The 475,275-nt window shown below is 43.6% G+C and overlaps 3 protein-coding genes and 4 long non-coding RNA genes across 18 annotated transcripts in view; 4 read left to right on the top strand and 3 right to left on the bottom strand.

Moving 5' to 3' along the window:
- Positions 1-17,607: 17,607 nt before the first annotated feature.
- LOC137842191 (uncharacterized) lies at positions 17,608-23,407 on the top strand. Its single transcript, XR_011088946.1, has 3 exons — positions 17,608-17,775; positions 19,493-19,625; positions 20,324-23,407. It is a non-coding gene; the product is annotated as an uncharacterized lncRNA (long non-coding RNA).
- A 14,276-nt stretch (positions 23,408-37,683) lies between these two features.
- Positions 37,684-50,235, bottom strand: LOC137842163 (uncharacterized). Its single transcript, XR_011088932.1, has 2 exons — positions 45,418-50,235; positions 37,684-38,929 (listed from the first exon to the last, which is right to left on the bottom strand). It is a non-coding gene; the product is annotated as an uncharacterized lncRNA (long non-coding RNA).
- A 2,874-nt stretch (positions 50,236-53,109) lies between these two features.
- Positions 53,110-75,157, bottom strand: MYL10 (myosin light chain 10). Its single transcript, XM_068655912.1, has 7 exons — positions 75,011-75,157; positions 67,300-67,386; positions 64,501-64,576; positions 62,934-63,038; positions 59,239-59,317; positions 54,108-54,156; positions 53,110-53,352 (listed from the first exon to the last, which is right to left on the bottom strand). The coding sequence occupies exons 1-7, from the start codon at positions 75,011-75,013 to the stop codon at positions 53,254-53,256; spliced, it is 498 nt and encodes a 165-aa protein (XP_068512013.1). The 5' UTR covers positions 75,014-75,157; the 3' UTR covers positions 53,110-53,253.
- A 19,182-nt stretch (positions 75,158-94,339) lies between these two features.
- LOC137842205 (uncharacterized) lies at positions 94,340-141,702 on the top strand. Of its 2 annotated transcripts, XR_011088957.1 has the most exons (3): positions 94,340-94,520; positions 105,955-108,384; positions 136,867-141,702. It is a non-coding gene; the product is annotated as an uncharacterized lncRNA (long non-coding RNA). The 2 variants fall into 2 exon arrangements; XR_011088956.1 differs by lacking the exon at positions 136,867-141,702 and having other exon boundaries at positions 105,955-110,852.
- Positions 141,703-186,987: 45,285 nt separating this feature from the next.
- Positions 186,988-455,191, top strand: CUX1 (cut like homeobox 1). 10 transcript variants are annotated; one of them, XM_068656089.1, is made up of 25 exons: positions 186,988-187,140; positions 235,388-235,498; positions 293,221-293,268; positions 306,950-307,028; positions 320,295-320,432; positions 323,771-323,894; positions 325,863-325,939; positions 326,760-326,826; positions 358,615-358,663; positions 369,612-369,716; positions 372,801-372,989; positions 378,161-378,219; positions 382,900-382,948; positions 383,947-384,043; positions 385,437-385,802; positions 386,771-386,836; positions 388,205-388,306; positions 390,328-391,154; positions 392,591-392,756; positions 393,395-393,451; positions 410,242-410,544; positions 412,026-412,088; positions 414,962-415,150; positions 419,963-420,227; positions 425,119-436,827. In XM_068656089.1, exons 1-25 carry the CDS (start codon positions 187,078-187,080, stop codon positions 425,834-425,836), a joined length of 4,377 nt encoding a protein of 1,458 aa, XP_068512190.1. In that variant the 5' UTR covers positions 186,988-187,077; the 3' UTR covers positions 425,837-436,827. The 10 variants fall into 10 exon arrangements, with proteins under 10 accessions (XP_068512190.1, XP_068512188.1, XP_068512193.1 ...); XM_068656087.1 differs by having other exon boundaries at positions 385,131-385,802; XM_068656092.1 differs by lacking the exon at positions 386,771-386,836.
- Positions 269,808-273,430, bottom strand: LOC137842311 (uncharacterized). The gene is made up of 2 exons (XR_011089013.1): positions 271,942-273,430; positions 269,808-271,212 (listed from the first exon to the last, which is right to left on the bottom strand). It is a non-coding gene; the product is annotated as an uncharacterized lncRNA (long non-coding RNA).
- An 8,246-nt stretch (positions 455,192-463,437) lies between the features above and the next one.
- The window catches only part of SH2B2 (SH2B adaptor protein 2), a 21,383-nt gene continuing 9,545 nt past the window's right edge, over positions 463,438-475,275 (top strand). Inside the window, exons 1-3 of one of the 2 annotated variants that reach the window (XM_068656160.1) lie at positions 463,438-463,584; positions 464,244-464,369; positions 471,732-472,619. In XM_068656160.1, the coding sequence (XP_068512261.1) occupies positions 471,759-472,619 (861 nt within the window). In that variant the 5' untranslated portion in view covers positions 463,438-463,584; positions 464,244-464,369; positions 471,732-471,758. Of the gene's footprint in view, positions 463,602-464,243; positions 464,370-471,731; positions 472,620-475,275 lie in introns of both variants that reach the window. The other variant, XM_068656161.1, reaches the window with a different exon arrangement.

The following is a 475,275-nucleotide window of genomic DNA, read 5'->3' as shown; positions in this document are numbered from 1 at the left end:
CTTGCAGGGCCCCAGCAGCAGGAGGGTACGTGATCCTGCCACCCCTTAGTTACTCAAGGGCTCGCGTGAATTGCATTGCCTAGAAAAGCAGTGCTGACTAGCCCAAATTCTGCCACTCTCACACTTTGCAGTAGCTTTGCTGCTTCAGAAGAGGAGTACCCGGAGCAGGGAGTCAGCAGATGCAAGTGGCCTCATGCTCGCAGTAATTGACTGGAATTTTGCAGACCTGGGTTTAATCCCCAGCTCCAGCATGGACTCACGGGGTAATTTACGGCAGGTTTCTTCCTCTCTCTCTGCGTTTTATGATTTTGGCAATTGATCAGAATTAGCCTCTTCTCCTTCTCTTACCTTTCATCTTTTTTAATGGAGGAGAACACATCCCATGAACGTGCTGCGTCGCATCTGCTGTCAGCTATGGCTTGGGGGGAGCTGAGCCCAGCATGAGCCCGCAGACCACAGCTCCTTCCCAGCACTCGCCTTTTACTCTACTGGATAAACATTGACACGGTAGATTTTTTTTTCTTTCCCCCAAAGTGGGTTTCTAATTGAGCTGAATCTAACACAACCTTCATTAAGGGCTGCCCATGACTGACAGTTTGAATTTACTTGGGTAGCACTTTTTCTCAGGCCAAGGTCGCCTGGGAGCTGCACCAGGAAGAGCCAGAGTCCCATCTACCCACAGACTACTTCTAACGATGCTCCCGGGGATTTAATCGCTAACAACAGGAACAAATGTAATGCATCAAAAATCAGGAGGCTGCAAATTCTCAGAAGTGCTCAGGACTTAAGATCTGACTGGCTCCCCACAAAAATGTTACCACCTAAATTGTTCCCACCTGCTCTGCCCATCAGACAACAATTCACCTGGCTACCTTGTAGGCACACTCCAGTCTAGTCCTAGCCCTAAACCCATTTATGATTGTACCACGCTCCTCGTAAATCCTAGCTCAGATCTCCTTTCCTCTGAGAAGCACGTCTGGCTAACGATTCCTGACATTTCCACGATGCTTAAAGTCACCTTTTGTACAGGGCTTCTGAAGCAACAGCCTCAGTGGGAACAGAGGGAACTCACCTGCTCTGGCTAGTAGCAAACCTGATGCACAGTGAGCAAGTAAGTGAGAAGCAAAGTGTCTACAGTCCTGCTGCTGCTGACACCGCCAGGAGTAATCCCACTTACACGAGGATAGGTCCTGAAGATGGGGGGATCCTTAACACAAGACAGACACAGCACTTGCAAGCTCTGCCTTTCTCAAAAATCACATCTGGAAATGAGCAATTGAGCAAGAACCAGCCCCACGAGACACATCTAAATCATCCCATCTTAATATTGGGCACATGCTCTTAACTTGTACGTTGCTGTGCGTTCAGATGATTAATGGTTCAATATAAAACTCACATAGCATTGTGCAGTGGTACCGGAGCACATCACCTAGATCAATACGCACGCCTTGCCCCAGGAGAAGATTTGGGGTTTTTAAACCAATGAGAATTAGGTGCCTGATTTCTATTACATTTCAAAGGGATTTAGAAGCTCTGCTCTCTCTCAGAAACCTCACCAGGCTACCTTAGAGGCTGCGCACATGCTTGACATGACACCAGATAATGTTTGTGGGCTACGGCATAAATGGGGATTACTGCCTCTGAAAAGGAGGACTTGCTGAAGCGGCTGTGGTTTAACGAAGGATTTGAAAGAGGAGAGAAGCACAGAGGGAAGCTGTTCTAGACAATAAGTCACATAAGAGAAGGCTTAAAAACAGAGCAGGAGGAAATGAAGGGATCTGAAAAGGAAGGGATTTGGGATAAATGATAGGAAAAGGAGGAGAAACGTCAGCTAGCAGCAAGATTACACAGGGCAACGTGCAAGCTCCTTCAGCCCTTCTTCACGGGGTGATTGGGGTGGTGGGAAAGGCAGGACTGCACCAGCAGGCTCCTGGGCCAGCTGCAGGACAAAGCTGGCTGACCACAGCCACGGTGTGAATAGAGGGAATTCGGTGAAATTACAACATGGTGGCAACTTGTGACAGCCAACCCCAGCAGCTACTGGGATCAGAATACAGCCGGTGGGCATCCCAGCAGAGGCTGAACACTGCAGCATAGCTCAGGAGGGGAATGGTGTGGGGAGGAGCAGGCAGCTGAGCGATGGCGCGGCTGCACCCCGACGCGGCGCTGGCGGAGTGTAATGGTGCAATGTTCAGTCACCAGGCTGAATTAAACAGGACTGGCTCTGTTCGTGGATTTTCCTGCACTAGTTTGCACTGGTTATCACAGATAAGCCACGTTAATGCAACTCTGTTATGATGTTGGGAAACCTCAGTAATGGAAATTAACTGCTCTGTATGGACGGATGAATGGAAGTTACACAACCACTGACCTATTTCCGAGAAGCATGGCAATGTTGAGTGAGAGCAGCCAAACTTAATAGCTGCTATCAAAATCAAGGAAAGGACTTCCATTCAAAAGCTAACCAGGAGAAAAGCAAGAACTTGGTGGAGTTGCACAACCACAGCAGCTCTGGACTCACACCAACAACAGTAACTCCGGTGTCGGAACAATGTACGGGCTTAGTGATTTGACACGCAGCCAAGGTGCTTACAAAATACCTCCAAACAGTTAATGCAAATCCATATTACTAGGTCTATTAATGGCTTGTCATTGCCTGTCCGTAGATCACTATTTTGCGCCAGTAAGCTCTATAGTTCCCTAATTCTAGTAATGTTATCCTTAACTGACATTTCAGGCACTGGTGGCTTTCCATAAGGACCTGCAAAAGCCCAAAATCAAGAAGACCAAGCTCCTTTCTACCCCCTAAATCACCATAAGGTCAGACTCATCATTCCCCCACCTTCTGGCCTCAGTTTCCTCTTTGGTAAAATAGGGACGAGGTCTTGTACTTTCACTGTAGCCACAGGGCATCTGTGTCCAAGTGTTTTCAGATCTGGGCATGAGCTGAGTATCTGAAGCATTACCTGTTATTTTGATTTTCTTACTGCCTCAATTAAAATTTTAAAGTCATTTACAGCTGGTTTTAAATGTGTGCAGGACTTACCGAAACTTGGTATTTCTGCCCCATTTGCAGAGGACTTGGCAGGGTGGACAGAAGGACTACACTTCCCTTGCCTCGTTCCCCTTGTCTGTTAAAGTGAAACCTAAAATGCTCCCCTCCATTTTGGATCAATGTCACATAACCTCATTTCCTCAGCTTAAGAAAAAGCCTTAGATTTTATATGTTGCACTAAAATATGTCAGCACCGTTAGGTTAATAAACAGTGCTAAATCAAAACCAGGCTCCAGTTCGTAGATCATGTGAGCTATGTCAAACACAGGGAGTGATACCATAGAAGAGATGTAATGGACAGCCTCCTTAGCCTGGTTTTTATGGCTGTGAAAGAGAAAAACCTGGTGTTCAGCCACTTTTCATTCACCAGAGGCTGTCACACAATCTCTCACAGCTTTTTGGGTTATGTTTATTTTTCCTGGGGTTCCCAAGAGCCTTACCTTCTGATCCCCTTGCAAAACCTCCTGTGTGACTACCTAGAGGACTAACCCGAGTTACAGCCAAAACTTGAAGCTTTTACTGCCCATTAGGCCAGCTCCTTACCTGATAAATCAGAATATCCCCCGCCAATTTACACCCAGAGGAAATCATTTTCACAATTCAGAGGAACAAAGGTTTGATTTTTTTTCCATGTTGACTTTTCCTATGTGGCGACTCCGTTAAAGCCAAGAAACTTCTCTCCCTCTCATTTGTCAGTGGGACATCCCAGTGGCTTGTAGGGCCGTAAATCAGCACACATGGCCACCCTGACCTGGCAGGTGGCAATTCCCTCCCTGCAGCCAGGAGGCCACACTGCAGTTCCTATGGGGATCCTGCTGAAATTAAATGAATCCCTTAAGGCGATTGCTTCTTCAGAGAGTGTCCTCATTAATGGCACCTCCTAACCAGCACCCTCAATCGTGGGTGAAATCCCATCAGGCATCTATCTTAGTGGCTGCCACACACCCTTGTTCATTCAAGCTCCCTTGCTTTGGATGACCAGCATGAACAGAGATGCACTGAGACCCCCAAGCAGACATTTACTGTCCCTCCCACCTGAAACACCACCCAGTTACTGTCTACCTTTAGAGAGTAATGGTGAAAATGCCCCATTCGCACTCATTGCTGGAAAGAAAATGTTTTTGGAAAGCTGTTCGTGTCATTTGATAGTGTCCAGTTTTTCCACTGAGAAAAGCAAAACCTGAAACCCACACTCCAGTTTTCTGCTTCAGTTTTTCCCTTGGCAAAAACCAGCAAAGCACTGCTCAGCATATATATATTTTATATATACACATACACACACTTCTGCTGCTGCTTCTGAAATTTGTCACGACTTAATGCAGTGGGGCTGGCAGGTGGCCAGAGCAAGGCACAATCCAAGGCCACCTGAGCAGTGTTTGCAGAGGAATACCTGAGGCCAATCACACTGAAGGTTTGCTCCAGCTAGAAATACATCGGCAGTGTTGCAGCAGGTTGGCATTCTTCAGCCAGGATGGGGGAGTGCCACCACATCGCAAGAAGTCATCCCTGTCACTGACAAGAAAAAAATAGTCACCCGAAACTTATGTATAATTTCAAAATTTCAGCCTCCGCCACAGTCAGTGGAGAGAGAAACTGCACCTACGGAGGGCCATTCATCCCATCCCATCCCAAGATAGCTATCTGAGACGGGAGGGTGAATTGATGCTGGAGGTGCCAGTACCTTTCGACAGGGACTATAAAAGGAGCCTAGATGATTATCTTGGACAAGGTACCTAACTTTTAGGCAGAGTCAGTTAAGGTGAATCTTTGTTGAACTGAAATCAGCGGTGGTTTTGCCTTTGCCTTTGGTGGGGCCAGGTTTTCACCACGTACATCTGAATAGATTATAAAAGAAAAACAGAAAAAGGAAATGCATCTATAAGGGAATGAAATATTTATTTCCCCCTATTCACAGAGAGCAATTAAGATATAAAGAGATTAGGGGAATTCTCTGCAGACACGAAGTGGGCTCGTATCGAACAAGAAAGGAGGCTTTGGAGTCTGCAAGCGCAACTTGAGCTATCGGCCACCCTGCCTTGCTCACAGGAAAAGCATCATGCAAATTTCAGGAGGAAGGAATCGCGGTAGACATGCCATCTGGAAGGATGATGGACAACAAGCTGACTAGGAATAAATAGCAAAATATAATAAATTCCAAACCATGCCAACAGCAACTGTTGTGCTATGAATTAACAGTGCTATTAAATGTTTACGCACACACTTCTGTCAGCACCTGTCAGCATTTATGCAATACATACGTTGGCAAATCTGTATTACGTTATTTCTTGCAACTGATCTGCATTAATACTGCCCGTGCACATGTTCAAGCAAATTGCTACACTTCTTTTTGACCTATCCATGTGCAAAAGGTGCAGCAGTTCACAGTATTTTATGCCTATGCAGCAAATTATGGCTTCATGTGATAGACGGCAGAGCAAGGCTGGGGGATAGGGGGCAGCAAAGGAAAAAGAAAAAGAAAGGAACAGGGAAGGATGAGAGCCCTGGAGAGACCCCGGCCGGGGCAGGAGGATGCCCAAGGAGAGGGCGGTGGGCTTAGGACAAAGCTGGGTTCACCCCAAGCCAAGACAGAGATGAGGTGCTGCAAAAAAAGCCTTCCTGAGCTGGAAGAAAAGGGGGGAAAAAGCTCCAAAATACCACCCCAAGCTACGGCCCCACATCCGGAAAGGAAAAATCTTTTGGCCAAGGCCCTTGCTAAAACTGCCGCAGGGAATGGAGTTATAGCCAGTAAGATGGACTGCGGTGCTCCTTGCACCCGGCTACTTAACTTTTCCCCTTTGATTCCTCCTTTTTTGCTCTCTCCTCCCTTCCCCCAGCCCCGAGTGCAGTAGCTGGGGTGGAGGAGATAAAAATGTATAATTAAGGGAGTTGCCACTTGCTAAAGCTGGAGACCGCTCGAGCAAAAGACAGGGTTTGTGGTGACAGAGCTAAATCTGGGACCCACCAATTGTTGCTAATGATGAGAGCCTGTGGTTACTGTGCCACCCAGGCAGAATCGGTGGAAAGACAAGCTTGTTATTGCAAAAGGAGCACTCATGCCACACCTCTCCCCTGCACAAGCGGATTTCTGAGGCTTGCAAACACAGGATGTTTGCAGGCTTTGGGATGGCTGCACAGACGTGGGCAGAGCACGGTGGGAACTGTATCAGGGTCCAGCAGTGTGAGCTGCTGCCCGACCCGATTGCTGCAGGTGGATGCCCTAGCTTCTTGGACAGGTTTAATCTGAGCACGGGTCTTTTAGGGCAGGGGCACACGTGCTGCAGAGGAGGAGGGGACATGCAGTGCCTTCCAGGGCTGCTGCAGGGCTTGGGAGTTGTTCCTGTTCTCTCCCCGTGTTTGTACCTATTTGCATAGACTGTGAACTTTTGTCTTTTTACCTCAATTAATCCGTGGTAAAAAGCAGCAGCTGGAACAGTCATCTAAAAGATCAGACCTTGGAGTAGCTCCTCCTGACCTGACTGGAAGAAATTTTTGTGTTGAAACCAAAGCCACAGGTTGAATCCCAACCTTGCTCTGAGCTGCAGCAAGATGCAGGACACACAGGCAAAGTTAGCTCAAGTTCCTGATGGCTGCGAACCTCGTAAGAGCCCATCGAGCTCACTCTGAATCCTAGAACCACAAAGACCACCTGGGATTAACACAATCAGAAGTCCACTGAATTCCAAAAAAAAAACAAACCAAACCAAACAAAAACAAACAAACAAACAAACAAACAAACAAAACCTATTGTTTTTCTTTGTAAATTAAATAAGATTCAAAGAGAGCAGGGAGTCAAAGGACATACCTTGGCCATATTTACCCCCAGTGAACCAGATTCGTTTGTCAACTATATTTCTATGTCTTTAAAACATGATTTTGATTCAAACTAAAGAGGTTTTCATACTTTATGTTGGAATTAACAGGATAAGCTATTAGCAGGTCATCAAGGACAAGACTTCTCTTAATAATACTAATAAAAGGAAGGTATTTTTAAATGCAATTCCCTAGGATTAATAATTGCCGCTCTGATAAAGTCAGAATTTCCAGCATGAGCCATTCCCTCCATAGCCACAGGTGCAGATGGATGAAGCAGCTCAGACAAGCTGAAGTTGATCACATTTTCCATGTAAAAGGGCACAGTAATTACAACTGATGAGGGTGCTGGAGCCAAAATTCTGGGTCTTGGTAGGGAAAAAAAACAGATTCGTAATCAACAGGGGTAGCCACAGGAGAAGTTTTTAAATCCTAATTTAAAAACACTTAGCAGTAGCATGCTATGCTCCTACAATTACTGAGTACTAGGACATTAGAGGAGAGGTAATAAGTGTCCCTGGAAAGTGCTGCTATACAGGGTGATTCAGGCTTCACTGGGATTTCCAGTGCTCACACACGTGTTTTTTCTATTTCAGAGTATTTTAATGCATCTCCAAGATTAAGGGGAAGAGTGAAGAGGTTGCTATTTAAGATTCAGTTTTGAGGGTTGAAGTCAGTCGTCTGTAGGGATAGCAGCCCTACGTCCCCATCCTGGAGTAAGGAAACCCGGCAAAACAGAAACGTTGTTTAATAAGATGTGTGCATTTGCGCCTTTAAATAGCATTTGCTTTGCTGAAAAGGATGCAAAGATCTTGTCTTGCTGAATAGTAAATCGGCAGCACTTAAAAGCCGAATTTCCAAACAAGTTCAGCCCCCAGTTTGCAGAGCAGCTTTGTACCTCAGACTGATTTTTGTTTGTCTAAACGAGTGCTAAAATCCTTGGAAATCTTCACTCCTGGTTGTGGGTTCTGAGTACTTTAAAACATGCCCTTGGCCTCTTCTAACACACTGAACCCCGAGGAGAAATACCAGTAGGGTTAGAAACCACCACCAGATATATTTTGAGCTTGATTGCCTGTATTATCTCAACACCCTATTGCTCCAAAACCTCTGAAAACGACGTATCTCATCTTTCTATTGTTATTACACCCAAAGGATATGTCTACACCGCAGCACCGAGGTGCCCATGCCAGCTTTCAACAAGCTCGCTCCGGTACTGGAAGCAGGCTAGCTGCAGCAGCACCCAGCAGATTTCCTCTGCAGGCTAATTTACCCGGCTGCTCTTGCCCTGCTGAAGGTGGCTGCGAAAGAAAGCAACACGATCTTGGCTTGGCTCTTCTGGCAGCGCACGAATGCAACAGGGCAACCACTCCTGATTAGCTCGCTCCCACACCATCTGTTTTCCAGGGCTACATCGGACTTTTCTGGCACAGAGACTCCTGTTTGAGGATACGAGCTTGTGTACAACAGTTTACCATAACCAGCAAAGCCGAGCTGACACTCCCTCCCTCAGAGACAGCAACAGTTTTGCTTTTTTTCTTTTATTTTTTTCTTTTTTTTTTTTGGTAACCCTTTCCCTATTTCGCATGGCTGGGTACCACGCTGCTATCGCATCGCGGGGGGCGATGGCTGAGATGCCTGCACTCGAGGCAGGTTTGCTGGCACCGAGCGGGTGCGAGATGTCACAGCCAAGCAGCCACGGGAAGGAAAAGCCGGTCCTGGAAATCACAGCGGGTTTCGGGCTGCCCTGCGACGGCCCCTGTCAGCTCCCAGGAGGACAGAGAGCTAAAGCCCGCCGGGGCAGGGCTGCCCAGCCCCTCGCCTCGCTCACCTTCCTCGCTCTGGCAGCAGCAGAGCTGCTCTAACACAATGCAGAACCCAGGCCAAAACCCATAGCCACTCTGTCTGTCTAACTCCGTCTGGCAGCGGTGCAGTACATTATTACCTTCTGTAATTCCCCCAAGTTATTTAGGGCTGTCTCCTTATTATCTCGATATCTTGGCTCCCATAATAATTACAGACCCAGTTTTACAAGGGCAATTTTTTTTTTTTCTTGATTAGTTTCCAGGATTCTGTTGTTGCATCAAAGCTGTGCTAGTTTTTGTGTATTCCTGACAGATGTCTGCTGGGGGAATTACAGAATGGGCATGCAAAGAGGAAACCATCTACGGTGAGATTAAGGAAACAAAGAACAGTTCTATGAATTTAAAAAATAAAAGGGGAAAAAAAAAAAAAGGCATTTCTCACACACGTGTGTATATGCACACATGGCTGGTCAGATGAACATGTGCACTTCTGGTACCTGAATTTCTGTTATTTCTCCCTGGTTCTGCCCATGCAGAATACGGTATGCTACAGATGTGCTGTGAGAACACCCCCTTATATCTATGCAAGTATGAGGATGAATTAAACAGAATTTACCCTAATTTCTTACTATTTCTCCACAAACTCGGTGTTTGTAGCTAAAGCTCCCAAAGCCCTTAATAAGGGAGCCGCTCGTTAATTCCACTTTTCTTAGAAAGGAAACTTTGCTGAAAAGTAACGAAGCGGCTAGCTGAAAGCAACACTGGAAGCAGCAGACGAGCCAGGAATAAAGCAGGAGGCCTGCAGAGCTCTGCTGGCATCACCACAAGCTCACACGGGTGTTTTGCTCTTCTCTAAACTCAGCCTGTGCCACGACGCCTGCTGTGCATCCGCTGCTCCGCTGCTCGCTGCGTGCTTTCAGCCTGCAAGCAGGACTTGGCCAAGAGTAAACAACAACAAAAAACCACCCTGGTTATTTGTACTACAGTGGTGCCTAAAAAAAAATCCTAATTATCTCTAACAGAGCAGTGCCTGCAGGCCTCAGGTGAGACTGGCACCCCATTGTGCTAGGTGTTACACAAAACAGATTATAAAAAGATGGTCCCTGCCCTGCAGAGCTTACAGTCTCATTATGCAAGAGAAGGAGTGGGTGGAAACAAGTTCAGAGAGATGGAGTAACTGATTCGATAGCTCCCAGAGCAGAGCTTGCTCGCAGCTTCCTGGCCTCTGAACTGGAGCCTAAACCACAGGGGTTCCCTCCGAACACGAGGGTCTCGGTGCTGTCTGTCAGCTCCTGCCTCATGGCTCCCCAGAACTGGACAAAGGCAGAGGCTTTGTGGCTCCGAGGAGCCCTTGGAAAGCGCCGGCGGCCTCTATTGCATACAAAAAAAGAGGTCAGAGCTGACTGGAGCCTGATGGTGGAAACAGCCAGGGTACCACCACAGCCATCCCTGCTGCCATCCCTGCTATCAGCAGCCCCTCTGCCCGCCTGCTGCAGCAAAGGGTGCTTCCTTGAAAGGACTTGCTTCAGCCACTACCAAACGCAGCAGATTGGATTTGTTGGACAAATAGCTCGACGTGGAATGGCAAATTCCATATATTAAGGGCTGGTGATGAGTAGATCAAACCGTGTGTCACATAAATCACCCACTCAGTCCAGAACCATACATGAAAATACAATTAGAGATTAGCCCATGGAGTGCATAACTGGCAATACGTCAGCTACAAATCATTTTAAAAGCATGTAGCTGATCTAGCCTCCTTAATTCCTTGAGTTGTTGATTCCAATTATCAGCAGCCAAGTAGCAAAAGGTTTTTTATCCCAGAAGATTTCTTACTTTTGGATACAATAAAAGTCAATTTATTCGATGATTACTAGGACATGGGCAGTTAATAGGTTGCGTCTGTTCTTTCTCCCCTCAGATACTTCAGAGTGGATCCATTAACACATTTACAGACTAGACTTAAACAATAATAGTGCTTCTCCTTCTCTGGGGGTAACCAAACCAACCCACTTTTTGTACCGGGCTCTGGGATGTTTTTTACTATTACAGCTCCAGAGGAATTTACATAATTGGTTATGAATAATTCGTAACTTGTCTAAGAGTCTCCATGTAGCTATCTGATTTACTACAGCTTCCCACTCCAGAACCAGCAGAAGATTTTAATACAGTTTTTAATTGCAAGATCATAATTTAAGCATATCAGTGCTGCCTAATGTACAGGGGACGTGAGACAAACTCCTCTCTGTTCCCCTGTACCCGGTGTCTAGCTACAGGACTCGCGAGGCCCTGGAAATGCTGCTGAGACTTTCTGCAGGGCAGGCAGCAAGCAGCACGGCCCACCGTGTGGATCTCTTTCCCTCCTTTTAATGTGCTCGCCTCTAAACTATTTGCTTATTATAGGGAGGAAGGGAAGGCAGGACCTTGTGCTTTAAGCTTTTGCCCTCTTCAAGGGTCTGGGTTCAGCTGATAGCTCAGCCACAGACATCTCTGCACAGTCCTGGGCACTCCATCGGTCTGAGCACAGGAGCAATAACGCACACCTGCCCCCAGGTCAGGCTGCCAGGACATAGGTGGGCAGGACCACATGGATGCTGGGTGCTACAGGACCGGGTACAAGCACATCCCTTTCCTCAGGGCTGGGGAGGAGTGATATAAAGAGCTGAGGACTTGGCTTTGGAGAAGCAACCTGTACCAGTGCACCTCAACTGCTCGATGCCAGGCGATGCTTCCAGGCACATCCATTCGGGAAAGGAGGGTCCCATGGGCAGGGATGGATATCAATAGCACTTTGCATGGGCACAAATGAGTTTCTTGTCTGTACAAAGTCAGAGATCAATGCAGGTGACTGAGACAGCGTGCAGGGCAGCCAGCTTGGACACTGGTGAAAAACAGAGAGCCCCTGCCCAAAGGAGGCGTGTGCCCGGCCCTGGGCTCCCACCAGGGCTTGGCCGTGGCTCAGGCACGTGTCCAGCCTGTGCCCCTGCTGCCTTGGCATCGAGTTTCCCATGGCACTCCTTGACCTGGCTAAGGGCACCTCTGCCTGGACACCTCTTCTGACAAAACTTATGTCAACTAAACTGTTGTTTTGTTGTTGTTTTTAAATGCCCACTCAGTTCGGGGGAATTCATCCATCAGATCTAAAGCAACTGAGTGCCACAGACTGATTGCACTGGCTGTGTTTTCTAAGAAAATGGCACTAAAAAGAGATTGCACATTTTCACTCAGTAGAAAGTATTGAGTGCAGGGCTGCAAGCAGCTTTCTCTCTTTTTCCTTTTTTTTCTTTTCCCTATATGATGTTTTTGCTTCTGCAAGTGGAATTTAGGCCTGGGTCACTGAATCAAATCCTTTCCTCCCACAGGAGAGCTACTCATGCAACCCAATTAATTATTAATATTTCTGCCCCCAGTTCAACAAAACCATGGGAGCAGTTACAAATTTGTTTAATTTAATCAAATGTTACTTTTCCAGACTCCAGCTTGTGTTTTATAAGACTGTGCACGTGTTGAAGTCCCTTACAAAACATCGGTTTAATAAAAGATGCTATATCTCTTTCCACAAATTTCTCTATGCAAAGGGTAAACAATTGCTTAAACTCAGTCTTTAGTCAAGAGAGCATAAGCTCCATCGAGGCAAGTCCCCAGTGAGACTTAGGCATATGCTTAAATGCTTCCTCTGAATTGGGAACGGAATAACTGATTTGCCTTTGCTATGATACGCTGTATTTTTCTTTAATTATACTTTAAAAAAAAATACAAAATCCCATCAAACTACTAAAAGAGCCACCTCACTTTTTTCAAGTTTCTTCCCAGCGTTTATAGAAAAGATGGTTTATTGTCCTGAAACCAAAACCATTGCAGCCTGTCAAAACCTTTCTGTAAGGCGGCAGCTAGCTGAATAATACATTTCACATTAAATTACACAACTGTGTCATCGGGCTAACATTAAAGGTAAGTCATTAATAAAAAGAGAAAATAAAGTGGTCCTTAATTATACAAGACATTAAAAGGCTGAGTGTTTTGCTTCTGCAGCACACTCACTTTGTGAGAATAAACGTTTTAAGACCAGTGTGAACTGTTCCTCTGTGGAAATTACAGCTCAGAGATAATCCCTTGCACTCACCAGTGCAGCTCAGTGCTGTGAGACGGGTCCGTGGACACCTTTTGACATCTTGGTGCTAGTCCTACAACCAAAGCCAGATTGCAGGCTCTCGGTTTGCACACACAGCTAGTTGCTTTTGTTTTGTTATTGATGGGGGACACTTTCAAAAGTCTCAGGTGAAAGCACTTAACAGCTAAACCCCATTGATTTTCTGTAAAAATAGGGCGTCTTGGTACTCTGGACTAACATCTGAATACATGTTGGAAATTGGAGCATAACAGGATACAACCAAAAGAGCACAGAGGGAAGCCAGACCCCAACCCTCAGCATTCAGGGCTGGATGCTGCTGTAACGAGGACGGTGGCAGGGAGAGAGGGGCACTGGCACACACACACACGGCCACTTTGGGGTGGCATCAGCAGAGGGCTGACCTCCAACTGGGAGGACAGGGCAGAGGGTGAGAGCAGCACCCTGCCCCTCCTGCTCCCAGGGAAATCCACACCCTGCTTCAGCAACAGAAACCACGCAGGGAAGGCACATTTTCTGCAAATCTTCGTATGTAGTACTTCCTTTACCATGTAACTAAAGGTGGAGACACTCCTTGAAGTCCAAACTGCTATAGGAAAACCACAGATTTAGGCTTTTAGGAACTGTCACCATTTTTGCCTGCAAAAATACTTCTTCCCAGCAGAAAAGCAACACTCTCTTTGCTGTGTATTCCTGGCTCCTCCTGTAACCCGCAGCTTCCAGAACAGCAAAGCTACCATTTGGAGAATAGGAGTCCTCTTTCGTTCCTCACCAATGAGCCAGCCTTGTGCTGTGCTGTGGCACTGGACTAGGAGAGGCATTCCCAGGGAGCAGCAACCCCTGAGGTATACAGGCAAGCCTTCAGTAAGTAAAGGATCAGAATCGCCTAGGCTGGAAAGACCTTCAAGATTATCAAGTCCATCCATTGACCTGACCTACCGAGTCCCACCACTAAACCCTGTCCTTCAGTGCCACGTCCACACGTCTCTTCAGTGCCTCCTGGCATGGGGACTCCACCACTTCCCCAGGCAGCCCCTTCCAATGCCTGATTGCCCTCTCCAGAAAGAAATTTTTCCTGATATCTTCAAGGAGGAATCTTTTGAGCAAAGCCATAACGCACATAACCATGGTTTGATGCATGCCATGCTCAGCACTCATCAGATGTCCTCAAGTAACCATCATTTGGGAGCTGTGGAGCAACGAGTGTGTGTAAAGGGTTTAGAAAAAGAAAGGTGAAGAGTGCACAGGAATATCTGTGAGATGGTTGCACTGATGATAACCCTTCTCTGCCCACAGAACCACCTCTAAGTGGAGTAACTTTGCATCAGCTTGCTTTTGAGGGCTTGAGTCAGGTAGGCTGGGGATCTTTCCCCTGGGGGTGGTGGAGCACGAGTTCTCCAACAGAAACAAATTAAAGAAAATTTCCAAGGAAACATGAGAGGCTGTGAAAAAATGTTGGTTTGTGTGGAAAAATTTTGCCTTATTTTTCCTGAAAAACAAAATGTTTAAAACCAGAAGTATTTTGTCTAAACTCCTCAGTTTTTCAATATTTGATATTTCTGAACTATAAAAAAAGAACTTTTCTTGGAACTGTGGATCAAAAAATCTCCCTGAAATGGATTTCCTTGTAGTTCTCATTTTAATTGTCTGCTTTATTATGGTATTATTTCTAGTTTTCCTTGTTTTTTAAAGAAACAAACTGTTCAGCACTGCAGTTATACCAAGATTCAGAAGACCTCTGTGTTGTTGATTTAGCCTTTAATCACGTGGGCTACAGTTTTCCACAAAGCCTCAGTGCTGGGGAGCCATCAGTGAAGGCTTTGCCTCATGTAGCCAAATTGGCCAGGAATTAATTTGTAAAGAAAACATGAGGGGTTTAACCATGTGCATGTCCCAGATCAGGAATCTACAACTTAATCAACTGGTTTTCTTTCTGTAAATGCCAATAGAATATTTGCTACATATGAAAGGATGCTAATAAACTTTACAAGATGAAATGTGATTCTTCCCATGGAGCACAGGATCTGCCCCCAGTTTGCACTTTGTGCTTTGCAGCACGGTAGAACAAGACACACAGGGTATATTGAAATTAGTCTGCAAACTGGAGGGGTGTTTGGGTGATTTCCTTGCATGAAGGCACCCTCTCTCTGGTGCCTGCTAAATCTTCCTTGCCAAACATTATTTACCCCTGAAGCTAACAAAAATACTTTGAAGAGCAAGTCTCAGCGTACCAAGTGTTAAATATTTCACATATGCAGGGATAGCCTTCACATTAAAAGATGTCTCCTTTACCTCAGGGTAATTAACACATTTGAACTGTCCTGGGGTGAAAAAAAAAAAAAGAACACAAAACAAAACAGAAAAAAAAGTAACATCGAGTAAAGACCAGCCACCTGAATTTAACTGTGAAGTACATGTATGTTCATCAGCATAACCCCAGGAGAAAAAAAAAAGAAATAAAGGGCTGGTGTTGGTGAACTTCCTCACAGCAAGAAGTCCAGATTCCCTTCATTATGTACAAGCTTTGCTGAACTCAGAAATCGTCTTTCCTAGGTGAATATAAGGAAAAAAAAAAAAAAAAAAAGAAAAAAAAAAGAAAGAAAAAAAGAAAAAAAAAAAAAAAGAACAGACGTAGGAGCCTTGATGGGGGCATTTTCCCCCGCTACATGTACACAAACCAGCAAGAGATGTACAGCCCCAGGGGACCGGTCAGGACGAGCAGGACCAGCCACCGCAGGACGCAGCAGAGCAACACCTTCATCTGTTCCTTTTCCAGCGGCACAGCATGGAAACCAGCCCGTGCCAACTCACCTCGTGTGCTCAGTTATTTCGCCTGCCTGCCTCCCCCAGCAGCACGCTTCCTGTTCCTCGGGAGCAATCAGCCAGGTGAAAGGAGCACATTTGTTAGGGAGTCCCCTGCTAAAATACCAGCAGCCTGTTCTGGCTGCTTTTCAGATCAACTTCCTTTCCCACCTCTCACCCCCAGCCTTTGAAACACTAGGGAACGATTCACTTGCAGACACCGCTGTATCTCCGTTCTTATTATTTTTAAAGACTTATTCCTGTCCACCTGTGGAGCAGTACAGGAATCGGACTGGATGGCAGAGCCGAGGGCTGGGGACTGTAGCAAGTACTCAGAATATCAGGCTGTGAGCCTCAGGCTTTCAAGTGGAGCAACTTTGCATTAGTGCAGCATATTCCACCACGGCTGAGACAGAAATCAGGTGGGAAACCAAATAAATCATCAAGGCCCCGTCTGGGCAGCCCGATGTGGTTCTTGGAGCAGGTGGATGAGGACCTCCTGGAGCTGGGTCTGCAGAGCAGCTCTGGAGGCCACAGCAGTGCCGAGCATCGCTGGAGCCTCGGTGCCGAGCGGCTGATCAATGGGGCAGCACTACTGCCTGTATCGCTGCCAGGCAATTACTGGAGCTGTGCTTGGCAGCATTACTGCAAGCTGCTCTGCGGAGCGGCGCTGGTATTTGTATTGCTGCCGTTCCATCAGCGAAGTGGCACTGGAGTCTGTCTCCCTGACAGCTGATCAATGAAGAGGAATATAATAATCATAATGTGGTGTTTTACAGGATATGGGCCTTTAACCTGAGGACCTCGAATCCCCTCTCAGATGTTCATTAAACCACAAATTCCGCATGCACAGATGCAGTCACAAATATCCAGATCACCAAGGTATTGCAGATTTGTCTTTGCTCTTGTACTACAGATGGGTGATCTGAAATACTGTGGACAGGTTAAGTGTCCCAATTTAATTCCCAATAATACAAAAGGTAGGTTGGAAAGAGCTCCTCTGTACAGAAAGGCAAAAACAAGCTGAATTCTCCAAAAAACTTTCCAGAAAACCTGGCTAAAAACGTCACAATGAAAACCAAGACACTGAATTTAAAAACCACTTGAGTCCAGGCTTCTGGGTCCTCCTTTTTACATCCTGAGAAGCCAATGACTGGGACTGCAGCACACAAAGAAGAAATATAGAGTCCCTCGGTAAGAGCCAGCACCACCAGTGCCTCAGCAGGCCACAGTTCCATGTTTTCTCTGTTCCCTCACCATAAAAGTATCCTCCAACTTCAAATTTAGAATGAAATTCAGGTGGTTAAATTCCCTGTGCTCTCATCTGCACCTGCTCTAAAATCCTGCCTGTAGATTCAGGGTCAGCCTCAGCTCATTGCAACAGAGCTGTACCCTCCAAATCTTTCACGGTGCTTTTTCCAGCAAGTCTGTCAAAGAGCTCAGCTGAAGTATTACTTTCCTGAGCTTCCAATTCCGTATCACCATGCCTAAGCAAGCTGCTCAGCTCAACACGATTCTTGTTTCAAAGTTAGAGAGGCCAAGCCTAGCTAATCTTTCTTTATAATTCATTCCCCAAATCCCTGAATAACTTTGGTTGCCCTACACTGCTCCTTCTGCATTCTCAAATGTGCGGCACGCTTCCCATAATAAGGTAACTAAAACTGCACACAATAGCCTACGTGTTTTATTTCACATTCCCCGCTGATTAATGCTGAATGCTTCCATACAGTATATCCACATGCTTTACACTTAATGCTTCAATATATATATAGTGCAATAACCTCCTTGCTTTTACTTTACAGCTGCCAATTTGTGCAGATGGCCGTAGTGTATTAGTCACCACCAACTCTCCCCTCCTCCTCCTCCCAACAGGCTTGTTCTCGGTCAGCATTTCACATGGCATTTCCTTTCAAGGTATCTATGGCTATTTTTGGCCTGAGAGTTCCTAGTATATTAAACGCAACGAGCCACATCCTCAGCTGGTGTAAATCCGCGCCGCCCTAATTCAGCCAGCAGAGCTGTGCCAATTCACATGAGTGGAAAGAGTCCCATAAATCAGTTATCAGACCAATACATTAAGGCAGCCTATTTAAACTGCTTCTGCTTTGCTTTTATTTATTTACAGATGACCTGCAGCACGTAAGGATGATGCTCGAGCACCACAAAGCCCAGGGGTAAGCGCTGACTGACCGGGGATAAGGACAGAAGTACGGACAGGTCTGCTCACTTCGCTGTCACACCACCACTCTGACATGAACAAAAAAGCCTTCTCTCTTGGTCTCCTTTTGCCTGAACAGCAATTTGTTTCAAGCCTAAAACATGCAAAGATCATTTCTATGTATGAAGGAAACAAAAGCGTAGCTAAAATTGACCCTTGCCACACCTCCCCATCCCGTACAGCTTCCTGGCTGTGACATCCTCTATTTGCTGTCCAGAAGCCAATTTTTAAGCAGCCTCTAACCTGGCTTTTCGGAGCAGGCTGCTTTCATACAAAGTCTTCCCAAACGCTTGATAATCTGGTTGAGCAGCACTCTGCATACTGTGGCTGCAGCCTAGAGACACAGGCAGAGGAGCAAGGCACGAGGGAAAAAACCTATTAAGACTCTTGCCTCCGTTCCTTAATGTTGTGAGGTGAATCGGGCTGCAAGAAAAAAACCTCCTGACAACAAGATCTATTAGTGTATGGAATAATCTTCCAAGGGAAGCGATGGAAACATTGCTGCTTGGCACACAGCTAGTGTTTGTCCAGACTAGTTTTTAAATATACAATCCTGAGTTGGCAGAGGAAAAGTCTAGCCGAGGTAGTTGCTCTTATCTATCTCCATATTCCAGGATAAATCAGGTCATCTCCTTTGTTCTAGTCTAAAAATTGAGGAATGCACTTAAAACAATTCATGCAGTTTTAATCAGCTATGATCTCCCTTTTATGATCCACATGGGTTGTATCTTATTAAATTAGATATAGCTAGCTGTTTCTTTTTAATCATCAAGTTTCTTCTAATATAAGGCAGCAGCACTGTCTAGCACAGCCGGTATGAACTGGGGCTGTGAACATGTTCAGGTCTCTCTTTGGCTATGCCCCAGGCTCCCGGGCAAGTAAATAAGCCCCTCACTGCCAAAATAAGTAAATAATTTCTTTTTCTTTTCTTTTTTTTTTTTTTTTTTTTTTTTTTCTTTAAAAAATCACTCCCTAATTTGCTTTTGTCATTCAGAGAGCCTGGGATTGACTTTCAGAGGTTCTGAGTGTTTACAGCTCCAGTCAAAGTCACTAGGGGAAGGGAGCTGAGGTAAGTCCATGAAAGAGAAGGAAGGATTCAAAGACATTTAGATACCATACTAAAATATATAGCACTGTGTGATACAGAGACATGAAAAAAGGCCCAGACAGAGACAGGAGGAGTTGAAACTGGAAAGCACTGCACCCTGAAACCGAGATTGGGAATTTCAGCATGTGTTATTTCGCAAGTGTAGCTGATAGACACTATGCACAAAACTGGAAAGCAAGACCTGCAGTTCCCTGACTGGTAACTCTCAAATTTTGCTTATAGGAGGATAGCTGGGAAAAAATAAATGGATAAAAAGGAACATTTGATATTAGTGAATTCCATCTCTGCTGGAACATGAGGTCTTCCCTTCCATGCTCCCTGTCCAGCATCCCTCCCACAGCCGAGGAATCATGCCAGTGGCATCCATAAGGGCACTGACTGGAAGCCACTTCAACACTGCTTGTGCATCAGCCTGCTGGATAAAGTACGGAAGCACTCCTAGAAAATGGCAGTTTCCTCTCCTTCACCTTCCTCAGGATTTTGTATGCAATCCTAGGCATGACACATGACCACATAAAAAACATTCTGAAACGTACTTAGATATTATTGTCTTTGTTTTGTACAGCAACCAGCACTATGATGTCCCCTCAGGAAGACTTGATATCCATCACCTGGCAGTACAAAGAAATCTCGTTGTGACAGATAATAACCAATTTGACTGCCTTTAAAAGTTTTGCCCCCAACAGAAGAAACTGCAGGTAGGAGGCTTTATGAATTTTGTTCTTTTTTTTTTTTTTTTCCTCCAAGAGTTCCTTGAATTCTTTGGACATAACGTGTTTAGTGACAGAAAATCATTTGAGAAGCAATAAATATGTGTTCAGATGAATGTAAAAAAAGATAAATAAGATACCGAGCAGTCACTCCAGCAACTATAAATTCAGCCATACTTTTCTTTCCGAGGCCTCTATATCAGATCTTATCTCCTGCAGGAGACTAGCTTCCCTTCCCTCAATTCCCAAACACTCATCTATTGTTTTGAAACTGAGGAGTCTGACAGCAGAACAGGTCGTCCTTTTAAGAACGTCTGATCCCAGAAAGTCCCAGTAACTCTGCTATTACTTAGAACTCATGCCACTGTTACCTAGTTCAGAGTCTGCACCATTAGCCAGTGTGACGTACAAAACTGAGTAAATGGGCTAAATGTGGTCATATTGTGACTAAAAAGGGTGTAACAGGTCAGACTATGGTCAGCCTGTAAAGGATTTGACAGAGGGCATAGATCCCTTTGAATAGTTTTCTGAAGGAGGAATAAAGAATCAAAAATAATGCGTGTTTTCTTGAGCAGTTGTTTGAAATCTTCTAATGTTGGTAGGGATTTGTGAGTTTCTTATAAATATGATAGTAATGGGATTTCATCAAATATTAAAGCAACTGAAAGCCTTTTTTGTTCTTACAGATTTCACTCTGCAGGTGCTTCTTGTGCAAAAGAATTTAATAACCTAACTGGATATTCAAAAGGACAAGTCTACTGATCCCACCCTTCCAGGAGCACTCACTGCATTTGCAAGCATTGCCTATTCGTTCATATTTTTGTATCTGGAGAACTATTGTTTTTACCAAGGTATTTTCCCCCCTAAAGGTATACATATGGATCTTAAAGTTCTCTGGAAAGCCAAAGTTATTGGGGGCTTCCTGAACTACTTGTTATCACTTTGAAGCATCTGGCTCGTGGTCAGCTGTTTCACGTTACAAACTTCTACATTTGTTTCTGAAGAAATTAGCACAGCTTCCTTCAATGCTACATTCTGCAGCGGTTTTGGTTTTGATTGTAACATCTCGTTGTTCATCTTAAAATCAAAGTCATTTATGGAAGCTGCAGAATTTTAATGTTCCTCAGACTCAAAAGCATTTGTTTAACCACCACCAGACAAGGAGATGAATAGGGGAGACTGTCTGCTCTTGATTTAGTGGGACCAGATTTTTAGGAGAGCTCAACAACTAGTGCATGTCTTCAACACACTGATTCTCTTGGACAGCCTGGCTATTTATTACAGTGCTTAAATGAAAATGACGCTCATGAAAACCATGACCTTAGTGAACCGGACAGTTAGTACACACTATACATTCCTATATTTTCATCTGACACGGGTGATTTATTTGCAACTTCTACCTGCAACTTAAAAGCAGCTTTTGATTCTCATTATTTCTGCATCTCTTTTATTGTTCACCCAAAAGGCCTGCCTATACGATTGTTGAGCTATGAGCTGTTTAAGAATCGCTGCCTAGTACAAAATGATATGCAGGACAAAAACAAAGAGACAGTATCTTCTTCAGTTACTTTTGTTTAAGCCCTACACAGAGAACAGAATAGATTAAAGCAGTGGGAAAATAAGGGATCGAGCCTTATGATGTGGCATAGGGTGCTTCTTACAGCCAACCGCACTTCATTTTTCTCCGCTGATGCTTCCAAGTGGTTTTCTAGGATACCCCTGAGCAGAACTCATTGTAATAACTGGAGGAAATAAATTAATGGAGAATTACCGCAAGGTTCATCTAAGAGAAGATTTGATAAACAACACTTCCAGGCTGAGATATTCAGTGCAGCCTAAGGAATGTGGACTTTCCCACTCCCGTCGAACTGAATGGGAATCTGTACCTCTGAGTCAAGCTGGGAAGTAGCTGCCACAACCACTAAAAGCAATTTTGGGTTTCAGGTGCAACCAGAGATCAAGAAGTCCTCTTAAACTGAAAATCTCTGACAAAGAAAGAGGTGAAACAAAAAGCGTTTGACCCATCCAACTGGCATCGCTACCAGACTTAGTCTCAGCAAGCAAACTCCCAGGCAAGTTGCAATCCCTGCGCTCCCAGCCTCCATCAAGAAAATTGCACAATTGTCAGACAGAGAAGAGACAAAAACGCACAACAGTGGAATCACAGCCCAAACTGCTGCAGACAGCGTGAGATGTCCCCCGCGTGTGCAAGCTAGAAAGGAAGCTTATCAAAATCAGAGCAAATTAAATATTATCATGTTGCTTCTGTCTGGATTCTCCCCAGGCAAAATGCCCCTTTGGCAAAGCCATAGTTCACCCCTGGGCATTTTTTAATGTTGCTTTCCAGAGCAAGACTTAGGTAAACCTTAATTGGTGCATGGGTTTTAGGCTGGTTCTCTGTATGGTCAAAATGTTTTCCACTTGAAATGGTTTTGAAACCACTGCTGACACCTGTGCAGTCACATATACATCGGGCACTTCTGTGTCTTTAAAAAGCAACACACCCCCCTGGCACTTTGAACCCAGATTCTACCTCATTTGTACCCATGGGATGCTGGTGAAGTCATCATGATCACACAGGATAAACGAAGGTTGAAGTTGGCCTGTTTAAATTAGGGTTTTGTTGGTTTTTCTTTTTTTTTTTTTTTTTAAACCCTTGTATATTCTTCCCATTGCTAAATCTTTTACAGAGGCTACTAAGGTAGAGAGCTGCTGAGCTAATCCTCTTTGACTCCCTGCCATCCTGGCAGGTACTGCAAAGCCTAAGGTAAAGTGGAGCATCAAAAGGAAAATTAATGTCTTCTAACAGCAATTAGAGGAAATTATTTAGATATAAATCTTGTTTTATATCTTCTCATACTTGTTTTTCAATCTTCCCCCTTTGATTTTTTTTTCCTTTCAGGCTTTTCAGAAAGAAACATTTAAAATCCCTCCTGTAAACCAGTGGCATAATTAGCTGCATGTTACACCTGGTATTTTACTCTTCTACAGAGTAATTCCTTTGAGCTTTCTTTTTTTTACTAAGCCCCGAGGTCTCCTGAAACTGAATCTACTTGTTCTCTCCTCTGCTGGCCGACCGGGGTTTGAGGGGGGAACCAAAGGGGGCAGGGGCTGCAGGGTGCCCTCCCACCACCCCCCGGCTGCCGCAGCGGGGACGCGGGTGCCAGGCACACCCAGGGCCTCCAGTGGCAGGCGAACGCACCTCCCGGTCGCCCGCGCTTGGCCTAGGCCATGAAGCAATGCGTGTAACCTAATTGTACTCCGATAACATCAAACAAAGTCTCTCTGATCCAGCATCTGGCACGCCGCCATCCTATCTGGGGTCCGATCTGACAAGCTTGCCGATTGATCAAATCATTATCTGGTAGTGTAGGTGTATCGTCTAACACGAGCCAAATTCCTTCGGCTGCTGCTTCTCCTTTCTAGAGAGGATACGGCTCCAGCAGGCTCCTTCCCCCGTGGTACGTGGCTGATGGCTTCCGTAGCCTCTTGCAAACTGCAGAGTGGCTCATGTTCACCCAGGGGACACTATGCTTTTTGCTTCCCAAATATAGAATTACTTTGCCCATAGTGTTATCATAGAGAACGTGCGAAAACAACAAGCCAGCTTTCTCAGGGGTATGGCACAACAATCTACATTTCCAGAGACAGCCAGGCACGGTGAAAACTGCTGATAGTTCCAGTTCTGCCTGAACTCGCAGCGAGCAAGAAGTGGCACTGAAACTTTTGAGCTCCCTTTCCACCTTGTTACTACTCAGGGCACGACAGGCTAGTAAAAAAAATAAAAAATAAAAAAAATATATAATATATATAAATATATATAATATATATAAATATATATATATATATTACTAGCATATATATACGTATATATACATACATATATATTTATATATGTATATATACAATTATTGCACCTCTGCAAACCTGACCTCCACTTGCAACCTCACCCTTGACCTTAGCAAGAAGTCAAGCATTCCTCTTGAAACACATCCCTGCTACTGCTAACAAAAGACAAGACGTCACTTTTATGCTTCCCTCCTATGGCAACAGACTTCTTAAACTCTGTGCAGAAATCTGAGGGCAAGATTTCCCTCTGAGCAGGAACACCCAGTAACTACCTTTTTTGAGAACGCAGACTTGCTTGTTTATCTGGAGCTGAACATTTGCACCTAAGCCAACTAGGACTAGAAGACTGAAGATACCCATTTACACAGGAGCAAGGCTCGCACAGGCTGCAGGTCCTAGCAAGCCATCCTTCATTTCAAGCAGCTTTGCTTTTGCTCCCATCCCAAGAAGTCAAGTGGAGCACAGTGGGATCCAACGTCTCAGCTGGTCATTTCTCAGTGCAAAGCCAGCCACACCGCAGACTCCACAGACACCATCTGCAGTTAAGCTCACCGTGAAGCCAGTCTGTTTCCGACACGTTGCCCCCATCTAATCAGTCCCAGAGGAATAAAGATGACATAGGTGGATGTTTTTCCTAACAGCCTTTCCCCTTCCGTTTGCAATCTTCAATCTCTGAGTTAAAAGTAAGGGCAAGAGATGCTATCCTCACTTTAGCACCACCGATTTGGGGTCAGCATTTCATTTGGCCACCTCGTGGTACTTCCCGGAGTTCTATTTCAAAGTAAGCTATCCAAGGTAATTTATTTAGTTTATATGCTTTATTTTATCCACATAAATCATGAAATAAAGTCCATAGGGAACAGGCACTCTATACTTATCATAATATGTAACTTAGTTCCCCAGAGACTGAGTATGTACAGAACAGCTAATAAATGGTTCCAGAAAAAAAAAAAAAAAAAAAAAAAAAAAAAACTGGGTCATTAAATCTTGTTTTATATCTTCTTGTTTCCATCAAAGTATGCAGGAGTGGAAATTCTCTTTCTAAGACAGGCTCCACTTTTCAGCCAACTGGGAATAGAGCCAGCTGAAAAGAGAACCCCACATACAGCACTGACAGCTGTGCACAAAATTCATGAGCTCAAGAGACAGACTGCTGCAGAGACAGGTGTCCGAGATCTAAGTTTAGCTTGAAAGATTAAAACAGCATCTACAAAGAATGCATTTATTCTAATCCTCTCTGTGCTAGAAACTACACATGCATCACTGAAGTACACATCCTGGAAACATTTGAGATATGTCTTTCTTCCGTAGGATTTCATCCCATTGTGTTCAGGGATAAAATAGGTTACAGCATTAAGACCACAGAAATGCACAGACCCAGCAGAGAGAGGCTCCTGCTGCCCGAGGAAGGGTTGTGAGCATTTCTGATCAACGGTTACAGACGCGGTAGGGTTCAGGCTCGCATGGCCCTGACTGCTGCCCACCCTGGCAGCGAGCAACCCCACCCCAGATGTTCTCAACACAATGAAGATGTCTTATGTAAATAAGAGCTGGGAGGCAGATCAGGTGTGGCTCTTGCAAGACAAATGTGCTTGGGAATTATGTATGATTCCATGTTTAGCTGCCCTGGTATAAATCCAGGGCAACTCTTTTGATCTTAAAGCAGCACTGCTCTAAATATACATTAAATGGAAGAACATATCCACTATCCTCAAAAGAGTCAAAGGTACAGGAGGACTCAGCCTTTCCACCTTCCCAGCATAGCCTGGGTTTGAGGAAGCCTCTCTTGCCCTCACTGGTGTAACTGGGTGAAGAATCCACAACCTTGTGACAAAGCATAGATGTAGCACAGCAGATCCTGATGCCTCAAGCTTGTAGTCTAAATTAGAGACAGTCTGAGGAGGCAGGAGACCCAGTTTCTAGAGTCACAAGGAACAAAGGATGAATCACTCACTTATTTACTATCATGTGATACAGTGCAGTTGCATGTATAATTATCTATCAATATAGCTAGGAATTACCATATGCTAATGCAAAGAATTTGATAATCTGGGGGACATCAAAGTGTTGAAGTCAACAAGACAACAGGCTTAATAAACTTCACCTCCTTCCCTCAATAGAAGGGGCAGGTGCTTAGCTTTGGAAAGCTACAGAGCAAAATTCCTGGGATAATAATAAAAGATTTGCAGATTCTTTCCTCCCTGTGATAGAGAACATATCGAACCATAACACTAGTATTTTTAGAACAATTCTCACTCTCAAAGAAGCAAGAACAACAGAGGGCAGCTTTTTTTTTTCTTTTTTTTTGTCTCCTCCAAAGGGCAGACACACTATTTACAGTATTCCTCTAGATATCTCATTTCCTCACATTCAGGAAAATTCCCCAGTTCTGTTCAGGGAATGGAATTTCACTGTCATGAAAATTTGCCAATACTTGTTTAAATCAGCACTTTCACAGGGAGACAACATATCATTTCTAAAATCTCATGGCAAAGCTGCTCCTAAGGCTATCACAGAGATTATTTAGTTGGCGCCAACCGGCACAGAATTATAATACGTGGCTGGAACTGCCATGCGATTCTTGCAAGCAAAAGTAATCTCTACCCTTGCATCATCAGCTCTACCAAGCAGGTCACGGGATGGGTGCTCCAGACGGTGTGGGGGAGGACAGAAGGAGGGAGGATGTTTTTAATTTATGTATTTAATATCTCTGTAATGGGCACCTGAGAACTGAAGCCGCAGAGTAACTTCTCTGTGGCCTCTGGAGAAACCTCTTTGGGGAATTGGCTGGACAGAGAGAGGATGCAGAGGAGAAGAATGGGGCGCATCTGCAGCCGATGGATAAACTTACCTACAGGTAGTCACAACCACTGAGCTTTTAATTTTGAACATCCCCACAACATGCAGAAAAGCCTCTTCCCACTGGGGAACGAATCCCCTGTGCCCACTTTCTCCATCACTCAGGATTTGCTCGTGCTCTCCCACCACTCAGCATCCCAGCCTCACCTGAAACAACAAGTACAGCCCCTGCGAAACCCCTGCGCAGTGGGGATGCACTGGCTGTCCCTCCTGTGCAGAGAGGGACATAGGGCGCACAGAGCAAGCATCTTGCCTCGGGCTTCCCCAGCACGAACATGGCAGACTTCCAGAGCACAGTGCTTTCACAGCAGGCTCGGCTTTCCACGCCGAGGAATGGTTTGGAGGGGGAGCGGTAGGGAACTCCACGGGCTGTACGTCAAAGGCTCCTCCTAGGGCTTTCCCACAAACAGATGGCAAACTGGCTCCCAGCGAGCAACTCATCACAAAATGAAAAACATCTTCCCCTTCCCTTCTCATTCAGGGCAGACTCATGTGTTAACAGTTTAGCTTTGTTTACAGGCTCCTTGGGGTTGGGCTTTTTTTTTTTTTTCTTTCCTCCTCCTTCAGATTATTGCCCTCGCACAATAGCAGACACCAAGAAAAGAAAGCAATAATGACAAAAACCATCAGTCCAACACTGAATTCACAAACACCGTTCAGGTTTCCAATAACCCAAGTGTGTTTTTTGATATATATTTTTTTTTTTTTGGCTTTGCTGAGATTGCTGGGTAATTCAAAGCCTCTTCCCTCTCCCTGGCTTGCCCCTGGGGTTCCAGGCACTCACAGCCTCTTGCCACGGCTCCAGCATGGGACAGAGCCGGGAGGTCCCAGTCCCGTGCCTGGCAGCCGCGAGACCCTCCAAGTCAAGACCACAGTGATGTATTCCAGGACAAGAAGTGGTTTCCTCAAAGGCAAGAGATTAAAATTAAAATTTAAGTGAAGGAGCATTAGCATTAACTTGAAAGGGAGAAAAACAGCCTGAGCAGAGAATCTAACATCCTCCACTCAGAGTTAAAGCCTGAAAGTCCCATCAAGAGCAAGTGGCAGTTTCTTCCTTCCAGGGCTGGGGACACCATTACCATCCTGCTCCACCCATCCCATGTCAACACAGGAAACGAGGACCCAATCTAGCAACCAGACTCATTCTTTTCTCCTCCTACTCAGTAGCATATTACAAGGCCACTAAATTGAAAGGAATGTTGATTAATTCTTGAGCTTTCAACCCTTCCCTTCCCAAGCACTGCTTCTTTATAGATTTCAAACCAGTTTGACAATATATGGTCCTTCTGGTGTATGTGTGGGTTTTGGAGCAATATTTAACAACTAAATTAGATGTATGCATAAAATATACACAAGGGTGTCTAGATATTAGGAGGGGTGTTATTACATAAAGACAAGAACAAAGACCATTTATATTACAGTTCGCAAAACCAGCACACAGATTTGTGCACAGGTACACTGGTTATAAGTGAACTAATAGCTCAGGCATTTTATGCAGCATTATTCATGACTTTCATATTAAGCCATCCATATTCTTTTAAATTCCATTTTATGTTACCCATAGTATATTTAATCTGTGCCATTTATATAGTCTTAGAGGAAGAGGTCTGCAGTTATGCTGCGGTGAAGCCTCCGTAGCGTGGCCGTAGCCACGCGTGGTACAGGCCTGCATTATGCTAAGCAGGCAGCAGTGAGCGTATGCACTGAGTACGAGATCATCATTGCTTCAGACAAAGCCGAGAACAGCATTAGGCAAACAACGAGGATCATGAGCTATGTTCCTTGTAAGTAAGAAGTAGCTCACTGGCCAGAGGCCAGCGCTCTTCAAACCATTCTGCAAATGGCCTAATCAGGGCTGTGATCTGTTCTGTATACTCAATTTGTTGAGTCACATCAATTTGTTGAGCTTCCTCTCCCATTAGAAAGACATGCAAGTGCCGTCTTCTAAACATATTAACTCTCTTCAGGCTATTTTGTTGTGTAAACAGAAAGGCAAGTGACTGGGCATTGCATTCTAGAAACTGATGTTTGCCATGCCCAACTTCTTTACAGCTTCACAAGTTCTGTTATACCAGTTTTATGTCTCTTTTACTTCATGGCACCATTTTGAGAATTTTGCTGTACCATTTTTCCTAGACAACTCCAGCTTAATTGCAACTGGAAAATAAAATTATACACCATATAGGGGAAGGACTCTTCAATTAACAAGTTACGCCTTTTCAGCCACGCTCAATGACCCACCCAATACCCAGGAAGCCCTTAGGGTTAACCTCAAGGTTGCAAAGCCACGATTTACCACTGGTCCCACCTCAATCCTGAGACCTTTGCTCAGTTACACATCAGCGATCGTTCCCACCACTGCCAGTCCTCCAACCTTGTGCTGCCCTGAACCTTGTCTGGAGCCAGCACAGGCTCATGGCAAAGAAGCCAACCCACAGCAGTGCTATCACTCCCACTTCTCCCCAGCTCTGCTTCTCCCTGCTGCCCACAGGGAGAGGCAAGCTGGCCTCAAAACAAGTCTTAGGAGGGCCCAACTTGTAAATTAGGAGGGCGATATAAAGTGGCTTGCTACAGGCTGCCAGAAGCAACACGGACTGGGTAAGGTAACTTCAAGGTCAACATCAAGTACTGCTGAAGACATACCCTTTCTCCTGAATTTCCTGCCAGTATCTTCTGCCAGTAGCTTCCCACCATCACTTCTGTGAAGCACAACCACCACCTTGCTTGCTTGCTCTCCATCCCAGAGCTGCCTGATTTTGGATCGGGCTCTGTACGCTGTTTGTGAAGCAAACCATAAAATAGCATTATTCATAGGCTGCTGCTTTGCAGGATGTTTTCCATGCCACCATGCACACACAGCTTGTACAAAGGTAAAGATTTTCAGCTTTCTTCCCTCTGTACAGTAAAAACTTCAGGCCAATATTTGTTCCTTTTTGTGTTACAAGATCACAACCAAGCTGCCAATCATCTGGCCAAGAGGGTTATGCAAGAGTCAGGTTTACAGTAAAGTTGTACAAATTTTATAGCACCACAAACACTTCAACTACCATGATGCTTAAAACTCGAGAGCATTTGGAGAACAAGGAGGGTTATTCAACCTCCACACCATTTTGGCTGCATGTTTTCCAGGTGTATGATTTCACCACATGGAAAAACACAGCCTTTGCCAAAGTGAACTCATAAAAACCTTTGATGAGTAAAGTTTGGATAATCACAAATCATTTGAACCGACAGTTGGTCCAATTCTCAAAGGGGTTTGGCAGACATAATATAATTCGTGGTTTCACACACAGGCCATTCCCCCTCCCCCCCCACCTTCATCCCTCCCCCAAAATATTCACAGATTTGGAAGATGTTGTTCTAGAAGGTGCACTGGGTTGGGTTTGCCGTGTTTTTTTCCCTCTCCCTTCACCCCCCCCCGAAACATTAGGCATTGCACTATTGCAACCCAAAGCCATTTGGGGCTGTGAGTAAGCTAGCAAACAGGTTTTCCAGAACTGTGTTTAGATAGTTGCATGATCTGCCTAATGGGGGGGGGGGGGGGGGGAGAAAAAAAAATTAAACTCTAGGTCTCTCACCACCCATTTGCTGGCAGGCAGGTAATATAAGGCAAACGCTTTAACAATCTCTTCCTCTGACACATTTGGACATGTTATTTCAAGATGTGTGGCGTCATTTAAGGCTGTGCCATGAGATAACACAGTATTTACATCTCTGGGGTGGGAGCAATATTGCTACAGCTTTTAGACATTATTGACATAATATTTTCTTTGATAAACAATCTATCAGGAAATTGTCAAACTCATAATTGAGGTAATGCCAGCGACTAAGCATTCTTACGTGGTCTAAGAGGCAGCTCGAAACAACATTAGAGAGCGTGGGGGGGGGGGGAGGGTGAATTAGATGATCTTTAAGGTCCCTTCCAACCCAAACCATTACACAATAAACATGATAAAGATGTTCTGAACAGCTTATGTGAAGCCCCTGCTATGGAGAGAAGTGTTGATTTACAGCTCACATGATCTGTTCTCCAAATGGGTAGATCAGAGTGGAGTTATTCCTGATTCACCTCTCTTTAAGCAAGATCAAAAACCCCTGAACCAAATAAAGATTTCATCCCTTTAAGTAAAAAATTTAAAATTGCCCAGTAACTAGTATGTTTGGTGTACTTGGATGCATATGGGCTGTAAGAACCCTATGTTCTGCACTCCGTGATGCAGATTAGGAGCAGATAGAGAACAGATATTTAATTTCTATAATATGAATTATTCTCAGTATACTTTATGCACCTCATCTTCAACAAGTTGCTATGCCATCTTACGCTTCGATGAACAGGCTTAAAGCAAATAAATAGCCTTTTCTTCAGTGTATGAATTTTCTATAGTTCAGAATATTTTGAAAACTGATGCCTTGGTAACTTCCTAACATACAGACCAAACCTTAAACATTCAGGTTGCCTGAGAAGAAATTTTGAGAAGCCCTGAGATACATGGCCAGATATATAGAAGAAAAACATCTGCAGCACCATAGAATTATTTTATTTTATTTTATTTTGGCTATTGTTCCTCGTAAGCTTTTCTAATGAACACTTCTGAAAACTCATGCCTGCAAATTTACTGGATGGGATAACCGTAGTAAGCAAATGCAAAGAGAGAGGCAATCTGCATCACCTTTTTGCTTACTTTTTTGAAATTTTTAGTATTTACATAGTTTGTCATAATCCTCCCCTTCTCTACCCTCGTAAATAAATCAGATTTTGTCCTACAGGAACTCCATGAAGTCAGAGGAAGAAGGAAGTGACATTAGAAGAGCGCCCGGTGATCTCAGCACATCACCATCGTGTCACACCAGCTTACACTGAGGTCCTATTTTCCAAAGCAATCTCCTATAAAGGTGTTACAATTTCCTTTCTCTTTTAAAATCCCCCTGTCGCTTGGTCAGTTCGGCACCTCAAGTGTGCTGCTTTAACACGTACATTGTGCTCATTCGTGTAACCCGTGTGCCCCAGCTGGCGAGGCTGCAAATGAGCCGGGCCCTCACCCCTTCCATAGGGCTTACTGCTGACATACTCCCATCGACTTCAATCAAGCCCCTAAGTCGTAACATGCTTCCATGTTCAGCTTCTTGGTTTGTTTTTAAGTGATCAAGCTCACACAAGCCTAACAATTCCCTTCAGTTTTACAAGCATATTCATGTTTGCTGTCAAACGCATGAGTTAGTTTTCTGGAGGCTATTGCAAGAAAGCAACCATTAATTACTGCAACTGCACAAAATGCTTTTTTATTTAGAGATGGATTTCAAAATACATCACTCTCCCAAACTAGGTAGTCACTGGTAAACAGTTTATCTACTCTGAATTTGTAGAAGGCCAGTGTATTTTGATTTCCTTCAGAATTATACTCCTCTGCCCTTACCTTTCCCTTCTGCATGAACTGATGTGCATTGTTAAATTTACTTACGTTTTCTTCTGTGCCTTTAAGGACTTCATGGAAGATTTCCAAACACAAGGAAGTGTCTTAAAGGGTAGCAGAAATGCACATTTACTCGTTACTGAATCTTTACAGCACAATTTGTTCCAGCAGACACCCAAAGACGTGGCTTCCAGTGAGCGCCCCTGGGAAAGGCACTTCCCTTTGCATGCTCGCGGTGGCACCAGAGCTGATGGCTCAGGAGTTTGGCCTGCAGTCAGATACCTCACAACTGCAGTTTTCGGAGAAGTCCCAACATTACTAAATGCCACCTAACATGACACACTTTAATAGCCTGACTGTTATTTAGCTACCTAAATTCAGCTCTGAACTCCTTCAAAACAAAAACAAAGAACCAAAAGCGTGCCTTCCACCTTTCTCAGAAGAGACACCAACCCCCTAACTTTCCATTAAAGGAAAAAAAGTACAGGAACCAAAAAACACCAGTTCCAGTTCATTAATTTCATACGCACACATGGGCCTGTATAGTCCTCCAGTAAGTTATCCCTTCCAAGGAGTCTCACACTTATATTCACGCCAGCTATTTCTTTGGACATCAGTGAAGACCATCAGCAGGTCCAGCCCAGCATGGTAAATAATTACAGCCTTGAATGACACAAGATTTCACAGATTTAAAAACTACATAAAATCATATCTCTCTAATTAGCTATTAATCAAGCACCAGCAAGTAAACATTTAAGCAGCTGAGACCAGATCCACCTTTCGGAGAATCGCTTCTGCCAGCAATTAATGTTGTAATGCTTTCCTGTCATCCTTTTGTGAGGAGAAAGTACTCGTTGACAATTAAAGAAAGCCTTGTATCTTCATCCTGGACATGTGCAGTATCCAGAGGATTCTGTTTTAGCACAAAATAGGCTCAAAACCCTTCCATTTTGACCAGGCAACAGAGACACCAGTCTCACCATTGCTGTGAGATAACGTGGGACCAGTGGCCGAGATGGCAGGTCTCCTACCTGCCCTGCTGCCCCACGCATTCCTACAGACACACTAATTGATTTATGCAAACCTCTAGCTCGGGGGATTTATAGAAGTTCACTGCTCTTAAGGATACCTCAGAGATGGGATAACATCACAGAAGTCACGACACCACCTTACGCAGTGACAGGCTAATCAGAACAACTAGCTTCTTTCACACACGCTATCATTAATTCTCTCTGAGAAAATAAACCTGTAAGTTTGGCTCGCCGAAGGGTTTTAATTAACACCATGCTGTCCAGTTTCTTTCAATTTCACTTTTTGTCAGTTTGTATGAAATTCTCAACTCTGACAGCGCACGTACTGACTTCCTGGGTTTCGTTTCCATCCAGATATTTGTCTTTTTATTTATGAATGAAAGTATCCTTAGGCAGAAGGTGTTGTCCAGATTAGAAGCAGGCTGAGTTTCTCAGCTGGAACTTTTATCCCTGCCCAAAGAAAACAGGCATATTTTGGTCAACAAAAACATTTCAAATTTATGTTGGATTTGTCACTTCAGCTGAAAAAATAAGAGTCATCAGCCTGAAAGTGCTTACATAGTTTCGAACTGAAAATAATAAATTAATTTCAATTAAGAAGAAAAGATTACAGGCCCTTTAATGAAAGGAAGCATTATGCATTGAGTCAAACAATATTTTATCCGGCCTATTCCCTTCTTTGGTCCTTCCGCTTGTGTCATCATCCTCTCCTCAATCCGCTTTTTGTTTATTTGTTTTTAAGAAACCTTTCCCTCGCAGCTCTCGGGAGCCGACAGGGCAGCGTGCTTTGTTCCCTGCAGCACGTCAGCTGCCTCCTGCCTCTCCCAGGAGGATCTGTGCCGACCAGCACTAAGAGTGAAGCACAAACCCAAGTGAGACTGGGATTCTCACTGGAGAGAAGACTCTCCCCTTCACCAGTAAGAGCAGGAGCAACCCAACAGGTTGTAAAGGCAGTGCAATACAACACAACGCCGCAGTGCAAGGTGGTTTTTGCCCGTGCCCAGCCTGCCAGGACAGGAGCCTGTGAGCGCTCACCCTCCTTAGCCAGGAAGGTTTTGACTAATTACACCCAAGCTAATGTTCCTTAACTGGAAAAAGGTCAGATCCCTCTCGGCCACTGTCACCCAAGGGTCAGGAACTACTTAAACACATAGACGGGTCTGAAGCAGTTTAATGGTCTGTAATGACAGACACAGAGACCCTGCAGCTGGATGTCACAAAAATTAGAGTAAGCACTTTACAAGATGTGGGAAGAGAGATCCCTTCGCTGATTCTTCTGCTAGAGAGCCAGCTAATTACCCACCAGATGGATGCTAACGCGCTCAGAGGGGCTTGCTGCACTGGAAGGGGGTGTTCAGCACACCCTCCCCAGACACCGGTTAGATGCCATCCCCTTCTGTGCTTCATGTTTGGTTTCACACGAGTGCTCAGGCTGAAGATGCCCAGCTCTCAGCCAGGCTGTCACACAGACTCATTGGCCACCTCAGCAACGCTCTGGAACATTTCTGCTCTGCGGTTTTAGCTCTTGGCCGTGAGCAACTGGCCAGTCCACCCAGCTGGGCTCTCCGGCTTAACCAGGCCTCCCTCCCGACTGCAGCCCTTCCCATAGCAGCCCCATTCCTCTGCACAACCATAAACTCAGCCTCTCCTTCTGGCACAGACTCCAGACTTGGATACACAACAGAGCAGGACACGCGTTTGAGGAGGTTTGGCCCACAATGAGTCAAGGAGGGGGAGGCCAGGCTGCTGATGTCCATTCACAAGCCTTTTCATCTCTTCAACCATGAGAAAACACGCGGGGTGCTGTCCCAGCACTCCGTACCTCCCTCCCCACCTGGCTGCTGCTCCAGCCGAACGGGTCGGGATTGCCTGCTTGGGAAGAGCTGGGAGATGCACGTCCTCCTTCTACATCATGTAGCAGCTGCCTCTGAAAGGAAACCAGCCCCATCTCTGAAAATACAGGGACTGCTAAAAACACCCAGAACTGCACAAATAGCTCCTTTAAGGCTTGTGACCCTATGGTAGCCTTCCCCATAAACAGAGGCTGCTACAGAGACTGCAGCACAGCAGATGTGATTGGAGCAGCCATGGTGCAATCACCCGGACAGGAGACAGGAACATCTGCACATCCAGCATGGTTTGCAACAAGACTTCTTGCAAATCTGACCTGTGTGGCCTCACTCATTGCGTCCCAACAAAGCTTCTTCGTAAGGGAGAAAACAATGTTCATACAAGAAATATCTGTGGGGCTCGTTCTTACCACTTCCCCCCGGCCTCCTCGTAACCAGCCCATTATCTCCCAGCCACTGCTGCCGTGCGAAGCTGCGCTACAAATTTGGCTTGTGGGATTACAAGAGACAGATGTCTGATCACGAAAGAAACCTGATCTTAATAAGCACCTCACCCTCGCACCAAGACAGGGTTTGGACTGGCAAATTTTGTCCTGTTAAACTGAGCAACATCACAAATTACAGTGTGCAAACATTAATCGAGACCACACCCTGAAAGAGCGAAGGGAATTGATGTGCAGCAGCGTGACAGAGCCGGACAGTGAAAACAGGACAAGTATTTCTATCACATGGAAGCTACAAATCAGAGTTTAACTTGCCTAACCAGCTCCCCTACATCACATTGAGCACACAAATCCTGGTGCTTCCTGGGTTGCCAGCATGCATTGCGTGTCTCGGATGGAGCCAGGCAAAGCCCTGGTGAACTTGCTCTTGCTCTGTGAGCACAGACCTAAGGGGTCAATTCGTGGGGATAATTTGCAGATGGCAGGCTTGAGGACTGGACTAGTGGAATTAAATTTGCTTCACCAGAATCCACAGATCAAATTCAGATCCTTGTGCACAGCCTACACAGACCCAAGAAAGTCAGTGGAATTGCTGGAGATTCAGGACACAGTTTGACTGAGGACAATAAATATTACTATTCCTGGAAGTTGCAGGTTTTTTTGGAATTCCACACAAAGGCTGACCTTGCCAACAGGTGTCCTGGGGCACAAGAGGCAGCTTTTCCATGCTAGTTCTACTACCATGATCTCTCTCCTATGGCTCTAGTACAGTACTGTAGACAGAGGCAGATGATAACCCTAGTACAGGACAAAGGAAATCACTCCAGCCACACCTCATCTTCCATACCTGGAGACCCCCCTTTAGCCAGGCATTGTGGGCTGAACAGAGCTTAAACACCACTGACCCAGGTACCAGCCTGGCTTGATGGCTCCTGCTGTACTGACCCAGAACTAAACCAGTCATCCCATTTCCTCTTAAAGGGTTCTCAAATGCCACTTGGCCATGCCACTTCACACCGGAGAACTCTGAAGCAGATTAATTACACGGGTAAATGTTTGACTGAAAATTACCCTTGAGTAACGTAGACTGCCAGAGGTTACCTCCCTCCCAGTACAGAAGGCCTGATTTGGGACTCTGGGGCAGCTCCCCTTTAAAGGCAGTATAATTCTACAAGTACAGAAAGCCTAGAAATAGAGAGAAAATAAACTTATTTTTGGCACCCAGGCCAGATTTATTTTGCTAGCAGCCCCCCTCTGACACTGATGCAGCCCAAATGTGGCTGCCGAGCCTGTTAGAGCTTTGGCTAGCTCAGATGTGGGCAGGAGGAGGGAAGCACCAGCAGTATTCTCCATTGGCAAAAACAGCCCAGAGGCACGGCTCGGCAAGAATTTTAAGTAGCTAAAATGCTAAGCATCGGAGCGAGATTCTGTCCCAAAACTTCCTGTGGGTTACATTTGCACCTCAGTTTCTCTACCTGTAAAATAATAATTACCCAACACACCAGTTCTTGTAGGACTTAATTAGCACTTGTCAACCTCTTAGAGCTCCTCAAGGGAAGAGGAGCTGTGCACCACAAAGTACTAATTAATGGAAGAATCCTTTGGAACAAAGTATACGGCTCTGTTGTTGTCAGATCTAATAGAGTCATAAAAAAAACAGGGCTGGAAGGGATATCAAGAGGTAACCTAGGCTGTTCCCCTGCCCTGAGGCATGATCGAGTATATCTAAATCACTCCTGATAGATGAATACCCCTAAATCTTGCGATGCTCAAACTGGGGATTAAAATAGATAAAGCTGGACTCATGTTACATGTGCATTGCACTTCGTGGCTGGCTGAAGGCAGATAAATTCTCCCTCATGTGTGGCACATGAGGCCTCTCTTAAGTGCTCTCTGCCCTGGCCCGAAAGAGGCCGTACTGCACCCGCCGTGGAAACGCACTGCGAGACCTACCGAGCTTTCTGCCTTGCTGTTATCACAGCTCGTGCAACAGAGAGCCCCACTGTAGCATACGATCCCCACATCTCAAAACCTCAATTAATGAGATGCACAAAATGGGGGGAAAAAGATAGAAAGACATCCAAATTAGGAACGGAGCACAGAGGTGTTGAAGGACCTGCTCATGGTTATGCAGGGCTTTGGCAAGAGCCAGAAACTCAGCACAGATCACCCAAGTCTTGCAATTAAGCCCTGTGTCAGACTTCTCCTCTGTAATACCTTCAAATCATTTTAATTATGTTTTTCCCCACTTCTCTTCCTCCTTTCCAACCCCAAGAGACCATCTAAAGTACAGTTTGGCCTGGCAAATAATTCAGATGGGGCTACTGAAGTACTGAACACCCTTAAAAACAAAAAACTTTTTTTTTTTTTAACCGAAGTTAAGCGGGTCAGACCTGGAACATTAGCTAAACGAAGATTTTTTAGGATTTTTTTTTTAATGCTTTTTAATTGTAAAAACGTGTTGGTTCAAGCAGTCTTTCCAAGACATACATGCAGTGTACAGTAGGAGATACCTTTTATTTGATTAACTTCATACAGGAAAGCTTTTGAAACTTATACGTTCTTCATCAGGCTAGTGGATGAAAGCTAAGCCAGACAACTGATACAGCACTTCAGAAGTTTATTAAATTAACCAATTAAACTGAGGCAGTATACAATACACAGAGGCCAAGGCAAACAATAGAAGGTGGAACACACTCCTGGGGCTGAGGCGATAGTGTTGTGTCAGCATTTCCATTATGAAGCTGCTTCAGAGTTATTGTGGGAGGTGTGCAATAAAAAAAAAAAAAAAAAAGCTTAAACCACTGAATTCAGTCATTCTAAGGGATTCCCAAAACATGCCCAGGCGGATGGAAGAGCAAGACGCAAACCAGTTTTTCACTAATTTTGTCACTTGAATTAGAAAGCAGGCTTGGCCTGGAGAAAGACGTTGGCACGTCACACAGGAAACAAAGCACTGCTGGTTCTCCAGATCTGCACAGTGCCCAACATAAGGGAGCCCTGTTCTCGGCTGCCTGAAAATACAACCCTAATGAACACGATTAATCAAGTACAGCACGTTTGCGTGGGCTGACACACAAAGCTTACTCAGTAACAGAAGGTCTTTGCAGTACGACCGGCATCTTGTGTAGCATCTTACTGTCAGCCGCAGAGTCCCCACACAGCGATGCAATGTGAAGAGCGCAAGCCAAATCACAAACACAGCCAAGCTCTGTTTGTATCAGAGATGAACCAGAGATGTTTACCCAACTTGAAGATCTGTCACCTCTTTAGACACTGTGCGAGAACCAAAGTGACTACATTTCACATCAGGGAGAGCTGAGCACGGACTGGACTACCCCAGAATTTTGGGTGCCCAGCATCGGGTTCAGATGCCAGCTTTCAGATGCTTCTTCCTAGTCTAAACCATGGGGATTCCTTGGGTAACAGATTTGCTGGTTTCACATTACATTTTGCAGCACGTGGAAACCTTTTCATGCAGCCCCAGAACAACTCACTGAAGGAGAAAAAAAAAAAAAAAAAAGACCAATAATGGAAACACTGACACAACATTTACTGTAACAGCATGATCAGCAGCAACTATAATTCTCCTTCAAAAAGTTACACCCACGCTGCTTTCTTTGGCCTCTATACCTTGTATATTGCCTTGGTCTAACTGGTTAATTTAATAAGCTTCAGAAATATTTAGTTGCCTGGCTCAAAAAGAAAAAAAAAAGTTGGATGTGACTTAAAACCGGGTAGCCTGGTTTGCAACCACGAGTTGTTCCTGCTATGGCATCTCCATGGTTCAGTGCAGCATCCCAGCTCTGCTCCGCTCCACGGGCGGTTCTGCCGTGCTCCATTTCCTTTCTGGAAACCAAACAAAGCCAGCTCAGCTCCCAGCAACACAGCGCAGCCACGCCGCTCTGGGGAGGCAAGCGGTTTGACAAACAAAGGTTAAATTGAATTAGCAGGACCCACTTCGGCGTTCCAGTTCTGCGACAGAATTTAAGAGCGGCTGGGGAGCACTGGGAAGGGACGGGGGTGCTTTTAGAAGAGGCAGGACTCCGTGGTGGGTAAGGACCTGCCTGGGACTCAGGAGACCCACTGCTATTTCTGCCTTTGCCAGTGACCTGCCACATGGCCCTGAAGAAGTCACTTCACTCCATGTGTTTTTCTTTCCCCTCTTGCCCTTTCTCTGCTTTGATTCTAAAGTTTTCCAAGCGATTGCATCATCCTGTTTGTACAAAATATGTATTTGCATAATGTCTAGCACAACAAGACCCTGGATCACAGCTGGGACTTCTAGATGCAAGAGTTATAAAGAGAAGTATTAGCAAATTCTATGTTTTAAATGCCCATTATGCGTAGTTTGTAACCAACATCTCTTCTTTAAAAATTCTACTGTGTTGTTTCGCCAGACAGCACAGAATAGGGGAAGGTCCCAAGTGGAAGATGTTGGCTGATGCTGTTCCTTGGGGGCAGAACCTGAAGGGTATGTGGGAGACAGAAAAAGGGATGGACTATTTTGTAGGCTAATAGTGAAAATCTAGAACAGCTGATTTGCAAAACTGACAAAAATTTACAAAGTTGTAAATCTCTGACAACCTGGTAAAGACATTTTTTCTATCCTGTGCTTCAGTTTCATTTGATCTCTTCTAGGATGCTGGTGCCTTCAGATCTGAATTCACTGATTCAGCTTCATGTGGACACACAACTCTGTCCTAATCTAATCAAAGACTGTGATCCAAAAAAAAAGTTTTTTGTTTCATTCCCAAAGTTAACATTATTTCTACCCCATTGCACTTCCCTCCACACTCACCTCCAAAAATCACTGAAGATCAAACAAAGAGACAGAGGAGAACAACTAAGACAAGCAGTGACCCATCTTCCATAGCCTGGGTTTGCAGCTAACAACTGTCTAACCAGAAAGCTGCAAAGGAGGCATCCAAGCCAGCAACAGCATCAACAGGGGCTGAGCTGGGGCCTCAAGTTCTGGCAGTAGCAGTGGCCGTGCCCCAAGAGCAATACTTAGGAGGAGTAAGGCCAGCAGCAGCCCCCTGGGCTGTCCAACAGCCAGGATCCCCATCTCTCACCAGAGAGGGTCAAAGAGCACCCAGAAGTCTGGATTTGCAGTATAGAGGGAGGAAAACCAGCTATAACCTCAATCCACAGAGCACCACAGATCTCCTAAAAACAGAGCAGGGCGAACAGGACTGGCAGCACTCCCTGTTCAACAACAAAAGGAATAACATCAGAGTAGATGCCGCTTTCCTACACCTGTTACCAAAGCTTGGATTTTTGATATTTGTCTTGTGAACTGAACATGAAAACCGGGTTCAAACGAGGCCATCTCACACAGGCTGGGAAACAATAATGAATATGCAGGTTATCATCATCAATCTTGTAATTCCTGCAGGTCTTGAAGGCTTCTCCTGCAAAGCACCCACCCAGACAGGGCCAAGAATCCAAAGTGCCAAAACTAATCCAAGGAGTGAGATGGGCAAGCGCAAAGCAATTTTTCCAAGACTTCATTAAGCAAGTGACAGACTTGGGCTTCATTAATTTTCACCTGCTGTGCTACACCCCCACCCTTGCTTCCTCAGGGCATCCTGCAACGAAGCACGAATCCCATGCCTCAGCCACGACCATCGGTACTGACCAGCTTACACAGAACTCAGTGGGGATCCTGCCCCAAGTTGTGCCAGACTGCAGAGTTAGGTTCTTGCCAGCCAAAGGTGTCACATTCCCTGCACGAGTGTCACAGCACAGCTGCTGCATTAAGGGCACCTGCTGTGCAAGACTGGGAATGGTAACACATAGGATTGTGCAACACGCAGGTACTCCAGCTGTCAGGAATAAAACCCTTCACACAGACCACTCCTCCCCTACATGCTCTGGCTGAAGTTAAATGTTCTCTTCTTCATCCCTCTTCATTTTATTTATTTATTTATTTTTTTTTTTTTGGTGTGTGTGTGCATTTTTTCATTTGTTTTCTTTTTATTTGTTTTTGCTATTTTGACTTTTAATTAAAAAAAAATAAAAAATAAAAAATTCAAGGATCTCTCCTTTTAAACAAAGAAGAAAAGAGGCCGGAGTGCATGAAACACCCTTTCCCTTTAATGATCTGCAGTACAGCCAGCTGGGACAAAGTTGGCTATGATGTCAGATTGCTGGTGCTTTAACACAACAGGGCTGTTTCCCCCAAGTATTTCTCTAACTAAGCAGAACTCAAAGGTTTCCTTCTCCAGCAAGCACCTGAGCAGAAATGACTCACTCACCGTGTTGGCAACTGGTGCAGATCTTTAAGCCCTAATGCCAAGCCTGCTTATGTTGTTGAAGTACTAAGAGGTGGATTTTTATTCTGTGACTTCCAAAACAGTTTGTCCACCTATGTTCTGGATTAAAACTAGCCCTCCCCTTGCTCTCCTCAATGGGGATGAGTTGGGGTAAAACATATTTGTAAGACCAGCCACGCAGTCATTTTTTCAAGCTCATGAAACATTCAAATGCATCTCTCTCTAATCAAATCACTTTTTTTTTTCCCTGCCTGACTTCCTTTAAAAATAACGTATATATGATCATGGTATGCATAAGCATGCATCTCTAATACCTTTTGAATGAGTTGGTTGCTTTCAGCTCAATTTGATAGAGAGACACGAGTTTCAGAGCTGTCACGTTGCTACAAGTTTTGTGAAAAAAGGCAGCTGGATAGAAGAGAGCTGCAGAGGCTGGAAAGCTGCAGCATGAGTACACCCAGTGTTAGAAACCAGAAAATGCCATTGTAAAGGCACCAACACAGGGATTGGCCTCAATAGAAGGTTACAGTTGACCAAGAAGAGATGGAAAGCCACAGTACACCAAGTGCTACATGAGTATTTATTTTAAAGGACATCATAACAAAAGTCACCAGTTAAAAAAAAAATGAATGGCCTTCAAGAGACAGCACTTAGAAGAGCACGCAAGACAGCTAAATACTTCCAAGGAAGTCTATAAGGAAGAGTACATTTTAACTAAATCCTGGACTGGACACTCCTATTGCACCCACATAATCATTCATTTCATAAGACTGACTTCTAACATAGCCCACGGTAAGCCCCAGATAATACAAATCCACTCTTTATTGCCTCAGTAGTGCCATTTAAAATCAATAGGATTACTCATAGCGGTAAAGTTAAGCACGTGTGAAAGTGTTTGCAAGACTGAGGCCTAAGGCCTGGTCTAGGCACAGCTTTTGTACTTGAAGAACTGGTTCACTTAAAGGTTTGTTTTGTTTTTGGTTTTATTTTTAAAGAAAACAACAGAATAATTAAAGCCATACAAGCACTTTAAAGTGGACACGTTTTTATTGCTATAACGGGAACTTCCAACAGCACGGCCTTGCCCAGGTCAGCTGCACTGCTCTAACCACACTCGTGCTCTAGGCAGTTGTGTCGGTACCACCAAGAGCAGCCCCGAGCTGTGTGCCTCGAGCAGCTCGACAAGGAGACGCAAGCCCATTACTTCTACTCAAGTATCTCCAGGTAATTCATCCATGGAAGGCACCCAATGGGATGAACAACGTGGGCTATCCCAGGTTATAAGAACATTTGGTTTGAAGTACATCAAAAAGTGGGATTTTTTTCCCTATGATTCTTCCATGTATGTAGTACACGCATGTGTCTGTCCAGCAGGAGAGAAGAAAAAATAAAGTAGAGTTCAGAATTTCACATGTTCAGAACTGAAGGTGAAAGAAGAGCAAGGTTATCTTGTAAGAAGATGACAACAAGGAGCGTCGTTCTAAGGAAGGCATTCAAAGTTTCAGTAGGATGCTAGGAGGAGGGGGGTGGAACAGTAGACTCACATATTCAGATTGCTAAGAGGTTAAAAAAATTGTCACACTTTCAAAGAAAAAGAAAGAGACAAAAGACATTAAGAGTAAACAGGAAATCTGGGAAATCTATTTCATTCAAAGTAGCAAACATCTGGAGTAAATTGTCAAGAACTTAAGACCATCAAAGTGAAGTATTAATGAGGTTAAGAGGCAGCTAGACTGGAGGAGGAGACTGACGAATACAATGACAAAGGAGAGAGGTGGAGCCAAGATAAACCTGGAGGCAAGGGGCTCATTAGCCTAAGGGGTTTTGTTTTTCTCTCTGCCCGATACTTCCTTATCTTCTCATTGCCCTAAGCTTAAAATAACTTCTACTGCTTTTTGGTTTATGGAAACAAAACAGTACTTTTTTTTTTTTTCTTAGTAATTCTGCACTGGAATCTGTGACATGGTATTCCATTGCTGAGCCTCCATATTTCTAAGTTTAACTCAGCAAAGCACAAGGAAACTGAATGTTCACTTCTCCCTCCACCAAGCAGAGCTTTCTGAAGCCCAGAGTCCTTGTTCCTCGCTTTCACCCTCCAAATTAGGAGCTACTCTTACTTTTGTTTCAGAAAAGAAGAAAAACCTGACCCCTTTAATCAAAAGAATTTAGAAAGTATCTCCATGGATTTAAAAGCTGTTTTTTTAAAAGACTTGTTTGTTTTAAAGTAATTCAAAACAGGCAAAACAACACCTTTAAGGATGACAAAAAAGCAGTAGGCATAAGTGAATAAGGAGTCTAAGAAGGAAATACTTAGTATGACTTATCCCTTAATATCCAGATCCTTCTCTAGAAGGGATAATCAGAAAGCTATGTTGGCCTTTAGTCAAAAGAAGAGAACGGTCTTCCATCTCTGCCTGGACTGTTATTAACTATATTGGTTACATTCACAGTCATTAACATCCTTTAAAATATGATCTTGGGATTTCATTTTCCACCTCCCATTATTGAGCAATGGAACATTCATAAAACAGTAAATGGAAACAAGTCAGAAGAAAAAGAAAAGAAAGCCTCCAAGTTCCCATCTCTGCCAGTTAAACTAAATTGAAGATTCAACATGAAATTGATTCAGGAGTGGCAGTATATATGCACACACATTAAAAAGTACACTGGGGGAAGATATAGAATAATAAAACATGCACTTGCCTGTCCTCAGCTGTAATAGCCACAGGCAAACTTCAGCCAAGGCTGACAGAGCAGGAGAGGTTTCAAAGACAGGAAGCTCCTGTGGGTTTCACAGGATAGACAGCTGGGCAAAGGATGAAGATGCTCTTAAAAAACCCACTGTACCGAAGTGTTTACTAGACATGAGAGGATCCACAGCAGCCTGTTACTTGTCTAGTAGCACAGGGGCCATTCACACTGTTGACAACCAAGCACCCATAACTGAGGGGTCAAAGTTTTACTGGGAAGATTTGCTCTTCTTTTTGCACAAGGCAGATGAAGTTTTGCTTCAACCTCCACACCTTCTCTGTTAGATGGTCCCAAACGCCTGTCTGCACCTCTCTGGCCTGAGAAGAGCCAAAATGGCTGCTGTGGGGCCACCCCAATGGCTGATCAGCATTCACACGCAGAGCCCCACAACACTGGGCTTTTATTTTTAACCCAAAGCAAAATAAGTTTTCCTTAGTGCTTGCAAAGTGCAACGTGTTAGACCCAGAACCATTTGGAACACCCGGAGATGTTCGAGTTACTCAGCCCCGTTGGTGAATTCAGCCACCAGCTCCTGTAGCAGGGTTTTCCTCAGGGAGCCAGCTCACACCCAGATCCTAATTTAAGGTGTCTGAAGCATCCTCTGAGCCATCCCTCAGTAGGCTGACTAAATACAGAGTACCAAAAGCCTTATTCCTCATTTTAGCACTTGCATTACATGCTACAGACACCCACAGCAGTTACACAGGCCGACGCCTCTATTTTTCTCCATATTAAGACTGTGAGAAATCAGTGATGGAGGGGCTTCAAGGCACTCCACTCCATTTCTCTCCACTGTTTCTACCTTGCCATTAAAACATAGCTAGAGGGAGCCATCTGGAAAAAACAGGATTACAAGTTTGCTCTGTTTGGGCCAGGTACAGGGACAGGCAGCCCCTCAGGGGAGAGCATGCTGCCCAGCGCCTCAGTCACCAGGGCCTCACCGGTACCCACCTGACACACACAGGCACAAAACACACATCTTTAACACTAAAAGCAGGCAGTTGTTTTTTTTAGCGACAGAGGGGTGCTTTAATGAGCACACTGTGCTGAAGCGGCTGGAAAAAAGTGATAAGCTTTATATGTTATACAAAAAGCCAGGGGGTTACTTTATATAATCAGCCACAGCTGACTAAACAGGGCACTGAAAGTCATTCACAGCTCAGGTAAAACAAAACAAAACAACAAAAACCCCACAACCTCCCCATCCCGCCTCTCCCAAGAACCGGTTCCCCAGGCACAAGCCCAGGGTTGATCCGAGGCCTCAAGTACCCTAATTAATATGCTGCTTGGAAAAAACCTCTGCCTTACCTTGGCATGCCGGGGCCTCGCCTCACCTCCGTATCAGCCATGCAGGAGCAGGGAGAGCCAGGGCTGCGTGCAGGCCCACAACAGCTTCTTCTGTCCCTTGTGGGCTGTGGTTCCAGTGAGGCTGAGAGGAGCCCATTAACATTAATCCCCCACACTGTGGGGCTGGAGTAGCACTCAGAGCAGCCCCATGCAGGTGTGGGAGAGGTCACAGGTGTTGGTGATGCTCAGGGAGGGCCCTGAGCAGCCTCAGCAAAGCCCCACTGGCATTTGCAGAGCAGGGCTGAGGGAACCCTTGGCCCCCTGTGCCCAGCTGGGCCAAGAGAGTCTCTGGTGTCTGCCTCACTTTGGTTAGCATGTTTGCATGTACATACTTAACCCAGCAATAAAACTAAACTTTTCTACTTTTTCCAGGAGAAACAGGGTGGCATGCAGCATTACCTGCGTGCTGCTGTTTGTACAAGTGTGGGTGAACTTTAACACCACTTTAAAAAGAAATGACTGATCCTTTCCTTAAGGCTTTTCACAATTTTAGACAAAATATGGATACTTGTACCACTTCAGCACTTGATTCACACAAGTATTATTTTTCCAAGCATTAAATTCTGTCACAGCCTTTACACTCGGAGCCCAGTTTGGAAGGGCAGATCCTTGCTGAAACCAGCTAATTCCTGTTCCACAAATAACTTTCTGGATGCTATTTAAACCGCATCCTTTTTACATATGATAGCTTAAAGGCACTAGCTTACCAATAAATTCATGGAGATTTATCTGTTTCTGGCCTGCTAGAGGAGCCCCCCTCTGCATCTCTGGTAATGAAATTTCTACTCATTGCAGCTGTGGTGGTGCTGGCATTTTCCAAGACTTAAAGGGACAAGGTAGTAAGTCATCTGCCATTCTCCCCAGTTTTGTGTAAAACCACTTGTTTTTGAGGCATGTGAGCCTGTTACACAGCAAGCAACACCAGTTTTTAGTGATGTGTAGGTAGGTCCATGAAATACACCATATCCATACAAAGCAAGTATCAGAAGGCTTCCAGCAACACTGTGTGAGTTAGCTAAAGGGGAACCAGCTTCCCCCCACCCCAGGTGTGGAGCAAGGTGTGGTTTGTGTGTTGTGCAGGTACATACAAACCAGCTGCTGCTTGAGCTCTCTGAGTGCCAATCACACGAGCAACCACATTTGGTCTCCAGAGATGGCTTTATTTATTTATTCATTTATTTTTCCCAGTATGTAACAACCCTAGCAAATACCTGACCAACTCTATCAAGTGATCTGTTGGGATTCAATTTGTATGTACAGCTTTGCAGGATCAGCATCTAGAAAGGCAATGTAGCTAACTGCTGCTGGTCATCAGGAGACCTGGCTGGTCCTAACTCTGCTGACTTGCTGTGTGACCTCAGCCAAGATGGTTTGTAACTTACATTTTCCTCTGGTTCTCTGGCTATTTGGATCTCCCATCACTTGTGTACATAGGGTCTCTTACCCCATGAAGGGACAGCTACTATTTTATAACATTATTACTGTCATTACAACAAAAACAAATCCTGCCTGGCCTACCATCTGAGCTCTGTACTCCTGCTGAAACAGCTGACCAAATGCTGAGCTTGCCAGTATATTTTGCCAAAAAAAAAAAAAAAAAAAGTTCAAGTCAAAAGGCATACTAAGCAATCATTTAAACTGAAAAGGCCAACAACAAATGGCAACAATTCTCCAGATAAGGACTCAGGACTCAAGGAGGTAGGGCAATGCTTGACCTTGAATACCTGAGTTAGCATTCCCAGGCCCCTGCTTTATAATCAACAGAGTCAGATAGATGCTTGCAGAGGCTGAATCAGAGCAGAAATGAATTTAAGTGCCCTGTAATGCCTGTTCAAGGACCTCTTTCCCTTCACTGAAGAGAAGTCCTGCAGAGATAAGCCTCCTTGAATACACACTAGATTTAAGTGGCCAATGTTAAGTGAATACACAGGAGCATCTCCCAAATTATGTAGTTCTAGCAAAAAAGCATGTCAGAAACCTGTGCTACTTCAAATACTGTGCACACATGTGCTTCAAAGATCCAAGGTCCAGCTCCTTTGAAGTGAAACCCCATCTATGCCTTCCAAAGTCTTGAGTTTGGGAGAGTAATAGTAATAGTAATAGTAATAGTAATAGTAATAGTAATAGTAATAGTAATAGTAATAGTATGTTGAGAGACAAGGGACATCAGCCACAGCAACTGTGCCAATGGCTTTGCACAGCATCAGCATACCCAGAAGTGTTCCTTAGCAAGGTGTGGACCCAGCCACACAATCAGAGCTCTGGAAGTGGAGTCTTTTCTGGTGCAAGCCATAGGCTTGCCTTTAGGAATCCAAGTGGATTTGATCTTGCATTTAAACTACCTTTGCTCAACCTGGTTTTCCCCCATTTGCAGTGGGAAATTGAGTTTGATTGGGTTTAAGAATTATCACAGGTAATTTAAGAGAGGTATGGCTGGCTGTTGTTTGTATATAACACCTTTCTGGTGACCACCTGAATTTATACTGATTGGGAAATGAAGCAAGGCCCACAGGTGAGAAACTTTTCCTGTACAGTTGCCCACAGGCAGGTTGAAGACCAGTGACCTAGAGTACAGCTAAAAAACATGTCCTACGTGAATTACCACTGCTAAAATCAGAAGACATTTCAAAGTTGTTGACAGAGAAGGAAGAGGAGTAGGAGACTGTCCTGGGGTCAGATTCCATTCAATATTAACAATTTGAAGGGCAAAATAGAGAGCATGTATACAAAATCTGTCAATGATGGACAGAACTAAGGCAACCTATGAGCAGTTTGGAGGATGGGGACGGAATTCAGAACAGCTTAAATTCAAAGGGAGAAGGAAAAACAAGAGAGAATTAAAGACTAGTGTAGATCATTACATGATAGAAGAAAGGCAAATCTCCAAAGCTCTGGAGAGCTCTGGAGAGCTTTGGAGAGCTCCCAGCTCTCCAAATGTGTCTCACCACTGATGAGGGGAAGACTCACCTTCCTTGACCTGCTGGCAATGCTCTTCCTCATACAGCTCAGGATGCTGTTGGCCTTCTTTGCTGTAAGAACACACTACAGTTTTATATTCAACTTGTTAGCCACTAGGTCTTTCTCTGTACTCTGGTCTCTGTACTAGGTCTTATTCCTCCTCTGGGGAGGAGTTATTCCTCCCCAGGTGATGGGATCCACATTTTGCTTTTACAAACTTAGAGCTTCCTCTCTGCTCATTTCTCTGTTTCACTGAAGTCCCTCTGAACAGCAGCACAACTACTTGGTCTGCTCCATCCAATGTTGCAGTCTTCAAATTCACTGAGGTTGCATTCAGTCCCATCATCCAGCTCATTAATGAAAATGTTAAAACTGTATTGGTATTGTATTTTTACACAGAAAACTTATACTTCAGACAATCTGCACCTTTTTAACATTAGTGAAAATTCAAGATGTGTCCTCAAATAACCCATGCTGGCACATTACCAAGGTAACAGAGACAGAGGGGAATCATAGCTAAGGAAGTTTCTGGGATAGGAAGAGCAGGCTACAGGGGATCAGAAGCAAGCAGCTACTAAAAAAGAGTGGAATGGAATAAACTTTTCCCCACATTGCCTAGAAAAATACATAACCTTCACTGCTGCTGCATCACAGGGCTCTTTTGTTTTGTTTTGTTGTTTTTGTTTTACAGATAACTCCTACAATAATTATTCCATTCTGGCTGGTGCTGGGATATTTGTCGAACTTGACATACCATGTTTTAAGAAAAACGATATGCACAAATTAAGGTAGTCATAAAGAGAAAAAGAATTAGAAGTGGAGAAGAGATCACTGAGAGGAAAAGTTGGAAAAGAACATTGGAAGATAGAAAACTAAGCAGTCTTCCAGTGTGCTAATGTTCATTACAAAGAGGGTAGAAAGGATGAAAATGATTTAATTTGCAGACAGAAAGATTTAGGTTAGATGGTTTGGGGAAAAATGCTCATATAGATAGATATGTTGTGTTGTTGTTGTTGTTGTTGTTGTTATTGTTTGTTTGTTTTTTAGTATACATATATATGTAATAGGCATATATATATATATAAGGCCAGCACTTGAATAAGGCTTGCTTTGGACATGAGGCTACCTACTTGGAAAGTTTAGAAAGATTAAACAAATATTTCTAAGAACAACCATGCCTCCAAGCAGAACAACAAGCCAGAGGGAATGCATAAGAATTTTTCTTCCTCTGCCTTTTATGACAGTATTTCAAATGTTGCTGCATCAATTCACAGGGTTTCAGAAAGGCTTACAGTGTTAAACTTTTAAGTGTTTATAAAGCAGATTATCAATTCTTCACTGCTTCTTTGTTTTCTTCCCATCCAAATAGTAATAGTTTGTGAAAGGGCTGACACTAAAGAGCAACTGCCGGAGTTCACACAAGTTCAATTCCCATCTGATCATTTTAATGATGCTTTGGTGAGAATCTTGGTTTTTGTGGAAATAACCTCAGCTCTTTGTTTCCTTTACTTAGCTGCATCTGCATCCAAAACCTGTAAGTACAGCTCCATTCCCCCAGATATGGATTAAAATGAAACCAGGATTGATAAAGATTCTTAGAACAAGTCCATAATGATTTCATCACATTAATCTGAACATTTGTCCTTTCCCGTTATGGACGGGGAGGGTTACAGCTTCAAATTCTATTGTGTGATGGCCCAAGAGCCCAAGGTGCAGTAGTCCAAATGAACAACAAGCTTAATGGTACAATCCAAACCAAAGGTCTCTTCAAGCAATCTGTTAACAGGCACGTGTCTGCTGTACTGACTAAATGCAGTTATCCTGGGGGTCTTTTGCCCCAGGATAACTGCATTTAGTCAGTACAGCAGAAAAAAAAGAAAAAAAGAAAAAAAAAAGTGGAAAGGATTTTGAACAAAGAAAAGTGTAATGAAGAGCAATGAGAACCAGGGTCCTAAGGAACATGGGCCTCTATGAAGCCCAAGAACTGCTTCAGAGTGTCACAAGAGCTCTGGGTGTTTGAGGGTACTGTGGTGGTGCATTAATGTTTGGTATCTGCTGGAGGACCTCACAGCCCACACCTTGGTTTGGTCCCCCTTAGGAGCTGGAGGACATTTGGACTGAATTACAGAAAAACTGCTTTAGGGAAGTCGTCAATGGAAGGGAAGGAGAAGGAATCGTCAGAGAAGTCTACAATGAGAGGTCCAAGGTCAAGCTGAGAAGTCAAGCTGCAGGTCATGACCAGGTCCAGTGACAATTCTAGGGCCAGATGCAGTTCAGTGACTGCTGGAAAGGCTCACAGTGATATGGAAGGGACAAGGAGAAGCACAGGCCCAACAGTGTAGTTCAAGTGCTGACCTGAGGGAGAGGAGGAGTACAACCTGGAAAGGAGCAGAGTGCAGCAGACTTTCATCAGTTTAAGGCACTCCAGAGCTGCACTTGAATAAGTCATGTAACTGGGTAATAACAGATGAAAAATGATCCATCAAAAAATGTGTATGCTTTGATGGAAAAATATGTGACCTCATCTTTCAAGAGCACTGTCCTCAAAGTTTTTGTCTACCAACTCACACAAGGAAAAATAAATACTCTCTGGATAGAAGGCAAAAGGTAAGCCCTAATGCCGTTTTATCTACTCTTCAATCTCATTCTGAAATCTTTAAACAGAACAAAAAATGTAAGCACCATATGACATCTGATGCCTGAGTGACTTCAGCTCCTGTTAGTGGAACGGTCAGTATTCACTCGATGGGGTATGTCATTTTGTGGAGCTTGTACTAGATGCAGCACTAGATGCAGCACTAGATTTGTACATGTTTGTGCCACAGAAGAGCATTTTCCAGACTCACTGCTCAAGCAACTTCCAAATTAAATCTGCAATTGAAACATCAATTTCTCTCTCCTATAACCAGCTCCTTTCTTTGCTGAGAAGTGTGATCACTTGTTTAGGTCCACAAAAGAGCACAAAGCAGAAGCTTACAAATATCTTTCCTTCTATTCTGCCACTGAAAATATGTCCACGACCTCCCATAGCTACAATCTCATCCCATTAGCAGTGCTCCCACATTTACAAAATAAAAACACATTTTGGGGAGAAAAGTGTCATCACGTGAAACAGAGGTAAGAGCTGTGCCTGTACAGGAAACCTAGCTTCTGGCAGGTAAGTCAGAAGGTGGAAAAAGAGGTTATGCATTGCATTACATGGAGTTTCACTAGACCCCAAAACCCAGTCAAGCTGCACACCCCATAGAGAGGACCTAGAGGAGCACGACATTGCTTTAAATGTTACAAGAATACATGCCAAGAAGTGCCAAAGCCCTTTCCACATCTTCAGCAAGACTCATGCATAAAAGGGTCAAATTTTGGTTCTAGTTGTGTCCACCAATATTTTGCAGCAATCTAATTTTTCGTAGACACAATTAACTCACCTACTTTCATTAGAAAAACACTGTTATTACAGGAACATGTGTGGTTCTTCTGAACATAGGTGCAACGGGAGAGATTTATTATGCCATCTCTGGGCATGTCCTTGCCAGGAGCCTTCTTGTTCCAGTTTTCCCACATTACTGATGTGCACTGAGTGCAGGGCTTTGCTAGAACAACAACAACAACAAAAAACCACGGGTGGGGCTGAATGTCACTTCCTTAAGTCATGCAGATGCTAAAGCTTTTTCATTTAACTATTCTGCCTTTTCTGATGAGGGCAGAGTTTGACCTCATGCCCTAAGTTCTCTTTCTAGAAAGAGTATAAGAAATAGAAAAGAAGCAGCTTGTTACTCCATGTCTGTGGGACTGTTGTGCCAACAACACTGATGCAAAAGGAAACCATTTGCATTAGTTGTTAAAACAGCAGAAGCTTGTTTTACTTTGGCTGCAATGTCCTTCTGACTCCCACGCAGGAAGTTTTCATGCAGTATTCCACATAGGCAGAATATGTCCAATTCCTAGAAGTCCAAATACAAGAAACTGTAGCCCGTTTTAGAAGCTATGCTGATCTTGAATTATCAAAGTGAGGGATAGTTTCCTTTTAGTTGTAACCCTGGGCTACAGTTCCTGAGTTCTCTGGTATTTTCCCTAGACTGGGTGGCAAAACCCATCCTTCCAATGTGTCCCTCACCTTTAAAACAAGGATCATGACCAACTGGTGAACGAACAAGCCCTTATTATTATTCCGTGGACAACTTCTAAAAGATATAAAGATACCTCTGAAGGGGGAAATTCTTTACTGCTGGTTTCTAACAATGCCTAGGTAAAATTTGCTATGAGAAATATAGACACTGTTTCTGTTCTTTTGCACCAAAGCAAATGAGAGAAGTGGATTATGAAACTGGACACATGACCAAGATGGTGAGGGCATATGGTGTATTCGCAAGAGCTTAATATTGTTTTATTTACGCTTTCAATGCAAAGGGCTGTGAAATGGAACAGAATTCTATTTACCAAATGCTCTTCCCAGTGCAGTAAGTTAGAGGATTTCTCAATTAGCACATGGAGTTTATGTATAAAAGACAAGAGGTTAAGCAACACTGCAGTGCCCAGTGGACCATCTGGTGAACATTAGGATTGTCAATAAATCACGAAAGCATCAGTTCATCAAGAAAATTCCATTTCAAACCACTGACACACACACACAAAAAGGGATGGGAAAAAACTCACAAAATCGGTATTTTCATCTTTTATAAAAACAGAAGCATTAAATAACTTTAATCTAATTTCAATTGTTTTATTGGTTCTCGTCTGATGACCACATGGCTTCACATACTGAATGCTTAGCCCTTTGTCTTGCACAGAAAAGCATAATGAAATAACTTGGTGCATCATCGCAGGAGCTCAGCTTTCATTTTAGTCTTTCTCCTCACCATGGGTGATAACGTAACAGAGGTTCTTATAGTCAAGATTACCAGAGACATCTGGAGGGAAAGCAGCAAACATCTGGTTGATCTGCCAAGTGAACAGGAGATAAGTGTTACAAACATGGGACTGTGAGACAGCAACATGTACTGCTTTTCATTTTCAACCCAGTTCAGCTCCCTGCTGGCCTGATGCGTTAACCATTATAGAAATTTTTTCCCTAGTTTCATTAAAATTGAAATAGGAAGAAGGACAAAACTGGTTAACAATCCAATTAGAATCCCCAAAATTTCCCTATCAGAAAGAGCTTTCCCTAAAGTCCAGGTAAGCTCTGACTAAATATTGTATTCCAGTCTGCACTCCAGTCTGTTTCTGCCATGAACAAACTCCGCTCAATCTCTTCTTTTGAAAGGAAAGTCCCTCTAAATTCCTCCCAGCCAGCAGAATCCATGTTCAATCTCACACAAACCACAAAGTCAGTACCTCATTTCAGAACTCATTTCGGATTTCAAACAAAATAACTCTCACAGAAATGGAAAACAGATCACAGTCCCCACCCAAATGCATTTGAACTCTAGTAAATTCATTGCCCAGCTCACCATAGGAAAGAACAGCAAGAGATAGGCCACGCTTACACTTGGATGGAAGTCCAAAGAATCTGTTTGACTTTGATTTAGCCATGGAGCTATTCAGAAGAGATGCTTTGAATTGTTCCTAATTGCTAGAGCTGGCATCAGCCTTCTCTCACACTGGATTTGAGCTGATTTCATGCATTTAAAGAGGGGCAAATGCATATAGCTGAGGAGTAGCTGGAGATGCATTCCTATTTTGAGTAAGGTCCTTACCTCTTCTTGACTGAACCGGTCTGCCTGTGTCATAAGCATTTCTTTGATGCTGTCCAAATAAAATGAAATAACCTGATTAAAGGGTGATAATGGCACATGACAATTCAGATGGCAAGATCCCTCCTGAAGTCGCATGAAAGAAAATCTGTGTGACTGCATACATTAAAGCTGTTAATCCTTACACGATATTGTAAGAGATTTTCTGTGGGCACCCATCAGTGTCAATGCCTCGCTCTGCCAACTTATTTTGCTTTTGTGACATTTTATAGAGGTTTAAAATTGTTAAGGTTATTACCCTAATTGTAATACAGCAATTTTGTATGCTTATCTTAACCTAAAATGGTAGGTTTTCTCACTTGCTGTTTAAAGTTTGGATCACTTAGCAAAACCAAAAGAAAGAATATTTTCTGTAAAATCAGAGGATGAAAGGAACAGAGCATGAAATGAGAAAGAGGACTTGAAAGAGAACTCCAACAGCTATTCCAAATCATCATCTGAGGATCCCTTTATTTGCATGTAGTCATTCCCAGAGGAGACTGTGAAACTGTGTGAGACCTGTTGTATTTCATGGTACAACATCTTGATCTGGAGTTACAGAACTGTAACAAGGAGCTTATCCCACACACAATCTGCATCTTATGCAATTACATCAAAGAGAATATTTTTGGGACAGATCCTCAGCTGATTTTACACTCTGTTTTCAAACCCATTGTGGGAAGTCAGTTGAGCGTGTAATTTTTTTTACCTAAGTGTATAGGTGAGTAGAAAAGCCAAGAAGAACAATTACTGCTTCCAGTTCAACCCCTTTACATAAAATGTCTTTACATTTCACCCTGTTACTCACATACTGAGGGCAGTGTATGTACAATCTGTGAAAACATCCACTATTATCAACTCACTGTTATCACACAATCATCCCTTCCACTTGCACTGATAATAAATAGGAGAATTCCTATATTAATTCAAAAGATTTTGCATTCACATTGCAAAGGCACAGTTGGTTTTTGTTGTTGTTATTATGAAAGGTATTTACCAGGGCTTTTTCCAGATCAGTAAAACAGATTATAGATCAGTGATGACAAGTGAACAGCCTGATGTACAAAAACAAAAGCTGAAATAAGTACAGAAATCTGTTTTAGTTTGTAGATTGGAAAAAAAGGCTTTTTTTTTTTTTTTTTTTTTTTTTTTTTTTTAAGAATTGGTGTGGGGGGAGTACAATAGCTCTTCTGAAGACAGCCCTTTCTGTTTTTTAAAGTGAATATTTAAAAATAACTACTTATAATAGAAATCATGCCTGCACAGGAACACTTTCATACAAGTAAAATTCACCTACTGTGGATGCAGATGTTCAGGCAAAATAGTAATGCTTCCCTTCCTGCTCCCATCCAGCATGCATCTTGAGTGAAACAAGTCACACAGATAAAAGTGTAATTTTGATGGCAAAGCTACAACTGTACTTCCTCATATCTCTAACACTCATATTTTTTTCCAGTAAAAAGCTACAACAAAGACATTTGCGTAAGAGGCATATACACTTCTGAATCTCTTTTTCATTGATGTGAAGTACTCACTTGGAAGAACACAAAGGGAAAACTGAAAAGGGAAGTTTATGGGTAATGAATAAGGACCTTACCCACAAGGACAAGCATGGAAATATGCAGGCAAGTTTGGGGAAATACTCTGAGCTCACAGACAGGGCTTAAGCTCTCGTATCTGTTTTCCTTGCACTACTTTCCCATGCTCTTTACTTAACAGAGCCTTTCTTCACCTCTTTCTCTCATATTGCCGTTTCTGTTTTATTAGTCTGGTCATTTGTTATGTGACTGCACTTTTTGAAGGGGAATTCTCAGATGCTCTCTGGTTGGGGGAGTAGAGAGATCATTCTCATCAGCATAAATTGATTATTGGATGTATGTGCACTGGGGCAAACATCATTAGCAAATGTAAATAGGAAGTGTGATACAGGAAGGAGCTCAGTGAATAGAAGGAAGCACTTACAGCAATTTTGTCAGAAGTCACAAATAAGCTTCATCAGAAACAGGACTGAATTAAAAAGAGATCTGGGCGCGATGTGTCCTCTACTCACATGCTTAAAGTATTTAGGGGAAAAGAAAAGATCAAATATCTAATTATAATCTTCTGATGCATATCCCAGTAGGCTCTGGCACACTCACAAGGAAGAAGGACTGAGTTAAGGATCTGTGCACATTTTCCATTATTTATTTTATAGGGAAATGAACACTTGCAATTTCCAAAGCTAGAGATTATGTGTTTTTTTCTTTCTTTCTTCATGTATCTTGTCTTCTTTTTTAAAGACTATTTGTTTCTCAAACAACAACAACAACAACAAAGTCTTCTGGGCAAAAAAGAGTATCATTTGCCTTGATGTGGGTGTCTAAATGTTATCTCTTGTCCTGCCTGACATCAGTTCCTTCTACAGAAACAAATATTTTGTTGTCTCTTTGTATTTTCAAAACATTTTTTAAATTATCTGTAAAATCTCTGGGACACTTTGTTATTCCCCTGGGATTTCCCTTCATACATTGTTTTCTCAGAAAATAAAAAATAAAAATAAAAAAAACACAGGTGAGTTACAATAAGCAGTTCTCTACAGCTATGATGAGAAACATCATTAGCTCAGTCAAACTAATCTCTAAAAGTCCACAATGCATTAAAGCTCTCTGGGTCCATTTTCCTCTGGTATAAATCTGTGAAGTTTTGTTGGCATCAGCATTAGACACAGTTGATGTTGGCCTGACTCACTTTGTCCAATGACTGGCATTTAGGACTGAATCATCTAACCTTTCCAAAAGCTATGCCAGTTTACACCAGCTGAGAATCTGACCTAAAGCATTTTCTCTTTTTGACATCATGCTATAGGAAGAAGTTTATGTGTGGTATAATGATGCAGACAAACAAAGTCTGTCATTGAACTTGGAATTGAGTTATAAACTCCTGGAGCTTCTGGAAAGGTTAGAAGACTCCATCACAGCTACCATCAGATGGACTAAGTGAGTCATTTCCAGACTAGAGGTGAAAACACGCAGAGGGAAGAGACATAAAAATCCCCAGAAGGATGTTAACTCTATGAACATAAAAAGAAGTTCTGATTAAAAGGTCAACATGGCTGGTTTTGGAGAGGAACATTCCAGGATTTTTTAATATGGAGAAATATTATTTATTAACATTAACTGTCATATTGAAAGGGCTGCATGAGCCAACATAAAAATTATTTCAAAACCTTCAAATGCCTAAATTTTGGAAGCATATGAATAGAAGTTAAACCTCAAAGACATTCACGGAATTGATTTAATGGTTTGTTCTGTAATGATCAACATTACCCTCGGGTCTAATAAGTAAACATTATGCTCTGTTGTGGTGATGAACTAAAACAATTGTCTAATGTTAGCAGTGCAGTGGGGGTGGGAACAAGGTTGACCTTTTCCATCAAGGAAAAAAAAAACGTATTTCTCTCTCATCTTTTTTTTGGAGTGTGATACTGCATTCCTAATTTGCCCCAAACTCCAACTGGCTTCCAGCTTCCAAGGAATGTAGAACTGGACACAGGGTGGCAAGCTGGCAGATTTTGTATGCGGTGCATTGTTACAGATAGTGGTGGGAAATAGAACATTTCATGGGTTTTGTATCATCAGAAGGTTGTATTTCATGGTTGTGATTTCACTACCGTGTGATCTGGCCTATTAGGCAACAGGCTAAACTTTATTCTGATAATGTTTGAGTCACTTTTGATGTATTATCCTGAGTGTTCTTCCCAAGCTGCTTGGACAGTGTTAACCCCAAAGAAAGCAGAAAAAAATGTTAACTCTCTATTCCTCCCACTTGCTTGCTACATCCACTTGTTGCATCTCAATTTAATTAATTTGGAAGTTCTTTAGTGAACTTGGCTTTTTTTTTGGGGGGGGGAGGGGGGGGAGCATATTGCTTACCATAATAGGACTGTCATACCCACTGGGAATTAAGTGCCACTGCCACAGAAAAGCAAATTGGTAATGGAAAAATATATTGTACATGACTTTCCTATTTTTAACTACCTTCATGAGACATTAATAATTGCAGATACTGTCCTGGAAAACTCCATCTCAGAGGTTCGGGTAACAGGCTTAGTATTCCTTTACCTTATCACAACATTAGCAGAATTTCTTGGTGCAAATACAGCTTTGTAATTCATGGTTCCCTAATAAGCTTGCTATGTGTACTATCCTTTAGAAAACTTACCTGAACTGGCTGCTACATTAGTAGTACAGACCCCAAATTCACCAAGGAATTTCATTATATGCATAAATCTAGGCACATAAAGCATTTCACTGGAGCCATAGGTCAGACCTCCTCATCCACTGCCTTGATTTGGTATCATTTATCTCATTTACCTGAAGGCCTGCTTACACCATTTGGACAGTATAATGAGGATTTGCATTTGTGCAATTAGCTCTTAAAGTCTTTTTACCCTGCTCTGTTGGTGTAACAAGTTACGAATACAAATTAGGTCCTCCCTCCTTATTTAAAGAATAGCTATATTGATAATAATTGTCATATTATTAATAGCATTATTTGCTTTTGCTCCCACCATATCTAGTAAAAATTTACAGCAAATTGTTGTCTAGATGCAGAAGGCTCAAACAGTAAACATGTAACAAGGAAAATGTTCTTACTAAAACCATGTCCCCGAGTTAATTAAATTGATCACTTTTTTTTTTTTTTTTTTAAGGGAATAGCTTTCCCATTTTATTCAAGCTCTCTGAGAGCTAGGCACCAGACATTCATTTTAATTTTACATATGGAGTTAATCTACAAAGAGTCATGTGTTGATTTATATCCAGATCTTCAAAAAAGGCTATCTAATGGCCTACATGTGATTATATTTCCGTTGCCTCTTGCAATGTCTGAAGACAATAACATCTCTTTTTGGTATACAAATACAATCATACAATGGTCTAGTCTTTTAACTCTGGCTTACAAAGCCTGCCAGTTTCTCTGTCTCTTAAAATCCTATGAAAAATATAGCTTTTAAGGAGTTCATTAAACTTGTACAATTACAACTACTACTACTACTACTATTATTATTATTATTATATGATTATTATTATTATAAAAGAATTTTAGGTAAACTTACTAGTCTGCCTTTATGTGGCCTTTTCCTTCTGGGTCGAAAATCTTAAAAGCATTCAGAATGGTTTCTTCTGGGTCCGTGCCTAAAATTAATGAAATATAATTTAGAAGCCAGGGTGTATTTCTGTAGCTGCCGAATACTTGCTATGTAATTGCAGTCACTGAAAAACAGAGCAAAATGGAGAATTCTGCAGTTGGAGGTTTGAAGACAAAGGTTCCTTAAGTCGGCAACATTTGTCATGTCAGATAAACAATAGAGGTGAATAGTTCAATGCTCAGAAGCTTAAAAATAATAACTCATATCTATTCTATGTCTGCAGGAGAGAAAACTTCCAGGAACTGGTCTCCAATATCAGTACCCAGAGGATTAGTGGCTTTCAGAAATGAAAATATAACAAACTGTTTCCCTCACTGGCTTCCTCTAATCTTGTACTGTACGTTCCTTGTAAAAACACTTTTTGATGTTACTTGTTCTTCACTATATAGAGAAGAGGTTATTTCCCTCACTAAAGGAAATGGAGCTCGTCATAAAAATCCGAATGTCAATGGAACACAGTGGAAACAGGATGATCAATGCAAAATGGTGATTTGCTCTTATATTCTGTAGCACGCTTCCATTTAAGTAGATCTTTATTAAGTAAGTGTTACTTACAGAAACAGGATGGTTTAAAGCACTAGACTGTTGCTCCAAGAGTTTGCTTCTGCTCTTAGATGGGCCACAAACTTTTGGTCTGACTTTAATTTCTCTGCTCCTCCACTCCCAGCAATAAAATTTTAGTAACAGTCTTATTTTTCTTCCATCCTTTATCTGCCCCATCTATTTAGACTGGGGGAAAAAATGGGTCAGGGAATAGCTTTCACAGTGCCTTTGGCTGGGATTTTTGACTATTCTGTAACACTGCAGATTCTGCGTATTCTTAATCACGATCAGTTTCCACCCACAACGAAAGATACCCTATTTACTCTCTTTTTTGACTATTCCTCGGTATTTCAAAACATTATAGTAGCACAATGCAAACCATTATTCATAACTTTAGGAAAACAAATTTACAAGCAGGTATATTGACCCATGAGGTTACTTGGGATGCTGAAGTGTTAAAAGTGTGATTAAAAAAGGTGATTAAACTATTGGAAGAATCCCATTAGTATTTAAGTTTATATTCCAACATTTGACACAGAGAGAACCTGAAAGAACCCAGGCAAGGTTCTCTGCTCTAACAAGTATATACATTCTTGACACCTCCTTAGTTTTCTTTGTAATCATAAGGATTAGTACTAGTATCCTAGGAGATATAATGGTCAATAAACGAAAGACTATATGGCCTCCCTCCTGTTATACTCTGGCCATGTATATTTTTCTGCCAACCTACAAGCAATGTATTCAATCTACAATGAATATATGATCAATACAATGAGGATTGGTATTTAATGACTGTTTTGATAGTCCTTTGAACAGAAACTTCTCCCAGTTCTGAGGAAAGGTCTGCATTTTAAATAGTCACCACTGTGTGGGGGATTTTTTTTTTCTCCTTACTGTGTTTTACATTTTCTACTCTGTCATATCCTTGGACTTTGGCTTTGAAGAGAAGCAATGCAGCAGGCATTCTTTATTGATTAGCTGGTAAATAAAGTGGTTTCTTTGATGTGCGGCATCTCTGTTTTCTGTACAAATTGTATTATTCTGACTCCCTGTAGAAACAGCTCCATGTGGTTGGCATTAACATAAACTGAGTTTTGTTAGCTGTTCATCTGGCATCATAATCTCCATATACAAAGCTAAAGCTCGTCCCAAAAATCCCAGCTTCCCCTTTATGACAGAAATCAATTATAGCACAACAAATTTTACTTAGAAAGCACCTTTCACCAAATTCTCTGAGTGGTACTTAGCTAATAAAGAGTGTTGCAAAATTGCCATATCCACTTCCTCTAGCCTTTTCTCCCTTTCTAATTGCACTACAAAGGCTCTTCATCCCAATTAGTTTTGATTGGGAATGTGCAGTCTTTTGGCTCTGCTTCCTTTGCATGACAAACCCAACCAGAAGGGCATGACAAGCACAGCTGTGATTTTCCCTTCACCAAATGGAAATTAAAAAAAACCTCCTCCTCTGCTAGTAGCCAACTGGAAAGCTGCAGACAACAGGGGTATGCTTTACCATTCACCTTCTTGTGCTGGCACTGGTTTTAGGCCACACAATCGGCAGGGCTGGACTCTTTGCCAGCTTGAGCAATCATAAGAGACAAGAGGAAAGATGGGGATGGAGGAACAGCTCGTTTCCATGCTCTGTGCAACCATAAGCAACACAAATAGACAGGAATGTTCAGCAGGGCACCCCATCAGAAACCCACAGAAACACCCCATCAGAAACAGAAGAGCATGGAGAAGGGCGTTACGTACTTTGCCAGATGATATTCAGAATGTAAAGGTGCAGGTACCACTATGATCAAGACAGATCAATGGGTAAAAAAATCTGCTCCTCAGTGTCAATCTAGAACCTTACCTTCACCTCTTATACTTCCCACACATGCTGTATTCCTTATCAATAGTGAGTTTCTTTGAGGACTAGTTACATCAGTTCTTCCTATTAGACCTCTCTATTTTCTATTCTAAGGGTAGAAAGCCTTTCTTTGAAATTGTGGTTAGTAGTATAAAGCCAGAGGCTGGCCACAATAAAATAAATGCTTTTTTTAAGAAGAGGTGATCAGATTTTTCCTTTTTTCTAATTTTTTTTTTTTGTGTTGTCTTCATAATTTTTTACCCCAAGAAAAAGTAAAGAGGGAAAAGAGAATAACATAATATTAGTTGTTTTAACAGACTTCTGGAATGTGCTTGGCTAAGGCCAACTACCTTGCTCTGAAGGTCAAGGCTTTCACCTATCTCTAATTCATACAGAAGGATGACTAGAGGGTTCTCTTGGCTTCACACTCCCTATTTTGCAGTTTCCAGCCATATAAATGATATAACTAAATTACTAGCTTCCACACAGAATTTAGTACCTACGATTTCTGAACTCCCTACAGTCATTTATACATATTCCATGGCAATGGGCCAAATTCCTCTGTGTTATCATTCTAAATCCACTGAGATTAAATTAGTCCAATTTATCCATTCATTAGGAGTTATTCAACAAAATCTTCATTCAACTTAAGCCAATAGCTTAATTACCATTGACCTCAAATGAAACCAACCCTGGGATACTGGGTTACTCCTGTAACAGAAAATGAGGGAAGACCATGCTGCTTCTTCATGGCCGTTAACTGCAAGGATAGTGCAGAGGTCATGTTCACATAATGAGTCAAAGGAGTTCATAAAGTTTTTCACAGAAATACTGAAGATAGTTTTAAACCAGTTAACACTGGGAATAATACCAGCATAGCATGAGCGACAGACTTCAGCCTAGAACCCGCAGATGGTGAATAACTCTTCTGCACTGAGCTCCAGGCTGCCATGATTTCATTACTTTCTAGACCTCAATTTGCCACTTTCATGTTAGCTTATGCAAGCTGAAATCACACCTTTGAATTGTCCTCTGGACTGTCTCTCAGCCTTTTCATACTTCATCTCTGTCTGCAAAAAAGGAGATCACTCCTTGCCTTTAAGCATTGTTCTGTGGATACATTATTATAATTTGCAAGGTGCTGAGATATTTCAGTGCTGAGGATCTTTGACAGATACCTCTCCAATCCCCCAAAGGTACTTACCTTTCAGCTTTTCCCCAAACATAGTAAGAAAGACAGTGAAGTTAATAGGACCTGGCGCCTCCTTTACCATGTCTTCTAGCTCTTCATTCTTGACATTCAGACGACCTGCAGCAGAGATCATTTTTCATAATAAATCACAAATTGTGTTTCAAAAAATTATTCCCATTCATCTCCTCCCACTGGGGAGCTCAGGGCTCTGTGCAACTTTGCTAATAACATGGTAGAACACAACTCCAGAGTACTCCAATGTATTCTGACTTGGAATACAGAGTTGGCTCTAAGATCAAAGGGTGACTGAAGGAGTAAGAGGGATAAATGATACAGACCTGGCCAGCAGCAGACCAAAGAAGGGGCCACTTCCAAATAAATTGTTTTGCTGTTTGTTTTTGTTTTTATTACCTCAGGTGAAATACAGACCCCATTGTTATTAATATAGCAGAGTTCCAAGTGACTGAAGTGGATCCAAGGTCTCAGACTTTGCCCTCCTGTATATTGAGATGCCTTTGTGCGTAGAGGGCAGATGGATGAGCTGGGTAGTCTTATCCCCTCCCCATCCTTGTGCTGGACTACTGATGAGAATTTAGAACCTGGCATCTCTACTCAAATTGAGTGGTAATTTGCTGTGACTGTACTTTATAGGCATTGAAGGGCTTCACTGAACATGAAGGATAGCAGAACTTGGCCTTAAGAAATAAATATTTCAGGGTAACAGTAGCTACAGGCCAAAGTTGGCAAACTCCTTTGTCACAATAAAGAGTTCAGGAGCTTCTGCTCTTTGCACTGACTCCGCTGCAGTCTGATTCCACCCCAGGGAGCACTAGAGATTCTTATCAAACTCTTTTTAATAAGATCCAGATGGCAAAAGCCCAAATGCCTACATCACTGTTCAAACCTCAAATGTTGCAACATGGATAGAGCTTCAGGTTTGGGCTCCAGAGCATTTTGATTTTTCTTTTTCTTGGGACGATTTTTTTTCAATCTGCTTGATGTTGTCACGATTATAAGGCACATGAAATGGACAATACCTAATCTCATGACATGCGCATTCCACCCCACATCAATGCACAACAGCACAGAACCTCACATGAAGTCTTCCTACTTTTGTGTGGGCAGAGGGGCAGCTAGTCCATGACAAGAACGTTAATTGGTAGATATCGCATGGCTCCTGGATAATAAAGGTGCAGCTTGTGAAGCGTGGATTCAGAGGCTAATCAGAAATGCCTGGCATGGACCCCTACTTGGGTGGGCTTTTTATGAAATAGTTGCAGGGGAGGGATCAGTGCCTTTGGACAGCTGCCAGCTGCATAGCTCTGTAGCACCCGCCAGTGGGTCCCAGAGAGACCTTCATTCAGCATCTGAACAAGGCTGCTCAGGAGACTTCCCAGCTGGACCTGTGTAGTCAAGATAGCAAGTACCATAAAGGAGGAGGATCAAACTGAACAGGTTTCCTTTTGCCTTCTATGTATCTCATTACTTCCCTCACTGTAATTCTAACACAATTTTTCGTTATGTGCTTGAAATGTAAACTGCATTTCTTTGAGGTATTTCATTATCACTACCAGCTTACCTAGGGCAGCAAATGTGTCTCTCAAGTCTGCTTTGTCAATAAAGCCGTCCCTGTTCTGATCCATGATGGTAAAAGCCTGTTGAAAGAAAAGGGCCAACGTATTGCCATTGTCACATTGCACTGGAGAGTGCTACAATCACACATACCAATACAGAGGGGTGTTATATTCATGCTGTAAAGAATATTTTACTTCCTTTGATTCTTCCATAACATGCCACATCATTGCACTTTCCTCACTTTCAACACTGTATTTTGTATTTTATACTGTATTTTGGCAAGTGACTTAATTAAACCCACCCAAACTTCTTACTAAATTAATGCTTGGTGCAGCATGTAGCTGGGCTGAAGCCAGTGCTGGCAGCTCTGCTCCAGCCATTCAGGCCTTAACCCATAAAAGCTTGAATTAGGGAGGTTTTAGTCCTTTCCCATATCTCATTCCTTTGTGCAGCCATCATATTTTGTAAAACATTTAATTACTGTAGGTATCTCTCTGCTATTGAGCAAAATTCAATTTCTTCTGGTCCTTAGAATGATCCTTCATACAGAGATAGCTCAATTTTCCGAAGCACAGAGAAATGTATGTTTCCTAGTATTATTTATTCGAAGTTTGTTTCCCTTTTCAATAAATGGTATCCTTCAGATTGACCTTCATGTGTTGACCTTAAGTACTTCTTGTTAGGCAAAATTTAACTTCTTACAGGAAAAAATCATGAACATTTGTTATCCAGCCAGCTAACTGCCTAACTGCCTGTCTATTTACCTATTTTCATGCCTGTCTATTTGCTGCTATCACACTTTGAATGTTTCATTGATTTTGAAAGATTTTAATGACCTAAAATTCCCCTGCATGTACTCTGGGGAGTATTAGTAGGACCAGGCACATCTCTGAAGCTGGTTATCTGTCAGACATGCACATCAATAGGAGACTGTATCTTTACAATGATCAGGAATTGTTTTTATTTCAGGATTATTACGAAAAACAACATTCTCCTTAAAATACAGCTAGTCCACTGCAGTTACAGTAATTTTCAGAGTTTTAAAATCCACTGCTCTACAGGCTGCACTTCTTTCCATGATCACATTATATCAACATATCTTCATTCAGTTTTACCTCCAGTTTCTTACAAAGCCCCACTGCTCACATTCCAGTTTGCCCATGTGATTACTTGCAGCATGCATGTTCATAACCCTTCATTTACCTGCCAAGCCATCACCTAATAAAAAATTAAGCCCAGCTCTTTATAGTTGCTTTCCTTCCTTTTTGGGGGGAGGCTTGCTTTAAACAATGATTAAGCATCCCCACAATTTGGAAGCAAAACAGAATGAAATATGAAGAGCAAAGCAGAGCCCAACAAGCTCACAGAAGAGAGGAAGAGTTTTAGCTGTGTATCTTAATGAAGGAACTTAAAATAACATAATAATGGCAATGCTGATACATTTTCTAGTGAGTTGATTGAAATCTCTAAGTAAAACTGTTCTGATAAAAAACAATTTTTTAGCCAAAATTTATTCCAAGTAGGCAGTCTTTAGACACAACATGGTCTTGGTTTTTATTGGACCACTTCACTGCCTTGTGACTTTGCCATTTTCTGCCTCCATTCTCCCAGAAATGTTATAAGTATTAGCTTATTTAGAGTAGATAAATCCAGCATTCTGACCAATTCTTTTTAATGGTAGGTCTTCAAACAGTAGTCCTTAAAGAGAATAAAACTGGATGTTCACAGGATGCTGATAAGAGGTGGGAGAAGAGTGCTAATGAACATGTTCCCATTAACTTGGGAAAATGTTAGCAGTTTCAATTAATTTACCTGGGCCACATCTATAATACCGTGTATAGGTTTTTAGTCTCATTCACCATTGAGCTTTACCTATGGGAATCCTCATGAAAAGTAAATTTGAAATTCACATGCACAAAATGAAAGAGTGTATCACATTGGAAATTGCTTTGCAGATGTGAATTAGCAAAAATGAGGGAAAAAAAGAGTAATTAAAAGAACAAATCAGTGGAAAATGTGATGGCCTTGCAGACGTTCTAAAATGCCCACTCAAGAATAGAGCCTAAACTCATCAAGCAAATTATCTCTCTTCAATTATGCATCAGCTTTTATGCCCATTAGATTGGCCTCATCACAGGTAACTGATCAAAGAATCCATAATGCATGGTAATACCAAATTTTGGGGGAGCCAGAAGATGTTTAATTAGTTAACCTCAACATGTTGTTTTGGTTTATGGGCATTTATGGAGAAAGTTGGCTGAGGGCTTCTTGGTATTTTTGTTTCTAGTTTGTGGGCAGTATTAGATGGGCACAGAAGAATATTTCTATTACTATTGTAGAACAATCCACTAATTAATGCCCTGGTTCAGTACAACATCTTCATTCAGGATTACACTTAAGCACACAAGACAATTCTTATTTAAAATAGCACTTAAATTTAACTTTAAAAATGTGCTCAAATGTTTTCCTGAATTAGGGCTAAAGTGGATTAGATAATAATTTTCTTTTCTTCCTTTTTTTTTTTTTTTTTTATTTTTTTTAGTGCTCAGGAGTTTCTAAAATAAACCTAGAACTTGAAAAAGGGAGGGACAGAATGAAGGAAAGAAAGACTGAAAAAAAGAATGAAGGAAAGAACAAACACACAAGGAAAATGATATACTAGCCAAAACCACAGAGATGATTCAGAAAACAACTGTGTGTTCTATTAAAGCAGATGGAGAACTGAATAAGGATTACAAACAGAACCTATGTTATTCATTAGCAATGACAGGAGACTATAGAGAACAGCATAACAGTGACCAACCTCTTTGAACTCCTGGATCTGGGTTTGTTCAAACATAGAGAATACATTGGAACCACCTTCTATCTTCTTCTTTGCCTTTTTTGGAGCCTGTGAGACAAATAAAATCAAATATACATTACCTTGTCTGTTAAGCACCCATGAAAACAAATTCAATTTTTAACAGAAGGTAAAATACATGCAGGTAAGTAATACAAGAAGATTGTGTTTTGTGTTTTTGCTTTGTTTTGTTTTGATTTTTTTTGTTTTGTTTTGGTTTTGTTTTAATTGACAACATATATATATACATACAAAAATGGGATAAAATATGCTGCTTTAGTTACAGCTGAATCTCTCACTGAGGGTTTTTGCCATTTCCGTGCTCTTGCCTGGAACCTGACAGCTCGTATAAGCAAGGACAGCTTGTCACTGTGCTGCTGTAAAAGAGGTGAGGGATCCAAAGTGTGACTCTGAATAACACAGCTGGGCCACTGCTTGTTCCTTGGGTAGGGCCATCTGTACCAGCCCATTTGACACAGGACACTGCTCCCTCTTCTGCACTGGTTTTGCAGAGCTCCATACTATGGGAGGAGTGATGTAAGCTTGTAGCCTCCCGTGGAGATTTCAGATCAGTTCCCAACCTGCTGTTCTGAAGGAATACAAGCAGTTCAAGTAAGTCCCCGTATGAACTCGTTCCCATGTGGGGACGGGCAGCCAGACTCAAAATTAAGCCCTGCATGAAGGCTCACCTCAGGGACTATAAAGGGAAATGATATCGATTCCAACTGACAGAAAAGTTTAGGAGTCTGCTCTGTCTGGACCAACACTGAACAAATTCTTCCTATGTAGGAACGCCTTCTGCACTTGGAGAAGTGATCATTCCTGATCATTGTCTACACTTGCACCAACCTACAATACTGCACTACATTGCCTTACTAGCCCATACAATTACACTACTCTAGATAGTTATCATCAATAAAAGGTAGGGCTTGCTTTTATCGCTGTTCTATAGACAGGAGACCGAGACACAGAAAGACTGGGGAGCCCTACAACGTTATCAAAGAATCTAATGCTCACTAAAAATCAGTCAGAACTAGACATCATTATGTATCTTTGAAAAAGGGCCCAACCAGCTTGCCTAAGACAATACAGTTTTTGTTTTGCAGCGAAGAATAAAACCTGTGATTCCTACGGATTACAGAAATGTTTTAACCACAGCATTATCCTTACTTGGGGCAAGATAATGAACTACCCTGCCTTTTGAATTCCCTTCCAGATGGATTATTCTTTTCTTTATCATTCCTACTTTTAAACTTCATCATCATAGTCCCACCTGGTTCTCTTGTCATGGAAAATTAGTCTTACTTAGTTTGGGCTATTCTGCATGAAACAGAAGGGAACTTCTACTGTCTCCTTTCATCAAAATAAAAAAGCCTCTGAAAGTTCAAATTCAATACTGATTTCAAATATCCTGAGGAGCACAGCAGCTCAAGGAAATATTCCCACTTGACTCTGTTTGAAGTATACATTGTCTGATCAATTTAATTTGCCAGGCAGATTTCCTCACTCAGCCATCCTGCTTTAGATCCCAGGTTGAAAATTAGGGCTGTGGTAGACATTCACCCACAAGTCCATACTCCAGACCTGTCAATCTCTAATCAGCTAATGCAAAGCAGTAAAATCTGGAAATAGGAATGGAAATGGGAAAAAAAAAGAAAAAAAAAAAGCGTTTGTAGTGAGGATAAAAATAAGGATAGAATGCCACCACAGACATGGGAAGGAAAAAAAAAAAGTGTATAAGTGGAATATTTAATGAACGTAGAAATATTGATTTTGGAATAAACAGATTCCCTCCTCCTCCCACACATGAAATAAGTGTTATTCTGAGCAGCAATGGGCAATCGTCCACATAACGTGAGGTGCCTAGTGGAGGTTTTCAGCACTTCCAGATTGACTGGAAATATTAAGGACAATCCTAAGTATTTACAATGTATTTGTTCCCCGAGGTAAAAAGAAAGCAGATGTTACCCAGTGAAATGTATTGCAAGCTGTCTGGGGGAACTGACCACATGGCACAAGGCTGGCCCCAGCCTTTACAGATGGGGTGGTAAAACCGCTTCTCCTGTGGTCATGTAGCTGGTCTTTATGAAGACAAAACACGCTGCACCATTCTCATGTTCTGCTCTGCTGTGACCAAATACAGCATCCAGCACGACAACCTCCCCGTGACAGCAAGCAACCTGCATCTTTTTAAACTAGCACCGTGATGAAGGACAGTGGACTGCAGCTCCGGGTTTTGTTAACTTGAAAGGCCAAACGCTGGTAATACCTCCATTATTCCTCAGCTTAGTGGGTTCTCTCTGCTGTAAGGCTTTAAGCAAGCATTGTGGCTGTAAGAAAGGCTCAGACAAACCCAAAAGCTGTGGCTCATTATCTATTAGAAACAGACTGTCAAAAACAAAAAAACACCCCAAAACTTTTCTAAATGAGTGAAGTCCTATTCAAGGCAAAAGAGATTGAAGATTATTTATCCAGAGGACAATCACCATACCCAGCAAAATTCATCCCAGCACAATATTTGTTCGTTGCTTCTCTCTGGTTAGTCATCTCCAGGGATGATAAAGGAGACCAGTGCCCATGTGGCTTGATCTATCTTTAGTTTTTCTGTTGAAGCTCTGGGCGTGGATCCTATTTATGATCTACTCACTTGTGGAATGGGGCTGAGACCACCAGTACATTTCAGAGGGGCCAACAAACAGCTGTCAAATGGGAATGGCTTTCCATCACTGGTTTTGAGCTAAGTATTTTGGTATCTTGGTTTATCAGTCTTCTATCTTTTTGCATATGCAGTGTCGGGAAAGTAATTTATCTGCTTTAAAACCTTGGGAGTTCATAATCACAGAAAGAAACTGCAACTTGGTTTTGAATGACTGGTGAAGGTGGCATGAAGAGGAAGGTTGAGAGAGAAGGAGATGGTACAGGCACAGAGAAGAGTACATTGCCACTGATGCTCTGGTGGATCAAACTACGAACGGCTCTAGGAGCATGGAAGTAGGACTGTGCTGCTGCCTGACAACTCCAGACACTCCAGAAAATTGTAATGAACAGAACCAGGATTCTGAGCCTGGAGTATCTCTTAAATAATTATAGGGCAAAAAGGGCAACACAGAACTGAGCAAACATGGTTTCTAAACTGTCAAGGATTTAGCAGGTGACCTACAGAGGAGCAAGTGGGTGACTGATGCATGATTGCTGTCTGCCTTGATTTCCCCATTTGTAAAATGCAAAGTGTACTGAGCGGCACTTTGTGATGATAGCTGCTCTATCTTTGCAACATGTGCTTTGAGACTGACATACAAAATGTGCCAGATGAGAAACTGAAGAGCTGAGGGTCCCCTGGGCTCAGATTCCAAGGCCTCAATAGCACAGCAGTGGGAAGAATGTTGCAACAACTGAACAAGCCTATTAATATTCCTGCCTGAGTGTATTAATCATTCCATTGTGAAGAAAACAACACTTCACTTCAGAAGAGAAACCGCAGGCTTGTCGCATATCACTCATTTGTCTTACTAATGTTAGCACTCTCTCAATTAGCCTGGATTTTAAAGGGTCTTTTTTTTTTTATTGTTTAGGTTTTTTTTAGAAGCCTTAAATGAAATATGGAGCCGTACCAAAATTTGGTCCCAAGAAAACTCTGTTTAACCAGGCACTGGCTCTGAGTTGAGTTTCCTTCAGTGAGGTTCTTTACACTTCTCCTGTCTGGAGTGCCAGGGAGCTGGGCAGAACAAGGACAGTGCAGTGACATGGGCACGCAGAAAAAAGGAGCACACACTGCCTTTGCCTCTGTGGATAGAAGAGCAGGGATTCATTTTCTATATGTAGCTGGGAGGCAAGGGTTATGTTCAAGTGCATCAGAGTGAAGAAATCTCTTGATTTCAGGGTAACCTAAAAAGAGAAGCTGGCAGAGAATCACTTTATGTCTCTACATGGAAAGGAGGAAAGAGCTGAAAACACCTGGTTCTTACCTCAGAACATGAGGCCTTGTTTACCCCGATACATTCACAAAAGGCTGGAGCTGCAGTAAGTTCACAACACCAGAGATACAAGGGAAGAGACACTGAATTACTGCAGAATTTTACCATCGCAGCCCCTTGTGACCTCTGAGGAGATCAGCTCCTTGTTTCGACCACCATGCCCTCAAAAACTCAGAAAATACTCTAAATAACTAAAGATGATATGGTTCATAGCCCAGACAGACAAAGTTAAAAAAACAAAAACAAAAAAAAACAGGCAGAAACATTTCCCTGCTCAGCAACTTACTGTGTTATTGTCTTCTTCTCTCTCCCCCCCCATGTTTTGTTTTGTTTTGTTTTGTTTTCCCAAAGAAGACACCAACCCTTTCCACTGGTGGATAAGCAGGACTTTTGAGAGGGAGTTCTTCAGAGAAAACCGGCAGCTCTATATTAAGAGCCTGATTCTGTTGTCTTGTACCTTTATGGGCTCATTCAGCCCAGGGCAAACTAGACTTAAAATATTAACAGCTTTAAATTGCATTGTTTCTCATTTTATACTTCCTTCCTTGGCAACTACGTCCGTGACTACAGAAAAGACAGACTCATCCATCATCTCGCTCAGATTGCGTCCCCCACTGTGATCCACAGTATGATGTTAACTCCGAGTTACTATTACTTTTTCATCCATCATGCTCTCTCCTTAGTTTTCATCTGCTCTGGAATCTCAGTACTGACATTTCCTGTCTTTGAATTTTGGTTATCATTGAATCCAGCTTCCCAATCAAAAGTTACATCTTAAACCCATCCAAGGGATTTTTGCAGCGCTGGACAGGATTGTTGTCATTGTTGTCACACCAGTTTGCTCTGCTGCAATAATTCACATTGCATCTGCACCAAATCCCCAGCCATGGCAAAGCCACTTTTTTATTATTATTATTACTTTTTTTTTGTATGGTTTAGGTCCTTTTCATGGCAGGTGAGCAGCATATGGGCAGCCCAAGTGCATGCCTTTCAGGGAACAGTCTAGAGGAATAAGCAACATAAACTGCTCTAAGGGCACAATTTGCATTTCAAACAGGCAACAGCCTCAGATCATTCAAATAAAAACCCACGTTATCAGAACTGAGAAACACAAGATCTTTTTATTGCCTACTCCGCACTGGCAGCCAGAGCCCTCCCTTCTCATCCTCACTCCATTGTGTATGTAGTCCCGGCCTCCCACACACCCACACAGACACACACACCTTTGATCCCTGCTAGATACAAAAATCTGTTGGACTGCATCCTCCCGGCTTCACGCTCCTGCACACTGGAGCATTCTCCTTTGCCCCACATAAAACCCCTTTCCAATCTCCTTTTTCCCCTTGCATATATACACAGCGAGGACGTGGCGTGTCCCAGAGCTTCTCTGTGAGCAGCAGATAACCTCTCCAGCCGCAGACTGCTCAACCTCTGCGACCCAGAGTTCACCAACCGCTTTCCCCACCCTACCAATTTTTCTTTGGCATACACATATCCTCCTCCTGCGTGTAAACAGATAGCAGTCCCTCCCCACCACGGTCCCCTGCACACAGACGTGCACGCACGGGAGCCTGCATGTGCAGATGCGTGCGCACACACTTCAGCAGCTAAACAACAGGCCACATTTCCAGCTAGTGAAATCAGCATTGCTTCGCTGAGGTCAGTGCTTGTTTCGGTACAGGTGGTACGTTCCAGACAGCAGAGCAGGCTGCAAAACACATTTGATCAGAACGCAATCTATTTTTGGGTACTCGGTTCCCTTCGGCATACAGAATTTGCTGCAAGGTGTTGCTTGAACTGAATAAACACCAGAATGTTTCAGGAATATGAAAAACCCTTCCCTCTCCCTCCTTCTGCCTCTCCTCTTCCCTCCTTTCCCTTCATCAGCGCAGTGCATGTGGAGACATTACAGGCTTGACTTCACTGAAATTCCCTGGAATTAGCAGAGAGCAATAGACAGTTCTCAGAACTCCATTCCATAACACTTGTGTGGTCTGCTCTTGTTAGAAATTATCTCCCTGAACCCTGCCTCTCTCATTCTCATCAGCCCTGTATGTCAGAGCCTAGTAGCACTGGCTGACTTGTAATTATTTTTTACTATGCTGCTTTGTCTGCACTAATCCTTTGAAAGTAGCTTTACTGCACATCTGAAATATTATGATGCTATAAAACCTCTGTAATATTTATAAATCCCTTAAGACATCATAAAGAGAGAAAAAAACCTCCCCACAGAGTTCATCTAGCATAATTACATATACATTTCCCTCTGATTAATAAAAAATGATCACTTCCTTATGTAAAGATATTCTTCAGCTTTCTTTCATTAAGGCTATTTTTTTCTTTCCATGTTAAATCTGTTTCATGTGTCCCTGTGTAGTAAGGTACCTCAGAAGATATTTTCCCAAAACAAAAGGCACAATGAAAGGAACCATCACAGAGAATCATCAGTTGAACTGGGAGTGAGGAAACAGCATAGTCTTTCACTGCATTTTGACATCTTCCAACTCGAGCAATTTCACCACAGAATGTCCTGAAATACCCTAAAACATCAAGCAGCACGGTGTGTCGTTTCACTGAACAGGAGGGAAGAGAACTGGTAAACAGTCGAAAAGGAAAGGGAGAAAAAGAAGGGAAAAAAGACCCAGCACTTGCCCACCCTCACCACAAAGCAGCTGGCATAGACTTTACCAAAGCTGATTAAAAGGAAACCTATAAATCCACAACTGAAGAAGAAGAAACTGTCTACTTCTAAAACGGTGGTAAAGAACATGATGAGTGACTGGCATGGGGAGCGTGCAACCATTTACACTGGGATTGCACAAACTGCACTTGGATCCTAGTTTTGTGTGTGTATTTTAGAAATGACTTTGAACATGGTGTTATCCTGCTCAGAACAGCACTTGGATCACATTTGTCACCTGTTTAAATAGGATCAGGTTTGAACTAAGCTTTGAGAAAGCTTTTCATATACAGCTCCTTCTCCAGTGTTCTCCAAAATCAAATACTCTATGGCCTGAAGGAGCCACTGAGCAGCACTACTCTAAGACAACCTGAAAAGGATCTGCAAAAAGAAGAAAAATAAGAGAAAATCACTTTTTTTTTTTTTTTTTTAATATTGTAGTCATTCGTCTGAATTTGCAAAAGACAAAGATTGAGCCCAGTCTACCTGCTGTCCCTTAGGCAGGAATTTTTTGCTCCTCAGAATCACATCAAATGCACCTTTGGTGCAGAGGTGACTGCTTGAGTCCGAGATAAAAGCCATCAGTGAGCTAAGTAAAGATAAGACAAAGAAATCTCCGCAGTACTTCCTATTTCTCCCCTGTCTCAAGAGCAATACAATTAAAATTATAGAGATATCCCTCTCTCTTACTCCCCATCACGCCGTAGCAAACCTTAGCACTAATTAACACCAGCCATGCCAATCACTGCTTGCCCTAGTGAATTAGTCTTGGAAAGAGATGCACAAACTCTACCCTTTAGCAAGTGCCTCTGTGTTCCCTACCTTACTCGTTTGTTAAACATTTGCAGAAAAGTCTTTGGAAGTTCACAGATCACTATTGGATGTACCTTCATTGTGGATGTGGTACTAAGAGTGAGATTTCACGGAGTCCAGTGTGATCATTACTGCTGTGTTAGAATTGCTACGGCCAGAAAGAAATACAGACTGCTAAAATGACAGACATGGAAAGAATAAAACCTACCATGTTGCTGCTGCTCCTTCCGTTCCTTCTCTGCCAACTAGTCAGCCAGCAAACACAATGCCAATTGTCTCTTTATATAGTGTCACCAAGGAACAAAAATATGCCTGCTCCAAGTTTAGACAATAGATGTAAGATTGGAAAAGTGCAGTAATTGGATCCCAATACCATTCCAAGCATCTGTTCCATGCACGGCTTTAGCTTTCACAGAAATAATGCAGCAGATAAGTAGAGTAGGCAGTTGGGATACACTTGTACAGCGCTTACAATAAGCTACAGCTGAAGGGACTTTCCCATGTACTTCTAAGTAATGAGCACAGGGCAAGCACTGAAAAGATCTTAAGTGGACATGGCATCCTGAAAAAGGAGAAAGAAAAATGCACTCCTTGAGAAAATGCAGAAGAAACTAGCAGTAAACCCCAGGCAGTAAGATGCCCCGTTCCTCCAGAGCATGCTGCCTGCATTCAGAGCTCAAGAAAAAATGACTGAGGTTCTGTATAGGTGCAGCTGGAACTGGGAGGCATGCTGGAAAGCACGGCTCTGCAGGTGCCAAGAAAGAGAGGCAGATCAAGCCTTTTTTCCCTGGATTTCTCATGCAGTCCAAAAGTTCAGAGTCTAGATCTTAAGCTACTACTGCAAACTGATGGACAGTTGTGGACTTCAAAGCATGAAAAGAAGTTATGTAGCAATGCATATGGAGTTGTGAGCAGGAGAAAACAGAAGGCAGCAGAGGAAACACAAGAGCTGTGTCTCCCAGGGAATGCTCATGGCCATTAATGCACACGCATTCCATCTGATTCTTTAATCCTGTTTGATTTATATTTGATTTCTGGATAACAATGGGCCAGAACACTAACCGGTACAAACTGGTATAATCCCTCAGAAGTGAAATCATATTTCCTAAGGTTTCATATGTGTCTGTGAGAGTATCTAAACAGGACAACTGGTCCATTAGAAACAGCAGCAACACCAGGTATTTCAGGATCTGAAATACACGTCTGCATCAGTCACACTGACCTTGATTCAGGAAAGTTGTTAACCAATTAACTGAACTTTGAGACAGACATCCGTTTAAGTATCTAGCTGAACAAAGACCTTGTTCTTTCCCCAGGTCCAGCCCCTTGCAGTGCTGTCATCTCTAATCTTAGATTTGACTGCATGCTCTTCAGGGCAAGGACTGTTTTAGCTGTTGTGAAGTACCTCGAACACCTACAGGGATAACTAAGTAATAAATAAGCATAACACAATTCCTCTGGCTTTAGCAAAATTGTCTTGGATGCAAGTTGGAAGTTAGCCTCGTGTTCGTTGTTCTGACTTCAGTGGCAGTATACCATTACCTCGTGTAATGCAGCATAAAAATAAACCCCGTGGTCCACTTGCCTGCAGCTGCCCAATTGATAGTTTTGTCTGTATTTTAGATTGAGTTTGGTAATCGGAAAAACTAAGAGGGAATTTTGGGGAAAATCTTAGGGAATTTGATGGGTTTTGTGTGGGCAGGAAAAGACCCACCATGTTCACTTGTTTAGGTGCTGATCTGGGCTTGTACTTAACTTTAAGGAAGAAATAGACCCGCTGAATCAATCTAATAGCTCACGTACTTACATTTTATAATATGGTTTCATCTTCTGCAGGATCAGTGCTGTAATTCTAACAAGACAGCCAAATGAGCAGCAGCTTTGTCGTTGAGTTCACTGGGCCCAGGACTCCATCCTGTGAATTTTGTGTCCTTTTTTGGAAGAACACTTGTATTTTCATCCATCCATTTCATGAGTTTGTTCTAACAGCTCTGTTAACAGATGCTTTGTACTGTTTCCTTGGGAGTTTTGCTTTCTCTTATCTAGTATATCATCAATCATCATTATTGTCATCAATTTTCTCCTTAGTTTCTCGCTTGATCTGCAGGCATTTTCCAATAGTGCATGTATTTTCTACATTGATCTTTGTCTTTTCACAGAATTTCTATATTAAACGAATTCTTCCAAGCTGTTTTTAAATGACATGACATGTTAGGATAAAACCCACACAATACTGTGTATTTGTGATGCACGTGTACTGAGAGACCAGAACCCTCTCTGCTTAGTCTATAAAACAAATCCACAGAGGAATTAAGGGAGACATACATCTTGGCTTTAAAGGTCTGCTTGCTTCTGCAACTGCCTCCAAATTATAGAAAGGCTCCAGACTGGAAAGGGGAGGGAGAGAAGGGGGGAATAACATAAGGACTGAAAAAGAAAGGCTTGAATTTAATTGCCCTAAAAATTTCAATCATTCAATCTGGTAATTAGAGAGCTGGCTGATTCAGAAGGCAATTTCATCTGAAAAAAAAAAAAAAAAGGAAAAAAAAAAAAAGAATCCAACAAGATAATTGATGCTAAGTGAATATTTTACCTGAAATATTAAATACCAAACTTAAGTCTGCCTCCAGGGCCCTTTCTGCTACCCCTTTTTGATCTGTCTTTCTACTTCTTTGTATTTTCCTCTCACATGACTCAACAGAACAGGACACTCCTTTAGAAAATCAGATTGTCACAGGGACAGGTTTATTTGAACTCTGTGTGCTGTGAAGGAGACAACATAATGATTTATTAGTAAAGAAAATAATAATAGGAAGTCTCCTGAGACCCAGCCTGGCTGCAAATCTCAGTGAGATTTTACAGCGTTGAGTCCCTGTGTCTCTCTGGCCGTAAGCAACATTCGATGTCCTACCAAGGGCAACAGCTTTACAAATTTAACAAGGAAAGGCTAACAGCTTTCTTTGTGATCTTAATGATACTTGCCAGAATGTTTCATGTTTAATTCTGGAGTCTCTGATGTTGCAGAATGATACTTAAAGGTAGATCTCTGCGCTCATGCAGAGCACTGTGGATGTCAGTGTCACAGGGGTCTGATTGCACAGATCTCTTCGCAGGATGGAGAGAAGAGCTGGTTTATTGCACACTGATCAGAAGAAATAATTGCGAATCCTCTAATATTTAATAGCCTAATGAACAAGGACAGCATCCCTTACACATCCTAAAGAACTGCTATGGGCCTGGAAATTAAGTAATATTAATTTATACTACATTTATAGATGGAGATATAAAAGAGAAAATGCATGTGACTCACATTGGATTCTGATATCATGTGCTGTTCTAACTGCTCATCTGCGAGCCTTCTTCACAAAACCAACCAAACAAATAAAAACAACCTCTACACTCTCCCCCTGTCAGCAATATTAATTTTTAACCTTAAAAAACTTTAAAAATCAGATTCCACATTTATTACTGCTCAGGAAGACCCCATCAAATATATTCAGGTGCCTCTGTCACTTATATCTTTAAAATTGCTCATGAAAATGTTTCTGCTCCTTATATCATTCACTTCTTAAAAAGACACAGAGGGCAGGATGTAGAGACAATCTTTGCAGTGAGATGGGAAGCCAGGTGGAATACGGCCTCTTCTCCCAAATCAGTGAGGTGAGAAAAAAGCCACTAATTCTAGATGTTATAGAGGAAGTGTGTAAATTAATAGCTTACACATTTAGTTATTGTAGACTGAGTTTTGAGATCATCTCCACACCACAGCATTTCACTTCTCATGCTGCACACAGAGGGTTTTATTTCCTGTCTTTGAATGACATGCCTTCCAAAGAAAACATGTGACAGCTATTCATATTTGAGAACCCACCTAGTCTTATTTGGGAACTGAAACCTCCCATTTGCTGCCAATACACAGGGACGACACCCAACCATTTAGAAGACATGTATCTCAGCCTTCCCATGCATTGACCATCTCTACATCTGATACCTAATTTGCTGCTGAGGCTAAAGGTGAGGCCAAGACTTGTGTAAAGAAAGGACTCATTTGAGCCCCATCCTGACACTGTGCTCTGGCAAAATGTGCCTTGAGGGATTGCCAGCCACTACTGCTCTCTGCCCATGTCATCTGTTTGCTCTCTGCTACGTATTCCTAACATCCTCTAAGTCACAGATGTTCATTTATTCTGCAGGTGGAGAACAGATATGCTCAGTGATTTATCCAAATGTAAATAGGAATTAACAGCAAACCAGCAAGCTGAAGAATTGCCTCACCAGTTGTGGCAAGCATGCCAACCCTGGATCAGGAGTGCAGACCAAATGCCTCTCAAGTAGACACTGGTGCAAGCACACCAGCTTCTTCCAGCTAATCCACCAGCAAGAACTACTAAGCTGAGGTAGCTTGGTTCTTTTTCTTTATTACCTTAAATTAATGAGGAGCTCCCCTTCCTTTTAGAGCCAGGATGTTTCCCTTTTTTTTTGTCCCTACAGAAGTTCTCGTAGCAGCTGATTAAACTCCTGATACAGAGGACAGGCTACACAGTGCTGCCCAGAAAGTCCATTGACTAAGCTTTGTCTGATTTCTGCATTTCAGAGCCTGGCAACACTGCGAGTCTCAGGAAAGATAGTCATATGTTCAAGGTATACATGTATACAGCTCCTATAGCTCAGGTACAGAACAGGAAGAGCTATTACAGATACTCTGCAGAATTTTAAATACACCAAACAGTGCAAGTGCCACTGAGAATCGTCTCTCTCTGTTGAGCAGACACGCGGCCCTATTTGGAAACAGCCAGGGCTGCTGTATCTGTTAATTGACTTCTGTGCATTTGTTCAGGACACTGAATCCAACCCTCCTTCTCTCCTCTGACTCCCCCCTCCCTCCCTGAGAATTCATAGTCACTATCTAATCTGACAAAAACTGTGTTCTCTTTTATACTTGGAGGTCACTTTATGTTACTTACAGTGTGTTGCATTATGTCAAAAGGCATAACACAACATAATGAAAAGCAGACTAATATAACTCAACACGACATCAATGACATAATATGATGTGGCTACTGAAAAATGCACTGTTGTCATTGTTTGGTGTTTTCATCTGACACTTATTTGCTATTCCAGCATGGAGCATTTGTTGCAGAATTTGGGGAAGGAGGTTGTGGACTGAGCATGCCTCATTCTGCTGTGGCTCCCATTGTTTTTGCAGTGGGATCACTTCATTGGCTTTGCTGGGGTGCCTCCTAATTTACGCTCGCTCGTAAGGATCAGGCTCTAAAAATCATCACATGAATGCAATTACATTAGGAAAGCCATCAAGTAGGAAAGTGCAGCTCCTGGGAGTAAGGAAATGACAACACTGTTATAGTCCCTGTAACCTTAGCTCTGCCCTCTTGGGTAGTAAATGAGCCTGTACTATTTTTCCTTCAGGATGTCATTTCATTTTGTAAAAGTGTGTAGCAAAGCAGCTGTTCAATATTTCTTTTAACTTCATTATATAGTCTGTGGTCCCATATCTCATTTGTTGCACATCAACCAAATCCTTTTGTGGGTTAGGTACTTTTCTTCTTCCTGTTTTTATTTGCTTTTGTATTGTTCTAATTACCACAGTATATGTGTATTTCAAAACCAAGGCTGAATCTGTCTTCCCAACATACCCACAAGGTTGAAAAACACTGTTATTCCTTGCTTTGTACACAGAGAGCAGAAGCACAAAAAGGACTCCTACTTTGGGCCCAACAAGGGGTCTGCCATAGGCAAGGCTGGAACACAAGGCAGCAGAATCCTAACCTCCTTTTGCATTAAGTCCTCATTTTTCATTCTCTGGCTACTTTATCTTGCCCAGTTTCCCAGTAGAAAAAGAAAAAAAAAAAAAGAAAAAAAGAAAAAAAAAAAAAAGCAGACATAGGCCATATTTGTGTAAAGCTCAGGCAATAATAATAATGAATCTGGAATGTTCTGGTCCTTCACTGAATCTCTGGGTAACAGCTCTGCCCTGTTCTCCACCCAAGAGAACCAAAAGAGAAGAGACCAAGACCAACAGTAACCAAAATAACCAGTCTGATGGATAGTAATGAAATCTGCCTTAACTTCCACTAGAGTTTTATTCATGAAACAATCAAAGAACCATCACTAGCCTAAAGGAAGAATATCTACTTCAGGCCATGGCATTTTATACACCAGTTGCTGTATCAAGCGCGTGCTTTTTGGTTGAGCTAAAACATACTTTTTGAAGTTACTATTATTATTATTATCTTATACTGGTAGTAATTGGCCAATAATTGGCCAAGCCAACTCAAGCCATAGCATCTTCAGTGACAGAATTCAGCCCCGTTGACTCTAAGCCATAGTTAATGGACTTGTCTTCACTGTTCTGCACTTAGAATCAGAGAATCATTAAGGTTGGAAAAGCCCTCCAAGATCATCTGGTCCAACCATCACCCTGCCACCCCTGTCACCCACTAAACCATGTCCTTAAGCAGCAGGTCCAACCTTTCTTTAAACATCCTCAGGGATGGCGACTATCCTCCAAACCCCCTTTAGACCACTGGTCACACAAGAAGTGTCGCCTATACTGGAATGATCTGGGCGGGACTGGAAACAGTGGGACAAATCACACCGTATTTGCTGGAAGATAGGATTTGCTGAGAAAGTAATTAGTTTCTGCTGACAACGCTTGCTCTGTCTGGCAGGAAAATACCTCTGAGAAGTTGGGTTTAACAAAGCAGAAGTCAAGAAGTGAGGTAGGCTGGAGAAAAGCTGAAGAGCTCTGGGAAGGTAGGTGAGGTTTTGATACCTGCTAATGTTTGGGGCATGTGCATTCAGAGAAAGAAAGGCTATGTTTATTTAAAACCCCGAAAGGATGGAGAAGCCAGTCCAGCACTTGACAAATGGCTCTCCCTGTCAGAAATTTTGCTTGAATCTTTTATTTAGCTTTTGCTGGCATCTACCGTGCCTTTTTCTGTTAGGCTAAAATCGACTTTTCTAAATTAATCTGATGTATTTGAAATTTCTGTTTGTATATGCAAATCTGTAATTTCTGAAAAGTTTTGGAATATGTATGACATGAAGCTTCCTAAAATTTCAGGAGAAACAATATGATCTTTTCACCTAAAACCCAACTACATCAGGATGTGCTAAAATATAAGGTTCTGCCTCCTTTGTCAAAAATCCAGCATAGCAAAAGCCAAGGTCATAAGAGATTTTTGTTTACAGAAAATAATAGCTGAATATTGACCTAGTGGCTAACTTCATGCCAGGTATTTGTGGTTTAATTGCAGATGAATCCCAGAGTATGTTGGATCACATCATACTGAGGTTTGGAGCCACTTATGTTCCGTTGTGGGTTACAATACAAACACACGCATCTGAATGGAAGATAGGCAGCAACACCACCTCTGAGTACAGCATGGATTTTAGGCCATGCCACCCATAAGAGCACTAGAGAAAACACTGCCAAATGAGAGACAATACAGAAATTTAAGTCAGTGACAAACACAAGCTGAACTAGTCACTTTCACTGGAAATTATGACTAGAACAGCTTGGCATTGCCTTGCAGACACTGAGCGTAGGACGTGGTAATGGGGCTGTATTCCACCAGCAAAGTAGCTGTAAAAGCTATGGCCCACAAAGGCATTTAACGACTCCTTGTAAATATCACGAGTCCCTAATTCAATCCTTTGGCACTTTTCTAAAGCATCATTAGAGAAGAATCATCGTATGGCATAGGAGCAACCCCTCCTGTTTGCACTAAAGAAACAACCCACACATCACCCAGGCTTAAAATTAAGAAAAGCAATAGGACTGCAGCACAGCTGAAAGATTCCATATTCGGACCCCCAAACAATAGCAAAAATCCATTTTTATCTCTCTAGAATGAGTGTGGTTATCTGGGATTTACTATCCTATGGCTGAGGACAGACTCCAAGCCAACATATTTTTCTTTGTAGTGTTCCTAATGCAGCGGGTGACAGCACGTCCTGGCAGCACAGGGAGTCAGGGTCAGACCCAGCCTGGCCAGGCAGTGAACACTTGTGAGACAAGATGAGAACTTCGTGTACCAATTTTCTAATAACAGGCAAAAAAACAAATTCACAATGATGGCTAAGCAACTTGAAAAAGCAGACTGAGTCTCTTGGGACTTAGGTCCTAAATATTTTGGTGACAGCAGACAAAGCCTTGAAGAACTGTGACCCTAAGTCATGGCTGAAGGTCTCTGCTCCTGACTTTGCCAGTAATCTTTACCCTGAGCTGAGACCAATCGTGTTCTTTTAACTCAGGACCCCTCAAGCTATGCTCATTCTGTCGGTTGACTAATACTGTTGCGACATGTCTCGACCTGCTGCTCGGCTCGGTTAGCTCACTAACCCGTTTTACATTCCCGGCACTTCAAAACAGGCATTAGTTATGTATGCATGCGAGCCAACGTACTCAGAAATGCAACACAAAACCCCATGGTGGCTTGAAAACACACGGCACAGGCACACAAACAGGAGGAAATGCAAATGCCACATTCAGCCATATCATCATATTCCAACCTATTCCACTCAAGTACCCTGAAACCATGAGTCAACACCACAAAAGTCATGTTTTAGGGGACAGAAGTTTTGAAGAATAATGCTTAATTGTAGGAATTGCATCTCAGGTGGGCTGAAACACTCCTTGAGGTGCTAGTCTGTGAAGGAAATACCTCTAATGAGCATTTTTGAGGTTTAAAAACACATGAAAGAAATCTGGGCCATGAACTCAGCATCTTGGCCATAAAGAAAGACTCCCTGCAGCACGAGGTCTGATATCAAGCCATGAGAACAGACAAAACTGAAATGCTCTGAATGCACAGAGGGGTGAACTCATCTAAGAAACAAATTCAACCTACATTTTCCCTTTCAGCAGAACTCGAGACTAAGGATTCTAGCAGAATAAAATCTCACTTGAAAGGAAGAGCAGCAAACTGCTCATGGGACCTCCTTTGCTTGGTAGTTGCAGGTCAGTGTATGCATGTGGAGACAGTGCTCTACAGGCTCTGTTGTACCCTCTGCAGACATGAAAGCTGCTCCCTGTGAAGGTAAATAAATGCAGGAGACGACTGCAGACGACTGCTGTTGGCTTGTTTCATCCGTGCTGAAGCTCAGGCAACTGCACTGTCAGCTCAGGCCAGGTTCCTCCAGAGGGCTGACACCAAGCACACAATCTATCCCCAGGATGAACTGAAGTCTGACACTGCTGTGATATTGCTCAGTATAATTGTGGACACGATGCACCATCTCGTTGAAAAAGTACAGAGCGATGCGGTGAGGAAAAAGTGCACTGGGAAGGAAAAATGTCTGGAATCTAAACTGGAGGACCCTTATCATTAATAACAGTGGCTCCCCGCCAGCCCTCAGCCTAACTTCCAGGAACAAATGGTGTATAGGTAATAGCAGCAACTGCAGGGGCTTCTACAGCAAGTCAAGAAGTAAACAAGCTTCTCAAAATGCAGAAGCAAGGAAAATAGAAAATACTTTTTTTTTTTTTTTTTTTTTTTTTTACTTTTAATTCTCTTATGAAGACTGAGTAATGTTCCCTCACCAATGACAGACATTGAATTAATGCTCTATTAGAGAGAAAAATGCTTAATTACCCAGGAAATTCTCTGCGTTGGCTTACAGACATAAGGACACCATTCAGAACTTCCAGATCACATGTGTGCCTCAGTCACAGGGAGCACAGAAGAAAACAAAGTTCCTCAGGAAAGATGCTTCGTAAACTCCTGGCCTAAGGTTTTTTCTCTACTATGCCAGGCAGAAAGGAATCCCATTTTCATTAAGCTCATTAAGGCAGACACTACTCAGCCTACTGAGTGTGCACTTCAGTGAGGTGTGCAAGTGTACAGCCATTCTAGACCCTATTTTCACCCACTGTTTGTTTATATATGATGCTGTTCTGTTCACTCATTTAACCGCAGTAGCTTTGCACTGTGCAGAAACCCATGTAGAGAAGCATGGGTTAGTAAAGGGATGTCATCATTGAGATGGGTATTTGTCAGTGGGACATGAAAACAGCTAATATGCGAGGAGGTGTCAGCTGTCTGTCATCCTATTATTTCCCTTTTAGTATTTATTATTTTTTCATATAAGAAAATACACACTCTGATATTCAAGGTTAATAGAAGCGCAGAGAGAAGTAACTTCAGCAAATCCAGTCAACACTTCACACTTAAGGCTCAGTTCAGGACAGCTTGCCTGCTTCTTACCAGCAAGATGACAGACCTTGGAAGATAAGGCCCCCTTGAAGACAAGGACACTATGGGTAGATTATTCCTGTTACCCTACTCCTGCCTTTAGGTCAAGGAACGTCTTCTCAGACTTCAGTAGGAGCTCATGGCTATGAAGATTTTTTTTAATTAACTCACTTATCTACTTGACAGGATGTACAATTTAAGTTTCTCGTGTGGAAGATAGGATGTCTAGGTGTCCTGCAATGTTAAGAGGCTAAAAAAAAAGCACCTCGGAGCACTTCAAGTAGTTCTTTCTCATTGTAAACCATGCTTGACTTCCTGATTTGTTTGAGGAAAAAGCCACTGAGTGTGTAGACGTCTTTTATCCCTCTTAGCCACAATTCCTTTGAGAAATCCAACAGTGAAGGTGGATACAATTATTGTAAATAATGTTGGATAGAACCCAGAGCAAATGAAGGTAGGAGGATACAGCTCAACAAGAACAGAAGTGGTTTCTAATGAGAGAGGGAATATTTCACTCTCAGCATGGCTATTATTATGTCCAACACATTAATTCAGCTGAGAAGTCTTGAAGTAGCAGAATGAGTTTCTGTTCGCTAAAGTGGCATGCGCTGGAATAGATGCCTTCATTTTAAGTCTTATAGTTGTTCCTTTCCTGATTCTTCAGTGAATACGCATTTGATGAGTTAAACCCTTTGAGGCATTGGACACCTAACAAACTCCCAGAACTTGCACTGGAGGCATTTTCAGACATTCAGTTCATTCAGATATTCCTGCCTACTTCATTCAAAGCCTTGCTTATTTCCAGTTTTATTTTGATTATTGTTTTCCCAACCTATAACAGAAATATGGGACAGGATTTATCTTCTTGAGAAATAAACTTTAATAATTCTAGTAGATTTGTGAAGTCAGCAGCCTGGGGACACCCCCTGTTGGGTAGTTTCTTAATCCTTCCTTACAGTTCTCCTAGAACTGTCCACTTTACCCTGAACCACATGGTTTTGCTGGTGAGTGACCAGCACATGAGCCGGTGTAGTCATTTACCTTAAAAACTTGAGGTCTTTTCACCTTTCTTTAAAACCCTCCCTCTTCATTGTTCATCAGTGTTCTAGACCTTCCTGACTTGTGCACGTGGAGACCACCAGTCCTTCCAGCCACAGCGTGACTAACTTTCTGTTTTCCTTTCCCTACTCAGACGGAAGGGCTGAGTTCCTGTGCTCTTTATGAGCAACTCTCCTCATGCTGCTTCCCAGACATACAGCTGACAGAAAAGTGCCTAATGAGACAAAATGAAGTTAAATATGAGCAGGAGGCCAGGAAGGGTGAGGGGGATTATTTCCATGCTGACAGAAGTATCCATGAGTAACTTATTTGGCAGTGGGACTCCAAGGCCTCCGTCTCCATATAGGAACTTTGGACTCCCGGATCAGCCCAAATCCTTAAAGGTGAATCTTTTATGTTATGGTATTATTCAGGAGTTACTCTTTAAGCACAATACAGCCTGAATATTTGATTTCCTAAAGGAGTTAACTCTAAATCATAAATCCTTGTGACATGTCCCATACCACAGGAGAAGCAAAAATGTCCCACACTGCTTTTTTGGTATAGTTTCCTTGTCACCTGTCTCACGCATCCTTCCAGCTCACTGCATCAGGAACTATTTGTTGTGCAGTTGTACAGCACCTAATAGGATGGAATCTGAGCCCACAATGGTGCTTCCTAGGTGCTACTGCACGGCTGATAAATAATTACCTGCAATTGGCAGAACAGCCTGCTGTTAGGCAGCATACCGCTGAAGATGAGAGCGAAATTCAGGGAAGGGCTCAGTGCCTGCAGTTCTCCGTGACTCCAGCCGAGGCTGTGGTAGCTCAGCAGCTCTCAGCATCTCTGAGGATTTATTCTGCAGCGTGTTTGCTTTTGCCTCCAGTGTGCAACGTGAGGAAGCCAGCAGTGTGACTCTGAAAACCACAGCTCCCAGCCACTTCTGCCCTCGGTGCTGAGTGAGAGAGTGAAAGCTTGCAGACCAGCCGTTACCTTTCTCATGCGGGTGTCGCAGCGGGAATAAAAACAAAACATGGAGCTGAATTTATTTCTAGCCAACGGAAATTTCATATTGAGGGTTACAGGCGTCCTGTGCCTCTTAAAAGAAAGTAATAAAATGCTGCTCTCAATTACAAATTGTATTTACATTTTAAACCCCCATATGGTTTGGTGAGGTAGGGGGAGGTTTCAAATGCATTAGCAGCAGCACTGTGCCGTGATCAGTTACAATTTTTCACTCTTTGTAATGAGCAATTAATGCCTCTTCTTTTTTCTTCTCTGTCTTACAAACTAACCCTGTGGCCATGCCAGGTCAATAGCCAGTAGACAAAGCACAAATTCTGCCTGATGCTATGAACCAGAGCAAGCAAATGCATTGAACTGACCACCTCTGAAAAGCCTCCCGTAATGGGATTCACATGGTAAGAATAAATTCAATAACAATTGATTTTTTATGTGACTTCTTGGGCTAAACTTTTTAAACTGTAGGGACATTTAACAGAGAAGTGCAAAATTGCACACAAACATGCACAGCTTCATTTTCCTGTGCTAGAAAAGTCAAACTCTGTCCCCCGGCAGTGACAGAGGCAAAGTACTCATCATCCTAAAGGATACACAGCTCTAGTGGCTGTCCCGCTGCTTTTCAGAGCTCAATGTCCCTCAGTGTCAGCTGCTCAAGTGAAAACATTTTATCAGGTACACTTTCTGAATAGAGATGTTCAGGACTGCCTACAAGGCCTCAAATATTTACAGACTCTACTCAACATCTAAAAAAATCAGCTCTAGATCACTGCTCTCACGGTGTTTTTCCTCTTTAACCAGGCCAAGCAATAGAGATTATCTCTAAAGATCCTGGAGACTACCAACCACTTGACGTCACAAGCTGCCTTCTCGGCAGCCTGGATTAGCAACAGTGTCAGAAGGTGATTTCACATCAGCAGCACTTCTGTAGGAATAATCAGCAAGTCCTGGGCAGCTTCATTCAAAATCTGATATGGATCCACTAGAGCCACCCTGCTCCGGGGTTTGGAGGAGCTCCTGATGTGAACAGGGATGTTTCCCCTCTGTTCACAGATGTATGTTCAAGTCACAGGTCCGGGACATTGTTACCTTTTTGCACCTAATGATCCCCGTACTGTCAGGCTATGTCAGTGCATATAAATGGCAGCAGTGTCCTTCTTTGCTCTGAAGGCAATCTGCAGTTCTGCTGGGAACAGGTAAGGTCCCTGAAGGGAGCAAGGCCTAGAGAAAAACTGGTAATAGTGCTACAACGTAGAGAACAAATGCTCAGCTTTTATTCCTGGGGGGTTATTGATGACAGGTAAGTAATGGTCTCCCAGGTGAGACATAGGAGTTTTTAAGGTAGGTACTAGGAACAATTTCTGCCTGGAAGGATAACAAAAGAGATCATCCTGAGCGGGTGCGGAATCCAGAGGGTTTTGCTAAATGTTAGCTAGTGGTTTAGCAGTCTGATTATGCTTTGGTTGTAATGATGCTCACGCCCAGGTATTGCTGAACAAGCCTGGGGCCTCAGAGGTGAGAGGATGTTCCCAGCTGGAAGTTGATGAGAATCTGTGCAATACTGTCCAGGGATGTCTTCTCCATGAACTTATCTCCAGAGCAGCAGTGACAGCCGTGCTGAAAAAGCCTGGGCCAGATTCACTGCTGGTGTAAATCCCCTTTACAATCAGTGGAGCTGTGTCAGTTTACCGTGGCTAACCTGCTTTGCTTTTATTTATAAATAATGCATTTATGACGCCGTGGTTATAAATAGCATTTCATTAATTTTATTACTTATTTAGATATTTCCCTACAGGGGTAAAACAGAGGTACGGCTGCGTTACTATTTCTGCTTCTGTTCTTCCCAAAGTTTAGGTTGCAGCTCAGCCGGACGGTCTGCTTGGAGCTGAGGCTAAGCTCAGCAGCTCACCTTTGGATGAAGAGCACATTTGGTGTAATTAGATTTGTGGGTTTAGGTGTTTTGGGTTTGTTTTTTTTAGTGTACAACAGAGTAATAAAAAGAAATGGCTGTAATTTATAGCCCAGCATTTGGCAAGTGGCTTGTCTGGTCTAGGAGTTTTTTAATGGCAGAAATTTAAAATTTAGGTTAGAATTTCAAAAGAGATTAGCACCCACAACTAAGGCAGATGTTTGGTGTTGCCAAGGTCAGGCATTTAGAAATCATGAATCAGGCATGAAAATACTAATATTAACTTTAAAATAATGAGAAGACAGACACAAACTCACACCCATGTGCACACATGGCTATACAGGTACCTCTGAATAAGGCTAATATTTAATTTTGTATCACATTCACTCTTGATGTAAATTTAGTGTATTATGTTTTTCATACAGAATGTACCGTTTGTGACACTGAAAATGAATCTTATAAACAAAAACATCTTGAAGTTAGATTAAATATCCTTAAGGCAATAAAATTAAAAATATTTTATTTAGCTTAATAAGCAGCAATTCTCAGTGAGAACCTGGAACTAAATTATTCTGTATGCCACACTATTGCTCTAATTTAGCTTATGAATTTGCGTTCCTTTTTTAGCTCTCTGAGATTTGCTTTCTGTGTGCAGTTATTTCCAAGCAGTTCTCTGCAATAACAACAGCTCCAAAATTCCTATTTTGAGTATCACACAAACTGAGATTCTCTAGGCATCATCTAGCTCCGGGGACTCTAGACTTAAGAACGCTAAACATGATAAGAATCACAAAAAAAATCAGAAATGTGAATAAGGTGTGTTGCTTTTCTTTATCAAGAAGGCTCAGACTTTGCTTTCTTTGCAAGACTTCAATCCTTAGCATAATGAATACCTACTCATAAAGAGAACTTCTAAGACAAGAGCTTTCTGAAAAATATAATTGCACTTTTAGGTGCTGAGTGCCTCGGTAGAGCAAACATGCATTAGATGGTACAAATGGCAGCATAACAAATGGAAATATTTAGTCAAAACATATTACCTGAGTTACCGTGTACACTGTGCTCTGGTGCTGTAAATGCTTAGGAAGAGGGGCCCCTTTCAAATGTAAGAAAGAGGGGCCCCTTTCAAATGTAAGTATTGACCCAGCGTGATCCAAAGCCATCCAGAAGCAGCAAAACAATGTGCCACTGAGCCTTGGATCGAGTCCACAGAGTGCAAAGGCAAGCACATGAAGAAGGCTTTGCAGGACTCAGAAGCCTTTTGAGCTCATATCTTGCATTCAGGCACGGTGTGAGAAGTGCTGATTGTATCCCACTGTCCCAGTGCATAACACTACTGCACGGATTGATCTGCTTTGCTTTCTTAAAGCAGAAGTCCACTTGCCTGTGTTATTGTAACCCAAAGAAGTGATGCCTTGGCGCTGAAATACAGAGCAGCAATGGCACATTAACACCGTGTTACTGGAATCAGAGCAATTGTGCTTAGTGCTGTGTTACTTACTACAGGGCATCGCAGTAACAACACTCACTGAAACGCTGAGTACTCCTGCTGAGGTGAAAGAAACATCTTAATGGGAGACCCTGACATTTCTGCAGACCCATCTACATTCCTTCAAATCAACACAGTGTTTGCCCTCGCATGAGGTCACAAAGAGCCGCGTAAAAACTTTCAATCACAAAAAAGTCCAAACCCCAAGTCAAAACATAACTCACAGGAGTATGTGAAATCATACTGGGCTTTGAGCTCACTGCGCGAGCTGTGGAAACAATCATGGGTAGTGAAAGAAGGGAATTTCAGAGCACTTCAAGAAAAGCCTTAACAATATTCTATTCTCATGATTTAAACACTCAGAAGTCTATAGTGGTCACAGGGCAATTCATTTGGAAGAATTCATGAAAAATGTCATTTTTCTGGCTCCTGGACCTGAAGCTATGGACGTGCCTCACTGTTTATTCAGTTTTTAAAGCGACAGTGATCCTCTAACCAGCCCTGGGAAAATTTCAGCAGACCCTCCAACAGAAAGAGTTACCTATACAGGAGAACTGCAAGCATTAAACCAAAAAAATTTTTTAAAAAGGCACGTCTGTCATGGAGATTTTCTTTCCAGTTCCAGTGACAACCTGCTGTTCCTACCAATTCTGTACAAGTATGGGTCAGAGAGATTTCACCTGGCACCCTCACGGTTATAACACTACAAGTCTTTCTTTTGTCGCAGTTAAAGCTCAATTGGTGTAAGAAGTCTGCAATGGAAACTTTGAGCAAAGTAAATAAATACGCAGTGGTCATCACATAGAAACTCAAAAACTCAACCTATGATAGCCTGTTCCACTTTCAAAGCTTGCATTTTGGGAAACAACGTGTGCTAGTCAGTCCAGCTGCAATTCACATTCAAACTGGAATCTTCACTAGAGAAGATTTCCAGTGACCTGGCATTTAGATAAGCTGCAAAACCCTTTATATGGACAAGGTCCACCTTTCATCTGCAACAAAAGAAAACACAGATTTCATTCAGAACTTTAAATGGAGGATTTGGATTCCTTTTGGTTTTACATTCATTCCAACCTACAGTTTTAGGGCTTGATTCTAGCAGCTTGTGAAGTCATTTATACCTGGGCAGAGCAGGAGTAAAAAGCTTTCTACTGAGTGTGCAGCAATCCACACTCACCTTTGCATGTGCACGATGATTACACAAGGTGTACATCCCAGTGCCTACAGGTTACTGACCAACGCCTGAACACAAACCCACCTTCATCGGTAACGGGGGCTAAAATGCCGCACTGTAAACTTGTATGGCTAATGTGCTGGCACTGCTCCTGTGCTGCCATCCCTGCTGCGAGGCATGAAACTTCTTGCAGACAGCTGGGACAGATGATGCAGAATGGTAACATCTCAAACTGCTTCAGCTGGAGCAATCAAAGTTCATTTGATGAATGAACGTGACCTGCCCAAGGCCTCAGTAAGCCAGTGACAGTGACAGTCTTCTAAGTCCCAGAGACTACGCTCTTGCTGCTTGCTAACATTTTATGCTACTTCTTTTCATTAGTATTTTTAAGTGCTCTGCCCAGCACTCAGTCACAATTTGACCTTCATTATTGATCACCAGGTGAGCATCTGCGAGTAGGCGCCTAGCTCTAGCAAACTTCAGGCGGTCTCACCCAAGCAAACCCATGACATGCACAACAATCTTGTTGCATTTAACTGTGATTTCAAGGAAAATCACAAAGTTGTGATTTGAGTAATAAATCGCAAAATATTGTATTCGCAATGTTTGTTGCACATTTGGTTTGCTGATGGCATTTTGCTGGAAAAGTAAGACTGTTTTCAAGTAAAATCTGATTAATCAGAGCGTTTCTGTTTCTGAAGGAAGATTTTGAATGTTTTCAGATTTCCATGCTAATTCAGAAAGAGATTGAATTTTGTGTCAAAGCATGTAAAAATATGACTGTTCATATTTCAATGTCAAAAATAAATATTGTGTCAGATTGTGAAGAGCAAAACACAAGGCAAGCAGCAAAATGTGAAAATCTTATCATGAAACACATAAATATTACTTTTTACTCAACTTGATCTCTGATAAGAAATCAGGGAAGAGTTACACAGCAGTCAGTAGTTGCTGTAACACAACAACTGTTCAAGAAATGTGGGAGAATCCCATTAGCAAGATGTTTAATCTTGAAATTAATATTAATTTAAATAGCCTACCTGGACTTGTGCAAAGCATTTGACACTGTCCCACACAGCATCCTTGTCTCTAAATTGGAGACACACGGATTTGATGGGTGGACCCCTCGGTGGGTAAGGATTTGGCTGGATGGTTGCACTCAAAGAGCTCTGATCCGCAGCCCAAGGTCCAGGTGGAGCCCAGTGACAAATTGTGCTCCTCAGGGGTCAGTAGTGTGCTGTTTAACATCTTTACTGCTGGCATGGGCTGTGGGATTGAGCGCACCCTCAGCAAGTTTGGGGGTGAAACCAAGCTGCGTGGTGTGGTTAACACTCTGGAGGGAAGGGATGCCATCCAGGGGGACCTGGGCAGGCCTGAGAGGTGGGCCCTCGTGAGGTTCAACAAGGCCAAGTGCAAGGTCCTGCACCTGGACCGGGGCAATGCCAAGCACAAATACAGGCTGGGAGGGGAATGGATTGAGAGAAGCTTTGAGGAGAAGGACCGGGGGGTGTTGGTTGATGAGAACATGAGCAGGCGCCCTCAGCCCAGAAGGCCGACTGTACCCTGGGCTGCATCAACAGAGAGGTGGCCAGCAGGGCAAGGGAGGGGATTTTCCCCCTCTGCTCTTGTGAGACCCCACCTGGAGCCCTGTGTTCAGCTCTGGGCCCCCAGCACAAGGACAAGGAGCTGTTAGAACCAGTCCAGAGGAGGCCAGGAGGATGCTCGGAGGCTGGAGCACCTATCCTATGGAGACAGGCTGGGGGAGTTGGGGGTGTTCGGCCTGGAGAAGAGAAGGCTCCAGGGAGACCTCACAGCGGCCTGCCAGGGCCTAAAGGGGGCCTACAAGAAAGCAGGAGAGGGGCTCTTTGTCAGGGAGTGCAGAGATAGGGCAAGGAGGAATGATTTTAAACTAAAAGATGGTAGATTTAGATTAGATATTAGGAATAAAATCTTCACTCAGAGGGTGGTGAGGCACTGGCACAGGCTGCCCAGAGGAGCTGTGGCTGCCCCAGCCCTGGCAGTGCCCAAGGCCAGGCTGGATGGGGCTGGGGGCAGCCTGGGCTGGTGGGAGGTGTCCTGCTCATAGCAGGGGCTGGAGCTGGGTGATCAACTCAAACCATTCTATGATTCTATGATTAGAAATACTTAAAATGCCAGAGTGAAAGCATAAAGGGCAAAGAGATTTAGCAAATCGTGCTGATTCCTCTTTCTCTTGAAAAGGTTGTAACATCACCTGCAAAGTATCCAAAAGTAGATTTTTTTTATTTTTTTTTAAAGTGAATGCACAAACCTTGAACTGTACATTGCTCTTTTCTGTGTGTGTGTGTTGGAAAGTGTTCTGTTCTATATCTAAAGGGCGATTCCCATCCAGTGCCCAACACACAGCAATGAGGTTAAATTGGTTTGGATGATATCAGCTACATGTAATTAAACCAGCAGCCCATGTCTGATCCTTTCTGTGACCATGTTAGGTGTTAAATTAAGGTCTGATTAAGAGTGTGCTGCTGCAGTTAAGGTCAAGGACTAAAGATCACAAGCTTTGTTTCATCTAATAACAATAAAGACTGTCTGGCTGCCAAATACCACAACAGCCCTTGTTCTCCTATCAGACTGCTGTCCAGCTAGAGGGATCTGATTTCACTGGTATCCCTTTTTAAACCCTACTTCTAAGAGGGTTTGTAGCTATTTCATCTGTGTTAAGCAGCACTGTGTTACCCGAGGCTATATGGTACGTTCTATATGATCAAAGCAGAAATGCAGCAGCTTCTGACAAAGAGTTATCGTGGCTGAGGGGAAAAAATATCAAGGAAGGAGAAAAAAGATACAGCGCTACAAAATACCAGGTCGTGCCACCAAAGTAAACACCCACAGGTAAGTTCATACCATCAGACCACACAATGGTGGAAACTGCACATGTGTTTGCTTGGAACAAGTCACGGGCTGGCCCCACCAGCAGCCAGCAGGAGAGATGTGTCAAATGGGATAGACGAGAGATAAAAGCAGGGCGGTGAAGAGAAAAGACAGCAACTTATTTGTAGGATGTAGACAAGAATCGGTGCACAAGAGCTTCTCCCTGCATAAGTGTTTTCCACAAAGGCAGGTCAGGAAACATTACCAGAGCAGTTGTCTGTTGTGAGAGAACAGAATTCCTAACAGCCCAACGAAGTGTTCTCACAAAGCACGCCCGTATTAATCTCTAACAAATGCAGGGTACTGGGATGTGTTTGCCTCGCAAAAAGGGGTGAGGAGCAGAGTAAGAAACCACATGGCCCCAAAATAATCTCGCACAGCCACATCATATTTTATGTTTCCATCCTTGGGATCCAATTTCATTATAGATATGGATTTGTTTTTCAAGAGTCATCTGAAGTGTCTGTCGTTCACTGCTTTTACAGGCAACTGGTAGAGTATTAATAGAGTCCTGCTCATACCTGGGAGGACAATTCTGTTATTCTATGAGGCTGCATGCAAGAAAGTCATCATAGGAACATATTAAACACAATAAAACCTCTACATGTTCAGACAAGTCTTTGTAAATTGCATTGTACGAGTCATCCAAAATCTTAGTTGAGGTGTCTTGGTGCTTTGGATTTCAGGATTTGAGACATGCCTATTTCCTCGTGAAGGCTGGATGAATCCCAAAGGATTCAGTGGTACAGTTCAGCATGGATTAAGCACCAACAGCTTACTGTAGCTGCTGAGCGAGAGCTATTTGAAGAGGAGGCTGTGCTGGGGGAGTTCCCACACTTCCTGGAATCTGAGCTGCGTCAGAAATACAGTGAGTACTACAGAATAGGCAGGTGTGAAAAATGACCTCTCCAGGACAAGAGAAGCGTGTCCACCATTAGGAGTCTTTGCCTCAACCAGAAAGCAACCTTTTATCGAATTAAGAGTCCCCCTACACCTTGATTCCCACCTATCTGGGAAAATACTGGGACATTTCCAGTGAAATGGTGTGCTGGTCCTGGTAGAGTCTATCTGGTAAATGAGAAACTTTTCATGTGAACACTTAAATTTCAAAACTCTAAACTTCAAAAAATCCAGTCACAGTAAAAGGGCAGGTTTGGTGTGACTTGATTCACTTCCTGATCATTCTTCTTACGAAACTTTACAAATAAATATTGTACACAGAGAAACACAGTTTTATTTAAGTGCCAGAAAGACTGAGCACATATCTGAGCACATCTATCATCTGGACAGCAATGCTGAACCATCCTGACTGACTTCTGCTAGTCAAAGGAAGTTGCTTTTGAAAATGATCAATAGTTTTGAAAATCGAGTCACTGTTAATAAGCTACTTCGCTATCATTTTAGATACCTAAATGTAGGCACCGCAGTCTGGATCCAAATACAGTCAAAGGCGAAGTTCAGTGTAGGTGGCAAGTCAGAACAGCGCGGTTCAGCCACTTGCTCTAGTACAAGAGCAACACGATTGTGTCGTGTCCTGACATCCTGGCTACCCAGGCTGGATGACCAGGGAGCCAACCACATGAACATGGACTGGCAATGGCTCTTACCATAAATCTGGAGTGAACTCGGAGTCCTGCTTTTGATTCTGAAGCTGCTGATAGAAGGATTGCTTTTGAAAACTTTCCAGCCTTGTCTTGGATAGCTGCATTACGTTATCTCAGGATCTGCAGTATTCCCCAAACTACACTTAAGCTAGTATAAGAGGGATTGTTGCTCATATTATGGTAATGTCATTTATTTATTTTACACAACTGGAAAATTTAAGGGCAACCACTTCACTTCTGTGCTGTACAGATTAGAGCGTTCACAGTAACACCTGCTTACCGGACAGATAGGAAAAAGCCCTTCTATTCCTTCTGAATTGCAATTTATTATTATAGCTTGAATGGTTCCTACTGACTTCCTAAGATTAATGTTAATATTCTGATCAGAGTCTTCCCTCTGGGGTTTTATTATGGGTTTTGAACATTCATTTCATTTAACGTACACATGGGAGCAAGTCTGGTGGTTCCAAAAATATTTGTAGTTGGAAATCACAGTGATTTTTTGTTAGGCTCAGTGCCAAAGAAATCACAAATCAGAAGTCTGTTATAGAGTAGTTCCAATTTCTTGGCATCAGAATTTCTCTTTATGTATATGCATAGTGAGATATTTTCCCTAGCCATACGGCACTGAAGATTTACTCGGATACACATTGTTTATCTGCTTTTTAAGGTTTCTGGTGGAACTGGAGAGTTTGTCTAGCTGACTGGGGATTCATTGGGATTTTATGGACTTCCTGTGTGAGCCAGAGACTGCCCATTGGGTATGCATCTTTCTCTATCACAGCTGGTGTTTTTGAACCAAAGTGTGGAGTAGAAATTTCATCCCTGATTTTTTTTGGCTGGATCGATTGTTTAGTCTAGGAACTCTAAAGTAGACTTTCTAGGTGCTGGAATTCCTCTTTTTCTTCAGTCAGCAGCTGATGTAGTATGGTGTACATCAGAGTCTAGATTCACATCTTAGTGAGCAAAGATTTATGTTCCTCCTAACGCTTCTTGACATTAATGAGTATTACAGACATGTATCCCCATGGATTAAGTTGAGAACATACCCCAGAGTGTGCGTGGAGTTTGTCATTAGGGCATCACACGATTAAAACCAACAGAGAAATTCCAAGGGTAAAAAAGCAATTGGATCTCTTCCCTTCTCTCTGCTGGAGCACATGTAAGAGATACACTTTAAATCTTCTCATATTTCCAGCCCTCTCACACCAGTTCCTGCATTCATTTTTGGTTGTTAATGACTTCAAAGAAGAATTGACTGCCACTTTTAAGACATTTCCCATAACAACATTATGGGAAATATTTTGCTGGCAGAGAATGTTTCTGTAGCTCTCTAGTGCTGTCTAATTAAGGAACTTTTATACAGCTGGGGGAGAGAAGAGAGTACTTTTTCCCTCATCTAGCCATTTCAGGGATTGGATCAATACAATGGGATGACCCTGCACACAGAACTCTCCATTACCTAGGGATCGTGACTCCTTGGTGAGACGTTATGGATCCTACTGGACATGCCAGAGACTGTGGCACAGACAGGCCTGATGCAGTGTAGTGCATCAGCTACCATCCAAAAGGGCACGGTAACTCTGGATGCATCAGAGCAGGGCAGTTTCTGCAGACATACATGGATGTGTTTGCTCTCCGTTGCCCATTGCTCTGGGTTTGGGGCTTATTTCAAGTGCAGTGCTGCATGGACACGTAGTCAGCTGCATTATCTGTACATCTTGGGGACAATTTAACTGCAAGACAGATAAACTACACACAAATAATAGAGTCCTGGGTGTAATTTCAGTCTCCCTTAGGGCCCTATGTAAAACGGACCTGTGGGATAGATTCAGTGCTTAATTTAACCCCCCATGATCTACCGACTACAACAAGCAACTCTGGAGTCAGGATTCTTAGATTTTCTTCATAATATCCTAGCCATAAAGTAGAGATCATTACTGTGTACCTGGTCCATAGGAGTTTCGTAGGCTGGCTATTGTCACACATGAGGGTTATTAGCTGGTATAGGCAGGATTGCACAAGACTAACTGCAACGTGGAAATAAAAGCTGTGTTTTCCCACACTTGAGATCTTTTTGAGAAAACTTTCACAAGAAAATTCTGATTTATCTCACTTGAAAGCAATGATTCCTGGCTCAGTCACTTCCCTTGAAACACACCCATTTCTCCCTCAGTAAAGGAGGGATAACAATACTTACAGAGATTTTTAAAATACTTTGAGATCTGTGAATATAAAGAGCTGTCTGTAAAGTGTTTAGAAAACTTCAAAAAAGGTGCTACATAAATGCATATTTACTGCAGCTCTCACACTCATGTGGCAGCTCTGAATGCAGAATCAAAAGCAGAGGGGGCAGCATATAAGTCAGAAAAAGAAACTGTCAGCCTTTAGCCTGTATCTTAAAGTACTTTGAAATGTTGCAGACATTCAGAGAGTCTGGTTTGCCAATATCGTATGTGCTACAGTAATTACACCAATCTGGAATATAAGTTTTCCTCCCTTCTCCTCAGAGAAGGCAAAGCTCTTGGGAATATACACAAATGGAGCCCTAATCCTACAAACTTTAATGCATGCACCTAATGTTAGGCAGCATAGCTGACCCACTGATTTCAACAGCATGCCTCAGATGCATGTGTGGAAATGTTTGCATGATTAGAAGTTAATACTAATAAATGCACAGTTCATACAAGATCCCTATGTAAACAATCTATTTCTGCATCCAAGTGATGATTTTATTGCTGTTCTGTAATTCTGTGGAGCGGTTTTGTGAAGAAATCTTATATTCTCTAAAGCAGTAAAATGCTTCTGATAGTGTTTTTCATTGCAAGCTCTTTGGGGGCTAATTAAAAGAAATATCTGTTAAATTTATTCAGTGTTTGGTTCCTTGATAGCAAGAGGCACCTGGTGTAAACATTAAAAAGAAAAGCAGGCAGCAGCCAGACCTCATCAAATATTAGATGCATTAGGACATCTTATTTATAAATATGAAATTGGTTTTAATGACTTCAAAAGAAGGAAATGCCAGGAAGAGCATAATATGTGCAAGCTCAGTAAAGCTGTCAAGAAGATGCCAAAACCCACAAAAATCTAGAAATTGTACTTGCTCCCCCCTTTTCCCCTCCAAAAGTAAGTGACAATTCCAGCTGCAATTGGCAAAAATGTACGTAAAGGACTCCAGGACTAACCAAAACAAGCTCCAGATGAGATGGAGTATCTAAGAGCAGGTCTGAATGGAAAGCGCCATCAGTGGTTGATCAGCAAAGAGCTAATTTATACTGAGTTGACTGCTTCACTGAAATGAATCTTGAATTTTGACCCACATGATTTAGTGCAAAATGCTTAAGGAGGAGAAATCCATCCTTCTTTTGGGACAACAGTTAAGCAGGCACTTAATGTTAAGCATATGCTTTACATTCTCTTGACTTTACTTTCAAAAATGCTTAGCAATGCTTCACTCTGTTGTGCCTGCACACATCAATAAATCAGCGATGAAAAGTGCCTCAACACTTAATAACTAAGTACGCTTTCAGCACTGTCCCAAAAAAGATGCAATAAATTCTTGGTCAATAGACTAACAATGCAATTGAGAAATAACAACAATAATTCTTCTGAAAAAGTTCTTTCCTCATAGAGTCAAAATCTATCCTAAAGATAGATTTCATCTTAAGGCACTTATAATAAGAAAGCATACAAAAAGGTGTTATTTCACATGAGTAAATTTGATGTCTGTATAAGATTGTTGTCCAGTAGGATGAGTAGGATGAACTATGGCATCATTTCTTATATTGAGAACTGCAATTTTGAGCCAGATACATGGCTAGGTCCAAACAGGTAGCAACATTTATTTTACAAGAAGAATTCTCATTCAGTGCAACTCAGAAACTTAGGAAAAGTTCTAAGTTCAATGGAATTTTGATCCAAATTAACTAAAGTGCAAACATTCTAACTTAATAAAATGAGAATGAGAACTCCGTTCTAAGATAACCTACTGTGTGAAAACCTGACACAAGTCCCAGATTGTACCAAGCCTATAAAAGTCTCTCCTACTTTAGTTTGACCTCTTCAAAGAGGCCCTTGGACACAATTGTCCACATACATGGAATAGTTGTTTTAATTCTGGTTGGGTTGAAAAGCCTTCCAGTAACTGTTCTCCTCCTTGCACATAGCAGAGAACAGTATCTAGAAAAGCGAAGTGAGGAAGGTAGTTAGAATGCCCCACCTATTTTGAAGCTTCTTGCGTTTTCCCAGTTTTATGACTGTATAGAGTGATCGTGTGGACAGGGGATGCGACTACGTGGTCATAGAGGAGGAGAGAAATTAGGAGACCCGATGCAAGTTTTCTCCAGAGAAGCAACTTTTCTTTGCTCTGCCCTACAGAGGCTTTCACAGTGTTCCAACAGAAAGTGTAAGCCCATTCATGGAAGTCTTGGGCTACTCATAGCCCATAATACTATAAGGATTGTTGTAGCTCATGCTGTTACTGTTGAAGGAGCACGGATGGAGATGCTGTTACAGCTAGCACGCTTTAATTTTTGGGATGTGTTTCACCTATAAAACTGCTCTGTGCATATTCTGTATGGACCCATCCTGGTAATGGGGCTGGTATCTTGAGCGTGTAGAGGAGGAACCTTTCCCACACAGAGAGCAGGACTGATCCTCCACTGGTAGCAGGGCTGTAAAAGAATTGGGCTCTTTTACATCAAGGAATAGTGTGTCAGGGCCTCCTGGAATACCATCAATGTGATCTTTCCAGAGGGTCAGTTCCCAGTTTTAAAGAAGAAAATTCTGTTGATCTTTTAAATCACATCAGACGTGCCCAATTGCAGGGCAGGAATTTTCTCTCATGTTCTTGCAATCAAAACAGACACCAGTTTTCCATCCTGCCCTGACCTTTGGAAGAAGTCATCTCTGCCAGTGCTGTGCTCTCTGGCACCAGAGACACTCAGCATTTCAGTCTTGACTCTGAGGGAACCGAGCAACCTCTGAATCACCATCACACTTCCCGCAGGCTAACACCTGTGTTTTCCTTGGAGGTGACCCCATCCAAGAACTAACCAGGTCTGACCCTGTTTAACTTATGATATCCAAGCAGCAGAATTGTTCAGACCTCCAAAATTAAATATGAAACGCTCTATCAAGCCTCAGAGGACTCTGAGAACAAGCAACTGCAGCCAGGGAACACAGTCCCTGCTCAGAACTGCTGTTTGCAAGATATAAGCCCCATATGCCATAGCACGTATTCTCCATTCCAAGTTTTAAGGGACTTCAGTGACAGAACCTTGCTAGGTTTAGGATGAGAACAGGTCCAGACGAGGGGGAGCAGCAGAGACTGTAACTTATAAAGTGACTCATTCCTACCAGCCCTATATGTGAGCCTTCTGCTTCCACCAAGCCAGGTGACATTTAACCACAGAAATATTTAACCTACTTTTTACAAGGATGTACATCATTGACCATGATAAAATACAGGGATGTGGGAGAGTCAGGATGCAGCCTTTTCACTGCAACTCCATATAAAGAAAAAAAAGGCAATAAAAAGGAGGTCTTGACATAAGGAAAACATCCCAATGAAATCCTGCCTTTTAATCTTGGCCACAATCTCTCTTCTCATCATCTTCCCTGCTTTTTAATCCTTTGCTGCACTTAACATTTTTATACTCATTCACTTTATCAACTTCACCTGTCTCAGAAGTCAGTAAAAGCAGAGGCCATAGTTTTAAAATACAGGCAAATGAACTAAGGCATCAAACTTCTCAGCTTCTCCAGAGGTGCCAACTATTCAAGCTGTCAGAACTTCAAAGCAAGCTATGGGTGATCAGTGCCTTTAAAAATCACTTAAGTGCTCCAAGAGGAACATAATGCAAAAACACAAAGGATAATAATTTCAAATGCATCTGATTTAAGAGTCAGTATTTTCAGAAGTGATTTCAGCACTTGAGAACTCAAGAACTACTTAAAAAAAATCAAATGTCCTCTGAAATGCATAGCTATTTTTATAAATGATATACAAATACCATTTTTGATAACATATTTACCTAGGCCCTCCTCAGAGAGGGTTGCAACATGGTACATTCAGCATACCTAAAAGTTACTCCAGGTTTGATCACATTCTCATCTACACAAGCTCCACCAACACTGTGGTGGAAGAAGAACTTCCCATATTTGCTGACATGAATCTGACATCTGTTCATCACTGAGCCAGCAATAGATACAGAGTCCTGCCATGTTGTGTGTGAGCTGCCAAAACACTTTGAGAAGAAGGAAGAGTTTGCTAAGTGTACAGAGAGATGGGCAAAGTCAAGCATGTCACGTTTTAAGCCAGCCTGTTGATATAGGAGGTTTACAGCTGTCATTAGGAAAATAGAGAAGGGGGCCAGTACTGTAAACTCACACCAGTGACAGCTATAGATCAGGAAAAACCATTTCAACACGACAGTGTTTTACTGTTGAACTGTTGTACTGAACTTCTGTTAATATTTATCTGCTTTGCTGATCTTTAACATTCGGTCTGCTGCTGGTAGCAAATACAGTCAAACCAGCCTGAGGCCTTCACAAGATAAGTGTGTTAACCGGTCAGAGTCATCGATTAAAGCCTAGCAAGTCATCCTACCAAAGGCATCTAGACCTAAAGGGGTCAATCATCGTTTGAGCTCTTTGGACTCTTGTAGATAAAGGCAGTGGGGAGGTCTGGATGCAATGGATGTGGCTCGCATGTGTGATATACCTACACTATGAATTTGATCAGTGCCTTTGACAGATGGAACAGCTTGATCGTGCAGACTTCTTGGTCACTGCTTCTCAAGTTCCCAAGAAGCACCCAGCCACCATTTCTACCCCATTTCTACCCACTACTGTACATACAGCTGAAACACAAAGAAGCAACAATTAATCGTGAGCACAGTGGAGTTAATATCTTTGAAACATACTGGTATCAAGCCTTGCTTCTCCTTGGCAAGACACATTTGGAACACAAAGATACATAATAGTTTCTCTGTCAGTGTTGCTGAGGAGGATGAAGGTTCCCCCCTCACTTGAGACAGTTTCACAATGGCCTAGCTCCTTTGAACCTAATGAAGCTTTCCTCATACCATCTCTAGAAGGAGAAAAGATTCAGGGCCACTAGGAACTTAGAATCCTAAGACTGCTCTGTGTTAGATTTGTAGCCTTGGTCTGCTGCGTGATGGTCAGAAGATTGAACTCTTGAACTGTTTGCTGGTTTTTAATTTTTTGTGAGTCTTTGAGTGGGCTGAATCTGGAAATGGTAACAACATGCAATGCTGGCATACCAGACAGTGCCTAGCATATCAGGCTATAATACTGGTTGGAATATTAGATACCATGATGTACCTAGAGAAGAACAATTTCAGCAATTGTAAATGATTTTGCAAGGTAAAATTCTCATTGCTGTAACCATGTTAAACTACAGTTTTTTTTTTTTTTTTTAGAATCTCTTTTCTTTGATTGAGTTCAAGCTCTTTCTTTGGGATAGCATTTCAGTTTGCCTTTCTTAAGGTAGATAAGATTCCCATTATATATTTCACTGCATTCATTTTTCTTTGGTTTTCTCTTGCACAGAGAAAGGAAAACCTGTTGGTTTTCTCTTCTCTGATACCACATGCCACTTCTAATATGATTCAAGCAACCTACCTAGCTACATCCAAAAAAGGTTTTTCTCAGTTTGTCTCCTGGTCTGAAGTGCTGCTCAGATCTCTCTCACTGCAAGAAACCTTCCCCTCTTCTGCTATTCATCATAGCAATTTCACATGCTCCCTTCAGCTGTTCTCTCCATGGGTTGGTGAAGCTGGTACGGTTATTATCCTCTTTATCCTGTACAAAGTAAAAAAAAAGATTATTTATGGATAACACTGGAGACCACCCATGTAGCAAGAAAAATTGAGAAAAACCAGTTGTTTTCATGCTCAGGGCAGTTATAAGCATACATAGCTTGGATTAGACGATCTTTCCCATTCAACTTCTGTTCCTCAGTAAATATTTGTGACTTTGCTGATAAAGCAACGCTGGGTTTCTCAGCTGGATTTCCATGTGGACAATAAGCTGTGGGACTTGAGTACAGGATCTCATTCTATAACACTATTTCTTGAATAGTCAGTTGTTCCATTCTCTATCTTGGTCATGAAAAATCTTTTCAGGAATCAAATGGCAGAACAAAGTCACTAAATACAGCTGCTTTAACTGTGTTATTGATTGCTGCTTGTGAGGCCCACAGCAATAGATGGTAAGGGCTCAACGCCATTAAAATGATTTCTTATTGTGACCTAAATGCAGGCAATTCACGTTCAGGAAACTGCAACATTGCACATTTAAAAATACATATATTGTGTGGTTTCTATTTGATGCACAGTATCTTGATTTAGTTCTGTTGTACTCATGAGCAAGGCACATTGCTTCTTTGTGCCTGCCCTATCTACACAGACTAGAAGCTCCTGAGGACAGTCACCACGTGGAAGCAAGCCACCCCTCATGTGGCCAGCTTGGGGCTTTGAACTACATGAAGGTGAGAGGTAGCTTAAGACAGCCTTCATGCCAGCAGGAACTGTGACCAGCACCAGCTCTGGTGCAGGACTGCTGATGGAGCTGAATTCCAGCTGGCCAAGGATGCTGACTCTGAGGTCAGCACCAGTGGCTTGCCTCTGACCCAGCTTTCCATTCAGCCCAACACATTTTGCGACAGGATGCCTGGAGAATTGTCACCATCTGCCACCTGTAAATTGCTTTCCAAATACCTGCGGCTCTTCAATGCGCATAATCTGCATCCAACAACTAAGCCACAGGAAGGTTTGATACTTGGCTCAGGGGTCAAGACTGTTGGCCACTTCTAAATTCACTAGTTTGCAATCACTAAGTTCTTTCCAACAGAAAAAAAAATAATAAATTAAATTAAAAAAAAAAAAAAAAAAAAAAAGATCCATCTTTAAAAGAAAAGAAGCGTAGGAAGATAAGGGTGATTTCAAACTTCAATTTTACATTTTTTTCCCTTGCTGAATTAATAACAACCCTAAGACAACCCTTTCACCCACAGATCTGCTATACAAAGGCAACAAAAACGTCACTGACACCACTTTACAGCTAGAGAAATGGGAGCAAAAAGGGGAAAGTTATTTAGCTGAGAAGCCCTCAAGAGACCAAGAGCAGAGGTAGGAACATGAACAGTAATCTGCCGAGTATGAAAGTTGCCCCACGTACATGCTGCCTGTAATCATCACACTTCTAACACCAATAAAATCTTTGTTTAGCATTCTTTGTCCTTCTGCTACAGACAGACTCATGCAAGAGCTGTTTAGCCCTCTCTGACCCCCTTATCTCTCCTTCTCCTCCCTCCCCAACATACACATTCCGGGTTAGTCTTCATCTGACAGCGAAAGTCCCGTTAGCATGGACTTACGGGTTACACTACTAACATTTATTTTTTTCCAAGGCCTCTTTCTTGCAGTATTGGCTCTGGTATTTAAGAGAGAAATTTTATGTTTTGTGCAAAGTGAGATTAGGCATGTGGGAGGTTCAGCGTGTTCAATAGGTAGTTGAGACAACATCTTCTATATAAAGATTATTTCAAAATTGCACTCAGTGCAAGTTACAGTTGAATGCACTATTTAAATGCAGCCTTGGCTTTTTTGCAATTTCCTGCCCAGAAGAGCAGTTCTCTAACTCTTTTGAAATAAAAAGACATAAACATTGGAAGGATGTAAGCAGTCAATTGACCTCAACAGTGCTCAGCCCTGGTGCTAGTCAGGAATTTTCCAACAACTTTTTTTTTTTTTTTTTTTTGACAGAAAATGCTGATGTCTCAAAACTGGAAATCTTTGTGGGAAAAACATCAGTTTCAACAAAATGCTTGCTGGGAAGAATCTTCCACTCCAACTTGAGACGGATGGTCAAAACCTGATTGGGAAAGGATCCTCGCACAGCCAGCAGCCCAGCGGTTAGCACATTCCCCGATGATGTGGATTTATACCATCTGATACAGGAAAGATTGAGATGGCTCCAAATAAAGCAGAGCAAGGATTTAACATAGTCTTCCCACAGGCCTTGCAAATGCCCTAACATCTGGGTTATGGAACACTGTCTCTCCTCTGCCCCAAGGAATGGGATTTTATGAGTCAAAGCCAATCCACCAGGAGCAATTTTGCATAACAGATCGATCCTAGCCAAGGAGATGTTGTAGATCATAGACTTGAATCCTGGTTTCCCACATCTTACAGGAACGGCCTCAGAACTCAGAGCTGAACCTCTCTCTGTTCACTTGCTCTCTCTGTACCAAGAGGTCCTATTTTTATTTTGATGAGAAAAAAATTCTAAAACCTCCACATTTTTCCTGTAACAGATGTTTCACTTTCTAGCCAGCTTTACTCAGCATTTTGTAGAAGAGAGTCCTTGGTCTGATACCAGATGTTTAACATCTGCCTGACTTCGGGTTTTCCACTGCAGCCATTTCTTTAAAAAGTGGCCAACACACAGAGAGTGAGAAGTACTTTCTATCAACCACAATAGACTGTAAATCAGATGCCAAAGTTTTTGACAACTCCCCCAAAATGTTCTCGTGTTTTTTCAACAACAACAAGATACCTTCTTTACAATAAAGCATCATTTAAAGAGTCACTGCAGGAGCCCACATTGGAAGCGAAGGGGTCCGATGCTTTGCCTTCTGTGCATGCTGGTCTTTAACACCTGCTTTGTCTGTTCCTGGTCTCAGAGATAACTGGTACGACTTGTGCAAGACCCTTGCATGGCTCGAGTCAGCTGATCTTTTTGCTACAGCTCTGCAGCTACCGGAGAGCTGGCTTGCACTCCCTTCAGCTAGCGACTGCTCCTCACTATGGTCTTAAATATTGCAAGGTAGGGTGGAGAAAAAGGAGGAAAAGATAATCTGCTAAAAAACACTGTGACCTTCTGGTGTTGAGGGAGGCAACGAGCGGTTTTCTCAGAGGGTCAGAGAGGTACCAAGGTGTAGCAAAGACCTGTGAGATACAGCCTCGTCTGTTCCTCCCTTTGGCCAAGGCTGGAACCCTCTTTCCGAAAGCGCTTGGGCACACAGGAGGAGTGGTGCTGACAATTGTTTCTTTAACCAGTCCAACAGTTTCCATCTGGAAAAGAAGCTCTTTTCTAACCCACCAGTATAAACTAATGCTTTGCTCGGAGCTAATCCTTCTTCTAAATTAGGAACTGAACTCATCAGTATTTACACAGAAGTAGCTGGTAGCTGGATGACAACCTCAAGGAGCATTAGCTGAAAGGTGCTGAAGAGTAATAGCATTATTCTATCATTACTACAAGAAGAAAAGGAAACTGTACATCACAGGGAAGGCTGACCAGCTGCTAGCATTACATAATAGATGGGTTCATTGTTGATTCAATAACTGCTAAGAATACAGAAATTTATCTAGAAAGCCAGATACTCTTGTGTCCACATTAAGGATTTACCAAAATGTATGGTTCAAACACACTATATATTTCTTGGTTAATTCTCTTTGCATGCTGGCTTACTTCATATCTTTTTTCCCCCAATAGTATTTTTTCAGAGAAATATAAATTGGAGAGGAGAAACAAAAAGTGTGTTTAAGCAAACAGGCACTTCATCTTACCAAAATAATTGAGAAAAAAAATAAAAATCATTTTCAGACTTTACAAGAACCCAGCTCCACACAGCACCTACTGTATCTGAGGGAGATTTAAAACTTGAATACAGACAGGAGGCACATCACAGCCCACCTTCAGAAAGAGAACAGCTGCAGCTGAAGGGGAAACTGGAGGACTAATGATCGTTTAAGTACTCTATTGCTGCTGTCAGGATGTTTACAACACAGCACAGGGAAGATGCACAAAAGGACTCCTTAGACAAATGCTGAGTATATTGACGAAGGATGAAAACATCTTATATAAAAAAGTCAACATTTGTTAAATAAAATACAACACAGTAAAAACACAGTGCTGAGACTACCGCTCAATTCAAAGTGAATCCAGGCAATTTCACAGGTAACTGGAAAAAGTAGTGGGAGAGAGAGAAAACTTGTGCTTCTGACAGACACCTGGTGATTACAAATTAGAAGTGGATATTTACTGAGATAACATTACCTACTATTTGTAATTTCTTGCATCTTTGTTTGCAGAATGTAGTTCTGGCGACTGGAGGTGTAAAATACTGAACGCTTGTATCCTCACTTGGGAAACAGAGATGAGGAAAAGGAGTCCCATCTGTTGTGCAGGTAGGCATGAACGTACGTCAGAACACGGACATGAACATGTTTGGCAAATACAGCGTGTGGATGGAAGCTTTGGGATGCTGATAACAGGAGCAGGGCCCTGGCAGCCCTTTCACCAGTAAAGCCTCTCTACACTGCAGCTGTACGAGAGACCTAAGGACAAATAAGATACCATGCAGTAATCTCACCGCGCTATCTAAACTCTGGTTCCAGCTCCTCTGCAGGAGGAGCAGACTTTCCAGGAGTTCAGCTGCCATTTAAATAACAAACCAGGTATCTTGGTTTTCCAGAGAGCGTGAAAAATCCCAGCTATCACCGCTCTATATCCTGGAATCTATCAGCATAGCAAACTGTACTTCATTTGTAGCTGCACAGCTACATCAATTTACACTAGGCAGGGAGCTTCTGTTTCCAAACAGACCATGAGAGAGTTACGACCCACAAATCAGTCCAGAATATCCTTGGCTCGGTTTCAGGATGCAAAAACGGCTTTTTCTCTTCAAAATATTAAAATTGAATGATCTAGTGAGGAGGCCTTTTCTACCTATTTTGGTTATGGGTCTTTTGAGAGGTTGTTTTGACTATCAAGTAGCTTTTAGTGGTTATCAGTGACCACAAGATCAATCTACACTCTTAGAAAATAAATACAATTCTTGTTTACAATAAAAAGCAAACGTGCAAGTAGAGAAGAAAAGAAGAGAGAACAGGATTAATAAATTACAATTGTTAGCAAGCACTAACATGTATCAAAAATGGCAAATCCTCTGGAGTACGGCTGAGCTTCTTTTATTCAGGTCAATGACTCCTTTTGCGATTCCCTTCTCTAAAAATGAGCATTTTTCAATGATTTATGTATAATAATCTCCACATCAGCATATCTTATTTTTCACTATTTGTTTGTTAAACATGCAGCAAGACTCTCATACTGAAGCCCTTAGCCTTGAAAATACAACTGGGACAAAGGCATAAAAATATACATATAAAATAGAAATATTTATTAGTAAAGCTCATGTTTATGTTTTGACGTGTAGGTAAGGAAACAAAAAACACACCATTTTAGATTGCTGAGCAGTTCAGACTTTAATGGTGTGAGTGTCAGACAGATACGTGAGGGCTGGTTATTAAGCAAAGAAAAGAAAATCATCCATCAGAGGCCACCCGAGCAGGAAACTGCAGTAAGCTTTATAGGGGCACCTTTTCCTTGGCCTTCGAAGCACGTCTCTCTGCAGCCTGTAGGACTCGGAACGGGACACAGAAAAAGACTGTTATTTGCATTAAGATGATTCGAGTCAGTTTAAACAGATCTGCAAATTCTCCAGGTCAGGGTGGGTTTCTCACAACCAAGAACTTCATCACAGAAGATTTTCAGCTACCTCTGCTCCTGCCTGGTTACCTATATAAAACCCACATTCTCTCAAGTGCTCGCCCACCCCTGCTTACCCACCCCAAGTTCCCATTTCAAGTGCAGGAACTGGCACGCTGATTTCCTGAAAACATTTCAGACCTCTAAGAAGTGGACACCCCCCTTTCATTAAAAAGACTTTTGCCATCCAATCGAACCGGGAAAGAGCCCTGTGACAAAAAGGATGACGGATGTGATTTTCCAAGAGTGAATCTAAAGACTGAAATATCATCTACAGAGAGGACCAAGGCCACCTCTTACCAGGCTAGAAAAGTCAGAGCAGATCTCAGGTGACCCTTACTATGCATGCCCCATTGGATTATTATGCTGGTAATCCCCTAACTGGATTTCCACCATTTCCACCCTGAAGACTTTAAAAATGCAGAATTCACATATGGGAATATCACACCGGGCAAAATTGCACTGCATATGAGAAGTGACAGCTCTTTGGAGGTTGTAATTTCTTATAGGAGCTACTCAGATAATTTTGATTGAATACAAGTGACAATCCCAACAGATTCCACTCGCAGTACAAATTACCTTTGTTTCCAGCTCTGTCTGTGCCCTGCTCAGGAGCGAGACAGATCTGAACAGAGCACAAAGAGGGGCCTTCCCCTTCACACCTTTTCCAAGGGACTGTTTGTAGGCACGAGCAGGATGGAGCACAAAGAAAGTGGCCTCGTTCCTGCTCGTACGGTACCTGTCCCCCAGCGATGAGGAAGATTTCATTCTCTGCGCTGCCGGTACAGAAAGTTTCACCAACGTGAAATCCATTTTTAAAGTCCCGGGGGATGGAGAGGGGCAGAACTGATAGATGAAATGGCACATTTCCAGCACCTTCCAGCTAACAGGCCTGTCCCACCCAGCCAATCTCTGGCCAAGGCTTTAAAGACAACCGAGCCTTCTTACTAGAGCTGTACTCTCAAAATTGACTGGGTACTAAGTAGGCACTGATGTCCATAAATATTTCACAAGGAAAAGAATGCATTTCCCAAGCATTGACTAGCTACATATATTATTTATATAAAACCATAACTTAAGTTGAAAAACAATAAATGCTTCAACAACATACCTACTCACAACCTACTCCATTACTAAGTAAAATGGCCTCTGGCTCTTCCTCAAGACCTCACAACCATGCAGAAATACAATGAGACCTGCACATAAACATGACCTACAGAGGTGGAGCACGGGATTGTGGTCACTTTGCCCATACCAGTTAGCTATACAATTACTTGGGCAAGGGATCATAAAAGCCTGACATTCATTTACATGTTCTATCAGGTCTCCCACTCCAAATAAAGGGCTGACGATGCACAAGGAAGTGGTGTTATCTCCTAGTTCATAAACAAAGGGTTAGAGCTCAGGGAGATAAAGGACTACATTTTCCACTGCCATTCACCCAGCAGAGCTCACTGATAGCCTTTTCGAGAGGAATAAGTTGCCACAAAAAAGATGAAGGTCAGGAAAACCAGAGATTGCACATTCCAGGGTCACGCCAAGGGACTGCTAAAGAGTTGGGAGCTGAATTTAGCCTTCCCACTTCCCAAATGGCTTAGCTACAAGACTCCCCTTTCTTGGTAAATGATCGTCAAACAGTTTTTTAATGACTGCTTTGTCATTCAACCTATTCAGCTTTGTAAAGGAGGCATCCCAGAGGAGGTGCAACAGAATAAAGCTCTTTTGCCTGAAGCACTCGTAACATTAATGGAAGGAAGTTAATTCTGCTGCTGAAAAAGGGTTAAGTGAGTTTTGCTAGCTCACAACCACAGCTAGGGAGAAGGGAAAAGCTTTTGGAGGGGAGAAAGTAGATCTAAGATGTAGGCAGAGCCACCACCATTTATGTGTTTACCACTCAGCTGGCAGCTAATGGCCCATGTATAAACTCAGGATGAAAGTGGGTAAAATAAATTGCATTCTTTAAAAGAGCCATCTCTTCTTTCACTGGCACTGAAAAAGCATCTGAAACGAACCCCAGAAAGCTATTTTGAGTTTGTTTTTTTGGCAAGACACAGAAAGTGCCAAGATAAAGTCAGTCAATTCTGTATTGTGAAGAAAAAAAAAAAAAAAAGGCAATAAAAACAGTGGAAGCTCTGGAGACGAGACTCACCTCAGTGCAGACAGCAAGAAGGATATTTATGCACTATTTGTACCACACCAAGTGCAAAGTTTGCCTTGCATCGATTATAATGCACATTTCAAAGATCCTTCCAAACTTTGGCCTAGCGCTGCTAATGTAGCAACACCAGCCAGCTGAAGAGACAGGGCAGCCCCTCTGGACAAAGTCAAATGGCACGTTCCTCACCGCTCGACACTCCGAGACACCACGCAAATCCTGATAAGCAAGCAGGGCAGGCTGAAAGCTGCAACACGACAGAGCTGTGTTAGTCAGGGACCGTTCCCCAAGCATCACCTGGTTGCTTCTGAGCTCTTCCTCTTCACTGCCTGGAAGTGAGAGGATTTGGGTGCTGCTTGGTGTCACAGGGCTGTGCTGGGACCAGGCGCCAGCCACTGTTAGCAGACAGAGGGGCGATTGGGATGTTGGAGATCTCCTGGAGATCTTCAAAAGCCGGCTGGATGTGGTGCTGGGCAACCCGCTCTGGGTGTCCCTGCTGAGGACCAGACGACCTCCAGAGGTCCCCGACTGCCTTAACGTCCTGTGATGCTGTGACTCTGATTTTGTGAGGCAAACCATCACTGCTCAGTGGGGAGGGAAAAGCAGCAGGTTTGTGAAGGGACAGGGAAGAAAAGTGTCCCTGAGAGCATCCCCGAGCTCTGCACAGCACAGCAGGAGGGAGGCCAGAGCCTGCCCTGCTTTCTCCATCCCTGAGGAGCGGAGAAGGGCACGGATCTGCATCCCACCTGAAACACAGCTCTCAGGAGCGAAGCCCACTCACTCACTGCGGTATTACTGGTTTATATGGCAGGTGTGAAGTAATTCAGTTCGTTTGGATCCAAGAGCTCTCAACAACAGACAGAAAGATAAATAACCTTGGGAAATGGGGTGTTGACAAGCAGAGACTTGTGGAAAGTGACGGGAAGGATCAGGAACCTGCACACCCAGCTCCCCGCTCCCTCAGCAGCCTCAAAGCACCCGCTCCATCAGAGCTTTGGCTGCTCTCCGCGTTCCCCTTTCCACTGACAAGGCATTTCAGGGAAACTCTGCTATGGTTGATGTAGGCAATCAGCCCTTGCAGCCAGTCCTTCCAAGGCTTCTCCTCATGAGGATTTCTGATGGCCGCTACCATGAAGACATGCCCAGCCCTCTGTTGCCACCTCACCATAAGGCCAGGCTCCATTGATGTTGCTTCTTTGCCCCAGGACCGCTTTGCCCCAGCAAACTGATCCCACCAGCTGAACGTGGAACCAACCAGCAGGAGGTAGTGAGCAACCCAAAGCCTTCAAAGGATTATTCAACCGTGTGATCGAAAATCTGAATGCATCCCCAGCTTGGCTTCAAGCCTTGGCATCCAACACACCTCCAGGTAGCTGCTTGCTCTGATTTCTGCAGCAATAACATCTCAGCGACCATTTTATAGAACTGAGTTAGACCCCTGGGAGGTTCACCTGAACATCCCATGTGCACAATGTCCGTATCACCTTATGGCCACACCACAAGTGATGCAGATGCCTCTGCACATTCTCAGCACAGCAGAGCCAACTTCATGCCACGCATAAAAGAAGACAGAAGGATCACGTCCAATCCAAGTCCCCTCAACACCGGTCTCAAGCAGATGTGAATTTGTACAGGCTGCTTGTGAAGGCCTGGAAAAGGAAATCCTGACACAGTGGTGTGAAATCGCATGCAGCTCTGTCACTCTAAGGACTCACACTATAAAACCTTCATTGCTCCAATCCGTGAAGCAAAATGACAAATGACTCCAGTCAAAAGCTTGCAGTCAGGACCTAAATCTTCTACCACCCCCTTTCTGCGTGAATTAATTTTAGGTGTTCTGTGAGATAAATTGAATTTTGCACTCTTCCAACTGCAGAAATAGATTGTTCTAGTTATTAAAATAAATATATGAAAAAAAAAAGTAAAAGAAAAATGAAATGCTAAAGTAGTCAAAAGTCGCGTCAAAGAATCACAGTGGTACTCAAACACTGGTGCTACACTTACGTAGTAGCACCAAGAAGAAAAAAATAAATAAAACCATGCACACATCTTTTTTCAGAGAGTCGTTTTGGAGGCAGTTAAGGTTAAAAGAAAAGGCTGCCATTCAGCAGGTGTCATCGTTTATCCTGATAGCCTGCACTGCACTAACAGATTGACTTCAGTGGGAGCAGGAATGGGCCAAGAGGTTTTGCTCTTCTGCTTATACCTCCATCGCTTTCAGTGCATTCTCTGTTCAGTATGGGTTTTTCATGCCTAAATTACAGACTTAACCCATCATGGTTATCTTCTTCAGCCTTCCTCTGCCCTCTTCCTCTAGGCACCATTTTTCTCCAACTGACTGAGTTCAATGCTACACAGAAGACACTATAAAATCTTAATTGTCCAGGCAGCTGCAGTCGGACTTCCCAGGTCACAGGATGCAAAGTCCTTCTGAAGGCTGTCTTGGTCCCTCAGGTACCATTTACCTCCTTCCTCGTTGCATTACTACACATCTGGTTAACACACCTACCTTCTACCAATATTTCAGCAAGAAAAAGCCTTCAGGCAGTAAAAAGGAAAATACATGCCTACAGGGAAGCTGGGGAGGGACTCTGTCAGGGAGTATAGCGGTAGGACACGGAATAATGGCTTTAAACTAAAAGAGGTAGGTTTAGATTAGATCTAAGGAAGAAATTCTTTACTCAGAGGGTGGGGAGGCACTGGAACAGGCTGTCCAGAGAAGCTGTGGGTGCCCCAGCCCTGGAGGTGCTCAAGGTCAGGTTGGATGGGGCCTTGGACAACCTGGTGTATGGGGAGGTGTCCTGTCCATAGCAGGGGTTGGAATTGGATGGTCTGTAAGGTCCCTTCCAACCCAAACCAGTCTATGACTCCAAATAAATAAATGGATAGTTAGATATCAGATATTAAAGGCTCAAAGATTAAAAATAAGATACTGACATCTACACATTTGTATATTTGGGACCCCGAGACAATTAAGCAGGCATTATCACTTCAAGGGCGTGAGTCGTCCAACATCCCAGCCCCCCATCAGACTAGGACCCCTCAGTGGGCCAGTCTGACCCAATATTTTCAGGCATCTATTTTCTGACAATTGCTGATCAAGATCAACAGGGACTATTTGCTAGACTCGTAGAAAAAAAAAAAAAACACTTTTGAGTGAGAGATGAGGACATTTGATTTTAAAGTATCTTTTTTAACTGAACAAACTTTGAAGACAAAGGTTTCATTTCATCTCAAAATATTTCCTTTGACTTGAAACAAAACTTTTCTTAATTTTTCGATTCAGCCAGCAAAACAAAAAAAAGATCAATTATTTCCACAGCGCTGCTTAGATTTGGGCTCTGAATAGATTTCAGTACAGAAGAAAAACAATCAAGTGCTGTATTGCTAACTCTGACCAATTAATTCTGAGTTCTGCAATCGTGGATTTTTTCTTAAAGCCCCAGCTTCTCAAATCATGTGATTACATGAAAATCTCAGCTTTCATTACCACTGAAAGTAAGTGTCTGATAATCTGGGTTGCAAACAAAAGCTCGTAGAGTGTAGCTCTAAAGGCTTAAACCCCCCAAACAAGCAAAACATTTATTTTTCCATCTTGCTAACTTAGAAGAAAATGAACCTCATGATTTGGGATGGATTTTATTTGTGATTTTTTAACTCTTTAGGCAGACAATACTGCCAATGACTTTCCAGGAGCTGTCAAGACAGATACCTCCACCCTTTGGGCTTTTTCCCCCTCTCCGCTGTCGGTCCCTCCCGCAGCGGTTGCCCTTTGTTTTGGGGAAGGAAACCATCAGCCCGCTAGCTCCGAACCCAGCAAACAGTAAGAGTTAATTTGGTGCAATGTATCTCAGTGTAGTAACTGATTACATTTTTCCCCAAAGGAAACTTCAGTTAATTTGGTTAGTGACTCATATGCCAGGCTGCCAATTACAACACAGATGATTACACACATAAATTCACGTCGGAGTGGCTCAACGATCACAGGGAAGAAAAAAAAAAGAAAAAAGAAAAAAAAAAAAAGAAAAGAAAAAAAAAAAAGAAGCAGCAGCAGAAAAGAAAAAGAAAAAAAAAAAAAAGAGCAGGCTCCCCTCTACCCTCCCAGGAATGGGGCGGGGAAGCACCCCACCCTCCAGGCGCTGGGTGCCCACCAAGGCTGTCTGCGAGCGGGTGCCAAAACCGACGAGAGCAGGGCACGCCGCCTCCGAAATGGCAGTGTCTTCTAGCTTTCCGTTTGGGATTTTCATTGCAGAAATGTGTTGCACACTCTCTAAAAGATTGTTTGCCAGTATCATTAGAGGAATCCATATACAAAGAGAGCAGGAAGGAGGTTAAATGAGCAGTGCTTGGCAGTACATCAGTAAATCATTTAAAGATAACCTGTGCATACCAATACAAAAAAAAAAAATCCAATTAAAGTAACTTATTACAAACCTAGTCTTCTTTCTGAAGAGCTTTAAATTTTCTAAGGAGGAGTGGGAGAGAGGGAGGGAAGAAAGAGGACAAGGAGTCGGAGTCTGATACTGCAACAGGAGGAAAGCCCAAGTTAGGCAGTAGGAAAGAAATCCCTCCATGCCTCATCAATTGGCCATGCAATCAATAGCCAGGGAGCTGGCCAGGCTCCTGAATACATATATACAGAGAAAACTGGACTTTGTACTTAAGAGCAATAGGAAGCTCAGATATTTGGTGGCGTGCGTAGGAGGAAGGTGTTCTTTTATCTTCAATGAAAGATACTTCACCGGCCTAAAATGTATTTCTATCTAGGCATTCCTCTAGATAAACAGCTGCAGACGTTTCCCTCACTCGGGGTCAGCAGGCTAGCTATAGTATAACTCACACAGTTCCTTGCTTGAGAGGTCAAAATCCTTTACAAACAGTAATTAAGCTTCGTGGCACCAGGGTATTATTATACCAGTTTTACAAGCGAATAAATAAAAGGATGTAGCGGCTAAGTGATTTGCCCAAGGTCATTAAGCAAGGCAGTGGCAGAATCAAGGCTGCACACCAATGCCTGGTCTCCCAGCCTCACCTCTCACCGGTAGGCAACTCCCCTACATTGGCCTTTATTAAATAACCATTACAAAATATATTAATTGTAATTTGGAACTATGTAAATCGACTCTTTCCCAAAAGACAGCAATTGGCTGTTAAATAAATACCGAGTGATTATTACAATCATATTTGCTGAAGGGTGGATCATCAGCGTAATGTGCTGGGTTCAATAAAAAGGTTATTGCCTGTCAAATAAACATGATGAGCGGAGCCTGGGCTGATGTGGAACGTATTCTACAGTCACCAGCCCTGGTGGGAACCGCAGCTGCTCAGCACCTTTCAGAGTCTGAGATCAAGTATTTTTTGTAATATGTAGGGAGAAATCCGGCACTGCCAAAGCAGAGAGATCTCCATTAGCAAAATAACCCCAGGTCAGATTGTGGCACCATGAGCTTTACTGTAAGAATAGTTAAGTCTTACTGATTTCTGTAAAAACAATCCGTAGTGTGAGATGCTGTTCTTAACAAGGATAAAGGCAGTAGAAATTGTTCCTGCAGTATAAAAGAGTAGGATGGTTTTAGTGTTAATGCTAAATTAAGTGCAGATACAGGAAGCTAAGGATCTTGCTTCTGTTTTTATTATAACTCACCAGAAGGGGAGAGCTGTAAATACAGTTGAATGGTCAGATTATGTCTTTCAGAGAGATGGTCTGAGCACAAAGGAAGCTATTTTAAATTGCCAGTTTCTTTTATGTTTTTCCAAAGTGTGAGCTTATAAGAATAGTGTTTGTTCTCTGCCAGACGATCGTGGAAGCATCAAAAAAATCTTTGTACCCTGCAGAACTGACCGTCATTTGCAGTTTCACACTAAGGCAGCACCCTGCTATAAATTGTAGCCATCCATTTTCAGGCTGCTTCGCTGCCAAAGCAGGGTAAAGGGACAGCCCTGCAATAACTCCCCTGTTCCTATGTACTTTGTCTGCACAAGCTGCACCTTCCCCTGGAACAACAAGTACTGCTGCTCGTCTCCGAGCAAACAGAGCTCTTTGCAAAAGCTAAAAGCCAAGCAGTCCATGCATGTAGCAACTGCCACTCCTGTTAAATAAAAAAAATTTTAAATCAGCTTTTCCAGCACCAAGTCCGGGCAAAAGGAAGGGAAGAGCAGTACCGAAGTACAGCACTAGGTGGCAAGCCTCTAACAAAGAAGTAACTCCGGGGAGCAGAGCCTCAACAGAGGCTTTCAGCAGTCACCTGACAGAATTTGGCGTTGTGGAAAAATGTTCTTGATTTAAACACCTAATGTTTCCCATTAAGAGCTAATGTCCTCCCTATATGCTGGCACGGAGCAGCAGCTAAAGCATACAGGACATGTTGTACTGCAGACAATACTCGGCGAGAACAATTCTTACCGTTCTTATCTGTAGACCTTACCAAGATGTTCTTTTCCTGTTAATGTTTCTTTATTATAGTTACTTTCTTCCCCCCCTCCTCCCTTCACATTTAGGCTTCTTGGGGTTTTGCTACTGGAAGCTGCAGAAGGTTAGGAGATAGGGACTGCAGCAGCCACGAGGCTCTGCTGGGTTCAGGGGGAGCGAGTTGGGCCGGGAAGCACGGGATGCAGCTCCTGCCCCGACGGCGAGCCAGGCAGCGCAGCCACGCACGCACATCCGCACTCGCACAGGCCAATTAGAACGTTAATAATAATTAAGTGTCTTACTCCTAAGACGCTCCTACACAGGGGAACGCTAAAGTGCCAGTCAGCTCATTTCATTACACGCAGCCAGACACCTCTCAGACCTCGTGTGTTTGCTAAGGGAGCGGAGCAGAGCGATTCCAGCCCCAGCCAATCTGGTTGCAGACGATCTGCTGGCAAACAAAGTAGAGCGGGCTACAGAAAGAAACGTGGACCAGAAAAAAAAAAGAAAAGGCCAGCTGTGGCAGCTGAGCTGTACCTTTCACCCTGAACTGAGCCACAGCAAATAAATACAGGGCGAGACCTATAAATTTCCAGTTTGCAGGGGTTTGTGGGAGTCTTTATCTAGCTTTGGTTCACACGCTCCAAAGCGGCTCCATTTCAGATTGGAGCTAATCTAATTAAACACAAACTCGGCCGTAAGCTGCATGTCATCTGATTTCTGCCCAAAAAGCTCGGAACTGGACCCAGACGTACTACGAGTTGTTCAGCTCTGAGATTACGTTTCTCTGGACGGCGAGGGCTGGCCCAGAGGTCGCCTTCCATCTGCTTGAGCCACGTGAGTCACCCACCTTCCTCATCCTTCACGAATGCAGCAGTCTGGCTCACAGCTGACCACAATGTGCTGCTTATTCATGACTGAAGCCATTTCAGATGTTAATCTACAGGCAGCAACGTCCTCCGATGGGCAGCAGGACAGAAAGCCAGCACAAGGGAATAGTGGGCTTGCTGCTGGAAGAGCTCTGGGCTTCGAGGCCTGCCCGGCTGGTGGCACACAGGAGGGGCTGGAAGAAAAGCTTGGATATAATTCTCACGAGCAGAACCTCTTGAGTGACCCTGAGAAGCTGTGGAGTTTCATCATCCCTGGCTTACAAGGAATGAATTTAGTGTGTTTCCAGTATCGGAAATGTTATGGCTACTTTTCACCCAAGCCTCTACTTTCAGCAAACAAAAAAAACACAAGTGAGGCAAGAAGCAAAATCTACAGAGTACAAAGCCAAAAAGCCCTGCTCAGAGCACACCCTCAATAAAGCAGATACAAAACATGTTAAAGCTAAACTGAACTGTTCACATTTCCAATAAATTAAAGGGAAAAAAAATCCCATCATTTTCACTCTATTTCACATCAGAGCACAATCACAAGAGAATACTCACTTAATGTGATGATGACTTTACCCCTGCTCCCAAGGGGTTTCTCTGCCTCTCTCACACTGCTCTTAAAATTATCACATTTGCCCCCATTTTACATCTCTCCCCACATCCAGTTTGCCCCATTTTGAACACTTGGGGCTGACACAATTGCCTGCTTGCAGTTTCTTTTTACTATCCTTTGATTTTTACCAGCTGCAAGAGAAAAACCAAGAGCAAACAAAACCACCAATCTTCTTAGATGTGCATAACAAATAACTGTGAAGCTGGGTACAATTCTGGTGTTGTCTTCCTGAAAGATCAGGAGTCAGGGCAAAATAAAGCCAGTCCAACAGCCTGAATCCAGTAGACGAAAGCACAGATGAAGGTCCCCTGGATCCTCTTTCTTGCTTCTCCACCTCTAACCAGAGCAGATGCTGTTGGATCCACTCACTGCTGTCGTAAAAGCCTGGTACCCCCAGCCTCAATTTTATCTTCAGCCTTTGGAAATACAAAGCCAAGTGAGGAATCTAAAATGAGGACTCGTCTTTCTGTTGAGCTAAAGCTCTTTCAAGCCACTGTGGAGACAGAAAGTTTCCTTAAGCCACATAAGGGCTCTAATGACTTTTATTGCAGAAGAGTGAAAAGAATCACGAAACGTGGCTTGGAAGGGAACTCTGGAAGGGACCTCCATAGTTCAAACCCCTGCTCACAGGGAGACTAAAATTACAGGGCTATATACAGCACAGGACCTTAACAATGAAGTAAGATGATGTTGGGAAGTTTCTAGGTAAAGGTCCTTCCAGAGCTTAGTAGAAAGTTTCATCCAAGCTCAGCAGTACATAAAGGAGCAGAGTTTTTTCTAGAGCAGAGCAGCTGCTCTCTTACTCAGTAAAATGGTTTCTGAGCTTCTAAAAGCATTGTAAGAGGTGGCATCAGAAGTATATGATGAAAAGCAAAAGGGAAATGGTTGCATTTGAGTTTAGCACACAGAAACGAATCGTAATTTCATAGGAGAACTGAGGCAGAATAAACTCCTACACTGAGCTTCCTGCTTGGAGACCCTGCCAGAGTGAGGCAGGGAACCAAGAACAACCTGGAGACTTCGCGTGGATATTCACTCCCACAGGGTCGCTGCTGACTTCACTGGAACTATACTTGAGGCAGACTGCTTTATATCTTCTGCCCACTTTGTGTGAGATCGAATTCCAGCCACTCGCTCATAAACAAGAACTTCTGTTTTCTCAAAAATGTAACTGAAATTTTAAACAGAAAATAGCAACTAAAAGGGGAAAAAAAAAAGTTAGAATAACTCTAGGTGGTTTGCCCTATATGTGCTCTGCACTTATAAGCTTCCAAACCACAGAAATAACGAAGTGTTCTTGATAGTCATTTGTCTCTCAGGCGTGCAGTAATGAAGAAAATCTGCTTTCTTGTTATTGCAAGGCATCAGTGAAACTGTATGAGAATATCTGAAATAGTAAGAAGTATTAAAACAGTCAAATGGTCTGAACTTTGTTATTCACATGCAGCTAATAAGACTAATGTTGGCTTTTGGAGGCATCGCTGTCTATAAATTACTGGAAAATGAGCTGGGCAATTAGCTGGAAGCAAAATAAGCATCCTCATCTTCTGTAAAACACAGCGAAGTATTTTATAAATAAGTGTTTGATCAAACAATCATTTGATCTTGAGGGCTGTGTAACGAAAGTTTTCAATCACTTCTCCTTAGCTGCCAAGAGTTTCAGAATTACGGAAGCTATATCATTTTGTCAACCTTCAATGCACGGAAATGTTGAGGCATGTCCCCACGAGATGATTATCCGTCTGACTTGCAGTTGAAAGCTATTAGATGTTACTTTTTACATTAGCTGAGAATTGCCCAGTTGCAGTTTTTAAGTTTGTTAAGGATGACAAAGATGGGCATGACAGAGAGGCTTGCAGTGATTAAATGCTCCTTGAATTTATTTCACAATGTGCTAAATGTTTCTTATGATACAATCTTAAAATTAGAACAAACTGATCTTGTACCTACTGAAGGTTATGACACGATGAATTCTTTAGAAAGTAAATTACAATGAAACATTGATAGCAAATTACTTGGTTATAAACGTAGCTCATCCAAAAACACATCATTACAAGAACAATGCAAAGGATTTTATTCAGCAGTATACGTCTGCTCCCATATCTGATTTCACATTCTGATTACAGCAAATAAGGTTATTTTCACCTTATACAATCACTTTCTCTGGGGAAAAAAGCAGCCTTTACAACCATTGTTGAAGAGCTAAAATTTTACAAGGAGCTGAATAGGGATTGTTTTATGAGGAATATTGCATATATCATGCACTAAAAGATTATGTGGAGTGTGTGTGGATGTACTTCACAAGCCTCGGGTATGGACGTGGTATATTTATCTATCTTCAGAGTCCCAGTTCCTTCTGTTTCTTCAAGTTTGTGAATTTGGAATTAACTGTGTCCATTTCTACCTCAAAGGCAGAAGTGGAACAAATAATTTCCTTGGATAAACAGACCTGAACAGATTGCAGAAGACCACAAAATATTGATTATGTTAAGTTTGAACTTCAAATTAAAGCACAAATGAAGGTTAATTTCAGTTATTCATGTAAAGAGTCTTATGAATTGCTTTAAAATGTATTAAGGTGTCAAAACTGGTCATAAATACTCCTTTCAATAACACATTTACAGGATTGAATTGTATATTCAGGGGTGGCAGATGTGAACACAAGGAGAAAAAAAAAAAAACACAGCATTTGCTAACAGAAATGACATTTCTTTAAATTGGCCCTCCAAAAAGGGGATTCTTCCCTTAATCACATAGCTGTTTCCCACATGGGTGATCATCCATCCTTGGATGTAGAAGAAGTCTGTGGTCAGCCCAGCTCTGTATTTTAGCCAGTCTAAGCTCCAAAGCATGCTTTGGTTGTCGGTAATGAGCAAAGAGTGAAAATGTGGCTAAACCTGGAGACAGGCAAGGATGGTTTAATTCCACCTCCCTAACTCTGCTGTGAGCTGCCCAGGACACAGCTGTCTCCACCAGCTGCTGGCCCCATCTCGGAGATGTGTGCTCCGTGCTGCACCAGCCTGAGCCGTGTGCTTGCTGCAGACACCTGGAAGCGGCCGGTAGCAGGGGGTCAGGAAGGCTGCCCTGTGCTCTGCTTTATCGCTGCACTGCTTCTGTCTTCCACCCAGGTGCCCTTTGGGGGTTTGGTGGCGTATTTTATTTTATTTTGCTAAGTGGTCAGCGTTGCTTCCTTTTGCAAGTGCTAAGAACGTTGTTGCTGCAATTGCTATTGAATTTGTAGTGTGCTTGGTCTGGAGTCCTTACGTACACACATCTCTCTGGGGAGCTGCGCTGAATTCTGAGTTCACAGGGCCACAGAAACTGCCCCTGTGCTGTTCACACTTCCTCTGGACACACTGTAAGTTTAAGCCAGGGAAACCAAGTCTCTCTCTGCAGTAAAACCAGAGAAAATGCCAAGATGAAGATGGTTTGGATGAGCCGGGATCTGCAGCTTAGCTCTCTTGACACCACTATGGGAATTCAGGCACCTAACAGGCTCCAGCACCTCGAGGCAGCTCCCTGGTGTGGAATTAAAACCTCTCAGTGTCACAAGGAGCTCTCCAGCTGTGTCAGCGTGCCATTAAGATGGTGTGACCCACAGAACCTTCCTGCTTACAGCTGTGTGCCCTACTGCTTTGAAATAAGCCCATGAGAAGTTTCTGTCTTTAGCAGCAAAGTGGACCAAGGCTTCTCCACATACTTCTTCAGCCCGGTGCTTTGGAGTCAAGCGCTTCTGGTATTTTAATATAAGGCTTTAGGGAGCTTCGTATGGTTATGTCTTCTATTTAGTATTAGCACATATCCACACCCAGCGCTTCATTTTCTTAAAATACAAATACGTACATGTATAATAAAAACGCTGACGACACAGAGATTAAGGAGATTTAGACCTGGAAAACCACGCTCCCCAAAAAAGGATAAGATGTACCCCTTGCACTCGTTCCTAACTTCTCTGGCCTGCCCATCACTGGGATGATACAGAACAACATTGCAAGGGGCTTGTGCTACAGAAAGTCAGCTGGCAGCAGCAAAGGTGCTGCGGATGCTGCAGAGCCCTGCTGCAAGGCTCCTGTTTTCATGGCCTCACATGAGACACAAATAACTAGCTCCTCTCCTGTGATCACAGCATGGAAGTTTTGCTTTGCTGCCTGACCCTTCTCATTAAAAGCATAAAGCACAATGCGGGATAGGAGCTAGACACAGGGGCAGACAAATGCAACGGAGCCAAAGGGAAGAGCTGAGGGAGCAAAGGACCAGCACATGTGTCAATGAAGCCAGTCCGCCAGTCCTAGGGCCAGCACCAGGCTGCACCCTCACAGGTCACAGCTGAAACTCACTCACGGGGCAGGGGAACAGCAGGCACAGACCACACAGCCCCATTTCCTTCTCCCGAGCCTCTGCGCAGGTGTTAAGAGAAACCACTCCACCAGCAAACTGTCACAAAACTGTTGCTTGTTCTTCTCTAAACTCCTCTGAAAAACAAACATGCACGCGCTCTTTTCCTGTGAAACAAGTTTAGTTTTTTTTCCTATTTAAATTACAAACACATCAGAAATCTTCCTCACCACAGTGCATCCTGTCTTTTCTCCGTCTGACATTTAGAGTACAAACTCTTTAGCACGGGGCCTGTCTTTATTTTTTAATGTCTCACACAGTGCCAAGTCGTAGTCTCGGTGTTAAAAAACAAGCAGAAAAGGCCCATAGTCCCATACAAGCCCGTACGATATATGATAGCTTGTGTATGATATACACAATATTGTCAGTAAAACAGGCCTGTGCAACACACCTGTCTACTTATACACACAAAACAGATCCTGACTTACGTGCTGGGGTATACGTGCACGGTGCGGGACACGAGGGAGGCCCTTGGAAATGTGCACACGTGCATCTGATTTAGAAAAACCTCCAGGATCCACTCGGGTCAGGAAAAATAAGAGAAAAAAAGGACTGCAGTGAGAGGGCTCATTGTCTGCAGGTCACCTCTGCGTGATGCTCACCCGTGTGTGGTTTGGGAATGGATGGCACATCTCAGTGAAGGGGGAGAACCACTGCTCAGTGCGAGCCCTTTCCTGGGTGAAAGCAAAGCGAATGCATCTCTTTCGCCAGTTCCCAAGTACCAGCTTCAGTCAGGTGCCACGATGACATCAACCTCGCTTTCGCAATTATTTAACCTCTGTCTTTCAGATCAGCAGTGAACCAGCAAGGGTGACTAATACACACATCAGCTCTGGAAAGTTATCAACATACCAAACAGGGTGCCGGCCCTCAGGAATGAACTGTTCTTTCATGAGTCAATTTGTTTTGTATTTGGGGAAAGAACATATGAAACTAAATGTTATACGTCCAAAAGAAGCTACAGGCAAGGCTCCGTGCCCCGCAGAGAAGTCAGATGCAGATATGGCAGAGATAGCTGCTTTTTCTCATTTCTGTGGGTTATTTCGTACCACTCCCCTCCAGCTCTGTCTCTCGCTCTGCACACAAGCACAGAAAAAGTAGCTGCTCCTAACAGACATCTGCAATAAACATGCCGATACTTGAGATGTAAACTGAGAGGCTGGCATTATAACAGAGCCTCTAAATCAACCTCAGGACCTCGTTAGCATAATTAGAGATAGGACAGGTATCTTACAAGATCCAGGACAGAAAGTAGAAAAGTAGTAATAACAATAAAAAATATAGTTCTACACCCCAGCAACTGCGGGGATGATTGCTGATGGTTCAAAAGCAAGTCAGATCTTGCGTGAGACAAATACATTTTATATGATGTTTAATCTCCCAGGAATTCTGCCGGAAATACTCAGAAGCTTGTTAGAGGAAAATATGAGAATTTACTCACGTGAACAGTAAAAAGATACTTGCGTGGAGGAGCCCTTGTGACTCCCAGCTCCACAATAGGTGCACAGCTTGTACTTACAAGTATACTGAAAAATAACTGTGTTTTCTGCGCCTTTCTACTGATTTGAAGCTTCAGAGAAGATAGTACTGGTGTTTCTTCCAGTTGAAACTCAGGTAAGGTGGGAAACACAAGGGAGGATTTGTTCAAGCCCACCAAGAAATCAAGAGACAGGAACAGCACATGTCTGTGAGGTCCCTGAGAGCACTAACACCACTTACTGCTCTAACCACTCTCACCTGGAGCCTCCGTCCTCTGCCCATGGCCCAGGAGCCCCACGTTTGCTCAGCTCTGGCTCTTCAGTCCCCACATGAGTTCTGCTGTTAGCAGTTCCTGCCTCCAGACCACCCATGCCATGCTTGTGCCTGGCCATGAATCTTGTTAATCTCGACCCACAGACTGATTTCCTTGCTTGACTTCAGGTCTGCCTCCTCGCTGCCTGCCTGTTGGATGGTGCCTGACCTGGTTGCCCTTACCATTCCTGATCCTGACCTGTGGATGGACTTTCTCTCTTGGGCTTGGAGCTCTCTTGTCACCACAAACATCTCTGATGATCTGGGCTCCTGGTTGAAGCCTGCTGCTGCTCCCAGGCCTGTCCTGCTTGACTCACCTGGGGCTGTGGGAGAGGGCCCCTGCCTGGCGAGCCCCTGACTTGCTGCACCCTGACTTTCTGAAGGGAACTCTTCTTTGCTCACTGTCTTAAGCATCTCCTTCCTCCCACCTCATATTGTAGATTGTACCTGCCCCAGTGCAAGGTAGCAGCCAAAAGACATCAAGGGGTTGTCTGAAGGGATTCATGTTCTGCATTAATGTCTCTTGAGAATAATAAATCTTGGCTGACAAGAGTAGAAGCAATGGGAATCGAGCTTTAGCAGGAAGAAGCGATCACAGCAGAAGGCCTGAGACCACGGGAAGGGCAGGCAGAGCCCTGGGAAGGGGAAGCACTGTTCAGTCATCCATATCTGGGGGACGCAGCTGCTGCTAGGGGGAGCAGATTTGTTTGGGGCTACAACAGAGCGCGGGGGCAGCCCTGGCACTTGGAGCTGAGAATGGCAAATGGGGTAAGCACCCGTTGGAGAGGACGTGAGACACAGAGAGCTCGCAGAGGAGAGGACCAGGTTGTCCTGTGCCTGATGTTAGATGCATTCCTGCTCTTAACTGCAGCTGAGATCTGGCACGAGCAGTCTTTGCTTCAGAATGCAGCACCCCTGCAAGGTTTATCTTGCTCTGGCCGATCCAGATATCCAGAGCCCTGGTTCCACTTGGGGAGGGCAGAGCAGCTTATCCAACAGCTTAGTCTCCAACTACCATCTCACTTGAGCTCATCTTTTCATGTACTAGAGGAGGAATTCCTCGTGGCTCACGCTGAGGGTATAAGGCAGCAATTGTCTGAATCTTCACAAACAGGCAATTATTGGCCTTTTAATTTGGAAGCAGAAGGGGGTGACTCAACATAAAAGGATCCAGGCTGAGTCAGCAAGGTCTTTTCCTTGGGAGTTAGATATACGTCAAGACAGCAAAATAACTCAGAGGGAGGCAGAAAAAACTGCATCGTGGAGGTTCAGGGTACGGAATGCAACTTTTCCCACAGACAGTTTCTGCGCTTTTCCCTCTTCCATTCCTGAGACGTCCACGTGCAGCCTGTGGGGTGACTGCAATTAAGAGAGGAAGAAAGAAGTTAACCCTTCGTACCTCTGTACCAGATAACACCTAAGCATCTACAAACCTCCTCAGCCACTGCTTATCTAGCTCAATAGTACGGCTCCTTTACTAGAACCGGACCTCGCTGGAAGTTTATTTTAATTTGGAGATTAGAAATCTCTGTCAGTCCTACCACTCACAGTGTCGGAGGAAAGACCAGGATCCAGGCTTTTATGGGAATGGATGGAGGGAAGAAAAATAGTGCATTACACCTCTCTGGGGTCCTACAAGTGGCTAATTAGCCTAAAGAAGCACAGAAACCCTCTTAGTCTCTCCCCACTGGAGGCAAGCCAAGGGAGTCTGCCTTATTTTACATGAAGTAGTATCTGAAGAAAGATCAAAGGAAAAGACCAAGATTTCATGGCTAGTGAATCAGGCAAGTCTGCTGAGGGTTTTGATACGATCTTTACAATAAAGGGAAATCTTTTCTGCTCAGTGACACGTCAGTTAGGGGATGTGCATTTTCTATATTTTACTGATATGTGCGGTAAATTCCTTGGGTCAGTCGCTGGCTCTGTAATTTCAGATTCTTCACGTGGGAAATACGAGTGCACATGTTTTCAAATGTTGTGGGTGCTCAGGAGTATTTTTGAAATGTAATGTCTGAGACTCTTTTACTTTCAAAGGGATTTGGGAGACTTACTTGGATGCTTTGGAAAATATTACCTTAAGCAATTGTTTCCTGAAGGAGTTACCACTAAGGCCAGTGAGCAAGCCTCGGTCTCTAAATAAATGCTCTTAGGAACGAGCTAGCAGAGCTGAATGTGATCTATTACTGTCCCTTTGCCCTTTCACCAGAGCACCTCAAAGCACTCTGTAATCATAAATATAGGAAGAATTTGCTTCCCTTCCGTCCATCCCCACCCTGCTATGGGAAAGAAAAGAAGAATTATGACAATTGAGCAATTGTAGAACAGAGTAATTAGGTGACTTGCCAAAGGCCAGGTAGCCAAAGTGGGGAACTGATCCTAAGCGTCCCAGTTCCTGCTCCTCCTCTGGAGCTGATACACGCAGACCCTGCCACTGAAAGGTCAGAATACTTCTTCCCTGGGGAAGATTTCATTTCCTCCTTTGAACGCTGAGGGAGGGGCACCTCTAAATCACAGGTTAGGCAGGCACTCAACTGAGTTAACACAATGTACTTCCCTACACTATGTCTTGAAGGTGTAGTTAGATGTTATTACATGTATTGCTCTTGCTCCTAGAGGTCTCTGCCAAGAGCAAGCCCCATTGTGTTGGACACTGTTCACACACAGTATGAGACAGTCCCTGCTCCCAGAGAACTTTAATATTCTTTGATAGTTCTGGGAAAGGTTTCATGAGAGAATTTCAGCGTAGAGTACAGGGCCTGCTTCTTCCTTTTAACCTGGATTACACCAGCATAATTCCACACACTTCAATCCATACCTGTCAGAGATGAGACTCTGGATTCTGTATGTTGCAGTCTCTCGTTTTAAAGCCACCGGAGCATGTATAACAAATAATCAGGAAATGAGTGGGCAGTTGGCATTAATTTCCTCCATGTCACCATCTTTGGTTTCTGTTGTGGAAACACAGCAAGGCACAGCAATTGCTATTTCAGTGCACAGAGCCATCCCCGAGCCCCAGATGGTGACCATATGATCTGTCCCTCTTATGGACCACGGACATGTTTTTTTTCTTTACTATTTGACTTCTGCATGCAAGGAGTGCTCACCTAAATCTGCCTAACCACCACAGCACCTGGGTGCAACACAGGTCCCTTTAGGAATCCAGTAAAGACCCAGACAGATGGTAAACAATTTGTGGAAAAAGCACAACCTGACTCAATTAGAATTTCCTCCATGAATAGCTCCCTATGTCAGAACTTAAGGCCCCAATTCACAGGGAAATCTGGGACCCATTTCCTCAGGAATTGCTAGCTATTTACGCAGAGAAAGTACTGCATTCTGATTTTGTTTTCTGGACAGTCTGGGGTGGGCTTTACTGCTCTCTTGAATAGGCTGGATTTATGCTGAGCTGCCAGCAATGAGATGACAAGAGATCTGTGCTTCTAAATGTCACAGCTTGTGTCCCTCAGCACCCCATCTCTCCTCCTGGCAGAAGGTGCCCAGGTAGCAGGAAGAGCTCATCAGCTGCTGCAGATGAACATCCTAACACTTATGCTGGCTTTGTCTGAAGCCCAAGAACTGCACCCAACTTGTACAAAATGCAGCAATTCACTGTCCTCTCCCTGGTAAGGAGCCCGTGACCTCCCAACACCCAACATGCAGCTCTAGCCACGATCTGGGGCTTGTTGGCATTTAGGGGAATAATGGTCCCAATGTAAGAACTGTCTATGGGACAGAGCCCCATACAACCCATAAAACACACTCCTAGAGCTGCCCTAGGAAAAGTGACAGCTATCTCTAACTGTGTCCTTTACTCCAGGCAAATCAGACTTGTCTGTGGAGTAAGACATTATAAGGGGAGAGCGGGCCTGGCACAGTCTGACCCTCAAGCAATAGTTAACGATGATCTTCCCAAACCTTCGGAGTGTATCATGTGCCCTTTCAAAGGCCCAGCCTTAGCCACACAGTCCTGTGTAAACAAAATTGGATCTAATTCCAACTCCTATGGCCTTTACTAGAGTTAAACAAAGCCTTGTAGAGCTGAATGATAACAAACCACAGGGGGAGGGAGAAATTACATGGGAAGGAAAAAAAAAAAATAAGCAAAATATCTGTTCCTGACATTTCGAAAATTCTCATTTGCCTAACTCCCCTGATTTCAGCAGAGCTGCATGACTTTACACCAGCTTCGAACTTAGTCTCTTCTTTTTTTTTTTCTTTTTTTTTTTTAATCTTTCTTCTGATGAGCTCTGAAATCAGCAGAGGTGTTCAGGCAGACGTGTGTAGGCTGTCTCAGACAGCAGGGGCTTCAGGCAAGAAGAACCTCAGGCCAACAGTGGCAAGAAAGAAAAGGTTGGTGGTGGAAGAACAGAAGATGAAGAGGGAAGCAGTGAGAGGCAATTCTTGTGGTTTGGAAGTTCCTGTGGCTCTATGTACAGTCAGCATTTCTGTCTGCAAACAGAAACATTTCTGTTTGCTTTGCAAGCCAGATTTCTCAACCTTTGGCCTTCTGACCTTCACTGTATCTGGCACTACAATCAGGTGTGAGATAGTAACTCACTGCTTGGAGCGGCAGAGCTTTTTCACTTGATCTGCCAGCCAGATAGATGGGGCCTACCCTGTCCGTCATGAGACAGAACACAGGGTGTAAGACTGCACAGGCAGAAGGCCCCCAAAAAGCTCTACTCAGAACAAAGCACAGAGCTTACCTGAGCTTAAATAATGCCACGTTACCCAATTCCAATAGAGACAGACTTCACACTTAAGGAAAATCTAAGTAAGAGCTGCCCATTGCTTTTGCATGGTGCTAAGGATCAGATAAGGTTTCCACCTGCTTGAAAATATAGCGTTATCTCTGTTGGACTCTGACAGGAGAAGAGCAAAGGGGTGTCCTTATCTTTGACCAGAAAGGTCATTCAATTTCTCCTTATGAAATTAAAATAAAATAAAGTTTTTTTTAAAAAGGCCGTACAGTTTCTTTATACCACATGCCCATGTTTATTGCCATATAAAATTCCCTGTTTGCCTACACCCCACCCAAGCTCTTGTACACACCTGCATAAGTCTATAATTTTATCCCATGAATCATTCTGTACCATCAGATCACACCCAAGTTACCAGAACTCTAAGGAAGTGGCAAGTTCATTACGCTGGTTTTCATCTTTCAATTTTAAAATAAAAGGGTTTTTTATTGCCGCCCTGAATCCACAAGTATTTCCAAAAAAAAAAAAAAAAAAAAAAGGCAAAAAGAACATGTAAAATTAATTAATTAAATGCACCGAACAAAAGGGTGTACAAAGGAAGGGAGAGCTAATAAATGATTTTTTAAGGGACTGTTTGGACCTGTCCTGCAGTGGTTATATCTACCTCACGTGGTACTGCAAATCTTAAGCATTCAAAATTCATGAGTCAGGCTCACCAAGAATCATGAGGCTGAGGAAAAATCATAATTTTCAGTTTAAATTAAAGGTTTTTGGCTTATTTGCCTCTGGGTTTTACAATAGACTATGGTTTTAAGCACTTACGCAACCTTTGAAGGACTTTTTTCCCAGGGAAGTGGAGATTTTCAACTAATCGCTTCATGTCCAACAGCTAGGTGTTTAAGGACACTACCAAACAACACAAGAGGTTGTAATCCAAAAGAAATCAAAGTGCCATGGTGTACAAGAGCAATACTGAAGTGACACAGGCTACATTTAGAATGTTCTTTGTTAGAAGCATGAAACAAAACACAGACGAGATGGAGAGAGGTATGCGGGCAAATATTGGCAAGTTGCATTTTTTCCACTTCTGTTAAAATGTAAAGGAATATACTTCCATCTTAGCAGACACTTCTCAGTTTCAACTTGTTAGATTTATCTTAGGGTTATCAAATGTGCATTTGAATCAATTGGCTTTGTGGTTTCTAGGGTTAGGCTCAGTATGCTTCTTGACTTCCAGCCATTTGGTGGCCCCTTCATTGTTACACTACTGTAACACGCAGCAATGACACAAACTTCTTGTCGTTCAATTAAAAAATGCCAAGCAGCCAACGAAGAAAATTGGACTGCCTCCCGGACAACTTAAGTTCGTGTCATATTGTCATGGGGTTGTTTCCTAGCCAGCATACTTAATTGCTGAGAAATGTGTTTACTATGTTGTATGTACATCTACTCATTTGGGACCAAGATAGGTGTGACGGAATCGTAACAGCCCAGGATTGGGCAAGAGGCTGCAACAGGCTGCCACCAGCGGGCAACTCTACCACAGTGCAAAGAGTAAACATCCGCAGTAACAGTTGTCTCTCATCCAGCCAGGAAAGAAAAGAAAAGCACAGAGTGGTTGAAGTCTCTTCTCCGCACTGGAAGGGTCTAGCTTTGCAAAGATGACTGGGCACTTTAGATCTAAGATCTCTTTCCCTTCATACACATTCATTGTGCTTTATTGCTTGCTAATGGTACAACAAAGAAATGGGCTAAATCTAATCATGCTGCAGTTGACTACAGCTGAAAAAAAGAAGTAGGAATGTGAAGTATCAGATACCTCAGTGATTCTCCCATATATATGCTCCTTCTGCTTAATGGCTTTCTGTTTTATGACCACGCAGTCCCCCTGACATTTAAAGCTGTTGCCTCCTCACCGCCTCGTTCGGCACTCTCACCGCGGTGTCCACCACTCCCAGCACTGCACACCAACCCACCTCTCTGTGTACTTTCTGATGCTTTGTGATTGGCAGCGAGGCTCAGGGTAGCAGACAAGGCGAATCCTGTAAACATGGCAAGAGATAAGGCAATACCGTGGGGAACAATAACCACAAAACTAGCTCGCAGAGTTCAAGGGATGGAGGTGTATGCATTGTTTATTTTCTGTGCTCTTGGATCAGCTGCAATTCCACATGTAAGCTAACTTCTTCAGCCCAAGCTTTCAGACCTGGAAAGTCCCTTAGCACCGAGCATTATTTAACAAAGAATATATGCTTTCTTTATCTTTTATCTATATAGGAAACAAAACAAAAACAAAACAACGGAGACATTTGAACAATGCCTACAGCTCTGACTTAGGCCGTGTCTCTGCCCTTGTTTGCACTGATGTAAATCAGAGATCCCTGTAAGAGATTTAACATAGGCCTTTACATTTCTTATCACATCGCTCCTCTGCTCCACCAGTGATCTGTTCTCTGTGTTTCTAACAACAGTGCCCGAGCCTTTGCCAAGCCACAGTTACACATGGAATGCTTTCTCTCTCCAGGCGCACATAGCGCCTGTCCCTTCTTTATACTTCCATATAAAACATGCATCTTTCATCCTGCTCACAACAAGTACACTACCAATTATACCAATCTCAGGGTTTTTTAACTCATTTCCCCAGCATTAGCTCAGCTGGCGTGCCCATCCCGTTTGTTTATGATGAATGTTTTACGACAATTACATATTCCCAGGTGCATTTAACCAGAAAAGCAGGAACAGAAAGAAGTAACAGACTTGAGACTGCCTGGGCTTGCATGGTGGCAGCAACAAATAAGTTTGCATGCTTCAAAGGCACTGATATAGCTGCTTCTGCACTTGGGGGACTCGTGACTAAAACTGGGTGGTAATGGGTTTTCCATTTCTACTCCACAGCAGATTTCTTCTTTTGGTTTGGTGCAGTTTTTGGCCAAAACGCCGGCATTTTTACCTGAGAAATCCAAGGCCGTGGCTTGCACAGTCCAGTTGTGAAGCTGGTGCAATTCTGTCTGGTGGAGGGCATTCACACCCACCCCACGCTGCTGTAGGCACAGTGGGCATGAGGCCACAGGACCAGGACATGAGGGGCAAGACCAATTTTTTTGGTTTTCTGTGATTCCCCTTTACCGCCTAATGTTCTCGGCACCCTCCCTGCTACTTCAGTAGCTCATCTGCTTCCTAACCTCTGGAGTACTTGAGGCAGAGATCACTGGATTAAATTCCATATTTTGGATCGTTCCATTGACTTCTTCATTTCTTCAAGAAGGGAAGTGACTTATTCTGACTTTAAAACCCCCATAACCCATGTTGTATTATCTAGCACTGCCAAGCACCAGCTTTGTCAAGGTCTTGAGAGAAAGGGTGAATAAAGGCGTAGACTGCTCTTCTCATGAGTCTGGCAACTATTCGTACTTCTGAGCTGCCAGGTAATATCATTTAAGTCATATTAGCCCTTTCTACCCTTGTTTGCCATAATTACTGAAGAGAAACTGATACAGCTGATGGTGACATGAGGCTGAATCTGCATCAGTCTGAAGACCTGGCAGCCATGGCACTGGGTACCATGACCAACCACCCAACACTACCTGCACTGTGCATTGCTCCATAAAATCCAGGCAGCGTGGCCTGTATGGGTTTCAGCTTGGATTGTTCAGCAGAGAAGATTCTTGAATTAAAAAAAAAATAAAATAAAGATTAAGAGACAGGGTCTGAAGCTCTGTATCAGACAGAAATAATCTGCAAAGTACATGAAGATCTGACAGACTCCATTCAACTAGCAAAGTGGGAAACAGCTGTCTGTCACTGTCTCTTCCTTGAACACAAACACATTCAAAGTCAATCCAAATCTTTCTGTTTCATCAGCAGGTTTATCCAGTTACCTGCAGGATGCAGAACAAGTTTAAGTACCAACTAGTACAAGTCAATAATGGGTGCAGCTCTATTCCCTCTGCTTCCTGTGTCTGACAAGCTGGTTGTCAGAGGAGAGAGAACCCCCCTCCCAGACACCATAGCTCTGGGACTCAGGTCTCCTCCTCCTAGATTTGCCATTTGTCTGCCCCCTTTTCTAAGCACAGCTCAGGGAGCTCTCAGTGAAGAATAAGGCTCTTTCTCCTAGACCCTTTGAGAGATTTCCTATTAGTCACTAGGATAATTAAAGGTTCCAGTTGCATTGCATTAGCACCTTTCATGTCATTAGAGTCCAGCTGCAGTGCGAGAATCACATATTTGCTGAGACTCCTGTGCCAGCCAGCATGCCGGGAGCAGAGTTTTACATTTCATCACTTTGTAAAAGAAATACAATTAAGCAGTGTTCCCTGATCATATTGCAGGGCAGGTTGCAAGAGGGGCTCTAAGCACCAATCACCGGAATGTCTGGCCAGGAGTCGTTCTCAAATGGTGCCTTGACAAGGTTTTATGAACACATTTTAATAAATCCATGGCCACCTAAGACTCCTTATTTGTCAGTATACTGCACACCAAAGCTGCTCAGGGCTTCACAGTGAAAATGCCAATTGCACTTGGGCACTTGCTTCACGCTGCACATGGTATCTCCACTTGGCTTACAGGAGAATCTTCACCCTTTATTAGTAGTGCAGGTGTTGTGCCACAGGGTTTGGGAGTTCTGAATTCACCCTCCAAAGGCTACTGGTACAGAGATTTACTTCATTATAACATTGTTAATTGACAGACTTGTGTGCCTGTCTAGTCAATAACAGCCTGTTAAAAATATGCATTAACCAGAGAGAATGAATCAGCTGCTAATAGCAGTCTCCCGATTGTCAGCTTCTATCTATCTTCGGTATTTGTCGGAACCTTGTCACTATTGTACTCCTGCGGCTCCAAGTCTCTAACATATTTATCCTCCAAACACCCCTCTGGGGCAGGGCGGTTGTTGCTCTCACCAGTTTACAGATGGGAAACTGTGATACTAAGAGGGAGAGTGATTTGCCCAAGGTCACACAAGAAATCTGTAGCAAAACAAGGAATAACACATCAGTCTAGCAAACCCAGGGGGATTAACCTACCCCCAGCCAGGACATCTTTCTTGTCTCCTTCCTCTTTCAAGTCAGCAGAGCTATTGCAATTTATACCAGCAGAAATTCTTTGAGATTCTTTAAGAACGCAGAGTCTTCTATTTATGGGTGGATGAAGTATTAACTAAATACCCCCTTGCCACATTCCCAAAATGCTGACACCCCAAAGTCAAACTTTAAAACATGAAATATGCAAACTTCAAATCTTGTTTAAAATCAGTGTCTCCTTTACACCAAGTCCCAGCCCTCCTTCTTGTCTGTCTGCATTTCTGCTAATGACCAACATCTCTAGCTCCAGGTGTAGGCAAAGAATGGCCACCTTCTGTTGGAGGTCTAGAAAGAGCAGCAGTGTTAGAAAGAGAAATGTGAACCTGTGATCTGGCTTAGAGTCTTGGCAATTACACGAGTCCTTTAGTTCATGTACCAAATATGTTTGCTTGTAATTCAATAAGCTGACATAGGATCTTAAGGGACATTAACTCATGTGTTACTGTGATTGATTATAATACTGCTGTTACATTAATGTTTCTTATGTGCTATGCAGTGAGCAAATGTAAGACAGACGTGATCCTTCATGTGAAAAGTTTGCCTTCCAAATAACATATGATAAAGGAGAAAGAGAAGACAGGGTAAGAGTGGGGCAGTTGATCTAAGAACATAGACATAAGGTAATTAATAATGGGCTGGAAACTTGCCCAGTTTGTGTGAGCCATGAATTCAGGCAAGGAAGCTAAGCAGTGCCAGTCACACTAGAGGGGAAAGATGGTGTAATCAGGTGAGAGAAAGCAGTGCCAAATGCACATTACTGCAGCATGGCTCCGCGTGTCTTGCTGCACCAGCTACAAAAATCAGCCATGCATGTGAAGCCTCGTGAACAGCCCTCTCCTACTGCTTGATGAAGCGGTGAGTGTAGCTCTGTTCCTGAGTATAAGCTGGAAACACAGATGAGAATTTTTAGTATGTGGAAAATCTAGAATTAAGATGGTAAAAACAGCAATTTCTTCAAATAAAAAGTTGTTTCATTTTCATATCTTCATTTTTTTTTATACACATTTCCAAAAAGAAGCGCACACACATGGTACTGCGTCAGGGGTACCTCCTATTTCTTCCTGCAGACAGCTTCAAACCCGTCTCTGTTTCTATTCCAGGACCTCAGCTGGACACAAGGAGGCACTGTCAGAAGAAAAGCAGCATGGTTTCTGTTGGGCTGGGGGGAGACCCAAACCACCAGTTCCAGTTCCTCTGCCTGCCTTTCCTCCCTGTGATTTCTCTTGCTCTCCACAGCACCGGCAAGGCTGCTTCAGGAAGTCAACCCCCCCACTCCACTCTTCTGTGTCTTGCAGGCAGTTGTGGCTTCAGCTGCTGCAGAACGTGATGACTCTGCAGGTTTCTCCTTCCTGTCCTCAGAGTCTATCAACCTCTCCATCAAGAGGGGCCACTCAAGTCGGTGCAGATGCAGTAGCTACCAGCCAGCCGTGGCTACTGGCTGGCATCAGTCAAGAGGAAAGGAGAAGTACACAGGAAGGCCTGCCCAGCTGTGCAATAGCCACAACAAGCCCTTCCTGGAAAAAAAAAAACACGAAGGATTTCAGCCTTTTGAGAAGCCCCAAGGATTTTCCTCCACCTTCCTACAGGTGGAGCGGTTGGGCAGACACTTGCCTGAACCCTCCTCGAGCCCTCCCAGCCCACTAACAGCAGGCTTTCTGTCCAAAACACTCATGTGCAATTAGGCAAAGCAAACTTCAAAGCCGTCTAGCCCACTGACCCAAGATGGGACAACCTAATTAAAAGAATTAGCTACAGTGTCAGCTTTTACCGGGACAGACCTTGCTGGAGGTAGAAAAAAGTCTGAACTGGGTTCTCAAAGCTGTAGGTTAGTCTCCTACCAAGGAGGAACTGAGATCAGGGCTTTGAGAACAGTATTAGTATTAGTTGAATATCTGACATGTCCATTTTCAACTCACTAAGGTCTGGCCTTGATCATTTCTAGTGCTCATAAGATGGTAAAATATCAAAGGAAAGCTCCTTGTGCAATGGATGAATGCCGTCATCGCAGGGAGGGTTCCCCAGGCAGCTGATCCTCAGACTGTGAGCTAAGCAAGTAGCTCTGCCTATCTGCACCACTCCAAAACGGACACAGCAGCTAGGTCTGGAGGTGGCACAACCCTGTATCTGCCTGTACCTGAAACCAAAGCACGATACGCAAATGAAAGGTGGCTCAGAAACTGCAGACAGCACGGTACGGGTAAACAACAGTGAGTAAATTCCCTTTGTAAGAAGCTGGTAAACTGTATGTTCCAAATGAGAATTGGGTTAACCCCATTTATTTGCTTTGCCTCTTGTATGCCCTGCTGGCAATATTAATTATTAAAGAGGTGTAAGTCCATTCAGAAATAAAAGCCCTAACAATCCATAACAGTCCCATTAATTAACACCCTGAACTTCCTTTGCACTATGCAAGTACACGTTTAGTGCCAGGCACAAAGCCACTAAACCCAGGGAAAGTCTCCAGCATGTGGGCTACTCAAATGCTCACAGATATTGGTGAATTCACAACTTTTTGGTGAGATGGATCAGTATTGTTAACCCCATTTTACAGACAAGGATATTGAGGAAGAGAGAAGGGAAGTGACTCACTGAAAAAAAAAAACACCCTGTATTAGAGACAGGAATAGGACTCAGATCTCGTGACTTCCATTCCTGAGCCTTAATCACGATTAGATCGAAGCTGTAGAGCTTTGCTTCGCAAGTTCTGCAGACTGTGAGGGAAGAGGGGAGAAACGAGAGGTGGGAAGGGTGCGGAGCTCCTTTGAGTCAAAACGAAATGCAAGTTTCCTGGAATGGAGCCACCACTAATTTCAATAAATTTACTTAGATCTTGAGCTTTGGGATGGCATGAGCAGCTGTGAGTCATCTTGGCCAGTCAAAGGAATAATTAATTGTTGTGGGCAAATCTCAAAAGGTTTAGGGGGTCAGGTAAGGTAAGCAGTTAAGCTTATCCTTGCCTGCTCTTTTCTGCTCTGCAGACTATGCTGGAGACACTCACCAGAACACTCACCCCATGGTTTCCTTATGCCAGATCTATCCATCTGCTGCACACACTTTCTGCCTCATCTTATATTTTGATTATAAACTATTCATTGCTGGGATTGTCTCTTTTTAAGAGGTTTTTATAGCACCTGCCATGGCACAGCTCTGATCCATAGAAGGATAAAGCAGTCTCAGACATTCAGCCATCACCCAAATAGTAATAAAGGCTGAAAAGTTTGGCTCCTGAGATTTTTCATGCTTCCTGATTAGAGCAGGAGTGGTTTCCTTGTGGGGCTTTGATAGTTTTGCTCCCAGCACAGCTCACAACCAGGAAGTACAAGAATGCAGAGCAATGATAGCCAGAATTTGCAGAACAGCTCAGCGTGCACGATCAGAAGCAGATTTGCAAAAGAGCTCAGCTCCCATTTAGGCACCAAAATCAGTATCTAGATTTTCAAAAGTGCCAAGCTGGCGGGCTACACAACTCTTTAGCAAATACAGCCCTCGTGGCAGCTTGTGAGCATTTAAGGATCTGGCTCAGCTTTTCAGGCTGAAATGGCACCAGAACAATGTGAAAAGTCTCACCTTGACTCATTGAGTATTTTAATTTATTTTTTACAATTTTTAGCGCCTCTCAGTGCTGTAGGATGAACCATGTAAGAAAAGTGTTGTCTTCTTTGACAGCTCTTCATTCCAAACAAAAATGCAAAGCTAGGAGTAGAAAGATGCCTTTTCTGCCTATTGTGCTGCCCTGAAATCTCAGCTTCTCTCTGGCTGCAGTCCTTAGGCAGTGCCTGAGGTCGGTGACTGTACTTTGGCACTCCAAGGGTCATACCCAGGCAAAAGAAAATCCCACAGAAAAAAAGAGAGCTAGCTCTGTAGTTTCCTCCCCAGTGTTCCTACTTCAGATCTCATCTCTGAGTCAGGGAGGCAAGCAGTATCCTACACGATGGATTGTCACTTAGGGCTCCAGCTTGCTCCTTGAATGGGGCAGGACAGGAAGCTGTAACTGGGCTGCTGACAGCCTGCTCCGGCTCTGTCCCGGCTTCACCTCACAGTAGAGCACTGAGGAACATCTGGCTGTGAGGGTGACCAGGGGGTCCTGTCTCATGCCAAAAGCCATCAAGGCTCCTTGCAAGTATGACAGGCTGTCAGCAGCTGCTTGGTGATCGCTGGCATGTTTGCAAGGCACAACTGTTGGCATTTAATTACAAGGCTGATACCTAATAGCACATCTCCTCTGAGCTGGGCTGGCACTGCGGCGCTAAAGGGAAAGGGGACGGAGGAGAGGAAGGAAGAGAAATCCACACTGCTCTCTGAAATCACCAGAGAGAGTCTGCTACACAGGGGGAACACCTCAACTACAGGAGATGTTCCTTACAGCTGGATAAGAATTCACTACTGAAAGTTATTTGTGCCCAAAAAATGACAGCATCCTTGAAATTCAAGAAACTTAGTGGCTTGTTAGACTCAGGAGGGGTCCTGACCAACCCTGGCCACATTTCTGGATAGCTTGCCCAGTAAGGTCCCATGGAGCACAGGGTTTCTGGGATGTGTGGTCTGGGGACAGCCTCTCCACAACATCACACTGGTCAGAGAGCCATGAAGCTGGCAATATTATGGCTAGTGGGAACATTCCCATTGCAGATTTGGCCCAGTAAGTGTTTTTTGTGCGTCCCTTGCTTCCCATCTGGGCCTGCTGCCTCACTGTGTGGCTGCTCCTTTTCTGTTCTAGAGCAAAGACAAACAGTTGTGCCAAGCTATTGGCGGTTTGAAATGAGTTTGATTTTTCACTGGAGTACAGCAGAGGTACTCCACAGCCCAAGTCGAGCAGGGGAGGTGACGACTAACATACCTGTGGAAGCCCTGAGAACCTCACTGAGAGCCGATAGGCATGCAGGAATTTAAAAGCCCTGAAGCCACGTCTGAACCAGGAACTTCAGAGCACAGACTTTCAGGTTCAGTTTCATTTTGAAACGTCTGTAAAGAAACATTTTGATATTTAAAAACCATTGTAATTTATTTTCCCTTCCATGGGAAATTTCAAATATGTCATTTTTTTTTTGCTCTGAAACAGAACCTGTCAACTCCCACCCTCAAATTTTCCAGGAATTTCCCCAATTTTTCAAGTTCTAGGATTGCCCATAAAGACATGCTGACTTTCAACCTTCTCTAGTGCCATTACTCCACAGCCTTTTTTCCAATTATGATTACATTTTAAAGAAAGAGTTTATAATCCCCTGCCAAAAAAAAAAAAAAAAAGTGCTTCTTTTAGGTTCCAAGTCTGGAGAAAGGTTCCCTTTTGTTCCTACTAAAGAGATATGTTGCCTGGTGCTGACTGGGAGCGGAGACACTCCTGCATTCCCAGCCCTGACACTAACTGCCCCTGTGGCCCCAGGCTAATCGCTTAAATGCTCTGGCTCAGTCTCCCCATTGGTAAAACAGAGATAATGATACTTACCATCTTCTTCGCAGGGGTGTTGCAGAGAAATAATTAGTTTGTCTCTGTAAAGCACTTTGAAGATAAAAAGCACAATACAATTGATAATAATTATTGCTATGCAGACTGGTTCTCCCCTCCCTAACAACTTACTGATGCAGAAAGGTAAGGAAAGCCCTCAACTGAACCAAGCGTCTCTCCTGGTGTAGCCCCAGTTTCTGCAAAAGTGCATCTCAGCCCAAAACCATAAGCCAGACACCCCCAAATTTTGTAAAAGTCAAATCTGGTTTAGTGACCCTAGCTTTAACTTACCAGAGTTAGATTCATCACTGCTCGGAAAAGAGATTTGTTTTTCACTGTCTCTTTTTCTCCAGTCCCTCGCAGTTTTTAATAGCATTCTGTGCCTTCAAAAGCTTCCACCAGTCCCTGATACCTCTGCCTTTCCTGGCATGGGGCAGCAGCTTATTATACACCAGTTTGTTACAGCCTCTGCTTCAAAGCCCCACAGTTCAAAGGGTCCTAGAAGTGTTGAACAGGTCAGCACTTTAATGCTGATCCACACATCTTTAGAGGGCAGTCACATAGCCCCAGTTTTGTTCCTGGGGGAAACAGAGAACAACTGGTTTGTAGAGTTCCCTTTGGCCTTAAAACTGGCCAAAGAATTGGATGCTCCTGGTGGCAAAGATCAAGCGTCAAGGAACCCTGTAGGGGCTGAGCATGTAGGGCTGTGATGTAGTGAATGAGGGAAAATGTATCTTTATGAGTCACTGACTTGTTCCTAATGGGAGCTGCAGAGGAACAGAGCAAGAAAAAAGGGAGAGGGGAGTAAAAGAGAAAAAAAAAAAAAAAAAAAGTACCAGAAAGGATAAATCGATCTAAACTAGTTCTTTCCATGCACTTATTTTTCAAGGCATGTGACAGAGTGATGGAACACCTAGAGATCAGCCAAACCAGACCAGAGAAAATGCTACCCCAGATAAACCCCCAGCACAACCTGAGCCACATCCTCTTCTCAGATTTGGGGGGAAAATGTAGATATGGAATATGTGCTAAAATATTTTTCACTTGCACATAGACTTGAACTTCCTGCACACTGGGTCAAAGTCTTCTGCAAAAGGCCCCTCTTTGCTGCGTTTATGGCCCAAGAGGAAGCAAGAAAAAGCAGAAATCATCCTGTTCTGCTGAGATCCTAAAGACTGTTTTCCAGCCAGACAGTTTGAAGAAGTAGTATTTGAGTCACTGGGCATCTCTTTAGGCTGAATCCAAATATTGAAACTAAATGTCAAAACTTCCTTTCTGATATCAGCCAAAGTGGAAGAAGCCATTTTTGCGGTGGGTATTATTTGTTGTCTTCTAAACTGATGTGAATCAGATACGGTATCAAGCCCTGGAAGAGCTTTGCTCTTACCAGCTTTATATGCATATATATATACCAGTTTTAATCAAATGTAACATGCATGAGGGCAGAATTTGCCCTGCAGTATCTAGTTGGGAGATTAATATTAGCAGATTCCTTTGAGTAACAGAAACAGAGACGCTTCAAAGAACAAAACAACACAGAAAGGGGGGGGCAGGAGGGGGGTCTGTCTGCGAGGATTTTACCTGGGGAAGAGCTGTGTGCTGTAGCACATGAATTAAATGCATGACTGAAATATATCACAAACCAACTGCAGGAGAAAACTGCAGCATCTCCTGGGTGCAATTTTTTGCAAAGCATCATTTAGCTACAGATGCTCATAGACTGTAGACATCTAGACTGTAGACATCTCTAGACAATACCAAAAAGCCTATTTTGATGGCTTAAGTAGTGTGGGGTCTTGCCTTTGGAAGGGCTGAGTTTCCCACCAGGGGAATGATTCAGGTGAAAGAGAAGTAAATGAAGTTTGGGCTCTCACAGAACAGGCTCCATCCCAGCTGCTACGACTTCAGTCGGTCGTCAGAAAATCCAATGCACAATCAGGACACAGCTCATTTCTTACTTCTCTTGTTTCATCTCCTTGTTTCTCGTCCCTGGGGGAAGGGTGTTTCATTCACTGCAGAGCTGGTACAGCACAAGCAAAGAGAGGTCTGCAAAGGGGAGCACTTACATTTCTGAAAGGCTTTTTTCCATTGCCCATCCAGACCCATGTCCGTGCCCGGACACCTGAAATTCTGTTTGCCCAACTGTAGAAAGTGCTGTAAAAACCTTCATTTTTATAAGCACGTAGGGCTACAGGAAGCATAAAAACTGCACAGGTGCCTACTGTAAACAAACATTTCATGTGGGAAGGGGGGATGTTGCATTTAACCTGAACTATGGAAGTATAGTTCTCCTTAGTCTCAGGTGAAACAGTCTGTAAAGCTCTCTCGTCTATAAAGTCTCGTCCTTCTGCTGAGTTTGCCTTAGGCTCAACCATCCTTGCACCTTCAGGAAAATACTCAGAAATATGTTTCCTTGCTTCTTTTTCCAAGGCCTGGGTGGCATGATGTCTTAATGCATCTGCCTGTTTACGTTAGCAAAATGGAAAGCAGCTTTGTTTATGGAAAAGATCTATTTTTGTTTTACTTTTTTTCTCTCAACTAAACTGACTTTTATCCAGGATTGTGTTTTGCTTTGGGAAAAGAAATGTGCTGCAATTCTTAGCCCTAGCTTGAAAGTCAGGTCAAGAGGAAAGGGGGAAATCCTGATCATATTATTTAATTTTGTAGGATTACACTGCAGCCTGGAAATCTAAAAGAGCGGAAGAGTTAATATCCCCCTTGTCTTTGCAACATCTTGTGTCCCTGTGCAATGCTATTTGCTATTCTCCCGTACAAATTTAGACAAGCCAGACCAGAAACAAAATCAGAATTTCCATTTTATGGGCAGGGGGACAGGCGTGTGGAATCCAGGAGAGAAAGAAATTTCCAAAGTCATCGTGCTCCCCTGAGGATAAATCATGTCACTATGTCTTTCAACTTCTCCAGACTTTGATCTTGTAAGAGATCAAACAGGGTCAGGACATGGATGGTAGGTTTTGAATGAAAACCCAGACAGGGCACTGACGTGGGGAGGTGAGGAGCGCAGCACGCAATATTCTCCCTCTGCAGACACTGCAGAGTAGCTGGAGGTATACATGGATACCGATCTGCTGCTGAACGGGGAATGCTCCCATCCTGACTTGGAAGTCAAACTAAGGTCTGGCCAGTCTTCGTCTTGAAAGTTTGCTGGACAGTTTTGACAAAACTTGATACTTAAGCCTTGGGTTCTAATCTTAGCTGCAGTTCTGACTCACGAGCTGCATTTAGATAATTCTCTGCGTCCTCCTCACCAAAATGGAGCTTGTACTCTCCCGTTCTGCAGAATTGTACCGAACTTTTGGATGCATGGTATCAAGTTGGAGTTTGTTTAAATTATGGCCACCAATTTATGACACGTAACAATTCAAGGTGAAACCTGTATATGATATAAGGATATAATACAAGGATATAACATATCATTAACACTCTGTGACATAGGAAATGGGTTTATCCCTATTTCAATTACGAACATTTAAATGTGTGTGTGTGTTATGGAAAACTGTGGTAGCATTGCCTACTATGAAGGTTGTCTGACTTTCCATAGCAATATATTTGTATACATGCGTGTGTTTGTATAATGCATATATACATAACTGCATTAAACAACAACAACAACAACTGTGGAAATGCAATGTTATTTTTGATTGCAAAGCAAAGTGCTCAGAAATGAAGGAAATTACACACTTGAGGTGGGCCGTGCAACTTCAGCTCAGCCCCACTGTGCACATAGCTTTATGACACAGCCATTTAGCATTTAATCACACAGTTTTCATTCAATGTTCTTCCTCTTTCCATTTTCAAAACCTTCTGCAGATCACAGTACTGGATGTGCCCTTCAGAATAATAGCCACAGGAATTTTTAAATACAAACTGTTTAAATGACCTAAATGTAAGAGTTTGCTACTACTCTCCAGTAATAACAGGATACAATAGCCACGGTATGCACTATTAAAAAGGATAATGAACAATGATAATAATCCTTAATAAGTCATAAGAAATAATAAAGTAGGTAATGAGGTGCCAGTTTTCACAGTTAGCTGTGAAATGTTTCTCAAGTTGACACGAGAAAATCCATAGAAGGGGATGAAAATGACCATATCTGTTGATTTACTCTCACTTTTGACGTTTCTTCCTAACATCAAATTTGTGAACTGGAACAACGGAGCTTAACCATGTACTGATACATGTCTGGTGCAGAGAAATCTTTCCAAAAATGCAAAATCAATTGAAGAACAAGGAACAATAAGATATCAGCTAGTTTCTGGCTGGTTTCCCATCTGACACTGTAAAAGCATCCAAGAGTATTTGTTTAATTTGAAATAGAATAGTGAACCGTGCCATTCTGGAACCCCTCCTAGCACATATGCATATACACAGACCCAGCAACAAGCTCCCTGCCCACAGCCATCTGTCGTATGTGCCAACTGGAGTAACCCACTAATATTAGTCAACAAGGAACTCAGTATAGCTTCCTTTTCATATACTGGGCTTCTGTAAGAGATCACAGTCCTTGGGAATGTGCAGCAGGATTCTGGACTGGGGTGCAGTCTATGCAGACAGTCAGTAACATCTAGCATTACCATCACTCAGGGTAACATCCGTACTTCCTACAGCACAGGACAGCTGTGGAATCAACCTGAAAATGACTGACAGACCTCCTCTGGACTGTTTCAGGAGTTTATTTCATTTTGTCTGTCTGTAAGTCCTTTTCGAATCACACATTTATTTTATTTTTTCTTTCAGTTTCCCATCACCACAATGGAAACATTCACTGGAATTTCAAGAGATACCACAGCTCAGTTCCACCATCACGTACTTCATTCCCTATGATTTCATTGTTGGTCAGTCCCTATTTAACACTTCAGTGGAGTTTCCTGCCCTTGAAATTCCATAAACTCTTTGGGACAGAGATGATTTTATTACATCACAATATTCAGCATCCAGCACAGCAAGCCCTGAGCACAACTATTGCACTATAATAAAGAAAAGGGCAAAATTACAGTGAAAAACTCTGGCACACAAACAAATCCCTTCTCTTAACTTCTACCTGAAGCAGATGCTGGTGGTATATGTAACGTGTGGGGCTTCCCTGATTTACACCCTTGTAAAAATCAGTATTCAAAGCTCCTTTTCATGTGCAACTTTCATCTAAGTAAAGGGGATACCACATATCAAAGGCAGCTGCACCAGCCACTTTAGATTTATTAGTAAATCCATTGAAAAAACATTTCCAGTGAAATAAATCTCAGCCTGCTGACTTCCTCCTATTCTTTACTTATCCTCTTATTGATTTTTGTCTCGGAGATTTAAACCTCTCAATTTGTTTTATGAGACACTTGTCGAACAGATGACAAGAAAAAAGACAGTGCTGGATATTTTCCTTAGCAGTTTTAAGTAGAAATAAAGAGCATTTCTTTGAAATTAGTCTTGCTCTTGTGACACAGTAGGAAGAATATATCTGACAAGCCCTTTAGAAGGCTTTAGCTCAGTGCACAGAGAAAGCTCACCGGCTGCCACTGACACAGCTTTGTGGCAGCAGTGCCCCAGAAGCTCATTGACAAGTTTGACATGTAAACAAGCTGTTGCTAAAAATATTTAACCTAGGGGACCCCAGCTAGTTCAAGGGGCTAGTAATGGAATACAGATCCTTTCACCTCTAGGCATCTGTTCAAAGCTACAGCATTGACTGAAAGTCATTATCGTCTGATGGCTGTTCTGAGGAATGAGTAGGTGGGCTCCGCTCTGGGTCCTGGGAGCAAATTGTTGCTTTACTGAACTGCTCTGTGAATCTCACCAGAAAGCTGGGGCCAGGTACCTGCTGGTAGCTGGGGCAGCTACTCCCCAGATGAAGGTGTCCTCAGCTTCCTCCCCTCGAGCTCCATGCTGAGGATGTGACACCTGGCATGCAGTCGTGTCCTTGCAACAACCCCCTCCTGAGTTGCTACTGCTGCTGTTCTGGAGGTGAGAGGAGACGGAGCAGCACTTTGTTCCCATCAGCTCCTGCCACCTGCCCCACAACCTAACCCTACCCCAGCCAACGAATGCCAGCACGGTGCTGCTCTGAAACTGAACTGCCATCTGCAGCCATTTCTGAAGCCTCTCTCCAATCCTGGCTTCACAGGAAAAGAGGTGACACAGGCTGAAACACTGTTTCCGTCCTGGAGACCATTATTTTGGAGCAGGCAGCAGTGACAGAGCAGCACCCCGGCCTCGGGCCATGGTGAGATCAGGGCAGAGAAGCACTGCCCACGGAGTGCTTCTTCCTCCCCTCAGCTCCACAGGAGCCTGCCCACAGCACAGGAGGAAGCCAGGGAAGGAGAATTTCTATTCCCACACATTTTAAATTGCTGTTATTTCACTTACTTGCCTTTGCGCTGGGCTGTGTGCTCCGAGATGACTCTGTCAGCTTTCCGCCAGTCTGCTACCACAGGAAACAGCTTTCCCCCAACTGTTACTCAGCTTGAGGCCTGGCAGCTTTATGCCTAAAATCAGGTCCTGAAGAGACCCAGAGGCAGGCAACGAGGCACTGCCACTACCACCAGAGACACGGGGCTTCCCCATTTCAGTAACACGCACTAATCCCATGTTGTTTTCCCTCACGCTGTCCTGTGCCATGAGGCAGCCTGGCTCCTCGCCTCAGCACCCAACATGGCGCTGGCAGCAGGCCCAGTCAGAGCCTCCCCCCCCCCCTCCCCTCACAGCCTCCCCAGAGCAGTATCCATCAGGGACAGGGGCTGCATTTCACCTCATGTCACATACTCTATATTAAAATATGTACCTATATATAATATGTGTATGACATAGGTGGGAGAGAGTGCTGCCAGGCTCTGGGATTTGCATGCGATGAGGGCTGTGGGGTTTGGAAGCTCTGTCTTCCTGACAGGCAGAGAAGGCTGTGATAAACCAGGCTTGGAGGGAAGAGCTTGGAGACACTGGGTTAGTTTCTGTTTTCTGGAGAAAAGTCTCTTTCCCAGACTGACTGTTTCTGCCCCAATTGCTTCAGGTTGGCAGAGGATAACGGGTGCCCTGATGAGAGGATTGAACACCGTGCAGCAGGCCGCAAGCCACTCCTGAGGTGAATTTAAGGTTGGTGTCCTACTGCACATGGTATCATTACAGGTCCTTCAGCCCCCAAAAGCAGGAGGATTTAAATCCATTATTTTTTAAAAAAATAAATTAATCTGGCACCTCTCCTACTTACTTATTTCGTTGTGAGGCTTTTCAGTTCCCATTTAAGAAGAGACATCTCATCCCAGGAGCTCCAGGGCAAACTCCATCTCTACACACAGAGGAACATGATGTTGCTAGGCAAGGTTGGTGTTAATTTAACTTTGGGAATAGCAGGAACAATAGGACTGGAAGGGGCCTTCTGGTTCATCAAACTAGTCGTCTGTTGTTAGAGGCAACTATGTTATATAATCCCTTATGCAAATGAAGCTAGTGCCATCCTAAAGGCAGCTGTGTTATTTTTGTCCCCCTGCATCCATGGGAAGGCCCTTGGAGAACCTCGCTGCTGAAAGGACGTCTCCAGCTGAGGAGCACCTTGCACACTGCGGAGCGTTGCTGTCATTAATCCCAAACTGCACAGCCTGAGATCTCATCCTATTATATTTCATCTTGTCTCTAACGCTCTAAATGCCCAGAATCATAGAGTTCTTCCCCTAGAATACTCTGGCCCTCCACATTTACAGTACTGCCCTTAATTTGTATCACCAGCACAGTCCTACAGCAAGATCATTGATTCTATTTGATACTTTAGCAATCTTAAGGTTTCTTTTCTCCTTGAGAAATTTCAAGTTACATTGATACAGTAGGATCCTCTCTGATGCAGCTATCACCTCCTTTTTTGGATGGTATGCATTGGGCAGGGCTATCTGACCTGGGTAAATCTATCCATTCCCATACAGTTTTGTTCAAATTCAAGAATGTATCTGCTACTTATGTTCTTCTATCATGTAACTGTAAGGATGATACATCCCATGTTGGCTGAGGGATTTGTGAACTCCTGCCTTCTGGAGAAAATTTGTATGCCACATCTTCCCGTGGCTCTTACTGGGATCTCAGCATAGATTTCCCACATTTATAACCTTCATTTTCCTTTGATTTAGTTCTGTGAAGAGTTTTGGACAAAATTAGTGTTTACCCTTTCTACAGGATTTATATTCATCCAATCTCTTGGCAGGGCAGGACAGAACAGGAAGAGTGCAAGACCTTAGCCACTTATTGAAGGAAAATCCAGACAGTCTACTGTTTTCTTGTACCCTATGTTGAATGTGTAGGCATTTTAGAGAAGGAGGAGGGGTCCTGTTACAAAGAGACCTGCTTCCCACCCTCTTTTTTTTCACTTCTTAGAAGGCCTCTTTGGAGGGGACTAATGGCCCTTTGGGACAAGCCCCCTTCTGCCAATAACTGTAGGTCAAAAGTTAAAATGAACAGGGAAGAATGAAAAACGGATAAAATACACTATAAATCTTGACATTCTAATTGAGAACTGTCCAATGCAAACTGCAGTAGTGTGTCTGTTTTACCTCAATGCTCTACAGGAGGCCAGATCCTGCTTTCCTTAATGGCTTGACGTATCCTACTGATTTTTACTGGGACCTCTCATTTGATCAAGACAAGAAAGATTTGGTCTTATACGAAGTCTCCTTGAAAAGACTTGATGTTTGATTGTTAAAACAATTTCTCTTCTGCAGTTAGAGTAGCAGAATGATGTTTTTGATTTCACAATAAAGGTGTGTTCATCTCATCTTTCAGGCAGAACTGACATGACTGTGTATGTATGTGTCTGGGGGCAGAGATTTGCAGGACAAAAAGCTCTGTGGACAAATATAGCTTGTACAGAGAATTTCTTACTGAAGAAAAATTTGCCTGAATATTACATGTCATCTCAGATGCTTTATAGATATTTTTGCTGGCTGAGGTAAATGGGGGAGGATTACACCTATTTTACAGACTGGTGAAATCAGCGCATAAAGAATTTAAATGACTCACCCAAGATTACACAATAACTCAGTAGCAGACCCTAGCAGACGTTTCAGGAGTCTGGAGTCCCTGTGCTTGGAACACTAGCCTAAATTGTCTCCTTGGTCTCATCATCTCTGTCAGACACATCGCTTTCAGACATTTAGAATACATACAAAGTCAAAAATAGAAGAACAGAGCTTGTTTATTCTGCTGCTTATATATTAAACATTAGTTTGCTTTCAGTGAATAGTTTTGTTGTTTACATTTTCATAGGAATTCTAATTATTGAAGCAATTCATTCCAGACTTTTGCTATTCCTTTTCACAAAGGGACATATAGATACTGAAACAAAACTACCACTACTACAAGCAGACCACTGTGGTTCCTATCCTGGCAGCTCAAGAGAACAATCCTGTAACATTAGAATAAAGGAGCTTTTTATTAATACTACACCTTGGAGCTCTTCTCTGAATAGGAAACTTTCCCCAAAAATGTATTTGAAATTACATCCCTACACCCTGAGCTAATTTTTTTCAACCTCGTTAACGTCATGAAATGTATCATGAATATGTCCTTTGAAAACGATGCCAGTCCTGTGTAGCTTATACAGTCTGTATGTGTTGGTGCAAAGAAAATTGCTCCTACTGTATAGAATGTATGTGCCAGAGAAGAGAGAGAGGGTTAAGGAAGGGAAAACATATACTGGAATGTAGTGGCATAACAAATCTATCCCTAATCTTGAAAGCTCCATAGTGCATGAGTAATGAAACTAAAGATGAATTATTACATCTTGCACTCATAATTTACAGGTATGTGTGTATTATCTTACAGCATAAATATTCCATTTATGCTTTGTGATGATGTTTTTCTCCATATAGGAAAATAAAAGTAGTATTAGTCACATGTCCATAGCTTTGTTAGTGGTTGCAAAATGTTTTTCTTTCCAAAAGGAAAGCAGACCGAATAAGGCAATGCTTATATTTAGGCTGTTGTGTTTTTTCTATGTACATTGACACTTTCAAAATCTAGAGACGGTTCTTTTAATTTTAAAGGCTACAACGTCTGCTCCCTTTATTCCTGCCCTTTATCATCTTACACACCATGCTCTTATAGACAAGGGGGGAAAAAAAACATTCCAGTGTCTAATAAATCTGAAATCCATCAGGGGCCGCAAAGCGTTCATTCTCCTTTCTTGGTTCAGATCGTGTTACATTCAGCAGCACAACAAATGCACTTTGTGCACAAATGCCAATGGATTAAGCACTTTCGTTCATTTTTCCAGGGTGGGAACTGAGTCCATTTTTTTAGAGTTTTGAAAATTTATAACAAAGAAAAGAGCTCCACAACTGATTTTCAAGCGAGGAGAAGGAAAATTTGTATTACAATAGTTGTTTCCAAGCAGGACTTTAATATTGTTAAAGGACTTTAAAAAATATTTTATGATACTAGCCTTCCATGGCACACAGTGCTCTACCTTTGGTTTTCTGAGCTAATTTATGAGAATCTCCATGTGTGCAGATCTCAGTATTCCTTTTTTTTTTGTTCTTAGACCTTTTGCTGCCTGTTACAGAAAAGTTGCACATGCTGTGCTTTCTGAAATAGGAATTTTACTTTTGTTCTTTCCTGTTGCATTTCCCTAAAATAAAATATTTGGGGGGGCAAAAATAAGTATTACATTACTATTTGTGTAGGGGTATGTATTTTGGGACCAACTTTTTGAGCACATCAGGACCAGTTTTCTAATACGTGATCTCACAGGTATGAGAGATTTTATTTCAAAAGAGCTCAGTTCACAGTTACATACCTAAAAGAGGAGTAGATTAATAGGTGTCGGGCATTTTAATAGTTTCTTTCTGACCCTTGTAGACAGATTTTTTAGAAGAGCTGAGCTCTCAGCAAACTGAGTTCTTCTACATGGTGAACCTTTCTAAAAATAATAGCCCTTCTTTCAAATACCTGCATCTCAGTTCTGCTTTTGTGAAATGAAAGCATTAATAACAAGCTAAATCATTATTAATGAGTTGATCAGCAAATGATAGCTATGAAATGCTTTTAGATTCATGGATGCTAAATAACATTAAAACAAATAAATAATTTGCTGGAGAAGTCTCCCATGAAGTTTAAAAATGCGCATGAAGATAATCTTTCAAAATTTGTTCCACACAAAAAATAAGTTGCATTCATCAAATCCAGGGCAATTTACAAAGTGGATAGTAACCAATATACATGTATATGTTTTTAAGGAAGAAGCAGTAATTAGCTAATGTAACTAGAGCTTTTTCACATAACACAAGTGTGGAAGTCTTCCAGTGGAAAAAAAAAAAAAAAAAAGAAGAGCAGTAGCAAAGAAAAAGCCAAAGGACAGACCCTCAAAGACAGACTTTCAGATGGGCATGTGCTAATCTAAATGATCTGCTGAACTTGTGTGTACAGACTTGGGGGGTGGTCTTATATTCATGTGTGAGCATTTTCATATATACCAAAACTAAGCACTTACATGTACACAAATTGGCAGATTTGAAAAGGTCTGCATTGAGTGGCATGCAGATACATGGGACATCTGTAATCAGGACTGGGTCTCAGCAAGGATTCTCTGTTTTATTAACTTTTAGTCTTGTCCTCAGCTTAAAGAGAAGAGAAGGCAGAACAAACACTCCATCATTGGCTTCCGTGAGGGATTAAACAAAGCCAGAATTCAGACCTCTCATAGCAGGTAAGAAAAATAAAGGATGTCTTCCATGTTACTGCTGTCAATCCACTGCTTTCTTCTTTGCGTTGTTCCATAAATGGTATTGTCAGATCTGGAAGGATGCAAAAAGGTGTGTTTTTTTTCCTATTATCATTAGGTCTGATATTTTGAGCTTGCAGTGGACACCTGTGCATTGTAGAAGTGTTTTTTATTTCCAATCAGTTTTCATCAGGAGTGGCTTATCAAACATGAAAAGCTGTAAAAGGTTGCTAGTGTTTCAAAGCAGAAACTGGGCTTTGAAAACAAAACCCAAAAACAAAACCAAAGGCAAAACCAAAAACAAACAAACAAACAAACAAAACACGTTCCTAATGCTGGCATGAAATAATTCCCTGGAAAAGAAAATAAAAATGTTATGGTCCTTAAGAAATCATAGATGGTAACAGTAAGGCAGCAGAGGGAGAAAAGCACTATGCAGAGATATCTTAAGGAAAAAGGTCTGGTGGTCACTCAGTTCTTTGGGTAACCTTCAGTGTTCTGCCAGCAATACCACTGTTTTATTTGTAAGAAGCCATCCATTTCAGGCAAAGAAGGTCTTATTTTAAAGCAGAAGCATCTGTTTAAAGCTGCAGTCCCCAGTTAGTATTTCTTAAGAAACGGTTGAAACTGTCAGCATTTTAGGAAAGCTAGAGGTATTGCAGCCATTTCCTATCAGATGATGTCTCTCTAAGTAAGCAGGGTATAGGACTTTTTTGAGCAGATTAGGTTAAATACTAAACCTGACTTCATTAATGCTGGTGGAAACACAGAGCTCAGTATTCTGTGCAAAATTATGTTTTGAAGGAAAACCTCATGTTAACTAAGTCAGAATGTACCAGTTTAGACTGTTAAATTTGATACTGTTTTAACATAACACATTTCAAAACTGAGTCTTATTCTGAAATAAGAAGTAGAAATGTTCCAGTCCTGTAGGAGAAAATTTATAAATGTTGACATTATTGGTGTTCTTTGTTTCTACGCTTTAAATCAATTTGCATCAGAAAACTTTGTGTGGGAAATAAATTGGGAGAACTACTCTCAAGGAACTCAAGGCACGTAATTTTTATTTTTATTCAGAATTTTTTTAGATGTGTTATTCTGATTAAATAGTGAATAAAGTAATCACCATATATCTATCATTTACTTTGCTTCGCAGTACAAAACTGCAACAGAAAGCTTAGAAAGTAACTGTGTTGCTTTAGCAGTATTGGCATCCCTGATGATTCTTGTACACTAACAGGGTAATAATAAACAGAAATGCCTTTTGAATTACAAGTTCCATCAGAATCACAGGGGGAAGGTCAGTGTTTTCCAAATCGAGGAAGACAAAACTGGCATGAAAGGAATTATATGTTCAGGCTTCTCAGAGGGGATTAGAAGTGCTTTCCTAATAGCAACGGAAAGGAAGCTGGAATGGTGTCACTGAACATACAGACATTGCCCTGCTTATGTACGTATACACACACAGTCACCACATACAGCAGCTCAAGATGCAAATGTATAAAGTTGCTGCAACGATTGAGGGGGGGTTAAAATACATTTTTTTCATCCTTCATCTCCACATGCTAAATATATAATAAGATACCTTGTTTTCTTGCCCTGTAGACCCACATGACCAAAATGAGGGACATTAGTAAGTGTTAGAAAAAGTATTCAAGTGTGAAATGAATTTCTCAAACATTAATAAGTATTTCTAGAACCTCAGTTTCATAATTTGACAGTTCCACAGTTAATAAATCACAGGAAAAGGAAAGTGTGATAACAGCAGAGCAAAAGGAAGCCTGGATCTATGAAGTGCAACTGAGGGATAAGTGAAAGAAGCATGCCGATGACCCTGAGTTTACTTTTGGGGTTTCTGAGCTTTCACTCAATTAAATTCATTCCTCTCCTCTAAAGACCTATTATATGCCTTTACCTAGGTTCCTAACTGATTTTTCTTGTAATTCAGCTTCTTTGCCAAGTTATTTCCATGATTTAAAGAGCACTGATTAAAAAAAAATAAAAAAATGTAATGCTGAGATGAAAGGAGCATCTACAGTATATACGAAAAGGTTTTCTAAAGAGGTGGGTTGATTTTAATTAACTTCCTGAATGAAACAATTCAGGTCTGGAGCTGGCAATCTCCAATAATCACTCTTTGGCCTCTGGATGAAAAAGGGAGTCAATTACACAAAACAATGCAACAAAAAGGCAGTCAATGGAAGGAAGTAGTTATGTGTATTATGGCAGTATACACATTAAGAGAGGCCCAGCATCTAGAGGCCTAAAATGAGATTAGTCCCCACTGTGGTAGACACTAAATACACATTGGAAGAGACAGCCCCCTACTCCACAGCTTATCTTCTCTGCAAGACTAGTTCCTGTTTATATATTTTGAGCATTTCCCCTAATTCAAACTCTATCTCCGCACAAAAAGCTTTAAATTTAACGTGAGTTGCTGTCCCAAGAATACCTCAAACCGCAGCCCCATTTACCCGATGACCATGTGCCAGTGTGACCATTCTGTAATATGGACATTGCTTAACCTCACTCACCTGCTCCCGCATCTCTAGTTCTTTCCCTCTATCCCTCCTTTTGTGTGTCCTGAAAAGAGGTGATTTAGACCACATTTTCCCTAGGAGGAGTTAATACAGAAACTTGAGGAAGTACCCAAAATCTTCCAGTTGCTGTTGAACGGGGAAGATCAAGGAGAGGAAAAGAGTGGCTGGGAGAGAGAACGGCTTGCCAAAGTTCATGGTGACAGGGTAGCATGCCAATTTTTGTCCAGCCCTTGTCACAACAGAGCCCTGGTCTCTACTGGGACCAAAATCTGCTGCCATAGCTTATGTAAGCCATGGTAATAGGAAGGCTGGCAAGCTTGTGCGAAAAGGGAGCATCAAAGCAACATGAACATGGGAAAAAAGCATTCAGCTGAAAAAATGAAAAATATTCCCAGGCCCTGCCCATCTCTGACAAACATGGTTTCCCATAAAAGGCCCCAGGATTTGATATCTTACTGTAGCAGGCTTTCTGATTCCTGCAACTTTGCATAAATTCTGGGAATTCCTAGGTCCTAGTACTAAATGTAACATATATAAGAGCTGTAGCTATTATTTGGCTTTGTTAGATATTGAGGTCACCCATTAGGCATCTGTAGGTTCAGTATGGTATGAGGTTGAAAAACTCTGGCTCCTCCGTCCTGTTTTGGCAGAAGGGAGCAGCAGCATTTTCACCTGGGTAAGAGGGAAGCTGGAACAGCTACTAAAGGCCACCGAAACGTTCTTACTTTCTGTTGAAAGATGGGGGGTTGTCTCTTTGTTAGGGACAGAGTTAAACATTTTGTGGTTGTTTTTGACTCCTCTGACTGGTGTTCAGAGGGTCTTCCCGTATCCATCTATGCTGCAGGGACAGATCATCCTGTGTCCGCATTGATTTCTTCTCTGTTACAAGTAGAGAGAATCACAAGGAACCTGCATTACCCACACGATGATGGGCTTACCATGCTTGTCTGGTTTCTGCAGGAAACTAGCATAGCCCCAAGAGTTTGAAGCCCTCCTTGTAAAAATCCCTTCAATTCTCCCATTAGAAACTCTGGTTTACCTCCCCCAGATACCACTGTCCTTTAGAACCTGAGTGTTTACTGTAAAAAAAAAAAAAAAAAAAAAAAAAAAAGGGGGGGGGGGAGGATTGATGGCAGCAAATCCAGAGACATAAGCCCAGTTTTCTCCTCTCAGTGCTTTACCTTTCCTCCCCTTCTCATACTCTAAAAACCACGGCCCAGAGATATTTGAGTGACCAAAAAAAAGATCTTGGCAGGGTCAAGGATTTTTTTGTCTCTCCTTGGTCTTAATTTTCTATAATTCCTAGTCAGAATTTAATACCATGCTTTGGTCAGCAGTGCTTTAAGGCAGATTTAGTTCAGACCAGCATGACACATCCTCACTTCAGACATATATCTGTTCCACTGCACCTTCAACCTACCCAGCAAAGCTTCTGGGCTTCTCTTGAGCAAAGAATGTAAATCAAGAAACTGCTTGGTGGTTTTCTGCTGCTGGGAGCAAGACAAAACCCTTGTGATGGAATTCAGAGTCTGAACTCTGTCACCTGTCAGTTCCACTTGACATTAATGTGGCAATTCTGGGTTCGGATTTGGTTTGGGAAGACATCCTTAACCAGGTGAGCACATGGGTTTAAAATGTACTTATAAAGGGTTGCCCCAAAGCAATTGCTTTTATTGATATAACTCAAATCAGAGCCTGACCCACTGACTCTGAAGTCCAGAAGACAGTTTCTGCATAGTTTAACCAGCAAGGCAGCCTTTATGATAAGAAAATAGAATTGCCTTTTAAAAGTGAGATTTGCCTTTCCACTCCTAGTGTATTTTTCCCCCTGCCAGCAGAATTAGTGAGTATAGATTAAGCAGAAGGGGGTGACAGGAGGAGCAGGGAGGCTGCAGGGTGGTGCTTTAACCAGAATGCTGCATGCACCACCGCATTCGGAATCGCCCAATCTACGGATTTAGCAAAAGAAATCTGAGACACTTGAAAAATGAATGAAAGTGATCCTGAATGGGAGGAAGAGAGAGAGAAAAGCTTAAAGTAAATAGCTTAAGTCAATCTGTCCAAATGTCACATGTAAGGATGGCTCTGCTCTGCCTAATGACAGGAGAGCAAGAAAGGTGAGGGGGAGGAAGGGACCCTTTTGAAGGGCTGTTGTTCTAATGTACCTGTGTTTATTTTAAAAGCTTTTCAAGGAGGCAGGGAGGGAAGCTACTGTCTCTCAGCGATAAAAGTTGAGTGATTGAAGACACCATTTGTGGGCAATCTGTTCTCTGTCTCTGTAGTGGCCCACAAAGTTCCTGATACGCAGGTAAAGCAAGCTCAGAAGAACGTGGCCGATGGGAGAGGAGTATGAGAGGACTCTGGGCATTATTTCTAGTTCCAACCCTAGCTCCATGTGTAGCCAAGTAATGTGAAACTTCAGTGAGACCACCGATCTGGCAAGTGGTGGCAGTGGTCTGTACTCCTCTCACAAGACAGGGACGACATGAGGTTTAACAAATGTCTGCCACACAGATTGGTTTCATGGGTGAAAAGGGGAAAAGGCATACGAAATAACTGGTAGTTGAAACAGACCAGGGAGTAGGACTAGACCCTTACTGAAGAAATTCTAATTTCTCTAATGTATCTGTTCTAATTAGGTGTCCTGTGTGAACATCTGCACCCACCATCTCCCTGGTATATAGCAAATAATATCACAGGTTTTGGCTCCTTTGTCTTGAATGGCTTCTTGCTCAGTGTCTGATATTAAATGGATTCAGGCTGGAGTCTACTGTGCTGTATGTGAACTAGTCTGTTTTAAAAGACAAAAGCTTTTGCTTCAGTTGCTGTCATACACAGACACTGTAACCTGGCTCTTGTGGAGAAAGCTGGCTGTGGAACATCTCCCGGCAGGTTGCTGAAGATAAAGGTATTCTTGGTTTTAGTTCCAGGAGATTGTTCTGCCAGTTCAGAGTCAGTTCCAGCACTCACTGACCCCCGCTGTCCTCACACACCTCCAAACGGCCCTTATTTAGCAGATAAGAAAAATCTCTTTTTCTCTCTGCCTCTCTCCTGTGCTCTTTCTCGTGTAATGTTGTCCTTTACTAACAATGACATATTCTCACTGTTCCTTGTATGCCCTTCCATTAGGTGAAAAGCTAGGTCCAGATTTGTTTTTGCTGTCATTCCAAATGAAGCCATTCCCATTTTTCTGGGAATCACCTGCACTCTGCACTTTACCTAAACAAATTGGGAAGGACAGGTTTTGAAGGCAACTGATCCTGCGAGGTATACAGGGTCTTCAGTCAATGAGAGAGAAGGACACAGCCTCAGTGCCAAGACTGGGCTTTTTTGTAGTGCATGGAAACTGATTTGAAGATTGGTTTCTCCCTATAGTAGTAAATGAACACAAAATTTCCGAGAAATAAGCTTGAGTGTTGTCTCAAAACCAAGACAAACAGCATCACCCCAGCAAATCCTGAGGCGTGTTTGGATAGCTGTAGCACCAGTCTCAGTGCAGAACTCCTGTCCAGGCTCAGCATGGCAGAGCAATGGGGAAGTTTTACTTTGGGTTAGGTTTTATGTCCCAGCTTCATGTTTTTTCTAGCTCACCATTGGAATTAGCTGCAAAGGGCAAAGAGTCACAGCTTCTGACCCCTAAAATTTCTGTCCATGTGAGTTCAGCTCTTTGTCCTTGAGGATCTCTGGCTGTGGCTTAATGGAGCTGTAGCCCAAGAAGGGAGACAGATGGTACTGATGGGCTGAAATTATACTCGGCTAAGTGCAGAGCTATAACTGCTATTTGTCATTCTAACATCACTGATTTGTCTAGAGAGAAAAGCAAATAACTTGTTGGGGGAGTAAGCAACCGACTGGCTGTGGCCAGGCCAGATTGGGAGTGGGTGTAAGGCTCGGCACACAGAGACCCAGGTGCCATCAGCACTCAAGGGAGGCTATTAGGATGTCATTTCAGTTTCTTTCTCTGACTGTCTCTCTCTCTCTGCTTGCTGTGGAGGTGGAAGGTGCGTGTGTTGTGAGGTGAACTGGGGAGTGAGATAAAAATCTGTGGTAAGGAAATGCTACAGCTTTATCTCTCTTCTTTGATGTGGCAGGACAAATTAATTGATAACAGAACCAGCCAAAGCAGATGTGGTCATGGCCTCCTGAACTGCCCTATTGCAAGGAAAAGGCCCAGCAACATCAAAGACAAAGGTCAGCCAGCATTCCTCAAGCACGAAAAGACAAATCATGACAGGCAAATAGCTCAGGCTGCCATTGGAAAGGGGTTATTACCACAAAAGATGATGTCTGGCACATGGCCACTTTCCCAATCGGCTGGACTCGGTAGCTTCCCTCCTAATCCATTTCTTTCTGTACCCAAAGGCACAGTTTGGACATAATATTTTTCTGTAAAAGTGACTGTTGTTTTGCATGTAGTGGAGCAGGAGAATAAAAGAACAAAGCAGAATCCAAGGAGCAAGGCAAAGCCCACACAATAGAGCTAGAAAATCATCTTCAGTTACTTTGAATGCTCTTGTAGCCATGCCTTTGAAACTACAGTAAACGTATCTTCTCCCTTTTAAGAATGAAAAGATTTGGATTCTAGTCCCAATTCTACCATTTGCTGTCTGCGTGTCTCGAGCAAATCAGTTCCTCTCTTGTGTCAGAACTTCCATGTAAAATGGAGTTGGCAAAGAAGACCGCTCTAAGACCTCCTGCTCTAGCAGTACTCCAGATATTAGTATTTTATATCTAGTACTGCTTGTTTCTACTGCTCTCTTTAGTATTGTCTCATTCGTATCAATATGTTGATGCTTTCCTAACATGCTCCCCATCTATAACAAATACTGATCAGTGATCAGAAATCACTGAACACATAACACCCTTACCAAAAAGCTGACTGCACAGCAGTTCTCGTGTTCATTTCCTTTGTTCCCTCTTTCTCTATCTGGGAACAGAAAAATATGTGCTTCAGACTTTATGACCTTCAGAACTGAAAGCCTCACTCCACTAGCAAGTAGTTTTTAACTAACATGGGGTGTGTATTTTCTTCTTGTCCACACTACTAAATTCCTTATATTCATCCTTGCATCACCACACGGCACCAGCATGGTATAACAACATCGACATGCCATTAATACCTTTTTCTTCAGAAGCTGCCCAGGTGTTTTTCCAAGCTATGTCTCAGTTGCACGTCAGAAAGAGATCCTGGCATGCATCTCATGCCTCTGACCACTGGCTTTCTGCTGGTAAGAAAGCCAACGGGCCAGAAAATGCCTGCCAGCAGATGCTGGCCAGAAGGGAGCCATGAAACTTTCCAGCATAGCTCCTGGATGTCCCAGGGCCCTGGGTCATGCCAGACAGAGCTGCTGCCCCACAGCTAATATGTAATCAGAGTGCCAAAGGGACTGATCCACCCTCACCTGGGAAACCTGCAGCATATTGAGCTCTCTGATTACCAGAGCTCTAGCTGCTTTCTGGCATTCACACAGAAGAGCTGGAAACATTTCTTCTCACTGCAGCGAGAGTCCAGCAGTGGACCTTGGAGTTCTCAGGCAGCCCTGGAGAGCTGCGCAGCCCTGGCTACCAAGAGATGCTCAGTTGTTCCACTTTTAGGTGTCCTTGTGCCCATTATAACACTGTAACAAAAATAACCAGAAGCGGGTATGTGTTCCCAGCAGGCATCAGTGATTCATAGCAAACTGTAAAAACCAACGCGTGACATAGATAAAGGCATTTGAAGCCCCGAGACACGGTTCTGGTGTGTGTGTGCACCCTGCCCTACGTCACCAGAGGACTGCAAAAGCTTCTCTCCTGTGTGTGCGATGGTAACTCAGTGGGACAGGTCACATTTACAAACAGCCAGTTACCGTCCTTCTCCTGTGGAGAGACTTACAGGAGAGATCACAGAAGGAGAAAAGCTCTGGGAGGCAGCCCGGACAATGTTCTCCAAAGCTTTCCTACGAGGAATATGGGAAAGGTTAAATCGTGGCACCCAGGGCGCTGCAGAAACAGAAGGATGTTCGCTCCCCCCTGCAGATCTGTGTCTCCCTCGGGGAAAGGAACATTTGGTTTTCCGTGGGCTGTGTTTGTGTGTTTGTTTTCATGTTATTGTCCTATTTTGTTTGGGGAGAGGTGCTTGTTTGTTTGTTTGCTTTTTCTGTTTGTGTTTACTGGAGACAAGGACTGACTAGATTTTGTCCCTCTTCTCCAGGGTAACCTGGACATAGGAAGTTACACTACAGGGACAAGCTGGTTGAAAGAGGTTAGTAAATGTGCCTCACAGGAGGAATAAAGGAGCCAAGGGGATGTTTTTAGACACGACAGCAGCTGTACAATTTCAGACCTAAAACTGATACTGACTGGTTTCAGGGGGAACGCTCCTGTTTACAAAACTGAGAATCTAAGCCACCAAAGTTATTTCTGATTTAAACCCAGTGCAACTGCAGGAGGGTTAGATTCAACTAGCATAGCTCTGGCAAGTCTGAGGAACAGGGAGAAATAGAGAAAAATGTACCTGCTGCTTGAAAGGGGGAGGCAATGATCTGGGACACGAGTATGCACACCAGGAAAACTGGTTGTGAGCCTCCAGGTGACCCTCGTTCACCCGCAAGTTCTTTTTGCTGTGGTTTCCCTGTCTGTCAGGGTAGGAAAGTGACATTGACCCTCTTTTGGAAAGTGATGTGACAAGCACTAAGTCTTAGATTGTTAGACAGCTGTGGGAAGCATTGTGAGATCTCTTGGAATTACAGATACAGAAACAAGGAAAGATTCTGTCAGCTGGATACAAGGACTTAAAAAAAAAGACATCCTGACATGCTATTGCTGCTGAAATAACCTCCCCAGAGAGGTCTGGCGAGGGCATTTCTCAGTGCCCACTCTTTATCTGAACTCCTCCACATGCCTCAATCCTAATCCAGCACAGCAGAGACTCATCCTATTGTGTTAAAATCAAATGTACTTACAGGTAAATGTCACTCTGCCATAAAAAGAAAGGAAACCACTTAACTTTCTGTTTCTTTGTCTACCTCCCTCCATAACAGTTCTTGTCAATTTACATTATTCATGACTAGCAGAGCTAACTTAAAATGTATCTTTCAATAGAATATAATGCAAACAGTTTTCTGTGTGGGCAGGGTAAAACAAAATAATAATTACAATACAAGATGATAGCGCTTGTAATGAACTATTATTTCCATAAAAAGATTTTTTGTGGCAGGAATATACTCCAGCAACAACAAAAAATACTAAGAAAAACATCTCTGCTGGTGTATTTGATTCTATCAATGACACTGATGGTTTCATTGTCTAAATAAACATTGTGTGTAGATAAGGTATGACCTGCAAAGTAAATCCTTAGATTGACAGGATAAAGCAAATCAACTTTCTTCTGTCTTTATGCCTCCCACCAGATACATAAGCAGGCTTCTCCCTATGTGGGCACTCCAACTGCAGGCATCTGTCAGGATCAGCTATTCTCGTAGCTGGGGTTTGGTAGTTTATGATAATCTGACAAAATTGCATCAGTCCATTTCAGAAGCTTTTTCCTCTTTTTTTTTTTTTTTTTTTTTTTTTCGGCAATACGAGTACTTAATATTTTGTCTTTAAAAGAACATTAGACCTGGGTAGGTTGATTTTGTGATTTAGGGTAATGAACTGCAGTGTGTGTGCGTATGTGTGTGTGTGTACAAATCACATGTATGGAATTTAATTAGAGTCATAGAATCAGAGAACAGCTTGGGTTGGAAGGGACTTTAAAGGTCACCCAGTCCCACCCCCTGCCGTGGGCAGGGATGCCACCCACCAGATAAGGTTGCCCAGGGCCTTGTCCAACCTGGCCCTGGGCAACTCCAGGCATGGGGCACCCACTGTTTCTCTCTGGGCAGCCTTGTCCACTGCCTCACCATGTAATGTAAAAAGATAGCAACGTAGCCACCCTATTGTAAATCAATAAATGGAAAACTGAAAGTGGAGATTTTTCTGCTTTCTAGCTGAGCTTCTGCTAGCTTTTCTGGTAGATTTTCTTCTATTTTAAAAGTGAAGTAAATACTGCTGGATTAAGGTATATCAGACCCCAGAAGCTGTGTGAAACTCTAAGAGGATACACAAGAACATCTAACAAGTTAATTCAGGCTAACTCTACTGTCCAGAGCCAGAGCAATATTAAGATGATAGAACTGGCATAAAATAGCTAAAGCAAAATCCTACCATAACTCACAGCTCTAAGTGAATCCAAAAGACAGCTGACTGAAGCCAGAAGATAAGATGACAGGGATATATTCTCTCACAGCCTTAAGCAGCTTGCCCCACGGATCACAGTCCACACAATGACAAACTGCAAAGAAAAACTGTTAGTTAAAAAAAAAATAAAAATAATTCACCTGTGGGAGTGATGGGATTGTGTTGCACTTTGTGAAAACTAATAACTTGTGACATCACCTTCATACCTCCAGCCACTCTGAAAGCACTGCTGTGAAGACTTTTTGTTAATATCCTTGTGCTGGAACGTTATTATAGAGTCCTGGTGAACCCCTGTTTATACATCTTCCCCAGGACTATGGTGACCTTTTCTGCAGGGTGGAAATGCTTTCAGAAACTATTAATCTCTCCTCTGGGGTGGGTAGAGAGGACCCGTGGAGAGAAAGGCTTCCACGGTCTTCCTCATCCTTGTCAACAAAGATCAGAGACAGGAACAAGGTTTCATGTTTGGCAATGTACAGCAATAAGCACAAAGCTATTACAGAGCAGGGCTTTGTAAAGATGAAGGGCTGAGGAACATGAAATGGAAAAGCAATGCTGCTCAGTAAATATTGATAGATGTTCCCTGTACTCCCTCTACCTCTGTTGCACTGTGATACCCTTCACCACTGCCTTTCATGCTGTCACTCCGTAGACTAGAACATTACTTCCCTTCACCTTCTGGCTGTTTAATTTAAAGCAGGTCTCTGCTTTTGCTCTGAAAAGTGACGAGGTGAGGGAGATGGTAGGAAACTTTCCACTCAAGACTTTGTGCTCAAGGACAGCAGCACAAATGTAACCCCAGTTTATTGCATGAAATGAGGTGAAAGGTTTTGTCAGTGTTGATCAGTGTTTGTTTCACTACTACTGATTGCCCATTTTGGTAGAAAGATCAAGGGCTGAATGCTGAATGGCAGGAAGACTAAGCTAACCTTTCTTCCCAGGAGATGATCATTGTGGGTCAGGCTTGAAGCATATTAGCCAGGTATTATAAGGGGAAGCAATGCTGAAAATCCTGCTGTGCCTGTTTGGCAGATAAATAAAGAATTTCAAGCTCTGGGGCAGACAGATCAGCAATAAATTCATATTAAGAAATGTCTGTGAGATTTGCTAACAAGACTTCGAGTACCTCGGGGCAGGGACCATGGCCTTTCATGTGTTTATAAAGCATGCAACTCAATGGAGCCCTGGTCCTGAACAGGGCAGCGGCATGTTACTGCAGTACAGGTAAGAGCTGTACAACAGTTCTGTGGGCATACAGGTGCAAAAGAGGAACAGTAGGAGTTCAGCAGTACAGCCTCTAAGCAGGTTTCAATGCTAAACATTCAATTCATTTTCCCTTCCCTTCTTCCAAGCAAGGCAGCTTCTCCCCAGAGAAGATGTCCTGGAAGATAGACATGAGTTGAGTTTAGGTCTGGCCATTATGAATTCCAGAGTGATCAGCTCCAAGGAAAAGTACTTGGGATGGGATTCTCTGCAAATGTCTAGATAACTTAAGAGCAAGAGAAGTGACTGGATCCTGGTGCACTCCTATGTCTCTTGTTCTTGAAGCAGTGTTTCCTGTCTCTGAACAACATCCGTAAAACTGAAATGAAAATTCAGCAGAGGAAGGTGCTGTGAGGTTGAATTTGGTGGCTTTTGCAAAGCTCTGATGTGAATGCTGAGTGTCATTCTGGGGTAGCAAGACAGGGGGAGAGTTTTGTGAGGTGGAGGAGCGAGGTTCTCTCACTGGATCACTTTCAGTCAGCCACCTATGCTTTTGCCATGCAAAGCTGAGGTACAACTCCCCAGTCTGCAACCCCTCCCTATTATAATGCCATCCTAGCTTCTGCCATCTTCTCTCTTTCAAATTAAGCAGGTTCAAATGTGAAAACTTCCCTTGGATGGGAGATTCATGGATTCAGGATGGGTAAGAGTTGAGTCTAGGATGCTGCCACATACAAGAAGGGAAGCGGAGGAACACATTACTGCTTGGAGTTTATACGGACAGCAAATTTATCCTGGCTTCAGGAGGTCTTGCTTTCTCTGCCCCCTCTCCATCATAATTAGACACATCAAAGAGCTGATCTGTCATCTGAAATGGCAAGATGCCTAATATTCATATTAGAAGGAGTCAAGCCCCAAGCGAACAAAGATCAAGAACATGATGGTGAATGTGAAGGGGGAGATTGAAAGTCTGTCTGTGGACCCCAAGGAAGCTAAAATGATGGAAAGTGTACAAGCGAAGAAGAAAAGGCAATCAACCTTCCGATTAAAATCCCCAAGGACGAGAGTTTTGTCTGGGTTCATAATAATCAAGGGTAAGAAATCAGACAACTCAATGAGACAGGAGAAATTGTACTGAGAAGCAAGGGACAGGGAGGAGCTGGGGGTCACGGGGGGTTGGGCACACACAGGAAGAAAGAAAACAATGACTAAAAATTTAACTACAAGGTGCTTAAAGGAAATAAAAATCTCCCCAGGTGCCGGGAGTGTTCTAAAGGCAGGACTGGCTTTACTCACCCCTCGACCTAAACAGCAGGCTTTCTTCAAAGTGGAGACCTACTCAAATATGCTTATGCAAAGAGGTTTTAAAGCTTTTATTGACAGCACTTAGCAACTATGGCTTTCCTGTACCTCAGCTTGCCTAAGGTGAACATTGCATAAGTTTAAATTCTTCCTCTGGCCAGGGGAACTGTCCCTCAGTGCAGGGATATGCTGGGCACGAGCTGGGTGCAACTGAGGGAAAGATTCTCGCTTGCTTCCATAGCTTTGAATCAGGAATTCTGCAGCATTCCCTGCCTCTTGCACCCACAAGGAGCAGATCTCAGTCAAGCCCGTACTGATTAGCCTAAGGCAATAGATGGTGTCAGTGTCAGAGCCAGGATTAAAACTCCAGTGGTTTTTGGCTGCCAGTCTGATGCTCGAATCACTAGACCACACCTCTCATTATAAAATAATTGTCTGATTTTCCCTTTGAAATCAAAGCTGTTTACAATTATATGGGAGAGAGCTAGAAAATGCAATCTGGGATGGTTCTGTTTAAAAGCATTTATTTGCACCTTTTTATGTAAAATTTCAGCTTAAACCAGCCCTGTGCATGCAGTTGTTAGGGGACTCTATTTAGTCCCTTATTTTGTCTTCAATTTGACAATCAGAGTCTTGTCCTGTTTGGAGTTTTTCAGGGACTCTCCAGATTGAGATGAATTCATGTATTTTTATCTTATTGAGAACTGCTGATTGTGATGAATGTAAAGTGTTATACTTTAAACACAACATAAATATCAATCACTAAGTGAGTAGCTGAACACTTTGGCTATGGATATCTTACAAATTTATGAGTGTTGCATAGGACCGAGTTTTTTCTGAAACGATTCAAAACAAGCTTATAACACCATAAAAAATAAGTATTGAATATGTGTTTCTCAATGAATTAGGTAATCTTCTATGGTAAACTAATATTACTGCTAATGAAACAGTAATATTTCTAGCAATTAAACACTCATAAGTAGTAGACTACCGAGTAGACTAACCTAATGAGTGTCGTCAACTTCCATAAAAATCCACAGAACTACTCCGGCATTTCAAGTTGTGCAAGTATCTGACTGAATTAGGCCCTATTTAGTAACAGAATGGGACACCACCTTCAGAGGGTTTTGACAGAGTTGCACTGAAACTTATTAATACCGAATATATCCCTGCTTTCTTGTATGGAGTTTCAGGAGGTTTTGTTTGTTTGCTTGTTTGTTGGATACTTTGGACCTAAGCTAGGTACAACTAACATCAGTGGGAGTCTCTCCTTTAGGTTTAAGGGGCTTTGGACTGGATCCTGGATATTTAAAGAGCTGTAGACAAGTCTGTATTGTAGTCAGCCTTCTTCTGTAGATGGTAATGTACATTGCTCATGGTTATTATGAAAATGATTCCAATTAGAGATACCAGATGCCGTGATATGAGGTAAGCTAAAGAAGCTGTCTTTAGCTAAGGAAACACATCCAGACCTATCATTAGCAGAAAAAATGGCTGAAGCTGTTGATACTTAAGACTGCACATAAATATTAGTCACTAAAAACTGTGCAATATGTTTTCCCTAACATTTTATGACTAAAACCAGCAAGAATCAGAAGATGTAAAAATGGTATTTTCAATATTGTTCTTCCTTCAGCCAAACTGCACGTTTCATGGCATTTACTTTTTATAGACACATATTAGCTTATTAAGCTACCCATTTAACTAGAAGATCAACAGTAAAAGTATGTTCTCAGTGCAATGTCACTGAGTTAGCACTGTTCTTGGAACTCTGAAGGTCACTTCCCTGTGGAAATGGACTATAGACATATGTAGGTAGATTACATTTTTATTATCTTTCAGTGACTCCCCAGTCATTGTACTCACTGACAAGTGGAAGTCTGGCTGAGGAAGCGTTGCGAAGAGGAAGGGTGAAAAGGAAGGGTAAATTTAACACCAAACAATCAAGGTCCTGTGTATTTCTTTTTCTTCTTATGCCATATCTGCAGGAACAAATGTTTTTTCAGGTTCAAATAGGGCTTGGGTGACATGTATATAGCCTCATCTTCCTGGGTGGCATATCACAAATGTGTTGACACCAATCATGATAACCACATTTTGTTTTAGTGTTAAGCGTAATGATAATGATGTAACCTTAGATAGCGCTGTATTGTAATTACACAGTTGTGCCAGTTATTACATAGTTGTAACACAGATCAGCTTCTTGATCAGATATGCCCAGGAGCTTCTTTTGCTTTACTCCTAATGTAGGAACAGAAAACTAGATCCCTAATTAACTTTGATTGAACCTTGATTAGATAAGGGAGTGGGGCCAGTAGGCACCAAGCGGGCGGGGAAGTCAGCCCATATGTAGATATGTTAAGTGTGTAGGCACCATCCTGACTAGTCATAGGAAAGAGAAAGGAAACTCCCTTTTCAGGAATTGATACCTCCCGACAAGCACAAAGGAATTGGCCCAGACTAGCCCTCAGAAATTCAAGAAACTTCTTACCTTCCCCATCCAGCATTGCCCCCACCCTATTAAGATGAGATTCTCAAGCAATTCACCTTGGGAACAGATAGATTTCTATCAGTCTCTCCTGCCACCACAGAAGGGAATTTCAGAGAGAATTTAGTACAAAACACAATTATTCCTCCTAAGTACTCATTTCTTACTCCTTTTTTTCTGCTAAAAGTACTGAATTGTTAGTGCTCTACAAACAAAGTCCCTTTGGCCTCTCTGAACAATCTCATTGAATACATGATTTAATAATCGAGTGAATGAAGCCAGACTTGTTTAACTGTCTGGTGGACAGCTGAAACCTAAAAAGCAACAGATGTAGCTGAGTAGTAATAATTTTGTGTATGAGACAGGAGATGTGCAGGTGCCATCTCACTTTTCCAGAACTGCACTGGCTCTACAGTAGTCATTTTTTGGATACAAATGTTGGTATATTTGGTAATGATACTGCCATAAAATGAAAATTCAGTGTAGTAGGATATAGATTATCCCCTTTTCAAGAGTAGAACTGCATGTTAAAACTCCAGATTCTTGTTAATTGTATTCATTTTTCTAGGGATCACTAATAAGTAAATTCAACAGGAGCTCTAGGACGTTTAGTGTCCCTTAAAATCTATCTGCTACTAATCTAATCTACTTTGAACAAATAGATCAGTACAACTTGAGACACCCTTGATAACCTTTCTTAGTCAATTGAGGGTGATTTTTCCCATGCGTTAAGCTGCCATATTGATTCCTAACCTGTTTTACAGAGTTCTTCTTGCCTAAACTCATTACAGAGTGTGAAGGCTTTTAGGATCCATGGCCACAGTATATTAGAAATGTGTAAGTATTAGTTAAGAGTGCTCTCAGATGACATTGCATTTTGTACCACCCTCAACATGGAAGGGAACATAAAACAGTATTTTGTAGAAGCATTAATATCTGAGCACAGTATATAATTACTGTTAAGTGAATATCATACTGACTTCTGGGGCAATACTAAGCACTGTACTCTTTTGAAAGATTTTAAGTTATCTTTGGCCCAAATTAGCCTTATTGAACCTAAAGAGGAAAAAAAAATATCTCAGAGAAAAGGTACTTTAGTAACTGTCCTGTAAATTGACAGTACAGCATCCTCTGTAGATGTTATCACACAGACTTTTCCAAGGCACTGAAATATTTTGTTCCATGTAGTATCCAACTTTCAGGCATTCAGACTTTAATACTATCCAGACGAGACTTTTTTTTTCCTATAGGGGTTGTGGACATACCCCTCAATGACAAGTATTTACGTACAAAGTGTCAGGTTTCAAATTTCTTTGATATATGAATTGTCTGTTTGGTGGAAAAAAGAATGGCTTGTGTGGTTGGGCACTGGAACAGGCTGTTCAGGGAGCTGGTCATGGCAGCAAGCCTGTTGGAGTTCAAGAAGCATTTGGACAATGCTCTGAGGCATAGGGTTTGATTTTCAGGTGGTCCTGTGTGGAGCCACAAGTTGGACTCGAAGGTCCTTGTGGGTCCCCTCCAACTCAGGATATTCCATGATTCTATGATTTTATGATTCTGTATTCTATGGCAATGTTTTCCTCCCAAAGTGGGGAAAATGTGCTGATTTCGCTTTTGTAGAACTTAGAAATGGCTTTTCTATTTTATATACATAAGTGTATAAGTAGGAATACACAAATATGGGTAGAAAGTGAATGTGGACAGCTTGCCTGCAAGAGAGAGCTTTGCAGAAGTGAATGAGTGAGCTGTACGGAACCTGCCTGCAGGCACAGCTGTGGACAGTCCTATCAACTTGTTATCATCTAGGTGACGGAGTCTCAACATTTCCTAAACTCTGGCACCTGTGTTACTTCCTAGCGTGCCTTTTCCCTTCCAGCACCTTCTTGATGTACAGGACAGATCATCCAAACCTGAAACTTTATCTCAAGCTTCATTCAAACTTTGAAAGGAACTGAATCAGCAGCTTTGCTGACTGAGCAAAGTAGCAAGCACATGATTAGTTTTGAGGTGGTAAGCAGCCTTCCTGAAGCTGCTAGAAACACCTGTATGTTTAAATTTAGTATATGCTTATGTGTTTTGCTGGAGCAGAGGCAATATCATTAGAATTGAGCCGTCTTTGTGATTTTCCTGGTTCCAGAGTAAGGGAGATAATAGTGACGTAGCAGGAAAGGCATCCTGTAGACCACTTAGGACTTTGTAACAGTCACAGAGACTCCAGTGCAAATAAACTATCTGATGATACTGATTTGGTTTCTGCTGACTAGGACCTTAAGAGTGTGAGGCTGAGATAACCAGCTCAGCCCCAACGGAGAACTTGGCTCTACATTTGTCCCTCTCCAGTCATACTCATTCTGCACAGAAAAAAAAAAAAAAAATAGCTTAGCAGTTTTGCCTGCTTTACAGCCAGCAACATAGTGACAGAAAGCTGTAATAAATGGGGGAGAGAACGTGGCTGATCTGTGCTTCCAGCATTTGAACCTCTGAAAAAAATTATGTTTCATTTAGAGCTCTGAGGAAGGGCTGTGGGTGTAAGTACAATGCTGGCTTTTTTCTCCTTGCCGTGGCCCGGAACTCCTTTGCCAGGGTTGGCTTCTCTTTCTCCCTTAACAAATCATCACAATTTCGGCAAGCACTTCATTGACTGCCAATGCTGCGCTACCAATAATCTACCAGAATTGAGAAATTGTGCTTTCATTCTGCACAGCTAAATTATCTCCTGCGTGCCTGGATTTGTTCAGTTCTGAATTACGTACCAGAGGCTCAATCCTACCCTGATACTGGGCACTGTCTCTAGGCTTTTAAGAGTATGAGCACTCCCAAGGATTTCAAAGTGCATATAGTGGTTGGATATTTTGGTTCAACTGGGGACACTGCTGTGCGTCTTGGAAAGGAATTAGGGACTTGCATGAATGCTGTAAATTAGAAAGCATAAGCACTTGTTCACAGTTTATCATATTTTTAAGGCTTGTGTGCAATTTTATGATTCCTGATATGTTGGTACCAAAGAGCACCTTCTGCAGGATGCTGCACCAACACAGATTACAAATGGTCCCTTTTTAAGCAGTTGGTAAAGTTAACATAAAACACGATGTGACAGATGCAGAAAGATGGGTGCAAGAGCACAGAATAAAAATGAGATGGCAGCTGGCCTGTGCAGGACTGCAGTGCTGCCTTCTTCCAGGAATCCTTTTGGGGGTGAATTGTATGTACAGTGAGGAGATGTTGCATACAGCTGAAATGAATTTTCTCGTATTAGCCTTAGATCTTATTCTCAAAGTTGTATTAACCTGGGCAATAATATGAATGCCATTAGAAAGCCTATTCTTGTAACATTTCTGACCCACTTCAGACTCCTTCTGGTAATCTGGGAAGGGACCTTTGTTCCCATGGCAGCCCATAATTTCCTGACTGAAACAGCTCAGCTGAGCTCTGAATGACACAGTCAGAGATTTGGATGCTTATCTTGCTTCCAAGTGTTCTGAGGTTCCTCATTTCTCACTTATTGCACAATGCCCCGATCTCACTGGGAAGGTGAGAACTGGATCAGAAAGAAATATAATTGCTTTTTTTTATTAGCTTATGATACAGTCCCGCCCTTCTGTGTTGCCAGCTTACCCAGTTATTCACAAATGATGATATACATACAGTGAATTATATAATTATCAGCCTATAATTACAGGTATATAGATATATACATCCCCCTGGAGGAGAGCTGGGCTTGGCACATACCTGCATGCACCTCTGGGTCTTTAGGGAATTCATGCCCATTTTAAGTAGAAGATTATTTATTTATCAAATGCTTGAGACATTTTATGAAAAATGAACCCAAAAGAATCCTTTGATTCTTTTTAATAATGTTCATAAAGTATGTAACTGAACAAATCCAGGCATGTAGGAGCAAACTCACTTGTGCAGAGTGAAAGCAGGGAAGTTTCTCAATAGTAGTAAATTATTGGTAGCACAGCATTGGCAGTCAATGAAGAGCTTGCAGGAGCCATGCTGATTTGTTGAGGGAAGAGAAGATGCCAGTCTTGGCACAGTGATCAGAAGCCAACATTGAGAAAGAGGAGTCAGTGCAGTATTTCTATAGACACCTTTTTGAAAGCATTAGACAAGAATTAGTTTATCTTATGATGATGCTTTAATGCTGTAACCATAGATAAACCCTATTGCCTTCCCACTATGTTTCAATGCCTCATTTTGTCATTGGGGCAGATAGTGATTCTCAGCTGATATAAATCAGCAAAGCTCCACTGATTTTTAACAAAGCTGTGCCAGCTTCTGCTAGCTGAGGGTCTGCCTAGATGTTTCTCTGCTTGTAAAGCAAAGAATCCAGCAGGCAAAGCTGATGTAAGTTGGATATTTTTCTTGGCTTGTTTTCCTTTGTTCTGTCTTTCAAATGCTGCTCTCATTCATAACTGCTTGGGTGCTTTCAAGCCCGTGTATGAGAGTTATGGAGCTTAATCTGGCTCCTACAATGGTGCAAATCTAGGGTAGCTCTATTTAAATCAAAAGCATTACTCAGAGGTATTGCACTGCTGTAAAAGCAGCATACTTGTGCATAGCAACTGATCTGTAAATCTCATAATGTGCCCGGTATCTTTCCAAGAGTTTATTTGCAAACAAACAAACAAAAAGAATCGTTGTGGCTGAACAGACCTGATTCCAGCCCATGAAAAATGGACTGAGCCTCTGCCAGAAATAAACTGTAGACACTTGCTAATTACAATTTGTGGCCAGCTTACAAAGTTCAGTAAAGGAGAAAACTACCCCATTCAGATCCTCTTTCCCAGTTTGATGACATCATTCACATCATTATGTTGTGATATGCCAGATGGGAAAATTTGAGGTGGGGATGAAGTGAAAATCCCGGTTACACCTTTTCTCCAGGCTATCTGCCTCTCCATCATTTTACAACATCACAAGGAGACTCAGACAGTTTGACTCTGCCATTCCCAGCTGGTTTGGACCAAAGAGATAAATGCTGAACCATTAAGAATCAATACGTGCTCCCACTGATGTGACAGGTTATGCTGCACATAGCTAACCTTAATTTAATTGGTTTATTTAAGCTCACTCATATATTTAAATAGAAAGTGAAGGTAATGGTATAAACTCTGTAATTCCTATTCCTTGGGAGAAAAAAAAAAAAAAACACACAACCACCAACAGCCCTGCATCAAATGCTTATTGAAACTGAAACATATGTATTAACATATGGCAGAATTTCACTTACTGTATGTTTTAGTGCAGAGCTGATGAGGAAAGCATCTGTGCCGAGAGCATCTGAATGGAGGCTCCGATAATGAGCAGAGCTCAAAAAATACACTCTGAAAGGTTGGGATGTGTCAAAGTGCCCTGCAGTTGATTTGTGTCAGAGCCAAAAGAATGTACTTGAGCTTCCATGCAGGTACATTGCTGTACTTTGCTTTTGCACTGAGACCTGTTTGAACCTTCATGTGCTACTTCGGGCACCTGCCTTGGAAGTCCTGGCCAAATTTTAAACCCCTGAGAAAATGGTTTCCCACCAGAAATGCTGACATAACATGTACTTGGCGCTTAGGCAAGTGCAGTTACAGTATTGCCATTTAACAAAGGAAAGATTATTAGAGAAGATCTTAAAATCAAGCCCAAATCTGGATCTAGATTTGAGGTTCCCTTAAGGACAGCAGCTCTGCAGAGCTGAGGTTTTGGGTTTGCACTTTCTGCAGACGTGCAGCCTAGTACAGCTGTACACATAATCTCTGTTTTCAAACAAGAGACACCAAGAAACACCAAGAGCAAGCTTTCTCTGTGGAGATTCTCATCCCAGCCATGCAAACTTACAAGGCTTGTATAAAGGAAGGTCTTCAGGCTCTGAGAGGAACCCCTGATTACTGTGCATATTAACCATTTCTCCTGCCCGCAGTGATGCGGCGTTTCAGTAAGCTCTGTAAAGACTCTCAGAGGCTCGTGCTGCCAAGTACTAATATTACTAATGGGCACTACAAAGCCACATTGTTCTGCACCTATTTACTGGAAGCAAGATATGAGGATACCAGGTGTAATTACTTTACTGCCTTAAGGATAGAAGTCTTTCTTTCTGATTTGACCACAGTTGAACATCTGCATCGCTCAACCACAGTTTACCTCGCTCCTGGGAGATGCTTTCAAAGCACCCAGCTCCTGCCTAGTGACCCAGAAGAAAGTTTACCACCTACTCACAAAGCCTCATTTTGAAGTACTGCGCCTCTTGTAAAAGCAAGGAATCTTAACCTTCTTCACAGCATGGGCCACATGTTGAATGTGTGAATTGCTTGTGCACCATTGTACAAATCGTGGCTTTTCATATGAAACCATACTCCCAAGGTATTTCCTACTCTATAAAGAAGTGATTATTGATACTAAGGAAAAGTATTTAACACATGTACGTTGCTTCTCGTGGAAGTTTGCATGGAAATAAAATAGGTTGGGACTGCTCAAACTGTCTGTTTCCCAGGAGCACCAAAGAGAGTAAAATTGTATTTATTGAGAAGGTCCAAATCTTTGTGTTTCCCTTATTCCCCTATGTTCCCTTATATTTCTCTTGTTCCCCTTGTGTTTCCCTTGTTCCCTTATTCCCCCATGTTTCCCTTATTAGCTGTACTGAGGAAACTTTTGGAGGTCTTGGCATAGTCCTCATGCCACAGGCTGCACCCACAGAATGGAGTGTGTCCTGCCACGAAAAGATTTCAGTGTGTGGTCTTAGAACACGAATATTTTCCGTGTATGTATTGAACTCCACCCAGGTACAAGCTTCTCCTTCACAGGAAGGACAGGTTGTATAATTAGGGGCAAAACAAACTAAATACAAAGGGATGTCTCAGTTCTGCAGGGTAAATGCTGACGTGCAAATGCCCTGGCTGGAAGTACAAGCATGCTGAGCTCCCCTTCGGTTGTCGAAGATACCATTACTCCTACTCCTCCGCTCAGTCTCTGCGCTGGAGGTTACCTCCCACAGCAGCATTATAGGCAGGAGATGCCTGCCTGCATCTCCACAGCTTTGAGACAAAATCAAGGCAGGTAATTTCAGCTCTTTGAAGGTAGGTTTGTGCTAAGGACCTGGATTTCATGTTGAAGTGGCTGACGCTAATATTATTTGGGGGATAAGGGGTAGCCTTTGGCAGCAGACAGCTGACAGTTCTATCATCTTCAGCCAGCGTAGGAAGATTTTCCAGAGCTTGCCTGTTAGCACCTTGAATAAGTCCCCAACTTAAATCCAACTTGATTGAGAAAAGGGCAAAAGAGATTATGTATGCACACAGGCATATAAAAACATATTTAATTGTCTGTTCAGGTATCTAAATAACATTGAGAATAGGAGCTTGGTGTTTTGCTCTAAGTGAGGCAGGAATACTTGGCGCAGGCCTGGATGCTGAACTTGGATCTCCTGGGTCCCAGCCCACCGTTTCAATCACAAGACTATTAGTCTTTCCGAGTATGGATTTGTCTATCCCTTATGTCTTTTCCATCATCTCTAAACTTGAGTGACTCCTATGACTAATGTGATTGTAAGTCATAAAACATTAAGTTATGACACAATCAAATCAAAGCCAAGAAATTCATAGTTAGGGTGTAGGCTACATTCTTAACTCAAAACCAGAAAAGCAGCATTACAGGGTAAACAAAAGGATGAAGTGTCAGCCCTCATTTTTCATTTTTGGGCTCTTATCAGTTTGTATCAATTTAAGCCTTTTTTAAATATGTAATTTCTTTGACTTATTTTTTTCCCTCTAGGAACTGAAAATTATTCTGCTTTGAGGTCTGGAACCTGCCATACAATAAACACTACTTAATTGGGACATGCTTAATAGGGATGGCCACTTTAATGGGACATCTCCTAGGGAACCTATTTATGCTAATGAGACTGAATGACAATGACTGTTTCTTAAGTGGGGCAACAAAAAGAAAAAAACCTCCACTTAACAGGGATGCGCTCAGCTGTTACTAGTTTAAGTGTTTAACCAGGTCTTATATAGGTCTAAAATTCTGAGCTTCCATCTTTTAATTCAAAAATGGGAAATTACAATTTACCTCATGATGAAATGCGGTGTTGGTATTTATACAGTGGCATTTAGTACAAAGGAAGGGCCGGGCTGTTTTCAAGGAAGCCAGGCATAGAGGTTCTCTTCTCCAAAGAGCTTAAATGACTCTTCTCCAAGCATGGAACTACCTGTAGATTGGATCTGTTCAGATTCACTGCAAGAGCTGGAAGTAAAACCCTTCCATCCTACTTCTCAATCCTATATCCCTCAATCCTATATCCCTCAATCCTATATCCCTGTCCCCTCAATTCTTCCCACTTCCATGTATAGGACAGTAAGACAGAAGCAACAATATACAAATAGGAAAGCTTTTTAAATCCAAGTGATCCATTCTCAGAGTCTCTGAAACCTCTAAGAAAAGATGCCTGAAGACTTCCAGGAGCTTCCAGAAGCTGTTAAACCGTTTAGAAGTTTATTCTCCTCCTGAAGATCTTTTGTGTTCTGTGGTTTCCTCTGAAAATATGTATGCTTGTTTCAGGGGTGAACAGGAGACCACATTAAGAAGTTGTCTTAAAAACAAAAATCCCATCTTAGACGACAGCTATATAAATTTGGGGACTCTCCCAGGCAAACCAAGACATCTGATTATGCCATTGTATACTGTTTGGCAAAGGAGAGAGTGAAGGAAAGTGATAGACATGAGGGGCAGATGGAGTTTGCCTAATGTGTCTGTTCTTTTCTTCGCTGCCTTTTCAATTTAAGAATGTAGCAAAATAGCAGCTGCTCATAATTTCATGAATCAAGAAGTATGTAAATTTCAGCTACAAAATTTGTTGCATAGTTAAGACACACACAAAGAAGAAGGGAAAAAAGAAAAAAAGATCTTGCTTGCATCTACAACTTTCTTAATCTTGCATGCAAATTTAGCTTTTCAGGCCTGGTTCTCCTCCTGTTTCGGTGCAAGCCAAGAGAGTTCAGTCAATTTTGTCATTGTCGTGTCGGGCAAATGCTGTGGGGCTATCCTGCCTTAAGGGTTCAGCTCATCTCTACTCATTGCCTCAATGCCTCAGTGGAAGGTGAGCCTGGCGTGAAAGGGTCCTCTCATGCCCCTGGTCCCCAGAGGGGCTTTATGCCCTACCTCTGCTCCTAGGCTGCAGCTGGAGGTGAGGAGGAAAGGCTTCATGATGGGAACATCTTCCTGAGCAGGAAAGCCGTAGTGGTGAACAGCTACCTGAGGATGCTGACAACCACTTCATATTGAAATGGAAATCGCACTCTTCATATTTCAGTCCCTAGCCATCCCTGAATTAAAAGATGGAAAAAGTGACTTGAAATGTATCATCCAAATGCATGAAACACCGCTCAGAAAGAGCTGGGGATCTGGGCCTCCATATACTATACAGCTGGTTCTAGTTTTCAGACAAGATTTACTAAACACATGTAAACCGTGCATATCTGTTTGAATACTTTTTGTGCAAATAACTTCCTCTGTGGTCAAGCTGTTCCTTTCAGATCCAGGCTACAGATTTGTGCTTTATGCTCACCACTTTTTTACCCTTGGATTTCCACCAGTATCAGTTCACACTCAGAGTATGAAACTGTGAAGAAGGGAGCTGAGTTTGGCAGCAAGAGTCGGGAGAATTTACAATGCAAAACACTGAGCAAACTCATGATAAAGGGCAGAAATCATCCCTGGCGTAGCTCCATCCAAGTCAGTGGGCCAGATCCTGAGCAGCTATAAACAGACACAATACTCCATATTTCACAGGAGCTGCCACCACTTGAATCATTTGGCCAAACAGCCTCCTACACAGAGGCAACATTTTACTGATTCTGGTGGGATTTCTCCTGATTTATACCCCGGAGTGAACAAGCGGAGCATTGGTCTGTCTTCACCAATTAAAACTGCCCCACAATTATATCTGCTGAGCGTCATGAGTTCAAACTTTAAACACAAAGCAACAGCTGAAGCTGAATATAAAGGAGCAGGAGGGCAGAGTTTTATGATCAATGTTTTATTGGAATCATATAAAAAAGAAAAGCATTTCACATATTTCACGGAGGCATTTTATGTGCATATTTAATATGAATCCTTTTCTTGTTAAACTCTTACATGATCTATGTACTTCAGTATATAAAACACGGTATAGGACAACTATGAACAAGTTTATTAAAACAGCTTAGGTTCCTGTTGACATCACCAACCACACAAGTGCTTGCTCAGGGTTGGTGTGATCTTATCAGTCTCTCCTTATATTTCAGGTTACCTACTTGTTCGTTTTCCCAATATATCTTTCATTGTTACAAGAATTCAACTCATGGGCAGATCTCTAAGATAAATCTGCTTGTCTGTTTTGGGAATATGGCTCTAGTTCTAATTTTGCAGACTTCGTTCAGGCAATACTCCCTTTGACTTCAGGGATTTTTGCCTGAGTAATCCTTTCAGAATTGGACTCTCCATGATTTTCATTTACTTAACAACTTGGCATTACATCTGTAAAATATTAGCCCAGTAATGTGAAATATCAAATTAGATTTATGCATCAATCTAATCTATATATGAAGCCTGATAGTCAGTTCTCTTACACTGCATTATTGCAATTCCAGGCATTCTGTGTCACTTCAGGTTTATACTAACGATGTAAGAGAAATAAAAAGTAGGATTTTTAGATCAAATTCAGTAACCCATGTATCATGGAATCACAGAATATCCTGAGTTGGAAGGGATCCACAAAGATCATCGAGTCCCACTCCTGGCTCCCCACAGGACTACCTACAAATTAAACCATATATCTGAGAAAATCCACAATTTAAAATAAATTCCCATTTTCAGGAAATCCAGGTAAATGTTTCTCTATCAATCACAAATGAAGGAGTACACACAAAAAAATGGAAGAAATCAACAAAGCAGTAAGTTATTTAAAAGGAATAAAAGTTCAAAATAAATATCTGAACTGCAATGCACTCCCTAAAAATCCTTGGAAAAAACAAATAAGCAATTATTTCTTTTCTGTGTGACAGTAGCAGTCTGAAAAGTAAAAAAAATTACTTTTTCATACATGTTCATAAACTGCATTTATAAACACTTCACATAATGAAATTATATTTGTTTCCTCCAGGTTGGCTGCTCTTGAACATTCTTCTCCTTCTTGCAGTTTTTAATTTTTTTAATACAATCCTTCCGTGAAGACAGGTCTTATGCATATGGCCCTGGATCAGCAGCCAACCCCACACAGCAGGGCATTTAAGAACATGTTAAACTTCAGTTTTGTATGTGCTTTGGTACTATTAAAAACTGGGTACTTGGAGACGACCTACCAATGTGCTGTTCTTACATCTTAAACCCATTTACCTCTTCTCTTTGTGAATGCTTTCAATTTGTTTTACTCTTTTTCGGCCAAATCCAGATTGTTATTTATAGAAGGAACACAACAGGATTAATAGGCTATGGTCTGCAAGAGTCTACACCCATGGAAATTCATTGTGATCCCACCAATTCCCATATAATTTCTTTGGATTTGTATCAGGTTAAAGCCCCAATCCAGGATAATGCCAAGCAGATGCAAACAAGGGCCAGGGTAGAAATGTGGAGAATCATGACCTGAATAAGGCTGGATCTGTTTATTCCAAAGGAGAAGGTAATCTTTAAATATATATTTTTTTTAAAAAAAAGAGAGAGGATTTTAAGGATTTTTTTCCTATTCGGTAATCTATCACCACCCAAACACCAAATAAGAAGTGAAGCAATGCCAAGGATAAGAAAAACAATTTATTTCCTACACGTTACTAAAGAAATCCTAGACTGAAATGCAATCCTGAGCGCTTTGGTTCACTTTCAACTGTGCTGTTTACCCTTATGGATATTCACCTAAACGTGGCCTTCGTACAGTGTGCCTGCACAGGGACTCGTGCTGAGCTGGGAATCGCGTTGTGCTTTCCATTTGCTTGGCTCTACGAGACCTGGCCGAGTGTCACACAAAGATCAGGGCAGCCCAGAGGTTATCCACACTAAAATGTTTCCTGTGGAACTTCGCATCCATTTGTGCCACTGTATGGCAGCTGCAGTGAACTTGTGGCTTCCTCGAAGGGCGTCTATTTTCTCCCTTTCTGCATTAATCCAGAATTACTGTTTCTCCTACCCTAGCATTCAGATCCAACAACCCCAAACACAGTTGTGTTTGCAGAAAATCACAGTTGTGCCAAGCAAGTCACAGTTGGGTTTCTAAGAAAAGACGTGCTTCCCAAAATGAAATCTCACACGCGTTTTTTGAAGAAAAACCACCTCGAACATCCTCAACATCCCGTGTTACGATAAAGGCGGCTCCCCAGCAGGCATCGCAGCCCTTGCAGTGCGCAGGGACGTGTTTTACACCGGCACAGGAGGCGGACGAGTCTGTCTGTGTTGGTATCTCCCCATCTCCGCACACACCTGTCTCTCCGTCCCCGTACACCCGTCTGCCTCTCGTCTCCCGTCCCTGCGTGTTGCAACAGGGCCCAGGCGCGGACGCCTCTCCCCTTGGCACCCGTGTGCTGGAGCCGGCCGTGCCGACGTGGGGCTGAGCTGGCACCCGCAGGGGACCCGGCACGAGGGGTGCAACCACCTGGGACACCCCCAGTGGCGTGGGGACAGCCCAGGACATGGGGACCACGGAGCTCGGCTGGTGGAGGGGAGCAGGGCGATCTTCCCTTCTTTCCTCCCCAGTGAGAGGGAGCTGCCACACCAAGCTTCGGTGACTGGAAAGTGAAAGAAGAAACTTTTTTCTCTGTTCCTTTCCAAGATAGCATCAGCTTTACACTCACCTGCTTTACGGGCCCTATCTGGAAGGGAATGAAAGGGAAGCCGGTAGGAGAGGGAGCACCCCCGGAGCTGGCTGACGTGCGCGTTTCCCTCCATCTCCTTCCTGCAGCCCTGGACCCGCGAGGTGCAAGCACCTCACAGTCACCACGAGATTTTTATCTCCCGGTGACCACAAGAATTTTACAGAATGGAGAAACTGAGGGACGATTCCGTGAGTTGTTTCATGTCACGAAGAGACCTGTGACAGCAGCTGAACACAGCTCCCAGCCCCACTACAGTCACTAAAGCTGCTCTCCTGCCACGGGGGAGCGGCACAAAGTGGGCAGAATAATCAGCCCAGCTGAGGTTCAGAAAACAGAAAGGAATTTAAACTGATCATGCTGTTTCTGGTTTTATATTCTTAGGTAATATGAGAAATATTGGACCTGAATGTTCTGCAGGAACTGGGAGAAACATCTGGTGGGGGCAGAGGATCCCTGACCGAGCAGGAGGGACCTGGAAGGGCAAGAGCCCGAAGTGAGGAAGGGGCTGTACAAAGTAGGTGAGGAGATTCATGATAGGAACCGCAAGAGTTAAATACTGCTGAAAAAAAGATGTGCAAAACCTAACAGAAACCAGTAAGAGGTAAAAAAAAATAAGTGAAAGGTTCCAAGTGAGAAAAAAAAAGAAGTGGGAATTTTCCCTGGGACCATAACCTACAAAGTTATCTCCCAACCCTTGAAGGACAGAGGCGATAAACGCCCAGGTGAACAGAGCAGCCTAAGGCAGAGGACGGTGCCAGAGGGAGCAGGAGCCCTGCCCAGCCACAACGGGCACCTGTGGGCTCACCGCACCTCCCGTCCAGCACAACGCTGCCTCTGGTATCAGCCTGCGCACAGGATGAGGCAGTCAGGCAAGGGCAATGCTGACAAATTGAGGCTGGTATGAGCCATGCGCTTACGTAGGTTCAGAATGAAACTGTTATTCCCTGCCAGCTCCAGGGAGGGGATAACCTAATGGGTCCTCTTCTTCTCTAATTCTCTTGATTGCCCACGGGTGATGTTATTGGTTACATTGGCCAAAACATGAATATGCATCTGGATAGAATATACCATGAGAAAAGCAGTTATTTAACAGAACTGTTGCAACCACAGCCAGTCTGGGAAGACTGACTCAACTCACGAGGCAGACTGATGTATTTGTTCTTTTGGGGTCTTCAATAACTCCTTCCGTGTGGCAGAGAATACCACTACAATGCCATCACACACTGTTGTTGGTGTGGGTTAATCCACCAGTCCTCAAAGAAGATCTATTGTGGGTTATGCTGGATACTTATGAATGTCTTCAGAGCTAAAGAGCAAGTAACCACGCTGTCCAAATTTACTTTGCTTTCCATTGTGGCTGGTTTCCCTGCCCTCTGTAAGAATTGCTTTCTTCTCTTCCACCTACCAGTGGGCATCTGTGACTAGGGACTACTCAGAGGATGTCATGCTTAGATCATGTACACCACAGTGTACGTGGTTGTGCCAACATTTCCAGGAAGTACCAGAGAAGGTGGGAACCACCGTGGTGGTTCAGAACAGCCTCCTGTCTCTGCCACTGACCGCAGGTAGACACCAGGGAAGGGCAGGCAGGTGGCTGTGGGGCATCTCCCCAGCTCCCAGCCACTTGGCAGCCCAGGGAGTTCCCCGAGTCGATAGACATCACTGTGTCCACACTGCTGTGTCCACATTGCTTGTCAATTTTTCTGCAATTTATGTGCCGCAAACCCCCTGGCTACTATGACAGATACAAATCAGTGTGGAACCAGAGTCACCAACAATAATTGGGGAAAAAAAATCTGTGATGTTAAAGACCTATGAGTTTTGATCTTAATGTGGGCTAAATCTCCCAGTATCATAAATTACCTGTCTGCTTGTCTGTCTGTATTCCTTGTCAGCCCTTGGACTGAGGGATTTTGGTATGAGGTCCTCCTTTTCACAGGGAGCAGAAACGTAGAGCCAGGCAGCTGGGGACAAAAAGCAGATGAAGAAAAATATGAGAGCCAGGAAACTGAGGAGGGAATGGGCTGGAGAAGGAGCAGGCAGGGGTACAGAAAAGGCTCTAGAGGAACTCTGTGAAGGGAACTGACATTTGGGATTTAGTTCAAGCGAAAAAGATGCAAAGAAAACAACAGAATCAAAGGAGAAGAGACTCAAAGTTACAGCCCTGCTGAGCAGTTCACAGTTCTCAGAGTCCAGGGCAGGGAAATAAGCGAGATTCGCTAAGGCAAACAGAAGCCCAAGTCCAGTGATTAGGAGTGGACTCATGGTCCAAAATGTCTTAATGAATGCAGACTGCTGCCCAGAGGAGCAGCTGTGACAACGAATCGTTCCTGACAAGTTTGGGGCCCTTGGAATAAAGGTCCCTTTTTCCTCAATATTCTGGACAACGACACGTGAAGCATAACGAGACCGATTGCCATTGATGGCCCAATGCAAGTGGTAGAGCAACTCTGTTAATTAAACATCTGTATTAGTGACATTTTCTGACATGGTGACATTAATGGGAAACGAATTTTAATTAAGTATTTGTCTGATTCCTAAAATGGTGCCTGTGTGTCTATACCTGGAAGAAAATAAAAAAAGAAATCTGTACAACATTCTTTCAAACACTTTGGACGTAGCAAGCATGACTGAAGCTCTGTTAGTAATTGCCATCATTTTAGATTTAAACTTCAAATACACTGTACTTATTTTTTCAGTACTCTATTAGTGCATGTTGAAAGAAGTTAGCATTTACACAGATCAAATCTAACCTTAAGAAAGCCTTCCTCAGATGAGCACACGGGACCGATTTCTGAAAAGCTTAATAATCCAAGAAAACTTTATTCTAACCAGTCTCTTGCCAGGGTGCACCAAATTTTCCAGGATCCTTCCTCCGTCTGACATGGGTACGATTCAGCAGAAACACGAAGCAAATTACCTCTTGCTCCGAGGAGCTCTGTACCCTGCAGGATCTTTGCAGAATCCAGCCCGAAGAAATACGGCACTTTCAGAACACAGAGCTGTCAAGCAAGATTTCCTCGGGCTTGCTGCCACACAAAATGGCAAATAAGGGACCCGATCCTGCACTGAAGGCAACGGGAATTATAGGTGCTCAGCATTCGTCTGCTGGCAGAGCTAAGGTTTCTCAGTACTTCCTAAAATCAGCCGTGCTGTTTATTCCTATTGAAAATTATACAGCTAAAAAGCTTTGGTATCTAGCCACAGAGCTTTTATTTCAAATTGGCAATAATGTGACAAGATGTAACTCCTGCAAAAAGACTACAATAATGTTAAAAATATCATAAAATATTATTTATATCAGGATACATTTGCTACCCCATATGACAATCATTCATATTTCTTGACAGATATAAACCTCTGCTTAACACATTAGTATCATAAATATTACCAGATATAACACTGTAATTTAATACCTACCAAATGTATTTTAAAATATTACTCAATTTAAAACTTTGGATTTTAACCAGATGTGTTTCCAGAAAATGATTCAGGTCAGATGCTTTTTTCTTTTCCTTTTTCTGTGCGTGTGCGTTCAAAGTGGAGCATTACTATGTGATTTATTGTACTATGACTGTATGCCCCGAACCTAAAACAGCACCACGATACTTCATCCTTGAGGCTTACACACCTGCAGTCCAAACTAACAAGAGAAAACATCTACATGGCACGGCAGGAGTCTTTGAAATGTCTCTTTGCAGTTGCCTGGACACAGAACAGACTGGTAGAGCAGGGAGGCAGCGGAGAAAGGGTGAAGACAGGAACTCCAGCCTCTTTCATCTAGAAAGGGGGGACCATGGAGAGATTAGAGGAGAGGATTTTGATTAGATCACTGGAATGTGAAATGATGCTTCCCAGGATTAAAATCCTATTTTAGAGCTACCAAACCGGTTACGTTGTTAGTCAGAATCTGGAGGCTCGCAGGGCTCCATCCCCGCAGACGCCCGCCGCGCCCGACACCCTCTGCCTGCAGCAGGGGGGCCCCGGCCGAGCCCCCCGGCCTCCCCCCGGCCTCCCATTCGGCAGCCCCCACCACCAGCCTTGGACAGGCTTTTTGGAGGGCAAGAGGCTTCATTCCCCTACCAGCCCCGTGCCAGCCACACGTGCTGCGAGCCCGCAGCGTGCCTGGCCCAGCCGGGCAGGCAGAGGCCCGGTGTCCTCGTACCCTAGTGCCATTAGTTTTATTCCCGGGACAGCCAACCAAAAATGCGAAGGTCTACAGTTGTCGGGGTGATCCTTAGGTGGGACTCGTTAACATAAAACCCGCCAGTCGCAATTAGGAGCTTTGTGAGCAGCAGCCTCAGCAAAAAGTGGAAATGGAGGCTGAAGCGATGGTGCTCCTCCAAAGGAGGACGGCGGCAGATTGGGAAATAGTCTGCAGCAGCCGCTCCGCCGCTGTCGGTGCCGTAACTTCTCCAAAGACAGACAGAGCCATTTTCAAGTAGTCAGCCCGCCGACTTGAGCCAGCGCTAAATTCTCTTGGTGATCAAATACTGTTTGACGAAAAATCCACCGCCGCTCACTTTCCCGGAGGAAGGTCTATTTCTTTGCCTTTCACCAAGGCAGCGCGAGCGGTGTTTGGGGAGCGCGGTGCAGCGGGCTCAGTCCCGTGGGGCCACCCGCGAGGCAGCGGGCACGCTGTGGGGACACAGCGGGTGCTCGGGCTGCACACCCTGAGCTCGTGGGACCGAGCTGCGCCCCAAAGCCACCCCGCTCATCGGGGTGGGCGCAAGGATTTGGGGGACGGAATAAATCATGCTTACGGACACGTTATTGTTTAGAACAAAATAAGTTATTGCATCCTTGTGATCTCCGTTTCTATGGCTATGCCGCACGAAGCTATGAGCTGATTTTCCAACCTCGGTGCGAGCCGCCCCCTCCGAGCCGGCGGCCAGCGGCAGTGGCCCCATGGGCGTCTGCCCGCGCCCCCATGAACCCCGCTAACGACGGCGCGGCCGGTGGGGACGTGGGGGGCTCCCTGCTCCCCCCACAGCCACCTACACACCGGGGGGGAGCCAAGCTTGGAGTGGGGGGGGCTGTGGGCAATGCCCCCCTTCCCTAAATCCCCCCTAAAACCAAAATCCCAAATCCTAAATCCTAATTCTCCCCCAAATCCCCAATCACCCCCTAATCCCAAGTGTCCCCCCCCCAAACCCAATACCCCTCCCAAACCAAAGCACCCCCCCAGTCGTGTCCCCCTCCCCAGCCGTGCTCCCCCCCCCCCCAAGCAGGGGTGTGGGGGTGATGACACACACACACACACACACACACACACACACACACACGGGGGGGGGGGGGGGGGGGCTCTCTATGATCGCACCGCCCCCCACTTTACTCCCCCCCGCCCCCCCCAAGCGCACGGGGCTGACTCCGCGTTCCGGCCGCCGGCGGGCTCCAGGCCGGGATTTGGGCGCTCCCCGGCCGCCTCCCGCCCCCTGCCCCCCCCCGCCCCTCCTCCTCCCCCCTCCCTCCCTCTCTCCCTCCCTCCCTCCCTCCCTCCCCCTCCCTCCCGGCTCCCGAACTCCAGCCCCTCTCTCTCCCTCGATCAGCCGCTCACTCTGTCTCAATATGTCTCAAGATGGCGGCCAATGTGGGATCGATGTTTCAATATTGGAAGCGCTTTGATTTACAGCAGCTGCAGGTCAGGCTCCCCCCGCTCGCCGCACCGGCCGGGCCGCGCCGCCGGACCCCCCCCCCCCCGCCCCCCTTCCCTTCCCCTTCTCCGCCTTCCCTCGGGCCCGGCCTCCCCCCCCCCCCCTCCTTCCTCCTCCTCCTCCTCCTCCTCCTCTTCCTCCTCCTCCCGCAGCCGCCCGCAGGATCCCCCCGCTCCGCCCGGCCGCGCCGCTCCGCTCGCCCCCCCACTCGCCCCCCCCCCCCCAACTCCCGATCGGCGGCCCCATCGGAAATCGATCCCCTTTGTTCAATTCATCGATCAGCCCAAGATGGCGCCGGAGCCGGCGCTCCCGGGGCCGCCGCCGCCGCTCCAGCCCGCTCCGTCCCGGGCTGCCCTCTGCCCGCTTCCCCTGCGCGGTTCCCCCCCCCTCCTCCCCGCTCCTCCTCCTCCTCTCCGGCACCCCGGGGCCGCCGCCGCTCCGCGGGGCTCCTCTCGGTCCTTTTCCCTCTTCTCCCGGCTTCCCAGCCGCTTCCTTCAACCCCCGGGGGGCGGCCGGGGGAAAAAGTTTGCCGAGTGCCGGGACTTTGTGTGGGGTGTGCGGCCGGGGGGGGCGCGGGGAGCCGGCCGGGCTCGGCGGTGCAGGCGCGGAGCGGCGGGGGCTGGGGGCGCTGTGGTGCCGGCCCAGGGGTGCCGGTGCCCCCCCCCCGGTGTTAAACCCTCCGGTGCTTCCCCCCCCTTGGTCCTCACCCCCCCGGTGTAACCCTTCCCCCGGTGCTCCCCCTCCCGGTGTCACTCTCTGAGTGCTTCACCCCCTCCCGGTGCTCCCCCCTCAGTGCTTGTCACCCCCCCGGTGTCGCCCCCCCCCCCCTGTAGTCGCCACCCCCTCGGTGTAACCCCCCCCCGGTGCTCTCCCCCCTCAGCCGCCACCGGGCAGGGGGCTCCGGGGGGGAGCTGAGGGGAAAGAAGAGAGGGACGGGGAGGGGTCCCGGGGGGGTCCCGGCTGCTTTTTGGGGCTCACAGGGCCGGGGCAGCGCGGTCCCGAGGGGCTGGGGGCGGCCGCTGAGGCGGGGGGGGGGCTCTGACAGGTCCCGGCCGGGGGAGGGGGGGGGCTCAGGGAGTCGGTTCCGTGCCCCTGTGAGGGGACGAGGCCGGGCGGTGAGATCCGGGAGCCCCCCCCAGGACCCGGCCCGAGCCCCCCCGGGGGCATCGCGGTGCTTTAGGGCCGGGGGGAGCCGGGCCGGACCCCCCCGAGCCTCCCCGGGCAGCGCGGAGCCGCCTGGGGTCGGGGCCGGCCGCGGTCCCTGCCGGCTCTCAGGTGCATCGGGAGGTGGGGTGAGGCGCTGCCTTTCCCTCTCCGTCTGCCTATTTTTTTTTTTTTTTTTTTAGCTGCTTTCGTGTTTTATTGTTTCTTTTAAAGGCTTTGGATTAAGGTAGACTTGGCTGAACTTTCCTCACTTGAAAGGATTCTTAATAGCGACCCAGAATACCTACAGGAATACAGAAAATGAGGTCCAGATGTAGAATTGTATAAAATAAAATGGATTAAATTAAGATGTATTTAAACAAGGTCTGACATCTTTAATTGTGGACTTTTGCCTCTGTGTGTGCGTGGTTGTACTTGCTTAGCATAGAAAAATAAACACTCGGAACGTCACTGCTGCGGCGTTACATTTAACGGCGGGGAACTCTGAACATTTCCTATAAAATAAAGCCCTCAGAAATGCTTATTGATTAAAATATATTACGCTAAAGTATCTATCATGTAAATTAAATTCTAAAATGTAATGAACGCGGCCAAATGGCATTTTGATAGATTGTTCCATTCTGTTTTTAGTTTGAAAAAAAAAAAAAACCACCCTCACTTTTATTATAATTTAATTTCTGTGCATACTGTAAAACCTGTTGTGGAGTATCACCCTACAAACCTTAATCTCGTTTTTACAGGCTCGATGTGACAGGCTGACTCGAGCAGCTTGTAGGCTCTCCTTTGAAGCACGCCGGCAGTGCCAGCTCCGAGCTGCCTGAGCAGCGTTCGTTACCTGCTCCCGAGGACCCGTGATTATTCGTACGGGTTGCGGATTGGGGCTGCTCGCCTCGTGGCAGATCCACCAGGCCGTCCGTGCCCAGCAAACTTTGTGCTCAGCCTGCCCGCAGGGAGTCCTGCAGTGACCAGGGAGGCAGAGAGGACCTTTCATCCCTAGGCAGAGTAGTTAATTTGTTTCAAATTAGCTTTTTATTTTTTTTTACCCACCCATCTGCATGAAGAGGTAGTGTAATATTTACTCCCACTTGCAGATGAAGCAATATGCTATTAAATCTATCGTTACCGAGTGTGAAGCTCAGTCTTACGGAGCTGTTTGTTCCCCCCATTCATTTGTAATCATGTATTTTGAGTGTGGAATTACAGACAGCAAAAACTGCCCTTTTCCATGCTTTCTTTACCCTCTTCCGGGGCAAAAACGTGAAGGACTCGTGCTTAGCGTAGTTCCGCCGGTGCCCTGCCAAGTCCAGCTCCCCCAGCTGTGGGCTCGGTGGCTTCAAAGCTGTCGTTTTGCTGCGCAAGAAAGTTGTGAGGAGCAGAGGATGAGGCTGTGCCCGTGTTCCTGGCAGCGGCGCGATGCGCACGCTGCCTGCTCGCAACTTCCTCTTCTGCCTTCTGGTAGAGGGCATTTAACTGTTGATGAGCTTCGACCTGCCTTGTAATATTAAGCAGCAGGTTTCTCGGGATTGTGTCAATATTAATTAAAAACGGAGCCAAGACCACTGTAGGGTCTGACTCTTTTAATTATTTATTTCCGTTCACTAAATAACCTCTTGTTTGTAGGAGGAGAGGTTTCAAGAGTCGGAGGCAGGGTTAAATAATTCAGGACTCGGGTTAAAGAACAAAAAGGTCTGTTCACAGACAGAATATGATGTGCAGAAATGGCGGTTTCCTAAATGTACCAAACGCGGCTCTTCGCTTGAGACTGTACCTCAAGCGCATGCATGCAGACTTTTATTTTACAGCGAAGGTTGGTTGCATTTCCTTGAGAAGTGATGAAATTGGTGTGGCATCATTTCTGCATGAGTTTGCTGCCAAAGATGGACCTGTGTTTGACAACTCATGGCAAAGGAGTTGTAGAGAAAACAGATCCTCGCAAAAGGTGAATGCTGCAGCCATAAATGCGAATTAAAGCACTGGGACAGTGCCGGTGCCCTCGAGATAGAAGCACGGCTCCTGTTGGGAGGCATCGTGCCATCCCAATCGGCTGGACCTGCAGCAGAGCAAAGATTGTTACCTGCTGCTGGCCAGGTCCTCGCTCATAGCTCTTGGTTTTGGTGTCGCTTGCCATCACCTCCCCTAAAAGCACCCCTCTGCTGGCGAGCAGAAAAACGAGCCTGTGGGTGCTGCGTGCCGTCCTGTTCCAGATTCTGGTCGGTGTTTCTGAGCGTGTGTGTGTGCCTCTGTGTGCCCGTATCCGCAGATGCAGTTGGCCCAGCCGTATCTCTCGGACCAGCAGTGCTGCTCGAGTAAGCCTAGCTTGCCTCTCAGATCTAAGCTGCGTCTGCAGGATGAGTGGAAAAAGTTACTACTGCTTGAAAACCGAACGTGCTGCGTGTTGAAGCGTTCTGCAAATAAGCACGAGTCTCAAAATCTCAAAGCTTTTTAGGGCAGGCACGCATGCTAGTGAAAAGTACAGCTTCTTCAGCTTCTTGCTGCTTTTGAGCAGAACGGCGTAACTTGTTACCATCAGGCTGCAGGACTAAAATCTAACCCCTGCTAAAGTCCTGCTTGTGCTTTTTTTTCCTTTGGTAAATCTCATCCCAGGATTGCATCATATATGATTAATGTGGGGATAGAGTATTAGTTTTATGTCTGCTGTGACTAATTGTTTAAGGTAAACCATTGATCTTACTATACCATTACAAAATTTGTAACAAAATCTGGAAAAACTAAGTAGTAATGAGTAGCGTTTAAATACTGAAGCTATTGAATTATTTAATTAGAAACAGGTGGAGTTCTTGGCATCTTTTCCTTGGGTCTGATTGTACCAGAGCACGAGCCGATTTGCTGTGAGTGAAGAGTTACCGTGCTTCATCAGAAGTGGAATTAGCATCTTAGCGTTAATTTTGTTTACCCATACAGAGCTCTGCAGAATTTGTATCTGTCATAAAAGTACTTGATTCTCAGTTATTTGTGATGGTAGCTAAACGTGCAGTAAGAGGAGTCTTTAGCTGCGGAAGGTGCGTTCCTGTTCCCCCACCCGATCAGATATGGGTGCTGAAAGCAGCTTGGCAGCTCTGCGAGAAGGTGCAGGAGAGAGAACCCAGAGGGCTGCGGATACCTGAAAGACAGGACGCCACTGCCGGTCGACTCTGCCAGCCCTTGTTTGCCTGAAATAGGCAAATTTGGCTTTTCGTGGCAGTCAGAGCAGCATCCGTGGGCATCCAGCATGCCTGACGTACTGGAGGAAGGGCCCACGCTGCACTTCTGGCTTGACAGTTTGGCCTCCCTAGGATTCCTTGAATCTGTTCCTCAGAAGGACATTTCTGAAAGCTTTGCTAGCCCTCTTTCTTGTTCCTCGGGTGAAACAACGCCCATCCAAAGCATGGCAGAGTGAGGGCCCGTTTCAGTCAGGCTGCTGGCATGCCAATTTTGTAGTTAATTGGATAATGTATCGAGAAATGCAGTAGTGGGGATTTGGAATATGGCAATGGCTGGGATGTTTTGGAAAAAAAGATTGTGCTGCTTGGCTCTGTGTGACAATACCAAATAAGTAATGGGCGAAACATTTGTTAAAGAAAAAATTACATGCAGTCTGAAATTCCACTGAACAATTATTCTTTATTTGCGAGCTGATTTGTAATGCATGGATGTAGAGAAACGCACAACCCCAAGTTTCAGTTTGATCGTACTGAGGCTGCGAATAAAGGCAGTTTATCTATGGGAAGGGGAGCTCCACACGTGCGTGGCTGCTGTTATTTCAGACACCCAGCAGGCAGGGCTCGTTGGCTTGGGGTGTGAGCGGGGTTGTGCGTTCCTGTCTTGGACGTCCAGATTTCTCTTGCCTGTGTTCTTTGCGTTTTGCTCTTTGCTTATCTTGTTGCTTGGCTGTTTCCTGTGTGCTTCATGGGCAAGGTGGTGAAAATGCGATGTTTTCTGGAGTCAGAATGTGGTGATGATATTCCTACATGTCTGAAGGAGAGTGGAGGAAGATGTGAAGCTGTGCAGGAGAAAGCTGAAAAGGGGTTGTTAGCAGAAGCCAAGTCTGGGGACAGGCATTTGGACAAGAGTCCCCATGCACAGGCTTTCAGGTGCAGGGTTGAATTTACCAGGAAAAGGTGAGAAAAATTAGGCCTCGTGATCAGGATAGCTGATGTCCTTAAAGTGCTAAAGACGAGTCTTGCTCGTGTTGTGGGTTGTACGTTTGTGACTTGTTTTTGTTTTCTCTGCTCTGACAAGGCAAATACATCTGTCACTTCTGCTTTTCTTGTTAATTATACTGAAAAAATACAGCACGTTGCAATGCTGGGGTTATGAAATAGGTAGAAATCCAAACAGAAAACTGCACGTTAACAGAGTTAAGTTCTTTAAAAAAAAACAAAACGCGGAGCCTACAGATGTTGGGTGTAGGTTGTTGGGTGTAACAGTGGTCTCCCCTGTTGTCAAATAACACTTGGGTTTCTTGGAAAGCAGTAGGCAGCGAAGAATTTGTGCTAGACCCACAGCCCTTGCCTGGTGGCGCTTACGTTGCGGCTCTGCAGCAGTTGAGGTGGCGTTTCTGTGGCTTAGCAGCGTTGGGGGTTTGAGCATGAAGGACTGCACGGCCGGCTGGGAAGCGTCGAGGCCAGGGGTGAGCCGGTGGCTCCGTGCGGGAGAGCCGCAGCAGACGGAGTCTGAGGCCGGAGTCTCTCAGACGGATGCTGTCTGATGGCTGCTCGCCTTGCTGGCGGCTCGCTCGCTTCCCTGCCTTGCAGTAATTTAGTGCCTTTGTCTGCAGCTGGGGTAATAAGGAAGTCTCTTGCCAGGGCCCGAGGTGCGCTTCTGTGATCGGGTGGAGGGCGCGGAGCTGGGGTGCTCAGGTTTGTGGATCACAGGGGGCTGCTCTGGGGAGGCAGCCCTGCCTGGGGAAGCTGGAAGCAGATGCACAGAGATCCAGGAGCTGCCTCCCGTCGAGGCTTTATGTTCCCACGTGTCTGTGCCCCGGCCGTGAGCTTTTTAAGGCCTGTAAGGATGTAGGCCGGGACCGTCTCTGATGCATGAGCTTGTGCCTCAGTGCTGAGCAGGTCCTGTTGTACCCTCGGTTTGTGAAATGTGCCTTAAGGAATCTGTAAGCACCTGGAAGTGCTGCTGCGAGGTTTCTGTGAAGAACATGAAAGTTTAGGCAAAAGCATTGGTAAACGAGATCCTGTGTTTGGAGATGTTGTGTCTGGCTAATGGTCAGCTGAGCCCGGAGACACACGAGCACGTGGGTGAGACCAGACCGTGGTCTGATTCCTGCTAAAATTGTAAAGCAGTGCTTGAGCCGCGGAGATGGGGGGGTCCTGTGCTGTGGGTCACTGCAGGATTCCTTCTGTGTGGGTTTTTTCATGTGTGCAGGGAACCCAGATCCCCTCTGCTGCTTGTTGGTTAGCAGTGGCTTCAGTCTGTGGCTGTCGTGTGACAAGCTGAGGTCTGTAACGCTGCAGGGACACAGAAACAAGAATGAGTGGGGTGGGGGAGAGGACGCTGCTCCCAGAGGGAAGTGGTGAAGGGAGGAAGGAGTTAAGGAGTGAGCCCAAGCCTAGGGCTTGGAAATTGAACCATCCTTACAGCGCAGCGGGGAGGAGAGGGAGCGCGTATCACAACATGCACAGGTCTGGGGCGGTGCGGCTGGGGAGCACTGAGGGTCTCCCGGCAGTGCCTGGCTGCCGTGTTGCAGCCAAACCCGGCTCACCTGCACTCACCCGCGTTACAAAAGGATAGCCTGGGGTTTACCACCGCGCCGTGCTTGTGGGAACACCCTGGGAAGATCTGCGCCGGAGATACCAGGGCGGTGGTACAGCGCCGGAGCACGCCAACAGATTTTAGTGCTGTCCTGTAACAAGCAGGGCTTATGTTTCTGGTAGAGCTGAACAGTTCTTAACCACTGAATGGTGTTTTCAGGTGTTGTGAGTAGCAGAAGTATTGTCATTGTTCTAACTTCACAGAATCTGAAAGGTGATTTCATAGCTGTTGACTTGCAAGTCTTCGTTTCTACACAACAAACAAACAAAACTCCAGATGTAGCTCAGGCACAAGAGGATGATTTGTTTTGCATGAGAATGTCCTGGCTTATTGCTGTGGAAACTGAACTGCAGAGCTAAAGCTGCGGGTAATGACGTGCAGTAGAAGTTTGGTTACCTCGTGCTCCTGGGCGCTCCGGTACCTCTGCTGGGTGCTGGAGGCTGCAGGTGCTGTCGGTCTCTTAGTTTAGGGAAAACAAAGGGCTTCCCTTACCAGAGTGGTAACCTTAAGCTGGTGTGTGTCAGTTCGTCAGAAGTCTGTACACTGGGAATATGTCAGGGAGTGATGCCCTGGGGCTGATACTGGCTCGTAGTAGGTGAGTGGCCGATAGCAGGTGGCGGTGGTCTGCTGTAAGCCGGGGTCCCAGCCCTGCTGGTGGCTCCTGGTGCCCCTACTGTGCTCTGCGATGTGGTTCTCCACCTGGAGAACATGAAGCGTGCTGAGATGGAGGGCTGTCAGCCAGCGTGTGGGGTTCTTCACGGCTTCTGCCTAATTCTGTGCTCTGCAGAGTTACTGGTGCACCTTTCTGCACCTCTGTTTGATTTCTGTTCAAAGGGATTAAACAGAAGTTGCACCGCTGTTAGTTGGTGGAGGTTTTTCAGGCTTGTTGCTGGAAGCAATGGCTATAGGAATGAATGTGGAAGAAGGACTGAGTAGTCAGGTGTCCTAAAAGGTCGTTGTTGGTGATTGTTCTCCCAAACCACTGGGAGAAAACCTGCAGAGGGTTATGGAGCTACAACCTGGAGTTACTCCTACATACACGCACTCTACTTCTCAACACACCTGCAGGTGCTTTGGCAGTGTTTGAAGGCAAGATACACAGCTTAGCAACTTTCCCTTCAGATTCTCTGTTTGTTAAAGGCTGCTTAAAATTTACATTATGGGCACCCGGTGGTAGAGATGGCAAAGTGAATGCTCAGCAGCCCGTGGCTGCATCACTTAGAGGTGCGGTCCTGAGCTTCAGCTGGAGACAGCACCGCTCTTGGGGGACCCCAGGTCCCTGCTGGCGGGGTTGGGAGGGCGATGCAGTGCTGGGGGCTATTGATAGCCTTCTGCTAAGACCATCAGCAGGGCTAAGGGTTGTGATTTAATGTCTACGTGTGCCATCAGAAGTGTTGATCACCACCATATCCCGCACTCCTTCGCTTCCCGAGGAGCTGCTGGGCCAGAGGGGCGCGGTGCTGGGTTGCCGAGCCCCTGAGCACCTCTCTGGGTCACACTCGATGAACTCTGCAAAGGTGAATAAGCTTTATCCCTATTTAGCACATCACCAAGGCCCCGACCCAGTAAGCATTATCGCATGTGCTTAATTTTTAACACATGCGTAGTCGGAGTCTTCTGAGGTCGCCTGGGAAGGAGTGGCCTTTGCTGCCACGGCCGGTGGCTGAGTTGTGAGCAGAGGAACCTCTCCAGCCTCTCCCCACGGTCTGCTGCCGTGCCCGGGGTCTTCTCTGTCTCTTCCTTTATCTCAGGTTTCTAATCAGCTTGAATCTGTTTCTTGTTTGGTTCGTTGATGTCAAATATAAATGTCGTCGGAATAGCTCAATAAAATTTATACTTGTGCTTTGTCTGTAATTATTTTTCATTTTATTTTTATTGGGCATTTACACGTTTTATTGCATATGCATGTCAAAGTAAATTTATGTCATGTTATCACTTAAAGATGTTTGCTGCATTTTCAGACGTAAATAAAATGTACCCTTTGTCTGTGATCTGAAATATGATAATGTTAATTTTGTCAGCAAACTGCATATCTATTTTTATGTTGCAACTTTTGTGTGCGCGTGTTAATATTGATAGGACTCAAATAACTTGGGTTTGGTATGTCTGGTATGAGCATAGTTGCTTTTCTAATACTAATTGTGGAGATGGGATAATATTAAACATTTAGTAACAAGGAGCCAGTAGTCTCGCAATTGATTTTCTGGGGGGAGACCTCTGTACAGAGCTGCTTGCACAATTGTAACCTAAGTTTCTTTTATGTGAGCACCAGAAGTGTTCGGTGTAGTAAAAAAAAAACAATGGGGGGGGATCTGAGTACAGCGATTTGTCCCTCCCTTCCCTTCTGCCAGCTCTATCCTCTTCCAGGAGCTCTCGTTTTCTTTTGCTTATAGGTTTCTGCACGTTTCCTTTGGCGTGGAGTCTGGCTATCGAAATTCTTAGGATGCTGGAAAAGGGCAGCTTGCTAATATTGTGTCTTCAGCTCATCTGGCCATTGCTGGGCACAACACCCTGCTTGTTTTCTTGAGCAAACATTCTTCAGGCTCGCAATTTCCATGTGAACTCAGAACTTCTTTCTGTTGTTATCAGAAGTGAGTCGATGCTTGCTGCTTCACTGGGGTGACCCCAGGAGGCTCCCGCACAATGAGAGGGGCAGGAGGGCTTGATAAGGCAGATGATCGGAGAGCAGGATCACCCTGAGGATTTGGGCACTTGGTAATGAGGGAAGCTTTCCCCTGCGAGCCTGGATCCTGCGGGACCACAGGTGCTGCACTTCTTATTGCCTGCAGGTCTGGGCATCGTTCCCCTGGCTACTTCAGATCAGGGTTGAATCAAATGAAATGGTTTTACAATGTCACGCTCCCAATTCTGTGCATAAAACACAGTTCCCTATTTTCTGTGCTCGTGAGGAGGAGCTGGTTTCAGGCTTTTGTTGTATGTATGGGCAGAGCTTTGGTCGATCCCCTGCTTGGGACGTTGTGCTGTAAAGCTGTGTTCTTCGTCTAATTTCTGATACTTGTTTCTGTCAGCCCTTGTAAGTCCTTTGTTGTGCTCCATGCCATCAACTCTTGCAACTAGAACTGTTTTTTTGTTTTTTCCTTGGGTTGTTATGGTAAGCACAGCACAAATGATTAAAACTGCATAGACACTGTGCTGGGACCAGCTCATTTTAGATAATAAATTAAAATCCATTAGTATCTGAGATGTCCTGGCATATCCCGAGTACAGTTAGTTCTTTAATGTGCCACGTCTTACACCAAGCTAAGTAAAACTTGATTAATGTCACTATCTGGGATTTTCTGTCCTGTAAATAGGACTTGAAGTCTAAAATTGGAACTGTGAAAACCTACTTTAAATAGGATTAGAAGAAGAACTTAGTAGCTCAGGTTGTTTTCACTCTCTTAGAAAGTGGTCGCCAAGGCCCCCAGGCTGTTGCACATGCAGTCTCTTCGACATTCCCCTGAGTGCAGGGGCTGAAAGGCTCCTCCGGTCCCTGCCTGGTGCTGGCGCTGTGCTCAGCTCAGCCTTCCCTGGGCTGGGTTCACAGCTTCTGGTGCCTGCAGCACCCTGAGGTGCTGGTGGGCAGCGTCGCCTTCTGCAGGCACCTGAACAAATGGGGAAGCTCCTGGCACCAGGGAGTGACGGCTGCACGCCTTGCTGCTCGTTCTCCAGGTGAACTTGGGCTTGGTACAGGCAGATTAAGGGGAAGCTGGCAAGTTCGCAGATGTGCCTGGTTCAAAAATTACAAAAAAAAAAAAAAAAAAAAAAAGCAAAACTTTTTTAGGGCATTCATTGCTCTTTATCTTATTTGCTTCTAGATGTGTCATGGCAAAATGAAGTCATATATTGTAGTGCTTTTACGCCCTCTTCATTTGCTATAATAATTTTACCAACAAATTGTGAAGTTAATTTCAGCAGTAAGTTTTCATTCTGCAGCGAGTTTTTAGATGGCTGACGGCTGGCAGCAGCCCCTTTGTACGGTTTCTTGATTGTCAGCTCTTCATTAGAAATTTACTTTCTAAATGCTGACTTAAGGCCTGACACTTTGTTTGTTTAACTGTCAGTTACACTACTTTGGAGACCTAATAAAAGCCTCTCAGATCTTTCTGTTGAATTAGGCCATCCTTTACCACCCCGGCGACTGAATTAAAACAAGCATAGCATTATCCTTCTGTATCTACCCAGTTTTTGCTGGATCCCATCTTCGGGTGCCCTCTGATACTTTATCCTCAACGCGACAGTAGTTCAGTTCTCCAGTAAAAGGTCACTGTGATGTTTTAATTGGATTTTTCAGCTGCGAGGAATATAAAAACCCAGGTTTATTAATAGAGCGGCTTTGATCTCGAAAGATTCCCAAACATTTGCTGTGTTGCGCATGCAGGAATGGTTCGTGCTTTAGTTTCACTGCTCGGTCGGGGTGATCGGTTCGTCCGGGGAAGCTGGACGTCGCATCCCGGCTGGAGGAGCGAGGAGCACGTCCCTGTGAATCTGGGGAAAATCTTCGAAGGCAGAACTTTGTTTCCCGAGCTGGAATTTCCCCAGGATACAGCACTGAACAGCTCTTCCATTGGAGGTGCCAAAAGATCTTTCCCAAATTGTTTTGCTTTTGTTTTCCATCTGAAATCTTTGAAAAAGGTCACGGGCAGTAGACAATTAGAGAAACGCTTAAGTGACCTTGTTAGTGTATTTTTGTGGAATTATTGTGCTTTACAGTTATTGCTGCCTTACACAGATGGTTATTGCTGGTTTCCATCTGTTCTTTAAGCAAAAGTAAAGACAGAAAGCGGCATCTCTAACTGGGTTTTTAACCAGAACCTGTAGGTTTTACTTCTTCCACTGTGTCGGGTTAACCTGTTGGGTTCAGAGCGCCGTGGTTTCAAGGAAAAGAGATCAAAGCAGGAACACGTCTGTGCAACGTGGGTCGTGATAGCAGCTTCCTGTGTTTCACCACCCTTGTCTCGTGCGGCCGCAGGTATGCGGCATGGTGTCACCATGGCAGGGAGCTAGGCCAAGGGCTAGGCCGAGGGCCAGGCCTGACACTGGGCAGGGGGCTTCATGGCCACAGGACCCTTCTGTCATGTTGCTGCTTGCTTCTGGATAGCCTCGGTGTTCTCCCTGTGACTGACCCCAGTGGAGTTTTCCCTGGTTTTGCTCAAATCTGCTCCCTCCAGCTACTGCGATGGTTGAATCCTGTTGGTCTTGCTCGTGTTGGAGCTCCCTGCTGGCTCTGGTGCAGTAGGGCTGGCGTCAGTTTTAATGCTCGTGGAGGTCTTCAGTCCCTGAGCTTCTGCAGAATGGTGGGAGAAGGAGCCCCAGAAATAGAGAGGGATTTGGGTTTTCACCTGGTGAAGAAGATCAAAATAAACTGAAAAACTTCTTAAAAGTCCCGTTGTCCTGCTGCTGGCACTCAGGGTTTTCCTTCACCTGCCTGCTCCCTTTGGACTGGTGGATGATTTGGTCTTGCAGGGCTGTTCTCAGCCAGCAGAAATTTCAGGTGGGACAGAAAAGTGAGTCTGTCCCTGGTGGGAGCTGCTTCCAGTGGTGCTGGGCAGGGTACAGATCTCCTATTGTACTGCTCAGGCTCCTTTGCCAGTTGCTTGAGCAACTGTCCTCAGCAGTTTGTGCTATAAGATGTTAAGTAATTAGATCATTCAGATTCTAGTTAAACATAATTAGAGCCCTGTGTAAACTGAGTGAAGCTGACAGGTTTTATAGGTTGGTCATAGCAAAAATATCAGATGATATAGTTCAGCATTTAATACAAAAAGATTTAAGCCTCCCTGCCCTCAAATAAAGAGGTGTTTAGTCTCCAGATTTAGTCCTTAATTAGAACTACAGTTTATGGAACTTACTAAAAATGTTTTCAGGATCTTGGAAGTCTCACTCAGAAGTACTCCCGAGCGTTTGCCAGTTGCAGTTTCTGTCCATGCTCCCGAATTTGAGACTGAAAACCTATGGAGCGCTTGGTGGGTGAAGTGAACAGGAAGGTAACAGAACTTCACCCTGGCTTGTCTCCTTCCTGTCACCTAACCCAGAAGGACAGTCAGCTGCGGTGGTGTGTGTGGATTTGTGAGGAGGTGCTGAGCAAGGAGTCCATCTGTCCCCTGCCTCGCTCATGCCCGGCTTGCCTTTTTGGGTCGTGAGCGCTGCGACACGGTGCACACACCCAGCATGGGGCCTCAGTGGACCTCACTCTCCACCAGCTGTCCCACTGCTACCTGGAGCTGTGGCCATCGCGTCCCTTTTGAGCCGTTCAGCAGCAGAACTGGGGAAAATCCACGAGTAATGTGACCGTGAGCAAAGGTACCACGCTGTAAGGGCAGCAAGCACGAGGCTGCAAGCACAGGGCGTGCACGTTAGCTCTGCGCTCCTGGGTGATCTCAGGCATTTGATTATTGTTATTTTTTTTTTACAGCACTTTAAAGCTAATTCCTGGTTATTTCTCTCCCTCATTTTACAGATATGACACATTATTTTGTTGTTTGTTTGCTGGCAGGCGAAACATATTTTCTGAAGGAAAGTGTTAACAGATAGGCTGATAAAATGTCTGTCTTCTAAAAACTGTCTGAAGACAAATTGAGTATTTGTCTGCATGTGGTGTTCACACTGTTGTTGTGCTAGCTACTGAACAAATTAACAAGATGATTCTTGTCTTTTATGGGATGTAAACTTTCTTTTTAGATGTTGCAGGACTTCCATATTTTGAACTAGACCCAGGGTGATTGTTCTGCTGAATGCACTGGAAGCCGATTGCTGGTCATTTTGCCACAGCAAATAAAGAAAAATTAGGTACAGAATGTTTACAGGAAAGTGAAAATATGTTGGAAAAAATCAGATTCAAATAATTAAGGCGAGTTTGCAGTTAGGCTTAGTTTTAAAAAAAGGAAAATCAGAAGGAGAAAACAGCAGTTACTTCTTGGTCACCCTAAATGATGAAGTTGTCTCGTTCGGTACAGAAAACGGCTCCTTTGCATGCCCTGCAGAGCTGTTTCATGCAGTAACTTCCCGTGTCCCCTCCAGCCTCTCCCCACCATGCTCAGTTATGTCACTTCTGTGATGCTCCGAGCCTTGCTGTCCTGGCTGGAATCTCGAGACTGTTTCCAAGCTTGTATTTCTCACTTGGCAGCACATGATGCGGCTGGTGGGCAATCTGCCGTATCCCTTTTTTGTCAAACATCAGAGTTGGTGTCTGACACTGAATCCGGGAATAAGAACAGGGAGAGTGAAATGTAGAGTGGAACCGACGATATCTGCTGGGTGTTTTTGTGGGTTTTCTGCTGCTACTGCTTGTGATTGATACTCAGTTCTGGTGGTGATAGAATGACAAAGATTTTGTTTTTTTCCCCTTTGTAATTTAAGTGATTAGTGTGACCTGGTAAGTGGAAGTTTTTCGCCTACCTTTCATATCAGGTACCATGTACTTAGGAGTGAAAAAGCTCAGTTTGAGGAAAATCCCCTGAAGTTATATGGAAGCAAAACAATTTTAAAAAGCTGTCTGTGTGTGTGTATGTGTATGCATGCATGTATGTGTGTTTGTGTAAACACACAAGCTCACACAGGCACAATCTCTTTCCTGGATCAGCTCCCACCATGCAAAATACAACCTGAAAGTGCTATAATTGATTATGTGCAATAGGAGACAAACAACCGAGATTTTGGGAGAGGGCAGGGTGTGGTCCAGATCTGGCAAAACATTTAAGAACAGAACATTATTTTTTCAAAGGTAGGGAAACTTTAAAACATCGGTCCAAGAGTTAAGACTGGTTGGGAGAAGGAAAAGAGTACAGTAAACTGAGACGTGTTCTTTGTAGGGGGAGGTGTTGGGGGAGGAATTGGGAAGAAAGAACACGCAAGTTTAGGTTAGTACATGTTCATGTTCTTCTGGTTTTTTAACTTCATTTGTTTCCCTGGCAGATGTCCCATGGCTTTGAGGCCTTTGTCTGTGTGAGAGAGAACATGAAGGAGGGCTTGGCAGAATGCTTTTGGGTTGTGTGGAATAGCTGGTAGTCATATTTATAGTGAGTGTTGTCTCTTGGCATGTGCGATTTTGATAACTGGCAATTGTTCTACAAAGTTACGTGTTACATTGGCAAGTGAGCTTTCCCTGAATTTCCTCCACTAGTTCTGTGTTGTAGATAGATCTCACGTACAAGTTCATCTAAGTCCTGAGTGGGACTTGTCAAAGCGCAGTGCAAAGTACTCTACTCAAGGGCTGCGAGCCTGCCCCTTCCAATCTTTCCTCTTCAAGTCATCTTCATATAATCTATTACACTTAACCCTGCTTAAATTGAAAAGAATCAGTATTTGTAGTAGTTTAAAACAGATCTAGCAGTCCTTAGGTGATAAGATTTTCCTGAGCTTTGTAGCATGTATGTGTGTGCTGCGTCCTCCTTTAAAAGCTCTTCGTGCACTTGTAATGCTGCTTGCAGCTTACTGCTTAACGCGGTGTTCTTTGGACTTGCTAAAATTCACAGTAGGGTTGGTCCTGTAGGTGCTGCAGTCTGCAGGGGAAGGATACAGGAACAGTATTGGGCTGCCGTGAGGGTTTCTGTCTTCTGGAAACCTTTTACTTTTTCCATATCCATGACTCTAAATGGATTTATAACAATATAGCTTTATGCCTTTAAAACACCTGCTATAATTGCTTAGAAATATACTCCATGTCAGCCTTTATTGCTTACTGTGATTATGTTTCTGGTAACCATCCTTTTTGGCAGACTCATAAAATAAGTTTCTCATAATAGGATTCCTTACAGACTTAAACAATATGCATAGCTTAAAGTGCAAATATGTTTTATAGGGGAAAGGAGATTATTCTGCTGTTCTTCGATACCTTTAATTTGAGACTACAGGAGGTGCTCTGTTAAGTATATGCATAAGTTTAAAAAAACCTTAAGTTCTACCTATTTCATCGAGCGGAGGTACATGGGGGCATTTTCTTTGCATGGTAGATTTAGAGATGAGAAGAACGTGCAGACAAGTTCTTGAACTTCTAGATGTGATTTTTTATCAGTTAGCATAGTTTATATAAGCTGTACAAAAGGGTGGAAAAATGTTGCTTAACATTGCTGATTTAACACCTTGGTGCTGTGTGAATACTGAAAAAACTTCTGGCACCAGAGGTTTGTACCTTCAGTTTAGGGATGACCTCGTGCACACTACTAAAGTAGGGGGTCCTGTGAAGCTTTATGTAGGGTGTGATGGACGAGCTGTTCATATGTTTGGTCATAGTTATACATTATATTTGAGTGTTCTACATTGCAGAAACATATCAAGGAGTTATCAGGTCATGTATTCTCACAGTGAAGGTGCAGAAGATCGCAGACAACCGAGACCGTTGGGTGCCGAGTTGTGCTACCTAGGTGGTAGGTGCGTAGTACATCTTGGCAGCGACATCAGCTGGCCACGGGAGGTTGGGAAGTTCCGGCTCAACCCTGCAAATCAAATTAGGATGTTGGTTCCTGCAAAGAGATCGCAGGATTGAGGAGGTGTTATTTATCGTCATTTTTAGCTAAAGAGTTCCACCCATGCAAAATTCTTTGCGCTAAGAGAATGAGACTTTTTGGTAGGCGGGTTGTTCTCAAAATCTCGAGTAGAGGAAAAGGTGGTGAATAGTTATTTTGGGGCCCTTTTAAAATATGAAAATAAAATTACTGGGGTTAGTCAATGTTCTTTACATCAGCACCTTTATCCTCAAGGATATTTTGGTATTTTTGCCTTTGAAATTTAGGCTAGACTTCAAAGGGCAGGTGGAATTTCCCGGGAGAAGCAGGGCGCTGTAGGGTGGCAGAGGCAGAGGCTGGAGAAGATGAAGCAAATGCGCGTGGGCCGCTCCTGCTGTGGGCCCGTGAAGGGTCTCAGCAGAGGAAGCCGAGAGGCTTCAGACCCATTGTGCCTCAGAAAGTGCTGCTGAGGGTTCGCTTTGTGCTGCAGCTCCCCGTGTCACCCGTCTGCTGCAGGGGTTTGATGTGCTTGAACGTGGCTGTGTGCTTCTGAACCTGCTGATGTGATGCACCACGGTTGGTGGTGCCATGTGCAGGTGCTTCTGCTGCTCAAAACCTGCTCGAGTGGTTTTAGCCATTTCCTTGTGGGACAGGGATAGTGAGAAGTTTAATCATTTTTTAAAATTATTTCTTTAAGCATCGAGGGTATCAAGCAAGCATAAAATCAAATCCTGTGGGATGGCAAATACTGTTTTTAAAACTAGTTGGCTTGTTGTAGCTGTGATAATCTGTGTTGATCAACCCTTTTGGTGTTTGCTACAAAATTTATTCTAAAAGGCATGGTGGCTCATTCTCGCTGGTGGCAGTCCAAACCGTCTCGGCTGCCAAACTTGGCACTGGTGCCAGTGGTTTGCTATTGCTGATCTAAGAATATAATACAGATGGTTTGATACGCGGTGCAGATATATACAGATGGTTTGAAACTTTTGCATTTCTTTTTCATTCCATTGTTTCTTCTCGGTATATCAAGTATCTCTGGATATATAATTGCTATTCTTAAAACATTCTGAGCCGTATTGGGTTTAACTTCTGCCTGTTGTTGCCGTAAGAATTTGTCAGCAAAAGGCATCTGTTTCATAGAAGTTCAAATGTTCTGCGTGTTGGTACAGGTATGCTTATTTAAAAAGCACGAGAACATTTCTGTCAAGCTGTTTGACCACCACACCTGGATATATCCTTCAGTTACACAGGATGAAGAAAGCAAATTCCATAAAATAAGCTTGTAGATCTGAAAATCCAAAGGCTGTGGTCCCTGGCTTTGCTTCAGATTATTGCAGAAGCTGGTAATGACATCTTTGCAGTCGACACAGCGAAGCTTTAGCCTGGTGTAATAGTTCAAGCAGACATCAGTGAGGTCTGGCTAAGGGCTGGATCATTTGTTTTCAGTGCTGATTACAGCCTGTTGATCTCTTGCCAGCAGAAATTTCTAGGTTGTGAATTTGTTTCTGTTGTATACAGGCATATGACATCAGTTGCCTGCTAGCAGGACAGGGCGTAAATAGTATCATGACAGCGTAACTTCAGTACTCTCCGCATTTCTCCATGCATTCAATGTATTGATGTTACAGTAGCTGATGTTGACATAGTTCATTGCCTGGGCAAATGGTAAAAGTAGCCTCTGCGTTGATTTGCTTCTGGTCCGATCATGTATGAGAGGTCCTCATTCTGCTCTTCAGGGATATCGACAGCTCTGTCCAGTGTGTGGAGTTTTGGAGGTGCTTATACAGACGTGCTTTCAAGCAGTGATTTACTTAGCTTCCTTCGTAAGGTTGTTAAAGTGCTTAACAATGCAATTAATGTAATTTAAGAACAGTTAAAGGCACTAGTGGTTCTTTTCAACTTAATTTTAAATGCTGAGACAGATTAAGCAGTTTGAACAATGACAAGATTATGTTCCATAGCCATCGAGCGTATAAATAAAATATGCCCTAGCACTTGGTATCTTGAATCCAAAACTTATGGACCACTGCAATGACTGATTATGGATATATTGCCTTGTTCGGGGATCATCAGACATCTGACAAGTTAAGCATGATCAGTGCAAATCAGTATTTAGATGTCAAACCTGTAATGATTATTTCATTGCTGTGGGAAGTACTGCTGGTTACTTCAATACGGTGTGTGTCTTGAATTCATTTCAGTTCCGCCGTAGATACTGGCATAATGATAATTCCTGAGATGAGACATAAAATAGATCTATGCGTCTCTGAATGCTTTCTGTTCTATTTGCATGGAGACATTAGCATTTTATCCAAATATTCTCTTAGTTTTTGTGCGTGTAAATGATTTATGGCTTTTTTCCCCCCATAAGTTTCATTAATGTTTTAAGTTAACATTTCATCCTTTTAATACAATTTGTATTTGTAATACAAAGCAGCTCAGACTGTATTCAGCAGGAAGGAAACTTGCACGGCGTACCCTTATGGCAGTGCTGCCAGACAGATCCATCACAACCAGCCCTCCCTGGCCAATTTAGATTGGTTTAGGGTAGGGTATCTGCACCTTTTTAATGGGAAGAGAGATGTTGACTGTTTGTAAGCGTACCAAGAGTTGTGGTAGTTCCTTGGTGGTGAAATAAAAGCCATGAGGGTAGGTGGGAGGTTGTGGAAAAGTGCTTTATAGTGAAAGCAGTCAGATATTCGTGCCTTGAGAATAAGCTCAGTGGAGGTATTTGCAGCATGAAGGGAAAAATGAATGTGAAATTGAGCGTGGACTTCACTGAAGCCTCATTTGCACCTTGAAAACAAAGTCACCTAAATTGAACCTGGATGTAGGTACTGACTTCTAGTCTGGTCCACTTCAAAACTGGTGTTGCTCCAGAGGTAGTTTGTCACCGAGAGCAGGCACATCTTTGGACAGATTGGTTGGGAGCAACATGCGTTGTGAAACCAGCCTCACTGTCTGGGCACTGAAATGCTTAAGTTGGGTTTGGAAAGATGGCTCCTCTTTGGGAAAAAATGGGTGCTCGTGCTGTGTTTATTTGATCAGTCCTTTTCTATCAGCTTCAAGAACTTCAGTTCGAATTCAGCCTTATTGAAGAAAAATTAGTTCTTCAAATTTAGCTTCTATCCTTCCTTAGCAAGGATAGAGCTTAACTGGGGTGTTTCCCAGAAAGCTGGTTTAGGAGTGACTGACGGGTAATGATGAGTGACAGAATTAGCATAAATTCAGATTACTGGAGATAAATTGGCTAGTGCCAACTGCCTACATGGGTATAAAGCTCTGCTCTCGGTAGCGATGACAGAGGCTGATTTTATCCCTCTGCCCCACCGCTTCCCACCCAGACTGCTGAGCATCCGGCTGGATGTTAAATACTTGAAAATCAACCTCCTGCGCAGCCCGGAGCGGCCTGTGGGGACGGGGATTTAACAGGGAGGGCTTCTTTGGGCTGATTTCTGCCCATGGATATCAGGGGGCATGCTGTTGCCTGGCATGTCAGGGATGTCCAGGACCCCCGGTGGAGCTGTGGAGCGGTGTCACTGTGGCAGGCAGCGGGGGGTGCTTCTCCTTGGCACCCTGAGCGATTCTCCAACAAGCGCTGCTGCCAGTGGCGCCTGGCCAGCTTGTCATGTCGGTGTTGAAAGCTCTCCTACGCTCCTCCAAACGTTTTGAACCTGTCTGGATCTGCCCGGTAAACCTCGGTGTCTCCGCAAGCTTCACGTGCAGAGCAGGACCTCTCTGACCAGCGGTGACACTTGGTGGCTTGCCGATGGCCGTCCCCACGCAGTGTGCATGGCCTGGTGTGTGGCGGAGGAGCGAGGAGCAATACATGTGTCTGCGCTGCGTGGGCCAGGTGACAGCTGCTGTCCTCAGGGACAGGCTTTAAATTAAAAGAGGGGAGGTTTCGATTAGAGGTTAGGAGGAAATTCTTCCCTCAGGGCGGTGAGGCACTGGCACAGGCTGCCCTGAGAAGCTGTGGGTGCCCCAGCCCTGGAGGTGCTCAAGGCCAGGCTGAGGCCTTGGCCAGCCTGACCTGGTGTGTGGCGGCCCTGCCTTGTGGCAGGGGGCTGGAGCTGGGTGATCTTTAAGGTCCCTTCCAACCCGAGCCGTTCTGTGATTCATTCCTATGGCAGGGTGCCAGGATCAGGCCAAGCTGTGCTCAGGGCTTTGTCCCAGAGCTGGGCAGGGCAGGAGGTCTCTCTGTGCCTGTCCTGGCCCTGGAGCACTCCCTGGTGCTGCAGCCCTGGCCTGGGAGAAGCGATGGCACGGCCAGGGAGAGGGTACGGCGGTGGCATGGGGCTCAGGGAAGGGGCTCCCCGGGAGCTGGGTCTTGGCTCCAGCACAGCTGCAGCGAGAGGTGACCTGAGGGAGCTCCGGCACCTTCTGACTTCTTGGCCTCTCCGCAGCACAGTCTGCCAAGTCTTGTTTGTTGTCCGTGGTTTTAAAAAATAAAGTAACAAAGAGACGAAATGCGGCACTTGGGCTGTGTGATGCATCGCCAACAGAGCGGGAATGTCTTTTTAGAAATCATCCCTCTGTATTTTGCTGCCTTACCGCTTTTGCCATCCACGGTGTTAGACCCTACCTGCTGATGCTCCGTGTGTGGCGAAACAGGGTGAGGGATGGCCAGCCCTCTGCTCGTGCCCCTTGTGGGTCGGCAGGGTCTGGGCAGCGTTCGGTAGCAGGCTCCAAACACCCGCCTGCTAAATGCACGCCCTGGCAGGCAGCGCTGCCTCCTTTCCCCACACGTGCTTAATCAACTGGATAAATAGAGTGGCTGCTCAAAGGGGGCTACTAAAAAGCACCTGCAGAATCAGTAGTCACTGCTGAAATCCTAGTCCCTGTATGCTGATTAGGCTCTTGTTTTTAAAAAACTCCTAGTGAATATGCTTAAATTCTGAAATGAAGATATTTTCCCCAATTATTTTCTTTTAAAACGCATTTTAAATTGTTTGCTCTTACGCTGAAGAATACATAATGCTGCTTCCCTTTAGTTACTGGTGTAAATGCAACCCTGGGAACATTGTCAGCATTTTCTGATATTATTCAGACAACATTTTCTTTCCCTTTTTTTTTTGGCTTTGCTGATGAATTCTGTGACTGCTTGTAAGAATGAAAGACTTGGTAGTATTTCCATTACAAAGTATTTTTTTTAATTGCTCAGAAATAGTATTCTGCTTGCTTAGTGCAACTGTATTGGGTTCTGAAGGGGGATTTTTCATTAAATTTTAGGGGTATCACTTTGTTTGGCTTGCCTGTTGCCCCTCTCCTTGTTACATGTTGGTTTGTGGAGTTTTCTTGCAGTCTGTTACTGCTTTGCTTGTTCGAGTGAGATAAAAACTTGTTGAACTACTAAAGTGGACAGAGTTTAAAATTACAGACACATTACTTTCCTTTGCAGCCATAATATGTTTGTTTTGGCAGTCTGTCTCTTCACTGTACCATGGAACAGTTCCTTTTTTGCGATTATTCACCGTTTTCAGTCGCCGTTTTCAGTCGCACCGCACGAAGCATTATTCATGGTCCTGGAAAAAGTTACTTTTCCACAAAACAAAAGCATTGGAAGTATTCTGAGCTACCTCGTTTTCATCATGGATGGATATTAAAGATAGGTGGGCACATTTTGCAGTAACAATATGCTTTAAACGAAGTCATGGCACAGGGCGTTTGAGGCTCTTGAGCCCCAAGAGCCTTCCCTGGGTTGCGAGGGGTTTGGGTGGCTGTTCGGGACCTGCAGGAGCGATGCTTTGGGGATCCACCACAGTGTTCACCTGGGCTAGTGCTAAGCTTCTCCCACATGGTGGAGCTTTTACCCTCGACTTGACCACAAAAAGACATTTATGAAGTGCAGAGAGCCAGCTTAGCGAAGGAGGACTCTGCTTACCTCCTCTTTGATCCATGAAATTTTTGTATCTCGTCTAATGATGTGTTTGAACTGCACAGGCGTGGACACAATTGCTGTATTAATGTCTGCAAATCGATTAGCGTTAAGTAGAAGATAGGCTTCCTTGATACCTTTAGAGTCACGTGGCGGCTCCTAAATGGTATATAGCTGTAATGTGCATTGCTACTGCTGCTGAAAAATGAGCGTCTGGTTTTAGGCTAAAACAGGCTAATGGGATTTGCATCACGTTCAACAGGTGTCTGGCCTCTTCTCCCACCCAATTTTCCCATTTCCAGCTGCCTTATTTTGAAGCATCTTGCTATCCTGTTCCTCCGTAATACAGGAATAGTGCTAATTATTAAGATTAATGATCCTTGATAGTCTGGAAGTTGGTGTGATTTGAACCATATATAGGAACAGGAGAAAGTGTGCTAGTGAGAAGAACTGCCTGTTTTGCAGAAATGAGCCCTTTCTTTCTCCTTGTTTGTAGCATCGTGATGCTGTGTGGCCTTTTGAAGGTTGAAGTGTGATTCACGTTACCCCAGCACATATCTGTTTTCTAATAATACTTAGAACAACAGCCGACCTTTCTTTTTTTTTTTTTTTTTCTTTCCCAGGGAAAAGGAAAAGAATAACTTCAGTGTATTTTTTTCTTTTGAGTAAGGAAAATACCATTTCCTCCAGTGGAAATGAGTAATGGTGATGGGGGTCAATTTAGATTTTTACATTAGCCGCTTGTTTACATAAAAATAAACTGTTCTTCCGAAAATGGGTATTCTTCCTGGGAGCTGTGTGTTAATTTAAAGCTCACCCTGCTCAGACCACGGTAGCGTGTTCACCTATCATTTGTATGGGTAGAAATAGGAACCATTTTTCCTGCTGTCCTTCTGTCTGCTAGGAAATTGTTTTTACTGCTGAGATCCCTTAATGTCCGTGTGCTGGCCCCTCTGCACGTTGTGCCACCTGCCCAGCCCCATACATCTTTGGTCTTGCTCTCTGCTGTCTCTAAAGCAGATCCCTGAAACACTTTTTTCCGGTCTTCCTCTGCCTTTCTCTTTTTTAATTTATACAACTAAATTGTAGAGCTGATCTGCTGCCTATCGGCCCAGCTGTTGGTGAAATCTCCTATCCTGCTGGGAGATACCTGCTAACCCTCGTGCCTGTTCTTACTGCTCCTCTGGCTGCGTGCTCAGGTTTTCCTTGCATATAAAAGAAGTAGGTAGTTTCATCAAGTGACGAGTGAGTTAAGTTTTGTGTTTTGCAATGCAGGAATAGATGTCTTCAAATGAAAACATCTCGCAGTGAACAAAATGATGCTTCCGATCGATGGATCGGGAGCTGTCAATGTGCTGTGGCAGTGGGAGGCTGGGTTTTGTTGGTTGCTGTTTTCTAGGTGAGAGTAAGTAATGGCTTCTTCCCGTAATCTCAGTAATCTTTTAATTTTGGTGATTCAGTCTTTAATGTAAGTACAGTAACATGACAGGCTTCATGCTCTTAATTTTTAGGGGTTTTAGTCATCTTTTGAATTAATCCAGGTTTCAGTGGAAGCATCTGTTATTAAAGAAAATACAGACTCAGGTATTTAATTACTTGATTTTCCTTTTTTGACAGATTTTAAGAACAGCTGCGGATTCTAATGAAGTCAGTGAGACTGAGTCCCTAAATCTGCCTAAAATTTTACAGGCATGTGGGAGGAGGGGAAGGACTGGGGTGGAGGGCAGGGTACTGTGAAGACGCCTGGCATGTATTTTGAGAAGACTTACTGTATTTTTAGCTAACGGGTATGTTTAGAGTGTCATTCATTTCAGAGAGTAAGATTTGTTCGAGGTTGTTTGAATTCCTGGTCCTTCTGTAAAATGCACCAGAGTTTTCTTGTGGAGATGATTTAGAGCTGGATGATTCTCAGCTGTGAAAGGAATACTTAACATTGATTATCTCTGCCTCACTGTGTTCTTTTAGGTTTTAAGAGGCTGTGCTTCACATCTCAAAATTAGAGGACTCCTTTCAAACTGCTAAATTATACCTACCAGAGGGCTGCAAAGCTAGGTGTGCGTGCCTGTCTGAGCTGTAGCTGCTCTCAGCTGCACTGCAAATAAATTATATATGTTAGCAAATTATTTTGAAAGCAGTAGTTTCCAAATTGGGATGGTGCTTCTGTGCCTGTTGATATGTTTTTTACTGTAGCTGGTTAACAGGTGAATTTTCAGATAAGTATAACACAAATAATTCGCCTCTCTGTCCTCTACAAAGAGGAAGGAAGGGGAAAAAAAAAAAACAAAAAAAACAACAAATTGATTTCAGTGTGTTCTCAGAAGTTTGCTCTTACAAAATTCTCTTTTTCGAAGAAACTGTACTTTAAAATCAGCCAAATTTATTGAAGACTACTAGAATATCTAATTCCGCTTTGTAATCAAACATAATGACTAATTATTCACACTAACGAATCTGTCCAGACTTCTCAAAACAGTGGCTTTTTATAAAGTATGTGACAGATGGCTGCTCATAATTTTGAGTCACTTACATATATATTTTTTTTATCAATATGGAATTATCAGATGGTTTTGTGTGTTTATGCAGGGGAGTGTACATGCTGGTGGCTTTTAAGACTCCATCAGTGAGGTTTTTACTTTACGTTCAGCTCTGTACCGACCTAAGAGACAAACAGAAAACCTTTGTTTCACATAACAAACGCAGACATTACCGGGTTTAAGAGCTTTGCCTTCTAGTCAGTTTTTTTGTTCTTTGTGGTCTCGTAATTACATTTTCTTAAATGCAGTTCTCTTCACTGTTGTGGTGCAGAAGACCTCTAAGGAAGGGAACCGTGCATGTGCAATAGTTCATGCATGGTCGGAGTGTGTAAGCTAAGAAGAGAAAAATGTCTCTTATCTTTTTCCGTTATCTCTGCTTACCTCATTTTTTTTTTTTTGGTTGGTTTCCACCTTAACACATTGCTGCAAAATGAACCTAATGAAAAGCGCAGCAATAATGCTTGGGGCTTCGTGGTGATTTGTTTCACTTGCAAGTGAAAATGTTTAGCTGTACTCTGAGGTCCTGTTTGGTTCCAAATAGACCAGCACGTAATACCGAGTTAACTTCATTGTTCTTAGAGAGCTTTTCATGATAGGTACTCTGACTTGGGTGTGGTTTTCCAGACTTTGCAGAATTTTGTTAAAATCAGGGAATATCTTTTGTATCCTTAAAATAATCAAAAGCAAGTGTTGACCTCTGTCAATACTCAACGAGTGTGGAAGCTGCTGGCTCTGTGCTCAGATACCCTGAGTACAAGCCTAACAAACCGGCAAGAAACCTGCTAATGGGGCTTGCGCTTTCCTCTCCCAACTGAGCAGCGAGGTGGCTGCCCTCGAGTCATCGCCTGAACGTTGTCCTCTAATCTAAGTGGCGTGCTGAAGTTTTTTGCAGCAGCGTTGAAGGCAGCAGTGCAAACTGATTTGACTGATGGTATTTGTGCATTATATCGTCATCGGTGGATTATCTGCCGGAGGAGGAGGAGTGTTAGAAACAAGGATGAATAATACACTAAACAACGAAGTGGCTAATGAAAAGGAAAGTAGAATTACAGGCAGTAGGATTTAGTTTTATATTGGACACACTTTTGGTAAGTTATATCAGAAAGACTGGGAAAATCTCATGGCAGGGTGGCAACAAATAGTAGGTAATTTATTGAACAATAGGTATTGTCCTCAGCAGGGAGTTGAAATATTTGGTACGGCTGCTTAAGTGAGCAGGAGGTGGGTTGTTTGTGACTGAGGGGGAACGTTAACCACAGCTGTTTGTGTCTTGAAGGGGATGGGAAACGTCTGAGCAACGTCACTCGTTTCAGTAGCATCCTTGCTTCAGTGGTTTGCTGGTAGCCAGGGGGAGTAATTAGAGAAGAGCAAAAAAAGCGGGGGCAATTTTGTACCTGTAATCAAAATCCATCACTGTATTAAAAAACAACCAGCTTAAAAAGTGGTATTACTGAACAGCATTTCTGTAAGCTCAAGGCTTTGATTCAAAATAGATATGGCAGCACTAAGTAAAAGCCTCATCTGTATTTTAAAGTATGTTTGGCTGCCAAACGTGGCATTTAATTGATGGGAGTGTGAGTCTTTATCCTTTAGCCCTGTTGTAGAAAGCAGAAGAATCTGAACCAAAAATTAGAAGTCATTCTGATCCAGAAATTATCAGTGGTTACGTTGTTAGCTTGCTCTATATCTACTACCATGCGTGGTGTCTAGAAACAAGAATCTAAATGACTCAGGTATTCTGAATGCGTATTTTAGAATGCTTTAGCAGAAGACATGATTCCAAAAGTTGTTTCTTTCTAAACAAAATCAAAAATAATTTTTAAACTTTCATGTGTGCAGTATTTCTAGCTATATTTATCATAGGCCTAAATTATTTAAATCGTAAAGCAGAATCTTGCAAGAAATTCCTATTCCTATGATCTGTTTTTTAAAAAAAAAAAAATCTGTATAAATATTTCAAGTCTGTACAAAAGGCAAACCTTGTATAAAAATACTATATCACCCATGAGTAAGAAAAGCTAATAAAGGTAGGCACAGACTGAGTGGTGAAGTGGGAACGTCAGATTCCTCAGAATAGTCTGTTACTAAGGGATGCTGAATCCAGGATAAAAGAGCTCGTTTCTTCTAATTTCCAAGAGTTTTCTCCAACCTGTTTAATTATGCCTTGAATATATCCATCTGATGCTGATGAGGGTAGCTGCTTTGGATAATGATCAGCTGTTGCAGCAAGAGGATTCACTCAGATTTGTCATTTAGGAAGGAGAAAGCTGTTTTTTGATAAACCTGGTCAGTGAACAACAAAGTGTTTGCTAAGATGACAGGAAAGTCTTGGATGTCACTTTAGTTTTCTGTCTAGTTTCTCAGGAAACAGCTGAGTGCAGTACCTAGAGATGTACCTTTTGGTCAAAATTACCTTTTTCAGCCCTTACAGTCCCATAGTAATTCACAAACCTGCAAATAGTGTTCTGCTCAGAGCCCAGCCAAAAATGAGTGATTTCTTTTTTTCTTCACAGTACTCTGGTGCTGGTCTGTAAGATTTCTCCCAGTGGAAGAATGGGACACATAATATACTGGAACTGGAGTCCATAAGACAATCAAATTTAAATTAATCTGATCCAAAGGATTCCTTTTTTGCTTTACTGTTTTTGTGCATACACAGAGTAGTCTGTGAGCACTTCATGTGCCCAGCTGCCATTTTAACAAGCTTTTAGGTGTGTATTAGCAAGCGTGCCATTACTTTGCATCTGTTCCTCTGTCGGAAACGGGCTGTTATCTTCTGTCTGCCTCCTAAAATCCTCGTGGTTCTCTGTTTGAGGCTGTACCCCATTAAATATGGTATTAAATATGGTGCTGATGGTAGGCAGTCAGCTTGTGACTGTTCTGTTTTCCTGCTGTTGCTGCAAACAAACATCAAGAACCCTTCCAAAAAGAAAAATCCTCAAGGATCCTTCATTAGGTATACTCGTGGGAATTGGTAATAGATACTTGAATATCATTCATTTTAGGAGCAAGGTTTTGATGCCTATTAAAATCAATGTGCATGCTAAATATTTACTCTGTTTGTTTTGAAATGTGTATTCCTTTGAAAACAGCTTCTTTAGCATCTGCTTGGGAAATGCAGAGCTCACCGATAGCAGGGGAACAGTTCCAGGGCTCCCAAGGATATGTAGGTGTTCTGGCAAACGAGACCTCAAGACCTCAGTTCCCCAGTTCCTGGCAGATGCCGTGCAGGCGTTTGGCTGGCCTTGCACGGAGCAGATGGCACAGCAAGGAGGGGTTGCAAGTTCTGCGGGCCGAGGTTTATAGCAAGCTGAAAAAAAAAAAAAAAGGAAATGCTAATATAGAAACTTGAAAAATCCCCTGATAAAGAGAAGGGAGAAATGCCAAAGGGAAGAAACAATGGCATTACTCTGAAAGTGCTATTCTCATCCCAAGCATAAAACTAAAAAGCTATCCTGATCTCACCCGTGCAAGGTCTATAAAATCCAATTACTCTGATATCTGGAATTTAAATAACTAGAAACTTTTTGTCTAGTCTTGTCTTGCTTTTAGCTTTCTTTTCAGTGGGAAAAATTGTCCAAGTCAGTGATAAGGAACCATTTTATTTGGGGAGGAGTTTTAAACAACACCCAAGGATGATGTCATTCCTGACACTGTGCATATCCTGATTCTAAATCTGTGATGGTGAAAGAAAGAAGTATGTATTGGGAACGCTGTGGCGTTATAAACCTGTGAGGCATTGTTTCAGATGTTTTAAAACAAGTCTTGGCATATAGAGCAACTTACTGGGTTTACGGAAGACCGATCTACTTTTTAACCGAAAAAAATCATTACTCAGACAACATCTGATAAAATGATAGTGCATGGGTTTTAGGCTACAGTAGTGTGTTTTTTTGGTTTTGTTTTTAGCAAATGTGTTAAAAATGGAAAATGTGCTCAGGTTTTTTGCAGGTAAAATATTAAACATGACTTTAAAACATTAAAGGAGAAAAGACTTGGAAGCATCTGAAAAGGAAGTGGATTGTTAAAGTTGCTTGAGAATTTCTTTTGCTGTCTGTTTAGGTAATCATAATTAAAAAATGCCTGAATGATCTTAATAACACATGATTCAACTGACAAGCACTAATTGCTCTCTATCAGGCCAAGAGAAGATGAATGTTGTCAAGAAAACCACAAGTCAGACAAGCTGATTCTCTTCTAGTCTGACACCATGTTCCCATGTACAAACCAGTTTTTACTGGAGTCTTTCCAACATCAAAAGAAAATCCGTGCCTTCCCATTAATTTTCGTTGCTGGCAGGCTTGAGCTGTTTGTGACGAGTTACTTTCGATACTACTGCTGGCCTGCTAATGCACAAGATTGTGCAAAGACAAAAATGTAAACAGGTTTCCCAACTTCTCTTTATCTTCTGTAGCTTAAACTTAATACATTTTTACTTTGGAACATGAAACATTAGGGGGGGAAAAAAAAAATAAAACACTTTCATAATCATCATAGCAATCCCTACCCCCACCCCCGGATCGTGCAGCACGCTGGGCCAGGTATAACATGATTTTTTTCAAAGATTCTCTTTCTTTAAGACAACCTATGCAAATTATGTCATTGCTGTGAAAAATCCCTGTTTTATATAGCAGATGTTATCTGGCAGGATTTCCTGCAAGGTGATGTGTATCTATTGTCTTTTTTTTCTCTCTTTTTTTTTTTTTTTTAAAGATACCTTTTCTGCCTGTGTTGCTTCTGTTCAAGTTGAAAACCTGTCCTTAGCTGCTTGACCTTACTTTATTCCTCAGTTCAAATACAAGTGGTAAAAGATGCTTTGTGTTTTTTCAGATTTTCCATTTAAATTTGGGAATCTACTAAATAGTGTTGGGGGGTATGGGACACCTGGGCAACAATATTCCACTATAAATCTGATTACATCTTTCAATAAACTGTTTTTCTTTTTTAAAGGTAGTGGAGGGACATGTTAAGTTTTAATTTACTCCAGTGTTACTGGGATCGTACAATGTTTTAATGTAGGTTGTGACTCTTGTATAAAAACAAAAGAAAAAAAAAGAATCTTTCAGTAAACAAAATATCTCCTTTAACCAGGCATTTTAAAGTGGATCTGATAAACCTCTTGCCAGAGCTCTGTAGAGCCAGTTCATCTTTTAATTAGTTTTTCTGAGGAACAGGAGCATTCAGTGGGTTGTGAATACAGCCGTGCACTCTGCAAGAACTTTAACTCCATCCGATTAATGTTATTATAGAGAAGGCAGAGATCAGCTTTGTAGAACTTTACCATCATTCTCAAACTTTAATTCTTAAACATCATGTCAGTCATCCACCTCATACTATTTCCCTGCCAATTTTATTTACTGTTTTAACTATTCGATGCCCACCTTCTATGGCTGGAGATGGGATGTCTTTGAAAGGACTTACTACTTTGTGCAAAATCAAACTTTGAATTCTCTCTCAAAGTGCTAAACCTGGTGTAGAAATGGAGTAGTAATGAACACATTTTCCTTACCAGCTTCTTTTGCTGGGAAGGAAAAAAAAATTAATAATGAGTAATGTTGGGAAGCAGAGAAAAAGATGGGTAGAGAACATGGAAAGAGAGGATTCCCAACAGCCTTTCCAAGAAGATGCTGGTCCCTCCAGTGTGCTGGGTCATCACTGCAGGTATCGTTCCCCAGTGTTTGGCTCACAGACAGTAGAAGTAAGTGAATAAATCGGAGTAGATAGGCAAGACCATGAGCTGACAGTGTGTTGATTTGTCATTTCAAATCTCCTGAAAGCCAAAAAGTACCTATGTTTTAATGTCAAAACTATTACCAAATCTATCTGAAATTATAATAATCTGTGACAGTTTAACAACATGCCAGGATATAAAAAGCCTAGTGATGAGGTCCTGTTCTCAGTTTTTGCATGTGATGGAGAACAACAAATTCTAGCTCTTCTCAACTGGTGCCCTGGGATGCTGTTTTGTTGTGCTGCTGCTCTGCACCTGAAATGCGAGGGGGCTTGTTAAAATCAGAGGGCAGAGCACCGCCTTGTCAGCTGGAGCCGAGCTCCTTTCGGGGCAGCAGCAGGAGAGGTCTCGTTTGTTCCTACTTCAGAGTTTTCTGTAGAAAATAATGAGAACCCTAGAGTCTGTCCTGAAATTGTGAAATCCTTTGCTTCTGTAGAAAAGTGAACAGATATTCAAAAAAAAGCTGGGGGATGGGTTTGGTGTTTAGACCGTGGTAACAGAAAAGCACCAGACAGTCATGGGGTATTCTGAAAATAGCCATTATCAAATCTTGTTTCAATAATTTGTCAGTGATGTTGATGTGTAATTCTAGTTTGTATTTGAGTAAAAATGTTCAAAAATCTGATCCAGCACCTTGTGCTGTACAGACCAGAGCTGTGTTTCTGGTATCTCTAGTATTAGAGCTTGCTGGATTTTTTTGTTTTATTTTATTTTATTTTTGGTGGTGGTATCTTCTGCAGTGAATTACTTAAGGAAATATCTTGGGACTTTATTCACTAGGCTTATCGAGTGAGGCATTTCCATCAAATCCAGATATTTGCATCTAAATGCAGTTACCAGGTTGCTTTTCAGGGGCAGACCCATGCTGCAGGTCGGGTGGGCTGAAACTCACTTATCCCTGCTCCTACCCTCACTTGTTCAGAGGGCAGCAGGGTGGTGTGCGAGGACACGGTGCTGTCTCAGGGATGGATCCTGCCACGCTGCCTCTCTTCCCAGGAACCTTGCAGAGGGACAGAGCAGCCTTGGAGGTTCTCTGCCCTCGTACGGGGTGGCTGAGGCTTTAATGTATACCTTTGAATGTGTAATTTATGATGGGATGAACGCGTTCCTTGGCGCGGTTCCCCATACGCAGCATGCCAGTGAGCGATGAGCAGTGCCATCTAGGGTTGAGCCTGGCCTGGGCTTCTCGCTGCGTCTCGGCAGCCAGCTGCAGCCCTGTGGTGGAACCTTTCCGGGGGCAGAGTGTATCCTTAATCTTACAGACATAGGGTTTTCTGCAGATGAGAGCCCGCTTTTAAAGTACTGAACTGAATCTTACGAAGAGCCTCGAATCCTGCTGCTGTATCAAAAATACATACCTGTGCCAGAAACACTTGTGGGAGGCTTTTGCTGGGCCTGTGATTTTATGGGAAGCACGGGAAGTTCTTGGCTTGTAGGTGATAAAGCGTTGGGATCATTATCGAGAACTGGAGGATGTTGCCTTCTGGCTGATTCATGCGGGAGAACTTCAGCTTGAGGAAACATTGCTGCATGCATTTGAAGGGGAATAATGTAGTTTGATCATATGGTTGAAAAACCTAAGCAAGCCAGACGAGTTGCTCAGAAGTAACTGGGTATCCCATTTGGATTTTGATGTCACTGCAAACCTTGTTAGGGGGGTGGGTTGAAGAAATAAAATAAATAAAGCATCTTTTCCGTGGGGCAATATGTTTGAAGCCTTGAGTAGCAGTCCCCCCTGACAGCACATTTATATATATGGCATATATCTCCATTTATTTAGCTTTGTAGCTCAGGCATCCCTTAGGGGCAACGTCTGCAAAAGTCAATTAACTCTATAACTGACCCATACCCAGAAGCAAAAGATTTTGTTTTACAGATTTATCTGAGGCTTGTGTGTAGCTTTGGGGGAACTCATTAAGCTTGACAGCAAATGCTATGGTCTTGTTAGTACCATCCAGAAAGGCCTTGTGGTTTAGGCTTTGGATTACAGTTTTCCACAAAGAACCACATCATTTTAGGGTAAGTAATTGCAGAAGGCGTTAATGTTGAAGTTCTGTCCTGTTCTGCAGCCTGTGGCCCACGTTCTGGTGGCGGGACACCTACACAGAGCCGTGACTGAAACTGTGTGGGGCGAAGCCGCCCAGGGCCTGGGCCTGTCACCCCAGCCTTGTCCCGGCGCGCTTGGCCTTGGGGCGAGCTCGGGAGCCAGCTCCCAGCTGCTGCCTGTGGGCAGGCGTGGGTTTGCATTATTCTTCAGTCATATTTAAGTTCAAATGACTATAACTTATAATAGCAAAACCATAATTTAGTAAATGCAACAATTTATTTCCCAAAGTGCTGAGCACTCTATGCCTTCTTCCGTCGCCAAATTATAACAGGATGTACAGTGGTCTGTGGATTATTTTTCCCCGAATTAGATGATTTTCCTAGGCCAGTTTACCACCTCTGAGGAAGGTAGCGAGGGCTTCAGTGAGCAGAGGGGCTGATGGAAGGGAGGCAGGCCTGTCAAGTACAACTTCTGCTTGGCATTTCTTTCCAGCTCTGTGGGCTTGAAGGGCAAGGCTGATAGGACCCTCGACCCATTTCCTAAACCTTTCTTCACCTTTCATTTCTACTACAAAAGAGTTCATTTTCTAAGGAATTGACTTACCTTTTGATTGGATGCGTTAGGCAGGAGATTGCTCTCTGTAAGCCCAAACTACTGTAAAGGTGGTTATTTCGAAGGTGCCCTACGCCCCACCCCGAAGCAGCAAGCATGGCTTGCTTTGACATTTCGGGTCCTTGCTTCTTCCTGTTTGAATTTCTGTATTTGCTGGTTTCATGGTTGCTGTTTCCTTATTACTTTATTTTTTTTTAACCCTTGCTTTTTTTTTTTTTTTTTTCCTGAAAGTACCAGTGGAAACTTCAACAAATTCTTTTTTGGCTCTCCTGATTGAATGACTAAAGGCTGGGGTGGGAAGAATGTCTGGCCTTCAAGTTTGTGATCTGCTGATTCATAGATAAGTATTCTATAAAATGCATAGTTGGGCTGCTCTGACTTTAGGGCTGAATATTCTTTGATGATCTGTTTGGGAAAACAGCTGCAACTTGACTCAAACTTTCCAGTTCAGTATGTCCTGGTTCCAGTATTATGAAGTTCATCAGCCTGACTTAAAGGGAAATCCTGGTTCTTGCTCCCCTGCATTGTACTCATCTGTGTGCAGAACACTGTCATGAGCGAGGTGAGGCCACGCTGATGTCCTCCTAACAAAGCTGCGTTGCTGATAGCTGTGGGGAAAGAGGGAAAACAGCAGACTGAAATGAGGAGTGCTGGCACGCAGTGTTATGTAGTCCCTACTTGGTTTTCTGTGGAAAAAATACTCATGTAGCAAAATAAATTATGTACAGGCTGAGAAGCACTTGTTTTCTTTCTTGATCTTGTTAAAGCATTTCTTAACACAACGGCTTTTTTTCTCAAGTATTAGCATTAATTACTGAAAATGTTAATAGGTTTTGTGGATTGAACAAGTGGGAAGACTAGCAACAACCTGGTATTTCAAAAGAAAATAATATTCTGTCCTCTAGATTCAAAGATAATTCAGGAAAGTAATAAAAGCTTGTGAAATCATATGGAAGAAAGCTTTATGTCACTTCGCTCCTTCATCAGATAGAAAGCAAATACTTCATTTCATTGGCCAAAAATCTGTGTCTTGGAAATGACCCTGTAATTTTTTTCTTTTGCAAGTCACTAAGTTTCATACATCTCAATGTGCTTTTTCCTCCCCCTCTCAAATTGTAAGCTTAAACCCTCCAAAGTCTTGGGGCATTCTGGCAGTCAAGCCTGCTGCATATGCTTCCTGGAGTCAGCGTGCACAAATGATCACTCTTTAAATCACATAGTGCAAGATTTCATTAAAAATTTGGAGAACCATCTTATGACTAGGTTGATGATCTCATTTTATCCATACATGGTACTTATTAAGTAAATACCTTTGAAGCATAGGAAGCCGTCTGGGAACCGACTTGTGTTTCTTCCTCTGTTGTGTTATCTTAATTTGATTGGTGGTACAGAAGTCCTGAAAACATTTTGTAAGGGAAATATATGTTGGAAATAATGCAGTACTATTCTTAGCTCTTCTTGCAAACTTCCTACTTTTTTTTTTTTTTTTTCCCTTGGGACTTTGCTGTACTTCACGTACTTTAACTTTGCATTTACTCTGATTTCCCTCAAGGGAAGGATTCGGCAAAGCACTGAGCACCTTTCAGAATTGACTTTAAAGCAACAGGAACTTCTCCAAGAACTAATTCTGGCCTTTTCTGTGAGAATCCTTGTCAGCGCATTTTTGCTGTAAAGAAACGGTGAATAAACTGTAGTATTTTTGGTAGCAGTGGTACACCACACGTCTGCAATGCCTGTCCACCGAGGATGTATGTGCTCTGGAGACTTAGGAATTGCACATCTTGAGCTTGTTTCTGCTTTAGTTATGAGGAAGTATTTATGCCGACAGGCCAGGACAGAAGCTTTCATGAGTGATCTCCTATTGTCTCACCGTGGATAATAATCGGCCTCTCACCTTCTGTGGTTATTAACTGTTTAGTTGGAAGCCTGAGCCTTTTAAAAATTTGGCCAAGGGTGTCACGTCATAATAAGCTGTCTCATTTGGAGGCATCCGATACTGGACGCTGGAACTGCTGGTGTCCTTTATAGCTCTGTAGAAGATAGAGAATATGGTCCTGCCCCTGGCTCCCAGCAACTGCGTTGTCAGTTATGTGTGGTGAAATGGGAGGTACAGTGTGCACACTTGGTTCTTGTTAGAAAGAAAAATCCTAGCAGTGTAGAAACACTGGATGGGAGGGACCTCCGGACTGCCTCCAGTCTGACGTCCTGCCTGACGTGGGCCCGTCACCCAAGGCACAGCTCTGCTGTGGGTTTGCCTCAGCAGAGCATTGGCAGTCTCCAGGGATGCAGACTGCCCCGCACTGGGAAAAAAAGTGAAAATGGACACTCTGAACCTCTCAAGGAACAATTTTGGCTGTTTGTCAGTTCAAATTCTCCCAGTAAAGACGGTTTTACTTTTTTGCTTTAGAGGACTCTTGCTTGCAGCATGAAGTGAGCTCCTGTGTTGTTGGGGCTAGGAGCAGGGCTTCTGCATTAGAAAAGCCAACAAATTCTTTTGAAAGAGGATGTAGCTATTCATCTAAAGCCTTAATTTTCATATGTTAGCGTTGTTATCTGCTACCATGAACTTCTGTATTTGATAGAGAGCAGTAGTCAGAAAAATCTTGATGAAGAAGAGGAACCACCCAGCATATAGCTGGCGTTTCTGTGCATTGTTCTGGACTTTCCAAATTGGATTGAACGTTGTGATTGAAAAGATTGTCAGCACTATGTAAATGAGAAAGAGAAGTGAAAGTGCATCTCATGCAGATAATTTCTATGTAGATAATTTGCCATAAAAATTTATATTGCAGTCCTTAAAACCTTCAGAGATTTACTCTGTCTAGGGAAAGGTGATTTATATGGTATTAAAACACTTTTTATGTTCCAGTCCTTTAGATTTAATGTTTATTGCCTATAAAAATGAAATCTTCCTGTGGATATTTAAAAGTTTTGGTACTGTGTGAAATATATATTCAGCTTGGAATCTGAAATGCTTTAGAGACGCAGTAAATAAGTGACGGAGGGTTACCTCAGGTTCACCAGCCTCGACAGGCCAGACTCAGTCCAGGGCTGAAGCCATTACGTAGGTACCATTCTGCTCACCTGAGGCATAGGGTAGAGGAGGTTATACAGCGATACAGGTAACATGTAATTGTGTCCTTCTTGTTTTGGCTAAATATTTATACGTATTTATACTTTATACAAAGGTTTTTGAAACTGAACTTGGCCTGTTGTGTATAGTTGGTATTAAAATACACAGGTAGGCTTACTCCTTACCCACAGAGATTAAAGCACAAGGTTAAGGTATTCTAAAAGAGTATCAAAGAAGAAAAGGAATTCTGCATTGCTTCTCCCTGTGGTGGTCGAGTGAACAGGACAAAGCAGTGCTGGGCTGCTGCAGTCTGCGTGGGTATCTGGTTCAGCTGTTGGTTTTGCTACCCCTAATATTGTTTGGGCAGAAACACAGAAGAAAATACATTTCTTTTAAAGAGTAATTAGTAACCTCATGGTGTAGGTCCCTCTCTCTTTCTCTCCCAGCCAATTTCTAGTCAGTCTGTCTAGAAATGCCAGAAATAGAGCACATGAGAGAGAAGGAAATAAACCAAGTGATTCTTTACACAAAAAATAAGAAAATGTGTGTAGATGATTGTTTTGCCTTGCAACTTAATGGTGGTGCCCTGAAAAAGTAAATGACACAGCATGTTTTGCTTTTTCCCAAACATTTCTCATAGTTCTAGAGTTCATCCCACAGCAGACACATAAGTTAAGCTCTAAAGCATGCATCCCCTGAAGATGGAGATCGAGGAAAGCTTAGCAAGTCCTTGTGAGATTTTCTTCTGGAACTGCACAATCCTGTTACTGCAGATGAAGCACAAAAACTGAAGGCTGATTCGTAGTCACGTAGCCAGCACAACCAGAGACGTTGTGGGAAATAATTCTGGGGGCTTACAGATAATGCTTAATTTGCAGTGGTACATCAAATAGCATCCAGCAATTCCTTTCCAAATCATTTTCTTCTAATAGGAATTTAATGTTACTGCGAGTTCCTGGACTGATTGTACTGGAGCCTGAAGTCCTGCCTGTGGCAACAGCGAGTCGGCAGCAGTGCAGGCTTTCTCACACTGCTCTGCAGCTCTGCCTCCGTCCTGGTGTGGGAAAGGATGCAGTTCGGATGTTGCAACAGCAGACAGCCAAGTGAATGGCACTGGTTCAAGCAGGAATTTTGGTGAGGCTTCCCAGCGTTGTAAGTCTGTGCCCTGGCATATGAAAGCCGAGGAAGCAGCTGAGTGTCATAGCCGTAAGAGGCGAGTCTGCATTGGTAAATGCAGCCTTTGGTGCAGCATGTTTGGCAAAGGTGGTGTGTGTGCTGTTTGAACTGGGAAGCCATCCAGTCATCGAGACAGGGTGGGTAAGGTGGCTTGCAAAATGCGAGGGGAAAAAAAAAAGTAAAAATTCCAAAGCAATATCAGGGTAAAACTAATAATAATAACAGTAATACTAATAAAAGAAACAACAACAAAACCCTCCGTTTTTTTCTGGTCTGTATAAGGGATTTTGGAAAGCCAGGATCATATTCTACATGGCTTTTTCCTGGATAAAGTGAATGAAGTGGAGAGGCAGGAAAGAAGAATAAATGTGCAGTGGGTTTAAGAAGAGTTCTGCTTACAGAATCGTAGAAATGTAATTTAGCTAAAATTAACCAAAAAAAACAATAGCTGAAAAAAATCAGGCTTCTGCTGAAGGGATTTTGTTCTTGGTTCCTTCACTATTCAGGTTAACAGCTGCTGTGAGGTGACTGCCGTTCTCCAACCTTTTTCCTCCCCCAGTGCTGTTTGTGTGGCTCCAGAGAGTTTTCTGCAAGGTGTTTTCAGTGACCTGCCTTGAACGTCTGTCTTCATACTACAAAAATTAAGCTCCTATTTTTTTGTATGTTGAACTCTGAAAAGCATTGAGAGGTTTTCGGCAGTCTGTGATGTTGCTGTTGAAGCTGATATCTGTAATGTCTTCGTGTGGAAGAAATATGGCTTTATTTAGTTTATCTTTTCTACTGCTTAGCCAGATACGCTGTCATAAAAACAGCTCTTGTGGTCTGATCATTCCATGATTTTGTGGGGCTTAGTATTTGACCACTTGCTTCTACTGTAAAAAGCTTACTAGTTAAATATTCAGTTCATATCAGAAATGTGCTTTAAATATGCGGATGATCTTTGACCAGAACTTTTTCTCCTAATCATGTAAAATCTCCCTTTCTTTCTCCCAGTTTAAGGGAGAAAGAAAAACCATTCTCAAAGTGAAATTTGTGTCGTTTGACACACCACGTAGCACACTTGTCATCTCAGTAGTGGCGTTTTGGATCAAGCTTCCCTGTTGTCAGGCCCTGGGCTTTATGGTATTTCATCAGCTTTTTCAACAGAAGTGTTTTCTGGCATTTGGAGGAGAGCGTCCAACGCTCTCATCTGCATATATGAAAGTTAAAATTTGGTTCTTCTTCGAGTGAGACACTGGAGGCAGTGAATGTCTGTGAGCAGATGAGAGGAAAACCAGCTAGTTCTGCTTTGTCTGAAAAGGGATGGAGAAGGGTGATAAAAACCTTTACATTTCTGCTGTACATCATGTACTTGAATGCTTTTTTGGTTCAAAAATACGATACTGATTAAATCCATGATACAACACACAACAAACAGCAAATTATTCATGAGGACCTGACTTCTTTTCTAAAGGACTTGGGGTAACTTTGGATGTGCTTTGAGGCACTGCAAAAAAAAAAAGAGGGAATGCAGTCCCACCGTGTCTGAAAGTGTGGCTGTTTAATTTCATTTTCTTCCAGGATATATATCTATAAGAACTGAAATCACTGTATGACAGAATGCCTTGACAAGATACAAACCGAAATGGTTTCTTGGTAGAGAGATCACGTCTGTGACTTTGCCGGGAAGCAAAAATTAGTGTATTGTAGATAACTGTATTTGTAGAGTTTCTTTCTGTGTGTGGGAAGGGAATGAAGTAATCTGTTCCATCAGCTTGTAAAACTGAACTAATTAACAGACAATCAGCATTGATTGAGACAGCTGCATTCTTTACTGAGGGGTTGTAAACACACAGTCTTCACAGAATTGTTTTTACTGCTCTAAAGTGCAAGAAATTGAAATTGTATTTGATAGCCAAAATTAAGGACTTTTTAGTGACAGTGTATCATAGCAAGGTTGACAGTGCCACTGCAGCTAAATCTGTTGTTTTCATAGCAAACCTCATTTTAGTGAGATTTGTCACAGTGAATAGTGGTGGAATTATAGAAATTATTACTGAAGATTTTTCTTTAAAGTCGGAAAGGTATTTTAGCTGTATTGCATACCTTAGTTGCGTTCATGGAGCAAGTAGGTGCAGGCTGTCCTCGGTTCAGCGGTCATCCTGGTTGGCCCAGCCTCCACTGAATGCCAGAGGATGCTGGATTTCCAGTATTTAAGTGTGAGTGTTAACACATGATTTCTAGAAGACCATTATAACAGTTCCTTACATACAGTTTAGGGAGTACTACCAGAAATGCTGATCTGATCAAGAGGGGGCTTGGCAGTACATGTTAAAAGTACTGCATGAAGAAGAGTACTTCTGCTACTAAATGAGCGTGCAACATTATTAACATCAAGCATGTTATTCTTTATGTGCTGCTACGTGAGCTGTCACCTCCAATCCAGCCTCCTTGTGACTGTACATCAGCTAATTTTACCTCGTGAGTCAATTCTTTTATTTTCCTTTTCATGTCACAGAAAATGAGCTCAACTAAATACCCCAATGTGTTGTTGGAGAACACCTAGCCAGGAAAGGCGTTCTGCATTCCTTTGCATCTCCATCCGGATTTGATTTCAGTGAGATCCTTATGCTGCACTGTCATGGTCCAGAAAAAAATATTCAAAGCTGTAAAGAAAAAAAAATTCTGAAAGGCTTCACAGTCCGACATTGTTTAATTGCCCAAAATATGTAATGCTTGCTATCAGTGTTAAATGCCAGACGTTCATTTTAAAATTGTGTTGTTGTCATAGCAAGCTGAGTCTTATTTGGGTTTTAGATATGAAAGAATACTGAGAGGTCTAAATGGGACTTCAGTAATGAAAATCTAAATAAAGAAAATGTTACTTTCTTGTTTCCTATTTATATCTATAATTTTTTAGAAAACATCCACCAATTGCATTCACAGACAACTTCACAAAAATGCTGTATTTTTCCCATCATGGGAAAATGCATAAACCTTGCAGCGTGCCCAGAAAGTCAACAAACTCAGACCAAGGGAGGAAGCGCGTTAGTCAGGAGTCAAGGACCGTTCTCCGAAAACCCTCTGCCAAATACTCTTCCTGCTTAAATTGTTTATCAAACAACAATTTCATTTGCCAGTAATTTTCTTCTGATGTTGTTTTGGTTGCTACCGATTTCTTAACACAAGTTCCCCATCCAGCTTCCTCTCTAAAACGCTGCAGTCACTGTCCTGTGCCCGATGTCTGTCAGTGTTGTGAACCCAGGTATAGAGCTCTTCTGCGGAGGAAAAGAGTCTCTGAAGGACCATAGCAGCATTTAAACATGTCCTTTGATCAGCAAAAGGGGCAGGTGAACTAAAGCCTGTTAGAAGGGGGTCACTGGACAGTATTTTCATGATGTATTTTGCAGGTTTTCTCCTATTTCGTAGCACATGCCTGCTGCTGAGGTCTTCAATAGAAGAAATTCCAAGTCTAGCCTTCTCTTTCCAAACCATATTTGTTTGGAAATCCTCCTACCATACAGATATACTACTGGGATAGTTTATTCTCGTGCTGTACCACTTCTGCAGTGCCCCAGCATCAGACAGGAGCGAAGGCTGAGGTGGTGGGTTAGCTCAAGGCCCGCTCAAGGAATTACTCTGTTGAATGTGGTTTAAAAAGTATTTGTAGCTTGCTTCTTCAGTGTGTATTTATTCTTTTGTTGGTAAATATTTCATGTCCAGTATTTATTGTCCATATTTTACGTTAGGAAACAGCTTAAGTAGCTTTCAGATTGGTGATTGCATTTGGAGACTGAAAGATTATTGAGTGGTTGCTGTGATGGACTTCAGGGCAGACAGTTGGTCTGTCTTCAATGGTTAACCATGTTAAAAATCTCCCAAGAATAAAATGTCATCAAAGGAAAAACAATTGCGACTTTTTGTTCTAAATGACAGTGTAGTGAGGATTTGAGTGAAGTTAAAAATCCAAGCAATGAGTTAGTTTTCGTTTAGAATAAAAACAAAACAAAACAAAAAGCTTGAGTTTATTTCTTTTAAATAAGTGGCCAGAACTCACGTTGAAACAAGGCTGTGTGTATATGTATTATTGATTTATTAGTGGCGGCCTTTATAGCAAGTTATAAATCCTGATCTGTGTTACAGTATGTGTCTAGCTTAAAGCATGGTCATGCTTCATTTGCCAGCAAAGCTGAGGCTGAAAAGAGGAGTAACTAAATACTTTAAATGATGTAGCAGAGCTTAGGTAAAGGGCTGAACTTTCTGTTATTTGAACCACTCTTTTAAGGCTACGTTATGCTTTGATCTGAGGTCAAGAGAATTAGTTAGTGTAATGCACCAATCTGATCTTGCTTGGAAGTAGGACATGAGCTGAAGTTGGTGGAGGTGTTTTATTACAAGATGGCAGCATAATCCCTCTTCACCTGAACACGGTGGCTGCTGCAGGAGTTGGCTGAAACAAGAAGAGTGCATTAAGTAGTTTGTAATTAGTCATTAGTTAATTGTTTTTTCTTGTTGTTTAAAAACTCGCCCTTTAAAAAGTCCCAAAGATCTACAGGGACCGCCCTGGGGACCACCTCATACCCCAGCCCGCTATGTTCCTGCATCCCGTAGGGCAGCGGGGTGGCTGTGCACAATGAGCTCCTGGTGGTGCAGCTACCACGTCTCCGCCGGCCCTTGGGGTCTGTGTGGGGTGATCTCGTGCTGCATCTCGGTCAGCCTGTGCTCATCCAGCAAGGTAGGAGGTCGGGCAGATGTGTATCACTGCGTCTTGCCTGGGGAAAGTCTTTGCAAGCGACACTGGGTTTTCTTTGGTTCCTCGTAATTTATTTTATTTGGCAGAAGGTGATGTCATTTGATTCCCCGCCACCGCGTAGTTGCTGTGAAATAGCAAGTATTAAACCGAGGCATTTCGTGCTTCTCGCAGAGTAATTAACCAACGTGGATGTGGTAGGCTAACGAATTCCCTCTCTCAGCTCGGGCTGGGGGTGATGCTCCCCGGGCCAGCTGGAGCTGTGCTCGCTGCTTCATGCGTGCTGGCTGCCTGGAGGAGCACGTCCTGGGAGCCCTGACCGCAGCCCCACTCAAATTCATGTTACTTTTTCTTTTTGGCCTCTTCCGCTGTAGCTTTTGATGCAACAGGCTTGTACTTCTGCTTTTGAGTGCGGGAGTGTGAAAATCAACGTGTAGCAGGTCGGTGAAGCCCTGAGCAGCACTCCAGCAGTATGGGAGCTGGAGCCTGGCAAAGGCAAAAGGGAACCCTCTCCCCAGCAAAAGCTCACAGCTTCTTTTTAGGAAATCTATGTGCTTTGAAACTGTAATGAACAGAAATGCAGGACCTAGCAAAGCGTTAAGTAACTGCTGGAGTAGGTTTGCTTTAAGTGTTTTTTTATTTGGCTAGGATTTGTAACCAAAGGACAAGGTGAGGGAATGGAAGGTGGTGGTTTCACAGCCTTACAGGGACATCTGTGTGAGGGCCTTCCCAGGGCCCCTGCGTGGGGAGCTGGGGGTCGGCCTCTTCTCACAGGTAACCAGTGGTAGGACCAGAGGGAATGGCCTCAAGTTGTGCCAGGGGAGGTTCAGGTTGGAAATGAGGAGACATTTCTGCTCAGGAAGAGCAGTCAGGTGTTGGGACAGGTTGCCAGGGGAGGTGGTGGAGTCACCGTCCCTGGGGGTGTTAAAGGGAAGGTTGGACGTGGTGCTTGGGGACAGGGTTTAGTGGGTGACAGTGGTGGTAGGGGATGGTTGGACCAGGTGATTTTGGAGGTTTGCTCACATGGTGAGAGCAGTGCTTCCATCCCAGCAGCCGTGGTGCAGCCTGGCCTGGTGGCACCTCACCCAGCAGTTGCCTGTGCGGAGGGACCGGGCCCTGTGTGCACGGCGTGCTGAGGAGGCCATAAACAGTGCCACAGGATGAAAACTGCCTTTCGGAACGAAGAGCTGGTGTTCCGTTATCCCTGAGTGGGAGGAAAAGCTCGTTAAATAGAACCTACAGACCTTTGGCATTAAGGTCTCTAGAGCTCTGGACACTCTTTTGTTCTTTGCATTAAAGAAAACAAAAAACACAACGCACAACAAACTTCTGAATTCAAGGTGTAGATGAAAAGACAGGCATAATCCCATGTTGGCCATGGCACTGGCAGTCTGTTCCAGTAGTAGTGGTTTTGTTGCTGGCGTAGATATTTATGCAGCTGGGTTGTGCTGATAGTAGCTCCTTTTGAAAGGCCAGGAGTAGCTTTCCCCTCCTGCAAGATTTTTTGATAGGCTTTCCCTGCATTTGCGGTAGTGGCTGGTGTTAGGGCGAACAAAGCCGATACAAACTTTTTTTATGTCTCCTTTCTTTCTTTATTGTAAGAGCTTTTTAGTTAAGCTATCTTATTGATGGATACATTAGCACCTCCGCTTTTGTTCTCTATTTGCTTAATGCGGTGGCCACCGCACACGTTGACTCACTGTCCAAAAGTACTGCACAGGGTACGAAACTGGTTCCAGTTAAAGCTTGTTTAAAAGCTTACTTGGAGTCAAATTACTCGAGTATGCGGAAATAAAATGTGTTTATTGAAACTTCCTAATTCTGTGTGTGAAAGGTAGTTGCATCAGTTTGCCAAGTGACAAAATTATTCTTAAGAAACATGTTTATTTTAATGCTCACGCTTCTTGGTTGTTTTTTGTGTGTTTTTTTTTTTTTTTTAATTATTTATTTCTAAGGTAGGAGACAAGCTGTTCTTGAGATGTTGCACTCTCTTTGGACTCCGATCTTTCCTTTTTCATGTGTGAAAAAGGGGCTTCACAGCACGGCGGGCATGAACTCATCTTCCAGAGAAGAAACTTCATCCGTTATTGCGTTCTTATAACATGTTCTGCCTTTCTGAGCACTGCTAGGCTGGAATTGGTTTTTACAAGCAAGGACGGTGAAAATAAGCATTTACAAAAAGTACGACTTCCCAAACGTCAGCTCTGTGGTTACTTCCCACGTAACAATCTGCAGCTCTGTCTATGAGCATGCGTGTTTGTTTTTCCAGAGAAACACATCGAGCTCGCAAAACAGCTTATCATTTCTGAAATACTTCTGTAATCACTACGTAGGCTTCTGAACAGGTGAAGACTTCGTGGTTTTTCAGATTGAGAGATTACATAATATATCAGTGAGGGAAACGTAAAATGTCCCTGAGACAAGTAGGCTGTGGGTACGCAGGGCTGTGCCAGACACTCCTGCCTTGGTGTCTTCGATGCTCTGAGAAATTTTCTTTTAATAGGAAATTAAAAATTGCAAAAAGCCACACAGACCTCTGGTAGAATTGACAAATGCAATCCAGAGAAAGGATGCAAACAGAAACGAGACTACTGAAAACTCCTTTCCGTAGTGGGTTATCATCTAGACCTTACAACTGATTGAAACGATGATAAAGGGAAGTACCTGAACTACACAGAAACAGGATTTCTGTGGAAATGGTTACCAGTACGTTTACTGGTAGAAAATTCCTAATCTGCGTGCAGTTGTGATTTGTGTCTATCTTTATTATAAGTAAAATAAGGTTTATGGTGCAAACATGCTGCTAAGATCTGCAGCCGTGCCTGAGGCTTCTGAAGGCGGCACCTGTGCTTGGGAGGCATTGCTGCCCTGACTGAGAGGCGTCTGCCAGCAAAAATCAGCCTGCCTTGGAGTTTTGTTCTCTTTCTTGCACCAGAACAACAGCTTTGCGAGAAACGCAGCAGGGATTAGACACTGCAAAATGGGGGAAGAACAAAATTTTGGGGTATGATTATATCACAGTGCTTGTGGATGATTACCATAGGTTTTTATAACTCATTCTATGATAGATCCGACGAGTGCGGTCCTGAGAAAGGATCTCCGTTGTGCATGTCCCCTCCTTTCTGCTGGGGTGCCCATGCAGCACAGGATGCTCCTTGTGCCTCTGCCTTTGCTCTTCACCTGAAGTCTCTTGTTGGTCCTGCTTGACCGACTGTCATCTGTGGACTGTTGTTGCAGTGGACAGCAGACTAACCTCCTCATTTTAGATTTTTTTTATTATTATTATTTAGTATGAAAGAAACCTTTTATTGTTTGTTTTCTGAGGGTTGCTTTTGATGACTCCTGCGCTTAAGCACCTAAGACTTCCCTGTCTCCTCTCTTCCCACTGCCTCCCTCCCACCCCCAGTAAATTTCTTGAAATGGGTCAAAGTGGAAATCCTGGGAGGGGGTTCCTCACTCATCTGTGGCTCAAGCAATGAGAACTGGCTGCCCTAAATTGGTGGTACTTTGGGGAAAGAGGAAAGAAGCCAGAAATATAAGTCTTTTTATTTTGTTTGAATAAATGATGCTTGTAGTGCATGTGGTTGAGATCAAGTAAGGAAGAAAAAAATAGCAATTTTTCAAATAGTTTTGATTTGGGGCTTGTTAACTGTGACATAGACTATGAAGACATAATATCTCTGCAAGATCTTTGAGCTTTTGGGCTTCAGCCCCTGGTGTCAAACAGCTCAGTGTGGCTGCATGCTGGCATTTTTGCTTGATGATATCTGTACCAGAGATGTCCCAGAAGGAAATGTCTTGTAAAGAGAAATTACAGTCCCTGACCCAGAAGGGTTTCTGAAAGAAAAGGGAAGGTCCCTGCAGTAAAGGCACCGTGGCACTGGTGTTGATCAGGCAGTGAGGGCGATGAGGGTATTCTTCATTCACCACCTGACACTTCATAATAGCACAAAGTAGGATTTATTTATTTTTTGAACCAGTTCTTTTTCTTTCTTGTCTCTTAGCTTGCAAGTACAGGTCTTAAAAACCTGCTTTTCCATTTGTGAAGTGCCTTGCTAGCCCTCTGTATTGTAAAACAAGCATTTGATTCGTTGGTCTACTGCAATTCCCTCATGCTTCATGATTAGTGTTTTCTTTGCTTTGCTTTAAATGTGTGCTTCCTTTTTAAATATAGTTTTCCAAGTTGCCGGCCGTACCAGATTGTTTATATTTTTTAAAAGCCTTCTGCTTAGCCGTTATATTGCTCTTTATAGTACTGCTTAACCACATTGGTTTCTGTTGCTCTTTTTTCTTGCATAAACTTAGCTGGGATGAATTTCAAATGTGGTTTATCCAACTGTTAAGTATTTCCCACTTTTCTGCAATAGATTTCACATATGTTACAGAATTCCAAACCAAGATCTGGTGGACATATTGCCCTATTTTTTTTCTCTCAAAGTCAGAAATGCAGTGTTTTTAAAGCCTTACGGTGACAATATTTAGGTCACTGGCTCCAGCGTGCTGCCTAGCTTCAAATCCATTTGTCATATTTAGCTTATTTCTGAGGATTAAGATAACTGTGGTCCATATACATAGTAGAAATAAAAGACTTAAAGGGGAAAAAAGTATTGATTCTCTGGAGCTGGAAACTGCAGAAGGGATTTTTTTTTTCTTCCAGAGGTCAAACTCCGTGGAGCCATGTAAAACACATGGCCATCCAGTTGGTGAAAGTTACAGGATTCACCCTCAATAAAAATAACAATTTGGGACCAGGCTTTTTCACGGAGTATCTAGAAAAACTGCAGGAGCTGAATTGCCTTTTTTTTTCTGTAAACTTGTAGCGCAAGGGATTTTAGCGGGTGTCCTGTGGATCCTGCTTTCTGTGCCTGCTTCCAACACCTCTGCAGAGCAGAAAGAAGCAAATCTTCAGTTTCCCATTTTGTTTCCTTCCACTGGCTGCCCAGTTCCACAGGCAGGACCCAGTGCATGGTCAGCTTTTCAAACATCTCAAATAAACAGCATCTGCCCTATTTTTACCACATTTTTTCATGTGTGTGGAGATGACAGGGCTGGTGGCTGTCGGGCAGCAGGAGGGGAAGGCAAGCAGAGGTTTTTGGGCTGCTGTGTGCTGCTGGCTGGGCTGGCAGCAAGAGGTTGCAGGGTTTGGTGGTGGAGGTGGCCACCAAGAGGACCTTCTTGGTGTCTTGCTCTGGCAGGTTTTTCTCACTTCTCATCTACTTCTTTCTCACAGCCAAGTTCTTCCTTCATTTCATATGAAATTTCAAAATAAATATGGGGGGGAAACAATGCCCAAATTCCTCTTACAGCTCCTTGCTTACAACTCCGAGTGATTTGGGAGTGGTGTCCATGGCTGAGTCGAGTTGTTATTTTTTTCCTGCTACGTAGAAATACCTCAGAAAGGGAACAGGCTGACAGGGAAGGCTGTGTTGTTGCTTTCTGTGCTGATAAGTGACCATTCAATCCATTGTGGTGGCATCTGGAAGCGTGGGCCGGAGCAAAGGAACTCTGGTGGGGATAACGCTCTGGGCTGGGCCTGGTAGAAAGCCTCGTTTCTGCTCAGCCGAGTAGAAAGCTGTTGGAAGATACTCCAGCATTCACCAGCTGAGTGACTGAAGCATAACCAGTGTAGGCAGAAGCACAGGATTAACCAGTAGCCACGTTAGTCATAACTTTCTTCACAGAAAAGCTCACAAAGGCAAAATCCAGTATCTGCAGGCATGTGAAAATAAACCCGGCTTGAACGTGTTCAAGATTTGTCATCCTCACTCGCTTTGGGGAGGCATTAGGAGGTGTGTATTGCACTCCTCTGCTGTTAGCGTGAGTAATGTTGTGATAAAGGCATGAATGCTTTTCAGGAAAAATGGTATTTTGGTTGCAAGGTGGAATGAAAAAGGTTGCAGACCTTCGCTCGATGCTAACACAGGAGTCTCTTTTCTGGAAGCTTGGTGCTTTGTTCTGTACTGCTGTACAGCCCAGCCGCCTCGATATTCCAGATGATGTGATGGACATACAAGCTTTTATTTTTATTTTGGTGATAATGAGAACTCTAACTGTAGTCCCTTTTTTTGTTGTTTTTCTTGACAGAGAGAACTCGATGCCACAGCAACAATATTGGCTAACCGACAAGATGAAAGTGAGCAGTCTAGGAAAAAACTTATCGAGCAAAGTCGCGAGTTCAAGAAAAACACTCCAGAGGTAAGGAGAAAAGCTATTCCAGTCTTTGGAGCTTCTTGCAGTAGTAGGCATATATATGAGTTCTTTTCTTAATGTGTTGTTTCCATAATTTTCTTAACTAAGACTTCTTCAATTTGATGGCTTTCTCTTCAGGCAGCTTCTGTATTCTTTAAGCACTGAAATATGAGATGACTTTTTAGAGGAAGTATGAACACTAGACTTCAAACAGGCTTGCTCTAAATTTTGTAATAATCTAAAACCTGGAGAACCGCAAAAAAAAAAAAAAAATTCTGCTTCAGTTAAACCTAACTCTCTTAGCACTTGGATGTAGCATGTGACATTTTGCTGCCTAAATAAATCTATATCAAGGGCATAACTTAAAAGATGCTCATTTTTCCACCAAAAATCAAATGAAGTTCAGCTGTTAATTTCACTGGAAATGCAACAAGGTCAGTGCTGAGCTCTTTACGAAGCTCCGCTCACAGGATGTGCATCGCATGTACCAGGTGGTGTGTAAAAGGTGTCAGGACCAATGTTAGGCAGACCTTGGAAAGGTGAACATTGCATGGAGGAAGCTGATAGTTTTCAAACTCTTCCCTGATTATGATAGCTTGTGCAATGTTTGCCTGCCTGTATGTATGCATAATGGTACAGAAAATGCATATAAACTCATTATCTGTAATGAATGCATAGCAATGTGTAGGGCTTTTTTGTTCTGTGCGTTTCCTTTCTCCCAATGACTGCCAGCAATTTGTTCATCCAGGAGTGTTCTAGGGTTTCAAAGCCCCTTCCAGATAACTGATACACAAGTATGGGTTCCTTCCAAGAACCGTCTGGGAGAGAAGCAGCAGGCGGCTCTTTTAACCTTTACTGCTGCTTCTCAAGTAGCAGATACTGCTTTGCTTCCTCTTGGTACAGAGGGAGAGATGCTGGGGGAGCCTGACCCAGCACAGGGAGAGGGAAAATAGGGGATTGCTTAACTGATGCCCTGAGGAGGCTTCATGGGGCAGAAAGCAGTTCTGCTTCTTTGAAAAAAGAGAAGATTTGGGGACTGCAGCTTTAAAAGAAGAAGAGCAACTTTAAGTAGGTGCAAAAGAATATGGAGAGTAAATGAAATCTCTGAAAGGGCAAGGAGTTGGTTGATTCCCCTTACAGGTGGAAAATGATTCCCCCATTCTCTCTGGGGATGGAGAGAAGTGAAAGAATAAAGAAATTGTACAAAATTGAGAAAATAAGTAGATTTCTGGGGCCACATTTTCAAATTATTTGCTAGAAGCTTAAGTTCATTCTTCAAAACTTATTTGAGTTTCTTGCTTCCTTCCACTTCTTCCTGTAAGGAAAACGACCGATTCTTCAGGCTGGGGCTGCAGCTGCCAGCTCCTAACTGATAGCATGCTTACAGATTTGTCTCAGGATGGTTTCTTTAGGCCAATTTTATTTTTATGGAGCAGAAGATTACTGACGGGGAAAAAAAAAAAATCCAACACTGCACTTCTAAGAGCATTGACAGAGGGCCTTGTAGCTCAGTGGGAGTTGATGTGCAGAGGAAAATTATGCATTCTGTATCGTCAGTTCAAGAGATATCGTGGGGAAAACAATATGCAATTAGTTCTTTTCAGTTAGCAAGATGGAGTGAATGTCCTCCACTGCTAAATCATTTGATGGTAAAATTTTAAAAATACTTTTATAAAATATAGTTACCTAGCCCTTCGTGTAATATTTTTGAAGGGAATTGAGTTGTTTTATTCATTCACAGACTAAGTTCAAAACAATGGCTCTGAACATCCCTAACGTTTGGGGAAATCTGAATCTGTGCTAGATTCTACATCTTGATCCTGCATCATGGGATTCCCAGGAAACCACATTCCTTTATAAGCTTGCATGGATTTTTGATATTTTCTTCTTTCCTCTCTGCTGTGATGTTTTTTTCTGCAGCCCTGTTTCTGAGCAGCAAACACAATCCAACTCCTCTTCTACTTTCTCTGACAGAATTCAAGAATGAAAATGGGATCAAAAGAGAGTATCTGAACCATAGTAACAGCCAGCTCAGCTCTAACAGGCTGGATATGCTGGCATTGCTCCTAGCTCAGCAGAGCTGGGTCTGACAGGGCCTCCCTGTCCCATCCAAGGTGATTAGTGTGGTAGGTACAGGTGCGTAGGAGCAAAAGCTGCAGTACCACAGGGATAAGTGAGATGGTGTCCAACTGGCCTTGCTGAAAGCCTTCACTTCTACACAGACGTTTAACCTTGCACACTGCTGCATTCGTCTTCAGCTGTTTTCTGTCCTCCCAAAAAAGAAAGTCTATGGATTAAACTCAAAGCTTAGACCATTTTGGAGGACAAGAGAACATTAGGACGCAAGGTTATAACTCTTTGAGCTGATTTTTTCCAAAATTGCAACTTTGTCTGAAAACCTGATGTGGTGAAAACTTCCCTAAGGTTGGTAGGAAACACACAGTCAGCCACTGGCATTTTTGAACTGATCCATTTATGTTAGTAAAACATAAAGCATACTCTTTTTTTCTTTCCTTTTTTTTTAATAATGAAAGAATTCTGTGATAGAAAACCAGCCTGTTTGCAGAAGTGTTCTTTAGATAAGTAAGTAACCTAGTATATAGCTTTATTTAAATTTCCAAGATGAAGAAACATATTTCTTGGTATAAAAAATGTGGCTGGAAATGTTAAATGTAATAACCTGTTTCAGAGTCCTACTTTCCATTTTCTTTTTCATTCTGGATGCATCCCTGTTGGTGCAGTAGTGGTTTAGTCTGTTCCAGCATCACTTTCCCTCAGCCATAGCCAGTCTCACCATAAATCAGGAAACAAGTGTCAATTGCCTCAAGTTTCCTATCCATTGCTGTCTGAGATGTCCTCTAGACTTTCCATAATGTCTGCAGTAAGCAATCTCCCGAGTAGCAGAAAAGCGAAGTTGAGGATATTTATGCTGCTGTTTCAGAAGACTTCCAGAAAGATGTGACAGATCTGTTTGGATCATTTCTGTCATCTTTGCAAATGATCAAATTGCTGCAAAAGAAATATAATAATATTTTATGTTTATAGGAGTGACTCTAGGGCTTGGTATTTAAATATATTAAAACACTATTTCTGACTTGGCATACTGGGACATAAATCTAGGAAGAAGTATTTCGTGGTTGGGGACCTCATGAGCAGAAAGTTAGGTGGTGGCTGTTATATGCAGAAACTTTAAGAAAGAGTTTGTAATTCCTGTTATTACAAAAATACTTCGTACCCGTCACATCTTTTAAGCAGTTGTATCAGACCTGCTTACCACAGATGTTTTGGGGTATTTTCAGGCTCATTTTGTTCCATCTTGAGCAGCTACCGTGGAAGGCTGAGACTGGCCAAGAGATTACTTGAAACATCCATTTTACATGACTGTTATTTGGAAGGCAGCTCCAAATATGTCATGTGAATTGCCACCCCGCATCAGATTATTTTCTTACAGTGATAATTCCTGAACTGTTGGGAGTAACTGCATTACGTTTTGTGTATTTTAACCTCTGTGAAATTCTTGGTCTAATTCATCATGCCCTCGAATGCCGATTCTGGTGTGAATACAGAAGCATTTGAGTGACAGTCTTTGGCTTTGTTTTAATCTCTCTCTTTCTCTGAAATAATTCTGGTTGCGCAGGTTAGTAGTTTTTGGCACAAAGTGAAGATACTTCCTAACGTTGATAATTTTGCTTTGGTTTCTACCCAGATTCCTAGTTGAGTAACTGCTTTTTGCTTACCTTTAGCTGTTTTAATCATTCAAAAGCTTATGTAATACTTTGGGCAGGGCATACTTTTAACCTTGTCAACAACAATAGTGAAAAATGCCAAAAGAAGTAAATAAGTAATTTGTTAAACACTAGCAGGGAGGGAAGACAATAATATTTAAACCTGATTAATCTATAACTCTCCATGCCTTTCCTCATGTCCCTCTGTTTCCAAATGGGAACAGGAAAAGAAAATACGTTTTACATCAGGTCCAAAAGAATAGTAAGTATTTTCAAGTCTTACTAGTGTATTAACTGTCTAAAGTCATTATGTAGCTGCACATTTGATTTTGACTTCCAAGGCAAGATGTATTCCAGTGTGGAGAGCGGCGTGTGGCACTGCCCATTCTTCATTCTTGGAACAGAAAGTTATTTCCACGTGCTTAGGTGTGTCCTACAGCTCACAGCTTCTCAGTAACCAGGTCTGGGTGCTGGTATGGCCATGTAATACATGGAAACATTTTAAAATGGAGCAGGTGATTCCTGTCCAAATTTAGACCTGGGGAGTGGAAGACTCAGGAGCCCTTGAAGGCTGGGTAGGGATGAACACAGCTCTGCACACAGCCTTACAGGATGAGGTTGTGGGGTTAGCTGGCACCATGACTACCCGAGTGCATGCCATTCAAAGAACTTGAAATCGGAAAATTAGTTTTCCCTTTGTTCAAAGTGGCTTGTGAACACCTGAACAAACACTTCTAAGCCTGTTTTTAATATTGATTCCAACTGAAAACAGCATTTATGGTTTTGCCATGTAAACTAGGTAACTGCTGAACTATGTTGATTATTACCAGGCTCACCTGCAACACAGGTGGTTAAGTCAAGTCCAGGAAAAGAAAGCAGCCAGAGAGGTCTGGGCTGGCTGCTCTTGGGAAATGCAAGACGAGGCCAGCTTTCTAATGGGAGAGCGTGAGCTCTGCAGAGCTGGGCGATTTGCCGTGCCCACAGCCTGCGTCCCCCTTGGCTGGAGGAGCTCACCCTGCAGGCTTTTGCTTTGGTCACTCTGGTTTTTCCTGATGAGAACTTGCACTGTTGGTTCCTCACTGTTGTTGCTCTTCAGTGTTTCTAGGTTGTGAATGTACTCTATCGGCAAGGTTTAGAAAGCCAAGATTACCTTTACATGCTAAAATTGACACCTGTATTTTGCAAAGCAGATTAAAGATTGGAGGAACGGAGTTATTGAGGGACACGGAGGATCCTATAAGCATAGGCAGCACAGTATGCTCTCAAAGCAACTAGCTTTAAAATGCCCTGCAAGATGGAAAATTGGAAGGTGCCAGGAAAAGAAAGAAATGAGCATATGAAAACCATGTCTTAGCACCGCGTGAAGCAACGCAGCTAACCCCCAGCGCTGTTACAAGGACAAGCCCTGTGGTGTGACAGTGATGGTGCTGCTCAGGACCATCCATGCTGGCTGCTGTGTTTAATCCTGTAAGTGTGGACACGTGTTAGTAAGTGTAAAATGTATTTACAGCACACATATCATTTTACATAGTCAGTTCTGTGCTGTCCTGGTCAGTCTGTAAGGAGTGACTTGACCAGTCCATGTAAAACCTGGACTTTCCTTGCTGCCCTTGTTCCCTGAGCTACTGCCACCATCCCTCTCCTACTCTATGACCTCCCCATGCTGCCTCTGCCACGAAAGGGGGCGAAAGAGGAGCCTCCGTAGTTTAGTCTCCTTGAAATATATTCTTTGAAGTTTTTTTTACCAAAATAATAGTATAGCAGTTGTAGTAGTTTTATTCATGAAGTTACAAATGAGGGTGATGCATGTTTTTAAGATCTCTCTTTATTATACAAAAATAACGTTGTAATGGCAACTCTAACGAAAGGAAATGATCTCAGTTATTAAGTGACGGCCCAATTTTTTAGAATTTAAAATTCTAAAATTCTTAGTCTCCAGCGTTTCTGGATTGTTCTATTGAGTTAGATAGTCTCTGCAAAAAAAAAGATAATCAAATTAAACTTAGGAAGAAAAAAAGGAATATTAATTCTGCCGGTTGAATAAGTTATTGAAACGAGAGGAGTCTTGTTCTAATTGTTGGTAGTGAAGTGTGGTTGATTCCTAACAACTTTGCACAGTCAGCTTTGGTCTAGAGTGTAACGAAGTGAAAATAATGACATGCCTAGAAAAACTGCTGAAAATACACAGCCTGTCTCAAAATACTTGATGCTCTCAGTTTCTGTGTACATAGGGGTGAATATTGATTTGCTGCCATCTAGAGCTGGGTTGTTCTACTCTTTTTTATTCTTTTCTTTTTTTAACTTTGATTTTCTTTTCCAGTGTGCCTGAGAGTGCGTAGTGTGGGGATGTTCCTCCTCCTCTTCCCTAGGGACATATGGGAATCCTGCTAATTTTGGGTCCTGAGTAGGAAAGAACATACATAAGGTTTATGTAAAGTTTAGCTACCATAATGCAACTAAATGTACTTAACACAATTTGAAAATAGTAGATGTCTCAGTACATGGCAGGGAATAAAAAATACCACCTTTAAACGTCTTTCTGTACTTAAAAGTTACTGTAGGAGAAAATGAGTAGAAGTGCTTCTTAAGTTCTCCCTTTCTTCTCTCTTCTCATGATTTTGAAAAGGAGAGTTTAAGTGATTTTTGCGAAAAAGAAAGGAATTTGCAGATAAGCAGTTTGTTCAAAAAGAATCTTTTCTATTAATTTGTATGACTCAAATGGAGCTATCAATGTTCTTTCAATTCTGTTATAAACTTGTTTTATATTTTTAAGATCCTTCACATATTTAAAACCTTAGAGAAGGTTAAATTTAAGATACTCTCCATATTAATTTAAAAACATTACCATTTCCTTCTGTTAAAAAAACATGATTATAAGAGCAGAGACCTGTGACTTGCAGGTGTGGAACTTAGATGCATACCTTACATACAGGCTAATGGTATTTAGGTGCAATGTCCTCCCTTTCAGTATTTTTATTGATTATTAACATTTTCTGAAGAATCTGTTTGCAAGGCAAATGCCATTTATGATAATTTGTTCTGCATGGCTTGCTATTTCAAAAGCTAAATGAAGAAGTATATTATTATTATGAATCTTCTTGCAGAAAACTGGTGTAATACAGCCCTATGCCTTAAAATAAAGTCTAAAATCTAATCTGGAGGAGTCAGTAAGGTTAAATCAGATCTAACCTTATCCTGGAGATCTTTGTTCTTGAGTTCTCAATAATTTTGTTGTCATTACTTAATACATATTTGACTTCAGAATATTCTAATTGTTAATGGGGAAAACAGCAGTGTTTCTGACATGTTTTCCTATGTGATGATCTCTCATTGCCTTTTCACCTTATTGGAAGTGAGGGAACAATAAAAGAATTGTAACTCACAGTTGCATTTTTCTAGGATTCTCATAAAACTGACCTCCATTTTTATGCATGTTGACCATTCTAATTACTATAATTACAGGACATTATTTTAAAAATAAAATAAAATAAAAGCTTTATCACCCCCAGAAAGCTTAGCCAGCATCTCTGCAGACGGTGTTTGCTGTGCACACACTGCTTCTTGCTCGCAGTGCTTCTTGCTCAGGGTGTTGGGCAGCAGAAGAGCTCAGAAGGACCGAGCCTTTGTAACGCCTGCAATCCATTATTTGCTCTCCCTGGTATGCCTGCTTAATTCTCCTGTGTTCAGTGCAACTCCAGGACTGGTTTCTTTTCCGAAAGCAAGTGGTTTTGCTTTGCTCAGCAGGGAGAAGATGGCAGCGAGGGCTGCAGGTGGGCAGGCTGCCGAACCTTTAGTTTATTTTGAGGTAACAGGGCTGGAGAAGATGCTTTGGCAGAATGAGTCTGTATTTCGGAGGTTGCTGGTTTGTGGGATTTCAGGGATAACTATGTAACTGTACAACAGTATTAGGGGAAGTCTGAAAGCTAGGAAAGTAATTCCCTTCACCTGCAGAAGTAATGGTCGTGCAGTTTATGTTACTAGGCAGAAAAATTAATTTGAAACATTCGTCTGAAAGCATGTTATGTAGGATACTGAGATACCATCTCTGTCTCCATTTCCTTAATAAATAAATAAAACCTAAAATCAATTTTCTACAACACATTTACCTCAAAAGTCTTTCCATAAAGCTGAAAATAAATGGGTGATTACTTTATTCAAGAGCTCCAAAAATACTCAAGAAGGACACACATCTGATTCAACTGAATGTGTTAGCGTGGTTCAAGAAATTAATTACTCTGAAGCCAGTTGCTCAGATAATTTAGATTTATACTATTTAAGCATTTTTCTAGTTAAAAGTGCTTGACAGTTGAAGAATGCATTTTTCTTGTAGCAACATCAGTTGCAGGTATTAGATTTCAGTAATGTCAGGAGTGCTGTATTTTCCATTGCAGAGGAGGGGAAAAGGAGATATTTTTGATATTTCTGTAGTTTTTAAGAAAACATACTTGTAAGTAAATAGTTACAGATTAATCTGCCTGGCTAAACATGCCCTGCTACTTTTTTCTGCTGTCACTAAGAATGAAAATGATACAAAGCAAATAATTTGTTTTTCTTGAGTTGTGCTTGCTTTTGCTAGAAGGAGGAAGGGGAAGGTTGAGTGGAGGTTTAAGAGGAGGTTTTCAAGGCCAGAACTTGAAGGTGAAGGAAAAAAACTTGATCTTATGGGCCATTTCCTACAGGGCATCATCCTTCCTCCTGAAGAATGGTTGTAGCTTAAATAAAGGTGCATTAAGGGTAATGACATGATTTACTGAATGCATCACTGACAGTTCTTAAAGGGCAAATATTTGAATTCATTTAGCTGACAAAACCGGGGTTTTTCTCATTGTGGTACCACCAATTAACAGCTATTCTTATGGTCTGTGTTACGCTGTCTCTAAAGGTAAGTGTGAAACCATGTGTTATATAAATGGAACAAAAATAAGGCTGGATACTTACAGCAGTTCTGAAATTCAGTTCCTAAATTTGCTTTGAGCCATTCGAGCAATAGGTGGACTTATTTTCAAGATGCAGCGTATAAAAATAACAGGCAAGCATGATGCCAGCCCTTCCTTCCTATGCATATTTACCAGAAGAAGGAATAATTAAACGTCTTCAATTAGTACTTTTCCTTTTTACTTTGTGAACAAATATGCTGTAAATCTACTTGAGTTCATCCACTGGACCACCTCAAAGTCATTCAGGTGTAATTAAAGGAACATGTTGTTCTCATTAAAATTATTATGTTGTCATGAATAACTCTTTTAATAATAGTTGCCAGTTACGAGAGATTCTTTTCATTGTTCTGACAGCGGATAAGTGAAAAGTTGGATCTGCTTGAAACAAGAGCAGAAACGATTAATATGTTGAGTGAAAATGCTCACAAACAAAATGACTAGGTTAGATGACAGTTGTAAGCTTTTCTATTAACAACAAACAACAGTAGACTTTCTGCAGAGAATTGCTCTGTTATGGTCAGTTTTGGATGAAATCTTGAGGCAAATGTTTAGGAGGAGAAATACTTGTAAAATACTTTGAAAACCTGTTTGCATTCCCATAGTTTTAGTATGTTTTGCTTGCTTAAAAAAAAAAAAAAAAAGCTTCCTGGTAACCATTTTTAAGTAAATTAAATGACATATGAGAATTAGAGCAGTTGAGAGTCACTTTTATTTTAGAATTCTTTTTGCATTAACACATCTGCAGTGTTGATGAATATATGGAAAAATGAAATTGTGCTTCTATCCTGCCGTGTCTCCAATGTGACAATAAATCAACTTTTTTTCCTTTTAAAACGTCTGGCCTTGTAATTTATGTTTGCATAACCCATTACTAAATTCATAGTAGGTGTTTTAGTTGGCAGGCACAATTCCAGGGATTCAGTGGACCTTTTTTAATACTGAGCTTTTGTTACTGTTCATAATTATGTGTAGAAATATATGTATTTTCTTAATTATAAAAACTAGCTTGCTTTTAGTTTTGGATTTCTTACTTCCTCAACACAAATTGTGCTTTAAGCCTTTGAAAGAATTAGTGTCTTCCGGACTTGAAAAGACAAATAATTGGTTTACCAGATTGGTTTTTGTTTATTTTAGGGGAAAAATAAAGTCAAAAAGTAAAGTTATGATGCATCCCTGGTGCTATTTATAATTGTTGAGGATTTTTTAATTTTATAGTCATGTAGTAAATATTTAGGCCAGCATCAAGACAGTATGCAAATAAAAGCAGTTTTATTAATAACCATTATCTGGATCCTGGTAATAAATATGTATGAGTCACATAGGAGTAAACCCACCCAATAAATATAAAAGCCATACAAAACCATTAAAAAATTTTAATGGACTTGCAGATGGAATAATTTAATGCAACCGTAGTTACTCAGGTTCCAACTCCTGTTACAATTTCTCATCTGCTTGAAAGCTTTCATCTGAAATACATTGCTACCATTCACCATTCCACCTTGTCTCTGTTTAAAACCATAAAATTGCGGTTTCACCATTTGTGAAGCGCTAACGCTAATTTATGGCAACTTTGGTGCCTTTTTTTTTTTTTTTTTAGCATAGGGGTGGGTATTTCTCTCTTGAGCACGCACTGACTTTCCAAAAGAAAGTTCTGGGAAGCTGCAGCACAGGACCTGTGCTTGTGGTGGGTGCCAGGTCTTTGGGCTGTGCCATGGACGGGCATGGCCAGGGCAGCACAGGAGCCCTGCGTGCCCCCGGGTGCTGCTAAGTGAGATGCTGCTTGAGAAGGGGGCTTGGAAACATTCTGCAGTTCTGGAAGCTCATTTTAAGCCACAAAGCTTTTACTTTAGTGCATGACTGTGCCAGGAGCACTTGTTGAAAGTATGTGAATGAGTTAAGACACCTTGGTCCTGCATCAGCAGTGGTTTGTGCACCAAGAGCTGGGTTCTTCTGTGTGCTTAGGGCATGTCCGTGCCTCCCTGTGACCGCTGCTCCCACTGTGGATTTTGGACAGGGTTCCCATGTTTCCCAGCTGCTTCAGGCCCCTGCTGCATCACTGGAGCTTGGAAGGCTGGGTCTGGCAAACAGACCTGTTGCTGATGGTCCCATGTGCTTCTTGACTCCTGGTGGTGAGCAGCTGGAGAAGTGGGGAAAGCAAATGAGATGTGCTGAATCTGTGGGGAATCAAGCTTGGGGCTGCAGTCACTTCTCTACAGGGACTCAGCAGGAGCTGGGGTATCCAAAATCCATGCATTTTCCTCTGGAACCCTAAATCCATTGGGCCGTCCTGAGATGCTCTCCATGGCCGGGTGGGGCACAGACCCAATGGGGCACATTGGGTCTGTGCCATCCCTGTTCTTCAAAGCCCTCGGCTTGGGGGCTGATGGTCAGAGGTCTGGGTGATGGGCGGCGTGTGCAGGAAGGCAAACCCTTGGCATTCACTCTTCTCAATGGTACAGGTAGGCAGACAAAAATTTATTCCAGCTTACGAGAAAGAGCTGTCAACAGTAAAAGTGAGGTCTGAAGATTTCCCTCCTCACCGTGCTGCTCCTGTCATCACATCTTGCCCTTATGCAGAGCCGGTCCCCGTTCCAGCAGGGCTGAGCTGACGGAGGGGATGCTGGTGAGATACCCCAGTCACTGAGAGCCAAGTTTCGGGCTGTAAGTCAGGGCTCGAGTGTGGACATGGGCACGCTGCAGCTGGGCACAGTCCTGGGGAGTGACGTGCCTTTAAAGCACGCTGCTCGCTGCCAGCGGCACGTCCTGCTGCATGCAGAGCGCTCGGCTCATCCATGCAGTTAGAGCAGGGCAGCAATAAAAGAACCGAAGTGATGCTTTGTTAGGAAAGGAAGACATTTTTAGTCCAAAAAAAGGGAGGTAACAGGATGAAGTAGTTCTTCAATTAATGGTTGATAAAGCCATAGGCCTGTTTAAAATGCACTTTTCGGTTACAGAAAAAGGAATATATTAAGCTCACCTGTTGAGAGCGTTATCTCGGCTAAATGCACACATTTTACGTGAGACCAAAATAGATCCTTAAAAAATTAATACTGAAATAGGTTTACAGCTGATAGAGAGATTTCTTTCCGACCTGTTTTGTGGTATGCTCATCTGCTTTTTCAGGAATTTTAAGCATTGAAGGAATGAAGTCAAAGCTGCTGCCTGTCTTTGAAATGGATGCCTCTTTGATAAGCCTCTGATCTCTGTACCCGGAGTTGTAGCAGCAGATTCAAACACTGATTGTAAAATTGGGAGACTAAAATGTAGCCACGACAGCTTCAAACGCTCTGTCTCTCTGTCAGATTCAATGCACAGGACATTGCCAGGAGTTAAAACGATGCAAAATTAAAGTAGCCTACTAAATTTACCTGCCATGGAGAATCCACAAAAGAGCTGCCACTTCTAATCCTCAGATTCGTTTCAAATTATTATTTTTTCAAATTGGACTCCCTGATCTCTTCAGCTCAAGCTGTTGTACAGATTTGAAAAGCTGTCTCTTCTTGTCAGATCACTGGTTTAATAATAATAATATCTTACGTTTATATAGTCCTTTTCATCCCACAGCTTCCTAAAGTGCTTTACAAGCTTTATATATACAAAATCGTGCAACCATCTCTTGGGTGGCTGGTGCTAGTCAGCCGCAGGAGTGGCTGGCAGCTCGTTACACTCACCTTCCCCCTTCACATGAAAGCCTTGGGGAAGAGTAAAAGACACGATGATGGTCCTGCTTCATCCCAACGGGATCACGCCGTTATCTCCTGCGATGGGGAGCTAGCACCAGTGCCCAGCCCAAAGCTGGGGACACGGTGAGGAGGGTCCATCAGTGCTACCTTGCAGCCCTGGTCCTGGTCTGGGGTCCTAGTTTTGTTCTGTGATTATTCCCCCCTTCTACCCCATATGTTGTCAGTCTGAAAAAATATCTCAAGTCTCACTTTGGAGGTTTGGGGAGCAAGAGGAGTAATTTTGCATGACTCCTTTCAAAACTGTACATGTGAAGAGTGCAGGTAACTTGAATATAAAACAGCTCTATTCATTTCAAAAAAATCCAGGCCGCTACTCAAATACTCTTACTCATCTGTTTCTGGTGGAGACTGCTTGGACAGCCAGTCCTGACCTGTCAATAAAGGCGTTGTAATGGTTTCTTTGAACCTCCAGAAGCTGGGGACGATCGCACAGGATAGGTTTTTGTCAAACGAGTGCCAGCTCCTGAGGTCATCATGTCTGGGAGAAAAGAGGGACCGAAGTGGGATGTGCACTGCTCATTAGTGGAAGAGGCACAAATGACTTAGCCGCTCAGCGTTGGTTTCTGAAGGCAGAAAGGGCACGAACGCATTTACGGAGGTTCAGACACCATTTATAGCATGAGACCGGTTTTCTGTGATGATTGATCTGGCTTATTTTTTTCCTGTGTTAGTACTTAATGTTACATTTTTGTTTGGTTTCAAGTTTGCCCTTTTCAAGATTACTGATGCTGAAAGACAACTATTTAAAAAATAAAAAAATCAGGCTCTTTTGTTCCCAAACGGAGCCACTGATGTGTCTGAAGAGCGAGCACACAGCTCTGATGCATTCCTACAATTTGGATCGCCTCTGACCTCACAATTCCTTAAAATTGCCTTGAGTTTAGTGTACTGGATACCATTAGAGAGTGTTTGCTGTGTCCAGATTCACAGCAAATAACCTTGCCTTCTTCTTTACTCACCGTCTGGGGGCACAGGGGATGCAGGAGGGGAAGGCTCCTCTTTGGAGTGAAGGGAAGGGGTCTGGAGAGCCAGGAAGAGGGAAAGACAGGGAGCCAGACTTGGTCTCAGAGGCCTTAAAAATGTGGAACAAAAGAAATCGTGCATCCATAGGCAGTAATGCTAATGGACACTTAGCCTGTCTCTGGCTGTAAATTATTGAGCTCCTGCTTCGCTCTGGTAATGCAGCTTAATAAGAATCAGTTTTTCTGCTTTGACCCCATAGGGAACCATCTGATTCCGTGTCTCTGCGTTTTGCCTAGTCACTGTACTGGGAGTCTTCATGTGGGGCCTCGTGGTGCCACGTGCAGGCGAGGTGCTGCTTGCCTAAGGATGGCATTTTTGGAGGCAGGAGCTCAGCGCCGTGGCTCCTCCTGCAGCCTTTCGTCCCGCGTCCAGCACCACACAGGGCTGTGCCATCCTGCTGCTAGGGAGAACATGTCCAGTGCCCTTCCACGATTCCCTCTCTTTGCAGCGTTTTCACGTAATTGAAAAATGATTTATTTTATTTTTGATTGTCCATCTCTGTAAATAAGAGGCCTGTGGCATCGCACAGCCTCAGCCTGTGCTTTTTTCTCAGTCTCCCCACGGGCTGGGGCAGCTTCATAGACAAGAAAACAGCCTCAAAGGCGATCAGCTCTGCCAGGTGCTTTTTCATTTGTGCCTGTAAGTTGAAGATGAGTTGTCGGGACTGTCTGAAGCCATGAGCGAGGTGCAGAGCTTTGCTCCTGGGGGAGGCTTTCTGTGCCACGAGGCACAGCCACGGGTGGGAGGCACACACTCGAGCCCTCGCCTGCCATCAAGACTGGTGGTTAATTTTACACATGGCCAGCCCGAAGAGGAGAGCTCCCTTGCTGTAGTGCAGTTGATACAGAGGAGGTCGAGGCTGAAGGGCTCACAGTGCCCCGTCCAGCTGCCACTGACCTGAACGACAAAGCCTGGGTGTAGTTCCCTAAATTCAGTGTCAGCAGGAGCCAGTGTGCAGCAGGACGTTGGTGGGATACCTGAGAAAATGGGCACTGGGTGGGGGATCCTTTACCCTTGCCGACTGCTGGCTGAACAGGGTTCATGCATTTTTCAGCTCGGTTCCCACTCTCCCTTTATTCTCCTAGCCTAGTCTGCAGGTTTCTTAAAGGGATTACACTCCCAAGCCCAGGACTTAAGGTAGTTTTAATGAGTTTGATGAGGCTGTGTAGCAGACTTCCATAGATACCCGTCTGTCTAAATAGCATTTTTAATAGCAATTCCCTCTGCTTAGGAAATCAGTAAGCTTAATGCTTTGAGGGCTTCTTCCCCACTGGATGGTGGCATATAAAGGCAAGCTTGACTGAACGGTAATGTCCTTCACCAAAAAAAAAAAAGCATCTTTAGACCTAAAGTTGTGGTTCCGCAGTGCTAGAGCCTTGCTCTTTGTCAGCAGCAAAGAAGCGTAGAGATGGGTGTGTAAGCTTGGTGTTGCTGGATGCTTCCTTGAAGATCCTCACCACTGCCTTTTGTGGGGGATACTTTTTGCTGATCTCCCATAAGAGGTAATTTGCTCAGCCTCCCCCCCAACCCTCACAATTACTTCCTAAAGGGGACGGGATCTGTGAATTCATGTTACTTGCCTAAACTTCTGTTGGAATTCTTCTGGTGAAATTTCTCTGAGTTAGAGCAAAGGCTCTCAGATGCTGTGTGTGGATTTGTGTAAAGCTATTTTATATATTTATACATATAAAAGTAGTTACAGGTGAAACCAGTAATGTCTTAGGGCAGGAGTGCTACAATACCCCTCCAATGGACATGGTTTTCCAGTAAATTGTGTCTCTGGAGTAGTATTAGCACATCCATAGGCAAGTGAATAAATAAAGTCTCAGAAAACAGCTTCTGATAAGGATTTTTTTATGTGAGGAATAACTTGGTAAAATAGATACATTTAGACTGTATGTTGTGGAGGGTATTTGACTCTTAAAACCTGTTGCTGGTCCAAAATTAAATCCTGCTGTGCTGTTTCCCAGATCAGTGGAATTTTGGAGCAAGGAAAAAGATTTCTGCTTTTTTTTTTTTTTTTTTTTGATAGAAGACGAAAGAGACACAACATGTTTTTGCCTGTGAACTTTTGAAATGTTAGAAGTATTTTGGGGAGATGGCTGAGTTGGCAAAGTGCACGTTGTTGAACTGCTGTTCAGAACCAAAAGTAGCTTTCGGTGGGTATGAGCGTTCTGTTATCTGTTGTTTATCTGATCAAATGCTCATTTCTGTGACCTTAAAAAGGGATTGTCTTGTCACAGACCTGTAATGAAGAACTTTGATAACCCCCAAAAGTCATTACAGTGTTGATGATTACAGATTAAGTTCATAGACATTCAGGTTTCTAAGTGTAGTATATGGTGGAGTAGTTACATATGATATCTTCATGCTTCAGAATACAGTTATGAGAGCATGTCTGTATTTTGGGGGGCTCAGGGTCATCGTTGTCTGTTTTCTGCTCTTCCATTTCCAAATCAGATGTTTTTATTTATTTATTTAGAACTTAGCTTTCTTTTTTTTTAAATGCACCACTATTTTATGCCTGTAAGTATGATCCCATACAATGGGGGGGGGGAGGGGGGGAGGCACTTGGAAAAATATACACTAAAAAGAAGTCAAAAGAATGAATGAACTCACAAGTTCGATCATTCTCTGTGACAGTTCTCCTCTTGTTAGTTTTATTTTGTTTGCGTTTCTATAAAAGAGGATGAAGAAGTGTCTTTTCCTTGTGAATGCTACGTGCTTAGATATAGCATCATCTGCAGCATTTAAGGATAAGCAGACACGTAAGTGCTAATAGTATCTCTAGGTTTCTTTGCTCCTTTAGTAAGCATGGTGATTTGAAGGAAGAGAAGATGGCTTGCAAGTCCTGACTTGCTGCTGCCAAATAGGAAGGTCTGTAATTGAAACTTTGGCATTAGTTGCATGCCCCTTTCATGAGTATTTGCGTTTTACCTTGCAGGATTAAAAAATTGGAAGTGAAACACAATCAGGTGTAAATGATGTTATATGAGATCTTGCTGCCAAATCTGAGCTGTTGAGAAATAAAGTATTTTTATTGAAACCAACAATTTAATTTTACCAATGTACTGACTTTTCCTTGCTCTCAGAGGAGGAAAATTGGCAATTAGTATTCCAATGACCCAGTCTTATGGAAAGATTTATCTGTTGTCAGCTAGATTATATTTATAGAACCTAGTGTGTTCCGTGCTCTGATATTCTTCAGTCTGATCTCTTCAAATTTGTGCCAGGAATCAGAATTTAATGTTGGAATTAATTAAAATCCAGAACATTGAACAGCTACATTTGTTGACTGTATAAAATAATAAAGGGATAACTAGTAAACAAATACATTGTGCTTGAAATGTTCTAGGGTTTAATTCAATTATCCTTAGACCTTGGACACACTAATATTGAAGTTCCTGTTAGTAAAACTTACACGTTTTCTCTTGTGTTGACAATTACTAAAAGCTAAAAGATTGCTTTCTAAATGTCAATGAAACATGATGGTTACCAAATGGTAAATAAATGTACTTTTGGCCACTACCCTGCTACTTCTCTCCCCCTTCTTTCCTTCTTGTATTTAGGAGCAAATCCTGTTTGTTTCATGGCTTTTATACAATGATACACAATCAGAAGTGGTGCTGACAGCAGAATAATATTAGTGGGATAAAAAATTGAGTGAGAAGATTCTTGATGTTTGGTCTTCGATGCATTCAGCTTATAAGCTTAACATTCTGGAGTCAGAATAGGAGAAAGGTATGTAAATCTATGAGGAAAAGCTATTTCTGGGAATTGTAACAGCTCTTACTAGATAAAAAGGAAATATTAACCATAATATCAGTGGGTGGATAGAAAAATGATGCTTAGCAGCTAAAAATCACAGTGTTTATCTTTTTAAAAACAGGGTCTTGCAGGTTGGGATCTTTGGTTGGAGGCTTTCCAAGGCAGAATGACTAAGTAAGAAAAGACAACTCCCAAAGCTGCTGGGTGGAGTTCCTAGGCTGGTACCAGCAAATTCCCAGAAAGGAAAACAATCGCTCCTTAATGGGAATTCTTTAAACGAAAGATTATTCACTTATCAATACTCTAAAAATACCTTAAATAGTTTTCCAGAATTTTCAAGTACGGTAGTGTTTTTAAACAGAATATGCACATTCTGCTTGTGCAGTGATGGTAGACATGCCATAGGGTGCTTTTAAATATTTCTTTAGTGTATAAGAGCAGAAGGGGAGATGAGAGTTGAAAGAAAGAGAAAATTAAACAAGGCAATTCTTGGCCTGTAAGGAAAGACTGCGAAAGGTCAAAATTTTATATCTTTCCCTTAAAAATAAATTTTAGGGGGAAAGTGTATACATTTCTCATATTTGCCTTTCTGTATTGCTGGGCTGTATAAAGTTTCATTTTTGTGAAACAGTCAGATAATAACAACAACAAACATTTCAGTCTAAGGAACATGATTTTCCTGGATAGCTCTGTGGAGTGCTGTGTATTTTGCTGAAGCTGTGGTAGGTGCCCAAGTTTTGTATACAGTGTGACACAGCAAGTCGGCGTGAAGGTGTAACAGCAGCATAGATTGCTTTAGTATTGATAAAGTGCTTTGTAGATGAATGCTTGTCAGAACAGACTGGCAGAAGTCTGCATCCTTGTCAGTAAGTCTTCATGCTTTAAAAATTTCAGCTGCACTTTTCTGTCGTATTTCTAACCCATGAGCTAATTGGGAGGTAGTTCATGGTAAGTTAATGAGAAGACGAAAAGTCAAAGATTGTTCTCTACACAAAATCAAAGGAAAATTCCAGAGATTGATCATTTATAGTATTCCGAAGGTGGTGTTTGCTTGCCCTGTTTTGTTTTTTTTTTTTAAACTAGTCTAAGCTACCTTTTTGTTGACTGCTTGAAGCATAGCGTAGTACTTTCATACATGTTCTAGGTGTATTGTTGTGTTTTTTTTTTCCATATTTAAATCCATAAATCATGTGTACTCGATTTGTCAGCAACTAAAGAAACTTACTTTCCCAACACCTACAAAAATAATGGGTGTAGAAATACTTTTAATTATGAAAAATGTTTTAAGAATTACTTTGAACAGACTTCCCAGTTGCATGAATTTGTTATCTTCTTGAACAAAATCAGCTGTTCTGTTGCTTGTTTTGTATTTAATGTTAAGTTTATACCTTAAAACTGGCTGTTAGCTTCTTAGCAATTCACCTTGATTTGTTTCAGATCCATCCTGAGCTATGGTAGTGAAATGCTTTCTGTCCTACTCTCTGGCACCTTCTTTTGGAGGAAGGAATCACTGAATCTGCATCATAAAAGTCGAGCTTGGACTTTCTGGACAGATTCTTTTGCAGGGGCTGCTTGATACCTTGTGAACACTCCATGTTTATTCTGTCTCTTTGGCTGGACCTGCTGATAGGGGAAAGCAAGGCAGGGGCTTCAGGAATTCCCAGAAAAAAACTCCCTGGCTGCAATAGAGCAATGGTTAGCAGGGCACTGGAGCTCCATGGTGGAGCTGTTGGAGGGGGGAAAGTAAGGGAGCTGGCTGTGCATGAGGATTCACAGCCAGAGCTCAAGAAGTGGTGGCAAGCAGCGTTGTGTGTCTGTATAAGGACCTTCTGTGCTTGCTTTGTATGACCACCAAAACACCTTTTCTTAACCTGGAAAAGATTGCAGCGCAGTGCGTTACTGATCAAGTGCTGGTGTTGGACAACATGTAAAGCAGTGAGCAGTAAAGTAGAGCAGAGATTTCACGTACGAGGAAGTGTAATTTTCCATAGTCCATGGGACAAGATAGTAAATTATCTGCTAGGTATACCAAGTGGGTTGAGGGTCTCAGTACCATTGCTGCTCAGAGGCAGGAGTCTCATTTGGGTTTCTGTGTTCATTCTCACCGGAGGTTTCACTGCTTTGACTTCTTTTCTTCCTCTTTGGCAAGATGGATAGGGGTATTTTCTTTCCACAGAGGAGGTTAAAGTTTTAGTGTCATTTTTGTCAGGTTGGCAGCGTGAGTAATTTTGGTGGCTTATTTGTACAAGAAGTTAGTTTCTATACTCCAGTGCTTGTAGTTATTCTTGTTAGTTCTCTTAAATCCGTGTAAAATAGCAAAGTAGAAATGCAGAGTACAGGAGTAACTGGAAAAAACAAACCTCTAGGGAGGAACCTCTGCTGGTTTAAGCAGGTCCAGCTGCAGAGCTGCTGAAAGAGGTGGTCTCATCCTGCACAGCCCATGTTTTCTTATGCCCTTGCTCATGGGTAGTTTTTACATCAGTGTGATTTTATTTGTCTTTATGCTTAAAAGGAAGTCATTTATTTAAAGATGGGCAAACTGCTCAGTAATCCTAACATGGGGTTTTTTGCACCCACTCCTGCAACATGTATCTCAAGCCTTAGATCTTGCAGAATAAAATTCCCTATTAAATTTATCAAAATAAGCAATGTTCTTGTGCTAAGATAATATTTCCTCTTGCAGCAAGGACATAGTCACTGTCCTCTCCTTCATTTGAGGAGACTGTTTCCTCGTGGTTGCGTTGAAAAAATCAGACGACCTCACAGCTTCTCCTTTCCCCTAATTTGACCCCATCTAAAGAAAGTTGCCTGAAGTTCTTGCTTTTCTCATTGACTGAAGCGAACAGGTCCAAACAGGACTCTTAAATTTCACCAACTGCCTTAATCTGGGTTCGCTCCATCTTATCATGTGTAAGCCTGTTACTGGCCTCAAACTTGGAAGTGCAATACTCCCCCGGTAGAGGTATTTGGGAATGTTTCTCATAAAAGAATTGAATTGCAGTGCCAGTTGATCAAACCAGACTTCTCATGGGAAGATGTTTTGATAAAGTTTTAATGGGAATGGCTGCTCCCAGACAACTCCACCAAGCGGGGAAGGAAGTCATCTGAGAGGAGGTCTGGGTTGGGAATCAGACGGTGTGCCTGAAACGAGGGGGATGCATCCAGGGCCCCTTTGCCTGCCTGACACGGTGAATCTAAGCAGGGGTCGTCCATGCCCTGCACTGGTGATTCAGCGCTGGCCTACTGAGGCAGTTGCTGCTGTGCTGGCTTTTTCACATGCCATGCAAATTAAGGTTGTGGTTTTAAGGTGAATGGCTTGTTTCCTGAATATTTGTGTCATATGGACTTTTTTGGAAAGAAAGTAATCCCGAAAACACAAGGACTTGTGATTAAGGCAGTCGCTTTTGGTTTGTGACAGTGACAAAGCAGGCACTTGAACACTGGCGTCCTCCTGTTTGCTTGTGCTTTGCTCAGTTCTGGGCCACTGGGGAGAGGGCTGTGTTTTTTCCTTTGTTCATTTTTTTCCTCTTTACTACCCAAAAGTTCTGTGAGAAGAGAGAACCACCACACATCTCTGCCTCAGAGTGTGCAGCAGCGCTCTGGAGCAAAGAGGGCGTATCGTGAAGTGCTCCATAATGGCCTCCCGGCCCGTGAGGCCTGGTCGCGGCCGCAAGGCGACGTGCTCGAGGGAGTCCTGGCCCCGCGCTTCGGGCGGGACGCGTGGAGCAGGCACCCTGCGCACAGAGCCTTTGAATCAAAGAACAGGAACAAAGATGAAGAAATTCCAGAGCAATTAACTTGTTGTGCAATATTTAAATTATTTTTAATCATAGTTTTACCTCAAATTATAATTTAAGATATATCATGTAATCACTGGTAATACAAAATGAAAATGGAAAGGGCATGTTCTTTCTTCTGAACGTTCTCCATATAATAATCAGCTAATAACGCTGTCTGCTTTAATTCAAAAGTTCCACTTGCTCAGTTTTTAAGTTGGCAGGCTGCTTTTTAATTCTTCTGTTCTAATTTGTTGTAACATGTATGAAATACATGTGTTAATTTGTGTAAATACAGTAAAGTTAATCAAAGGAAATGATTACAGAAGGAACCCAAGAGGGTAGCTAGTTATCGCTTAGAAAAGAGTTGTGTAGTTCTGCCAAATTAATTAAACTCTACTAGTTAAAGGCAAAGGTTATGATAAGAATCTTGTTGAATTTTGGATGCAGGTGACTTGTTATAATGGATAAAACGATGACCCTTTGGTAGAACAGATTCTTTCTTCTTTCCATGTAAAAGCCTAACAGGTTATTTATTCTCAGCGTCCTCTTGCACTGTATCTGCACTTCCATAAGGATTTCCCTTGATGGGATCAGCAGCAGAGTTCTGCCTCCCTCACCCAGTGCTCCAAGGTTGCTTCAGTGGAGGCCTGCGTGCTCCTCGGCTCCCTGCGTCACTGCCGAGTGTCCCCACTCTGCTAGGAGAGCTATAATTAACTCGCGAGGCACTAGTCAGAGGATTCGGCAAAGTGCCAGGAAATCAACCCCAATTACTATATTCACGTTGTCAGTAATGCCCACTTCACAGTTTCTACTAATTTGAAATGGCAGGTCCCAACTTCCCATAGCAAAATTACCATTTTTGCACTGTTCTTCTATTTTCTGCTTCTTATTCTGTTATTTTGACTCCATTAAATTACTGTTGTAAAGAGAATTACAAATAATCTCAGAAAATTCTCATCAGGTAATTGCAGTGATACAATATAAATATAGCAGATCCAGAATTATAGACCTTGTGTTTAATACAGTTTAATGCAGATCCAAAAAAGGGAAAAAAAAAAAAAAAAAGTGTATTACTTGCCCTTAACAAAAGACGGTATTTAGGCTTGATCAAAACTCTGTCTGCACTTTGAAAAAACATTCTTGTAGGGGGAGTTGAAACAGTAATGCAACTGAAAATACATTCAGAAACTTGACTTTTTCTTCTTTTACATCACTTTGCATAAAGTTGTATATACCACCTTTCAGACTGTTGCCTTCAATTTTCTGTTGATGTCAAGTTTCATATTCAAATGGTTCTTCTCTTTTTTGGGCTTTTCTCTTCGATGGGTTTTCTCAAACATTCCACAAATCGGAATCAAATCCTACTGGCAGATGGGGCAACAAATTCTTAATTTACTCTACTACAAGACAGAATAGTGTGTTTAAAACTATTCTTCTGATTTCAGTGTCTGTAATGCAGATGATGCAGGACTAACCATCTGTAACCCCTGGTATTCTGGCCAGTCTGGAGGAAGGAGCCTGTCGTTGTTAGATGTACCCCGAAACACCTCGAGTTGGTGATGGCTCTACCAAGGAGTTATTTCTGTGATGTGTTCTTCTAAGATCCTGCCTGGCTGATCTGATCCAGCTTTTGTCCTTCGATACTCAACAAATGTGATTATCTCTTTGTAGGCTTCGTTCACTTCCCTAATGAGCTGCTGATAGTGTCACCTAGTAATAATCTGATATGGAGAACTGAATTAATATGTTTCCTTGTAGTTCTCTAAACATTAGCTTAAGGGCTAGATCATTGGGTAAGAGATATTTTAATTCAGTGGCTTCATGTTCCTTGGTAGATAGTGGTTTTGACAAGGAGATTGGTTTTGTTGGTAGTTCATTGAAACACGTTCACTGACTATTTATTTTTATTGTAGTTGTAGCTTTACCTTGAATTCTTATGTAACATCCTTAGGAGTACTTCTTTGGTTTAACTTCAAGAGCAAAAATCAATTTCGCATTTTGATTATAACTTCCATTAACTACTGTTAATGGAACTGTCATAACTGCTGTAACTACCATGTTTTTCACTTGAGTTGATGAACAGAGTGGGCATGAAATGCAAAATTCTCACCCCAGAAAAATTTCCAAAATTAAATCTTTTTGCTTTTTTTTTCGATTGGCACCATAGCAATACCTTATAAGGAAATAATAAAATACGTATATTTAAAAAGAAACCACAACCCCTTCCCACCTCCTCATTTTTGCATTTGGCCCATAGTGTCGCAGCCAGGACATTTTTGGCACATACCAGACTGCAGTTCAAGCCTTTTCCTTGCTTCACTTGGAGTAACTTCTTGTAAAGCACCGCTTCCTTTCAAGCAAATGTTAGAATAGTGGTGTTAAAGATCTGTTTTTAAAAAGATTACAGTACAGGGGTCGAAGACCTTAGCTTCAGTAAAGCTGACTTGTTAGCCCAACTTGGCCATGGCCACTGGTACATTAATTGGCATTCTCCTTGTTAGCAAAGCACTTTTTTGAATACATCATTAAAAGCATTGTAGGGATTATCAGGAGAGTTTGCTTGTAGGATTTGGCACTTGATTTTGCCTGTATGGAAAATTCTAGATGGAAGTAGTGACTGTTTCCACACTCTTCTGTCCTTTTTAGTACAGCAAGTATGTGTATTTTGTCCAACAGTTGTTCTCTTTTGCTATTACTGTCATTTACCAGTATCTTCATAATTTTGTTCTTGTTGATTAATCTTTTTTTTGCTGATAACTAACACTTAAAGGGGTCGATATGGAATTCCCAGGAGATAGACACACACACACACATACATCTGTGTTTAGCCTCCCGAGTTTCACAAGTCTAGGAGGTCCTGAGATGGCCTGTTGAGAAGATGACTTTTTCCAAGCTCAGCTTTGCCTGACCAGCTGCTGTTAGGGAAGCCATTTGCTTATTTGGTTTGAAAGCTTCCAACACCGGTGATTGAGCTCCTGCAGTGGAGCATCGCTGCTCCCCTGCCGTGCGATGTCCTGAGAACAGCAAAGAATGTCACACGCTCTGTAAAACAGGGTAGCAGTATTTCATACTGAGTGGCTGGTGAAAGGGTTGTGATTGAAAACGTGAAATAAGTTTTAAAGCACCTGTTCCTTCTGCTGTTCCCTTTCTGACCTGTTTTTAACGATGCTTCAGAACGGATGGCTCTTATTGGAAGGGAGAACTCGCAGTAGAAATACTGCATATTGTAGAAACAATAGGAATTTTACATAAAAGATTTTTTTAAAATAGAAAAGGGTGGTATTTAAGATAGTAATTAGTGATGCAGATGACTAGCATGCCTTTGAGTGGGGGCAGGAATGCTTTTTCTTCAATTTCAGCATCTCATGAGCACTTTTTGCACCCTGACGATTGTGTTCAGTCCTTCACGCTGTTCTGTCCAAAGCCTTTTGAACTCCATCGTGGTTACATCCAGTGGGAAGAACTTACGTGCTAGTGAAGAGGTCAGCCTGAGGTCCTGCTCATAGTTTGGTGACAATTCAGATCAATGCCAGGGCCTCCTTCCCTCCTGTTTTTAACTTGATGTTTTTAACAGTTGAAGACTCATTCAAGACATGAGGTATTTTGCATGGCGTCAGATGACTGGAAGGTGCAAAGCTGGTCCTCCTTGAACTCTTAAAGCAGTGTTGGTAGGTTGCAGGGTGTGCTTTGTTTCTCTGGGCCGTGCCTGGTTTAAGCAAGCCAGTGCTCTGGCCGAGGATTGGAGCTACTGCTTGAGTTCAGATGAAGAACCATGGTTGAAGAGCTCCTCAGGCAGCATGAGGCAGGGCCTGGGGGCGCGTATGGAGGGCTGACGAGCTCTGAGCAGGCAGAATTCAGAAATAAAGGGTTTTCAACGACTCCAGCACACAGATCCACTGCTGCATAGGTGTTCAGGGGGTGTGTATGTGGGGACAGCTTGGTTTAATGCTGTTGGGGAAGCGGGGAGCAGGCTGCAGTGGTGTTCGCAGTGCGGCACTTGCTACCACTTATGTTCTCGAAGGGAAGGTGGGAGCCTCAAGTTGTTTTCTCTTCCCTGATTGCAGTTTGTTCAGAAAGCGAGTTTGGGTAGCTGGGATTTATTGTGACTGTCATTAAAATCAGTCTTATTTTTCAGGATCATAAAAAATGTTTACATTGCAGAAGATATTTTGGGTAGCAAGCAACGTAGCTGTCCCCATCTAGGAGCAGTAAGCATTTTACTGTCCACAGCAAATCTTACTTCACTTTTTTTTTTAAAAAAAGAGAGATTTATTTGCAGAGCAGAAGTATGTTTTCCAGAGGCAAAGCTAAGCGGGCAGAACATCACCACCAAGTCTCACTTAGTACCGGGGCCAGTCCGAGATCAGGTATCAGTCTGTCACGTTTGTCCAGCTCCTTTCATCCAGGCCTCGAATGATTGCCAGTGTCGCTGACGGAAGACTTAATTTAGCAAGCAGGAGATGAGCAGATATTTTTTGACCGTGGTACATGAAGTGAACCCTGAACAACGAAACCAGGCTTTTCTCCACAGGGCCGTGGCTGTTGCTGCTCTGACAGGCCTCGGGAGGTGCCATGTGCTCCATCCAGACAGCCGTCACGTCCAGCTAAAAAAAATCGTACGAGAGATGTCCTTGTTTATGGCGAAATTGCCATAGTGTGCAGCATGACGGGAGTGAAGTGTTGCTCTTTCCTCTGAAACCAATTGTAATGAGGGTGGAGTTCCTTGCAGTTAATTTTATTGTTTTGTTTTTTTTTTTTCAAACAAGTCCTACTCTTTTTTTTCCCTACCCTGTTCGTTTTTGGGAGGATTCAGTTTTTGCTACTTAATTAATAGGGAAAATATTCTCCTTTTTAGTCTTGCATCATATGTAAGATCCATGTTCTGACATGGTGGAGCTTGTGGACCCTTTTAAGTATAGCTTCATTATTTACAAGGCACTAATCAGATTAATTTCGTAATAGTTTCCTGCTAATCCTGCCATTGTTCCTTAACTCAGAACTAACGAAAGCACGATTTTAATACTCTTTTAGTTGCTACAACATCCTTTCATTATCAGTTATATTTTTATTAGAGAGTACTTTCAAACAGTTGTTTAAAATCTGCAAATGATCATGCAACACCCTAAAATTGTAGCCCTAACTAATTTTACTACTGATAAGAGGACAATTTATCAACCAAATCCCCTTTTTATTAAACTCATGTTTCTTTGTCAATTAAACTTTGTAGGAGTGTTCCAGTTTTCTACGTAATTCCAGTCCTTGTGCCAGCTGAATTTGTTCTAGCAGCAATAGTGAGGCTTACTTAAAAACAGGTTTCTTTTGTGGCAAACTGTCCTGGAGATCCTGATATCAGTTACAGCTGAAGTACTTCAAATACTAATATGCAGGTATAAATGCATAAATCTTAATTACTTGTATATTATTTTGTTATTGAAGAAAATAGTGTTCGAACATAACTTCCTGAACTTCAGTTTATGAGGGGCCTCATTCGTGAGATCTTTTAATGAGGTTAAGTGTTTTTCTGGTATTTTTTCCAGTTTTGTTTTTTCTCTGTTATCTAATGTTGAAATATGCCATTCAGGATTTTTCGTCATATTACGTAGCTTGGAACATAAACCGTGTCTATAGTGGTAATCTGAAAAACAAAACAACCCCCCTGAAAGTTAACCGGCCCCCTGCCAAGGTAAGTCTGGTTACCTGCATGCACAACCACATGGGTATCAGTCTGTCTTAACTGCTGTTCATCTCATCTCCAGCAGCATTTTAAAGACTCCGATATAAATGTATATATAATTACAAAAAGGCTATTATAATCAAAATCAAAAGGTCATCAGGCAGATTTCTGAACTGATGTACCTAAGAAGCACATCATTTTTAATTATGATGAAAATGTATTTTTTCTGTGCCAAAATGGATGATGGGGAAATGCTTGCACACAGTCTAAGAACAGATTTTTGTTCAATAGCTTATCATGATAGGGTCATTGAGGTGTCAATTACATATTTTATATTTATAGAGCACTTCTGTTCATGAAAGATTCCAAAGTGTCTCCCGGGCACTAACATATGCATATGAGGAGATTAATATATTATTTTTCATCTTGAAATTGGAGTCGTTCAGAAATAGTAGGTATGCTCTGCTATTAAATGAATACTATTTTCACAAATAGACTGATCAAGATAAAAGGGGTTTGTATGAGTTGCCTGGAGCAGTTGTATGAGGGTTTTTTCTGGATGGTGTATACTGGAATAATTTTTTTTTTGAACGTGGGCTTCTCTGAGACAGTAACCACAGTTCTTGATTTGACTTATTCCTGTAACTGATTAATGAGAGAATGAAAGTTTAAAAAGCACTCACAACTCATTTCATTAATAGCTTATCTCTTTTTAGAAATTGTGTCTATGTACGGCTTTTGAAGCACCAAATTAAACTCATTTTACAATCCCATCATTTGGCATTCCTAAATTAGAGTAGGTTTAATTTCTTTGAGGGAGCTCCACAGAAATGCATGCAATTCAAAGGAAATATTTTTTTCTGATTTTGGGGATAGACTCATTGTATCAGCAGTAGTTACTGATCTATTGTTTGTTTTATGTGAAAGACCTACAATAGAAGTGTTGATCTCTTGTAGTCATGCAAGTTTCCAATGCTTGCTGTGAACAGCAGTTGAATTGATGATGCTAGGGTTGTTCAAGATCTAGATCAAGCCCATCTGTTAGAAAGTGTGTGGTTTTTTGTTTGTGGGTGTTGAGTCTTTGTTCTTTAAAGTCTGACTGTTACAAGCGAACGAGTCTTCAGTGTCCATCCTTTGGAACAAATTCATTATCAAAGAGTTTTTGCATGTTGCATTTTACATGGTGAACCAGCTCAAGTTGCTACATGCAGTTGAACATGATCCCATTAAAGTGTGGTTGTGTTACACTGGCAAGTAAATAATTTCTGTACACATGGAGATGTGTATGTATTAGTATATTGTAAAACTTTTTTGTTCTTGAGGATCAAAGCTACTGTGTTAGTGAAAACTTGAAATCCATGTCTTTTAACCTACTGTTCAGTTCGTACGTATGTATTCTTTCTTGCTTGATAGTGGTGAATTATGTGTATCTCTCATTTTAAGATCACATAAGCATCTTGAATCGGATTCTTAGAAAGAAAAAAACAGGTAAATTAGTCTTCTCCACAATGGTGCTGTCAGCACCACTGGAGGTGCTGTACCAGGCTCCTGGGAATAGAGAAAACCCAGTTAGCAAGAGGTCTTGGGAGAAAGGAAGAAAGCAGGTAGTTCTGGGAGACTATAATTAGGGCAGATTTTATAAATATTTTTGTGTTCCTAAAAACGCCATCATGTATTATCTCAGTTAGTCATGACAATAACCAGCAGCATGGGAGAGAGGAAGGGGAAGTGGAGGGAATTAATACACAGCCCAGTAATGTGGCCATTCCTCTTCTTAAGAGGAGATGCTGTACGATGGGCAGCTTAACTAGAGCAGCAGTAAATATCCCAACCTCTTGTTTCTTTTTCATATAAGTGAGAAGGAAGTAGGAAAAGGCACCTTCAGATAGGCAGCCTCCAAAAAGCAGCGTCTTCACATTTTCATGTTAAATCATGCTCAGAATTTATAGTTTGGAGCAAGTTCTGTGCCAGAATCCTAACTGCTTCGTTGTGAAAGCAGCTTTTCCAAGAAAGAGAGAAGCACGGTCCCAGATTCATTATGAGACTGTTGCAAGGAACTGCATTGTTTTTATGGCTTCATATACTTTGGCTCAAAAATGTAGAAATCAAACAAGAGATTCTGCTTCTTATTATACAGGTGCATGAGTCAGCTTCTTGTCTAGTTTTTTAAAGCTTTTTCGATTGTGTAATAAAATCATGTTGAAATGCATTTTAGTACTAAATGTGTTGTTTCTCTGAAAGCTTCACTGAAGTTTCTCTAGAATTATTCAATCTTCCATCCACATGATGACAATTATCTGCAGTAGGAGTTTATAGCTTGGCACCCAGATTTACCATAGCTCGGCACAAGGCAAACTCTGCCTGTGCAGCTTAAGGTCAGATTGTGCTAATGAAAACAGAAGTGACCAAAGGAGACCTTAGTGCAAATATTGCTGTTCCTAATGCTGGTCCCCAGAGATATGAACACTTGCTGGAGAGGTATAGGTTAGAAGCAAGGGAAAATTAGGTTCTTGCTGTTGGGCTGTCCACAAACTTTATGAGGAAATGCACTACTCATCCTTCAGCGTAGAAGATTGGATTTTTATTTCCTTTTTTTTTTTTTTTTTTAAGTATACCTTGTATTTTTTAAAATAAAAACAACCATTTTTACTTTTATCCTGAACAGAATATTCTAGAAAGTATGCCTGTCTCTAAACTATGCTGTTAGTCTTGATTTTCATTTTGTATGACTGAAGCAATTGTTGTTTCACCTTTAATTCAGGTTTATTAAATGTAGAAGATACAGAGCATGAAAGAAAGGTGAAGCTTCCCGTTCCTTAATGATCTTGCTTCCTGCCAAAAGTGCATATTCCTCCGCTGCGTGACTGCAGGTTCAAGTTCAAATTATCTGGTGCTTAGCTGAGAGCAGATAGGTTCAGAGAGTTTTTCTTGCCAGATTCAAGAACATTAATGCTTTCAAAGCAAACACATTCATTTTTCTTCCAATTAAAGAAGTCATTCCTATTTGAGGGAGGCATGAGAAATTGCAACCCTGGCATTGTGGTGATGAATTTTAGGACACAGCCTTCCACCAAGCAGTGTGATACGCTTTAAAAAGGAGCATTTGGGAGAGAACAAATGAGCTTCATATTGCACTGGAGGAATTAGCTTTCATTTTAGAGGTGGAAATTGGAAACACCTGTATAGGGAGTCAGTAGTAATTAAATAGAGAGAACAGGACATGGCTTCATCCTTCTAGATATTTAAGCACTGCAGTTTCTGTGGAAGGAGGGAAGTTAGATGTATACTTCTGTTGCACTTTTCTGCAAAACCTGTTAGCAAAGTGCATTAAAAAAAGTCTCTACAATTTGGGGGCTGCTTGGTCTTACTGTTAGTACAGAATGATCTGCAATGGGATGTTAATTGTATACGAACACATGGCTTTGGTGTGGAGCAAAGAAAAAATCAGCCATACCTGACAGCTGTTTGCTGAACCTCCTCTTAATTCCCGTGTTGGTGGCGGGTCACAGACGGTTGTTTCCAGAACCTTTTGGTCTTTTCCAAACAGCCTGACTGGTGCTGTCCAGTTCTCCATATTCTGCCCACAACATGGAGAAGAGATTACCATTTGTCTCTCTGTGGCAATATTTTACATTTTGAAAACACCATCTTCCCAGTGTCTTTCCTAAACCAGGGGTTGGCTCATTTATGAACCAAGCAGGCCTCAGAGCGCTCCCGCTGCTCTGTGCCTTCTCAGACTGAGCTCTGTCAGGTTTGAAACGCGACGTGCAAAGGCAGCAAGGCCTCAGCTGGAGTACTTCGTCCAGCACTCTCTGGGACAGAAGGATTATTTCACATCTTGTTGGTTCTATGTATGGGTTTGTGCTTCTCAAGTATGATACCTTCCTGCTTCAGAACAGCAGGGCACTGCGGAGTCCTCGCCAGCCTGTGATCCAGCATTATCCCTCCATTTTCCTCGCTAGTTTTCCTCCAGTAGTTCTGCTACTGAAGTGTAGTCTTTTACAGTAAACATATTTCAGTTGAATTTTGGGTTGGGGCTTTTTCCCCCCCCTCAGTTTGTAAAGTTCACTTTGAATTCTGATCCTGCCCTCTATCACAGTTTGTGTTCCCTCCAGTTCCCTGTCCTCACAGACCAAATAAACTTGTCCCCACCAACAAAAGGTTGTTAGTGACGACTGAGCAGGACCAGGGCCAGGTCAGACACTGGAGGAACCTCTCTGAGCACCTTGGGTTTAACAAGCAGCTGCTGCTGCCTTCCCTCTGGATGCCATTCTGTGGATGTGCCTAGGTAGCTGGGTCCACACCAGGTTTCCTTAGCTAGTTTCAGTGTGCCAATAAGCATTTGTTGAAAGCCCTCCTCAGCTCAAACTGTGGCATCTCCTGCTGTTTTACTTCCTCAGCCCTTTAAGCTCCTTAGCATCTCAAAGAAGGAAATCAGGTTGCTTTAACAGGGCTGGTTAGTGACAGTTTGAGCTAGGTGTTTGTTGATTTTCTTCTAGGTGCTTCCGAGCAGGTGGTTACCTGTATTTTCATGATTGCAGCTAAGGTGTCCCACCTTCCTGTCTTCTCTTTTTTTTTCTGCCCCTTTAAAAATGGGCTGTATGTTTTGCCTTTCTAGGTGCTTTTTAAGGTAACAGCTCATTTCTCAGATTATCTGTCAGGTTTTCTAGCACACATAGCAACAAAGTTTATGAAGCCAGGCCAGTTTGAAAATACCTAAAGCCTATAATTGACATCTTTGTAATCTGTTCTGAATACAGGTTTTAAACCTCCCTAATGTTAGCCATCTACTGGCAGGTCTTTTATTGAAAGTTAATGAAAAAAAAAAGGCAGTACCTGTTTTTGGCCTCCCTTGTTGATGTCCTTTTTCCACTGTGCGGTAAGCCAGCAGTCACTTTGGTTGTCATTCCACTGTTCCTTTATTTATAAAATGTATTTCTTGCTGCTTATTGGGTCTTCTGCTAGTTTTCTCCTATTCTGTGTTGGAACATTTCTGATTTTATTTCTAAATGTTTATGCTGTACTTTTATACTTGTCTTTGGCAATCTCACCTAAATCCTTTCATCCCTCAAGCTTTTTTCTTTCATTTGAGGTCAGCGGAGAGCTTGTGATAGAGCCACTGGGGACTTCAGACACTCTTCTTCAGGAGGGCGTTTGGACCTCTGTCCTCAACTGCAGTTACTTGAGATTCTGCCAAGTTCTTTTTAACTCCTTTTCCCCTTAGGTTTGTGTCCATTCTGACTTCTACCAATTACATGAATTTGTAGATCTGTCACCTTTAATTGTGCAGTGTCTCACAAAGCCCTCCCCTGTAGCTAATCTTTGGAGTTGAAAATAGATTCCTACTATAAAATCTACTGTATAGTTTTCTGCTTCGGTCTCAACCAGAGACTTCTGGCCAGTTTGTCTCTTACAGGTGTCTGAATCTCAGATCAGATGCATTGAAACCCTGGTATTGGAGACAATCCTTCTTTTTTTTTTTTTTTTTGGCACCTTTCTTCCTTCCCTCCCTCCATCTCATTGTGCATTGTGCACCATGCATCCTGTCTGAGCAGAATCCCAGGGGCTCTCTGTTCAGCATTATGCTCGAGTACATGCTCCGAAACCTGAAGGCAGCAGCAGTAACAAGGTGTGACAGAAGTTGATTGCCCTGATTTTTACTCCTTAAAAATGTGCAGAGTCAAGTCTGTGGTGGTACTACTGACACTGTGATTGAATTTACTGAACCACTGATGTAAACACATAGTGACTGTACGTATTGGAGACCTAGTTGGGGGATGTATGTATATTCAGAAGCTCGTTGATAGTAATGGATGAAGACAAGGGGTGGGAGGGCAGAATTGATAACTTTCTGGGGGATGCAAGTAATAGATATTGTAAGGAAATTAAGTGTCTTATTAAACTTGGTTAACTAGATGTCCTGACAAGTGCTGAAATATCATTTGTTACTGGAAGCTTACAGAAAAGGTGCAGTTAGTTAGGAGGCACCTTCATGAGAAATTTGATAAAGGATATCAGATGTCTCAGAACCAGGAGTAGTTATATGGGAGAAAATCCCAGCTCCCAAGCAGTGCGTAGCTGTCATTTCTCCCTGTGATAGTACCACAGTTATTTCTTGAATTATCATGCTGTGTTTTAACCCAATGGCTGATGCACGTGGTTAACAGTAATTAGTGAATCCAAGCATAACTGTTACTTTCCCCTGATAGCCCAATTTCTGAACGTTTGGGAATGCAGTAGGGAAAGCAGCTAAAGAGGTTATCACCTTCTGCTACTGGTGCTACACATTTTGTTTGTAAGGCTGAGGTTGATAGATAATGCAAGCTCTGGAGTGAGCCTGATCAGCAGCCACAAACCAGGACATTATTGAAAATCCATCCTCGCTGGAGCTCAGTCCTGCTACTGGCAGCTTGGGAGCAGTGGAAAACAAGAGGAAGGTATGGGGAAGGCAGCTCTGCACATGTAAGGAAGGCTTAGCTCCTACTTACGGGTTCCCAGGCATCATAAATGGGACAGACCTTCAGAGTTAGAAACAGGGGAAGGTAGTTAAAACTGGAAGCAGAAAGAGGAAGCAGTAGCCATTTGCAAGACGACAGAAAAATGATGAGATTAGATGGTAACTTCATAAAGTTTGGGGGAGATGAATGGAGACAATGGAATGTATGTGGAAGTTAGCATCTGCACTAGGGGTTACCTGTATCAGCAAACACGAAAACTGTGCTCTTGGAGGTTGGTTTTACCAGTGAATGTGGATGCCACTGGTGAATGTGGATGCTCCTCGTTGGTTTTGCTCCAATTTTGACTTTACAGTCCTGCCTCCATCTTCACAAAGGAACTTCAGAAGGAGAAGAAAGATGCTTTCATGTTAACCACAGTGGCAACTGTATTTTAATTATGCTGGTTTTTTCTTAATGTTGGCATGATGTTTTTTATTGTATGTGGAACTGTAAGAAATTGTACAGCAATGTTGCATTAAAAAGATAAGCAGCCCTATAGAGTCCATGGATTCACTGCTAAACGCTCGTATAATTGTCCATTACTACTCTTTAAGAACAGCTCTTCTGCTCTTAGAACTGCCAGCATGGGGTCCTTAAGAACACCATTTTGGGTGGAAGGAAACACAGTTGTAATCAAAACAATGATTACCATCACAGTCATTTAAATGCAGAAGGAGAAACTAATGTGTGCTCCAAAGGGATGTAAAAAATTTACAAGTAATTCCTGGTTTTGAGGTGAGGTTTCTGATGTCCATGGGGAAAAAGTTAATTTCTTACCTTTCACTTTCAAGTGAATATTTTTGTATTCATTTCTCACTCTGCATTTAAATGAATGTGATAGTAATCATTGTTTTGATTACAGTTGTGCTTCCTTTCCCCTATAATGGTGTTCTTGAGTACCCCATGCTGGTAGTACTAAGAGCAGGGGAGCTATTCTTAAGGAGGAATAATGGACAATTATGTGAACATTAACAGTGAATCTATGGACTTCTTAGGACTCCTCGGCTCTCACAGAACACTTCTTTTGCTCTTCCTGTAAGATGTGGGGAACTCCTGAATAGACTTATCTAATCATAGAAAGTTGAATTTTGCAGTTTTCTATCAAGCTCTTGCTAACAGCAAATGGAGACCTGCCTTGATTTGTCAAACAAAAGAATTATGAACAGGTCTTTGCATTCTCTGTCCCGCTCAGTTGGACTTCAGTATTTTTGTGTGTAGTGCTTAAAAATCAAACTGCAGAAATGCTCAGTAACTGTCAACATAAATACAGACTTTTTAGCTATTAGTAATGGGTGATGACATGCTGTAAGAGGAGCGCATTTCCCGTCGCTGCCATTCTTCCTTTCCCCTGCTCTCCATCCACCCACCCTCTCTTTTAATATTATTACTACTATTATTATTATTTTTGTAGCAGACATCATATCTGGGAGCAGGAGATTAAAAGAATAATTCCATTTGGCAGCAGGCAAGCAGCATCAGTACTGGAATCCTTTCTGTCCTTTAGCAATATTAATGTTGGTAGAATATTATCGGGAGGTAGTTGGGTGGCTGGAAACTTGCATATAAATGGAGGGGGGATTATTTTGTCCATGTTGTTTCTTCAAACATTTAACTATACAGGAGCAGCAACACTGCAAAAATATTCTATACATATGTTTTTAAATGCTTTTAATCCTGGTTTGTACTTTTAAACCAAAAGATACTGGAAATATAGTGCATTTTATTTAGAATTATGGTGCTAGTTGGGGTGGCTGTCAGTACAAAGGCTAATGCTATTTATTAAGGTCCTGGTTTTATTTAATAGCCAGATGAATGGAACAGTTAATAAAAGAAATATTGCTTTATTCCCTGACATTTATGTCCTTGGTTTCCAATAAAGAATTGAAATTATGAATAGTTGATGGTTTAAATTGATGTTTTATGTTGAACGCTAGCTATAATTTCCCCTCTGAGGATTGTAATACCGAGAAACAGATGGTTTTTCACAGTAACAAATTGCCGTGTGTACGCCGTACATAGAGCTGGCTTTCAGATGCCTTCACCTCCAGCGCCGTGCAGCCCCTGCGTCGGAGCGCGGCAGCGAGCGCGAGAGCGCGCCGTCACAAACCGCCTTCCTGGCTCCGTGCGAGACAAAGTCGATGCCGTAGGAAACACGAGCTATTTTTTCAGGTGTGAGAGCGATACAAAAGCTGCTGCTGAAACGTCTCTATTGAAGCTCAGCCTGAATGACATGGCGGTATAAACACGCAGGTTGCTGGCTGTTCGTCCATCGGGCACACATGCCGAGCTGCTGGTGTTGTGGTGTGCTATGGCAGGTCTCACTGTTATGGTACTGTTGGAGGTGAACTTTGGGGAAAAATAGTGGTATAGGTGGCAAATGAACAAAGAAGCTTGAAGTTAAACAGGCAGCTTGAGTCCCAGCCTGTGGCGGCTCTGTGGTGGCTCTTGTGTCTGAGGACAGCATGCTGCGCTTCCAGTTCGCCTCTCCTGAGGTTTATTGACACGTGGTCTGAAGTAAATGAGCCCTAAATGCTCTTGTTTATGCATTTTTGAACTGCTCCTCAATGATTGTTACTGTGGGGAAGTAGTGCGGGATGATTAGTGGAAAGTTTGGCAATCCACGGTAAAAATGTGCTTTTTATAAGCTAATTACCTAGGGAAATGGTTAGTAATTACCATTTTTTAAATGTTCTCTCCTAAAATGTAAAGCGACCCAATCCAAATAGTGCATGTAAGACTTCACTTTAAAGCAGAAGGGGAAAGGAAGCAGTGTGGCGGCAAGCAGGCCGGTGCCCCGTGAGGCCTCTGTGTGCCGCCATGCTGGGGGCATCTGGCTCCACAGACACGTCCCTGATAAGTCACGGTGTCAACAGGCATTTAAAACGTGCACGTTTCAACGTGAAAACAGCAGCTTTTCAGTAGGGCATTAATTGTTAAAAGGTGAATTGCACAGATCATATGATAATTTTAGAATGGAATTGAGTTCACTTGGAAGGGACATACAAAGTTCATCAAGTCCAACAGCCTGGCCACTTCAGTACCAGTTTTCAAAGATCTCTTGTTCTAAGAATCGATGAAACTACTTTCCAGATCCTTTCCTGCTCCTCAGGCTGAGATCACTACTTTGTGAATCTCAGCATCCTCAGACTTTTATATTTCCTACAAGATTTGGACCTGAGCATGGCTATTTGTCATACCGTGATTGTAAACCAACCACAAACTACCATTTTTATAAAGCAATTGCAGTTGCTGGAATGAAATGCTGTGTTAATAATCAGACTTAGTTAACTAAATGTTACTTACCGTAATTTTTCTGGTTATTCTGCTGGTGGCTTGTATTCAAAGTAGTGAAGAAATGCATCAGGAATCCTGGCCTTTACTGTTTTCCCCTTTTGGCTTAATGTCAGGAAATGGCACATTACTGCAATTTGTCTGGCTCTGCGCTGTTGCTAACAGATAAAGCACTAAGAACCCCAGGACTCTAAGGCTGGAACTGAATGCGGCCATTGACAAGGACAGCAAAGGTTGGAAAAGGTTAAGATGGCTGGAAAGCCGTTTTACATATATCAACTGTGCTGTTTAATAAGTTACCTGGAACCAGTTTCTAGCAGTTTGCATCACAGAGCTTAACCAGGAAAATTCAAGAGAAATCCTATGTAAAGTATCCAGAGTGTTGGTTATAATTTAAGAGAGTGCGATATGAAACTCGCTGGGACCAGCTTTTTCAAGCTTCTGTAATGAGAAAGTTGCAATCAAAATATTTTAAAGTGATTTTTTGTCCATAGCTTCTAGTTATCGCTTGATTAAAAAAACACAGGACACGATTGCCATTGATTTTCTAATATGAAAGATTGGCTAGGTGAAGTTTTTTATTTTTACAGCTGCAGAAAGGGGGATCAGCCCACAGGTGAGCAAGAGCCCGTAGTGTTTTGAATTCTGTGCTGAGGGATGTCAATACACTTTAGTTACTAGCTCTTACCTTGAGATATTTTGTCGTAATGCTGCCAGGTTTAAGTTCTGGGTGAGAGGAGAATGGGACAGAAGATTCAGGGAGGATCAGGAGATCTGTACCTACAAAAAGATCAGAAGTAACCAGCAATTGGGTGCGTGTGGTCTTTAATTTAATTTAATTTAAATGGTCTGGGTTGTTTCCTTGAAATACATATAAATTGCATGAAAAAAAGTTAAAATGGTATTTTTAGTAGCATAAAGGGCTAAATTAGCCTGAATTTCTCCAACAGGGTTGTTGTTCCCCCCCTTCCCTTTTGTTAATTCTCCTTTTTTTTTTTTTTTTCCCTTCTCCTTCTGGCCTGGAAATGTTGTCCAAGCAGAATGGGAGAGCCCTGGCTCTCTGCCCAGGATCTCTGACTGTCTGGTGCCCTGGTCTGAACAGGAAATCCCGGGCAAGGCCTGAGTGCGCAGGCGCAGGTCACCCCGATAGCGCACGCACCCCGTGCCCCACACACCCCTCAGTGCCAGAAACGCTGCGTGCTCTGCGGCGCTGTTTGGGCACGAGCTGCGTGCTCCCAGTGGCAGCTGCCCCGAGCATTGCACATGAATGGCAAGTTTTGAGCAGAAATACAATGTTCCTTGTGATGTTTGCTTTTTTTTTGATTCGTATAGTCAGGCTGTAACTCTCTGGATGGGCAGGATCGTTTCAAGCTAGTGCTTGCTTGTGACTCGAGCAGTGATGGGCATATCGGAGCTTAAGAATTGTCTGAACGGAGAGTATTGATGAGGGATTTCTTAATCCTCTGTCTTTGGCCTCAAAACCGTTCAATATCTCTTAAAGATAAAATTTTGTCACTTTGATAAGTCAGTTGTGGCATGTCTTGGACGTGAGTAACTGGTTGTTTTTATTTAGAAGCATGAGTGTTTATGCCAAATAAATCAGCATTCCCTTTCTTCCAAATAGTTACATCTGGTGATGATTTATTTACTTAGGAAAAAGCCCAGCTAGTAACAAGTGAACATGTCTTGGATTTGCAGGTTATCCTTGCCCCAGAGGTCAGAGGTGCAGGGGTCTCCGGCTCTTGCTGAGGAAGCTGCTGCTTGCAGGGCTCCTGTGTGGGGATGCTGAACAAACCATACCCAGCCCCACAGTAGTACCTAATAAACTGGAGCTGTTAGGCAGCCATACATTGTAAGAAAAAAGTGCACTGCATTTCCATCTCTTAATCCACTTGTCTTTTTTAGTACATGTGTGCACAAAATATTATTATAGCCCTTTTTAATAAATGGAATAATAGCAGACTTAGTGTTACATACAGCAGATTATCATCTTCCGTGATTGTGTGTGCACAGCTTGTGTTATCAGAAGATTAAATGAATCTTAAGGAGACTGCTTCACAGCGAGATTTGATTTTCCGCTGCAAGAAGGCTTGTTAAATTATTGAGCCATTGCACTCGCACTGCAAACAGTCTTTGGCAGCACAGAAGCCAGATGGAAGAAAGTTTTGAACCAGCTTACCTGCCCTGTCAAATTGCTCACCTTGACTGAGTAGGAAGGGCCCTATCGCTTTTAACATATGGGCTGAATTAGGGGCAGATTAAACGCTTCCTCGTCGATTTAGTGCAGCGCAGGGGGCGCACAGCGGGCTGGGTGCCGGTGCCGGCCCCGCGCCTCGCTGCCTGCTCGTGGTGCTGCTCGCAGCTCCTCGCTGCTTCTTCGTCTCTTCCAGCAACCTTGGCACAAGGGACCATGAAAACTATCACCTTACGTAAATCCTCATAAGCTATTCATGTTACTAGACAACTTCGCTCATGCTATTTGATTCACAATCCTCTGCTCCTTTAGTTCTTTCACATATTAACGAGTTTGATCACTGCTCCATATAAATGAGGCATAATCTGAAGCTGTCAGACCTAAACTGTGTCTTGAACATACACTAAGTGAATTTATTCAAATTTCTCTTTAAAGCTAGGAATATTTATAATAAAACTTGTCAGAGCTTCAGTTAACAGTTTACAGTGGAAGTATTTTTGGTTGTGAAATACAAAAACAAGTCCAAAAATGACTTTGTGAGCTGATATTATTATATTTGCCTTGCATATGGAAAACTCGTGTTGTGATTTCAACAACAAATGAGAAAATTGTCAAAGTTCTATGAAAATTAATTAAGCTCAAACTTCTATGAAAATTAATTAAGCTTAAACTCCTATGAAAATTAATTAAGCTCAAATGAAAATATGTTAAAACACTCACAAATTTATACTAATGTGACTTGCAACAATTGCAATAAAAGAGCAACAGCCTCTGTTAGGAATGCTTTTAATTCTGGTTGTGCTGCTTCTGTCACAGACTGAAATTGGATATATATTGAAGTGAAAACAGCAGACTCATTTTTTTTTATCCTGTGATGTTCCCAGGGAAGTATGCTGCGTAAAAATGTCTCCTGGCTCTGTGAGCCGCAGACTCTCCCTATTTTCTGTTTGACTGCTATTCGGGTTAGTACCTCTTCCTCAGTCTGCATTTGTCTGTTCTCCCGTATCCTGTCTGACACAGGGCTGTGTCCTCACTGGGGCAGAGGCCAGCACAGAGGGAGTTTGAGTCTTGTCTGGGTTTTTCTTTGTGTTCCCCTAATAGAAATACGTAGAATTTAGGAATGTGCTTTATATGTTTGAGTGGAGGAAGCACAGAAATAAACAATATATAAAGATGACTTCTGAATTCCGAACTGCCAAGGCTGGCTGCAATAAGGAACTGTCAAAAGGAACAATAGTAGGAGCAAATATGTCTTTTTTTAGCTACTAGGATAATAATTTGGAACGGAATGAAGGCTATAGCTTATGAATCTCATTTCCCTCCTTAGCCGTATCAAATGCAGAAGGGGAGTATATATCACAAACGTGTGTTGCTGTGTGAATGAAGTTTAAACCAAAATGCAGAGTTAGGGAACTCTTACGAGGAGTTTCTGTTCAAAGCCCCTCGGGCTAGGCTTGGCCAGATGGCCTGGAGCATCCCTGAGCTCCTGCCTGCAGCCTAATGGCAAAGCTGATAGAGTTTAGCCCCCAGATTCAGAACATTATCTTACCCAGTCGAAAGCATTATCTTTGTCTAGTTCTGTGTCCAAGGCTAAACAGACCCTGGAAATGTAAGTTGAATCGAATGTGTGGAAGATTTCCTTAGCAGCCTTGATGTGAACAGGAAATTGATCCTCCAGCACAAACGTCCAGAGTGCCAAAAGCTCATTCTTCAGAAAGATAATCAGGCACAAAATGTTGCAAGTTAATCAGTTCTGTTTCAGTTTAGTATTTTCGGTCAGTTCAGTTTTAAATAAGCATTTAATTACTTCTTAAAGTACATTTGAAAGCCTTTGTGCTGGACCTCATAGATAATGATGCCTGAGATTTTTGTTTTTTTTTTATTGAAAAGTGAAACCAGATGCAGATTCACCATCCAAGTTTAGATTCTGGCTGGCTGAAAGCTATGGAAGATAGACTTTTTTTTTTTTTAATCATTTTGGAAGTATTTCATGTACTGCACTAGGACTGGCTGTTGTGTTGTGGAAGGATGTTGATTCCACGCAATGTTTTAAGATGTTGGAACAAAATTCAAACATGTAAAGCAGCAGAATCAGATTGTTCTGTTCAATAATGAAGGAAAAAAGAGGATTTTTTTAGTTAATTTAATATTCACGAAGTTGTCAGTACCATATAACTCTATCAATTTCCACATGCATTGCGCATTTGTGCTATTTAAGCCTCCTTTCTTTCCTTGGGGACCGAATTCTTGTCCCGAGTGCGAAACCACGGTCCCTTTTCCAGTGAGAACCATCGTGGGAGTTGAGCTGCAGGCCTTGCCCTGCCGCTGCCGACTCGCCGCAGTGCCCGGTGTTCCCATGCTCAGGGCTCCCCGTGCTCCCCCCTGGCTTCACCCAGCCTGCCACTGCCCAGTCCCGCAGCGCTGCTGCTCGCCCTTCCTCTTCCTCCGAAGCAGCTCCGGAGAGGAGCTGCCTTTTCCAGCTTCTGCACCGTGCCCTTCAGAAGCCGCACTCGTGCTGTAGTTTTTTGATCACAACGTATTTTTTTTTCACTCGCTCAAGGTTCGTGTGGTGTTGACAAACGACTACTTGTGACGGCCATGTAAGAAATGCCTGTTTTAGATTTACTTGTTAAAGCAGCCCTATCTGCTGTCTTACTGCTTTCGTTTCGTGGGACAATCTGTTAAGGATCCTCCCTGAGGGGATGCAGAGGGAAAATCCTACTGTGTTTGTGATGCACTTAATCCACAGTTTGTCGATGTGCTGAAATAAATACAGCGTTCACCTTTCTGTTTGTGGATTCCTTTCAAATACAATTACAGTGTCACCTGTGGCATCCCGATTCATCAAGATCTGCACTAAGCACTTCTGAATCTTATTGACCACTTGTTTTAGAAGATGATAAATCCTTGTTCTCCCAGAGCAAATAGATTTAATAGACCAGATTTTTTTCTTTGATTTATGTTTGCCATGACCAGAAAGCAGGATTTCAGCATCCAGTCGTCAGTGCTTCACAATTACAGAGTCTGAGGCGGGCAGTGTCTGTTTTGCTGCTGTATGACAAATGGGGTAAGATGGCCCGGTGACAGTACATGATGTGTTCATACAGAGCTAGAGCACTCGTTGCAGTGGTTATTCCAAGATAGAACTTTCTTGAAACCTTGCCTTGAATTTAGAGGATGCCTCTATAGATGTAAGCTCCTCAGCTTACTGGTTAGAAAATGAAAAGAGGCAAAAAAAAAGAAAAAAGCCCCATGTATTAGATTTGAAAACAAAGATGAGATGTTTGTAATCTATGTAGAATCTTTCAAAAAGTGAAGGTAGTGTGTACTGTGCAGGGCTTGGAGGATTACTGTGGACATTCGAAAATTATTTTCACCTTCCATTCTGTAACATAGATAAGGGCATAAAAAGCAATCCTAACTGCATTTCAAAAAGCCACAACAGCTGAAGTAATTAAAGAATGACATGTCAAATTGTGACTATATGGTAAAATTAGATAAACAGAACAGAATAACCCAAATCAGATTTTGGCTGATGGAATGCGAATGTGGTTACAAGTCTGTGTTTGTGTGTTGTCACAATAAACAGTCATCTGAGTTGCAAGCATTAGTGATGCCGAGTGGCACTGCACTTCATGGATCATAAGCTGAAGTGGCTTGTGCAAGATGTTGTCCCCAACTGATGCCAACCCCTTTCCTCATCTGCTATCAGTCCATATGATTTGGAAGGAGTGCTGTACCCCATGGTATTTATGGGGTACCTGGGCCTATGCCTTATCTAACAATTTCATCATTAGTAGTTACAGCCATGGGATTAGAAGAGCACCAGAAATAGTTGTGTTTACTTAATGTTGTCAGTACATTAGAATGGGACTTGTCTAAATAATGAAATCCTAGAATAGAAACACATCACTTGAAAACCGTATGTCAATAGGGCTTTAACATTGCTTGAATATGAAGAGGATGTTACACAAAATAGAAAGATTCTGCCAACCTACAGATAGGAATTGGCATTTTTCAGAACAGATGTCATTGATAATTTATAGATGCCTTTAAAAATTAAACTTTATATAGAAGCCGGCTTCAAAATGGAGTGTTGTCAATGTTCTAAGTGCATTAGGTACATTAAGCGAAAGCGTACACTTCACTCAAAGGTATTTAAATACTTCAGAAGTCAGTTGCAACCATGTCAACCAGGTCTGGTCGTGTTCAATATTAAAGGCTTATAGCAGTCTCTTGGATTACAGATAAAGTGGTTGTGCTCTCAGGAAGTGTTTGGAAAATAGTAATTCTTAGTTTTATTTCTTAGATTTCTGATTGAAACATGAAAATGAAATTGCTTCCTAGCAAAAAAGACACTTTTACGTTTAATAATATTAACTCAGCTTTCTCTTTCAGTAAGCTGTAGAAACATCATATTGTTGACTTCCTCACTTTAGAAACGGCTTCATGGAGCACTCACAAAACAGAAGGCATCTGCTCTCTGCTCACAGGACAACACCACAGAGCTAGGAAAATTACTGGAAATCTTTCTTGTGCTTTTGTGGAATTGGGCTGTCCCTTTTTTCCTTTATAAATTCATTTCTTATTAAATCAAACCACCTAAAACTAAAGAGGGGTTAATGCACTCTTTGGTAAGGAAGAAAAATAACAAAAAGAAAAGTAAAACTGAGGTTCAGCCCAGGAAGATGGGAATTCTGAGATAATATTCAATGTGCCCAAAGGGACAATGCTGTCTCTTGTTGTTGCTGTCTATATTTAGATACCATGCTCATATGCAACTTAAAATACCTAGAATAGCAAGAAGAATTTTTTTTCCTTTCATTTGAAGTGGCACAGGGTAGAGTTGTTAATTTTGGCTTATCACAGCTGACACTTGAGTAGGGGGAAAAAAAAACAGTGGTTTGAAGCTTTAACTCTCTCCACATGTGCCCCTTGTGAAAAGCCCTCTTGACTCCTGTGAAACTTTCTTGGCTGACTTAAATTATATGCCCCTCATTTAGGAGAAGTTCACAGGTCGTTTAGTTGATTTAAAATCCATTGTTGTTTGTGCAGCTGATAAGGAGTAAAATAGCTATTAGTTAACAGTCTGATAGTTCAGAAAAAGGTTTTAATAAGTTTAGCTTCCTACTTCCATCAGCTGAAATTCTTCTGATTAGTTAATGGGAGCGGTATGATTTATGCTTGAATACTCCAGTTTATATGGAAATGAGCAATTTTTTATTTCTGTTGCAGCATAATTCTTTGTGTTTCACCCAGTTATAGACAAGATGATTAAATATTTCTGTATGATGATCTGGTAAATATTTATGTTTTATGAACATATTACATACTTCAGTGTGCTGGTTTTTAATGGGTAACACTCAGGAGTGTCAGTTCGAGCTGTCAAAAGTATTGAGCAGAAAAATGGAAGAGAAATCGCTGCTGTCCTTCCCTAAGTTCTGTACTATTAAAAAGCACATGGAATATAGCTGAATTAAATCTTTTTGTCTTCTAATAGGAGCTAACAGTTGTTTATGCTTCCATTATCTGATAATAGCAATGAAATATGTCCTGGCTTTTATAATTATAACTTCAAGAGCAGCATCAAAAACAGCATGTTGGACACAGTTGTTTGCTTTGATGAATCCCTTGTACAAGTGAATTATCTCAATCCTCAGATCTGGAGGACTCTGCACGAGCTCCATCACTGCCACTGAGGGGGGTCATTTCACCCCAAAAAGCTGCTGGAGGTGGGCTGTGCTTAGGGGGCTCCTGGGGAGGGCTGAGCAGGCCTGGCTGGGTGGAAGAGGCAGTCCGTCTTTCAAAAGCACAAAAGCCTGAGGCTGGTTTACATTCTGAAGTTGTATAGAAAGAAATGTCGGTTAGTGGTGGGAGGGGATGTGGCTTTGGGGTTGTTTACCAGCTCACTATACACAAGAATATGAATGCAGTTACAACAGTGTAAAGATGTTTGTTTCTTCTCCCATATGGGAATCACTATTTCAACTTGCAATTACATCCAGAGTGATGAAATTTCCTCATTTTAATGGCATTGGAATAAAATAGTACAGCTTTCTAATTAGAAAGTTAGTTGACTGCTTCTAGCCATCTAACTTACATGTGATGAGGCGAAGATGTTTTTTATGTGTATGTTATAAAGGATGTGAGAGAGCAGGGCATACTATAAACTTTTTATTTACCAAGCTCCTTAAGTGAGGTGAGGTAATTACCAAGGATGACACGGGGACTTTGCGGGCAGTTAAGCGTTACAGCTGCGTGCTCACTAAAAAAACATAGAACGGTCATTTTGATTTATGTGAATGTTTTAAGAGCCCAATTCTTGTACTAGTCACTGCCCGGCAAAAGGGCTGTAGAGTCAGGATTGCCTCTTTAGTCCCTGTATTATAGTCCAAGTCACTGAAGTTTTCACCGTGCAGGTGAGTGTTAGACAAAGGAGAGCTTGGTACTGGGCCTGCCTCCAAGTCTGTGGGACTCTGGCTACTTTTAAGACATTTTCACATCAGTTTCTTCAGCAGTAGTGTTGAGCTTCAGAGCAGCAGTTCCCACTGCCTTCTCAAACTTCCATGTGTTGGAACTTAACTGTGGAGTCCATTTAACTTTTCTGTCTTCTCATATATGAATGGCTTATATAAGGCATAATCTCCCTAGCCCCTTGTGTGGGTTATCCGGTGTCAGTCTGTTTTCTAGCATTTAGACCTGCAAATATGCAGCTGTATTAGGTTGCTGGAAGTCTTTTTTATCGAATGAAGGAAAACAGATTTAAACATGCATTTTTCTGAAGACTTAATAAGGTGAAAATTCAAAATCCATTTAAAAAATGAACTATTATGTCTTTTTATAAGCACGGACGATCAGAATTCACTAAGTAGAAGTTGTAAAGTCAAATGAGCTGCTGAATGACTATTGATTCAGGTAAAACAAACAAAGGGGAGAGAAAGACAGTCCTCGATGTCGCTTGTCCCATTTGGCTTTTTGTGGTCTGAGGGCAGTCTGCAGTGTTAGTCCCGCCTCAGCTGAAGAAGAAGATAACATTTAAAATACCAGTTTTGAACTTCATGGTATTAATAAGCAGCTGGGCAAGATAAAATCTCCTCTTTTCCTCTAACTCCCCTTGTCTCTGTGTTTGAAAGGCTGTGACATGGCTGTGTGGGGTTTTGGGCCTGCAGCTCATGGTGACCAGGCCATCCCCAGCTCCTGGTGATGGGGCTGTGCCCCCGTCGTCCTGCCCTGAGGTTTCAGAGCAGCTCATGGTCATTAGGACAATTAACCGGTGTGTGCTTTTGCACAGGAAGAGGCTGGTTGTGATTCTTGGCTTTAAATGACATTTAAAAGTGAGCCCCTGTGGCATTTAGAAGCAGCAGGTCTACGTATCAGGACTGTTCCTTACTGATGTTCTTTCAGGCAGCTGTATGCCAGACAGAGGAGAGGTAGAAGTTCAGAACTTGCAGCAAAATGAGTAAGATACTGAAAATATGCAACATGAATATCATGGAGTTGAACAGCTCGGTAGAAATGTTTCAACTTCCCTGTGGAAGCCCAGTGAGCAGCCTTCAGTCAGGTGGTGTCACTGGGCCTACAGACACCACCAAAACCCCAAAGTGTTTAAAGTTACCTTTCTTTGTGTTCCTGTGACTCTGAAGGTGAGTGTCAGGGACCCTGCAGAATACTAGGCATTGTAAAATAAAACAATAATACCGTCCTGAATCTCTGAGAGAGAAGGATGTAGTTTTCTAACTGAGGCCCGGATCTTTCCCTGGGAAACATGTTTTGGATTTAGATGCTCTGCAATCTTATAAATAAAAGATGGTTTATATATGTGTGTGTGTATATATATGTATGGAGGTATGTGGGTGTGTATGTGTGTATATATATATATATATTCCTCTCTATATATATAAAGAAATTGAAGCAAGGCTACAGTAAATACAGTTGTGCCTATAAGCTAAACTGTCATTTATGATATTATTTTGTTATGCTTTTCCTGGGGGAGCCCAGGGCTGTGATTACCAATTCTGTGTTGGTATGAACAGGTCCCCAAAACAGTCAGAGGTTGTTGTTCTGTTTCTCATTCAGTTCTCTGATGTTGCATTTTGACAGTGTTATCTATTGGTTTGCTTTTTGGAAGGTTGTCATTCACTTTTTTTCACTGTGTATTTTTTGTGCATGTGTATATTTTTCTGTATAACACTTCAAAGGAAATTGTTTAATAAAGCAGTTTCTAAGTACATGTTTCTTCACATGGCTTCTCACTTGAGCTTGTCGAGATGATACCGTCTCCTCTGTCTGTCATACTCTCATATTATTCCATCCTGCATACAGAACTTAATATTTACTCCCAGTCTTTCAGCTAGTATACCCAGGTTTTGCTCCTTGGCTTAAGGAACTATAGTCTTAGCCATTTTGAGCCCTCAGTGGCACTTAATGTCCCTTTTGAGGCGTGTTAGGAATATTTACCTTAAAGCCATTTGAACTTGTTATATCTTTTGTTTAGAATGCACAGAGCAGCTTCTGGATCCAGCTAAATGAAGGTTTCAGTACTTTATCACATACTATTATTTTCTACTTATAAGTTTAACCTTTGTGTAAAATTAACATATGTATAAAAGATGGTCATTGCAAGTAGTTAAAATACAATATTTTTCTGGATTTAAGGATTGTTGCAAGAATTGTTGGAATTCCTTTGTAAGTCCCTGTGTACATCAGTCAGTCAGTTTTGACCTCCCCTACGTTTTTTTTGAGTGCAGATTTCACTTCATTTGCCAGTTTGTGCTAGACTTCTCGTGACACTTGGTGGTAATTGATATTTCAGGTAAGCTGTAATGGAAGACATCTGCTGTCTGGTGAGGTGCATGGCTTCAGTAGTAGCAGTGTAAATGAAAATGCAAACTTCACAGCATCTCATTCTGGTTCACTCGTGTATATAGATGTATTTCTGAGAAGCACAAGTTGTTAACAAAGTTAAGTTTTACTGAAGTGTATCTTAATTCCAATATTTTTGTACTTAGTTTTTACAGTCTTGTAAAGAGTGGGAAAATGCTTTTGAGAAAAGTATTTGACAGTTTGTCTAATTTAGCAGTATTACAGATCAAGGAAGTTTGCCACTAGGATAGGAATAAGGTAAAAAGTTTGAAGCTTAGGTTAAAATGATTGTAGATAACTCGATCTGCAGTTGCCATATATAGTCATACAAGAAAAAGTCTGCACAAATCCTCCAGACGTTTATGGACTTCTCTGATTCATCTGTCAGAGCCAAACAGCTCCAGCCAAGAGATAGGGAATTTGTTAAACTGCATTAAGTTCCTAAATTGCTGTAGCCCAAAGGAGCAATTCTGCCTTTTTAAGGGGGAAGAGTAGGAGGGAGTAGGCAGGGAGGATAGTGCATTATGAAGTCTACTTTTGGTAAGAGGTTCAAGAAGATGAGTAACATTCTAGAGCTCTTGAGGAAAGAAAAAAAAAAAGCCACACAAAAAAAAACTTGAATTAATTTCCGTTGCTATCATCAAAAGCTGTCTTTCTAAATTTAGCAGTCTCCTATAGACGCTCAGCTTATGCTAGCAACAGTGAAACTATTTTTCCTTAAGTGCAATTTGTCACCTCCCCCTTCTAAGTTAGTAGAAGATAAGCTTGTATTAATTCTGTTGATTTATTATTACACAAGTATGTCTCATTTTAATCTGCTATTGAGTTCATTGTGATTCAGCACTAGGCTTGCATGCCTTCAGTGATGGAAAAAAAAAGTGCACAGGAATGGCAGACTGAGCTTGCTCTGTCTTTCTGTCTCTTCTCCTGTTTTTTTAATTTTCTTTCTGGTCTTTTTATCCCCCCAATATACTGGAACGGTTCACAGTTCAGCATATGAATTTGGGAATTGGTCCCAGCTGAGACTATATATAACAGTTGTGAGGAGATGCTGTTGTTCCAAAGTGCTTTATGTGTTTTGTTTTGTTTTTATTTTTTATTTTACTTCTTAAGTTCAACTAACAGGCAGTAAACATACTGAATAAGCCTGTAGTGAGATTTTACTTTCTCCCATCCTGATGATTCATTTATATGTACTGTGCACTACCGAAGCATAGGCATTATAGGCAGAGTGTGTTTCAGCAGGAATTTTGCTGAGAAGCATACTGGTAGCAAAAGTTTGTTTTCTCTGAATTGCTTCGTTTATGGGAGCAACATGAAAAGATCTGTGCTTTTTTTTTCTGATTTAGGTCAGGAGGATGACAGTTATATTAATTTTGAGGTGTTTATACCAGATATGCTAAACGTAATAAATCCTTTGGGCCCATATATAGTGCTTTTGAGGTTGTCATTTTTTTCTTTTCTTTGAATTTTTCATCTTTGTGGGGCTCTGAAGTTATGACTTCAGCTGTTTTTGAAAGTGCTGCCTGCTGAAGGCATGGTGGCCTGTGAACAGCAGCAGCAGGCAACTGGCCAGTGGCTCCCTATATAGAAGAGGTCACAAAGACAGCGAGGATGATGCTTGTGGGAGTTTTAGCAAATGTAGGACGTGGATTTGCAGGACAGCTGGCTTTTCACTCAGACCCTCATGAAACAACTTGTTTTCTATAGGAGCAACTGGCTGTTGAATAAAATGGTCAGAATCAAGATTAAGCAAGCAAATCTTATAAACAGATTATTAGGGGATTGCTTAGTATTGGATTGTCTTGCATTGGAATCATAGAAGAAGGGTGACTGTAACGATATAAATCAGTAAATACACCTGTGTTCTTACACGCAGGTATGTCAGAGTACGATTAGTAACGTGCTCTGTGTGCAGCTAGGTTTTTAACATGTATTTGAAAGATAAGCAGAGAAAAAGGTTTTGCAGTATCTGATGCCCCATAGCCTGCCCCCTAGTTCACATGTAGTGGGTAAGGATCTGTAAGGATAAAATCTGATTCCATATTTTAATATTTAGCACAGAATTACTCTTCTTTCAAACTTAACCCAACTATAAAGCAAGATACTTGTATTTTGGAAATCTTTCCAATCTACCTGAGCAGGCTTTAAAACATGGAATGTTTTTTTAGTATCCTCACTTTCCCTAAATAGAAAATGTGTGTCGAAATGCCTGGTTTCTCAATAGCCCTGCCTCTCTTCTCCGTGAGACTGAGCAGAAACCCCAGGCTGGTGGGCGAAGCACTGCCACGCAGCACCCAGGTCTCTGGTTTCTTCTGCCGGCAGGCGCGACTGAGCGCTCAGGTAGGGTGCACAAGGATTCAGACACAGCTCTGCTTGTGGTGGAGGGAATATGGAAAATTGCAGGTGCAATTATGGTTTCACATTAAATATTCGCCTTTTTACATCCACCATGTGAAGCATTAGTCCGTGTTTGAACTGGTGTTGTTAATTGGACCACAGTGCTTAGATGCCTTTTCTGCAGACTCATGGCCCGTGTCATTAGCTTCTCATTAGACACGTTAATTTTTTAAGACTCATAATAATTACCTTTTTTCAGAAGTTCCCCATTTTACACTGAAGAGAAACCTCTGTTCTGCAGGCTGTAATTCTGAATAATCAGGGCAGCATTGTGAACTCTTCGGCTATAGACTTTCAAAGTGGAAATGAGACTGCTGGAGTGGATGGAGAAGGATTTAATGCAGGATGTGCTCTGGGAGGAGCGTTAAGGATGTTTTTTACAGGAAGCCTCAGCTGCAAAGGAAGAGAGCTTGTGGAATGATGTGTAGGTTTGGAGGGACAGAGTGGTTGTGATTAAGATTGGGCAAACGCAGGTGAGGCTGCTTATGGGGATGCACACAAAGTAGTCAGTTGGCTTGTGGTTTTATTAGCCAGGCGTAGACAGCTAAAAAAATAATAATCTGCAGGCACTTAGCAAAGCTCGGAACCAAGTAATTATCTTCTGCATAGGCAGATACTGGCCTGAGCCCGAAGAACGGAGGCTCCTGGGTTTCGCTGACACGTGGTTATCCTGCTGGCAGGAGCAGCGCGCTTCAAAGATTCTGAAATATTTATTTGGCTAATCAAATTGTGTTTCATTACGCACAATAAGTAGTTCTGCTGACCTGGGATGGTAGGGACATGCGGTTATTCCCATGACAAGGGTCTGGCAGGGTATGTTTGGTATCGCCTGCAACCTTCAGCAGGGACTATGGGGCTTAACAAGAAAGCAGGACAGACTGTTAGCAGGAGGAAAATCTTCCCAGGGCTATTAGCCAATATGCAGCTTTCTGACTTTGTAAGTTTGTTAAAAATGGTGGTGGATTTTCTGCACTTATTGGTGACCTATGAAATAAGCCATCCATTTTTTTCTCCACTGTAATTTTAGCGATCAGGCTTTCATTTGCTTAGAATTAGCTCTTTCCAGAGCTCTTCTACCTCAATCTTTTTTGTTTGAATGATTTTTTTTGTTTCCTAGCAACTCCAGTTTTTAAGTTCTGAATTGTTTCTGTTCAATGTCTTTTCTAGCCAATGTTAACTTACTGGTTTATAAATGACGGCAAGGTTTCAACATGATTCTGAAATGCATAGTTCTCTACATTCGTTTGTAAAGTTAGTCTAAAAAATCTTTTTTACATTATATATAGCATATGTGGTGTGTATATATATACATAGACACATATATACGGGTGCAACAGCTCTTCTTTTGCACAGTTGATTCTTTAAACAGTTGTGAAGGTAACCAGTCTGTTTATACGTTGCTGCATAGGCACAGAGTAAACTTGTTAGCTTTATGTTTATTTTAGCTTGGAAGAAGCCATAAGAAGATTCCATTAAGATTTGCTCAAGTGAGTAGTGCCATTGAAAGCACCGTGCCAGTCCCAGACCAGAGGAAGTGCAGCGAGTAGACACCTTCACAGATGCTTCATTTTTCTCGTGCCTGGGAAGAGCAGGCTTTGACTCCTCGCCAGCAAAAGGGACCGCAGGAGCAGCCCCAAAACGCTTGCTCCCCTTGGGTTATTAGGGCCCATGTGGCCTGCAGAGTTTGGTGGGAATTAGGGTATTTCCACAAATAGTCTGAGACTTCTCTGTATGGCAGCTGTCGAGGCTCGCTTCTTTCGGGGATTGTCATGTGGCAGAGGTCTGAGGTGGTTAAATAGCAAAAATTCTCTCTCTTTTTAGGGAGTCTCTTTTAGTTTTAATTCTGTAGACTGGTTATGCCCTGCTTCGTAACCTTTCTGAAGTGCGAGCTTCTCCCCCTGAATTACAATGCGTGTGTTTTTGCTTAATTTTCTACTTTCAGCTAGAAGCCTGCTCTCACTAAATCAGCCTTTTGCAAATGGAATATTTTTTCACTTCTTGCTGGGTGGGTCCATACACTGAAAAATAGGTCAAGAACAGTAATCTAAATCTACTGCTAATAAATAATTAAAGCTAATGGAATTTGCACAAGATCTGTGAGCTAAAATATTTCAGAATACTGTGGTGTACATTTGGCTACTGTAAATCAGGATTTTTTATTTATCGCTGTGCTCGGTTGAAACACATCTATAAATGTAACTTGAAATAATTTTTTTTGTACAGGGAAAATACTGGCATGTTAGTATATTAAAATAACTGAAAAGTCATAGAAAATTGATAACATCGTGATTCATTCTTTAACGATCAGATTTCAAGTAAATACTTCAGCAGCCTTAAGCAATAAGAGGTTTTATATCTCATTAAATCATAGTGTAAATTGAGCAATAAATTGTTTGCTCATATGATTTAATTTGCCTTATATTTTAGGAATTAAGTAAGTCATCTATGCTACTGCATAATACCTGTTTGGACAACTATCTGGGTCTTCAGTTTCATACCTTTCAGAGCAAAGCTAAGTGGAGCCTGCTGAAACTAATTACAGATAACGACTTCTGTGTTTCCCTTAGTACACCTCCAAACGTGTGCCCAGGATCTCTGAAGAAGAAATCATAAATTTGGTATTGCTTCATAATTGTGGGTGCAGAGAAATAAATATTTAACCATGGGTAGGTGAGCATCTCCCTGAGAGATTGCAGCTTGAGCACTGGTTTGCCCATAGCAGGGTGAAGCTTATGCACACGTTGGCTCTCTCTAATTAACCAGCAAAACTGATTGCTAGTAATTATAGTTGACTTGCTGATTCTTGTGTTTCACAGTGACAAGTTGTCCTGTAAGTATGTTACAACCAAACATCTCAGAAGTTGATGCCAAGGTTCTTCCCAAATCCTTCCTGCTTGGCGGCTTTTTGCCTCTCCCCCTTTCAGCTCCATTTACACGAGAGCGATGCTCAGCGACGTTACTGAGATGATTGCTGCGTGGACAAAGTGTAGGGAGCCCTGTCTGTGGGGGTACCCTGATAAACACCCCCTGGTCTCCAGAAATGAGTACGAGCTGAGCCAGCAGGCTGCTCGGAGGAAGAGGGGCTCCAGCCGGCTGGCAGGCTGGGACTTGAGAGCTCCTTTTGGGGCCGTGCCCGTCCTTCTTTTCGTGTGGACTGAGCTAACAAATAAATACCTTCCCACGCAGCAAATCCGTCCCGCTTCTGTTCTGGGTGCTGGAGGTTGTTTCCCTCTCCACAGGCTCTCACACGAACGCGGAGCCTTGCCAGCCTGAGCGCGGGGCGCTCGTTAGTTCCTCCGTACGTGTGGGCTAACGAGGGAGGGAACGCGGAAGGGCAGGGTGGCAGGAAAGCCGGAGCATCTCGCCGGTGATAAGGCGGCTCAGAAATAGATAGTGACAGCTGAACTAATGATGTCACCGATGCTGATACAAGTGGGCTGCTTCTCATTATGATTCCTCTGCCAGACACGGTGACATTCGCCAGCCAATGCGTGTCTCAAGTAGACAATATATAGAACAAATCATAGGAAGGGTGGCACAGGAGGGACAGGAAAGAACATTTGCTCGGTTTTTTGTTTTGTTTTCTATTACACAAGTGCAATGCTTCTGCAGGTGATAAAGGTGTACAGGTCAAGCTTAACTCACTGGACCACTTTATCAACCCAGGGTTGTAGGTCTCTTGTTGTGACATTTAGAGATAAGCATTTTGGAAGTAAATGAGATCGAGCAGTCAGAGAGGAGATCGGGAGTCGCTGTACAGCTCCAGACCTCAACTGAATTACCAATACAGTGTTGGTAGGCTGACCAGTGATATGTCCTTTGTACTGCACGCAGTGTATTAAGATAGGGATAGATAAATAATGTAATTTACTTGTCAGAAAGATGCATTTGTCGCCCAGCTTTTTACCATAGATTTATTCTTGGCTTATTTTCCATAGAGTTATTTTTAATGTGAGTGGAAAGGGAGTTAAAAATTATTTGGATTCAGATTTCATTGTGTAGCCATTTGATCAAAATATAAACTAGTTGTTTATACTCCTGTAAAGAGGAAAATGCTATATTAGCTTTCAGCTATCAGATTTGATTCAGATAATGATACAGCATCCTAATTCATAGTCTCTACTTCAGCTATTGAGTTTGGCTGTGATAGAGCCTTTTTCAGAAAACTGCTCCATCCCGATAAATCATCCACAGAGAGACGGAGCACGTTTAGATGGCATGGAAAAATAGGCTAATAATGTGATTTTATAGGAGTGCTCGAATATTTCAATGCATTTGCACTGATAAATTGTCATTTGTTTTAATGTTCAATTGCATGTACTCTTTTTAGCTGTTCTGCTTGATCGCAGTGATTTGCTAGCTGTACGCGAGTGCAGGAGTTGGTTGCTTTTCCTGTTTTGATCAAAACCCAGGCAGTAAAGGCCACCACACTTTAAACAGATAATAAATCATACGGTGTCCTTGCTAACCAACGCTGCACATTCCCCCGGGTCCAAACCAAATGTCCTTCTTTCTGTTCAGTTTAGTGCAAAGAAGGTAAAATTCTATTTGATGTTAATGCAGGCTTCTGAGACAAAGTCTGATGAGGAATTTTTCCAAACTGCCAAAAATAAATCTCACCGGCAGAGCTTTAGCTGGTGACTTGAGGCATATGTAATCCCGACTTCTGTGTGTTTATTTTCACTTCCTTTTTGTTGTGAACTGTTGAAAGTTTTGATGCTGGTTAGCCAAGGAAGGAATTACAGAAGTAGCCTGAAAGCATTTTCGAGGGGGGGAGGGGGCGGAATGGGGAGGATAAGGAGAAAACCAAAACTGGTGTGAGGAAGGGGTGTCTTCCCTTTGTTACACTGCTCCCATTTACCCGCTTGCCTGCATGGCACGTTTGGTTGCATTTAAAACACTGGAGCAAATTCCTTCTGGTTCCTTCCCTTAGCCTGTCTGCTCGGGGCAGATAATGGCAAGGGGATGCTCTCTCTGCATTGTTCAGCTGCAGCAGATCCCAAGTTATTGCTAAGATTTCGAGTTGTGAAAGCATTTTGTGCTGTTAACGTGTGCTGTACTGATCAGCGTGTCCCACCACAGCCCCGGATTGATTCCTGCTGTACAAGCGATTGCTTGCCTGCGAGACTGAATCACTTGGAGCTGCCTTCGCCTCTGTCACGAAATGTTTTTAAAACAGTTTTACCAACAACAGAAGCTGCTGCCTACGTTTTCCATAGCATAAGCCGTTTTCCCATTATGCCTACGTTTCCAAGCATAATGTTTTGCCATTATGGCATGAATTTTGCTCAGTAATGTTTTGATTGCTGAGATGAGCGTTTAGCATCCTGAATTTGCTAAGTGAAGGATGTTTGGGAATCAGATTTTGTTCTTGATGGCTTTTCCCCCCTTTTATCAGCTTGGCCAGCTGTTTCTTTGGCTTTGAGATGCTCCTCATATTTCCCCTCCTTTTCCTGCTTCTCTCTCTCTTCTGTCCTCCATAGCCAACGAACAACAACATCGCTCGTTATCAGAAGTGAATAGGACGGCAAAGTCCGGACATGGTTTATGATCATGAAATAAAAAGTTCTGCACGTTCAGGAGTTAGTGCATGTCAGACACAAGACACACGGTTCGATAGCAGGCTCTGCTAGGGCTCACCATGCACACAGAGGAGCAGTGCTTACATCTTCTGCCTCCACAACCAGCCGTGGTTTGTTTTCCTGAATGTCACTGCAGCACTGTGTCATCTGTGAGAGTATCTCGGGTGATTTCTGGTGCTGAGGCAGTGAGGATAACGTTCAACGCTTACGAGCTGTGCAAGCACGAGGCTTGGGGCTGGTGTTGAATTAAGTCTCCTATATTTCTGCTTTCAGCTTTGACATCAGTTTGCTGGCTGGCGCCAAACCAGTCAGTAAATTCAGAGGCGATACGAGGAACCGGGAGCTTTAAACCCGATGATTTCCAATGAACTGAGTTTTTTATTTCATGAAATGTTGCTTTGCCTGAATGGTGTAATTTTCCCTGATTTTATGAAGTTTAAAAGGATGCCAGTGTCCTGATTGAAAGTCTTAGGTCTCAGTTTACAATTTCACTGGGCATTAAAACCTGGCACGCCAGATTTTGGCCCTGAATGCAGGCATTTATTTTGCCATTGATGTTTTTGTTTTTTTCTTCAATGTCATCATCGTCATGTTATGAGGAAAATACGCTATAAAATGTGCAAAGCCTTCTGGGCTCCCAGCGTAGCCAGGAAGTGGGAAAAGCTGCTCAACCTGCCAGCTTGCTCTGGTAGAGGCATAATTTATCTACAGTCATGGTACACAAGGACATTATCTACCCTTTTTCTGTCCAAAAATAGGCGACAGAAAAGATCAGGAAACATTTAGGTGACTCGGACTAAGAAGAGCGGCATTGTTTGGTTTGGTACGGAAGAATGAGCTTATAAAGCTGTGACATTACCCTCATCGTGGTGGGGATTAGCTGTACGGTGTGCAGGAACCATGGAAGAAGTGTAATTTGGCTGATCATTTCTCTTTGATAGTTCCATTGGCATTTGGCCCCCGGAGCCATTTCTCAGGGAGAACTCCCGATTCTCCAGCTCCCTCTGTGACCTGTCATTAAAATAACAAAACCCATTCAAAAGCCTTTTTTTTCCTTCAGCAAAACAGATTAAACCCAGGGCTATGAGGGTATTTTGGTGTGTGGTTTAATGCCCAAACTGTTGCGTGACTCGGGACGTAAAAGCACGCATGTCGTTGCCCTGGAAGAATTTCCCAACTTTCTGTGCTGACCCTCTTTTCTGAAATGCCCAAGGCTTCAATCGGCACTTTTAATACAGAGAGAAAATACTTCAAAGATGTCTTTATGACCCTATTGCATGAGCTTCAGTGTAGCTTCAGGGCTGTGGGAAGCAAGGAAGGTTTCACGGCTACATCAGCAGCTCCTGACTGCCCGGTTGTGTTCTTGGGGCATCACGGGGCTGGGCTGGAGGCCCCTGCTCTCACCTGGCCCTTGGCAGGGCACAGCCCTGGGCAGCTGGGCCTCGAAACCCTCCAAGGCTGGGAAATCCAGCCCCATCTGGGGTTTCTAAGTCCCCGCTGGGAATTTGTAAGTAAATTAGGCCTACATTGGTTTAAAAGCAGAGCCACTGAGAATTTTATAGAAGATAGATATATACCATTGTCCTAAACTACCTCGGTTGGTAAGTCAAACTATGCTATGAACTATTAGGGTGGTTCAGTGGACAATATTTTGATGAATTTAGTAGAGTGAAGTGTGCTGTAATTCTGGAAAAAGAAATTGTTAGTTATAAAGAAACCAACAAATAATGCTTCCATCTTCAGTATGGCTATCTCCAGTTCCTCAGTGACTGAAGTCATAGCACTCATCAGAAAATAATAAATAAAATAGTCTTTTTACAAAATGACAAAACTCTTAGCTGGACTGATGGTCCAGAGTCATCTTCCTTTATGCCTGGCTTCCATTTGTGGAAATTTCTTCAGCATAAGTTCAGAGGTGTAGCTGCTGTTTGGGAATATAGAGGCATTTACTTCTAATCGTATTAGTGTTTCAGCTGAATTAGGAGCTGAAGGCATTTTGTGCCTACCTACCATCACTACAGTTTTCAGTTTTGTTAATTAATTCTATTTGCAACAGGTACAGGTGTATGTCAAACTGGAAATTCAGACTTGTTCAAAAGGAATTCTGGATTTACATTTACTTAAAGCAGAGCTCCCATAAGATGCAGCCGAGTCTTATGCAGTACTTCAGATCTGAAAACAGGGTTGGGAAGAACTTGACGATGACACAGCCTTTCACACTTTCTAATGAAACATTTTGCTTCTGTCTTCTAGGACCTTCGCAAACAGGTAGCTCCATTACTGAAGAGTTTCCAAGGAGAGGTAAGAGCTTCAGCTTCTCTTGATGCTTTTGATCTTGCTTCATGTGAGCAGCGTGCCCACAGTCTCCCAGCGTGGCTGGGTGGAGATGGAGCCTGTGAGCAGGGAGCATTGCAGGGGTTCGGCCTTTCTGCATTCGGCCATATGCTGGATGTATTTGTGATACTCTGCGTTTGTGCTGGACAAGCTCAGCTAGCCAAATCACTTTGCATTTGGCATACCTGAGCGTAAACTTGCTGTTGCTGTGACTCAGGTGGCACACACTAACTTGGTATGCCTCAGTGACTCGGCAGTTCAAATGCTTAATGAATGCAGTGTAATGTGTGTATACAAAAACAGGAAGATATTAAAATAGTTGTACTGTAAACCCTTAATCTGTAAAAGACTGTATTCTAGAGGACTTGTTGGAAAACCTTAAGTTAGCAGGTGTTTGTTGGAAAACCAACAGAAAGCGTTCACAGCTCTGGGGCTGGCTCTTTCTTTGGTTTGTCTTCACACTGCTCCACCGAGAAACACGTGATTAGAGTGATCACAAGTTTAAAAGCCAACTGTTGTTGGTTTGAAGAATTTCTATAGGAAATGGCAGCTGGGCCAGTTGCAGGATTGTGGACAGCACTGAGGTACTCACATCACATGAGCGAGGGCCAACTGGGAGCTGTTGTATTGCCTCTAGGAAAAAGCCACGGATAAAATTTGCAAATTATTTTTCTCTTAACAAAGATGAGTTCTGTGGGTGTGGGGAGGTAGGTTTAGGTTTTAGCTTACACTTTTACATTGCAGAGCCCTATTTCTAAGGTCAGCTGTGTTCCAGCAGCAAAACTTCTTAATTTCTCAGTCTACAGTAAGTTATGAGCTGGTCTTATACTGTTACAGTTCCCATCAGAGCACAGGGAAATTCAGGAGCATGTTTTCAGAAGTCTGCCCAGGGAGTTAAGTGCACAACTCCTATTACCTGTAATGAGGGTTGTCTTTCTGATTACTTGTACTTCCTCCTAAATACGTATCTCAAATAGACAATAATTTTTCATCTTAAGAGCAGCATGGTATTTTTTAGTTTACTATCCAATTTCCCACATACTGCTAGAAATAAATAAATAAACAGGAGAACTTTGTCCTTGATATATCTAATAGCAATTTGTGAGAACAAAGAATGACTTGTGTGAGTCCATTTGCCAATAGAAATTTACACTTTAAAATTGTTCCAAGTGAATTGCAGTGCTCTTAAAACCTTTCCACTTTAGTTTCAAGTTTGCAAAGCACTGACTGAAGTGTATGTACGCTTTCAGTGCTGTTCTATAATGAAGGGAATGTCTGAAGATGAAGCAAGAAACATAAATCAAAATTCTGCTTAGTGAAGGCATATTATCCCATCAGATCTTGCCCGTTGGAGACACTTCACTATCACCTTGGTGTGGTTCACGCACACTCCTCTTGTGCAGATCTGCTTCACCAATGTAAAAGTGAAGTTTATGTTGGTATAAATTCAATCTCATAAATTACAAGGGTAAAATTTGTTGGTAGAAATTTCCTCTTAAGCGAAGCACGAATATGTCACAAGATTGTGCTGCTGAATCTCCTTAGGCAGTGATTCCAGTTTCTGTAGTCTAGACAGGGTTTTAGAAACCTAAAAGAACTGAATTAATTGTGATTGAGCACATAAATGCAGAACAGCTAACTGTCAGTTGTGGTATTTCATTATAGATTTAATTACTGTACCTTGTTTTGGAGACAAATAGGATAGAACAGAGTAGTTCAGTTGGAAGGGACCTTCAAAGTTCATTGAGTCCAACTGCCTGACCTCCTCAGCGCTAATCAAAAGTTAAAGCATATTATTGAGGCATTGTCCAAATGTCTTCTGAACGGACAGGCATGGGGCATCAACCACCTCTCTGGGAAGCCTACTCCAGTGTCTGAGCACCCTCACAGCAAAGAAATGTTTCCTAATGTCTATTCTGAACCTCCCCTGCCATTCCCATATCAGAATCAAAATGCTAAGGGTACCGGTAATTATGCTAAGGATCAGAATACTGAGAATATTAGCCTGTTCTGTTGAGTTATAATTTATTGTTCAGTGTATAGATTTGGCCTCTGTTCATTGTTAAGACTGGCTTTCTGAAAGGTCATGAGATGAATGCTCCAGGTAGGTCAAGAACAAATTGCCTTCAGTGTATAGAGGCTTTTCTCCATCCAAACCCACTGGAGTTGCCTCATCCTACTCTCCCGAGATGGCTCTGCAAGCCATGTAGCTGGGGCAGGTCTTGGTGTCACAGCACAAGTGCTCTAGGACATCTGCAGGGAGGAAGAAGTTGAAACAGGGAGTGATCTGCTGGTAAGAGGTTCCCTGCTTCTGCTACAGACACTTCACAAGTTGCAGCCCCAGTGAAGTATACAAAAAAACAATGACAACAACAAAACCATAAGTATTTAAAATAAAGAGAGGTGAAAGGAAAAGTAGTGAGAATAGATGCCTTCTGCTGGAGAGGAAGTGTCCTGGAGCAGCAGGTAAAGAATATTCTTGGAGTGCTCTGGTTCACAGCCCTGTAGGCATTGTGGGTGTTGTATCAAACTTCAGGGCACCACCTTCTCGTCATCTTTTTCTTGTACAGAAGCTAGGAAAATATGTGCTTGCATGATGCAGCTTCTCCATCAACCATGTGGTCACCACTGCATTTTTGCCCCTTGCTTCTATCTGCACCCCATACTGCTGTTGCACCCTTTTCTTGCTCCCTACTGACAGAACTAAGTAGGTGTTTTGGCATGTCAGAGCAATATTAAGTTATCGTGCTGCCCCAGAAGGGAAGCAGGCCTTTGCAGATCCCCCATGGGATGACTCCTTCCATGGGTTCAGGGCACTAGAGAAGGCCAGACGATCAGAAGGCGCAGTTCCCTAACAAACAGAGGTATTTAGGCAGCTTTACATGGCTATCGCTGTCTTCTTGCCTACCTCTGAGCTGCCATCCCTTCGCACTTCTACTCATATGATCCCGTGGAGAGCACAAAGTTTTCTTTTTTCCCCTCTTTTTTGCCGGCTTAGTTTTCTGCCAGGTTGGTCACTGACCCAGCTCACTGAGGCTCCTGCTGGCCAGGGGAGAGGCAAGAAGAGCAAAGCCAAGGGCAGGAGGAGTGCAGCCGTGCCAGTGTAGGTTGACTTAAACTGTCCTTGAACTGTACCCTCAGCAAGCCCGACGTGACTTGGAGAGAGGTTAACTTAAGCTTGCATATTTAAATATCCTCCCAAGCATGCTTTACGGGACATCTGCTTGTAAACCTGTGGCTAGTTCACTTTTTAAAATAAATACACTGATCACTTCAGCCAAATTCTCTTCTCAGCTTGAACACGGATATTGATACCTCATGCCCCACTCTGTGTAGTCCCTTTGTATAGCATGTTCACAGGTAAAAAACAAAACAAACAAAAACCGTAACATTCCATATTCCGGGGATATTTATCTCAATCAAAAGAAATTGCAAATGAAACTGTTTCACTTACCAAATCTGCAGTTTCCATTAGTTGTTGGAAATAAGTTTTTTGGGGGGTATAGATGTTGGTGCTTTAAGTAAGTGTGGATTTTTTATGATGACAGTTAAAGTAAAGCATTATGAAATGAATTTTAATGTGCTACAAATTTAAAATTGCATTCCTAGTGCAATGTGAAACCCTACTAATTCGTCATTGGTAATTTCAATATAGTACTTTGTCCTTGTTTAGGATTTTAATGGAAATTGAATGCATTTTTTTTTTTTTTAACGAATTGACTGTTGTGTCTGATAGAAAGCTGATAACATTGTCCTTTTCATTTCTGTGGGTAGCTTTTCTAACTTTCCTGCAAGGTTTAAGGCATAGAGGGTATAAATAGCTTATTTGGGAACAAGATGGTTAGAACTCACTAACTTGAGGTGTAAAATTCCTAACATTTCTGTCTTGAATCTCATTTTTTGTTTGCTTATCATTAACCCGAGGATGCATCTTATTAATGGTTTGCTCACAGTATGCTGGGCTAAATGCAGGACAGAATCAGAAGGGCTTAAGAGCTTTATCATTCAATCATAAAATCATTATCTATCGTTTCCAAGTTGGCAAGCAACCACCTCAGTAAGCTGTGCTCAAACCCTGGGTCATTGTGTGTTATCACGTTTACGTGAGCCATTGGGCATTTGTATGAGAAATCTTAAAAATAAAACTTTATGTTCTTGGGCTATGTTAATTCACAAAGCTGAAGCTGTGGTATGGAAATCTAATGTCTGAATCCGTATTTGTGAAGTCATCAAATAGATATTTTAAGGCTGGGAAAGGATTTCCTGAGGTCATTAGCATTCTTTTCATGTGGCATAGCAGTACTGTCCAACAGTAATGCAGTAATCCCTCATTTGGAGAACCCTTTAAGGCACATACTCCGAAACAACACGCTAGGCTTCGTTTCTGTGAAATCCATTTCTCATTTTCTTCTCACAAAGCAAGTACTTTTAAGAGTGCTCCCGTTCTGATGAGACCACTCTGGCTCCCCACTTAGCTGAATTGCTCTTTAAACTATTAATTTGGTCAGCAGAGTAATTTAATAATTTTCCATATGCAGGCAACAGAAGCTGAAAATCTGTTTGGTGTGCTGGAACTACTAATCATGCCTTTGAAGGAGGGCTTTAATAATGCGTGTGTGTGCCTGAAGAACTTTGGACACGCTTTCCTTCTGCATTTTGGAAGGAGTTATTCCTGAGCTGATACCCTGATGCCCCCCTCTCCCCCTTTTAATTTCCTTATGTTAAATTTACAAACCTAATTAATACAATTTCTTTCCTGTAGGTTCACTCCATGATGGCTCAATTAGAGTAGCAGTAGAACTGTGGTTCAATATTCAGGCCAGCTTCATAATTGAAAACACATTTTCTTCTCAAAAGCTGCAGCTGGTTTGGTTCTGCTCATGCAGAAAAGGATATAACCTTGCATAACATAGGAAATGAACGGTTGAGAGAGAAGCCAAATTCAATTTCAGTCAGATATTTTGAGGATAAGTCCATGATCTATGGAAGCAAGGGAATGAAAAGTGTGTGTATGTGGAAAGCAGCGTATTCAGCACTCTATTAATCACGGCTAGCCTGGGTGCTGTTGTGTGCTGTTGCGTTAGCGCTGATTCGAGTACAGAGGCTGGAGAGCAGCCAAGCACTCCAGAAGTTAACCTCTTAAAGACCCTGAGCTGCTTTCTGTTGAATAAATGTAATTTTGTGGTCAGAAATAAATGCTTGTGATGTAGCAGGAGCTTTGAAAACAACAGCGTGGCAAAGCTATTACAAATTGCTCTGTGTTGTGGAAGTCAACAGCATACATCAAAATTCAGAGCTCGCATCGAGCCGAGCCCGGCCCGGAGCCTCGCCACTCTTCAATGAAAGTCCCATTAAACCACTCCATGTAACAAAATGGAGTAAATCTGGTCTTTTTGGTGGGTAATTGTTGTCTTTCAGCATCCACTCCGCAGGGCGGGGGTGGTGGGTAATTTTCTTTGTATAAGGGGAGCACGAGGACTGTGCCTTCGTGTCGGTGCTGTTGGGGAGGGCGCAGGCATGCCCGGTGTGCTTTTTGGGGTATCAGCAGCTCGACAGCATTTCATCTCTGTTTACACATGTGCAAATGCTTATTTATTTATATATGTTTGGCTTGATTGCAGTTTAAACAACAGGAAGGTGATTTAAATATACTTACTTGAGCATCTCCAAGGCAGATGCGCTCTCCCTGGTGAGCGTGGAGGGTGCCTGCTGCCGAAAAGGTCAGAAATCTCCCTGAGGGAAGAGACATTTTAACTCCAGACCAAGGGGCAGAACTGCAGCAATTCTCAAACTGCAGAAATTCAGCTATTGGGATAACAGATGAAGTCCCAAAGCTAAGGTATGCCAGCCAAACACATACCAGCACCAGGCACCTTTCCGAGGCTCTTGCAGGTTCATCTCCATCCCGTCTGGTGTGCAGGCAAGTCGTACAGAAACAGCCATCACTACAGGGGTAACCTGGGGGGGGGGATCAACCCAAATCCTCTTATTTTTATGTAAGTGACAACGTGCTGAAATTCCTGTTGGCAGCTGGTGGGCTGTCTATATTAAGGCCCGCTATGCCGCTGCCACGCATTTGGGTGAAATGCTAACAGTGGTGGGAAACTATTTATGCAAAATTCAGATAGGCAGCACTGTTTCAGTTCGCAGTGTCAGAAGTATCTTCTCATCCTTAAAAAAAAAAAAAGAAAAAGAAAAAAAAAAGAGAGAGTTTGAAGTGTGCTGGAAGGAATGGGGATGGGAGCGCTGTGCAGGGCGCGGTATTCTGCTGAGTGTCATCATAATCCAGTCCCTGCTTCTCCAAATACAGAATTATTCCTGTATTTATTGCAGAATTACTACAAGGCTTAATACAGGCCAGTGTCTGTTTTTGCCTTGCTGTAATAAAGCAGCAGTGATTTGTAAGAGGGCAGCTCAGTATAAAATATGAGCAAAAGATTGCATTTTGGTATTTATGCACAGGTAGATTTGCACAAAGGCAGTTAATGAGCTCGTGGCTGCAAGGATTCCTCTGCCCTATTTTTTAAAATACATGAAGAAAAGCTTGGGTCATTTCAAGGGAGAAAAGCGATTGTGGGGTCCAGACCACTGCTTATTGTAGAGGAAGGATGAGAGGCTGATGGGCAGATGAAAGCAGCCACTCGCTTTCCTGCTGGGAGGCTGGAGGTGAAGGGGGATGGCACAGGCTGTCACCGCTTTCTCTCCTTCCTGCCCTGTCCCCCTTTTGCTGCATTGTGTGCCAAGCTTGCCCGTGTGCTCCTCAGGAGCAGATGTCCTCCATCCCACCCCGTGCTTGTGCACAACAGTGAGGATCAAACACAGCAAGTTCTTACATCTCCCGGGTTAGCAGCATGCAGCAAATAATTTTGATCCCTTTGCTAGAAGGGTGTTCTTTTTAAGGTGTGCAGGCTGTAAGGAAGCCAGCATCACTGGCTAGAGGTTGTGTGGTGCTGGCACCCCTTCCCCTCCCATTGCTCCCCAGCTGAGACCCAGACAAGAGCACAGCTCTGGTGCCCTCAGCAGCAGCTCAGCGCCCCCAGGGTGCCCTGGACACAGCGCTGTCCTCAGAGGACACATCCCATGGAGCTGCCGACTGCCAGCGCTGGAGGTGCTGGGTGTCCCTGGGGAGTGCAGCACACAGCTGGTAATTACAGCTGCTTTATTGCCTCGCCTTGGAAGAATTGAGCTTCTGTCACATTCACCTGCAAAGTGGCTTTTTTTCTTTCTTGCTTCCTGACACGTTTGGCTTTTTTTTCCAGCACTTTGACCCTCCTTTTGCCACCCACGTTTTCACATTGTGGCTCCGTGCTGTACCGGCCCATGGCAGCACGGGGTTGCCGCAGGCAAGTGTCCTCGCCCCAGCCCGGGGTGCCCACCTCCTGCTTGTGCTGAGTCTAGCAAATGCACAGGATGAGTCAGTTCAGCTCGCCGACACGGTGGAAAATAAATTCTTTCTCTCCTTCGTTGCTTAGTTTTTCATCGAGTCAGTGAGCTGAATCATGCTACAAGACTGTGATCGCTGGATCTGATGCAAGAGGAGCGAGAGCTGGTGGCCCGAGGCAGGAGGAGGGAGCCGGGCTGCTCCATTTGGTGCTTGCCCGAGAGATGGATGAGGAGCAGAGTGAGAGCATAAACTGAGAAACGCTGCTCAGAAACGCCCGGAGAAGTGTGGAGGAAGACATGCAGGTTACAGAAGGATCCAGGAGAGGTTCAGCAATCGTAGCAGACCCACCACTGCAGTGATCTGAAGGCAGGGTGGCAAATAGTAAAAGCTATTTAAACAAAGCTGTCATTCTGCTGTCAATGTCTTGAGGCACATGTTGGGCTGGGCTGTTTTACTGGGAAGGAAGATCAAAGACTGGAATAGCAGCAAGAAGCTGTCCTGTGAGAATGAGGGAGCTGAGCTTTCCTCAGGGGATGGCAGCGTTGTTTGTCTGGGAAAATCAGGATTTATCTGGGCACAAAAGGAAGAAAAGGTTTCAAGGGTTCAAGGTTGCAGCTGTTTCACAGTAGAGGGAAGTAGAATTGAAAAGTTGAAGGATTTCAGTCCCTCTTGAAGCTCTCTTGTTAACTTGAGGTTAAACCAACCAGCTGGCGAGGTGCCGTGCTTGTCCCTTGCTCTTCCCAGGTAGCGTAGCTGTGCACGGCACCCACAGCTTCGTTAAACAGATTGGAATTGTAGCCGCTGTAAGGTCCTACTTTCCTTAAAGAATTTATAGCACAGCTGAAACACATGCCATATGCTTTAAGCAGCTGCACAGGAATCATTTCTTTTTAATTTTGCTTCAGAAATCTTTTAATTGTAGCAGAGAAGAAAAAAAATCGTATTTCTAATTTTTCTTCTGTCAGCTGCAAAAACTCTAACTGGGCTCTATTTTTACTAGTTTTCTGTGTAGATACCTGTTGGTACAAAGAAAGGGAAATCAAGCCAACTGCAGATACACACCGCGTGCTCCCCAATATGCACGCAGTGTGTTGTAGAGCTGTTACGCTGCACCACCTCAGCAGCTGATGTACTGTTTTATGTGAGAGAGCAGCTAAGCTCTATTGTAATGGCTTAAAAGAAAGAATTATGTCATTGTGTAGCACTAATAATGCTTGCTATATCCACCACTTGATTCCAAGGCAGCTATTCAAGAATATGGCTTAAAATAATGTTACGTTAATGAGTTGTTATCATGCTTTTCCCTTTGTTTAATATGTTTCTTACAATTCTTAATGGCACTTAGGTAGCTCAAAGAAATTGAAGACAAATGAAAAAGCTTGGCAATGCAAAACAATACAAGGAAAGATGTGTAGGGGAGCTCTGTGTGCAGAGGGGCTGCGTGTCTCTCGTTAAGGCATCTATTTAGTTTAAAATTGGAACAGCAATATAAATTCCTGTTTAAATGATTTATTTTTTCTTGGTAAGTTGGTTCCAGATTGGGTGCAGGACAGTACAAGTTAGCATCCTTCTTGTTGAGGTCATTAGTGAGAGTGAGGATTGCAACTGAAGCAGTGCTGATAAATAGAAGAGGCAGGACTACAAAATCCATGTGTGAATGCTTGTGTTTGAGACTCGTGCTGTGTGTACAAGTTAATTGTGCTTCAAGGAAATCACTAATTCTTAGGTAACGCCGTACCAGCACCAAAACCACGTGATCCTTCACTGAGCAGTTGTTGGTATGCTGAGATGTATAAAACCAAAAGGAAAACAAAACCCCAGCAATGCAGAATGAGCCAGGTAGAAGGAACTCATCGTGGCCATGTGCTGGTCGCAGTGTCTGCAAACGTGTTAACGTCCTGGTACCCGTGAGTTGGGAGAATTGAAGTGTCGATGCACAACACGTTGGCACCTGGCAGCTCCAGCTTCCTAGCAAAGAGTTTGACCTCCCTGCTTCGCTTCGCTCTGAACACAGCCGCTCAGCCTGCCTGGCTGCGGTGGCGGAGCAGGAACCGTGCAGCTTCTGCGGATCTGCCTGCTGAGCCCAGGTGATCTGTGGTGCAGTAGGCATCAGACTTTAATTAACGTTGAAATTTCTTGGCGCACGAAGCGTGACAGATTCCAAAATAAAGCCACGGGTTTTGCTTTCATCTTTTTGAATTTGTCTGTACGGAGCTAAAACAGAGGGAGTTAATGTTCATATGAAACTGCATTCGGCATCTTCCCTGACATACGCGGCCAGATTTATGGTGCTTACCTAAATGTGGAGACAAAACTGCTGATTTCATTGATGATGATTAGATTTTAGCCAGGTGTAGCTGATAAGAGACAGACCAAGCCCCCCTGAAATTGTCTGTCCGTGCTATCAAAGCAGCATGGCAGCAGTACTGGGCAGCCTGCTGCTGTTCTGCCCGTGGAAAATGGGAGCAGAGCAAGGAGCAGACAAGCTGGAGAGAGATGGTTTTGGAGGGGAAGGTGTCTTTCAGCCTTGGGGAACGACTCGGTACTTAGGGCAACAACTCATGAAAGCACTTGACCTGGAAAAATAAGGTGGATGAAGGGAGAGCGGCTCTCAAACGAGCGTCTTGCTGCTCTGCTGAGATTGTGAAGATGAAGGGTGTGCGAAGGAGGGAGGATTCCTCGTGTCTCATTTCTGTTATCTCAGTGTAGCTCCAATGGTATTATCAAGACAAATAGTATGCCAAAACTTAAAAGTGAACATATGTTTATGGGGGTGGTGGGGAATACAGAGGTCACTGTTGTTTCTTTCTGGTATGAGAAGACATAATGGGGCCTGGTTTAGATAAATTAAGATGTGGAGCTAAGCTCGTGTCAAGACTACCCTAGTGTGATTATAAGTTGACTTCTTTCTGGGTCCCTCAAGTTTTTAGAGTCAAATAAAAATGTTCAGCAAGAGTTTTATAATATATTCACTGACTGTTTTAGTGTGATCTGATTGCAGCTGATCCTTGTTGGCTCCTGAACCAATTTTACTTTGATTTGAAAAATTTTCAGTGAAATCCCAAATGCTTATTTCCATGTCATTTCAGCGCTCTGTTTCCTTTGTCTCTGGACTTTATTTATATCTTGCTGTTTTGATGACCTTCTCATCCCATATTTCCCCTTACACAGCTGGAAACTGGCATACTTAATTCTTTTTTATTCTAGTTAAAGTCATCATAGTGCTTTGGTTAAAACTATGTTTTAAGATACAGAATAGCTGCAGAGCTCATTTTTAACAGAATTTTAACCCAGGCAGCTTGATTGATTTTTTTTAACTACTTAAACATAAAAAAAATCTTTCTGCTTGGTAGGATTGTTTGGAGTTCAGGCTCTGAATTTTGGGAGGAAAAAAAAAAAGATGTGAAAGTTCCGGTGATTTACAAACTGCTGCCATCAGAGCGTCTCTGATGTCCTTGGAATACGGTGTTTCAATTCTGTTTTATAGTTCAATCACTATATAACTGGCGAGTGGTGAATAAACCATACTTCTTGTAATATTTAGGGAGAACATAAGTACTAATGCCCTTTATTAAAATGTAAGAAGCTGTAATAGGAAAACAAATCCATTCAGTTATTTCACAGAAATAGAAATGCGTTTATTTTAAAAGCCTTGTTTTTCCTAGAAGGGGCAAATGAATTTTTCAAAATACAGTAAAGAATGAGTTCTGTGATGCTAATCGTCTTTAATAATAGTAATTTAAATTTGGCTGTACTGTGCTGAGCAGCAGCGAGAGAAAATTGTACGTGGGAACGCTGAAGTCCAGAAGTCTAACATATGGTGTGCTTTGGCCTTCAAAGTCTGTCTTCATGTACCCATGAAATATCTCAACTGCAGAAGCCTTTCTGATGGCTGCCCCCTCCTTTCTCGCCCGCTCGCTCGCGGTGGCTGATACTCTCGAGCATGGTTTGCACTACCCGGTGCTTCTCCGGCTCTGGCAGTTTGTTCCACATTCTAATTTCAAATACTCTTTGTGTGAAAATGTTCCGAGTTACTTCTGTTCTCGTTCCCTAATGAGCATCGGTCCATCTGTGATTGCTTGAATTCCGATTAATAAACGCGTTATTCACAACCATCAATCCCTCGCTGTCCAGCACGTCGCATCACACGGCGGCTCAGATCCCGGCGCCTTCCCGGTGCTTTCTTGGTGCACTCTGACAAAGAGCACGGTCAGTGTGTCCTGGGACCTGGGGTCTGCTCTCCAGATCCACATCATTTTGGCCTATGCTGCTTGCTTGTCATCTCCCCAGTACTTTATTTTTAAATTTATAAGAATAGGTCATGGTTCAGTCATGGTACACCTCAGTTAAATTGCCTAAATGAATCCAGCCTTTGGGGGCTGTAAGTGAAGAAGGAATTCGTTTTGCTTCTCCTACTACAGCCTTGGCTCGTGCTGAAGTAACTCGTCCCTTCACCACCTCTCACCATCTCTCTCCAGATTTCGTTGGGGCTGCCAAACGCTGTGCAGATGCCTTTGCCGTCCTTACTTTTCTCCTTGACCCCTCTCCTCAAGCATTTCCTCAGTTTATACGTTGTGTGTTGTGCTTCTGTGTAATTTTACAATTGGCCTCGTGCTTCAGCTTTCTGGCCTTGATCCCCTCCATGCTGGTCTCCACCAGCCACGTGGAGCCACAAGACTGAACGTAACCCCCGTGCAGGTGCTGCTCCTGCGCGCTTCTTCACACCCATCTCCTCCGTGACTTCCATCAGCCGTGTTGCAGGCTTCTCCCCCCGGATCCTTCCCTTCCCAAGGCGCTCTGGCAGCAGGCAAACAGCCGCGGCACCGGGCTGACCCAGCAGCGCCCTGCGCTTATCTCTCCTCCTCCCCACGCCGTTTCCTTGCCCTGGCACCCTGTGCTTCCTGCGCCAGAGCTCCCCGCGAGCCGGCGCGGCAGGTCGGGCTGCAGCCTGCCTTCCCTCCCTGCAGCCCTCCCTCCTGTATAATAAAATATCAGATACTTTCCTGAAATGCAGATACAGTAAACTCTCCCCATTGTTCCTGCCTTATCTACCGAATCAATAAAGTGGTTAAAGAATTCAAGGACGTTTTTCAGACAGGACCTTCCTTTTTTAGTACATGTTGACGTACGCACCTTTAAATGGTTTCATAATATTAACTGCTTTTCAAATACACAGAAGAATTGGTATCAGGCCTTTGTATCTGTAGTTCTTCAGATCCTTCCTTGCTTTTTATTAAAACATGGGAACGATAATCTGCATGCTTTTAGTTTCCTGATTTCGGTAAACTGCTGGAGAGCTCTGCCAGGCTTTCCTGCTTCCCTTTCTGTCTCTTTCTGCTTTGGCGTAGTAATTCAATGGGCCGAGTCCTGGGTGGGTTTGTGTGGTTTTTGTCAATATTTAGTAATCGTAAATCCTCTGTTTTCCAGTACGTTAGGAAAACACTCTTGCCAAAAAAAAAAAAAAAAAGTTGCTGTGGAATTATTCTCAGAGCTATAAAGCTGCCTTTCCTTTTAAAATGAAATTTTTAGAGGAAAATACAGATTTAGAGAAAATAATAGCTTGTGGGAGGCAGTATTTTCCCTCACCTGGGCAGGCAGCTTCTCAGATTAGTGCTGTATGTATTAATACAAAACAAGAACAGAAACTAGTCAGAGCAGCCGGTCTCCAGCTCAGCAGTGCAAGGCAGCACAGCCTTCACGGTCTGTGCTTTAAGCTTTAGCAGAAAATGCATTTGCATGTAGAAGATTCAGAGATTTAGTATTAAGTATCAGAGGGTACCCAAAAGTACAGCTTTTCATGTTCTCACAGGCTTAGTGGAAATAACAGAAAAATATGTTTCCTACAATAAAGGCAGAGCGTGATGTCCGAAGTACATGCGGTTCCCATTTGTTGTGTTAGATCTTAGTAAGTGGTAAAAGAAAAGTTTTTGAGAAGAATGCCTGTCTGCCAAGTGCCTGTTTTTTTTTTTTTTTTTTTTTTTTTTTTTAAGATTTAAAGTAACGAATGATAATAAGCAATAGTGTTCATAAAAATATCAATGCTTCCTATTTTGCTGAAACAGGACTTTAAATTACATTAAGTACAGACTTACCAGAAATACTCTTATAAGGCTGCTTCTGTAGGAGCTGTACACAGGAGACTCAAGTTCCCTCTTTATGTATTAACTAGTTTTATATGAAATATTTCCATTTATTTTTATAGCTCTGACTACAGGAGTTGTATTGGAATAAATCTAAAGCCTTCTTTTCTCATCACCCCTTTAGATTGACGCATTGGGTAAAAGAAGCAAAGAAGCAGAGGCAGCCTTCTTGAATGTTTATAAGAGATTAATTGATGTTCCAGGTAAGCAAATTATTTATGTATTCTGATATTCTCGTGGTTTATTTTGGTGTGAATGCTGCTTGGCATTTTTCTACCTTTGCTAAGTTAAATATGAGTAATGCTTTTATTCTGAAACCAATATGCTCTAATATTATTTCTAATGGAAGAAACTATAGCTAAGGCACGCTTCATGACTTCTTAAAACTGTTCATTGACTTTACATTTTAATGTTTGTATGAATCGATTAATATTAATACAGTATTGTGTGATTCTGAGTAATTTATTTATTAGAGAGTCCACTCTAACAAAATAGATACATCTTGAAACTTCATCAGGGTGAGGCGATGCTTGTACCCTGAAGGACAGAGAAAATTCCTCATCCTTTGAAGGAGGAAAAAAAAAAAAAAAAAAGCCATAATAGTTGCTTGCAAAGGCCAGTTGCTTTGCTCCTATTCATTTGTGAAGAGAAGAAACACTTTGGATACTGAAATGTAAATCACTACCAAATTTCAATTCTGTTCAGCCTAAGCGTGATCATAAATTTTATGCAAAGGCTTTTCCTGTGTATATTTTCAACTTTGCTTTATGTTTGTCAGCACAAGTTTCCGTATCATTTCTTTTTGCATTCTTTGGGAGTTGATTTTTTTGTTTGTTTGTTTTCCCCAGCGTTAGAGATGTTGCTGTCTGTCAAAGATGAGAGGGAGTTATGAGTCCAGGTCCTCGGGTCTAAATCCTGCCTGGGCTGAGCTGTTGGCACATGGCAGAGTCTGTGTATGATTCTGTACTTTCATAAATGTGGACATTATATATCTCTCTCTGTGTGTTATATTCAATATACTTATCTCAAAGAGGTTTTGAGGTACAAACAATACATCTAAGGGCTTTTAAGTTCTCATTGCGAAGCACACACTGGTCTTTACCTTTTAAGGAACGTACTTCATGCACACTTCAAACCAAAATGAATTTTTTAATGTTTTGTTTACAGCTTAAGTGGTTAAAAGGTCAGTGTTTTTCAGAAGCTAGTCAGCACTAATGTATGTATTTTTCCTGCTTTTGCCCAGTGGCCAGTACCTGCTGTGCTATGTGTGGTGTACATGAAGCGATGCAGAGGCTTACAGTGCTTGTCCTCAACCACAGTTGCCCCAGCAATGTTGATTTTTCAGTTATTTGGCCATGGCCTGGAGTTTTCATCGACTTGTTTCCTGCTCATTGTAACCATTCTTAGGTGAATAGCTCCACTTGCACATCTGCCTGTGCCACAGGAGGTGGCTGACATCTCGGAGCAGCTCCATGCATTGGATGGCTTATGTCGAGGTGTGCAGCAGGGCACAGGATGGGCTCTGTGTAGGAAACTCCTCCATGAAAGCACCCCCAGCAGACCCACAGCCTGCCAAACCCCCATGTAGTGCTGCAGAAAGGAGCTGTAGCCTTTCCATCTCCATCTAAACCCACCCAGGATGCTTGTTTGTTTCTTGCCATAGCTTGGGAGGTGGGTCAATTTGATGTCTAGTGCTCTGAGAGTGGTAGCGTCAAACCAGAACTGCGTGGGACTATGGATGCTCTCATGCAGAGGCTTTTTTTCTGAAGCCTTGTGTCATCACAGGTGCTGAGATTTGAATAGCAGAGTCAAGAGTAAAGCGTGGTGGGGAAGGCAGGACATACATCCCATGCTGTAGGATCTGAATCGTGAGAGGCGCCTTTGTAAGAGAATTTTCTCCTTCATTTGCAAGAGCAAAATTTGCACCCCTTTGTCCACAGTCACAATCTCTCCCTTGTCCAGCCTACCCCTGTGTGTGCCTTATGTTAAGTGTCAGAGAAATATTTCTTTGAGATTCTGACTCCATGTAAAACGTTCAGCCTGGCTAGGTTGTGAGTGCAATGGGGTCTGTGGGATTAGAAATATCTACAGGTCTTAGTCCCACGTCAGGGCCGCAGGCCTCAGAGGCACACGAAGAGCATGCCAGTGCTGTTAAAAGCAAATTCCAGATTCTCCAGAAGCCCGGCCAGTCTCCGTAGCTGTATGCAGGGTAGCCAGTACTCACAGTTTACAACAAGGAAGGTAACAGAAAGGAAAATCACCATTAGGGATGGATCGCACTGGTGTTTGTCATGGCGTGGCGGGGCTCGGCCATATGCATCGGTCACAGTGCGTGTGGTGGTGGCTTTGTCCTTTCATTATATATAGTCTTCTACATTCCGTGTATCTTCATGGTGGGCTTTCCTTTATAGGAGCCACCAGTATTAATTTATCACATGTGCTGTTCTGCCTCTCTGTGGCTTACATATCTTTTGACCTGTCCATTTGGTATTTCAAATATTTAGGTACGCTTTTAGCTCTGAAATCCTGCAATGTTTTCTTTTCAGTGCAAGAAGGGAGCTATGATGTTTTGAGAAAGCTATGACTGGAATGCTGCAGAGTGGTTATTTAGCATTAAGCATCACTGTTACATGACAAGGGTGCAATTTTATCAGACGTTCAATATCCTTTATAGGACCATATAATAATTGCAGCTGAAGTCTAATTCCCAGCAGCCGATTTTATGGTTCTTGAGGAAAGCATGTATTCCTCTCTTCGGTAATAATGTGCACACTTTATATAATTAAAAAGGACTTCTATTTTAATTTTAGTATAAAATGATCTGTATTGAAACCCTGGCTACGGTGCTTTGTGGATTCAGCTAAGCTTAATGATTTTCTTTCCTGACTTGACCAGAGTTTTCACTCAGGCTCTCCAGTGAAGAATTTGTGGGAAGGCTGCTATTTTGTGAATTTTCCTGTATACATCAAGTGGTTTTCTCTTTAAAAGATAAAATAGACCTTTTCAGATCTCTCCCCAGTTTATGTCACTGTTAAAATAGCATTATCATCAGTGTGTTCTGCAAAATACATCCTTCTGAAAGGAAAGTACGTATCACAGAAAACACTTTGGTTTATGTGCAGTTATACGGTTGTAATTCTCACTCCGATCATTCTGTCTTGCTGGAGACTGAACATTTTTAATTAATGGAATTAATCTTCTCATTTAATTGCCTTATTTTCAGTATGCAGTACAGAGCTAGAGAAAAGTGAATGCTGCCACATGAATTGCACTAATCAACAAGGTTGTCACAACTTACCTTTAAAAATAATGTGAATGTATTTATTTTGAGGTAAAGGGAGGTTCGGTTTGTATTTTAAGGAAGCTTTCTCCCATCTGTACAAGATTTCTTTCTCTCTAATTTTTTAAAATAAGTGCATTATGCTATCACCCTTGGCTTTTCAGGGTCTTAATCTTGCAAACACTTCAAGTGAAATCAGAGCCCTATTTTGTAAGTGTGTGGAGGAGCAGTTGCAGTATGTACATAATTCTCTTTTTAACAGAAAAATATTAAGCTTGAACAACATTAAAAATTAAATATTTTTCTCTTAAAAAGGAACTGTGTTCAATGCTTGAGAAGTTTAATCTTTTTTTGTTAAACAAAACTTTGCTGTGATTTTCAAGTAAAGGTTAAAAGAGAGACCGGCGTGAACGCCAGATGATGATATCTGCATAAACTGCACAGAATTTCACTTTACGCTGTCTCGTTATTACTGTGCAATTACTGCACAGTGCCACACTTTCATTTTCTCGGTTTTCAGCATTACTCCTGTTACGAATGGCTGCTGCGTAGGCAAAAAGAAACAACTTCTGTCTTGAAACAGAAAATTTTCTATCTTGCTGCGACATCGATTAAACCAAATTTGGGTGCCAGCGCTCATTTCCTCTAACAAGTGTTGGTGCGTACTTTGCAGTACCGCTAAAAACTTGCTAGCAGGGAGGAGTACCTGTCAGTTTGCCTCCTCCTGGGGCTCCCTGGACTCGGGGGAAACTCAAGGCACTCGAGCCATTGCTGCCTGCAGCCTGTGCTCCTCCACCGAGGCTCAGCCCTAAGCTGGGCTCCTTCCTCCCTGCCGCCTTCCTGCCTCCAGCACGGCTGTGCCCGGCACCAACAGAATAAGAAACTGCGTGGAGGCTTGTCAGCATACACGTTTTGAGAATGAGGGTAGGTTAACAAAAAGTTGCTCTCGGTTCAGTGGGGACTGCGCAGGTGTTGTGGGTTGAGTCACAAACAGTGCGTGTGTATTTCTGCTTAACCTGGATCTCACCAAGAAGGAACTGAATGACTCTTACAGTGTGAAAGGGGATGTGCTTGTGTTTTTACTGGAGACTTCACAGCTCTGTTGTGGTCAGACGTGCAATTTAATGTGCGTGATGTATTTTTTAGTTCAGAGGAGCCCCTATCTAAGGGAAGCATAAAATAACAGAGAGGGTAAAAAGAAGAAACACACAATTCTTTTAGTGTGCCCTGTCAAAACAATTAAAAGCAGTAACAATGAAAGATGGCTGAAGTGGAAATTTTGTCTTTCCCTTGTTCTTACCGTCATAAATTGTGTGCCCGGCCCCAGGGGCTGGACCTTGCAGAGGGAGGGGAAGGAGGGCCGGGCGCCTTGTGAGAGTTTTCCGCACACCCATCGGACGCGTAGCGGTGCTGCTCGCAGTCACAGTTCTGCCATGCCTTGCACAGGGCTAGCTTTTCCAAGGGAATATTTAGCTGCGGAAACACAAACGTCATTTAAAAGAAGTAATCAATTAAAATAAGTGTTAGGGAATTACTTCTACGGGCAGAAATCTGTTTCTTGCCCATAAAGAAAGCTTCATTCCTTTCCCAAGGAGCACAGGCTATCGGCACTGTGAGATGTAGTGCTTACATCGCTCCATTTCCCTCTGATTATTTACAGTTTAGCAACACTCTCCGGACTTGTATTGCTGCCTGGGCTACAAAAAGACTTCCATTTAAAAAGTGGTTAACGCTTGATCAGTGCTCTGTGTCAAAAGTGACATAAGAAAAAAAAAAAAAAAACAGGTTAGATTTTTTTCAGAAAAGTTATCTTTTGCTTCTGCTGGAGGTGATAAACGTGTATGAAGTTGTTGTGTTTGTGTACATTACGAGACTCGTTTGGGTTGTTCTGCAGAACATAATGTTAAGCAGAAGGCATAAAGGTTAATGCCAGCCGATAGAAGGAAGCCTGTACAGACTGTTACGTACCCAGGTGAGCAGAAAGCTGCATGACGTGCTTAAATCTCAGCACAAGCACACACACACGGCCCTGGTGTCTGCACAGGAGCGATGGCTGAGTGCAAAGAGGTGAGAAAGAAAAGATGCTGCTCTGAGGGATCATGTTCAGCACATCCTGAACTAGAGCACTGAAAACATGGTATGAAAAAGTTAATTATCAGAGTGCTGTCAATTGGGCTAATTGGTAGTTGTTTTGCAAAACTCTGTCTAGAGAACATGATTGGGTTGTTACACCCCGAGTTTGTGGTGTATTGAGGCTGATCAGCACAGATAAGTTTCTGAGGAATGTTTCCTATTGTTACGTACGGTGTGAAAAATTTTAAGCAGTTCCATGTTTGATAAACAGTAATAGGTCCCAAAATTGTCCCCCCTTCTTGAATAAAATATACGTAAATCAAATTGGAGGTAGAAGCGTAAAATGAAAGGGCTTATATTTCTGCTGTCCCTAACTTTGCAATGGAAATGAATATTCATAACCAGTGACTTTTCTCAACATTAGAGGGAAAACAAATCAGTATGACAGTGAGTACTCCTAGGAGGAAAGGAAGCAAAATGAACTTACTCACGGACAACAGAAGCAGTGCATACACCCCCTCAAAGAGAGCAGTGGGGTATCATTTTAAACACACTTGAAAATCGAATAAAATTAAGCAGAAAATTGAACGTAGTTAATACTTGAAAGAGCGAAAAGCAGTGAACCCATGGGGCTGCAGGTAGTGATTTAGCTTGTGACTGTATCCCATCTGAAGGCACAGTCTTTGAAGCTTCACCACCACATTCAGGCCAGGTAAAAAAAAATAAAATAAATAAGGGACTTGTGTAAACATATTTAAAATGCCCCAGTTCTGGCTGGAAAAGAAGTCTCTACAATAGCAAATCAGGGAACGTAGGCACCAGTGATTTTTCTGCAAACTGTTCTGCACAAAGAAATGCCTGAGCTGGGGTGAGAGGGATGGTTTATAGCCCAGGCTGCAGAGCGGAGGTCTGGAGCGGCGTTTCAGTGGGGTCAGCCGCTGCTACTGTGCATTTTTCAGAAGGGTCTGGCTCGCCTGGGATGCTGCTCCAGCCTTCGGGCAGCCCAGCGCCGAGGAATGTGGAAGTAGCTCATAATCACTTCAGCCTCCTTCCCTCCGGGGTCTGAATTCTGTGCCGTGCCTCTCGGAAATACAGCATGAAATACAATTTTGGATCTGTGCTAGCTGAGTGCACGCTGGTAGGGCATACTGTTAGTGTTACATAGTTATTTTCAGATGAGGCGCAAAGTCCTGGCCAACGCTAGTCTTTTAGTTCTCATTCACTTTATCCTTACGTTTTGAAATGGATGTCACAATAACTAAAAATAGCTTTGTTACCTGAATATGTGGCTTCAAATTGGGCTTGTCTGATCACATTTTTTCTTCCATTTTTCATGTTGAATTAATAATTGGATAAATTCCTTTGTAAAAGCTGGAATAAATATTCGAAGGAAGAAATATCCCAAAAGCACACACTTTAAAAAATTTATTGTGTGCTTGTCAAGCCCTATTTTAGTTGGTAGGCTGGAGGCACGGAAGGAAGAGGGGAGGTGCAGATAAGGGAAGGATGCAGTGAGTAGATGCAGGAAGAATGTGCAGTATAGAGCAGACAGCCCTGCTGCCTTGGGCACGTTCACCTGGAGGTGCCAACTGCAGCACTCTTTTGAAGCTCTTGCTTTAGGGACTGGGCTTAGAGCAACCCTAACCCCAGTGACTGGAGCAGCGTTGCATATTCAGGGAAGAAGAGGCAGTATGTGATGCATGTGGGATGGGATATATTGCACTTCCCTTTGTCAGTTGCAGGAATGTGAACTGGAATTAGAATAAACCCCAGCCTGCTGAGGTTTTGGGCTAACTACATGCAGCAGTGTTCAGGAGAAAGAAGGGATGATTGTGGCAGAAATGCTTTCAAATACAGTGGAGGGTTATCTCTTCTTTTTATAATCTCAAAATAGGAGAAATAAAACTTTTAGCATGTGAATGATTGTCTGTAACTGTCCTTTGCTTTACATTGAGCTCAGTGTGCAAGCAGTAAATTCCAATGTCTTCAGCCATTACTAGAATATTAATGTCCAAATTGGAGCATTTTCAGTTGCAGGGGTTTCTCTTATAACTCACTAGGTCCTTTTTTAGCTGGCATATTACAGTGCCATAAAATACTGTATCACCTATTATGCATGCCCACTTTAATATTAAAAACTTCTCTGAGGATTAATTTTGGTTACTCCTTTGAAGGTAAAGGGAACTGCAACACAATTCATGAAGGAATCAATCATCAACATTGTCTTGCTTGACTTTTTTGGATACTAGGGTAGAGATGCATCTCATAATGTGGTGCAGGGCCAAAGCATCTTTTCAGCAAGTAGCCGATTGGTAGATAAATAAAGGATGTTTTCACGTAACACCGTACAAGGTCTAAGAGCCACATTCCGGCACAGGCATCCATGTGCTTGTGGTCGAAGTGGCCATATCCCATCTCACATCATTTCACTTAACCCTGTGAGCATTGCGGGGTGCTGCCACTGACAGCTTATGGTGATTAATGGGGAGCAAAGCCGCCGTTATGCTGCAGCTTCCCGTCCCTGCTCAGAGGGGTCGCTTCAGAATTGCTTTGCTGCTTTAGTGCTTTTGGAGGGCAGCAGAATGTGGCATTCTGCTTTCTTTCTGGTATGGAAGATGAGGGTCCCTCACCCTCTTGTGGGTGCTTTGAATTCCCTGGCACAGCCCTTACAAAATGCTCCGATGCCAGGAAGGTGAGGGGAACACTTTGAAAAATGGAAAAAATAAAAGGAAGAGAGAGATCCCAGTCCTGTGGGATGGGGGAGTAAGAAAATGTGTTTAATTCCTGATGGAAGGGAGAACCTTTTCATGTTTTTTATGAAGTGAGGAGTTGGGGAGATGATGAGCTTTGTTTCAAACGGAATTACGGCTATAACTCTTCTGTCCCTGGGCTACCAGAGTCATGGGGGAACAGGAGGAAAGTTATCATTTATTCCGTGAAATCTTTGTCTCAGTCTCTCTAGGCTATTTCAATTTACCCCTGAAATTTCTGGGGAATAATTAATGAATTAATTAAGTATGCTGTGAGGTGTTTGAATATTCAAAAGCTACAATGTAATTATTATTTTTTCTAAAACACATTTTCAGGTTATTTTCAGATATGCAGCCTCCCAAGGAGGCACTTAGTGCATCACAAGCTGATGGAGCTGCCTGCGAAGCAGGCGCTGTGTGCCCGGAGAACTGCTCACTGCATGGTGCAGCCGGGGGCAAAAGCTTCATTCACTTGGCCGTGACATGGCTGAGCTGAACTTTTTTCCAAAAAGTTAACAGCCTACGGTAACGAAGTCATGCTAAGGAGGGTGGTTTTTTTATTATTATTATTATTTTATTATTTTTATTTTTTCCCTCTCCCTTATCATTTTGCGTGGGTGTTTCTTGTGAGCGATCGCTAAGCTCGGTTTGCTTACAGCATGGTTTAGGCAACACAAACAGTCTTTTCGAAACAATTGCTGTGCCTTCGGTGCATTATTTTTAGACCCCAACCTTAGGAAACACATTCCCCGTGATATAAAATATTAATTGCCCCTGTAGTCCTGGCACTGTTTCATAACTTGCTTTCCGCGCGTTTCCAGCGCTACGGGCCTGTCATGAAAAGGGAGGAGGGGATTTAGGAGAAGCCCTTTGTTTTGGAAAAGCCTTCTCAGGAGCTCCATTTTAAGACACCGGCCAAAGTATTAGGTGCCCTTTCCCCTTTTGTGAATAAACTGAGATGAGCCCACCAGCAGCGCCTCGCACCGCAGCACGGGAAGAGCATTTCCCTCAGAAGCGTGAAAAGAAACGGCGCCTTTTTATTTTATTTATTTAAATTTTTTTTTTTTTTTGGTTAGTTTCCCCGGCCCAACCCGGAGCCTTCTGAGGGCAGCGCTGCGCTTCCCGGCTCCGAGCTCCAGGCCGGGCATTGCCGCTCGCTCCCCGCGGGGCCGGGCCGGGCCGGGAGGGGCCGGGAGGTGCCGTGAGGGGCCCGCCCGGGAGGGGCCGCGAGGTGCCCGGTGCCGAGGCCACGCCAGACCGGGGCTGCGCAGGCCTCTGCCGGCCGAGGGGACCCGGCCCGGCCCCGCGGCTCTCGGGGGGCTTGAGCCGGGCTCTGCCCCCCCCCCCTTCTATCCCCGATAAACGAGGGTGGTCCCAGCATACTCCGTATCTAGACAGCTTTTCATCAGTCGCTCATCAGCATGCTAATTGCTGTATGACTAATTATGCCCTGAATTCCAGTTGATTTTCTTAATGAGACAGCTGGGTTAATTATGTAATCGTATGATTACATTAGCCTAGAGTGCCCTGGCGAAAAGCGAGGCAGGCGGGAGCGTGATGTCATTGCGGGAGCAGCGCGCACAAGGGGGTGCATTCATCTCCGCTAATGACAGGGGAGGGCAGCGTACCCACAGTGCTCTTTGTGTAAACACTTAGATTGAATTATTAAGATCTGTGTCTTTTTCCAGCTCACAGAATGAGCGAGGGATTTTTTTTTCTTTCTTTTTTTTTTTTTTTTTTTCAGTGAAACCCCGTTTGGAAATTCAGCCGGGCATCGGTAGTGGGGTTTTGTCGCCAGGTTTGGGTTGTGCTGGGGCTGCAGGTGGTGAGGTGCTGCCTCCAGTGAGTAACATAACGCACTCTTTGGTCCAAATCTGTCTCTAGGTTTGTTTTAAAGCTGTACTGAAAATGCATGGTTTACATGCACAGACGGCAGCAAAAAATTGGTTCTCCTGCACTGCTGTTTGAAAATAATTTGTCCTTGGGGCATGTATATGGTGCGAGAGTAGCCTGAGAGGTTTACTACTGCTGCCTTGCACCAGCTTGTTTGATGTGAAGTGTTGCCTATTATATAAATAATGTTACACTTGTAACACTGGCTAATTCTGTTCACCTCTTCATTTGCTGGGACGTGTCCATCCAGCCCCTTCATGAGCAGAGGAGCTGTCAGCAAGGGGACCAGTGCGGTGCGTGACAGCTGTGAGCACCACACCGGGCACAGGGAGCCCTGTGCGCACTGTCCCCAGAGAGCTATCCCTGGGGAAGTGACAGTGGGACCGGGCTTTGGGATGCGGGTGTGGAGATGCAGCAGGTTGTAACTTCTGCTGCCGGGTCAGGGCCAGGCCTGGACATGAAGGGCACACACAGATGCGTGATGCCAAGGGCTTCCTCGGGGACATGGGAGGCAACAAGCAGATAAGGGAAGTAGAACAGGGTGGGAAGAGACGGAAACAGATCTACAGAACTTCATATAAAAATGGACATCTCAGTTTACTCTTGGGCAATAATGATCTTGCTAAACACTTTTTAAGTTTTGGATGAGCAGATTCCTTTTGTCTCTGTTCTCATTTCTTATTTATCTTGTGCCTAGCAGGGATGCTGAACTTCAAGCTAGAGAAGATTCAAACCAAGGGAATAATTTGCAATGAGTTTTTTACATTGAAGTGTTAATTGAGATTATTTTTCTCTTTTACCGATTACAGAAAAGGCATTTCCTTCTTTGCTGCTGTCTATAAGCTAGTGGCGTTTGATTTTTTTTTTTCAGCATGCGTATGCCTGTTGTTTGTGTAATGAATCGAAAGTTTTGGTCCATTGCTTGTGTAAAAATTCAGTGACCTCCTGTTAAATGACATGAAACATACTTTGTAAGTCTGGTTAATATAAATAGGTATGCTTTTTCATGCATGCATATGTTGGGAAAAGGAGAGTATTCTTATTTATTTTTAAATCCACTCCATTCAGGTAAGAAAAGAGTTGCACTGGCTGTATGGTTTGTACGGGTTTCTGATTAATTGATGTTTATAAATGCTCCAGAAATCATGGTCCTCCTTTAGTGTTGTTTTTTTTTTTTTTTTTTTTTTTTTTTTGAGATAAAAGAGCACATTGGAGCTTGCCATGAGAAATTAATTATTTCTGTCTCTGGTCAGAATGTCTCGGTCAACTTATTGTAATGCAGTGATTAGTTTTCTTTAATGCAGTTTATAAAAATTAAGTCTAAGAGGTGCTTCAGCCATGTTTTTGTTGTTTTTTTTTTAACATGTCTTTAAGCAGTATTTAGTGGCTGCAGGCCATTAGTCCTTCAAATAGGCTCTAGTAAAGTTTGAAGTTTAATGCACAGAGACTGTTTTTACATTTTGTTTGTTCTGCAACTGTTTTGCTACTTGAACATTAACCTTTAATAGAGCTAAATTAAATATACATGTCCTGATGAATAATTATGAGATTGCAAGCATTTTCATTTTGAGCATAAAGCTTCTAAGGGATCGCAAATTTGACTAAAGGCTTAGTCATTATTCACTTTATAATGCCCATGTTATTTTTGTCTCCTAATTCCTTACCAATTTAAATTAAGAAAGCCATGTGTATTTGGAGCAAAATATGTTTTGTGGGTGTCCTGGCTTTTTACAATGGACGTTCTAAAAAGGGGGTTGAAGAGTACACCCACAGTTTTATAAAGTTCAATTTCTTTCATCGTGGCATTTTAACACACTTTTATAGAAATACCATAGCTGAAGCAAAAGATTGTTGTTAGATATATTTGGAGGCTCCTGTAACAACTTAAGACACGGGTGGATTGAGACAATCCAACCTCTCTTTACGTTCAGCAGATGAACGTCCTGGACTAGCTCTGTCAGAGAAATGCTGAGCTGCAGAAGTGTGACAAAGCGGGCAGTCCCGCTAAAGGTCGGCGGACCTACATGGGAGAAGGGTGATGTTGTGACAGCCTGTACCTTAATTGGATCATACATAAATATTGTAGGGACTTTAACTCGTGCTACTGCTGTGACTTAAACTTTGTATTTAATTCTCTACCTGTACCCTCTGTCTCTGCCACAATAACATTTTAAGTTTGATTTATTATAAATATTTTAATATAGATAATAATAACGAAAAGTATTTGGCCTAAAAAGCATAAATGAAAAAGCTATGTAGTCATAAACTATGTATGTACAGAGAACAGATGACAAGCAACCTAGATTTTGTATTATGAACAGGGTAATGCCATAAGCTGTTGAAGAACTGAAGTAACAAAATGCAGCAGACTGCTACTTACAATGTCTCTGAGCTCAACATAACCCAGTACTATTCTTTTATAAACTATGAAACAACGCTGGCATATTGAAAAAACACACAGGCTCATGCTTAATGTGTTAACAGAGGTACAATAGACTTATTATGTGTTTCCAGAGACTGAGGGTGGTCTGAAAAATTAATGACTGTGGTGGTTGAAAATTAAGTGAACTCCCTAATATATACTGTTGTTGATCCACTGAGTTTGGTGTTTAGCATTCCTCAACAGGAGACTAAATCTTTGCAGCCATTTCATAAGAGATGCTGGCGCCCATAACAGAAATGTATTCAATAATCTTTTATAAGTCCATCGGACTCCAGCATTTTCCTATTCTGACTGGGAAGAAATCCCAGAATAAATCACGCGTGCGTACATGTCAGGTGTGTGCTAGGGACCATCTTCAGTGGAAGGGAACCAACATGGAAGAATTAATTTTGTGAGAACTTACAAACTAATTTCTAATTTTTATTCAATTAGTAGTATGCAAAAAATAGGGAATAAGGGTCACAAAATCCAAGCTTAATAGAATTAATTAAATTTACACAATACTTCAGATAGTTATTGATCTGCCGCTCTGAAAAAATACAGCTCAGATCTCTATAATCAAATAAACTTTTAGTGCTCAGCTGTGCAGGAGGACACAATTTTCATCAGAAATTCACTCCTGCAAAAGTGGAGGTATTTAAAGGACACCAGCTGTCAGTGGGTGGTACTTTTTGGATTACTTTTTTTCCCCTGAAGTTCTCATTTTAAAAACAAAAATCTGAAACTTCAAGCTGTCACATACCTTTGCATCATGACTGTCTGCACCCTGGGCGAACTGCCCTGTGGATAAAAGCCACAATGAGGACAGCACACTTCAATTTAAAGGGTAGCATAGGTAAAGTTAACCAGCCATATTTTTTTAATCATATAGGACATGGAGTAATCAACATATGGAAAAAGTAATTCAAACTAGGGCCTGGTCACTTAAACTAGGTATTAATAGAGAAAAAGGGACACTTGTGCTCTGAGCTGTTTGAGTCACAGAAGTGTTACTGTCATCTTACATTTTATTTTACCGTTTCTTTTTTAGATCCAGTTCCAGCCTTGGATTTAGGACAGCAACTTCAGCTCAAGGTTCAACGTATGCACGATATTGAAACAGAAAACCAGAAACTTAGGGAAACTCTAGAGGAATACAACAAAGAATTCGCTGAGGTGAAAAATCAGGGTAGGTTGCAAATGTGTGTGTTTACCAGCTTTTAATGCATACTGAAATTTAAACACTGGGATGAAATTCAGTTTTATTTCATACAGGTAGAGTTGACAGTAGGTAGAATTGAAAGTCAGTAAAGAGAGTACAGTAGTCTATTATTGCCATTTTTGCATATACACATGACTTTGGGTTAGACTCACTGCATTTCTTTAAAAGTCTTCTGTAGCACCACGTCAGAATGTGAAGCTGTTATTTGGTTGTAGCCTCCAGTGCTGCCTGGAAACGACACCATTGGCTGAAGTTATATGTAGACTCTATATGATAGACCATACTGCTACTGACATCAAGCTGAATGTGCATGTGGGTGCATGTAGTACACACACGCACAAAAAAACAACAGTATTTCATACATGGATACAAACCTGAAAAATGGACTTCTCCTGTACTCTGTTTTTCCCTTACGTAAATCTGAAATGTGTTGCTGGAGTACATACAGCATACATATTTTACATTTACTCCAGGGACTATCCAAAGAACAATGTAAACACAAGCTAATACTGTTTAATTAAGTAAGTTTTAATGAGACCAGAGATTTAAAGCCTGTTGTCGTTAAGACTGTTAAGTTTTCTTGTACTTCAAAAGAACGTGTTTCTTTCACCAGGAAACAAAATTTGCTTAGTTGTACACCTACTTCCCTGTACATGGGATTTGTCATTTCCATATTCAATACTATGTTCTGTCTGGTACAAAGGTAAATTTTCAAGGACAATTTGGAAAAATTGAGGTTTTCTTATACTATGGAACCTTTGCACTGAAATGGGTAACATTTGAAAGCAGCATTAGCAACTAGGTTGGATCTCTTATGTCTCATTTTCAGCAGAAGAAGCACCTGTACACCTACAGATTTGCTGTTAACATAGAGGGTGTGGGCCATGGGGAGGATAGGTTCCAGCATGCAAAGATTCAGGCTGCATTGCAAAAGATGAGCTGTAATGCTCTACACCAACAGTCTTTTGCTGGAAATGCACAATAATTGCAGGTCACTGCAGTTCTCCTGAGGCTCTGTGTCCCATACACTCAGACATGACATAGGGATTCATCCCAGAAAGTAGAAGAGATTTTGATTTTCATAGTTCTGTGTTGCAACTACATGTAAACTGCTTTTTGGTTTTGGTTTTGTTTTTTTTTATTTCCCCGGTGTGCACTAACTTCCTTTCTGTTTTGCCACTCTAGTGTTTGCGCTGTTTTGACGCCAGTGCAATAGTTTTACGCTCTATTTCAAACACGGTTTAATAAGATATCCAGGGAAAAGTGTGTTGTTAGCTAAGGGTGCTTTTATCAGTTAATCTCTTTGTTTGGAGGAGGGCTGTATACAAGCTGTACAATGCCTTTAAGAAACTTCTTCCAAAACTGGTATAAATGGCAGTGGCTAACAAGCTGCAGCTGACCTGAACAGTAAAGGAGGCACTTAGTTCTTCCAGCAGTGTAGGGGATTAGATTGTGCCTAAAGGTAAAAACGGATTTGTCACAAAAGTCATATTTTTCCCTGTATTTGTGCACTTTTTGCATTAAATTTAGTGCTTTTGTTTCCTTTTTAAAACGAAATGTTCAGAATTGGTAAGGTGCAACTCTGTGAGTTTCCTTGAGATTGTTAGAATGGAAGCTACTTATTTCACTCCGTGCTTCTTCATGTACCTGAATGCTTTTGTACAGCTCACGTGTGAAAATACTAGCAGCAAAGGTACCTCCTGCACAAATAGTGCATCCTTCATCTGTATGAATGAACATCTTTTTGCATGTGTGAAGAGCATCCTTTGCTTATTCAGGAGATGATCAAAATTCCTATTTCCCAGATCTCAGAGAAGAATTTCCCCGTGCTCTTTTTTTTTTTGTTTTTTTTTAAAGTCATGTCCCTTTCATGGCTTATTAATCTGTAATGAGACTCATCTGATTTTTGCATGGCTAGCAAAATCCCAGTCCTTCATTCAGAAGTAGCTGGTTTGCTGGCAGTCACGTTTTACCGCTCTCCCCCTGTTCTTGCGGTCTCTGTGGTCCCAGCTGCCTTTGGTATAATTCCCAGCCAGCAGACCTTATCACCAGGTATCTGCTGCCTGGTGTGACCGTTCTCTAGTCAAGTCTAAAAGTGCAGGCTTTTAAAGGATTATGCTCGGTTTTGTGTGTATTACTGAGATATTTTTTTTAAGTCGTGAGGCTTTACTTTGCTATGAAAAGTTTGTCTTTCTTCCATATTTCTGCCGAATGAGAAACAATTTGTATCCAAAGGTATTTTTCCTGAAGCATTGTTAATGGCAGCTGCTAATAAGCTGATGCCTTTAAAGCACCCCATCTCTGTGTAAGTACATTGAAGTGTATTGCTAGCTGTGAGTCTTCTGGCAGTCTGACGCTTTTTCCAAATTCCATTATTGTTACAAAGCATACTCTGGTGAATGTCCTGCTTTTCCTCTGATGAGCCCTATAAGGATCTGGTCCTTTCCTGTGGGTGGGATCAGAGGGCTTTCATGTAGGAGCGGATGAGGGCATGCAGCAAGACACTGTCCATCAGAGGCTCCGTGGTGACTCTTCAGGTTTCTGCCTCTTTTCTCATCTGTTACCAGGCAGTTAATGCAAGAAAGCTTTATCTGAGAGCAGGGTTTCTTCAGATTTCCTGGAAGACTGCAAGCACACTCTCAGAGCTGTAGCAATTGATGCTTGTGCATAAAACCCAGTGTGGATGACAAGGCAGTCAGAGCAACGGGAACACGAGGGGCTCCAGAGTGTCTGTTGCATCTGATCTACTGTTAATACAGCAGTTAAATCTTAACTGCCATATTTGTCATCAGTTGTGAAGCAGAACATAGCTATATCCCAGATATGTGTTCAATTAGTGTTAGATTGCATCTGTGCATGAACCATAGTAAAACTGCCTCTTTTTACACGATCACAGTTATGTGAATTAACTGTCCTGTGTGTAAATGCATACTTAAACCCGCACTGGGACTTTATTAATCTCCACTCAGCAGCAAGCTAATTTGAGACTAGTCAATAAGGTGATATTATATTTTACAATTGATTTTTTTTTCTTTTCTTTTTTTTTTTTTTTTAAGTCATGTTAGAGGAACCTTCGCTCTGCTTTCCAGCAAACTCCATTGATTCTTCTCAACCTAAACGCTTAAAGTTCAATTTAACATTTAGGGAGTAAAAGGTCTCCAAAGGGACTCATATCCATTGATTTTGTGTCAGAGTTGAAGAGCTAAAGTTTAAAACACACTGAGCCTACAGGGTAAAGAAAGCTGTGTGTTGTGGAGCCACGTGGAGCCATGTAAACTCATTCTTTCCCTATTGTTTTTCTGTAGAGGTTACAATAAAAGCACTTAAAGAGAAAATCCGAGAATATGAACAGACCCTGAAGAACCAAGCTGAGAATATAGCTCTTGAAAAAGAACAAAAATTACAAAATGATTTCGCGGAGAAGGAGAGGTGAGTGTGCATGTGTGCTCTGTAGGTACTGTAGAGGAGAGATGTATTTTTCTGTTTAATCCTCCCAGCCAGGATCCTTTCTTTGGTGTGCTGAGACAGCTCATATATTGAGTGATTCTGGTGATTTATGTGTTTGACACAGAATCATTTGATACTCAACTTTGCACAGAAAAACAATCGTGAAAGTGTAGGAGTAAAACAAGGACAGATTGTTGCTTGGCGGTAGTGTTGTGTGGGGGGTGTCATGTTCAGAAGGGTGCAAACCTGCTTTTATTCTTCACTAGCTGCATTGTCCTTTGTGACACTAATCTTTCTCCATTAGCCGACAGTGTAATTCAGTCCACTGTGTCCACTTTGTGTGTCAGAGTATCACTGTACAATCTGTACAACCCTGAGCTATTTCAGATGAAACACTGTACTCAAGAGGTGCATCACCCCTGCCGGTATGGTCATGTTTTAAGAAGGGGCTTGTGTTCCTGAACTAGAACTTTATCCTCAAAATAGCTTGCACAGTCCTGTGTTAACAAGTATTTTAATTTTTACATTACTGTAATTTTTTTTCTTGAAGCATCTTGGATGCATTTCTAATCTTTTGCAAATGAGTAAGGAATGTTTGAATCTTGTAAGCTAGTGGGCAAACAAATCTGGCAGAACAAGACCAAGGGTCTTAAGAGGGAGTGCTTTCAAGCCAAGTTCCCTACCTTGAGAACTTATTTCTGCCATGGAGCAGTAACACTGAAGCTAACATGTTCAACTTGCTGCAAAAGCCTGTGAGTTTACATGAGCTTTTCAGTTGGCGCATTGGTAGTTTAAATTCAGATCTGAGTGGGAAAAACCTACCTGTGAATGCCAAGGGTTTTTTATTCATCGATACCTGTGGTTACTCTCCGATAAGTAACATGCAAACAGTGACTTTAAAAAGAGCAATATAGAAATGTGTAAATATGAAACAAAATGACAGGTCATTGAATGCAGATAACAAAAACAAGCATGTATAAGAGAGATTTTGAGTTCTCAAAGCATATAATTTGGTATGAAGGGAACTGATGCATGTTTCTTGCTATAAATAGTTATCAACCTGGTCAGCAGTGTTGGAGAATAAATTTATGTACTCTATAGACCACAGGTAGGATGCTGGTAGTTTTATAAGCCAATTCACAATTCAAAAATCTGCAGAATATCTTAAAAGCAGTGTTATAAAAAGCAGTGTCTTCTGGGAGGTGTCGGATAAGCTCCCTTCCAAAGAGGAGTTTTATAACTTCTTTTGTCCACCCTTAAGCAAAGGGTGTAGTGCCTGTATGGCAAGATGATGTTAAAATGTATACTGCTGACATAAACAAGAAAATATTGCCTGTGGACATAAGAAATGTGAGCATACTAGAGTTCTGATCGTGTTATATAGAAAATATCAATGTGAAATTTGTTTTGAAATATGCAGATTTTTTTAAAAAGTAGCTAATACTGTTATTGCATTTGGCATCCATTACAGCTACGATGAAACAGCTGCCACATCTATTCAGTATATCACTTAATGGCAAGAAATTTCTTCATTATGACAGTAAAATGGAAATGTATCATTCTTCTTGTACTAACTTTGTACAACAGAGGGTGCTTGGTGACAATTTTCTTAATGTGTGTGACATTTCCAAAACAAATTATGCTCAAGAAAACCTTCCACCGAAGTTGTCATTTATATAGCAGTCAACTCTTGTATAATGTTCACAGCTTATGTTATGAGGTGGCTACACTGCTAAAATTTTAATAAGTGGGACTGTAAAGTATGAACAGTACTGCAATGTGACATGATTTATGGGTCCCATTGAAGCACCTTGTAGTCTGTGTGGTGTTGTCAGTTGTCTGATTACAGTTGAGACAGTTAATCACTCTATCTTCCAAATTTGCAAAATACAGATAAGTTGTTTAACATGATTACGAGCTCTGTTCTCACCTCTTCTTTTCCCTTTATAGAAAATTGCAGGAGACACAGATGTCGACAGCCTCAAAGCTGGAAGAAGCCGAACACAAAGTTCAAGCTTTGCAAACAGGTTTGGCATCGCTATTCTGACCTATACCATTGCTCAGGCTGGAGGTGAGAGGACAGAGATCGTTAGCTGAGTCAGGACTGTGTGTGATCCAGCTCTTGCAAGCGCAGAGAGATCCAACAGAGCTTGAACGTGCTTGGTGAATCAGAGCTGCTTTGGGGCTTCACACCTTAAGTGAACACTTGGGTTGCAGCCAGTCTGTTGGTAAACACAGTGGACAAGGCCAAGCACGAAGCACGTACAGAACTAGAACAACACAGCAATTAAAACAGGCTATGGAACTTTGCATCCATGTTGTGTTTTGCTCTGGTTTCACACATTTCTGAACTATGATAAATATTTATAGTGGTCTGAGTTCAGTATGAGCCCAATTTCCACCAGTGTTCCTTGCCTGTTCCTGTGACTTGCTTGCCATTAATACTTCTGTTCATCTCTGCAGTTTTATATATTCCAGCTTGGGATACATTTGTTTTTGTTTCCTTTGAGAACACAAGAAATGTTATTCCCTGAATTACTGCAATAAATATTTCAAATGAATAAGCAATTTAGCCAGCTTAATAAGAAATGAATAATGTCTAGCTTTGTTTAAGTAGAATAGAAATTGGAAATTTTTGCAATGTAAAAGTAATACCATACAAAATTGTGAAAAATCAAGATACGTTTTGCTAAGTCATAATGGTTTGCCTAGGTAGAAAGATAGAGCAAAGCATTTTTCATCAGGAGGTATACAGCTTTATTTATGGCTCAATAAAAAAAATGGAGTAGTCTTTTTGCTTTTCACTACTGTTACAGTGCTGTAATGCTTCATGTTTATGCCTTTTAGCCTTGGAAAAAACCAGAACAGAACTATTTGATCTGAAAACAAAATATGATGAAGAAACTACTGCAAAGTAAGATTTCACTGTTTTCTTCCTATTTCTTTCTTCAAGGTATCACTGGTTGTTGTTTTTTGTTGTTGTTGGTTTTTTTTTTGCTTGTTTGTTTGTTTTGTTTTGTTTTGTTTGTTTTGTTTTGTTTTTTGGTATCCATCTGTTGAAGACAAAAGGGGTGGAAGAGGTTCAGGAGTCCAAATTTTTTTGGAACACATTGTCATACTTTGGCCTCCTATAGAAAGATCAGGAGTCATCTTAGTTTATTCCACCCAATTCCCTGGTTGTGGCATGACAGTCATCACTCTCCCAGGTACAAACCAAACTACACAGAGTGACATTTTTGGCAGGCTTTTGCCTTTTTGTGCGTGTGTGTTAGAACATGAGGTAGTCTCAAAAATGTATATCCTCATCTTCTTTATGGCTACTGTTTTCACTTACTCTCAGTTTAATTAACAGTCAATGCAGGAAACAAAAGAAGTGAGACAGATTTCTGCTGTTTTTCTTTAAATCTTTCATACATGTATTTAAGGGAGTGTAGTAATGAGAAAGAATTCTCATGACCAGCAATAATCCCAGTACTAAGCCAAAAGAGTCACTATCTTTTGGAAATGGGATGGGAAAGGAAGAATCATTTCAGATGGGTGCCCTGGCTTCTGTAAGGGCAAGGGATGGAAGATGCACCTCACATCCCTGTGCTGACTGGCCCCATCACGCTGGGAGGAGTGCTGTGGTCTTGTTTTTGCTGGTAGGTAAGTGCTTTCTGGTATGGCTCATGGCAAAGTCAGGTTTGTCAAGACCACTCAAATTGGCAATAGGTTTTAATTTCTTAGTGTATGGTTCTGCAAGCACAGAGGATTCAGTTCTTCACTGAGCATCTGGGGAGCTCAGTGCTTATAAAATTCAGTCCACAGTGGTTTAGAGTCAGTGTCTGGGGTTGAAACACCTTTTACATCATTAAAGGTAAAGTTGTAGGTAAATTTTGGGGTCACTCTGTAACTCCAGTTTCGTTTGAGTTCCATATAAGGTAATTAAAATTGTTTTCCCCCCCCCCCTCAATTTCATCCTTCTCTAAGAGACACATGCTAATGATGTTTCTGATGGAGCCTTAAATTACTGCAGATTGCCTTTATTTCCTTTTCTGCGCATAGCTGATGCTGGCAGATCCGTTGCTGGTATTTTGTCTTGCAGTTGATTCTGCGGCAACAGTCGTAGATCAGGGCTCAGTGGTTGTAGGCACCGAGCCTTGTAACCCCTGACCCTTTTCAATGTTTTTATTTGCAGAGTGTTTGCTTCATTCGTTTTTTCAATACTACTTCCCTAAGTACCGTAATTTATACTGGGCAAAAGATGTACTCTTAAACTGTTTGTTTGCACTTGTAATGCATTTCATTTTTTCAGAGGGATTCACATGAAGATGTTTTCATATAATCTTGAATATGATTCTTAGCTAATATATAGAGAATTACATCAAATTAGTAGCATCTGCAGTAACAAGTTTATTGTGTTCTGTAGCAGAATGATTATGGAGGCTGGTCTGGGATATAGGGATCATACAGCTGAATCCTGAAGCAGACATTAAGCATGTACTTTATCTCCCAAACTAATGTACTGTGAAAACAAACTTGTAGAACCTAATAACAGCAGAAATATTTTATCATTGTTTTGGATATTTATGGCAGGAATAGTTCTTGCATAACAGCAGTCGTCTGTGGTGGTTGTAGCCCAAATTTTGCAATATGGAAATCTAGAAAAACATGAAAAGGGAACTGAATATAGTCAGTGAAATTGAGTCATTTATTTTAATTGTAAAAGCTGGGAGAAATGTTGAAAAAACACCAATAAAAATGGTGAAAGACAGTTTGATTCTTTTCTAAAAAGAAATCCTCTTTTGATCTAAGTCTAAAAAGCTACTTGTATTGCCAATTTTAATTTTGTGTTTTAAAAACATGTGATTTTTATCTTAGGCCAGAATTGTTAGTTTTACAGACACTTATTTGATGCAGATGAATTGGAATGCCTTCAGGAAAAAAAAAGATAATTGTCAATTTTTTTAAGCTAACAGTACTTTTAAGATTTTCAATTTTGGAGTAAATCAGACTCTTAACTGTTTGTAACTTCGAAAAGCTTTAAAAAAAAAAAAAAGGAAAAAGAAGAAGAAGAAATACACAGTAAGAAGTCTTCAGTATCAGCATTGAGGAGTCTGGATTTTGTCCTAGTGACCGGTGGTTTTGATCTTGAAGCTGGGAATCACTTTGTCAACTTGTTTGTTTATCTTTTGGTGGTGTTTTCAAAATGTCCCAGTTCGAAGTGCTGTGTGCAGAACGAGGTATGGAAGTAACTGGCTGAGCCTGATGCTAGCAAGGCATCTTCAGACGAGATCAGTTTCTGGACTTAAAATCTTGGGTCATATTAGCTCCTGCCATCCCATTTTTGTAAAAATCCCCCTTCCCTTTGCCAGTGGCCAGGTACTACATGTGCAGCAGGAACAGGGATGCTCCGAGCACCCCCTCCTCCTGTCCCCCATCGCACAGATACCGTGCTCGCAGGGCGCCGAAGGTGTTAATGACAAAAAGAAGTTTGTTGTGTGCAGTCATCGCAGCCTGTCAGCTGGAATATCAGAAGCTGAATTTGACAAGATGGCAGCAGAAAAGTTTTCCATGTGTAGGCTTGAAGTAAAATGTAATTAGCCTTTATGTGCAGAACAAGGATCCATTGATGAATACAGCTGGTCTTTGTTTTCTTCTGTCATTGAGTGTGGGAGGTAAAAGTGTTCTTCTTCATGTTTATTAATACAAGATTCCTTAGACAAATGGCAAGCACAGTTTAATATTTGTTGGAACACAGAGGGGCTTGCCAAAACAGTTGTTGTGTAAGAGGATTTCAAGGTTTTCAGATTATAATCATCTCTGGGTTAAATAAATGAATGATTACTCTGCCTTTTTCAATTAAAGAGGCACATCCTCTCTCGAGGCCTGATGCTGATTTTGTTTGCTGTCCCACACGTTTCTATCAGCAAACCTGGATTTAACCAGCACTAATGAGTTTGATCTGGAGATTCTATCAGAGCTGAAACTGAAAAGCAAACTCAGGCTTGAGTTTCATGAAAATTAAAGATATTTTTTTTTCCACTAGTGCAACAAAATTATTTTACTTCTTCACCCTCTGTAGAAAAGAACAGGACAAAATTCATTTGTGCATTTCCTTAGTTTTCTGGGGACAAGCTGTCCTCCTTGCTAACGTGCTTTTTCACTGCTGTTTCACTGCAGAGTCCTAGCAAGTGTTTGAGGTTCCCAGCTGAGCTGTTAATGCTCCCAGCCAGAACGGCTGAATTCCAGTTCTAAATAAATTCCAGAGCCACCTCTTTGCTCCTGCCCCTTCTCTCCCCAACGTAAATGATTTCTAATTGGAAAAGGATCTTCGGTTGTAGCACATGCAGTAGGCTTGTTACATTACTGTTAACATGTGGGTTGAGGCTCCCTGCCTTTGATGAAAGAAAATATCGAATTTCACTGAAATGCTGCATTTTCACCAGTAAATGTTAAATAGTCTTGTGAGGGTTTTAGGCACTGCACCCAATTCTGCAATAAAAAACCTTTGTAAATAAGACAGAGCAAAAAATGTTTAGGTTTCAGTTGTCAGTCAAAGCAGCTCTGCCCCTGTTTTTTGTTCCTGTATGATTTTCTGGGAGATGCTGACTTCTTCTAAAAGTAGTGTACGTGTAGAAAATTAAATGGAGGAAAAAGATTTTAATATTTACTAAAGGAGTCATCCTAAAACAATTCCTTTTAACAACTTACTGAAAAACTGCTCTCCAGTATATGAAGCAGGGAACCGTTGTCCATTTGTAGATCAGACTGATTATTATTTTTTGGCAATACAGTGAAGGATGGTACAGGATGGCATACTGGTGTAGCATCACTAAGACTGTACACTAGTGCAGTGTTGCAAATTACCTCCACCATATAGATCCAGCTGACTTGTTTTAATCCTGGACTACATTTTAATGAAAACTAAATCAGGAAATGGCAAGAGTGCAGTTGATGAAAATGTGGTCTGTGAGCTGGCAGTCCCTGCTTTGCGATAAGGGAGAGATTTTCTGATGTTTCAGGGCCTGAATCTGTAAACTATAGACTCGCAAGATTTCAATATCAATATTTAATCTTACTTCTCCTGTGGTGGTCACAGACGTCAGCCGGTGAGGCTGGGGACACTGGGGTGGGCACCGCATTATATCTCTTACAAAGACTGTCTCTGCCCTAAAGACCTTACAGTATGATATCATGACACCGCACAAGAAGTTAATGAAACAACTAGGTAGACGCTCAGGAGCGGGAGGACAAAGTAATGCCTGTTTTCATCCGCGTATCCTGCTTGAAAATAAATCCTCAAGTAATCTGCACAAAGTCAGAGGTGGGTGACAGATGGGGACTGCTGGGAAGGAGGCAGGCAATGCTGTAACACAGGCAGGAGGGCTGCCGGAGAGGTAAACATCCCCTCCTGTTACCTGCACGCGAGTGCAAGGTGCTTGAGTCACCACTCCTGGGGACAGGAAGCGTTTTGGGGGGATTAGATGCCAAAATACAGGGACAGAAGGAGACACTTGTGTTTCCTCCCTGTTTGGGGTGAAGGGTGCTCCTTCTACTGGTTATTGCGTGGATCTGTTCTTCAGGCATCGATGCAAGATAAAGTTTTAAATATGTGGATTTTTGCACAAAAGGAGTGCGGGGCTGGGCTCGAAGGCAGAGGAGCAGTAATTTTAGTCATGAGAATTATTTCTACTTAAAGTTACGTGATGAAATTGGAGTTCAAGTATTCATGTGAAATCTTCTGTTACATTGGGGCAAGTCTCAGTTAACTTTGGCTTCAGGGGAATAATTCCCTATATATACCGAGAATTGAATTTGGCCTATGAATTATTTACTTTAATTTTTTTTAACAAATCTTTCTTGTTTAAGTACTAGCTCGTACCGATATATCACTTTTCAGATGTTTGTAGTCTTCCATTTTGACAGTGCTCAGGGTCAAACTGAATAAAAAATAAAGTTGTGCTCCCTCCAGCATTACATAATTACTGTGATAGATGTCCTCAAATGCTGCTTCCCCCCATTGAGCATGAAATACTGTAGTTAGGATGGTTGTGTTGAACATGACATGAAATAGCTTCTCTTTGCTGTGCCTTTAAGGTCTTAAAGTTTCCTATTTCCTGTTCTTTTGATGAGTCATTAACTTCTAATGCTCATCTCTGGAATTATTGCTGTATTTAAAGTGATTTCCCTAAAAACAGGAGATGGAGAACTTCATTGGCCATGCGTCTTACAGCCTTTTCTCTTCTTAAATTTCCTAGTCACACAGCCATCGGTGAAACCCCAGGAGTAGTGATAGTGGAGGGATGAGAAAACAGTGAGGATGTTAAAAAGAACTAAATTTAAAAAAGCAAGAACAAGTGAATGTCTTGAATCTTACAGAAAGCTCTGGGTGCATTTTACAATCTGAGACATTTGTTAAAGGTTTCAGCTGTGCCTTATGCAAAACTTAACAGTCACCGTGTAACGTTAATGTATTTCTTAAAGCTAGAAATAGAGATTAATGAAAATGCTTAATGAGATCTTCATTTCAATTTAAAGCTCTTGTGTGAAGCAGGGCTGGAAAGCTCCTGTGCAGACCAGCTTTTTTTTTTTTCTTCCAAATTTTGGGTTCAGCCTCCAGTCAAAACAGAAAATTTTCAAAATAGTTATGACAATAAAATATTCGTCCATGTGAAGTGCTGGGTGCTTGCTTCGCAACGTTGTCTTTACTTTTGGGTAGGGAAACTGAGGCACAAGGAGCAAGTGTAATGCTCACAGCCAACAAGTCTGGTCTTGGCTGGAATCTAGAAATATGCGGACACCAGAAACATAAACCACAACTGGCAAGAAGAATTTTCTTGTAATCTTCAAGTGTGCATTTATGAGAACTCCATGGAAATGGAGTATTTAGAGTTTGTAGGAGTTAGTACCGGGCTGTGTTGTTTCTTCTGCTAGGCTTGTAATGCTTGCAAGTAGTTAATGTAACTTTTTGACAGCACAGAAGTGCCCTAGGTCTTTCCAGGGTTTTTATTTGTTTGCTTTTTAACCTCGAGTGAGACTGTTCAGATCCTTTTTCTAGTGTAGCCTAAAAGCTGGTGTTATTTAACAGCCCAAAGTAGAAAAAAATAGCCTTAGGGTATTCCAGCATATTCTAGTCATCACCCTGTTACGTTATCTGTAACCTTGGGTTGACATGAGATCCTAAGCTGCAAATCTTTAAATAAATACAGAATATTGCACCAAAGGGTCTTACCATACTGTGCTTGCCGTGCTGGTGGTCATCCTGACTACAGCAGCTACAGCAGTTCTGACCTGGCTGTGAAATCACCGGGAAGAGGCTGGAGTGTCCTCGGTTCATGAGTCTCATGAGGTGAGAAGGGGCAGAATGGGCCCTGTCCTGGCCGTCCTCACGTACCCTTGCTGGAACCAGACCTCCTCAGGCTCCTGCAGGATGCGTCCTTCTGCCGAGCAGCAGAGACCACCAGCATCTTCCTGCAGCCCCAGCCTGCCACCAGGGACCTGCATGCCCTGCAAGCCTGACAGGAGGGCAGCCCAGTTCTTTGGAGTGGTCTTGTCAGGGTAGCTTATTTTTATCAGGAACAGCTGGACTCTGTGAGGTGAATGTGGGGGCTTCGTGAGGAAGAGGAACGAGTTACAGGGAAGCAGCCCCCTTCTCAAGGCAAAGGCCCATCTGCACCCAAGCACGCGCAGGGCTTGGGCCTCCACGTCCTGGTCTGCTGGGCTTGGTTATCATGAAGCTGTCTCATGGAGGTCTACAAATGATAATACGTATTTTTTTGAATGCAGAGTACCAAAGCAACAGAGTAATTTTGCTATAGTGCCACTTGTGAGGTCTTGGCCTCGATAGCAAGGAGGCTTTGTGGTACTGCCCTGGCTCCTCAGCACAGCTGCTGCTAGGCTGAGGCTGTGGGGAAAGCCATCAGGAGGAATCCTTCAGTCATCAGAAGCGAACGGTTCATCTGTTTTCGAGAGGGACCTGTCCTGTACGATACGCCGGATGACCTATTTCCAGTCACAAAGCAAAGCTCTCCATCAGGCTCTCAGTTAAGCTGGCAGTTCTTGCGGTAGCCTCCACCTAGTCGTGCATTTAATACGTAGGCTTTCTGTACTGGCATTTACTTGAGCCTCTCCTTGCGCTCAGAAAATGGATTCCAGCTGCGTTTCCCACTCCCACGCAATAATAGTGCGGGCGAAAAAATGAGTCACGTCGTGTGTGTTGTGCTGCCTCGCTTCATGGAAAAAGATGGCCACCCTGAACGAGAAGGGGTGGTGAGGAAACTTTGTGAGGGCCTGAGCACAAAAACACTGGGTCCTAGAAAACGGCCTTTCTCCTTCCTTTATCTCCTTTCCCTTTGGAAAGCCGTGTGTTTGCTGTGGGAGCTGGGGGACCCGATCTGCCATGTCCTGCATTGCTCCACACAGGCAGCACTTGCACTCATCCATTGTTTTCATTTCACTTTTTTGTTTGGCTTTCTAGAACAGGAACATACTCATAGTCACTGTCAGTGGCTGTATCCAGCCCAATCTTCATTAAAGTGTCCATATGCTGTTTCCTCATTAGACAGGTTTTTCAGCGTCTCATTAAAAATGTACCTAAATGTGTTTCATCCCTCCCCTGCCTTAAAATGTTACTGCGATGCCACAGCTGTAAGCCACCTTACTACAGAAACAAGAGTATTATACTTTCCGTAATTGCTTAAAAAATGTATTTGTGTTTTGGTTTTGCCACCTTATCTATTAGTTCCGTTGATATTGGGAATTTTTAGGTGTTCACATTGCACGGGGTAAAGTCTGCAGAACAAAATCCTACAGCTGCATAGCGATGCACGTCTTCTCTGCCACTAGTGCTGGCTTTCAAACTTCTGACAAGTTTTTGCCTGTCCATGTCATGTAAATCTTTGACTTCCATTATAACCCTTATCCTTAATGCGTGTGGCTGAAGCACAGCTCAGGGAGAAGTATCTGCATTGGACATCAGGGAAGCATGTCCTATCTGGTTCAGCCTCTTCTAATCATCCTGGAGACATCACTTAATGGGAACTAAGAAATATTGTCTCATTTACATATCCTCTGATCTCAATTAAAAGACAATAACGCCATGTGAGATTGCAGTTTTGTATGCCACAGAAAATATCTGGTATGATGAAACCTCAAATGAATCTTATTATCTTGAAATTTTTAAAGAATGTTTTAATGAATGTGTTTTTTAAAATTGTATCTTTGAATAAGAAGCTGAGAATCCCAAACATAAGGAGCTAGGAACCAGGACCGAGCACTAATTCAGGGATTTGGAAGAGAAATGTTGGCCAGCTCGTGGAGCAGAAGGGATAAGGCAGTATGGTGCAGGCATTAAAACCAAGAAAAACAATAGACAGCGTGCAGGCCTGTTAATAACTTCATTAGCATTCATGTAAAGCATTAAACAAACAAATGCATTTACAATCCTGTGAGCCTGATATTATTAACCCTTAACATTTATCTAGTGTGTTTCTGGAGAGGCAGATCACAGCAAAGGCTAATTAACAGCCTTTCTTCCCTGTTTTTTTTTGTAACATGTTGGGAAACTGAGTCACGATGAGTCTGGTCAGGGATGCAGAGGGCAATCAATACTGCAGCAAGGATCAAAAGTAGGAAATCAAATCACTGGCTAGAAGGACGGGCTGCTTCTTCCCATTTTCACTTAGATACGTCTTGATGCTGATTGAACACTTGCTGATTGGATTTCATGGCTGTTAAGTGCCTTTTAGCAAGACGTTTTGAACAAGAAATGAATTTGACTGAAGCACTACCTTAGTGTTACCGGTCTTTTGTAGTAGTCTTTCAGTGGCTCGTAACAGATGGTCTTTGGTTACTTGTGATCAGCGACTACACAACCTGTCTTCATTCCTTCCCTCAAAATAATGAACTTACAACTGAATACAGGATCCCCCCCAGCTAGGTGCTTTGTCCTGCCAGATGACAAACGTGCCCTCCTGCACCTTCTCCTGAACAATCTCCTGGCTGGACCACTCAAACCCAGCGTTGCTGGGCTGGAGTCAGCCAGGTTCCCAGCTGTACTGATGAGTGTTGGCCTGATTGAGTTGGACACCTGTAACTGTTCCCCTTCAGGTGCATGTGACTGCGTTGGCAGTGATACAGAAGCCATAGCCTTCAGGACAAAGCAATATTTGTTTGTTTTACAGAATAGAAAGCATTCTAACAAAGGATTAAACCTAAGAAAGGTTTGAAAATTTTGTTTCTTAGAGCTTTGCTATTTTGTTATCCCACCTGTAGTGATCTTTCTGGGCTCAGTTACTCAAAAAAAATTGGTGTTCACATGCACACACTTATCTTTGTAGCATCACAGCAGCTTTTGTCCTTCCTTTTCCTTCATTTGTTTCAAACTTCAACACTGGGAAGAGTTTGCAGAGTTGGTGCAGGGGAAGACTGTGAAACAGGTAGCTTTCTTTCCATGGTTTCCTCAAGAAATTGTATTTGCTGATGTTTCATTTCCTGTGTATTTCTCCACTTACGATGTCTGGATTATTAACCTGCCTGAATACGGTGGTTACATCAGATAACCTGAGGGGCACATCTGCCTTTCATAAAAATATAACACCCATTTCCATCATAGTGAACCATGTCATCTACCAGCTGGGTTGCCATAAATTGCTGTGAAATGCACGCAGCCTTAACCAGCAGTGAGGAGCGCATAACTTCACCATGGAGTAACTAACCGTCTTAATAAATCTAAATTCACTCTTTGCTGGAGACACTTCAGGGAAAGTGGCAACGATTTCTACAGCCTGTTAATCCCACGTGGTCACGGTAACGGAATGGGTAAGTAGAGTTGTTCTGCAGAGGGGTAGCCGGACCCTGCTCCGTGCTTCCCCCTCAATGGCTGGGAACCTCTGTCTTGTGTAAAACAAACAAAAAGCACCGCCAAACAGCCGGTTTTGCAGCCAGAGTGCCCAACATTCTTGTTCAGGGCCGTCATTAAAAGATTTCATGAAACAGCCTTAAAAATGAAAAGTTTCCTTTCTGAGAGAGAGAGAGATAATTGAACTCATTGATTTGTTTCACGGTTTGTTTGCCCTTTCATTCCCTTCCTGAGGTGCTGTTTGTTGAGGAATGTCTCCAATTGCCAGAAAGACAGTGGGGTGTCTAATATTTCCCCGCCAGCTCTCCTTTCAGCCAGAGCAGAGTACTGTGGCAAGCCTCCGATATGAATTTTTAATGCAGAACTTTATAACATAGCCCTTGCAGCACGGCTGCACTACTCTCTTGAGCTTTCAGATTTAATGCTCTGATGAACAGAGCACAGACTTGGGGCATTCGACAGCAGTCAGAATTAACCCCTACATTTCCGACTGTTGTACCAGTTAATTTCCCTGTAGATTAATACCGATGTGGGTGGAAAAATTCCAGACACTCCTACAGTGGAGAAATATCAGAATAACTTGGAATTTGACTCCAGAAACTGTCTGTGATGCATGTTTTTAGCTTTTTCCCTCTTTCTCTACAAATAGGAATTTTTAAGGCTATTTACTTTTCCTGGGCTCAACAGGAAAGCAGTCCTTCTGTATCGGGTGTAACAACCCTATCCTGCCCCGTTTGAGCTGTGATAAAGACTTGTGGTGGTGTGCTAGATGTCCAAAAGGGGGAAAAAAATTGAAATAGCTCTGTAAGTAATACTCACAGATTAATTACCGGTAGGAATGTTCTTCCAGATTGTCTTGTTTAGTTGTTTATGCCATGAATGACGATGATTTATCTGAGGGGATTTTGCTCGTTTTGGAACATGTTCTTAACTCGGTGTGGATGTTCCTATTAGCCCATCGTCCTACTCAGGTCTTCCCTAACTGCGAAGTGGAGAAGCCCAGCAGCGTAGATAAGTAGTCTGAATTATTCCTCTTCAGGGCATTAGTGCTTGTTTGTCAGTGTTGAAGCTCATCCGTCATAAAGCTGCCCGTTCACCTGCCTTGTTTTCATCTCTGGAATTTTTACTCTTCCGCAGCCCTTGCAAACCTGAATAATTTTGCTGTACTGCGGTTTGTGCCGCTGTGCCGTTCATCAGCTTTTCTAAACCATCCCTTTACTTATTAAACAATAGCAGGCCTGATGTATTATCTGGAGCAATATTGCTCTGCAAAATCCCTTAAAGTCTGTTTGCATAGTCTTTGGGTTTTGTAGCCAATTCTTTTGGCAGCGGAGCATGTCACAGCCAGGACTGGCCTTTCAGGGACTTTGGCAGGATTTTGTCAAGAGAAAAATGCCGCATTTGTAGGTTTGACTTTGATAATGGAAAAGGAGTACGATGTGTTTAAATCGTGATAGAACTGCTGTAAGCCAGAGAGAATTAGATGGGATGCAGAACATGCAGAGGTGTTAATGGCATTCGGGAGAAAGACTTAGCGAGGAGTTTGTAGTCTGGTGATGTTAAACTCTTTGCCTTAAGCCCTTGCGAATGAGACATGCATGTTGTTCTTAACTGATACCACAGAAGTACATTTACACTTTTTAATCATAAATCAGCATCTCTGCTTTGGTGAGACATTTGCACGTTTACTTCAGATGAAGTCTTTTAAGCAGCTTGTCTTATTGATTACAGACCCAAGATTGTCTTTACTTCCTCCACTGTTATTACTGACTCACGAGATTAAGGTTTTCAAGGCTTGTTGCTAAATGCAGAGAAATCCCATCATTTCATTCAGTAGTTCTAAGCATCTATTAACTTTACTTCTATAAAAAAAGCCGTGTGTTTTGATAGAAAGCTTAAGATTTGTGGAAGGGACACTCCTGTTTTCATGTACTGTACTGGTAATTAGCTCCTACCTCTTATTTTTGTTGTGTCAAGTATGCTACCTAAAACAAGGCTGATGACTCAGTTTTGCCATATGTAAAAAGGGCACATGGGGTAAGGCAAGGCTTTATTAATGTGGATAGTCTTTCAGTCCTTGGATAGAAAAGTGGAAGTGCTCTTCTGACGCTTGCATTGTAGCCTGTAAAAATAAATGTACATAAATAGAAGCACATAAAATGCATTTGCTGACCATTCATTTGAGCACTGCCATCCATTAGATCATGCTGTGATGAATGGAAATATTCTTCTTTCCTGGAGACCACACCAAAGGAGAAGGTGCATATGGCATCTGTCATAATAATAATGCGGCAATACCACTGACTACCCCGTAGCATGGCCATTATAACTCACTGGAACGGGCGACTTTAAGCGTTACAGCATTTTTCATTGTTTTACCTATGTGGTGCTTTAATGTGGGAGTCGTCTGCTCTTACTGAGTCAAAGTGGAAATATTTATTTAATGAGTTGTAGCCGATTTTTATATGCATAGTGGCAAAGTTGAGGAACATGACTCATAGGAAGTAAAAAGATCAACAAATTCAGTGCCTTCAACTGTTTTAAGTTCCTTGCCACTGTCCTTCCCATCTGGGGGAAGGGAACGAAGACGGCAGGGGGGCAAGAGGCTGTCTCCCAGCCTGAATTCCAGAGGCGCCTCTGCCTGATGCTCGCTCTTGACCTAAATTCTAGCGATAGGCAAACAGGGGTCTTCCAGAGCATCTCAACCTAGGCGCTCTCAGTGCTGCTCAGTTTCTGTGGCTTTGAAGTTAGCCTGGGTGGCCAGAATGATCTTTTCCTGTTCCTGACCCAAGATAAAACTTTGATATATTTTTTTTTTAATTGCATGTGATCAGAGAAAAGTAGCTGCTGCAGTAATTTATGCTTTTTAATTAAAGATTTTGAAGTTGAGATATGCAGGATCTGAATCAGAAGATACAGAATCTGTATCTGGACTTCTTACACTGGGGAAGTTAAGGATGTTGGCTTAAACTCGGGGCTCAAAGCCAGAATTTATATAAGTTCTACTTTTAAAAATGCAAGTAAATGACCAGAATGGCTTATATTTTTAGGACAGAGGTTGAAATAATTAAATTGTAGCTGAGTTCATAATATTAGTGTCTTTGAAGATCATAGTAAGGAAGTATTCCTCAGTAATATACAGCAGCACTTTTAATAACTTCACAGGCCGGGGTTGGTTTAGATTTGTGGAGCCAGTAGGGAAATGTGCATTAGCATTGCAACTTGCCATCTGAGTGTGACAACAAACAACTCCTGCTATTTGAATGCTAACAACTGACAAGTCATTTGGTATAGCCATTTGCCAGTTGAATGGCTTAAGCAGCTTAGTTTTAATTAAACAGAAGCTTCTGTGTATGATATCAGAGAAAATAATGTTCTACTTAAAGCTCAGTTGTTTGCTGTTGTCCCCAACTTGCTGAAGATACCGAGTTTCTCTGTTGTGGCATTCATCTTGTGCAGTGTCTGCCATTTCACTGCAGAATTAGTAACAAAGGCCCTTTTGGGCTATGGCAGAGCCTTAATCTGGTGGTTAAGTGCTAACTCAGCGTTGCCTCGTGGCAGCAGTTGTTGCTTGTGCAGGAAGAGCTCTGTGCACAGACCGTAGAGGTGGTTTTCATCCCAGAAAAACGCAGCCTGGGGCATCCTGCAGCCCGTCAGGGCAGGAGCCAGAGCGCTGTAACCGCTGGGAGGAGAGGACTGGGAGCTTATCGATAACTGGGTAGAGGTCGGGCCTCCTCTCAGGAGGTGCACCTAGCAGGAAGGTGAAGGGAGTGATAATCTGTGGTAGGAAGAGCATTTTTTTGGTGGTATATCTGAAATTAATTTCATAGGGAGCAAATGACTTTGTCAGGAAAGGGAAGTCATGTCCTTTGCATTTCACTCCGCGGTACCTGGAAACTAGAAGCCAGTTCTGTTGGGGAGCCGTGCCGGAGGTGATAACCCTGCCATTCTGCTGCTGCCAGAACGAGACAGTTCGGTGGCAAACGGCAGAGAAAGGTCACGTTGCCAGACACAGTTCCTTTTCTTAATCACGCTGCTTTTCAACTGATATCTTTTTAAAACGTCCTTTTTTTATTTTACAAAGAGTACGTGGCGTGGGATCACTGTATTCTTTGGCTGATATTCCTTCCCTTCTCAAAGGGAATGGTGTAACATGAACTTCTGCACGACAGATGAAGACTTAACACTTAGGCTACTTGAGATTAGACCTGTAACATCATGCATAGACAACTGATTATAAGCAGCCTGGGTTTCAGAGTTGTTCTTTTTGATTTCTGTTATCAGAAAGTGTCAGCCACGGCACTCGTTTCCCGGTTACCTGATCTTTCTGTGTGCTAAAAGCCATGAGCTCCAAATAAGTCAAATTACTTTGCAGGAATTTTTCCATCCTCTTTCTTTTTTTCTTTCAATTTCCTTTCCTTTCCCCTTCAGTCCTTTAGATATTTTGAGAATCTTTGAGTACATGCGGCAGTATATGCAAAATGTGTAATTCTGATGCTACACCTATGGTAATAAGGAGGTAGCCAGGGTCTTTTGGAGCTTAAGAAAATAATAAAAACCCAGAACGCACAAGGTTTAGTTCAACTCGTGCTTATTGGGACAAGTATTTCACATCTTGAACTAGAACCTCTTGAGAATGATACAGCCTAGCATTGTCTGATTTATTTAATCACATTTACATGAAATCAGATATATTCATCAACAGAGAACATTGTGAGCAAACTGAATGAAAGCATTACTCAACAGAAGTTCCTTCTCTGATAATAGAAAATATCCTTTAAGTTTCAGCTAGCAGAGCTGCTGCTTGTAGCTCAATAGCAGATCATCCACTAAGAAAATGAGGGCCAGAAAGCTACAGCTATCTGTGACTTCTCTGTTAATTCCCTGCTTGATAAATAGGTGTCCAGAGCTCCTGCCATTGTGCCTTAAGGACGTTGTTCATCAACCCGTACGTAGCACTGGGAAATTCCTAACCGGAGGCAGGAAGGAGTGACCTGCGTTGCTGTTTGTTTAGAAAGATAAGTGATGGTCTCCATTTGGGCATGTTTGGAGAAGGAAACGCTTCGGTGTTCTCATTTGCTCCAGATTGGGGCCGGACGCCGAGCTGTCCTGCAGGCTGGGTCCACCCTTTTGCACGCCGGTCTGCACTGCAACATGCACAGCTTAAGGCAGAAATGTCCCTTTACAGCAAGCGACTTGAACCTGTAACTAGTGGCAACTCAGTTATGTATACGCAAGCTTCTTTTAGTTGAATAAAATCAACATTAAATTAGTATTTGTTTACAAGATGTACCTTGGAGTAATGGATTGATTTTCAGGCTCGTGTTCCATTAATTCTTTGGGTGAAAAGCTGGTTGTTTATTAAATGTAGAAGCGAGTGGGTTTGGATTTAAGTTGTGTTTGTGACTGTCACTGGCAAAAAATGTGCACAGAGAATGGGATAAAGTAAATAATCAGCAGAGTTTTGTAAGTTATTCGTGTTTGTGGTCAATTAAATTTATTAGTAATTTTTTTCTTGACTTTTTCTTGTCTGTATTAAATATACAGAAAGTTGGTGACTTTTTGTGTGGATAGGAAAAAATGCCTTGTTCTTCTTAGAACTGTAAGGATGCAGTTTTTTTGCTCTGATCATGCAGGTATCTGGAGTTCCCAAATTGCACATTATTGGTCTTTTTCATCGTCTTGGCATATCAAGGAGATCTTGCTGCCAGTCACAAAAGAAAGATAATGCAAGAGACTTTCTCAATGTCATGTGCTTCAGAGTTTATGTTATAAAACAGTTTATCCTTTTTTTTCCAGAGCTATCTACATTTAAGGGCTTTGTTTTGTACGCTGTTGCGAATACATTTGCTGCATGCATTAGTCATTTACAGTACTTAGATCCTGTAACTATTAAATTGTTAACATTTGGAGCCAGCTATAATTATCTTTTATTATTATTATTTTTAATGGGCATAGTGCTTTCTTTCCTCTCTAGCTTTCCTAAACATTGGAGGGATCTTTAAGGTATCTGTTACACTGCAGTAGTGGTGTTTGACTTCTGTTTATCATGCTTGTTTTCTTATCTTTCTAAAATACTGGGACTGCTAAGAATTTTTAGTCTGCATGAAGCACTTTGTTCTTCTGAATGTCTAAAATGAATATCACAGATCAAAATATACCTTAAAGACATGGCCATGCAGAATCAGCAGAACTTCCATGAAGTCTTTGCATTCGGTGTCTCTAATGGCTGCTGTGACATTTGGTGAAGCTGCTCTGTAGACCTGACCCAAATACCAGTTGATGTAGGTACTTCTTGCTTTTGATATCGAAAACAATACGAGAAGTGGATAGTGCCAATGCTGATCACTGGCTATTCTGCTAAACATTCTTTTTTCCATGCTCCTCTTATTTTCTTTCGCTTTTATTTCAAAGCATGAGTGGCCTATAAATGAGCCTTTGGTTTAATAGTTGGTTTTTCTAATTCCTTTTTGGATTTTTATCTTGAAACCATTAAATCTGGAAGTGCTTGATTTCAGAACTAATTGCACTCTTTCTCTAGGTGTTTATTGTTTGATAGGGGAGGATGGGTGATGGCACTGATGCTTCTGCTCTCATCTCGGGGAGACTGCCCACAGGCAGACATTTCTTTGAGCTTTTAGTTAAGATCCTGGGGGTCTTGGAAGTGGTGGAAGACCCTTAGCTATGTGCAGTGTGTCCAGTCAGGCAGAATTACTGTTAAGTGAGCTCTGTGTTGATGGTCTAGATCAGTGATTTTCAGTGTGTTCTGCAAATTCCTGGAATTCCAATGCTTATTGCTGGGAGATCACAGGAATAACTGTGAAAGTCAACCAGTCACTACGTGCAAATGTGCTCTTACTGATGCTTCATCCTTTAATGGAAAATGCCAGGTAATCCAAAGATTGGAAAGGCTGGAAATAATCTTGTAGATCCACTGGCGTATAAATTTAGTTGGGACTCTTTCACAATCTCTTGTGATCCTCTGCCCCTGCTGGATAATTGTCCATACAACAGCAGTGACTTTCTTGTCTTTTCTGTATTCATCATCCTGTCATAGTTGTTGTTGAAGTTTTATATATACAGTATCTCGATGTTGAGTATGTTGGACCAGCTTAACTCAGCAGAAAACCATTTCTGTACAGGGCTTGTAACCGATAATGGGTGTACTTTCGCCCTCTTCACTGAAAGGCAGTGGCCACTAAATATAGCCGAGTGAGCTATTTTTGATTATGTAACATCTCTATCTGTCTGTACACTGATTAAATAATCTATTTTCTTGGCAAAGGAGTAGGACTTAATTTTCTATTATTGATCAGAAACATATTTGAGCCGTGATACAGATGACTTATTTGTCTTGCTGCCTGTTGGATTGATTTTTGTCACCACCTTGTCGTCGGTGATGCTGTGGCGCAGTGCTAGCGCGGAGCTGAGCCAGGCAGAAAGCTGGCAGTGGTGAGACATGCCAGGTCCCTGCCAGCTCTCACCCAGGTCAGTATTAACAGTCTTTCTGTCTGGTGACTGCGAATGTATGGCACATAAGCCTTGCTCTTCTCTTTTGCTTTTTGTTACCATGTTTTGGTGAATATATTGTCCAATATCTAGACGAACTAAACTTTTTTAACCTCTTTTTTTCCCCATATTTTTTATAGTTCGTTCCTGTTCACTTGTATCTTCTACCTAAACAATATAGGTGTCACGGTAAGGTTTGCTGTACTGAATATTTTACAACCCTGGAAGAAGCCACACAGCCTGGGCTGTGTGCAGCGCAAGGGGCCGGCAAGTCTGGCCCCATCCTCTCTGTTTGTATAACAAACACTTCAGAAGCAAAGTAAGGTTCCCTGAATTACTGATTTACTACTTAATGCCGTAAAAGGAGCTAAGCCTAGGGAAAACAGAGGAAGACAAGATGCACTTTATTTGGAAAGTTTAAAACTCTTTTACACATACTGTGCAGGAGCTTGCACAAAATGTCCACTTAGGGTAAAAGAAGGGGAAATTTCCCTACTCTGTAGCTGCCCTCGTGCAAGCTCATGGGACAGAGAAGTACCCAACTGATCCCAGCACACTGAGGACAGAGAAGCTGCGTCTTTGCAGCCGGTGTGTCTTCCCATGGTGTCCCATCGAGCACGGACCCTGGTGTGTAGGTGCACCCCTAGCTCGCACGCAGCCCGTGAGCCCGGCTCGGCAGCTTATGGATCAGGCCAGCTCAGCAGGTGAGACCACAGAGCCGGGGACAGGATGTCACACCTGCAGAAACGTGGGTGCTGCAGCAGGAGGGGGGGCAGTGGGACAGAGGTCTGACACCTGGTGGGGCTGTAGGCTTACCTGCACACCTCCTAGGGCAGGTAGCAGCCAGGAAGGGTGCATGGCCAGTGAAGGTCTAAATGGAGTGAACTTACTCATTAACCAAACGCTGGTCTCGTGACTCGGAGACCCGTTGGGTAATAGTTAGAACTGCGTTAAAAGATAGGCAAATCTGAAAGGAAGATCTGCGTTATCTTACCTCCCTTCTCTGCTACAGCTGTTGGTTACATTTAGGAAGGATGGTTTTCATCCACTGAAGAGGTTTCTGACATCAGTGTATCTTTGGATGCAGCAGAAATGTTGAGGAACTATCATTAGCAACAGAAGACTTTCCAGCTCAGACTTCCCTTTTTTGTAGAAATACGAAACCTGTTACATTAGCTGTTGAAACAGAATAATCAAATAGTTCCATACCACAGACTACAATATTAGTCAGGCCTGGAGCTATTTTACTTTAGCTGTATTTTAAAGGCTAACAACTGTTGAAAGGGAAATAGAGAATTGGAAAAGTGCTTCTGCAAATAAAATTGTAAAAGGTTAAATTAGAAAATACTGCACTGTTGTCCTCCGAGGGCTTGCAGTAGTACCTAGTGTTGTTTTTTTGCCAAGGATTATTTAAAGTAATTTCTCTAATATATATCTAGTTCAGATTCTGTGTAGACAGGCAATCTGTCAATCATATCAGCGAGCATCTCGCATAATATGATACAGCTGGAGACTTGGTTAGAAAAGGACTGAGCTGATTTTATATATTCAGCAAAGATGTAAAAATAATATATGCCAGCTACTCTGCTGGTACCAGCGACTGGAGTGAAGCTGTGCTGATCCATGCCCACACAGCTGCTAATTGGGGCCAGCCTACCAGACAGCAACTCGACCGAGGGAGGCTCCCGAGGGCAACTGGAGGCTGAGTCTGCTTTTCCAGGTGCCCCACTGGGGTACGAGCAGGTCCAGAGGAGGGAAAAGAAAGAGAAGGAAGGCAGCTCTGCCATCTGAAGACCAGGACGTTGTTCTGTGTCCCAGCTGATGGGTTTGTGTTAAGTAATAATGAACTGGTGCTTGTTGTGCTGATTCAGAGAGTACCTGCCTTTTCTTCTTCCTCCTGTTTGTTTTCTCAATTCAGTGGGCTACCTCTGCCTCCTTTGTTTCTTTCTGCCTGGTTTTTGCAGCTTTGTCACTCAGGTCAGCCAGATTCACGCTATTGATAACAAAAAAGCAAAACTGCAAAATGGTGACATAATGGCAGTTTGACAGAAGCAGTGTTCCAATTCAGAACAAAGCTGGAACAGATTGGGAGGAGAGAAGACCGTATTTGTAATTGGATACATTATTATAAAGATAGCAATCATCCTGATTTTTAATCTTCAGCATAGCTCATGGGAAGGGTAAAACCTACTCAAAATGTTCAGTAAAACATGTCCCCCGTCATGGCTTATGCTATTTTCAGTCCCTTTATTGAATAGAAGGACATCAGTTGCTTTTGTCAGAGGCCATGTAATGCTGTTTTCTTCAATAGCCAGAAGGAAATACTTGTTTCAGTAGCTAGCAGAGAATAGGCACAATCACCTATATTCACTCCTACAGCCAAAAGCACTAAAGCAATCCCCAAATACATCTTCCACTTGAATGCTGTGTTGCTGCAGAGTCAACATTTAGCCCTTCCTTTGCACAATGTGCATGTCTTTTACATAGATAAAGGAAAAAGATAATAAAAATAAGGTGTTTTTATCTAGATTCTATCACTAAATAATGCTTTTTTTGGTTTTGTGCTGAATGATAAAGCGGTGTCTAGATGCTGCAGGTGCAGTTGACGATGCAGGGAAGCAGGATATTATCATATTTGGGTGCCTATTTGTAAATGTGCTTGCAGGGATACATGAGGAACTTAATAAGAAATATGAAGTTGGAGATTATTTTGCCTACTGGACATGCTTATCTTGTTTCATGCCAACAGACCCTTCAAAAAGCCCTATAGGATGTTGTAATATACTCCATAGTGCCAGTTACCAAAGTCAGACAGAACAGACCGTCTAGAGGAGGCAGATAATCAAGAGAACTTGAGTTTTTCAGCTAAGATTGAGACAGGTGTGTCTTTCTCTTCTTTAGTCCGTTACATTTACACTAATACATGTTCAGGCCACTGGAAAATTACCGTTTTCCACGAGGCAGGAGCTGATGTTCTGTCATTGCCGCAGTGGTAAACAGTAATTTTCCCTTGATATATCCCCGTGGAGTGACATGTGTACATAAAATTGCCTCACTGTACTGTTTTATTTTCAAACTGACTTAAATCTGTTTTACTGAATGTAGAATAAAGTAAGTTAAAGAAAAGCTTTTTATAGATTCTTGCAGTGATGGACAAAGATACAGAATAAATAAGGGGAGAAATTAATAAATATCTAGATTTTCCAAATTACTGAACTGCCCAGCTCAGCTCTTTTTGCAGTTAAGGAAAACAAGAAATGCTGAGCCAGAAGCTCCTAAAGATGATTCTGGTATGTTGCTATAGTAAAAATTGTGAAAAGTGTCCAATTTTTGAAGTTATTTTTGTTTGAAAGAAAACAAACATACAGACATATGTGATAGTAGCATTTATGTAAAGTGAGAGAAGATTGTTCATTTTGTGATTGCAGCTACTCAGAACCTAAAGTCATTTTTCAGGTGTGACATGGTGATTCTTAAAATAAATAAAATAAAAACAAATAATCAAACAAACCACGACCTTGCCAAGATACATATACTCATTTTACATACTGTATCTCCAGTGACATTGTTGAGTAAGTTAAAATATTTGTGTGTATTTTTAGAGAATCTTTAATCAAAGCACAGACAATTCTTCCTGCTGATTCTTCAAGGTTTAAAATACACCATTCTGTTAAAAAAGAATGACAACTAAGATGCCTCCAATTAAGGTATCTAATTTTGGATAATTGATGTGCTTTAACTCCATCAGTAAAAATAAGAAAATGTTGCAGGTGCTGTATTTCCAAAATCCCAAAATGTCCATTATTATTACAGTTATGTGTTTGGAGAAACAATTACAAAACAGCTTGTGCAAGGCGTAGAGCAGCAGAGGTAATCAGTTAAGGCTTGGTCTTTAACAAAGTTCTCATTCTGTGTTTGTTGTACGTTTTTTTTCAAGCAGAAGTGAAAATGGCAAGTTCTGCTGTTGTGCAGCGTGTGCGTGCCCGTGGAAGAGCCGTTGCACAGTCGCGCTGTGTGAGCACAGCTTTCAGCCCAGCTTCCGAAGGAAATGAAGCTGCCATGGGCTTGGGGTCTGTTTTACTGCCAGCCTGCTCGGTGCTCAGTTTGCAGTTTATCAGCTCTCCTCCTAAATTAACTCATAAGCTGATGATTGACTTCAGCGGAAATTAACAGCATTAGAGATCCCCAGGACAGCGAGCTCTGGTGACTCTTGCAGGAATGGGGAGTGGATAGGAAAGGCGGCCGGGTAATCCATTTGAGTGGAGGGCTGCAATTTGAGAGCAGCAGTTACCTGTCCACTTGCTGGTTGCTCAGCCGTGTACATGTTTCTGGAAGGCATCCATAATCCCTATTTCCATTTGTGGGTTGGGAAGGGAAGAGATGACATTTAGGAGATAAGGGAGTGACCTAGAAATACTGCAGGAGGAAGTAGCAATGGGGGGCAGTTACAAAGCACAGATGGGACAGCTGATACTATTACAATAGGTACTGTCCAAACAACATTATAGGAACAATCAATAGGAAACAGTGCTTTATTTGTATTCAGGCTTACGGGAGAACGTGTTATTTTAGCCACTGACTCAGCTCGCTGTAGAGCATCACAGGAAACAGCATGCAAGATTTCAGGGTGTCAAATAAAACTGTGGTCCTACCAAATAGTGCTGACTTGTTACTTTATATTGAGGATTTTGCTCATCGTAGGAATTCTGTAAACCCCAAATCATGAAAAAATACCAAAGAATACACATGACACCCCTTCAGAGATTGTTGCTTGTTTCCTTTCATCAGCCCAGTGCAAAGCACCTTTTTGGATCAAGCCAGCATTGACCAAGTCTTGTAAAATTTTGCACAAAAGGTAGCTGCTATGTTTAATTCTTTAACAAATTAACCGACATTGAGAGCTTTGTGAATAGACTGCAGAAGTGGCTGACTCCTGGCAGCAGAAATAGATAGACAGAGAGTGAGGAGTGGACCTGGAGCTATAAAGCTCCCACCAACCCAGCAGGACGTGTTCTGGAAGTCGGTGAAGTTCATGGCAGATGCGAAGGTGTTCAGGTTTCTGAGTTAAGGAGCAAATTGAATCGAGTTACCATTAAGAAAACAATGTCTTCCCAAAATGGGTTGAAAAGGATGGTTTAGATCAGGGTTTCTCCACGTGCAGACCACAAACCTATTAGTGGAATAAGTGGGCAAGAAAGGGGGTCCTCTGCATTGTCTGGCATGAGAAGCACTCTTCTTCTGCTTCCATTGGGATCAGACAGAAATGAGAGGGTGGACAAGCTAGGAGACAGGGAGAAACTTGCTTTGTTTATGAGGACAGCAGCCTTTTAATAGAAGGACCTCTAAAGTTCATGTTTAAATCCTTGGGAAACAATGATTTCATCATCAAATCTAACTACAGAGTGTACCCAAAAGAGCCCAAATGAGTACAATGCAAGGACCATAAGGTTTAATAATTATGCAATCTTCATGTGATTAATAAGACTGCTGATTTCCCTCATCTTATCATCTGAGTGTAACACTGTTTTGTATATTTGTTATCTCCATTATGTGTTGTAGTATGGGTAGATAAATAGAAATACCATGGAGGCAACAGGAAACAAAACAAAAATAATCAAACATGTTTATCGCTAGAGCATTGAAATGGCTGCTGTGGCAGACACCAGATGAATTATGCAATACATAACTTAATTCTCTGGGCCACAGATGTTTCATTTTTCCTGCGAGAAGATGATTGAACCTTGAATGACAGTTTCAGGCAGTCTTTGATTGCTCTGTGGGTCACATGCTTGATATGACCTGCATTTGAGTTGCTTTCTACATGCTGTTGCTTTATAAAACATGTAAAATTGACATCATGTTGGCTGCTCAAGGCCAAGTCAGGAGTAATTCCATGCTTTTGATATGCTTTGTGTGCAAGCGAGGGAGAGGGAAGGGTGCCTGTGTTTAAATTCTGATACGTTATTGAATCAACTGGAGTCAGGAGAGGGGAATTGCAGCAAGCTCTTTCAATTTGTAATAGGAGGCACCAGGAAATATGGAGTTTGTTGCATCTGTGTCATCTTGTATTGTTAGAAAATCCTCAGAGCTGTAAGCAGCGGATCAGGCAGTGCCTCCTGCTACCCAGGGCACAGCACAGTGCAGATTGGCAATGGCCAGGAGGGTGAGTGGAAATGTTTGTTTGTCTAAATCAGCTCCTCTGAGCATGAATATTCTGCATATTCTGAACCTGGAGATCGTGTTCCTCACCCTGAGGACTTCATTCTGCAAATTTAGTGGGTTTGTACTGATATTGGTGCAGTATGTCAATCACAGTGTGTGTGTCTCTAGGTATTAATGCAGGTGGGATTCAGGCATAAATACATCAAAAATTAAATATCCAGAAGTTCTCGTTTTTTACATAGCCTCTAAAGGCGGGTCCAAATGATTGCACCACAACTGAATTGCTGAGATGCCTCGCCTTGCCTGCCGGTATTAGAGCCTGCAGGAGGACGAGCCCACACCTCCTACGTGAAGTCTGAGACTTCTCGTCAGCTCCCACAGAAGCTGGTGGCCACCGAGTGTAGGTCAGTCCGGGGAGGTCATTTGTTTCTGCAGGTTTCAGGTGCAGAAATGATCTCATGCTTCAGCAACCTTCTTCGAATTCCCCTGTGACCCAAAGGATTGTCACCAGCAGCCTGCGATGGGAGGGGACCCAGAATGATCCAAATCTGGACATTCCTAATAGCTGGTTTTAACATTGCTCATAAGGCTTGGTGGGGTAAAGCAAAAATACATTGTGAAATAAGACAAGTTTGATCATGAGACTTGCAGAAAAGAGAGAGATTGCGTTTCTTTTCCTGTCTGATACTCCTTTCTGTAACAGGCAACGTGATGGCTAGACACAGATCACAAAAAGACCTGTTCCTATGGAGAGAAAACCAAGCTGATAGTTGAATAGGGGGTGTTTAAATGGAGCAGTGAGCAGTTTGGGGAGTTCAGGATTCATGTTGGCTGTGGTACAAAATACATAAACATGCAGTACGTAAGAAAATAGTATTGTCATTGAATAAAAAAGATGTGCCATCTATTTATAGATCAGGCTAGTTTTTAATGCAGCCAGGACGCCTTCACTCTGCTTTATTCCAGCTGCTTACGTTAAGCATTCTTCTCTGCCTTGGGAAGTGTGCCAGGGGCATGTGTGTGTAAAACGATGGGACTTACAGCGCTGGGATTCCATGAGCTGATATTTTCTCTTATATATAATTCTTGTTGTTTTTTTTTGGTGTGATATTGGGCTAATAATTGGTGTCATTCATAGCAATTTTTCTCTGTAAAAATGATTAATAAAACACTGCCAATCTTTAGAAGCTGCTCCCAAGTGTATCGCTGACATAAAGCTGATTTCTATTGTATATAAAACTTTATAATTGTAAACATGATTTTCTTATCCTTGAAAATCCTGACTTAAGCCATGGAAGAGAAAACAAAGTGATGTAGGGGTTTTCTTAGAACGCAACTTTTCTACAGACTAACAGAGGTTTTATTCTATACAGGTGTTTTTTTTCCTTCTAACAATCAAGATGATTTTTGTGTTGTCCAAGCACTGCTCCATATCTTGAGCTTTATAAGCACTTTCTTTAACCTCAATCAATATTTGATGATCACTTGACATCTTTCAAGCACCTAGGACATCATTTATTTGAAGATCATACCTACAGCTGGTGCAACTGCTTGATGCTGCTACTTATGATACTAACCCAGTGTGCTTAATGAGAAATGCTTGCATGAGATTTAGTTCATTTTTCAGTTTGAAAATCTGTATGCAGCGCACTACATCGATACAGGGCTCACAATGAGAGGAAGCACAAATTAATTCCCACAAAATTAAAAAGAAAAAAAATGAAAGAAAAAAAAAAAGTTAGCATTGAGTCTCTCTCCTTTTTTGCTAGGGGAAGAATTTGATTTAGTATAGGATAACTGCATAGGGGTGTCTGGACAATGTACACTGGACATTTAACCATTCCCCAGATTAATCCAGATGACGTATTGTGTAATCGCTGGAGCACCTGAAACCAGCGTTCCTTTGATCTCTCAATTTAAAGCCTTCAGTGTTTCACTGCTTAGCAGAGAGAGGATTTTTTCTTCAATTGAGTTCCTAGGAAAGGAAACACCCAATTCATTACTAAAGTTGGTGGATTTATGAATCCCTGAACAGAGAAATTCTTTTACGAGAGGCCTGGATTTATATGACATTGGAAAAAGGATTATCTGATCTGAAGATCCTTAGAGGGTTGCTGTGAAAGAAAATATTAACCTATAGCTCTTGCAATTTGAAAAGTAGATTTGAGAACTTACTACTAAAAAATGTGTGAGTTCTTGCCTTTTGATGTGCTGTAGGGGTTATGCTGAAATAATTTTTTCTTTCTTTGTACAGCCTTTGTGTCTGTGACTTTTAGAGGCCCTATTAGCAATAAATGTGGATTTATCTAATATGGTTGTTTGTTGGATTACAAACATAATGAATTCTAAAAAGGCCTAAACTATGTGTACAGCAATATTTCTAAGATGCAAGATGAATGGAATTGGTTGTGATTTTCTATTACATCCTGTCAAAATCTTCTTAAGTGTGTTAAGTTCCTCATAAGGTGCTCCTAGAAATGAAGCAAGCCAGCACTACGTGCACCTTTGCATGGTCACTGAAGTGCAGCAATTAAATGAGGGAACCTACCAGCAGAGTCTTGAACTTGGGTAGGGAATTCGTTACCATTTTTTGCTTAAAGAAAAAATAAAATTTAATATTCAAATGCTGGAAATGCTCATGTGCCTCAAGTGAATGCTGTGATCATTGGACTGCAGGCAATTCAGATGTTGTTTAGTGATCCGAAATTACCTCCTAGACCCAGGAACTTTTCCTGATAAAAAATTATTGAAACTATAAAAAATAATAATAATTTTAAAAGTCCAATGCACTGCATTTTTTGAGTGTTCTGCCCCTCCCTTCTTCTCTTCCTCCCTCCCTAATGTCCCAAATAACTTCCCAGTTTGCCTTGTGCTAGCAGTGCTAGATTACACTGCCTCTAATTTTAAGAGGGTAAAATGTTTACCTAATTCTGCCAAATTCTGCTCTGTGGTGATCACAGATACATGTTAGTAGTAGGAATTTTCTTCCCCCATCCCCTTTTTTTGTGTGTTAAACATAAATGCACATTAGTTGATAATGTATGCTTTGAAATTGACTGCGTAAATGTTTTAGTAATTAGAACATTTTAACAAGCCCCACTGGCTCCATATACCGTTTGCTCTGACCAATAAACTTATACATGTTTTTAAAGAAAACAAATGTGTGGGAAAAGATGCTGTTTATTTTTTGCCAAACCAAAACATTAATCTGCCCTGCTAGTGAAGTTTCTTGGCCATGCCATTGACTGCAATTTCAAAAGTGTCATCTGTGTTTTTCAGTTCTTCCATGTATAAAGAATCCAACAGCAGTTCCCTTCAAGGTTCAGTAAGTTCAAATGTTTAGGGGGCTGTAGCCACAAGATTTGGCAAACCACTCACTTGTCATGTTAATAAAAAAGGAATTGTTTCTGCCTCTTTAAGCTAGTATCTAAATGAAGGAGTCAGATCAACTGGATTTTAATTCTAAAGTCCACATTCTTCTTGCTTGCAAGTGAATAGCTTCATGGTGTTAAGGGTTTTCATCTGATTTATTTAGAAGATGAGATTGAGCTGCTTCCGTTTTACCAATACTTGAATTTGCTTGCTCGTTGTGCTGTTCAAACCTAATCGGTTAACTTGATCTTAAAAAGAAAATTTAACCTTTCTGTGTTTTGGACTTCCCATAAGCAATCAAATAGAATAAGCGTTTGTTGTTGTGTGTGCTTTTGTTTGTTTGTTTTGTAGATGGCACGTTACTTTTGAGGGCTCCTTCATAAATGGCAAAAACATACACCTTGTAAAATCTATACCTTTTAACAAGCTTTTTTTTTACTTCAGATAGAGTTACAAAAGAAATAGTAGAATATTTTGTGGTCATGCTGTTTTAACAGTTCAAATTCCTTTCATTTGTTCCCACTTATTTTATAGCTCCAAGTGCTTGAACTTAAAATTTGATTTGCTACATTGATATGCTAAGTTCCTTAGCCTGAAAGTGTTGAAACTTAGAACAAACTATCTTTAATACAGACTGAAGCTGTCTTGTTTACATGATTACTTTTGCTGTAACAAAGTGAGTATAAGGACCTAGATCAAACTAACAATAATACCATCTGTGGAGTGGGAAAACACAGGATAGATAATATTCACTCCTGAAAATACCTTTTACCCATTCTCTTTCTAATTATCTATTTTAATGTTAAGAAAGAATCACCCCTGAAAAACCCTGAATATTGTTGGTGTTAATATTGGCCATTGTGATGTGGAAATCTATTCTAAAACACCATAAATGTTAGTGTAAAAGGTTCTCTCACTTCTAACTACCCTCATTTTTCTGTATTCATGCAAAGAAGGAACTTTGGGGTTTTGGTTTTTTCCTTGCCTTCAGCTCTTAGGGTGGTGGGGGGTATCTAGGCACTCAACAAGAAGGCAGGTCACCTTTGCTTCAGGAATTAAGGTTAAAAGTAAAATCATCAGATCTTGTAGGTGAGTGTAATTCACCTGCACTGACTTTGGTCAGAAATTTCGGATTGATATAACCATGTTTGCTAAACTTGGCTGTTTTTTTTCTGTAAGGTTCCCATCAGATTTTCAATGAAAACCTGTAGGACATGATGACATTTGCCTTGAGCTGGATGGTGCTTTACCTGTCAAGTCATTGAAATAAAGAGAAATACTGAAATCAGAAGGTCTGAAAATGAGGAAATGTTATGGGTGGTGGATACATCAAAAATGGCCTGTGTGGGCCTAATCCACTGATCCAGAGTGGGATTTCCCCATGCCTTGCAGGTTTGAGTTCGACACAGTGCTTTGTAAACAATAAATCAATGCAAGTTGTTTCTGCGAGTGCATAAAAGGTGTAAGAACTATAATTTATTTTATAATAAATACCTCTGCTCAGCAAACAGCGAGTGTAGCTATTAGAGACTTTCTCAAATAAGTGATTTTAGACTGCTGAGTGCCAGCTACCGATGTGGGAGTTGAGCTTTTAAAATGAAAAGACTGAATTCCTTTTGAAGATTCTTCTGAATGCTGTTGACACTTGTGCTCGGAAAGAATACAGAGTAATTTAATTCATTGCTTCACTTAAAGATAACATTTATGGTTGCAGCATTAACCTTGGTTGGTGTGCAGACTGCTAGGCTGGAGGTGTTCTGCTTGAATTTTTTTGGAGATGTCGCATCCTTTCGTTAGGTGTGTGGAGAAAGATTGCGTGGGGAAAAGCTGGATAGGAAAAACACCCAGGTGAAAGGGAGCCTAGGACCTTTCCTGAGTTCCCTGGTTTGTCTGGGTGCAAGGACAAAGGGACAATTTTGCCCTTGGCTACAGTTTGACACTGTACCGGATTCAGTCAGAATTATCTGCGGGTGCTGAAGGGCAGAAATGTCATTTTTATGGCGTGCTATATCCTCGGTCGCTTTTTTTTGTAATTGACTGCGTATACCAGTGCTGTAATAGAGCTCTTAAATCCTGACCCCAGCCGAAATGGCATACAAATACCGGTATTAATACTTGTGTGCGTTGTAAATAGAGGACTGTCCCGGGGCCTCACCCTGCTTCTCAGGCTCCGGCCTGCGTGCCAGCCTCCTCCCTGCAGCCTCTCACCCCTCGGCCGGCCCTGCTTCTCTGCTGTCCCTCATCCCCTCTCCCTCGTTCCTCAGGCCACAGACATCCCTCTGCTTCTCCTCCTGCCTGCCCAAATCCTCCCCCGGCACGCTTCTCCCCCAGGCTGCCAGCAGTGATGGCAGTTCATGCGGGCAGGGCCTTCCCAGGCCGGCTCTGGTTCTCCAGGAGTTGGCACTCAGTTTTCCTCGTTCCCTTGGAGTCTAAGGGCTTCTAATTTCCATTTGCAGCTGTATGCCCTAGACATACATTTCTTAAGGTTTAAATGTTGCTGTAATGTGTGCAGAATCTGGTGTTTCCCTGCCCTCAGCTTCCTTCACTTGCCTCTGTGACCTTTACAGGTGGCTGGGGGTCCTCTGGTGAGTCCAGACCCCCTCACACACCTCTTTTCTGCGTCAGAGCCTTTTTCTTTTCTCTGCAGCCAAAACTCTCCCTTGGCTTGACTAAAAAATGGCCCTTTTGCTACAAAAGCAGAGTGCTTTTCTTCTCCTCGCCCAGGAATTTGTGAGTCCTTTGCTCTTCTTGGGCTCTGTAGTTTTTCAGACCTTTGGCTGCTACCTGACACCAGCGTTCCCCTGTTTTGGGGGGAAAGGCAGGGATTTTATTGCTCTTCAGACCCTACAAAGAAGCAAGCGGAAACTGGGTTCACTTGAGCTGCAGACGGCGTACTGGAGTGGGACGCTCCCAGCTCTGGTCCGGGAGGCGTGTGACACAATCCAGACATCGTTTACTGGCTCCATATAACCTGAGGCATTCACACATAAATTCAGCCCGAATACATAAGCTTATATAAAGAAGATCCTTAAACTATCCCAGCTAAAAATATTTGTAAAATGCTGGGAAACGTGGTAGGGTTTTTTTTGTGCGTTTGGATGCTCTCTTCCCTCTGATCTCTGTTACAGATGCATACCAGGGTCATCCACGTGTTCTTGTGGACATTCTGTTCATGATATGTAATTTCCTTCCAGGGTTTACAGGATGGACAAGCATTTTGGGTCTGGATTCTAAAAAGGCTAAAGAGATCAAAAATACTAATGTAGTCGTATCTGAACCTGTCTGGGTTGGTCTTCTCGTTAGTCCCTGCACACTTTAAGTCCTTACTTGTCCAGAGAGTGATTGTTCAATTCAGTAACTAATGTCTATTATTTATTATTAATTCAAAACATCTTGTGCATGATCTCTTTCCAGTGTAACAACACACTAGCTTCTCCTGCATGAGGAAATACATGTTAATCTGTTTTTCATTATAGTCCAAAAGATTTTTCAAAAGGCAATTCATGTTGCCTCAACATTAAGGGCTACAATTAAAAAATCATTTTCCATTTATTTATATACATACACATTTACTTATTGTGATCTTTTACTGCATTTCCCTAAGTGTGCATGCAGAAACTAAAATGCTGTTGAAGAGTAAGTCAATATTCAGTGTAATGATCCAGTGTCAAGTGTGCCAGTACTTCTGTGTACTTCAATTAACCATCTTCCCCAGCAAACACCTGCATAGAAAAATGGATTTTCTTTGGGATCAGCCAAAAAACAAAACCTGACTTTTCTGCATTGGCAGGGGAAGGGAATTCCAGTATTTCACAGCTTTTACTGACAATGATCTGCTACAGATTAAAAACAAAAAACAGACATGATGGTGTTGGCAGATTGCAAAAGGACTTGCTGGTTAAAGCTGCTGTTCATAGGAGATGAGGATCGTGTTTATTGCATCCATATGGTCTAGAGATACAAGATCGGCAAGCGTCTGGGGAGAAGTCTTAATATATTGATACAGAACATACATAGAGCTACATAGGCCCTTTGGCTGGTACCTTTCACAGGTGAGAGTATCACTGAAATATTTGCCCATGATTCAGTGTGGTGATACAAATGATTGCTTAACCATCAGATCCACTTGTGTGAACAAAGTGTTAGAAATGTTGGAGTTTGTAAAGGGTTGGGACTGGTAGTTGGCAGCTAGCACACATATATGATTGGTCTATTTTGTTCTTAACTATATAGTTTTCAACCCTTTGATTTCCTGTTCAACTTCGTAAAGTGCATTAAAAGCCTGAGTCTAAATTTAGTTTCATTAGTTCCTGTCAAAAATCTCTCTTTTCTGTAAATTGAAATTCTAGGTCCCTTTGACTTCGTGATTTTTTTTTAAGCAGAATTTAGAGGCAAAATTCTAGGCACACTGAAACAGAAGAATACACATTGTACACATATACAGGTAGTTGTCTGAAGAGCTATAGCCTCGGACTTCTCCGTAATAGTCCTTTTGAAGCACTTTTATAGCTAGGAAAGGTGACACAGCCCTTCTGCAGAAGGTTTGGGAGTAAGATCTAATAAATATGCTCAAATATCAACATGCCACTTCACTGGAAAAAGGGAACAGGCAAAAGATTCGGAGACTTGCAAACCAGTCCAGAGCTGAAACCCAAGAGGATTTCACCAGTCAAAAGCTTAGCCACTCAGTCTTTACTGTGTCCTTTAAAAAAAAATAAATGTATTGTTTGTATGAATGTTGCAATTGTACAAAGCATGAACTCATGTAACAAGCATTCTTCATGTGATAACAGCACTTCTGCTCTCTTGTTCTCCCAGGGCTGATGAAATCGAGATGATCATGACAGACCTTGAAAGAGCAAATCAGGTAGGATTTAAAAATTAGTTTCTCATAAAATTCCGAGTATGACTTTGTTTTTTCCTCTCTTCTTTGGGATTTCTTGACAGTTGTTTTATATGCACTTAGCAGTTGTAACTGTAGAATAAGAAAATACTCAAATTTAGAGAAAAATACAGATCTTTGGGGATACTCTTTAAGTACTGTATGCACAGAGGATTAGTGTTTGCCATATATTTATCTTCTAATAATTTCAATTTGTTTACCACTATAGTTTTTCTTGGTTTTATGTTTCTAAATCCATCTTGCTGGTCCCTACCCAGACATAGCAGCTAACTGGTTTATCCAAAACACATCTCAATGGTTTATGCACATTTTTTACGTATTTTGAAGAGTGTGAAGTGGCTTGCACAAGAACTGTGAATTTTCAAGCATGTCATTTTATCCAGGTCAGCTCATGTTCAACTAATGGTCAGCAGCAGATCATCACGTTGCGAGCTTTACAGAAGGGGATAAAAGTAACTTTCAGACCTAAAAGTGTTTTTCGTATGTGTTGCATTCAAGATGTGTTTTGCAAGGATTTGTTTCAGAAATGCTGAAAAAACATCCTTTGAAAAACAAGATCCCCCTAACAGTGGTAGCACGTTTTTTTTTGAAGCCAGACTTTTAACTGCTGTAGACTTTTCTTGCCTGAGCTCCTTCCATGCACCTCCCATCTCCAATGTGTCCTTTCTATCAAGAACCAGAGTAATAGGTGTGATGAGGTTGTGATTATTGATGCAAGGAGATTGGAATTGCACTGGTGTGAGGGCGGGTTGATCATTGGCTGAGCAGAGAGGGTAGCAACACCTTGGGTTATTAAAGGCAACCATTATTTTTGGTTCATCCTGCTGCTTATCTTCTCCTCACCTTCCTTTTGCGAGAGGAGCATCAGCAGCGTAAGGGCAGCCCTGAGCTAGGGAGGCCTGACCCCTGCTACTGCTACAGCTTCCATAGGCTACTCTGGACTCACTTTTACCTTTCTTTTCTGATACATTTTATTGGCATGCTAATTTTTAGCAAAGGTCAGATCAGACCATGCCATGCAGAATAAAGAAACTCCAATTTGTTCCTACAGTGATAATTTGTTGGACTATGAAATGTCTGCTGTATTCCCTTGCAGTGCACACACTCCTCAGAAAGTGGTACCATTGTATAGAACTATTTCAAATTAAAAATTGGAAAATAAAAATTACCAACACCCAAGCAAAGTGCCCTTTTGGTCCATTCTGTACACTGAGTAACTGTACAAGGTGATGAGGAAGATGCATATGGACGTGCAGATTCCCAGGTGGTACATGAAACAGGTGATGGTTTCATAAAAAGAAACCTCAACCAGGCGTTTCTTAGTCAGAGAGCTTCATTAATCCATCTGTCAGGTAAGGTCAGAGATTGCAGATCATAAGTCGCTCAGGTTATGGTTTTATAATCCAATTTAAGCTTACCCAAGAGCAGCTTGCTTCCAGTTGCACGGAGGGAGGGATGTACAGTCATGGGTTGGGGTTAAGTGGAGGATTGTCTCTTTCAGATAAGTTAACCAGTCATGAATCTTATCCTCAGTCCTTTTATTCCAAACCCTGGCCTGCATAATATCTTGTTATGTGTGATTGGATAATCACAGCAAGTATATTATCCTTTATATTAGTTCTGTATAAATTGGAAAAATATGAATGAGGCAGAAGGCAGATTTGTAAGTTGTTGGGTTGATTATATAGTCAGTAAAGGAAAATTGAGTTTTGTACAGTGGGTTTTTAGTTCTGTCAAAGAACTTTTGTAGACAGCATTAAATATTTATGAAAGTGCTAGTAATTATTTGAAAATCCTTAGACTTCTTAGAAATGATGTAGGTGTTAAAAGATGTTTTGGTAGAATTATTTTGTAATTTCTGCAAAGGCAGCACATTTTTCAGAGTTGTAGGAATGATTTACCCAGCAGGTTTTTTTCTTTTCTCTGAATAGAAAGGTTGTTGTAATTAAAGAACAGGTATTTCTTATTTCCTCGTTGCCATACTAAAATGGAAGATAACCATTTACATAGAAATGCTGAAGATATTTTGCTATCTTACTGGAAAGAACCTGTAATGATTGGTTTTTTGTGTGTTTGTTTTTTGTGTGTTTGTTTTGTTGTTGTTGTTTTTTTAACTTGATTGGGATTTTTTTTAGCAAGTCAAAATTTGTAACTGCTTATGCGCATCATCCTTATTTCTGTTGTAATTTGGTGAATTCTAGATTTGTACATAAACATCAGCGTGCAATTCATCCAAACTGCTATAATGCCAGTAGAGGTGATTCTGTCTCTTTCCCCATTGCCCTCTCCTGTCCTTCCCAGTCAGGGCTGCCATTTACCTGTCCCCTCCCTAGCGTCAGCTTTTGCAAGTGGGGACCTTTCACTGAGTCCAGTGAGCTCACTGACTGCAGAGGAGCATGAATTTGCGGTGAGAGGGGCAGGTTCATTTTCTGTGGGATTGGGAAGTTGATGCAACTCACCAAAACCTGGGACAAGCAGCAGCAGCAAGGGAAAGAACACAAGGAGTGTGTTGGAGCAGGGAAGGAAGGGCGAATTCGCTGGAGTAGCACAGCTGGTTGCCAGACCATCCTGATAGTCCTTATTTGTGTGATGCTTTACCTTTATACAACACTTCTATAAATTATAAATAAGTAATCTTTGCAGCAGCCTCACTTTACAGTTGGGAAAAAAAAAGAAAGAAATTAAATCAAGTGCACAGGCCAAAAAGTGAGTTTGCATCAGACTGAAGTGTTACAATTGCAGAAACAAGTACTTAACATAATTATGCATTTAATAGTTAAATTAACATTTCCTTTTACCATTTCAGTAAGTACTTATTCCCCATTATTAAGGCTACCTTTAAAGAGTAATGCTCAGCATGACTCCTACTCTGAGGCTAAATAGACTGCCTTGCTGATTTTGATGTGATACTTTGCTGTTCTGGAATTAAGACTGACCCAAACTGGACTGGGATTCACAGTAGGACTTTACAGAACTGCAAAATATTTCTTCTGAAAATATGGAATATATTTGCTCTAACTTCTTAAATATCAGATACTTCTTGAAAATCCCCTTTTCCTTTATTGCCTCTTTTAAATCCAGGGTTGATGTTCACCAACTTCCTTTGCTGTACATGAGGACACCCTCCTGACTTAAAGAGAGGTGGAAAATGCTGCTTCCCTCTCCAGTTGTACGGAGATGAGTGGGTGGATGTACTCATACTCATCCAGCTTTCCATATTCAGGCTGATGGAAGCTGTGGGGACTGAGTTAATGTGATTCCTACCCTCACGTCCTGTTGGGTAAAGCACAGCAGCTGCATGGACCATCCTTGGAGTCTTCAGACTCCATCACTTCTCTTCTCCCACTGTTTTTTCTTTATTTAGATGCTCAAATTGATTCATACAGGAGCTTTCTGGGCTCGTTTGGGTGCTATCACCCCCAGACCCAGTTTGGGTGCGCTGTCACCCCCAGAAGAAATTACCAGCTCATAGAAATCATTACCTTTGAATACCAGGGAGCTTTGCAATTTGCTGCTTAGAAACAAAAAGGAGTAGTGACCAAAAAATATATTCCTCTTCATTGAAATTTGAAGTATAAATTGAATTTTGCCCCAGACCATACCCCTAACCATAGAGAAATAAATCCCTGGCTTGAGCAGAGCAAGCCACCTGCTGGGGCAGAGGAGTCTGGAGGGGGTTGCCTTGGTGCTGGAGGTAGCGATGCGGTGGCAGCACGGCTGCTCAGATGACAGCCCTTCATCAGCTGCTAATCCAGGCACTCCATATGAGTAATGTAAGAGCTTGAGTGGTGTTCTGCAGCAGGGATAGTCTTGCTCAGGCTGGCAGAGCTCAAAGAGAGGAACTCAAGTACAGCAATTTGCACCAACTGCTAGGGTGAGGCAGGTCCTGGCGAGGGTGCGGGTGTCGGTGCTGGTCTGCTTTGAAGTCTGGAGAGGTATAAATCAATACAAAAAGGACAAGACTGGTGCATAAAAGTGGCTTCTTCTCATGTGTCTCCCTCAAGAGGAGCAATTAAGTTGCTCCATAATGAGTAGGTTTAGAAGGGGTGTCAGGTCTGAAGGTGTGCACCCAGCAGCCCCCTCTTGCTCGAGCAGTGAGATGCTGCTGCATTGTCTGCACAGCGGCAGCTGGCTGTGCAGGATCTGTTTCTCTCTCAGTCCCCGAGGTCGTATGACTTGGGTCTTTGAAGAACCAAAGTCAAAATAAAACTACATGCAATAGGCGTTGCTCATTTTCACTTTCCTAACCAACCAGCCCAATAGCGAAAATAACCCCGAGAGCTCACCCTCACGTTTCCATGAAGATTTAATAATCCTCTAGTTTGGGGAAGGGACTCATTTTATTAAGATTTCATTTTACACAATAAATCACTGCATATTTTCTGATATGCTACGAAGTATAATAATAAATAATTAAAACTAAACTACCCTTACTTGTCAAAATAAATGATTTATCATAGTTTGGGATATAGCATCGCTGAATTTTTTATTGTTTGATTCCCAGAATATTACCATTTTCAATCAGTGAAGTTAATGAAGCTCCAGTATATTTTTCTGCATGTACAACAGTTACAGTTGTATGAATGTATATTTTGTATAAATATTTATGATTAGCTCTTTTCTGTACCTTTTCAAGTTTATACCTTGCTCATAAGTGTTTATGGCAGTAAGTTGTAATATTTGGGATGACAAATTTATTCAAATGAATTATCCTGTTTCTATATTTTATCTAGCAACTTGGTGTCACCCAGTTGCACATGAGAAACACTGAAAGTTCTGTTAAAAACAGTCTCTGAGGTTTCTGTTAAAAACAATCATATCCATGGTGTGAAAACAGAAATATTTGGGAGTGTTTCATTTAAGAAAAAGATGAGTCTCATTTTAATGTTTTAGTATTGAGTCTAAGTTTGTAGTTTCATGTCATTGATGTATCCACATCTGCTGACTTCGTACACTCAGTTCACATTATTTAGAAAAAAAGAGTCTTTGGACTTTGTGTTTTTTAATCCTTAGGAGGAGACAGACTTGGAAAAAAGTCTCAGATACAGGTATTCATAGATTTTGAGAGTAATAACAGAAAAAGAACATGAGTTATTTTTTTCTGTACACTGCATTGTGAAAGTTATAGAAAAATAATTAATGGTGTTCTTTTTTTTCGTTTGTGTCTGTGCCATGTTATCCCTTTGGAAAAGCAAAATGTTTCCATTGATTTTTCTTTCCGTATTCACAGTGCTGATCGTGTTCCCAGATTTCTTCTGCTTATTTTTTGGAGAGAAAAAAAGCAAAATACAGGAACTTCTGTTATCAATAAAACAAGATCAACTGCTCTTTCTAAAATACATAACCATTTTTTAAAGAATCTGGACTGAATCAGTAGCATGTATTCCAAAGAAATAGAATTTATGTTCTATAGGGGAAAAGCTAATGATTTTTAACATTTTTTATTCAAACTATCATTACAATAAGTAATCAAACTATCTTTACAATAAGTAAAACAGCTGTAGAAGAAGAAACAAAATTGTTGTAGAAGTAGAAACAGTCTCACTAGGTCAGCTTTGCAAGAATCCTGTTCTCAAGGTGCTTTTTTTTAAATCTCTTTTTCATTGGTTATGGTGCCTTCCTATCTCTAACAAATCACATTGGAAAAGGGTTTGCAAAGATATTCCCACTAAGTGAGATTGCTATAAAATATGTATGTTTTCAAGCAGCAGATGGAATAAATTCTCCTCTTTCACTTAGCAACACAAATGCAACAGAATATAGGTGGTGGAAGTACCGCACAGGGGAGTGATGCTCTGAACTGCCAGTGGTAGCAAAACTGGTGACAAGGCAGTCCTTTTTGTGTTCCCATGAAGATGGGTATTCATCTTGACACGATTCCTTCATCTGCACCAAGGCAGACACAGATAGTGCCAGAGTATTTGCTTTTTATTTCTGACTGCCTTTGCAATGAGCTAGAGCCTCTGCTGACGTGGTATGCCACAGCTCTCCTGAGTTTGGTGAAGCTGTGCCATTTTATAGCAGGTGAGGTCATTCACTTCATTCTGTGATTTAATTTCACTGTCTGTAAAATGGGAATAATAACATTTACTTTATAAAGTGCGTGGAGATCCTTGCATGGAAAAGAACTGTATAAAGGCAAAATATGGTTAATATTATTTTCATACAAACACGGGAGTTTCCTGTAAATGCTTGGCTTTCAGTTGGGAATACATTTATCTGGCAGCCTTTCAATGTGGAAAGAAAAGCAGAATAGCCTGGAGACAAGAATGAAGACAACCCAACCTCTTCTGTTTGTTGGTTGTTGTTTTGTCTTTTTTTTTTTTTTTTTTTCTTATTTAATTCTTCATTGCTGAAAAAAAAATAGGTGCCAGAGCCCTGGAGAGTCTTTCATGTCACAGATTTTCTGATAACCTTCCTGTTGTTTTGTGAAAGCTGGGGAGGTTTAAAGGTTTTGAAATAAATTTGTGTATCTCAAAAGTGAGAAAAAAATTTAAAGCACATTGAAACAGTGCCTTAAATGATCTTGTACTCCAAGAAACATGGCTTTTGGGGTGGCTTGCAAGCAAGACGGCATGAACTTCAAGCACTTAAAACTGAGCATGATGATTGCTGCCATAACTGGGCTCATTGATTTCAACAGATTTACTTGTGATAATATACACCCCTAGCCCACGGGAAGATTGTGCCACGTACAGCCCTGGATTTAGTATGTAATAAGAAAGCATAGTTTGCCTCACGGAATTTTAAGGGAAAGATTATACTTTTTGCTTGTAAGTATCTCATTTTCCTATTCACACCACTGGTCTTTGATCAAATTAACATTTTACTGTGAGTAGAAGAGCACTCAGTTCATGCTATTCATTATCTTGTCAAGAAACAATGAGAATAATTTAAACAGAATATATTGTGTAAGGCTTTTTATTTTTTTTAATTGGAAAGCACACGGCAACATTATGATCATGACCTACTGGCTTCACTGTGAGGAGTGTAATATTTACATACTATATTAAGGAGAATGAATGTATTTTGAAATATTTTGTTACCAGGGAGGGAACTCTAGGCTTGAAAATGAGCAATATAGAAATTAGGAGGAATTGCTTGACTGAGGTATCCAGAAAAACATCATTTTCTAGATAGTGTTGAATTTGAGTGGTCTTCATCAAGGCCAGGATTGTGACTGTTGTGGTCTTCAAGGTTTGTCTAGGCCCATCATAGATTCTGAAGTGAGAAAAAGATTGTTCTAGCTCTGGATGATGAAACACAACTGTACTATGGAATACATATTTTTCAGCTAAAAGAGGATAGTTTCACACGAAGAGAAGGTTGTGTGAACTTTCCAGTGGCTCTGAGTTGTGCAAGATTGCTAGGTTTTAGCCATTTTCCATACTGGGCGTCTGTCTCTGGCTGCATACTCTTTTTTTTTATTCAGGAAAAATTGTTCAACCATTTCTAAGGACAAGATTAGGAAAAAAAATCTAGTTTTTCCCACATGTTAGGAGTTGTTCTTGCTGTTTTGGTGAGGAGCCTGCTGTGCCCAGATTTAAGAGAAGGGGCTTGGCACTTGATGAGGGAGGGTTTGCCTTTTTCTCAGGGTTGTATCTTCTGTTGCTTCAAGTAGCAAGGGGAAAAAAAAAAAAAAAAAAAAGCCCCAATTTTGGCCGGTCTGTAAATGTCTGAAAAAAAACGGAGTTCACACAAACTCAACGGAATCTGGTTTGAATTTGTGGGCTTTGATGTCCGTGCCTGTCCCGAGCATGCTGCTGCCTATAAGTGCGCCAGCCGGGTGAACATTAACCAGCCAGGTTTCATTTCTTCTCGGTGTAATGAGCCAATGCCATTTTGACGTGGGGCGCTGGGTGGGAAGGGGGACAGGAGCTATGTTGGGGTGAGAGTGGGAGGACCACAAGGACCAGGAGGTGGAGAAGAAAGAGGCTGTGCTGGGGAGGTTGGAGCAAGAAGGCGCAGGGAGGAAGGAGAAGGACCAGGACAGGGCTGCTTCGAGGAAAGTTGGAGAAGAACCAGCGAGGGAAAGAGGAAGGAGGAGAACATCAGGGTAAGACAAGTGTTGGAAGTTTGTGTCTGTTCGTCGGGTTGCTCAATGCACAAGCTTGCTTTGGCCAGCTTGCAGCTAAAGCACCGTTAAGTTCTCAGAAGACCAAAATGCCACTTGATTTTAGAAGGGGACAAATGCCCGAAAGACTTTAGAAGGGGACAAAATGTCAAGCAGAGAGGGGTGGGAGGGTGAGGATTGTAGAACACAGGGTGCCTGTCCTGCCTGGTGGGCAGCAGCAATACTCAGGGGGTGAGAAATGGGGCAAAACTCAGGAGCTGTGTAGCAAGGTCTGGAGGAGCCAACGTCAGCACCACCACGCCAAGCACATGGCTGGAAGTACACTGGGGTCTGGGGAACCCGTGTAGCTCAAAATGAGGCTTTGTGACAGCACATTCATTAATGTTTCTGAAGCGCTTAGGTCCTGTAGTGGGGAAAAGCAGGGTAAAGCCCAGGAGGAAGCGATTAATTCTGCCTGCAGAGGGGGGTAGGATTAGTTTTCAGTAAATAAGCCACAGAGGTCACACGCTGAACGAGAACAAAACAAAATATTCATTCGCTGAGCAATACACATCCTGAGAGTCGTATGAAGTCGGAGGTCTCGTTGGAAAATAGAAATAGCGTGGTAGTGGGGAGCTACCGATGCCTCGCGAAGCTGTGAGCACAGGGGAGGCTGAACATGCAGCCAGTCTCGAGCTGGGCTTTTCAAAACTTCTAAGTGCTCCATTTTGAAACCATAGCATTCTTTTAATAGGTTTTTGTGTGTAATTTATAATTTATATTGCAATAGCACCCAAAAGTGCTTTCCAGACACTGAACACATCTATAATTCTGACTCTAAAGAGCTTAAGTTCTGGGGGGGGGGGTGAAAAACACAGAAAAATGGACCAGTATTTCCCAAACAGAATTGCCCAAAGTTTCCGTTGATGCATTTTTAACAATATGTAGTATGAAATCTTGTCTAATATTATTCACAGGATTACAACAGGTGTTCTGAATTGGCTGGGGAGGCTTTGCAGAAAGGGCAGCTGACAGCTTACTGTATATGCAGATGTAACATCTATTAGAAATATCCTCTGTGGTTTGCTTGCATGCAAGCTGAATAGATTCTCAAAACAATGCTGCTGTGAATAGAAGCCATCAGCAGAATTGCTTAAGGCTGCAAAACCCATTACTTATACAACAGTAGATGCAAGAGCCAGTACCACAGTGCAGTAACTTGTCCTGCTTTGCTGTAGTTGCTTAGCAGTTATTCGATCAATATATTCACATCCATACCTAACGAAATGCAAGAAAATAAATTCTCAATCCATCGTGTTAGCTCAGATTTTAACCTAATCTTATCCAGCTGCATAAAAAGCATAAACTTTCTCTTTTTCTGTCTTTCTTGTTAGTGCTGCTACCATTTTATTCATGCACACAATAGGTTGCATCCCATGCTCTGATTATTAGAGCCGTGTTACTGTACTTTTTACAATTACATTTTAATTACAGCTGTAGAACCTATGCAAAATCATTTAATATAATGTTGTGAGCAAATAGCGCAGATGATGTACTTAGTATTTGATTGCTGTTAGTTTACTGATTGATTAAACATGCAGGCAGAGGCTCTGCTTTGACTAGTAAGTCAAAGACCATGCACATACAGAGGGGTATGCAGGTTTTTATACTCACTATGCTTAAATGACTTTGGTTTTCAAAAGGATTAGCTGAAAAACAGAGGAGTCCAGCACACAGAAATATGACAGTTTTGGTGGTTTAAAAATAGAAGTGTGATTTTTTTTTTTTTCAGTAAAGGAAGGGACAGGACCCATCAGTGTAAAGGGCAAAAGCTGGCAAAGAGAAGTTCTGGCCTTGACTGGGGGCAATTTGTGGGTTTGGAAGGTTGGTGGTATGTCTTGGAAGTGGAGATAGCTGTGGGATTTTAGCTATTTTCTGGTGTATGTGTGGTGTGATTTGCATGGAACAGCCCAGGTGGAAATCAATGATTATTCAAGGAGGTAAGCAGAGTGTTTTGAAAAAAAGAGAGAAGAGACTGTCCAGAAGGAGTATATACTGTAAAAACAACCAGGTGTTGTTTCACTTGTCTTAACAGAAGCTAATAGGCAGTTATGGAAAAGACTTTGCTATTTATTGCCTGAAGTTACTGATCCATCTGTCTCTACCCAAACTCTTGTACAGATAATCTTTCCTCATAATTCTGCATTTCCTTTCAGTTATTACTCAATATTTGTATGGCAATTTCATTAGGTAGCCAAGTCACAGGCATATTAGATACCGTGTAAATCCTCAACAATTCATAACTGATCTGTGCAAAATTGTCAGTTTAGGGTTAAAAATTGTTGAATAAATAGACCTGCTGAAAGAACAGAATCTAACAATTCATGTTTTGGGAAATAATTACTGAAGAAAGACAGCCCGCAACATTGTATGTGTGTTAGAGAGAATGGTCAGAATATCTTTTAATTCAGCATTTACCCATGAGAATTATTCCCATGAGGAACCTTGCAATAAAATCTGCTTGGTCTATGAGAATAGAAAGAAATTGAATAAAAAGACTCCATTTCCACTTGTATTTATTCAGTCTGGGAAATTCAGTGGGCCGCAGCATTAGTATCAGCAGGGGATTCCTTGCTCCTAGCGTTAAATTACTGTCATAATCGCTCAATTATTTCTTCCTTGTACTGTTTAAAATAAAAATCCATCACATTCTATGTTTTTTTCTAACATTTATTAGGTTGAGTGTTTAGGAAAATCAATTATATTCAGTCAGGCATGAATTGATGAATGTTCTTGTAATAATTGTCAGTTGTTAAACTGAATGTACTTTCTCTTTTCACCCCTTTTCATTTCCTTCAGAGGGCAGAGGTGGCTCAGAGAGAGGCAGAGACCTTAAGGGAGCAGCTCTCGTCAGCTAACAAATCTCTCCAACTCGCTACGCAGATCCAGAAGGCACCTGATGTGGTGAGAGAAAATATTTACTGACTCTTACAGGTTTCTGACATTCCTGCAGTACAGCTCTTTCAATTTATGCTCGCAGCTATAAAAATATCTGTTTGGAATAATATTTTAACTGAAATGGAATTGTGTTCCTTTGGGATTGCAGTTTTGTTAGACTTCTAAGGGGGTTGGTAGCTGCAAAAGACCATGAAAAGGACAGAAATCGTTCTGCTTCGTGGTGACCGGTATGATGATCTGCTGCTGCCAGACCTGACAGATAGCAGCAACTCTTAGAAATTATTTCATGTTTATAGGAGCTTCAGCAGAGGAAAAACGAAGCAGCAATGCTGTATAATAGAGTGTCCTGATGGGCCATTAACACACACATGCCTCGAGCCCAGAGCCTTAGACCAAGAGGCTTTAGCCAGCTTTTTCCAAAGGGCATCAGTGGGTCTGGTTGCATGCCCAAGTCTGTGTTTTCTTATTCTTAGCATTATGGGCTGCCAGAGAAACTGGAAATGAAAGTCAGTATCACTCTGTTTTTTACCGAATATACCTAAACTGAAAAACACACACAGAAATCCAATAAAAGAAGCTAGGAAATTGAGAATATATCCTTTAATTGCGAAGGTTGGGCAGACCCGGTGGGCATGGAGTGCTGTTACAGGACCAGCAGGGGAGGGAGGGGATGGTCCCCTCTGCTCTGCTCTGCCCTCCTGAGGCCCCACAGGGAGTGTGGCCTCCAGGCGTGGGGCCCCCAGCACAAGAAGGATGTGGGGCTGTTAGAGCGGGCCCAGAGGAGGCCACGAGGATGGTCAGAGGGCTGGAGCACCTCTGCTGTGAAGGGAGGCTGAGGGAGCTGGGGCTGATCAGCCTGGAGAAGAGGAGGCTGCAGGGAGACCTCATTGTGGCCTTCCAGTACTTAAAGTTTTAAACTAAAATGGTTAAAAATGGTTTTAAACTAAAAGAGGGGAGATCTAGGTGGGATGTGAGGAGGCCGGAGCGGGTTGCCCCAAGGGGCTGCGGGTGCCCTGGGCCTGGAGGTGGCCGAGGCCGAGGCCAGGTGGGGCCCTGGGCAGCCTGGGCTGGCAGCAGGGGTCGTGCCCATGGCAGGGGGTGGCACTGGGTGGGCTTTAAGGGCCCCCCCAACCCAAGCTGTTCAGCAGTTCTGTGACTCCAGCTGGTCCTGGGTGAACAGCTATCACAGGTGAACAGGTATTCTGATTCTTGTTTGCCAAAGGAGAAATTGGATTTAAATGTAAAGGTGTGATTAAATGAAGCTTCGTCTACTAAGCAACAAATTTAGCAAACAAATCATGCTCCTTATGTTGGCTTTTCCTTGTGAGCCATATATATGCTTGACACTGGTATCAGAAAAATACATGGTTGCCTTTAAAATATATTTGGAGAGAATGAGTAACAAACTGTAAGTCCTCCAGGTATGTTTGGTCACCTATTAATATGACCCAGAATTTCCTTAAGGAAGTCAAAAGATAGAAAAGCAGGCTGCAGAGCAGAAAATAAGAAGCCTGAATATCATTTGTAACTGTGAATTACCTGCCTCTTCCTATCTGGTGTCCTAGTCTTATCATTATTTTAACATTAGGTCTTTCTTGTATTTAATAGTACTTCTGCACTTCATTTATATTTAATATGACAACTACTGCAGGATGAAAATGATCATTATCTATCTTATTTCAGACTCTACGTTCTAGTCTCAATAGGCACAAGCAGCAGATGATTATACAACTTGTGATGTTTCATGCAAGCAAATTAGAGGTTTTTTCAAGTTAAAAGTATAATTCAGTGTAATAGGAGAGCGTTGTTAACTGCTGTTCGTACATGCAGCTTTCTGTGAGACACAATGGTATGTAGTCACTGAGAATCAAGCTAAGTGTTTAGCAGATATGGAAAAGGTATTTTGTTGTGCCTGTATTTTCCAGAAAAGAGGGTATGGAGTATATTTCAATCTGCTGCACTGTCATCGTGAATTGTAAGGAAAGTGCCTGGGTGACAGCATTGGTGGGTTGAAGCCTCAGCTCTTTCCCCATAGGATCTTTGGCATAATGCTTAAAATCATTGTTTCTCTCTTGGTAAATGGATTCGTTCCTACCTCACCGGTGTTTTGTGAGGAACAGCCATTAACCTTTCTAAGCTGCATTTTAGGCTTTTTAATGGGACATGCGTTCAGCATTGGGCTGCCTCGTGCTCCCTGGATCTGTACAGGGGTTTCCTTGTGTTCCTCGTGGAAGAGAGGTTCAGAGCTCTCCAATTATAGCTATTGATCTCTTAACACAAGAGGTGACAAAAGAGCTGGAGCAATCAGTCTGTGTTAACTTTTCTGAACAGATCTATCTTCTTTCCTTTTCTGCCCTTTCTTACTTCTTGTCCTACTGGAAAGTCAGTCTAGCAAGGATGTTTCAGGCTTGAGGACAGATTTTGCAGCCATGGGAAACTGGAAAAAGAAAGATTCTGGTTTAGGGAAGGGAATTTTTAGAAGTGGAGACCATAGGCAGGATAACCTTGTCTTACAGGCATCACGTGTATCTTCATTCCCATGGAGAACTGGCTTCAGTTGCTAGCAATAACCTAATAGTGAATAATTTTCATGCAAAGAGCAAGTTCATTGGAAATAGCAGTTTGGGGCATTTTTTTTTTTTTGACAATTTCACTTGAAATGTGTGGCATACATATGAAGAGCCAAAGGCACATGTCTCTGCTGTTCTTGATTAAGAAATTCTGCTCCATTACTTCAGAATATTTTATCTGATTAGTATTTTGTTAGCACAGATTTTCATAGTTGTCAAAGCTCTTGGACTATTAATAATAAATAGATATAAATAGAGTACTTTGACTTTCACTACTGCATCTTTCCAGTACACTTACGAAATAGGGAGATTTATGTTCTGTATCTTACTAAAGAGCTGTCCTGGGGAGTAGAAGGGTCCATCTTCTGGATTCATGCAGTCAAAAGAGTACTGTTTAGGAGTTGTTTCTGTCACTCATGCTGTCCCATGCCATGCTTGGTCTTTACCTAACTGCCCTGAATTCAAGCTTGTTGTCTTTATTTATTTATGTGATCTAATTTTATTTTATTTTTCACATCAGGAGCAGGCCATCGAGGTGCTAACACGGTCCAGCTTGGAAGTAGAATTGGCCGCAAAGGAGCGGGAAATTGCCCAGCTCGTAGAAGATGTCCAGAGACTACAGGGCAGCCTCACCAAGCTGCGGGAGAACTCCAGCAGCCAAATCTCACAGCTGGAGCAGCAGTTAACCGCCAAGAACAGCACGCTTAAAGTAAGGCTCAGTTCTGTGCTCAGCAGCTTTCGAAGGATATGGCTGACATACCGATATTGGGTTTTACTAATGTAAGCTTTCTGTGGTTCTCAGAGGCACCATAAAAGCTATTTACTTCTCAGGATACTGTTGAATTCATGTTTCTGTGATGTTTTATTTTAAGTGATCACAGTTTTGTAGAAATTTAATTTGCCTTTTTCTAGTTCTCATTGTTTTGAAATTTGTTTTTGCAGAACATGGAATTACCAATGGAATTAAAACCACTACCACCAAAAAAATTTACCATGGATAGGTAGTGAAATAGCTGAACTGAAAAATTAAAAAGGCACAGAAAATCCTTCTTAAGTTTTAAAACTTAACTCCCATTCCAATTGTTGTTACTGCAGATGTGCCATGGCAGTTTATTGTGCTCTAGTTGAATTTACCTGCTACTCTCTTTGGCTCTCCTCCCATTGGAAAGGGGAAGTGTGTCATTTAGAGCATGAAAACAAGTGAAATTAAGACACAAAGAGAAGGCTTTTTAGGCTTAATAAGCATTTAAAATTTTTTTTCAACTGTTGTTTGCTGCACAGTAATTCCCGTTTATAATTAGCAATCCAGTCCTATGCTCATTTGTATACCAGTAGCACTGCACTAAAACTAGAAGAGCAGAAACATCTAACAGTTTTGTGAGTGACCTCTTTACCTTTTGCTTCAGCAGCTTTACTTTCTTTGTTGCTCTATCCCACACAATTTTGATCTATCAGTAAGCATGAGAAATGTTTCCTGACATCTGTTATGAATCAGTTTCTTCTAACTCCTGTCTCTTTCATTGTTCTACCATCTCTGAGCTTCAAATTGTAAACAAGATAAATTTATCTATTCCATTAAAGACTTCATAGTTTTGTAGGTTTTATAGTCTGAGAGTTTTTTGAAAGCAGGAGGCTGATAGTACCCACTTAGCTCTAACTGTGGCGTGGGTAGCTTTCCTCTATCAGAATGATTTAATGCTCAATTGAAACTCTTTACAAATTGTTCTAATTCTGACATTATTTAGAGGTTACTAGTTTTGCTCTGGTGTAGTATAATTTATGTGGAGGGAAATATCTGCTAGGGGTGAAAGTTGAAGTGTTGCATTCGGTACAGTTTCTACATGTTTTAAGACAGCTTTGCAGAATTTCTGTGAAAATTCAGTAGAGCAAAGGAAGTCTGGGTTCCTGTATCGATGGTATCAGTCTCTGCCCATCTGTCACCATGTGGGCACACTCTTAATGGGGGAGGAAGGAGCTGGTCTGGTAGTGAGGGACAGATTTTGCTGACTACGCCCATGTTATGGGGCTTTTTTATTTTTTCATAAAGCCTGATAGAAAATATCTTGAGACCTTGCACTTGACAGATTTGCTTGGAATAAAGCATGTTCCTGTTGAGGTCAGTATCAATTTAGCCATTAACTTCAAAGGGAATGGGAACATAGAAATGACAGAGCAAGTCTTTGATTTCCATTTCAGTAATCTCCTTCCATTTTCTCATAGGCTTGCCCAGCTAATGCTCTGTATTTACGTTCCTGTTGATCGTGTCTGATGCAGTGACTCTATTGATAAAGGTTTAGTCATATCAACCCTCTTTAACCTTATTTGTTGCACTATAAAAATATTTTAAACATACATTTTTTTTTCCCCAAAGCGCTAGGAAAGCCTGTGTTTGAGATCTGTTGTACAAAGAACCAAATCTCAGTGGTGATGTGTTGATCTTATGTTTGATTATAGAGGAATTGCTTCTAAAATAGCGAAGACTGTAATGGTTGCCTCCACAACAAATGAATCACAGTTTCACAAATTGAAGCAATGTTCTCAGACCGTATCTTGGGGGAATTCTTTAATACCCTATGACTTAATGAAACAATACAGAAATTCTTCCAAAATTATTGCTTCTTCATCTTCATCTGATCTAATAATCAAAATATGTCCTCTAGTAACAAGACTTTTCTAACTGTAATTATGTTAACCCTTTGTTGCTGGGAGTTAGAGCTTCCCTGCTATCCGGTTAAATTAGAGCAGTGCTAGTTAGCAGAGATGCACCGAATAACTTTGGCTAATTGAATATGGCTGTTTTTGTTTATCACTCAGACAAAACTAAGACATTAGTCTAATGGTTTTTTAAATGTTTTAAGTCCATTAAATAGAGTCCATGCTGTTTTACCTAAGATACTTTAGTTGATAATACAGAAATGATTATTTATTTTTTTAAAGTACAGTAAGGGGGGGCAGTACATGCATGCTCTAACATGGGTTCATTCATACAACAAATGCAAGACAATTCCTTAACAATTCCTAATATGTGCACATTCAGTGTGCAGAAATGCCACCAGTACATTCTTTTTGTCCTCTGGCTCACTGCATTTTGGTGGGTTGGAGGATGTTAGGATGTATTTTGTCTGAATTAACCAGGTTGATATTTAGTGCAAGGTATTAGTTCCTCCAGATTGTCTCACAGCTTGAACCTTTGTTATCCTATGTTCTATGCATTTTAGAGGGTTCTTCAAGACCATTACCATACTAATACATTTTAGAGCAGGCATTGACTGGGAAAATGCCAAGTGTCTAAATGGACTCCGTACATAGAGGCATTGCATTCTTGGGTGTTGGTTAGTATTGTTTAGTGAAAGTATACATCAAGGTGCCGATTTTCCATGGTAACAATCTCTGTATGAGGTACTTGGGGAATGATGGATGTATATGTGTTTTTTATACAATTCAAAGTAAAATATTGCTGGTTGCCAGACCACTATAACAGCATAAAAGTGGTCTTAGACCCTGAGAGTCCAAAACAGCTTAGTTCTATAAATATCTTTTTTTAAAAAATATAAATAAATAAATTTTTAAAAGAGTGTTTTATGCCTAAAATTTCCTGAAAAAGTTACTGGGTATGACATAGAATTACAGATAGACAGAATTACATTTAATTGAGGTAGCTTTAAAATGGAAATCATCAGTTTTTCTGTATTTCATGTCTGTTTATACAAAAGGCTTTTTTCTTAACATATCCTTGTATAACTAATTTACTTAATAACTCAGGCTATCGTTTGCTTTATATTCACTTGAGTATTTTTTATACTGCGGCTAGCATAAATATCAAGTTCTTCCTGCTGTAGATCCTAAATATGATGCCTTAAGAGTCCAAGATTTAAGAGAGGGACAATTGTAGAGCATCTTTGCTTTAAACTGTAGAGCAACAAAAAGCAGTTAGAAGTGACCAGCAAAGTGACATGGCCAGGGATAGCTGAAAGATGTCGTGTGGCATCCAGGAGAGTCCTGCCATTGCCTGCATCAAGTCAAAAAGCTGTGAATCGTGGTGCTGAATCACGTCACTTGTACTAAGGGCTCTCTGGCTCACTGGCTCCATTTAAAGGCTCCTTCTCCACTCTCAGTGAGCCTGACTTGGTCCATAAAACCTCCTGTCTGGATTCCTTGGTTTAGTAACTGGGTTTTGTGCATTGAGCTGTAGCTTGAGAAGCTGCTTGAACTTGCAGCATGTTGTAGCTGACCCTGCAGAGGACTTGGAAGTAACTAAAGTGACATCTTGGGCCCTGAAGAAATGGCTAAAACTTGCATTCTGTTTTGCCAGGTGAAGAAATTTGCTTTAGCTCCAATACACGTTTTTTAAACACAATCAGATTGACTGCAAGTTACCAATGGCTGAGGATTCTAGGACACAAGACCTCTTCAGGGGCTCTTCATTTCCTAAGTATCAGGGTGCAAATGCCACACTTAACAGCTATTTCTGCCTTCCTGCAACAAGCAGTGGTGGGGATTTGTTGTATCTCTTGTATCCGTGAGATAGCTTAGAGATGGGCAGTATTTACACTCTGGGTCACCTGGGAAGACAGCGTGGTTAAGGGTTTCCCCCTTCTCATTGTGCTGTCCCAGCCCTGCTGTTCACATACCCACGTCTGTACTGCTGCAGGACTTTATGGGGCTGCATTTTAAGTAAGTTTGCAAAAAATGCTCCAAGTTTGCATTAGCCTTTTCCTGCCACCTTCCTGCATTCAGACGAGCAGCCCAGGAGCAGTGTAGGATCTCCTTGAATTCCCATCTCCAGGCAGCCTCTCCCAGTCATAAAGCCCTATTCTTTTTCATGTCATTCATTCCTTTCCTTTTCAAAGCAGATGCTTTTTCACTGAGGGTGGTACATCCTTGTGTTATTTATGAGACTTTGGGGATTCTGTGCCAATTTTACCACCAGAAATTCAGCGAAGCAGAACTTAGCCTGAACTTTTCCATGGAAGCTGCAAGGCAGTGAATTCTGTTCTTTCTTTGCTTAGATCAGGCATGCCTGTACTAAGCTAAGAAATCATTAGTGAGAAATGAACGTGGCTTCTGCAAGCAACATAACTGGCATCAATTATGTATCGCTATGTTTTAGGCCTCCTGAAGCATTTATCCTGTAGTGATGAGCACTGTTGTTGGGAGCAGGGGCTTTGGGGTAAGGTCTAAATGTGTGGCGTTGCGTTCTGGATTGTGTTAGGAGGTTTGTTGCAGCGTTTGTGGCATCTTCACACTGAAGAGAAGCCATTGAGACCACCCCAGCTGAGGCAGACCTGAGCAAAAAGACCTGCCGAGTTGGTCTCAATGCTTCATCTCCGGTGTGTAATCATATTAGTTACTGCAATAAGTAATGCTTGTAAAATGACTTGGTACAGCTGTTTTGTTTGGGCATGAGGCATTGTAGAAGTCTTACAAGCCTAAGGCATTCCAGTCAACAGCAGCTTCTTCAGTCTCCTTTTCATGTGGATGAGGTTATCGGGAGCTGTCATGTTAGGAATACAGTACGTGCCAAAGCATGCTGCTTGTTTACTCGATTTATTAGTTTTGTAAAAATTTCAGCTGCCCCATTTTTAATACCTTCTTCACCGATGCCTTTATTGAATGTATGACAGGGACATTACGAACAGCCAAATTGGGACCTACTGAATTACCTACCGTAATGCTTGGCACTCTGTAAACAAAGGAGGAGTGAGGTATAATTGTGTTTACGTTGAATTGGTTTATAGTTTGTTTCCTAATATATGTAAATTAGGTATGAGTCATTAACCCTCACTTGTGCACTGCTGTATATATGGAATAATTTAAAGATGATTTTGAAAACCTGCAGGAAAAATCTAAATAACTAAATCCATGTTCTTTCTTTTAAAGCAACTGGAAGAAAAACTGAAAGGACAGGCTGATTATGAAGAGGTTAAGAAAGAATTAAAGTAAGTGTTAAATGCTCATATAATTATTTCACAAATTAGTTTAACGATGCTTGTTAAATAAAGCCACAAATCTGTGTTCTTGGAACAATAAAGAATTTAGTCAAAACCACAGAGACGGGGAAATAGGCAATATTGGCTGAAATTGCATCCAGGACCAGTGCAACTGCTGTATTCCTTTTTTGTTGTAGCAGAGTATCACAACACCAAATAATACAAATGTCCATGAAGAAAAGACTCTGAGATTGTTATCCATCAACGGTAAAAAGTTGGAAAATCTGTGGTATTTTCGGTGGACCACTCTTCAAAAATCCCCAGCCAACAGTTTAATGTAGTCTGGACCAAGAATTTAATGCAAGGCCTTTGGCCATAATACCTTTTCTCTGCTTCTGCCAGCCAGCATGCAGCACTTACCATTTTAATGCTGTGCTTGTTTCGCTGTATATTTTTGCTAATATACTGCGGTTTTAAACTAAAGCCACAAACAGCCTCTTCCTATTTCAAGGGTATTTTTTAAGAGACTTAAAAGAGCCTCATTTTAAACTATAACAAGATAAGCTGTCAGGTTCAGGAGAGAAGGTTCTTGACTAGAAATATGTTTAGTGTCAAGGTTTAAATAACTGCAAGGAACTCCATCTCTTCTTTCATCACTCCAGCATTTCTGTGTGTATTTTAAGAAGATTGAAAAAATGTTACCTTGTTTAATGAGGTATTTCAAATGAGGCTGGAGTCATGTGCTTTTGTTTACACATCCCTGGAGAATATGGAAAGCAGGTTTGGTTTCGCAAGCCCAGTGACTGTCCAGACCCTGGTGCTATTGTATTCAAACCCTGCTGGCTGCACCTCTGGTTCATTGCCAGCTGCAGTATGCACCAGTGTAGGTGTGCAGTTAAAGTAAAGTAAAATGAGTTGTCCATTTCTTTGGTCACTGTGACTGGTCTCAAAAAAGCTTCATTTTAGTGATATACCTAAATATGTCCATGTTCTTTCCTGAGTCAAGTAAATGCAGCTTCAGATTTCAGCCAGTTAATGTGCTCTGGTATAAATTAGTGAATATGAGTTAATCCACAATCTTCAAATTTGCTACGTGTTCCTAAATGTGAATGTACAGAAACAGCAAGTATGTCAGACATCTCACCACTTCAGCACTTTTTGGTGCTGTCAAATGCAGCCCTGCACCCAGGAAGAAGAGCAGAATTCATCCCCTGTTCTCTTGGACTTCTGTTTATTACTGGAACTAAAAAAAAAAAAATCCTGGATCTATGAAAATTCATGTGCTTTTGTTCTAGCTTTTAAATCCCTTGATTTGTGGGTAACATCTCTTACTGAGCGGCATGTATTCAGAGGGAGAGGTGGCTGGTTTGTAGGTGGCCTGGGGTTCATACACCATCTTGCTGGATGGGGCTGGAGGTTAAGGCCCTCCACAAGAGCCCTGAGGAAAACATGGTACAAAACCTAAAAGTACATCACGTGATGGTCTGATCTGATTAAAAGCCTATTGCTTTTAATCTATTAACCCATACACTGGATCCTACTGTGCCCTGAAACACTGACAAAAATGATCTGTTCATAACAAACATGTGCACCAAAAAAAAAAAAAATTAAAAAGTCTTATCAATAAAGAAGAAAGATAATACATTTCTGAATCCTGAAATCCTGGGCACTGATTTCTGTTTTCCTTAATCCCCCCAGAGAAGTTAGAGGTATTCTAGAGTGAGGGATCTCAAGCATCAGACAAATTCTAACCTTGGAGGAACTTAACTGGGTCCACATCAAGATCTGGGGTGGAAGAACTCTTTGTGCTCTGCATTGGCTTTTGTGCCAAGTGGCTTTTAAATCTATTTTTGATATCTGAGAGCTCTGTGTGTCCTTTCGGTTCCCTCTTGAGTAACACAAGTGCTAGCCCTCCTGCCTTTGCAGTTGAGATCATAAAAACAGAAAGTTGAACTGTCCCAATACACTTTTTGCTTTAGAGTAAGATCTTTCAAGTTGTCTTAGATGTGCAGATTCAAGTGACAAGATCGTTCTTTTAAATAGCAGATAACTGATCTTGACGAGCAGCAGCCTGAGTTGAGATCTCATGGGCAAAGATATTCCCAGAATCCAAAGGAGAAACATTTTGCTTCCTCATATTCCTAAGAAAATACCTTTCATGAGACATTTGGAGAATCATTTTTGACATGTTTAAGTTTTACACGATTTGAAAAAATGAACCCGTTGTACTGAATATCCCTCCAAGGGCAATTCAAGATACCATCAACCTGGTTTTTAATATATTTTGGCTTCTAAGAGAAGGAAATTACCTGTGAAATTGCTAGTAAGCTATTTCAGGTAGCAAAGAAGCCACTTCAAACAGGCAGAGGTCACTAAGTTTCCAGCCGAGGTTTGAATGCGCATGCCTGGCTCAATGAAAAATGCAGCTGCTGCAAGGTTCAGGATCCTCTCTGGTCCCAGCTGGCAGCGAGTGCTGGGAACTGAAATCAGCTGGTAGAGCAGCCCCTGCAAGTGGTTGGGCACAATAGGAACAGGGCGTTAAAGCCCACCTGTTGGTGCTGAGAGCCCACTGCACGCACTAAATACATCCAGGCTTACTTTGAACTCCAGACTGGTTCCAGTCTGGTGCAGAGGTCGGAGTGCATCATGCACACTCCTCTGGGAGCGTGCAGCTTCTGGTTTGCTTTCGCCCAGAAGGGAACACGGTTGGGGTGCTCCAGGACTGCTCGGCATGGCCAGCCAAAGCGCGGTAAGTGGGGAGAGCACTGGGAGATGTGCGGTGCGAGCGTGCTGCTGATGTGGACTGAAATGATAGAAACAACAGCAGTTTCCCATGGAAAGCTTGCCACACGATGAATTACTGCTACAAGTTTATGTATTTCTTTAATTCAGATGGGTCTCCTTATTTGACCCTTTTGAGGACATAACATTGCTACTTGTTGACCTCTCAGAGGCCACACTCGGCAGAGTCTGTGGGAGGAGGAAAATACTTGCTTACCCATGCCTGGGGTTTTCCCGGATGGGTCTCTGTATATTTTCTTCCCCAGCTCTGTAGCATCCCGGTAGACAGAACTGCGCCTCTGCAGAGGTGCCCCAAGAAACGCTTGCTTTCAGCAGGGATTAGCAGCCTGAGTAAACATGTCTGTAATGTCAATATAATGTCAGGAGCTTTAACAGCTTGAGCCATTAGTGCAAAGGCTCTCTCCTTGACTGGCATGACTCTCTCAATGGCAGGAAAGAGGCACTTTTGCACATAGGTGAGCTGTTGTGCCCATGTAAAGCAGGGTCTCAACAGCAGTGCTTTCTGTGCATGTATGTTACACAGATGTAGCCCTACGGTGATTTTTTCTGACAAGGAGTATCACCCAAAGATGCTGTATCATGAAGCTGATGGCCAGAATTTTGGCATTTTAATAATTACTACATTTGCAAGAGTGCCTGTCAGAATTACTGCTGTATTCAGCGAGTAATGCACAGAGGCAAAATATACAAGGTTTCTGCCTCAGACTTTTTCTTTCTCGGATTTGCTGTGAGTTTGTGTGATCCTGAGTACATCGCTGAGACTCCTGATTGCCTGAGTGTCGCTTGATGGGACGTCTCATTCTGGATTAATACACAGACAGATTTATAGCGGTGCTGGAAGCCACATGGTCAGAGGCTATTAATTAATGAGCGCTGGTGCCTGGCTGACTCCTAGGGGCATCCAGAACTAGTTCATACACGCTAATAATGGCCTTCTGTTTTGCTTTTGACTCAGTTTCCACATTCGTTAGATGATTAAACATATTCTCCCTGCCTCACGAAGTTCCCGGTGCTTTATATGTGAAAAATGCTGTATAAACACTATCTGTATCTGTTTATGTATTTTTCTCCGACAAATGAATGTCGTCGTTGTACATTGAGAAGCTGAAGTCGTTTATTGCTTCAGTCTGAGGAACTTCACACCCTGCCTGCAGCAGGCCTACTTAAAAAAATTTATAAGACAAAGCACAGGAATAACTTTGTATTCTTGTAAGATTCTCATTTACAAGGCAACACTAACAGAAAGACTTTGAAGGGAGATGTACTTTGACTGCTCGGTATTTATGTAAAATATTGACAATAAGACTATCAGATTCTTCTCTTAATGTACTTATAAATATTTGGATCTTTCGTATGTCTTAAGAAATATTGTGCCATTGTGCCTTCCCTTTGCTATAGAGCTAGGAGGTTATTAAAATGAAAAACTGCCTTTTAGCCTGTAGTGTCTTGGTTGGGAAGATTATTTGCGCATATTTTCCTTGATATGTGAGCTGGTGTATATTATATAAAGTGCTGTAACTGTGGCGGTGATTCCCTTGTTTTGTTGCTTTGCTGCAACTTTTTCATTCCCTTCAAGCTTCACAGATAAATTGATATTGTTTCTGACAGCTTAAAATGTTATATCCTTATTAACCTTTAAATTTACGCTTTAAACTGGCCTTGTGGGATTGCATATGGAATGATTTAGATGACGCTTGAGAAAATTTTCTTATCCAATAACTAGTTTGAATAGTTATTCTGTATTCATTATCAGCTTGTGTTCCTGCAAGGAAAGTTGCTACCAGTTGTACTGTTGCTGGAGATCAGGAAATGATAATGTTAATGCTCATTAGTGGAGTTGTTACGAAAAGAAGAAATAGAAAATAATTTCTTTTCTGCCTTCCACAGTATATTGAAATCCATGGAGTTTGCACCATCTGAAAGCTCTGGTGCGCAGGTACTGAATCTACTTTTGTTTTCTTAATTATTTCAGCAGTTCAGTGTATTAACAAAAATTTCTCTTACAATTTGTTCATTTCTTGTTGATGTTGAGACATAACGGCTGATCATTGCTTTCCTGATCTTTTCTTATGTAAAAAGCTGAAGTGAACATTTTTTGCCTGCTAATTTCCTTTAAGTGGTCAAGGACAAAGAATGACGTTTCAGCTGATGCTGCAGTGGATAACTGTAATGCTGTGAAGTTGTCTTTTAAAGATATGAGTTGATATACAGCTAACCTGAAATGTGCATGCGTCTTGTAGTGACCAAGGATTTTAGCATTTTAAAATCTTTGTCAGCCTTGAAAGTAACGTTCACAAAAGAAAACAAGCCTTTGAGTATTGAGAAAGCAGGAAAAACCTCTGCTCATCCAGCAAGTTAATAATCTTACTGAAGTTTGAAGTTTGTTAATTCCTGCTTCTGAAATCTGAATTGAATATCAATATACCGGGATTAATTCTCAATATGCTTTTAATGATCAAGGGTTGGATGTTTAGTGGAAAGCAGATGGCAGGTTTCTGTGACTAATTTTATTTCTGAACAAACTGTTGATGCTGAAATACGGCATTTCAAGGAAATGCTTAAGTTGGGTCAGTTGACCTAGAAGAAATAATATCACTTTAACTCCTATTGTAATCAGATTAGAAGTCTACAGCTCTTAAATGGTGAAAGCATGCCAGTACCATTTTAAAGTAAGTAGGATTAAGAAATTGTTCCATTACACATTTCAAAATAATGCAGAATTGATGAGTGATTTACACTGAAAATGAAACAGTGCATCTTTACTGTAGCTCATGTCAGAGCACTGAGTGAGTCCTGCAAATATATGCATGGTGAATTCCCCAGCCGTGTACATAGCAGAGATGAGCACTTGTTCTCTTCTGAAATCCTTTTTTAGTGCCTCAGTGAGACTCTTAATTCTTTTAGAAACAAACCTCCCACTTTGATTTTCTTTAGGATTCATCTAAACCGCTGGAGGTGCTGCTGCTGGAGAAGAACCGCTCCTTGCAGTCTGAGAATGCCACGCTGCGTATCACTAATAGTGACCTGAGTGGTAGGTTGACATGATTTTCAGCTCTTCTGGTTTGTTTGCTGTCTTGTGAAGGGAGGGAGGGGTGAATGAGAGATGAGAGTGTGAGGTAATGCATGGCAGGGAGATTAACAGGCAACAAGAATGCTGAAGAGTGTTTGATTTCTGCAGTTTTATAGGCTGTATAGTAAAATAAAACTTGGAGACCTTGGAGACTCTTTAAAGGTTAGGAAAGAGAGGCATTACAAGATGTACCAAGTGGTAGCGTTTGAGGCTGTCTTCTGTTTTGGGAACAAATTCATCCGTGGCACCAGAAGTCTCTTCCCCCACGCACAATGTTATGCAAAATGTTTGCATGCAGAACACAATAATCTTCCTGTCTGATACACTTAGATATATTACCAGCAGGTCAGCTTGGAAAAACAAAATACTTTCTTTTTAGTGAAGTGTGTTTGCCGTTTAGCTTTCCTAATGTGGGCTTTTTACATTTTGTGTGCACATTTTTTAAATGGCAAGTCATGGAATTTCCAGATACTTGAATGCTTATGGTTTTTGCAGCTGGAAGAAAGTTAAAAGTTGCCACTGGCACTGGGATTACTGAATTCTGAAGCGTTTTATGACTTAAACTGAGTGATCTTGGTGCATCCACCTAATGGTGATTCCTTTATTCAAATTGGTTTGTTCCAAAATGTAAATGTTTGCTGCATTTGGGTTCAGTCAGGTCCAATGAGTAATGTCTTGAATGCGAGACATCAAAGGGACTTGCTGTCTGTAACTGCCTTTATTTTAAATGTATAACTGCACTTCATGTAATTGTTCTAGTTTTAATGTTTGTAAGGGGGATTCTCCAGGCTGCAACATACAAGAAAGGTGCAAACATGAAATGCATGTTGTTTGTTTTGGGGGCCTTGTTTGGCTTATTGAAATTTGAATTATGGAAAAAAAAAATGAAAACGAACCAAAACCAAAACAAAAACAAAAATCCCACCGCCACTTCATTGGCCCTTGTAAATCTGCACTTTTTCCCTTTGCGGGGCAAACTTTGCATTTTTTATCTTGGTTTTTCCCTCTTTAATCCCCCATAATGCATTATGTTTGACCTTCCTTGTAGGGTCAGCCAGGAGAAAAGGGAAAGACCAGCCTGAGAGTCAGCGTCCTGCAACCTTGCCGGCCTCCCCTCCTTCTCAGTTGCTCCGCAACGCGGGGGAGCAGGCTTCCAATACTAATGGTACACACCAGTTCTCACCAACGGGTTTAAGTCAAGACTTTTTCAGCTCATCCCTGGCAAGCCCCAGCTTACCCCTGGCCTCCACAGGAAAATTTGCACTAAACTCTCTCCTCCAGCGACAGCTAATGCAGTCCTTCTACTCCAAGGCAATGCAGGAAGCAGGAAGCACAAGCATGATTTTTTCAACAGGTCCTTACAGCACAAACTCCATCTCTTCCCAAAGTCCATTACAACAAAGTCCGGATGTAAATGGCATGGCCCCGTCTCCCAGCCAGTCAGAAAGTGCTGGGAGCATCTCCGAAGGCGAGGAGATAGACACAGCCGAAATTGCACGTCAGGTGAAAGAGCAGTTGATCAAGCACAATATTGGACAGCGGATATTTGGACATTATGTGTTGGGACTGTCGCAAGGGTCTGTGAGTGAGATACTAGCCCGGCCAAAGCCATGGAATAAACTGACTGTGAGAGGCAAGGAGCCATTTCATAAGATGAAGCAGTTCCTCTCGGACGAGCAGAACATCTTGGCTCTTCGCAGCATCCAGGGTAGACAAAGAGGTAAGCGCTCGCCAGCCGAGGGTCTTGCCACGTTTTCCTATTAGTTACAAGTGTAAAATATTGAAAGTTTCCATGTTTGAGGCCGTTTGTGCATTGATACTGTCTTCACCTCAATCAGACAAAAGGTGCAGAAAGTAGACCTTTCTAACACTGCTTTTCAGCACTCGTGCAGGTTAGTATCTTTGCTGATGCTGTAGTTAGCCACTGGCTTGTACTTGTCAGCCAAGGAACAGGGACGTTTACATCCCTTACTTCAAAACACTGAGTAAAAAGGGTCAGTAGCTGCTATGGGTATCAGCCATCAGAAATACTTGGCGATTTTTATTCGGGGTTGTTTATTGAGACCACATTTTTGTTGTGTCTTGTGTGATTTTTTCCCCAAAGTGTTTTGACAAAGTATCGTAGGTGATACGTGAGATGACTAATTAAAAACCAGTCCTAATTTAAAGCAGCTTTGCATATTTAGGGTCGTGATTTTAAGAAATAACATATGCATTTCGTTTTGATTCATCTTAAATGAAGACTGAGATTTACATTTAGAGAAGCTGAAAAGTAAGTTGTTTACAGTCTAGAAATATTGGAAAGGACAGGCAGGATTTGTCTAGATTTTGTTTAATTGAAAGTGAACACTGTTAGATTTATAATCTGTTCTTCCTTTTGATGATTGTACTTGAGGGGATTATCTGCCCATCTTTAACCTCTTCATTTTTGGTATCTCTAGACATTTATTTATATCTGTCTAATCTCCTTTCCGAACGTAGCTGTAATCTTTATTAACAAATCAGCCAGCCTTGCTTCTTCCAAAGTAGCCAGCTCCTCCAGCGCTCAGACAAAGACTCGAGGGTTTGAGGAACGCTTGAACCCTCGTCTCTAGAGACAGGCTGCTATCTTCTCATGTCACACAGCCCATGATGTCAGAGCAACCATCCCCTGATTGTTTTGTTCTTACCAAACTTGTTTTTCAACAGAGAATCCAGGCCAGAACCTGAACAGACTATTTCAGGAAGTACCGAAACGAAGAAATGGGTCTGAAGGTACGTCACAGGCAGGTGTTTTTCTTTGCAGTCAATACATAGGAAGTGGAGTGTGCTTTAGCTGTGTGTTTCCTTAAAACTGTGCAGTTTGATTCTGGCCTGGAATCTGATAGAAAAACAGACAGTAAGTATAAAACAAACCATGGGTTAGACCAACACTTTGCTTTTTCTAATTCTGCTGCTGCTGTACTAACTTAACCCTGTTTGGATACTTTTTCCACTCCTATCCTCAGTAGATATGCAGATAAAGAGAATTAAGTGATAGAAGTGGCTTTATAAAGTCATCGCATCTACTGAAATGCTCTCTTTGCTGTTACTATGATTTTAGAGCAAGAAAGCTGCACAATTATGTGTAATCCAATATCAGTTGCATACTGCTTCTGCTCTAGATTTTACTTTTCTCCTCATGGGGCTTATGTTGACAAATACACTTTAATAAGCTGTTAAATTAGTGTGATGCTTTCTGCAGTATGGTGCATGGAAAAGACTGAACAAAAAGATAAGGGAACATCAGATCAATAAGTTATCATTAAACAGGAACTGTGAACATTTTAGTTGCAGAATTTTTCTTTTAGCAAAAACAAAAACAGCTACCCCAGAACTCTGTAGTTACTTTGATTCCAGTCAGAAATTACACAGCTCACTTACAAATGATAATCTCTTAATGAGCAATGCGATAGCTTTCACAGTCACAGGAATTTTCCCTCTGTTCTCTCCCCTTAGTGGTTAAAACAAAAACCACTGGAAAAAAAAAAAAAAACAAACAAGTAATAGTTCTTAGCTGGAGAGTACGTCAAATCATATCAGTCCTTAAATGATTGTTTCTCTTAATGCATAAAACTTTAGAAAGGCAAAAAATATTTTTGACTTCCTGCATCTAGTAGTTTTTTAATCTGTTTGGGGCTGAATGTGTACTCATCCTAGTTTGCGTAGTAGCTGATGCAATTTTTAAGGATGACTTCTGGTCTTAAATTTTTATCTTTGTTCCTTTCCCCTCGTGTTCTTTTCCCTTCTGTTTCCTCTCCCCCTCCAAAAAAAAAAAAAAAAAAGGAAAAAAAGAAAAAAATGTCCTGTGTGTGTTATACTAGAAAAGGAATGTATGAGCATGTGGTTCTTCCTCTGGTGATGTCAGTGCTGTCATCATTCAGTGCAGCTAGAGGACAGGCTTTAATGCAACGAGGATATTTTTCTTTTATTGTGTCATTAAGGATGTTCTTGGTGTTGTAGATGTTGGTAAAGGTTCTATATAAACTATTGTCAGGTTATGCTATCATTGTATCAATATATATACACTGTATGTCTTTGTATTAAAAACAAACAAGCAAACAGAAGCTTTCCAAGTGTCATTAGTTTTGTTTTCCTCTTCAGGTAATATAACCACACGAATCCGAACCACAGAGACTGGCTCTGATGAAGCCATCAAATCCATTCTTGAACAAGCCAAAAGGGAGCTGCAAGTACAGAAAACAGGTACGGCCTCATTTCGTCTCTTGCTACTTTTACTTCAGAATTTAATTAAAACAATTACCATGAGCTTTCTGGTCAGTTAATTATATTCTTAAAACCTTGAATGTAGGTTTGAAGAGCTTTTTTTTTATTATTTATTCAGTGGAGTGGTTTCTGTCTGTAATGCAGCCCAGGATAAGTTAATACACATCACTGCTTGACGGGGTCTTTGTTCAGTGCTCTCCAATTCAAGCCCCAGGGACACAACTGCGTGGGAGAGGGAACTGAGTGGATTTGCCTGAGTGAAGGTCACAATCCAGCCAGCAATTACTAGTACCACAGTACCATCTTACTGTGGACATCGTGTACTAAAATTAGAACATAGGCAAACTCAGACATGACTTCGGTTACAGAATGTAAGGATATAGGGTTTTTTCAGGGAGTGAGCTGGCTAATCCAAAAAGCATTTCCTTTTCCAAAAATTTCATTAATGTTTAACATCTTAGCCTGAGATAAGTTTAATTTCTCATTGTAAGCTGTCATGTAGTTAACATTTCTGTCTACTCCACAGCCCTCCCAACTTTGAAAGAGTTTCCAGTACATTTAGAGGGCTGATATGAAGTAGAGAGTACTTTGCAATACTTCTGTTTCGTTTTTTAAAATAAAAACTGATTTACAGTTTTGGATAGTCATCTTTGAAATGAAAACTACGCTAATCTCATGGCAAAATATTAAAGACCAGTTAATATATGATCTAAATAAATAAGTTTATAGCGGCGATGATTACATAGAGAAAAATGTGGACTGTGTGCAGGAAACTGCAAGCACATTGTTCAGTAGCATGTTTTATCTAAGAGTGTTGGACTTCCTTTCAAATACTAACTCAGCCTCAAAACTCCCTATGAAACCAGTAGATAAAACAGAAGAGATGGTCTCACCATCTTTTCCCATTTCTTAGTTTTTCACATACCTTATAGCGTGTGACAGGAAGGAGTATAGGGAGACAAATCGGGAAATGTATTCAGGTGAGGTGTATCAGTAGAATAATACGCAGATTGTTTCAAATCATACTTCATTTTGAGGTTACTTCTTGCAGTGTATAGGTTCCCTGCCACTCCCTAGTGCTTCACTTTTCCCAGTCTTTGTAGAGCAGCTTTCAGAGGATCTGGTTTTCAAGCACCGGGGTCCTCAGCGAAAGCTAAGTTAAATGGAAACAGATGCCATTGCAAAAAAAAAACTTCTTACTCTGCAGAGATAGGTGTACACCCATGTTACAGTCTCTGCTCATGTCCTGAATGCTGCAGAACAGCCACATGGGTGCTGGGTTCACCACTGAGATACCTCAGTCAGGTGCAGTCTCTCCTGAAATGGGGCAGAGAGTGATGGCTGGGAGTCATCCTGGTTTCTGTAGAGCTGTTTATTTCAATGATTGGAACCACGGAACAAGAAAACAGGAAGCAGGAGCACATTTGGCTTGTCAAATTAAATAACGAAGCCTTTTACTAAACTTCTTGCTTTGTTGTAATTTGTGCGCTTTATTTTTGGAGTTAAAAGGACTCACCTTATTTATATTGTAAGTGGGTATTAATAGTCTGTCCAGGTGGATGCAGCTGTGTTCAGTGTGTGCGTTACGATTCATTTGTGGAGATAAAAGTGAAAGGTTAAATAACTTTGTAAATAGAACTATAAAATGTTATTGACCACTTGGGGGTGAGGGAGGAAGAGTTGAAGGCTTGATTTTCAAAGGCATTTATTTGAAAATTTTTACAATGGTGGAAAACTTGCAAGTAGTAACAGACTTGTGCAGCTGAGTCAGTGTGTGCAAACTTCCAGCACTTTGGCAACGATAAAAATTTTCCAGTGAAGAACTTTGGAAATCTTACCTTATTTTGAAAAGTGAGAATCTTTGCTTAGTTGAAAACTCCTCCCTCCCATCCAGAAATGTATTGCAGCCCGTTTTCTTGCAGGGAAATATTTACAGTAGCGCATGTTGAATATAAAGCATATTCCTCTGTTGCATTTAGTCTTTTGGTTGTTTTTCATAGCTGAGCCGGCTCAGCCGCCTTCTGCATCTAGCAGTGGCAATTCTGATGATGCTATTCGATCCATTCTGCAACAAGCCCGACGCGAAATGGAGGCACAGCAGGCTGCCCTTGAACCTGCCTTAAAAACAACACCTTTATCTCAAGCTGACATTTCTATCCTGTCCCCCAAACTAGTATCTACACCTGCAATGTCTTCGGTTTCCAGCTATTCTCCTTTGGCCATATCCCTGAAGAAACATTCATCTGTCACTGATTCCAGTATCTCTGCATTGCAGAACCTCTCTGGGCTCAAAAAGGAGCCTCAGGAGGCACCTGTTTTAGAGCTTCATGGAATAAGTGATTCTGCCCAGGGTATGTTGAGGCATGTTAAAAATGAGTTGGGACGTGGTGGTGTTTGGAAGGACCATTGGTGGAATACTGTGCAGCATGAGAGAAGAAATGCAGCTCTTCCCGAAGATATAAAAGTTGAGGAAGCCAGTGGTGGAAAAGAAAAGGTCAGCAATCAGACTAGGCCAGATCGTAGCCAGCTCCAAGGACCATCTTCTTCAGAGTATTGGAAAGAGTGGCCAAACGCTGAATCTCCGTACTCGCAGAGTTCTGAATTGAGCATGACTGGGGCGAGTCGCAGTGAGACGCCACAAAATAGCCCCCTCCCTTCATCCCCTATCGTGTCCTTGTCAAAGCCATCCAAACCTTCAGTTCCTCCACTGACACCTGAGCAGTATGAGATTTATATGTACCAGGAAGTGGATACAATAGAACTAACGCGTCAGGTCAAAGAAAAGCTAGCAAAGAATGGCATCTGCCAAAGGATCTTTGGGGAAAAGGTAAAGAATTGGTTCTCTCTTGTTACCCCAGTGTTTTGTATGTGCATTATGCTCCTCGCATCGGTACAGAGCTCAGTTTAACACAGCTGTGCATACGGAAGGGGTGTGCCACATGTGTCTTACGAAAAAATGTTTTTGCTTAGCATGTTAAAAACTTTAAAAATATGCTCACAAAGGAAAGAATTAGTTCCCTTGTATTTCATGAATTGCATAGATTTTACATAAAGATTGGCTTCAGTTGCTTGCAATTAGAAATGGGGCCCCCGAGTTCAGAAACACTGAAAGCTGAAGCAAACATTATTGAGACTCAGTATTTCATGCTTAATGTAATGAATTCATGGAATATTTGAGTAATACCATTGTCGTGACTGGAGAGTCTTAAATTTGTTTTGAGTGAAGATTATGGACATGAGAGCATTTTTCCTTTTTTTTTTAATATTTGGAAAAGTGCACAAGGGTATTTGAACAAACACAAGGAAAATCCCCTGCATCTCCTTAGTCTTAAGTCAAGAGTTCACGGTCCTTTCTTATACCTGGTGCTCCACATCTCAGTGTGCTTTCAGACCTTTTAAGCAGTTTTTGATTACAGACACGCAATGTGTGATTAGGTCTCGCATGCTGGGCTCTGAGCACATGGGAGCTGGGGGGTCCCCGACCACCAGAGAGCACCTTCCAGGCTGCGAGGAGTGCTGGACATCTGGTGTTTCTTCTTCCCATAAAGAACTGAATCAATCTAATAGCATAATAGGAGCTGGCATCACGCTATTACCTTTTCAGTAAAATGTAAAATGAAAAGCCTGACCTCTCGGGGTCATTAAGGATCCCGTGGCACCTTTCATTAAGTATGAATTTTAACCCCTGCACCTGTGCTGAATTCCAGCAAGCCACTGGGCTCTGCCTGTCTGAAATCCCCCTTTGCTGCAGTAAGCTGTGCTCCGAAATGTTTACTTCCATGGAGCAGCTGCTGCTACAGGTGAAAGCACACCTCGTTACAGTTCATACCAAAAACAAATCAACCAAATGAAGGCCTAGTCTCAGAAGTCCCAATTATTTTTGTTTGAGAACAAAATACATGACAATCATGTCCTGTTTTATCTCCTTCTGTGAGCTGGTATGCTGTGTTTTTCCTGTTAGGATCGATGAAACTGTTTGACACTAAATATGGAAAGCATGCAAATCTCGAGCCATCCTTTTGCTGTTTGTACTGCCACTCCATTCCTGCAGGGAAAAAAAAAAAAAAAAAAAAAAAAAAAAAACTCTCCAGAACAACTATGGCAGGAGAAAAGCATTTCAATCCCCGTACATATATCTGTCATTTTGAAGTTTTGCTAATTGACTCGAGCAATGTAGCAGTAGAGGAAGCCGAAGTGACTTAAATTACCCCCTTAAATTACCCCAAATGTGTTAACGTGCCATTCTTGGTTGCTTCACTTCAGGTATTGGGGCTGTCCCAAGGAAGTGTCAGTGACATGCTCTCCAGGCCAAAGCCATGGAGTAAATTGACACAAAAAGGCCGAGAACCATTTATTCGTATGCAGCTCTGGTTGAATGGTGAGCTGGGACAGTGTGTCCTGCCTGCACAAGGGCAGCAACAAGGACAAGGTAATTAAAATTCCACTATGTTGTTTGAGTTGAGGAGGAGGAGGAGATCTTTTTAAAGTTGCAGTAAGCAGGACTTCCACCCCGCGGCAGCCCAGGCGCTGGTGGAAGGGGAAGCGTCCCGCCTCGCATCCCTGCCGGTTCCTAGGGGGACTGGCTGGGAATGTTTACACAAGAAGCGCTCGGTTATGTGCAATTGATAAGCAGCCGTTATCGAGTTCCTAATGAGGGCGATAATATTTAGGCATGAATCCGATAAGTAATTCCAAAAAAAAATTGGCCGAAAAGCTGGAAAATGTTGTGTGCTGTTTTCTAGGGTTGCATAGGGGATTTTGATATTGTTCCTAGGAGAATATCGATTGCTTTCTCAGGAGGCGAGCTAGAACTCAGCTGTAAAGGGGGAATGCTGTGTTGCAATTATGCTTTTATTGTGGCTCTCTCTTATCCTAATACCCATTGATACAGAAAGGCCAGACTAGAGTTTGACCTCGGTTGTACCCTTATAATGCCACTGACTTAAATGAGCAGTGTGCCCTTGCTGAGATCAGCGGTTTGCTATTTGTTGAGCCTGCTTACTGTTTAGTTTGTGGTTTGGCATCTCCTTTTATTGTTCCCTGATTTTCCTCTCCTCTCTTATCTAGTCCTTCACTCTGTGACATCATTACAGGATTCCCTACAGCAGGGATGTGCAAGCTCAGGTAATCAGCTGGTTTCAATGATTTGCTCTGAAATAATTCTCTGTGCTTTTGTTACATTTCTTTTGCTTTGATGCTGAGAGGTTTCTCTTGTTTTGTTGTATCATACAGGAGACCCTTCAGGTTTTTTTATTAACACAGTTAATTCCTCCTTCTCTCCTTGTTGCTATGGCAGATGTAGGGAGTACACATATTTAGCTGCATACATTAGGTAAAGAGACTCTGTCTGATCTTAGAGATCCTTGGCTCTGTAGGGTTGTTGTGTTTTTTTTTACCATAGTTCAGCTTATCAACTTGACATGTGACAATGGCTGTAAAACAAGCCTTTCGTTTGTAATGTGATCTACGTACTCCAGCTGCCTTATTCACTGGCATATTATTCCACTTTCATTTGCACAAAATCTGCTTTGTTAATTTGAAGGTGGGGAAAAGACCATGTTATGTGCTTCTGTTTCAAGCTTCGTTAAATATTCCAAGCCGACCTTTTTCCTCCCTCCCCTTTCCATTTGCAAAAAAAAAAGCAGATGCAGCAAAGATGAGTGTCAATGAGAAGTGAATTGCTCAAGGTTTTCTGAAGATGGCCACAGTATAGGAAGGAGCAGAACAGCTGTGTTCCTGCTGTTAGATACCAAACTCTACCCACACAGACTTTTTACCAGTGATATGCTTAACTGATGTAAAACACTCAGGCTCTTTTCTACCCTAGGAAAATACTTGTCCTCCACTCTGTACTTGCAGCTAGTATTTGAGAGTGATTGCCTTTCAGGATACAGAGCAGGATGGGGTATGTTCTTCTACCTTCCTGCCATTCTGAAATACTCTCCTCAAGTTTGTTAGCTTTATTCTGACTGTCTCAACTGAACTGTTTTTCCGCACTGCTGGGAAACTATTTTGCATTCTAAAAGATTTTACTAGAAGAAAATCCGTGATGAAATTCAATCCACGTTTTTCCTAAGAAGAACAGTGGGAAATAAATAGATAAAAGCAAAAAATGCCCCTGGTGAAACAAGCCATAAAAACAAAACCGAAATGGGAAAAATTATTTGCAATCATAGAGCTATTGTTACTTATAGGCGAGCATTTAGCAAACATGGAAATTTCCTGTGACATTTTATACGCTGCTGTTCATTAAGAGTGTGCCATTGACTACTTTTTGTAGCATCAATACTATGCAAGAGTAACTGTTATAGTTATAAATGCCTAAGACAGCATGGAAAATATGAGTAATTAATTATAGCCACTTTAAGAGGAATTTGAAATCAGAGGAGCTGGGAAAAGGCTGCATTGTTATTGCTAATCATCATATTTATGACTAACTGTAATTATAAAAGATTGAAAGACAAGCCCATAGCATTAAAATTCGACCACCTTAGGGATTCCCGTGAGGATCACTGGTAGCTGAAAGTGATTTCCTTCAGGAAGTTGGGTTTTGCTGCCGTGATATTTTGCTCCACTCCCACACTCCCAGCCTCGTTTGTCAGCTCCTGCCCTTGAGCTAATATTGTGTGACGCGACATGTTCCTATCAGCTAATAAAATCATATTATTGATGATCGCTGTCCTTCTTTCCTTAAAGCAAACTTACAAATGAGAAAATGGGTTCGTGCCCTTTTCTTCCTCTTTCCTGATGATTAGAAACAAAATTGTTTTACAAGGCGTTCTTTTCTCGGCACCTCTCTCCGGATGGAGGAATAAGGAGGGTTGTGACACCACGCAGAACAAAAGAGCAAAACCAAGATATTTGAATGAGGAAGGGCAGTTTGGTAATTTTCTTTTATTAGCAGCTGTTCTGTAATTAAAAGCGCAGCAAACAGTTTGGAAAAGGGTAAAAATAATTATGCATTTGTGAAAGATCCTCTACTGCAGGGCAGAAAAAAAAAAGAAGAAGCTCCTATTCTCTGGTCTTCTGAGACATTTCCCAGGAAAATATAGGCAGAAAAGGTTGCATACTTGTAATTTTAAAATAGAAATTAATCAGACCAATTTTAAAATGAGAAAAGGTCTGAAGCCTTTTCTACGTAATATAATTGGCTCAGAACTTGTTGAATGCGTGAAGGGAAAGAAGTGAAATTAAACTAATACATTCAGTGGCTCCTGAGTGCTTTGCCAAGAAGGTCTTCAGTGTACAGAGTGTCAACATGCATAGTAACGTCTCAAACTTTTATTAGCCGTGAGTATTTTCATTACTGTTTGGCACTATTATACCAAACTAGCAAGATTTTCTGGATTTCTGACCCAGTTAGTTATGCTTCCAGATCATAAGGTTTTGATTAGCACCTCATTCATGAAAATCTGTTCTTCTGTCCAGTAGTTTTCCACTGCCACACGTGGACAGATGGACCCATCAGCCTTTTATATGTAAGGATGAATGGTTAAGATGGATAAGCATCATATATATGTATATATATATGTATATATATAAATCAGAGATTGCAAAGAGAAGCCTGGCTCATTTTTCTTCTTTTCAAGCACTGTTTATGACTTTTTGAAAAACACAGCCTGTACCGAAATTACAACCAGGTACATACCTGTATTTTGTGGCTGTGACCTTGGCCAAGGCTCTGGCGATTAGAAGAATTTTGTGCAAGTTCCAGTGAACGTGTTTTACACAAAAATGGTGTCTGTACCCTAGGTGGTCAAAAATAGTATCGCTATGCCTTTTCTAACATTTTTTCTGTGTATTTCTTTCCACCTAAATGCTCTAATGCCCTTGGGTAAATCTGCCTTTTTAATGATTTATGTGTCAAAAGCATGGACCAAATCACATGGAAAAAAAAGTTGAATTAGTGTCACCCAAGTGCATCAGCATTTTTTCATGATGAATTTGGCCCTTATTTAGTTGCATTACTGATGATCAGAGCTGGGTTGGGCTTGGAAAGTGGCCATGTGTCAGGAGAAGCTTTATGTGCTTGGATATTTTTCTAAATACTTGTACTGTATATAGCTCTTATTAGTTTGTTTTATTTTGGGGTCTTATATCTTTAGTGAGCATCTATATGACATTAAGACCAAGTTTCTTTTTCGGTGCTGCTGATTTCATAACTACTCCCAGGAAAGCTGAATTTTTATTCACTTTAGTATTTATCCTCTGTGAAGGACATATACTCTCTATATACTACATTAAAGACTTGCAAATACTCAGTGGGAGAAAGACGTGCCTTTTTGGTGTGTGTTTCTGTAAGGGTCGTCTTATGACCTAATGTGGAAATCTTCATTTGCCGATACAGCTGCGGGTGATCTCAGGGGATTTTGAATTTCCCTTTTGTTTGTCTTCCTTTCTGGGTATCATCCATCATTCCTAACCTCATGCTGCTTAGCAATAGTAACGCTCATGGGAGTTGAAGAAAGGATTATAGCAGCATAAAATGGGGAGCTAATTAGAGCTTGTTTCAAAATCAGAATCTAGCTTGAGATAATTGCATATTATCTGGTGATTTAAAAACCCAAGATCTACTGTATTTAGATCAACTAAAATATGCATAAAAGCCTTATTTTCAAAATAAAACATTTGTAACAACAGGGAGATTACTTCTTATCATCTCTTGGGAAAGAAATCTGAAAAAAATCAGAATGCAATCTATGCTGACTGTAGTTAGGATATTAGCAGACATACTGGGGAATGGTGACAGACCCAGGTATCCCTTATATTTTTATTTATATAATACTCATTCCTGTAATAGCTTTCAGTCCAGGAGCTGGCAAGTGTGCAGGTAGTTGATGTTGTTCGGGGTAGATGTCCCTGTTTATCCGATAACAGAAGGGTGCTGTCACATCTTACTGCTCTGTGAGAAGGAATGGGGGGAGAGCGTGCCTTTCGGGCTTGCTATTCCTGTTCAGGATTACCACCCTGACATGCTTACCGAGAGCTTGCTGGCCACGGGGTGGCAATGGAGAAGCTCTGACCTCCCCACCCCATGGTCCGTGATGATTTCTTTCATTGTTCTGTTTTGTGTTGGGTGAGCAGAGCCGTCGGATGGTGCTCCAGGTGTGCTTGGGACCAGCACACGGAGAAATGAATCCTTGGTACCTGGTGAGCGCAGGAGGGCTCGGTCCGGTGATGCTGAAGGATCTCCCCAGATTTTAGTCGTTTTTTTCCTGGTGAATCAAAAAGAAGAGGGAGATTGTTTTGCAGTCCTTTGCTGGCATTCTGAGTTAACAAAACTGTGCCTGGCATGGAGTGGTTCTGGTTAATGTGGTCTGTAGCAGGGAAGAGAAGGGAGAGCACGGGGCTTTGTCGTGGCTCAGAACTCCTTGTACGCACAGGTTATGTTCAAAGACCAGCTTGTGAGTCTGCGTGTGGTTGAGAACGTCGTCTCCTTTTGTGCTAGGTACAAATGCATTTGTAAAGTTCAGAGCTGAACAACAAAGTCAGCCGAGCAGTTATCTCCGTAAAACCCTAAGCCCCACTGGTGCATACTGGGGAGGTTTCCACATTCTTCCTGTGTGGCTGGAGGTTGCGGCGCTGCAGCAGTTGGCCCTGGCTGTCTTGATTTCAAACCATAGGATATCAGTTGGCTTCTCGTAAGGGCAGCTGTTGTAGTCTGTCTGTAACGTGTGTGATCATATTCTGTGCCATTTCCCTGACATTTGGACCATGAAAACCTTCCTGGCAGCCTTTATGGTATCAATAAAGCTGGGAGAATCGCTGTCAAGGCACCTTACTGGGACCTGGGAATGCAGCGTGAAGTCAGTGCTTCAACTTCCTTCTTAATATAACATTGGATATCATTGCCAGGCATCATCTGGTCATTTCTGCCTGCTGCCTCGGCCTGGCCTCCACAGGCTGTGCCGCGGGGCCGCAGTCCTTTGTCCATCAGCGACGCTTTGTAAGGAGTCGGTGTTGGTAGAGAAATTCCTGTCCTAGTTACATTCTTTTCCTTCCATTGAACCACCCAGTGATTAAACTTGCAGCAGATGACTCCGTCCTCATTGTGGTCATAGCTTTACTATTATAAAAGTGCTAAAATAAAATACATAATCACAGAGTGAACACTATTTTCTAGGCAGATATTCCTTGCGGCTGAATTATAATGACAAAGCACCAACACACTTTTCATATTAATATGGCAAGAGGAGACTCACGCTGTATTCTGAAGACAAATTTAATTCACTCTGAAGCGTGGCTGTGAGTTCATAGCGTTCGTTTTGGAGAAGTTCCCCGGTCAGGTGGCAGCACTGCTTTATTTCTGTGGTTAATTCAGGAGTGGGGGTCCTTCACCTTCACCTGCCCTCAGTGTGCGTGGCCGGGTCTCCAAGCAAGGAGCTCGTGTGCTGGGCACACTGCTGCCACTGTCATTTTAAAAAGCAGAGCTCATTAATGAACGTTTGTTTTAAGCTCAATGGAAAAAGAAACTCCCCTGACCATTGCTGCTATGCTTCTCCGGTAATTTGGAAGAGTATCAGCCTGCACAATAGTTGCTAAAAAGTGGGTGTAGGTCGTGAACACATGCTTCCACCGTAACGGTGGTGTCAATCGGTGCACGAGCCTCCTGTGCACTCTTCAGGCATTTTTTAAAAGAAATCATGGTCGTTGAATATGAGAGCTGTGTAAGTTCCACTTTTCATCATCTCCTTGCTTATTACTTCATTTCATTAATTACCAGCGTTCGCTGTCCCTCCATTGCTCGTTTGGAGAGGAGCAGCCCCTTTGGGGAGCGGGCCCACGTTGCCTCCTCTGCCTCTTCCTGGGCACGGGGGGATTCTCCTGCCAGCTGCCAACTGCAGCGGAGCTGCCTCAAAACGATGAGCCGATACGTTCGAAAGCCAAATACAAAAATAACTGGAGCAGCACTGAAACGTGAGCGAGGCCGTCACAGCCGTGCTGTGGCTTCGGGGAGGGTCAGGAGCTGGGGCGATGGCTGCGCCCTGTCCCCCGTGGGCTGGCAGCTGCAGAAGGGGTCAGGAGGGCTCTTCTCCAAAGGGCTCGAGCAGTTTTCTGTCGGAAATGGGAGGCTCCGGCAGCTGGCAGGAGCTCACGGTGGTGGCTTAGGGGGAAGAGGAGGCACAGGGCCGAGGAGGTGGCTGCGGGGTCCAGCCCCTGTGGCTGCCACCAGCGGGATGGAGGTGGCCATCGTGCTGGGTGCCAGCCCCACCGCTGCTCAACGAATTATAAAATGCTCCTCCGGTGGATGAAAATTACCTTGCTTTCAATTCAAAGAACACATAATGGGCTATTTTCCTCCCAAAATACTGAAAAGAAGGTGTGCTAGCACCGAATGTGCAGGTTGTTATTTCTTTTTTATAATGGGGATGGAGCTACAAGGCAGCCGCCTTCTGCTCAAAGTAGCTTTGACACAGGGAAATAAACAGCCTGCTAGACTCTGAATCCTCGTCTGATTATAAAGAGTTATGTATTACTTGAGAGCAAATCATCCCCAAGGAAAAAAAAAAACAGAAAATTACCAGAAAATTAATATCTTCTAAGGTACCTCCTAGCCTGTCCTTTGCATTAGAGTGCAGCAGAAAAGAGGAAAAAATTATGAGTTTGTCTCCCCTAATTTGATAGGTATTGGAGGTTTTTAAATTTGCCAACAGCCATTCAGAGAAACAGCAAATGAAAGAATCCAGTGATTATTTGAAATCTGTTAAGAACCACAACTTGCACTGAAAACAAAACAGGTTTCAAATCAAATTTAAATACAAGTGAAAATGGGAAAATGTCCAATTCATTAGCCTCATGAAAGGAAAAAGTCTAGGGACAATCAGAAACAAAAGGTAGGCCTGACCTGTAAGTGCCCCACTTTTTGTACTTCTCAAAGATTCTGCCAGAAACCCCTTACAGATGCTTGTTCCTGGGCTCTACATGTTATGCCCCACAGCGTGCTTGAAACGAATGATTGTTCCCCAGAAGAATCTTTTTGATACTACCCATTGGCACAGCCTGAGCTTCCCAAAATATCCCCATTTTGATGTCAGTGCTCCAGATACCTCCGGTGAGCCTGGCCGAGGACAGTGAGGTGCTTTGGAGGAGTCCTTTTGTCCTTGTGAGTTACTCTCAGTTGTCCGGCCTCACTGCAGAGCCCAGGCCCTGCTGATTTTTGGGGTGCTCCCCGTTGGGTTCTCCCCTCCTTGGCCTTCTCCTGAGGTTCCCAGCCCCACATTTCTGCCTGCCGAAGGGAGCCTGGGTGCAGGTGGGGGCTGACCCTGGGTGCTCCCCGGAGAGGCGAGGTGTTAGGTGAGCTGCCCGGTGCCCGCCCTGGTGGCTCGCATTTGTTTCTCTCTTTTACCCCTCTGGAACTTGGCTCCTAAAAATAGTGCAAGTTTGAACTGGCAGATGTTTCATTTGTCCTTTACGAGAGGACCAAAATTAGCCTCTCATTTGGCACCTAAATAAAGCAACTTTAACTGCCTTTATACGAACTTTGCAATTACTGTCTATTGAAGTTGCAACATTTTGTGGGGTTTGGTGGGGAAGAGTATTATGTAAGCAATGCCCGTACCTAAAAAGCCACCAGACCCTGAAAGAGAGGACGAAGAGGAGCAAGCCCAACTGTTGTTTAGGGGTGTTTTTTTTTTATTTGTTCGTTTTTTCTTTTTTTTTTAAAAAAAAAAAAGTGTTTTCTGATCTGTGGCAGATTTTTTTTTTTCTAATTAAGGTTTCATTTAAAAAAAAAAAGGCAAAAGTAACTTGGAAATGCTCAGAGAGCTGCCTGTTGTAAAGGTAAAAAAAAAAAAATCTAATAAAAGGACAGCAATGGTTTCTGTAATTTTCAGAGAAAAATCTGCACAGAATGCCTGAAGCTGGGTTAGCAGTGGGACTCCCCAGGGGCAACAGAAAGATGTTATAATCAATTACCACATCATAACACTGATGTATGATAATTACTGAGTGTTCCTCCTGAGATAGTGCAGCATTTGGCTGGGATGCGGCTCTTTCATGGTCCACTGCCTGATTAATATGCAAATAATAGGCTGATTGCATGATGAATGCAGAAAATGAGTTCGCTGATAACGTGAGCACCGAAGCGGGAAGATGATAAATTACTTTTACTGACTGTCCTACATTAAGTACCCTTTCTCAACAATTTTATCACAAATTAAGTAAAGCAGTATGGAGAGATTATGAGGACGTGTAAAATAATGTACCTTAATAGCTTTTATAATATTGTTGCATACAATGAAAATGTCATTTTGTTTCAGTACTTTTGCCAGCACTCCTCCCGAAGAGGAGAGCATTAGGTATAGCGGTGTTCAGGGTCACTCTCCTTCAGCTGCTTGCTCTTAAGACGAAGAACAAGCCCCTGCCGTGGCTGTTAGATGGGACTTTTCTAGCAGGGAAGGAATCCAGTCGTTAGCCTCGGATCCATCCCGTAAGCATCTCGCCCATAGCATATGAATGTGCACATTGCTTAGAGGGGGAAATACATATAAATGCAAAATGGGACGCAATGCACATACACATCCTGCTTCCTACTCTTGTAGACAGATGAAAATCTTGAAGGGCGGTGTAGATACACCTTCACGTTCAGCCTTACAACAGAGAAGGACATCAGACAGTCAAAAATACTGTAAGGCTTCAAAGTTAGTGTCTAATCACAAGGTCATCGAGTCAACAACAACACAATAAATTGCCACAGAGCCTCTCTAAAAGCTCTAAGTCTGTTTTCCAAAAGGTATTGTGCACGGGTTTGTTTTGATTATACTAAAAATGTAACCGTGTGGGGTTGTGGCATCTTGATTGATTGCTTTCGTGACATATTTGTTTTAATATTCAGAAAAATCCTTAATAAAGCTTGTGCACACAAGCTGTTTTAATAATAAGGTTATTGAAAATATTTTCCAACACTTATTTCTAAATATTGACTTCTGACTAAGTTACGGAAACCCAGAAAAATCTGAATATTAAATAAAGATTAACAAAGAAGAGCAATGTCTTTTAAAGCAGCCATGGTTTTCCCATTAATCATCTAAATTAAAATCTGATTTCATCTTATAAATGGTTTTTAAATTGTTTAAGGGTGATACTGGGAAAAAACAAAAATTTAAAAAAAAAAGAAAAATCAGCACTTTTCAATGCAAATATCCTTAGGAACCTATGTGCAAGCCAGCAGGTATTTGAGGAAATTCTCCCTATGTGCTTGTTGCATTGCTTACCTCTTCCATAGGCATCTGATTTTGGCTAGGGACACTTGGAAAGGATTTGGGGCTGCTGGTCTGCCCCGGATGGTGTTCTGATGTTTCTCATTCTGTCTCTTCATCCAACTAAAAAGAATTCTAAAGTTCTTTCTATTTTCCTTCATCTGATGTAAAACAGTACATAAAATCATGGCTATCTGGAGATCTGTTTCCCTGTGGGCCATTGCAAGTGTCCCTTGATGGTGCGTATTTGAAAGCTCTCTGTGGAGGTGCACTTACGCCAGGGGTTGGTGTGTCCAGCCCAGCACCAGGTAGATCTCAGTGGGGTTTTTCTCTTTAATTAACTCCAGTTGCATCCTTCTGCACATCTGCATGTCCAAACTGCCCTTTGTGGTGATCTGTAGCTCCTACTCAAGCCCATCCACACCCCAGCGGACAAATCCCAGAGCCCTCCTAATCTGGTGGAAGTTGGATGGGTTGAGTTGGTGCCACCCTTTGGTCGTTGAGCTCTCTGAGATGTGGCTTGGCCATTCCTCCTGTGCATGTAGCTGAACTTGCCTCCCCACATCCAGCCCTACCACAGTGCTTATGTTGTACAGACCAGAACATTTGGGCTTATGAGGCATTTTGCATCAGCAGGGCACAAAGCACCTCTCTATTAAAGAGTTTAGATGCTTGCTGGTGCGGGGTGCATTGAAAGGGTTGCCAGCACTCACCAGCCAGGGCAGGGTGCTCAGCAGCGAAGGACAAAGAAAGAGGAGCGAGCCCCACGAGAGAAGCTGCACTGTTAGCATAGTTTTGGGCACAGCAGTGTGATTTCCAAGACTCTGGGAGGCATTTGTGAGTGTGCATTCATTGCAAGGAGAATTGGTCACCTAACTTACCTGAGAACTTGTAAATGTTCAGCTGTATTTTTTTTCATGAGTCTAATGCCAGTTCTTTTCTGAACTTCATCTTATTTCTCTAGCTCCTTCTGCTTTCTAGAATGGCTAAAAACATATATTTTTTAGTATAAGCACAGAGCTAACCATGTAATTATTGAAAATGCAACATAAAGTTGCAGCTACACCCTGTAATTCTCCAACAATACTCAGAAGCAGATATTTTCAGGTACTTTTAACATTTACTCTGATCCTTCAGCTGGTTATATGTACTTCTATCTTTGACGTATGTTATTCCTGTGCAGAATGGGGACTTTTATTGTTAGTGTTCCCCTAGTAATCTCTGAGTTAGCCAGAGCTGGTTTCCTCCCCTTTCAGTGCAGACACGCATACATCTGCACGCTTTCCTGAAGGCCTTTTCTTTTGATCCCTTCCCCCCGTTCATATAAAATTTCCCTGAGCCGAGACCCAAAATAACGTTTTCCCCAAAGTTAAAACATTTGTAAAACAAACAAACAAAATCCCCCGGGTCATGGTGGAAATCTATAACCAGAACTATAGCAAGCGCTTGCAATCATGAACACACGGACCTACCTACTTCATGTCATTATGTGTGCACACTGGAGGGAGGTTTTTATACTCCCTACAAATAACTGGGGGAGTTTATAACTATAGGGAGGATCATATTTTCCTAAGCCACATTAATTTGCACATTGTAAATAGGCAAGATTCATTCACTTAAAGTAAATCCGCCAAAAATGCTACCTGCGAGAGAGAGTTCAGCTTTCGCGGGTGTTTTCATTTAATTAGTCAGAAGAGGGATGCATTGCGGTGTTGTTCCACAAATGCTTACCTGATTTATTACAGAGATCAAACTTGCACGCTACGGCTGCTAATGTGGAGAGCTGTTGGGGTGTTTTAGGAGATCCCGCAAAGGCAGCGCTCCTGGAGTTAAAATGAGGCAGAAGGTTGGGAACGAGAAATCTGCCTGGAAATGTCAGACCCTGAAAAACAGTAACTTGTCCTGAGTACTGGGTGAGGAGGGCCTGGCTCTCAGGACAATACACCCTGGGTTTTGGTCTACAAACTGGACAGAGTGGGCAGCCCAGTGACCAGGGGAACACAGAAACCCATCCAGTCCCGGTGTGCGACACAAGGATCTCAGGCAGCCTGCCAGGTCTGCTGTTGTCCATTAACTCATCTGTATGAGGAGGTAAAAGCAGGCCCTGAAGTACCAAATGCTCTTTTAAGAGGTTGACGAGAAAGCTCCTGTCCGCATTTGTCTGCTTTCATCTTCCGTACTAATTTGCCGTAAAGGAAACGAGCGGAGCAGGGGATGCTTGGCTGCCTCCCGCGCTGCCGTGCGCGGAGCATCCCCTTCTTGCTGTCCCGCGGTAAGGAGCTGGGGGTTCCACTGCTCTGGCGTGGACCTGAAGCCTGGGCTTGGGACATCACGAGAAGTGGTGCATCAACCCAACCGCCAGATAAATCATGTTTGGGTTCCTGTCGGAATGTCACGGAGCACCCTGTCATTTTGTTTTAGCAACTTGTCCTTCCAAATGCGCAGTTCGCCTTATGGCATGCCAGCAGTAAAAATGTCACTTACAATAATTACTTTTTGGTGAAAATGCTTGCTGACTTCCTACCTTCAAGCTGTTTTTTACACAGTGGGGAGATAATAAGAAATGACTTTATCCTGACTGCTCAAATGAACACTAAATGGAATTTAGGTTATTATTACTGCAGATAGAGGACTCTGTATTGAAATTTAAATAGTGGATCAGATAAACTACAGAGATTTGTCTCTGAAAATTATAGTGGATCTGCTTTTTCAATCCACTTCTCTCTGAAACTTAAGGCAGCTGTTGTCTGCCTGCTGTCTTTAGAATATAATATTTTTCATAATCCGTTTAGAGGCCCCTGAATACCTTCTGTGTTTTGCGTGGTCTTCCCCCAACTTCTCCGTGTACCTTGTTTCCCCCGAGTCTTTTTGCAGCTTACTGGCTCGTGCTAGCACCCACGGTCGGGCAGTTTATTCCTCCTGCAGCTCCTGGGCCACCGAAGTGCAGGGTGCTCCTTGGGGAAGCGGAGGGTGCTGGCAGCAGGAGCTCAGCGCGCTGAGCTTGTGTTGGACACTTGTGAGTTTGGGTGCTCTCATTGCACACCGTTTAATTCCCAAGAGGACATAAAAGGAGCTAAGGCAGGATCTGAGCACAAGTGGCAAACCTGCAGCTCTCCAAACACGTGCAAGAAGTACCTGGGGAACCTGCCCGTGCTGGCAGGCAGCAGCGTGATGCTTCTGGGACTGGGGAAACCGTACCCAGGGCTCTGCAGCACGCTGGTACTAGATGCTGCTGTTGGTAGAGGCTGGTGTCAAGTCATGTAGATGTCTGTGATTTTTAGGGGAGGGTAGCAAGTGTGAGCTGGAAGTTTTTGCGTCTGAGGTGAGCTTCAGTAGGAGGCTCCAGCTATGGGTCTGAGCTGTGATTTTTAGGGGAGGGTAGCAAGCGTGAGCTGGAAGTCTTTGCATCTGAGGTCTGAGCTGTACCGCTCCTTTTTTACATAGGGATGTGGTGAAGTTGCTTCCTGCAGGTGGAAGAGTTCCTCTACATCATCAAAACAGTCCCTCGTGCAGTGTCCTGCAGTTTTGCAGGCTGTAATGAACTGTCTCATGCTCCTCAGGAGCGCAGTGTTGTGCTGGAGGGGAGCCCAGTGCAGCCGGTGGTTGGTTACACCCCGCGGGGACTTTGTCACGTCATGATGGAAGAACATGATGAGACCTTGTTGAGGATTGTGTTGGACAGATGCTGTGCTGGGGGAGGTCTTTTCAGGTAGTTTGTGGGGCAAAGGAGGGATAACGGTAGTCCAAAACCTTCTGCAACCAGTGTTTAAGGAGTTACAGACCCAGGGTCCAGTGCTGGGGGCCTGACCTTAGCACGGGGACAGGATATCTTGCAGTTGGAGAAGAACAAGATAATTTAATACTAAGTTTAGGAAAACTGCCATACCCAATGAACCGAGGCCAGAACTCTGTTTCAGACTGTCTCACATTTTCTAAAACACGATCATGATAGAAACTGAGGAAGGTGTAGAGAGGATGGATGGAACCAAAGCATGATTTGGCTTCATCCATTGCTACAAGGAATGCAAGGCCACAAAGGAATTTCTGCATCCGTATAATTAAGGCAAGGTCAGTTTGTTACAGTTCTCTGCCAGTTTCATGAAATGCTCAGCCAAACCCTGGTCGTACACACCAAATGTTCTATAAAGTCTGTTGACTTTCTTAACTGTCAGGTACTAAAAAGACGGGGGAATGGGCAACCTGTATGGATCGTGTTGGGTTGTGCTGCAGTAGATGGTCTTTCAAGCAGCAATTTTATATAGGAAAAATAGTATTTAAAAAGAAAACAAAATGAGAAGGTATTTGTATAGTGTTGAGTTTGTTTCCATTCATTGATGTATCTTTATTTTAGATGATATGTCCCTCTCTAGGGACGATGACACTTGTCAGTGTCAACCAGTAGTTATTCAAATGTTACCCCAATTTCTTCTTGATCATCAAAAGTCATCGTGTTGACCCATATCTTCATCACATACTTGGGACCTGGCAGACACCATTTTCCCACCAAGTTAGTTTGGAGGGGTTTTGCTGCAGGTCTTTCTCCTGGCCTCTACAAAGTGCAGGGCAGGACTCACTTCTGTGACTACCTGAGGCTTCAGAAAATGAATAAAAAACAAGAAATTCCCAGGTGCTGCAGAGAGTGTGACACCGGTGATACTCTTGATCTCTCTAGCTCTTTACTTCTGTCACCTTATTTTTGAAGCTTTTGGGCTTTTGCTTCAGGTTTTTAACTGCATGCAGGCTGCTGGGATGCAAAATGCAAAGCACCCTTGGTATTGCAAAGTTTATCTGGAATTTATTAAAGTCAATAGTGTGGGATTTGCCAGTTGTGCCTGATGGGATACCCAGAGCCTAACGTAACGCAATTTTACACCCATCTGGACAAAATGACCTCCTCTTCTCTAAATACATGTGTAAACGTTCAGCGAGCATTGCTTACATGCTCACAAGAAATTAGATTGCTCTTAAGTTGGCACTATTTTTCATGTAAGTCTGGGGTTAGAAAAACAGAGCGTTTTAAAAAAAATACGCTTTCACTATTAGTTTCATTGGAAATGTTCAATTGCTACTTCTGAAATCTTAATATCTGTTTTTCAGATGTCCTGAATTTGTTTCTTTGTCCTGTGAGGAACTTGAGAGAAATGAATGCAGACAAATTATTTCATAAAACATATGAAATGACTGTAGATTGACAGTTTAATTTGTAATAGTGAATACATTCAATTTTCCCCTTTGTTCTGTCAGCAATCACTTGTACTCTAAATGTCTATTTAATTTTTTAAGTAGATTAACGGGAAATGTTTGCGTTATTTGATTATTGAATTGACTTTTCCTAATAATGGATCTTTTCCTCCAATATTTATATCATCTCAGAAATGTTTTTCCATAAGGGAAAAGTGCTAAAAATGAGCGGGGAGCATATTTGGAGTTATTTGTAGTTGATGCGCATAATGCCTCGTCTGAAATCGCTGTTCTCTTGCCTTTCGTTGGGAGAAAAAAAAGCAGTTTGTCATCTGTACTGCCTTCCAAAATTAGATTCAGATAATCCTACCTTTTTTTTTTTTTGAGTCAATAAGCAGCAGATTGGTCTTAAAAACAAAATTCAAGTAAGCTCTCGGTGTGTGATATAAAAAATAAATAAGCTAATATGTGAGCACCGTGGAGCATTTCGGTGATAGATTATAATATAGATTACCTCCGTTGTTTACATAATCAGGCTGGGCAGGGAAGGGAGAGGGAGGAGAAAGCATCAGTAAAAGCTTTTGTTGAGTCCTGCGGGGGGGGGAGGTTGTTTTGGTTTGGTTTGGGATTTTTTGTGCTCTCTGTGCGTGCATGTGGTTTACGGGGCTCGGCTGAGGAATTGTATAGGAAATTTGCAGCTGCTCTAGTTACTCGGTAAGATTTGTATAAGCTGGCACAGGGGACAAAATTAGAGGGAACTTGAACGAGTGCCGTGCAGTTTATTAGCCAGGCAGCCATAATTTTGACCTTGCTGTGGGTTAAAGGACACAGACCTGAGAAGAAATCTGTTTATCATGTAGGGAATTCATGCCATCCCTGACAGTGTACAGTGAACAAGATGGATGATCTGCCAAATTGGTCCCTCGCATGGGTGAATCAGGGCAAATTTACAGTACAATTCCTCCGCTGCTCCTGATACAAAAATAACATTTGCTGGGTTTTATATTCAGTTGTATGGTGACCTGGGGTGAGCAGAGAAAAGAAATAGGATTTATAGAATCCTTCTCGCCTTAAAGATTTATATGCACCTTGCTTTCCTTCTATGTCTGCCTATTTTGCATCTTTCATAAAGCGCTAAGAAATAAGTCCAATTGCTTGCTTTGAGAGCAGCTCAGTGTCAGGGAACCTCTCTTAAACTGCAGGATCGGGAGAGCTTCTGTTGCCTTGAACACCACGGTTACACCGTGAGCCCTGCCCCATTTGAACCCTACTTGTAGTTAGGCGGTGTTTTCCTATAGTGCCAAGGATATGCCATCCGTGCTGCGTGAGCTGCATGCTCTGTAAGGACTTGCCTGTTCTCTGGATAGGGCAAAAAGGGGGGATTTGGCTTAGCCGTTACCTTTGTAGGGTTGGCTGCAGAGCGAGCTGCTGCCCAGAAGTGTTGTAGATCTCAGGAAAACACAGTTCTGTGCAGAGACTGGGATTTTCCTGCAGACTGGCCTCATCCTTGCACGATGGTGAACGTTGTAAGCTTCCTCCAGAGATCTCGAGGTGAATCTGCTGATGTATGAATCTGAGATACCTATAATTAACCATGGCAGCTAATGAGATGTAAGGCAGCAAGGAGAAGGAAGCAGTCCCACAAAAATGGAACTGTACATAGAGAAATTGAATGTACTCTTTGTCTTTTTAAGGGAATTGTTCTAAAGCACATTGTTTACATGTGGGTCCTCTAAAAAAATATTTAGACTGTACCCTTAGATGTCTGGATTTTCTGCATAAGCTCGTTGGTACATTCCATGAGAAATAAATGTGAACTTACGAGGGGAAAACAACATTTTGTACAGAACCTATTGTTGGCAAATTAACAGATTCAGAAAGCTTTCTTTCAAAGTGTCAAAATAACAGATTTTGGTGTCTCCTGATCCACTAGCCATCTTTTTGTTGTATTCTCAGACACATTAATTAATACAACATAATTAGAAACTGTATTTTAATCTTGTTATTTCTGGGCAAAGAGAAGTGCAAAAACATGATGCATGTGATAAACAGTATGAAATCAATAGCAGTCTCTAGATGTAAAGTTGTATCAATTGTAGAAAATCCCTTATTGACAGTACCACATAGTGGCTAAGTGAGCTTCTTATAGGTCATAGAAAGAGGCTTAAACCAGTCTATAATGGTTGATTTAAGAGCATCCTTATAGAAAAATGTTGTGGAAAGCAGAACTGTAAGATTTCCTGACCAAGGAAATTCCTTGCAACCTTACAAGCAGTTGCACTTCATTTATTCCTGATTTTTATTTGTATGTTCTTGTCTTTATATGAAAGAAAAGATTACTCAAGATAAAATTAGAAAATAATTCTGTTTTTAAAAGGAGGCTTTTCAGTAACCAAGTCATAAGAAGTAACGTTTTGCATACTTAGGCATTTCTTTAAGTAGGTAGAATATAAATGAGAGGAAAGTTAAATATCCTGCAATCAAAACATTACAATTATGCTAAAGTGGGGACTTTTTTTCTTTTTTTAATTGCAGAAAGCACTCCAAAGACTTCTGCCAGTTGCAGTCCTGCTCCTGAATCTCCTATGAGTTCCAGTGAATCAGTGAAAAGCCTGACTGAGTTGGTACAGCAGCCCTGTCCCACTATAGAGACCAGTAAGGATGGCAAATCCCAAGAATCTAGTGAGCCGCCTGCTTCTGAATCCCAGTCCACAACACCTCTGCCACTGTCAGGCCACTCGGCACTCAGCATTCAAGAACTGGTTGCTATGTCCCCTGAGCTGGATACGTATGGCATTACAAAAAGGGTCAAAGAAGTGCTAACGGACAACAATCTTGGTAAATCGCTTTTTTCTCATTTCTTGACCGAAATAAAATGAAAGTGCTCATGCTTTTATTTCTAAGCTATATTTCAGTAAATACTTACAAGAATATTTGGTTTTGACTCTGGCCTTAGCTTTCACCTTTTAAAAAGATGTTTTTAAAGAGTAAAAAAAAATGCTTTCATATTGTCATACTCTGCTTACCAATATATGATGATACCCTTGCTATCCTTAAGCTCTGATTCTGGCTCACCAGCCAGATATTGCTCCCACTTCCCTAAATGCAGTCCAGCAGGCTGTCAGGATGACCAAAACCCCAAAGCCAGTAAGGTCTCCGCTGGAGAAATGCTGATTTCCCCATGCTTGTAGGTTCAAGGCCTCAGCAGTTCAGGCAGAGGTGAAGTAGAGAAGTGCAGCATGATTGGAAAGGGAGATGCATCACAAGGGAAAATGTAGTGTGCCTGCAGAGCTAGGATGGTAAATTCAGGCTCAGCTGAGGTTTATATGAACCCGTAGGTAGGTGTATGGGGCCATTCAGTTATATTGCTTAGAGATGCGCAAAGCAAAGGCTGCTTTTGCCTGCAGATGAGTTTTTAGGTATCAAATTAAGTGTAATGTTGAGATGGCTGACAATATTTGGAATAGTCAAAGGGAATAACCCGATCTGAGTATGTGAAATCCACGCTTAATGCTGCCACTATGCCTCTAAATCACTAGTTCTTATCTGTTTAACACTTGCTTTCCTCACAAGGCATTGGGAAACTTTTAGGAATCCTTTGAAATTCCTAGGTAGAAGGCAGGAAGGTTGCACCAACGTTACCTATATGTGCATTTGGTGCTGAGCATGGGATTCATCTCACCTGCATTTAGATGTTCGAAGTAGATGTCTGAGCCGATGGAGACAAATCAGTCTCCAGACAGGCCAGTTTCTCACCATGTGCTAGGGATGGGTCCAAAAAGCTAAGTTTAGGTTTAGACTGCTGATATGTATGTGAGAAGAATTTCATCCGTATCATGTTATGACTGTATAAGTAAAAACTCCTTTATTTCAGTACTTAAGGAAGCCCTTTTTTAGCTAGACACAGCATAACAGGTGATACTGTCAGAGATTTTTTAAAGGGGGAAGAATACTGGGGTGGGGGAGGTTGCAAGTTCTCATTTAATATAATTTGGGAAAAAAAAAAAAAAGAGAAAATGGCCCAGATCCTGGGTGTACCCTGTATGAGAGTGTTCCACTGAACCCAGCAGAATTGCTCGTGCACATTGACATAGGCAAACTGTGGTTGCTAGTTCAGTGGACCTAATGTACCGATAAAGCCACAAGTCACGGGAAGGGTTTACAGGTTCAAGCCCCTAGTTTTGAAGCAAAATACTGTTGAGTGCTGTACCTGCTCTGGTGTTCCAGAGAGGTTTGAAAAAAGTATTTTTGTTTACATTTGCTTTGATGCCATTTTTACTTAGTCTTTTTTATTTCCCATGATTTTTGTTTTCCTACAGTGTGGCTGACAAGCCTAAAAAGCAGCAGAAGAGCCAGGAAATGTGCCCCAAACTCTGCATTAGGTGTGGAACCAGTTTCAATGTCTCCTTTTGCGCCCTCAGTGTGCTAGTGCACCAGGCTGGCTTGGTGCACAGGTTTCTCTGTCTTAGGCCACAGGGCCTTGTGAACCTGTCTTAGGCAACTGCTGGTGGCTCCCTTCAGACACCATCGGCCAGTAAAGACCACGATTGTGTGAAACTATTCCAGGTGGCTCGGCAAACCAGGCTTGGGTTTGGCGGGTCTCTCCTCCCGTGCTTTTAAGCGTTCATTCAGCAGTCACCATTTTAGCAAATGATGCTGGCAGCATTAACGCTGAGTTGTTGCTAGTGTTCCTACCCCCAAACGTCATATTAGCAGTGATTCCCCGTTGAGCAACACACAAGCTGGATACAGAGGGAAGCGAATGCAGTGAGCTGTTGAAAGATTGCAGTTTGGGGGGTTTTGCAGGAAGGGCTGGGACTAACCATGAAAGCAGCATAATTTGCAAGAAGTTTCCTCCATGAGCCGCTACATCAGTGGGAACAGGTGTGAAGAACATGAGGCAAAAAGATGGGGAGAATTAACAGGAGTTTTAGGAAGCCTGTGCTTAAAAATATTTAAGTTATTAATAACACTGATGAAGATGGAGTGCGATACATCTGCTACCCCGAGAATGATTTCTAACACATTCTCCATTGGCTTGAGAGTCTTTCAGGTGTTTTATCCTGCCCTGCTGTATCCTAGGATAAGATAAATGACACAAACATCTTTAGCTTGTTCCTTAATGCCTAAAGAACGTGATGTTATCTCCTTCCTTGGATTTTTAATTCCTGGGCTGTAATTCGAAGGTCATTTCCTTCAGCAGCCTTGCTAGTACCTGCTCCAGGCTGCTTATTTCCGCCCCCTTTGTGCATGAGTGCCAGTATTCCTGTCTGTATGGCTGCACAGTAAGCCAGACCAGCTGCTCTGGGTCAAAGCTGCCCATTTTACTGGTGGTGGGTTGGTTTGACCCGGGTCAGGTCCCCACTCCCATTTTCACGGCCGGTTGCAGGGCCTGGCACTGCGCCGCGGCTGTCAGAGCTCTGCTCACCCCGCTGCGGCCGGGGCGCAGCCAGAGGACAAAAAGTGGGGGCAGCACTGAAGGAAAGTTATGTAGTAAGGCAAATTAAAATGCTTTTATAGAAGCAGTCCTAGCTCAAAAGTAGCTGGCCGTTTTAAAGGGAAATGGATAAGGTCTTACCCATCTTTTTAAACATAAAGAGAAATGAGGAGGCAGTAGGTTAACAATACAGAGGCTCTGAAGGTGGCCCTGAATTGCTTCTGACTTCTGATTTTCCTGGTATTGAGGGAAGTTGAAAATCACTTATTACGTAGGAACTTAAGTAAATTCTGATGTTAGGTTTTTGTTCAGTCTGCAAGAACTATTTTCAGGGTTAGTTCCAGTGCTTGTTAGCGGACTCGCTTGCTAACCCCGTCCTTGCTTCCCCCCTCCACCTTTCATAATCTCAGCTGCTTCCTCCAAAAGCTTTGCAGAGCCACCTCCCCCTCTCATCCGCATGGGGTGTTCTGCATGGGCGCCTGCTGTTAACTGAGCCCCCCATCCCTCATCTCCCTGTGCAGGCAAAAAAAATCACGAGGCCAGAAGTTTTGTGGGGTATTCAAAGAGGAGGAGATTTATGGAGTCAGGCACTTGGGAGGGGGCTACAGAGCCGGTATTTTCCACGTCCTGTTTGTGTCAGGAGCAGATGAGGCTGTGTAGGGAAGAGCTGATGGTGCCAGCGTGTCCTGCACTGCTGCAGGAGGACAAGCCCCCAGGCATCTGCACTGACCCCTCAGGATCTGTTTGCTGCCACTGGCTAACACTGCTGGCACTGCCAGGACGTGAAGGAAAAGCTTTCTGCTTTGTGTTGGGGTGAGGGCATTCAGAAGCCGAGGATCAGACACAAGACCCTGAGGCCTAAACATGGTTGGGATGGGAAGATCTTTGGGTTACCTTGAAAATACATGAGAGCTGCACTGCCATCAGAAATCACCAGTGGTGACTCAGATGACTTCAGGCTTTGTCTTGTTACAAAAGCTGTTGCATATCAAGGCAGTTTAGCTTAGGAACAAAAGTGAAGTAAAGGTTTGTAGGAAACCAGCTGTATGGTTGGGTTTGAGCTGCAGAGGCGTTTTCCACAGTCCTCAGTAACTGAGATCTTAACCATATAAACCTAGCGTTATTAATGCACTTACAAATGCTGTGCATTGAAAAGCATTTTTAGTTTTTACCCTGCCAGACAATAGCATTGTGAAAGAAATAAAATTAATTATTAACTAGAAGTACTGTAGAGGCTATAAAAACTGGAAAAGCTGTTATATTGTAAAATGTGATTATCTGCACTTGCTAAAACACCGATAGAACACCACAGATAGTACAGCACAGAAAATATTTACACATGTCTTTGAGGACACTTAAATGACTATTGCTGAATGGGGGTTGCATTGGTTTTGGTTCGTTGATTGCTTGAAATGTTTGGATTGCCCTGCTGGAACGAAGCTGTTGCAGTACCCTCCTGCACAAGAGCTAAGTAGCCTCACTGCTCTCACTAGTTGCCTGCTTAGCTGCAAGTTTGGTTTATTTTTAATCTCATTAATTTTAACTTCATGCACACTGTTTCCACTGTAAGGTCCTGATCCTTAAAGGTGTTGAGCTCCCCTCTTTGCCACAGTCAGATCCTAAGGATTAAACTAAAGCTCAATATTTACACCTTTAGTGGGTGGGGAGAGCTTTTATTCTTCTAAATGTTTCTTTTGGGTTTTCAAGCAATTTTGAAGTAAGAATAATTGATGAATGATCTCGTAGATATGTTCTGTCTTTTTAGTTTGCCTTGTTTCTTAGCTGAATGAATTCATGCCATTTTCAATTTCATATTAGGTCAGCGTTTGTTTGGGGAGACAATCCTAGGGCTAACACAAGGCTCTGTCTCAGACCTTCTGGCTCGCCCAAAGCCCTGGCACAAGCTGAGTTTGAAGGGACGAGAACCCTTTGTCCGCATGCAGCTGTGGCTGAACGATCCCAACAACGTGGAGAAGCTGATGGATATGAAACGAATGGAGAAAAAAGGTAACTTGGATCTGACTGCTGACTCATGTTTTCCATTATTTCAAAGATGACTGTGTCTTTTATAATTCTCCATAAAGAGTATAGAGGCAGCATTGATCCAGTATTATGAAGGTTATTCAAACAGACTTCATAACAGCTTTTTCTTAGTTTTATTTGATGCTAGCTCAAGCAGATACATCTCAAAAAAAAAAAAAAATTACACACAAAAACCCTGAATATTCACCAGCTGTCATGAAATCATTGCTATATTCTCCTGTAGATTAATTACTGAGGCCCTGGTGTATCACTGATAACTTGCCTTACCAAATGAGAAATGTGAGTTTGGGAGCTGGCTTTGGGTTATTAGTTAATGGTGCTGCAGCTGGTCACAGATGTTGGGCTGAAGGAGCTGTGTGTTGATTCCTGAGAGATCTTCTTGCCAGTCCTGCATGGATGGTTACTAAGAGGCAAGAAAAATGCAGCACTTATGAAAGGGTATTTGAGAATAATTCAGTCTATAGCCTTCATAGGGTTGGGGAAGGTGATTTTATTCAGACACACTTGTGTAAAATGGCCGTGTCATGAACATGCATGAGAGGTTTACGTTATTTCAGGTATCTTAGGAGGGAGCCTATCCTGATAATCTTAGCCTATTCTCTATATTTTAAGTTGATTACTAAAAAACAGTGGTTATTCAGAGCCCTGGTTTTAGTGTGTATGTGTGATTTTACGAGAGGCTCATAGACTGCCATTATCAGCAGTTAACTAATTAATGATATATACATCTCTCAAGCTATCCCTTAATGATATTAGTACAGACAGCATTAATCGTGTGCACTGAAAGCACTGCTGTTGACTGATGTCCTGAAAGCATTAACACATTTGATCAAGAACTTTGTGATTATATTAAAAATTACAGCGAGGGAGCTTCTGGGAAAACTGTGGTCTTGCATGCTTTTAAGAATATAATCAAATCCTTGTTCTGGTAGCCCATGTAACACCATGCAGTGCGGGATCTTATCTCAGATTGTGTGTGATCTGCCACTGGGAGCACGAGCCACTGGGGTTTCCCACTTACAATTGTAAACCAAGGGGAGCCATGATGGTGTTTGGCTGTATTAGAAATACAGCAGAAATAAAATTGTCAACTAGCGGGATTTTTATAGCCTCAAAGAGAATATCACCCATAATGCAGGAAAATAAAATAAAAATAATTTAAAAGTAGTACTGACAATATCCTTTCAAAACTGTTTTCTAAACTGGATTCTTATCAAATACTGTGCAATACATATGCTGTGTAGATGGCACCTGAATAGAGATAAGGCTATAAATCATTTGAGTCTCTGCACTGAGCGCCTCAACTGTGCAAGAGCTGTCCTCATGGCAGAGCACTCCAAACTGAATTCAGCCCTGTATTTTCAGCAAAATCCTTTCATGCCGGTAAGGATCCTGTGATGTAACCTTTTAAATTGCACTAGAGCCACATAAAGAATTCAACTTTCCCTTAAGCTAATGGCAACTAGAGGACAATGCAGCTGTATCTGCTACCAGTACAGCGTTATTATCAATTATTTCTCTGCCTCTGTTTATTGAGAGAGTAGATTGATAATTATGATGCAGGTGAGCTGCATATATCTTTTTTTTTTCCCTTTCTGACAGTTCAAAGTTTATGCTATAAATGCCCTTTTAAGAGATTTCATGTTCATTAATGAACCTCTTTGGAGGAAGCCAGGGGTTCCCGCTCAGTAGGCTGAGACACTCTGCACCACTTTTTCTGCCGAGGAGGAGTTCATTCCTCTTCCTTATAACCTCCCGGTGTGTGTGCTGCTGGTAACGTCACACTCCTCACTGAACAGTACTGAAGCCTGCTGTCAGGAGAAAATTTAATTCCCTTTATTTCCCCATTATTTCACTTTTTAATAATCTTGTTCAATACTGCATAAGATAAAAACTGCATTAGAAGGGGCTCTGCTTTACCTCAGTGGGCAGCCACTAGTTCTGCAGCGGTGTCTGCATCATCTGTAGCTGAGCCCATGCTGGGGAGGCTTCCCAGAGGGACACAGCGATGCTGGGCTGGCAACAGCAGGGGGAAAAGAAGAGGTAGCAAGGCTTCAAAGAGAGCTGGCCTTGACAAGTTGGTGTCAGACACACATCCAGACGTTTGCCCACATTACATTGGTCGTTTTTTCTATAGGTCTCCTGAGACGTGGAGACCCATCACACACAAAAATCAAACGTCTCCAAATATCAAGTGTGTTTGCAACTCGGATTCCAGTTTGAGCCTCGCTGTCACTGAAAATGTGCTGAATGATCTCCTTATGTTGTCTACATGCAGCACATATGTTTAAAATAAGAATTAGAAAGGAAAAGCTTTTATAAAGTTTCCAGAGAGAGACATTAAAGCCTGGAGCTTAGGTACTAGTTCAGCACATGGCCACATGCCAGGATTGTGCCTTTGGCCCAGCAGAAATTTGTTCTAATAATACATTATCCTCCAGGAAAACAATTGGCCATGACATAACAGCAGGACTTTATTTTTATGTTAAGGAAGTATGTACATTTGTATGGTTTGTTCCATTCACACGAGAGATCCAAATAAGTCCTTGCACCTTTTGTGAGGTTACAAAAGCAGAGGTAGGCACAGGGCACAAAATTCCTCCCAAGCTATCGCAGCTACATGCTGCCTTTAGGAGTCTAAAGCTGGGAGCTCTGAGCTGCCAGAAATGCCATCCTTTGGAGGGCAGAGAAAGGAGAGATTCAGAGCATCCCGATGCATGGGTGTCTGGTGTTAACTCAGTCGCCTGACCAAATTCCAGAAACTCCAGTTAGAGATAGCCTAAACACGTTTTACATCTTCCACCCAAGGCTCTGTTTAGTTTCAGGGACTCCTTGAAGTTGCTGCACGTTGCTGAAGGGGTAGATGTTGTCTGCCAGCCCTCTTGGTTGTTTTGCCAAAATAGACAAGGGAACCTTGTGTATTGCCAGCTTATCAATGCAAGTTTGAAATAACACCCAAGAGTCTTTGAAATGAAAGGCTTTATATAAATGTGAGCTTATATTACTGGAACAATTAATTCTGTGGTTGAATGTTGTAACAATTCCTTGAATGCTGCAAAAATGAAGCCAATAGGTCACCTTGAAATAATTCGTTTACCTGTAATCACGTCACAGTTCTAATCTGCTTTGAACAGCTTAAATAGGTGATCTGTTAAATGAAGTTTATTTTTTTTTTTAATGGAAGCTAAAACTTTGCTTTTTATAGTTATTTCAAACACATGCAGGACTGTATCGTGGCAGAGTGATGGATCACGAGCAACTTGCGCTCTGTTCCATATCAGTGATCTTACACAGTAGGCAATCCACAGGTAATCTGTCATATTCAGGAAAAACAAAATGAGGGCCATGCAGATACCCCCCAAAGGTTACAGAGCATGTTCAAAATTCAGTTCAACAATAGTAAGACACTGCGTAAAAAGGTCCCACTGGACATAACACGACGTAGAGGACAGGATGCTGAAACCCACAGGAGACAGAAGACATGGCCAGACCTGTAGGGAGCTCTGCCAGAAGAAGTTGGCTTGCATGAGCAAGGCTTTCAGTATTGCAGTTTGTTTGATTGCATTGGATTTTTCTTCTTTGTGCACCCGCAGCCTAAAGGCAGAGCTGTGGAGAGAGAGAAATTTATTTTTTTGAAGAATTCAGTTGCTGGCCGGTGTGACCTGCCCCACATTGCTCCCTGGCTCCAATCAGAGCTCCTGGCTGCTGGAGATTTAGTGCCTGCTTGATTGATGTCAGGCTGGTGTAATCTGGAACATAATAGGCAAGGTTATCAAATTGCAGCTCTTGAATACCTAAACTCTTAAAAATCTAGAAGGTATTTAACAGGCTATTAAATATTTTATTGACAAGATTCATCCATATTTGCTGTTTTCAGCCCCCTCATTAGCAATGCTTGTGCGTGATGCTGCCAGGTGCAGTAAATCCCACCTCCCTTCGCACAGTGTAAATCAATCACGTCAGTGACAGCGTTTGCTGGGACTCTTTCCTTGCAGAATTTTGCCAGGATAATTCAGTCCCTGCTGGGGAGGAGGAGGGTCAGCGGTGGTATCGCAGGCTGCTGCCGTCAGCCTCCCTGAGCTGCGGTAGTGCAGCGAGAGATGTCCTCAAAGTACAGGCATTTGGGAAAGAGCCTTGTATAGGGGAGGAGGATTTTGTGGGCTGTTTTTTCTTTCATAACCTGTCACCTGCTATAGTGAAGATCTGTAAGAAAAAGCATCAAACGCCTGATGGGTTTGTTCAGCCCGGTGCTGGGATGGCCGGGCTCTGGGCGCCATCGTGTGTTGGAGATGGAGCTGTGGCTGCCTTCAACCTCCAGAGACGTATTTTTAATTCCGAGACCTTAAGTGTCAGGGAGACCTTAGCCTACACCTGAAGTGTTTAACAAGCACAACCATTTAAGCCTAAATGAAGGGTAACTGTCCTAATCAGGTGCTTATGTGGCAGTTCACCACCCTTGAAAAAGTGAATTTAAAATCAGTCCTGCTAACTGAACCCTGTTACTCATGTCCCATATTCATAGAAAAAGCAGAAAACTCTGACAGGTTTCCAGTCAATTTACCTCCTTTTCTTTCCCTTCTTCTTTTTTTGTCTCTTGCATCCTCCCCGTGTTTGCTTTGCTCTGATCTCTGATGATGCCCCTTCCCTTCTGTTTTCCCTGAATAGCCCATCCATGCATTTACAGCCTGTCATCTTCGCATTTATTCCACAGCTCATATATTCATTGATTTTGCATTTGTATTCAGCTGGGGCTGATCTGATGCACTTCTCTTTCAGCTTACATGAAACGGCGACACAGCTCCGTTAGTGACAGTCAGTCTTGTGAGTCCTCATCTGCTGGCATAGACTACAGCCAGGGGGCCAGCCCGCAGCCGCAGCATCAGCTGAAGAAGCCCCGGGTGGTGCTGGCACCAGAAGAGAAGGAAGCTCTGAAACGAGCCTACCAGCAAAAGCCATACCCATCACCAAAAACCATTGAGGAACTGGCTACGCAGCTCAACTTGAAAACCAGCACCGTGATCAACTGGTTCCACAATTACAGGTACGAGATCTCCCAGGAGCCCTACTCATAAAGTATTTATTTTATTTGCTTTGGCAGGGTGCTACTTTCCTTCAGCAGAGTGTGTCTGCTTCTGCTAGTGCTGAGCAGTTGTACAAAATGAACAGTTTTGACAGCAGGGAGGTTCTAACTAACAGCAATGCTAATGCTCCAGACTAATTTTAAGTCATCCCTGAGGAATAGCAATATTCACATACTGATGTAAGAAGTGCTTTTAAACACAAGTCTTGCTTTTGGGGTGGGCGTTGATCTAGAGATGTCCACTGCTGTGTTGAATATTTATAAATCCCATTGCTATAAGCAAGACTGGTCTTTTTTACTTGCATATACAGATACACACAGACACACACTCATGTGTATATATATACATATAGGTGTGTGTTGTGCTTCTTATGTCTGGGTCACTTGGCAGAGATTGCTTCAAACTGTCCTCTGCTGGATGGTATCAGAATTGCACTGGTTTTATTGTACGTTTTTCTAGCATAAGAGCAAAAAGAGGATTTTTCTTCTAGGTCTTGGGTCACTGAGCTCTGAAAATAGGCACAATGTGTGCGGTATTTCTGGGAAGCTTGCACAGCCATGAAGGACAGAGAACCGATAACCCTGAAGTCAGATGTTGCCACAGATTTATTTTGTTATTATGATTAAATCATTGAGTCCCACTGAAACGAAATAAGATGTTGGTCTGTTTAGTTCCTTTTTCATATTAGAGGGAACCTTCTCAACATCTGAACAGATGAAGTAGGTTTTGGCCTAGAGACACCAATAAAAAGAAACAATGCTGGAATGGCATGTGAGACTTAGAAGGATTTGAATAAACATATTTTCAGCTGTACTTGGTATTGGGAATCTTAATTAGTTCAGCAGACTTTTTTCCACAAAATTTGTTCTAATGAATATTAAACAGGTACAGTTAAGATACCAGGTTTAATGCCATTCTGCTCCTTCACTCAGAGCCAGTAATGTTCCTAATTATTCTTACAGCAGCTTGCTAAACTTGTTTGTTTTCAGAAAACTGCTAACATTTAACGGGTATTTTCTGCTTTAGCCCTTCTCAGCTTTTCACGGGGAAGTTGCTGAAGCAGAAGAAGAATAGTTTAATGAGATATCTCAGAAATATTATGTACAATAGTAAAATAATGTTTATAGTAAACAATATAAAATTTAAAAATTATAACCAACGAGTAATCATATTTACACTGAATTTCATTGACTTGAATTCGCTACAGATGCAGCCTCTTTCACTGCTCAGAGTTCTCCAAACACAGGCCTCTATTCCAATTCCCACTTCTAGGCAATTATACACAAGTTGGAGGAATGCCTATGAAAATATGTTCGCTTGGGCCTGACAGCAAAATGTGCTGTTCTCACTTACGCAGACGAGTGCGGGAGCACTGGTGGCATGTGTCATCTTCCTCATTATCATGAGATCTCCTGCTCAGGCGTGCTGTGAGAAAGCGTGACAAGTCATGATTGATCAGCGTGTTTAGCCACACCAAGCTATACGTTAATGTAGACTAGGTGCTGACAGTTGTATACAAAATAAAAATCATATAAACAAGGTGCTATAAGCTTTTGGGTAGCACCAGCTTCACAGCACTGAGTGACCTGGACCTGCTCCCAGATGTGCTTCTGCTGAGTCTCTCGGCCTTTAAAGGGATGGCGTAAACCTGTTTGGAGCAGCACTGAAAACCAAACCACTTGCCTGTTCTGTTCCTTTGTACAGTAACTTTCTTAACTTTTGTGCATGAAGTACTCTTAAATCATTTGCAGGACATGGCAAAAGAGTTACGAGCTCTGCTAGGGGAACAGGGTCAGACTGCTCTGCAGCTCAAGTGTTGTACATAATGGGTAGTCTTTCCCCTCTTCATCTTCTTCAGGCCACACTATTTTAGTTCTCTTTTATATTCTTACCTCAACCATTGCTCTTCCAAACCGAAGACTCTTTATACTCAGACCATGTAGCTGTACTGTAATACTAGTTTTTCTTTAAAGAAGCTTTACATGAGGGAGGGACAGATTTGGACATGTTAGTCTTCCATTCTCTTGGGAATCCTGTTACAGTGATGCTTTTGTTTCGGGATTCAGCCCAAACCTCACTTTCCAAGGAACGTTGCTACAGCACAATCTAGCTTTACATCTACCAGATGGGAAGTCAGCAAGAGCATTTATCTGCCACAGTAGAAGAAACTTCAAAAAAGTCCTCAGCAGGCAAAGAAGTAATTCACTTCAGAATATAAATAGGTATAAAGGATTTTGCTGCATTTGCAAACTTCTCCCAGTCTTTTACTTTGCATCCGTAGCAATTGTAGAGCTCTGGAAACAACAAACGTAAGAATAAACCTTGAATTAATACTTGCGTTAGTGAAGCACTTACAGGACACACCAGTCTGATGCTCCATTGTCTTAGGAACTGCACAGAAGAGTGAGTAGGAAATAGGAATTTCAAGCCAACTTCACATGGTGAAACTGGCACAGAGATTCAGTAAGGTCATGGGGATGATACTACAGGAGCGTCAGGAATTAAAATCAACTTTCTTGAATTGTAATCTAGTGCTCTTGGATCCTAAATTCTGTTGCTCTTACTATGGGCATATTTTTCAGTGAACTGTAGGATTGTGCTTGGTTGGATAAGTTCCTGGAGTTGTGTAAAGGCTTCTACAGGGAATTTCAAATCTCTGATATTTTGAGTTACACTGATAAATGCCAACAGGATGTGTTGGTGTTGAGGCCAACACCTTCCACGGATAGGAATGCTCTCAAATTTCCTAGCTGCTGTCACCAGTTCTTTACAATAGAGACCTAATCGTCTAATTAGTCAGGAGCCAGATTAGATTTCAGAAGAAATGGGTTGGATGTGAATTACAGGGATTTCCACAGACACTGAACTTATACATATATAACACTATAGGGCAGTGATCAGTTATTCAATGAGCATGTCATCATTCAGTATCGTGATGGAGCTGAGCTATTTTAAATGCTATGCAGGCATGAAGCTCTTACCTGTTTCCCTGTTTCCTCTCCTGACTTGGTGCATGTTACAGAAGCAGCATGTTCTGTATCAGCATCCATGCAGGGAGATTATAGGCATGTATACAGCCTGATAATCCAGGATGCATGCAACTAATGGTAATAGCAAATTAATGCTAGCACCTGTGGTCTGCTGTTAGGTGTATAATATTCTCCTAGGGAAAATTACAGACCCCCTAAATCCTTCAAAAGTGGAGAGTCAGCAAGTACTGCTGAAATAGTCTTGCATTTCAAGCAAGTCAATAATATCATTAGCTTCAAAAGCAGTATTCAGATGGTGTTTTGCATTCATCACATTTTTTTCCATTGTGTGCTGTCTTCTGTAGCAAGATCAGGGATAAATGAAAAATTCTTACCAGCCATCTGTGTTGGGACGGTGTTTCACTTGTCATCTGCAAGACCCTTAGCAATTCTTCCTGCTTAAAACCAAAAGTGTTGCTTCCACTCTGACAGAAGTTCTGCTAAACTCTCCCTTTGTAGTCTCATCCTTGATCACAGGTCTTTGAGGCTGCAGACTGGGACCTGAACAGTGTTCGTAAGCTTTTACGGCTTATGGGGTGCTACAGAGAAAGAGTTGACTAGACCCTAAGATGTTTTTTCATAAACTGTTCAGTTGTGCTTGTGAGGATCATGGAAAATCCTAAGCAGAGAAGGAAGAAGGAAGGACCTAAGTTAAATGGCATGGGCAGTGCATTTATGGGATTATTACATGCTTCCAGAAACAGGAGGCACAAGGTGAAACACCAAGTAGTTTTAGCCACACATGGAGTGTATTAATTCCCTTGAAATGCACTGCTTGCCTTGTCACTATTCATGTTCTGAAATCGATTTTTTAAATAAAAAATAAGGCAGAAGTCAGAGTAGCTTCTAGACTGACAACCTGTCAAAAGGCAGTGCTTCCCCGGAGGGGTTTCACAACGATGAACTTTCTTTCATCTTGGTTTCTCCTTGGTGGCTGTTTTTTCTCGATTTTTCTTTTCCTTGTTTCTTTTTTGTTTAAAGAGATTGTGGTTCATTTTTTAGTGAAGTCCGGATTCCTTTTCATTTATAAGCTATTTTCCACTGGATCTACTAGAAATGTATTCATATTTTTTAAAATCATCCCTTCTGTGGTCCAGTGTATTGTAAAGTTTCATGTTCCTGATGTCAGACATCCTGTGGGAATAGGAGACTGCAGAGCCTTTCATCTCTGTCCATGAAACCAAGTCCAGAGCTGTAAAAATTCAGCATAAAATTATGAATGTTACTTCATTTGAAATCATAAAGGAAAAACACTCTCTCATTTGGTTTTCGCAAATCATATTATTACGAATTGATTATCCACATAAAGTTTATATTTTTGCTTTGTTCCATAATGTCTGCTCTGGTTATTAAAACGGGTGGTCATTACCATTACCAAGTATGCTGGTTAAGGTCAGACGGGTCACTCTCAAAAACTAAGCACTGAACAGGTTACCAGAAACGGTATTCTGCTGAAAGTCCTGGGTTTGACCAACCTTCCTCCCACCGTGTTTTGGAGGAGTCCAAGTTTTGCAGCCTGGGTCCTTCCATGCACAGCAGGCTTAGAAGTGGGTGTGTGGCCGGGGAGAACAAAATTAAGAGCATCTTGACAATATTTCACATTCTTCCAAACGCTTTTTGCGCCAGTCCTTTGAATTGGAGCATGTGAGCTCTTCCACCACCCCAGCTTGTTGCAGCTGTCCTGTAGCCAAGGCAAACTGGCTTCTTAGGGAAGGGCGTTGCAAGTTTTTGGTGTCGGTACCCTGGGAAGGCGCGTGTTACATGGCAGCAAGGCTTTGCATGGCCACCAGCAGCCTCACCATCCCTTTCTTGTGTCTCCTAGGTCTCGCATCCGCCGGGAGCTGTTCATCGAGGAGATCCAAGCGGGAAGCCAGAGCCAGGCCGGGTCGAGCGATTCTCCTTCGGCGAGAAGCAGCAGAGCCGCTCACAGCTCAGAGGGAGACAGCTGCGACGGCGTGGACGCGGAAGGCCCACCTGAAGGAAAGCCGAGCGGTCCGGAGGCGGACGAGTACAGCAATGCAACCACAAAGTCTCAGGGAGGGCAAGCGGAGTCGGCTCTGGAAGCGGGGGAAGAGGCACTGCCTGGCGCCAGGCCTTCGGAGAGAGCGGAGCCGTTCCTCTTGGGAACGGAGAGCCTGGAGGACACCGACGACGAGGGCAGGCTCAGAGCGCCGCGCCAGAGCTCTCCAGCGGGGTCTCAGCGTTCGGGAGAAGCTCTGGAGACACTGCCCAACTCCGCCACGGAAGGGGATGCCTCTACCTCAGCTGCCTCCACCTCAGTCCTTACAGGGGAGAGCTCCTACAAGTCAAAAGAAAGTTCAGAGAAAATCTCCAGCGTGCCAAGTACGAGTTCGACGCCGGCCGCAGGCTCGCAGAAAGCCAACTCTCTCCAGAGCTTGTTCAGCTTCTCCGAGGCCGCGAGCTCCAGGAACACGCGAGACAGCTCCTTGAGGAAAAAGAAAGCAGCAAACTTGAACAACATAATCCACCGCTTGGAGAAGGCCGCGAGTCGAGAAGAGGCTGTCGAGTGGGAGTTTTGAGATTAAAACTCGCCCAACTCTGGAGAGCTGGGAAGTGAAACTGGACCTCTACTGGTTTTATTGTGTTGCGCACTTAACCGCCCTGCGGGCCACAGGGCAAAAACGCCATAGGCCAAGGTGCATATAGAAAACAAAAGGAGCGTTAAGCCCAATTTATGTTTGTGTTTTCGAGGAAGAAAACTGAAATGTGTAGTCGAGCTTTTTTGTACCCTGAAGTGTTTTTATTATTGCCCTAAGTGATTTCCACAATTTCTGGAATAACTCATACAGCTTTGCCTTGTGCCCTCCTCTTTGGTGTGGGCTTTAAAAAAAAAGAAAAACGTTTAAAAAAAAAAAATCAAACCCACATATTAAAAGGGGGCTTTTTATCTGCCATCTAATGGCTACAGAGCGATAATACACTATTATCTTCTTAAACCAGGAAAAAAGGGGAGATTTTTCAAAAAAAAAAAGAAAAAAAAAAGAAAGTTTTTTGTAGCTGTTCAGTTGCCACTAAGAGATTGCACAGTCAACCGACTCTAAACACACTAGTTTGGATTCCTACATATTTTCAAGAAAAGAAAAGAATCTTGTTGTTTGAAACTTTGAATTAAAAAAAAAAAAAGAAAAAACACATTTACTCCACATATTTTTTAACAAAACAAAAAAAAAGTCACATCAGGAAAATATCTTAATTTGTGGTAGCTGACTTAGTGTTTTCTTGTAAGTGAAATAGAATATTGACACGTAGTGCACATTGTTTCATAGCTTTAACTGATTCTGGTCTTTTGCAGACCAGAATTTGTTTAATACACTCCATTTTAGGCCAAATCAGGACAAAAAAAAATCTGAATCTAGGTATTTTATAATCTGCTTTTTAACCTCTAACCACAGAGCACGCTGATCAGACCTCATATCTAGGAGGTTTAGGAGACAACTTAGAAACAGCATGTACTTGATCATTTCACTTGGTTCGTAGTGTACAGGATTTCCTTTCAGTAAAGTCAGATAGCTCAAAAAAAACGTTGGCCAGTAACATTTCAGCCTGCTACTTCGGGGACGTATTCTGTGACCCGAAACGTTCAGCTTACCTGGAACCGATGAAAGCGTAGTTCATGTGTACGACTGCTGTCACACACCACTAAGAGGGACTGGAGCTGCCTCAGATAGAGAAGTTTTCCTGCTGTAGGTGGCCATTTACTGACTCTCTTCCCACCGCAAGCACTGATTTTAAATATGTTTTAGTTGTGGGAAGCTTATTTTTTACGTGGAAAAATAGTACATGGCAATGACCAGACGGGCTCTTACCAGGATGGAAGCAGCCCAAACTCCAAACCAAAACGTTCATGCTCTCGAGTCCCAGTCTAGCCCATTCTGCCCTGCAGAAATACAGCCTTTTGCCATTATTTTATGCACAGGTTAGGGCTGATCAAAGTACAAATCAAATTCTAACTTGTCTCTAACTCCTCCTGTTGTCTATATGTATATGCGTGAGCATAGAGGTGTGTGGAAGGATGTGTGTGCGTGAGTGTGTGCGTGCAATTTTATACGTCTGTGTATTTTCTTACGTACTTGTGCACACATAGAGTGCATTACTGCCACCTTTTTTCAATAAGCTGTTTTATCAGTTATGGCTTCTACAAGTTTGCTAATTTAGACTCCTTTATTGCCATATCTTTAAAACTAACAATAGATGATTTCGGAATATATATATATATATAAATATATATATATATAATTTTTTTTTGCTTATTTATAGGTGCTGTATTTTATTATCTGATTGTTAGGAAGGGATGAAAGGGGGCAAATATTCTTTAGAGGGATAGACTGCCGGCAGTATTGGGTATAATTTACAAGATGTAGTTGTCATACTGTATATTATTGATTGAAGACTTTTTGACCGTATTGTGTATCATTGAACTTTTGTCTTAGGTCAGCATCTTTTTGATGACACTTTAATGGTGCATTCATTACTTCTTAAGTTTAATTAATATTACTTTTCTGATTTTGGGGGAGGGAGGGATGGGGAGAGGAGTTCCGACTTTAAAGGTATGTTCCCAATATTACACCTCAGTGTGCTTGTATTAATTCATTAGTAGGATTTTTGACTGTAAGATGTGAAACCACATTTCTTGCATGATGTTTTAGAACTTATGTATTTCATTTACAGTCTCTTAACATGCAACAGCAGCACTTAGCGCAAGTTTCACAAATTAAGAATCAGTACACTAAAATCAATCCTTTTCATGATTAAGAAAAGAAGGCTCTAGGAGGCTGAAAGGCAGGGATTTGTTTCCTCTTTTTACTGCTAGCTGTTTCAGGGTACCTCCTTGGGTACTGGGGACTTGTGATGCAAAACTAAAATCGAGGAACAGAGAGAGCAACGGCCCCTTTCTGTGATGAGCTGAGGAGATGGTCTGTAATAGCAAACACCAGTGTGTGACAGCCCGTACTGGAAGCGATTTTGGCTTCTTATCTGGAGTGCAGTTAGTCCACGGGAATGGCCAGCGAGGGAAATAACGTGGTGAAGCAAAGTGTTACCTCTCTGTATCTGTACAGTGGTCTGGTTTGACGTAAAAAGCACAGCTCCATCTATAAATGCGCGTCCTGGTAAAAGTACGCCTACCTTAATACAAGTCATAACAAGATGCGTCTTCAGCCATGAAGCAAAACTTCTGACGAGAAGACAGAGATATTTTATGTTCTGAATTTTTGTCTTTATTGTTCGGTTCAGGTTGTGTTGTGGTTGTTTTGTTTCTTTAAGTAATTCTAGGCAGTACAGTTGCCAGTCTGTTTCTACTGTCCTTGTCTGCTGATTTGAGATCCAGGTGCTTGATGCAGTCAAGTGGTTACTCTCGGCTTTCTCGATAGGGAGGGTGGTTTGTTTTTTTTTTCTGTTTGATCATTTTTTTTAACTTAATATTCCCCAAACTGTTCTTGTGCCTGTGTCGATATAATTGCATTCCATAATGCTTACTGAGAGCTCTTGCTGCATTATCCGACAGCAGAACTGTATTCACAGGTTGAACACAAATGCAGCATTTAAGGTCAATCTCTCTTCTTAATAAGCAATACGTAAGTGCCTTGAAACTTGTATCTTTTTTTTTTCCTGTTTGTTTTTAGATCGCTTTTCAGGTTTCCACTAGTTCTTTAGGGTTCTTTAGCATCTGCCCAGTTTTTAATGCTATAATGGTTTTTAAAATGCATATCTGTAGCTTGCCCTAGAGGAAATTTTTCTGTTATAACACTAACTGTTAATTCTAAGCTCCATTATTACATTTGAATCATGTAATTTTGCTGGATAAAGACAGCATTCACAAGTCAGAAGTCACTCCATCCTGCCAAGGGTTGTCATTGGCATCTATTATAAAATTAATCAAATCAAATGCTGTCAGTATTTCCTATATTTTTGGCACTTTATTAATGGCTTAGCTCCTTTTGTTCTTTCATATTTAATGATCTGCGTTGAATGTGGATTAGCCTGCTGAGATGCTGTGGGGGCGGCCCGGCCGCCCCGCTGGGCGTCACTCGGGGTCCCTTGGTGAGCGCCTTGTTCAGGGCACGGGCAGACGGACGCCCTCAGACCGAGCTCGTAGAGTTGAAGCGATGCTCCCAGCTGTTTGTTCCCGATTTTTAGCCAAGGTCACAGCTGCTTTTCTGTTCCATTGGAGAGCAAAATGGATTAGCTTGAACTACTGCTGAGATTCTCTTGTTGGAGATGAGCTACCTACTGGCTTTCCAAACGGGCAGAGTCCTCCCTGGTTCAGAGACTTCACTTCAGCAACACTGAAAGATTTTAGCTGTATTTCTGTTCTTGCGCGGCATTTGAAAGTAACGCTTTTAGGAAAAAATATGTATTGGAGTAACTTTTCTTTTTACTTGATTAACAGAAAAGGACAAAAAAAGTTGCAGGAGAAGAAATGCCAGAGAGTAGCACTGGGGCTTTTTCTGTTCTTCGGTCACTGCGCAGAAAGGTGAGCAGTGTTACAGAGGCGCAGGGGACCTGGGGCTTGTCCCATGGCATGGTCATTTTGCAGAGCATGGAGCCTGGTCACTGATGACATTTCTTCTCCTGATGGATAAAAGCACAGATAGTTTTCAGAAAAGCTGTAATGCCAGAGTCTGTTTTGTTCTGATTTGTTTCTCGAGGTTCTTTAAAAATAATTTGATCTTTCGATATCGAGTTCTGTGCTCTTCTAAAGCTGTGGATGAAGGGCCCAGGCTGTTGTAACACAAATACCTTTATATTGCAGCAAAAATTGTCGTTTTTCTTTCTGGATGGTTAGAAAAGGCAAAAGGTATAATACTTGTTTAGGTAAAAGTACGGGAAGAGTATTCCTTGGCAGAGGGGTCATCCAGTGTGACTGTCAATGCACTTCCATTTTTGAGGATACAAACTTCAGACGACAGGATTGCACATTACAATTGGCAGAAATGGTTCTAATTACAGTTGTTGATGCCGTAAAATTCGACCATTTTATTTATTCATTTGTAAAATGTCTCTAAATAGAGCCACGCTTTAAAGGAACCTTTATCAGTGCACCCTGTCTCTATCCTGAATTAGTGAATACTCAGTAAAAAACTCTTTGCTGTAATAAGAAAGATCAGTCATATAGTTAAAGAGAAAAAAATATATTTACATGTGCCTTTCTCATTAGGTGAAAGATCCTCACATTAGTTTTATCAAACTTGTTCAAATGGGAATGGTGTAGAGAAGGGGGTTAATGAATGCGACAATTCTATGCAATATTCTCTATCCAATTGCTTAAAAGTTGCTGGTTTTCAGTCCTTTAATGGGAGTAATAGTAAGCTATAGAGGTGCATCATTCTGGTGGTAACTCAAATTAGAAAGGTGATACATTTACCTAAATTAGGGTTGAGGGAGATCTGACAAAGTAATGTACTGAAATAATGGAAAATGGTAACAGTGATTGCAGTCCCCACTAGCACAGTTGCAGTCAGAAGTCTGTCATTTTCCATCTTAAAATTACGAATTCCAAGTATTCTGAAAATTTATAGGAAATAAAAATGTTTCTGGCAAAAACAGGGCTGGTTAGAAACAGGAGAAAATAATATTTTGACCATATATAAATTATGAGAATAGATGAAAAAAATCCCTTGGTTTTGGACACATCCTTGCACTTAAATCCAAATCAGTTTATTTAAACTGAAATGTTGCAGTAATCTGGACTAGTGCCTTTAGCAAGGTTGCAAAGAGATCAGAAATCTTACTTGGCAATTTGTTGCAAGCTGAAAGAAAAGCCGTTTGGTGCATGCAGATGGAGGGCACTATTTTTGCTTCATTTGTGTCTTTTTAACACGTGAGTTTCTTAAACTCTCTCTTCTTACTTCTTGACTCTGTGTACATATCCTAGAGTATTTTCTGTCCTAGAGCCACCCTGTGTGGCTGAGTCCTGTGCTGTGAGTGTTTCTTGAAGACTATCAGAAACACAGGAGAAGAAAAGTTGGTTCTTACGTGGGAGGGAGGGTGATTTCCCATTCACTAAAACCAAATGATGTCTTTCCCAGGAGTGAGCTGGGTTTTGACCCTGCTGAGACAATTTGCTCATATCCTCTTACTCCTAAACGTGACTCACTCAGCTGTAAAGCAGTATTCAGTTCACACACGCATTGGCCTGCTGCATTCCCCTTGCACTTTCTGTTGCCCCACTACTTGAACATCAACATTTTCTTCCTTTGTGTTGCATATACAATCAACTTACTAAAAAGAAAAAAAAGAGAGAATTTTAAAATTCTGTACAAAAAAAATATATTTTTTTTCCAGCGGTTTAAAATCTTGCTGGATGGTTTTAAATTGCAAGGAGAATCACTGGCTTGGAAAGCACAAGATCTAAGTTTCTTTTCTGGCTTAACCTTCTCGGTTTGAGAAGTGACCTAGTGGTCCCTGTCTCCTTTACGTATGCGTTTGAGCTCTGAAATGTAGAAATATTATTTCACAAGTAAGTTCTTTCCTCCCCATCCCTTTTGTGGGATGTATTGACTATGCCATATGTAAAATGTAGTTAATAATGAACTTTAAAGCAAGACAAGCCCTTTATGCTATGCCTAGGGACTAATCCTACATGACCAGGTCATGTACCCTACCCCGTTAATATGCAAGGATATAAAGTTTCTGTGCTCTGAAGGTGAAATTTATCCTTTTGGAGAAGGTTAGCATTAGGCCTGTGCACTTAAGTTTTCAAAAAAAGCCTTAAAATAGGTGTGTGAGTGGTGCCATCTCTCTCCTCAGGGATGATTTTCCCCCCAGTCCAGTGGTACTGTGGCATATGGGATGCAAGTTATTAGTTGTAAGGTCATTTCCCAGCTGAACAAAGTCATTCATTGAAGTTTTATTAGTGAGAACCTCTGGTACAGCCAAGGACCGAGGGCACCCACTTTCCCCACAACCTCTGTGTCAAACCCCAAACCTTGGCTGTCCAGGGAAGTATGCATTTCTACAACTAGTTTATGAATGAGAGAAAAATGGTCTGGTGCCCAGGGTTGGTTTTTCATTACTAGTCACAAACATACTGAGACACAAAAGTGCTTTAAAAGGAAATGGCCCCTTTTAAAAAATTAATGAGATTATTGTATTTTTCCTTGTCCAGCTATTCTACAAAAGGCAATTTCTGCCATTGTTCAGGCTTGCTTTATTTGTTTGATACTGGTAGAAGGGTTTTGCCACACTTCTGTTGATTTTTTATGACCAAAACCATTGGTTTCACGTTATTGTTTCTGGTTGTCTGTTGAAACAGGCACGTGCCAAGAATGACTGAATTCCTGACCATTGCAAAATAATACAGGAAACAGTACAGCAAAAGTAGATGGCTAAAGTCCCCACGATATCACGTCTTTGACTTTCTGTTTGATTCTTAGAGACACTTGTACGACGTAGTACAATCTTTATCCAAAGATCCATGGAAGTGGAGAGTCAGGCCAGGAGTTCCCTGCTGCTTCGGTGACACACCTGCTTGTGGCATAGTTACTGTGTAATTCTGTGGTAATGTTCATAACAGCACCATCTCTCTGTTGGTAACAGGAGTCATGGCATTAAGTCGTGTTACATCTTCTGGCGATGCGGGTAATGAATATGCATTTTTAGGAGTTGTTAAGTGTGTGTATGTACACGATTCCAGTACGGAAGCCCCCCGTATGTATAGTGTTTACATGCTTGGTCTCGGTGGGGCAATAGAATTGGCTACAGCCAGAATCATGAAATCATTTGGGGCATAGGTGAGTGGAGGCTTAAAACTACTCTGTATTTTAATGCATAGCATGCTGTTTTCCCATTTGTCAGATAAGTTCCGTGTTGTAAATGCAGGATTACCCATCTGAGAGGTCGGATTTCTTGAGATATGCGGGTTCAGCTAACCTGGGGAGGGAGAAGATCACGTTCAGAATACATAAAAATAATTCCGAGGGTCTGAGATGTGCAAAAGCCAGGTAATTTGAAATTAAGGGTCAAACTTTGTCTGTAACATCCCATAACAGTTGGTGTGAGGGTTTTGCTTTGATGTGGCCTAGGAGAAGTTAATATGCTAGATAGCTGCACAAGTAAATCCTACTCGGCTATATTTAGGTACAGTGGGAAGATGAAGAGTAAAGAATTTTGCCATGTATTGAAACAATTGCAAAAACCACTGATCAGTAAATTTAGCCAAGTAACAAATATAAGCAAGTGGTTTGTTCTTGCTTTCCCTGAGCAATATTCAAGTATTCTTGGGAATGAGATTGAAATTCTCTACTTCACAGTTCCTCTTGGAAGGCAAGTGCTGTGTTTTCAAGAGAAGAACTAAAACTTGGCACTTGACTTGCTCTGAAGTACAATCCTATCTCCAAGTAACTAAAAAAAAAAAAAAAGATGTTTTCTACAATCAGTCCTTCAGTCAGACTTCTCTGGCTTTTGTTAGTTTACATTAGACCCTTAGTACTATTTTGATGTATTATTTATGTGAGTAAATTATTACTAGCTTTAAAAGTGTTTCCAAAGTACCTAGTTACCTCTGGATGCTGGTACAGGCTCTGCTGCGAGTGCTTGAGCATCTGGCTCCTAAAGGAGACGTGTGGGGAGTAAGCAAGGTCACCTCTGTGTCGTACTTTTCTTTTTCCTTGAGCAGGGCTTCCATTTCCTTTCACCTCCTCAGGAGGTGGGGATCGTGGAAAGGTCTTTTGTGGGGGAAAGAGGTTAGTTTAGTTCGAAATGGTTTTATTTTAATTCAACAGGCATGTCATCAAAATCCTGTACGTTACTGCATTGCCCATTAAGTTTTTAGTTCTCGCTACTTTCCTAAAATGTAGTCTTTAACAAACTTTCTATACTTGGAAAGCTATGTGCCTTATTTTCTAATCTCTTCGTGGAGAATAATCTAAAGCACAGTGATCTAGATCGCAGCATTCACAGCTTTTCACTTGGGTGGGGGGAAAGCAAGCGCCAACCAAGGAGCACTTGCGCGGCCCAGCGTTAGTTGCCCCCTTGCTACTGAGCACTTCGAACACTGTGCGTTAAGTCTTTGTGCAATAGAAACTCTCACTCTGCATCTGGAGGCCCCGTCCGCTGAGCACAGGCGAGTGCAAGCACTGGGTTTGTGAATTCGGGTTCCTGACGAACAGCCCTGCCTGGCTTGGCTCCAGCAGCACGGAGGGCGCAGGCTTCGAAAGCCCAGCACTGCCCCGCGGCGTTAACGCTCCCAAGGCCCGTGCCGTGCCCGCAGGTCTGTCCGCCTTCAGGAACCGATGGTGGGCTCCTTGCTAACTGCTACGTGTCCTTCGTGCCATTGGGAAGCCGTGCCGTCTGTCTTGTCTTCAGGGCTGGCTGTGGGGGCCGAGGCGCTGTAGGGTCAGTCCAGGCGCGTTGGGTCTGGCGAAGCTCGGGCTTCCTCCCACCTGCATCCTCAGCCCTCAGCAGCACTGCTGTGTCACGCTCCAAGCTTGCTCTCTCTACAGCATCATAAGGTGAAATACGCAAAGGCGGTTTGTAATTAGGAAAACAATCTAACATTTCCTATTTATGAGATTAATTTTAACAGTTTCTTTCTTTTTTTTTTTTTTTTGAGGTTTGTTTTTATTTGATACGAACACAACAGGAGTATACATATCCTGTGAGCAGACATTGGAGAAAGTTGGATGGAGTGGGGTGCTGTCGGCTCGTATCCATATCATTGTGCCCCTGTTGTGTTTCCTAGAGCAATCATTTTTAAAAGAAAAAAAAAAAAAGTATTTTATCTAAATGCCTAATAAATAATATTATTTAAATAGTTTTAAAATAATTTAGGACTGAGAATAAGAAGCCTCAGTTGTGAGAGAAGAGACTTAAAATATACAGAGAGAGAAAATACCCTTAGCCTCCTAGAGCCTCTACTGAGAATTTCATGAAGATGCAGTGCCCCTTTGTCAAAGTACATTGTGATTTACTCGCGTGTTAATTTAAAATGAGAGACTGGTTTCCTGTGATGTTCATCTTTGTTGGCATATGTTTGAATTTCTGAATTCAAGGCTGATTTTCTTCTCATTCAAAGTTGGTCAAGATTTAAAACAAAAAACTTTAAAAAAAAATCAAAAAAAAAGAGGAAAAAAAAAAGAAAAAAAAAACACCTGGTGCAGCAGCAGCAACTTTTCCTGGTGTGAACTCTGGAAATGCACGTTGTAAATTGATCTTTGTCACGGAGGAGTTGTTTAAGTTTTCTTGCGGTGTGGAAACACGTTCAGACAGGCTGTCCCTGGCTAGGTAACACGTCACGAGCGAGCGAGAGAAAAGCTGCAGAAGCAAAAATGAAAACCGTTGCGCTAGAAATTCCCCCTGCTTGCGGCAGGGGAGCGCGTGTCTGCACGAGGGACAGGGCAGAGGGCCGCCGGTCAGCACCGAGCCGGCCGGCCCCACGGTGAGACCTTACGGTGGGCAAAGGGGGAAGGTGCTGAGCTAGTTGCAGGGCACATCACCACTTCTGTGGATTTGGAAGCAAATTTGCACTTTGCCTTTCGAGGGTGTCCCACTAAAAACCATCAGATGCATTTCCCACGCGAGTTTTTTTTTTTTTCCTTTGACGGAGTCTGAAAGAAAAGAGAAAACAAAAAAAAAAGCCCTATGGTAACGATTGGATAACCTCAGCAAAGAAAAAGCTTGTTCCTGTCAGAATTCTCTATGCATTTCTGTGTTGCAAAGCGTTTTCTGCCGTTCCTTTCACAAAAGCGGGCACTGTGCGCCCCACTCGCTGGAAATGCTCCGCGAATGTCAAATGTACGAATTTGGACGTTAATTCCAAAGCAGATGGAGGCTGGCTGGGGTGGGGGGGATGTTTCTTTTTTTTTTTTTTTTTTTAATTGTTTCCCTCATGTCCCTTTTCATTTTTTATTAAAAAAATTAACTCTTTGCATTTGTGCAATAACTACTTGCCATGATAATGGGCAGACCTTTGAAATGCCCCGACTACTAACACAGCACAAGATGAACTCAAACAGAAAGTGGTGTACTTTTTCCTGAGAACTTTTTTTTTTAAATAATAAGCTCAGTTTTTACCCCAGTGTATTGTGGTGTCTTACATTTTTAGCAGTATTTTATATTTTTTCTGTAACGCACTAAGTCTTAGATGTTTTTAGAGCTTGTTTGTTATATTCACAATCACAGATTAAAAAAAAAAAAGATCCTCACAAAGACCCAATTGACCAAAAAAAGTGTCATTTTTTTGTACAAGTAGCTTTGAGAAGCCCACATTGTGTTGCTGTGACTCATCTTTTGTAACATTTTATTTCTTGGTATTTGTTTAAACATAAAAAGTAAGAGTTTATATGGCTGGCAGTAGCGGGGAAGCGCTCCCTCCGTCAGCAGAATGGCATTGTTTCTTCTGTCTTTGTTTGGTTAGCCATATAATGTTTGTTCTCAGCACTGTACAACGGTCCCTATATGATATGGAGAAGCAATATCACTGTATGAAACTCACACGATGTATTATTATTATTATTATTCACTAGCACCCTAGGTGTGATAATTGAAGTAAATATCTTTTATACAAACACAATTACGCGTGGGCTGTCTTTATTAAGGTGAGACCTGAGTCCAAGCAGCAAACATTTACATTGGCGTTCTGACTCTGTCAGTGATGTCCAGGGGAATGAAGGGGCTGGATTTGGTGGGGATTTGTGTTAACCGTGGGGACAAAAATGTACATCTAATGTATCAGTTTCTGAGGGGAGAAGGGAGATGTTTTCAATACTTTCTTTAAGTGTTGGACTTCCAAACCGTATTCTTTTTCAGTGAAATTCAAGTGTTGTCGGTAAGAGGTGCACACCCAGCTTCACGGACAGAAAAGATGTGTTTTGAGTCTGAGACTGCAAGGGGGATTGTGCTGAGCACCAGAACAATATTATTAGCTAATTAAAAAACAGACAAAAAACAGATTAAAGAAATTGAGGTCAGAAGCGCTTGACATTCAAAAATGAAAATGGATACTTGGCTCACTCTTTATTTTTACAGATACTTTATCTAAAGATGAATTCATCTTCTAGTGCCTTGTAAGATGTTGTTCCTTTAAATACACTGAGTAGTTAAAGAGAATTTAAAATTTGGTGTTGGTAAGGAATTGATATTTTAACCCATCAGTTGAATTACATTTTAAAAAACAGTAGAATAAACCTCTAGCTTGAGTACTCTGGTTTTCAGGTAGAGTGTGTGTGTGTGCGTGCCTGTGTACTGCTCTTTTACCGGGCCTGCTGTGTCTGCTTTTTGAATTGTGTTTTTTGAATTGGAATTTATTTTGAGGGAACTAAGTTTACTTTGTCTCTTCCTTAACTGCATTAGGTTTGCACATTTCCTGTGTATTTTTCGCAACAGGCTGTAAGCACATTTGCTGTGTCCTAGGCTGTTTCCTATGGAGTAGGACATGCTCAGTGTTGCGGGAAGAGTTTTGGAAGCCCAAGTTGGAAATCTGCTATAGTGCTACCCCAAATGTTGAGCTAGTTATCCTGGAGATCGGGGAGCTGGGATGGGCTTTCCCCTCATGGTCCCTTCCCTCCAGGTATCGCAGGAACCCAGCCAGCTGGTTTCACTCTCAGCCCCGTGGCGCTGCGTTGGGTGCTTGCTTTTGCTCTCCCTCTTTGCCATCTTGAGCTTCGATAAATCCTGCAGGAGTGGGTCACTTTAAAATGGATCAAAAGTACTGTATAATGCCTTCATTTCTTTGTGAACATGTGCTTTCTGTTTTTGAAATGTCTGACCGGTTGTTCCACAGGTTGTAAAGGTTCTGGGCTTAACACTTTTTTTTTTTCCTACTGCTTAATGACCAGTCACACTGTTGATTGCTATAAATGGCATTGTCTTGTAGTTTTGTATAATTTTATCCTGATCACTTGAAGCTTGATGCTGAACACCTACACTTTTAAAGTGTTATTACTCAAGTTGGTTAATATGCATATTTATAAGTCACACTTTTCTTTAGGTATGGCGGTATTGGCACTGACGTACTAAAACCACGTTATCATCAAAAGATGCCTTATACTTGTGAAAGCACAGACCTGGTAGTGAAGAAGGTGGAGGGGGTTTGGTGTAGCTCAGAATCATGCACCCAGTATAAAACCAGACTGACTTCCTCAGCCTGAATCTTCAGAAGTTTATTTCTGGAAACTCAGAGGGCAACCAAAACCACAGGGTCAGGAGCAGATACCTAGGCTATTCCATGCAGGTAGCTGGATTTTATGCAACAGCTTGATTTTGTAGCCCCTCAGAAGGATGTTCAAAATGCCTTTTCAGGAGAAGCATGCGGTGCGTGATCCCACAGGCAATTCACATCAGCGCTGCAGCATGCCTGGGTGTCACTAATGTTTCTGCTAGTCAATAGCTGCTTCTGAAGTTAGCTGCTGTAGCAAGGGTGAGGTTTTACACTGGAAGTACTACGAGCATTGCTGAGTTACTGGGAGAAAGTCTCTTTTGTAATATCCTTAGGTATGGGGCTAAGTTAGCACCAGGTGAGCAGATGGGGGCCACAGGTACTGCCCATGGGCCTGCTGCTGCCCTGCAGCCAGCAAGAGGTGGTCTGGCTTTCTGTGGTGAGGGCCATGCAAACTGCTGGTGTGGTGCTCTTGGGCCCCACTCTTCCATTTTGAGCCGCTATCATTTTCTCCTAAGTGTTTCTGTTTTAATGGAAGTGCTGAAGAAATTGTGTACTTGCCAACAGAGGGCTTCAGAAAACATGATTTGATTATAGTAAAGCATTTTATTTTCTTTTTGCTCCAAGCTATGGGAAACTGATAAGAAAATTCAAACTGTTTTCTTGAACTCTTCCTAGTTACCCATGTAATTATCTTAGTACCCTTGGAAATAAGCCGCTCCTCTATGAAATCTCTCTCCTTACAGGGTGAATTTATTAAGTGGCACTGTGTTTCTTTTCTGGGGGCTGTTTATTTTGGAGTGGCTGGGCCAGGAGGAAGGGAAGGAGAAATCCCTCAACCCTTCCCTTCCCGGCAGGCCCTCAAAATTCCAGAGACGTGGTAAAAGGAAAGGGGGGAAAGGAGGGGAGGGAGCAGAAATCGCGCCTGCACCTCCTCCCCCAGCAGCTGGCAGAGAAAGGCCAGGAGCTGGCAAACAGCTCCTTAATGACAGCCCAGGGGCGTCAAAATGATCCATCCCTCAAAGTGTGGGGCCCCTTGATTTTTCAGGAGCCATTGTTTCCACAAGCCTTTAGGTTTGTGCCCCTCTGTGTGCTGTGGCTGGCCAAGTCAGGCCAGGCCGCGGAGCGGTGTAGAGGAGGCCGCCATGTTATGCGGTGTTCCCTCTGCAAATCCGGCCTTGGGCCATGAGGTGCTGTGAGGAATGCCCTCATCTCCCTCCCCTTGCTCTGCCCCAACGTCACCTTCACAGTTGTGTCTGAGGGCACTGATGAAGTCTGCAAGGGAGTCTCCTCCATTGTGGTGAGCACAGCAGTTAGGGTGAAGGGCCTTTTCCCTGTGCTCCCAACCCTTTGTCACCAGGGCAGAAGAGGTCTCAGACTTTGTCCTCAGGCTGTGAGGTGTGATCTGCTTCCTACTGTCCCTATTTTTATTGTATTTTTGACAGTACATGGAAGTAAAAATAAGGTTTGCTCTTCTTGCCTTGGCTAGTGCCAGTCCTGGCTCTTGCCATCCAGGTCTGCGCACCTTCTGCAAGCAGCCCCAGAGGACATTGCTGAAGGTTCTTGATGTCTTCACCTGCAGCCTCTGCCTTTGCAGAGCAATCATTGCACTTCATCCCTGGAGCTTTCCCAGGGCTAGTAACAGTGGCTAAAGATTAGGTAGATGATGCCTTGGAGTTTCCTGTGGCTTTTAGAGTTGTCATCATCCCTTTCTTTTTGCCATCTTCTTTTTTTTTGGTCCCTTTTGAGAAAATGTGCAAATCTTGTGGCAGGTACAGAAGTAATAAACGAGACCAGCCTGATTGGTTCTGGTAAGCAAAACTGCAGGCCAAGATGATTCCCAGACTAACACCATCTGGGCATGCTGGTTACTACAGGTGCTCTCAGAGCTGTCTGAACTTTCTTCCCTCTGGAGATTTCTAGAGAGGTTGCTTCAAAATGTCCCAAAAGACCAATCCTTGTGTGACTTCTCTAGTGTTGGTGGGCTTTCTGGAGCACTTGACTTGCACCTCCACTATCTTTATTCACTCTTAGTAGATTCTTGGAAGAATATACACCCTTCGGGTGATGGTGACATTCCTTCTTTGCCTTATGAGGTGAGGTGGACCCCAGAAACAGTTCAGCTGGGCTTCTCTGCTCCAACCTGCTTATTAGCATGTACTTCCGAGCAGATTTGCACCACAGAGGACCCACTAGATTTGAGAGGCAGGGCTCTGATGCCTCGAAGTAAAGAAATGTTAAATCCTTCCCTGCCTTCTTACCCTGTTTCTCAGCCTGCTGACAGCTCACAGCAACAGCAGCTCCAAGGAAGGGACTTTGCATAAAGTTAAGACCGAATTAATGGTCCCCATGCAGCTGTGGACCATGCAGAAATGCTGTCCCACACTACAGAAGGGCCAAGAAGGAACTGGAACTGTTGAAATGTATGACATGAAAAGGCCTTTAACAAGACTCTGTTGTGGGAAGGATTTTGGCTCTGATCTTTTGTTCCTTAGAAGAGGACACAGAAAATCATCCAGGACAGGATCTGCAGCATATGGACACTGCCCTCTCATCCCTTCAACTACAAAATGCAGAGTCAAGTCATCTCCCTGTGATTCACCTGGAAGGGGAGCAGGACTTTGGGCAATAATAGTACCGTCTTTTTCAGACTTCCTTAAAAGCCAAATGCCAAGTATTTTAAAAGCCTGAAATTGTGCCTTAATTTATGTATAAACCTGGGAGCTCTGGCATCAGGTAGAAGTGGAGCTGAGATTTTGTTGGCGTGGAAATTTTCATGGGAGACAAATGCCAAAAAGCCTTAGCATCTGCATGGTGAAGAACGACCATTTCAACTTCTGAGTAACTGTCCTCAGCAACCCGGTCATTAACCAGAGCGGCCCAACGTGGGGAAAGGCTGAGAGAGCTGGAAAAATCAAAGGACCCAGCTCCTGCTGCTTTTTTTGGATCTCGCACCTCGTCCTGGCGCGCTCAGGCACCAGTGTTTGTGTTGAGCGAGTCTCCGGCTTTGAGCCTGGGTTTCTCAGCCTTAAAGTCAAGGCAGTCCAAGACTTGGTTATCTTACCATCATCTTCCTTCCAGTCAATAAAATAGGCTTAAAACCTTTGAAGTACTGGATTTCAATGCACTACAGTTGACTTCTGAGAGGGTAGATTTCAAAGAAAGCTTCAAGCATGCCACATCATTTCTCTTCTTGTTTTCTTATATTTTTACAGTTATGTAAATCCGGGGAGGCCAGACAGTAACGGAGGCAGATTAAAAAGTTACCATGAGGCAAATGAGGGTGTGAACGTGCAGAGCATCAGCTAATTTGCAATAACTGCCCATGTGTGTGCTCCTACCCTGCAGATCCCTTCAGCAATATCACTTACCTCTCATTTCCTTCGGGCTAAGAGGATTCACATGAGCAGTTACTGCAGTCTCTTGGATGTGTAGCAAGTTACAGCCTATCTCACCCCAAGGTGATTTATTCATCTGTCTGTATCCTCAGTAATCAAGCCACCATCTTATGGAAAGATTGCCTCTCATTTATTTATGTCTGGCCTTATAACTTCAAACTAAGTTGCTAGTATGTCTTAATTCTCTCCATCTGTGAAAACAGATGCTGTTTATTTTGGATGATTTGCCAAGGGAGTCCGATTGCTGGGGCTTGTTACAGGAGTCAAAGTTGCTGTTGCTCCGTGGCAGCACTGGGCTTGCTGGCTTCGAGCACTCCCGAAGAGCCCCTGCATCTGCCGGGCCCAGCGCTGTTCGCAGCGAGCCGCAGAGCCTGGTGCCTCGGGACTTTTCCTCGATACTCGCTGCAAGGATTTTTTCTTGCAGCTCCTGGAGGCACGCGAGATTGGCCATGTTATCCAAAATGGAAGCGTGAGGGGCATCTAAATCTTTTAGTCTCAACTTAGGACCGTTTGTTTTCTCTCTGCTTGAGATGCCACGTGGCCTGTCCGCACGGACACTTTGCGTCTTTCCAGAAGCACGCGTCTCTTGGCAGTGTCATCTGTGGCTGAACCCTTCAGGAGGCTGAACCTACAGGAGATTGCACCCAACAGATGACATCCTCAGAGCATATGGATTCAGCCAAGGCTCTTTTTAATCCCTCATTCGGTTTTGGTCAGGATATAATGCATTTCAAGAGCCTTACCAATATTATTCTTCCTTCCAGACAACCAATCTTTTTTGCAAAGGGCATGGTTTGTTGCAGAGGGCCCAATCGCTCCTTCCCCACTGAGGTTAGGTATTTCATCAGGCCAGATGCTGAGTGATGCAGAAAAAGTTTGAAGAAATCAGAAGTCTCCCTTCACCCATCCTGGGGGAGCAGGAAGATCTGACGATCCAGCAGCTGAGAGGTGAAGAGGGGAAGGCAACCAGAGTAGTCAGGCATAAAGGGGACCTGGGCTTTCCCCTCCTTGCATCAGATGTCTTCATGATTTTATTCTGGTGTTTGCTTTCTGTAAGCTCTGGTCAGGACCTCTGTTCTGTGCTACTTCATGTTTATTCAGCAACAGGGACCCTTGCAGCTTCTCCAGGTCAGTCGTGCAGGCTGTGTGGGAGGAGGCCTGTGGCTGATGTTTTGCTGTGAGGTGCTTCTCTTCTTGCCCAGGATTCCTAGGAAGGTCCTGCAGGGCTGTGGTGTTCAGGTGGTAGCCCAAGTTCAGCGGTAGGTAGCCAGAGGTTCATGGATTTACTCAACCCTCGTGTCTGTGTCAGCAGAACTGCTGGGAGTGTGGTTACAGAGACACCATGAAACTTTAATGAGCGATGTGTTACTGGCCAGCCAGGCCAGATAAAAGCTCAGGACTTCTGGATCAACGTCACGGAGGTTTTGGATTAGGAAAACCATGTCCCAGAAGGTTCCGGTTCACCCAGCCACCTGCTGATACCATCGCTAGTGCCCCGTACAAAACCCAGTCCTGTTCCCATGTGCTCAGCCACCTTGCCACAGACCCCAGGAATGTGTAAGAAGGGTTTCAGCACTACTCCTGCCTCGGGTACTTGCTTTCTGGGGATCGGGTGGAGCTGGCAAGGAACAACCAGACCTCCCAGTGCGGCACCAGGCAGGGCTGGTGACTTCGGGCCACACCGGGCCATCCAGTTGCTGCATGTCAATGCTTTTACTCGTAAAGCCATATCAGGGCGAGGCCTGGCATGTTGGAGATGGCTTCTCTCTTGCCTGAAAAGTCAGGGACGATTAATTTTGAGGATAAAGATACCGGGTTTTAAATGCCGGTTACCTCAGGGCTTCACCTTCTTTGTTTCATTATCTTCTGCAGCACCACTCCGTCCTCTGCAGCGTTTGAGGTATTTGCACATCTGAAGGGTCAGAGGCAGGAGGAGACAAAGGCAGATTCTCTTTGCTCAGCCTTGAAGCCTGGCATGACCTGGGGAATGCCTGCTGCTGCTGGAGGGGAGCGCTGCTGGCCTCTGACCTTCCGAGCAGAGAAAAGTTGTGATTAAAAAAGCTGCGAAGAAAGATACCGGGGCAGGGGGGTCGGAGGAGGCTCCATGCACTTCTGCATTAGACGTGGTTCCTGTCTTGTTTTCATGGCCCATTTGTGGAAGAGTGGCCACAGCCTTGGAAGTGAACCCCGGGGGAGGAAGGACGCATCTTTTCTTTACGAGTGGGAGACGAGTTCCTGTGCTGACCTTTTGCTCTCCTGAGCAAACTGCGAAACTTGCTCCATGCAACCCAAAGCAAAAAGATCATTTCAGAGAGAAACCAGGGAGCTGGGCACCAGGGCTGGGTCTTGCAGGGGGTCTGGGGTAGGGTCCTGGCCCCGCTCGGGCACGGTGCACCCGCAGCACCATCGGCCCCGTGCACGCCAACTGGGGCAGCCTTCCGCAGCGCTGGGCCCCACGGCCCAGGTTTGGCTAGGGAGAGCTTCCCAATTACCTTTTAATGCAATTTTAAGAGACAGTCAATTAAATAATTAACCGTAGGGAAGAGGTTTTCTTCTTTCCAAATCTTGTTAATGCAAATATTTCGCATCAGGCCACCCATGCTTCGGGAGCGCGGAGCCGTCCCCATTCCTTGCGGAACACCGACCTCCGCTGGGGCGGCTCGGATACTGCAGCTGCCGGGGGCTGAGCAGGGCTTTTACCTGGGCCTGCAAAAAGCAAACATGCAGGGGGAAAAAGAGGAAAAAAAAATAAATTTGTGCATTGTATCTGAGGCATAGGACCGCTCCCTTTCTCTGCAGACAGGCTCGGTCCCTTATGGATAATGCAAGATTCGCTTTTTGGAGAAAAAAGGGGAAAAAATTGCACTGGCAGAGCTTGTGCTTTGCAGGAAAGCAGCGTTTGCTTGGGTGTGATTTCATCCTGAGCCCAAATCCACCAGCGTCTGCAGGACCCCGACCACAGCCAGATTTGGGGCTGGCAGGACCGGTGGTGCCGGCACGGAGCCGCACGCCTCGCGCCTTCCCTCTCAAGTCTCGGGCATGGGCAGGCAGCCCCCCGGGCACAGCCCTGCCCTCGCCCCCCAGCACGGCGCTGCCTGGCTGCTGATAAAGGAGGGGTTTTGCCTCCCAGCTGCCTGGAATCCAGGCTGATAATTACAGCGGGAATTATCAGGGAGGGACTGGCACGGCTGGGACCTGAGCTTTCACCCACCTGGAAATCCAGGCACCGAGGGACGTATCCTGCGTCCCTGCGGCGGGGAGGCTGCCGGTGGAAAATGCTGGGGCTGGGATGGGGCTGGTCAGGTTCCTGCTGTGGGACAAGGACCCTGCTTGCTGATGTTCTGTGTTTTGGGATGCATTTGTGACCAGAGCAAGGTGCCTGCCCTGGGAGCTGGTCCTTTTCCTCTTGCTGCAGCTCCCTTCTGGCCCAGCCACGTCTCCGTGCTGCTTCACATCTGGGCTGGGGCTACACGAGGGGAGCCAGAGGCTTTGGGTCGCTCCTGGAGCATCCCACCCAGCGCCTGTTGGGGTTTAGGCATGGGTTTTTCTTGGGGAAGCAACTGGAAGGATGCTCCTCCATGGAAAATCAGATGGGCAGGGACATGGGAGCCATACAGCCTTCACCTGTGCCATGGGGCAGGGTTGATCCCTCCTGAGCCCAGCCCCAGAGACACCCCGTCCCCATCACGCTGAGGCAGGCTGGGCGAGTCCCCTTTGGAGCACACCAGGGATCACTGCTGTGCTCTTGACACCCCTAGAAATAGGGACAGAGCCCTGGAGAAATCGGGGTCGCTGCCCACAAGCCGGCTTCGGTGCCCCCGTTGGGGCTCTCTGCCCCTTTCTGGAGCCCCCTGGGTGCAGCACGTGTTGGGCCACCCCTGGGTGACAGCCCCGGCTCTGTTTTGCAGTGCGCTGTGCGGAGCTGCAGATCCAGCTGACGGAGGCTGCGGCCACGCTGTCTGGCCAGAAGGAGCTCGTCGCCAAGCTGGAGCACGACCTCAGCACCATCCAGACCCTCTCTGCCGTGCACCGCCCGGACGCGGAGGTAACCTTGGCTCCATCAGCCCCCGGGGACGGCTAGAGGTGGCCCCAGGGGTTGACCACTGCTGGTGGCGGGCCCACAGCAGGCATGGGGGTTGTTCCAGCTCCTCTTTTTTCTTCTTCTTCTCTTTTTCCCCTTTTCTTTCTTTTTATGTTCTCATTGTGCCCTTGCGCAGGACAGTGCTGGCATGGGAGGGGGTGGCACTGGGGAACCACCCAGTCCTTCTCCTCCCTGGGGACAGGATGGGTTTGAGGGCTGAGCATCGCCTCTCTGCACTGTCTCGGGATTGACCCTTGCTGAGCACCCATCTGGCAGTGATGCTCCCCCAGGGCTGTGGGTGCTGGGTGGGAAACACTGACTCCTCTCTGCTTGCACCACCCAGGGCGCAGCTGTCCCCAGCCTGGAGAAGATACCGGAGCCCATCAAGGAGGCCACCGCGCTGTTTTACGGTGAGAGGCAGGCACAAAACTGCTCAGGGTGCCAGGGAACCATCCCAGAGGGGTGGGCAGGGTGGCTGTCACCTCCTGGGGGTGGCAACACGAGGATGCTCAAGGTGAAAGCAGACACAGCCTTCAGGAGGGGTGCTGATGGGTTTTCCATGTTCAGCACAGTTTGCTGGACCCTTGAGACAGGGCAGCAGGCGCATGCCGAGATGTTGAACCTGGGCTGGAGCACGCACCCTGTGCTTCGGATTTTGCTCTTTCCCCACCAAACTCCTTCTGGAGCCAGCGAGCTAAATATTTCCTTTACATCAGCTCCTGCAGCTGAGGTCTGCGGGATAAAATGAATCAAACAAATAATGACGGTTGGCTCTTCTGGGAGAAAACCCCACTTCCTTTCCCTCTTTTTTTTTTTTCTTGTTTTGTTTTTAAACGTTTTGCAAACCCACGATAAACAGCATCACGTCAGCAGCCCCACCAAGCCAAACAACCTGCAGCCACCCCCCCCTGCGCTGTGAAAAGCCGCGGGGTCACAGCCCTGGGGGACGCAGCTCTCCGCGCCCGCTGGGGCCTCCTGCTGCTGAGAAGGCAGGCGGGGAGGGAGGGGGCGATGGGCACAGCCCCCCCGTGGGGCACCCACAAACTGGGGCACGGCAAGCTGGTGGTGGATGTGGCCAACGAGTCGTGTCTGAAGCTGAGCGCTGTCCGCAGGTCACCCGCCGGTGCCCGGCACCCCGTTCCCCGAGGGCCAGGTGGACTCGCTCCTCTCCATCATCTCCAGCCAGCGGGAACGCTTCCGAGCCAGGAACCAGGAGCTGGAGGGGGTACGTGGTGAGGGGATGGTGGCACCCGCACGCTGGGGCTGGCTGCTTCAGTGGCCTGCAGGGGGGTTATCATCAGCACAACACCGGCAGCACCACTGCGAACACGAGAACAATAAATTCGGGTGTCAGCAGGACCAGAGCCTCCCCTCCTGCCCATCAGTGTTGCTCCTCTTGAAGGGCAGGTCCCAATCCCTCGTTGGCCATCCTGCACAGTGCTGGGGGTGCTGTCCAAAAGGCAGGTAGGGAGGTTTGGGGCAGAGCTTCACCCAGCTGAAGCACAGCTCTAAATAACCAGCTGGCAGCCTGGCTCTGCACCGCCCGGTGCCCACCTTGGCTGCCCCAGCCCTTCTTTGGGGGCCCCGTTTGGCAGCAGCTGGGGCCATTTTAATTAAGGAGCAGTTTTAATTGAAAGCTGAGGGATTTGAATTACTGGGAGGGGAGAGCCTCCCAAGGATTGGCCCCAGCCAACCTCAGCTATCCTGGGGTTTGGAGATTCAGCGAGCTGCCCACGTTTGCATGGTGAGGTGACACCGCTCTGGCATGCCCGTGGTCCTTCCTGGGGCTGTGCTGAGCTCTCATCTCAGCTTTGTGGCTCTGCATCCCCCATCGGGATGGGGAATTGGTGGGGCTGTGGGCGTTGGGCTGGATCCAGGTGGGCTACCTGACCTCGCTGATAACCCCCCCCCGCTCCCCGCTGCAGGAGAACCGCATGATGCAGCACACGGTGCAGGCGCTGCAGAGCGAGCTGGACAACCTGCGAGCTGACAACATCAAGCTCTACGAGAAGATCAAGTTCCTCCAGAGCTACCCCGGCCGGGTGAGTGGCTGTCCGTCCGTCTGTCCTGCGGGTGGCTTCGCACGGACAGACAGACCCCAAGCACGGATTGTTCCCTGCAGTGCGCGAGAGCCCGGGGAAGGCGCACGTTACCTGCGTGCCCCTCACGTTGGGAAGCTGGGGACAACTGGGGCGAGGAAGGATGCAGAGATACACTTAGAGGAGCAGGCTCCTAGCCCACCTGCTGGGCCAGCAGTGTTGAACCATTCCGAAGGGTGTCAGATTCTCACGTTTCCTCCCCAAAACAGCCCCTACAATGCCTGTGCTGCTCACTGCCCGCAGCACGGTGCTCCAGCGGGCACGCTGTGGATGCTGCTGCCCGACCAGGCAGCAAGCAGTTAAATCGGGCTCTCCTGCAAGAAATCCCCATAGTTGGAGGCTGAGAAATCGTTCCTCCCGCAGTGCAGTGAGTCACTGCCCACCGCTGGTGTGCGGGAGGTTGGCTCAGGCCATTCAGCTGCCTCTGCAAGCTTTCGGTGGTGCAGCTGAGCCCGGAGACCTCGGGGCTGAGCGTGGCGCTTCGCCGTGTGCCAGGCGGGGAAGAGCTGCGAGCATCGGCTGCGTGCCTGAGCCAGGGGCTGCTCCGGTGGGGTTTTAGCCCGAATTTCTTGCAGCCAGCAGCAAGCTGCTCTGCTTCTGCCCTTCTGGGCAGCCAGGGCTGTCCCTGAAAGAGCAGGAACCAGCCCCAAACCCTCCCACTTGTCCCAGGAAGGCCAGGAGGAGATGGGAGCGGGGCCAGGCTTTGCTGCTCACGCCGCACCCCCTGCGGAAATGCTGCCACCCCGACAGCTGCTGCAGAGCCCGCTTTATTGATGGACATTTTAACAGCGTTTGGGGATGGGAGACTCCCACAGCCCTGCAGGGCCTTATTTGGATCTCGTGCTTATGCCTGAGTGAGGCTGGCCCCTCTGACATTTTTGCCAGTGTCTCCCGCGGAAGATCATCCCCGTGTTTATCTGGTGCCACAAGGCAACCCCTGGATGCCATTCGCCTGAGCTAAAGAGCACAAGCCTCCCGCGCGTCGCGTTGCATAATTCACGACCTAATCAGGCATGTGACAAGTTAAAAATAATCATCAAAGATCATTCAATAAGGCCAGGAGCTGGTGACTTCATAGCCCCTAAATCGGGATCCCAGCTCATCGGGGTATCGCCTTGCGGCACGTAAGGGCACATTTGCTAAAGGTCTGCTGGCAGCGGGGTTTGCCCGCCTTGAACCCGAGCCACCGGTGGCCGTGCAGGATGAGGGGCAGGACGGGGGCACCCACGGGAAGCCCTCCTGGCCTGGCAGCGTTGTGGGGGGGCTGCAGCGGGGGAGCCTCCATCCTGGAGGGTTAAAACTGAGCGTGTCTGAGCCCAGCCCCATCTTTCGCTTCTGTTGAGGGGGTTCCTTTATTTTTCTTGCCCCCTGCCCTGCTAATAGCAGCTGTGGGGTTAGCAGTGATTTCCTCCTCATAAAGCACTGTCCCCCTCCTACCTGATCTGGCAGGAATTTGGGTGTGATGTGCAATAACGCATTGGTGCTGCTGCATCCATCAGGGTCGTTTCCTCCAAACGAGGCTGGGGAGGGCAGTGCAAGTGCCTGGGGGGGCGGGGGGATGATATGGGGGCTCCAGCCCTTTCTGCCTGTCCATACATCGCTTACACAGGGGTAGGGATGTGCAGCTGTACCAGCCGGGGGTCTCACCCTGCCTTCACTCCTGCAGGGCAGCAGCAGGGACGACACCGAGCTGCGCTACTCCTCGCAGTACGAAGAGCGCCTGGACCCCTTCTCCTCCTTCAGCAGGAAGGTACGGGCAGCCCCCGGCACCCTCCCTCCGCACCAGCCCCTCCAGCACCAAACCTTCCCTGGTTCTCATCCCCCAAATCAGCCCTTTGGGCCCCAAACCCAGCGTCTTGTTCTTTGTGCTTGCAGGAGCGCCAGCGCAAGTACCTGAGCCTCAGCCCCTGGGATAAAGCCACGCTGAGCATGGTGAGTGCGCTGTGGGGTGGCGGCAAACCCTTCCCTGCCCCCGGGCAGGGGTGCAGAGCCGGCTGGGGTCACGCTGCAAACCCCAGAATTTGATATCTCTGCGAGGGAGCACCGGCCAGCAGCAGCTTCTCTATTTTCCCTCTGCTGAAATGGGGATTTTTGGGTTGTTTTTCTTAAAATGCTGCCTCCTCCCAGAGCCTTGGTGCAGCTCGCGGTGGTTATGGGGTGCTGACCCCATGCTGCCTCCTCGCTGGCAGAGGAAGGTGCATGCTGCATCCTCCCTCGTGGCAGCAGCAGGAGGCTGTTGAAGCAGAGAGGAGGGGCGAGACATCGTTTTCCACGCTCGCCCTTTCCTTTCCCCTGCTCCTCCCCAGGGACCTGCTGGGATGGGGTGACCTGGCCCCAATGCCACAGCCCACTGCGGTGTCACGGCCGGGGGCTCGGGGACAACTCGTGTCCCCCAGGGTCACCGTGAGTCTCTGTCAGCCACCCACGTGCATTCCCACAGCTCTGGAGCATTTTGCTGCTTCCCCAAACCTCTGCCTGAAATTACTGAAAAGGAGCCCACAGCTGACCCCAACTAACATCATACCTTGTCCTCTGCATCACGTCTGAGTACCTGCAGCCCCGTGGTCACCCCCAGAAACCTCCAGAGATGGGTGCAAAAACCTCTTCCCGTGCCCTGAGCCTTCCTGCTCTCCTTCCTGACAAAAAAACATCAGGGAAAACACTGGGGCACTGCCGGTGTCTGCAGCAGCAAAGGCTCATGGCAGGGCTTGGCTGCCACCTCGTAGGATGGAGTGCTGCTTTCAGAGTTAAAACGGGACGTGGGCATCGAGGCAATCTGATTTAGGCTTGGATTTGTGGCATTCAGGGTCGGGTGTGGGATGTTAACCCCGGGTATCTGGCGCAACAGAGGTTAACTGGGGAGTGCTGGTCTGCAACAGCCACGGAATACAGAAATATCTCGTAATAAAGGCAAAGTTGTCATTTGCATAAAAACTAAGCAAATGCCAGCATGAATATGGATTGGGTGGCGTGCCAGCACCACGGAGAATTAATGAAAGGCATTTACAAAAAACTGACTTACGGGAGTTACTCCTTGGGAATATTTAAGAACATAATCTTGTTTGTTACAGCAGCCTCCGCCGTGGCTGTGAATAGAAAAGACGATTTCAGCATGGGGTTGGTTTGGTGGGAGATCTGTGGGTTTTAATGCCAGCCTCGGAAATCCCACGTGGTGTTTGGGGGAATTTGCTTATGTCCATAATGAATCCCTCGCTTTTGCAGCAAGAGTAAAGAAGCGGCGGTGTAGGCAGGCAGGAGCTGTGCGTCACGAGCCGCTTCCCGAGGCTGTGGGTGCTTCTGGGTTTGGCTCTTTTTGATGGGATGGACACGCGGGTGTTCCCCTTGGGATATGGTGTCGTGGCAGTGCCACCAGCTCCAGCCACGAGGCTCCATCCACGCTCAGGCATGCAGCTCCCCTAAAATCAGTCTGGGGGTGCCCAGCAGCCTCGGGAGCTTTACGAGTTCTGGGGTGCTCGGACATCACGCACCCAGAGCTCAGCACCGGGCTGTGAAAGGTTTTAATGCAGCCCTCGGAAATACCTGTGGAACGTGTGCCCAGGTGGCTGGCGAAGGGCTGCTGCAGCTCACGACTTCCACCAGCTCATGAATTAAAGATGTGCGAGACTTAATTACTGCCGGGGCTCCTCTGCGGCGCGTGCGGAGCTGCAGGCAGGGCTGTGCAGGGCAGAGCCAGGCAGAAAGCTCAGAACGAGCCCTCGGGAGCGTTTTTTGGCAGGGGCAGCCCCACAGGGTGCCCCACGGTTCACAGCCTTGAATTCCCCTCCATTTCGGGCGAATGGCCCTGGGCGTTGGGTCCCCTGATCCGTGCTGAAATGGGATTTCTGCTCTCGCTGCAGGGGCGGCTCATCCTGTCCAACAAGACAGCTCGCACCATCGCCTTCTTCTACACGCTGCTCCTGCACTGCCTCGTCTTCCTGGTAAGTGGAAGATGTTTTAGGAGTAAAACGTGGCCACGTGGAGCAGGCCTCATGTTTCCAGGCCCTGTGCAACGCCACCTCCCTGCTTGCTGGGTGCAGCCCTGGGTGCCCGGACACCTCTGTGGGCACTGAGCTCTGCATTTCCCCCTTGCCCTGGGGCTCTGCTTCTCTCCAGTTTTTGAATTTCCCCCCCTGTACGTCAGAGTCAGAAGCAGAGGTTTGGGTTAGGAATAGGGGTGGCCGTGAAGAAGGCTCCCTCCTTGCTGCAGGGGCCGGATTCTGTGTCCACAGCTGCCTTCCCCGAGCCCTTTGCTTGTTCAGTGCGGTGCTGGGAGCGATGCTGGGGCCGCAATCTGTGCTGCCAGGGCCATCATGTTCCTCACGATGCAAGCTCCCCTAGCCTTGCACAGTTGCTGGGGGCTTAGTTAGCTTTTCAAGGCAAAAAAAAAGTCTAAACATCAATAATTAAACAATGAAACAAGATGAAAGACAAGTCAGAACAATATTTCTGTCCCGATCATCTCAGAATAAATCCAACCTCGTGTTATTTTGGGTGAGGAAAGGAGCAAAGAAAATAAAAAGTTAGGCATCGTTAAAGTTTAAAGCGCTAACCTAAAAAAAAATAAATCATAAATATTGCATGGTTGGGATGATCCAGCTCCATCCAGATGCAGAAGGGCCTGGAGCCCAAGCCCGGGACTGGGCAATCCTGCAGCCTGGCTGCTACAGAAACGTCTTGGCGGCAAACCCAGGGAAGGCAGGAGGCTGTCGCCCTTCCTAGCACTGCCTTTCGTGGTCTCAATCACAAGGGGAAAAGAAGCCAAACCGAGCCGTGACCTCCCCCAAGCCAGTGCCCGAAGCACGGCTCCAAAGGCTTCACACCCATGGGCAACCTCAGACATCTCCTTGCTCCAAACTGCTGCGGCAGTGCTTTCCTGGCAAAAATAACGTGTTGAAAAACATCAGCCTGGCCACTGGGAGGGCAACGCCGCAGCCACAGCTGGGGTAACGTGCGGGTAACAGGAGGGTGCAGAAATGCTTGGACCCGTCCTTCGCCGTGGGGCTCTGACTGATGCGGAGGGGACAGAATGTGGTGGGGACGGGATGTCGTGATGGGGACGGGATGTCGCGATGGGGACGGGATGTCGTGATGGGGATGGGATGTCGCGGGGTGTCACGGCAGCGACACGCCAGGCAGAGGCTGGCACGTGAGCCCAGAGCTGACTGCGTTCCTTATTTTGCAGGTTCTCTACAAAACCGCCTGGAGCGAGAGCGTGGGCAGGGACTGCGCCGCGTTCTGCGCCAAGAAGTGGGTGTGAGCGGGGCCCGATCCCGCATGGGGTCGGCAGCGGCTGCCCGGGCTGGGGGGGGGGTTCACAGCGGGGTGTTTGAGCACCCTGCTGGAAGCGAGGGTGGGAAGTGGGGGTGGAAAAGCAGCTAAAAACTGGTGTAAAGGCAGAGATGAGGATCAGACCCCTACCTTGACTTCCCCAGTGTCTGGAAGTTCTAATCATCGAGGCTAGCGCCCCGAGGCGAAGCGCCCCACGCTAACCAGCTGTGCCCTCTCCCCAGGTTCGCCGACCACGTGCACAAGTTCCACGAGAACGGGGACGTGGGGGACATGTGGCAGTGAGGCCGGGCTCAGCCCCGCCGCTCCTCCAGCGGCAGGATCCGGCCCCTGGCGCCCGCTTTGCTGCAGCTTCGCTTTCTGCCTCGTCGGATGGAGGCAACGCTTCACCCCCTGCCCTGGCTCGGAAATCAGCAGCCTCGCTACGGGAGAGCCGTCTGCAGGACACGGCCCCAATGTCCCCCAGCGCTCGGTCGTCACCGAGCGACGTGGGAAAGGCGAGATAAAAGCTCCTCTCTCCGGCTGCAGTAGCTCATTCAATCTTGTTTCAAGTGCGGCGCGACATGGGGCGGACTAAATTTAGCCAGAAAATGGGGAGGGGGGGGGGGGAGATGTTGTACGACTCTTAAGCTTGCATTTCAATGTGTTCTGCTATTTGAGAATTCCCATTTTGCTCCCGTTTATTGAATTATCCGAAAGCAATCGGTCCTGCTGGGCTTTGGCAGAGCGAGCAGATAACGGTGCTCAGCCGAGCCGCTCGGCGCGGTGCCTCCTCCCCGCGGCTCGGTGCTGAGCTGGGTCCACAGCATTTCTCAGGACCCTTTCGGATGAGTGCCACCACCACGGTGCTGAGCTCCAGCACACGGTCACGATGGAGCAGGGACCTCGGCCTGAAGGCAGCGTGGCTGCTACAGAGTCACCCGGCGTGAAGGGAGGTGCTGATTTTGGGGCTGAGCCCTGCGGGTGCTCGGGGCTCTCCGCTGCGCCCTCCCTGCCCTGCCTTGGGTATTTTGGGCAGTCCTCGCAGCTCCAGGCTCGGGGTCGGTCGGTCTGTTCAACCTCTGACCCCTTAGGAGGCTGAATGAGCCAAACGGACCTATTGCTGGTGGTGGGCTTGATGAGTGGGGGGCTGCTGGTGGGAGATTTAGGTTGATTTGGGGGAAAATTGACGGGAGGAGAGGCTGTGATTTGGGGAGCAGGTTCTGGTGCCCCTCATGCCCGCCCAGCTGCTGGAAGAGACCAGCGTTAGCATGGCCTGCAATTAAAATTCTCCTCCTAAGACAGGAGAATCTTGTGGCTTCCAATTAATGTTTCATTGCCGATTCAGATCTGTTCTGCTGGGAAGCTGGGACCTCACACTGCACGCGCAGGCAGCAGTCGGCTTCACATCTGCTACGGGCAGCAGAGGTTTATTTATAGTAGCCATGGCCCGCGGAAAAAATGCAAAATACTCATAAATGGAAGCGGAGAACAAACACAGAGGGACCAACCCACGCCTGTCCCACTGGGCACGGGACAAACCAACCCGCAGCATCTTGGGGTTTTTAGGATGGATGCGCGAAGGATGGAGCTGGGGCTGCGGGATGCTCAGCACCGACAGCATGCGCCCAAGGGCCAGGGAGATTTTGGGCTGCTTCTCCTACCTCTCCATAAACTAATCGACTTTAGATGTGTGGTAGATGATAGTTTGCTCTCTGACATGGGTAGCTCAGAAACGTGATCTGGGGAAGGGTGGGATGCTTGCTGAGGCTTTGCCGGGAAGGCTCAATTTGCTTTTTTTAGAAGCTCTATATGGTGTCTTGGAATTGCAAAACTTCTGCAGCTATTCACACTTGTACTCTTCATAAATGATTTCAAATAGATGTTGAGTTCTGCGGGATGAGTGATGGAATAAACTTAGATCCGCGTTGACTGGATCACTTTTGTGCTTTTTTTCCTTTGACTTTCGGTGTTCAACACTTGCAAGGAGACATCCTGCCCCCGTGCCAGGGGCAGAGCGTGCAGCTGATGCTGGAACCCCGTCCCCACGGGTGCTGCTGCGGTGGCGAGGGGCTGACCATGGTTCTCCCCCATCCTCCTCCTCCTTTTTTCTTGCTTTTTCATCCCAGATGTGCTCTGGCATCCTCAGCCTGGCGTTTTGGTGGTCCCCTCACCCCGTGTTCCATCCGTGGCACATTGAGGGGTTGCAGCCCCGTGCGCTCGCATCGTCCCCTGCGATTTCGCAGCAGCTGCCGGACGTCCGGGCGGCTCGCGGCGAGGACAACTGCCGCTCCCCGGCGTTCGGCTTCGGCTGCCAAAAACCGTCTGACCGTGGGCAGGGAAAGCCCAAATTCGGGAGGGTTCTTGGGTCTCAGCCTGCTTGCGTCTGGCCGCAGCCTTGGCCAAGTTTTCGGGGCTTCCTCGGCAGCCGCTGCTTTCTAGAGACGCTGGGGAGGCGGAGGGCACAGCGGGGGGGCTGCGGCGAGGCGCGGGTGCATCTCCCCAGCACGGCCCCTGCTCTGTCCCGTCCCTCCTCCATCCACACAGGTGACCCTGGCTCTACCTGCAGGGAGGCTGGGTGGGCTTTTTCTTCTTTTTTTTTTTTTTTCCTTTATTTTTGGTCACGTGCATCAGTCACTGAGAGCTCACGCATCCGTGCCAGCCTGCAAGGTCACCAGGAACCCCCCCTCTTTGGACGACGTCGTCCTTCAGTAATGTGTGTGTGGGAGGGAGCTGGGAGTGGGGGTTTTGCTAATTTGATTTGAAAGCTTCTCTTATCCCTCCGCGGCTTGAAAGAAAAGGATTTTGGTGACCCCTTGCTCTCCCTCCCTGTTTTAAATTTGATTAGGGGAAGCAATCTTAATTAGCATCGACAGATATTCAGGAAAATAATTAAAGGAAAACCCGTGCTTTTGATATCCGTGTAACCTGCGCAGCGTTCCCCCAGCCTCGGAGACCCAGGCTGAATTTCGGGGGGGGTGCTGGAGGTCTGTGTGGCGATAGAAGGGGGAGCCCGGCTGGCGATGAGACAGCAGCCTGCTCGCATCTGGGTCACAAGTTCAGGTTTCGCCCCAGGCAGAGGAGACGGAGAGAGCGAGACACCGCTGCCAGGACGGAGCGGATCTGTCTGCAGCACGGCCGCAGCGCCCCGGCTGCCCCGGGCAGGGAGAGCTTTGGGGGTCTGATCCTGCACCAACCCCACAGAGCCCACGCTGCAGGCTCAGGAGGTGCAGGGCGATGCGGCGGTGTCTGCACGGCCACGCGCTGCAGCAGCCGGTGCCGCGCTGTTAAAAATGGGGAAAAAAAAAAAAAAAAGACACAAAGCAGGGGGTTCGTAAAGGTCCTTCCCGAGCGCGATGGGTCTCCATAGCCACAAGCGCGCAGGCTGCAGACGTGTTTGCCCGTGCTCGGCAAATGGAAAAGCAAGATCAATAGCGTTTCAGCAGCGCTGAATGAAGGCCAGGCGCTGCCGGGCGCACAGGATGCGAGCGAGACTCCCACGCAGACAGGAAAGGCACTTCACAAACACAAACACACGCAGAGCCAGCGCCGGGAGCGGCGTGCCTGTTAGTCCAGGTTATTTGAAGTTCAGGCTGTACCCGGTGGATGCGGCAGGCTCCCGACCACACCATGGGGTCGGGGTTTGGGGAGCCCATCAGCGCGTGGATGCTCCTGGAAAAAGGGGAATGGAGGCACAAAGGGGTTAAACATCCATGTGCAGCCTGGCCACAGGGATCGATTTGGGTTTATTTTTGGAAGAAGGGCTCTAATAATCCGCTGTAACCCGGCGGGGAGCGGGGTGGGTCTCCACCGCTTGGTGCTCCCCCTTTGAGTGCTTTTCTCCGAGGGGTCAGCAGGAGTCCTGGCCAAGGGCGCGCAGCCTCGTGGGGTGGGCACGGTGGCTTCGCGATCCGCCAGCCATCGTCCCTCTCCTTTCTTCCCAAGTTGCTGGAGCAGCTGGGGCTGCAGATGAGCCAGGTACAGCTGGTTTGTCTGCAAAACAACAACGGAGCTTGAGTGCTCCAAAATCCCGTGTGGCCATCCCTCGTTGCACCCAGCCAGCATCCCAAATGCCCCCCAAACCATCCCGGCGTTTTGCAGGCACAGCCTCCAACAGATCTCCAAGGGCTCAAACACCATGAGAGCCCCAAACTCCTGCCTGCAAGGGAGCTGACACCCAGGGTTTGGGGCGAGCAGAGGCTGGGGGGTGGCAGTCGTGGGTTTATCGTTTGCTCCAGCGTTAGCCATCCGACGGCAAGCTGGGGCCGAAAGCTGGTGCAGCATATGGAGCGGCCCCGGCCCCCCCCTGCCTTATTGACAGAGTCTCCCTGGAGATGGGCCTGGGCCACGCGGGCTTTTCCAGCACGGAGAGGAAGCGGAAAAATATTTACCTTGCCCCCCCTGTTTGTGTGAAGGCAGGAGGAGGCAAAACGAGCGAGGCACAGCTTGCAGGCAGGCGCTGGTGATGCCCAGGGGACACTGGGGTGGCACAGGGACGTTCAGGGCCCCCGCTGTCCCCCCCAGGGCTCGTGGTGCACGCAGAGCAGGGTGGTGGTGTGCAGGGCAGGGGGGTCGTTTAAGCACTGAAGTGGGTGTTGGTGGGGGCAATGGGGATGGGATGGGGGCAGAGGGAAAGGAGCAGGGGTGGGGGGGTGTCCGCTCTGTGCTTGCCCATATTCTGCGGTCAGCGAGGTGGAGAAATGCCTGCTCCTGCCCTGTTTGCTTTCCCCCAGATCTGGGGGGATATCCCCTACACTGGGGGAGACCCCCGTCCCCAGCAGGTCCCCAGGTGTCACCGCAGCTCTGCTGTGGGGTTCAGAGCAACCTCCTGCTCCCGACAAACAGCACGGGGCTGGCCCCACGGGAACGCCTGCAGGCTGGGGGCAGATCGAGGTCTAGGACACGGGGCAGGAGGGACACAGGGGACACTTGCTGCTGACGCTCCCACCCTGCCACTTTATCCCTCGGTTTGGGCAAAATGTGCCTGGTTTTGGGGCTGGGCTGAGCTGGGGGTGCCCAAAGGGGACACCCGCTGCTGCTGGGGTGTTCGGGGGGCTCGGGCACGGCACCTGCAAGGGGCTGGGCAGTGCCACATTGCACTGAGCCACTCTCAGCACCTTGTCCCCATTTAACGGAGCTTTGTCCCCGTTGCATAAGCATTTTGTCCCCACTTTGTGGTGCTTTGCCCCCAGTGCACGAAGCTTTGTCCCCATTGCGTGGATTGTTCTCCTTCTGGCATCGGTGCCTTGTCACTATTGCATAAGCGCTTTGTTCCCGTTGCGGGGAGCTTTGTTCTCACCGCACAGGGCTTTGTCCCCACGGCGTGGAGCTTTGTCCCCATTGCACAGATGCCACTGCCACGAGCTCAGCACCGTAACGCGGAACAGGTGAGAAAACCAAAGCCAACCGCAGCTGCGAGCGCAGCTCCGCTCCCCCAAAGGCATCGCTGCGGCATCGCCGCTTCCTCCTGCCCCCCGTAACCCCACTGGTGCCCACGGGCGGCTGGGGAACAGCCAAAAATAACTGGGGAGGGTACGGGGGTGGCAGGGAACCCCCCCATGGGCCGCAGCAGGGGGTGGCTGCAGCAGCTGGGGACGTCCCAGCCACAATGGGCACCCGAGGCCATGGGGCTGGAGGGGGGGACGCAGCCATCAGCAGCACCGTGTGCCCCCTCGGCACGTCGTCCCCTCCCCAAATCCTTGCAGGAGCAGCCGGGATCTGGGGCTTTCGGGTGTCTGTCGCTATGGAAACCCCTCCTGAAAGTGCTGGGCCACGGCTGAGCCTGCTCAGCGCTGCTGCTGCTGCGTGCCGGGAGGGCGATGCTGCGGGGTGACGCTGCGGGACGGGATCCTGAGGGTCCCCAGACGTGGGGGGATCGGGGAGTGCACCCATGGGGGCCTTTTAGGGAAAGACAGGGAGTGGTGGTGTGGGTTTTAGTACCCTCCTGGTGGTTATATAGGTTCAGGAAAGATGCTGAGCGCAGGAAAGGCTCCAGGATGGACCCGCACGAACCACCGTGGTGCTGATGTCCCCAAAAGGTTTCGCCCGTGCCTGAAATCTGGAAGTGTTTGTGTAAGGCAGGAGGGAAAGCTGTGATAAGTGAGAGCCTGGAGAGCTGGCCCTGCAGCACCCAGGGGAGCAGGACTCAGCCCCAGACAGAGCCTGGTGGGGCTGCGGGCCTCAGGGTGAACATCTCCAACACCCAGGCCTGGAGATTCAGGGTCTTGAGCACCCCTGAGCAGCGATCACCAGACAGATGTAATCGCAGGAGGTGGCTGGGGGCTGATGCAGCGGGGAGGGAGCCCCCTGGGCACATGGGGGGTGTGGGGGAAGCCTTTTGAGGCCTTTTTTTTTGAGCGCCTGGGGGGGACCCGGGCACCCAGCACAGGCACAGCTCGGGGTGTCGGGAGAGGAGCAGGGCCTTCCAGGGGCAGCAGAGCTGGGTGAGAGGAGACAGGAGCGATCCCAGTGGGGTCTGAGGGTGTTTTTTTTTTGCTGTAGTTTCAGCTCTGCAGCCCCAGGTGTGGCCACACTCTGTCCCCCCGCCACCAGCACCGGTGCTGCCGGCTGCCTGCGAGCGCCTGCACGCTTGGCAAGCTCCCCACCTGCTGCTGGCTGCAGCGGGGAAGTTTCAGAGCAGAAAAAGCCTTGCTTGTCATTTGCATCGGCAGGAGGAAGAGCAGAATTGGTACTGTGCTCCTCTGCAAGCCCCCACAGCCCCCAGATTTCTCATGAACCTGTTTAGGACACAACGAAGGCACGTCCCTCTCCAGAACCTGCTCGCTGGGCCCCCTGGGCTGCTGCGCACAAGCACCTGCAGGATTTCTCCCTCCTGCAGCCACCAGGATGGGGCAGAATTAAATAATTTAGGATGGGAAACCCTCAAGCCCTGGATCGTCTCTGCTGCCACCAAGGGGGATGCCCCAGCTGTGCCCCCAGCACCGCTGCCAGCAGCAGGATGTGGCACTGGGGCCAGGACCCTTCCCACCGTGTGCTCGGGGGCTGCTCTCCTCCACGATGTGATGGGAAATGGGGGAAGGAGAAGCTCGGGGACGGGCTTTGTGCCAAAACCAAGGAGTTTCCTCCCTCCTGAGGAGGAGACGCGAGCCTGCACGTCAAGGACTTCCCATCAAATTGACCCCGGGGAGAGGCTCCTCCAGCCCCAGGGCCGGGCTGTCACCAGCTGTTCGCCTTCCCTAACACGCCAGAGGACATTTTAAAGCGATCCCTCCTGCACCAACAGCTAGGAAAACCAACAGCTATTTCTCCTGGTTCCTTTCCCCTTCCCTTCCCATCCCGCTGACACCGTCGTGCAGCGAGCCCCTCGCTGAGGTCTCGGCGGGGCCCTTTGCTGGCCGACCCGCAGCTGTGACAGCCCGGCACCTTCCTGCAGAGAGGCACGGGGCCGGCAGCTCCCACCCACTGGGGTTTGGGGCCGTGCCCAAGCCACAAAACAGCTTCCAGAGCAGCCTGGTGGCAGCTTGTTGGCGATAAAACCCGCTGAGCATCGCGGTGCCCCGGAGAAGCGCGCACCACGGAGGGGCAGCCGAGCTGGGATGCTCCGCGCAGAGGCACACAGCTCCTCGGGGATTGATGAGAAAAGTCGCGGGTGAAGTTCAACTTTCACCCCGGCAATTCTTTTAAATCTCTTTGGGCAAGGCGCAGACCTAAAATTAGCCCTCTGGTCCTTTGGAGGGTTTGGGTTTTTCACTCGGTTTTTCAAGCGATTGACCGGCAACTCTGCAAAATGTGCGTGTCCCCGCTCTGAGGCTCGATTTTCTTTCTCATTGCAGCCCCGCCAGGCTCCACAGTGCTGTAAAAAAGGCAAGGAGAGGTTCCCAGCCTTGTACACGTAAATATGGGATCACACCCAAAATGAAGCTGGGCTGGTGGGAGGCATGTACCCGAGCCGGGGGCCGTGCGCCCTGCCGATGCGCTGAGCCCGTGGGCTGGCAGCAAGCGCGGTGCTTTCCGCGTCCCACAGCTGTGTGGGGCACGGTGGCTCTCCCCCCTCGAGGGCAGGTGGTTTAGGTGTTAAAAAAAGCTCGTGTCTGCTCTTGAGCCACGGCTGATCAAAGCGGGGAGGTCGGGCTTTCTGCCTTTTTGGTTGAAGTCTAAGGGGGGGTAAGAGCAGGGTCCCAGTGACATGCCCCAGCCTGGGAGCGCACACGGGGGGGCCACGAGGTGCCCAAACTGGGTGCCAGGAGAAGGCACCCGAAGGATGAGGCTCGGGGGAACGTCAGCTTTCGAGAAACCGCGGTTCTCCATCCCTGGAGATGGAGATGCCCCGGATGGTCCACGGGGCATCGACGGGCTGCATCCGCCGGGGCCGCCGGTCCCCCGGCGCGCCGCTCGCCGCGCTGCTGGCGATCGATGCCGAGTGCAATGAAACCCTTAATGAAATTTCAGCCTAAGAGACTATTGATTGCGTATTTTCTTTAAAAATGTATATGAATGGGAGAGAGGCTTTTTGGAGGAGAGGCCAGGGAAGGAGGCAGGGGGGGTGAAGGAAACCACGCAGGGCTGCCGGAGATGCAGAGACGGTCACTCCCCAGCGCCGAGCAGCCTGGGCTGGGGAAGGGCTGTGGGGTCCCGTGGGACCCTTACACCACCCGGGGAGGAAAACGCACCTCCCTGGAGCAGAAGGGTGGGCATTCACCCAAAATCAGCGCGGAGCCAGCAGTGATGAAACCAAGGAGAGAAGTCGCGAGCCCGTGCCCTGGCCATGCTTTTGCAAATCCCCTTTGCCCCACGTTTCCCGTGGCTGCCTGAATCCCAGAGCAGGAGACGCGGCCCCGGCCCTACAGCCAGCCTCCCTCCGTGGTTCGGCATCCCCCGGGTTCCCAAATCTCCCAAATCTCACCGGGTTCCCCCCTGCAGGGTAAGGGGACGGCAAGGCGGCGTGATAAAGGTGAACAAAAACAATAACAACGCGCCCCCTCCCTGCCCCTTACGTAACCGGCATTGTCTTAATCCTACAGGTGCTTTGCAGAAGTAAAAGGGATTTGTTCCTCCTGCAAATCCTTTTTATATTTTTTTGGTGAGTCATCCTTATCCGCCCCGCCGGGGAGGCCCGGAGGCCCCCGCCGTAATGTGACCCCTGACTAAATCACTTAAACCTCCCCGGGCTTCGGTCCCCCCGCGCTGGGAGGCGGATTATGACTGTGTCCTGACCCCCTTGGCAGGGCCGGTGCTCGGCGACGGGCCCTATAAATATGTCAGCAGGGCAGCGAAAGCGAACGCCAGGGCTTGGCCCGCAAACCTTGACCTGGAGCCGAATCCGGCCGGCACGGCGCCGCCTGGCAAAGCCCAGGGCTGGACCCGCTGCTTGGGGGGCTGGTGTCACCCCAAATCCCTCTCATAAGCAGGGGGGAAAAAAGCTTGGGGTGGCACAGGGGGCACAGGTGCTGCCCCTTGTTGGCCAACGGAGGTGTCCTCCTAGGGCTTGGGGGGGTTTTGGGGGAGGTTTGGGGGTGCCCTGGGGGGTGTGCAGTAGGATGTGGAGTTGGGGTTGTGCTGTGGGATGTGGGGTGCCCTGGGGGATGTGGGGTGTCCTGTGGGATGTGGAGAGTGATGCGGGGTGCCCTGTGGGACATGGGGTGCCTTGAAGGATGTGGGGTGTCGTGCAGAATGTGGGGTGCCCTGTGGGATGCAGGGTGGGATGTAGGGTGCCCTGTGGGACATGGGGTACCCTGCAGGATATGGGGTGCAGTGTGAGATCATTGAATGACTTTGGTTGGAAGGAACCTCAAAAATCATCTAGATCCAACCCCCCCCTAAGGTGTAGGGTGCCCTGCAGGATGTGGGGTGCCCTGTGGGACGTGGAGTGCCCTTTTGGACACGGGGTGCCCCATGGGATGTAGGGTGTCGTGTGGAATGTGGGGTGTCCTGTTGGATGTAGGGTCCCTGTGTGATGTGGGGCGCCCTATGGGATGTGGGGCGGGATGTGGGGTGCCGTGTGGGACGTGGGGTGTCCTGTGGGATATAGGGTGCCACGTGCGATGTGGGGTGCCCTATGTGATGTGGGGTGCCCTGCCTGACACGGGACATCCTCTGGGACGTGTGGGGACACCGGGTGCCCCCCCAGACCCCAGGACCCCCCCCTTAGAGCAGATCCCCGCTGTTTTGGGGGGGGTTCCCCGTGCGGAGCGGGGCCGGGCGGGGCCCTTTAAAGCGGTGGGAGGAGCGGGGGGGGGGGGGGGGCGGCGGGGCCGGGCGGGGCGGGGGGGGGCCAGGGGGGGCCGGGCAGCGCTGGCCCCGCCGGAGCCGAGCCGGGAGCCGGGGCTGCACCGGGGCTGCACCGGGCTGGGGCCGAGCCGAGCCGGGCCGGGTGAGCGCATCCCTCCGGTACCGGATCCGCGGCTGCGTGGGGGCGGCGCCGCTTTCCTGGTCCCCCCCCTCCCTTCTCCATCACCGTTTCGGGGCGCACCCCCCTCCCCCGGAGGGACCCGCACCCTTCCCCCCCCCCCTCCCTCCCCATATCCCCCTTTTCCCCGGGTCCTTTTGGGGTGCGCGGTGCTGTAGGGGAGGGGGGAGCCGGGCTGGGGGCGCAAGTTGCGGGCTGGGGGGGCTGCGGGGAGGGGGGGGCGCAGGGTCCTGGGCACGACCCCAGGCGCACGACCCCCTCAGGACGGTTTTTTTTTTGTTATTAGCATTATTTTAGTGGTTATTATTCCGCCCGAGGTGTGCGTGCTGCCTGCATGGATGCTCTGTGGGCACCTGCGGCCCCCCCGCCCCCCCCGGGGCAGCCCCTACCCAAGGGCACGGCCCCACCGAGCTGCCCCCCCCCCCATCCTACAGCCCCCCCAGGAGCCGCTCGGCACCGTGCTGAGGCCTCAGCGTGGCGAGGGGCTTCCCCTGCAGCCCCCCTGCTCCCAGCAAAGCCACCGCTCGGGCTCATGTGCGGCAACCCCAGGGTTTTGGGGTGACCCCCGGGGAGGTGCCGAGCACCCTTTTTGGGACTTGACTTCTTCCAACTTTGCCTTCCAGGTCCCTCCAGGGTGCTCCGGTCCCTGGCTGTGCCGTGGGAGCTGGGTGCTGCGAGAGATGAGCCTGCACGCGGAGAGCCCCGCTGCTGGCACCTTGGGGACCCCCTGAACCGCACCGGGAGAGGAGGTAAAACGGCTCGGCTTCCCCCCAAATCCTGCCCTAAATCCCCGGGAAGCCAGCAGCTGCCTGCTGCCCACACCGAGCGGATTGCTCAGACCTCCCCGCCGTGGCGGTTGTTGTTATTATTGGGATGATTATTTGCTTCGCCCTGTTGGGAGGGGGGGCGGAGGAGCGGCGCCGCTGCAGTGCCGGGTGTTTTGGGGCCGTGCTCCTAAATCACCCGGACTGCCCCAAAAAGCACGGGGCCCTCGGCCATCGCGTTGGCACAGGTGGGTGTCTGTGTGGCTGGGAGATGTGCTCGGGTGGGACCAGGAGCGCTCCCAGCTCTGCCCCCCTGCATCCCTCGGTGGTGCCATAACGCTGCGGTGTACCCCGGGGTGCCCATTGGGGAACTTATTCCTAAAAAAAAAAAAAAGTTGCAGAAGCCTCACGGAGGTGCTCCAGGCCATTGATGCGTGTTTGAAATCAGGGTGGTTTTGGTCGCTGGTGTCTCACCGAGCGTGGGGCAGCTGTGCCATCGGGGTGAATGCGTCCTGAGGGCTGTAGGATGGAACCTGCCCTGCTCCAGGCTGGTCTTTTGGGGTTTGGGTGCTGTCTGCCTCGAGCATGAGGTCCTTCATAGGTGTGGGGTGGCTGCTTGCCTACTGTGACCGCTTCTGTCTGCTCGTCTTCGCCATCAGGGCTGTTCCTTCCTCTCCCGGGCTGGTGGGAACGCGTCTCACACGCTCTCGTGGCAGGGTGGCCTTGCCCAATTCTTATCTCAGCTGTCCCTCTTCCGAGGTAAATCGCCGTCAGCGCACCCTGAGGATGTTGCTGGTCAGAGCCCTTCCTCCTCCTCTTCTTCCTCTTCCCCACGGCGGGCTGAGAAACCCGACGATGGTTGCGCATCTGCTGCTCCTGCTGAATCAGGCTTTTTGGGGAGCCCCGGGGCAACGTTGCCTTCCCTGCTCTTCTCCAGCCTGAAGCCCCCTGAGCCCCACACGAGGCTGTGGGGCAGGAGCGGGGCTGCAAACGGGGCCAGGAGCACCAGGAAGGAGGGGAGGCAGAAACACCAGGCACAGGCTGGGTGGGAAACAGCCCCTCTGCAGAGGGAACCCCTCCTGTGCGCCCGTGCCCACCGGTGCGGAGCGCTGCGTGCCGGGGAGCATCCCTGCATAGCTGGAGGGGTAAAAAAGGGATTTTTGAAGCCTGCTGGAGCTAGCACGAGGCGTTTTGCCCTACACACACCGTAAGAGCTCAGCAGTGAGCGCAGCAGCCCCGGTAGCAGGGCAGAGCTGAGTTTCCCCAGCTCAGGCACCGCTGGGCAGCGTCGAACGCCGCCGGCAGGCGGGTACGAGCCAGGGATGCGTGTGGGGAATTATATCCGAAAGTAAAACCGATAATGAGACAATTTAATACGGGCCTGTGTAACTTTATCCCGTGTTTGTTATGAGCCGTAATTGAAAAACAATCTTGGGGTTTTTCCTTCCTGTCCCTGAAGGAAGGGGGGGGGGGGTCCTGATGTGAGCAGGGCTTTGCTGAGTGCTCTGCACCACGGATCCGTGCAGCTTGTGCACCAAAACCACCCCAGGAGCCCCTTAATGGCATAGTGATCTGTAGGGCAAGAGGGTTTTTTTTTAATTTGGTTGGTTTTTCTCCAAGCAGTTAGTTAGGGGAACTATAGCTGGTTTTGTACAGCAGGGCCTTTCCTTTCAGTCCCTTTTATTTCAGCTACATGGGGGTTGTTGAGCGAGCCGTGGTGGCCAACCCCAACCATCATTTTGGACGTGTCCAGCACAGCTCTGCCCTTCGTGCCCCGGGCCCTGCGAGAGCCGTGGCGTGGTGGTTAATGTGTAACGCCTGTGTCGCGCCCTGCCACGAGCACCAGCCCCGGAGGTGGCCGCACAAATTCGCTTGGACCAGGGTGGGAAGGCGAGAAGGGGCAGGTTTTGTTGTGGGCCGAGGGGCGGAAGGAAATCAAGGCTTAGCGAGGGAAATCTGAGCTTGCTTGCTTGGGGACAGGGCTTCTGACGCTCCTGGCGGGAGGCTCCGCTATTGTGGGGGCTGAAAATAGACTTTGGACTCGTTAATTTTCTGCAGAAAGCTCCCAGGTCAGAGCCCTGGCCAGGTGAGGTGGCTCCCATCGAGAGGGAAAGGACGGCGGCTCCTTACCTTCCTTACCAAAAGCTCTGTTATTTTCACAAGAAATAGCCCACCCTCAGTTTGGGGAAACAAAGGGGTGGGTTGCTGGCTTTCCAAGCCTCTGCCAGGGCAGAGCATCCCCTTGCTGTGCCCTGGGGACCCCCAGGTCCCCCACCACGGTGCACTAAGCATCACGGGCGATGCTGTGGCCCCACACCCCAGGGACCTGCCTGGAAGCACAGGGAGGAGGAGATCAGCTGAGATCCGCTGGGTCTTGTCTATTAACTCATTTTATTTTCCAGCAGCTGTCAGCACGGGGGTTGCAGTGCATGGCGGGGCAGGGTTTAGGAAGCAGAGAAGCGACCCTGCAAAGCGAAGTTGGTCGGAGTAGTGGGAAGTAGAGAACGCTGCGGGTTTGGGGGTGGCTGTGACCTATGGGCTGTACGCAGGGTGTCAGTGTCACATCCTCCTCAACACGTGCCGGGGAGTTTTGAGGGAAGAAGGGGTCATTTCTGACCCAAAGTTTGCTTTCTCTTCCGAAGATGTCTCTTTCTGAAGAAGCCCTCCCTCGGGGCTGTGGTGGCTCCCATCCTGCACAGCAGTGGAGCGCATTCCCGTGATCCATCGGGATTTTGTGCTTCCAGACACCGAGATGAGAAGCCTTCCTTTCTGCCCTGAGAAATGCTCATCAACATCTGGTGTGTGCACGGGAAGGGGACAACGTGCCCATTCCTTTTGGGGACAGGCCCATGAGGCTGCCTAGGGTGAGCCACAAGTTCGGCAGCCCCCTAAAGCCCCAGAGCCCGCAAGGTGCGGTGCTTCGTTTGCAGAGGAAAGCTTCGTTAGGGGATGCACAAATTCTTCCCGTGCTGCTGGCTCAGCTGGAGCAGCCCCTGCTTGGTGCAGCAGAAGGCTCTGCACGCCGGACGAGCGTCTCCGGCTGGCAGGAGGGCCCTCCGGTGCGTCTGGGCAGCGAGTCAAAGCGTGCATTTAATGGGGGAGTGAATCGAGGAGGGTGGCTTGACCATTAGACTTGAGGCCAGAATGCTGCTCAATTAATATTTCAGTGGGATGGACAGTAAATGAGAGGAACAAAGATTGTTTCCATTTCTCTCCCATTCCAACAGCCAGTCTGATTAAGGGGCTGTGGAGTACAAATCGTACAGGGAGCCATAAAGAGCACGGAGAGATGACCAGCTCCCATCCCACTGCTATTTGATGCATCTATTTATTTTCCTATGGCTTTCTGTCCCTCAAATCAGCCTCTGCACATAGTTAGGGCACTTAAGTCTCAGTCTTGAGGGCTGGGCCCCTCGTGGTGGCAGAGGTAGCCACCAGGAGGACGTGGCTTGGGCTCCCCAGCCTTCAGGTGCCAGCTGCAGGTGTGGGTCCCCATCTCTGTGCCGGCTGCATCCCCTGTTCCGCTGGGCTTGAATGGTAAATGCAGAGGTGCTGTGTTTGTTTTTCCTCCTATCCACATCCTAAATCTGCTCAAAGCACCCTGCCACCCCCCAGAGCAGCCCATCATGTTTTTTTTTTTTGTTGTTTCATTGGTTTTTAGCCGCTTTCTGCAGCACCCCAGGGCCATGCAGGCAGGCACCAGGCTCCCCGCGGGCTGCCAGGCATGTCCTGCCCGCCGTGCCAGGAGCGTCACCTTCTCCGGGGGGGCCCTGCGGGGTGTCACGTTGCTCCTGCACCCGCTCGTGACCCGGGGATCTCCCCTGCCCGAACACGTGGGGACGGCTGAGGTCAGCCTCTCTTCTGGGGCGAGCAGGTGCCCGGGTTTCCTCGCGTCCCGGGGTCTGATTGGCATCGATCTCGCTGGAAGCCGAGCAGCGGGACCCTGCCGGCCCCATCCTTCCCCACCAGCGTGAAGCCAGGACCACCAGCACATGCACAGCAGTCCCTGCAGGATGCTCCATCCTCCCCGTGCTTCCATCAGCCCGGATCTGCGAGCCTGTGCCCCCGGGAGCGCTCCTGTGCAGGTGGAGATGCAGGCATGCGAGCTTTCCTTATTACTATTTTTATTTTTTATTTCCATGCTGGAAACCCCCAGGGAAGTGGCGGACTGCTGGTCGTCCCCTTCATACTGAAGGGTGTTTAGCCTTAAAAAAAAAAAAAAAAAAGGAGGGGGGTACAAATCTGCCTCCTGCAAGCTCAGCTGGACGCAGGTTTTCCTCCCGTGGCCCCAGCCTGGCTGCGCTCCGCGGGGCGGAAGGGAAACATCTCTTTATTAGGGCTGTTTCCTTAAATAAAGCCCTTGGAGCAAGTGCTGGGCTGGCTGCTCTGGCTATCCCATGACCAGTGTTGTGCGTTCGGGTTATTAACACCTCATTAGATGTTAGTTCCTCCCCGCTCCTCTGGTTCAGCAAATCCTGGTGGCTTTGTTGTCACTCCCTGACTCCCACTGCACCGGAGACTTTTTTTTTTTTTTTTTTCCATGGTCTCTTGCACTTCTGCTGACGGCTGAAATTTCGTTCCTTCTTGGGGTCAGGAGCTCACTTCGACTTTCAGGTCTTTGGGCTTGTGTGTGCCAACACATCCCCGCCGCGCAGGGGCCGTCGGCGCAGTTTATCGGAGGGGTTGGCACAGCATCGCTGCCAGCAGCTGGCTCGCGACTGCAACCTGGGCTTCCACTTGGCCAGGCCCCAGAAAACCCTATTTATTTATTTATTTCCCCTCCTTCTAAAACCTTGAATTGTTTTCCCAAGTGGCGGCAGCAGCAGCAGCAGGGCACAGTTCTGCCCGGGGAGGCGTTTGGGGACCAGCCAGTGTTAGGTGTTAGGAGGAGCCCAGCTTCTCTTTGGGGACAAACCTCCTCATTTCCATGTTTCTGTGTTGTCCTGCTGTGTAACCCAGGCCAGGGAAGCGAGGCTGTGACCCCTGAGCAGGCAGAAATCCCCCACAAAGGGGCTCTGCCTCCTTCCGAGGTGCCCGGCCGCACGCTGCAACCCTTGGTGAGCCGGGCTGGGGGCGAATTGCCCCTCCTGGCCAAAAAACAGTCGTGGGCTTGCTGCTTATTTTCATCTTGAGCTTATTTTCATCTCGACTTCCACCGCCCTGCCCGGGGATGCTGTCTGTGGCACGAGGAGTTATTTCGAGAAGTGGGGCAGTGCTGTTGGCATAGAGGGGAGCGGAGGCACCGAGATTAAAGGTAAAGCTGCAGAGATAATTGGGAGCCTGCTTCCCGCAGGAATCAGGTGCAGGCGTACGTGCTGGGGAGGGGGGGGATGTTGTGGTCCCAGGGGACCTCCCCGAGCCCCCCCACTGCTCCCAGTCTCCCCAGTAGGGTCCCCACGGAGGGGCTCAGAGACCCACTGCAGGTGGGGGGCGATGGAGACGCCGCACAGGGCCCCCAACCTTCCCCCCCTCCTCCTTCAGACCTGCCAGACATCTCTCCTCCAGGCTTCATTTTTATAAATTGGCCTTTTAGAGTCTGTCATCCCCGTGCAGATGAAAGGAAGACGCTGTGATGCCTCTGTGTGCATGTCTCCCAGCTTGAGGCTTGCTGCAGCGGCTGGGTGGCCGGGCTTTTTGTTTGGGGTTTATCTTTGTTGAAGTGTCTTTTTCTTTCCATTCCCCCCCCCCTTTAATCTCTCTGTTGGCTTCCCATTGCTCGTCTGTGGGCAGGCTGGTCCTGCTCTGTCCTGCCTGGCCCTCCTGCCCCATCCTTCCTGGAGGGGGCAATGGGGGGGAAGCATTTTCCCTCCTGTGCGTGGTGGGAGAACGCCAGCAAAGCCCTGGGGCTTGGCCCATGGGGTAAAACCGACTGCTCCCTTCTGCAGGTGTGACAAAATCAGGGCCATCACCCCTCGGCATGAGGCTTTCTCTTCCCTCCTCAGCCTCTTGCTGCCCTTTGCACCTTCTTCCCGGACCATTGCTCTTTGTGGTGCCAGCTATTCCCGCTTGGGTCAGCAGCAGGAGACCCAAATCCACCTCCCCGAGCCCAAATATTTCCCCTCCCTTGCTTTGTGCTGTGGATGGTAAAGCTGAAGGGCAGTAGCTGCCGCCGGGAGCCGAGCCTTTAAATTCTCTGCCGGGTGATGGATGGGGACGTGAGAATTGCATTTGCTGGCCTGGTAACAAACAGCTTTACATTTTCTGCTGCTTTCCCACTGTCTCTTGGGGAAATTCAGCCTCATTGTAAACTGCGGGGACGGGGCTTTCCCTGCTCCGGGCTGGGTTGCGGCGAGCGGGGCCGGCTCAGCGCGGGGTAAAAAAGCTCCCAGAGAAATCTGCGAGACCCTGATGAGAAGCTGGGAAGCCAAACTCCCCTGGATCTGGCTCTTGCCAGCAGCTTGGGGTTTCCCTTCTCACTGAGGGCTTTTATTGCCCATGTTTAACGAGGGAATTGGGCCTGTCTGGTTGTGTCGTTCTGGTTGCTCCGCTGCCCGGGCCTCCCTTGGCTCTGGTGGTTTCCTGCGAAAGACTTTGGGGAGCTCCAGGTCCAGCCGAACACTGGGATCCCCTGCTTCAGGGCTGCTGAGCCAAAGAGGGATTAAATATATATATATATATACGCACACACATATTTTTAAGTTTCTCTCTTCTGGGACAGTTTACCTGACCAGTAATGAAGTATTGGCCATGTAAGCTGATGGTTAGTTACTGCGCCTGATTTATTAGCAGCAGCAATCACTCACCAGAAAGATTTTGTGAGCGGAGAGCGGCCAAATGAGAGGGGCTGTCCCGTTTTTCCAGAAGCCCTGGCATGTCCCCAGGCCGGGCACGAGGGGCTGCTATGGACAGGGGTCCAGAGCAGAGCGTTCCCTTTGTGGTGTTGAGGTGAAACTGCCCTCGAGGGGAAAAGGATGGACACACGGGTGGCATGTGCCAAATTTCTTCTGTGGGCAGAAATGCAGGCGGAGCCGGAGCAGTTGCCGGGGATGGTGGCAGAGGATGTGCTGCTACAGGCCCGAAGTGCCCAGGCCGTGCATGTGGCAGCGTCAGTCCTGGAGGCGAATCCCCCCCGGGCTGCTCCGGTCGGGGACTCCTTAGTGGTTTTATGAGAAATCGATAACACTTTTGCACGGTCATAATCGTAAAATAAGTACGATTTATGGCTGCAGCCAGGGCCAAGTTTTTTTTCCAGTGTGGCAGAGGGAGGGGTTACAGCATAAAAATGCTTTCCCACTGTGTTTCCCTTCGCGTCCCACTTGGTGCCAGGGCTGTGGGCCCGCTGTGGAAGTGTTGATGGCTGGGATCACTGACCGCCGAGCTCACCCTGTCTGTCCCCTTGCCCCGCAGCCCGCCGGCAGGTGGAATGGGGCAGCCATGAACGGCGATGCCCTGTGCCAGGAGCCCTCCTCCCCGCTCCCCGACTGGCGCGAGTTCTGCGAGCTGCACGCCCAGGCGGCCGCCGTCGACTTCGCCCAAAAGTTCTGCCAGTTCCTGAGGGAGAACCCCCACTACGACACCCCCGGCGCCGAGGCCTCCTTCTCCCACCACTTCGCCGCCAACTTCTTGGACATCTTCAGCCTGGAGGTCAGCCGGGTCTTCGTCTCCGACTCGCCCACCAAGTACAACATTGTGCCCTTCGTGGGGCTGCAGAACTGCCACGTGCCCTACGGGCGTGAGGTGGCCCAGAGGAAGGAGGAGACCTCCACCGAGTCCCTGGACAGCATGGAGGCTCCTCTGGGCGCCGGCCGCTACCTCAGCCCGGCACAGCAGGTCCAGGCACGCAAAGTGTCCTCCTACGGCCAGTCCCGCAGCTCAGAGGACGTCTCCGTCCACGCCGCCGCCAAGCCCAAGTTCAAGAAGGGCTTCTCCTTGAGGAACATGAGCTTGTGCGTGGTGGACGGCATGAAGGAGATGTGGCACCGCAGGTCTTCTCCGGAGCCGGGCGCCGAGGCCATGCCGGGCGGCAGGAGGGCCGAGAGGGAGCCGTGGGCAGCCGGGGGCAAGGAGCCCGGTGACCCGCGGGAGAAGTGGACCCACAAACTGCGGCTCTCCAAGGCTCAGTCCTCCAAGGTGGAGCTGGTGGACATCCAGCGGGAGGGGACGCTGCGCTACATGGTCGCCGACGACACGAACTGTGTGGGGAGCTCGCAGTGGCAGAAGTGCCGCCTCCTGCTGCGCAAGGCGGTGAAGGTGGAGGGGGAGAGGTTCCTGCTGGAGTTCTACGTCCCTCCCAAGGTGAGTCCCGGCTCGCCTCTGCTGCCGTCTCGGTGAGCGTCGGGGTGAAATTCGAGCAGCTGGGCTTTGTGTTGTTACTTTTCATTTCCACTGCGGAGCTGGGATGAAATCCAGCCCTGCTCCGGCAGGAGGTTTGGTGCTGGGAGGCTGAGATGTGGCTGTGTGGGGCAAGGTGGTCGAGTCCCCTCCACAAACCGCTCACCAGCGCTCATCCCACAGCCCGCGGGGGAGATGCTGAAGGCCCTGCCTGTCCCTCAGCCCCAAATATCGATGATTATGGTGCAGAAGCTCATTGCCACACTCAGATGAAGTATGCCCAGGACACCAGGAGATTTTTCTCTTCCGAGCACATCACAGAGTGCTCCATGTGTCACCAAGCAACCCCACGCTTGGTCGCAGCACTCGTTATTTCCAAATTAATAATTCACGTGGAATAATGTTGCTCCCAGCACAGCTTTCTGGTGGGGGGGCAGAACCCTGGGGCCGGAGCACCACTGCTGCCCTTGGGTTTTGCAGCGCTCCTCACCGACAGCCCCAGCTACTCGCCCCGCTGTGCAGGGGAATGCTGCTTGTTATCAGTAGCAGTCCCCACGTTATCACTTCTCCTTGCCTGTGTCTCTTCTGCATTTGTAACGCAGAAAAGCTGCAGAAAGGGGAGCTGCTTTTTGTTCTGGCACACCCCTCCTTGCAATATCCCCTTTGCACGTGGTGCAGGGGAATCTTGCCCCTCTTTTCCTGGGGCAGAGAGGGGAGCAGTGCTCTCAGGAAATGCAGAGGGCATGTTTGGGGTCCACCTTCAGTCCCTCCTCACTGCAGGACCCCTCTGTTCCTCCTGGGAGGAACAGAAGATGCGTTGTGCTGCCCAACCTGCACTGACTGAGCCTCATCTACGCTGTGCGTGCTCATCTGTGACAAGCACGGGGCAAATAATAGGCCATTCCTGGGGGTTTTACTAGTTGTACGGGTTAGGACAGAAATCTCAGGTTACTTAAATGCTTGGGGAAGAAAAACCTCATTTACTTGATTTTTTTTACAGGATTTTTCCACTTGTGTTTGGGCCCTTTGCAGAGAAGCTGGGGCAGCACAAGCCTTGCACAGGGCTGCGGCTCTACTGGGAGCTGCTGGGATCCCACAGATCTTGATCTCATACAGGAGTCACAGGGATGGCAGGAGAGTTCATATTTTTAAAAAACACCTTCTACTTGTCTGAGGACAAAATGAACCACGGCACTGTTGGTGCTGGTCTGTGCCTGCCTTTTTTTTATTTTTCCTGTTTTCCTAAGCTTCACACCTCTCCTACTAAAATATAAAATCCGAGTTTGAACTCAAGCATATCCCTACAGCAAGGCTCTGAGCTGCTGTGCACGGTGCATGTCCTTGGCATTGGGCTCGGGGAATTCCCAGAATTTGGGAAGCCCCCGGGAGCTTGGGCTGCAGCACTGCACCAAGGTGGCACTAAACCCAGGTTAAAAAGGAACAACTGCTGCTGTTAAAACGTTTAGGAGAGTGCTCATAGAGGGATTTTTTTTTAGTGCATCTTCATTTGGCTCTAAAAAAGTCAATTTCCAAATGATTTCATGACAACTTTTATGGAAATAGTCTGCTCTGCTGTTGTAATTACACCCCTCTGTCTTCGGTTTGCGTTTCATCTCCCCTCATCCCATCTTGTATTCCATCTGGCGTGCTCCAGCTGCAAACGTGGCGTCGAGCTGGCACAGCTGGAAGAAAACTGCTTTTTGCTTTGGGATCCCCCGGTTTCGGTTTTGTGTAGGCCCTACAAAAACTATGGTCATGTTTTCAGATCTCCTTAGCGAGCCCTTTCTTAACTGCCGCTGCAACAGGAAGCGATAAGCCGTGCTAGATGTTTGTGCTGGCACGCAGCGGTCGTTTTAAGCATCCTGGGGTTTCGAGGGGAAAATAGATGTAGGGAGATGTCCCCAGAGTGTCCCCACGGCCATTAATAATGCTCCCCGTGGGCACCCCGGGCTGCTGCAGGAAGACCCTCCTGGAGCAGACCCTCCTCTGGTTCACTGCTGAATTAACACTGTGGGTTTTTTGCTTTTCTTCAGCAGCTCCATCCCCTTTTCTCACCTTCTCCAGCAGAAAAAAAGATGGAAAACTTCAGCAGGGCTGAGCCCGGTGCAGCCCGGGATGCATGCAGAGGCAGCACAGGGGGCTGGGCTGGTGGAAATGAAATGTCCCAAAGGGGAAAGGACAGTTTCTGTTCTCATGCCTGGATTATTATCTTTTTTTTTTTTTTTCTCCTAACTTAAAAAAACATGGCCCTGAATCCATCATTGGTAACCTGCAGCCTGGGGCACATCACCAGCCTCGTCTGCGTGCTCCCACCCCTGGAGCCACGATGCCAAGCGTCCCGGAGGGGACCAGCCCTGGGAGCATCTCCGTGTCCTCCCTTGGGCTGATTTGCTGTAATTTAAGCAAATATCTGGGGAATTTGGTGCTCAGCAGAGACTTCGAGTGGGAGGCAGCGGGTCCTGCCCCCACACAGAGGTTCCGGCGGGTGCTAGGGGAAATTTTATTTTTATTTTTATTTTTTCCTTTTTTTAAATGAAATTAAAATTCCCCGCACAGCTCCGGCTGCTGCACTGTAACTCCTGGGCTGGGTAAATGGGGCGCCTGTCCGCACTGCTGTGCG

Source organism: Anas acuta, chromosome 19, assembly GCF_963932015.1.
Source record: "Anas acuta chromosome 19, bAnaAcu1.1, whole genome shotgun sequence".
NCBI classification, from domain to species: Eukaryota; Metazoa; Chordata; class Aves; order Anseriformes; family Anatidae; genus Anas; species Anas acuta.
Note: the sequence above shows the minus strand (reverse complement) of the source record. Positions and strands in the feature narration are given on the sequence as shown.

What these genes read in the sequence shown, in the direction of transcription:
- MYL10 (XM_068655912.1), bottom strand. An exon ending in AGATCCAGGAGTTCAAAGAG is followed by an intron (nt 64,577 to 67,299) that starts GTTGGTCACTGT and finishes TTCTTTCAACAG; the next exon opens with GCTTTTACCATCATGGATCA. An exon ending in ACCGGTTCAGTCAAGAAGAG is followed by an intron (nt 53,353 to 54,107) that starts GTAAGGACCTTA and finishes TTCACTTGGCAG; the next exon opens with ATCAACCAGATGTTTGCTGC.
- CUX1 (XM_068656087.1), top strand. Translation starts at nt 187,078, where the DNA reads ATGGCGGCCAATGTGGGATCGATGTTTCAATATTGGAAGCGCTTTGAT. An exon ending in GATGAAGAAACTACTGCAAA is followed by an intron (nt 326,827 to 358,614) that starts GTAAGATTTCAC and finishes TTGTTCTCCCAG; the next exon opens with GGCTGATGAAATCGAGATGA. An exon ending in CTGAAAGCTCTGGTGCGCAG is followed by an intron (nt 382,949 to 383,946) that starts GTACTGAATCTA and finishes GATTTTCTTTAG; the next exon opens with GATTCATCTAAACCGCTGGA.